The sequence below is a fragment of the Chlamydotis macqueenii genome, chromosome 10, assembly GCF_036417535.1.
Source record: "Chlamydotis macqueenii isolate bChlMac1 chromosome 10, bChlMac1.mat, whole genome shotgun sequence".
Classification (NCBI taxonomy): Eukaryota; Metazoa; Chordata; class Aves; order Otidiformes; family Otididae; genus Chlamydotis; species Chlamydotis macqueenii.
Window position 1 is genome coordinate 8,346,162 of NC_141565.1, and position 576,716 is coordinate 8,922,877.

At 36.7% G+C, this 576,716-nt stretch overlaps 2 protein-coding genes across 2 annotated transcripts; one reads left to right on the plus strand and one right to left on the minus strand.

Moving 5' to 3' along the window:
- The first annotated feature begins 30,785 nt into the window (after positions 1-30,785).
- CACNA2D3 (calcium voltage-gated channel auxiliary subunit alpha2delta 3) lies at positions 30,786-462,909 on the plus strand. Its single transcript, XM_086755496.1, has 39 exons — positions 30,786-30,825; positions 31,226-31,359; positions 31,976-32,057; positions 123,844-123,960; positions 162,842-162,901; positions 200,748-200,910; positions 222,918-223,049; positions 224,478-224,538; positions 224,628-224,778; positions 232,276-232,350; positions 247,196-247,285; positions 251,336-251,449; positions 308,710-308,788; positions 313,161-313,294; positions 336,668-336,685; positions 345,398-345,469; positions 346,223-346,303; positions 350,196-350,270; positions 363,249-363,332; positions 369,021-369,092; positions 369,327-369,388; positions 371,227-371,294; positions 373,089-373,134; positions 373,288-373,385; positions 373,645-373,738; positions 375,400-375,495; positions 376,825-376,946; positions 377,528-377,608; positions 415,933-415,994; positions 416,954-416,998; positions 422,572-422,634; positions 425,897-425,967; positions 435,091-435,166; positions 438,755-438,807; positions 440,417-440,472; positions 443,918-444,029; positions 460,619-460,731; positions 461,551-461,633; positions 462,499-462,909. The coding sequence occupies exons 2-39, from the start codon at positions 31,241-31,243 to the stop codon at positions 462,589-462,591; spliced, it is 3,273 nt and encodes a 1,090-aa protein (XP_086611622.1). The 5' UTR covers positions 30,786-30,825; positions 31,226-31,240; the 3' UTR covers positions 462,592-462,909.
- Positions 387,674-393,095, minus strand: LRTM1 (leucine rich repeat transmembrane protein 1). The gene is made up of 3 exons (XM_086755831.1): positions 393,089-393,095; positions 391,053-391,649; positions 387,674-388,107 (listed from the first exon to the last, which is right to left on the minus strand). The coding sequence occupies exons 1-3, from the start codon at positions 393,093-393,095 to the stop codon at positions 387,674-387,676; spliced, it is 1,038 nt and encodes a 345-aa protein (XP_086611957.1).
- Positions 462,910-576,716: the final 113,807 nt, after the last annotated feature.

Consider the following 576,716-nt stretch of genomic DNA (forward strand, 5'->3'; position numbering starts at 1 on the left):
TGATTTCTGTACTCAGTTCCAATTGAGTACACAAGAACTGAAAATATGAAACAATTGGGTTTGATAAAAGAAAAACATTCTTCATAGCGATCAGTAAAGCACAGAGGTGATGCTTATTTGTAGGAGTACTGGTTGCATGTGTAGTACTCATCAATTTTCAGGATCTTTCATGCTTTTTTGAAATGTCATCTCTTTTTTTTATGGACATTCTACTACTTAGGAAAGAAAGTTTGAATACTTAGCCAGAAATCAACTGTGACATAATACTTATCTGAAATAGGAAATAAAAGCCCACCTGGACCACAACCAGCCATCCCAAGAATTAGATTTAATAACATCTGTGGATTTTCTTGGATGATTGTCATGGAGAATTTATCACGTCCTTTTTTTTTTTTTTCTAAGGATGATCTTCAGTGCTTGTGATTCTGGAAACCTGTAAACCACAGGTATAGCTGACTTCTCAATTATGAAGTAGTAAGATACTTTTGTTCTACTTTAGGACATGAATAGTTATCTGTGTGTGCTGAAAGTATGCTGAACGGTCTTGTTGAAGGAATTTTTTGTTTATTTGAAAAGAAACCAGTAAGTATTGATAATGAGTTGTAACTTGACAGGCTGAATCCTTATATTTAAAAATAACACCGCAAGTCCTACAGAAGTAGAACCATTACCTAGCCTTTTCATGAAACATCACATATGTGGAGAAGGATAATGCTTTTCCAGGTGCAGAAATGACTTGCTAGTTTTAACCATTGCTTCCAATTTTCTGCTACGTACAAAACACACTTCAATCTTTTTTTCTTTTTGAATAAGTGAAGGTCTATGGACCAACATAACCAGAGGTGAAAAAATAAGATTTTTTTTTTTTCTTTTTTTTTCTTTTTTTTTCTCTCCCCTTAAAGTGCTGGAGGGAAAAAGTGTTATGGGCTGTAATTTTCTTTGAAAGGTAGGTTAAAAAGGTTACAATATGCTCTTTTATTGTCACTCATAAAAGCTAAGCTGTTACTGGGAGTTATGTGGAAAATCCTGGTTTACTTTGGCAAACAGCACTATCATTTTGCCGAGGGTACTGCAGGTTTTTTTTTTTTTCCTGTATCATAATTAACATCTTGGACACCTTGCAGATAGCTAGCTTAATTTTTATTTACATGCTTTTTTTAAAAAAAAAAAAAAGTCCTTGCTAATGCTAGTAGTTTGCATAGGTTTAATAGACCCGGGAGACACACATACATAACCACACACTTTGGTGGGTAGATATCGTTGCTCTACAGTACACGAGTAATCTTGACTTGTTAGATTTTATGCATAAAAATCAGGGTTTAATTCCTTAGCAAGGATGCATAAAAAAAGAATTAAGACAAAGAAGACTGGGAAAAAAAATATTAAGATATATCTTCAAATACATTCTGGGGATTTCTTAAGACTGATATGTGAAGGTCAAATATAATAAATAATAGCTTTTGCAAAGCTGTGTGCTCTTGGATCTGCAAGTATCAGAATGGACGTTTTGCATTTAGTTAAGCAAAAAACCACTTATAATGTAAGGAAGGGAGCAGCAACCAATAACTGTAATAGATTATTTCAAAGGTCCCACAGCTGCTAATATTGACAACTTTTACAAATTCTATTATGTATATAATATTAAATTATTAACATCAAGTCTGCTTCATGTTCCTGTTTATAGTTTGCATACCATATGGTGCGATAAGCTATTTTTTAGAATTCCACTTAATTTATGTGATTCTTTCATGTACGAGAGCTACAGTCTTAAACCAAGTTTAGTTTGGCGTAAGTTGAATTCTGCAATACCTGTGACAGTTAAAGAGGATAGAGTGAGAAGATCTAAATTTTACATGGCCAGTATAACCCAAAAACCAAATCTAGCAGTACTTTATGTTAACTTCTTGGATATGATGACAGTGAAAAGAGAGTTTGCAGATTGTGCTGAAATAGAAAGAACAAATATTGCGCAATGCAGCTAGATACGAAGAGGTTTTAGTTCATAAGCACAATGTGTGAAGTGAAGTTTTTGTTTTTACACAAATACAATAGCAGATGCTGAAAATGTCTCTTAATTATGACATCACAATGAACCCATATTCTTATTCTTGGTGTATGCAACTGACTTGCATTTTAAAAATTATTATAATTTATATCATAATGAGGTATTACAATACACAATCTTAAATTTCTTGCAATACCCACCAATTTTTAGTTTCTTTGATATTAATGTATTAATACTGCTTAAAATTTTACAGTAGAGTAATAAAACACTCTCTTTCTGAAAGAAGATTCTAATTTGTTCTTTGGTTCAACATGTTACTTGCTGGTATTTTGAATGTGTGTTCTTCAAAACTACGAAGAAATCATGGAACATCCTTTCAGACAACCATAATTTTTTTTGTTTGTTTGTTTGCATGTTTTGTTTTTAATGCAGTTAAACAGTAAACTTTGGGTTTAAGTGACTGGGGATAAGAAAATCCTTGATCCACACTAAGTATTTTCACGTGTTCTATTTCAGTAGCATTGTGCAAGTCTTCTGTTTGGTGGCTTTTTTTTTTATTTAATTGCCTGATATAAGGTACTTCTAGACTAACAGCTTCTGGAGCTATCACTTGCTTGTTTGACTTCTTGATGCTTACCTATGTTTTCAAGTCTTTGTCTTGCCATAACTCACAAAAATAACAACAGAACAAACGTTATCTATAAATGTTCTATTTTATATATGCTATTATATTATATTCTAGATAAAAATATTATATAGAAATTTCCTTTTGTTTATAGAATGCTTTTTCTATAAATAGCTATTTGGCCTTTGGCTGGAGTTGGTGCTGTTCCCTTTGCCAGTTCATTTGAGGAATATAGTGGAGCTTTAAGGGAAACTGGATGACATCTTGAAATGTATTACTGATTTCTATCTTAAATGTGCAAGCAATATTAAAACAAGAGCTGAGACCTTCTGACCCACCTTACGCAGCTGAATTAACAGTTTAAGTGAAATAGATTTACCATTAGCATCAGTCTTGGTGAGCTGGAGCCTCTGGGTCACTGTACCCTGTATCTGCCCTGAGGAAAGAGAGAGGAAAAACACTGATATTGAATAACTGCTTTTGGATTCCTGCATCTTGATGGAGGCAATCTAAAAAGAAATCTAAAATAACTAAACACAGTATAAGAGCTATGGGACCAAGATTACTGAAGTGTTATATTTTGTCCATTACTTACACAGAAAATGAAGCCAAGGGAATTGGATGCTGGCCTCGTTTCTCTCTTCCAGTAGTAGTTTCTAGTTCCTCTTATCCTTGCCTTTGTCTTGTACGCTGTAGAGATTCTTCCCAGATGAAATGGGTCTGGGTTTTGAATAAGGCTTGTTTTTCCTTCTTTCCAAAACAAGTGCAGTTCAGAAATGAACACATGTGGTAATTTTTATCAGAGTTGTCTTACCTTTGAGTTCAAATTAAACTGCTGTGTAACACTGCACTTAAATAATAATTCCACTGCAAACTTGAAGCATCTCTTTGAAGATGTGAAAATGGGAGGAAATAAAGTACGGGTTTGTGTTTTGAGGGAGCAGCACTAGTGGTCTTTCTTGCACTCCCAGGTTTCAGTTCTTTGCTCTTAAAAACCTGTATTTCTGATTTTGTGCAAATTGCTATACCTCAGCTTTGAGGACAAGTGCTATATGAATGTAGATTAGTGCTATTAAAATAAATTAGATTGTATTTTTTTATTAAAGTATCTATGTTGAAATCCCATGTATTCAACAGCTCCAATGTCCTTTTGAATGATTACAAAAGCTGCGTATCTTGGTGTTCCAAAATGTGCAGTTCTTCATTCAGATGTTTCTTCAGTGATGCGAGCTGCAGGGAACAACTCAGGATAAATCTCAACCAACTCTCCTTTATCTAGAAAGGGGCACTAAGCCACTGTTTGGATGGAGAAATGAAGGCTGTTCAGTTATGCAGTCGCTCTGTAAGAACTAGAAGCATGTGCTGCTTCAGATGTTATTCAGGTGTGAAGGGCTGTGACTTCTGCTGCCTGCCTGTGCCTTTCCCTGCTCACTGTTGAATTATTCTTAACTGTTACGGGCATGTCACCCAGCCAGCATGCACTAGTTCTCAGTGTAGTGTCCTCTAGTAGCTTTCTGTTTTAGTAGTCCTATCCAAAAATAAGAATTAAAGTTTCAAAGTATGGTCAGTCTGCAAGTGGAAACTAGTGGATTTTGCTTATATCTCTTCTCAATGCTCTTTGTACTGAGGGTGTTGAAATATATTAAAAAAACCTTCAGTGACAAGCACATGTTAACAATATAGCGATTCACTAAGCTTTTTCTAATGGTACCGATTGTCAGTGATTACTGAATTTTCTGGCTCTTGCTGCTTTGGATGATTCCTTCTTTCTCTGTGTTATCAAGGGTCAGAAGAAAATTATGGTGTCTTTTCTTTTGTGTTGCTGAACAAAGTGCCACGTTTCTTGACTTATGAAACTAAATCATTCTGAATTTTTTTTGCATTTTTTCTTATTCACCTTCTTTTACACAGTAGTTTGAATTCCCATTAGAGAAAAGAACCTTAGTAACAGGCTTTCAACTTAGCAGTGCTTGTGAAGCAATCATTAATAGAGATATTTTGTTATACTTCTTTCCATGACAGCCTTAAGCTGTAGCCACAAATGGCTTTTCAATTTTTTTTTAATTTGAACTCGTCTTTAGTTTTCATGTTTTTTGATGAATGGATGCTGCCTTTAGAGTTTCTAAATATATGTTGGACGTATGAAAACATATTCAAGGTCTCTTCTTAAGTGGAAAGAAAGAGTAAAGCCCATAAATAAACCATCAGAGCATTGCTTTCAGAGACATGTCACACCTGTTGTAGAATTAACATTATGAAACTTCAGAATGTCAGACTATTTTTGGAAAGATTCTTCCTAATGAAGAGGAGGGGGGAAAAAAAAAAAAGAAAAAAAGAGAAAAAAAAATCACTTCAAAGAGTTCCTTGCCTGATTAAGTTGGGGTGAAATAATGACTTAATGCTTTGATCCTTCCATCAAATGAAACAACATAAAAAGGGAGGGGGAGGGGGAAGTGTGACTTTGCAGAGAAATGTTACGCTGTCTGCACATAAATGTTTATTGGCTCCGGCAGACTAATACACATAGTACATAAGAATTCTCAGTCACTGTAGGGCTACTCATTTTTTTTTTTTGTTTGTTTTAATTTTTTTTTTTGGCTGGTAGAATATAAATAAATTAGTAGTAGTTATCTAACCAACACTTACTGGGTGAGTAGTGATGGATTCAGCATTGCTTTGCAAAGAATGAGAACTGTCAGCTATGCAACACTGATTCCCAGTATAAACAAACATTATGTTAGGTAAATATAAGCATATTTGTGTAAATATGCTGTGAATTTCTCATGTGTATCTCTTACTGGGGAGAGAAATGGACCCAGTAAGACCACAAACCTAGAGCTGATGAATTTCAGCAAAGAAAAGTGCTAACATTTCTGTATCTGTCTCCACATTTGGACTTGACTTTGTTGTGAACAAATGTGGGGATGAGGGGGAAAAGGTTGCACTCCAGCATCTCGGACTGGTGTTTTAGATCCTATACTTATTATTCACAATGTACATAAAAAGAAATGGGGACTTTGAGGAAGGCAGGATGTAGCAAGAAGAGGAACATATATTGTTGGCAGAGGAAGCCGTTTGTGATGAGTGGCATTAGAGGCCCACAACAGTTAGAGGAGAGGAGTCAGCATAGAGTGCGCCAGTGCCCAGAGCTATTGGGAACGGAGAACGGGCAGGGAGAGGGAAAGTGCTCCCTTGCTTCATTCTTGCTGTCTTCAGGGAAATGGGACTTTATACTGTCTCACTAAAGATGAGCAGGATTTTATCAAGAAGTATTGGCTGTCATCAGCTTTGCCTGAAAACAATAAACTCCAGTATCCTGTACTTGTTCTCTGGCTGAGGAAGAGTTATTTCTGTTCTCTGGTGTGATTGTGAGTTGCTTTTGAAGCCAAGCTTTGCAGCTGACCTTTCAAATTTGAAGTGCTATCTTCTGTAGCAGAATACAACACTCCATTTCCCAAGTAATACTGGAGCATTCAAGGTCTGCTTTTTCTATTTTCAGACTTTTGTTTTTCTGACCTTTTTTTTAGTCTTCCATAAAGAGGAGGGAAAAGAGAATAGTAGCAAATGCTTTTGAAGATCCAAATAAACAGCAGTGCAAAATTATTTTTAATGTTTAATCAACTCTAGTCACAATTGCTTTCTTGTCATCTTTATTGTAAGCCTGTAATAAATAATTAAGTTGGATGCACTACTTCTGTACATTTTGGTGTAATGCATAAACAGCTGCCCTCTGGTATCTGGATCTCATTTGACTTACTCCCTGTAGTGAAAACCCTGACCTAGAAACTGTCATCTCTGACTGGAGCAGTGCTGCTTCTGCTCCACTACCTGCATCTGATAGCAATCAGTGGCAGCTGTTTTGGAAAACAGTAGGATTAAAAAAAAAAGTCTGTAGTGGGAATATGTAGAATAACTCCCACATTTGGGGACCATTTATAGTATATATGATGATGTGGTAGGGAACAAAAGATGACCCTAGGAGGTTCAGTAGCAAAGATGTGTTCTCTTGACAAAGAATAAATCATTGATTAAAAAAGCAAAACAGTAGAAATTGTAAAAGATACACTCCTTGGATTATGATAAACTCTTTTTTTTTTTTTCCCAAACCAGTTATTTTTTAACTAAAACTAATTCTGTAATAGGTAAAACTTCCAATCAAAGTTGGAGTATAAAATCAAGAACATATAAAATGAGTATAAAATCTTCAGCACTTTTTCAGAGGTAGGTCCTGTTAGCATACAGAGCAAGCTAATAGTTCTGGCATTATGTGCTCTGGAAACGCCTCACACACTAACTCCAAGTCACTTGTCTAAAAGATGTAAGACTGAATACACGTGTTTCTCTGGATTATGTGGGTACAGGATGCCCAGGACATGCGTACCTGCTTGTGGTGGCTGGTACGGTTTGTGGTTCATGCTATTCAGATGTGTTGTCTTAAAGTGGTTGGTACTGTTTTGAAAATGGATATTGACTTTACAGCCTGTTGTTGTTTCTATGTAACACTTAAGATGAATTGAATAAGAATTATTACTCTGTTGGGTGGGAAATGCTGGCTGCTGGTTTTGAGTGAAAAGCAATTGTAGTCAATTCTCACCAAGTAAGGCATCTGAAGTGCTAGATGCTTTTGAAAATCCTAGCAGATGTCTACCTCTATTTTTAGGTTCTTGAACAACATTTCAGAATCTGATCTGAAAAAGCTAAAAACTCCCTGGAGATACTACTAGAATTTTAATGGTAAATTAATGCAGGTACACAGATTATCTGTTTTATTAACTTGTTTTCTGTAAATGCTGTGAATGTTTTGCATGAGTCCCAGGATGTTTTACTTTCAAACAATGCAACATCACCAGAAACAGTAATAAAGGTCCTTCTTCATGATATTACTTGAATATAAACACTCATAAAAGTGATTTCTGATTTTACTTTTATTTTTGCCTTTGGTAACCATCAACAGCTCTTGCTCCTTCTCTAGGTTACCTGTCTAGGCTATGTGTACCTTCTTCAAGTGAGTAGTAGATCTTTGTTCTGATCGTGATAAGAGTACATATGTTAAAGCCTCAGGCTGTTCTGTTCTGTTGTCATCTCTTTCCAGAAACTGCCTTTCTCTGAGGCTGTTTGCATTGCTGTTTCTTCAAGAAAAAGAATTAGTTAAACTCTTATGTATGTACTCTATTTTTAAAATTTACTTAAAACAAACTTAAATCTAGGTTTCCGTAATTTGCTGGAAACTTCACATAGACTGACCAGTCCTCCTTGTTCAATATCAGAATGAGGATGACTGGTGAGTTTATTCATTAGTATATCCACTCTCTGTATTTTGGTTTGCAGAGATTGGAATAGAAATTCCAACGTAATCTAAATGTAAGGTAGTGAGTATTTCAAACTGTAGCTGATGAAGATGTAACTCCTAAGCCTTTTCCTTAACCCTATTCTCCTTTCTTCTATTGAGGGTTTCTCAAAATTATTTCTGTACTTGATATTTCCATAGATGGTATCAGTTATGTTTCAGGGCTAAGAGTTGGTTAGGTGGCTGCTGTGAGATTTTGTTATTCTGGTGCTGGTGTGTGGTGGGTTGTTGTTTTTGTTGTTGGTTTTGTTTGTTTGTTTTTTCCTTCCCCCACTCCCCAAATACACACAGAGAGTGGAAAGGAATAGCTGATGGAATACTTAAATCATAATTTGAGATGATGATTTGGCAGATACCTTCTCTTTACTTCCTTTGGTTGAAATTCCTTATTGGGATGTGAAAGAAGGCTCATCAGTGAAATGGAAAATTTCTGGGCCTCAGCATGTGGTGACTCTGACCTTTATGATGTTGTTGATTGATTTTCTGGCTGACACTGTCCAGAACTCCCTGCCAAGCAGCCTTGGCCACTGTTCTCCACAAAAAAAAAAAGGAATTAAAAAAGGCATGGGGGTGGAGTTGAAGCAGCAAGCTTGCTAACCTAAGAGAAAATCCTGAAGCTTCTGCTTGCTTGACCATTGGGGCCTCAAATTTTTGGACCTCAGTGATGTCTATACTAGAATAAGTATTCTTTGTTTTAAGTTCTTTTGCTGAGAAAATAAATAATTGTCAATGTAACTAGACAGATAAACTGGGCATCCTTTGGGGGATGATGCCTTCAAGTGAGCTGCTGTTAAGCATCTGTTGCCATCTTATTGGCCCTACACCATTTGTTTGTTAAGTTATTTAAATTACATCCCACCACTTTTGTTAGCCATTCAGACATGGTACTTCTACCTGGCCTGCTTGTTCATAGTAGAGTTAAGTGGTTTACCCTTGAGGAGTAAAATCCATCTGATTATTTTATCCTTAATGGCTGTGAAGGGGTGAGAGGCAACAGCGGCTTAACAGTGAAACAAAATTCTGATGGAAGTGAGAAAGAAGTCATCAGAATTACTGTGGAAGTGGTAAAAATTGGCCAGCCTTGAAGGCTTTAAAGGGTGCTGTTAATGTATTAAGGATCTACTTTTCAAGGTGAATTACTACAGAGAAAGTTTTCTCAAATCTCATTTTTTGGAGGCAGACATCCAGATAATTATGTGTATGGTTTTTGTTTAAGTGTGGCCTAGGAGAGTGGAAGTATCTCTTAACTTGTCTCTCAGAATGCACTTAAAACTTGCGGCATTATGGTGTGCTATTGGTAGCACCATGTGCCATGATAAGAAGCAGATACTCCCAGAACCACCTGATAAATGTTTAAAACCTGCATGAATTTGCATAATTATTTTACATATTGCGCCATCAAGAACTAAACTGTTCTTAATTACAATTATGTGCATGGTAGCAGAAATTATACATAATTAAGCTTTTTCACAGATCTATTATTTTGTCTTATAGTAACTTAGAATTGTCTTTATCTGCTAGATGTTTCTCCCTTTTGCAAAATTTTCAACAGAATCTGTTTCTTGCATGCATTAGTACATGAGAGTACATGCATTAGCGTGAGGGGAAAATAGAAATTGTGGAGCAATGTATGAAGTGACCAGGTGAGAAAGTTGTCCAATTAGCCTGTTTCTGTGTATACTAAGTAAAATAATATATTTTTTTTTGTAAGTTCATTGTATAGTTTATGAAAAGCATATTACCAGATTACCAGAGAGTACTTTCGAACATTGTATTGCAAGCTACTAGCCATGTGACAGAAATGCCGCTTGTCATCAGCAGTTAAACTGTTTTCTTTTGAGCACATTTTACAGAATTTGATCAATCTAAGAGTCTGTAAAGTCTAAATCTAAATTAAACATGCCATATTCAGAGCTGAAAGCTGTAATTGATATATCTTGGTGAAAGGATGGCATTGCTTTTCACTAACCATCTGTTTGTAGATACTGTTGGACATAGACCACAGGATTACAGCAACTCTTAGCCTGAACCAGAACGGCCAGGCTTAACACTGTTATGAGTGCTGCAATGTATATATTTCTTCAGAAATACATGTGTGTGAAAGATCTCAATCTCAAAGGATAGTTATGTGTGGGTTGGTTTTTTTTTTTTTATTTGTTTGTTTTAAATTTCTCTCACTTCTAAGTGATGCTATTTGGCTAACTAAATATGCTGGGCTATGACAGCAGTGCGTATATGTACAGCAGCTAAATCTCATTGTATGCTTCATCTGACTGGTCATTAATCTAGCGTTCCAACTCATGAAGTCACTTCAACAGCTCTAGCTAACTTTTTATTTTGTTTTCCATCCGTATATAATAACTATGCTGCACATAAAAGCCATCATTTTTGCTGCCTGATAAGTAGTTTGTTTTTTTTTTTATGATAGCACAAATTTGAAGATACAGCATCGTGCTTGCCTAGCAGCAATGCTAGCCAGATGGAACAGATTTCTACTGGCAAGTATAGGCTAACCAGCCACCTTTTGATACAAAATCTAGAACAGAAAAATCTCCAAGTTACATTTCCATAAGAATAGGATTTGAATTACTGCAACTTGTCTGGAGAGTGCAGGAATGGCATGAGCTGGTCACCACTCTGCTGCTCTTACCACATCACCATCAAACCATACTTCTAGCAGTATGCCTGGCTGCAGTTTGCCCAGGTCTCCTGCAAAACTGGTGCGCAATTGCATCACCGTAAGTTTGATGCCTTCCTCAAAATGAAGAGCAGAGTTATTTGTGTGGTGCAGAAAAGGCATAGGCAAAAATAAGGCAAACTACCTAGTTGATATTTATTTCAATGTTAAACTGCTGACAGATGCCAGCCTGTTGTTCTGTAGCAGAAGTGGAGAGTTGATGACCGCATTACACACAAGTCTGTGCTATCAAGGCTTAAAGATAAATCTAGAAGTTTTTGTTAGGAAGATAGTTACTGAAATGGAAAAGATTCTTTATTAAAAGTAGCACAGATTCTTGTTGTGTTTTGTTTTTGATTTCTTTTGGGTTTCTATGTGGTGTTTAAAGCGTTGCCTTGCTTGGGTACTTCACCGTGGAGACAGTGTAGCAATTGTACTTAGGTTCTATGAAAATGTGGGAGGCTGGGGAAAGGAAAAGTCATTTAGTCCTGTTAAAAGTGTGTTTTCAATAAGTATGTACAAAAGCTTACCTCATCTAGTATGAGACTAAGGCTTCCCTCTTATTAATAATAAAGCAAGGGAAATGTTGAGGCAGGCTTCATAAATAAAAATGGTTTATGTGATACAGCAGCTGCAGGTCCTTTTGAGTATCCTTTGGCCAGCACCTTCTAATAACAGGTTCTAATAACAGGTTCATACTTCTAGTTTTGGATAGGAAAGGCACAGAAGAATCTTGGGCTAAAAGATGAATGGTGGATCCAGGCATTAAAAAAACAACCCTGGTTCTGTGAAGTGGGAAATCGGGTAGGAATAGTTGGGTTTAGTAAAAAACAAGGCTTTGAGTGTGTCTTGTGCAGTATACTAGGCTAGATGATATTGGCTTAACTTGACAGAAAACATTTAAGTGAAGCTTAGCTGTTGTTACTTGATCTTCAGAACTGCCATCGCTCTGGGTATCAGTAAATTTCCTGTGACATTGATGGTTTTGCTTCTCTGCACACTAGGAATTGTGCTGTGGAAGGGTTGAGCTATGAATCTGTTTCATGCCCAATGGTGGAGATTTTGTTCAGAAAACCAGTCTAGTGATTGTTTATCAATTTGCCCAGTATACACCAGCAGGAAAGATTTCTATGAAAATAGGCCACATCTACCTTCTTTAAAATAAAGAAACCAGCCTGTAGCATGGATGGACACTTGGCATGGAGGCAGGACTACAAAGAGGCTGCGCGAGTGGCCAGGGATAAGGTAAGGAAGGCCAAAGCCCTGGCAGAACTGAATCTGGCCAGGGATATAAAATGTAACAGGAAGAGCTTTTATAGGTACGTAGGGGACAAAAGAAAGTCCAGGGTAAATGTAGGCCCCCTCCAGAAGGGAACTGGTGTCCTGGTTACCCAGGACATGGAGAAGGCTGAGGTTCTCAATGACTTTTTTGCCTCAGTCTTCACCGACAAGAGTTCCTGTCCCACCGCCCAAGCTGTAGAAGGTGCAAGCAGGGACTGCGAGAACGAAGAACTGCCCATTGTACTCAAAGAGCAGGTTCAGGATCATCTAAGGAACCTGAAGGTGCACAAGTCCGTGGGTCCTGATGAGATCCATCCACGGGTCCTGAGGGAACTGGCGGATGAAGTTGCCAAGCCACTGGCCATCATATTTGAGAAGTCGTGGCGGTCTGGTGAGGTCCCCGATGACTGGAAGAGAGGGAACATAACCCCAATTTTTAAAAAGGGGAATAAGGAGGACTCAGGTAACTACAGGCCGGTCAGCGTCACCTCTGTGCCTGGCAAGGTCATGGAGCAGATTCTCCTGGAAACCATGCTAAGGTACATGGAGAGCAAGGAGGTGGTTGGTGACAGCCAACATGGCTTCACCAAGGGCAGATCGTGCCTGACCAATTTGGTGGCCTTCTATGATGGGGTGACGGCATCGGTGGACAAGGGACGGGCAACTGACATCATCTACCTGGACTTGTGCAAAGCTTTTGACACTGTCCCGCACGACATCCTTCTCTCTAAACTAGAGAGACATGGGTTTGATGGACGGACCACTCGGTGGATAAGGAGTTGGCTGGATGGCCGCACTCAGAGAGTGGTGGTCAACGGCTCAATGTCCATGTGGAGATTGGTCACGAGTGGCGTCGCTCAGGGGTCCGTGCTGGGCCCGGCCCTGTTCAACATCTTTGTCGGCGACATGGACAGTGGGATAGAGTGCACCCTCAGCAAGTTCGCCGACGACACCAAGTTGTGTGGTGCCATTGACACGCTGGAAGGGAGGGATGCCATCCAGAGGGACCTTGACAGGCTGGAGAGGTGGGCCCGTGCCAACCTCATGAAGTTCAACCAGGCCAAGTGCAAGGTCCTGCACCTGGGTCATGGCAATCCCAGGCACAAATACAGGCTGGGCGGGGAATGGATCGAGAGCAGCCCTGAGGAGAAGGACTTGGGAGTGCTGGTGGATGAGAAGCTCAACATGAGCAGGCAATGCGCCCTTGCGGCCCAGAAGGCCAACCGCATCCTGGGCTGCATCAAGAGAAGCGTGGCCAGCAGGTCGAGGGAGGTGATTCTCCCCCTCTACTCTGCCCTGGTGAGACCCCACCTGGAGTACTGTGTCCAGTTCCGGAGCCCCCAGCACAAGAAGGACATGGACCAGCTGGAGAAGGTCCAGAGGAGGGCCACGAAGATGATCAAAGGGCTGGAGCACCTCTCTTAAGAGGCCAGGCTGAGAGAGTTGGGGCTGTTCAGCCTGGAGAAGAGGAGGCTCTGGGGAGACGTGATAGCGGTCTTCCAGTACCTCAAGGGGGCCTACAAGAAAGATGGGGAGAGGCTGTTCAGTAGGGCCTGTTGCGATAGGACGAGAGGTAATGGTTTTAAAATAGAGGGGGGTAGATTTAGATCGGAAATTAGGAAAAAAAATTTTTTACGATGCGAGTTATAGAACACTGGAACAGGTTGCCCAGAAAGGTGGTGAAGGCCCCATCTCTGGAAATGTTCAAGGCCAGGCTGGATGAGGCTCTGAGCAACCTGATCTAGTCAGGGATGTCCCTGCTCCTTGCAGGGGGGTTGGACTAGATGACCTTTGAAGGTCCCTTCCAACCCTAACCATTCAGTGATTCTATGATTCTATGAATTGTGAGATGGTTTAAAGAGCTAATTCATACCCTGGAGATGTGAATACCCTTTCCCAAAAGGTACATGAGGTATAATTTTATTTTATTTTATTTTCCTTTTTTTTTTCTTTTTTTCTTTCTTTCTTCCCCTATTGAGCTGGGGGCTGGTCAGGGGCTAGACTGTGGTGATTCCCTGAGGGGACTGCATGCTACTCTTTCTCTTGATGTATTACTACATCTACTGTGCAGTAGGATGGGTGCTGTCTTGAAGATGTATGTGCAGAGATGTGACTGCGCTGTTCTGTTGTCTAACAGGATCGTCGTACTTGCCTATACATTGTATAGCATTTCCTTCTAATCCACTCCCAGAATAGGTGTGAGAACATCTGTTACAAGCATGCATTTTCTTTTGAGTCTTCAGTCTCAAAAGAATTCGAAATAAATCACACACAATGTGAAGAAAGTACAAGTTGTCTTTCTAGGCAAGTTGAGGGTGTCTGTACTAGTATTTTAGTAATCACTACAGAGCTAGTATAGCGATGGGGAACAAAAGAGAAGCTGGAATAGGTGAAAAGAATTAGATAATTTGTGTGCTGTTGTGTTTGGATTAGTATCTTGTAATGGCAAGTTTTTTCAGAAGTAAAGATCTTTTCAGGTGGTGCCTTCAAAGCCTTGCAAGTTTTAATTAATATTTCCTTTTTATTGATGCTATGAACTTCTGCTTAAGCAATATTACTTTTACCCTAAGTCTGTATTGATCTGGCACTGTTACTCCTCCTAGCATCCTGGTTCACATATTTAACATTTAACTGGGAGGTTATTTGGTGTTTTCCATATTCTTATTCTAGAATAATTCCAGCTGTCAGAACTAGAAAGTGCCATGTATTTCCCACTAATAAGTAATAGGCTTTTCTCGATCGGAAGGTTTACTGCCTTTTCCTTAGAGACTGACACATTTGATTCACTTCCTGTGGGCATATAACTATTACTAGTATGACTGTATGCCACTTTACAATTTAATTAACACAGAGTGACCAAGTTTTTTTGGTTTTTTTTTTTCTTTTTTTTTTTTTTTTAAAGTAGCCTAAGGCTTCAGCTAAGAAGAAACCTGTTAAATATGCTCTGCTAATGCCACCTGCTGATGTTGAGAGTACATATCTGCCTGCAGTTTCATCTTATGCAAAGTTCTTGTATGCAATCCTGTATCCATTCAATGAATAATTTGTCACATTCTTTGTCCTAGTGTTATTTTAGAGCCATAGTAATGAATTAGTTCCAGCTCAGTGTACAGTAATTTCATTTTAGCTCTCATCCAATTAATAGAGTAACTCTAGTTGTTAAAAAAAACAAACAAACAAACAAACAAAAAACATCATTCTTGTTCTCACTGTTGTGTACTAGTTCCATGCGTTATTATACAGCAGACTTACAGATTTTATAAAACTGTAAGGAATTGTTTGTTGTATCTTACAATCTCATAAAAACTTTGTGTGTCTGTAAGCATGAAAACTTGTATGTAAACTCTTGGACTTGTATGTGACACAGTGCATTTGAACTCAGTTTTGTTTTTGTGATGTTTCACTTTCTCTGTTGCAGAGGACTCATGTACAGCATGTCCCTGTGGTGATCAGGATTGGAAAGGTAATGAAAAATTGTACTTTTTTTTTTTTTTTTTTACTGGGAGTAGTATTTACGGATTGATGGCAGGCATGCCTGCCAATAGCACTGTAAAACATGATGCAATTATACCTTTTCATCTGTTTCTGGGTTGTTTGGGGTTTTTTTTAGGATGTATGTAGCACTGGATCTTTTTGTTTTAAACCTTGTGTTTGAGTTTCTCTGCTTGCACAACTCGATGTGATGTAAACAACCAAACTACTCAAGTCCTAGAATTACATTCTATCAATCTGTAGATAAACAGTAATTCAGTGGGTCTAAACAAGACTGTACAGAATGAGGGGAACCTTTTGAAAGTTTTAAGTTACTGAAAGTCTGCTTTTCACATTAGCCTCCACTAAAGGCAGAGTTTTGGGGGCTGAGGATTCTGTTTCTTTCACATCTGCTTGTCTCTGCCAGGATCATATCCTTCACCTTTATGGTTAAGGACACAGTAGCTGAAACAAGGTCTGCTTCTTGGTTTTGGTGTGGTGGGTTTTTTTTTTTTTGTGGTTTTTGGTTGTTTTTTGTTTGTTTGTTTTAAGTATTTAATTACTCTTTATGACTAAGTTTTCATTGGTCATTCTTAAATGTATACTTTGCTATTCCTCTCATCGGATCCCTGTCTTTGGCTCATCTGTTTCAAACAGCTGTTGTCAAAATACTTCAGAAGTTTTATGTTTCTATACTTTATTCAAATCCATTTTCTTTCTCTCTGTGTGTGCTTACTCTGACTTAGCTGCAAATGTCGCAAAGTAGCCGTATTTCCCTTTACTCATAAGGGAAGAACTGGTCTCTGTTCCTCTTGCAGATGTTGGGGTAGTTATCTTTTGTCTGCCCCCAGGCACTGGGCTTCTTTCTTGCATGGCAGTGCCTTTGTTGTTTTACCATCCTAGCTCCTGTTTCCCATAACTGTGACAAAATTCTTGCTTCTTAGAGTGAGAACAAATAGTCAAATGCAGTAGTCTCTCACTGTGTTGATCTTCCTATGTGGGAAGCTGAGTTTATCTAACAGGGATGTTGAACTTGCTTTAGAGTATTCTTTGAGTACTTATTATGAAGGTGAGAAATGTTGTTTACAAAAACTGCAGTACCAGCATGATTTTTTTTCTCACATAAAATTGCAATTTTTAAATGAAAATTAGGGTTTTTTTAAACTTGGAAGTATTAAGGTGAAAAATTAACTTTTATTTTAGTAGATAATTGCTTATCTGTAAGTTAAATTCTAAAGCCATCTCTTAATCCCTGAAAGAAGAGTGACTGAGGGAAGGAAGAGAAGAGTTACTAGTTTGATTTCCTGTAAGCACCTTGAAGCTGCTTCTGTTGTGTTTGCAGATCCTGGATTTGAGAAGGTGATTCTGCTGTGTTTTAATTTTCTGAAGCCATAGATAAAATTAGAATAGCTTTTGCTTGCCAGTTCCCAATTGTCATCCTCTTTTCTGCTTGACCACTTCTCTGCTGTCTAAATGTCTGCTGCTGGTCAATACTTACAGAATGCAGAAATTTACTGTGAAGATAAACTGTCACACTGAAAATTTAGGACTGTTGGGAGAAGGAAATATATTACTAATTTGAGATCTTATATTGTAGTTTGGTAGATTATAGGCTCTGTGGTACAATAAACTGACATTCCTATTAATCTCCAGTGGATGTTGTGAAGGTAATTTCAATATATTTTAATCAGTCTCTTAAATTCTCAAATTGAGGTAGCTGAAGATACAGAACTGTAGAGAAAAAGGAAGGGTAAAGGAACCGGAAGGGTTCCTGCCCTTGCTGGTGAGAAGGTATCTGAGAAAACTATTGTTGAGGAAAGGACCTGCTCAACAACTCACATCCTGAGGAGAGCCACTGAGTCTTCTCGGCTGTGGAGAAGAGCATGGAAAGGGAAGCTGAAGGCCACTGAAAAGGGGAAAGGTGATTGCTGTAGTAATATTTTCCTATTTTACTTTTGCTTTTGGTTGATAGATGTATGCATAGAATTAACAGCTACAGCTTCTTGAACTCCACTTTGCTTTGGACTATAACATGAACTTAACTTCTATGTCTGCCTCTTCTCCCCTTCTGCGTCCCACAGAATGCCTCTCTGGAAGTGGACTGCGCCTTACTGCTGTGAAATGCTATAATGACAGCTGAATATAGTAGTTAAAGGAAATTTGAGGGGAGAAACTCTCACTTTAACAAGATATGAGAGTCTTTATGTGTGGAGACTTGCTGCACCCACACAGGTACCATGCAAAGATCGTGTCATTTTAAAATACCATCATAGGAAAAAAATAGTGCTAAATGATGGACTTTGTTAATAGTAAAGAATAGGATTAAGAAATGTTACAAAAGGTCTAAACATACCTGGTTCTTACTTTTTAGTCTCACAGTGGCTTGATTATTGTTTTGTCAGAGCACTTAGTAGCAGTCTCATTCTGACAAGTAAAAAGAAGAGGTTTCATAGTCTCCCAATATTTCCTTTTAAGGAGAAAGACTTGAAGATGGAAGAGGAAACTGCATCTGATCTGCATGTACTCCCCAGTGAATGAGACATTTATTTATAAATGTATTACTAGACCTCCAAGGTAGAGTAAAAATGTGCATATGTAACTGACAATGTTCAGATGTGTGCAAAAATTGATCAGACGCCTTTTAATCTGGAAATCAAGGTCCAGACTGCTGGCAGATTTTGTATGCGTTTTTTGAATGTTGCATGCACACTAACAAAAGGCTCGCCAAACCTTACTTAGCCTGTGAACTTTGAACGGAATAAGAAGAGCAGACTTTTTCACTGACAAGTTGTCATTAAATTTTAAAACACACATGCAGGTTTGTGGTGTCAGCAAATAAAATAATATCTCCTGGCAAGGTTCAGAATCAGGACTCTAGTGTCTGCGTTGGTGGATCGCTACTCCGACTGGTGCTGTGGTGCTATTTATGTATCACAATACCTGTTAGCCAGGCGCTGAGGGCTTTGCTCCAGTGCAGACATATTTACAGTGAGTGCATAGTCTTTACAGTTTGATTATTGTCATGGCACTTTTAATAGAAAGAGTTTCCCTACCCAAAACAAACAACTCGCAAACTCACGGCACATCTCTGCCTAACCTCTTGCTGAGCCTTGACAGTCTGGTGCAACTGCAGATTCTGCAGCTCTTTTTCTTTAATGAACTGGTAAATGGCATTATACGGGTGCAGGCTTAGTGTTAACCTGTGATTGATGTGTTATTTCACTAGGTAACTTACTATGTGCACATATTAGTGCAGAACAGATACGTTTCACTGCACACAATAGGTTCATTCTTCACTAGATAAATACAATGTGAGTAATTGCAGTTCATTATGTAAATACCTCTGTATGATACTTTTATGGAGTAGTAATGGATTTTGCAGAATTTTTTTTTTCCTATGCAGAATACCGTTTTTGAAGCAATGTAACAATGTCCATCAGGAGGAGGGCTTCTAAGCCTGCAACTTAGAACATTTTATTATAACTTGGTCTGACTTGATTTGAACTGGAGAGAACAATCCTGACTATTCAAGCATCTAGCCACCTACTACCAGGGAGACAGGGGGGAAGGGTCCTTTCATCAGAGACTTCCCAGTTTTTTTTCCAAGCAGCTCAGTGGTTCAATAGAAAAATTCTTAGACACTGAAAGGAGATTATGCTTTTAAATATTTGGAAATGCTGAATCAGCAGTGATGGCAGACCAAAAGACCAAGTCAAAGACTGTTTGGTGTGATAGACTGCATTGTTCTTTTTTAAGCATCTATATGATGGAGGGTGAACAGGGGTGGAATTTAAAAGAAGTGAAACATACTCCCCTAAAAGTGAAAGAGAAAGGAGGGTTAAGATGAAGAAGAGGAGAAATGAAGGTCTAAAGGTACAATTGTTTGTCATAATGCCAGAAAAATGTCAAAAACATGGGAAGCCTCCTCCTAAGTCCTCAACTTCTTAAGATTTATTTCAAGTATTTCTTCTCATAATTTACTGCAACTTTCTGCCTATGTTTTGTATGCTGGCGTGCAGAAAAACCCAAGCCAAATAAAAAAACATCCGGCAATACATATTTGTCAGATTTCAGTGTTTTTATTAAGCTTTTCTACTTGGAATAATGTAGCATGCCCCTTGTTTCTAGGCACTAAAAACTGAATGTGTGAAAATTTACTTTTTCATTACTATTGGATGATTCTCCTTTGCAAATAGAGGATAGTGTCTTTGCTCCTTACATTGTCTGGTAACACCAAGATGCACAAAGAAGTAATGTTAGTCAGCTCTGTGAAAAGGAAGGTTGCACAAGTTTGCAAAGACAGCTCTTTGTTGTGTCATGCTGAATTCCAGCCAATACTGTCACATATCTGGAGAACCCTAACAGGCTTCCAATTTAACAATGTCTCTAAAATATTGACTTATACAGAACGGAAGCCTCTGTGGTTTTTTGCTATAGCTAAGTTCCTTGCATATTGAACACAAACCTGTAATGAGGAAAATGGTTTCAACTGACTTTAGGAAAACAACTCAAGCCAATAAATGAATGAAAGGAAAAAACAGATAACACAGCTGCTCCATGTAATGGGTAGCCTGTCTTCAAACAACTCAGCTGTGAAATGATGCAAGCCTTGACATTATTACTTTTCCCCGTTGCCAATTTGTATTCTTGAAGAGTGTGTGCGCCACTGTATTTCTGTCTCAGGATGGAGGTGGCAGGATGCTGGGCGGTGCATATTGTGCCAGTTGTGGTAAATACAGTCAATTAGGGCACTCTAGTTTTTTTTCTAAATAAATCCCTAGTCACTTCATCTACAATTCTTAAAAATGTGTAATGCCTAGTTCTCTTGGTAAGACAGTTAAGGCAAGATGCCCAGAAAGATGATGTGTTGTCTTCAACTACTGCACTTCCCTGGTCTTACATATTTCTTGAAGCAGTAACTGCTGCTCTATGAAGTGCTGCTTGAAGCGTCTGCTGTTGTGGAGTGCTGCCTTTCCCTGACAGCAGATCTGTGTTATCAGATGTTACCCTGGGTAGTATGAAAGAGTTGTTCAGCTTTGCTAAAGGATTGTGTTGACTGTATGCACAGGCTGGGCACGTACTTACTGCATCCAGAATAATTTTAAATGTTGTCTCAGGAAACTGTTAGAAGCTTTTTGTTTACTTGATTTTTAGACAACTTATCTCTTCAGAGATCCCCAGTTTCTCAGCTGTGTGTTATGGCTACCTTTCTTTTCCTAGGAACAATTAGTTTGGTTAAGGAATAACCAGAGTAGGTCCACTAGCTTTATAAGAAATGCAATATCATAATTTCCAGTTATGATTATATTGATGCAAATAACTTGTATTTGACTAAAGTAAATGTCCAGAAAAGGTGTTTAGTCAGAACTTTATTTTCCCCAATCTCTTACACTCAGTGCTGTGTGTAAGTACACAGATATACAGACAGACAGGTATCTGTCTCTCTAGGTATCTATCTATCTATATACGTATGTATGTGTTTCTGTCCTTTCCTAAAACTTAGTTTTGGTTGCTTCTTGGCACAGTAGGTGCAAGAACAGGAGAGCTAGTAATTCCAACTGTTACTCCCTCTCCCACACGTAGGGAGCAGTTTGGATGGGGGAAGCTGTCCTAGAAGTGCAGTGTTTGCATGAGGACTGAGTAGTTTGGAAACGTCTTACCTGGAAGTACAAGAATGGCACCAGCTTTGTAGGGCATGGTGCAGCATCCTGATAAAGCACACCAGCAAATAATGCTGACTTATCAATTATTTCTCATATTCAGACATTATATAAACTTGTTTTCTTCCCAGTAGCTGCTGTGTTTTGGATTTAGTATGGGGTTTGGTATGTGAAGGATGTTGATAATACACTGATATTATTAGTTGTTGCTAAGAGATCAAGGACTTTTCTTTTCAGCTTCCCAGGTTTTTATAATGTGCAGGTGCAAGAAGCTGGAGAGGTATAGCCAGTACAGTTTACTCAAACTGACCAAAGGAAGTATTCCATACCATAGATGTCATGCTCAGTATGTAAGGGGGATTGGCCAGTGAGCATTTCTCTCTCTCAGGATCATTCTAAGATTGCTCTCAGTTTCATTCCATGGTTGCTACTTGGGCTGTATAAGTTGTTGGGTCATCAGGCGGTGAGAAATTGTGCATCCTTAATTTTGTGTATTCCATTATAATGATTTTTTAATTATAAGAATTATTAATATATGTTGTTATTATCTTTTCCTTTGCTGTCTTAGTAAATTGTCTTTATCTCAGTCCATGAGTTCTCCTTTCGTTCTGATTCTCTCCCCTATCCCAAGTGGGATGGGGAGCAGTTTGGATGGGGCAAGCTGTCTTAGAAGTGGCTGTATGTTACTTAGCGGCTGGCTGAGATTAAACCATGACACTTGTATAGAACATGGATGTCTTATGCTTCTTTAATCTCCTCATAGGTTTTCTTTTTCTGAATCTAGGAAGCAATAAACAGTCAAACCATTACTGTGATTACAAAAGTATCTGTGATATAAATGCACTGAGGTATGTGTATTGATTAACACATTAAGTGAAAATATGTAGATATGAAGCATCTCCAGAAATGCAGCTCTCTTCTATGTCTGATTACTACCACAAGCTTGTTATCAAGAAGTGCTATTGAAGTCTTGCAGTGATAATTATTAATTATTTTCCTTAACAACAAAAAGCTCACAGCATTGCTTTCCTTTGACAACTAAGAAGAATCTTCCTTTAGATCTTAAAGTTTGGAGTAAGGAGTTTCCTAGAACAGCTGCTTGAGAGGGGAATTTTCAACAGTATAAGTCGATGACACCTCAGGTGGAGACTCCCTGGTGACAAATAAAACCAGAGTGAATTAGCAGTGCCCTGATGTGTGCCCTGTGGGTCAGTAGTCTCGATCAGTGATGGATGGTAATAGGTACTCGTACGAGTTTGCAGCTTTAACGCTTGATTGCTAGGCAAGTGTCACATTAGCATCTTCTAAGGAAGGCTCTTCATGAATTTCTGACACCTCCTGTTCTGGAGGCTGAGCAGCTTCTGCTCTTTGGATTATGGTAATTTTAAATAGAATTGAGCATAGACTGATTTAGAAGTCTTTCTCTTCTCCAGCAGTAAGACTACAGGCAGCAGCCGGTATGAGTTGGAAGGAGATGTAGGATGAAATAGCCTTTACTACATTTCTAAAGAAGGATAGGAGTATTCAGTTTAGGGATCAAAGAAGTCAGAAAACTGTTTGGGGAATTTTATGTGCTTTTGTGATAAAACGGGCAGTACTGTTCTGTTGCTTAGAAAAGTGGGACTTGCAATAGACAAGTGTGAGAAGTGAAAGCAGAGACACATAGCAATGGGTTTGCTGGAGAAAAAGATGGTGGGGGGATAAATGTATTGGAGGAAAAATAGGAAGTCTTAGTTTTCAAGTACCAAATTTTGTATCAGGTTACATAATGCTCAGAAGAAGCTCAAGGGGTCTGATATCTTTCTTAAACTTTTCTATGAAACACTGACAAGATGTCCTGTTGCTTTTTTTCCAGCAGCCTTCCGGTGATTTAAAAAATAACACTTTGGGGAAAATTAAGAAGTTCATTCTGCATTAAAATGGAGATAGTTATTTCTAGTAATGTCTGAGAGATGGAGGACTGAGAACTGCACAAACTTTTTTTGATGCTTATTTGAGAGATCCTTAATAAATGGCATGTATTATTGATTAACAAAACATCACCTTTGGGTTAAGGGGTGATGTTATTGACCTTTGATCAAATATCATATTGAATCCATTACCTAAATTTAGTGTATTAGTCCCCATTACATTAACAAATCAAAGATGAAGCAAAGTGCTTCCATGACACAAAAAAAAAAAAAAGAGTAACCCAAAACTTTGGGGTGGAATAACACCCAATAATTACAAGTTGGGCTCAGGATTTTGCTTTTTTTTTTTCTATATTTTCTACAGTATATCTAATATTCGTTGCTTATAAGTAGAATCATAGTGTAAACTGGCATTTGTGGGTGGTGGTGTGTTGAGGTGTGTTGTGGTTTTTTTCTGGTTTGTTCCCCACCCTGCAGTCTTAGGAAGGATGGCTTTATTATGATCTGAACTTGTTAATCTTATTGTTTAAAATGGAGTGGTACATTAAAAAGTAATGAGCATAGCAGTCTGAGTATATCTCTTGCAATGTTAGTGACACTATGATGGATTAACGGCCTGTAAAATAGAAGTGCATGCTCTGGCAAATATTTTACCTAATACTTGTTAATATATTTATGGGTATCAATTCTGCTTTTACTTTGCATCTTTTATGCACAATCATGCTTTAATGTATTTAAAAAACCCCACAACAGCCTAATAAATCTGCTGTTCTTCAGCAGGTGAAGCCTGAGTTTTCCATGATATGTAATGTCAAGCTATATTATTAAAATAGAAGTAGAACTGGGCCACTGGACACAAGTCATAATTTGAAACCCCGGAGTAAGAGACTTGTATTTTTGCTGTGATACGGTATTATTCTGTGTGATGCCAGAATTACTCATTATGCCCAAGTCCACTTTTTCCACTGATATATGGTATTGTAGGACTGCCCTCATAATAGATTGTTTCATCTGCTTGGAGGCAGCAAGGTTTCAACTAATGTTCACTAGAACAAGTAGCCGCTTGTGTTGGTGGAAAAAAAAATGCAATCTTAAATTTGGTTCTTCCCAAAGCAACAGTAACTGCTGAAGAAGCAAAACTTGATTTGCATAAAGCAGCAAGTCTTAAATAGGTTTTGTCAGGTTGCTATTGTGACCTTAAGACAATTAGTAAATTGCTTACTCTCTTTTTGAAGTTAAATAAATCAATTTGAAAAGTTAAGAAATGTATTTCGTACTTCCTTGTATTGCTTTAGTCGTATCGAAACCTGTTGCCTTTTGATAATTCTTGGTGATCGTACTCTGCAGTTGTGATCAGATATTTCAGACAGTAATATCCTCACTCTTCAGGACTCTTTCTTATGTTGATGTGTATTTTTTCAATGTAACAAGATACTGGAAGTCATTACCATAATGTACTTATTAATATATGCTATTTTCAGTAGCCTTTGGAGATAACTTTGATTTTCCATATCAGTCAATATTCACGATAAATAAACAAGACTCGCCAAAGTGACAGAGCAGAAATAGATCACAGGTTAACAACTGCTGCCATAGAATTACACAAAATTAATTTTCTGTAATATTTCATAAGCAGCACTGTGATGACTGAACTACTAGTTTCTTGATCTGATATTCAAGACTTCAGAAACATCATATTTCCACCTCAGAATTCCTACTTATGATGTAGGAATTAATTGGAGAGTGACAGAATCATCAGCCTCCGAAGTACCTAATTACTTGACGTAGCACTGTTTCTTGGATCAAAAGCTATGTTGTATTTTCAAATTGGCATTAAGGATAGTATTTTAAAAATAGTTAGAGGATAGTCTAAAGTTTGCACGTTGCTTTCAGCTGAGCGGTTAGAAACTTAACCCCACTGATGACAATGGGTCAATAGACAACACATCTGTCAATGTAAAAGGAGCTCTCTCTTGAAAGAGCCTGCTCAGTGCCACTTCGCCTCTTTCTCCCCCATCAAATACATCATTTTTGGACGCAGTGTTTATGTGTCACTAATCCTGCCAAGATCTGAAGTAAAACCAATGCTTCTCCTAACTTTTGAAGTCTGTATTTTGGGGTTCAACAAGGGTCCCTTGAAGTGGCTCTGAGGAATTTGCAAGGTTTGGGTGAACGTTCATAGGCCCTTATAGATGTGACTAGGGGTTTCGTTCTAGTGTGTCGACAGTAATGGATTAGCACTTAAATATCTTGTGACCTTTAGTCTTCATTTGTATCATCAGAGAAAGAATGCCAGGTTGGTTTGTTTCCATAGTGTTCTATCCATTATGTTAGAGCTCTCAATTACAGTTTCTCATTTTTAAGTCCTGTCTTTGGTTTTCAAGTATTTTGAATGCATTGAAAGCATTAACATTTACAACCTAGCGCTAGCCTTAGGGAGTAAAAAGGTAATTTATTTGCTTAGAGAAGAGTTCATTTCCTAGCATGACACTCGAAAGAAACCAAATGCGGACTTTGTCTTAATAGTTGAAAATGCAAAATAAATGAACCTTGTGTAAAATGGCACTAACAGACTAGAGCTACAGTGGACTGCTGAAATTGGATTTGGTTAGCTATAAACATCATTAGCTAAAGCGTTCTAGCTTGCCATGCAGTGTGAGCTCTCATAGGCTGGGATGTGATAATGCTTTGCTCTTTTACATTTTAACTCCTTGTGGAGATGCTAAAGCCAGCTGAACGTAGGCTTTGTAGAAGCTAAATTAACCATGCATTCCTTGGGGGTTTATGGCAAACTGTGAGGTTTATTTGGTGTTGAAATGTGCTAAAGATAACGTGGCAGTAACCTGAAATGCTGTACTTGCAATGTATTAATTCTGAGTGTATATTAGTATTTTTTTTAATCTTTAGAGATTGTGTTCTCATGTAACTGATTTTGAGTATATGTAAATATAATTTGCGTATACCCTTAATATTCTCATAAACTGAAATATTAGTGTTTGACCTGAACAGTATACACAAACAAGATGCATTACAAAATTGCATACAAAATACTGATATGGTTTTGAATTTTTGCAGTATTTTTATTTCTACAAGTCACTAGTTCATGCCTATTATGTGAAATTGCGTTCATTTAATAGAGTGAATAATGTTACTTGACCTCAATCTTTGTTGTAAGTGGATTGGAATCGGTCAATAACTAGGCATTCCCGTACCAGTGAAACACTTAGATTTATACACATGGGACCTTCATAAAATTTGAAGAATACATGTACATATGTTAAGTCCCTACAGAATACATCTAATGTGCAGTCTCCTGCTCTTTCTCAGAGGGACAGCTCACTTAAAACAAATAAGCCTGTGTTCTCACAGCATGCAAACACTACTTGATGAATCCTTCCACAATTAGGTTGTTTCCAAATAATAAATCCTGAATGTCCAGATTTTGCCTTTCATCTGACGATCTCCAAGTGCTTTGTGAAGCTGAGATGACTTTCGTTATCCCTCTACTACTGTTTTCATTTTCCATGTGTAAATGTATGTGAAACATTATGCTTGCAGAGAAGTAAGGGAAAAGCTGGATACATTTTCAGTACAGGACACTATATTAAATTGTTTATTGCATGAGGTGGCTATATCCCTTCACTTCCTCCCTTTTTTTTCTCCCCTCCCACTGCCTTTATTTAAGGGATCACTTTTTAAAAGAAGTATTTCAGAGAAGAGAAAAGGAGGGGAAGGGACGTTTTAATCTCTTGAACCAACCACACAAAAAAAGGTACTGTGGAGAACACATTTGAGGATTATAATCTCAGTATTTAGAACTGTTGAGGAATATACTACAAAGCAAGTATACAGTATCTGAATCTTCTAATATATGTACAATATAGATAAGCTGATGTATTTCCTCTTTTGGTGGTGTTTTGTGGTTTTTGTTTTTTTTTTGTTTTGTTTTGTTTTTGGTTTTTTTTTGTTTTTTTCCTTCAAATTCCAGTGGCTGAGGCTTGCATCTTCAGCAAGGCTTTTTTTAGCACTTTAGCCTTCTGCATTTATTCCTCTCTGTTTAGAACTTATTGTAGATAAGCATCTGAAAAAACAAATACAATAAACATTTGTGTTAATGGTATAATTTCCTCCCCTTCTCCCCTGCACCATATGTTCTCTTCTCTCTATGCCTCTCAATTGATGTTTTTATTAGGACTCAATAAGCGTCTAATCAGAAGACCTCAAAGTATGCTCCGATAACGCACGACCCTGTTCCTACACACTTTTTAGAAGTGTAAATATATCTGGAGGTAGATAGAGGAGAGAACAATGGGATTGATTTGCCAGGTAAAGTTACTGCATGTATTTATGTATCAGGACTTTCTCTTAGTCTGTGTTTTCTGCTTCATCCTTTGTGTCAAATCTCATGTTACCCTTTGCCCTTGACCTGGTGGTTGTTCTTTTTGTTTGGTTGGGTTTGTTGTTGTTGTTTTTTTGTTTGTTTGTTTTTGGGTTTTTTTTTTGTTTTGTTTTGTTTGGTTTTGTGGGGTTTTGTTGTTGTTGTTTGGGGTGGTTTTTTTTTTTGGGGGGGGGCGGAGTAGGGTGTGGGGGGAGTATTGTTGGTTTTGGCTCTTCTTTTTTGTTTTGTTTTTCCACCAACCTCTTGGTTATTTTCCTGAGTGTGGTCCACTGCACAAGCTTTGGGGATTCATCAGCTTTCTGTGACCGTGCCTGCGACTTTGTTACAACACTTGATGATTCATGTGTCCAAATTTCATTTCTGCTTTTATGGGGAAAACAATTTCTTTCATTTTCTGTGAGGTGCTAAAATGCACTATTGTACTTGATCATCAAAGACACAGCAGGAGATTAGATGCCATTTTTATCCTTTAAACATGGGAGGATTGGGGCAGGGCAATCAAACTTGGTACTCTTGTATGGGGAGCTATGCTTTTGAGACCACTGACATGTAGTGTACTTGTGCTTACTGCTATGATGCACTTTGGTTTTAGAATGTAAATTTGCGAAGTGCATAAACATTTTCCTTCCCTGCTCAGTTATCTGTACATGCATTTTTCTAGTGGGACCAGCACTTTAAGATTCTTCCAGAATGGCAGTTATCTATAACAGCGCAAGGACGCATTAGAAATGCCACGTTACTTCCGAAATACAAATTCATTGCTGTGCTCCTTTGAAAGTTCACTTTCTTCTGGCTTTGCTCCAGGACATCACAAGGCTGTACCAAATCAAGAAGCACACTGCTATATCCCCAATATAAAGGACCTGAACCTTTCAGCAGAACTTACTTCTTCTTTTTTCTATTTATTTTCCTTGATCCTTATGCAAACCAACTTAGGTAAAGTTTCTGCATCCTCCTTGTGAGGACAACATGGGCGAAATGGTAACATTAGTTTTGAACCTGGTATCTTGACTGCAGTGATCGGCATGCCAGGAATAGTCAGTAGTAGTCAGGCCAGGACACAATAGCAGTCCTCTTCTTGACAGAAAGTGGTGTCACTTCCAGTGGTTTCTATGTATGGGTTGTACGTGTTAAACCACTGTTACAGTATAGATTTGCTTTCTGTTCACTGAATCATCGGGAGGAACTGCATGAACATAACCAGTGTGTGTTAATGAAAGACGCTGAACACGCTCTATGGTATAATGCACACAAATGTATTTTTAACACAAAAGGAACTGGCCATGCTTATACTGTCAAGTGTAAATTTTTTTTTCAAGATGAGCAATAGGAAAAATAGGATTTCTATATTAAACAAATGTGAGTGTACAGTTATACATGCCAAATGCATAAATTGTAGATCTGATATAGTATTAAATGTATAATAAATATAAGTAAGGTCAAGATTTGACAAATGACTTTATCGTCTTTTCTTGCCAATACTCAGTGATGATTTCAATATATGTTAAATTTCTCAGGCCTGTTGAACACAGGCACGTTGTATGTGCTTTTAGAAAGTTTCTAGGGCCTCCAGTAGTTATTTGAAAAATGAAGCTAGCTGTTACTTGTCACCAGTACGCTGTGTTGAAGCAGATAAGGAACTGTGTCAGTGTAAGAATGAAGTTTAAGTTCCACAAATTAGCCTTTTGAATTTCCTTCTTGAAACTGTTTAGCATGTAAAAAAGCTAAACAGCACAAATACTGAGGCAGTCCACCATTCCTGTTTCTTTCCTAGTTTTGAAAAGATATATATTCAAAGGGGCACATAATTCATTATATATGGTTAGTCAGCCATGTGCGTTTTTGCATTTCTGCCTGTAGGTAGGCTGAACACCTGGTGACATGGCAGCATATTTAAAACGCTGCTTAGAAAATCCACAGTAGCAGCGCAGGTAATAGCACTTTGAAAATGGCTGGTTATTACACAAAATAAGTGTCCCTTCTAACAAAACTTTTGTTATTGCCTTCATGTGAAGGTAAGAGTACAGACACAAATGTGATCTATTTACTGCTTCTGGTGGGGACGGCCGGTGGGGGATGAAAGTTGCGGTGTACCGTGCTGCTCTGTTCTATGCAGTTTCCCTAAGGTGACATTTCTATCTTTAAACTTCTAGTTTCTTCTGAGAAAGCAGAAAGCTTTTATCCGCCAGGTGTTGAATAGGGGTTTTGATATTTAAAGCAAACTGTTCAGTGCTCTTAGAAATGTTAATGGGAAAACAATATAGATACTGCATATCTAGCTTCAAGACAGAAAATGTTAAATAGGACAAGAACAGTATACAAAGGCAGAGCGAGTATTGTGGGGTGTTAATTGTAACTACAGAAGGAAGAAACTGGAATTCTGGAGCGGGTACTGGAGCTGTATTGCATGATGCGAGGATGACTCAGCCCGTGCTCAGATCGTCTCCAGGTCTTACCACACTTATTTACAATGAAGTTCAATTGCTATTTTAAGTCTGTGCATTTAGTGGAGAAGAAGGTGAGAAACAAGCAGAGGGAGAAGAATAAAAGCAAAAGGAGGGAGGGGAGATCTTAAAATGCAGCAACAACAACAAAAATACCTGGACCATCCCGCCTGCTCCCCACGCTGCTCTCTCCGTGGAGGAGCTTGTAATCCTATGTTTGCTACATCAAGGGGATTCTTCTGTGAGCACAAATTAATAATTTATTCGTAGGCTTGAGTCGGTTAGCCCGCATTGATTTACTTAGGCTGCATTTCTTCTCTTTCATAAGCCTTTGCCTGTCCCGGTCGCTCGGATAGCGACTGGCTGCAGCGCTCAGGCGTGGGCGGAAGCAGCAAACGTGCCTTTATGCACAAGGACGTGCGGTGTGTGACTCGGGTGGATGTGCCAGCCCGACCTCCGCCCGGGGCTCGCTCCGGTACCCGCTGCTTCCCGCTCCGCGGCGATGCAGCCCCGCCGGGGGCCGCTCCTCCCTCCCCCCGGCCGGCTGCGCCCTCCGCGCTGCGGCTCGGCGGCTCCGGGCGCCGCGGGCTGAGCTCCCTGCATCCGTCGGCTCTCCGGGCTGCGTGACAGATGCTTCTCACGCAGCGCTGCCCTGCCTGAATTGGCCGGGTCTCCGGTGGGTGTGCACGGCCCCCCCGCCCCCGCCAGCCCCGCCGAGCCCTCCCTAGCTCAGCCCCCGGCAATGTGCAGCGCTCTCTTCTCGCCTTCCTGGAAGGGCTCAACTAGACTTTCAGCTCCTCCAGACTTTCTCTGCTTTTGCCATCCAGAGGTACCCTCCCTCTGGTCCAGCTCCTCCTGTGCCTGCCTCTCTGTTTCCGCGCTATCCCGTTAAAAGGCTGCTGCTCCTGCTCCGCCGAACCAGTGCGTTGGCTGGCTTCACCTGGGATGAAGGCTGGAGGTTACCGGCGAGGGAAAGGAGAACTCTAGGCAGCTTTCCATTTGCAAAGTGAGCAGTAATTGCAAGAAGACAGCTTCCCCAGTTGGAATCAATAGTCTGCTTTCTTGCTGCTAAGGGCACTTTGGAGCAGCAGTAGGTCACTGAAGTAACTCCAGCACACTGCTGACTGCGGAGTTGTAAAGAACTACGGGCAAGTGGCTGCAGTAGTGCTGGAAAACGCTTTGCTGTTACCAGGGACACAATAGTTTTCAAGTCATTAGAGCTTCGCTTCTGGTCCTCTCCTTCCATTACACAGAGAAGGGTCATTCTTTGGAGGGATGAGGATGGAGCTGTGATTTCTTCCAGTGTTGTTCTAGTGGAGGGGGTAGGGGTGGGGAAAGAGGCTTTAGAAGCAAAACACCACTGCTGCTGAATTCAGCTTTACCTGAATTTCCCCAAATCTTTCCAGGCACAGAGAGGCACAATGCCAGAGAATTTGAATCTTCTGCGGGCTTTTGGGGGGCTTTTCTTTATCTTCTGGACAGCTTTTAACACAGCCTTAGTGGATGTGGTTGAATCGGAGCAGCAGATCCCCTTGTCTGTGTAAGTGCTTTCATTATTGCTCTCAGGACCATGTTGAAGGATGAGAACTTGACTGCTCAAGTTCTTATCTTTTTGTATTGTGGTTGTTTGACTGTTCAAGGCACCTTTGCTCCTCTGGTAGCTGTGTTTAAAGTGGTGGTCTCTAATGTGCTCAGCACTACTTTAATTTTATTGTAGGAGCATGTGTTGGTGGAGTATGTGGCCACAGTCTTAAGTGTTTGTATTTACCAAAGTTGATGCTGTCATGTTAACTCTTTTTCATGTGAGAATTCATCGTTCAGAACTGTTCTGTTATTTTACCTGCTTCACTCCTTTCAGTGGATATGTATTCTCTTGTGCCAAAGCATGTTTATGCACAAGTTGATTCTTTAAATTTAAACAGTGCAGGTTGGGTTGTTTGGTATCAGAGGCCTTACCTTGCTTAGCACAGCATCTAGTTTGTGCCTGTACTCGAACAGCTTTGCTAATCTTTTGCTGTGCTTAGGTTCCTTAGTGAGCTCTTTAATGCAAAATTGCTAGGCTCCTTCTCAGTGCAGCCGAAGCTGTTACAGTCTGTGTTGCTTGCTATGACATGTGTATTACATTTCTTCCTGTCTCTCATTTTTTTTCTTCGCAGTGTAAAGCTCTGGGCCTCAGCATTTGGTGGGGAGATCAAATCTATTGCAGCCAAGTACTCAGGTTCCCAGCTCCTCCAGAAGGTAAGGATCTCTTCAGTTGTAATAAGGAAGGTTTTATCAGAGAAAATGGAGGCAGACTTAATTTTTTAAATGAATAGGAAAGCAGTGCTGTATGTGCTTTCGTCCAAGATCTATTTTTGTAGTACATACTAGTCCCTGATGACTCTTTGCATTGCACTGCACTATCTAAAGAGTCCTTGATTAAACTGGTATTTTTCTTTTTGGATTACTTTTTGTTATCATTAGAAAGTAAACTCTAACACTTTTTATTTCTTGAAGTCTAGGCTTCAGCCTAGATTGCGGGTATTTAATCTGGTTGCCGCATTGTCATTATGATGTTTCTGTGTAGAAACAGCTGCTTCTTATGAAAAATATTAACTTCATTCAGGAAGCAGAATTAGTGCATATTGTATTATTTTCACTCTGTGCTCTATGTAAGCAATTCCCTGTATCAGGAGAAGGCGGCTGCACTGTTGTTTGTCATCTCTGCAGTTTTTACAATCCCATTATTCCCCCAATCATCTCAACCCAGTGCTGGGATGTATTACATCATTACAGATAAGAGGAACGAATGTGGTTATCTTCTTGCTCAGCTGCACAGCTGGGTAATAAGCTAGTGAAGTATTGCAAAAACTTGAGAAATTGGTATAAGTCTACATAATTGGGGCAGAGGGTATTGAGAAAGCGGATTTGAGTATTAGGTATATATCAAGGACTGTGTCTACTCTGATTTAAATATGCAACCTATAGTAAAGCTCACTATTGTAGACAATTTATTTTTATAGCATTTGCTGGAAAAAATATAATGAGAGACTAAGAGGAATATGTTAAAGATTTTAAGATTATGGCTTTGCGGCATTTAATGTGATTCTCAAAATGCAGTATGGAAATGGAAAAACACTCAGACATTCACTGACTACAGAGACACTCATTCAACCCATATGTTAAATTTCTGTGGGTTTTTTTGATGTGATTTTTAGTTTTGAGTAACATGTTAATTTTTTTTTTTTTGTCTGATTATGAAGGAAATTGTCTTTACTTTGTGGCACTTATTCTGAAAGGCTTGTATATGTGTGAAATGGTGTAATGGACAGTACATGTAGCAGTTGAAATAAAAAGCTTTTGCTATCCATGTAAAATGAAAGCAACTGACTTAATGATTACTAAAGGCATATGAGTTCCTTAGCAGTATCTGCCTTTCCAGTGTTGTATACCCAGGACTGCAAAACATGAAGTTCACTAACCTAAAACACAGAGGTATTAAGAACAAAAATATTTGAGGTCTCTTAATACCTTTCAAGACCATTAAATGGCTTTACTTCAAAATAGTGGGCAAACTTTTATTTTAATCTGAAAATCTGGACATTCAGTATTTATTATACTTCTAGCTCAGGTTTTTTAAAGTGTATGTAGTCTTATATCATCATTTTTTTTGGTATGAAGTGTTTAGAAGTATAAAACAGATGGACCTTTCAGTTTTGATTAGTATCTAATTAGGTATTTTAAAAATTATTTAATATTTTTGTTGGGCCATAACAAACAGGTACCTTTAACTTTGGAACTGTTCCATGCACAGCCATTTTTTGCATGGATTTTAAAATGGCTTTAAAAATTAAATCTACCAAATACAGGTAGTCCAACATTTACTAGAAAAAGACAGAATATACTGTGTTTTGCCATCGCCATCCACAAAGAATCAGTATGAGATCTTTAGTCATTCTTCTGTTCCCTACAGTAGATACTGCTGTCATCCCTTCTGTAATGTGGTTTTTTCCCTCCGAAGTAGCAAGATTTCTTCCTATTGGTTATTATAATTGGAAGCTATTCATTTCACCTTTTCATCAGCATCCTTTCTATTTCACTGACAAATCTGTGCTCCTGTTTTTGAAGGTGGACAGTGTATGTTAATTCCAAGCTATTTTGGTTTTGTTTATTGCTTTTTTAAAAATGATATTTCATTATAAAATGAAAGAGAAAAGACAAAACACAGATTTGACAGGTATTTAGAGCATTGTTATTCCTCTGTCACGTTCTCTTTTTTTTTTTTTTTTTTTCTTTTTCCCTCTCGGGTACCGTAGTTTTAGGAAACCTCTGGTGCTTTTTATTAAAAATTCCAAGTGTCTCTGTCCTTTTAAGCTTGCTATTTCTTGCTGTTGACTGTAGCAAATGAGCCTGGATGACAGATGGCTTTAACATTTATCTTTTTGTATTGTTATGAAGCATATTTCTTCTGTAAGCTTCTGTGAATAAAAACATGCCAAACTTCAGGAATTGCAAGTATTTTCAACATGTAAAGTCAGTGGCAGAATTTGTAACAATAATTAAGGCAGGGTTAGCACAATAGGGTCTAAATGCAAACGCCTTTCCCTCCCTCCCTGCTAGCCAGGCACCAAGAATCCGTTTGGTATTTACTCTGGGTGATCCGAGAGAATGTCTTTTTAAAGTCAAGATTCCACTTTTAGAAGCAGTGTGACTTCTATATGTTACTGAAGGAATCTGCATTTTCTGATTATGAATTCAGCATCGTTAAACAAATGAAGATATAAAATGTGCGTATAATTATGTATCTGGGCAGTATAGATTTCTCAATTACCAGCTGCTTTGTAGTGCCATTTAGTTTAATAAAGACTTGCTAAATGAAAAATTGATGTAAAGGTTACTTGATTCATTTTGTTAGCATATATAGTGAGCGCTACTTTCAAACGAACGCATTTGAAATCGAGCCATGATTGACACTCGACTGCCCAAGTGTTTCACACATTAAGAGTCATTTGACCTGTACTGAAATTTCATTGAGCAAATGAAGTTCTGCAAGATACTCAGTAAAGCAAAATTTTGCCAGGTTATAACTATGAATATTGATTTAGTTATTACAATTCTTAAGTCATTGCTGTACTGTGAACATCAAATGAGTAACCAGCATCGCTGTCCTCCTGAGTTTCAAAAAGATGCGTAAGAATATCTTGGACGCTTCTTGAAACTTTTTTTTTTTTTTTTTTTTTAAACATTGCTTACCTTACCTGAACTGAATGTTTTATTATTTTATTGCATTATGATAATCTTATCCAAGTATGTTGTTAATGTCTCCTAAGAGTATATGGGATATGACTTTTTCCCCAAATTGACTTTAGATGAAATACAGACACTGTAAATAGATTGAAAAATAACACTAATAGTTTAGTAAATAATTTCAGAAATTATTATGAGCATATAAGCAAAATTAGCACTTCAAAATTTAGCAGTTCAATGTTCTACTACTTGCTTTCAGAGTGAAGGAAGATGATTCAGTGTTCAAAAAACCATAAGAAGCAAACAGGACAATTTTATTCCTAAGTTATCTGATTTGTGGAGGTGTTACAGTTGTCATATAGATTTGGCAGCGTACAAGAAGCTGCTTGGTGCCATAGAGACATACATACTCTTCACCTAGTGAGCAAATATTGCTGAGGCCTAAGAATTGATTCAAATTTTAATTGTCTCTTAGGTGCTTTTTTTTTTTTTTTTCCTTAGATGTTGAAAAGACATCTGTCTTACTTGAATCTTGACACTTTAAACATTTTTTTTTTTTTTTTTAAAGACTCTGTTTATGTTTAGTTGGTACTGTGGTAATTGCAAGAGCGTAGCCTGCTGACAAAGCCAGACTTTAAGTATAAGATGCAAAGCAAGGGTTAGGTGCCAGGAAAATATTCTTCACCTGCTACAACTGGAATTTTGGAGGAACAGACTTTGGGGAATGCTACTGTTCATATTATAGTGTCCATGATAATAGTATGTTTTCAGTTCCATGCTGTTGCAAAATAGTAGTAGTAGTAAAATGGAAGCAAAAAATGCATGTAATGTGCCTTCTGTTAATGTTAAAAATAATTGCTATTACACTGCACTGTTACTAATAACTACTGTTTTTAGTAAAACTTCTTCTAATATCAGGGTAGTATCCTATGCTTTCTGAAATTCCTTTTGGAGAGACTACTTCTGTGGGTTTGTCTCCCCCCGCCCCCCCCCCCCCCCATATATATATATATATTTATTCAGAGCTCTGATAATTCTTGATTTGGTCCTGAATAGCTGATACTATTTTATTGCTAATGTAGGAACAGTTTCCAATTGAAAAGAAACTTTTTATTTATCGGTTCTGCCATAAAGGCTTCTTAGTGAAGACAAGCTTGTTTAAGGCTGTCTCAGATTTTCTTATGTAAGTCGTCTAACGACGTCGTCGCTGTTATGTAAGCACTGGCTGCCTTGGTTTCAAGCAGTCTGTAGTCTGCATCTGCCTACTCCTTTCAACAGATTCTTCATTGTGTTAGCAGTCCTCAAATCATTGTGTTTCCTCAAAGCAGGCTTTTTCAGTTGGTATAACATCCCTATTTTTCAAGGTTCAGAATTGCATTTTGTCTTACCAACTAGATTTGGTGCTGTATCTTAGTTTCCTACAACTGTGGAAATGTCAGAGCAAAACTAATGTAACAGGGTTATTTAGATCAATTAGCATTCAGCTGGTATATCTGATTCATGCAGTACATCTATCTTTAGTTTTAAATGGTATAATAGTGACTTAAATTCTTTGCGAAGTTTAGTCCAATCATCTTGACATTAATTGCTTTTCTTTTATTCAGCCTTATGTTGGTTTTGGTCTTTGTAGGCTGCTGCTTCTTTGCTTGAGACACTGCAACTACTGCTTTGAAGGAAGGGTCAGTAAGACTGAAATGTGCAGTTTAAGGTATAGATGTGGATTCGCTTCTTAGAATCACAGAATCATAGAATGGTTAGGGTTGGAAGGGACCTTCAAAGGTCATCTAGTCCAACCCCCCTGCAAGGAGCAGGGACATCCCCGATTAGATCAGGTTGCTCAGAGCCCCATCCAGCCTGGCCCCGAACGCCTCCAGAGATGGGGCCCCCACCACCTCTCTGGGCAACCTGTTCCAGTGTTCTATAACTCGCATCGTAAAAAATTTTTTCCTAATCTCCAATCCAAATCTACCCCCTTCCATTCCAAAACCACCACCCCTCGCCCTATCGCAACAGGCCCCACCAAACAGCCTTTCCCCATCCCTCCTGTAGGCTTGGATATCAGTTTAAACTTTTGCCAGCTGAGCAATTATAAAACGGCAAGAATAATGCTGGTTTTTTTTTCTATCAAAAATGGGAGAAAAATTTTCAAAAAACTGTAGACTTATGACTATGATTTAAAAAAAAAAAAAAAAAACAAAAAAAACCAAAAAAAAACCACCACAAACAAACAACCCCAAACCTATACCACCGCCCCCTGCTAAAACCCCAAATCCAACACCCCAGTGAAAAACACAGACAACCAACAAAAAAACCCCCACTCCAAAACCCAAACTCAACAAACTACCAGCCAGGCAAATAGAGCTTATCAAAAGCTCTATTCAGAGTTAATTCATTATAATTCAAACTCCTGAAGTCTATATTATGTAAAATCTGTCTCCTAGCACTGAATTAAAATCAAGCATTAGAAAATAAAAGAAATATGCATCTGAGAATCTTAAAATCACTCTAATTCTGATGATTAATGCAAATGATGTTTTGGAACTTGTAGAGTTTGAACCTCTATCCCCTTTAATTCTTACAGGTCTTTGGGCTACGTAAATTACAAGGTTATTCTCCGTGACAAACTAGTTATGGAGTATTTCAGTATGTTTGATGAAGTATTTAATGTTGTTCTCTGCAGACATAAAAGTAAATTCTTTTGGATATATATATTTTAATTTTTGTTCAAGCAAAAAAATAATCATACACATTCGTATGCTACTAATGCATTGTGTGGAAAAACATATTGATCTGTAGAGAAAAATATCACAGTGCTATCAAACTTCCAATAGTGTGGTCTCTTTTTCTTGACAACAAGGAATAATTTTTCCTTCTTTCTTGTAAAGAAGTTCTGCCTTCTCTGAAGGTATTGGAAAATTTCCTTTGCCTTCAGTGAAGTTGGAAGTGCATCTTGAATGATCTAGGATCTTACTCTCATCTCCTGTTTGAATGTTATGCTAGGAGTAATAATTTCTTGGTGTTGGTAATGTTACTAAATCAGCCTGAATATCAATCACTGTGTGTTGTTATTTTTTTTTAAATATAAGGAAAGCCCTGTTTTAAGCCACAGTGAGCTCATGCTCTTCTGCCATCAGTACTTTGTATTTTGCAGTATTTTCTTTGTCTTTCTGGGTTTTGCAAGCACAGCATGATCCTCTTGTATTGTTGAAAGTATATATGTTCTATTGTTAAGATGTAATAAAAATGAGATGGTTTCTGTAATTTTGATACATGCATTACACTTTCAATAATGTATTTTAATATGGAAATTATTGAGTGGACAATTCAACTGGAAAACATCAGATCTTGAAAGGAAATGAATGCTAATTCCCTTGCTTAATGCATTTATGGTTGTTTGTTTTCACATCCTGTATTGGAAAATGCTTATATTTCAAGGTTAAAAGAGCCAGTCTCCATGCAAATTATCTTGACAGTGAAGGTACGTAGAGCCACGAATAGATGCTGCGCTGTAGTGATGATTCACTTTTGAGCAACTGCTAATCAATACTCTACACTTTCAAATGTCATTATTGTTCTGTAGGGTACAACTTTTTGTTGCTGATAATAAGTGGTTTCAGACTATACAAGACAGATTATATATTGATAGGCTAGGGTGTGTTTTAGGTTACTGTAGAAGCTTCAATGAAAGGTCTTCATGAAATAGTTTGATTAATATGTTGTTGTCATGAAGTTCCACTTTCTTTTTTTTTTATGTATAATGTTTTTGCAAAATTGCATGGATGTTTTTGTGAGCCTATTTAGCATCTGCCCAATTCATTTGTAAAGCTTAAGTACCAAAAAGGTGCTTTTGGATTTGTTTTGGTTTGGTTTTGTTGGGGTTTTTTGGTGGTGTGTTGTTTTTGGTTTTTGTTGTGCTTTTTTTTTTTTTTTTAATTCTAGTTTGAGAGAAAGAGAAGTTGGGAAGGGTCTTGGAAGCCTTTCCAGAGGTGATGAATTCCAGGAACAGGTACTTCCTGAAAATAACCTGCCCTCAGATCTCCTAGAACTTTGCAGATGGAGTTATCCATCTTATAGCTGATTACTACTCTGTTTCTGAGGATGGTATTACAAGATGTGAGGAGATTGTGATCAGTCAAGACAGACAGACTTGTTCACATAAGATGTACAGATGTTACAACGAGCGTATTGAATTTAATCTGTGAATAAAATAGTAGACAGTAGAATACAGAGCACAGGAATGAAGCTGCTGAAGAGTTGGCTTCATGCAGCCTTTAGCAGGGTCTTAGAAGTAGCTAGAGCATCTGGGATTGCTTACGAGTTAGACTAGAGTTAGCAGTAGATACAAGTCAAGTTTAGAAGAAAATAATTTGTTTAGCTGGGCATAGGTAAAAACAGGCCATTTCATCAATGCTGCTCTTTGACAATGAAGGGAGAGACAGATTTGAATTTATAGTGAAATTAGTGTTAGGTGCATAACTGTATGTTTGAAACTATCTGGATTCAAATCCTGGACAAGCCTGTTGGTGAGGAGTGTGTGTTTTAAATGTATCTTCAAAATAGGAATGCCTGAGCAACACCCACTGCCAGGCAATTTTCAGGAAGGAGATTGCAGTTGAGGAGGCGAAGATGATTGCTGTAGTGGAAGACAAAAATACTTAATATGCTTTATATAGGAATATGATTTTAATTTAATGCACGAGGTTCAAATTTATTTCCTAGAAGATCCCTAACACAGGACATATGCATTTTTTCCAGAAGACTCTTTCAAAGCCCTCTGAGAAAGCAAATGACCTTAGCAAGAGTTTTGGAGACAGAGATGGGCAGAAGTGTTGCTTCTGCTCTTAGACTAGTTTATGTAAGTAGACATTTGTAATCTTATATAGATGCCCTCAGAGATGCTGAACTCTTGCACTAGCTTCCTATTATACTTGAGGTTTCCTGTTTGCTGGGAGCACAAATGAGTTTTCTCTTGTGTTGCTTTCCACACTGATTGCTTTTGCACTTATTGCAAAAGTTATTTTCTCTCCTCTATTGATCCTTTTTTTTCCCCCCCTTGTTAACTCCACCCATCATAGGTGTGGCAAAACACTGATTTACAGAAGTAGTCAGCAGAGGAGGTCACAAGTTCCAGGTGTTCTTGCTGGTGCTTGTATCTGTGGCTATTGTGAATATACTGAGGGGTTAAGGAATGTTTTAGCCTTAAAGATGCATCTGATCTGACACACTTAACCTGCTCTGACTTTCGGCCATATTTTCTCGTAAAATGGCTGATGCGGCTATATTTAGTCTCTGTGGAGAGCTGAGAATTGGCTGGGAGCCTCATGTATGATAAAGTGTATCTCAAATCCATATTTATGAGACTAGAAATGTTTTAAACTGTAGAAACCCTTAAAAGTAACATTCTCAAGTCATAGGGACAGAGGGGGACAACCAGTCCTGAACTCCAGAAGAACCTTCAGATGTCTGATGCAGACAGGTATGCTGTGTGAAAGAGACAGTAACCTTCAAATAAGCGGGAAAACTGGAAGGAGGAAAAAAAAAGAAAACTAAAAAGAAAGTATATTTCCCTTGAACTGAGGAAGAACATGTGAAGAAACATAAATAGGCAGGGGTGAGGGAAGAGAGGAAGAATTAGGTCTATTTCAGTAGGTGGTGATTTAGTGTAATGGGCCAAGCTGTGCCTGAGCAAAACTAGTGAAAACTTGAAAGGAAATATGGCAACAGTCTTCACATGCAGAAAACCAGGAAGAAGAAAGAAGAAAAATGCATTCTCTATATCCCTTGTCCATGAACAAGAACTGGTCTTTAAACACAAGAATTAGTTTTCTGTACTATCAAAAACATATTTTTTTTTTTTTAACTGAGAAAAAAACACTAGAAAGGTGTGAAACTCTTGCAGGATGGCTTTTCAGAACAGGTTACCTGTCATTATGTAGATCTCATTGAACTGCTAAGAAGATGAGCTACATAATCCTTTCTTTTGGAATATTTTTTAAATTTTGGACCATAAGCAATGAAAGTAATTATTTCTTCTTTTGATATCTATATCTATGCACTGTGAAGCTTTGTGCCTTTATCTCCTTAAGATACAGCTGGGGAGTCTTTCAACTTTTAGAGCAGAAACGGATCATAAAATACAGTCGTTATTGCTGTACAGATTGGCCAGGTTGACTGAACGCTTGCATATTTTTTTTCCCCTTCCCCTTTAGAAGCATACATTCAAAAGGTCTTATTGACATGTATGGCTTTTTACTATAGAATAATAAATATATTAAATAGAACAGACTAAACTTGTGAGCAGTTCTTCATCTATTTGACTTGAAGTCCAGCAACCACATGGTAAGATTTCAGCACAGTTAGCTTTTCAAGATATCCCATTATGTTGTTGTGTTAGGTGTAACTACAAAGTATGTAGGTAATAGAGCTTCACTAGGGCTTGTAAGACAATGTGGTGTACCAATGAGAGAGAAGGAAATGGTTGATTAGATGTGAACGGGTTTATTCCTTACGTACCTGACACGTTCTAGTGCTTTGCTATCAGCAATTGTCAATATTTAGTAAAGTGTGTTAACTTTTCTTACTCTTACGAAGAGTTTTTTCTAAGCACTACTTATGCTGAATTTTTGCTTTTTTAGGTAGAGCTTGTTGAGTTCATTTGGTAGAGTGATCAAGGCATATAGGTTCTGGCAATGAACACCTTAATGAGAAAGGTGTTTGACAGGTGGTTGTTTCCAGCCATCTGTTCTGTCTATCAAGATTCTTGAAAGGACCATAAAGAGTTAAACCAATAAATTTCATTAAGGTAACCAAAACCATATCTAAAATATTAGAAGGCATTCTCTTTGTTAGAGCACTTACTCCTGTTCCTGTGTTTTGCTTTCGCCTTCCTTAATTTGACATGTTGTTTTGTTGTTGTCATTGTCTCTCTCTCCCTGTTCTCTTTCTGAACCACCTTATTTATCTTATATTTGCATCTTTCTGTTTTACAGTGAGCAGATGCTCTAGAGAGAAATGGTGTCTTCTGAGACTGCTGCCAAATATTTTGCATATAAATCAGTTTGCAGTACAGGAGGAACTTAAAGCTATTACTATTTATCCTTCAAAAGCACCCAAGGAAGTAAAAGATGTAAGAAAGCTTTCTTGGGTCCATTAACAAAACAAATCATATGATGATATAATCTAGTTTATAAAATTGGAAATACAAAGTGAGAAGTATGTGTGCATTATTCATTCAGTGTATCAGGGCTTAATATGTGAAACCTGTTGATTGTTTCATTAGGTAGCTTGCTTATACGTATGACTGATGGTAGTTTCCTTATTGAAGCTTTGGTCTTAGTTTTTAGGCAAGAGTGGAAATTACTTTTGAGCTTCTAATAGCCTCATTAAATGTTTTCCTTTGCTGTACTCAAAAGGTGGAGTTGTTAACTCTATCCTAGCCAGAATCAGGACAAAAGGCTTCCTTGAAGTTTGTGCAGTTGGCAGGTTATACATTATGTTAACACTGTTCCTCTGTAATGTGCAAGTTGAGTAGATCTCTGCTTAATGTTCTTCTGAATACAGTGATACTGAATTTAAAAATTCTAATTGTACTGAGACTCTTGTGTTTGGCACTAAAGACTCAGTAAAACTGGTTCTGGAAGATCCCCTAATCTTCCCTCTTTGTACAACAATCTTCCTCTCTTCCACTATGGAACTCTGTGGGAACTCAACTTCCCGCTCAAAGCGAAATCAATGCTAAAATGAGAGCAGATTTCTTGGGGCTTTGTTGAGTCTGATCTTGAGAACCTTCAAGGACAGAGATACTACAACCTCTTTTGTTCCAATGCTTGACTCTACTCAGGGTGAAAAGTTACTTAAGCTGGAATCTCCAGTTTCAATTCATGACTACTGTCTATCACTTCTACTGTGCACCACCATAAATAGCCCTGGTTCATCTTCTCCATAAACTTCTTGTAGGTGTTGAAAAGAATGATACTTTGTTATGGCAGACCTCTCTTAGGCCCCAGGCATATTATAACATATTTTCATTGCTTCATCAAGTTGCAACACTTTATTTTCTGACCCTTTCTTTTAAAATAATTTTCACTAACTTTACAGGCTCTTAAATGGAACTTTCTGCTGTTTACTATTCAAGTGGACTTTTTTTTTTTTTCCACAGAAGAGACTATTCTTGCAATAGGAGTATGTAACTGTTCTCGTAATTACTAAGTCTTAAGAGTAATTTCCACTAAGTTGATTGCAGAAATTGGAGAAGGGTTTGTTGTTTTTTTTGTGTGTGTGGTTTTTTTTGGTTGTTTGTTTGTTTGTTTTTTTGTTTTGTTTTGTTTTGTTTTGTTTTAAATTTGTCGTGATAACACAAGAAGTTCCCTTGTAATCTAGGGCTTAAACCAAACCCCTTAACTCCAAGTTGCTTCACTAGCCATTTTCTTTTATTGTCTTTATCAGCTACAGTATCTTAAGTGAACTTAGTGTTGTACAGAAATAATTTGTCAGCTGGTAGTTTTTATGTCTTATCTATTTTTACTTTAAATTATTCTACAGTAGCTGTCAAGGAGCTTCTTTATTCTTTTATACACAAAAAAGGATATGATTTGCTTTCCTAAAAAGCAAGAGTCAAAATTATACATAGTATCTCTAATCTGTTAGATAAAAGCACTGTGAAAATGCTATTTGGAAGACATTCTGAAAACTTTGGTCAGGGCCACAGCATATCGTGTTCCTGTTGTTCCTCTAGGTAATATTTTAATGTCTGGCTATTCAATATACTCCCAAGATTTTGTGTCAAGCTAAGTTGCTAGTTTTCAAGACACAAAAAAAGGGATCTGCATACTACGGGTATTAAAATTTGATGTGTTTGGAACACATCATTGGTCACAAAATTAGATAATTATCTTCTAAAGTGACAAAGCTTCAAAGATGAAAAGCAGGAATATTCAAACTTCAGCTTTACCTTGAAGCTAAATGACTATCATTTTATGACAGCTGTGCAAAATGTATGACTGTCAAGCTGTTTGTACATGATGCTATCGTATTACATTAATAGAAATTTTCACTGATAATGAAAACTGGTAGGAGGCTAAGAGTAAAGCTTTATGTTATGACTTGCAGCCATTGACTATCTGCATCCAACAGATTTATTACCCCCTACGCACATCAAGTCTTTTACAATATCTTCTGCCATTTCTTCAACAAAGTACAAGAAAGGTTATATTATAGATGGCATGGTACGAAAAAAAACGTGAGTACTCACTTCATGCTTCAGACTTCCACCTATCATTACCAACTACAACACAATTTCACAATAGAAGTAGAGATGAGTTCTGGCTTCACCCTGGAACTTTCCATGAAAAACATTGAAGGGAGAGGAGGAAGAAGAATATGAAAGAAAACAGAAGGATTTCTGTTGGCCAACTCAGATTTTCATTTTCCTACTGAAATCAAAGCATCAGGCTGAGATTCAGATATATCTGACTTCTTATCCTAGGTCTGTGATAGCTTTCTTGATGGTCTGCTTAGGCCACATAATCTTGGTGGCCAAAATTCAATAAAGCCCTTAAGCATGATATTAACTTGAATTGTAATGTCACACACACAAATCCAGCACTTGTGGTAATGGTAGGATTTCATGCAGGGTGCCAGAAGCCTCAAATTGAAAATTAAAATCACAAGCAGGATTTCGCCCCCCCGACACCCGCCAGAGGAATCTTTGCCTAACTTTTCTTTGTAAAATGGGCCTAGAAATACTATCTCTTTCCTTAGATTTCTAAACTTTAATTTTTTTTAATTTTTTTTTTTTTATTAGGAGAAGCTTTGTAGAGAGTTTAACATATGGAGAGAATCAGGTGATGAAGAACAGTACTAGCATAAACATATGGAAGTAAAGCAAAGTACATAGATCAGCTCTGAGAGTTACAAAGCATTAGTTTTAACACACTTTTAAAATAAAACTTCTTTCACTACTGAAAACATGAATAGTTTCCTGTAACAATCTTGAAAAACTACAGAATTGTTAGAACCTCTCTTATTTCTGCTGTTGATATTCGCTATCTGTAGTTTGTAATAAACCTCCATATGGTATTATGCTGGCAAGTAAAATTGAACCTTTCTTGTCAGAGAATTAATTATTCCTATGCTTTGAATGGGAAGTGGTATGCTATGCTGATATTAGACAGTAATTTTCAATTTAAAAACTTTTTCTTCTTTCCCTTATACTTTTTTTTCTACCCTGATGGTACTTTTGTGTTAGCCATTTTCCCCATAACTACGGTTCTGCACTATTTTGTTTTGGTCTAGATCCTTCAGACTGACCTTTTCTGATTTTCTTCCAAGTGAGATCCAACCGATAAGACTCGTTACAGAGTCAAATTCACAAATGTCAAATGCAGTTCAATTGGGAATCAAACCATTTTCTTTATCCTTTTATGGGTAGCTGATTATTTCTGTCTGTATTGCAATCACTGTGGAAATTTCTTCTATGTTAACTTTTTCATTCTATCTTTCTCTGTGCTCCCACTTGTTTATAGCCATTGCTTTTTTCCTCTGGGAATTTTTACCATTAATGTATTTTTTTTTTTTCTATGTCTTTAAGAGATGTAATTGTAATGCTGCTGTGAGGATCTGGTCAGCTAGAGAAAAATATTCTGAAATAAAATGAGTAATGGCTTAATAACACTTTAATACATAAGAATCGGAGAAGGTTTTGCAAATATAAGTGCTGTTCTTAAAAATATCTTTCCATTAAGTTATGATGTTTGAACCTTTAAAAGGAAGAATAAATACATCAGGATCTACTGGTGCACCTTGCATGCTGTGAATGTTATTGGAAAGAGAAGGTGGTTATTTCCCCAGGAACAGCCAATATGCTTAGTTGTACCTTGGATGGCATGTTCAGGAAGGTGGGAGTGGGGGGGAGAGACAGGATTCTCTCTAAAATGAAATAGAAATCTTCTGTCATAGCAAGGGAGGCAAGTTCACAGCGTCTTTCTGATAATACAAATTGCAGGGAGGAGTCAGTTATCAGGAAGCTACTGCAGTCTGGTTTAAAAAGAGCTAAAGGTGAGAACAGGGACATGTAAAAGTAGTAAGATAGAGGGATGGAATGCATTGGGAGCAAATAAGCAGAATGAGGAAGGTGGTTTTTTTCCCCTGTAGTTTAATACAATTGGAGAATGCATTTGCATGAAGTTCAGTCAATATTTCTGTTTTGGTGATTATTTTTGACAAATCTATTAAATGAATAATTTTCATATTAAAAATATGTAAGCCAGAGTTAGAAGGTCAAGTTTGTTATTTTTTAAATGTGTAAGTACCATGTGATTTCAAAACTTTTGCCAAGAACTAAAAGTAAGAGGGACTTATATGCTAAGGAATGTAGGGTCTTATGTGCTAAGAAATGTAAATTTCAATTCAGGAAAGGCATCTGAAATTAAACTAAGTAATGATATAATTCTGACTTTTGTATTTGGCTTCCTAGATGATTAAAATTTGAATGGTTTATTCTTAAAATTTGACATTTGCTCTGCTGAAATCTTTTATTCTGTACAGCCTCAGTGTAATAGGAATAGAGTTCAACTACACTTGTAGTTTGGCACTAATCCTGCCAGCCCACCTTAAACAAGGTATTAATGTAAATACATGTTTATTCAGTAGAACTTCCTCAGCATTACAGGATGTCTGGGGAAATATTTCTGGAAAAGGATGGTACAAAATGACATTATACATATGGGACCTATACTTATGTATTGGAATAATTCAGATGTTAGTTTATAGAGTTATTCATGTATAGCCATATTTATCTGATTGCATGCTGTTTATTTATCTTGGTTTATAAATATATATGAGTCGCATAACTGAAAACTCTAATTATTCTGAACATAATTTGTCAGACAAAACCAACTGCTAACTCAGCTCTTCTCAAGAATCTTCAGTAAAACGCACAACCTAAAAAATAGTGTCTTGAAAAGTACAAAATTCCACTTCTTCACACAAATCCTCTGTGTCTATTTGATATCTTCCTCTCAAGAGTCTCCTAAAAACCTGTGCCTTTCTAGTGTGACTAGAAGGACAACAAATCCAGGCAGACTATACCATGACTTGCATTGCTTGAATGTCACTCACTTATAGCAAAGTTTTCAATGTTACAGGACAACTCTTTAATATGACAGAGAAGATCGTTTCACATCTTGGTTACTAGTTGAAATGTCAATATATTTTGCTGGCTAGTTGGTGCAATCATTGCATTGAATTAAATAATGCTCCTTCTGCTTCAGATGCCTCCAGAAAACCTATAGTCCTGGTTTTGCCCCTGGCCTGTTGATTGACCTTGTGCAAATCTGTTCTAATATATGTCTGATTCCATATTTATAAGATGTGGAAAATCATGCTTACTGTCTGCAGTTTAAAAAAGAAGTTTTGATGACATCTTGTGTGTAAAATTTGCTTATGTGGGGTGGTTTTTTTTGGTGTGGGGTTTTTAGTGTTATGGGGCTGGTTTTGTTGTTTTTTTTTTTTTTTAAACATCATCAGATATCACTTACTAGTATGTATTGATGAATGATTGTTCTATTTGACTGAACAGGTCAAGTTTATCTAACTTCCTATGTAGTAGCAGTGCTGTCAAAAAAGAACAGTCTTGGAGTCTGGATGATACAGCATTTGTTTCCAAAGGCTTAGGAACTTGAATGAAAACAAGGTGTGTGCAGGATTAACATTATTATTTCATCTCATTTAAGAGTAAACTAATTACCAGAACATTTGAATTCACAACAGTTCAGGAGCAATTGAGGCAAATGCAGGTGGGTGTGTTACTTTGTTGATATGAATGGCACCTCTGTAGTAGTCTTGTGCCTGAAATAAAGTCATTTTTGGTAACAGTATGCATGCTTTTAATGAAAAGTACTTGCATAAAGTGTTGATTAGTTCAAATATTGTAAAAGAGTAGGTGATTCTGTGTTGACTGTCTAGGGCTAAAGTAATGACTGATGAGAAATGATGTAATGAAGAAAACTGAAGAAAAGAATTGCTGCTGGACTGGCAGCTAGTTAAGGTACACACAAATGATGAAATAATTTCCACATCTATGTAGGATAGATGAGTAAGTCTGTCTCTACTGTGATTGTATGCCGCCTTGCAAGCTTTAAAACCAGTACTTAGAATGCTGACTATTGCATAAGTTGCAAAAGGATTGGATCTGCAATCTGGAAGCTTTCTTTTATATTCAAAATAGTCATACACAGTAATGAGACTGTTATCTGTAATGAGACTGTATGCTGTTGGGAAAAAAGGGGTAGAATGTTTGAGGGTGCAATGTTCCTTAGACTGGAAAAACGTTATGGTTTAAATAGGAAGAGTAATTATAAATCTCCTTGATGGCTTCACATTAAGTCAAGCTGCAATTTATTTTAACTGCAAAAGCGTATGTACTTTGCCAATTTTTACTTTTTCTCCTTGGTGGGTAGAAGTTAAAGTTGAAAGATGGCTTTTGTTTCTTTGTTTAATTGCTGAAAAAGAAAAGTAACTGGAATAGAATCTCATTTCTTGTAGGTGAACGATAAAGTAAGACACTCTCACCTAGTGATTTCAACATATGCACTCCCTAATTCTTCGGTCCATTCTCTTCCAAGAGGAGTTGTCAATCCTTCTATGGCACTAGCTCTTCTCCTTCATTACATCATGTATGAGGAATTGCATTTTTCCTTTTTGAGAGACTTGATATACAGTGTATCTTCTGCCTTAAGCATTTATTTTTCTTCTTTCTGATACTTTTTCATTTCCTTCCCCACCCCCCAATTCTCTGTCTTCACTTCAGATTTCTGATATTATTCGATAGTTGTGTTTTTTAGAATACAACTTTTCTTAATCCTGTTTTCAGATTTATTCCTATATATTAGCTTAAAAAATTATATAGATGTATTATATAGAGTTCTGTTCCGTAAATATCTTCTCAGCTCTTTGAAATATCCCAGTACCTATCTCTTAAGTATAATATCTAACCTTGATGTACATGGACTTCTCTATCTCTACCAGTCTTATTCTACCTCTTAAATGCCTCTTGCTTTTGACTACATTTAGTCTAGAACTCCTCCTTGGTCGTAGAATGCGGTCTTGTTTGCAAAGTGTAAACAATTCTCTGCAATTCTAAAGCTCTATAAAAAAGTTTTTAAATGAACATGATTGCCATGAAAAAAACAGGTAATTTGATTGGTTTATTTGTGCAACTATAACAAATCATATGGCCTTGCACTAACTACTGTACTAAAAAGGAGTATCAATAGCTTTTGTATAATTTTATGTCTCTTTTTTTTTATGGCAGCTTTAACATTCCATTTTAAAAATTATTTATCTGTCCTGTGTACATCCTAAATTTTCTCTCATTGCTACTGACTGAAAGATTTTACATGATATGTTATATGGTGACCTTATGCCATCCTTAAAAAAACAGAACGAAACTCCAAAAAACAACAGGCCAAGTCCCCCCCTCAAAATCTCAGAAATTCTTGTACTAATTTGTCTGTATTACATAACTGTATAAAGCACTATGAGGTTAGATAAAAGAAGTTATAAAAAGTTATAGATCCATTTTAATACACAATCTAAGATTGTGAGATTTCTCACTAATGAGTGTTGCCTACCATGTTGTCTATACTTTGTTTCCTCCATCTAAATAGTCCTTAAAAACCAAACAGGAGAACTATATATGATTTCAACTTTGGGTAAGGATTACAGGACAAACTTTTTATTTATTTTTGTAACCTGGACAACCACGTTGTTGGAGAGCAAGAAAAAAGCAGATAGAAAACCAACCCTGTACAGATTCCCCACCCTCCTATGTATTCATTATACATTCAAGGATTGCTCTATCTGTGCAGAGATAAAAATACCCAAGTACTGCAGCAAGATGTTGTATTGCAGGTGGTGTTCGTCCAGGCATGAAAAACGTCTCCCTTACTCTAGCCTTTCTGGAATGAGGAGAAATTGTAAAGAAAGAAAGATTTGCTCTATTTGTGCTATATAAGTATTATCAGTAGTCCGTCCATTATGAAACATAAAAGCAAAAGAAAACAACATTAGGTGAAATTGGATACCATGGTTCGTTGTACTATACAAGCCAAATATTTCATCTGACCTTCTCAGAGCAGGATTTATTTTTGTTTTTTTTTTTTATAAGATATCTTCTGCATCCTTTGTTGACCTTTCAAAAGAAAATTCCTTTGTGTATTAAAAAATATCCTTTGCAACTTCCTTACCAAAAAAGTGCTGCATACTTGTAAAAAAATAAATAAAAAGAGATTATTCTTGAGTTAAGCTCTTTGAAAAATTGTTTTCGATATATCTGGAAAAAAATATTTTTGATTCTGTTTTTGACACTGAAATTTTGTCAAATTTTTCAGTAAAAGTAGCAATGACAAAAAAAAATAACATAAACCTAGAAAGAGTCTAGATATTAAAATAGACTGAAAAAGTTTTGATGAGCTAGATATAAGTATTTTGACTTGCTCATAGAAGAAATATATTGAAAAAAATTTTCAGAACTCAGTCTCCTCTTTATCTCATCTGAGGTGTTCCATTTGGGAAATAAAGTTAATTTGTTTTAATATGTATTTCTTGAATAACAATGGCTATTTAGCCTTATTTTCTGGAATTGGCCCTATTAGCTTAAAATGTGTTGAGCCAGGCTTCCATTTTGAAAACATAAATACCCAACATTAATATGATTTCAAAACTAGAATTTGAAACTTGTTGAGCTGAAGAAGACAAAATCTGTAACGTCCACCTTCTCTAAGCAAAGTTGCTCAGAGAAGCATTTTGAGGTTTGATATGACTTAAAATGGTTTGTAGCTTTAGTGTTGTCATTAAAGAAATAAAAGACATTTGACTTCTTTTTCTTGCCTTGAGACAATAGAATAATATTAGAATGCTTTGACTATATATCTTTTATAGAAAAAATACATGTGTGACCATCAGTATTTGCTTTCTGGTGAAAGATTTTAATCCTGTGTGACATACCACACCAGCGTCATTGAAAGTATGTAGATACCAGTAGGTAAAGGAACGGTGTGTTCAGTGCCACGTTTGGCTGTTGCTGACTTTGTAGACAGTGATTAGACCAGTTTGGGGGTAAGCCTGGAGCACCGCTTAGCTTTGTGGAGCCCTTGATGTCAGTTTAGGTTACCTCTAGAGTTCCCTTCCAATCTATGTGATTCTGTATTCTCTGCTGAGCTGCTGTGGCTTGTACATGAAACACTCACTCAGTGACAATTAAAAATAAAATGAACCATGCTAAATGGTAAAAGTTAAAAAAGAACCAAACAAAAAAACCCTGGGCCAACTTATTTCCCCAGAGCAATCTTGGCTTTACTTAGTTGTTTGTTTTCCAGGTTTTTTTTTTAGTAAAAAAAAAGTTTTGTAAATTATTGAACACAGTCGCAATTAGGTACTTAAGTCATGAACATTGAGTTCCATGTAGAAGTCATACTTCAGTAGTGCTTCACTACTGTCTAGTAGAACTGCTACCGTGTCACACGGTCAGGAGTAAATAGTACTAAAACACCTTAATGCTAAAAGTATTAAATGCTAAAAATGTGAGGCAGGCAAGACGGCTCCCTTAGTCTACCCCTCACCAGTATATTTTTGTGGGATATAGGTATATAAAGTCCTCATTTTGTTTAATACACAGTTTAAACAAATTCAAACTAAATAGAAAATGGTAAAGAAAACTTGAGCTGCAGAATTGTCTTCTTACCAAGGTCTGGTGTGTCACTGACATCAGATACAAAATACTAGAAAAGGAAACGGTTATAAGTAAAGGAGTTTCCAGGTTATCAGGCTGCCATGGGAGCCAAGCGTAGAGGCAGACGTATCATGGGTGGCCATGTGTCTCTCTCAGCAAGTCTGCTGAGATTGTTTCTGAGGGGTCTTTTTGCCACAAATGCTGTTGAATCAGAACGTACACCAAATACTCAAAGGGAAGTGATTTTTTAAATTAAAACTTTTAATCAAATTAAGATAAAAATTTTAATCAAAGGCTGATTAATTACTTACCAAGTATTTTTTTTATATACACTGCCCATTGTGTATCAGACATGTAGACAAGTGTGTTTCTGAAGGTCAGTGTACTCATTGCTCATTCTGAAACTGGAAGAGCAGCACAGTTTCACAGCCAGGCTTTACAGTAAGACTTAGGCTGTGGTGTTATCCCATTTCTATATGAGCTTGGGGTCAAACCTTGTGGGAAAAGACTGTCTTGTGGAATTGTCAGACTAGTTGAAAGGTATGTGTTGAGTGAGTTTGATTTATTTCAGATAAACTGAAACCTTTGGACACTTTATGTTCTTGGTTCTGAGTCCTCAGCTCTTGAAGTTGATGTAGTTGTAGGTCATATTGTGATCCTTGTTAAGTTAGGTGTGTTTCCTATTCTGAAAAATTGTAGCGGAGATTCACTTTCTGTGTGTTTTGGTTCCTGTTTCCCACCCCCTGATCTCAACCTTACTTTTACACCTCTGTAGGAGAAAGCCTGTGTGTGTTATAATCATCAATTAGTAGCTGCACTGTTCATACCTATCTCAGTAGACCTCTTCTAAGGTTTATTTTAAGTACCAAAATATTCTGAAGCAAAATTACCACAAGAGGAATAGGTAAAATAAGTAAGAAATCAAACATTTTTGTTGTGGGTAGATGTAAACCGGGTAAATATAAGTTTCAGAGAAACTGGATTAAGATAAAATACTGTAGTAATATAAGCCTTAAGAAATACAGGGATCTTTTGCTGCTAAAAATGAAAATAATATTTTTCTATAGCTAGCCCATCCACTCAATAATACTTGTCAATATCTACCTATATACAGGTATCAGAATGAAAAAGTATTATATTTTGTACGAAGCACCTCTTTACTTGTCAGATTTTTTTTCTTTCTAATTTCTTGTTTTTATTAGGAATTTGAGACTTTAATTTTAGAACTTTGTGGAGAATTTTCTCTATCAACAAATGTTTGTCTCTTTGTCTAGGCGTGATTCCCTCCTTTTTTTTCTCTCTCCAAAGGAAAAGATATTCCTCTTGTAAACAGTTGGCTCTCAGTTAATCAGCTAATGCTAGAGGATAAACTGTGGAAGTGCCAGAAGGCATTAAGTCACACTGGGAATCTTAGTTGCACTGACTGCAGTAAGACTCATAGCCTCAGCAGTGAATCATTGGTGTACAGCTTGTGATACAGCCCACGCTTTGTCTACGAGCAGATTCTTACCTGGACATCATGAAGTTTAAGCCTTCATACCTGGAATCAAAATAATAACAAAAAAACCTTCAGCTCTGCTTGTTTTTGAGTGAGCTACTCAAAAAGTTCCCGTATTTCAGTTCCACTGTCTTAAGTGTTTCTCACCTGGGGGTAGTAATAAGCAAGAGGTAGTTATAAACATGCAAATTACAACATTTGTGAACACACAAAATATATTTTTGTGCAAACTGATCAGTATTTAATTTTCTAACATTTTATTAATCTATTTTGATTACTCAGGATAACTTGCACTGCTTGTCCTACTAAGAGGATGCAAATTTTTAAGCAAATGATTCCACTGTTCAGGAAGTTCTCCTTAACCAGTGCCAGGTGCAAGCCAGACTGCAGCTAAATCTATCTTGTCTTGACTTTTAAAAATAAACCCTTCAGCATTTCTGCAGTTGCCTGAGCATCTTCTATCTATGATCTGTGCTTCCCCCCCCCGTCCCCCCTTTCTTTTTTGGTCCTGGCTAGTGGCTGTGGAATTTGACAATTTTTATCTTCAGTATAAGTCCAAATGCCTACAAACTGTTTCAGTCTGCTTTGACTCCACTAGGCTGACTGCCAGTCTTTCTTCTCAATTAAGGTATAGGCTCGATGACTATGTCCATGCAGCCTTACGACAGGCAGCCATAAGAGCGGCTGTGAGAACAGCATGGTCTGCGATCTGTTCGTTTCCCTTCATGTGACTGCTTGTGGAAGCAGACTGCCTGCAGCCTGCCAGTCTGAAAATCCTGGGCAGTGCATTAAGCTACTGACCTGTACTCTGTACGGAGCTGCCAGGCATGCTCAGGCAGGTGACATCCTCTGTGGTCCCAAAGGCATTCTCCAGCTGTATTTCCAGGTTACCTGTCCAGAGATCTGGTTTGAGGGCTTGCTGCCTCTCAAGAGAAGATGCTCAGTGGGTCGCTGGCATCATGACCTCTGTAAGACAAGGTTTGGTGCTTTTCACTGTTTGTCCTGATGTTCCCCAAAAAAATTGTTGCCTGTATTTTTTTTTTTTTTTTTTTGAGCCCAGATCCTTATTTGACCACTGAAGATTCTGATGACTTTGGATACAGACAAAACCCGATACACAGTTTGAGTCTCTCTTATACCACTTACCCCTTTCCTTCTATTTTAGTATCGCTGTCAATGTGCTGACACTTGAAGGTAGCCTGCATTGCTATTAAATCCTGTTTAACACAAAAAATGTGGTACTTTCTCAGCACAGTTTCCTGTGAAACTCTTACCTTTCCAGGATTTATCACCATGAGGAATAATTAAAACACCATAAGAACATTCAGTTAAACTTTGACTTGAAGTAATTGCTTGTATGCTTCTCTTTTCAGGAGTGCTCAGCCTGTAGTGTAGATTTTCCTTAGAGCCCGGTTCCATCTAATTTCATGTGTTATGGGTACTTTATTTCACCAAGTCAGGAGAAGCATTTTAATCTTCTGACAGTCTGCCACAAGGCAAGACATTTCAAGAAAATGTTACCTGTTACGCTGTTACAGCAGACCCCTCAAAAAAAATCACACTGGATCTATAATAAGCTTTTATTAGCTTGACCTATTTAGCAGTTTTTCTTTTTGTGACAATTCCTGAAATAGAGATTAGGAGAAGTGTCAGTTTATCACTGAGAAAATGATATAGCAATTACACAGCCCTTAAAGGCATTGTATTTTGAAGTTTTATGTTTAATGCAAGGCTTTTTTCTAAGCTTAAAAAATGAAACGAATTTCAGACATATTTTGATAATGGTCTGGGGTTCTTCCATGGAACTTTTTTCTTGTATTTACTGTTTTTTGTCACAGGATGGCAGCATGAGTAAGACCCTAAGAAGGTATAGCGGTGAGTTGTTTTAATGTGTTTTAAAGATTTGTACAGGGTTAGCTTTGTTGCTTTTCAAGGGGAGGGGTCAGATATAATTTTGCATCCTAAAGACTGTGAATATCTAAGTTTCCAATGCTTGCACATCGTTGTATAATCTGAATAGTAAATTATGAAGGGATGAAGTGGATAAACTTTTCATTTTGAAGATTAAGTTCCAATTCATATCAGGATTTTTAAATAGTATTGACTTAATTTTTATATATTGGCCATTTATTTTCCAGGTTAGAATCAAGGGTTCATTTTGAACATGCTTGTATATGATTTGGAAATCTTTTTCTTGTTACTAAATTTTACAAGTTCTGGCCTGTGAGTGTATTTTATAAAACATGTACCTGGACCAAATGCTTGGATCCCTAGACTCTTAGAACTTAATAGGCTGAACCCATTTTTAAAATGAATTATTTGATCATTAGTTTAACCAGGTCCTGGGGAATCACTAGTTTGTACAGGACAGCTACTACTGTGAGAGACCCCCACGTCAGGTGCAGTGACTGTATCTCAAAAATATACCATATTTCTAAAAATATGAGTCTGTGAATCTTCTGAGCTGAAAAAGCACCTGTTTTTCAGATTAAGTGGTTCTTGAACATGTATGCATGCATGCTGAGTCTCACAAAATTATGGACTGACTTTTTTTTGCCACTCATTGCCTTAATTCTTGAAATTGTTGGCTTAAAAAGCTAGGATACAGAAGTGACTGTCTCTTCATGACCTAGTACCTTTAGATTTTACTTCTCTTACTTAACTAAACTCTCAAAGTTTAACAGTCTTTGTTTCCTCTGAATTATATTCTCTGCTGGTTTTGTGTCCTACTTGATCGTTACATTTAGGAGCATTATAACTGAACATTTAGACTCTCAACACTTGTTCCAACTTTGAGGGATATGAAGAAAAGACTTTCCCTCCTGCCTTGTGAAAACTCTCCTCATTGTGGACTGAATTTTTCTCCCTCTTTCCTTAGATGAATCAATATAAAATCCTAGGATGCATCTTCATGGCACAGTGCTATACCTTAGACAGGTTCATGGCTTGGGTACAGAGAGTGACATGGGTTCATCTGTACCTACAGGAAGCAATTTAAGTCTGAAATAAAAACAGCATTTGCCATCTTCCAGAATAGCTGTTACAGTTACCAATTAAGCAAGTGAACATTTTCAGTGTTACATCCACAAATAGGAAAACCAGACTTGTCATCTTGTGCAGTCTCTTTTCCCTTCCCGTGATGTTTTTAATCAGAGATGAATGAAGCAAACCTTCTCTCTTTCTGGGAAGCTTGGAGGCATCTTAAAAGAAAAAAAAACAAAACAACAAACAAAACTAAAACAAAACAAAAAAAAACCCCCAAACAAACAAATAACCAAAAAAACCAGAGAGACTTCTTTTATTCCTTTCTACATTCGGTTGGAGCAAAACTTGTTATTACTTTGCCATGTGGTTACTGTAAGCAAAAACAAAAAAGCTTTGCATAATTTTCTTGCGTGATATGAAGAATCAGCCCTGTTCGTGTAGTTCCTAGTATTTATTTATTTATGTAAAATAACTGTTTTCCTGGATAGCTGTTAGTAGTAAAAGCAGAATGATGCAATGCAGTAGATGGAGATCTATTTATTTTCTTTTTTGTATAGGAACAAGAATTGTTATTATAGGGCATTGTCAAGAGAGGGGGAGAATTGTGAGGAGATGTTGGACTTCCCATGAGTTTTGGGTGATACATGTGCTAATGTGTCACTTAGTGTGATTCTGACTAGGTAATCTCTCTTTCCTTGCAGACTTCTTTCATATCAGATCTTCATTCACCCCTGCAGATAATACTACTATAAACCACTTAGAGTTGTCATATCCTCTCACATAAAGCTACATCAACCACAAAGCTAACGATGTCTTTGATCAATTCTGTGGTGTTTATTAGTCACTTTCCTTTTGGGAATTGCTGGGCCTTTTGAAAGCATCAAAGAATTCTATGATGATCTCCAATCCTACATCAAACCAAGACACCCCTTCAGCTCAAGAGGGCTCTGCATTATTGCTCCAGATGCCATCAGTGCTGGTTCCGAGTTTACTGGAGAGTTCATCAAACAGCCGTGTATGCTGCTTTTCTGCTACCGCTAGGAATCCAAGCAAACTTGCTCTGTAGTGCTCCCAGCTGTCAGTAATTTTTAGAGGCTTTAACTATATTGCTCACTATGCAGATTTACATTTACAAACTCTATTACTTTGTCCATTTTTTTTCTATGAGTGGTTCATGTCCTTCCTATTCATTCTGTATGTATCGAGTGTTATTTCAGCTCTAATTTGTTTGACATTCTTGCTAGCAGTTTATTTGTATTCACAAAAAACCATGTGAACAATTTCATCTATTGATGCCGTACAATGTGCCTATTAGATATACAAGTAGCAGTTGAATATATCCCCCAACCATTGTTAGGCCTCTTCAGATGATAATGTGGCTGCGTTCCTCCGTGAGGCTGATGCAGCATAAGAATGAGTCTGCAATCTTCAAGAACTTGTATGATGTGCTAGCAGTGACCAAAAATTTTAAGTAATTACTTCCATTACTTACGCAGTGAATAGCAGAGAATGTGTGTGGTTTCATTATGTTCATTAGTTTTACTTGTAGATCTCAGCCATTAGCAAATCATACCATTGCAGTTCAGCAGGCTATATTGGGGAGCTCATCCCGTTTCCTGTGATGATATCACGAGCAGAAAAAGAGCACGAAGTATTTGTCCATTCTTCAGATCTTTCTATGTGAAAAAGCGTGGAGTCAACCAGAGAGTGAGTTTTAAAATCTCTAGTTATTCTGTACCAGCTCCTTCACTAAAAATGGCTTTGTAGGGTGCAACTTATTATGCAATGATAAAAATACATACACAAATCTTCTTATTGGCACCTTTTTAAATGGAGCTTTTTCTATGTATTTGGAAGAAATATGTGCATAAGGAGACTTGCTTTCAATATCCCAAGAAAGAGAAATTATGCTTATCTTGTCCTTTTTTGTTAAAGGCTCTAGTGGTAATAAGTCATACTACATAAAGCGATCTCAATGCAGCATAACTACAGAGCTGCAAAGTCCATGTTCTTAGATCCCCTTGAAGGCAAGAACTAAGAATGACAACTCATTAACATTTATTTCCTGAGCTGAATTTTAGGCAGGTCTGTGTCTCTTACAGAAGCAACTATATGGAACAATGAGCATGTGGGAGTCCTCGGCAGGATCACAGTGTGCTGCTACCAGTAATCTCACTGAAAAATAGTAATGAAATGAGAAGATAAACAAGTACCTGCTGGTAATATATATGCTAGTTGATATAAATCAAATATATCACAGTTGCAAAATGGAACAAGATCAGCTTAAGTGGAATATTAATTGCGCATCTTCTTTAGGCTTTTGTTGCTTCTCACTTTTCAGAGAGCACTGGGGAAATTCATGATACAGAGTTCTTGAAATGTTTGCCTTGACATAATTCTGACTCAGTGAAGTCAATTCAGTTATTGCACAAAATCTTGAAGGTGTTTACTGTTTCAATTTACAAAGTAAAAAATACTAATACATTAAATAGAGAAGATAAACTTATGAGTGTCTGAATATTGAACTTTGTCACACTATTTTGGCTACAAAAAAAAAAATTCAAATTGGTATTGCAAAACATCTGAATACCAGATTTTTCACATCAGCTGACAACTGTAAAACTCAGCGCTGGAGTTACTTGGTTATTTTCCTTAACGTGGGATGTTGAGCTGTAAAGTGAACTGTGAGGGAGAGCAATAGAACCGGCAGCATTTGTCTTCTCAACAAAAAGCAACCGAACATTGTCTTCAACAGTCTACTCCAGGCAGCTTCCATCCATAAGCACTTTGACTAGAATATATAATTTTAAGCATTCTGTATGATTCCAAAGAAAATTATTGACTTCAAACTTGGAGTGCAGGATTTTAATTTCAGTTAATGGAGATGAATTCTGTAGTATCTGCTCTGTAGTTGCTGGTGTTGGAAACACATGCTGTTACTTGTTGGCACGTATAGAGAACAAGAGTTTGTTCAAGGTTAGCCAATAGAATTCTAACTTTGAAGTAACTACCAGGTTTATCTTTGCTTTGGCCTATAGCTCTTTGATTCTTTACTTGCCTCCATTGGCATGCTGAGGTTTTGTTTTTCTGGTGTCCCTGTGTATTGAATACCCAGATAACAGGTACTTTATGTGCTTTTTAGAAATACGATCCCTCTGTAAGTAAGTCACTTGGAACATTTAAAATCATTTTCATACCTCTTCCCCCAGTGAAAAAGTATTCATATTTGTAATTCAGCATTTTGCAGTAGTGGGAGCTGGATGGGGAAGGGGATGGAGGAGGAAAAGAATGGATTTTTTTAAAATGCTTAGGCTACTGCGGGATGGAAACCACAATAGTACCTCCTTTGCTTTAGACTTCCGATTGAGAAGCAAAGCTTAGTTGAAAATTCCCAACTCATCTAGGTCTGTTATTCAGGCATTCCTACTGGGGGCAGTTAATAGATGATAAAGAAACATTTAGTATTCGAGCAGAAAACCAGAGGGAGACCATTTACAGTCAGATTAACATGTGGAAAAGGTGAGGATGAGTTCCTTCTCAGAGAGAAACAGTGGACTTGTGCTTGTCTACACCCCAGTGAAGATGAAATGCAGGGGGGTTGGACTAGATGACCTTTAAAGGTCCCTTCCAACCCAAACTATTCTATTATTCTGTTATTTAAGAACTGATATTTGGTAATGAACCTGAAAAGGAAGTTAACGAGGGACAAAGTGGTCAGTTGTGGCAGACTTATGCAGGGGGTTATAAAAAAAAAAAAACCAACAAAACCAAAAAACAAAGAACAAAACCAACATGGAAATGGAGGATAAGAAGGAACAAATGAGAAAATAAAATGCAGAGAGGACATACACATGGACTAAAAACCATGTTAGTGTCTGTTGGATGACAAAAATGTGTATGTGTGTAAGAACAGATCTTGCAGGGGTGGCCAGTTCTTTGATTCCCTGGACCTTTAAGCCCCCAAACTCTCTACTGCTCTCCTTCCTCTACAAACTAAGTTCTGTATGAAAGAATGAATGTACACTTCTTCCTACAGTTTCCTAAACGAGGAACAATCTGGTACTATTAGCTGAACATTCATCAGTGTGGATGAATGACAAAATAGGGGAGCATTGCATCTTGTTCACAGGTGAGGCTGTGACCAGCTGGTGACTTCTCTTTGAGTGTTCTTGCTGCCATTTCCCCAAATAACATTACAAGCCCTTCAGCTGAAATAAGTAAAATATACTTGTTACCTATTACCTCTTATTTCTAGTTTTTAAAAGGAAAAACTGAAAATTGATTCCCTGGAGGACAGGGGAAAATGAAGCTCAGTAACTACTGGAATTCATGTTCAAGTTAACCTTAAAAAAAGTAAATGAAACACCTTAAAAGTGCTATTATGTCTTTTCAGGGGCAGTTAGCTGCTACAAATAAGAGTTTCTCTTTTGATATGTAAGTATCTGTCTTCTAGGGTTGCATTGCTTTCTGCACTACAGTTAAAGATCTTCCTGAAATACATGAAAAATTATTTAATGTTACAGAGTATTCACATCTGGTTACAAATAGGAAAATGGGATCATCTGTTCAGAAATCATCCCTTTTGATCAAAGAGAATTATTAGTGAAAACTGTGTGAAAAACATATGCAAAACAGATTTAATGTATCATTATGTGAAGACTTTTCATAGCAAAAAATATTGATTTAAGAAATGACACAGTGAAAACTCCAAAATTTCTTTGCATAGTTCTAGAAAAAATATTATGCTGAAATATATAGTAACAATTTAAATCTTCGGTACAAAGTGATCTGAAAACTGTGAATGCTCCTTCTAATACTTATATTCCTGAATGGAGTTTTGTTTTTAATATCTATCATGATATTTTGGTGACTGGCTTTTTGTTTGCCTAGGAGTTTTTTTTTTTTTATTTTACCAGATTGATTTTTCTGTAATCTCAGAGACAATGCTACTTAAAGCATTGTTTTAGGTTAGCTGTTACATAGTAACTGAAGTAAATCTTAAAATCATACATTTTGGTAGGTTGAAGGAGTATCTTCCCTACCTTTTTTTTTTTTTTTTTTTTTTTTTTTTTTTTTTTTCTCCTCCTCCTCCTTGTCACCACATGCATCAAGACATTTTAGGGTTTGTTTGGCACATGGACAGCACCCCTGTGTCTCCCATTATCTTTAGTTTATCGTAGTACTGTATGCTGGATTCTGGAAACTAAAATGCTTACTGAATTCATCAAACTGCTAGGAAAAGAATTATTGACTCCTATGTGTGTTGCTTTGTTGTGGATACAGGAATAATTTAGCATTATTGTTATCAACCTTCAAAATTTTCTTAGGCAAGAATAAATTACAATGATGTACACCTGATATGCCTGTTGAGTTAAAGCATGAAGAAGACATTGAAAAACTTATTAATTTGTTAATAGGGCTGGTAATTAGAAAAGGGAACTCTTCTGATAAAATGAGCTTTGTATTAAAAAGTATTTTAGAACCTGTATTTTCAATTATTTTACAGTTAAATCTTTAAAAAATATTTTTGAGGCTTTTATTTAGATCTAGAAGTTGCTTTTAAAAAAGAATTTAAATTTGGAGTTATAATTCTTTTGGTTCTGCATGAAAATCTTGAATTAACAGGTTTTGCTTTTTCTCTTTTTGCAGTTTAATTTTTGTCAAACTGTGTAATGTCTTTCACATGATTTAAATTCATGAGTTCCAATACTCATGATTGTACATGTCTCGGTTGTAGAGTAAGATGTTTTATTGTACTGGAATAACTGCATAATGGAATAGTAACTGAATTTACAGTAATTTTTTCAATATGTGAGATAAAAGTAATGTTTGCTTTGAAGGGTGGGGGTATATGATTTGGTTTTTATTTTTTTTGGGGGGTGGAGGAAGGGTGATAGATACAAAAAAGGTATAGCCTGGCACTACACCCACTTCATTATTTCTCTCCCTCCTTGTAGGCATGCACTTTCTTGACTACTTCTTGTAATGAAATATTCTGTCTTGATGCAGAAAAACAGAAAATCTCTTGGTTGGTGTTATGGCAATGACTGCAGTTAGTGGATAAAATCTTCAGCTAGAAGGATTTTATGAAAGTTATTTATTTTGGGTTATTAATATTTTTCCTTACATGTCTTGTGGATATAGGCACATTAATATTTGTAAAGTACTTTCTGAAACTTGAGGGAAGATGTTCAAAAAGCGTAAAGTGCAGCCATTCTCACATTCTCTGCCATAGTCTTAGGGATTAAACTCCAAAGCAGTCTGTTAGGATCAGTTCTGAGAAAGTAGCAAAAGGTTTCAGCTCATTTCCCACACTTCAAAATTGGGAAGAGGCTTTTCAAATCAATTGTATTTGCAAAACTAGACTTAACTATATTTGTTTACTGTCTTTTGTACTAGACTGTAAAGTTTTCTTTCACCATAGATGGTTAACATGCTGTTTCGTATTTTGGAGTGTGCAGATGGGTCTGTTATCATTAATAACTAAACCTCAACTTCTCACAAAATGTTATTCTCCTGAAAAGCTGTTGTCTCTAATGAATGCCATTCCATTTCTGTAATTTTTTTTTTCTTTCATGATTCTGAATACATTCAGACCTTTTCCCACTGAAAAGCCTGACTGGGGTGGCAGGTGATGGTGGTGGAGAGGGGATGAGAATCTCCCCAAGTTTCCCTGGGAGTTATTGCTGGTTTACTCTGCTTGGGAAGAAGTTCTTGGTTATCAGAGACAGGCAGTGACTTTGTTCTCCGAGCTTAGTATTGTGTACGTTATAGATCAAGATACTGGTTTAAGTTTTTTCAAGAAACATAGTGGGACTAAATTTAGAGAATAGTTTATGTAGACCGTTATGGGAAGAAAACAGATATTTGCAGCACAGGGTTGGGTTTTCCAAAATAGTTGCACCCGTTCAGATGAGTGTTATGGGTACACTGTAAGGTGGCTTCCGTTGTAAGGAGGGGACTACTAATGCTCAGAAAAACTTTACGTTTCAGAATTAATACTTGCTGTGAAATGTGAGCCCTTACAGAATAGATGCTACAGGACAAAAAGCAGTTTTCACTCAACAGATATTGGAGAACCCAAGGAAACATAACTGTGCTGTTGGTACTGATGATGGATAGCTGCAGAACGTGGGAAATATAGCTTAAAATTGCAGGGCAGAATACAGACTTTTCATTTGAATTTCATTTGTCACTGTTCATCATTTGCCAATGGAATTGTATTCTTTCTGAAAATACATATTAATATATTTCTAGGAAAAGCCTGTGATACAGTGGTTGAGCTAAGTTGTTATAGCAACTGAAATAGCTCAGACATCTGAGAATGGGAGCATTGTAATAATTAGAGATCATGTTGAGCAAACTTCAATAGAAACAATCTTTTGTAAGGTACAGATAGCTCTGCCAGGTATAACAGTTCTCAAAATGATATTTCTATGTTTCCAGATGATTTGAGATGGAAAGTGCTTCTAAGGTTCTTCTTTAGTAGGACTTCCTAAAACTTATATTGAATTAATTAGTAATTTCCCCCTAAACATCATTCTTCAACAATCACTGGTTACTTTATTCTTGCCCTTCTTAAAACTCAAGCCAAACTGTTTTCCTTTAAAAAAGAAAGTGTGTGTGTGTGTGTGTCTATTTTTCCCTAATTGCTTGATTTAGTGTTGCTTTTGTTTCTTCTTAAATTTTAACATATAATCTCTGGAAAAAGGCAGGGAAGTGTACACAATACTGGAGCACCAATACAGCTTAAAGCAGCACTTACCAAGAACTACTGTCTGTTTTCAGGCTTTGTCATTTATCTCTTGTTGTATCAGCCCGTGAATTTGAGCTGTAGCGTAGTGTTTGTGAATATCAGACATTCTGTATTTGGTCATAATCATAGTGCTTTTGTCCTGTTCCAGTCTTGGGTTCATATTTTCTGTTGTCCTTATTTCTTCTTTACTGTAGGTTCTAGAAGTGATATCCATTCAGATATTGACCATGTGGGGAAAAATAATTGTGCTTATTTTATGTAATATTTTAAATCCTTTGCTCTTTGTTTCTGGATTCAAGATATGCCTCTATAGAAATGGAAATAAGGCCTAGACACTCAGTTGTATTGTGGACTGAGTTCCATCAGCTGCACAAGTTAGTGAATGAAAAGATGAAAAAATTTCAAATGAGCTTAAAAAAATCTCTTCATATTACTTCAGCTTTTCTAATTTTTGAAATCTGTCATATTTTATATTTAAAAATTAAATTGAAACAGTACTCTTCCTTAGGATGGCATATTGTACTGTATTCTGTAGATTTGAAATGCAAATGGTTTTCTGTCGTGAGTTTAAGATTACTACTGAAAGCAATAACTCCTTCAAGGAATATGGTTAAATGGGATAAGATTCATGTGACCAAGAGCAATTTTAAATGTGCAGTTGGTTATATGCCTTACAATTGGAAAGCAGCATAATATAGAAATTGTGCAATCCACCAGTATATCCCAATATATTCAGTATGACCTATGTATCTACTTCTTTAGACTTACAGAGTCCAGGAGTTTGATGGAAAACCAGAATAGTGAATACATTACAGTTATGCTTTGCTAAATTGCAGTGCTTGCTTCATAACACTGAGTTGATGCTTGCAGGCTTTGTAATACAAACTCTGGTCAGGTCCACAAACAAGACGGTCAGTCTTGATCTCTGCCTTTTTATAACAACTCCACTCAGTTCTTAGGCGAGGAAAACTGCTGTCTCTGGGGAAATGGTATCTCTTAAGGGGATACACTACTGCTGATGTTACAAAGCGAGAATGTGCTATCTTCTCATCAGTCCCTCTGATTCCCTTTACTACCTACGAACTTGCAGCAAAAGACAAGTTTGGTAGCATAACCGCGACCTAGAGAATCGCACGTTTCCCCAATGCGCATGTTTCCTCTTGTGTCAGTTCCTTACTATTTATTGCTTGCAATTCTTTTTTGTTGTAAAACAATAAAAAAGAAAATCAGAAATATAAGCTGACATGGTAAATCTTTGATGCATAGTCAATGCAGTTTGTAGTCTGTTGCTCTAAATAGTCTATTTAAAGTCATACCCTTTTGCTGGTCAGATATCAGTAGTTTCTTTGTGTTTTTGCTTTATAGCTAAAATAGCAGAGCTGGGTACAGCTAAAATTAATTTTAAAAGAACACTTTACAATATGTACACCTCTTTTACCCTTTGTTAATGGTGAAGAGCAGTAAATCGACTTGAAACTGGGTAGGACAACTGACACTTACAATACTTACACCGTGCTTATTGTGTGAGAAACGAACTTTAGCATCATTAATCAAGCTGTCAGGTACAATATGAAAGTCCCGTATTTATTACATAAAGAGGAACTCCTTGAAGAAATAGAAGTCCTGTGATGAATAGACACTGGACACCAATTATTGTGGTGCTATTAATCATTATAGCCATAGTTAACGTAGACTAGGGACTATGAACATAAACTTCTGTGGGGAAGAAATGTGCATATGTTCACATTCATATCTACCATTTTGTGAGCTTTATGATCTTAAGCATTCATTTGATGAGATGACAACTAGAAGTGAATGTTGCCAAGTTAACTTAGAAACACTTATAATAGAAAGTATGATGGATGAGACATTTTCTTGCTATGCATGCTCTGGCAACACATGCATCATACTTATTTTCTGTCTCTCGCTGTCGTTCCTGTGCGTTCTAATGTTATATTTTAAAGAGAGATTTCTAGTTTTCATTCTTAAGGTGATTCTCTTGTTTCTGGAGTTGAAAAATTTCTTGTTGTATACTATCAATATGAAAAGGATATACATTCTAATGACAAGACTGAGGTATAATATGTAAAGAATGTGTGTTCTACTGATTAAGTAGGAGATGTATTTGCAGATGCATTTAATGAATCTCTCTAACATAAGTTGGTAACATTGTTTTCCTTGTATGGAGACATCATAATGACTTGCAGTTTTTCTGCATAAGTTTATTTTTCTGTAATAGTTCTGTGGCAGATACTTTTTGGGGGGTCTTATTCATATTTTCTGTGATTCCTGGAGCTTTCTATATGAAATCTAAGTGGCTTAATGAATTTTGATACAAGTTTACAAACAAACAAAACAAAAAAGCCACCCAAATAAATAGAGGCAGTGGATCTGAGTACTTTATTGCTGAGTGGCACCACTGCAAGGCAGTCGCTATTGTCCAGATGATGTGCAGCATGGAAAAGTGTGCTTTCCACTTGAGACTGCAAAAAATAATTCACAGGCAAACTGCAGGCTTTTTCGTAAATGCTGTGAAATCTTTAATATTTGTGGAAAAGAAAGACTTCTCTCTCTGGTAGGAACTGTACAAAAGTATTTCTGTTTTATACCCATTTGAAAGATCTGCATGAAAATATTTAATCTCCAAAATAATCTGTATTTTAGTCCTATGTCTTATGCTCCAACGTTCACTTTTGAAACCCATTTTTGGTGTTAATTTCTCTCTCTCAATTAGTTCTAATTATTTTGAGTATTTTGAATATTACACAAATAGTTATTTGTGTGACTTGTGCTGTAAACCAAATAGTGAAATTTAAACTCTCTACAGTCAGGTTGCTTCATCCTTCTCTAGTATTTTCATAGATAGCTCTCTGAGCTGTGGCAGAAATCTAAAGTTCAATTTTACCATGATACGTATGGAACTGTACTCTACCATTCTCTTTTTTTTTTTTTTTTTTTTTTTTTTTTTTAAACAGGATTTGAGTAGAAACCCTGTCTGCTGCTTTGCTTGTGCTTTTCAAATTATCATTTGAATCCTAAAGAGTTTTCAGGATTTTTTGTCCTTTCTTCAGGCTGCTGAAAGCAAATGTTGCCATCTAAATGTTTCACTGCAGAGAGGAAATGAATCACACGAGGCCACTTTCTGAACAATCAACCACGGAACATTCAGTCAGAGCTGAGCAAAGCCCCAGTCAGAATTAATTGCTAAAATTATATAATTACAGCTGCACTGAATGAGACTAGACCACAGCATCTGTTCCAGCCTCAACTACATTTATACTTGCTTTTGGGGAAAACGTGCAAACTAGGTTATATTATTTTCTGTGCCATTTTATTAATTGCTAAATGAAATAGTGGTTTATTTAACAGGTTATTCTGAAGTGAAATAGATATTTATAAAACACTGTATGTTGTTAAAGTTACTAAAGGAAGACAAGAATTATCACTTAAATTATTGCTTAAATCCTGACGAGGTTTTAGGTTTGGTTTGGTTTTCTTGTGTTGCAATAAGTTATCTGAAGACTGAGATTACTTTTGTGTAATTGTCATAAGCAGCAGCTTAAAAATTAAAGTTCCTGGCATCCTGAGTCTAAACAAATTAACGTTGTTTTTATGCATGCATGAAAAACAGTAAGTTTACCTCTAAATAACAAGTGAAATAGAGTAGAATGCTTTTGAATCTACAAAGAGAGCATGAAGAAACAATTGATACAAAAAACTCTGATTTTTTTCAGTTGCCACATTTTCATAATCTAAAATTGGATTATATTCATGCACTTTAAGTGTACGAAGAGCAGGTCATAGTTATAAATAAACATTGGTACGTAAGTAGGCTGAGCCTTCTATTCTGGGGTGTAAATGCCAAACTGAAGGTATTGATGCGCTCTGCTCATCAGTTAGATGAGCAAACCATTAGATAATGGCTGTGCTTGTCCATAACCAAGTCCTGGCAGAATTGGCACTCTCTGAAAACTGCAGTGGATCACATACTCAGGAGGGAGAGATTTACTGTTTTGGAAAAATCAGCAAGAGGAATTGAAGCTTCAAAATAGACAGAAAAGCAAAAGCTGCATTCGAATTCCTTGCTTGTGTGACCAGTCTTGCTGGATCTATTTCTAGGCAGTCAAGCAAGCAATAAGGAAATATGTCCTTCTTGCCTAGTATTACCAGTCCAAAGAAATTGAAAATTGTGAGACAGTCCCCTTTAAACAAGAGATGGGCTTGAGTACTAGAGATGGAACCAGTACATTGCACCTACTTGCTCTACTATTTTTTAATCTTGCGCCTGACCAATTTTCAGGATTTACTCTAAAATAATGAAATTAGTATATATACTTTTCAATTAGAACTCTATTTAGTTGTAATACTTTTTTTTTTTTCTCCTGGAAAATGAGCCTTTAAGAAGGCATCAAACAGCTTAAGATTTGTGATGATGGATAAGAAAATTTAGTATACACTTCTGCTGTGGAAACATTAAGCATTTAGTGTTATAACACAGCATTTATTAAAGCTAATTTACTGTTAAACATTTCAGAATACTTTGCTACATCAAACATAATGAATCTGTCTTATATGTTCCAAACTAAAAAGTGTCTGTCTGCTTATTTCACAAACATTTACTTCGTGAATTTTGTTCCTGAAATCCCATCCTCTTTAAGATGTCTAGTAGCATGTCACCACAGAATCCTTGTCGTGCCCCTTGTTATATTAACGTCACTGGTTTTAAGCATGTTTTTTTTGGACCTATTAGATTTGTTAATACACTCAGATTTAAATGCTGTCTTTTGTAAAATAACCAGGCAGCATGTGAGAGGCTTTTGTTTAAAGCAAAACATCAACTAAGAACTGCAACATCCGTTCTGTAATTTCATTTGCTGCTCTGTCTTGCTAAGAAGGCAGTTTTTTATATTTCACACATATAATAAATGTTGACAATATTTGTCAAAAACTTGTTATTAAATGGGATGAAGAGATAAAATTGGATTTCATACTAAAAAGAGCACTCAAACAATCTCATTTAGAATGTATAGTCTTTTTTTGCAGTACCAATCTGCAGAGCTGTTGGAATGGTGATGAGCTCTGGCTACATGAGCATGTTATTTTACTGACTGAATTGTTAATGTGCTTAATTTTCAGCAGCCTTTGCAGATGCATGGAGACATATTGTGGGTTTATGCATTTATGATAGTTGCTAAAATTACATTTTAACACACTTTCTCATTCCAAAACTCATTTTATATTCAAGGGTTATCTTCTCTCTCCACACTAAGTTATGTAAGAACACATTTATTTACAACCTGATGTTATATAATGGTTAAGGCAATTTAAACTGAAATCAGAGAACAGTAATTATAAGGAATAATAAAAACAATATGATTAATATAGTAATAATATTTCTAGATTTCCCTAATCCTGATATGGACCGTAATTTTTTGATGAATTGGGAGGGGCACTGCTGCTTTTCTTGGTTTTGGATTGTCTTTTAAAATAAAATTTCACTGTAGAGAAACTTCACTATAAGTATTGGTGACCACCCTGGCAGAGACAATTTCAGGATCATGTTTCTATCTCAGAGAAGATGCAAATAGATTTGACAAAGTGGTAGCAAGTATCTGGAATTTGGAGGGAGCCGCTGCTGTGTGTGGATTAGCTGTGAAGGAATCTGATGGTTCAAATTCTGTGGAGGAAAAAAATCCCAAACTCTTTGAAGACTCCAGTTCTAAATCTTCTACTGATCTACCTGCCCTCATAAGGATTTGGAGGAGGATCAGACCTCCTTCAAGTCTTTATGCATCTCTATGCAGGCAGATAGAGAGGGTTGTCTTAGATTTTCTGTTTCTGTAAGTGTAAGGGTACAAATGATATTTTAGAGGTGTTTTAGTGTTGCATGAATAGGTATGCTCTTTGTGTGATACAGGATAAAAATAGTTAATAATACAATTATAAGAATTTTAAAATAATCTGTAATTATAAAACTAACTATAATACAAAATGAACTGTCTACCATGCATCTGTTGGCTAAAATGAAAGTATTTAAAGACAGCTGCAAAGCTGACAACTGACTATTCAAGTGGATTTCTTGCCTGACGCTTATTTTACTTTTTTGTCCAGCAAAAAGATGCTATTGATGATCAATCCCACATCCTACTGTTTCTAGCTTTCAGAGATTTCAGCATTCATTTATGTACTAGCTCGGTCTTACTGACAATGCTATGGTGGTGGAAAGTCTATTAGTGAAAGGACTCTCTAATCACTAATTCCTTTGTGGTCTGTTTAGACATCAGAATAGTTGGCTTTTGTCTTTGAGTTTGAGAATATGGCAATAGCTTGAAGATATCAGCAGCCTACAGCATGAAGTTTTCATGGACATGCTTATTTACTGCCTGACATTTATCCTGATAGTATAATTTTCTGTAGTTAGATTCCTACTATGTTGTTGTTTTGATTTTTTTTTTTTTTTTTTTTTTTTCCCCCCTGAGTTATGAAATTAGGCTTTATCTGGACTTGACAAATTGCCAGTAGGCATTTCTAATGTGAAAGTGATTCCTTTTTAGATCAGGAAGCTGAAGCTGGAGATAGGTCTTAGTTTGACTTTATCAAATGCCATGATGAACAAATTTAATTTGTATTCTCTTTTACATGTGGTAACGTATATGCTTGGAGTTTTATTTGGTTTATACATGGTAGCTTCAGATGAAATATTTATGTTACAGGAAGCATTTTCTGCATTGTTAATATTTAGTAGTTGGACTCCATATGGAGTTTCTCAATCAGCACTGACAATTAAAGGGTAATTAAGTAAGGGTTAAGAAGTGGTTGCAACTAACTGGGGTTTTTTTTTGTGCTGGTTGAGACTCGTAACTGAAAGATATTTTGATGGAAGCCTTGTTATGGCTTTTTGTGTGATTAAATTATATAATGTCATCCAAACTGCATTGCCTTTGATAATATCTCTGTAAATTACCATGATGCTTTTTGCTCTGTTTGAGTCCTTGGAGCATGTGTACTTACATGTTTCTGTCTGGTCTCAAGGGCCCTTCTTTCATAATGAGGGTGCATCGCTCCCCACATGCTATTTAATCTAGGTGTGATTCCAAACAAGATGCAGAAGGTTCATCTAGCTTGCTCTGTTTATTCTACTGCTGAAGATACTTATTTCCATTTAAAAAATATTATTCTGTGATTTCTTTATGGAGACCTAAAGATTTCAGTAAGCAAGTGTAATTAGAATTACTTTGCAATTAAGAGAGGTTTTCCTGTTGGTGGGAGGCTTCATTCGACACGTATCTGTTTGGTTGTTATTACATGCCGATATAGTCTGATGGTTTTATTTAACCTAGGCTGAATTCAGTTCTCATTGATGTCATATGTTAGCCCACTTGAAACACTGACTTTGGTCCTACAAAACTTTACTATCTTGATATCAAAAGACAAATTACGATGTTAATGTTGAGCAGCAGAAAAAATAGGTATAGGGATTGTAAGGATAACTAGAAACTGGTCTCAATATACATATAAAAGAAAAAATTATTCTGCTGATTTCTACTTGCTTTTCAAAATAATTTCAGTGGTGTAGTAATGCAAAATAATGTGAAGAAACAACAGTTCTTGAAATATTTCTACATTTTCTATTTCTGGAATATCTTTTATGTAATTCATGATCATAGGCTGTTTCATATCATAGGACATACGTGAAGTGCTACTATTCGGAAAATGAGTCTCAACACAGGGGTTGTAATTGAAGTGAAACATTCTAACTAGTTCTTACAACTAAAACCTTTCTTTAAATTATTTAATAAGCCTAGGAGATGAGTGGACCACGGCTGTGGTATGTATTGCTATTTGTTATGCATACATAAAGAATAAAGGTAATCTAAACAAATTAACATGGATGTGCTTGAAAAATAAATAAAATCCTGCTGCATGTACTCCATGGATGCTTAATATGGACTTCTTGGAGATCTCAAGGACAGCGCTTGTTAAGATGTGTAAAATTTCATTAGCTCACTTAATTTAGCTGCCTGATGTCCTTGATTTACGTCAGAAAGTATGCTCTTGATTTCACTTGAGTTATGAATATAAAAGTTTATACTTGGACACATATCTTCCAGAAAGTGAGAATTGTATTAGAAAGTCCTGGGCATGTACAACACTAAAAATCATATGAAGAGATGAAGTGCAGAGAGTTTTGGAAGCTTCTACTTATGTTATTTTGAATATCTGTTAAACACATTGCAAAAAGTTGGAAAAAAAACCAAAACCAAACAAAAAAACAGGGAAGTGAGCTTTTAACAGAACAGTATCCTTGTTTTATGTGCAGATTGCGTGCTGTATTCTTACAGATAGGTAAGGCACAAACTAAAGGTGTGGCTATTCAATGTAAGTGTGGTTGTATTAGAGTATTCCTTAATTCTGGGAAGATATATTTGTGATAAATTGAAGTTCTCCCATATCTGAAAATACGTAAATTCCAGAAAATATTAAGTAGATTGCAGATTTAAGAGGCAAAAATAGGAAAGAATTTAAAACTAAGAAGAAAACTTTAAAACCTGTTGTGGTTGTTTGTATGGTACTTTTTATTAGGATTTGGGACCTGCCAGGGTAGAAGGAAGGAGCTGGGACAGTGATGCTTTAAGCAAACAAAAACACCGAGTCTGGACGACACTAGAACTCCCATTTCTGTGCTGCCAAGGTAGCTGCAGTGGTTTTAGCGTAATGGTGGGTGATTTCTTGAAAATGCTAGCAAAGACAAGGCTTTTGAGATGTTAATTTGCTCTTATGCAAATTAACCTGTCAGTGGCACAGTGGATGTGGAAGACTCAACTCTTTTCCTAGAGTGGTTCCTATGGTTTCTGAGATATGCTTTGTCAATTTGGAAGCTATGAATATTTATGGTATACAAAAAACCTCATCTAATGTTGCAGTTTCTATAATTTTTATTTAATTTTACATTAAAAAAAAGTGTAAAATTTCTCTCCATTGCTTAGGTAAATGGCTTCATCAGCAATCATTTTATGCATGCAAGAGCTAGCCTGATTTACAGAATGCTAAACACAGATGGGTTTGTTCCTAATGCTCTCTAGTAGTTACTGTAGGAAATAGTGCACAGTATATGCCTAATACATTATTTACTGAAGATAAATGCCAGACATGATTATGGTAAATTAGACCTTTTGAATTATTTATGAGAGTCGGTGCTAAATGTTTTTCTCCTCCTTGTGTTACTATAAAAGCTGTTATATAATTGTTGGTAAACACTTTTTTGTTAGTTATTCAAGATACAGGAAATAAAATGTTTGGTTAAATGAATCTGTTACTCACTTAAAGCCATCTGTTTGGGGGCTTTTTTTGTTTTTTTTTTTTTTTATTTTAAATGTAATTCAACATTATCTCTGCTTTCTGAGGTAAAAAATTAGAGCATTATTAGATAACATTCCTCATAGCATTATCATCACCTAGATGGAGAAACTGAAAAGCGAAGTCCTATATGGAAAAAACATTTTTTTGTTTGTCTTTGTTTTGAACCATCACACTTGCCTTCTAATATTTCTGTAATACATGAGTGGAAATATTTCCCATGTATGCATGGTTATTCTTCATTGAGCGAGTTTGTGGCTCAAGTTTGGTACTTTAGCTTGCGTCCTGATTACACAATGATTGCCCTCATTGCCGTTGAAATACCTGAGTTTTTGAGGAAAACAGGTTTGTGCAGTACTGGGATAACATTTTGTACATTCTAGTCTCTAGCTACTTCACTAGTTTCCAGTAAAATACCAAATAAAAATTCTGATCCTGAATTAAGTATTCTATGCAAGGTATTCCTCCTCCAGCCATTTTAATGTTTGTGTGTGTTTTTTTTTTCTTCTTCTAATTATATTTTGAAATTGAAATTCTAAGATACCGCTATTCCCAAAGGCCAAATGAACATAATCTGTTTGACAGCAGACTGGCTTTTGGCAGCAAGGAATGTGCTGACAATGTGGACGTATACATCTTTTGTCACTTTTTATTTAGCATGCAAAATATATCTCCCATGCTGTTAGAGTACTTCTGCACCAGGTTTAAAGCCATGCTAGCAATTACGTGTTAAGGCTCATTCTACATTTTTCAAGGAGAACAAGCCCACTTATTTATTCAAACAGAAGCATCTCTAAAGCTCTACATAACCATTCATGTTTATATTTATATATTTCTGTGTTACTTTTTTCAGTCAGTTGGGATAGCAAAGTTCACTTGTTTGTAGTTGTTTGGGCATCATGTTTGAATTTGCTGTAAAGCACTGCAGTGCTGAGATGTAGAGATGACATGCAGCTTAGGGAGAATTAATTCCAGGAAAATTCTCTCCATACTTATTTGAACAAGGTATTTCGTAAACCACAGAAAAAAAAGAGGTATGAATGGACAATTGCTGTAAGGATATTCAAGACTGTTTTGTAATATTCACCCAGCTCACGTTCACCATGTTTGAGTGATGTCTAGAAGACCAAAAAAAAAAAAAACAATTGGTGGAAGGTGAAAAAAGTTTAGTTAGAAAATTTTAGGGATAATACACTTCTGCCACCAGATATTTATGATCATTCTTTGTTACCAAATTAAGAATAAGACAGCTTTCTCATTAGCTAGGCTGTTTTGGAAGGCTGTATTTCTTCTTTCTTTCAGTTGATTAACTTTCTTTTCCCCTTTCTTTTTCTTGAATTCAGCAAGAAAAAGCAAATGTTTGGAAACTCTTTTATTTATCCTTTCTCTGACAAGTATTTTTGGAAGGGTTTTATTTTTCTTTATTTATAAAGCATTATGAAAACTGGTGTTTATTCTGGAAAGCTTTTTCTTTAGTTCTGTAAAAGACGAATATACAGTTCAGGTCCAGATCCAAGCTATATATTTATTTCAAGAAAGCTTTTGTAAGTAATGTTAATATATGCATTTTATTTAATTAAAGTCATAGAGGGCTAAATGCTTAGCACTTAAATCTGTGAAGAAAAATGGGAAAGAGCAGCCTTAATTTAAATTAATTAAATTTTAAGATAAATTTCTGTGTAGGTACAAAGTCTGGTTTTCTTACCCTTTAAACTGAGAAGTGCAATGAAGCAGCCGTAGAATGGTTTGGTGTGTAATACCCTAATTCCTGTATGCACGCTTCTTCAGCCAGTGGTGGTCTATTAGTCTGAGTCAAGAGGAGCTAGTTGCATACGTGCTGAGCAATGATTTATGTTTTTCCTCTACCCATTTACCAAAATAATAAGCGAAGAACAGATAATGGTTTGTGCATGCATATTCACATCACTTGGCCTATTCAAATTTTTTCGTTCCTTGTGATCTTTTCATAAATGCAGGAACTTGACTGGCTTGAATTTCAGATGTGATTAAAAAGAATAGTTACAAAACCTGAACTAACATGCAGTAGAGAACAAAATACCTGCTGGACTATAAAAAGCATTTCATACTGATCCTGAAAAGCAAATTTCACCAGCTAGGGTTAAAAGTTGGTGCTAGTGTGGTGGTAATCAGTTTTGGTACAAAAAGGAATACACTGTAATGGATAGTATGGTGGATTTCAGTTTCAAGTGGTGTGATGGCCAATTTGTTATCACCCACACTACTTCTTTAGTTATCAAAGTATAAAGATTTTGTGCCAGTCATTAGGTTTTACAGGACCGTATTTAATTCCATTTTTGGAGCTTGGTTATAAAGGAAAGAAGTAGAACAGTGCTTTAGAGGACACTAGTTATCTTTTTCCTAAGTAGTTGGTAATTTCTGTTCGTGCAACTTCTTAAGCTATTTTTAGAAAGTAGATGTAATTTGGCGGAGGGGTTAGTGTAGTAGGTGGTAGCTTTAAAAATTTTCAATGATGATCTTTGAAGTAGGTGTATTAAAATGTTCCTATAGTATAAAAAATGCTGTAGAATGCCATTGCCTCAGGTTTCTCTGCATTTCATGTCAAATGTGCTTAATTTACTGGGAAAAAAAATTAGAAAGGGAGTGGGGGTGTTTACTTTTCTCAGTTTGTGGCCTGCCTTTCTCCTTTGGAAATCATAACAATCAAGACAGTTTTGTGCATCCTGATCAGTAAAAGTCAGTGTGGTAATAATTTAATTAATAGTTTCATAAAAGTTATGAATTCAAATGATTTCTAGATTTTCACTCTGCATTTAGCTGAAGGAAAAAGAACAAAAAAAAATTATGTGGTAAATTGAATATTCTGAGCATAATTCAGGTTTGTATCCAGACTGTAATTTTAAGGGAATCAGTTACATTTCACACTTTGCTTATTAGAATTTGTATTTTTGTCAAGAAAATTGTTTTAGAAAGTGTCCCTATTTATTCTGTTTAAATTTTGGTCCTGTGAAGAGAAGATACATGTAATTTATAGTCATGGTTTTTTTTGTTTTGTTTTTTTTTTTTAAATTTTTCTCCCTTTGAGTTTTATCAAATAGAAGTAAATCTAACCCCTCTGTTTTCTCCTAGTCCAGCAGCAGCCTGCAGTTTTCTGATAAACAATTAGTGTAATTATTTATCTAGAGGGAAAACTAAAATGTTTAGAAGGTGTCTTATCTGTAAAATTATTTTAAAACTAAATGGTGAAGTAGTGGACCCAGGGGGCATGATGATTCCAAACAGCACCAAGTAATAATTAGAGTAAGATTTGTAAGCTAAGCAACCATCAATATTTATGGGTTCAGACATGAACCTGTATCATGCAAGGTTAATTTGTTCTTTAACAGAAGCCCAGTTCCAAACCCAAAAAGTAACTGCATGTGCTGTTTGTTTAAAATAGGTTCAATGAGACTTCTGTGGCTAATAACTGCAATATCAGCAAGAGGTGTAATATGTTCAGTCTCTTGCTTTTCTGTTTGTAAGAAAAACAACCCAAAAGTTACCACATAGTAGCAAATAAAAAATAAAACAGAACGAAAGCCAACCAATCAGCAAAGAAAACAACCACCCCAAAACACTAAAACCCAAGAGCTGCATGCAGTGAGATCCTGAGGATCACTTGTGAGACGCTGATTATTCTCAACTTTTTATTTACTTAAAAAGATGTCGAAGGCAACCAGCGTGACGTGTGTTTAGAAACATGCGTACTAATGGCTAGCAATGAAAAGAATTTTAAATGGAAAAAAAATCATCATAGCTTAGTGGTATACTATTCACTCAGTATTAACACTTGTTCTTACCTCAAAGGGTTAAATTCTCCCTACCTCCTGAGAGTACATCAATAATGCATTTAAAATTCCTACTGGTAATTTTATCATTGGTAGCAGTTTACTGCGCTTTAATGGAAATGTTGATAAGAGTCTGTCTGGAGATGATAACAGCCTTTTTCCTTTCCTGTTCCCGTGGCCATAACCACAGACGTGTTGTTTACTCGCATTGCTCAAGGAATCTTAGCTGAATTAAGGAGATGGCTGCGACGTGCTCCTACAGCCGAGGAGTGGTCTCACCCACGTCCCAAATATAGCCGTAATTTAACTAACTCCCATACTACCTATGTCTTGGTGACTGTAGGAATTAAGACTAAGTTCTCAGTATTCCCCAAACTCCAGGAAAAAAAATGGCTTTAGAAGCATCCTGTGGTAACAGTGTTAGAACAGAAATGATTAGGAGCTGAATGGAGCTAGGTATTTAACTTTCAAAAAGAACTTTTCCAAGGATGTCTTCCCGACAGAGCAACGTAAAGCTAACATTATGAAAGAAGCCACATTATTTTGCTACATATGTTATTTCTTCCTAGCATTGTGATTTCCACCCTTGGTAGGATGGTGGCTTAGGCAGATATCCTACAGTATTACGAAAATGTCAAGTGTCTTTTTGCCGTCTCTGGGTGTGGTTACTGCTGCTGGCTGTATGGGTGAACGGCAAGGGCTGCTGGAAGTGCAGGCAGTGGTGGCTCTTTGTTTTCCTGGTGTCCATTCATAATTTCCAAAGACAGGAATGAGCTTCCAACTTCACTTGAAGTCTGGGCGGCTGAGCCCTTTCCCTGGTGGCGCAAATCCTTCCTGGCTCGCTGCTGCCTTTGCTGTGCTTATTAGAAAAGGTGTTCAAGCAGGAGATGAGTTAGGCACCTAGTTCAGCTTCTGATACTGGCTGGGCGTTCGCTTATGCTGTTGCAGGAAAAATAATTGTTCTGAATTTTTTAGTTTATTACTTTGATCCTTAATGCCTCAACTTTTTAAACAAGTGCTACTGGTTAGTTTGCACTGTTTAACTCTGACAAGTACTGAATTTTCCATATCTATCTGGAAATAGATCAATCTAGTATTATTCAAGCAAAAGTTTGTAACTAGCATTAAGAAGCAGAATCCAACTCCTCCTACGAAAATCATCTTCACTGTGGTGCAGGTGACCCAAGCTCAGACATTGAAGAGCTTTATAAAGGCATGTTTCTATTCCCTCTGTGGTTTGAATGCTGGCACTGCACATAAAGTTGCTCTTACCACATTCAGTAACAAAGTTCTTTGATTTCAGTAGTTTCATTATAAAGAGAAATACATGCCCATACAGTGAGGAAACTTATGTTCAGGAACTGTTCCACTAGGAAACTTAAAAACTTTACATAATTTTTCAGTCCTTTTCTAACTTGCATTTCAAGTCTGTTCAATCAGTTGGTGGGTTTTAATTTGAAACATTATTATACTGGAGAATGGCCAACTATTTTGTAATGGCTATTGGCAATTATGTATTAGTGTAATTTCAATATTTTACATTTTTTTAAAATGTAGGTTTTTAAGACTTGGGGCTATATTTTTTTCCTATTACACGCTGTTCTGATTGTAGTGAAACATTTGAGAGGATATGGATAATAATAACCCTTTCTGATAAGTAAGTTGAAAACATAACTTCTGTTTGCTCCCACAGAATGCAGTCTATAATCTGCTTTCTCAAAATTTCTTTTAATTCTTCATCTGAGTAGATGTATAGATAATAGACAAATTCTAAAGGAGATAAATAATTGCAGTTATAGACACTGGAATATTATCATTAAATTGACAGGTAAAAGACTATTCCTAATGCCTATGAGAGTTGCCTTGCATGCAGTGCTAGATTAAACTGAGATTGCTAAGTGCTTATTGCCCCCCGCCCTTAGATTTTCTTACAAATTGCAGCTGCTGCAAGATGGTAGAGAGGGAGTGGAGTAACACCTAATATCCTCTGTGCAACTTGATGCTTTACAGCCTGTAATAAAATCCTGAGCTGTAAGTTGTGGCATTGAAGAGTATTTAAATGTCTCATCCAGCATCCCTTTAGTGGAACTGAGGGACACTGGAAGCAAGAATCCCTTCAGTCTGTCTCTTCTTTGAAGTCTTGTTTGCAGTGCCAATCTAAATGAATGCTGTGTTTGGGTGATAGCATGGAGGCACTGTCTAAGGTTGTTCTCTTGCACAAACCTGCGAGCCCAGCAGAATGGAGGGTAGCCTGGCTTTGACTGGACTGTCAGTGTTTCGTGGCTGTCACCTTTTAGCTGTTTTCAGTATATTTCGTAGGGTGACAAAGCCTGCCTTTGGCTTTTTTTTTTTTTTAAGGTCTGAATTGTTTTTTACTATATCAGAATATAAAGTGTATGTCAATGAAATAATTGCATATATCTTGATTAACTAAATCTAGTGTGTCTAGAGTTCTTGTGTAAGCAAATCTTTAGATGTATTCCAAATCATTACTGCTTTAAAGGAGAGTAAAACGGGGACTGCTGTGTATGAAATTCTCTTCTGTAAACAGTCATGGAAATGCACAATTTTCTGGACACAAACGGTTCCATTGGCCCCAGCAGAAATGTTTAAAGGGTTAGTGACCAAAGTGCTTAAGAGGTGACTGATGTAAGGCTACAGTCACCATAAAGCTCAGTTTGGTCCCACAAAAGCTAGTGGCAAGCGTCATCAGCTCTCATAAAAGATCTGTATTCTGTAAATCCTAACTAATTGCAATATGAAACAAGTCCTGAAAAAACCTAAACCTCAATATCTAAGATCTCTGAAAAAGTAATCTTACTATAAATATAGGACTCACTCCAAAAAGACATCAAATGCTCTGCAGTTCAATATATATGAAAACATATGTGGAAAACATGCAGGCACCATCATTAGGAATAACAATATAAATTATAAAGAGACAAGATCATTCCTATTACATCTTGAATTGATTTCAACAAATAAATCTAATACAGAATTGCCTTTAGTCTTTATTAATTGTGGATTGTGCTTCCTCTCTAAATATGGAAATGCAAAATGTAGAAAAGGAAAAACTAGTGTATAAACTGGATCTTGTTAGAAAGATCCATCTCGGACTTCCTAGCTTTCCTCAGAGTGCTCAGAGCTTTCAGTAGCTGATCAGCAGCTCCTGTGTGAAATTTACCATGCCTGAAATTACAGTATAAAGCCAGAGAGGACCTAGTCCCAGTGCCTATGCCAGTAGGTAGTCCTGTATCTTTAACATTAGACCACTCTTTGATGTGTTGTTGTGAAACTGTGAAACCTGCAGAACGAAGCTGCTGGTGGTAAAATGTTAACTGCATGAAGTCATGTAAGACAGTAGGATGGATGAGGTTCTCTATAAAATCCATGTAAAATATACGTTCAAATTGAAACACAACTCTCTTTTTTTAAAAAACTTTTTTTTTTTTTTTTTGCTAAAATGTTATCAGCGTAATGCAATGGTAACATTTGAAGAATATTTAAATTATGCTTGGTATTTATAGTCATGTGCAGTGTTTCCCTTAATCCATTTTAATAGGATTTACAATCCTTTTTTTTTGATCAGAAGCTTCAAGCCTTTCTGAATCTTCACTAAAGCTACAGCTGTAGTAAAGCCAAAAGGAGTGTTTGAATTTGGCTCACAGTCTCTTGATGCAATTTATGTACATTCCTACCAAGGGAAATATCCCGGCACAATACTTCCAGTATGTATCACACTTTTTCTAAATAAGTGAACTTCTGTAATGTTTTGTAGTTAACTGATTTTCTACATATTTACATCTTATTTAATTAGAAACTTGTTTAAGATAACATTTTTGAGATTCATCAGTTTATTAAAATTCATTTTTGGGGCTAAAACATCAAAACTGAGTCCTGTGCAGAGCATTTTACATTGAGTCTTACACATAATGAAATGGTGCCTTACAATAGGATGTGCTTCTTTTACCAAATACTTTCTTTAATGATTAGCTTCATCTGAATCTTCATAATCAGGTGTGAGCACACAGTCCCTTTTCAGCCAGGCTGACTGAACTGCATCCAGGCCCCTCCCATCAGTGACGTCAGAGGCAACTGGACCAATTTAGATGTAGGTCCATCTGTCCTGATGATCAGGTTTGATCACAGTACCTAAACTTTCAATAGCAATATAGATGTATTAGCAAAAATGTGCTCTCAGTATGATGTAAAAGTACCTTAACCACCTGGTTATATAACTTGTCCTCAATGCATTCATTTTTGATTGGGTTAGAAAGCAACTTTTAAAAAATTTTCTTAAAATACGTATTTGAAATATTTGACCAGAATCAGATTGAAAAGCTTCATATTATGATGAGAAACCAGATAATTAATACAGAGAAAGTCTAGAGGTAATAAAATTAGTATTGTGTGAAATTTGACCTTTTGACCACATAAATCCTGCTTTTTCTTTTATTTCAGGCAAATTTTAAAAGTTACTTTAAAACTATAATGTCACTTCTAGGTTCCTTCCTTACAGTAACCCTGAGATCCTTCAAGAACGGAAGCAGTGCTGATTGACAGAGTGCAATGGGCAGGAAAAAGTAGTCTATCAAGTGCTGTCCTTCTCTGAATAGGGAGGCGGAAAAAAATCCTTTTGGAATCTTGGATGAGTCCTCTGTAGATGCTTGGTGAGAAAAATGAGCCTTTTATCCTTTTAAGAAACTCACAGATGTCAGTTAACGTGCAAGTCAGGCCTGGGGTGGTGCGAATGCCCTGCAAATGTCCAGTTTTCAAGTCTAAATATTTATGTCCTCTCAAATGGTGTTAGCAACATCTCACCCATTTTAAGTTGCTGTAGTTACATAGCATAATTCCTTTTGTAAGCCTAACCATTGCAGTCGGTCTCAGATGATTTACAGTAATGGTAAGAAGTAGTTGGAGGCAAGATGCTGAAGCACGTGGTCCCTGGGCTCCAGAGTTAAATTGTGGGTAGAGAGCTTCACTGGCTGGTATTTTTGAGGAGAATGTTTGTGACATGGGCACATTAGAGGAAGAGAGGAGAGATGGCGTGTTCTGAAAGAAAACTTAGATTCTGTCTGGTGTGTGAAGAAAGTATCAAGGAGTGGTCAGCAAACATAATGATTTGTGTAGGTTGACTCTTTTGGGGAGGGGGGATGCTGGAGTTATGTTTATAATCTTGAATAATATTCTCTTTATATGCTAATTTCTCCTTAGCCCCTTAAATATTTTTACCCTCTTCTGAAATACATACAAAGTGCACTGCAACCAAACTTTCAGTATTAACTGATTAAAATCTTAGGTGTTTTTTGCGAAGTCTTATCAAAGTTGCTCACCGGTAGCTTCAGAACAGCAGAAGCAGAGGATTTTATTAGGACTTTATCTACTTTCTCTGAAATGCCCTAACTAGCAGAGACAGAGGCCTTGAAACAACAGTAATGCAAGAAAAGGATGATGGTAATTACAGTGGTGGTGTGGTTGTTTTTTTTAAAAAAAACCCTATTTTTTGCTATTATTATCTGCATATCCTTGGGCCCTAAAAGCACTGAGATGAATGTCGTTATAGACAGTATATTCCTAGTTGTGCCAAGCTCAATGTTATAGAAATTCTTCCTGTGTGTTTGCAAAAGTGTTGCAACTTGGATCTATTTAGAGAAAGCATGAGCCAGAGGAGCGAGTGAAGAAAATTCTTTGAAAGAAAAGATTGTGAACTGTGGTGAATACCTGTTTCCCCTAAAGTTTTGTAATACAAGGTTATTACAATAATTCCAATAGAAAAGGTTTCAGCGTCTAATCTGAAGTTGGGCTCTAGTCTGTCTCCCTCACCTTATTTATACTTTTTAGGGGAATAGTAAATAGATTGTTGCTGGGAGAGCATTTTGGAATGAAAAATCTGCCAAGCGAATTCTTGTATTGCGGGTCACTGCAATAAATTGGAAATCTGCTGTAGCCTCTGTCACATTCACTAATGAGCTCTCATCAGATGAACACTGTGTGTGCTAGATATTTTCTTAGTTTAAGCTGTGAGTTCTGTGGTTGCAAGGATTCCGACACAAATGAATTTTATTGCAGGTTTAGCTAATTTCAGTCAAAGTAGATTGTGAGAGTGCTTTAAAATGTCCTCCTAACTGACTATAGGAGAGACTACAAATGTACAGCCTCATTAGGCATCTGTTAGTTGAGAACAGCCTGCATGAGAGCATAACCTGGCATCATATTGACTCATTAGACTTCTCTTTTTGCAAAGGAAGGAGGTCTAGATTATCACTGTACTCAAATTTCTAGCTTTTACATTTGTAATAATGTATATCAATTACTCTTTAATGTGCAATTTATCTACTCTGCAGAATTCTCTAATAGAATGATTTAATTTGCCATCCTCTTTAAAAAATCATAAATTGAGTAATTGCAGAATATAAACTAGTGTTGAATTGGATAAACTTGGTTTAAAAGATCTATCTCTATTTCATACTGCCCATGATTGCTGAAAAGCATTTAAGAACATAAAAAGGTGAGTGCTGAGAAATTCCAAATTCTGAAACAATAGAATTGCAGTCAATGAACTGCCCATCCCTATCCCAGAGCCAGAATAAACTGCATAAATGGGATTGTGTGATTCTATTGGGAAGACAATTAATCCCTTGAGAGAGAGAGAGATCTATTAATATGCAAATGAAGTCCAGGGCATGGTCAGCATATTTTAAAGGGTTACGTGTCGCGAGCAGACGTTTCCAACGGAACAAAGCCATTTTCAAGAAATTGCAGGAAAAATGAAGTTCTGCGAAAAGGAGTTTTATTAAGTAGAAGATTATGTTTTAAAAAGTGCCATTGGCTGCTTGTTTCAGACTGTGAGCGGTAGCCATGCAATCCTTAAAGCAGTCTGCCCTCCCGCCCGGTGTGCTGTCCAACTGGTAGAACTGGTTCCTCTGGACATTTTGGCACCAAGGCGTTGCAGCTTCAACTTTTTCTCCCTGTGTTATTGCTCTGAACAGCCAGCAAACTGTTAAGTAAAATGCACAGGCCATGCAGTTTTTTTAAGGGCTAGTGCACTTCTTGTTAGCTGTGGGAAGAAGCTGTATGGATATGTGGGGGTGGAGGTGGTCATGGTGCAGTTGGTGTGAGAGGCAACACAGGTAGAAGCTGCTGAGCGTTTCGGCTGGCATAGGCACTGCCTCATTCCTCTGCTCTTTTCTGCTCTGCCCTGGGCGTCTCTAGCTGCTTCTCCTAGATGATTCCTTCTCCAACCACCCGCTCTTTAGCTGCCTTTGCTCCACTCCCAGTGGCTCCTTGGCAAAGTGACTTTCTGCTGCATCACATGTGCTGCCTCTTATTTTGATCCAGTGATATGAGGTAAACACCCCCCATCCCCTAAAGAAAGATGTGAGACAGAATAGGAGCATCAACTGCCTCTAGAGAATCTTTGACTCCCTAGCACTCAATAACACTGACAGTCAGATGTGCTCAAAATCACCAGGAAAGTTCTTATACTTTTATCTAGATCGTTATGATGGGGCTTTGACATGTATTCTGATAGCTTAGTCTTCCCCTTATGAATTTCACTAAAGGATTTGTAAACTAAAGACATGTGACCTCCTCTCAGCAGTGTCTCTGTTTAAGCTGGAGACCACCAGCTCTTTGCTGAGACCATCTCACAGCTCTGCTGGACCACCTCTTGAGCTGCTTACCCCGTGGCTTTCTAAAACGGAGCAATCTCCCAGCACCTCCCCAGTCTCTTTTCCAGCTGTTAGCAGCTTACACCAGACTGTTCGTTGGCAGTTCTTTCTGTCAATGAACATTGCACGCAGCCTGTGAGCCAGCCTACTCAAAGCAATGCTGTCTGCTGCAGCAGTAAATGCTGTCCCTTCAAGAAGAAGTGATGCTGGTGTGCATCACTGGGTGGAGAGCATTGGCTGGAGAGGCTGGAATTCAGAGGCAAACTCGGAGTGCGCACAGGGAGTGCTGAACTGCAAATCTCTCATCCTCTGCAGACTCTTTGAGGAAGCATTGAAAAGTATTTCAGAGTGCTGGATCTTGTACTACTGATCAAGAGTCAGGCCAGATCCTGTCTTGCCTAGACAAATTTTCATGGTTACAGTGAGACTGCAATGGATAAGCACACACAGGGACTCTGAGGATGGAAGAAAATTGTCTGAGTTGTCAGTATTGATTTACAAGATTTTGACCTACTTAAAAATCTCTGTGAAAGCAAACACATAGTTGTGGGATAAAGTATATTTAATCTCCTTTGTAAATTTGTTTTGTATTTGTGGCTCAAAAACACTTCCTGAAATGCAAGGGAAAAACTGTATACAGCTGAAGAGGTATGAAAGACACAACTTTTGTACAGAAAATTCCAGAGCTTCCAGTAAGCATGGTAAAAGAGGGAGCAATAGAATATGAAGAATTTTAAGTTAAGAGATTAAAGAAAATAGTAATTCCACGGTGTGATGCAGAAATTGTTTTGCCTGTAATGAAAAACTTTGTTTTCAGTAGCACTGCAAGAAACTCAGCACCTCCTGCATTCTTCACATAAAACGTCAAGAGACTAGGAGTGAACTGTTGAGATAGTGCAAATTAGCATAGGAAAATAGTTTGTCAACCTAATTTTATGGTTATAGTAATTAGATTAATATTTCTGTGATGCACTGCAGCCTACACTGAAGACTAAGGTCTCAAAAGAGAAAAGGCACCAATACTTAAAATGTCTCTTTGGCTTCTGAACAGCAGCAAAATTGACTTTTTACTGTGAAAATAAGGAAGGTGCTGAGTAACTATTGGGTACGCAGAAGTGCTTGGTCCAGTACAATGGTCTGTGAATTTGTGCAAAATTGAATGGGTAACGGACTGATTTTTACCAGTAGCTTACAAAAAGCTGGGATGTGACTTAATGTACTGGATGTGTTTATTTCGTAGGTAAGGCTTGAGGATTTGAAAATAAATGTTGAAAGTTGGAGAGTTCCTTTCAATGCTTTTCATAAAAATCAATTTTTTAAAACAGTGCACAACTAATATAAAAGGTTTGATTTTTCTTTCCCTTAGAAGAACACTTGGCTCTTTAGTTTTTCTTTACCTTCCTATACAAGTCATATTTTGAGATGAAATGGCAATTTTGTAGCATAACATAGTTCAAAAATATTCAACCATATGTAGTTGTTGAATGTTACTTATTTAGTACGTTATTTGCTGAGCATTGACATTATTTCTATGCTTTATAAAAGGAGCAGAGGTATTTTAGTATATCAAACAATGAAAATGTAAGAAGGAAGAAAAAGTCATTTGAATTATAATGAAGTGGTATAAAATTCACAGTACATTAGTTTTCATCTGTGGGATCTTATAATGAGTATTATTCTGCCAGGCTAAAAATTAATGTTGTGAGGAACTCCCCTCAAGTGCTTTGTGATGTTTCATATCTTTTCACTGTGTTAACCGCCACAGGGTTTGACCCTAAGTTCCCAAATGTATCTCATTAACGCAGAGACTTTTGCTTTAGTTTAAATAATAAAATTGCTGTAGCTGCTTTTCTGTCCGTTTGTCAGTGGGATGGAAATCTGTAAACCTCTAGGTTTTTACAAAAGTACCTTGAGAGCTCCAGCACTCGCCAAAGTAACTTTGTGGACATTTCCTGCGGTACTGTACAAGTACAAACTTTTAAAGTTGCATTTTCTGCAGTTCTACCAGTTCAGAGCTATTTCGCAGAACTGGGAGACAGCATCCAGGAACTAGGTCACCGTCCGTTTCCACGCTGAGCATTGGATTTTGAAGAGCAGAAAGCCACTTTTTCTTTACCTTCTCAGACTAGTTGTGCATGTTGTCTTTTGAAATAGGAGATTCATTATATTTACCTTCACACAGGTAGAAAGTTCTTTCTGTGAAAGCCACATTAAATTGTGGCAGATGATCTCAGTGGTTAGAATCAAAACACCAGGCATTTCTTTTTCAAACCAAAGATGCAAAGGCAAGTCTTTTTAGGGATGTATTTTCTTAAGAAGTTTATAGGAGTACATAGGATGCAGCTTTTTCTTTTATTCACAGTAATTTTCAGCTGTTGGAATTAGTGTCTGGTTTTCTGAGGATTTGTTAATGATTCAGATCTACATCTGGAGTTATAAAATGTTGCTGCATCCATAGAAATGTTTCCTTGATGCAAAACGTTAGAACTGAATAGAAATAAAATAGCAATTAAATATAATAATTTTGCATAAAACACATCATTACAATGGCAAAATTGCACATTTGAAACCTCAATTTGTGAGACTGCGAGACCATTCTGTGCACTGAAAGTCACTGTGATCTTGTGAAGGAACAGACGAGCAGAGTTAAGTGTAGCTCATAAAGTGTTTGTATACGCAAGCTCAAATGCTTGGCAACTGTAAATCAAGCTTTTCTTAGTTTACAAGCACTCGAGTTTGTCAGCTAAATTGTTGTGGGTTTTTTTTTGTGTGTTTGGTTGGTTTTTTTTTAGTGTAGCTTGTTCATTTGTTATTTCTCTGAGGGGTTTTGTTTGCTTATTTTTAAAGATAAAACCTCAAACAGATTCTTGTGTTTCCAGCAGTAAACATCCTTTGTGATGGGTGGATCTAGAGGGCTACTTTGATTGTGAGTACTTAATCTTCAGGAACGATGGTGGTGGCCCGTGGCTTGAGGAGACGATTAACCTAGAAAAACAGATGGATGGGGATGGCACCGGCGGCATTGAGCTACTGTGGTCCTGTGCTGCTTCTGTTGGGCGATTCTTGCCTTGGGTTTCTCTCTGCCCTGGTCCCTCCAATGCATTCCCAGCCCCTTTGCGGTAGTACTGGTGCTGTTGGTAGGGATCTTAGGAGCCATGACCTAAGAAATCTATGGTTTTCTGCTTCCAGTGTTAACTTTGACAAGGTGACAAAGTAGAATGCTTCTGACAAATCCAAGCAAGAGAAAGGAACAGCTCTCCTCACATTACAAACAGGTATCTCAGCAGTATCTCAGCAAAATCTAGCACAACACTGTAGGCTGTTTTCTTGTCTTTGGAGAATATCAACAGCTCTTGCTGCAAACAGTAGCAGTTCTAATAGGAAAGATCACAAGAGTTTTTTATTTAGGCAAACTAAATATAGGGGTTGTTGTCTTTTCCTCCTACACAGAGTTGGATTTTGTTTCGTCGTTGCACCCTGGAGATTATTAATTCAGTAGTGGGATGGTGTCCTAAAAATGCAAAGCATTTAATTCTTGCGTTTTCAGAATACTTTGGAAAAGTCAAAATTCAGCCTTCGAACTGTGTCTCCAAACTCCACTTGTGTTTCAGAATTGACATCTGTATTTCCTTTTCACAATAAAAGGACAAGAAAGGGATAACTCATCTTGACCCAAGCTCAAGTAATTTATTCAGCTGCTGAACTGGGAAGTCTATTGTTTGTGTAACTTCTGTGATATGAATAACAATACTGGCAACAAATCTGAGACAGAATGCAAATAATAAACTTTTCCTACTGTGTGTGTTTTATGGAATTATTTTAACATGTTTGTTTTAGAGCATCTTCGGTTGTGTATAATTATACATGGACAATGAAAAGGCAGTTCCAGCCCCAGAAGTCTGCAGTCTCAATATAACAGGAGAGAGAACAGCTGGACACTGCAACAGCACAGGTGCTTTAGAAAGAGCGAAATAATTGTGATTAGTGTAATAAGCGGTGGTCGCAGCACGCCAGCTGTCTCACCAACATGAAGCAAAGTTTAAAGTGGATTAGATAATCCTGAGTTTAGCTTTTCTGGTTTACTGTCCTAAAGCTTACAAGAGAATTTATTGCTTGTCAGATGGGTAAATGAGACATTATTAGTGGCTGAAATAACATGAGGATGTATCTTGGCAACGTGGTTGAGAAGAGTCCAAAGATAAGAGGATAACAATAAACAAAACTGTGTCTTTAGAAGAAGCGAGATTCTTTGAACTAGCTGAGTTAATCTGCATTTATGCGCGCTTCATAGTAACACACGTGGTAAAATCTGGAATTGGAGAGACTTATTATAGTCCATGTAATGGCACAGCTTATTTAACACAGTGCTCCGGAATGGAAGGAGGGAAAATAATTTGCAGGCAAAGCTTTGCTGTCATGCATGGTATGCTGCGGTTCGCGGCGCAGTGCTTACAGATGCCTAGGTTGGCTGTGTCCTATACTACTGACGCTGGAAAAAAGTGTATTTGTCTGTGTCAGATGAAGGCTAAATTTAGTCCTGAATTAGTCTAATTCTGTCTCTCTTCTGTCTGCTCTGCAAACATCCATATGTAATCACAATTAAATGTATTGTAGAGCCATGTCTTATGTGTCATTGTGAGCAATTATTAGTTTTCTCTTCCACACGGGCAATTTTTGTATGAAAATGAGTAAGACTTGTACTTCCAGAGTATAGCACCAGGTACATAAATGACACTTGCTAACCATTCCTATTAATGTTTACCTTAAGCACGCTATTTTAATTACTGTTAGTTTAGCAGTTTACCAACTAAAATGCCTTAAATAGCATGCTTGCATGTCTAATTAGGCATTTAGACGAACAAGTCTTGTAGTTTTCTGGAAGCATGGAATCTTTCATCTCACATGTCTGCAAATAGTACTGCACACACATTTTTGGTTACTTTTCTTTCAAACATCTCTGATTCAATATACACATAGCAAGAATTATTTTGTCTGGCAAATGCATACTAGCAAGACAAGTGGAATGCTCTTTATTATTTTTTTTTTTTTAAATTCTTCCCATTTACAGCAATTTTAACACAACCTCAAACTAACTCTTGGTTTTTTTTGTTTTTTTGTTTTTTTTTTCAGATAAATTACAGTGCCCTGAAAATGAGCATTGAAAATTATTTTACAAAAATAAGTAATTTGTTTGTTTATTTGTAATGTCATATAGTGAAAAGTGTAATACATCAACATAAGTATTAACAATATATATTCTAAATTAAAATTTTTTCCTTCTCCCAAAAAAATAATTGTAAAGACTTCGTGTGGCTGTAGGGATAAAAAACAGAGCAATTAAATGCTACAAGCTATTTCTACTGCAGACTGTAATTTTACCATTGTAACTCAAAGCAAGATATCGGTGAAGTCTGAATTCCAGGGAACTACAGGTTCCTTATGTGTGTCTCCTCCTCCCAAAAGGAGGAAACTGGGAGCACCATGGTAAAGGACAAGGTCTTGACTGACAGAGATTTCTCATGTTGCATGTGTAACCCGTTTTGTTCCAAATAGTATTTGCAAGTTTCGTTTAAAAAGCCATTAATGTTACTATGGACAATGAGACTACAAGTTGTTGAGTAGAAATTAATGCTACCTTGAATTCTAAAATTTTTGTACTGGTTGCAGTAAGAAAATGAATGAAGATGATGAATGTCTTGCACCCTAAACTTTTAGGCATTTTCAATTTTAGCTTCAGAGGGTTTTGCTGCTTTGTATTTCTTAATGAATTTCAAAATGCTGAGGCATTTGAGAACAATTGGAGGATAAAAATATGTTGCCCTTCACTGCAAAACAGTAATTCTGCACTTTTACTTAGATTCACAGTTCATATTTGCATTAAAAGCAATTTTAATGCTTGCATTAAAAGCTAGTCCATTCTGAAACTACTATTGCAGTGTAAATAGCGGTGAAAGGTTATATAACTTGGAAAGAAAAGGTAGAAATGGCTTTGAAATTTGCAGGTACACTGAAAGGCTGAAATTTTCAAATTTCAAAATGGAGCGATGGGTTTGCATCATGAATTGTTAGTAGATAAATAAACTTTTTTTTTTCAGAATCTTTCTGCTTAGATTGAATTTTATAACCCACTTATTAATAAACAGCTACCTTAATAGCTGGAGAGTAATTAATAGAATGGACAGATCTGCTCAAGTGAAATTGTATGATTTGAACCTATAATCTTTACTAGATTCTTGACTGATGAGAAAAAAATATAATCCCAGTAGACAGTTTAAGAAAAAGAAAAATATGTTTTATAATAATCCTTATATTAAGAAACTAAAAATAATTTTTGCTACTCTTTATTGGTTCAGAAAAATGTTTGTTTTGTAAGCCATTCTTAAAAAGGCAGAGGTTTCTATAAGGATAAGGTGAAACAGGGGAATCTAGATGATGATGTTTACCAAATTTCAGGGCATAATGAAATATACAACTTGATCGCTTTACTGTGTAAAAACTTTAAATATGTTTAGTCTTTTGTAGCTCTGAGCAATATTTGACAACTGTGTTTACTACACCTGCTTCTAGCTAATTTTCATGTGGGAGAGGGAATAAAATTTTTTTAATCTCCTATATTCAGCAGATTTGGTCAACAAGACTTTCTCCATGAATGAAGCGAGAATCCTCAAAGAACAAGTATTTCTTAACAGTATTACTTGCTTTGCACTTGTTAGTATAAATATACTTTAAAAAAATATATATACACATTTAAAAATCTATGGTAAGTCTGCCAAAAGCATGTTAAGCAGACCCAAAGGAATGTAAGATGCTCTAGAACGTAACACGAGTTCCAATATTTGGCTAATTGGGTGCACAGTCTCCGCTCTTGCAAGTAGTTGAGAGAGCTAAAGCAGTGGTTTGTGTTTCAAATGCAACTGTATGTAGGTTTCTGTGCCTGTACCCGCGATCTAGTATGTGTTGCACACGGAGCACGCTGCTGTGCCTTCGATCGCACCCTTTTTGATGGAGAGAAAGCTAGCTGCAATAATTAAAGTTTACGTAAAAATACATATCTGCTGTTCATACATATTATATTTTGCTGACTTTATTGGTGACTCTACTGAAAAATGCTGGTGGCTTGCATTTTAGCATCTGAGTATGTTTGAATAGTAGATTATTTTTTAATGTTCAATTTGTTCTTTACTGGTTTTTTTTTTTTTTTTTTTTGGAAGTATTGGCCATCCACTTAGTCTCTCTTGCCTCTTTGTCACTGTCTGGTATACCTGCGCATATGAAACAAGACTAGGGAACATCTTCTTACTCAGATATGATGGTGTCATATCTGCTGTGCCAAGTGTTTAACCTTTTACCGCAGCTTAGTTGTCATATAAGTGGTATTTTATGCCCATTTTACAACAGATTAATTTTTATCTTGTTTTCAAAGAGGACAGTCCGGCCTCACAGTGCTTGCCGTTGCAGTGCTGGAAGGTTCTCAGTTTTGAAGGTTACTTAGGCTGTGGCTGAGCAGAGACGTGTCAGACGTGTGGTCTTGCTGTAAGAACATGATGTGTTTATTACAGGACAGAATTTTGTCTTGCAATATGTCTGGAACCTCATGGAAGCAAGCAATTTCTACCAACTTCATTCATGCAGGGATGTAGATTTTCTTTTGTCTGTAATAAACTGCTGTTTAGTTAGCATTAAATCCAAATCAGCAGTCAGCATAAGTGTGCATGCCTCTACTGTGTCATTAAGCAAAGGTTAAATCAACAAAATGTTGTGGGAAGATAAAATTGTAATTATTGAACCATGTCTGGTTTGTCCAAAGCAATCATATGTAACTGAATCTATAACATGAAATCTGTAGAACCAAGACAATTAATTGGAAGAATAATCTGTCAAAAAATTCTAAGAATTTTTCAGTGTTTTACTGATTGTCACAAATTCTGCATAGCTTTGTATAGATTGTAAGTGGGAGCTTCTCAGAGCTTGTACTCAATGTGTTACTGACTTCAAGGAGCTCTGTAGCCTCCTTTGCTTTGCGTTGCTCTCTGCTGGTAACGTTCAGGAAGGAAAATGTAAACAGGTGCCCCACAACCTGCTTGCAAACCTTGGTCTGAGCTGGCTCCGGTGAAATGCAGTCTAGACGAAGGTAGTGACGTTATGAAATTCTCTCTGAGCGTTACTTGCCTGGAATGCCGGTCCTTTGAAATGGGCAGAAATTGGAAATGCTCTGGCAGGAAGAGTTGCTTCCAGTCTGTTGAAACAAACCAAATTCCTCTGTCGCTTTTTAGTGAAGGTGGCTTATGATCGTAGTGAAATCTTATGATAATTGCAAATTACTAAAAGTACATGTCCTTGCCTAATAATCTGATAAAGGCATTTTCTGTTTTTATCACTAATAAATGCCACTGTCAGCATTTTTATTATGTTTATTAGTATGTAGTTTTAAATGATAGTGGTATAAACAATGCAGGGAAGTAAGTTGTCCCTTTTTTTTTTTTTTTTTCCTACAGCATAGCAAGCAAGCAATGTCTCACTGGCATTTTAAAATTACTTTTTTAAAAGGATGATTTTTGAAACAGTGTGAACTAATTCTGTGTTAACAGTGGCACACAGACACCTCAGGCATCATTAGCTGTTTTCCACTGTCAGCTATTTTCAGAGGGCAAAGATTTTATGACATTCATTCACCAGCTGTGCATAGCTTTTGCACAGGGAAGGCTTTTTAAAAAAGATAATATAGTGATGAATTAAAATTATAAATTATAAAGACATAAGGATGTATATCCTCAATGTGGTGCATGCGTTAGGTTTAGAGAAGACCTGCCTCTGCAGGAGTTTCCCTGTAGGTTCTAAGTGTCGTAGAATTTATAGCTATCTCACAAATGCTTTTTATTGTCATATTTTGAAAGCATACCGTCATAAAATTTTACCTGCGTTTAGAGAGTGAATACTTTTGTTTAGGCTGCTGTTATTCCTGTATCTGGATTTTGGGCTGTAAAAGCTCGTCCTGCCGCGCTGAGCCACGCTCGGCACCCTTAGCACAGAATAAATGTGTGTGTCTGGGGAGCATGCAAGAAAAATACCTGTTCTCTAAAGATGTGCCATCTGTTTTGTCTGGTTTTGTATTCTGAGTTTCTGAGGGATATTTTTAAAACTTAATTTTGTAAATTTTTGGCATTCCGTTTGGAGAAGCTTTTCCCAACTGTTCATTTTCTGAAGGAAGCAAGATGAACGGGAACGTTACAAACTGCTGGTCATTCATCCTTGTGGCTGTAGGGTTAAAACATATATTGGTGCATATTAAAGGGTCAGTATTTATCAGAAGTGGTTTGGTAATATCTGAACTATTGTAGTTTTTTCTTGATTAAACTTTACAAAACTGTGACAGTAGTAGTGTCGGGTGGCTCATGCACTAGCATTCCTAGGCTGTTTTAATATTGCTTTTCAGACTTTGCCAGCTGTTAGATGCAGGAAATGATTAAAGCATCTTGGATGAGCATAGATTAACTTTCTGATGATATCATTAGGCTGGAAATGTAATCCCCTTGAGGAAAAAAGGCAAGGCAACGCTAGTAACGTGGAGCGCAACTTAGAGGGTATAAATAGAACAATACAGAGAAAAATGTTTAGATATTTATATATGGAAAATATTTTATGTCCGAACTGTGTTGGTATTTATGGAGATGTCTGTATTATAAGGCCTGATCCTGAACACATGGGTAGAAAATAATGTTCCTCTTGACTTCAGAGAGGTGTGAAACAGGTCCTGTGTAACCTTATGGAGGTTCCTCATTACTGGCAATGACAGTCTAAATGGGGGCTACTATTTAATACTATTAATACTATTAATATTTAATAATCTTTCCTTGCTGTTCTTATTTTGCAAAATTTCATGTATTTTGCCTTGAGCATTTTTGCTTCAAAATGTTCCATGTTCTTAAGTCCAGTCCTAAGACTTCCAATGATTTGCAAAATACAGTGTTAGCAATTAAAACTAAATTGAAGCAATCCTACCTTTTTTCACCCTGCAGTCAGAACTCAGCTGTGATGTTTGCTTTGGTGCCTTTTCACGCTTCAGCTTACCTTTTTCGTCTGTTGAGATACTCAAATATTTATGCTAGCCTTATCAGCAAAATCTTTTTTTTAAAAAGGCTTCCAGATTGCTAGTTTTTCCTATGCTGCTGCTTTACCACTGAGGATACTGTGGTGTTGAACTCAACCTCTGTGTTTAGCCAAGGCAAAACTGGAATACTTAAGGTCGACCGCGGTATGAGGTTCTGGGAAATCTATTATAAGGCAGAACATTTCACACTTCAGTAAACTCCAAATTAATTACATTGATGGTACATGAATACCAAAAGAAAGTGAGCATAATTAATGCTACTTCAGCAAACACCAGAGGAAATATTAGTGATTTCCAATTGATGATAATGCTAATGCGCGATACAAAAGTATTTTATTAGAAATGGTATAATACTGTCTCTTGCAGTGCCTGTGTAATGTGCCAGTTTATTAATTCAAATTTGTTTTTATTGGCAATTTAAGATTATATCAGCATGCAAATGAATTTGAATATAGTCTTAATTATGTGCAGTTCACTAGTGGGACAGTTTAGGTGCGAGGACAGACAAATCTGAAATGAAACAGGCACATCTTATGAAGATATCTTCCAGGGTTTATAGTGCAGCGTTAAGAGCTGATGCTATCTCAGTACCATCTGTAATTCAGTGAGTGACACTTACATGAAAATATCCCATTAATGGTATTATGCTTTCTATTGTTTACAATCTGAGCTGTAATGCATTCCACCCTGCCTATTGTGGAGTACTGTAAAAGCAGCCACTGTAAAATGAGCTGTCAGCATCCAGAATGCAGTTTCTCACCCAGAAACAGTGTAATAAGAAATATAATTAGATTCTCTGGTTAACAAAACACAGTGAAATTATATAAGGTGTGTTAGAATTTTTTTTGCAGATGTTAGCACTTTATAAATTTGCATTGGAATCTTATTTCAACCACTAAGACTGACTTTCAAGCAACAGTAGGCAGGGTATAGGTAACCACTGAAGCAGAAATCTAGAGTCAATGAGTAATTATTAAGAGCTTTCCAGAATATTAGCTGTTTCAGTTGCTGCAGTGATGGAATAGTCCATTAGATATTTCTGTTTCTGGCAACTCCTGAGAATTGATTCTGATACGAAACACCAAGCCATTTTGATCAATACTGTAATTACTCTTATTGATGGATTGTTTTACAATGATAGTCATCATTGCAATATGTCTGCTCAGGAGGCATCAAGGCTGTCCACTGCAGGCAGTAATGCGCCACAAAGATCTGATTCAAATCAACACACTATTGAGACTGGGCTGACAAGCGTGAAATTAATTGTTCCACTTCATGTAAAAACTGCATTCTCCTTTTGAGAGAGTAATTTGTTGCTGTGTGTAGCCTGGGAACAGTACAGCCTCGGTGCGGTGTTAGGTGTGGCGTTTTTGGTCTTTGTCTTTTCCCCACAAGATCAGTGCTTTCACCCTTCTAAGCATAAGCAAAGGAATTCATGACTCAAGGGCTCTGACAAAATTAATATCCTTTCAGGTTTTTGAGGAAGGAATTGCATATCTTGATAGAAGAAAAACAGGCTTTATGATCCAAGCTATTGAAAGGTTTTAAAATATAGGAGTAACTGAGGAAAGAAACTCTGGAATCCTTGTGTGTGAAAGCACAGCAGAGTGAGATAATGTTTGAAAGCTGATTTTTTTTTTTTTAATCTGAAGTGTTGCATCATTGATAATTTATTTTTTTAGTGGGTATTTATACTAAAATCTTATCTTCAAATTGCCTTGGTAGAAAAATAGGGACTACATTCAGTGAAAAGGAAATATTTAGAAATATAAATATTGATGTACTTGGCCATCACTATGGTCTCTTGGTGGTTGCTTGGACAAATGGCTTTTTAAGTAACAAAAGGTAAATAATGCAACAGTTATTATGATACTGTAGTGATGGTTATTAGTACAGTTTAAAAAATTGTGTTCCTCTTAACACTTTGTGTGCTTCTACTTTCGGGACATTATGTTTCAGCTTTAGGTTTAGTTAAAGAATATTCATGCTATTAAGATATTTGAACTTAAAGGTTTTAAACTTTCTCCTATTCTATTTTGTCCATCATCCTTTATATAAGCTTTTCTCACAAGGGAAAGGCAAGGATTGTTTATTATAAACTGGCATGGTGTGCATACCTCCGTGCACGTGTAAGTTTACTGCATCTGTTTGAATTCTAACAAAATACAGTCATAACTGGGTATGAGTAAACTGGTTTGAATGTGGAAAATACTGAAATAGCTGTGGAAATCACTGGACTTTTCTCAATCTACCATCCTGTGTATCAGTGTTGGACTTACGTGTTTATGAGGATGATGCTAGTATTTCTGTTGGAAGAGCTGGGAACAACCTTCTTGCAGAAGTGGAGCCCAGCACGGAGTCCTTGATTTATTTTCGTAAATGTAAAGGTTCATGTCTCTTCTGCTTATTGAAAAACAAGTCCTGTCTTAAAGCACTGTCCTCTTATCAGCACAGGAGACAGTTTTAAAAAATATTGCTTATGTAGTTGACCTCAGTGGGTTTTTTGTGATAGCAATTTCAATGCTTTAAAGATATGTTGTATAAAATGATGGTGGTGGGGAGGTTATACTTCTAAATTGACTTGTTCATCATGTTTCAGTGTTACAACTGCATTGTTTTCTTATGGTCTTCCCAGGGAAGTGATGGAACACTACCGACAAGTTTTTAAGGTACCCTACGCAGCTGCACAGATGGTTTCTTTTTCAGGAATATCACTTAAACAGACAAACCTTTGCTTTTTGCTCAGCAAAACTCTTCAAGGACTTGAACTGTACTCTGGCATTTTTTATCCTACCGATGCCCTGAGGCCTCGTGCTGTGTGCTCCACGTTTGTGTCATGCCTCATGCTTTAGTGATGAGCAGTAGCATAGTAACATGTAGTGCTATATGAAGTACCAAAATTATTAGGCACTGATAATCTCAGTAGTATCTGTCAACAAACATGACAGATACGATGTCTCACCGAACTGTGTTATCCAGTCTGGCCTCACCTTGTACCATTCGTCTCTGCTCTTTGTCTTTCACAGTAAGTATTCACGTGTGCGTATGCCTCTGTTACTTCTGTAGTGACTGAGGTTGGAATTGATGCCTGTTTGAAACCCGTAACTCAGGTTAGGCTGGGCAATGCTGAGTAGTGAGAGAAAGGCAGTGGTGGATACCAGTGGGTTTGCAGCCAGCTTGCTCCTGGGGGTATTGTGGGATGGCTGCTACACTGAGACTGGGAGAAGTTTGATTATGGGTGGTTTTCAGGCTTGGCCTCCAAATTTGGACTGTAACGTCGATGGAAGGACCCGTAACGAAAGTAAAAGCAAAGACTCCATCCCTAAGCAAAGAGTGGGTGATGCAGAGGTGTTGATAGTGGTATGTTGCTGAATTTTTTTTTTTTTTTTTGTTAAACTTAGCTGTATATGCCTGAAAGTAATGACAGAGAGGAAATAATTGTAAATATTGTATAACACTCAGGAAAATTCAATAAGAGGAAATAATATCTAGTAGTTGTGATCCTTTTTGCTGATCCTTTGCTATTTTGAGCCTTTTTTTTCTGTGATGCTCTAAAATAGCATTTTTCAACTATTCCCGTTGATGTTAGACATCTCTGTTAACAAGGATTCATTAAAGGAAAATGATCCAGTGTAAAATTACTGGAAAGATGGGTGTTGCTTGTGACTGAAAAAATCTCTGCTTTTGCTGAAAAGGCATTTCCTGAGTAAGTGTTTACGAAATATTGATGGAACACTTGTCTAATGACAAAGCTGGTATTTGTAGTCATTAATAGTACTTCATGTTAGAAAATATGAAAGGAATAAAAAATAGACTGGGCATACATAGCTATCCTATAAAATATGGGATGGGCTTCTGCTTGATTACACTGTGTGTAGCTGCATTGCATTACATGCATTGACTGGCTGTACGTTTTTAAACTTCAGCATTAAATTACTTGCATTTCATTAATTGTAAGTATTGAATATGCTACATAGGTGTAATTGAGTGAACTTTTGTTTACAGAAGACAGATTATCTGAAAAAAAATTCAGAACTTTTAACTGATCTGTGAACAGTTAAATTATCCTATCATTTCCTTGACACAGTCTTTTGACTGTTTATCACTTTTAACAGAAGAGCTTTTTTAGAATGATTGTATAAGAACGATATTGTATACAATATTGAAATAGTATTTAAGTAATGCAAATGATTGAAAGTACATTTAATTAAAATTTTATTCTGTATTTACTTTTAAATTTGCCAAAAACTTTAAAAAGATGTTTTACATGTGTTTAGGGACATAATCATGCTATAAGTGAGCCTTGAGGCACCTTCTAAGGTCTGAAGTTAGTAGTGTGTATCAGCAGGTCCAGAGAATCAAGTAATATTAGGAAGTGTTACACCCTGGAAAAAGTGGTTTGGTTGAATCAACTTCCCTATGTGGAAGGAAAATAATATTTTGAGTTGTATGAAATAACTGAACCAAAATCCAGATCTTTTATGAAACATTTCACTCAAAACTTGTCCTTTGTGAACTGAGAGGATTTTTTTTATTATTATTTTTTTAATTTTATTTTGGTTTCTTTCTGCCTGAACCAGCTTAATTTTATGCTGCCGTCTGAAATTGAAATTGGATTTCCAGGATGTAGGCACGAGGCAAAACCAAATTAAGCCCAGGGCCAGTTGTGGCTCAGCTCTAGCAAATATAAAAAAAAAACTGTCAGGGATATTTTGCTCTTGCTCTCTTTTTCTCTCGTAGTCGTGCTGCAACAGTCAGCAGGGATCTGATTCTTTCGATTATATCTTGAGACAAAACTTTTGAAATTAAATTGATTTTTGTGTTTTGCTATACAGTTTCAGGTGTATGTATCTATCAAAAATCGTGCTTTCTCCTAAAGAAGTGCACACACAAATTAATTGACTGCTATTGTGCTTCCATGAATTAAAAAGAAAAAAAAAAAAAGAAAAAAACAAACACATCTTCCCCAAAACACCCAACTCTTTTTCATTTTTGAAGGTAATTATTTTTTGTTAGTTGTGGTTCTTGAAATTGTTTTTTTTTTTTTTTTTGCAATGAACTCAGTGAAATCTAACATTTATCTTTAACTCATCTCTAACAGAACAAAACTCTTTCCTGAAGGTAGATTATGCCAGGGCAACAAAACGTGTATCAGGCTGTTCTGTAGGTCAGAAACTCGAAGAACTGCTACTTGCTGACTTTCCAAAATATAACAGATATTCTCTTGATCTGTCTACTTAATTACCATAATCCTGTCTGCTTTGTTGCTATTACGGAATGTGATCTGTGATCATTCAAGTTTTATTTCATCTATGATAGAAAATACAATATAGCCTCAGTCACAGTTCTAAGATTGTTTCTACATCTATTGATTTTTAGCTTGTTTTATTAAATTGTTAGGAGAAGGAATTCAAAAGCTTGCTTGCTTGATAAATGTCTTACAACTCCAGTTTCTCGGAGGAAAGAAATATCAGCTACATGAAGTAGAAAAAGAAAATCAAAGTACATGGTTTGCCTTTAGAGATCAAAGGAGGGAGGGTTGCAGGGCAGAATAATAGGTATGTAGGACCAAGCGTGCTGAAGTATATTGTTGTTGCTCCAAAGATATAGATAACAGCTATTTATCTTCAGTCTGGACAGCTTTTCCTGAGATGAAAATTTTCTGGGCGGAGAACATATCCCCCTGCTTGAATTTCAAGTAATGCTTTCCATTTCAGAAAAGCAGAAATAAGTTATCTTGTTGAAATTCTTTGAGATGCTCACTTTTGATGGGTCTTGTATTTGAACAGTATTACACAAGTAGCTTACTACTTCGTTTCCCTTTTATATGGAGTCTTGTGCCTGTTTGTGTGTAGCAGTATTCATCTGGGTTTTTGTTCAGTATTCTTTTAAAAATAAAAAAAAGGTATTAGTTAACTACTAAGTGTTGAAATGTAGTGTTTTAACAAAAACTGGCTATGACTTCTTAACAACTGAAAATCAAAACAAATTTAGACATGATAAAAACAGAGTTTGCTATTTTCTGAGCCTTGACAGGCTCATCTATTTATCTTCATACTCCTTGCTTGAAATCAGCATTAAAACTTAAATTTATTTAATGGCTATTTGCTATGTAAAAATTCTATTATCATTTGTAGGTAGTGTTAATGCATTACTATCAGGAAAACGTGTAATTTTTCATGTGATAAATCTCAGCTTTTTTAGGCTGAAATAATTGTTGATTCTTACTTTTACTTACTCATTTTTCATGTCTCTTCTGTAGTGAAGGCTGTGTACTTAGCTGTTTAAATATGATCGTAAAGAAAATACTATGTGAAACTGAAATTGTGAGATATGTTGTTATATTTCTGTACTGTCCAGAGCAAATTGATAAATCAAAGAAGAAAGAAAAAAAGGGTGTCTCTGTCCTAGAGCTTTCCTTGGGTGTACTTTGGCTTTTTTTTCTCTCATATGCTAATGCTGCATCTGAAGTCCATTTTCCACTTTGATACACAGTGGAAATTCACCCTTCTTGTGTAACAGACTGCCTACTTGGAGCAAGATGCTTTAAAAAAATGAAGGAACAAAGCAACTATTAAGAAAAAACACACAACTGAATACTACTGAGTGGGATATGCTTGGACAGAGGGGATTTTGTGGCTATTAACACTCTGGCTCTGGTACAGTTATGAAACTTGAGTGTGTCATTGAAACTGAACCTAATGTTGCCTTTAAAACCAGAAATTCGTCCCCGTTCCCAACAGCCACATTTGAAGTAGCAAGTGCTCAGTATATAACTGCTTTGATCGGATTAGCAGATTTGAGGATTATATTTGTCTATTTTGGAATTGGAAAACTCTTTTTTTTTCTAAAATACCCACATGCCTGTGTGTGCATGCTAGTTATCAGAAATTGTAGTTTCTTTCCTTATTTGTGCTTTAATCCTGGATAATATAAACTTACGCATATATAATACATGGTGTGATTAAAGCATATTAGAAAAATGGATCAAAATTCTGCTTTCATTCCCTTGACTCAGCCATCAGAAATCTGTCTCACGCAGGTCCTGGTCATTCATCTGATATGGCCACAAAATACCCACTGTCAGCCGAGAATGGCCCGTCTGCCCAAAGCTTAGTGTGTCAGGAGGAATTGCTTGCTTTCTTTCTCTATACCTCTACTCTGAGAGCATTTTGAGAATAAAGCTGAAGTGACTTAATTTTGAGTAACAGACAAGCTGGAGTGCTTGCCGCAGGATTTGGACCCGTTAGCACCTCATAAAACCTCACGGACACTGGTTAGTTCTGCTGACATCAGTTCTGTCTACACTAGGAATTTGTTTTGCTCCCTGTTTTCTTACAGGGCTTTATTTTTGGGCTGTCTTTGAGAGCAACTAACTCCGCAAAGTGAATGGTGGGCACTAGTTTGCAGTAGGATCGCATCCAGGGGTGCTGTGTACCGTGTGTGCTGTGCTGAGACGGAGCCCCTCTGCTTAGGGGGTCCTCAGAGGTCATGTGTGCTCAGATGTTCCCATATGCTCAAAGGCATTCAGGTTGCATCCTCAGCTTTACGCTGCAAAATTCCTGTTTTGTTTCCCTGAACCAGAGCTAATAAATAGTAATAATGTGTCAGGAGCAAAGGAGCCGAGAGCAGATGTAGCACAGATGCAGGAGGGACTGGGCAGCGTGGCCAGGCGTGAACAGCCTGACTGCGCACCGCTCCCCGCAGATGGATCCGGGGGTGAGGGCTCCTCACCTTTGTCTCATCCATCAAGACAGTAGGGATGTGGCTGTCCTGCTACCGCGGGTTCTCACCAGCAGACCTGACTGGAGCACTGTCAGCGCATGCTTTGGATGCGAGATGGATCCACGCAGGTGGAACAGAAACTGAGGCAGCTGCAGCCCGGTTCCGGTGAAGTGGAACCCAGTTAGCAGCTGTGGGGGTCTGGATAGAATAAAAAAGCTCTGTGCCTAGAAGTATCTTGAGATTTATTTTTTTTTTCCTCCTAATCCATTTTACCATTGAATATTCCTGAATTCAATTGATTTATAGGTGCATAGCTGAAGGTAATAGGTATAGGTCAGTGTTCTACTCTACATAAGTTGCAAATTTTTAATTCTATGTACTTGATATCAGAGTTGAAAATAGTAGTGCAGCAGGTTCTACCATATTAATGTATTTTGTATCTGTATTTTTAAAAATGATCCAAAACAGAGACTTCACCCTTCATCTATTTTTTTTTTTTTTTTGGGTGGAAAATTTGAAAACTTAGTCCATGATATAACAATTTACACTGGAAATTTGAGGAAATATATAAACAAACTATACGTGGAAATGAACATGATTGTTATGTTTTGAAAAGCAGCCATCATTCCTGTGTGGAAACTTGTTTCCAACAAAAAAAAACTTCAGTGGCAGATTTACTGAGCAGACATGGTCACCAAATTATCACAGTAAATTGTAGTCAATTCTTTGGATCAGGATCAATACTCCATATAGTAAATACAGATAAGTGTCTGTATGCAGATGACTGAATTTTTCAAGCTAGAATTTTATGAATTTATACTTTCAGTGTTTTTTTAAGGAGAGGACTGGTTTGGTACACTTTCAGACCTGCAGTCCTCAGACAGAATTGCCAGTGAAAATATTGGAGCCACTGTAGGAATGGGAAGTACAGTATCAGTTCCTGAAAAGCGGGGCGTTATTCACTGGCTATTTTTAATTGTTGGATGAGCTCTTAAAATAGGGATAAAACTGATATTTATGTTTTGATTAAATAGAAGACAGATGAAAAATACATACTGCAGTGAGGGATTCTTACAGTGCTTAAATTTTAGATTGATAGAAGTTGATGATAGTGATCACATCAAGGCACTGTTTAGTACGCCTTCAGTCTTAGCAGAAATATTGAATTGTCCTCTGGTTATGGGGTACAGGATTAACTGTTTTGAAACCTCTCACCTTTTCTATAAGCTGCAGTAAGTAAATACTTCAAATGGAATATATATATATATTTCTGAAATAAAAGCAGTGTCAAATATTCCTGTTACCGCTCTATGAAGTGCTATAAAGTACTGTTTTGCTGCAGCATCTCTGCAGGTTTTGGGGCTTTTTTTTTTTGATTTAATTTTCAGTAGTAGTAGTGTTTTGCTCTTTGTATTGTATTGCATTTATATTGTATACAAGTCAGATTCTTGCTACTGCATGAATTATAGATTCTTATATCTACTTTTACAGTGGTTTGGGCTATTTATTTCATGTCGTCTATATATGCTTTTAAATTTAATAACTGAGTCTGACAGTTCCTACTCCTGTGAGTACTATTTGCACAAGTAGGAGCTGCGCTGATCTCATTTTGATCAAGTAGGTGACAGAGGGTTTGCAGGAATATAGCATATGCTGTATGCAAATTTCTTTGAGTTTAAAATGATGTAGAACACTTGCATTTAATGCATTAAGCAATAAAATTTCCTTCAGCTTTATGAAAAAAAAAAACCCACCTCTAAAAAAAGATTGATCTACTCCCACCTGAGAAATTTTTTTTTTGGCTAATTAAATAATTTTTTTTTCTTGTTCCTTTCCCTCTCCCCCTACGTTAGCATTATGAAACCAGTTAGTAAAGTAGTGGTTTTTTTTTTTTTTTTCAAACTATTTCAATAACATTAGCTTTACCTTTGTATCTCATTTTCACATGGGTTTTTATTTATGGTTAATAAAAAAGCTTAATGCATTAACATTGTGCTTTATTTTGGTAGAATATATGAATCTGTTGGACCCATTTAATTTATTTATCATGATTTCCAAGAAACTGAGTGTAGCTAGACATTATGTATTTCTGAGTGGGAACTTGTAGGGGAAGCAAATAGTTTTTTTAGAACTCTTTCTGTATTAGTTTTGGACAAGAGAAATCTGACATACAAGAAAATTGCTTAGGCAGTTAGATTTTGTTGTTTTTCCGTGGGGATGGATTCCACACTCTGCTTTAGAAGGAAAAGAAATGATGATTTATGCAAGTACATAATGGTCCAGGGGTAATGAGTGTGTGAGTGCATGCTTTGTGCAAATGAAATTCAGGCAAATATCATGTATAGAATAAATAGTGACAAGTGTGGATTACAGACCCATAATTCCTCTGAGGAGTTCTGCTGATGACATAAACTTCAAATGCAAAGCTCGGGTGTTTTGTGATGCTCCATCACTGGAGCCCAGAAGAGGAATTGATTCTAGTTCAAGCTCAATAATTCGAGATTCATGTGATTTTTCTTTTGTTGCCTAACACATGAACCTCATCTCCTTTCCCATTTTAAATAGTGTCTCTCTACATCTTCCTACCTTATGACAGCATGAGCGCTCTCACGTGTGTTTTCTTTTCTTTTTCTTGCAAGCTTATGGATAGGAACAGTAATAATTTTTATTTTCAAAGTACTGCAAAATAACATCTAAGATAAAGCTGGAATGATTTTAATGTTGTCTTTTAAATTTCCAAAGTTTGATTGCTTATCAGTCAGCTTAAATTTTTTGACATTGTGTGTGACAAAAGCTTTTGGAATGATATGCACATGATTTTATGGACTCTAAATAAAGAATAGGTGTTTTGTGATTCTAACTGCAGTTATTTGAGCCTCTATTTCTTGTGGAGTTGTGTAGTTTTCAATTAAGCAGTAGTTGGAAAATATTTTTATGCAATGCATTTCTTAAGAGTTTTTTGTTGATGTTGATGAAATAAAAATACGGCATTTATACTGAAAAATATTGTTTTTATTTTTAAGTGGGATAAAGTCCTTGTGATGCTTCATGATAGATGTTTACCATACGCTGAAGGGGTGCATAGCTGTTTTTACAGACTGAGTAACAGATTATGTGCATAAACATTTCATGGTAGATAACACACAGAATTTTTTGTTTGTTTGAATGTACCACAGTACTTCCGAATGACAGGTATTTTGTGCTCTTGTTACATAAGGAGTGTCGCCTCCTGGTCTGTGCATATCTTCCTTGCATGTGAATTACATGATGTTTTATTCTATCAGATTCAAGTTTTACTCAAAATTCTGTGTTCTTTTCACTTTTTAAACACATACAGACCCCTGAAAATAGAGTAATATATTTTAAAAACATATATTTATTTGTCTTTTGACTTTTTATATTAGGCTTGAAGTTAGCTAGCTAGAATTTTTAGCAATGTATGTAATAAGCCTTTGCCTTTTATGCAGATACAGTGTATGTAATATAAATATTATTGCTGGACTACTACTATTGTTGGCTCTTTTATTACTTTAGTTCTTAGGATTTTTGATGGTGTTTGGGATTACACCATGCAAAGTGAGACTGATGCCAAGGCTTCAGAACAGAAACTAATTCTCAGCCCAATTGTTTGTGGGATAGACTGCTGGGGGCTTTTTACAAATTTTGTTTTCTGCCTAATTTGCAAGACTAAGCCAAAGCAAGCCTAAGACTAAGCAAGGTGAAGCTGCCTGTGGAAATATTATTGTCCTTCCTTAATATCTTGAGAACGAGAAGCACTGAGGAATTAAGTGACTAATTCAAGGTTATGCAAAACTCTGTGGCAGAGCTGGGACCTAAGCCCAATTCTTTCGAGTCCAAGGTTAATACCTCAACCACTGGACCATTTTTCCTCTGAGAATATAGCCTTCATTATGACCTCCAGTTTCACTTATGCTAATTTTACAGCAAAATCAAAATCATTTTGACTTATATTTTCCATAGTTCCTCTCAAATAACAAGGGAGTTTAAAAACTGCTTCTGCTAAGTTTATTTGACTATTATTAAGTTGTACTTATTAGTAAAATAACTGGGTTTTTTTTTTAAAGTGTCTTTAAACTTAAATAGTACGACATTTTATGCTGTTGGTGAGATTTCCTTTTGTTTTCCCCTTAATATTACAGATCATTTTACTATTTACTGTAGCCATTGCCTGAAACTAGACATATCTTGTTTATCTCAGCAATCTTTGAACTACAAAGCACAGTTTGGAAATATTTATTCTCTCTCTGTATGTATATGTAAGATGAAAGCTGAATTCTGAAGAAATTATTAATAATGTGACAGTTCAGCGTTCTAAAATTTAAAGTCTCTGTCTCAACTGAGAGACAGATGACTTCAAACTTGATTTATACTGCAGCTCTCATTTTAAAGAATTAAAAATCTCATATACAAGACAAAAAAGGAAGCATGAGTATATGCTGCCTATCTAGAAAATGGTTTTTTTTTTTGTAGAACAAAATGATGACTTCTTCAAATGCAACTTGTGAAACTAAACCTGGAATAATATGGTACTTTCTCGGCAATTCAGCCTTGGTAAAGTGTGACAAGCCAGGATCAGTAACCGGAAGAACAGAAAATAATTAGGAGTCTAAACATTGTATACCTAATGTGAATGTGCTATTTGAGCCAAAAATAAAAACTAGTTTTTTATTTGGTGAAGTATTTTCAAGGGAACTAAATTTTCAGATACAACTTCGAAGATCTGGTTTGTTAAGATATCCTACTGGGGTAGAAATAAATGTAATGGTATTTTGGATATTTATTCATTCTTATTCAGTTTGCTCTGGGATATATGCTAATACCTCATCCTCTTAAACTATTTCAGAAGATCTTAAGGTCAAACATCTTCAGAAGATCTTTATAAATGTTTCAGTGAATGAATGAATAATATCCTTTAAATGTTTGTAAATCCTTTCTATACAAGGATATTGAAGAAAGATAGTGATTTCAGCATCAAACTATTCCTGTAAAATAAGTTTGTTTATTTATTTATTTATTTATTTGTGAATGAGGAAATGCAGACACAGGGAAGTTAAAGTAATTCCATCAGCAGACTACTGCAGTGCTGGGAAGATTGCCGCGGTGCTTGCATTTGTGTTGTCATCCCAGTTGTCATTTAGCAAGTGCTTGGTGACTTTAGTGACTTGGTGACTTTTAGCTCAAAAAAAAAGACCTATTTCTCCTTTCTTTTTGTCCATATATAACTCATAAACCAGAAGAGAAGGGAACTAATGTCCTTTGGTGGACAATATACAGAAGTTAATAAGAGTCCTAAGAGTCATAGAACACCTTTTATAAATGTATTGATCCTTTCACATGCTGTGAGTAGTTAACTGATATTTAGAAATTGGATTAGGGAAAACTTCCAAGGAAAGCCAGAGATGACCAGCTGATTATAACCTTGACTCATTTATTTTCTTAAAATTTGTAAAATGTTTCTGCTTGTTAGTGAAATTATTATCTGGGAACAAAGACTTTTTCTGGGCAGGATTATAGCCACTGCATGCTAATGGATGGAACAAAGAGATGAGGATTATGGAAGCAATAACAGTAAAATATCCAGGAACAGTTGCATCAGGACATTATCTTTCCCGTCAGCTGTGCTGTTGTGTGCTTTGGCACTTCTCTTGTCATCCCACAGTAACCAGAGACTTTTGTGAGGGCCTCATGGAAACATGCCACGTTCTGTCCCTGTGGATTTTCTTTTCTAGAGAGTAATCTTACACACTGGGTCAGCAGAACCAGATGAGGAGAAGAAAGTAATCTAGTGCTGGTATTCTTAGTGGGATGTTAATGGTTCACCAGAAGTGATAGAGGATGGGTGATTTCTTTGATAACTAATGGTGAAATAAACAGTTTACGGTGAAGTGAGTCACTCTTCAAAAATACATAGTGGTAACTTGAGTATCCTCAGTTTGTTTTGGCAGGAGATCATAATGTATAGTGAAGGGTATTTTCCCAGTTATCAGGGTTGTCAAAAAGTTCTAAATCTGGTAACTGATAGTTACCAGAAACTGGAAAGCATGAGTATATGAGAAAAGATTAGTATGATGGAAGCCTGTTTTCACTTCTGAGCACATTGAGATATCCTGCATCATCTTCAATTTTTGCTCTGCTGTTTTCTGTAGTAATATCTTCTTGCTGGGGCCACTCATGTCTTTTTGTGTAGTGTATACTATTTCACACCTTGTAGCACCTAAGCTCTAGTTTTTAGATAGTTACTGAAGCAAGTGGGTTTATGCAATTTCATTGGTTTTGGGTGTTTTGGAAATGAGCTTCCAGTCCACCACACGTCTTTGAAAACTACCACCAAAAACTCTTTGTTTGAAGCAGGGATATAAGTGGGCTGGAGTTTGATTGGAATATTTTCATGCTTATTCCTTGACTTATTTTCAAATGTAGTATTGACAGAATGTTGTAAAGCTGACAGGAATCAAATTAACATTCTTTAATGTTAGCTGTTACTGCAAAATTATCTAATTTACTGCAATAAATGCTCCTCTCTCTTTCTCTCTATCTCATATAAATGTCTAATTTTATTTTTCTGACTTGCAATGATAAAGCAGTATTCTTGTGATTTGACTCTTAATCTGCAGTTGGAACAGGAAAATTTTGAAGAATGAGCCAAAAGCAAATTGTTGATTATGAACAATGCGGTATTTTGATTGTTTTAAAGTGTGGAAAACATTCCCATCTCAACTAAGGCATCTTTCAATGTAGGCCTGATTAGGATGTTCTACAGACATCTAAAGATGTAAGATGGCATCATCAGTACCTTTAAGGCATAAATAATGCTCCAGAATCCTTAGAGGCTTTATAGATATGAATTAGTGCGGTATTGCATGCAGGCTTGGGCTGTTCCTGCAAAAGGAACAGTTCCTTCCCCCACTTTCAAAATCTCTTATAGATGAGTTTGTATGTAGATCTGATCAGAATGCTGCTGCATTGTTTGTACATGCAAAGTGCTGCTTGTGTATTCCCAGCAACATAGAGACTGAACATAATTATACTCTGGGGCTGATAGCATTCAGTGACGTTGGGTCTGGAATGGCCTCAGTGTCTCCTCATGTGCATCTCTCAGTAGCGCTTATACACCTGTAACAGTAATCTGGAGGACGTGTTAAACCAGAAGGAGATGTGGTGGGCAGGTCTTGCTAACTAGCCTAATCCAAATGGTTTATTTGTCCTTCCAGCATAGTTGGGTAGAGAGGAAAAGTCATCTTCAGCTGGTGACTACAAATGTTGGAGATAGTCCATCTCAGTCCCCGAGCTCCAGAAAGTGCTTAGGAAGAGGTATCCTTTGTGGTCAAGATGTTACGAGCTGAGCTGGCTCAGATGCTCCCAAAACAGTAGAATGGTTCGGATCTGAGGGCAGGTCTTCTACTTAGCTCAGAGTACCTCACCAGAGGCCACTTCAAGTTTTTCCTGCCAAGTGTTTAGAATATCTTGTGGGTGCAGTTGCTCCTGAAATAAAAATCCATAAGGTATCATGACCTTGAAAGGAAAATTGTGTTACTAAAAAGAAATGGTTAAAAGGAAACTTTATTTTGAATGAATTAAAGGCAGCCTTTTTGATGCCTTTTTTTAAAGCCACTAAAGAACAATCCCTATTTTGTGACTGAAACAGAACTCTGTTGATTTGCTTGATGAAGCCCAAAAAGAACATTTGATTACAAAGTTGTTGTTGTTATGGCGTAAGATTTTCAGTTACCAGAACTCTTCTTAACTGTTACACTGTAACAGAAATACAGGCTTTTTCACAGTTAGCAATTTCTATGCAAACAGTTAAAGTTAATATACAATAAATTAACAGCTTTTGTAACAGGTCATGTTGTGACAGTACAAGGTAGAATTCTAGTGTAAGAAAAAAATGCAGGTAGAGCAAACTATGATTAAAATGGTGCTTGCGAATTGTTTTTCGTTTACGTTTTAAAAAAAAAAATGGAGGTAATGTTCTTGGGAAGCTTTAAAGATATCTTGTATCTTTTGCTAGTGGCTATTATGCATTCAGTCACCTCGGGAACAAAGAAATGACAGAGAAATGGATGGCCGGGGCTTAACTAAGTAGGTGATGGTACAGATGAGGCCTGATAAGCTTAACACTTCATCTCTGTGCTGCCACTGTGGTTTGCGAGGAGATTAGAACTGTCTGACTGTGAGGAGGGCGAGCTCCACAAATTCACTCATACATGGCAGCTCTGTAATGAGGTGATACTTCATTCCTTAAACTACTGAACTAGAACTGCACAAACAGATGTATGCCTCTGGCTGTCCTGCGCATGCAGCACAGGTTCTGCCCGACCTCCACGTGCGCACAGAATGGCCAGTCACCACAATTATATTTCACTGATGTATGCTGTTCTTTGTACATTCGCAATAATAAGGGACAAATTGTATTTTTGTGAAAGGAGGAAACCTGCAAGTAAATCCAGGGTGTTTACGTTGCAGGGTAGAGATTGACAAGAACCTAAATAATTACGATTTTCCAGTAGGTTAACATGACTGAATCTGTGGTTGGAATTAAGAGTGTGTTCTGCTCTTGGTTATGTGTGTTATGTTATTTCACAGCAAAACTCCTCTAGGAAGCTCACAAGATGGAGATGCAACCCTACATCTGAATCTTTTACACAGTTGCTGGTAAGCAACCGAAGGTCAGGCTGAATCTCACAAGTTAGCTTTTCTGAGCTTGATAGCCTGAGTTTTGCAGAAGTACATGAGGTTGTGTTGAGAGTCAGAAATGACCACCGGGACCCTAATTCACACATACGTAGCTTTAAGTGCTGATTTGTTCTGCCTGCTTCAGTAGGACCACTTGTGATTTTAACTTAAATACACGTTAATTACTCTGCTCTCTCAGGTGCTGGATGCAGCTCACCAGGAAGGTCATTGCTTTGGGGTGAGCAAAGAGGAGTTTATCAATAGACTGGCAGTAACCTGTGATTCAGGCTGCTTTGCTTGATGTTCTCAGGTTTAGTGAAATTGTGTATTTTTATCAAGCAATGAAATAGTAACAGTCTGCCAATGCAGTTTGCTGAACATTATGCTGAAGAATATAGTTTAAAAAAGGAAACTTTAATTTCGATGTCTTTATGAAAATGTACTGTTAATTGTAGCAATTTAAATTTACTTCGTGCAAAAATAGTACTTAAAAGAATTCAGACACAATGGATATTAAAATTCTGTTCTTCAGACAGCGACAGCACTCTCTTCAAAACCAGAGAACCAGGAGCTTTATTTTGTTTCCTTTTCTAGAGGCTTGCTGGTCTAGGGCCAGTCTCTCAAAGTAATAGGACCACCAAATCTTTTTTTATTTCCTAAGAAGGGGATGCCTCCATTAGATGCTCATAACTTAAACCTGTTCTTTTTTTAAAAAAAATGCAAAATAGGCATTATTTAATTAACTAATGGAGTTAAATGAAATAAACTAAGTCTCAATGTGAGCATAGGTATTTTTGTTTCCAGTGCTAAGGCTTTCCATTACGCTATAATGAACCACATAAGGCTTAAAATATTTCTATACCTATATTCCCTAGTAGAGTATTTGTGTTGCAAAACTGTCACTTTAGACATCAGCCCTTTATACTAACAAGCTTCCCAACTGGAACAAGATCTTTTATTTAAGATGTAAACTTTCAAACTTTAGTGCTTGAAAATATCAGCCAGTATATGCATATGCTCCTAGAACACAAGCTGTTTTCTGTAGATGTGTGCAAATAAAGTAGTATTTTTTTTTAAGTGCTGTAAGCATATGAACAGAAAAGATACAGAAAGGAGATAACAGTATGTGTTCTTTTCCTAATTAACAACTTTTATGTGATTAAAGTGTTCTGCTAGCTTCCTCTCATGTGTGAAGGGAGCAAAAGTAAATTAATTACCATTAGCCTGAAGGAGAGCACACTGTATTCTTTACGACTGCATTGTATTGATTTGGCTATTTTTCATGGCTTCTATTCTCTGCTATGCAGATTGATGCATCTTTAATTCATAGGTACATTATCGTTAATAGTGGTTTATTGACCAAGAAAAACAAAGCTGGTGCTGGATCCTTTCTAATGCAAAAGCTCCATGCTTTTCCTGATAAATATATCAGCTTATGCTTTCCGTTATAGACTCTTGAGTTAGATGGTTTATTTCTATATGCTATGCTGATTACCTATTGTTGTGCTATATGTAATATGCTTTACTTTTTGGCGACATGAACTGTGGTAATGAATTCCTAAATTACAAAACCTTCCTGGTGCTGACAAAAGCTGAATGAGCATCTCTGTGTTTGTGTACTTATGATACAACTGACTGCATGTAGAAACCTCTGCAAATAATAGAAGAAGAATGTGCTCTGCACTTTAAATTAAGAGAGATTTGGTTCAGATTTAATCTGTTAAATTTGGGTGAAAGTTTTTTAATTTTGCAAAAATAGCAGTAAACTGATTATTTGTTGAAATGTTTCCAATGAGATCAAATACTGACGTGTAAGTATACAAAAATAAATCTTTCTAGTTTGGTAGTCAACCTTTTTTTTTGGTCTTTTGTTTTTGTGAGAGGGGAAAAAAGAGATAAGACTGTAATACAGGCACGAGACTATACAAATTTCCAAGTAGAGAGTCCAAATCAGGTTAGTTGTTGACATATGTTTTGATGAAGATGATAGCATTAGGGAGCTATGTACACTTTAATAAAATGTTTTATGTTTTCAGTTTCAGGGGAAAATAAGAACTGAGATTGAGGCTAATATTCTTCACCCTCCTCTCTGCAAAATTTTATATTACTCAGTGTTTGTTTACTCTTTGCAGTGATGTTTTGGAATACCTGCTTATGATTTAGCATGGGTGTGATATGATACAAAGGCTATTATTCTGTATATTAATCCAATTTTCATTAAAAAAACCAAACAAACAAACAAAAAAAAAACAAAAAAAACCCCAACCAACCAACCAAAAAAAAACAAAAACCCACCCAGACCAGAGCTACAGAGCTCTGGCTGTGATTTTGATGTGTTGGTTGTTTTGTGCACAGGGCTTTTTCTTTAGTAGATTTTAAGCTTCATATCCTTCACTTTTACAAGTGTGTGAGAGAAAAATCTCTGTTGAGGGGAAAAAAACATACTGGGAGCTAGCAGCATGCCAGTATTTCAGCTGCCAGTCTAATACTATATGCATTATAGCTAAATGGTCCGTAGGGAAACAGATCTGGGCAAGTTCTGTTCTACAGGGCATCAGTTGATATCATATTACAGTCCTTCAAAGGCAGTTAGTAAATATTGGGTTGAACCTGGTTTGGCAAACAGACTTTAATGTTTTGTTTTTCTTCGTGTTTACTAGTTTGTTTTACAGGGCTTTGAAAGAAAACACAGTGAATATACTACTCTACCTAACTGTACAGAACGGCTAGTCATTCTATGCTGTTTCTTGTGAAGTTTTATGAGTGACTGAGAATCACACATTAAAATGAAAAACATTAACTTGTGTGGCAAAAACACAAACGTGTTTTCACACTTCCAGGCAGTGCCAAATACTGTAGTTTGGTTTCCAAATGTTAATTTTTTTTTTTATTTTTTTTTTTTAATGGTTAGCTGGCTGAATTCTTCTCAAGACATCTGCACACAGAGCACGTGCAGGCGATCTGATTTTCAGAGATGCTGAGAACACACTGGCATTGCTGGCTTTGATGTGACTGAGGGGAGTTTAGGTTTTTGAAAATAAAATAATTTTTCATGTTCGGTGATGAAATGAAGAATTGGAAGTCTAAATTTAGGCACCTAACTTCAGATATTCAGATGTTATGCTTTTTCTTGTTATTAGGAGCTCACTTTGATACCTAATGTTCTGATACCCATCTAAAATGCTAAATCAGCATATATACTTTTATCAAGTGGATACAGAAAAGTGCAATGATGAGATATAGCAGCAGAGATCGATGCCATGTCCTTCACAGTGATAAACAATGAAATAAAGCCCATTTAAGAGTTAATGTTGAAGGTCCCACACAATGCAAAGGGTAAAGGTTTGGAAGTATTCTCCAAGCAGATGAATAAGAGAACTTTGCAAATTGCAAACAGATTGTGTCCCATGGAGATGAGAGTACATGTTTCTTTTTCTGAGGAACAGTAACCATTAGCTATTCTAAATGAGCAGTGCTTTTAAATCTTCTCATGAGACATGGGTATTGCTAAGCAAAGGTTTATATTCAGAATATTCTTCAGTTTTTGTGAGTATACTCCACTTTGCCTCTAGTTTTCTTTGTTGCTCATTTTCTTGCTTGTTTAGGGGCAACCATGGAGACAATTCCCATAGTTTTTCTGGGATGGAAAATAAGCATTGTCTAATAAAAGTATATAAAAACACTGAAACCAGAACAACAGATGGGTGTAAGGCAGGCATAGGTCCGCAGAAATGGAACAATAAGGAGAGAGAAAGACTGATAAAGGGAAGTGTAATGAGAAAAAACATTATAAAGAAAGTCTGATCAAAAGAACTTGTGGGTGGATGTATCCTGTGACCTTACAGCACAAAGCAAGCTGTCTCTTTTGCTTGTCCTTGTTTCTAGTAACCATTATGGCTTTCAGAGAAGACCAGACACAGTTTTGTGTATGACAGAAAATGTAGTATCTCATCCCAGCTGAGAAATTGGTGAAAACAGTAAGTTGTCAGGTTCCCTACTTCTGAGTCTGTAGTGACTCAGAATAATTATCCAGGATGAAAGGACTGCATTCTCACATTTCTTCAGACTTTTGTAACAACCAGAGTGGGTATACATGCCTCTTAATATACTTGCTTTCACTTGAAAATATAGTGATGGCTTTGCCTGGGATGAACATGCCCTCTGGGTCATACTGCGATTCTGCAGATATATGCTTACAGGGTTTTTTGTTCGTTGTTTAAAGCAGTTCATGTGAAATACTGTAGTGAGTTTTCAAGAGTATCAAGTACATCTTTAGGGAAAAAGGAGTCTCCAGGGCAGTTCCAGAATGTTCTTTTTTTTAGTTTAAATAGGATTTTATGTTCTCTTCTAGACTACAAGCAAAGATACATATATATAATTACAAAGATAGTGTCTGTAAAAAATATTTCTAAAGCAATTTGTAATAGTCTTGGTTAATTGGCTCTTAAAACACCCATGCTGGCCTGTGACGATGTTTCAGATGTCTAAAAGAATTTACAAGACATTAATTTGCTTTTTCAATGATTTTCAACATGATGGAGTTCATAGTCAGGAAAGATGGTGAGTGGCACTCTTTTGCAGGAGTCCAAAGCCCCGTCAGCCTGTGCCACTGGATCCTGGAGGCGGAGGCAAGGGAAACCTCAAATATTTTTGTACTCTGGTCAGCCCTGACCCAAAGCAACTCTGATAAAGGGAAAGACAGGACTGTATTCCTGACCCCCATTCGACTGCTTAGAATTAGATGTCCTAACTAGATTGTTGTTTGGATCACTCATTTTTGGTGGTGGTTGTTTAGGTGGAGGCTTATTAACTAGTTCAAGTAAAAATTGAAATACCTTGTAGAGAGCAAGTGTTTAAAAATCCTGGAGTTTCCTTATCTTTTATTTATTAGAGATTATTAGAATTTATACATCACCAATATGACTGCTGCTTTTCAAGTTTATTTATGATGAGAAATAATCTATATTGTAGAGTAGCTTGTATCTTTCCACAGTAGCTCAGCTGTTTTAATGAGGTACCTATTCAAGACTCTTTTGAGTGAATCTGTTTACATGATATACCTGTACATATCTAGTTATGCAAAGGTTTGAGGAGATACCTTGTGTGGACATGCTTCACAGATGTGGCATAGGAATTGGGTTGGTTTGTTCATTTTTGATTACCATTCAACTTAATGCTTTAATTGATTTGGTTTTGTAGCACTTGCATGTAGCAACGAAGTAAAAATAGGTCAGAAGTAAGTATCTTTGTAAAGATTAAATATGCTGGGGATATAGTGCCCTTGCAATGACTGTAAGATACTTACGTTGTGTGTAAATTATCTTGCAAGGAAAGCAGTAACTACCCTTGTCAAGTCTGCTGATGATAACAAATTTCCCAGGATAGCTGATCTTTGGCTATAATAGACCAGGTACAGCTTCACGTAGCTAATCATAGTAATATAGTATGCAACAAAATTTCAATATTTTGCATTTCAAAGTGTATTTTATGAAGTAACTAAATGGGACTTTGAGGCAACAGGAGTTCCTCAGACACCAATGTGTGGCAAGAGTCAAACGTGACAGGCTAATGTAGAGCTCCTTGGAATCATTTGATGAAGTGAATACAAATTTCTCTGCAGAAAAGAAAATGAGTGTGCTATCACACTAGTCATTGCTGATGGATTTCATCAACACAAAGAGGTTCAGTAAAGGTTAATAGGAGTGTGTAATGTGGTGTAACATTAACTGCCAATTATCAAGGAGTTCTTTAATGTCAAGGTGAGGAGAAATATGCCGTTGTGACTCATCTTCCGATACAGATCAGCCTAAACTTAACCAAGTTATCTGTGGTCTACTGGGCAGGGCACTGGAAGAGTAACCAGGAGAGCTTGTTTGTTCTCTTTCTAGTTATGAACTGTTGTGTGACATTGGGCATTTCACTGAATTTATCTGTATCTCCATATCCTCATATAACAAATGGATGTTATAATAGATACTCCTGTTAAAAAGTCTTTGTAGCTCTGTGGATGAAAAATTCTGTACTAGCTCTGAAATAAATATTGTTGTTTATAAATGCTTACCAACCATCAACAACAAAACAAAACCAACACTTAATTTTCCTTATTTTGTTAATGCCTTTAAAATTGCTCCACTGAATGCATTTTAGAGTAAGGAGTACCAGATAATAACAACATAATGGCAGCACTCTAGTTAAAAAAAAAAAACACACCACCATAGGTCAATGTGATAATGGGAAAAAACAAAATCTTTTACTAAGGAGAGATTCACAGATGAGTCTATTAGAGGAGTGTACCGTCTGTATTTGAGATCTCTGCTGTGGCAGTGCCATCTGAGTACCCTTCTGCTCAGTGGAAGAGCTCAGATTCCCACTCACATGCACATGTAATTCTGGAGGCTGCTTTTTATTTGGGTTAAAATTCAGGTTTATATAATTCAGTGCATATATAATTAGTGACCCCTCACTTCTGATGAAGCATTTAGAGGCTTTGTATTTTGAAATCTTTGCTGGGAATTGCTCTACCATCTTTCATGTACAGAGGAGATGAGTGCCGGTGTGGCAGAACACCACAAAAGCTCAAGGCACGTAAGATTTGAACTTCCACAGTTTGTGTCCCATGAACATGGGTATTGTTTTAAAATATTGTCTTACAAAATCCTGGAATAGATTTTTGCACCTCAAGAGCAATTTATGTCCTTGGTTTTGATTCAAAAGCTTAGAGCTGTATTTTAATCAGAGTGGAAAGCCTTGATCTGTGCATAGTTCCTTTAATTTCAACAGAACTGTTAATGATGTAAGTTAGCACCTAATGTGACTACACTGTCACTTTGCTCCACATAAACTTTAGGTTTGAGGTTTTATAATTAAAAAAAAAACAAAAAAAAAACCAAAAAAAACCACCACAAAGTATAAAAAGGAGTAGGTGTTTTGAAAGCACTCTGAATAGATGTGACTTGTTTTAAATTTTGTGCAGTAGTGTTAATAACATATAAATTAAAAAAAAAATCATACAATGAGAATAGCATAATACAGGAATGTGAACTTTATTTTTAGATTAGTACAAGGAATGGGTTAGTGAAAGAAAAAAAACATTTTTCTTGATGCGTAAAAATGTAGTATATTATCAGCCTTCTGATCCCTATACTCTAGAAGAACTTCACTTAAAAATCCAAGATTACTTTGGGTAGGAAAGTCAGCATTGAAGAAATCCACGGGTTTAGGTGTTAAGAATTGACTAAGACAGAACTCTGTTTAAGACTGACAGGGCTTTTGACTCTAATTAAAGGAACCACATTAAGAGCTGCAAATTGTATTAGCTGTAAGCTTTTCGCAGCCTTGCAGACTCGTTCATTGATTATATTTGATTGTCAGAACACCTCAAATATAGAATTAAAATAGTTCCAATAAGCCAATCAGCTCATGTAGCACTTCAAACCAGGACTTACATGACAGTGTCTGAAGCAAGTTTAAGCAGTTAAAGCAATGTTTAGGACAGCCTTTCTGCTGGGCAATGGATATTAATTGAACTAAAAAGTTGGTGATTTAATCAAAAGTATATGTTTCAGTAGTCTTATTTTACATTTGCAATGTTTTTTTGCAAATGGCAGGAGTAAACATACTTTTTTTTTTTTTTCTGGGAAACAATGGATAGATTGAAGGGATATTTGATCTTTCATTTGCATACTGGTTCTACTTTTTCATTGTAAACAAAAAAAATGTATACATGCCTATATATATTTAACATGTATGTGACAAAACCACTTTTAAATAGCAAGATTTGTAAAGTACGTACAACTATGCAAGCTATAGCTATGAATACACCTCAGATGTAGGTTAGTTCCTAATGTGCCACACAAGCTGTAAAGGATTATTATAATATTCCTGTTGAGTAAATATGTTTCTTTAATCACTATGGTAGTGATATTTACTGGCTCTGAAAATCCTAAGAAGTGGGAAGAATTTTCATTATAAACAGTTGTATTGTTCTGCACATTTACAAAGGCCCCACAGACTTGTGGAAAGACTGATGCTAAGGACTGTTTACACATCTGTAAGTAACTTGAAATATTTTTATATGTGACATAAAGGCAATTATCTTGATTTTGATATGAGTTGATAGAAGTAGATACAAATACAAACAGGAACACAAAGATCATGTTTCTCTCTGGAGAAAAAATGAATAAAAAGTCCAACTATAGCTGACATGGCAACTTTCTGAAGTTGATATGTTTCAAGAGGATATTTCTTTTCCTGCCTTGGTCACTCCAGCTGCATTATTTTTGGTGTGGTGGTTTTATTTTTTTTTGTTCAGGGTTTTGTTTTGTTTTGCTTTGTTTTTTTCTCTTGTTGTTTTTAGTTTTTATTTATTAGGGTTTTTTGGAGGTTTTTTGGTGTTGGTGTTTCAGTGCCAAATAGTTGGGTTGCATTAAATGCTTCAGACCTGAGTTTTGTAGAGGTTACTTTCTGATATGTTATTTCTAGACAATCAGTTACCATACAAGAAAAAAGCTCCACGTCTAAATCCATGAACAGCATTAGAAGTTCTGACAGTGAAGTACTGTCTGTCATTGACTGGTGCTTATGTGAAATGATCTGGCAAAACAGATACTGAAGAAATAATGTATTTTTTGTGTGCTTTCTCAAATGATAAATGTTCTTGTCTCTCTGGAGAATTTCTTACTAAATGCTGGTTTTTTTTGCAAGCGGGAAGAATCAACATTTTGGGTTTGTTTGTTTGTTTTTTTTTTTTTTGTAATGCAGCAAATTAGAAGCTGTATCTGCTTAATCTTCTAGACAACTGGGAATCCACTTATCTAAAGAAATGTCCAACTGTGACTCTAACTTTTCATACCCTTTTGTTATGCAGTAAATTATTTATAGCAAAGTTAAGGCTGTTTTATCTTCTTTTAATGACAGGACAAATGTATTACTGTGTATGCTACAAATGTTGATGAAGAATTTCATTTAAAAAAAAAAAAACCAACAAAAAACTTCATCATTAACTTCGTATTTTTTACATTGGTAGGAAATACCTATTTAAGGTGTTGCTTGGAAGAGCCATTCAGAGTAGCAGTACTACAAGCTTGTTTGTAAGTCTGGAATATGCAGGACAGCCTGGCCCAGAAGCTTGGTGTTTTCACCACTGTCTGTGACAGCATTTTGCTTAGTTGCAATCCTCGTGGCACACTGCTGTTTTCTCAAGATTACATTAAAAAAAAAAAAATTCATTTTAAAACTATTTAAAATTTATTTCAAAGGAACTATGTATTTGCTGTTTTAGCTAATTTATTTAAATTTAAACAAAATTTAATATGTGAAATCTCATGGTAGGGGAATGATGAGAGCCTGGAGGTCAGACAGCCTCTGCAGTGAAAGGAAGAGAATCCATTATTAATGATGTCCTTTGTTACTGTTTTATTGTGGTTTTGGTTTTCTCACTATCTGCTGTGATTCAGGTTTCTTGCTTTGATAGTTGTTATAAAATCAAATGCTTTCGCAGCCTTACACTTTGAGTACTAAGAGGAAGTGCATAGACACGCACAGATTAAGCTGGCACCTCTTTCCTCCAGACACGATCACTAGAGCACAAGGATACTGAAAAAAGCTAGTGTTTTTTCCAGCCACATAATTTCTCCTCTTTTGGAACCTTCCATTGACAGCTGAAAAAATAATAGAAGTATTTTTATGGCAATGAAATGCTGAATGTAAAATACATATTATGTAAACCTCTCATTATGTAAACTTCTTGGTTGCCAAGGTCTTGCAGATCAAGTAAATACTCCTAGTGTGCTGCAAAGGTTATTGAAGGTTTCCAACAATTGACTAGATGTGCACCATGCAAGATGTGTGATCTTTTCAAATAAAACCTAAATAATATCTTGTTTCCTCCATTATTTTTTTTTTACGTTGGAACTTTGACATTTAAATTAAGAGAAAATGAATTTATATATTATGAACTAGCATAATTATAAAATAATAAATTATCAGTTAATAAATCATTCCCATCTATTTTGAGTGCAAGTTATTAATAATTTTCAAAAGCACCAGTTACTCAAAATTGAGAAGGGTGGCTTTTTAATGTGTTCTCACAATGGCCTAATAGACTATACGGTGTGATTCTCTGTGCCTAGAAAATTTGCCGCCTTCAACTAGTCCTGTTCAGTTTTCAGACAAATGCGGTGAATAATCTCCTGGCTTTCTTCACTTGATGGCAAAGCTTAAATCAATAAATGTGATGACCTGAAAACACTCTTGAAGTGATGCATTTTAGAATACTTTCTGAGTACTCAAAGGTCAAGTCTGAAGGAAACCATTTCTATCAGGACTTGATATGTTGAACATGATCTGTGCAGCTTAAAATAAGTGATTCAGATTTATACTTGATCTATTGACATAATAAATATGATAGTCGTTCATGACGTTGCATTTTTTTTCATTTGTCTAAATTCTCCAAAGCTGCAAATCCTATGGGATGTGAACAGAATTTGACATAATTAATTAACTGGGAATGTTTTGTGTTTACTTTTAATTTACTACATTTTATCACAGTTAGTTTTTTTTTTTTTTTTTTAGAATAGTGTTTACTTCTCTGTTGTCTACTATGTTGTTGTATTTTCTCCACTAAATAGAAACCAAATATTTTTTCTATTTTAGACAAATCACTGTGCTGTCCTAATTTTTTTTTTTTTTTTCCAGAGTGGAGGGTAGTGAGTTTAGTAATGGCATAAATGGACTTGCAGAATTGAAATCATAACTCTGGTTATGGTGTTTAAATGCAGACCAAGAAGGGGAAAAAATGAATCTCCCTTCCTGCCTCCATGCAGCAAAATGCAGGTGGTCTGAGGTTTCTTAGATTACTTAGACTAATATTAAAATCTCAGGATAGAGCCTCATAACTGGAAGTAGTATGGAAAAAACTAAAATAATTACTGAAATGGGAAAATTAAAAATTGTGTCCTACGTATTTACTGGCAACTTTATGTATTTTAACCTTCTTATGAAATTGTCTGCAAGTGATGTTTTATCAAATATTATTTGCCTATCAAAACATTCACACAGGTTTTTACAGAGACTTGTAAAGAATAAAACAAGTCCAAAGTGTCACTTTGCCTTGAAAATTAGTTTTGTCGGAAGAAATGGGTACAAGATGTGCAGACATTCGCTTACAATAGAGCCTGTCCTTCCATCACTAGCCAGGACACGACTAGTCGTGATTTAGTCACTATTTTGATCATTTTAGTTCATCCAGGTTCTTTGAGACACTGCTTGTGTTGCTATTATTCTTTCTTCTCTCTCTGGATTTATATAAGGTTTGGAGATACTGGTAATTCTATAAACAAGTTTAATAAATCTATTTAATAATATCAGCTCATTGTATTGACTTTAGTATTGTGCTGCGGGTTGCACTCAGCATCTGCTCTAGAGGTTTGGAAGATACTTTTTGCACATAGGGCTAAAGCTGGCAGAAGCCAGTGTAATTCTCATTTTCCTTGCAGTATCATGGAAGTGTAGTTATGGGAATAGGTTAAGCATTCAGTAATGGGCAATGATTAGTTCATCACAACTCATACATGTTTTAAATAGAGATAAGTAAACAATAACTAGACTGAAATAAACAATAACTACACTGACATCCATCACTCATTAGACTACAGGCTATAGTGGAATGAGGAATGTTCTCAGTACTAAATGTTTTGAACTCCAAATACTATGCTTTTTTTTTGTAAGTTATATTCTTCCAAGCTTAATTGTAAACACTGATAAAGAAAAATATTGTTATGCAGAAAATAAAGGAAAATAATTGTTTTGAATATATTTTAGTCTGAGAGTTATTCACACTGAAAAGAGACCATAAGCTAAAGCTCATCCATATTGTATGAAGGATACTTTTAGGCTTGCATTTGGATAAAGACTCATGTTTATGTGGTTTATTTAGCGTTTTCTTTGCATGGGAAGTTAAGAATACCCAGATAAGCTAGCAGTATAAGTATTCATAATCTGAGTATTGGATAGACATCTACAAGTTCAGCTGGGGAGGAGGAGGTTTCTAGGCTGCTAAGGTGGAGTGGATTGCCAAGCATATCACTCATTTAAAATGATTTTTGGATGGGTTATAAGGATTTTTTTACTACTTTTTTTTGGCTGTTGTTCAGTTCTGGGAAGAGGTAATTTAAATGTTGTGAAGGGGAATTATCTTTTTCCTGCAGTGCATGAGGTAAAGATTTCTTTTATATTTTCTTTATCGAGTTCTGGTTCTAACCCAGTTTTGTACCCTGTGACAGCATCTTGGCATTAAGCAGCCTTCTGTCATACAAATAAACATCAAATAAATGAAGAATGTCAGCAAAAGTGTAATATGAAACTAATAATTTGTTGTCAAATTTTCAGCTGGTTCACTGTGAATAACTTTCCCTAATTTTTTTTTTGTGGTTGTTTTTATTTTATTTTATTTTATTTTCTTCCAGAAATACAAAGAATATGAGAAGGATGTCGCAATAGAAGAAATTGATGGCCTTCAGCTTGTGAAAAAGTTAGCAAAGAATATGGAGGAAATGTTTCATAAGAAGTCTGAAGCTGTTCGGGTAAGCAGCAGATCAGTCTGCTATTTCATTCGGTGAGGTAAAACTAAGAATACAATTTAGGCTTTGCTGTGAAGGCTATGCTAGCAATTGAAGGTGCTGAACTGGAAAAGCTAAAGTGTTCAGAAGTATTTTAGGTTCAGTGTTCAAGAGAATAGATATAAATTATTTATACCATCAATAGAGAAAAGCAAAAGAGTGTAACTAGGTTTGGACTACCAGTTTCCCACATGAGCCGGTAAGGTATCACTTGTGTTCAGTAAAACGTAACTATGTATGGTTGTGCATTAAAAGGTTAAATTTCAGAATAGCAAAGCAATTTAATTTCACTGCTCACTATTATAAAAATAGTATCACCGAGAATCTTCCAAGTTCAGTAACTGTCCTTTAGTTCAAATCCAGAAGAAGATGCAGATGCCTCAAGTGGGACTAAATCCAAAATTACTCTAATTGTGGTAAGTACTACATCACTCTAAGGCCACTTACTAATGATCATTAAGTAGCTACGATGAGCTTTCTGTACATCTGTAGGTTTGAGGTTGGTTTTGGTTTTGTTTTTTTTTTATCTCTATTCTGATTCTTCTTTTATGGTAGCTTTGGTAATCTATTATTTTAGGTTAGATTTACAATTTAAAAAAAAAAGTTCTGACTTCTCTGTTTTACTATATGAAATAGGAGTTCATTGTAACATGCATGTCCTAAAGAATAACAAGTCTTCTTGTAGTTTTCATTTTGCTTTTTTCTTTGCTAGAAATTTAGGTGACTGCCTGTAACAGTAGTTCCTGTTACATCGCCTGTATCAATGAACTAACAGGACATTATGGTGATGCCGTTTACCACCAGCTCTATTTCAGCGAGATTTGTCTGCTCAGATGAATTGAAGGTCTTTGTGTCTCAACTGTGGAGGCTGAGGCATCACCCAAGGACAGAGATTCTATTTGTGTAACTGTAGATAAAATTTTGCCTTCAGCGTTTTATTTTTTGTTATGGTGCAAAAGGGAGGAAGGAATTTGGCTACGTTTTAAAGGTTGAATTTTCTGGGCTGGCAGCAAAGTAAAACATATTTCAGCTTGTAAACTGAGCACACTTGGCAGGGAAGCAGAGAAAGACAATAAACATGGAACCCCACAATGCTATTTTTACAGTCTGTTTTTCAGAGAAAAACTGCACTTTAAGATGTGTGCAATAGCTTCCAGAAGCCTAGAGAATATTGGCTCTGGGGAAAGTTGTTTTCCTTGTTCCTTAGCAGAGAAAACTACTGCCCTGAGATCCTAACAATGTGAAAAATACCATTCTTGGAGCAGCACTCGTTTAGAGTGAGAAGTGACCAGCAAGCTGCACGCAAGGAAAGCGAAGCTCTGTTCCATCAGTGTGGAATGCTCTTGGGGAAGAGTAGTTTGTCTCTCAATTAGAGCTTTGTAGTGAATGTTTTCTAACATTTGTGAGTGTTTAGAGTTGGTTTGGCCTCTTCATATAGATGGTGGTTTTGTCTAAGGAGGAAAAAAAATATAGTACCAATTTAGGCCACCGTGCTCTGAGTGAAAATAAGCCCAAATTCTGTGAAGTTAAAAGATGCGTATAGTATTGTGTTGAAAGGGTTTTAGTGCTGGAAAAACTGACTGAAATCCAGAGGCACCTTTGGAAGATTTACATCTTTGGAAAGGAAGCTAGAAGCTTGGTTTGGACAAGGTCACTTGATCTGTTTAGTGTACCTTCCAATAAAGTTATTCTTTTTCACATAATTACATAATGTGGTCCATCTTGGTTGCTAGAAATACAGTGAGTGATCTTTAATGTTTTGGTAGTAAGTAGTGCTTAGTATTTTACATCCTGGTAAGGACAGAATCCTTTGGTGCACTGCAGGTTTTGCATTAATTCCATCTTTGGTACATCATAGCTACTTTTCTCCTTATATCTGGAGAGGTAAGATAGGAGTTACAAAGCTCATTCGCACCTAAGACCTCTGCTCCATGCTGAGATAAAGTAAATACTGCATCACCTTGCCTCCAAAATAACAAAATTTTGACATAAGCTTTTGATAGGAACTTGTACAAGGAACACTGAAACCTAGAATTCAAAGTAATGTTTTAGATACGCTGATGGTAATACTGGGTAAGTACTAAATGAAGAGTACCTTACAAAATATCTCTCAGCGCTAGAAATAATGGGGTGGCCATTGTAATGCTTCAAATCCACGTGCTCAGAAAACGTGTTCCAGTGTTACCCCAGGTTGTTACCATACGCTGCTCTTTGAATTAGCTTCAAGTAGACATCAAAATCCATGCTTTAATTTAAAATACTTTTTAGATAGAACATTTTAATCAGCATACTTTTTCAGGTTCTAGCAGATGTAGCAATCTGTGACAACTATTCAGAAAACCACAGTATATAAAATGTTTGATTTGTGGGAAAGGCCAAGAAGAAAAACATGGAAATACAGAAATAAGATGGCTTGGAAGGGTCTTCAGTCCTTTTTGTTTTGCTTTAGGCTTTCAAACCATTAACTTGTTCAAAGCTACTAATCACATTTGAACTCTCTTCTCCCTCCTCCCTTTTTATATTCTCGTTGAATTTCTATCTGTCTCATTGCTTTTCATAGTGATTAGCTGGTTCACTGTGATTTTTATCATATTAATCCCCTGTTTGAATTACCCTTCAGTATGCAATTATCCTATCACAGAATGTCCTATTTTTGTGCTGTCAGATACATAAAATAAATGGAAAACTGAAAGTGCTAAACCAATTATATAACCTTTTGTCATCTACTTACTGATGGAAACCCTTGCAAGCAACTTTTTTTTTTTTTTTTCCCCCTCCCTCCCTGCTTTCCAGTGTTCACTATTTACCTTAGATTTGTATCAATTCAGGATATTCCTATTAACCATTTCCCTCCAAATACTGCCCTACTTGATAGAATTTCAGAGAGACACCTTCAGCTTTTATTTTGAAATATTTGTGACATGATTTAAGTTAAAACCACTGAGCAGTAGTTCTGATTCAATGTCTCTGCTTTGCTTTTAGCTGTGACATATATATGTATCCTTTTACCTTTAAAGACTATGACATTCAAGATGGGAAAAAATTTACTGCCCATAAAGTGGGATAAGTTGCAATGTTTCCTGCAGTGGACTCAGCAGTGGGTTTAATTTTACAGCCAAACCCAAATAATCCCTTTGAGAGCCCTGCATAATATGCTGTCACTTGTGGTATTGCTTCAGTTGCTTTTCCTGGACTTTCAGTGATTTTACTCATACACAATTTCAGTCTACATTTAAAGTTAGTTGTGATTAAAAAAAAATAAAAAATTAGAAGGCTTTGTGGTATTTTAGTGACCCATTCATTTGAAACTGAAGAGAATAGAGCACAATGACATAGTGCTCAGTAACAAATGACTACTGCAACAAACTCGATAGTGAAAAAGAGATGGAATTAACACTATTCATGTGCTTTTATTTTTCCTAGTTAATGGTGTAATAGGAAAAAAAGGTAGATAGAAGTGAAAAAGAAAGCAAAATGAAAGATAAATAAGTTACTAGGGAATATTCAAAAAGCTATTATTAAAACGTTATCTATGCAGTTGAATATCTGTTTTCATTAGTGTTTCTTTGCAAGTAAAGAGAATCCTGTAAAAATGATTGTTGATTTACTTGTAAGATGGCAAATCAAGTGTTAAGGATTATTTTTTTTTTTGTTAAGGCAACTACCATTGCTGCAGTGAAAAATGCAAATAAAGGAGATTTAGTTTTATTAACTTTTCCTACTGTAGCTACCTGGTGTTCATTGTGAAGCTGATTCTCATTATAACTGCACTGTGAAAAGTAATTGCTGTTGTACAGTAATTCAATATCAGTGCATTCATGCATCAGTAAGCCAATGGGGTTTATCTAGAGAAACCTGGGACTTTAAAGCTTTTTATCATGAAATTCCACATGCAGACAAACATTCTTCCAAGGAGTAGAATATCAGCATTTATATTTAACAAACATTTGCAGTAAAGAGAAATGGAATTTTTTCTGTCAGTGATTTTTACACCAGTCTTCAGACTGCTTTCAGATACTATTAGGATGATATTGTTTATTCACAGTTTAAAAAGTGTTATCTGTTTTTCAAATGTTTCTGCTTGTTCATTTACATGTCTGTGTTTGCACATTTTAGTATGTGGATGTATGTGCATATAGGTACATACCTTTACACACATGCTTATTGAGTTTTATATATGTAATATAATCAGATGCAATTTACTATTGATTTTTATGCACATGTATCATGCAATCATAGAATGATTTTTGTTGTAAGGAACCTTAAAGATCACCCAGTTTCAACCCCCCTGCCCTAGGCAGAGAGACCTCCCACCAGACCAGGTCTCTCAAAGCCCCATCCAACATGGCCTCGAACACTTTCAGGGACGGAGCATCCACAGCTTCTCTGGGCAACCTGTGCCAGTGCCTCACCACCCTCACAGAAAATAATTTCTTTCTTAGATCCAATATAAATCTACTCTCTTTCAGTTTAAAGCCATTATCTGTTCTCCTATCACTACATGCCCTTGTCGAAGTCCAGCTTTCTTGTAGGCGCCCTTTAGGTATTGGAAGGCTGCTATAAGGTGTCCCCAAAGCTTTCTCTTCTCCAGGCTGAACAGCCCCAACTCTCTTAGCCTGTCCTCGTAGGAGAGGTGCTCCAGCCCTCTGATCATACATTGAGTTTCTCAGTGTTTAACTTCCACAGAATGAAAAGAAAACCAGTATAATCTTCAGGGAGGTCTTTCATCTACTGGTTAATAATTTGATTTTTTAACAGTTCAGGAATGCCTTTGCAAAGACTTCAATTAGATCAAAAGAATTTTGTAGATCAATCTTTGTTTCTCTGCTCAGAATGAATTTTCTCTTTTTGATCTCTGAGTACTAATATGTATTAAAGAAAACTTTACTACGGAAAATGAACTTGCTTGGTACATGTTTTGAGGAAGGAGCAGTAGTTCATGTTGCTCATGTCTAGGAGATTCAGGGATGTGTAATTTGTCAAGATTTTTCAGGGAGGTATGTTCATAACCTGGTATATGCAGTATCTAGGAACCACTATTTCCTAAATGTACACTTTTATAACTCTGCAGATTTGCAGCTTTCATTGTCCTGGTACAGCTAGAAATAAATATCTACAAAAAATGAAGCAACTTGAACTACGCTTTCAATTTTGGCTGTCTTTAAAACTCTGGCATGTTTGTGTGTTCTTAAAAAAAAAAAAAAAAATAAAGTCCACACAGTCTAACCAGTCTTAGGAAATTCAATGACTTTCTTTTGGAAGTTCAAATTCAGAAAGAAGAAAAATACTCTTAAGAAAAAAGGGGGTAAAATAGACTTGTAGAGAAAACCTAAAAGCATTTTCTGCTGAAGATGATTATGATGGTTTCGTCTTCAGAAAGAAGTGAAAAGTATTTAAAGATAGTGCATTCAAATACAGAACACTTATCTGAAAATACAAGCAGAGAGAAATATCAAACCAGCCACTTCACAGAATAATTCTTGCGTTAGACTTTATTGCAAAAGTACATAACATTCAGTCTTTGCTGTCAACAACATAGAATAGCTTTCCACACAGCAGGAAGAAAACAGTAAAGTAGTTCTGGAAGAATGAAGCAGGATAAATTAGCTGCATGCAGCCTTCTTTCTTACACTTTTTTAGGGTATTAGCATATTTTAATATTTTACATTAACAGTTATTTCAACAGAAATCGTTTGTCCAACTTGCTGTTCCATGTGTGATTTCAAACCAGTCACTTCGAATAGCAATGTACTATAATTAAAATTTAATTCCACTTGCACAACTGTCAACAATAACAATTTTCAGTTATAATTCTTATTTCATATTGTAAATATACATAATTAATCTTTTTTAATAATAAAATTGATACTCAAATTTTATAAATACTAGTATTTCTATGTCATGAAAAAAATTAATGGAAGATGTTGAGACTCAGCTCACTTTTAGAGTGTTTGCTGGTACTAAATCATAAGTGCCTACTTTAAATATTCTCTTGAGAAATGCGCTACAGCTTGCTTGCTGTTTATGTAACTTTAGCCCATTTTCCAAAACCTTACATACATTCAATTTAATGCTTAGATTTTGAAAAAAAGGTATTTTCCTAAAGAGAATACTCAATTTTGCATAACCTACATTGATCCAGAGGGGTTTTTCAAGCTACTGCCTCCTTTTCTTGTTGACGAATGATGCTAAACTCTGTTCGGTCTGTGGAGCACGAGGGAACGCTTGGAGTGGCGTAAGGAGGTGCCCGTTAGTGGCTTTCTGGGAGGGATTTAATGAGTGATCACTTATAAATATTTTGAGTAGGAGAGGGACTGTCATCTCTGTGATTCTTCATTTTGTGAAATGAACAAAATGGTATAGCCCTGACTTTGCAAAGTTTTTGAAGCGTGCTCCATGGCTAGTTGTGGTGTGCCAGGGGTAACTAGCCACGGCTAGTGTTGTAGTTCAGCCCTGGCTCACAGCCACTGGTGGTTTGTCCCTTGCCTCCCAAATGCACGTAGCTGGCCAACTGTCCTGCCTCACCCTGTGGCTCGATCAGGAGGTGCAGCAGGTCCCAAGTGCTGGATTTCAGACCATTTGCACAAAAGGTGACTGTGCAGACCTAGAAATAACCCAGTGGCAAAACAGTTTGGTTGTTTGCAGTGAGTCTTGCATCCACCTAAAACCGCTGCAAGTCTTCCTCCACAGTAGCTCTTAAAGCACTCTGATGCATTTAAATGAAAAGAGCTGTAAAGTGAATTCATTAGTATTTTCTAAGAGCTTTCACTCTTCACTCTGCTCTCTCTTTGTGACCGAGTTTCCAGCGGGTGCTGTGTCAGGTCTGTTAGCTCAGCCCAGGCTGCCGCTGGAGCACCATTGTGAGAGAAGAACCTCCTACACAGATAACCGAGGGCAAATACCTCATTTATCCTCTTCACTCCCACCTTTCTTGAGTTTATTTGACATCAGCATAATTAGGTAGGCAGATTAGTTTGCTTGTTATATCATCTCTAACAGCTGATTATGTATTCCAAATGTACACAGCACTGGTCAGCACAGTTACTGCCTCGCTCACCTTTGGATTTTTAAAACTTACTGGTTCAAAAGCTGCTCTGCCTCATCTCATTTTCCCTGGACGCTATAGTTACTTTTATCTTCTTATTTGAATAGATTTATGCTGTATAGATTTATGCAATAAACCCATCATGCTCCTTCTCCCAGTTGAGCAGTTTGTTTAAAACTGGAAAACCAAATGGGCTCCAGCAATCTGCTTTTGAGGTGCACAGGCTCTCTGATCTTTCTGGGCAGCTTCCAGTGAGGGTGAGGGAAAAGAAACTCCTCACCACAGCATTGAGTTGCAGGTGGTCACAGTCTCTGCTCAAGTAATTTAGGTGTGCAGAGTTATCATGACTGCTCTAGCGCTATGTGAAACACTTTTGGGAGACAAAAGCAGATTGAAAATGAAGTGAGGTACTTCCTTTTTTTTTTTTTTTGCTGGAAAAGCAGAGGGATTTTGAAAGTGAGTTAGCTGAAGCATTTAGTTAACGTTCTTGTTTTGTACTGTTTTTTAATGGCTGTGTGAAGTGCAGCTGTATTGTAACATCAGACTTGGTGCTGTAAGTAGAACCTTGAATGTTTAAAACTAGTCTTAATTTTGATGAATACCAACAAAAGGCTCAAGTTTTGTTTTTTAGCCTGTACTTCAGCGTGCTCACAAGTTGGCACTGGCTTTTCGAAAAGTCTCCCCATCCGGTTGCACAGGTGCTGGCTCCTCTCTCCTTTCTCTGTTGCCTTTCCTTTCCCCACTCTGTGCTGTGGCAAATCTTTGTGTGGCTGTGCAGGGTAAAGTCTGAGGATTATAAGACTGAAAAATTATCCGGGCCAGAAATCCCAAAGCAAAAACTGAAGAAGAGGTTGAAGAGAGGTTTTCTTTCCCTTAGACTAATTGAGATTTTGTTCATTGTGTGAATAGAAAAACACTTGTAACAGCAAAGCACAGGAAGGAGATAGCAGACAAGAATAAGTTGGTTCGTGTGATACACGCTGCTTTTTATTTCTTTTTTTTTTTGTTTTCTTGTAGGGGTGGCAGTCGTGGCTTTAAAACCACATTGAACTCTTTTCCTATTTATTTGGATGTTTTTTAAGCTCTGTGGTGACTGTGCAGCTGTTTTGGGAAATTGTCTAATCACTTGTGTGTAGATGAGCTGTTTCAGGTCTGATGGGCTCTTTAGCTCAAACTGTAGATGTCAGATCAAAAATGTTTCAAATTTGTAACCTGGGTCTCTAGAGCTTTAGGAAAAAAAAAGACACAAGATCTGGAACTTTCACTTTTTGAGGGAGTAGGGCAAACTGGCTCACACACAGCATGTATTGATTGTTAGATTTGAGGCTTTCGCTAGGCAGAAGGGCAGCATCCCAGGAGCAACATAAACCCACTGAAGCCTGAATCTCACAGTGCTCACATTCTTATGGTACTTCAGTCTTTGACACTGGAGATCAACCAGCTTGAGGGGTGATAGGAAGGGTGGAAAGAACCCTACTAAACCGGTAGCCTTGCTCTTGATCAATTTTACTGATTGATTTAAATGTGCTTAAAAATCACATGTTATCAGTTTTCAAATCGCTTCCAAATCGCTTGACTATGGAGTTTCATGAAAATATCCAGGCAATTCTTTCTGAGTATGCAGACAAAAGGATCTTAAAATGTGTATGCTGCAGAATTAGGATGTGAGGGAAGAACAGCTGAGGATGGCAGCTCTGTAAAGCAGCACTGAGCATGACAGCGTGCTTGGGGTTGCTTTTCTGTTTTGAGGTGACACAAAGTTAAAAATCTCTGGGGACAGGGAAGCAGAAGTTCAATTTTTGCTTTTGGGATTTTAAGTTTGGAAGGAAGAATGTTGTGTAGCTTGTGTTGAGACTTTTAAGTCTCTCTCTTAAGTGCTCTGTCATGTGGTGCTTTGCCTTTGGTGCTGCAGCAACAGTAAGAACAGCAGTGTGGTCATTCATTTCAGACAGCATCTTGATTTCAGTGCTAGGTAATTATGCCATGTAAACTTTGGTGTATGTTTTAAAATTAATTACACTGAAGGGAACAAGCAATAAATTATGGAGAACACTTTATTACTTATTAGTGTCCATATAAATGGATATAGCTATGCATTCTTGGATCAAACACATTTCTGTCCTTAAAGCCAGCACAGCATATCTTGGATGATCGCTTCCGGCAGTGCTGTGTGAGTACTCCAGGAGGACAAACTGAGTAAATCGTAACAAAAAAGGTGTTTCATGGAAGAAATAAACAGTTCAGAAAATACAGAAAATCTACAGAAAATACTACATGATAGAAAAATCTTGTGCCCTGTATTTCTGATGGGTCATTTCAGTGTGATGAAAAAACGCAACAAAAACATGATATGCAAGAAAAAAAATTAAATAACTGCTCTGTACCTGTGAGTGTTTTAATAACAAGCTGGAATTGGAGAAGTGAGCTATGGTGCAGAGAAATGCGCTTAGACCGCACGTAGAGATTTCCTGTACCCTAACGTCACCCTTCCCAGACTGATCACGGCATGGGTTGTGCACTGCAACCTCCCTGAAAGGATTACAGGACCACTTTCATACGTGTCAGAAAAAAATTGTGGGATATGAAGTTAAGTCATTGATTTTTATATGTAAGGATGAGACAGTATTTAAAACCACTTGAACTGGTAAATCTTAGGCACAGGCAGGGGATGTTTTAAGGGACAACACTGGTAAACATTTTAATTTGCTAGTTTGTACCTCGCTTTGTTTCACCAGTGGGGTTTTTGGTTTTGGTACCCTCTGAGGCTAACACAATGAGGGGATTTTGTCCTCCTTAACACACTGAGCTGACTGGAATAAAATCTGTAATTAAAAAAGATTGACTTATTTTTAAATTTTTCACTGTATTGAAAAAAAATGAATTTTGTCAGATAATAATATTTTTATTACTTATTTCCTGTATCTTGTGGTGAGTTGGTAATTTAGCACTTTGTACATGTGCCAGCAAATTAATAGTTCTAGAGTAATTAATTTTGCATTTATCTTAATTGTGTTACATTTATGGATATTTATGAAGTTTCTACTTTTTACACTTGAAAAATATTACTACAGTGTTATTTTTGAGATGGATCTAAGACGCCTAAATTAGCTTATTTTAATGCAAATATTTTTGACATATGAAAATGGAAATACTGCCTTCATTTGTGAATTAAGCAATTTTCATTTAAATGTCACTATGAATCATTATAGAAATGGGAACAATTATTTTCCTTTTGCTTTTAGATAATTCCATGCTCATGATCTGGAAATTAAATGACTAACCTCTTGATTTTTTTTTTTTTTTTGACTGAAGTTCAATAAGGGACTGTATAAATTCATAAAAGATGAGTCCATAGGTGGCTAATTAATAAACTGATGGCCAACCTTTAACTCAAGAAGCCTGTAAAACAAAACACTGACTGCCATAAGCTGGAATGACTTATGAAAAAAAAAAAAAATTGTCCTGTTTTGTAAGGTCTTTTCTTCAGCATGCACTGCTGGAGAGAGATGTCTGTCTTATGTCTTTTATATGCTGACATTATATGGTGTGATAATCCCATTGCTGGGATTCTGTAAACACCTTGAAGAGATGAACTTAAAGTTTTTAGATAAATGCTATGCTTTTGAAAGACGAAGTAGTTTGCTGAGCTTATGATACAGTTCTCTAAAAGCTGGTAAAATCTTTAACTAAAAAGTTATATTTTATTTTACAAATGTTGCATGTTTCTGTCTTTTGACTTCTCCCTGTTCCTGATCTTGTTTTCTGAGTTCACATTAGTATGATGTGGTGTTGGACATAACCACAGGCTGAATCTTCAGCTTTTACTTTTCTGTCCAGAGAGAAGTGAACTATGCAGATGACACTGGCTTGGCTTCTTTGTGCAAACCCAAAGCAATGTTCAGGAGAAACTCCGAGTATTATGTGATAAGAGTGAAGCAAAAGCTCCTCAGAACACAACCCCAAAGTATAAAAAGAGAGCTACCTTTGATTTAAAATAGTCTGAGGTCTTTTGTTTTTTTTTTTTTTCCTCTTCTTCTCTTTGGACCTTGAAGCTCTGCTTTGTTACGTATAGTACTGTGAATGTTGATGGATGAGAGGAGATGAAAGAGAGACATATTTGCACTGTTATTATAATAAAATATTGTTCACCTGTTTCAACCAGATCTACATCCCTATGAAAACAGGGACAGTATCTTACATCCCGTTCCTGGCTGCAGGTGACAGTTTTGAACTTTCCCCAATATCCTGTTCTCCACTGAGGACATAGTTAATTGCTAGAAATACGTTTTAATACTTCATTTCTCTACTGATTACTATAATGCAATAGATCACATAAGCATTTCACAGATTTGCTTGCCATTTTTCATGACTAAGGAGATGGTGTGTGTAGTTGGGAAGCTGTAGGAGTGGAGCTTAGTTAATCATTTTAGGCTCTTCCCAGTGACAGTCTGCACCAAAGGGATTATCAGTGCCTCATTCGACTTTCTTAAGCCAGCAGCTGTTGTAAATCTTTGCTTTGGAGTTTCATAGAAATTACTTAATTACCATGTTCTCATTAAAAATAAGATTTAAAAAAAATTAATGATCATTGTTTTGTTTGGCTTTTGTACTGAACTCTGGGGCAATTCGTTCACTTGTTCCATGCTATACCAATACTTTCTGCCACTTTCTTCCCAGATCCTTTGTGGTCTGGCTGCCTCACTCCCCACATGCTTGCTACTTTTTAAAGAACTCCTCTTGCTTTTGTAGTATTTTATTGGGCTTTTTGATTTTGGACTACTTGTTGGTTTTCTTCCCTGTTTATCTTCAGTGCTCTGTTAACTATTTTTTTTCTTAATCATGCTTAAATCTATTTTGTTTGCACTGCTGCATTACTCATGATGCTTCATCTTACATTCTAATTTACCCACTGCCTTGCTCCTTGGATATTTTAAAACTATGATGGTGTACTTTTTCGTTTTTCCCGTAATTAAACCCGTTATTTAACATTGCCATTGTAAACCTAATGAAATCTTATTTCATCTTTCAGATGTGCATTATATTTAGGAAAATACCATATCTTATTAGAATTATATGTTCATTGTGAACAGATAAGGAAAATATAAAGTGATTATTTTATGATTACCCTGAGGTGACATTCCAGGAATAGTTTTCATTTCTATTTTGATACTTCTTGTCTGAGTGTACTCTTTGCTAAAGAAACAATGGCTGTAAGCCCTTGTGGTGCACAGTGCATGAGTTTGCAGGACAGGTACTTTTCCTATGAAGAAATAAAGACAACTGGAACTTTACAAATGTCAATAACAATGAGCGAGATGAAAAAGTCACAAGACACGTTTTGAGTATAAATGAGGCATTTATTTTGAAGGCAAGGGTTTGGAAAGAAGGCTTCTACCCTTTCAGAATGCTAGAAGTGGTGACTGAAATGAAACCAGTTAAGCGAATCGATTGTAGCTGAAGCTACTGGGATTTTCAGTAGTTCTTATACAAAGTACTCAAGACTAAGGCATAGTAGTTTGGTAGAATATTAGCTTTTATAATTAGTGTATCCCCTAAGAAAGCCATCATGAATTTGAGAATGGTTTCAGTTACTCCCTGTGTCTAGAACTGGGTTATCTTTGTTTGTTTTTGTGTTCTGAGTATATTGATACACATTTTTAAACATCAGTTACTTAACAGTTGTGCTGCCATGTCTGAAAAATCTAAATGAAACCAGTCACTTTTTATGAAGAAAGATTAAGAATTATTATGTTCTAGGAAGTGAAGGAGGAATAGAGGAGTTTATTAGAATATTTTTAAAGATTAATTTGCTAATGGCTAGATTTGAAAGTCAGTTTTTATCATGCAGGTATAATCCAGACTGACTTTTGCAAGACTTCTTTCTGCGTGCATATGGGAGTACTAGAGTGAAACAGGTGAAAAAATATAATTGTGTCAGCATGATATTCGATGATACAATTAGATGATAGCACAGAAAATAATATGAGTTTACTAAAAGATCAACAAAAACTTTAAAAATGCTTGAAAAGTAAAGCAATACAAAATAGTGGCTTCTATATTATATGTTCTTGAAATGTTTTAATGTAATGTATTATTGTGTAAATCTGTAGGCATATATATTTTTACTGCTAGTATCTCCTTAGAGTGCATGGCAGCTATAGGAGAAACTTTATCTTATGTAGTTGCAAAATTGTGGAAGTCCAGCTGCTCCTGCTGAGGATTCCGTGTGTTAAAGGAATATAGGATATAGTCAACACAAAATCTGTCTATATGATAGATCTGTGTGTCATAACTGAAATATTACATCTCAAATGACAGAGCTAAATCAAAATTAAATGCCTGTCATTTATTATGCGTGATTGAATGCAGTCTTAGCTTCACTCAACATCAGAAAAGTTGAGAATCGTGGCATAATGTAGTGTTTCATGTCATAAAGACAATTGATGTTGCGTTATTCTGACTATGTTGTAGAGCACAGATGCAGGAGGATGCCCGACACTCCAGGTGTAAATAATAAACTCTGCAATGTTGTTCCAGAATTCAAAGGCATGGAATTTATAATTAGCCATAAACATTGCACATTTCTTCAAGGAGAATTTAGTGCCAGTCCTGTGCTAGAAGCTCTGTGCAGCACACCCCTACATTTGCTTTGCTCTCATGCAAGACAAATCTGTGCTGTTCATGCAGATTTTACACGGCTGGAATCCTTGTGGGTACCAATGGAGATGATATACTTTATTTCTTCTTGCATGGTATGTGTCTGGTGTGAAGAGGTAGATATGTGGGATAATAAAAAGTTACAAGCTCTGAGCCTCAGATCAGTTTTAATTTGTTAGAGTGAAAATCTTTCAAGGCAGTTAACAGGTAAGATAAACTCTCAGACATTCACTGATTGTGATCCTGCAGAAGCTGGTTTAAAGTTCCAGCATAGAAAAACCTGTGATGCCATATGTAAAACTTACAATTCATATGGCCCTATTAGTATTAACACCTGCCCAGCCCACTCAAAAAAAAAAAAAAGAAAAAAAAAAAAGAAAGAAAGAAAGAAAATATTTGAAGTGTCTTTTCTTTAAATCTTGTAAAATATTTTGCATGTTATCCTTAATGACAGTAGCAAGGGAAACATCTTTTCAGACTGGTGAATGTGACTGGATTTAGTGATGATGTTTATGTATGGTGACAGGAATAGTATCGAAGCTTACTTAATCCTCTGCATTCAGTCTCAAAGCTCATACACTTACCAAGCCACACTGATTGTGATGTGGATGTTTGTCCCATTAGAAATTATTAGGACCAGCAACATGTTTTGCAGAGGATTTTGACCAGCCTGCAATGGTAACTTGGAATTATTGCTAATGAGACTGAATTTCAGAAAGTGTTTTGGGGGACAAAAGTCTTCATTATCTATTATAAATGTCTGTTATTTGGTTTCCTTCATTTGTGTTATAAAGCACTAATGCTTTAAAAAGTGAAATAAGAAAGTGGCATGGTGATTGTTCCTCCAGAAATTAATTACACTGCAATCTGAAGTGGCTGAAAATTTAATTTCAGTCTAAACTAAAAGAACTTAAAACTTTATCCAGGGTGAAATTTCATTTGGTATGATTTCAGTATTGGTTGCTTATAATGCATCTTGGGAGACAAGCAGTTATAACCTACTGGCACAAAAACAGCCTGTAAAATTTAATAAAAATGCAAAGCTATTAATCTACCAACTTGGTAAGCTTTCTTTTTGTTGTTTTTATTTATTTTATTTCCATTTTCTTTTTAAGAGGGCCTGTTAACCTCAGTATTTCTTCCTGCACAGTTCTATTTCTTTTGAAAATCCAAACTTCCTTTTCTACTGGTTAATTCTTTTTCATGCTATTTATTTATGAAGAGTTGAGAATAGACAAATTATGCATCAGGTTTTTTTTTCTTTCTCTATGTGCTATTGTGTTAAAAAATTGCTTTAGTTTTCTGGTATGGCATGGTATATAAATTAGATGATGCAAATAATGTACTGTTTTGGTGCAGCAATCATAATAACATTAAAATAACTAGGAAAGTGAATCATTCTTTGCACTATAATAAATAAAGAAAAAGCTAAGTAAACACTGTTAATTTGCAATGTTGCATATCACTTGCCTACTCACTTTTGTATAACTCCCTGTATCTTTTCAAATGTTTTACATGTTATCACATTTGCAGTTGAAAGCTGTTAAATTGTTCCTCTTTGCCTTTCTTTCATTGGGGAATTCGAATACTCTGAGCTAAAATTAGCGTTTGGGTCATTACAAAGACACTGCTGATATTGTATTTCATACTTAATGAATCTTTATTGGCATCTGGGTCTAACCTTGACTCTACTTAGTGAATCATAACTTGGCAATCTCTGAGTAGGTGCTCCATTGTCCTATCAGACTAAATATACTTTGTTTTTCCCAGGTATTGGCAATTTCATAATAAGATGCAGTTTTGTGGCTCTTACAAAAACTAACCAACCAAACAAAAAAAAACCCAAAACCAACCAACCAAAAAAAAAAAAAAAAAATCTGTGCTCCCCTAAAACTTCATACCACAGGCAGTTGGGCAATGTTTATGGTCTTGAGGAAGAGCTCTATAAATGTCAAATGGAAGTTACATTAGATTTAAACTTTGTAAACTTAATATAATCTTATCATTAATAAAGGTTATGTTCACAGCTTTCATAATGTCCTTGGTCATTCTGCTAAAATCATGCTTCTCTATCTCTTCACCCCTAAAGGTCTCAAGGCTTGTTAACAAACCTCAGAGTTTTCAATCTATTCATTTTTTTTTTTTTAGGAGAAGAAAATAGAGAAATGGTATTTTTATTTTATAAGCTGTAAGCTGCAATAAGTTAAAATGTCCTATATTACACCATAAATGTGTGACAACTGAAAAGGAACGCAATACCCTGTCTTTACTTTCAGCATCTTAATGCAGAGCTGGAGAGCTCCTCATACCTTTTGTGGGGTGTGGGAAGCCCTTTCAGTGCTTCAGTTGCCTTAACCAGGACTCCCTCCTATTGCTGCTTCTCCTCCTTACCTGTTAATGCTTATGTTAACATAGGTAGTTAGAGAAAAAAATTTATTTAAAAAAGATGGGATTATGACATGTTAGATAATAGCAATCTAGGTATGTTTTTAAAATGTGAGAAATACAGAAAAAACCCACCTTCAAAACAATAAGGAACTAATGTTGCCTTAGGGATGGTCAAACTTGTTTATTCACTGGGAGGAGGGAATAAAATAAAAACTATATATACAGACTTCAGTTTTTAATTTTCTCATTTTAGTAGAAACTCAGGCAAGGCATTTGAAATCCTAGAACACAGATAATATTTTTTTTTAAATATATATATATGTTCCTAGTAGGTGAGTGCAAATGTTATTTTGATGTAGTGAATGGCATTATGATGCAAGAGTGATGTAACAGAAAGGATTATAAGGTTTCATTTAGTGATGGCCGGGTTCTTATGGTCATAGGAAGCAATGTGGCATGTGCAGCCAGCTGCCTTGATTCCTCAACCTTCAGGCTTCATCCGCTTGGTCTGTATGGTCATGTTGTAGACCGCAAAGCCTCACTCACGGTTCGCTATCTGTGTTCTGGTTTATGCTGAGGCTTTTCACCTCATGATATCGAGTGTGACAAAGGCCACTGTGAACTCCCTACTTTCTATGTAAGCTGTCTGCCAAGGAATAGCATAACTTCAGCAGCGCGCCATTTGAGACTTTCTGTCTTAGGAAGGTGATAATGAACTTAAAAAATTCAGAGAAAGGAAGCAAAGATAATCATATGTTTGAATGACTTTATTGCAAGTGGATTACATACATGTGGATTCCTCACTCTGGAAAAAAAGAGAACTGAAGGATGGGGTATGTAAAAGGAGTCAGTAACATCATAAATGGCAGAGCAGCCGCTTGCTCTCCAATTCTCCCTGTTTTCCAGTGCAGTGCATAAGGGGGATGCTCAATTCTTGTGAAGTCCCAGAGCTGCAGACTGGAAGCTCGGCAGGGTACTCTGGAGCATTATCATGTACAGTTACAGTGTTATTTTGTGCTTCCTTGGATTTCTTCTTTTGGCCACTTCTGAGACTGAATGCTGATCTAGATGGACACCAGGACCCAGGTGCACATACCTGCTCTCAGGTGCAGGAGGGGAACTGTATAGCCTTGCTCTGCAGTAGTTACAGCCCCAAAAGCCCAGACTCTGCAGCTGGCTAGCAAGGAGATAGAAATCTATGCAGAAAGCTAATTAAACTAAAATGAAGTCAGAAAAATTCAGAACTCATCAATTTCTGTGGCAGGGAGGGTGCTTTTAAGGGCAGCTCTAATCTAGAATCCATAAGGCTCAAATATAAGTATACGCATGCTCTGTATATGTTTCTCACATCTTTGCGTGAGAGTCCCCAGTAGCTGGCTGTCATGTATTCAGAGGTCTCTCATTTTTACTAGAAAAACCATTCTCTTCTTCCACACACACACACACACACAGAAAAACTGACAAGTTTTTAATCAAGTTGAATTTTTGGCAAAAGTCAGCTTTCTGCTTTTTGGTTTTATTTTAAATCAAACTCGATTTTTAAACCTGAGGGCTATTTCCTTTTCTTTAGTTTTGATGTATATGCAGCTCTTGCACTGATAGTTCAGAGGGCTCATAAAGGACCTTTTTCTTTTCCCAGAAACTTGCCTTTGGCAATTGCAAGAGATACTGTTGCAAAGTGATCCCCAGGCAGTGTTTTGGATCTTTTTCTCATTTTAGCAATTAATCCGACTTTTGCCATAGGACATACCTCGTATTTCTGCTCTGTGGGTGTTCCTTAAAATTCAGAAAGTGTCATGATAGGTTCTGTGTGATACAGGAGGAAATGTTGACAGCAAAGGATTTTGTGGAACTTGGGTGAAATGTGAAATACTGCAATCAAGAGAGAATATTTAAATGTCTCACTTAAACTGTCAGGCAAAGTAGATATGCAGTGATGCATATGTTCTGAGAATATCAAATCTGCTGCATGTGCTACCTTCAAAGAGATCTTTGAAATAGGAATTGCAGCTGAAATTAATTCTGTATAGCTCTTTCCCCATCTTCTGGAATTGGGATCAAATTTGCCTCAGAACAAGACAAAAACTAGGCAGAAATATAGAGAGCTTCTGGAAGTGGTAAAATTCTCACTGGAGCTGCAGAACAGCAGAACTAGTAATAAGATTTGGTGTATCCTTTAATTTTAATTCTCCAATCTACTCTATCTGGAAATCACTTAATTAAAAAAGAAAGAAAGGAATACCACCAAGGCATTTGTTAATTTTAGGGTAAGCTGTGTGAAATCTGTCAGTCTGAGTTCACAGTATCCCTGAGCTTCATTTTCTTTGGATTTGAAAATAAAACTTAAACCTCCAGGATGAAATGTCACCCTGGCTCATTTCATTACTTCAAGACGATAATAAACCAGCCCAGAATTAGCATTTCCTCCCACAGCTGTGCTGCTTTCCATCAGCATCTGCTTTCTCTGGAGAGAGGCCTGTGAGCAGTGGTGTTTTCCATCTCTGTAGTGTTCCTCTGGCTGATGTTAGCCCTCTTGTATCCAGGAAGAATCTACACATCTCTGCACTCACTCTTTAGCTAGCTCCTGATAATTCCATGAATGGAACTACAGAAGATGTACTTGGAATATTAATCTTCCTACCTTTAAATGAGCAAGGCATACTATTCCTAAACCTTCCCCCTCCACAGTGCGCCTTCTCTGCTGCCTGAACGAGCAGCTTGTTTGATTTTTTTTTTTTTTTGTTCGCCTGTATCCATAGTCAGGCTGTAGAGACAGGAAGCATTGTGATTTTTCTCTCAGACTACAGGACAGAATTAATTGGATTTGAAATCCCCGAACCTGTATTCTGAATAAGAGATTTACAACCAGTGACTGTGAAAGGGAGCTTCTTTGGAAGGCAAATGGGTCTGAAACCCCAGCAGTGCTGGCTGGGTCACAGACACCTGCTCTGAAGTCCTCCTTTAGCACTTGACATGAAATTGAATTTGGAATGGTTTCCGTATCTTTGACAGCACTGGCTCCTCTCAGTGCTCTTAAAGCATCTGTGCAGATGATTATTTTATCCTAGAAGCTCGTAGAAAGTACTCTGAAGTCTTTATGTATTTATTTACTTATGACCTCCTTAGGGAACCCAAATGAATGAAATAACCCTAACAACGCAGAACTCTCCAAGAAGACTTAGCAGCACTCCGTGTGCTCAGACAACCATGTGCCGACTCCCTCGTGTCCAGGAGCTGCACAACCCTGATGACAGAGCTGTCTGCCATCAAGTCAGGGAAATTCACTGGCTGTAACCCCACATAAATTTGGAGCTTCTAAAAAATAAAAGCTTCACAACCATTTTTGAGAAAGTGATTTTATGTCTGGCTTTCTTGAGTGGTCTTGTGATTGGTAGGCAATGCGAATGATGTGAAGGAGTTCATTGTGGGAACTTGACTAAAGCAGATTGAGTTTTCAGACAGGAAAGCTCGTTCTCTTCAACCCAGAGCTAGTCGGGTTCTTGGTGGTGTGTTGTCTGGTGTTTCCAAACTTTGAAATCCTGATTTAGACCAAGGATGAATTTGAAGTTTTTGAATGAATGTGTACTGTAGCTGATACCGACCACTTACTACTTGCCTTCTAAACGCCTGTGGTGGAGAAATCTGAGTTCTGCCAGACTCTGCTCCAGAGAGATCCCTGAGTGAATTCCGCATTCAGAGACTCTGGAACAGTAGCTTTCAAATTGCCGTTGGAGACTTGCAAATGGATGTGAACGGATGTGCAATTCCAGTCTGAAAAGTGTCATCAATGGCTTAATTTCTGTGTTGCAGTGGAATTTCCCACAATAAAAGCCGGTGGGAGGTAGGTTTACCTTTCACAAGAGTAGAAAGCACCCTAACAGGAATGCATGTCAAACAGCCTCACATTTTCCTTTTGTCCAGTCCAAGTACAAAGCGTGTTCCTTGGTCCTGGCTCTCTGCACAGTATGCAATGTTAATGTGTAGGTTAAGAAAAGCATATGAATGGCTGAAAAGTATAATGGCTAAAAAGCAACACCAACTCAACTAACATTACTAAAATTAAAAAGAAACTCTTGCATGTGTATCATCTTTTGGGAAGAGGAAAAGGCTGTATTTGTGACCAGGGGGAGGCTAGTGTGCTGCTGGAACGTAACGTGCTGACACTCCTGTACGGTGTCAGAGGTGATGTGATATCCTGATTCAGGTTTGAAATGTGCAATCTGAGCTTTATTCATAGTTGAAATAGAGCTATTTTGCTACCTACCAGCAGCTTTTGTAGGCTTTTTTTTTTTTTTTTAACCACAAATTGGTCAGTATATGTAAACTTCTCATAGTTGGAGTTATAATATTTGTGCTGTAAATATATGGCTTGCAAATACAGGGCTCCTTTGTATTTGCTTTTTTAGCGAGAAGCTTTTTAAAACATTTGACTACAATGATGCGCAAAGACAAAATAAGTTGAATTACAGTAAGCTTTCTGGTTACAAAATATGAAGTGGTGTGAAGAGAGTGTAGGCTTTCATATTATAACGTAAAGGTGATAGATGTTAGATGCAGACTGGTTGGAAATGTCTCTAATCTTTGTTTTCTCTTTAGTGTGAAAGAATTTCAGAATACCTAATGTTTTAGGCAATATTAATTGAAGTGGAAGAAATCTGTGTGAAATCTGTTAAATGAGCTGAGAAGTGAATGACTCCAAGCTACTTTGGGGATGTAAATAGTTAGACATCTCAGCAGAGCAAACCACATAATTTTTCAAGGTTTGATCTTTATACATAAACAGTATTTGAATATAACAATTGTCATGCAAATCTTGAAATTTTAATACTGCAGTTTAAGGTGGCTGTATATTACTCAGTTTGAAAAAGTGATCCTTCCAAATAAGTTTTAGCTCTAGATGTATTAAAATCAAAACAGAAAAAACCATCAAAACCTAAGGTTTATTTCTTGGTTTCTGAGGCTGAATAGCGTGATGCAAAAAAAGAGTGGCTTTGCACTGTGTGTTTCAGGGAAGGTGACTGTGCTGCCAAGGTTATTAGAGAATTATGCGTTTCACCTTTAAAGTGTTATCCGTCACTGCCACTATGGCTTATCATTAGCATATCCTTTGATGCTTCCATAGCATCAGGAAAAAAGTAAACATAAAGCAAAACAGAGGTGGGAGTCATAAACAAAACAATGTTGTTACTATATTGGTTTATTTAGTGTGGTAATTTTTTCTGTAGTTTTTCTGCAGTCTTTTAAAATGGAGATAAAATTATTTTTAAAATAGTACAAACTTGTATCACAGTGTAAATGATTTGGGAAGCTAGCCCAAACCAGTATAGTCTGCATAAATTGAAGTATTATCTGTGAAACTGTGTGTAAGAGTGGGACTGAAAATGTTCAAAATTATCATATTGGGACTTTCTGTTAGGTTTTAACCTAGCTATTTTCCTCAAAATCATTCTTTTATGATGGTTTTGTTGCATTGATTCACTTTATCAGAATAAGAAAGTAGATTTAAAGACAAAACACCTGCCTGGTAAAATGCTATGGGACAATAACTTACTTTCTTTGGAGGTCGTTGAGCAGATCTCTGTGCGATGCCTGCGTAAACAGGGTAGGGTTGGAATTGCAATTTTCGATGAGTGTTTTGTTTTGTTTTTGTTTTTTTTTGCAGATGTTAAAAGTTAATAAATACAACACACACAAAGTATAATTAAGACATTATGCCGTTCTCTCATGTACCTTATCTCATCAGATAGTTAAGCGTGGTGGTGGTCAGTGCAACCTTTGTATCAAAATGTGATCTGAATTAATGCGTCAATATCTATGTTTATACATGGGAGAGTTGCATTACTGTACTATTATACTACTGTATAAGGGCTTATCCTTCGTCATTTTGCTGTTTGACTGTTTAAATGAGGAACTGAAATATTTTCCTAGATACATCAGTGGAGATCTCTGTGTTTCAGTGTCTGCTTTTGGAAATCCCTACTGAATGTCTGAAGAAGAAAGCAATATCACAGCTTCCAAAACTGAGGATTTAATTACCATTTACATGGTCTGTTACACATTTGTGTAATAAAATTGACATTGCAAGTTTTATTGGCTTACGACTTAGCAATCATTCATATTTCTTAAAGATTCATGGGAAATATCTTACATATATATTTTTACTTGAATATAATTTTCCAAACAGTCTAAACACCCATTGAAAAAAATAAAAAAAGGTTTAAATAACTCATGAGAATCAGACTAAGCAGCATGTGCAAAAAAAACCCTAAAATTGCCAAACAAGAAAAAAATCCCCAACCAAAAAAAAAACAAACAAGCAAAACCCCCAAAAACCGACCCCCAAAAAACTCAACATTGAAAGAAATTTAGTGTTCAGGCTGCCAAGATAATGATACGGTCTTACACCCTTAGGCCTAGCCTTTATATCTAAGAGTTCTAAAAAATGTTTTTCTTTACTTCCTCAGTCAGCTGAAGCCTATCAAGGGAAGGGTATTAAAGACATTAAGCCTGATGGCCAAGACACGACTTTGAGAAGACTGTAAATGGCGCGTTCTTCAGCAAGTGGTGTAATATGTGCATTGGGAACATGGCAGTTCCCATACGAAGTCCTGCTGACAGAAGCAAAACACTTTTTAAGTAGTATGTACTGTCATGCTGCTCCAAAGAGCTGTGAGCAGTGCGGTGTAGAAGCCTGTGCTGTATCCCTCTTCCATCTGTGCAGGATGGTTATGGTGCCAGGCAGGTAGCAGGCTCTGCTGTGCTCTGCTACCCTTCATCTGCTTTCATAATTCCCACTAGTAAAAGCAGAATTATACTGCTGAAATTCCATTAAATCAATGCAATTCCATATGGCATGAGGTTAGTCACTTGTTCTCCATACAGCTGGCCTTTAAAGGTGGTGAGCTATTGTGAAGATATTTAGGTTCTTAAAGCCAGAAGTAGAGTTCAGTTTAAGTTCCCAGTTTTAATAAATGATGTGTGTTTAATACAATTAAAAACAACAGGAACAGCAGCAGCAAACCAACCAAAAACCCCTCCAACACTGGTAGAAGATGTATACATGTTTAACATGCTGATGTAATGTAACTGGTTTTCAAAACAGCCTTTGGAGCTAAAGCCTCTAAATGCTATTGTCCAATATCAGATTAGTTTTCTGTAAAATGTGTAGATTTTTTAAGTTTTAAAACTGACATCCAGCATTTTTTTTTTTATTTAATTTTCCTCAGACTCAAACCAGCCAAATAGCCCTGTAGTGTTTGACTTCCTTTTCCCCCTCTTGTTCTTTAATTCGGTAGCAAGATTACTCACACCTGGTGCTTTTGTTACTCCTCAGCGTTCTGATTGCCTCTTGAAGCTCTTCACAATTTCATTCTTCTACAAATGGCTCAGCTGTCTGGAAAAAGGCCGATTGTTGTTTGCTTTTGTGAATTTCAGCATTGAGGAGCTCAGTAAAATACTCTTTTGATCTTTCTATAATTGCATTTGTTTTAACACAAACATGCCTGCTTTTCTGTGTTAATTCTTTAACTTATTAGTATGATTAGTATGATATCCTTACAAATTAGTCTTGCTTTATTGGTGCTATCTTAGTTCATCTCTGCTGTCCTCTGCAAGTTCTGGCTTTTACATGATCTTGTGAAAATAAAAATAACATTGTTTTGGTTTTTTGTTTGTTTGTTTGTTTTTTTCCCCCCACACTGCTGACTTAGAAACTTTTAAAAGTTTCCTCAGGCCCTCTCTTGTCCTGTTTTGGCCCTTCCTTTGTATTTCTTATCTCTTTTGGATCTCTCAGCATATTTCATACACAAGATGATTCGTTCATTTGCTATCGGTATTTTCTGAGACCTCTATGTACTAATCTAAAGCTTCAAACTGTTTCCTTAATTATTTCCCAAAAATTTCTGTCAATGTTTTAGGTTGCCTGTGAAGGAGAATTCTACCTATTTTTTTTTTTTTTGCATTTTTTTTAGGAGGGATCTAAAGGCTCCTCCATTCTGTTAATGTCTTTATTACAGTAAGTATTTCACCTTGTTCTATCAGAATGTTAGGTGTGAGTGAGACTGGTCTCCTGAAAATCTCTTGGTCCCAGATAATAACTTTTTGGGATTTTCTTCAGCAGTAAAGATCTGCTTAGCTGTGGTACTAATGTAATTTCAGGGTACATTTGTACATTTACATGCACATCTTTACAATGAAATAATTCTAGTGAGAATGCACTGTAACTCCTGATCATTTCTCTGCCATCAGCAAATGACTAGGGAATCCGTAAACTGGGAAATTAATTTTTGTCCTTTACTTCTCTGATGCTGGCCCAGTCTTCTTGTTACAGTTACTTTTGCTCTATGGCAAAATACCAGTGTAGAATCATGGAGTCTTTGAGGTTGGAAAGACCTTTAAGATCAAGTCCAACTGTTACTCTAACACTGCCAAGTTGCCCATGTCCCTAAGTAGCACATCTACACGTCTTTTAAATATCTCCAGGGACTGGTTACTCAACTATCCCTCATGGTTTTTTCCATCCAGATACATTACCAGATGTAAAGGTCCTTCTGTGGAAACCATGCCAGTGTAACTGTCATGCTATATGATGGACTTTGGTTTTACCGTTTTTTATTTCAGATATTAAAAAAAAAAACTCCAAAGAAAATAGTTGTTTCCAAGGTCAAGCACAGAAAATGTGGGAAATACCAGAGTTAAGATTGACAATGTATTATTTGTATTATGATACAATTGTTAATTATGTAATAATTTTTCTTTAGGTCTTCTGACCTAATACATAGAGTACACCTGCTCAAAGGTTAAATCAGTGCTGTATGGAAAAGAAAACTGTGCATAAAATAATTAATATATGTCTTCCTTCATCTTTTTATCTTTAAACAAATTAGTTTTCCTGTGTAATATTCAAAATTGTGTGCCAGGCTGGTCTATTCATAGTGTCCTCCAGGAAAAAAACCCATAGCTGTGATTCCTCTGATTTAGGCTAAGAAACCTTCTATATAGCAATCCTAAAGATAGGGTTTTTTTTTTCAGAATCTCTTCAGTTGAATCCCATGTTTTGTTCTTCAGTTTGTTTGCTGGATATAAGTTGCTAAAGTAATATAACAACAATGTTTACTAGAAAGGTATTAATTTGCATAAGAAAACAGGCATTTTTCTGTTATAGAGTATTGCCAAAAGGTGGCAGTCTCTGTCCCCCAAATTCTGTGCTGTCTAGAAAACGTTACATACGGCAACCATAACTTATTCCTAGCTATACTAGATAATAAAAATTACTTCTTAAGTAGATACAGACAGAAAAACCCCTATATTTGAAAGTTTAAGAGTCACTATAGCTGTAGTTATATTTTGTTTTGACAGTGGAATGTTAAATAACGAGGCTTGGAAGAGAGCAGTGATGGGGAAAGAGCACTTCACAAGTAGACGACTAATGAGCAAGAACTACTTACGTTTCAGATTCAGTTAGTGCTTTAAGTATTACAAGTTTTGGAGAAGTTGTTAGGATCTGGCATAATAGATCAGTAACTTACTGTGTTCATCAATCAGTACAATAAAATGCATAGAATTAATCCAGTTACATAAAAATTTGTTGTACAGTAGCTGATTTTCCTTTCCAAGTGTTCAGGTAGATCCCAGCAAAGCACAGCTCATCTCCTTACACATTAAAGTAAAAAAAGTATCTGATGATAAATGATAGTCTCTGCTGAAGACCTGCACAAAATTTGGCTATATATTTTATATTTTAAATAGTAGTTCTTTTGAGGTGGTTTTAATGATTGGAGAGGGTATTGAGCAAAAAGATTTTACTAATTTTAGGAAGACTTTAACCTTGCAATCATATTTAACTACCTTTATTTGTATCTATACAGACACTTAAAAGGCTTAAATACTATGCTAAACAATTGACTAGAAAGTAACCAAAATTTGATATGAAACTATTATTGTCTTTATGACAATCTTGAAACTATTATTGCAACATAAAACTTGCAGCAGGTTTTTGGGGAGGGTTCAGGGCAGTGATATCATAAACAACTATGTAGTCCACATCCGTGTAGCAGTCGCGGCTGAGGGCACGTATCAGTATTCCTTGCTGCCTCATTGGGGCCCCAGTCAGCTCTGTTGTCCCTCACCCAGGGGCACAGCGTCTGCATCAAATCCTGCTCCTTCCAGGACACTTGCAGCCACCCTGCTGTGACGCAGTGACCATGGGTGGGCTTTGAATGCAAAAAACCCTGTGTCTTTAAGAACTGATGAAGGAAGAGCAAAACTTGGAAAAAGCCTCGGCACTGAGGTAACATTGTACTCCTCACAGGGAGTAAAATGCTGAAAAGATGCCTACCTGCTCTCTGGGCAAGTAGATTGTGCAGAGCGGATGGGCTTTTTGGTAGGGCTCTGTCAGACCTGTGCTAAAGCAAGAGTTTCTTCTAGTTCAGGAAATGTCTGAGTGGTCTAGAAAGCTCAGGAAAGTTAGTAACATGCCAACATTTGTTAAAGACCTTGTGTTATTTAGTTCTTCTCACTTCTAACTCAGAAATTTTAGGAGAATTTACGGGTGTAATACTTTGAATTCAAAAGTGTGGTAGGCAAATTCCTCGTAAGCAATTGAAAATTGTACAGAAGCATGGAAAGAAGAGTGTAAACTGAGCTGTAATTTCTTTTATAAATATTTGTGTTTTACTATGGATGCAGTATCTCTGTATAGTCTCTCTATTATTATACTGAATCTTTCTCCTAAGGCTTTTCAGTCAATTCTTATTTCAGATCTTCTACCACTGAGAAATTGTCTGATGTAAGAAGTCATTGCTCTGTCTTTTTTGTAATTTTTATTATTATTTATTACTACTTATGTAATTTAGGTTTTATATAGTTTATACGGACTGTGTTACATATCAGAAATAGAAAAAAATCCAGTTGGTGAGAACTCATTTTGAACCATTTTAGTGTTACACAGAAATGGTCTTCATTTTAATTTTGTGTTTATTTTTTCAAGGGTCTATGATCTACGCCTAATTACCAAGCATGTTTGACTCGTCTTTGTATCCTGGTGTAGTACAAACAGTAATTATAATGTTTTTGTTGTAGAAAATATATTTAATTTAATCTTGATTCAATAGTGTTCATAATTTTTCATGACAGATACTGCAAATTGCTTTATTCAATTTATTACTGTGGAGTGGGTTGTAACTGCTAAAAGGGCATGAAAGACTACTTAAAAGCCAATCCTAATATATAAATCTTAAGAGAGATAGCACAACAGATTTAATAACCGGAGGATGAGAAATTTGGAAATCTAACATTGCAAAAACACACCAGGTCTGTTATAAACCCCTTTCACTGGTGTCAGTGGGGTTACACAAAGGTGATGTCTAAGGCTGGCCCTACGTGTTTGCTTAAGGCATCCTCCTGCTGTCACCCCACAAACACTGAGCTCGAGCAACTGTCACCCATTATCATACCTGGCTTTGGCCATGCTATTTGCCAGTGCCAGGTATAGATTTATTGGAGTGTACAAAGCCAAGATGTTCACAGAGACTTCTGTCTGCAAAGCCGAGGGAGCTTCACAGAGCAAAGATTTAGCAAAAGGGAAATGTACCTCCATGTGAAACCAGAGAGCTAGCTTAGAACTTACCTTTCCCCTTTGGTGTCTCATTTTTGGGATTCTTCTAGTGCTAGTGTGTGGGTTTTAGACTGGAAAAGCAGAGAAGGTAAGGAGCATCAGCATTTACAGGTCTCTAGGGCTTCACAATTTGTTAGGAAAAAGTCTGGTTTGTACGTGTTTCTCAGGATCAGAGTTGACTGGGAGTTAAAACTGCCTGTAGCAACATTAATGACCTTGGTGGTTTTGTCCTTGCTAGGGCTTTGAAGATTGGAGCACACTTGTTGATTGTAGATGAATGTATGGCTGGAGAGCCTGTGGTGGTGGATGAGGGGGTCATTCAGCCAACAGAGGAAGCCTTGCTGGCAGCACGGGGTCATTCACTATTCTCCTATAATCCAAAATCAAGTGTAAAACTGTTGTTATAATTTACTCACTGCCTTTATAAACATAAGGGATTAGTTTTTGTCTGCTTGGTTGCAGTCTTTGGTTGTCACTTTTTGAACTTGCAGGTATTAGTTAGCTATGTGAAGGCTGATATTGCTCCCCAAGTGCATTTTAGAAATACTTTTGAGAATCAAGAGGAAAAATTATTAAGAAAAATGTGAGTATTCTATGAAATGAATTCCTAGGTCATAGCAAAATCTAGAGGTGTGTGAAACAATGGAAACGAGGTGCTGTGTTGTATATTTTACTTCGTTTTGCAAATAAACCTACAAACGATAATTAAATGCTGAACGTTTCAGTTGATAAAAACTAATTAAGAGGTGAAAGGATACTAATCTTCTAGTAACTGGAGAATACAAGTTACAAGACTTTTCTTAATAAAAAAAAACAAAACAAAACACCCACTGGATTTGAACTCATTACCTTTACAAAGTAAAGCAGATAAGGTTTTGACTATGCAATGCAGCCTTTCCTTTGGGTTTTGGAATTTGCAAATGTTCCTTTAATTAGTACAAGGATAGACCAAAACTACTTACTGTTATTACAGAAAGATTTATTTAAAAAAATAATGAAGGAATAGATGAGATGGAATCTGTACCTATATACAGGCTTGTAAGTCTATATGCGAGCATGATTTTGGAAAAGTTACGCCTCCATGGAACCAATGTCTAGTTGCGAAGCATGGACATAAGATCCCAGAATTAATCAGCTAGAGAAATGTGTGACTGGAGAGTTTCGGTGTGGCCTTTTACTTAACAGACCTGCCAGAATATACAAAATTATGAAAAACCTAAATTATCACTTAGTTAGTTCAAGAGTAATCAAGTCTTCAGAATGATAAAGAACAGTTCAGGAGATCGAAAAAGCTTGGAATTTTATCTTTGAACTCCAGCTCTTTCCAAGAAAGAAACTAAGGGAAAATACATTAGTTGACTCGTTTAAAAATAATGCTGATGTTCTTTTCATTAAATGTCTATCGCACTCCCATGCTTGGGAACCAGCTCTTGAAATTGGCAGGAATGTGGCCTTGACACAAGATTTTCTTTGAAAATCTGTTCCAGCTGGATCAAGTTGTTATCATTTGGAAACTTTGCACATAGAGGCATATGGCCATTAGAAACGTATGAGAGCAAAGCTGTCTGTAAGTGAAATCTTTGAAAATTCTTTGCACTGTGATTTTTCAGTACATGATTGAACAACATTTTCCTGCAGTTGCACCGCTAGTCTTTATGGCTTGAGCCAGCAACAGACAGGAGAAACAAAGTCTTTCCGTTGTGATACACCATCAGTGTATTCGTTTGCCTTCTAGACCCGGGAGAGAGATTTCTTGTCTCATTTTTCCCTGTGTTCTTTTTAGGGCATTGGAAGAAGGAAAGGCCAGTGACTCAGGGATGGATTTAGGAGAGGCTGAGGGCTGTGGACAGATAGGAAAAGAACAGGAGCAAGCCATGGTTATGTTTGAAGGCAGAATTGGGTACATTGCAGCACTGAAGTGGGCCAAAGAATTCATACCTGGTATAGCCTGAGATGTAACACTGGATTTCTAGTCATGAGTGAATGCTTGCAAAATCCATTACTGATACAGATAGCAATGGATGCCAACTGCCATCCCTCTGTTAGTGAGGACTGCAAAGGTCTTAGGTAGTACTTTTCAGTGTTGTAATCAAGCAAAATTGTATGGACAAAATGATACTATAATACTTGGGATTGAAATTAGAGGCAACTTCATTCTGGTATTTCCTAGCTTAGTTTGGCTTTCATCCATAATAGTGTTTCTAGTGTACTGTTTTTGTTGTAAAATTATATAAATGTAACATTGCTAATAAAGATTTGTTTAAATTCTCAGGATACTTATTGTGAGAGATGGAATATTGCTATAGTATCTTCACTGTATTCCCCTTTTAAACTGACTCCATGTATTGAAGAGGCACTACACTGGTACTTTATGAAGTACTCCTGGCTTCATGTCTTTGCAATAATATCTAGCTTGGTTCAATATCTAGCTTAGAGAATTCCACTTGCAATAGGGAGTTGGGAAGGTTTTAGTAGAAAACTCAGAGTTTGACTTTCTTTTTTTTTTTTTTTTTTTTTTTTTAAGTTTCTCTTTAATTTAGTCTATCTGCAACTGAAATCCTGACCCCGTGTGAAGTAAAAAACAACAGTCCAATTGACTTCACTTGAGAGAGAGTAACACCTACTGTTTTCATGGCTTGGTTTGAAAGCAAAGACAGGGCTCAGTGTCTTGTGATTGAGTGCTGGGCCAGGCAGTGGAAATAAGTTCCTGCAAACTCTGGAACTGACCTTTGTTTTGTAGTAATAAATCTTGAGGGTTTTTTTTGCTCTTGTTGTGTGATAATAACGTGGTTGGAAACTGGAAGAAGGACAGTATATCATAGCTGATTTTGTTGAACTGAACCACAAATTGCAAGCTGAATTTAAATCAACTTGAGGGATTGAACCCTAGTGCAGAGGTGAGGAAAAAATTGAGGGAGGAAACATGGCAAAGACAATTGGTTTCACTTGGCACTTTTAAGTGTAAACAGAGCAGAAACACCTCAATTTGTCCCAGGACTGCTCTCAGGACAAAGCGTTGCCTCAAGATTCCTTTCCCCTGTTGAATGAGCATGGGAATATTTCAATTTCTCTTCAGCTAATTCATGTTGCACATATGGCATGGGATTCATTTCCCTTAACTTCATTCATATAAAGTTAAGTATCTAATGAAGATGAGAGTGAGAGAAAAGCTCCAAAGTTCTTCCCATATCTTATGAGCTCTTTTAGAATGGGATAAGCAGCACCTTTGGAGTTTTTTATCTCTACATATGAAGGATATTTAGTTACCTTGTGTAGGGAGATTAACAACTCTGAAATAGCTGAGGTTAGGTGAGAAGAATCCTGCCAGGGTAAATGAGCTTGCATGGAAACAGTTAACCCAAATCTTCCTTTAGCAATGTCTGCCAGGCAAACTATTTTTCCTCAGACATTGTGTAAGTCCTAACTGTACTCAAATGCAGAAAGACAGTCTGGCATTATCCAAACGGGATAGTTATTGTGACAGCCGGGGTAAAGAGGTGGTAGTAGCTTAAATGTGTGAAAAAGATTAATAAATCAGATGTTTTAATCTAGTGATTTCAGTACAGGGGACAGGAATAAGGATCATAGCAGGTTAGTAATGAACAAGTATGTACAAATGTGTACCCAGATGGATATTTAGAGGCATACACAGGCCAGCTTCCCCTGATTTTGGAAGGTGTTTTACAAAATAACATTGTAAATAGATTTTTAAATTTATGTGGAAGACAGCAACGCATCAGTTGTGAATTATTAATTGAAAACAAAACTTTACAAATTGTATTGCCATGTTGCAAGTGGAATTAAAGAGATACGTAAAGATATTTCCAGAGATTTACCCAGCCTTGGATGAATATATGATAGGTGTGAAGTCCTGAAGAACTGTGGCCCGGAGGTAGGAGAGGTGGCTGAGGGAGCTGGTTGCTGCTGTACCCCAGCAGGCAAAAATCACATTTTAAATAGCTCTGAAACAGCTTTCAGTTGTGTCTGCAGTTGAACTGATTCCTTGATGGCTGGGACATACAGAATTAAAAGTATGGAATAAAACCATATTTAGCACATCGTTCCTTTCTGCTCTGTGGTAGACATAATAATATGGTAGGAGCAGATTTGATAATCTGCGTATTTTGTGTCTGATATATTGGCTTTGCACAGCCTTGTGCACAGTAGAACTCAGTACAAGACAAATGTGTTACCTTCTTCATCTGCAATCTTCCTTCCACACCATGGCAATCTTCAGATGCCATAACTAAATATAGTGTTGGCCTAGTTAAGTTAGAAATGCATCTAATTTTTCTGGTCCTAGCCACTGTTATGCAATGTGAAAGTTTCATGTACTTTAATTCATTTATAGTTTTGTTTCTGTTTGTCCAGCTCTTTGCCAAGCCGAGCTCTTTGTGTTGCTAGCACTCTAGTAATGATCAACCTGAAAATCTGCCAGTCTTCAATGAATATAAGTGGATAATTGAAGTTATTTACAATAATTGCATATGCTAGGCTTTTAATTTATTTTTTCTTTTATTTATAATTTGTGCTTTGATGTAGCACTTTCAGTGACTGGGCATTGTCTAGTGAGTTGTTCTAGTGGAATTTTATAGCAGTCAGAGCAGCCATTGTTTTGTACGGCATTAGTTGCAAGATTGATATCTGTCTTAAGCTACAAGCACTAGAAACTTTAATATCAAGATAACAGGAGCTAAATAATTTTCAGTGCATCTTAGCCACAGCAACAGCAATTCTAGTGATAGAATTTCATAGAAAATATTTCATAGGTGAGGAGAACAGAGTGGGAAATAAAACATGCTGCTGGGCTTTCTGAGGAAAAACTGATCCCCACCCATCTCAAGGATAAAAACAACCAAATTACAAGTGTGTTGTCATTAACCTGTCTAAAAACTCATGTGTTTCTGATGGTAGCAAATATTCCTCCAAGGTCTCTGTTGGTTATGGCAAACGTGTGCAAAGCTGTTTGCAATAAAATAGTGAGACCGAGAGGCCTGTTTGCACATCGGTGCATTCATTGCCATGTTATATGACGTGTTTTCAAGCATAGAAAATAATAGGGATACTGATGAATTGCACCAAATATTCTCTGTTGGGTTCCTTACCTTCTCCACCAAATGAGCTGTGAAAGAATCAAACCCCCGCACTCTGATGGAAGTAAGGAGGACTTGCGGCAGAATTACCACCCGTGCCAGAATATTACCTAAGCTCACTTAATGCTAATAAATCTTGTTGTTTCCCAAAACAGCCCAACCTTTTCAGAAGTTTTTGAAGCACCTGCAGCTTTACACGTTTCCTGGAAAGGAAATCCCCTTTTCGCATCTGAAATGAACCCCAAATGGCGAAGTCAGAGGAAGGTACCTGGGTAATGTTTTTAAAGTTTGGTAATCTGTTACTGAGTGCTCCCACATGCACAGCATAGGCTTCTCACCAAGAAGCCAGTGAAGAAAATTACTCTGATGATTGAAACACAAGTTCTGATTTCTCTCCTAGGGAAATATACTCAACTGCTGAACTTTGTTTTACATAGTTATCTGGCTGCACTTTAGGAAATATTTTTGGCATGTTCACAACTCAATTACTATAAATTTTGATTGAAATTTAGAGGTTCATAAATGAATAGTAAGGTTATTAAAATGGCACCGAGTATTTCACATGAAGAAGGGTAGCTGTTGGTAGTTGTGTTTTCCGTATACAGAATATTGCTGGTTTTTGCTTGGCAATGTACCTGAAAACTTGCTACAAAATAAGAAAAAAATAAGCTCTTAAAAACAGAGGTTAGTTTTCCTTTGTTTTACTACCTGCAACCTCTGTTGACAAAGCTTGTTTATGTTTGATTGAGATAAAATCCCTGTTTCAATTCCATGCGTACGAGTCTGGGAGACAGGGTTTTAAAGTTACATAAATTCCTGTGGTGTTTTCTTGCTTACTGTTGTTTTTCAAGACAAACTTTAAGCGCAGTATCTTAATATTATCATCTTAGGTTTGGATACTTTGCTATTTATTAACAAGAATGTATTTTAATTATTTTTTATTTCCTAAACACATCTCAAATCGACTTTGAAGACACATACAAAGTTTGTGTTGGAAGTGAACCTCAGACAGATCTGATGCCATGAGAAAATCATGAGAAAGTGTGTTCGGGGCTAGATTTTGCTGTTGGTTTAATACATTCAGATGGTACGATATAAATGCCTCCTACTGGTTTATCTACACCTTTTTTTAAAATGATCTACACTTTTTTTCTAGTGACTGTGATATCTCACTGCTCAGAGCAGGATCAGAATTGTGGGCCCTTGTTGGATGTCTTGTGGATGAAATTCTCATAGACCCAAAGTGATAGTTCTCCATTGCAAAGGACAATATGGAGCTCGAAATGGCAAGATTCACATAATGTACTGAAATAAATGTTAAGGCGTAGTCTAGTGAGTTTATGAAGAATATGCCAGTAGAAGGGCTACTGACAAGCTCATATGTTTTTAACTGACAGAACTTGGTTATTTTTATAGCAGCAAGGCATTAGCCTGGGACTGACTATAAAAGAAGGAACATTTACAATTCAGAGGGTAGATATTTCATTTTCTCTTTAAGAACATCACAATATAGCATTTTTTTTTGCTATTTTGAAATGAAATTTTATCGTACTGATCTTAATGAATATAAACTATAAATGTTATGGAATGAGATAGTATCATTGGTTGGTACTAATTATAATGAAGGTAGAGCAGTCTTCTATCTTGTTTTAAAATTTTTAGCAGTTTGGTTTGGAGAAGAGGAGTTTCTAGCAGCATTTTTTTTATGTATAGCAGTTCATTTATCTTAGAAAAACAGAATGGAAACAATGGAATATAAATGTGCTACTTCAAGATTTGATAGCTGAAGAGAGAGAGGCACATAACTTCAGTCAGCATTTATGAATAAAGGTTGGTGACCCTCTGCGGTTTAGGAGTTCAGAAGCTGTTTCAAATTTTATTATGCTTATGAATTTATTTAATCTAACTTCAAAATGGGATTCCAATGAAGAAGAATCATTGAAAAGTAAACTGAAACCCTTACAATGCACATGGAAAGAGTAAGGATCTCAGAAGCTAAAATGAGTACACTATGCTCTAGATGTTTGCATTATGTTTTTCCTTGAAGCTCTTATTTTCTTCTTCATTTATTTTCACCTCTCTGTCCATCTGTTCCATTTTCCACTTACTTTCTGTTGAATTCTATTTTTCCCTCATCCATTCTCTTTCATTCATTTTTCCTTTGCTATCTCTATAACAGCCTAACTTGAATGAGAAGTTACCTGGGAATATCAGTTCACTGAAATTAAAATATCATTTGTCAAGAAAATTGTCCTTTTCAGAGATAGCTCAGTGTTTTCTTTTTAATTAAAAAAAAAAATTATTGAGAGGAAACAAACATCTCTCTCTTATAAGGCTTCTCTACATTATCTGTGATACTGGTACTACGAAAAATAACAAGCACTGTCGTGTTTTGGTGACCATTATGGAGTTTTTTGGGTCTTGTATTTGTTCCATCTCCTGGTTCATGCCCTGTTTTTATCTATGCTGCATTGTGATATGCTGGATAAGTCAGTTAATCTTTCTCATATTTACAGGTAATAGGAAAGTTATGAGGGTTAGTTCCTTAATTGGGAGAACCTCAACTGAACTATAGAACATGAAAATTGTTCTTTGTCTAAAGACTATATGTTGCCCTTGACTTGTCTGTGCAACAGCTGTTCACATCTAGAGCGAAATACTAAAATATAAACCCTTAAATGGTATAACTCTAACAACGCTCACTCAGTGTTCATAATTCATTCTGTGTAAATGCATATAGATAACTCGCAATTCCCTTCAGGATAACCACAGCTTGGTAATCACTTCCTTGCTACAGCAATGATTTTAGACCATGTTTAATCAAATGAAAATATATTGGTGTTTGTATTAAGAGTGTCATTATAAACTCTTAATTTAAAATCACTAATCATGCTAATGTTGAGAATCATTGCTAGATAACTGTTCAGTAATTAAAATATTTTAAAATTAGTTTTTGGCCTCAATATAAAAATGTTTCACTATTACATGTGGTTTTTATATTTTTGCCTCCAGAGTGATAAGGAATTTCTTCCATCATGCTTCATCCCTTTGGAGAGCAAAAAACCCCCCTAAAGCCCAACAAAAAAAAACCCCAAACATTTGTATACAATTTCTTCTTTCTGATATCATCTGTGTATATCCACTAATATGTCATTTTGTGGATTTAGGCTTATTATGAGCTTACGTTTTCTGTAGCTTTCCCAGATTTCTCATGCTCTTCTTCATAATGGTGTTGAGATATTTAAGGCAAACTGTGGTTATGGACTATTGCATTGAAAATGCAGCATGTGCTTATGTTGTCTGCCTTCAGTGTACCAAAATTTTAATTTTCTTATTAGATTTCTGAGGGTGAAGCATGTAGTGCACATGTGTATTTGAGAAAGAGTCTTCAAGGGGAAATACCTGTCAATAGATTGTTCGCTTTTTTGTTGTTCTGTTTCCTGTAGAGAGTGTTGCTGAGATGCATGTAACTTTTTTTGGAAGAACGAATGTAACAACTGAAATCTTAATGGATAAATCTATAAAGTATCAATCAGTACTTTTCATTTCTAAGCTGCACTCCTTACCAAATATTTCTGTTGTTACCCATCTTAAGCATCTCTAGCTATGGGGGGATAAATCTTAGTTTAAATTTATTTCACTGAGGCAAAAATGTAATTGAAACACATTGGGATCCATATAAACTATATAAGAAGCCATGAATTATTTTTCTAGCCCACTAGGTACTAATATCTAGGCAGTAGTATCTCATGAAGTACTATAATAATTTTTCTTCCAGTGCGTAAGTAAATATTTCAGTACAGAAAGAAAAATGTGTTTCTCTTTCCCCTGTGTTCATTTCTGTATGAAGAATTCTTTTTGCCCTTCTTTCACTTTTTTCCCCCTCAGACTCATCAGAACCACGATCTTTCCTATTAGGTGTGCACAGAGTAGTAATACAGCTATGGTTTCAATATGGAGTACATACCTGCAGAAATGCATTGAATTTGAGTAGTTATTTTACATAAAATGCCTTTTCCATACTTAAAAAATGAGAGCTAGGTTGTAAAATACCTTCAGTAGGTTGCTAACATTCTGGACTTCGGAGACCATTCAAATGTTTAAGAATCTATTTTGGTTGCTGTGAGGCTTTCCCCCTCAGAATAGTTAGTTTGTACTGCTACTTCTTAAATTCCAAATGCCAAAAAATTCTCGGTCAAATAAGTGTTTGATAACCTTTCAAATTGCAAGGTCTGTTTTTTATGCTGTTCATACAGTACAGCAGCTATAGGAACAATTCCACAGAACTTCACTGTTTTATTTTAAATATTTTTTTTCATGGCTTCCTCTCATGTAGCCTGTTGGAAGCATTGTTAGTTGTTGTGTATGTCTACGTGGGAGGGCGAGCTGGTACATTTTTCAGTTCAGTTCTGCTTTGACTTGCCTAGAGTTGGAACAATTTCCATTCAGTTCTGGTTTAGGTCAGAAGGATTTTGTAAGACCAGCTGGGTTTACATGGGATAAGATTTTTCAAGGTGGAAACAGTCAAATGACAGGGATGTACACACAGCACAGGGCTCTGTGAAGGTGGACTCCATCTGCTATCTCTTGCTCTTCTCTACCAACCTATGCATAAGTGTTTTTTCCAGTTTTTCATCAAATCTTTGAGATCTGTAGCACTGCATTAAGGAAAAAGGTATGAAAACCCTTCCCACTGGGGTCTGCAGGGAAGATGCAGAAGCCCAGCAGAGAACTGAGGGTTTAGCAGGGCTTGTTCTCACGCATGGGCAAGCTGTGGTGTGAGACCGAAGTGGAAGTGAGGCTCTGCCTTAAACTGTCAGGTTTTTGTTGAACCATTTATTCTCAATTGGCAAACAGAAATATTTTTCTTGGTTCAGTTTTCATTGTAGTTCAAATTGTATAACAATCAATATGAATTCCCATTCCATTTGGATTTATCTCCAAAGACTTGATAGAAGTGCGTACAGTTCTGAACAGTGAAGCAAAAGTACACGTGCCTGTCCACTCTGCGTGTCATCAGTGACAGCCTCTGGCTCACTTGCGTCATGATACAAAATATTTGAAAATGTGTACCTGTGGCTGATAGATCAAAGCAAATAAAAGTAATATATTGAGTACTGTGTGACACATCATTCTTTGACTAATTTTAGGGTTTACATACATGAATGCTCAAGTAGATGAAATAAAAACTAGAATGAGTTACTTCCATAGTTAAAATATTCAGAACTATGAAGTACCCTAAATAAAACCTTAGGAAGGATATAATGTTTTTTCACAAGAAAATATCTGCAGCAAACCCTATATGAATTAAATTTTTCAAGTAACTGTGTTTTAGTGCAACCATTTTTTTTTTTTTTCAGATTATAGTGGTAAGGAACAATAACTACTACAGGGAGTTTTGAATATTAAGAGGAAAAAAAATATGACTGAATTGCTGCCATTCAGTAAATATGACTTCTGTAATAGCAGAAAAAATCTTCTTGTGTTTATGTACCATGGTAAGGTAGTATCCACAACACTTCAAATTGGCTAAGTAAACATAATCTCTATTTTTCTAATCTTTTGTATTTGATGTGTTATGAAGAAATTCCTTTTTATTTCAGTTGCTTGCAATCAAGTGCATTCATAGGAAATACCTCCCATTTTAAGAAAGATTTGAAAAAGGCTCCTACATGGCAAAATAAGGTCCAGTGTGAAAGCAACTTACTGTTCTTTTAAAAATCAGTATCAGAATGGGAACTGCAGGGTGCTGAGCACTAGTGGAAAAAATGACCTTTTTTTTTTTTTTTTTGTTCCCCCCTTCCTTTATTTATAAGTAGTTGAGCTGTTTTGAGAGTTTTGTACCACCAGTCATAGATTCTGAGGTTTTAAAAATATTGGTCTATTTTTTTTTTATTTGGATAATTTATTTCTATTCTATGAAGATATCATGTGGTGACAATGAATTATGCAACTCTTAAACAATCCATGTTGTTATACTGGAAGAAAAATTTGGATTTAAAGATGTTATCTGTTATTTCAAAAATACACCTTTTTTCTTTTTTTCAGCGTCTTGTTGAAGCTGCAGAAGATGCTTACCTGAAACATGAGTTTGATGCTGACTTACAGGTAGTTAATAATTATTTTCTTAAATATTTATCATCAGAGTATCTTATAACAGTTTAAACAATAGGTTAGTTGAAGAACTGCTGTAGAAAGCCAAGCATGTGAGTAATAGAAGCACACTGATTACAGAAAATGGAATTAATGAAGGCTGGCTCAGTATTTTGACAGGTTATGCATTTACTGTTTGTGTGTTGGGAGACCGAGCAGGTGGATTTTACTCTTTTAGAGATTTCATTTAAATTCCCTGCATGTCTGCTTAGGTCAAGATTTTTAAACACAGTAATTAGCAGCATGTTTCATCGCCGCAGTGTACTGGCAAGGAATTGTTCTACAGAGAGTTGGATTTGCAGATGGGGTAGGATCCACAGGGATGGGATTAGTGTGACCTTGATTTGTGCAAATGGTTTGGGTTTGGATCTGTGTCCAGAGCAGACACTGTTTTTTCTCTTACCTCGAAGCCCTTGGAGCCGTACTGTTATTGTCTCAAAATGTTGCTTTTAGGAATAACATGGGAGGGAGAATGACTGTGGAAGCTCACAGTTCAAAATGTTTTAAAAAAAAAAGACCTTTGCTTAAATAAGATGCAAAATTAATAACACAGGTTAATTTAGAAACCAAGTAATCTAACCTAAAATGGAAAGTTACTCAGTACTTAAATAATTATCTCCTTACCTGTAATTAATTCCTATATCCTCCATTTCTTGAATGCTGTGTTAGGTGGAGATTTGTTTACTTTGTCTCTAGCTAACTAGATTTAACTTTAAAACCTTCTGTGAATATTTGCCGTATGTCCATTTAAATTTTGAGTTTAAGCATTAAGGAAAACAGAGACTTTTTCTGTAGACTTTTTTTCCCATAACATACATCTAAGAAATACATAGATCTGTAAGTTCTACTTTCAGATTTTACCATGGTTGCTTTCAGTAATCACAAAACATTTTATTTTATTAAAAATATTATGCAAATTACTGATTTCTGTGCAGAAAGGGGGGGAAAAAAAAGGAGTGAATTTTTCAGAGCTAAGGATAAAAAATGAGTTTAGAAGGCTGTGATTCTGAGATCTCTCAGCCCATGTTGGAGTAAAGATAAAATGAGCGAATTGAAAGTGATAATTCATATTATTGTTGTTTTCAGTGAATGCTGGCTTCTGTATTCAGATGCTTTAGAGTTCTGTTACATTCCAGCCATGCAAAGGTGTTCTGCGTTTTATTTTTTTAAACTTAAGCCTTGGAGAAGTAGGAGCTACTGTGTGAATAAATCAGAAATGCATTTTATAGAAGATTTTTTAGAGGTCTACAGTAAGGGCTTATTCGCTGCAGGATAGTTCTCACTTTGACAAAGTCCTTCATTTGCTGAGGCGTTGAGGATATTAACACTTAGAGGAAGCCAGTTAAAAGCCATTTGTGTCAGCAGCATTAACAGGACAATCAAATCTGTGTGTAGAGCTCTGTTGTTTATGACTGTCACGGTCCATTAAAGCTAATCAATTGTTAATCTCGGTTTCTGCGACCCCTCTGCAACCCTTGCTGGGTGATTGTTGTTCTTTATCAAAAATCTCATAATACCATCTGCTCAATATAAAATAATGACCAGAATGATTTGATAGTGTACATTCAAGCGGAGGGGGACAGAAGGCTTATATAATATACAGTGTATATAGTTCTGCTGTCAAAGAGGAATTTTTTGGCACTTGCATTGCCTTGGCCGATGTGTGGAAGACAGGATTAAATGCTGTGAATTAGGGGTATGCGATACAGCACCAGTCTGCACACTTTGTGCTCAGATATTTGGGAAATCCAGAAAGCACATAAAGAAAGTGCTTTTGTGCTTTTTATTGGTCCAACATTGTGTTCTATGTCTTGAGGACAGTATAGATAAGACTGTATCAGTACATAAAAATTATATAAGGGAGAAATAAAATTATATTAATATTTTTATTGACTGTGAAAAACCACCAATTTTTAAACAAAATAATAACCTGAAGAGTTCATATTTTAGACTGCTGGTATTCTCTTCAGCACTACTGAAACCATATTAGTTGGTTAGGCTAGACCTGATCCCTTTTGGGCATTTTCCTTATTGACATTATTAGTTTTGTACTTAGTTGTTCTATTGGTGTCCTAATCAATACATTGTAATGCTGTATAGTGGTCTAAGCACTCAACTGTCTATCCTTGGACTGAATCTATTGACACCACAAACAAAAACCTTGTAGTTATAAACATAAATAAAATTCCCAGTGAATTGAAAGAAATCAAAATGGGTGCTATGATGTTTAACTTATCAGCATTATATATTGCATGTTTGAGTAATAGCCAAACAAAGAATCAGTGAGACCTGACTTTACAGATTTACTCGGGCTTTGGGATTCTTTTTTCTGTTAGGAATGTGAACCAAGAGCTGCTGTTTTAGCAAGTTATGAGGAAATGACCTTCTAAATGTTACTTACACTTGAACACTTAACCCAGTCCAGGGTTTTCTTACCTGGTGGGTATGGGTACAAGTTATTCCTTGTTATTAAAGACTCTTTTAAAATTGTTGCTAAGTGGAATTACTATCTTTAGTCGTGTCTAATAATGTATTTGGGGATGCAAGATCAATTGCCATTTGTATTGCTACAGCAAGTAGCCCGGTCATAGTGTTTCTATAGTCCTAAAGGATCCCTCACCCTGTTTCATATGGGACGCTATCTCTGTGCATTTCTCTGTTTAAAATGAAGGAATTCCTCCTGGTTTTGTAGCTTTAACAAGAAAAAAAAAATAGGGGCCAACTGCCAAGCAGAGACCCAGCAATAGTATTGGATGTTGCAGGTTTTGAAGTGATTCTACAACCGTCTTTTAGCTTTGTGGACTTAGTGTTTGCCAGAGAAAAATTTGGGAGGAAAGATAAAGAAAAGGGTAACATGTTCTGTTAGGAGGCAATCTCTTAATCCTTGTTGTCAGGTGAAATTTAGCCTCCTGATCATTTACTTCCATTGTGCTTTGGTATGTGTTTCCTAAGATGTGAACTGCCTTGTGATTCACAGAAACACTGTGGTGGAGTTTGTGTTCAGACCCCTGGAAGAGGCTCTGAAGTGGAAAACTCTTCCCTGAAGCTGTCATATACCAAAGAATTTGTTGCATATGCAGCTGGTACAAGCAGCTTTAGGTTTAGAGGTGTCGTGGTTCCAGCTAGGACAGAGCTAATTTTCACCTGAGCTGGTAGAGAAGCGGGAGCTGGTGGCACCTGTGGCTGGGGACACAGCTGGGACAGGTTACTGATTAGCCAGCAGCTGGGACAGTTTCCCCAAATGAGCCCAAGGGCTGCTCCACACCATGTGACACCGTGGTCAATGTATAAATGGGGATGGTGCTGAGGGACTGGTTCTTGCTACGCAGGAGGGAGCTGAGCATCAGGATCCACTGTGAGCTATTGTACTGTGTATTAAGTGCTGTTGGGTCTTCTGGTTTTCCGTCTGTGTTTTCTTTTTCTCTGTTATTCTCTTGAACTGTTTTTGTCTCAACCCATGAGTTTTGCCTTTTCTTTCCTGATTCTCCTCCCCATCCCATTGCTGGGGTGGTGAAGGAGCAGAATGTGAAGAACTGTGTGGTATTTTAGCTGCTGAGTGGGGCTAAACCAAGACAAGAGACTTTTTCCTCCCATCGCATTTCCTTAGACCACTAGAGAGTGAACAGATTCGGTTGTGTGAAAACAAACGGATGTGATACCTAGCTGCTGTTCTTACGCAGTGACTAGCGAGTTGGTAAAACACGCTTTAACTGTGGTCGTGTGGTCTTTATTGGTACCTAAGTCCTCTACAGTATCGTACTATTTATGTGATTTCTTCTGAGCTCTCAGTATAGAAATGTGTAGAGTATTGTTACTATCTGAACAGAGTGAGGATAAGATCTATTATAGTGTATTATTCCTGGTTTTCAATAATCTCAGGAGGTGGATGCCTAGCAGTGGAACTGGTGCTGGGGTTCTCAATGGAGCAGTAAAATTACTCGCACTTTGTTTCTTACAAACTTTAAAAAGTATAATAATTTTAGGATCAATAAAGGTTTATAATACTTGGTTCCTACCCAGTTTTCACACTTCTGACCCCAATGACAGGAGGAAGTCATATAAAATTTTGTTATGACTAGTGGTTCATTTACTGAATCGTTTCATTATGCATGTGTATTTGCAGGGTAGTCCTTTTATTTTCTGTGTGTTAATTAAGTTCATTAGTTCACTCACCTTGTATTCCAGCTGAGTTTTCTCTGCATGTGTGTGATGTGATAATAAAAAAGCGAGGTTACTTCTTGTTAATAGAATCAAGGTTAGTGCATAGTTGATGTCACCTGAATTACTAAATATTTTCCAGTGGTTGTGGTTTTGCTTTCTGTATAAGGTGGGATAGGTTCAAATGCCAATACTTTAAGATGATTGACCTTATCTTAGTTTTGTGCCACAAGACTAGAAGAGGATTAATCAAATAGTTTTTTAGGAAAGGATTACTTTCTTTTAAGAATACTCTTAAAATTAATTTAGTGGGATAAAAAAGGAATAATGGTGTAAGGCTGCTTTTCATTATTCATTTTTTTAGATCTAGAACAGATGGCTGAGTCTTAAGGAAGATATTTTCAAAACTATACCACAGTTAGGTACCTGTTTGCCAGATTTTTCCTGACTCTTAACTCCTAATTGTACTTTGTGCCCTTGAAAAATCTGCTCCTTACTCTTGGAGTACACGTGTTGCTTATTGAAAAAAATCAAGTTAGATGAGCAGAGGGCTATTTAAGGATTTTCCCGTGGTTTACACAGGTGAACGATGTACTTTTTAAATACATATTTAATGATTTTTGAAAGTCTACAAAGGGTGAGACTTCAGAGGTTTAGGAGAAAGCACAAATAGCAAAAGAGGGCTGAGGAACAGAATTAGTCCAGTTCATAAGCTTCCGAGTCTAATCCTGCAACTGTTGTAATATTACTAGGTAGTTTATTTTTGTTTTTCAAGGGGAGCTACCTGACTTTTAAGTAATAGTGAAATTCAACTGCTAGATATAGATCTTAAATATAGACATAAAAGCATAACTTAAATTACTGCTATGTTTTAAAAAAAATTCTGACCTAAATGTTTATTTAGCATAATGACACCATACAAAAATTTATAATGGTGGATTGTTAAATGCTGAGGTATTTAATTAAAATTTAATCAAATAGATGGTAATTACATTGATATCAGTTACTGCAAAATACAAGGACAAATGATAATTGAGAATAGCTATTCTACATAATCTTACTAAACTCCTATTATAGCATGTGCATTACTTTCATGTTAGTATTTCAGAAAAGTCTGTTTGCATATTTATTATCTCACGCATTTTGAATGGGGTACATGATAACTAGCTTTACAGTCTATTGGTATTTAATATTTTTCTGGCTGTCAGAATAAGGTCCACAAGACTGAAATCAGCTCTTGAAGTGTCCTGAACATCCACAATGAAAAGGGATGTCTGTTCAAGCCCTCAGAACCAGTTATTGAAATGACTTTTCGAAAAGTGCATTTAAAATAGCAGTGGAGCACCTGAAGTTTGATGTGGTCCATGGATTATTTATCCAAGCTGCTTGCTTTCTGAATTAGAAAGCAGTCTTTCTGAACTCCAAGTCTGGAAATCTAATATGAGATCTGACAGCCTAAATATCTTTTCAGACTTTCTTTGAAATATTTTATGGACCAAAGTGCTCTCAGCGGTATTTGGATGGGATATGGACAGTGTGCCTGTAGCTCGTAAGAAGGCACTGGGAAGAGATCCTGAACTAGCACGAGTCTAGCTGTTAACTTTTCATGGCTCTGTGCAACTCCTGCAGAAGTAGCTAGAAACCCTGGAAGCATTACAGTTTATTCAGTTTTAGAATCTGCTTCTGGAGCTCTTTACGGAGGTGCCTCACACAGGACCTGCTCTCAGGAGGTTTGTCTTTGCGTTCCTCTGACACCTTCCATACTGCGCCAGGCTCTTCTATATGGTTGTGTGCATCCAACTGGAGATGTAATTTGGATACAGCTATGATACAGAAATGCTGCCAAGACCTGCAGAAGTCTTCCTGTTCCTGAGTTTTCTGAACAGTTTAAAGTTTTCAGTACTGATCAAAGGATAAGGGAAGTAAAGGAAAGACAGTGAGCATAGAATTCAGAATATTGTTAAAAACCAAGAGCAACAACAAAGCCTAAAACTCTTAAGAATTGCATTGCAGTTTGAGGGCTAAGAGGAAAGAAAAAGGAAATGGAAGCATGAGTGTTTAGTCAGTGAGCTACAGGGCACATCAGGACACATTTAACCAATAAAAAGCATCTCTTAGAGTTGTAATTTGTTTTTAGTTTTTCCTTTGTTAATTTTTCTCTTTCAGAAAATACTTCCGTACTTTTTTTTTCTGAAAGAAAAAAAACTTCAGCTTTTCAGTACTTAGTTTGATGATGTTTTTATTGATTTCTGTAAGCTTAAATTAAGGAATTCTCAACTGCTCTAATACAAGAACAGCAACAAATTGTTTTCCAGATTTTTAGCTCTAAGGATAAACCCTTTCAGTGGAGACTGCTTTAGCTTGTCTGCTCCTTCCTGTTCATTTGCTGAGGTTGGGAAGAGGAAAACTGAAATGACTATGGAACTGTTGAAATATCACTGAATTCAGAGGTTACTAGTTAAGAATTCTTTAGAATTGATGCACATGTAAGATAACCTTCACAGGAAGACTTTCGCATCACTTTTACTCTGCATGCGTGGCAGGGATTAAGTATCAGAAAGAGAGTGTATGGAGAAAGATGGTCTGTGCACCTTTTGGGTTATTTTAATCTCCAAGCTATTACCTGTTTTCTGCCTCTAGTAAGTGAACAGAAGAAGAGAGTAAGGTTTTATGAAGCCAGAGGAAAAAGAAAAAAAAAACACCAGCTAACAATGTTTTAGTTCATTTTCTAATTATGAAGATGAACTTCACTAGATTTTTCACTTTGGAGTTTTGTAGAATTTTTGTGAGGATTGAGGGGAAATTTTTGACTTTTTAAAGCAATTATGATAAGCAAATAATTTTCATTATTTTTTCTCTTCTCTGTGTATCTTTCTAAGAATTTCTAAGTCCTCTTACTACAAAAAAAATGAAGTGTAAATTACTAGAACTCTTAATTTTTATGTGTTCATAACTTCAGTTGACATGGAGTGAGTTTGTAGTTAAGCACAGAAGTACATGGAGTTTAACTTTCTCAGAAGCAGAGATACAGAAGTTGATCTTTTCCGCTAATTTGTAATTTCTCTGCTGTAAATAATTGTTTGGCATTTTTGTGCCATTCCGCCCTATATAAGGGAGCCATTAAAGAAGATCAGTAATTCTCTGCCTGTTCAGTTGAGTAGCTATTCTATCTACGTGGGGCTTGACAGCAGAGGAACCGGCAGCCGTGGTCTGGATTTGCTATTGCAGACAATGTGCTCCGCTTCTGGGAAAGGTTGGCACAGAGCTCCAGAGAGGCATTCTTCTGACTGCAGTTATGGGACTCATCCTTTTGGTACCCTTAACAGGTTAGACTCATTAAAGAGCTACCAGAAGTAGTGTTCAGACAGTTCTGGATTTATGCCTGCCTGCCTCTCTCATGATAGCAATCACTATCTGAGCGTGTGAAGTGTGCACTGAAGAACATACTATAAATTCAGTTCGACTCATCAAATATGGACACAGTGCTCTTTCCTTGCTGCTATCTGCTGTAAATAATTACAGAAATCTGAAACCTAGAATTGCCAAAGATCTGTGTGATTGAGCAGATAATTTTGTCCTCCTGAGATTTTTCTTTTTATATTTATTTGTCCCTTTATTGTGTTTGCTTGCTACCAGAAATGAGAAGGAAATAGCTTTCTCATCCCATGAGTGTTTTGAAAATTTCAAGTTCTCTGATTAAACATTGAGATACCCCAAAGCTTTTCCTGAGCAAGAGAAACCTCTGCTTCGGAACAATTTGTAATCAAATAGGTGGGGCTCAGTTAGGATATGAGAGGCCTGTTCAAGTTGCTTCTCTAGTGAATATTAAATTATTTATATAATGGGAAACAACTGCAGCAGAAGAGTTTGAGACACTCAGCTTAGAAAAGTCTGATGGATAGGGCAGTTGCTTTGGATCTCAGAGGCCCTACTCTGAGTTTCTGTTCTGCTTGATTCAGAGGATGGATTTGAACTGCTGTATAAGTCTTTTCCTCTCTGGCACAATTCTGGAAAAAAAAAAAGTATTTTACAAAACTAAGGAGAGTCACGGGTCATGTCTAACAGCAATAACAAGATGGAACAGAAAGTATTTACTTATGTACAATACATATATACAGTTTTTCCATTAAGTGCTTCCAGGTTGCTTTTTATGCTCTTTGTAAGAATTAGAGACATGTTTATAAGAAGTAAAAGCTGAGATTCTTGCATATTCACATAAATTCACGGGTTAGGATTTTAAGTAAAAGAGAAGTTCTCATTAAAATAGTGTTAAAATTCAGTGTTTGCAACACGGAATTTTCTTTTATTGTTTTTGCAAGGCAGGTCTTTAGAAGAGTAAGCTGGTATTGTTCAGGTAAAGGGATAATGGTGTACCAGGAGGAGCCAGTCAAATGAAAGTTGCTATGTTCGCTTTTGGGAAATAAGACATTATGAAATGAACTTTTAGCAGAAAATCAATAACAGTACTTAATGCTGCAGCCTTAAAATTAGATTGAAATCTGTCATATCAAGCTGGGAGTTAGTGTAAGCTTGCAAGAACTTCACTTTCCTCTTTCGAAATGCTTAGTATTCTTTCCAAAAATGCCCAAACCAGAATAGCTTCTGCTAATGTGATTGCCTTTCCACACAGTGAAAATAGCACGTTATCCATCCATGCCACACTTTATAGTTGAGAAGTCGCCGAGTTTCCCTGCATTTCAAAGCAGACTCTCCTTGGGAAAGAGAAGAGCAAGCAGAACAATTTAAATTAAGCAAGGGGAAACCTGAGGTTTGTGAAAGGAAGGCTGTGTAGGATGCAGAAGAAAGCAGAAACAGTGCAGTGAAAGGTAGGATGTCAGAAGACTGTAAACTGCAAGAAAGAAGACTGGAGAAGGAGAAATAACTAAATAACTAAGTGTGTAAAGGCAAAGCTGCTAAGTCTTAATATCTTTGTGCTTCAAGAGTACTGACAGTAATCTTTTTGCAAGTTTCTTTTTGCTTATGCTGAGGCTGAAATAGGAAAAACCATTTTCAGGTACTTAAAAAAAACAAACAAACAAACAAAAAAACCCAAATCAAAAGAAAAACAACCAAAAACCAAAACAATGCTTTCCTCCGTCCTCTTCTGTGTCGGGTTAGGCACTTTTATACACAGTAAGAAGCTGCCTGTCATAAGCTTCATTATAAAACAAACCTTCAGAGAGAGAATAGGAGTAGTAACATTCAAATACCATTTAAAAATGGATTTCAGAGAAGTTTAGCAAAACTAAAAGTAAAAACCTAAACAAGTAAGTGCAGGCAGTGAGGAAGGAGTACTCCACAGGAGATGAGGAAAAAATATCGCAGTGTTCTTGAGAAACGTATGCTCCTTGAGATTGCCATAAACCTCAGAGAAATTAATCTTATTGTTATCGGAGCAAACAAAAAATGATGTGTTTGAAAATGTGTCTCTAGTAGATGCTTATGGGATTATCAGTTTCCTATTCTAACAAACCAAGAAAGCAGCTAAAGAGCCAGAGAAAAGGAGGAATGACCATGCAAGGTGAAGACAGTCGCCAATGCTTAATGTTTGGCACATTGGTGATAGGAAACAGGAATTTGGGCTTAAAAATCACTTTGTAGCGGGCAGTTGTTTGACTTGCCTGTCGAGACTTGTGGCCTAGAAATTAGTGATCATACCTCTTAGGAAACAGAAAAAAAAGGGAGCTTATCACCTTCTGAAAATGCTTTATAATTAGCTTTTGACTTCTTGCTGCAGGAACGGGGAGCTGCTCTGTGGCTGGAGCCCGGAGCCCTGTGCTGGTACCTGGCCTGCAGCATCCCTACCCTTACGTGGTGTGGTTTCATACCAGAGTCAGATTTACTTTGTATGCTCCTTTAGTCCTGTCAAGATCTCAGCGAATGCTGTAACAAAACGACTCTCCTTGGTGTAGGCGATGCCAAAGGAAAGTGACAGTTGTGAGGATTTTGATCCTATCGAGATTCATTTTGAAAAATGCTGCTCTGGCTTAGCTTTCCTTTATCTGTGGGTATTCAGTATGTGTCAGGCAGCACAAGGAGGAGGTGATGTATGGAGACTGTTGTTTTCTGGTTTGTTAAGACTTCTACACCAAAGATAAACAGCACGGTCTATCATCAAAGCTGTGTGTTCGAGATGTGGATTCTGCCAGAATCATACACCTTCTGAACTGCCTGGAACGTCTATTTTAAAGAATCTATTTCAAACATCTATTTAATTCTATGTGTACTTGTACATATTTTATATCGACATTTAGTTTCTGATATGTTGAAAGGATGAGATGCTAAGGTGCTCAGAGGAGCAGGCAGTGCTGGAGTTAATGTTTTTATTTATAAGGCTCATTGGTGAATGATACTGAGCTCTCCTCCAGGAAAAAAAGATCTTTAATTCACTCTTGCAAAATTCAATGCCCTATTGTTCTCACTTTTCTGAAGTCACTGTTTATAACATTGCTCTCCTTTCCCCTCTGAGGAATAATATAATTTATTGGAGCAGTTCATTCATAGTCTATATGATATCTATCTTTTGGGACAGAGATACCTTTCGCATGATGTACACACTGTTAGCTTCTAACTCTTCCTGTTTGCTTTATGTGAAAGGGTTTATAATCAGGAATATTTATGCATCCTGGTACTCAATTGTGCTGTGCTTGCTATTTTCCGCTCGTCGTAGAAAATTAAACTTTTTTTTTTCTTTTTGGCTCACACCTACCTGAAAAGCAAAAGATTTTAGGATATTACCCTATGGATTTATGATTACTAGGCAGATAGCCAGTAATAAGCAGTGATATCTGATACTACGGCCCAGACATTCTCTGCTTTTTTCCACCTTTTTCCTATTATCTTTAGGTTTAATAAACTATAAATGGGAGAAATAAGTGGCAGACCATCTTTTCTCTTTTTGTGCTTTTTTTTTTTTTTTTTTTTTTTTTTGGAGGTGCTTGGTGATGAGATTAAGTTAAAGGTCATATATTATTCCAACCTGGTATTTAGGAATGGGCGAATTATTGAAAAAGGTGGAAGTAATCTAAGTTTATTCATTTTTGTGGGAGAGCAGCTTTTTTTGCTACACAACAATAATTTTAAATGGAAATAACAGTATTGTAGATAAAGATTTAATGAATATATATGAGAAAGGCAAGATAGAACTCACTAAGCAGCTCATAGCTTTAGATGAGGTCACATTTCTGACTTGTGTAGTATGAAAGTGAGTAAATCTTAGATGATCATAGCGAAAATATTTCCAGGGTATTGTACATACTGCTTATTGTAGGGAAAAAGTTACTTTCTTGCCTTTGGCTTATAAAAAAAGATACTGAGTGAAAACTGGCTACTTTCATACCTTAACATTTCAATTGCGTGTATTGTTTCTTTGTTTCTGAATCTCACATAATTACTGACTACAAAATTAAAATACCAAGGTCATTATTTCAATCCTAAGATACAACTTGCTTTATACTTATGCTTTGTCTCTAATTGTAGTGTCTGTGTGTTGAGCTTCATTAACTTGAAACAGAAGGAGCCCCTGCTTTTGTGTTAAAGTTAATTAAAGCTGGTAATGATTATTGTCTGAAAAATTTCTGGGTTCAAGTAGGTTATTTTGCCTCTGCCTCTATTTTCATGCATCATTTCATCAGTCATGCGGTTGGTTGATTCATAATATACAGGATTTGTCTGAATTCACTGAGCTATGGGTTTTTTTTAATCATAAAAATACACTTGCATATTTGTTTAATGGTTAGTTGAAAGCTCCTGCTTGTGAAATAGTCATTGATGACTTTTAAACTTTTAAATTATTTGGAAAAATAAAAGCAATTATTTTTCTATGGATAATAGGTACTAACACAAAGCACGATAGATGGATTAATGTCAAGGGCACAGTTAATGGTTTTCAGGTCTTTGTAACATAAAAATTGAAAATTTCAAAATATTACAGTTCTGTGATGATGTGCAGAAACTTTAGACTTAGAAGTACAGTTTTCTACGCTGTACTATGCATACTAGTACAGTTTTGACCATGACTGATAGTATGAAATATTTACAAGCATATATATTTTAATATTGATGTTTTAATAAATCTATTCAAAGCTCTGCATTTCAGCCTTACGTGTATTGCCTGATGTGCACACCTTTATCACTGGTTTTGTGGGTTTTGCTGTGGGAGATGTCCTGCTTAAAACCAAAACCAAAACCAACCAAAAAACTCCACTGGTGAAAGACCACGTCTAAGATCAGACCCTGGGGTATTTTGCAGCAAGGTGCAATGGATAAGTAGAGAGAGAGAGAGAAAATGAAAAATAGAGGATGCTCTTGCCTGTGGGAAAAGCTTGGAAAAAAATGATGATATGTTCCTTAAAAAACCGTAGAGGCCAAATTTAAACAAGTGTTTTGCTTGCTATCAATTAGAAGAAAAAAAAAAGCACCATTGCAATAACAGTAACTTGATTTAATGTTACATTTTATGTGTTTCAGATTTCAGATTTAAACTAATAGCTATCTAGCAAAAGCTTTCAGACTATTCAATTTAGATTTAAAAAAAAAAAAAAAGACTTCATGTCCAGTTGACTTTCTGAAATGAGGAGCAGGTGTTCAGAGGAATATTTCTGTGGATCCAAAATGTGCCTATCAAAGACATTAATGAAAGGTTTAATGGATATTCTGTGCCTGTGTGAAGCTCCTGCTGACAAAGTCAGCTCAAGAGCTTTCAGCATCGTATGCAAAACAGAATTTTGCAGCAGAGTCGAGCTGTGGGATGTGTGTTATGTTGGAAGGGTCAGTGGAGGTTTCGGCTATAGGGCTGGCAAAGGCCAGCTGGCTGGTTGTCAGCAAGGCTTCTGGGAGCTTATGCAGGGTTTGCAATTTTTGGAAAGGGAGTGTATGGGATTGTGATGAGGTAAAATGGATGGAGGTCACTTGAGATTGTGACAGACTGTGGGAGGTCTTGGAGGCTCCAAGGCTTTCTCCCAGCTCACCGGGAGACATTACCACTCTAGCACAGTTCTGAACTGTTCCGCATGGTCTCATCTCCTTTCTGTCACACTTCCCTTCTCACCACAGTGCCCAGCTCAATTCCCTCCTCTTGTACTTCAAATTCTGCCCTCATGGCAGCAGCAGCAGAGGACTGTGGAGGCGGGTTGGGAATCTGTCCTGTGAAAGTGTGTGCTACCCTAACTCATCTTTGCTCTTTTGCCGTGGGTGACGTAGACAGGCTGCTGCTCTGGATGTTTTTGCCTGGGTTTGGCACAGTGCCTGGCTGTTGCATGATCGTATCTTACATGAGAATAGCTGTGTACTATTTTTCATAAGATCATGCACCACTTCAGATCAGTGTAAATCGTTCCCTGACACACGCATCGTGTCTTCTAGTGTATTCATGAAAAGAGTTTACTGCAGATTTTATGGGATCTATATTCATTGAGATCTATTACAGGTTATAGACTGGGAAATCTCTTAAAGATTAGCTGAAATTCAAAAAGTAAGAATGCATATTATGTACTATAAAAATACTTGAATCCCAAAATATTTGTCATTTTTGGTCCAACTTCTGTGCCGAATTCCATAAAATATCAGCCCAATTAGCATCCAAAATTATCCCCATAGATAAAGTTAATTTTTGTTTTTTTTTAATTCCTTGTGGTCTCTTGGTAAATACCTTGCTATATATTTCCTCCAAATAATGTCCCAGTCCTTGACCTTTCTACATACTGGCTGTGCCAGCTTTCCTCTTGACTGAGTGTCACTGGGCTTGTGGAGAAATGAGATGCTAATTACGGAGATTCTGCTGAAAGAAGGCAGAGAACAATACAAGGTGGAAACAGAGCAGTTTTAAACAAGGATCCTTTGCAATCTTCTCACAAGACTGGGAAGTGGGATGACTGTCAGCTGATTCAGTTTTGTCTTAGACGGGTGATGCGTATCCACAGTACTTGTGTAAACCACGAGTGACCCTGCTGTATGAGGGTAAATCTGGACAGAGACATGAGGAGAGAATTTAAAGGATGCAAAACTGTTTCATTAGTTGTCTTGCCCTTTCCTTTCAGACTGCAGTTCAGCTCTGCTTTTGACTGATAAAGCATTTCTGTGGTGACGCATCCTCTGGTGCGCGGCCGAGGAGGTGCCTGGTGGTTTCCTTAGCTTTTCCCATGGCTGCCCAGCTCCTCGAGCACGTGAGCATGCTCACCCCTGAGTACAGGAACCTCTCTGCTCTTGTTTCCAGATAAGCCCTGACATTAACTTGTGAATTTGGTGAGCATTGCACCTCAGCCTGTGTGTAAGTGAACTCCAGAAGGACAGTATAAAAACTGTTTTTTGAATTGGACTTTATAGTGCCATAAATGGTGACATCATTGTATATACATACAAATATAAAATTATGAATACAGCAAATCCAATCTTGGATATTGGCTGGAAAATGCACGCTCCAGGTCCAGATTTAATAGGAGCTTTCATATTCCATTCTTGAAATAGAAAGCCAGCATTTTTGTTTATGTTGACTTTTGCATTAATAAAATGAGGTCAGGGAATCTGTTAAAGTTTATCTTTAAAAATGTTTTCAACCCAATCACCTTGTTTTAAAAATCATTTCCATTTGTTATCTGCACATTTAAGTAGATTGTGTTTCCTTGTGATTGATTCTCTGAAGGAAAGCACTAACAGATTCCTGTAATTGATTATACTTTAATGATACGTAATGGCAAGTTCTGTTTTCCATTATTGTTACCCTACACGCTGAACTGTAACTGCCATGATACCAGAATGTATATTGATATACAATTGATTTAGTAACATTTTACCAGTTGGACTGTCTCACATTAACTGAAAACATGTCTCTATCTTCAACAAAAGTGGTCATTCACACATTCAGCGCAGGTACCGCACACGTCTCTGCAGATGGTCAGTTCCTTCAGCTTGTTGGAGCTGGCAAAAGACGACGCTGCTGGAGATCGGTGCAATCATTGTTTCTGGGTTTCACAGATGGGAGTTGGCTGTTTTTACATTTAAAATGTTTCACTTTAATTACATTTTTGTTGTTGTTGGTAGTGCTTTTCAACAAATGATCCTCTGCTGCTCCCTCCGCCATCCCCCGACCCCAATCGCTGATAGCGAATAAGGTGGTTGATGATCTGAAAGTGTTGCTTATCTTCATGATCAATATTACCTAAGTATTTACTGATATCCCCTGCCTATCTTATAAATCTCTCTGCTTGTGTTTAGATTGAAAACTCTACAGCAGGGGTTACTTTACATGCATGCATCCGCTATGTGATTGCATGTGCATTTGTAACAGCGGTTCGTACGTCTGAGTCCTGTTCCCTGACTCAAACTCCTGCGTGCTCTTTACTTACACAAATAAATACTGCAATTCAGTTGCCACTGGGCCGTGCTTTAACTCTTGCACATACCAACCAAAAGGTTGTCCCAACCAAAAGGAGGGGAGGTCTGATGAGTGATGTATCATGTATAGCTGGCCTGTGTGAGAAGAAGAAATAAATTTTCAAAAACTAATTTAAATTTTGAGTTTTATGGATGTTTCAAAAAGGGGTACAGCTGTTGTCTTCTAAATACTCAAAGGACAGATACAGGAAACTTAATAGCTGGAACATTATAATTATGTAAAATTGGTGATGTATGTTAGAAATACTGGATAGAAGTGTGTGGTACAGTCGGATAGTGTACTGACTAAGGCTTCATGTTTGCCTGTATTTTAAACTCTCTTTACTGAGAATAGGATTGTACTTAAAGCTTAAAATTGTGGCAAATTGTGCGAGCAAATTTTATTCGTTGTATTGTAAGTCAGCACGTGTATTATCGTAACAGTAAAAAATGGCTGAGGGTGACACTCTCCTCACATTCAAAATGCTTTATTTTCCAGGGTTTTAAATTCAAGCTTTCACATTATCAGCCATGTTAAGCCAGTGTGAGCTTTCTTAACCAAAAGTTTAAGGGGAGGGGAAAAAAAAAATTGCTCTTTGGACTTGGTGAATGTCAATATTTCGCAGAATCGAAGTACTTTCTAAAAATCTGCAATCATTTTATATTTCAGTTTTATAACTGAAATTTTAGTTTTAATTTCAGTTTAAAAACTGCAACCTGAAAATAAAAAGAATAATATCCCAGGTGTATAGACACTTTGGTAAGTTGAACTGTAAAGCAATGAATTGCCAGCACACACATATTTTGTATTTTATTGCACGTTATATACATTTTAAATTGTTTTAAGTTATGTCATTATTTATATCTGTATTAACATTCAACATGTCAATTCTGTTAAATATAGGCTAAATATAAATTTTAGTTTAGTGGCTTTGTGTATGAAATTGATCGTAATTCAAATCTTCCTTTCATGCTGTTCTGAACTGCTGATAGTAATAGTAGCATTTGTATCATTCACTTTCATTGTCATCCTTGTCGTAAACGCTATTATCAATTAATGTGTACTTCTGCTTGTGTGGTTTATTAGAGAAATTATTTTTACTGTCAGAACAGTTTCAAAAAGATAAGAACTGCAAACACAAAGCAGATTATATTACTTATCACTTTCAGTGGGAATATTTGAAGAATCAGGAATGTTTGTAGTATCTCACACTAATTTTGGAATATAATACACAATTTCCTGTTTAATTATTGTTCTAGAAGAGTGATTTCTGAACTGTGAAGTAAAATTTATGCTCTAGTGCTATGTATTCTCAGCTCAACCCCATGTTGCAAAAGAAATCTCTATACATTTCTTTAATCTAAAAACCATGACTTCCTTCCTAATCAGTTACACGTAGACAATGTTCGATTTTTCCAACTGCAAAATGATTAATAATAGGTAATTAAAATGGAACTTGGATCAAGAGCTCATCAAGTCTCCCTAATACCATAATACTACACCCTTTCCTCAGCAAAAAAAAAAGTGATCTTGCCCCAGAGGATCTGAACGACTCTCAGGAAATCTGTTCCTGCAAATACACTGTCTCCTCTCAGAAGGAATTTCCAAAATTCCTAATTGGGGAACTTTTTTTTTTTCAATATTTTCACAGTAAAAATATGCAACTCGTAAAAGGGTATTAAGCAAATGTTGAAAAATGTCGCCAAAAGTATTTGATGTATGAAAGTGCTTTGTTAATGTTCTTTAGGGTTGGAAGTCAGTGGTAACTGAACATATGCATACATAAAGAACAGATCAGTACTAGTCCTATAGCTATACTAAATATTTTCTTGAAGACTGCAATTTCTTCTCTCCAGATTAAAAAAAAAAAAAAATCCCTTGCTTCTAAGCTAAGTCGCTAAAAAAGTGCAGGTAAATAGAGAATCATACCTCTTTACTTGTTCCTTTACATATCAACCTCCCCCCCACCAAGTCTGGCTGGCAAGGTGCTGGCCAGATGCTCGGTACAGCCCAGACGCTGCAGGGGAGCGGGGCTGGGACCCATCCACGCGGGGCCGTGGGGACCGGTACCGTAACGTTGCGAGCCGCTAGATGCCACTCTTGTCCCATCCCAGTACAGCTCTGGGAGCATTTCTGACTCTAAAAAACCCAACTGTGCCCTCCCACCTCCACAACCCCTTTAAAGATGTTCTTTTGGTATTTCAGCTATTTTGCAATTTTTTAAAATTAAAGCTACAATATGACCCAATTGTTTATAGTATTCCTTCCCCCCTCAGTAATATTACACTTGTTTATAAATATTTCAAAGCTATCCCCAGAGAATTTTTTGTCACGGGCCTCTTGCATAGCGATGTTGTGCTATGTCTCAATTTTCTTTCAGCAGAATTCACAAACTTCTGGCATGTGTATCCATCTGTGTCTCTGATTTCACAGGCACTTATGGTGCAAGAAGCTCTAAATCTATTTTTAAAAATTCTACAAAGTACTTCACCTTTGCATTTTTTCTATACCATGTACAGTAGGAAACTCTTGAACTTCTTGTACATTCAAATTTTACCATTGGCAACCTCTGTACTACAGCTGTAGTTTCTGTAGAATTGCCTGTCCGTATATGCCTGTCCCCTAACTTGCATCTCAGGATTTTCTTACCCAAGTAGTTGATGAAGAATAAGTGTAAAAATGCTCGATTTATTTGAGACAATACAGGAAATAATGATTCCTGCAACATTCAATATAACAAACTTGTAATGTTTCATCTGCAGAAGGCACGATGCAGATCTTGGCCTCAGTACAGTACATTTGAGTTTCTTAATTTAATCTCATAAAAGATGTTGTACCCTAAAGGGATAGACAGTTAAGATATTAAGCTTTTCTTCCAAATTAATCTACATTTTCTAAAGAAAATACAGTGGAGTTGTGAATATTTTTATGATAATCACTCCCTTCTGCATATTGCAAACTATGTGGAATATAGTGGTCACTTATTTCTAGAGAATTGTTTCCGTATTCTGGAATTTCTTTTTAAATTATCACTCAAACTTCATAAAGAAAGTGTCTCACAAACTTGCCTGTCTCACAAGAGAAGGAAAATCAAAATACATTTGTTATGTTGTCAGCAACATTGGACAAATAAGCCCTCAGATGTTGAAAACATCAACTGTAGAGGTAACTATATCCTCCTTTGTTGGTAAGACTGAATCTGTTCTCTTTTGTTTGTGTGAATTATGATACAGCCTTTAATTATGTGATTTTAATACTGTTTTCCATATAGCATAAAATATTTTTATTGCAGCTTTAAATGTATATGTGAGACTGCTTCTATAAACTGTACTGTAAGCTACTTGTGTGCCAGCCAGAGTCAATGGAAGTCAATTCCTTGAAAAATACACAGTATATATTTTCTACGTAACCTGCAACAGCCTGTGAATAACAAGACTGAGTAATAATGAAAAATTATAGGCATATAAAGACCTCCTACACATTCAATTAAGTTAGATTTAGATTTATCCGAGTACTTTCTGGGGTATGTGAAATGCTGTGAATTGATATAAAAAACGCAGAGGGATACATCCATTGGGAAAGCAGTTTGTAGCTCTGTTAGATTCTTACAGGTGAGGATCATCGGTGGGCTCCATGTAGAGAAATGTGGTTGGAACATCAAAATCTGTAAATACAGGAAAAAGATCTTAGTGCATAAAAATGAGTCAATAAAGAGGAGACTAGATTATTTAAATAAAAGTAGAACTGTCTTTCTAGAGACTTTATACACTGCATATGGATAAAAAGTATTATTCTGTTCTTTTTAGGGAAAAAAAAAAGCCAGTGGTGTATGGAATTAACAACCACACTAATGCAGACCAAAGCACAGAGCTGAGGCTGCATGTGGAACCTTAACTTTATTGCTTCCATATCTCTGAATAATAACTGCACAACTTGAAAGTTCCCTTTTTGTCATTTGCAATGGAATGATTTAATTTATTTAAGTTTCTGTGATGAACACTTAATGTCTTACACATGTAGGGAAGGGTATAGTTCGTGACTCAGCGCTCGAGTCTCCTAACTACAGTTTGCCTGCAGTGCTGCAGGGAGGAAGCTCTTTGCGGTCATTAGCAAATGCTGACCTCTCTGTTTGTATACGTTGTCTTGACCATGCAGTTGTTGAAGGGCAAGTTAAAGGGATGTGGTTAAATTAGGCTGCAATTTTATTAATTCCTTTGGGACCATAGCAGTTACTTATTAAAGGTTGCTCTGTAGATCCTTTCTCCCCTACTACCAGATCTTCCCTTTATGATCTCTTCCGGATAAGCTCACCGTTACTTCCCTTCTCTATGAATATGTAAGTGGCAGTGGTGAAAAGAGAGTCTTTCTACCAGCTTTGCTAAAGCGTGTCTTCATGTAACGTGCCTGGAGAAAATAAATCTTTCAAAGCTGTGTTGGCTCACACAAATGTGAGGAAGCATTTAGTTTGTTTCTCCCCACGGGGCGAGGGCTGGCAGTTCTGCGCCCTTGGCTGGAGAGCCACATGCCGAGGCTCTGGGGGTGCCCGTTTTGCTCAAGAGCCCCCGTCTGCAGGAGGAGCAGCAGCTCCTGGGCAGCATGCACACACCCTCTCTTTTCCCACGCCAGGACCCTCGCAACCCCATCAGCTCTGGGGAGGAGCAGGTCCTCACCTCTTGTGCTCCCGAGAACCAAACTGGTACAGGTTTCCAACCCTGTAAGTGTGTACGAAGCCCTGCAGTATTTCTCGCCATCTGGAGAAGGGCAAGCATGCAGGTGGTGGCTGGCAGGCAGGATGGGGAGCACGTCGCTTGCAGCCCGCGGTTTGCTCGCTGGTGTTGTGCCTGGGTCTGCAGGGGCCAGACCAGCGCCAAGGTGGGGTGTTCCTCATGGGAAACATCGAGCAGAGCTTGAAGGGAGCTCCGGGGTGGGAGAAGACTGTGCTATACAAGGGTGAAAGTACAATGTCCAAATGGGGATCTTTTTTTTTTTTGAGTAAATACTGGGAAAAGCAGGTTTATTCCCCTGCTAGTGCAGGTGTATAACTTAGAGGCCAGTAAGTGCTGCATAAACATTGGCTAAAAATACAAATATTATTAATAGCCAGATTTTATTTTGATTTTTTACCTCACTTAATATGTTGAACCTGGTTTAAAGTATTTACTACAGAATGACACCAATACGATAATTCGTAAGATTATGAGTATAGTCAATGATCTGTGCTTTTTAGCTAACACAGGCGATAACCTAGATATTAGAGAATTGAGGATTATTTTGTGTTAAAATCAGCACAATAATACTTAATCGTCAGAGTAGGAAGTTGTGGTTAAAATTAGGAATGTGTTATAAAATAAAGTTTAGCATTATGATATGCAATGTATAATATTAAAATTTGGTGATGGTGTTTTGGTTTTTTTTTTCTTTTTTTTTTTTTTTTCCTTCCTAAGTTTCCAGCATACAGAATGATTTCTTTTTTTTTAGGGAGTCAAAAAGCAATAGACTGCAGAAGAAAATGATAGCTCAGGACAGTTTAAAGATAGCGTTATAAGTAAATGAGTAAAACCATTGAGTAAAATGGTTAGAAACGCCTGAGTCCGGTTTTTCTGTGACATCCTTTGTGATGCATACAGTGTAAGGTGCCGGTTGATCTGCACAGCCAAACCCAGTGCCGCGAGGAGGCCGTTAGCTGTGGTCTTGGAAGCAGAAAGTCAATGTAGTATGAGGCTGCCTCTGTTGATATAGGCTTTTCTCTTAATAATGCTAATTAACTCAGGCATAGTCCTGTGTAGGCAAGGTAATACAGCTTCCAGCTCGCTTTTTTTCAGTCTGTTAATTAAGAGAGTGTCTACCCCGGGCTGTGTTGTACAGCATAGTTATCCTTAAACACAGCAGAGATCACACCAAATTTAAAGCTAAATGCAAGATTTGAGAATGAAACTTAAATATTTAATTCACTCAGGCATTTTTTTTTTCCATTTCACTTCTCGTCTTTTCAGAAGGCACATGCAATTTTGCACAGAGTAGAATCAAAGTCTTGAAAATTTTTTCCCTGTGCTTTATTCTTTAGACCACATTTTTCTCTGTTTTCTTGCTTTCACTTAATTTTAGCACAGTGAAATACACACCAAATTCGGAAATTGAGAATACATAGGAATGTATTACTCTTGCTTATTGCAAGTAAGTAAACACCTGCTTATTGCAGGTAAGTAAACACCAGTGACAGCACGTGCTTGCCAAAGCTTTGCAAACCTTATGTTAAAATCTGTGGAACCATGCCAGGCATTGATGGGCTTCAGTTATGAAGACTAGATTTCCATGAGATTTTTGCTGACGTTCACAGAACTCTTCAAGCAAATTTGAGCACTATTGCAGTAATCTGAGGATTGATTTATTGTTCTGTATCAGGCTCTAAAAAGGTATGCATTTCATGTTTTCAGCATTACAAGAAGTAAACTTTGAAGATTTTTTTACATCTGATCCTGACACAAAACTCAGAACAAAGTCCAGACTGAACCAGAGTAGAAATCAAAATTGATTCTTCTCAAACCATGCAGATGAAACCTACGGGTTTTTACTAGAACTCTGTATTATATGCCTTTCAAAGGACTGATAATAGTTTGTTCTTATTTTACAAATATGGCAAATTAGACTTGGCAAACAGCCTTGCGAGAAAGAAATGAAAAAGAGGAAGAAGGAAAATAGGTACAAATCTCAGTGAGCCCACCAGCCCCAGAACCATACTGGGAAATGATATGACTAAAATATGTGCATGGTAAATAGTGTGACATTGAAAAATAAAACATTCAATATTACAGCCAAAGGAGAAAAAAAGCCAGTTGCTAAAATTGAGTTCTGGCAGTATGTTCAGAGAGTTGAATAGACATGTGTTTGATTGCAGTTGGGGTGGAGAGAAAGGAGATCCACAGAGCTCTATTTCAGTTCTTTCTGTATTTTCCCACAGTATGAATTAATCACATCTAATACTAATTATATACTTGCAACATTCTAAATTCCTGCACAAACTGTGGAAAAATGCGGAGACGTTTCCAAGACTGGAGCAGCTTTAACAATGGATCTGTGTATGTGCTTTTGCAATTGTTCGCTGTGCGTCATATTCAAACCCAGTTATGTTCTGCAGATTTACTCTTCTGCACTTTGATGGTGATTTACACTCCTAGGGAAACAGTTGGGTGAAACCATGTCTCAGAAATGTGGAATCTTAATGTAAATAAATTAAACACAGGCGCTTGATTTAAGTGAATCGCAGTCTTTTGACGTTTATAATTTCAACATATGATTGTCACCAGCTAGTCAATGTCTGTGACTCATGGTGATGCTTAAGCTATTGGCTTAAGAGAAAATGTAAAAAGTAAGGGTTGGGGTTTTTTTTAGCTATTCTAAGATGTCTTCTGGCCTGCTTCCACACAAGTGAGACAGATTCATAGATACTAACAACATTACTCGTAATTCTGAATCAGCCATGCCCTGATTAGCTTGCCTGTAAACATTAGGTCAAATGAAGAGTTTCTTCCAAGCTTTTAGATACAAGCAGGTCGTTACTTGGTTACTGCTAAAAATAAAACCATGGCCTGACTGCAGTGGTGAAATTATTTCAGAAGGTAAGTTGGAGAGAGCACTGAATTTTTTCTGTTGCTAGTGTTGCTCTTGCCTGGAATTAGGCAGTGTTATGCTAATCTTCTGTGTGAAGATTTCATCTGAAGAGAACCTGTTAGGAAGTTGAATTAGTGTTATCATGATGTGCAGGTGTTGCATTCAGAAATGGGAATTTTGAACAGGACTTTTTCAGTGTGGTCTCTGTGCTCAGGCAGGGACTGTGGAGCACCGCTCTGTATTATTGTTGGCGGTGTACATGAGATAGAGGACCTCTTGATACAGAAGTACCAGTAATGCTTTGGAGGGCTAGTAATGCTGTGGAGCATTTTTCATCAGGCCCTTTCAGTCCTGCAAGAATGACAAATGTCATAATTCCCATCTTACAGCTAGGGAATCAAGACTGACCTCTCCCCTGAGAGATAAAAATTGTTGATTTTGGCGGGGGGGGGGGGGTCCTGCATTTTTTAACAAAGTGGTTAAAAATCAGTATCTACTGAAAAATCAATTTTCAGCAGGATTTTGTTGTGTAAATATATAAACATACTTGATTTTTCTGATTTGGCATAAGAGACATTGCTATCTTCTTGAAGTGGGACAGAAAATTTGAGTTTCAGAAACAAGATTTCACAATTCTTGCTTTAACTCTGGTTTAATCTATCTGTAGTTAATAGCAGAGCCTCAAATAGTAAGTCTCTAGTGAGGCTGATAGAATGAGAAACTTCTTCAAATCTGATTTACTCAGGTTTTTACTTCTAGCAGCCCAGTGATATTATGTGCTTGCTTCTTCAGGTACGTCTGCATTTCATATAAACTAGATTTAGAAAGAATAGAAAGAAAAAAGGATTAATAGAAAGAGAGAAAAACAAAGGGTGAAGTTCTTCACATGTTATCATCATACATTGGGCAGCGGTATGATGTACAAATACTGCCATTGGAAATACTCTGAAGGTTTGAGAAAAATGAATATAGGAGCTAGGCAGGAAAAATGTTGGTGAACTAGTCTTGTTGCTTTCCATGGAGAAGTGTAGAGTGCGGCTGTACTTTGAGGGCTATCTTCTCTTTTCCCATTTGTTAATATTTGCATGACAAAGTCCTGGCCTTCAGTAATTACTGTGAGGCTCAGCTAGGAGAAGATCCGACTTCCCACTTGAACACCAGTGTTGTGTGTTAATACTGGGAGCTGGGAGCACAGAAAAATGTATTGAATGTGTGGATCTTGAACTATCATCACTGCTGATCTCTTTCTAAATGTACTCAGTGAAGACCAGGAAGGTGATTTGCTCTTTCACCACCGCTGACTGTATGAATGCCTGGGAACTGTTAGGAACTGCTACCCCAAAGGACTAAAAGCCAAAATTATTTTACCCTCTCAGGCACACTCAGAGGATTTGGAGAGCAGGTATTCAAATGTACAGTTGGAAACCCAACGTTCTTCTGTACGTAAAAGTGGCATAGTATCAGATTAGCTCCTTAGTCTTGTACACATTTCAAGAGAAAGGGACAGCTATTGTCTTCAGCTGCAGCTGCCACCATTCACATTGACTTCAAAAGCTCTGTATAGCTGTAATAGAGATGAGAGTCTTTTTTTAATTGAATATGTCTCATTTCCTTAAAGTATTTAGGGCTTGTCACTGTCTAACTGAACCCAAGATGCTGACAAATATGCAAGTCATTTGTAAAGCAGTAAAGTACAGGATATATAAGTAGAGACATTCTTACTGATTAGAAAATAATCTTTTATTAATAATAAGTCTTCCTGTCATAAAACTCTTTCTAAATACAGTAATATTCAGAATGGGAATCTGAGAGATTTCAAAGATGTAATTTCATTATTCCCAATGAGCTTTACTATAAACAAACCAGAAATTTTCAATGTCAGCATATAACTCAGGTAAACCTAAGCTCGTAGTTGTACTCTTAAGTACCTGAATGTTTGTTGAGGCATTATCCATGGTGTATTTCTGTTTTAAGATGGTGTGTTACATTAGGCATTTTGGATGGTATCCATTAGCATAAGCCCTTCTGTCTTTGAAAATATTTTTTATCACCAAATTTGTAAGTCTGGTTTAGGTCTCTATGTTTGTTTAAACTACAGATCAGTAAATGGCTGAGACGTGTATTACATTTCAGGGTTTCTTCGTGATACGTTGTATGTATTGTTGTTCAGATCCCTGTGTGGTCTAGTCACTCTATATATTATTTCAACGAAATAGCTAATGACAAGCAGGTTGCTTAATGAAGTGCTTTCATGGCACCTTGTTTAGGAGGGAGGATCTTGTTCTGGCAGCTGAAGGCTAGCGTAACAGTATCTAGTGTAATTTCTCCCTTGGAATCTACATATAGTAAGTCATCTGTGTAGTAAACTTATGTCCGGGAAGCCTGAATTAATAACCTCTGGGTCAGCCTCACAAATTTTTCATTGTTTCAAATACTTTCTCCTGTTGGTTAAGCCTTTTGTTCAAGACAACACTGAGCTGCAGTGGTTAGATGGCTTATGACCTGTATTTTTCATTTTTGTCACAGACTTGAAATAAAGCAAGCATGGAAGTAAGATACATGAAATATAGTAATTACTCATTAAAATAACCATTTAAAACATTAGGTATGGTTATATCTTTATGAATATTGTTTTAGCTGTGGCAATAAGCTCAGAGCCAACATATTCAAAACGGATAAATCTTTTCTATAAGGGAGTACATTGTATTTGCAGTAATCTTTGTTTCTACAATAAATGCTTAAAGGGAATGTAGAACTTTCCTGCAAATCATAATTAACAACTTCATATAATCTTTTTACATGTAGACACATGCAGGGGAATTTATATATCAGTATATCATGCTTTCCATTAAAAGGATAGTAGCAATTAAGAAAAAAACCCTAGATGTGTGTCCTTAAAAATGTCACTCTTCATATGATGATCTGGTAACAAAAGAAGCAGGATCTGAGATAAACATCTGGTAGGACTGAAGAGTTCTTCATGTTTTTTAGTAGATAAGCAATTCGGACTCATTTGTGACTGAATGATACTGTATTCCCTCTCATGTCTTGTTTTTAATTTATTCCTTACCAGAGACAGGAAGGGAGCAGTGAAATAGAAAATCAGGATGTTTAGAGAGAGTAACTAAAAGAGCTGCAAAATAGTTTTTAATTTGTTTAGATGGCTGAGAGGGCTCTATGTGTGTGATCTTTCCTGCTGAGCTGAGGGAAAGGCACAAAGACACCATGTACCCAGTCTGGATTGCCATTGTCCACTGGTCACCACCTCAATTCTCAGCACATAGCTTCACGCAAGGCCCTCCTAGGAATGTTTCTTGGATTCTTCAGAGTCTTTGGAAGATGTTATCTCTCCCATCTCCTTAGCCTGCACTTCTAGTGCTTGTAAACAAGGCTGGGAAGGCAGCTGGATTGTGGGGTAGATGATTCAGAAATCTACCGGTTACCCCATCACCCAGATGTCTTTGGTTGCCTTGATTTGCCTGATCTCTTCTAAAAGTGTTTATCTGTTTTAATTCAGAATAGATAAAAATGCTACACAAATTACATCTGGAACATGGAAAATGGTAATGTTTCTGAAAATCTAAATAGTTTTATTTCAGCTGCTTTCGCAGAGCCTTGCACTATGCTATGGTTTGACCGTAATTCTGAGGTTATGTGTAGGAGTAAGACAGTCTAGAGCTCAGTAAGCATACTACTAAGTTGTTCCATGAGTATCTGAGACTTTAATAAGGTGAAGAAATAACCATACGGACTCCAGATAGTTTCACAATATTGTTCTGACCAGTTCAGTTTATATAATATGTTCCTTATTGCTACTGTTATATTTATCATTGTTAGCCTGTCCTTGCTTGATGTGAAAAATTATTAAAACTTGAAAACATAAAGAAACCATTTTTATATTTCATAATCTTAACTCTTGGACTGTACCACTCACTTATTCACACAGGTTCAGGAAGTGAATATTGTGCAGGTGTTCATTTTACCCGCGTAGATATTTTGCAGCATCCAAATTCTTAACCTGCCTCTCTTCCCACCCCTGCTCCCTCTCCCACTAGCCTAGCTCCCAGGCCAGATGTACTGGAGTTTGAGGCAAATTACCTCAGCTGGCTTATGAGGATTCTGAATTTCTATATCTAGGACTCATGTTGTTCAATGAAATAAATAAAAGACTTAGAGTGTGACATGTAAAAGCATTTTCTTTGTGCATTTTTCAAACTTTATTCATACAATCAATGCAAAGCAGCACTGTAAAGAATCAGAGAAATGACACTTGCATTTCAGCAATAATCCCATCAGAAGGCATGCTGTTCTTAGCATTATCTACAGGTTTGAAGAGTTCTCTCATAGTGTAACTGTTAAAATATAATATACTTGGAGTTAAAATACTCCAATATATTAGCATGTAACTACAGTTTGCAAAATACCCTCTGAAGTTTAGGTTTTTTCTTTTTTTTTTCCCCCTACTTTGTAGAATAATTATTCTCATGACCATTTTTTTAATTTGTGAGATTTTTTTTTTAAACACTTCAGATTCATTTTTCATAAAATAGATGCCTTTGTCATTTTTTTCCCCAGAACTCTGTGACTCCAGAGACATATGTTTCTTTTATTAAATTAACTCATCACTGTGGTCTTGTTATTTCAACTGTGGGCTTAGCTGACCAAATTTCTATATTGCATGAGAGAGTCATTAATCATTTGAAGAGGATTTGTGTACATTCAGTTGCTCAACATCTCATCTCTCACTTTACTCCAAAATAAATTCAATAACGTTGCACGTGTTCTTTTTCTTTCCTTTGTGTAGTCAATAATATTAATTTAAACTCCTGTATGTATGGTGGGTGGTTGGGAGTAACAAAACAAACCTTGAATTGCAGTGAGCACCGTGAAATTTTGCTCTATTCTAGTTATTCAGTATTTAATTATTTTGATTATCCCCTGTTGGTATGAAAAAAAAAAAAAAGACTGGTAAAGTACATATTTAATTCATCATTCAGAGCCACAGTTAGTGCTCAAATGTTGTTGACTGCTGGATGTGAAGTGCCTGTTACTTTCTGTTTTCTTACGGATGGTTATTAACCACTAACCCAGTAAAACACTATATATAGGTTGTCTCCCGTCCCTGAGTGCATCTCGTTGAGGGGACAGTACAGCTCTCGCTGAGTACAGAGCAGCAGTATATGCGTGCCTTAGACTGTGAGGAGTCTGGGTTAAAGTTGCTTCTCGTGGGAGACAGAGAAGATGCAGAGCTTGAGAAACATTTTTTTTTTTCTTCCTGCTTCGAAGTAGGAATGAGGCACTTAGGGCATATGATTGTAAAAAGAAGTCAGATACGTCTCCACTGATAATTAGAAGCAGCCTTGAGGTTGTCATCAACCTGAATGTGTCAGATGAGGGGAACATGCGTGGAACTACACTGATTTAACTTTAAAGCTTTTCAGCTTGTCTGTTTGTGAAACAGTTCGCTTTTCTATTTCTGTAGCGCATTTTTAAACTCTATGGAGAGGTTCTAAAATGTTCTATATTGAATGCCCATCATTGGTTACCTTATGGTAAGATAGAAAATTTAGAAAATATTACTGCATTGATTTGGAAGCAATTCTGTAATTTTGCTATTTTCTTTTACAGAATAGTCTTTTACATAATTATTGTATAGAAGTTATTGATCCTACCTGTTTACTAGCTTGATATGATCTACAGGGGTGTAAAGAGACATGAAGCAGTCTTGTGGTTCTAACTAGCAACGAAAATGGAATTACATATAAGGCAAAATCTTGCAAGTTTTTTGCATCTATAAAGATACACAAAGGATATAATTTGTTTAAAAGCATCAGCCCCCTAAAACTGGTTTTGAGAATATTTGAATTTATGAACTTTAGAGGGAAGAAATATTTTTTTTTTTTTCAGAAATAGCATGAGGGTAAATGGAGCAAACTTTAAATTGCACTCAGTGCACCTTTTAAATGTCACAGGTACCTTTAAAATACCTAAATATGCCTAAACTTATGCCCAGAGAATGGCCAATAGAAGTCAGTGGTTAATCCTGTAAAAATCACACATACTTGATTTTTTTGCTTCTTTTCCCATTCCTTACTCTAGTGAGGAATGACCCTCTCACTTTTTAAATATGTTTAAAAAAACCCCCAATGAACAGATATTGTAAAATCAAGGTGCTATTTCTGTTATGTATCAAACTGCATTTCTATTTCTGTCTTTAGACTTTAAAAGAGAAGAGTAGCTGAAAGCCTTGTCCAGCATGTGTCTGTGTCTCCAGCATGTGAGCCAACTGCTCAACAGAGCCGCGGAGATTTTATAGCCCCCCCCACCTCAGGCATCCTGACAACCTGTCAGCATGTGTTTTGCTGTAGGTATTTTGCATCTGTGTTTTGGCTATACCCACATCAGTGGGACACTACTTTTAATCTTAAAATAAAACGAGGCATAGTGAGGATTTTCTGAAAAATATTAATTTATTACAGTAAAACGTATCTCTGTTTTCCTAGTCTGAAAAGGGAGGATCACCACTACTGTGGCATGGAAGTAATGGCAAGCTTGATACAAATGTGTTTAAAAGTGTTTTAACATCCTCAAGTGTTCAGAAGTGCTTATTAGTCTTCCCTTGTTTTCTTTGCTCTTGCACAGAGCTTGTCCTTTTGGAGTGAAAAGTTTTAGGCTAATTGCAGCTTCTTCCAAAGTGTGGTTTAAATAAAGCCCAACAGACCTCTCATGTTTATTATCAAGAAAAACAAGCCTCTTCTATTAGTATATTTCTACTAACTGGAAGCATTAAGTGTAGAGTTCTCTACCATGTCCCTTGGAAGCGAGCTGGGAAGATGCGTCCCCAGCAGAAGTGCGGACCCAAGGGAGCTCTGCCTGTGCCAAGGCCGGAGTGTGGATCTTGGGTGCAACTAAGAATGGGCTGCCCCAGCCCCAGAAGTATTCCTGTCATGCTCTCAGCAATATGTGTGAGAAATGATAAGCCTTGTCAAAGGGCCACAGTACTATACTGGTAGATTTTCCAGGTTGGGCATTTTTGCCTTTTTATTGTTTCACAGTGTTAGAGAGTAAGTTCATTGACTGGGATGCAGGCTTTCTGGTATTCACATGCGGTAATTCTGTGGTTTTGAAACACTCAACCTTCACAAATGCACAGACTTGGCCATTATTGTATTCTGGTTACAAGATGATTCACTTAAGTAATGAAATTCTTGATTAAAGTTGCTCTAGAAGTTGTCAGTAACTTGTCTCCATGGTTCACTCCAGCTCTGTAGGAGCGTGATATCTGGCTCTGAACTTATTCGTCGATGTAACTGGTATCTTTTTAACGTGTGTCCATTGGGAGAAGGGAGAAATTACGCTGCCACCGGAATAGGGATTTGTTTTGCTCTTTAGCAGAAAGTATTCACTGGAGGTTTTTATGTGTGTGAAAATGAACACACTGAATGTTTGCATTTCTAGACCCAGTAAAACTGTTAGATCTCCAGTAAGGCTTGTGATACAGGTGTCCAAAAGGTCCAAGTGAAAGCCTGTTGTGGAAACCTTTTTCTCCTTTCTTGTTATGTTTACTACATTTAAGAGTGATCAAAGAGTTTTTGTTCAACCTTGTCACAAAGAAAGAATCTTGAGAGCTTTTGTATGCAAAACTAGATATTTTTTTTTTAATATCTGTAAAGGGGGCTTAATCTGAAACTTGTAAAGTGACTCTCTTGAACTTTAGTGGGTGATTTAAAATAGCTGTCATAATTACTTACTACTTGCCACTTTCAGTGAATCAGTTACAAGACCTTTGAGACCTTGATGTGTTATCAATTTACATGCTGATATAATTGATTTTATACTCTAATAAGGTATTATTTATTTATCCTGTTTTAATATAATTTTAATAGGGTAATCATACTGGGAGGGAATGGATTGCCTGGGGAGAGGTCATCTTAATCTGATTGTGTAGAAAACAGATCAGTTGTTTTTGCAAGGATGCAGGTAACACTTCTGTACTCGTTCCATAATTAAAGTGGGACCGATCACAGCATTTCAAATCCCAGGTGTTTTCTGAGCCTTGCTGTTGGATAGACACATGAAAAAAAGAGAGGAAAATAGCATTGGAAGTTCCTACAGAGGAGCAAGTAAGAATTTTCAGAGAATAATCAGAAATTATAAAGATTGTATCTTACAACAAGAGATGACATTTTTCTCAATTTTAGAAGCTTTTTAGAATTCAGAACACTTTTTATTGAATGAGGCAGTTTGCTTTTATGACCTTTTATACTTGCTGGCTAAACATCAGACTAAGTACTTGTATTCAAGAGCTTTAATCATATGCTTCAAAATATCAATTCTCCTTCCTGGACAACTGTCAGAAGACATTTGAGCCTTACAAACCGAAATACATTCAGACATCTACCTCTTTGTTAACACATGAATACCAGAGCAGAGACTGTTGTCAATGTGTTTTGCAGTAAGAAAGAATGGATAATTTTTCTCATTTTGTTTTTTTACATATCACGAATATTTCTGCCTTTTCCAGGATACTTGTCAGAGTCTCGAGAAAAGAAATTTTCTTTTTTTTTTTTTTTCTTAACTCACTGATGATAGTAGCTGTTTTGCTGAAACTCTTATAGATACTAAAATTATTGTTCATTTCTAGGTGTCTGTGCTATTTAATGCTAGGTTTTGCTTTCTTCTTTATTTTCCATGTTATTTAGTACTTTTTTTCCTCAGGTACTCTAGCATTTTGAGGTCAATGCAACTGCTGTAGACTTTCCTTGATTTAGTGTCTGTCAGAGACATCCAGCTTTGTCTTTAGATAAGCTATATGGTTGTAGAAACACTGTGAAAATGGTTCTTGCGTAGTTAAAATTATCAGTGTAACCCCAATACTGCTATAGTGCTCACCCATTAGTGCCAGTCACTCCCAGTTGTGTTTTTACACCTTTCTAGTCCTCCTTACACCTTTCCCACTCTAGCTCTGAGTGGGACTTTTAAAATGCTGTGTTGGTAAAAATAATTTCTGTACTACAGGAAAAAAAAAAAAGTATCAAACTAAAATTGTGGCTTGCATTGTTTTGGATCAAAATGCTTAGTTTTAAAATAAGATGAAACCAGCTGATAGATGTTTAATGTTATGTGCCAAGCACTCTGTAAGTTGTAAAGAAAATTTGCATTAGAATGTATCTTTATTTTAAATAACAGAGCAAATATTTATATTTAAATAAATATGCTGTTTACAGTGTTAACAAATATTTAATAAATAATTTAAGCATCACAAGATATTTATTTACATTAAGATAAATGTAAAAGGAAATGGAGAATGTCACTTACTACCACAGTTTGTACAATGCTGCTATTATGCAAACATGTACAATATTTTACAGTATTATATCTAAGTTACTGATGTCTTGTCTTAGCAAAGTACCCATTGTAACGAAGGTGCTTGTTTAATAGAGATACTATGCCAAAATAAGTGACTAAACTGAAAAAGATAGCTTCAAAGTTTTCTTCTTGCCTTACAGATCAGCTCTCTCCTGCAACCTACCCCTGCGGTTCTTATTGCATGCCACAAACTTTGCACTTCACCATTTTTCTACTATACCTTTTGAATGAATTAATTTTTATCATCATTAACATATTCCGTGGCAGCCATCCTACGCAATGATGCAGCATATGCTTTTGTGTTGTGACTGAGTCTATCTCACGGTGTTTCAAAATAACGCTTGCCTTTGCTAGTCAGCCTGAATGAATCTGTAAAAGAATTTTGTGATTTATCTTGTAACAGCCCCTTAAGTCTTTGTCTGCTATGATCATACCAGTATGTTAGAGCAGCCCAGGGTTCTGCAGACTATTAGCAATATGATTTTCTGGAGTATCTCAAATATGATCAGCTCCTTGCTGAGGAAGAACGGTCCAGTGCTTGTTCTGTTCAGCACTACTGATTGGTTTATATTGGCTTGCATTGAGAAGGCTTTCTTCACAAGGGTAAAATATTAGTATCACATGAAAACTGCGATTCCTATTTGTCTCCAGTTGTTATGGTCTTGCTCTAAGTTGTCTTCATTAGAATACAATGGGGGACTTTCAAAATAATTGATCAGACATTCAAAACTATGCAGATGCTGTTCAGGAATGTACAAACAAAAAAAAAAACCCAGTGTGTTTACTTGAGGAAATTTAAATGCACAGAACTATAAAAGTTCATGTTTAGATCTTGAGGTGCATATAAATAGATTATATGAATGAGATTTCTTTTGAATGCTTTTTCTTCAGCTAAATGCTCACCATGCAAGTCTATATGTAAGGTTAGTGTAAACTCACCCGTTGGCCAAGTCACGGTAACTATGCTCCTAACTTGAATAATTATTTTGTTATTTATTAGACTAATAACTTTTTGGCATTTTATATTGTGTGCACTCAGAACTCACTTTGTTAAGGTTACATCAAAGATTGACCTCTGTTGACAAGATTAAATTGAAGTAATTTTCTCTTAGAGCTTAGTAGGTAGAGTATTTGTGTTGTCAGCAAGCAGGACTTTATCCTCTTTCCCCTGGGCATTGTCTCGAATGCACTGTCAAAATGCCAGATGGATTTCCTTTAATATTTTTTTCTCCATTTTTTTATTTTTCATTTTCCTTCTATAACCTTTCAGCTGTCACACACAATAACTTCCTTGGAAGGAAAGTGCCCAAAAGAAGATATTGTATAACAGCTCTGTTTAAATGCTGATCTTTTTCTGTAGTATTTTTGAGTTGTATGTATTACCTGATGTTTAATCCTTATGTGATGGTTTAGCCCAAATCACCACACAGTTTCTCGCTCACTCTCCCCCTCCCCAGGGGGATGGGGGAGAGAATTGGGAAGGAAGGAGAACTCGTGGGTTGAGATTAAGACAATTTACTAAAATAAAAGGGAAAACTACAATAATAACAGAATATAAGGATATCAAAAATATACAAAGTGAACAATATGTGTTTTCTCACCACCCGATGTCCCAATGACCGATACAGCCCGTCCCGAGCAGCGATCACGGAAACAAAACCGAGCAGCGAGCAAAGGAGCAAAAGGGGGCCAGCAAGGTAGGGGGAACGATGCCAGCAAAAACAAGCAGGAAGGATGGATGCCAGGAAGGCAGATACCCACCCTCGCCTGCCCCCACTTATATACTGAGCATGACGTTTATGGCATGGAATACTCTCTTTGGCCAGTTTGGATCAATTATGCTGTCTGTCTTTCTCCCAGCTTCCTGCATCTGCAAATTAGCGAGACTTGGAAAGCAGGACGGTGTCCTTGGTCTCATTCACAACAACTGGTATCATCAGGGTGTTTATGAACATTCTTCACACACAAAATCCAAAACATACCAGCTACTGAGAGGAAAAATTAACTCCATCCCTGCCAAAACCAGGACACCTTAGAACTTGCAGGACTGTCTGAAATAATGTTGTTTCTGTAGCTTTCTCACTTGCAAAAAAATGGCCAGCAAAGCAAACCCAAAACTCCCCTAAATAAAACAGAAAGAAACCCCAGGAAAATACTAATTGTCTATAATGCTGTAAGGACTATTTTATCCTACAATTTGCTTCAAAAAAGCCTACACAAATAATATTATTATGTATATACTTGTAGAATTGAAAAGAGAAAACACAGACCAATAAATCAGTGAATGCTAAATCAACCAAAGAAACAATCAGTCCTAAATTGTGAAACGAGTGGTTTCATTTATTTAGAATATAGCAGATTTTAATACTTGGCTAGCCTTGCCACTTACAGAACATGATGGAAGAGGATGTCTGCTAATTATTCCTTTGGTAAAGGAAATAACTCACTGAACAAAAGGAAATAATATTCTTTTAGAGGTGATTGCCATGTATATTCTGACACTTAAAATTTGTCCATTTTTCCTACCATTTCCAAAGCATGATAAAACTTACAGGCTGGGTAAATTTACATCCTTGAAATCACTAAGTCTGTATGTGAATTACTGTAGAAATTATTCCATGATACATAGCTTAAATTCATTTAAAGGAGAAAAACATATTCCTGGGTGTTTTAGTACAGAATCTTTTATCCTCAAAGGTATTCACCTTTTGCTTCAAGTGTAATATTTAAATACAGTTTTTATTTTAAATTTAGGAGTTAGTGAGTGCCTTCAATGGTGGTCTTTAAAAAAAAAAAAAAAAAGAAAAAAACAAAACACCCAAAAAACCAAAAATCCAAAACACATTTGATTTCTCTGACAATCCTGATAAGACCTATAAAGTCAAGAAGCAACATGAAAGCAACACAATGGCTGATCTCTACCTCCAGTAGTTGTGGAGGTGGTGTTATGTTCAACAGAGAAACAGGAAAACAAACTCATGTCTTTAAGGACAAGAAGACAAATGGTTTGTAAGCAAGATGAAACAATCATCCTCACCCTGCTGGAACTGAGCTGTCCAGGAGGCATGAAGAGAGAGCTGATCGTCAAGAAAGAAGCATGAAATATATAATTTTACTTATCACTATACTCCCAGGGGATGGAATATCAGCCTTTCCTTCAGGCTCAGATGCAATCTAATATATCATGGAGAAGCTGCACAGATTACTTCTTCCGTGCTTTGAATTGCAGTAGAATTGCATTTTACAACAGTCATTAGTGCATGGTTTAATGTTGGAAGGAATATTCTATTTCTTACTAAGATGGGAAATACGAGTTGGGCTTTCAAGTCTTCTGCCAACCGTCTCTGGCTCTTGCAGAAAGGGTAGACTGAAAAAGCTGCTGTCACATGTGGGCGGCAGGCATGCAGTGCAGTTAATGATCCGTGATAAACCTGGATAAGAAGCAGAGATGGAGAAGATTTCTCCCAGATAGAACGAGAACTGGTGTTTCTTGGAAATGATCACGTTTCTTCATCCTTTTGGTTTTTGTACAAGAAGAAACAAATCTATAACAGTAACAATCTCCCCAACGGCATAGAGAAGGGTAGCATCTGTGGGGTTGTTGGATAGTTCTAATAACTTTTGGAATTACTTAATTCATGAAACTACAGCTTTAGACAAATGATATCTCTACTCTTTACTTTATCTGTGGCTCCTGGAGAAGGAAAAAAAAAAAAGAGACTCTTGTTTTTTTTTCTCTGAACTTTAGGATTGAATAGCTGTACATATTCACAATATGTGTGCAGCAGATTATTTGGCTCATCTCAATATAAACAAATTAAAGTAAAATAAGGTCAAATGTTTAATTGTGTCAGATTAATTTCTATTAAATTCATTTTCAAATACTGATGTGTCTCAATCTTTGTTATATGTGATTAATGGTGTGTGGAACACTGAGTTTGTCTGAATACTTCTGTCAATACACAAAGGGTCCTCAAAATTCAGCGAATATAGAGTGACTTCTTTTGTATTCTACTTTTATCTAAAATCTAAACTACAAGTTGGCCATTTTGAAAAACTAAAAACTAAAAGAGCAGGATATGGAAAGCTTACTTTCCAAGTAAGCGTCCATTTAAGATACTGGTTAAATTATCAAGCATTTTAATGAAGTGTATAGATTGTAAGATTTTAACTAATTCTTATTTAGTAAACTAAGCTACATATCACAACAAGAAAGAGTGCTTGTGAAAAGCTTTTTAAATTTTTATACTTACTGGTCTGTTTTAGCTTTATCAGTGGTATAATATATTTATCATTGTACGGGTTATATAGATATGTATGATCTAGAATGCATAGATTTATGTCTAAATATTATTTATATTGATTTGCTCTGAAATGGATAGTTAGGGCAGAGACTCATTTAAATCAGAGATTCTTGAAAGACACTCAACTTTACTCTCTTTCAATTAAGAAGCACATCACAAACTGTTGACAAAGGTTAAGGTTTTTTAAGGGGTTAAAAAAGTAGTCTTCATTGTTTGTTGCCTTCAAAGCTTGATAGAATCTCTGGTTAAACTAGGTCATAAAGAAATCAATAATTTTATCTAAATTCCTTTTGCTTATCTGGTTATAGTTCTGTACAAAATAGGCCAAATACTGTTCAGGAATCTGTAACAGGCAGACAATAACTTATTGTTGAAAATAAGTCACTGTTAAGTTTATATATCCATATTAAAGTATATATAATTTGACAAAACCTACTATGATGTGCATTTTTAAAACTCAACGTAAAGTGGATATTTTTCTTTAGGAAATGTCATTCATATGCATTGGGTAAGCAACAATAGCTCTAGTTAATATTTCGGTGAAGTAAAAACACTTAGTTTTTCAAGGCCTGATAGCACTGATAGCAGTTCTTGAACTGATGGAAATAAGCTAAATGGAGAGATCATAATTAAATAATTATCCAGGGAATTATTTAAATCTAGAAAGATTTGTATTTAAAATAGTGCATACATTTTTTTAGTTCAGGATGTTTGCTGGGCTACCGTTAACTTTTTCAGGGCATTTTTTTCTCAGGATCTGAGGTTATAGGGGATTTTCTTGAGATATATTGATAAATCCAGTTTCTGAAATGTCCCTGTAGCAGGAGTATAAAAGGAATCTGAGAGATTATAAAAATATCTTGTTTGTCTATTCTAGATGGAGTACATGTAAATGTTAATCAATGGATTTATAGATATGTTAAAATATTCAAACTTCATATTTTTATGCTGAATGTGAATTCTCAATACTGAATGTGGATTTCTGTTGCAGTATGAATACTTCAATGCTGTGCTCATAAATGAACGAGATGAAGAAGGAAACTATCTGGAGCTGGGGAAGGAGTTTATTCTAGTGCCAAATGACCACTTCAATAACTTGCCTGTGAACATCAGTCTGAGTGATGTCCAAGTACCAACCAATATGTACAATAAGGGTAAGAAAAGAGCTGTTTTATTTAATCATTCTGCTGGCTGAACATAGGAACTTCCTTGCTTTTAAAGTGAAACTGTTAACTATATATTGTGTATATGTTTACCAGTTTGCAATTAAACTGGAATTTCAGCAGAAGAATGCTTCAAGTATGACAATTTTGTGATATTTTTTGTTCTGTGGCAAAGCCTTTAGCAATTTAATATGGTCAATGATTTGCATATTAGACTTCATAGAATCATAGAATCACATGGTTGGATGGGACCTGTAAGATCATCTAGTCCAACCGTCTTCCCACTACCATTGCTGCCACAGCTACTAAACCATATCCTGTAGCTTCTCATCAAGCCGCCTCTTGAACACTGCCAGGGACGGAGACTCCACCACCTCCCTGGGCAGGCCATTCCAGTGCCTGACCACTCTTTGGGAGAAAAAGTTTTTCCTCACGTCCAATCTAAACCTCCTCTGGTACAACTTGTGGCCATTTCCTCGGGTCCTGCTTGTTGCCTGGAAGAAGAGGCCAAACCCCTGTTCATCACAACCTGCCTTCAGGAAGCTATAGAGTGCAATGAGGTCTCCCCTGAGCCTCCTCTTCTTCAGACTAAACAATCCCAACTCTCTCAGCCGCTCCTCATAAGACTTGTGCTCCAGACCCCTCACCAGCTTTGTTGCCCTTCTCTGGACACGTTCCAGGGCTTCAATGTCTTTCTTGTAGTGAGAGGCCCAAAACTGAACACAATACTCAAGGTGCGGCCTCACCAGTGCCGAATACAGGGGGATGATTACCTCCCTGCTCCTGCTGGCCACACTATTTCTAATGCAGGCCAGGATGCCGTTGGCCCTCTTGGCCACCTGGGCACACTGTCGGCTCATGTTCAGCTGAGCATCAACCAACACCCCCAGGTCCCTTTCCTCTTCACAGTCCTCCAGCCACTCAGCTCCGAGCCTATAGCGCTGCATGGGGTTATTGTGGCCAAAGTGCAGGACCCGACACTTGGCCTTGTTGAACCTCATGCCATTCAGCTCAGCCCAGTGATCCAGCCTATCCAGATCCCTCTGAAGGGCCTCCCTACCCTCAGGCAGATCAACACCGCCACCCAACTTGGTGTCATCTGCAAACTTACTGAGGGTACACTCAATCCCCTCGTCTAGGTCATCAGTAAAGATATTGAACAAGATGGGCCCAAGTACTGACCCCTGGGGGACACCACTTGTAACAGGCTGCCAGCTGGACTTGACTCCATTAACCACCACCCACTGGGCACGGCCCCCTAGCCAATTCTTTATCCAAAGAAGGGTATACCTACCCAGTCCACAGGCAGCCAGTTTCCCTAGGAGAATACTGTGAGAGTCCGTGTCAAAGGCCTTGCTGAAGTCCAGGTAGACCACATCAACAGCCTTTCCTTCATCCACCAGTCTGGTCACCCAGTCGTAAAAGGAAATGAGGTTGGTCAAGCACGACCTGCCTTTCGTGAACCCGTGCTGGCTGGGCCTGATCCCCTGGATGCCACTCATATGCCGACTTGCATATATTCTGCCATAGAATATGGTAGAATACATTTACTCTTATGAATTATTTTCTGGAATCTCTAAGTCAGTTGAACGGGTCTTAAATTGTCACTTACAAGTTACATTCTGTCTTTGCTGAGAGCTAGAAGTGTCTTTGAAAGATACAGGGTAGATGGGCGGGGGATATGTTGTTAGATTTATGCTCTGAAGCTTCTGGGAATAATTCTAGTTGTATATGACTGTATACACAGCTGCTATGAGTTTTCAGATAATATTTAGAAGGAATAAACTACATTTAAGATTTCTGCTCCCCTATTTGTCAAGGGTGCTGGGTAGCACATAGCACTAACAAATAGCTATGTTAGATATTAGAGGTGATGGACTGGGCTCTAAAAATTGTGAATGCAACTGAACTCAGGTAGGCGCTTAGTCATTTTCCTTTTGCCACTTCCCTTTGATCAGGCAGCAGAATTTTGTAATTTTACTGTGCTTATGCAGCATCCTTCTGTTTATTTTTCTCAAGCCAGTAGTAAAAGAAAAAATAAGAAGGAAAGGACTAAAGTTTCGGAACAACATCTACAGTGTGTTTGTCATTGGTCTGTTAGAGAGCTGCCTAATCTCATTATCTGGTTCCTCTTCCTTGTTTTAACTATACCAAAAGACAGCTAAACATACATTAAATGCTTTCCTTGTAATACATTCCAGGCTAGCAATTGTTGGTAATTCATCCAAGGATATTGTGTAATTGCAAATGGAAGAATTAATTCAGATAGGTTGGGCTGGTAAGAGAAGCAATTAATGACAGCTACTCTTTGAAGTTTTGAGATCTTTGAATCTTGAGAAGCCAAAAATAATAGAGTAATGTCTTAAATTAGAGATTACAAAATAACAAATCTTCCTAGAGAGTATTTGAAAGGTGGTGAAATGATTAATACAGGATATTTTGAAAATATTTGAAAAATGCTTAAAGCTTCTAAAGCTACCAATTTTTTTTTTTTTTTGTGCAAGTCCTAATATTTTTGTAACTGATGCCGTCTATAAATTAATGAATTCTAGAACTGCTACGGAGGGGTAAAAAAGTATGGTTGCAAAGGGATATAGGCAGTCCTGTTTTTCTGGAAAAGGACAATAACCTGAGTAGTTAGTGAGAATAGTAAAACTAAAGGACCTTCAGTTACGTGATAGGTAGTACTGCTGTGTATAAATACATTCTTATATGCTGATTAATTGAAATTAAAGCTCAAAGTCAAAGAGTTTATTGCATCTTGTTTTGGCCTCTAATGCAGTGACTGAGTGTACAGATGGGGAAGATAGAGCTCTGTGATCCCTGTTTCCACTTTGTCTAATTCAAACCAGCCAAAATCATGCAGCTGCAGAAAAACATTTTTTATCATTTAAATGTATTCCAACTGCTGAAATCTGTTTTCTTTCTGACATTATCCTTACACACAGACATGATAGTCTCGGCTTGGAGACTGACAATGTCTGGGAATGCTGCTCTTACCAGAAGATGATGTATACTTATATCTTTCCTTGCCCATCTCTTCAGTTCTGTAATGTGGAGGGGTGATAACAAGTTAATTAAATCCTAACCTGAGGGCACAGGCAGTGGATATTGATAGGTTTGCAACAGAGTGTCTGCACAACACCATTTCTTTAGAAAACACCTCTAGTTCATTTCCACGTTGTGGGGTTTGTTTTTGGTTTTTTTTTTTTTAATTGAATTACTAGGCAAAATGACAGCCCAAACTCACAGTTGAAAACAGACAAGTGTGATCATTGAATATTTAAACACAGGACTCTCAAGTCAGCATAGAAAAATGACCTTTTTATTTGTAAGCTAATTCTAAGGGTTTTTTTCTTTTGTTTTGTGTTTTTTAGTTGTAGAGGTATTGATGATTTGCAATGAGTTCAGAGGAGAGTCACAGGAGTCATCAAGTGGTTTGAAAATGTGCCTTAGACTGAAAGACTCTAGGAGCTCAGTTTATTTAGCTTATTCAAGAGATGATTTAAGAATTAATCAGTTAATTACTTATACCATGCTCTATAATCTTGTTGCCAAAGATTTAAAAAGATCCAATGGCTGAAATTGGGTTCTGTTATTTTGCAAATTGCACAAATGTGAGCTCAGTTAAGGCATGGGGGGTTGTTTGTGTGTGTTGTTTTGTTTTTTTTTTTTTTTTTTTTAAATGAACATAGTTAATTATTATAACAATTTACAGGGTTTATTAGAAGGATGTTGTCTCCGGTCCATCATCTCAAGCCCTTAATCCAGACCAGATTCTTTTTTGTTTGTTTTTGAACTAATACATAGTCTAGAATTAGTTTGGGGAAAAACTTTGTTCTGGTCAGCTTACATGACCATAGTGACCCCTCCCAGCTGTAGAATCACTAAAGTGAATGTTCATAGTCCCTAAGTAGGCTCTAAATGAGATTAGCTTAAAAAAATCATGGGACATAAATATATTGCTGTTCTTTATGTATCTTCTGGCTCTTTCAGCCTCTGCATAGAAAAGCTTAAAAATATTATTGGTAACAAGAGGACTAAATAATTCCTATTCTAAGGAAATCATCTAGTTTAGAATCTGAAAATAAAAAGCAAAGCACATTTCATGACATTTAGTTAAATCAAGAAAGCTAAAATACCATAAATATCAAAACTATGAAATTAAAATTGAATGTGGAACATTTTGAAAGGGAAAATAAGAGCCACAAAAAAGGCTGCTAACCTAATTTGTAAGCATACATGTAACTCTGAGTACAGATTTGCACGTACCTACTATAAATGTAGAAGGAAAAGTAAATTAGTGGAGTTAATAAAGAATCACAATTTTGCATTTTGATCATCATTGTAAAATATGAAGAACTGGTCTGATTATTGATGTGCTCTTATACATTTCATTCCTTTCTGCACACCCCTGTCCCCCAGTTTCTCAGTATCTTACAGTGCACATCAATTAATGTCAAAACCAGAAAAGTTTCTGTTCATTAGAATATGAAGCCTATGGGGCTCAGAAAATACTATTTCAGCATTCCTATGTTCATATACAGAACAGGAATTCAGAAAAAAAAAAAAGAGTGGGATGATTGTGATTTACAGATAAGCGTGCTTATGTCTGTCAATAGAGAGAGACCTCTCTCAGCTTTAGGTTGTTTCACAGCAAGACTGATGGTCCTTTTAAACTACAGAACATTTTGATGGAATTGGCCTCCTTCATTTTTCTTGAAAATGACTGCTCATGATAATGTTTTGCTTTTGAAATGTTAAGCACAGATCGAGACTCAAAATCTGTCAGTGCATTCTGTTTTTTCTCTTTAAGTACAAAGTGTATTCATTGCCCATAGCCACAGGATTTGCAAGGCAGTATCCTTGAAAACAATGGATATATAATTAAGTAACAAGTTCTGTGATAACTGTCTTAGCAAGCAGTAGCTCTTTCTTCCATCCACAGGTTTGGTAACTGGCAATTATCAGCTGTGTACAGATTTCTGACAGAAAGTAGGGAAAAGGATTCGTGTGTGTATCTATATATATATATATATATACACAAACATAAATGAAAAAGGAAGGGAGGAAGAAAGTTACTTTTTCCATGTTAAAAGGAAAATGTAGTTTTGGTAAATACAGAATTGATCTGAATCCACTTTGGACAATGCAGTACCAAGGCAGAAGTCCAGGTATGAGAATAGGTGCCTAATTAAGCTGCTGTTCTTTTTTTTTTTAAATAAAGTTTGTTTACATGAGTTATATATTAGCACCAAAGTGAGTTTTCATATCTCTTATTTTTTATCTCAATCCTGTTCTTTTAGAATGTAAGTGATTTGGGAGATGCTACTGTCTCAGACGTATCTTGCGTACATACTTCCATAGGTGTGCCTTCCAAAGATACTCCGATATACCTGTCAACCTATCAATTGGTATATTTTAAACAACTGTTGTGGAAGAAACTAATGATAATGAAAAATGATCAATGATTTAAACTTTACATAGTTTCAACACTTGCTTTATTACTTTCTGAGATGCTGGTAGTATATTTAGAAGAACCTAGGAATGTGACATATAATTAAAAAGTGAGCAGTTGGAATGTGGGCTAGGCTTTCTGGCAACCATCCGTGGAGAACATGGTTTCTGGCAGTAGGATTGCCACTGGGAAAAGGTAGGATTCTATAAGGGATTTATGTACACAAGGGTATGATAAAAGAAGGCTTCAGAACACTCAAATCTGATCTTGCAGATATTGAGAGCATATAAAAGTAAAAGAAAAATAGAGTAGTATTTCACCTTTTGTTAGTATGAAAATCTAGTCTTAAATTCTTCAAATCCTACATTCTTTGTCCAAACTACATGCTGTATCTGAGCTGAATGAACCTATTCCAGTTTTATTTTTCTAAGTCTGCATTACTTCATATTTACCTATAGTTGTGGACAGCAATGACATGTTTTCTGCTATTGAGTTTACACTTAGCACTTTTTTCAAGTTCTTGGAAGACACTTAGGAATACTTGCCTAAATGTGGATTCCAGAGGAATGTAGATGAAAACGAAAACCAGGGTGAGGATGAATGTGTCTTGGTGATATATACTCAGACAGTTCTAAAATATGGGATCTGCTGAAAAGTGAAGTATGGCATAGTACAGTACCAGAAGTGACACACAGCAGGATCTCATCTGCTTATGTTAGCATTGCGTAAAATCTCGGAAATTCGAGGATGTTGATAAATACATTATCTCAACATCAGCTGAAAACAACTCCTGTTTTTGAGCTTTTGCAGTTAGTCTTTGTTTATATGATAAGATAAACTTTACATTTGTAGTTTGTAGAAAGGGGGAAATCCCAGGTTCTCTTTTCAGTACTTCAGAAACTTCTAGATATGGATACTCGTTGCCTTTTCAACTATCCTTCTATTGCACCTTTCTGTTTTTCTCTTAGGTCCTCAGAATTGCAGGCTTTTGCACTTTGCAGATTTTACTTTCTCATTCTCCTAGTGCTCTTGGTCATTAAAAAGAGTTAGAATAATTCACTAACAAACATAACTGATTATCTAATTTAGCTGGCACTAAATTCTCGTTTATCAAGTACTGGTGTAAACCAGAGAATTGGACTCCTTGAAGTCAATGAAATTATTGTTGCAAAATCAGTATTAGACTTCAGTTGCTTCTTTCATCCGTAGGAGTGCAAACAGGCAGCTACTTAGATATGTCACAGCAGACACCTACCTGTCTGGAAGACTCTTTAATTCTTTTCTATGTCTGGAAAATTACTCCAGTGTTTCTTGAATATTTCTAAGACTTTAATGTTTCTAGAATAACTGTAAAGTGAGTGTAAGAATTTGTAGTGATTTATAAGGACAGTTGGTGTACTATATATTTTCTCAAAAAGTGTCAAATCTTTTGTTTAACTATGTTTTGTTGTTACTAAAAATTAAGTAGTTAGAATTTTGGATTTTTAGAAGTTCGGTGTCTACAACCTGTGACTGGGAATCAACAGTAGGTAGTATGATCCTTGGGTACGTACCTCTATAATTTGATTGCTTTGAATATATTTTTTTTTCACATGGGTAAACAGATCTCATTCAGACCCCTAGATACAAATGAATACAATGAAAAGTGAAGTGATGCAGGCCTTTTATAGTAGAAACAGAATAATAGAATTAAATGGGTTCTAATCACAGCTGGATACAAAAAACTACTCTGCCGTTACTGAATTTCTAGAGTAAACATGCTCAGTTTCTTCACTGTAAGAAATTTAGATCTAAAGAGAGACTTCTGTACCTGAGATATTTTTCAAATATGAAATTATTATTTATTTCTAAAACTCCTATGTCTCATAAAATCTTCACTATAGGTCTGCATCCAGATTTGGTCTGGAGTAAAATACTATGCACACAAGGAAAACTTTGCTAAATGTTCTTGAAAAATGAAGATGTGTTTTAGAGTGAGGTAATTTTTTCTTTCGTAGTTAAGTATCTGCTACCTCCATTTCCTTTCTTTGTCTTCCCAAGAAGAATCAAAAAATGATTGTGGTTATTCGGGCCTAGTTTTGTGCTGACTCTTAGGTGAACTTGCATAGTTTTATCCTTGCACTATTTCATTTGTTCCTATTTAGGCCTGTATTAACACTTTCAGAACTGCACATTGCATTCCTTTTCTCATTAATTTTTTTTTCCCCACTTACAAAAAACCACTTTCCCCTATTTTCAGTCCTGAATTTATATCTCAATTTTTTGTATGAGGTAGTTGTTGTTTGTTCTCCTTTGTGCTTATGATTATGACAAGGCTTTCTGTACCTTTTTGTTTTTTGAGATGAAATACCTATGGAGAAGTTGTGAGGTGTCTCAAGGCACAATTGGATGTATGATGTCAGCTGCAGGTTTCTGGGGGATAAGAAGTTACTGCTCTCTGCCACTTGTCCTTGTTGGGTATTACTGTTCCATTCAAACCAGCTGTCATAAGCTATGCTGTAAGCACTTCCCAAAACTAGTTTGGTTGAAGTAATCAGATCATTTTTTTTTCCCAGCAAAGTGTTTGAAAATAGAATAATTTTGACAGAACCAGGTTGGGGGTTACTGTATGTGAGTTTATCTACCAGCTCTGGATGGTAGTCTCTGAGAGATGGTGGAGAAGGTAGACAAGTGCCAATAGAGATACACTGGGGAAAGAGGAGAATCTCTTTACTGGGATCAGATAAGATGCAACTTGAGCAACATGTCTGATTTTGCCTTAAAAAAAAAAAGCGTGAAGGAAAATAATTTCTCTTGGCAATAGAAAGGAAGTAGGCTTATATAAGTTGATTTAAACTAGTGGGAGTTTTTGCCTTTGTTGTCATTTCGAATTTACTGTATATATAAAATCTTGTTTTACTTGCCAAATTTTGTAATGGAGGAACATTTCCTAGAGGGTAAACCTTCATCCTATTAACACAGCTGACAGTGGAATTAAATGCATTCTGCAGCTTTGCAAGACTTAGTTATCCATTGAGGTTTTTTTTTTTTGGATTTATTAAAAGTCATTGAGAAAAGAGTCCAAACTTACTACCAGATAAACAGTAGATTTCCAAATTCTAAATGCTCTTAATTATTTTAAATTTATTTTCATCACTAGTGAATGTCAGAAGAAAAGACATATAAACACATCTGTGCTACGTAATGGAGAGCTGTGCAGTCTGTTCTTAACCCAAAAGATGTTGACGTATATGCATGATTCACTGGAGTATTGCATGGAAATATTATGAGTGCAAGATAGTTTTGTGACAATGCTTCTGCAACTAAGTTATCAAATCCTGAATCGGAAGGATTTTAATTTATTAAGATGCAGCACAAGGTTAATGTATCTATTTTGCTTCCTATCCAGAGATAGCTAGATTGCAGCTCTGCACTGTCTTCCATTTGTAAAGCATACAACATACAGCTTTTGAGACATGTTTTTGTACACCGCTATTTTAGAGTCTGCATGTTTTCCCATATTTTTTTTTTTTCCAGTGGGATTCTATTGTATAGCTTGAGGCACAGTTTCTCACTTTAAACTCTGTGACTCTTGAAGAGTTTTAGACCTGGCTCAGCAACTTGATTCTCTCCAGCACAGGACGAAGTGCGTGCCGCCTCCCCACAAACAGTTATGTTCCATCGCTTTTCATGATCTTAAAATTTAATGCTCGCTGAACGACTGTACTGTGTGGGAGGAGTGAAGCCTATGCTTCAAAGCTCTGTGGTACTACCATCTATATCTTTTAGCTTGGGTTTTTTGTGCTTTACTCCTAGAAAAGTCCTGGGGTGAATGTTGCATGAATACTTAAGTGCCAGTCGATCCAGATGCACACAAGCAGAAGCACCGTGCTGGTACAAATGAATAGGCTTGTTCTGAACATATTCAGTTTTGGAAATTTTTCTGCCTAGCTTGATTTACAATGATGTCTATTCAAATTATTTTAAACAGGGAAATGTCTACTCTTAACTTGGAAGAATTCTTAGATTCTGTGAAAATAATTGATTACTGTCAAGGTGAAATGTTGGTTGGTATGTGGAAGAGCAGGATGTAGTGGGTAATGCACAAAAGCAGCATAGTAACATACAGTTATAGACTTTACATACAGTAAAGTTTACAATAACGGTCTTCCATAAATGGCTTTCTGATTCAGGAAGGCACTTTGAAGCACCTTCTTGCTTTCCTGCTTGTTGCTCAAGCTGAATTAAAATGTCAGTGCCTGGGCACGTGCAGATAGTTATTCAAATGCGTTTTCCTTTTTTAGAAACCTGATATCAATAACCATCCCATCTAAGAGGTGATGGACTCTGTTTCAGGGAGAAAGTATGCTCTGTGCAGGGAAAATAAAATATGTTAGAATCAATTACTGATTTTAGTAATGATATGTCAAAATAAAGCATAAAATTTCCTCAAAAGTGTTGAGTCTGGAAAGTTACTCTCCAGCTTTCATTTATAATGGAGAATGGAGCTTGTGCTATTGAACCATGTTTCACCTTTTTTCTTATATGAGTACATTTTGAATTAAGGAAGTTACATGAACTTTTACCACAGTGCTTACACTGATTTCTTTTTAGTGTTGACATTATTTATACCGAATGCATTTCTCTTAGCATTTTTCTACAACTTCGACATTTCATTGATATCTACCAGTATAAAAGACTGAATTTTCCCTTCCTTTGTTACATCAAGAAGGTTATATTTCATAGTCCTGTAACATGATTTGAAAATAGATTTTGGGATCACAGTCACGTTTCTGTGAATTTTGTAATTGACTAAGTCTTCATTCCCTGCTGCAATGTATTTGAGAGGGGAACAGGTGGACAATACGGTTTAAATCAAACAATCAAAATTGACTTTTAAAAGTCTCTCCTTAATAACAGTTCCCTCTTTCCTACCCCTGATGTTAGATTACAATATGTGCATTCTGCCTATTGCTGTTTTGGTACTAGGAGGATTTTTTTCTTATTACCAGACTGACTGGTCTTTGCTAAAAACCTATCACAGCCTAGAGAGTGGCTAGCTTATGAAATCTCTGCTATCATAAATTGGCAGGTGCCTTAGTAAAATACTTTTACATTTTTACATCGTCAGGCCTGGTTCTCTGTTGAATTAGGAAATACAGGTATATTACAGGGAAGGTCTTTTTTAAGGCAGTTGGCAAATAGTGTGGGCATAGGCACATGTCTCCAAATCCTTTTTGTTTGAGGTGTTAAAAAAAAAAAAAAAAAGAAAAAGATTACATGAGATTGCAGATTGTCATATATCTATCCAGATTTATTTAGATGATGAAGTAGTAGCCTTAGTGGTAGGTGTTGCTCTGTCTTTACTGACAGGGCAGAAGAAACGAGACAGAAAATAAAATTTGATGATCACTGTTATACAGTCCAAGAGTTAATCTGCTGCTTTGAAAAATAAAAGCAATAATATAAATATTAACTTAGAGAAGTCTGTCTGACTGTCTTCCGTCTGTTCTTTCCATCCTTATGCTGTGATATAGCTGCTGTTCTGGTGATTTTTAAGTACGGGAAGGGATTTTATCAGTGCTTTCCATAACTGCAGAGTTTTTCTGTGACGGATGTTGAAGTCCATGAATATTTTCAAGCATTTCTGTCAACAGGAGATATGGTTTATGTCAACTTGACTAACAAACATAAGGTGCACAAGATGTTGCTGAGAGTCTCAAGCTGTCATCAGCATTTTTAAAAAATGGTTCATGAATGTAAAATACAATTATAAGTTCAATAATATGTAAAAAGATAAAGAAGTCTTAATTAATAATAGTCTAAATTTTTCCTTAAATTAATACCACACTGAGGCTAATTCCCCGCCATTGCATTCGAAATACATTCAAGTATTAGCAACTGTTTTGGCTCTGTAACAGTAATCGTTCTGAGTAAATATGGATTTACAAAATAAGTTATTAAAAAGTATCCTTCAAGTCTTGAAGTATATTTGGACTTTACTCATTTCAGAGACAAAATGACTATAAATATCCTATATTATCCTATGGATTTCAATTCAAGTTTTATTGTTGTTCTCATTATTTTCACAATTCAATTGTTTTCCTTATGGAAAGCCCATATTTAGCATTCTTCAATGACTTAGTGTATTTTATTTGATTTTTTTTTTTTTTTCCCAAGCTTACAATACTCTTACAGAAATAGGCTTTATCTCTCTCTTTTAGCTTTGCTTGTGACATGATTATTTGTAGCACGCATGTACTGTCTTTCGTGCCTCTCATTGTCTCTCTTGTCACATATCATTTACTGACTGTTGAAAGTATAGATTATATCTTGTGATTTAAACCTTTGTTTAAAAGCTTTGTGGGGGTGGTGTTATTGTTATTACTACTATAACAGAAAGTTGGTAATTGATTATTTGTGTGCTTTCATGTTCTTTTCTGGATTGTAGGTCGTAGAATCACAGAATAGTTTGGGTTGGAAGGGGCCTTTAAAGCCCATCCAGTCCAACCCCCCAGCAAGCAGCAAGGACACCTCCAACCGGATCAGGTTGCTTAGATCCCCGTCCAACCTTGAATGTTTCCAGGGATGGGGCATCCACCGCCTCTCTGGGCAACCTGGTCCAGTGTTCCACTACCCTCACTGTAAAAAATGTGTTCATTATATCCAGTCTGAATCTACCCTCTTTTACTTTAAACCCATTACTCCTTGTCCTATTGCAAGATGTTTTCTTTCTTGCAGTTGTTTCATTCCTATCTTTCTATCTTCATAAACACTAGTACTTTAAGAAATTATTTACAATGGTATGAATGCAATACAACTTTGAATAATTCTGAACTCAGTGTCTTTAGTAACAGAAGCATCAAGTCTAGTCTGTCCTTTTCTGCTTACCACGTTTACTTCTTCAATGCTGGAAACATTGCAAACTTAAATCTTAGACTTCACAAATTATCTTTAAGTTTTGCTTGAACAGTTTAGAGTCTGGTAAAGAATATCACCTGTGTCAAATGGCATTTCCATTGCATGATTTTCACTGCATGCTGGAAGATGAGTTTATGCACTACAAGTCAATAAATGCAGACTTTAATCAGAAGTTTTGCTTGCACAGGAGAAAAAAATCTGCTGCATGTAATAGAGCCTTCTCTAAAAGATATTGAAATGTGATGAACCACAACCGTTTTTTGATTAAGTGAGGTTTTTTTCAATTTGATACTTAAAAAGATCTATGAATATTGTTCAGTCATACTTTCCTATCAGTGCCTTCCAAGTGGCTGTCAAAGTCGAGATTACCTATTTTCTAGAATATTAGAATCAAAAAAAAAAATATATTTCTCAAGTGATGCAGAAAGATTATAATCTGCAACTAGCAGATATGTAAAACCATTTTCCTGCAAGGTGTGAAATTATGAAATAAAATCTTGTCTGTCACTGTCGTATATGATTTTATGGACTATGCTTCTGAAAATTCAACATCCTGAAGTTGTTATTTAAATAGTCATGGCCACATGTTGTCCTGGACCACTATATTTATATTTTGAAATCCTTCCCGTCAATTGTTTGTCTTCACATTTTAAGATCTCTAGGACAGTGTTTGCGCTGTCTTTCCTAACTGTGCTCATTGTTTAATTTAAAAGGAACTTTTTTAGCCTAACTGATTTAGTCAAGGTTGCAGAGAATTTCCAATCTTCCCATATTTCTTTGTTTTAACTCTTACTGGCTATTGGACAAAGATGCACCGGCTTCTCCATTTGTTCCATCTGGTTTTGCTCAAATTCTGCCTCAGATCTGATTCCCAGAGTCTACTCAGGCTGCTGCTTTGTTCTTGCAAAGGGCTTTAGATTTTTTTTTTTTTTTTCCTTCCCCCTCCCCAATTCTCTGTCTTTAACAGCAAGCCTTTTGAAAATGTTGGCATCACTACGCAAGATGTGTGCTGTGCTTTATCTTTCTTGTATCCTAATCTGTCTGTCTCTGGCTGTGGATCTAATCTCTATGTTTCTAATACATCCACATCACCATGGTAACTAGATGTCAGATACAGGCTAGTTGGTAACATTAAGATTTTCCTCTAAAAAGCCCTGCTCTCTACCACTCCTTACTCAGCAGCTGTTGCTTAGTTACTTGGGATTGGGCTTTGGCTTAGTCTTTGGACAAATGTGAGCCAATGAATGTTTGTTAATGCACACATATTAATCTCGGGTATAATATCAAGATGCTTTTTGACCTGAGACATGTCAATTAACCATGGTGCCTCCCCTATTTCCTTGTTGCTTCTGGGACAAGAAAGTGACAATAATTTACTATTGGCCTGTAAGGGTAGAAAATTACTCTATCTCCTCTTTTATTTTTCCTTTTTCTGTATTATTATCTCTGATTATTAACTTATTAACTCATTAGAAGCTGCTTCAGGTCCCACCGTAAAGGACTGGAAGCAGCATCTGTTTAACACTGTTATTCCTGTCCTCTTGGGCCTGGGTATTAGGTAACGCGTGTAGGAATGTATGAAGGCTTATCTACAGTGTGCGTTGGATCTCAACTGAGAGCATTAAAAGGCTGCTGCAAGAGTGTGGAGTTGCAGATAATGTATCCTGCTATAAGGCTCTTCGTTAGCTCATGCTTGCTGCCGTGCTATTTCAGCTCTGTGACTTGCAGCACTGGAACCGGTATCTCAGTATGGTCCTGCGTTGTGATGACCTGGGTATGTGTGTAAGTGGAGTAACACAGGGAGGTGTGTTGCCCCAGGTTCCATGCGGATAAGTTCACACTGGGTCGCACTGACTGACCCTTTAGGAAATGTCTCAGGTTAGTATGTTCAGACTGAATTTCATCCTCACTTGCTGCTGCGCTTTGAGGGGTGTTATATTGGCATGACCAGTGAGAGAAATGGCATGTGAATCCTTTGAACTGTAGAGGAAGAGCATGGAATCCAGTAAAGACAAAAATTTCAAGAATGAAGTAAATGAAGCACAAAAACAAAAGTATCACTAGACTGAGAATATGAATAAGAAACAAAGCACTGGCAGCCTCTCTTTGAATCAAAGTGAACCTACTGAACTTGAGAATACATTTTCATCTATGGTTAACCAAGACTTTTAAACTAGTTTTAACCCAAGCACTCTTACTGCCCATACTCCTAACATCTTTGGAGGTATGTTGTGTTTGGGGTGCTTACCTGAATAGAAATCTGATAAGTTATTTCAGCTTCATTTTTTATTATCCTAGGTGTTACCTGCTTTACGCAAGCATCCGTAGAGGTGAAGCAAATTCTTTTCTCACCTGTTTACAATTAGTATTACTGAATGAAAAAAACTTTAAGCATGTCAGCACTGAAATTATGGGATCTGTCCCCAGACAGTCACAACTGCAGAACCAGTAAGGAGACAGTTAAACATGTACCTTAATTAGTGTTGCATCATCCAGCTGCATTTGGCTTTTAAAGGAGTGTTGGTAATGTGTTGCTTGTTTGAAAGGTCAGTCTGGAATGTGATGGTGAAAAGTTCTTACACAAAATACACATTATATTGTAGGATAAAAAGGAAATACTATGGATGATCATTTAGACATACTTTTTCAATTTAAGAAAAGTTTGAAATTAGCTTTCTCCAAAAATACCCAGGGTACTTTTTAGCGTGGAATATATTAGAGAAAAAAAAAATCTCATGATTCAATGTAAGATTTTTTTAAAATGGACTGAATTTATATCCTAGGAATGCATTGGGACATATTATTCAGTGTTCAGTTTATTTTGCTTTATTTAAAGATTTTTCAAGACTTTATTTTCTCCATGAACTATGTTGGAAAAGCATTCTTAACCTGTACGCTTAGTGGTAATCAATGTAATAGTTCAGTGTTTCTGAAAAAGTTTAGGATTGAGTATGCAAAAACATATTATTAAATGGTTGTATGGGAAATGTAAAAATTGTAGCTTTCGTTTAGTATGGAGTGGAGAAGATTGACATTTAGGGAAAGAATCATAGAAGTCTATCCAAAGATACATTTTATTCATTTTGTCTGCTATTTTAGAATACAGTAATAATTTGTCTCTCTGACCTGCTACATAACACAGATCCTCCTTTGATTTTTCTTGGATCTGTGTTTTGTGAAGAGGAGAAAAGAAGGCTTACACTTCTGGTCAAGTATTGGTATGCTTGGCTAGAATATAAACTGTTTCAAAATCTTGTTTGGCTAAAAACTTACAAAGACATTTTTACACTGTACTTTGTTTATCTAGGTGTCTTTCTTGCAGCTTTTATTTGGCACATTCCTGAAGGAGCAAATAGTGTTTAAGAATCCATAGCTGATTTTGTAATGTATTCATCCCGAGATGCGTTTGCACATCTGCTCAGTGTTTTCAGTATGTTTTAATGCTAGCTTCAGACTTCTGGAACCAGCTGAACATTTTCATATCTGTGAGGCTTTTTCCAACTACTTTTGTTTGAGTAGAACTTCCATTCTACTCTAATTGTGCAAATTGTCTTTTGTGCAAGGAAGAAGTGCTATGAAGGGAGTGCTACAGAAGGATTATAAAGCACTACAGCAGCAAGGGAATGTTGATTTAAGAGGATGAGAAACACTGAATTGTCTTGCGAATAGATAAGTGTGCTGTTTTATCTGATACTTGCACACTCATACCATGTTGATACTCCTGCCAATGCAGCCATCTAGGTTTAGCTTATTATAGCCCAGTATGTTTGTAATGCATTTTGCATGCTAAAACATTTCTTTCTAAATGTTCTCTTGCCTCTGTTTGTTGTATGTAACAGGCATATGTATGTAAAACCAGGTGGTCTTTAACATCTCCTGTTCAATGCTTTATTTGTTGGTCCTTCCTGCACTGTGTCATGTAACTAAGTAGGCCTGTTTCTGTAATTCTGTGTCTCTCTGAGTATCTAGGCAATAGGAATTAGACATTTATCATGAAGCGTTAGTTTACAGGTTTGAATGGTCTTGTGTTTTAAACAGCTTTTGTAAAGATCTGCGAACAGATCTGTCCTTGAGAAATTTCCATGAGGATGACTTTTATTTCCAAGGCTGTGTCTTGCATTTATCGTACATCACTTTGACAACAGCTCTGCTAAAATTGTCCCTTTTGGAATGTTGTGCATTAAGTATTTTACAGCATAGTTGTCTTTGTTTAGCAGCAGTCAGATTTACTTTCTTTTCCTCGACTTTGCAATGTGTTCCACTGATTTCCTGTATGTCTGTCATGACACTTTTTTCTGCTCTGCCACTTGCAGAGGTTTAGGTTTCCTGGTTGCTGATAGTCACTCATCCATCATCCTGTGCAGAGATTTCTTCTTGCCATGCGTCAAAACTGGATCTTTTTTTTCTGGATTCAAGACTAATTTTGTTTCTATGATGAAACTACAGTGCATATAGCATCTCCATTAAATTTGGTTAATTCCTGTGTTCTGAGCGTTTTTGTTTTTTTTTTTTTTTTTCTTTTTTTTTTTCTTCTTTCCTACTTAGAAAACTATTTCTGGCAGTGGTTTTTGTGTTGTTTGCCCTGTCTCTGTCACAGCTGTGTTTTGGCTTTAATTCTCCTCAGCTAAAGACCTCTGCAGTCACTGAGTAGGCAGTCCTATTTTGTTAGACTGTGCTGGTGACAGGTGTAACTGCCCCGTGTGCCTGGCTCCTGTGACAACAGCTCTATTAAAGCAGCATCTTTCTACTGCTTCCTGGGATGGGCAGTAACTGAAGCCCTTGACTTTTGCTCCAAGTTCCTCCTTCAGTTTTGAAAAAGGTAATGTTCTGTGACTGTAGGTCCTGCTTTATATCCTGTTTTCAGCGCTTTGCTCCAGCCAGTTCACAGATCTGCACCCGTACTGGTTGCTTTTAGCTGTTACATGTGAGCAGGGTCACACCAGGTCAGTCGCTGAATGGATGGCCTCAAAGGTACACCGATTTGCTGGAGGACATTTTTTATAATTCATTAGGTGGCAAGCTCTTCGCAGAGTTAGAACTGAATCTCTGTCCCAGAATGGTGTTAGTGAGGAGTTTGCAGCTATAATTCTCGCTTTCAAAAGAATTAAGGTTGAAACTCAGACCACCTTGTTTACAGGAGAAAAAAATAATTAAAAAACCCACTCATGAAACTCGGCATAAAAATAAACACATCTGGCCATACTCCAGTTCTTGTGCTGCTGCTTCAGAGAAGGGCAAGGTTGGAAGCTGAAACAACAGAATACCTACTACTGTGCCTCTGTACAGTCACACGCTTGAAGTCTTTACCACCTCATATACTTATGAGCGGGGAATGTGATTTCTGACATTGGTGAATGGTTCTCAGCATGTGAAGCAAAATAGACAAACACCTTCTTTTGTGTCTACAGATGGCCAGATGCTTTGATCTGTGAGCTAATGCATCCACATTACCCAGCCGAGGCAGAGGGAGGGGGAGAGAGAAAAAAAAGCAAAGGCAGTTGCCAAAATTGGCATCCAGCCCCAGCTCTTGAAAATGTTGGACCACCCTGAAAAGCATTCATATTAACGTTGAGTAGTATAATTATTAGATTGTTGGTGTATGTCCCAGCAAAGTATGTGATTTTGTTATTCTTTAAAATGTGACCAGACTAAATATGTTGTCAGTGTCATCAAAACTAAACTAATATTGTTGCTATCTCTGAGCCAAAAGGGTGCTGTGTTTGGCATTCCTTTCCCAACGCTTGGTCTGTAGGCTGTGCTCGTGCTGCTGTACTGCACGGCAGAATTGCGCTGCAGCGCGGGGGCCGCCCGCGGTGGCGTCACATTGTACGAGAAGGAAAAGCATTTTGGATACCAGCATCTTTGTCAGCTTTCCAGGAAAAGTTAATTATTATATTACAAAGGTAATATAATAGGGGGAAAAAAAAATTGGTTATGTTTTTTCTTAATAAAGCAGAGTATGGCAAGAAAGAGAAGTATGCTGCGTTTTCTTCATAGTCACTGAATTCCTTAGGGGTTTCCTTTATTTTGTCTTTCTAGAAAGCTTGCTGGAATAATTAGAAAGCAAAATGCATCATGTATGTATTAATTTCATTCCGTGGACTTATTCTAATCTAGATATTTTTATGGATTTTGTGAATTACAATACTTTTCACTGTAGCACTGACCTTTGGCACGCTGTTGCACACCTTTCAGTCTGCAGGCCTCGGTTGCCTTTTTTGAGATTTCTGACCTGTTTTTTCAGGTCAGCAGTACCTATGAGAGCAACTTAATTGCTATATGTGTTTGTACTGTTCCTTGGCGATTATCTTTCAGATTCAAGTCAGTGTACCGGTTTGCTTGGGGGCTGATTTTATATTAAATATCAGTAAGAAAACAGGTAACATCTACACAAACAGCAGTGGAGCAAAATCCTATATAATTGTAAGTCAGCCTATCTGAAAGGTGAGGGAAAGGGAATATTTTAATTGTATTTTAGCTGTTACTGCAAGGAAGCAAACACAGAAATTGTGTTTCAAGAATTGTGGCAGATGCTATTTACACTTATTGTCTTTGAGGCCTATAACATCACATTAATGATTTTGTGCTTATATTAAGCTTTATCTTTTATTCATTTTATCTCTCCCCAAATTTTTGAATATTCACAGCATTAATTTAGCACTATTAATGTATAACTATTTTGAGGATGCAGTAATATAAAAACTTAAGAATACTGTTTCTAAATGAAGTAGTGGAGGCAATTAAGTAATCTAGTGTAACTGCTAAAATTGGAAGTTGCCCAGAATTACAAGCTTAAGATGTAGATTATTAGAAGATGAGACTGTAAAATTTTAATGAGGATATATGGTCAGGAGCTCAGTCGTGTTTAGGATGGTGCATGTGGACAGAGATGCATCCACATGAAGTCATTATCAAATTTAGGAGCTCGGGTTTGAAATCCTTCTGCCTGAAGAGACAGTAGCCAGTAAAGACACATGATTTCCATGCAATGTCTTTGGCCTACAGCTTTGTACTGTGGATACATTTCCTCCCCCCGCCTTGTTTTGAAGTAACCCACTCATCATAGATCACATTTTAATTATGCCCCCGTATTTAAAATGCCTGCTTAACGCTCTTTTCAGCTAAAAATTTCCTATTAGTTTCAGAATTACTGGATTAATGTTTATAGTGATCAGCATTTGGACTATTAGCGATTAGTGTCTTTAACCTAATGCAGAACATAGACTCAGGCAATCATGCTCAAGGAAAATTTCCCGATTGTATTTCTACGGAGTCCTCTAATCTCTAGTAGAGATACATAAATGTGTTAAGAGATTTCTCATAGATGAGCTGAAAAAGTAATCCACTACTGTAGTGGCATGGGTATTTTAATATTAATTTTTTGAAGTAATTTATGTATGTATTATTTTATATATAAATATATTTTTTCAAATGCCATTGGAAAAATTTCACATTCAGTTTAGTGCCTAACAGGTGGATGACTAAAGTTGTCCCATAACCTTATGGAGCTGGAGTGTATATAGAATTAAAAGGAAATGATCATTGAGGTGGGAGAAAGGGCATTAAAAATTAGCCTCTGAGGAAGCCAGGATAGAAGACATCTCATGAACTGATAAATTGTAAAAGGCTAAATATAATGTGCAGTCTTGGTATGAAATCTGAATGTAACGTGCTAAGAACCACTACAGTTTATTTAAAATATAAATTAAGATAGAATTACACTGTTTGATTTGTCTGGCTTTTCACCAATCCTGATGATTGAAGGGCATAAGAACAGCTTATAGTTCTCTAGGGGCTGAGGAAAAGTTCCTTATTTTTCCTCTAAATAGGCTTTTATAGCAACAGTTTGAAGGAAAAAAAAAAAAAAAAACCAAAAAAAAACCAAACCAAAAACAACTAAACCAACCTTCTGAACTTTTCAAAGATGAACTAAACTTAGCAGCTTATCCTCCGTATTGTAATGCTGAGTCAATAATGCCACTGTATTTTTAGTGATTCAGATACTCCACTAGAACTTGTGTAGAGAAGCAGAACCAGAATATCTATATCTGAACCAGTACTGGGAAGTTCCAGCGGGCTGAGAACAGGATTCTCATTTTAGTGCTTCATTTCTCCCGTAATGTCTAAATGCGGAACAATGGATCAATATTTTGGGGTGCTGAAATAGGAGCATGTTTTTACAAACTGATGATAGATCCCAGGATAGCCAGTATAGACAGTTAATTTGTGATGTCTTAATCACAGCTTGGTACTGGAGTAACCACAGATTTGGAAACACCTGGACAGTGATTTTTGCCAGCTAGGTGCAACTGAAGTGGTGCCGTTGGACTAGTGACACTGGTTTGTTTGATACATGTCCGTTTGGAGAGAATTTAAATGTATATTTCATCCTCTAGAGAAACAAGTAACTATATTGGACATGTTTTTAAAATAACATCTGTTTTGTTGACCTTGCTTTTTCAGCAGTCCATCTATGTAAACCTAAATATTTGGATGAAAGCAACATTCAAAGCTTTGTAGCTGAGACATTTCCTTTTTTTCTGCTGTTTTTCGTTATGAATGTAAGGAAGGATAACAATTCACCTTTTTCCACTCCATTAAAATCTAAGCAGTCTTCTGAAATCAGTACAGTGACATTATTTTGCAGGCTAATGGAAGCATTATTGCAGATGCTTGAGCAAACCTTACTGTGTATGTGTGTATGCACACTGTTACAAATGAAATAACGGGTCTGAGATTTTAGTTCCCTTTTTTCCTTTCTATTCTGCTGACTTTGCATACAGATTGAATTGGGAATACAATATATCTTAATTGTTTCTCATATTTCAAAAGTCACAGTTTGAAATTGAGTAACTTTTAAAGATATGTTCATTCATTTCTGACTTCCCACTATCAAACTCAATCTGCAGCTTAAAAATATACTTGGGCAGCCTGGGTTTTTAGGATTTGATAGATGGGGATGTTTCAAACGGAAATAGTTTATTTTAAACAGCAAGGATTTGCTTTGTATTTCTGTTTCTGTGGGAATAAAAAATAGTAAGGTAATTGTTGTGAAATCTGTGTCCAGTGTTTTCTAAATAAGTGTTATTTGTCTTGAGGCTTTGTGTTTGTATGTATATCATAATTCACTCAAGTGTGAAATAAAAGGTATTTCACTTTCTGTTCCACACAAACTTTCAGATGTAGTGAGAATGGTCTTACCAAGTTGAAGATTAAAAAATAAAATGTTGCCATGAGAAAAATAAAAATGTTGCCATAAGATATTCCATACATTTATGGAAAGTAAATTGAGTAAATGATCTATTATTAGATTGACTCATTTATTTTCTTCAGAAAAAGCAATACAGGAGTTCCAGATAGAAGGTGTATTGAGCAATTTTTAACTTCTCTAAAAAACGTACCTGGTGTTTTCCTCTGTATTTTCACCGTACCATCATTATTTAATTGTATGATTTATTTTGTATCGTTTAATTGAGAAAGGAAACCAAAAGATGTTCTGCAGTAGTTTGAAGTTACTAGATTTTTGGGTACTGAATAAGCTGAAGATAATGGAGTTCAAAGAATCCTGTTTAGGTAAAATCAATTTTCTTTTTTTTCCCTCTCTCTTTTTTTTTTTTTTTTTCTTCCCCCCTCCCCCCAGATCCAGCCATTGTAAATGGAGTTTATTGGTCAGAGTCTTTAAATAAGGTGTTTGTTGATAATTTTGATCGTGACCCTTCTCTCATCTGGCAGTACTTTGGAAGTGCAAAAGGATTTTTCAGACAATATCCAGGTAAGAAGAATACAAGTTCTTACTTAAAATACAATGAAGAATGCTATGGCTGCAAATTTCCACTGCGTATTGTCACAAGTCGTGAGTTTCACAGGTACTTGCAGGTTTAATTTTTATTTTACCTAGTTTTCAGAGAGAGATGTTTCTAATCAACATTTTCAATGTTCTGAGTATTTTCTACCACTCTTCATTTGGAGGTGAAGCCCTCAAGTTAACTCATATAATCATAAATATTCCTATTCAGGTGTGCATATACACAGATAAGAAAAATAACTTCTGAACAGCCTGTCGGGGAGAGCAAAGAGTTATATAGTACTGAACTTGGATAACATGCTCTGATGCATACAATAAGACTCAATTGTAATTTGTTGTTCAGTGTTTAGGCTTCCACTTAACCTGACACATTTACATTTTAAAATTTGTTTTTTTTGTTTTTTTTTTTTTAATGTTTTAAAGTTTATTTTCACACCAGTTGTAATAAAATGCAGTTAGATAACTTGTGTTATTTCTATACAAATAGGTTAAAATATATAGTGTAACATATGAAGTTTTATGTTTAATCACATACTATATTTATTCTATACTAAATGAACTAAAAAGCTCAATAAACTGGTTCACAGCTTCTGTAACTTTGGATCAGGCTTCTAGTGGGAACTGTTTCTTTAGCTGACATGGTTTAGCAACCTGTGTTCTTTTAAGTCCTGAAGTCTTGAGTTTAGTGTGAGCAAGTTTACTATAAGCCTATATGTCTGAAAGTGCCTGAAGATAATGGCTACTGCACCTGTGTTAGTTTTAGATTATTGTTCAGTTCTCAAGCTCCATGATATTGCAAAAGTAGAAGAAATTATAGTCCTTATTTTAAAGGTTGTTTCTTGTTTTGTGCTAGAAAACAACTGTAAAAAGCGGAAAGGATCGGCCAGTCAATTTTTTTTTTCCTTGGGGTTGTTTTTATCATGTTTCCTTTAACCTACAACCAGGGACTATTACCTCTTCATAGTGATGTGAGCAAAACATCAAGTGTGTGACCTGTGGGTGAAGAAGTTAGTGTAACAGGACCTGTTGAGATCAGCCATGGGTAGTAAGGGCTCAGGGTTTGAAAGGGACTTGGCCAGCATGTGATAAAGCTTCCTAGCACCAAGGACTAAGTGTGGCAATACTTTGGTGACAGTAGTGTGATGAACATAGTAGACTTGAAGAGGTTATTACCTTACAGTAGGCTATAAAGGAGTGAGGAAAAAAATATTGTTTCCAGTGGTCCTATTTTTTTTTTTTCCAGTATTTCCTATGCTGTAATACCATTACCTGTTAGATTAAGGTATGAAACTCCATCAGGTGCAAGTTAGCCCCAATGTTACAGATACATTTTGAACAGGTACTGTGAAAATATGATTTAATCTTTTTATCTCTTTTTTTTTTTTTTTTAAACAGGAATTAAATGGGAACCTGATGAGAATGGAGTAATTGCATTTGACTGCAGAAATAGAAAATGGTAGGCAATAGATGGCTACCAATGTTTTAAGAAATTTGAAAGAAAAGTTCAGTATTTAAAAGAACAAGATGTTTTGTGTTTTGTCTTAGGTACATCCAAGCAGCAACTTCTCCAAAAGATGTGGTAATTTTGGTAGATGTCAGCGGCAGTATGAAAGGACTTCGCTTGACTATTGCAAAACAGACAGTTTCATCTATTTTGGACACCTTAGGAGATGATGACTTCTTCAATATAATTGCTGTGAGTGTCTCAGGATTTTTCTTCCTTCCCCCCACCCCCCCATCATTTGTTGCTATCTGTCACGTTTTACATCACACAATACACTTGAAAAATGTTGCAGACAAGTGATGGGTATCAGATGACATCTGAATAAGCCGGACAGACATTGTGATTTTCCAATGCAAGCTTCTTCAGCTTTTACTGAAGCTTGTATGGCATGATAAAATGCCAGCATAGCTCCTCATTGTTCATGCTTTCCTCAGTGTGAATCTGAAACGTACGTGTATATGTGCAAGTTGTGTAGAGGTCTTACTGGTGCTTACTAACAGAGATAAATTAGATTAATTTATAACAGTTACTGTTATTTATTTCTAATAGTTAATTTTCCATTGTACTGGTATGTGTGTTAAATCTGTGACAAGAGGCTAGTTTTACAGTATTCAAGAGCAGTGGGATTAATCATGTAGGTAAGGATGGCTTTAATGAGTCCCAAGCTAATATCAGAACTACAATTGGCATGGGGGATTTGAGGTGAGGAATTGGTGGTTTTATAAATTCTCCTTTGCTTATATTCTTTTGCTTAATAAATATGTGGATTTAGCATATGAAACTCTTGAATGTAAGGAGGATTTTGGCTTTTTTTTTTTTTTTTGCTACAAGGGAAATGCACTTTGTATATTACAATAAATGACCTCAGTGACACCAGTGCAAATCATTAAGATTTTTATCGAGAATGTAGTATATATGCCTGAAGTATATGTGCATTTACTGTATTTTTAAGATTGCAAGCAGTTAGTTCAGAATATCTTTCATATTAATCTCCTTGCATGATAATTGCATAATTAGCAGAAACTCATGTAGTAGCAAGACATCATTACATACTGTATCAAAAAAAGATTTACTGACCTTCAAAAAAATTGTGAATAACTGCAATCTAAATAACTTTTGTAACTTGAAAGAATGTTTCAACTAAGTAATTACTAAGATAATTGACCAGCCATTTTTCGGTGTATGATCTCTGTGTTTATCAGTAATTTTGACAGTTACTGTGAATGATATAGGAAGAAACAAGAAATGTTTTTTTAAGTGAAGTTTTTTACTTCGGGAAAATCAAAAGGCTCATCTATAACAAAAAAAAAGGTAAAAATATGTAGCTAGAATCCAAAATAATGATTTTTGCCGAAGTAGTACAGCAAAAATATTGTGTAAATGCTTAAAAAAGACAAGTATGAAATAACTAAATGTCACTTTTTTTCAATTTAAACTTTAATTGAAAGTGGACTCAGCTGTGTGTGAAACAGCATGGAGTCACAGAATTTTTCTGTAACTTATTGCCAGTTGATACAAACTTATGATCACTCATTTGGGTACTGAGAAAAGGAAAGAAACACCAAACTGAGCCTTTCCTCAGATACCACAGAAACACGGGGAAAACAAGGAGGCCATGACAGCAGTGACAGCGTGTGGGTAAAGTGCTATGCTGTCACCTTGGAGGTGTCTTGGAAGAAGTGTTTTAAGGAGTTGTTTTGGACTAAGTGTCACAATCTAATGCTTGCTGTTTCACAGGGCGGGGCGGGGGGAAGTAAAGAAAACACAAAATTTGTTTGCTTGAAAGTGTAACAAGCTGGTATCAGAGACTACCACTGTGGAGAAGGGAGTGGATGTTTCACTGAGGAATGGTGTAGCTAGGCTGGGGCTGGATGATGAACTCCTTTTAAAATTTGGTGTACTAGGGGAAGACATAGCGAGGATACACAGTAAAGTCAGGATTACTGTGATCTAAATGATCAGCAAAAATTACTTCTGAAGCACTGCTCTGAATAAGTGCCAGCAGGGTAAAAAGATCTTTGTCAAGATTGAAGAGGATGTTGCAGTGATCAAAATGTGCGAGAAGAAAGCCCATATAAGAGGCTTCTTGGTGTGAATGCACTGAAAATCTCATGTAGTGAAAGTTTTGAGCCTGAGTGATTGTCAGGATGGCTTTATTATGCACAGTGATTAATGGAACAGATACTTGTTATAACAAGTAACAGAAAATTTCTATGAGGAACTGTGTCAGGAATTAGGATTCAAATAAATAGGTTAAGGAATTCCCTCTCTCTCCTCTTTCTCCGGGACAACCCTAAAGCATACCTGCATTTTGAGGCAAAAGAAGGAAATGCAAGGAAAGATGTGAGAGATAACAGATGAGCAACAGCCAGAATGAAGAAGGTGGAAGGGTTGTGCAAGCGGATGAGAAACTTTGTGTTTGTAACAGTAAGAAGGAAGATCACTTTTAAGTTAGCCAAAAGAGAACGTGAGGTTAGGGAAACTGGACTGGTGTAAGACAGGGCTCTGTATTGATAGCGGGGGTCAAGGATGAAAAGGAATTGAGCATTGAGAGAATTAGTATTGATGCCAATGGAAGAAAAGAAAACAACATGAAAAAGTGAAGTCTGAAAAGCATTTGTGCAAAATTTGTGGTCACCAACTCTGGTAGTTTTTTACTCTCCCTTTACAATATTTCACTGTACAAAAAGTTTTTAAAGCTGTTCAATTTACTTTGCAGGTTGTTGTTGTATGTTTCAGTATTCCATACACAAAAAAGTGTTTAGGATTCTCATTAACTGTAATGGGAGTTATGGTCGCTACATACTAACATAGCTAAAAACTTAGTTAACACTTATAAATATGCAGTAGGATAGAAAACTAAAAAAATCCCAGCCAAGAACAAAACCCAAAAGCCACTAGCAGTACATTGGCTGGGTTGTTTAATATCCATTTTATTTTTCACTAAGTTTATTTTTAACTTTATATGTATATATAGTAGAATGCAGAATTCAGTGCAGGTCTTTCCAGAGGATAAACATAAAAGGATAATGTTAAAAATCGTTTTAGCTTTCATGAGTAGGTTGTTGCAAAATCTATTTGAAATTGATGGACTAGATGATTGAATTGCAAAAAAATTGTTGAAATACAAGAGCGATTTTATGCTGCCTCTGTTAAAATTTAAGGTCGCTTCACTAGTGCATGAACAGAGAAGCCTGCGACAACAAGAGAAAAGGCATGTTTTTCCAATTCACTTTGAAGTATAATTCCAAGTCATGCATTAAATTAACAATATTATCATAAAATGAGTACTAATTTTGCCAAATGCTGAAATTTTAAAAATGCTTTTATAAAAATGTAAACTCGACATTAAATTAACAAAATATTAACTGAGTCAAGACTGTTAAATTAATTTTAATTATTTAGTCACACCATTTCAGCAAAATTGATTAGAAGAAAAGTTTTTGTTATTTCAGAAGCACAGTAGTATGGTTCTCTGTTCTTCATTTGTAGAATTTCCCATTATAAACAGTTTCTGCGTAGTCTCTTCTTTGGAGTCCTTGTAGTCATACAGCATAGATTATGGATAAGCTTACTTTTCAGTCTGCCTGAGTGATCAGATTCTGTCCAGCTAATGTGTGAGCAGGTTGAGAAAGAGGAAGGCATAACCCCCATATGATCGCTCCAAGCACTGAAGTGTGCTTGTGTCTCACTTGTTTCCCATGATAACGCTAGTGGAACTTTGGAAATACCAGTTCCTTTGGTTCCTGTTCTGGTCTGGGTTTTGCTCCAGCCAGCTTAAATATGATGAAGCATAAATATGAAAAATGCTAAGATAAATGTAAACTATTTTTGTAGGCATGCTAGAAGCATGCTTATCTCCCTTTTCAGAATACAAATAGTACCTGATTATACAATGAAACTGTCTAAGAAACTATATGGTTCCTCTTATATAAGATTTTAGCTCATTCATTTAATTATATGCCTGCTGTGCAAAGAAATAACTAGAGTGACAAAATAACATGAACTAATAAATCAGATAAATGTGACTAAGTAAATAAAATAATAAAAATAAATGTCATCAAATTTTTAAATTAGAAGAGAGGTGAAAGTAGACTGAGATTTTAGAAGAGGAGCTCAGAAAGGAAGGTAATTGATTTTTACTTCTCTCCCTCCTTCAGCAAAACACAAGCTATTCACAACTATTGCACAGGTGATAGTGCTCTCAGCTATTACATCACAGTGATCACAACTATAACATGCAAAGATGTCGTATGATAGAGCACAGGGGTATAGGACTATGCAGCTCTAGGAAGTATAAGAAAACAGTGTAATGTTAGCCAGCTAAGTGCAGGCTTTTCCCGAGGTAAATTAACAAGAGATCTATACTGGGTGTTGCTGACAAAGTTTACTAATCAGCCTTTTGATATTAAAGATTAGGAAGCTGTTTCACTAAATACAAAATTTTAAATGTCATAAAAAAACTGCAGAACTGAGTTGAAATGGCTGATAAGATAGTGGGAAGGGGGAGTGGTGGAATTTTTTACTTTTTTCCACTTTAAATGTTTGGCACAGTTGAAAGAAAGGCATCACCAGTAACACTGCAAAATATCTGATGATAAGGATGAAGAAATCATAGAATCAGAATCGTTAGGGTTGGAAGGGACCTTTAAAGGCCGTATAGTCCAACTGCTCTGCAAGGAGCAGGGACATCTCCAACCAGATCAGGTTGCTCAGAGCCTCGTCCAGCCTGGTCTTGAAATCAAGTATGTGCTATGAAGCACAAGTTGGGCACTTTACTGGAAGCTGATAGTTGTACTAAAGATCTTATCAAGCAGATATGCTGGTTTAAGTGGCAAACACTGCTTGAATGCTTTCACATGTTGACAGGTTTTCATGGACTCAACGAGGCAGATGTTTCCTGTTTTGAGAATTTCGTTTGGAACTGAAATAATTTTGGCCAGTGGATTTTTCCTTCTCTTAATATTGGAGCTTTTTAAAAAGGAAAAGAAATTTGTATACAATTAGCAAAGAATATAAAAATTAAAATAGATTATAAAAATGCACCCTTGCAAGAACTCAAACTATCAGAAGCTGCTATACCTTTTTAGACTAAGATTTTCCTTACTATTATTTGTACCCATACAGTAGAGGAAGAACTGCTAACAAGCAGAGCAGTTTATACTTGTTATCCATAGAACATCGTTACATAAAACGCTTGTTTACCCACCTCGGGCATAATCCAGTTTCTTCTGCCATACATAGTAGATTACTTAAAATATTTTTGACAATAATAATCTCAAGGTGAATTAGATGCCACAAATGCAAATTTGGCAGAGTTTCAGAAGGATGGATCTACGTTTTCTTATGTTCATAGTGACAATGAAAGTGCTTTGTCCACATGCCATCCGTGTAATTGTATTGTTTATGTGAAAATTGACTTTTTTTTGTTCATCCTTTTTTGAAGTAGGTTGATTCTGTAAACTTAGGCTGCTAGGGGACTTAAAGCATGTCCTTTGTGAAAGCGTGGGCATCCTTTATACTACGCGGCTGAATAACACTGTGTTGTGGGAAGCCACTGCCAATCTGGGTCATGGTGCAGCTGTCCGTCAGGCAAGCGAAGTGTCTGTGGGAATAGCCTCATGATGTCAGTTACTCAAAATAGTATTTAAAATGAATCTTATAGAAATCTAATGAACTGAAGTTATGCTACTTAAATGCAAGGTCTGATATAGTAGGAAGTTCTTTTATCTATTTCCTGGTGTTGATAGGCCTAGGAAAAAAATTGTGATACTACTACAGCATGAGGAAATTCTGAGTTTGCTTGCATACAGATGTTTGGAACTGAGGCCGTGACTGAAAAACAGGTAGAGTTCAGTATTTTATTGCATATTGGCCAATCACAGACACTGCTTGCTATCATAGAGAAAAGTATGTGTATTAATATAGTTTCTAATGGCAGCCATAGAAATCAAGCTAAGAACATGCTTAACTGGGAAGTATATTGATGAAAGAACATGCTGAAAAAGTTTACAGGAGACAGGAAAAAGCTTGGGAGTAAGGGCTGGTGTGCCAGTGTCTCTAACAGATTTTTTTTCATTATCTTTTAACAGTAGAGTAGAATATAGTCTTGACTTTGGCCAACAATAACAGGTACCATGTAGACGTGGTGTTACTATTTTGCAATGACTGTCATGAGATAGATTGGAAAGCAGTATGAAGAGAGAAACTACAGGGGAAAGTACATAATTTATCAGATCAATAAACTTTTATGACACAGAGATTCCCAGTGACTCAGAAGTGTTTCAGAAGTCTTTGCCTTGTTTTTCGTATTACCCTTGGAACAGTAGACATGTCCGCAGGCTCTCATGTGTTGGAGTAAGATTGGTGGGAATTAAATAATTAGGGAAGCATGCAAATCTGCTGTAGAAATTATGTGGAAATATCTTTCAAGCATTTTTTTGTTTGTTCCTGTACAACCAGCTAATTGCTATGTTGATGCTGATGTAAATAGTCTATACAACCAGCAGTAGTAAGTGGAGTTACTCTGGGCTCGTATTTCCTTATAGCTGAGGACTGAGTGTAGCACAGTGCCTGAAGAGTAACTTAACGCAGTTCAAATTAAACACTTTTCTGTATGCAACCATAGTTATGTAATTAATGAGTGTGATGAGTAGTGCACTGTTAAAATGAATGATGATGACAGGTGTCCAAAGTGTAACAGGTTGCAGGGGTCTGTGGTTAGACATGTGTGCAAAGAAAGGGGTGATGTTAAATTGAAGAGAGTACTCAGAGCTACAGGCAGATGGTGACAGATGGAACTTGCAGTGACAGCGAACCTTCTCTAAGCAGCATTCTGTAACGAGTCATTGTAAGGCTTATTTTATTCCCACTGAGGTGGTGGAAGAAGGGAGTACATGCATATATTAATCTAATAAAATGGGTTTTTAAATTATTTTTGACTTGACTTAATGTGTTGACTTTCATTGTTTACTGTGGATGTTCTGATTCACTTAGAGTGAAACTGAGTAGAGCCTAAATGAAGAGGCCTTATAGTTTGCTCTGTGATAGCTTCTAGAGCAGATTAAACTAATGACAGGAGGAATTATGTTAAAACTGTATCTATACAACTAATTTAGACTTTTTGAAGGCAATTCTGTATTAATTTGGGCTATGTTGAAAGGTTTAAATGTTTTAAACGATCAAGTGACTTAAGCATCCGTGAGTCTGCAAGATCTACTGCCTGCAGATGAAGCTTAGTTTCTTTTAATGCTCAAGATGCTTCTGGAAATAGGACTTGGCTATCTAACTTAGATCTTGCAAGATAAACATAGAATTCCTTAAAGATCTGTCACAGCTTCATGGCTTAGTGCATATTAAGCTACTCTACTTGACTAAGTTCTGACTGTTGTCAGCGTCCAGGGTTGATTCAGACCTACAGACTTCTTGTGTACTTAGTACCCACTAACTACACCTGAGTGTTGGCATCCATTCAATTTAGTGCTACTTTTTAAAAGTATAAATCTCTGACACGTGAAGAAACATGTGAAAAGGAAAAAAAAAACCACAGTCAGTTTTTAAAAATGAGCCGAATACTTTTGTTCTTGCTTTATGTGCATGTTTCACTGTAGTTCTAAATCATTAAATTAAACTGTATCTTTCAAAGCTTTTAATTAAATTTTTCATCATACTTTTTATTTCTCTCTATAGTATAATGAAGAACTTCACTATGTAGAGCCGTGTCTGAATGGAACGTTAGTTCAAGCAGACAGAGCCAACAAAGAGGTAAGGAATTGTCGTAGTTCAGCCCCGATCAGGACCAGACTACGCAGTCTTTCTCTCACTCCCCCCACCCTCCGAGAGAACAGGGAGAGAAAATATAAGAAAAACGGCTCAAGGTTTGAGATAAGGACAGGGAGAAATCCTTAAAGTTACCGTCACGGGCAAAACAGACTCGACTTGGGGAAAACTATTCATTTATTACTACAAATAGCAGGATAATGAGACAGAGAACAAGATAACCTCCATCCACCCCTCCCTCTTCCCAAGCTTAACATTATCTCTACTACCTTCCCCCCACCCCGAGTGGCACAGGGGGGAAGAGGGAATGGGGGTTGCGGTCAGTTCATCACATGTTGTTTCACGCCGCTGCTTCACGGTTGGGGGAAGAACTCCTCACATTCCTCCTCTGCTCCGTTGTGGGGTCCCACCCCTACGCCACAGTCCTTGGTGGAACTGCTCCGGCGTGGGTCATCTCTTCCATGGAGTTCAGTCCCTTCAGAACAGCTGTCCCAGTGGGCCCTCCACAGGCCACAGCTGCCTTCAGGCATCCACCTCCCCCGGTACGGGGTCCTCCACGGGCTCCAAGTGGATCTCTGCTCCTCCGTGGACCTCCATGGGCTGCAGGGGGACAACCTGCTCCACCATGGTCGTCACCACAGGCTGCAGGGGAATCTTGGCCAGGAGCCGCATTACTCCTCCCCCTCCTTCTGAACTGACCTTGGCGTCTGCAGCCGTTCCTCGCAACAGGCTGGTAGATGTCTCTCAGGATCTTTTTTTACATCTTATTCACTTCTCATCTCCTTTCCACTTCTTGCAGCTGGGCTGGACCGAGTCGGGTCCAGTCGGCTGCCTGGCGAGAGGCCAGAGGGTGAGGCCTGCAAGGCCCATGAGGCCTGCGCCTCCCCCTCTGCACCTCTGCCCCCGCTCAGCTTCTTCACATCTTCTCTTCTCTCTCTTTTTTTTTTTTTCTGTTTTCCCATTCTTAAATACGTTATCGCACAGGCGTTATCACGAGACATTCTGCTACCAATCGGCTCGGCCTTGGCCAGCAGCGGGTCCGCCCTAGGCCCGGCCGAGTCCACTGAACAAAGGGGAGCGACTTCTAGCAGTTTCCTACAGAAGCTACCACCTTAGGCCCCCCCTCACTAACAAAACCACAACAGGAATTAAAGAAAAAAAAAGCAGAGACATAGGATGTGGTGCATAACAACGTGCTATAATGATCTTTCCCTAGTACAATGCATTCCATTATTAGAATTAATTATTCTACTTAGGCCATTTCAAAGGAGTCTTATGTGACTCAGTAGAAAGAAAAATAAGTAACCTCCTAGTCAATTTGATGGAATAAACTTAATGGAAAAATACAGAAATCACTGCAAATATACTGTTAATAAAGTTTAGTAATTATTTTAAGTATACTACTTCTGTTGCTTTAAATTGAACTGTCATTCTGTTACCAAAATTACTGAGGAAGAGACTGCATTCTTCAGTCAAACTAACACTGAAGTTGAAACTAAATCTCAAAACAAGTGAAAACAAATAGAATACTATGTGAATGAAAAAAAAAAAAAAAGCAGCATTCCAAATGTGTCAAAATAATAATGCATTCATTCAAGAAAGTTCTGTGAAAGTGTTCCAATTAATTACATCCTGCTGGCATTTTTCTGAAAAAAAAAAATACAGTGATTTCAGTGGAAGTTTTATTTGAAGGGAAACTGCAGTATGAATCTGCAGCTTGAAGTTGAGTTTATTGCCTGCCATCTAAATGCAGTTGCTCTGTGCAAGCATTACTCCATCACACTTCTTAGAAGGATAAGGCAAGATTGTTCGTACCATGTAAAATTACAAAATAAGATGTTTGGTAAGTCCTGTGTTTCTTGTAGAGGGAAAGGCCTCTTAAAATAATCTACTTGCGTTGTTATAGACCTTCTTCCCTGCTAAAGCTTCCTCTCTTCTTTGAGTGACTTGTCCACCTTTACGTAAATCTTGCTTATGGCTGGAGAGGGCAGCAGTCTTGTATCTTTCTTTAAATACTTCTCTCCCTTTTTTGTTTTTTTTTTAATACAGGTGAATCAGACGAGTTTCAGCTGAGCACTGGATTGTGCTTAATGTTCAGTGTGGTAGTTCATTTTTGCTGAAAAATTCAATGAGACATTACAAGAATTAGAAAACAGCTCTGAAAACACAATTTTAAGTGTGCCAACGTTAGGTCTTTTTATGTGTACCAAGACAAACTGAATTTGATCTCCTTATGCTGAGCTTGACTCCATTGTATTATTCACTTGAATTATTTGTGTTTTATCTGCACATACACATACGTTCTATGGGAATTATTCTTCATGGGCTGCTTCCTTAATATACTAGATGTTCTCCACTGTTGATTTTTAGATTACCTAGATATCATTCAGTTACTGTGTAGAATGCCACAAATTATTTCTCATCATTTAGTGCTGAAGACCTTTATTTGTGAACTGTGATGCAGTTTTCTAAAAGAGCACTTTATTGTGAGTTCATCTAATGAGCCATACAAAAGCTGTGCAAGTTCTAGACTTAAAACTAAAGATTCAACTATGTTGCCCAAATGTACTATCTGGAATTAATCCTACTGTTAGCCTTTCCATCACTCCACAACTGATCAAAATGCAGATTACCATATACCCATATGTTACTTAATGTCAAGTTTGTTTTAATTTAATTGATCAAAAAGTTTTTATGCAACCCAGATGATGCTCAGATTTTATGAACAGTGCTCAATTATTTAAATTAGCTAAGTACAACTTCATATTTTGTTCTTCAGTAAGCTTCAATATAATTTCTGGTTAGCTAACTTTTTTTTTAATTTTGGAATTGCTTTATGCTTTATTTTGCCTGTAAATTGAGTAATACATTCAAGGCTTCAGAGAATAACTGGATATAAACTTTTTTTTAATTATTATTTCTATTAATGAGCTAGTTACTGTTCTTTCCTTGAAAGGCCACAAGTAGAGAAGAACATTTACATAGGTAGCATGTGATAGTTATTATATACTATGACTTTGTCAGTCTTCTTTTGTTTCTTAGTTTCTGTGAATTTATGTGTTCTTATTATTTTTCTGGTTTGTGAAATAAAGTTAATAGTTTATTTACCTAAGTCCTAGAAGGCACAAAGTCTCAGGTATAGCTCAGAGTATAAAGATTGTCAAGGAGTTGGACAACCACTTAATTCTAAATGAGTAATTCGCATATCGTGCTCCTGAGTTCATAGTTACAAACAGCTTTCTGGATTGTCTGATATTGATGTAAGATCTGATACTATGTTTTTTGAATGTACCACCACAGAAAAATTACCTGGGGGCCTCATCACAAACTGAATTTCCTGGAAAAGGAAAGGAAGATTTTTTTTTTTTTCTTTAGCTAGCAAATATCTATTCCAATATGCTAACTTTAAACAGAAACAATTAGAAATTGCTTTAATGGTATTTCATAGTGCTATAGTTTTCCCTTACATGGAAAGAAGAGTTGTAAGTTGCTGATGATTGCAGGGACTGGATTTTTAACAGTTCACTCTACCACTCTTTTCATATTGCTATATATTCACCTGACGTTGCTGAGGACAGGTATTTCTTAGTGCAGCATTTCTTGCTGTGGAAGCATGCATAAAACCAGGTTTACATTTTTCTTGAAAGTATTTATTGAAGAGACTTTGGTGTCTTTAGGTAGGGCTCAGATGTTTTCAAATAGAATCTTTCTGCTCTGAGAACATTACTTAAACTTGTGGAATGTCTTTGAATCAAGTTTTCTTTTATCTCTAAACTTTAGGAAAAGAAAAATAGAAAAAGAAAATTGCAATTAGACTATCCTTATCACTTGTACTTTATTTGTAGTGAGCTAAAGGGCAAAGCAACTTCTCAGCAGAATAGATAGGGTTAAGTTACGTTAACTTGGGACAGAAGGGCCAGGGCTGGACTTGGGGAAAGATCAGATCCTTTCTTTTTTGGGAAGAGCTGAGTGTGGCACTTGTTTCTGCTGAGAGGGTTCTGCTGCCTGCAGACGCTGCCTCGCGCATCCTGACCCCTTGCACAGCTCCAGCAGCCAGCCTGCCTTTCCAAGATGCAGGCGTAAGTGAAATAGTTGGATTTGCCACCTGCAGCGGTCTGCTGCTGCAGGCGGCTGGGTTGCAGCCAGAGCCTCTTCTGTTCCCATGCACAGCCTGTCTAGGTAAGATGAAACCTGGGAGCATCTTCAGGGAAATGGAGTATAAGGATTTTTTTTTTTGGTAGGTTACAGGAAACTGCTTCAGCCTTAGGGCTTAGAGCAGCCTGGGAAATGGATGCTTCTTAATGCTGTTGGTGCTGAATGTTCAATGGAATTACCGGTAGCAAATGAACACGCTCTTTCACGTTCAGGGGTGGGTTGCAGAAATTCTTCTCCATAATGCACAGGGAATGTAACAGACTTCCAAAGAACCAGACTTTCAGAAAATCCAATTAGTCTTGGGGAGAAAAAAAGAAAGCCTGTTTGGTGTCTGGTTTACAGATTTTCTCAGTGAAACAGTCTGACTCTTGCCCTTTTTTTTTTTCCTTTTTTTTTTTTTTTTCTTTTTTTTTCCCCTTTTCACCCACATCTTTTTTTTTTGGGGGGGAAGGAAACAGTATTGTAAACACAGTGTTAGTTCCACACATTGGCTGTAGACCACTTATTATTATTTTCTGGACTTAAGTGTGGGAAATACTTAAAAGAAAAAAATCCACTCTCATTAAAGTATAAAAAAGCATTTAAAGCATTGTAACACTCTTATATCCACTCTGTGGTGGCACTCTCCCTTGAGTAATGTGGCTCAGTTTTCTGTTCCAGGTGTCAGGAAAGATATAAAGCCCATGTTTCCCTCGCACCCACTTATTTTCTCTTTCTTTCAGGTAGGAACTTGAACCTGTCTCTAGAGTAAATCCATACAAAGAACATGCAGGGCAAGGAAGTTGCATTTCTTTTTGAATGAGAACCCGGTTTTATCGATGAAGCTGTGTTCATTTCCTCTATGATATGCAATCTGTATTCCCGTTGCACCTTTATAAATTATTACTTCTCTACCCTTGTAGTTGATATTTTAAGTCTCTCTTCCCACAGCCAACTTAGTAAGTGATAATATGTTAGATTTATTTGTTAATTTATATGATATAGGACCCCAAGTTAGCCAAAGATTCTTGATTCTGCATTGTTTCTTTGTTTTGTTGTGTAAAGAGAGTGGTTAGACAGCAAAAAAAAAAACCCATAGCATGACTACTTTTACCTTTGCAACTTTCAACTTAGCCAAGTGCATGTTTTGAAGATTGCTACAGATTTTGTGATAGTTGGTATGGTGAAGGCAGGATATTTTTTTTTCTTTTTTTAAATACCTGTAGAGTTTACTTGATCAAGATCACTCCTTGATTAAGGTACTGATACATATGTCTGCTGCATTGCAGTCAATTTTTAAAGGACATTAAACAAGTTAAATGTAATTAAGCATTGATATGTTTAATATATTGATGTATTTTTGTTATGGGAGGTGAATGAATGTTGGGAAAAACAGGTTTCCAGTCCTGAATCTCCGACTCTTTGATCAAGTAACATGTTTTTCTTTAACAAAGAGTGAGGATACATTGAAAGAATTAATAATTCTAAGCATCTAAACCTGTTTCCTACCAGCTTCAAGAACAGCAAAATAATGCAGTCTTGAGCTGTAAATCTTCATTTAACTTCATTTTTTTTTTTTTTACTGCTACCAACAACCTGCAAGAAAGAGATGCTAGTATAATATGTTTAGAAATTTCCACAGATTTTGATTCTTTTTTTTTGCAAAATTTTTTCTTTAAAAGCTTATGTTTACATGTAGTTTTCAAAGCAGTGGGGATCTAATTGCCCCTTGAATTTCTATCAGATACAACTTTAGAAAGCCTACTCCTTTTGAGAAACTTTATTGAATCAAGTCTGGTTTATGTATTTATATGAAACAAACTTACGACTTCAAATACAACAGTGTAATGTGAGTAGTGTTGATATATTGTGCCACCACTTTTGCTAAGATACAATATAGGCATCCCAGTACTAGATTTCTTTCAACATAGTGTTTCTACTTTTGTTTTTAGAATAGGAGAATTTCTGCTAAGTATGATTGTAGTTTACAGGTGATACGGCAGGCATCAAGTTGCATACACTTATTTCTAAAATTTTTCATAGCCTAGCCTTTCTCGTAAAACTTTTGTCTTGGCACATACCTGCATTGAAGGTTCTGTTCAGATATGTGGAGACGTATTCTCAGAATGTTGTAAGCTATCCCTAATTTGCAAAACTTGCTTCAAGTTTCGTTTATCACAAAGATTAAGTCTCTAATTACATTGGGTAGCATAAATGAAGTTGAAATGAATCTGTGAATCCTAAATGAGGTTTAGAAATATAAAATATGTAATATATATTTGAATTTTACCAGGCTAATTTATAATTTGGCATTAGCATTAAACAGCTGCTACCTTCAAGTGTATCAATTTGCTACACACAAATTTAAAAAAGAGTGGGAAATAGTTCAGACACTATTCTGTCACCGTCTGCACTTTCTCCACAAATTACAAACATGTGGAACTGCCTATTTTAATACTAGTTTTCTTGGGCCAAGAGGTTTTCATCTTTGAGAAACTCCATGTTGCAATTTACCTACCCCAAAGGAATCGGATGACAATCTGATTTAATGTAACTCCAGATTTAAAGTAACAATATTACAATATACATTCCTGTTTTATATGTTGTTTTAATGTACTATATATGGGTTGAGGACATTTCTCTGTAAACGTTTCCAGATGAAATATATCATCTTCTAGATGCACAGATAGGCACAGTAACTCCAAACTAAATCAAGGACTTGCCCCTGCATAAACTAGAATGACAAAAATAGGCAGATGTAGTGTATAACTTTCAATTAGCTTTTATTTTTGTATGCAATTACCAGAAATTAAATAACCAGAAGACTGATTCAGCAATGAAACTGGGTGAAATTGCCAACAAGAGGTTGGTAAATACAAATTTTGCTTATTGAATTTTATTTAAGGAAATTACTTGGGTGTATGTTTATCTGTCCCTAACAGATCTCCAAAAAAAAAAGATTAACTGCATTGCTTAGCTGTTAAAACCCAAAAACATAAAGTCTCATTGAAATCTTACTTTTTTAAAAAAAAAAAAAATTGGCTAGCCATTATAGACCTCAAAAACTTTCAGCTAGCCCCAGACCACTGAAATTTGGTCTGAAGTTTTCTATTGCTGCCCCAGGCAACTAATTTACTTAACAAGAATTTGGTTTTAATCTGAGTATATTGAATCTTGAGCCCTTTGTTCAGTGTCGTTTTCAGGATTGTTTTCCTGAAAAAAAAAATAAAAAAAAAAAATCAATCTACCAACACAATGTGCTAAGGTAAACAAGTGATTAGATAATCACCACCAGCATGCCAACGTGTAATTGCCCTGGCAGTGGATTATAAATGGAATGATGTTTAAATGCCTTTTACAGATGTGAATGCACATTCCAGTAGGGCCTGTTGTGACAGGACTAAGGGTAATGGTTTCAGAATAGAGGGAGGTAGATTTAGATTAGATATTAGGAAAAATTTTTTTTACAATGAGGGTGGTGGAATGCTGGCCCAGGTTGCCCAGAGAGGTGGTGGATGCCCCATCCCTGGAGACGTTCAAAGCCAGGTTGGATGAGGCTCTGAGCAACCTGATCTGGTTGGAGATGTCCCTGCTCCTTGCACATCAGTATGACACATCAGTAAAAACCACTCTCCCACCTCACGCAAATGCCGCTAATTGTTGGGGTTTTATTTGGTTTGGTTTTTTTACTGGCTTACATGCTGATTTAGTTCACCTTCACAAATCTGATAAATTTTTGCCAAATATGTCTCAGAAACATTTGGAGTTAGAGCATACATGGATGAGTATGGGAACTAGTACTAGAAGTAGTGAAGACTTGCTCTAAAACTGGAAGAGAAATCTGAAGGAATGTTGAACCCACCAACAGTGCTTTTCTGTAAGAAGCTCACCCTTGTCAGACAATTAATAGCAAAAATAATAGTTTTGCAGTATAACTGTATAAACTCTGCTGCGTGTATCAGTCGTGAACTGTTACTTCCCTCTTTGAAATCAGTGGAAAATGCTTTATTCTTTTATGCTTAGACTTGAACCCGAGGTCCTGTAACCCCATGTAATTTGGGAATTCCCACTCATCATAAGTAAGCTATAATACCTGTACAGGGTGCCGGGACTACTGTGTAGCATATTACCTTAACAAGAATGAAATCAAAACGTCGTTGATTGTAATAAAAAAGCTGAAAACTGTATAAATGGGAAGTTGGGCATAACTCAACTAATTCAGAAACCTTAAAATAGAAACAAAAACAAAAAAAAAAACAAACAAAGAGGGTGGTTTAGCTTGGTAAGTAGGAAGGTAAGAGACGGGGACTTGATTTGATCAGAAGTTTACTTGCTAGCTAGGTAGTAAACTTGCTAACAGTGTACTTCCATTCTGTCCTTTGTGGAGAAATATGATATACAGGCAAGCAAGTTTCCAGGTTTTCCAGAAAAAGGGTCTGCTATAAGCTATAGCAAGCGGAACTTAATGGATGATATATCTCTATTTGTGAGGCTTTAGGTGGTGTCCACATGTTAAGATCCTTTAAAATAGTCTGTGAAATCTTATAGACTATGTGCCAATTAAAACTTGAGCCAAGCACGCCACTGTTGTGACTAGCTTTGTCATGATGCTATGGAAAAATCCATCTGTGAAATTCTGCATGTTTGCTATGGTCAAAAGAAGCTATACCAAAACATGAATGCCAGACTTCAGGGATTACGTTAGCTGACAACTTGTCTGCTCTTTTTTTTTGTGTATATCTGAGATGGCTTGGTTGTTACGGCACTTACCTGGCATTTCAGCATTGTAATTCTGTTCCCTGCTTTGATGTATCATTGCTTGCTTTCAGATGTGTGTGTTTCTTCAGATGTGGAATGAAGATGGCTGTACTTTTTTCTTCTCCTTTCTTTTTCTTATTTAAAAAGGGTAAAACCTTGAAGATTATGGAGTGTCCTCATATTATCATAATAGAGGCCAAAAACTTTGCCTGACTGTAGTGCGCACACAGGAGTCTTTCTTGTTTGTTAGGAGTGTGACCAGGTTCTCTTCTCTTCCAGAATGTAAAAATTTGTCATCTTGTAATTACAGATAGGATTCAGCTTTTATAATCTCAGAGAGTAAACCTTGTGAAGCCTTTGGAAAATTTTTATTTTCACAGTTTTCTGGCCTTAATCTTAAGAGTTTTTAAATTGCCTGCAATGACCTGAAATTGGGAAAGGAACATCAGAATGTCTCCTGTATTCAGATAGCCCCCTCTACCTCCCTGAATTCTTCTGTGTTCCAGATCATGAAAAAGTTCTCTGAATCTTTGCAAAACCATACATGTAAACTACCAAGCACAGACTTCTTGAAATAAATTACTTAACCTGAATTATTTAAATTTATTAAATTTGTTAAATCATAATAAACTATCAGTAAGAAATTGAAAAAAGAAGTAACATAAATACGACTTGCTATTGTATTTTGCAAGACAATTTTACCCTAATCCCTGAAATCTGAAAATTTCATGTAATCATCTAACCAAGTATGGTCCAAAATCCATACACTTGTTGATTAAGCTGTGAGTTTAGAAAAGGTGAATACACCTGGGTGTACCAAAAAATGCTTTAAATAATCTCATTATAAGAGAAACTCCAAGTTCAATCATGAGAAATACTTATACATTATACTCCTGTTCAATTATGCCAAAGCCAAATACAATGGTGGTGTGATTTAAATATTCTGTGTAACTGACCCATGAAGCATAGAGTATGAAGACCGTTAAAAATCTCTCTATGTTCCTCCTCATTTAGGTTCTGAATTAGTCCAAGTCAAATTGGACCACCTGATTTTTAGGCAGAAATAGGTGTGTGAATATTATTTTTTTCATCTTTGGAAAAACAGTTTCGGTTTACCCCATTATTCTTCAAACAGGCGTATTTGTAACCATACCTAGGGCAGTAACCTATTTCCTGATTCTAGATCCATCCAATGTATTTGTTGATTTGTTTCTGACTTAGAGGGTCCTAACAAACTTTACACAGTTTAAAAAGAAAAAGAGAGTACCTTTTTGATTTGCATACGTGGATTATTATCAGATGTTAGGTTCACTGGCGCTTTTTGGTTTTGACAGTGAATAGTGTTTATGAACAGACAAAATCAGCAGCATGCAAGGGTACGAGGGCAGGCGTACGCATCCCTGATGTTCTCGGCTGAACACTGGTAGACATACGCAAAGACTTTGTCTTGGATGATGTGCACAACTGGATTTGTATCCTTGCTCTCTTCAGCTCATGTTTTTTCAGATACTTCTAAACGGATCATAGGTGCCTCCACAGCTGGACAAATCTATGCTCCCTCTCTGTAGTAAGACACAACTTTTCATGTTGAGCTCTGGCTCTCTGATTTTGTAATCAGACATCAGAGTCTGATTGTCGTAATTATGTGCCTAATTTGCATTTAGAATTACCAAGATTATGCATGTCAATTAGATATTTGAGTCCATAGTTAGATATTGCAATCTGGCAATTGCACATGGGAATTAGGCATACAGTTGCATGTGAATGTGCACACAGTTGGACAGGTATCCAATTCAAACTCTAGGAAATTCATATATTAGTCTACAAGGGCTCCAACAGGACAGTAAAGAGAAGCTGCGATGAGCCAATGTTATTTCTTGTGCAGTTTATTACTGAAAAGAGCTATTCTAGGTGTAAATATTAAAATATGCCTTTTGACTTATTAAGAGCAGGAGACTCCTGCTTTCTGGCATCTGATTTCTGAAAGCTACTGAAAGAGGAATTGAGGTGTTTGCTACCCCATTCCAAAATCACTTACTCTTTTCCTTTATATTTGTGTTTCGGTGGTTCATGTCCTGCCTTGACGTTTTTTCACTACCAGTAGGGTTGAAATATACTTTTCTGTTTTGCACTGCTTTTGTAAGGGATGAAATTATTGAGTGGCAGTTGGAGACACGTGTGGGCAAGTCGTAGAAAAATTCCGAGACACGTACAAGTTTGAAACTTTGGTTTTCTCATACACAGAGTACAATGTTTTTAAAAATGCCTTTTCCAGTAACAAAGGGGGCACTACAGCATGACTGGCACGGCATTGCTGTACTGACTGGACATGTGAAATAGGAAAAAAATGAGTGTGTGGAGATTTGGATTTTTTTGTTATAAATTTTCCTTCAAAAAACAGCAGGACAGATAATGGTTGTTTCAGTTGTCTACCCTTCGAAGTCAGGATAAGGTACCACTCTAAGAAGGTAGAAACCTAGTCTCTATGAAAGTTCAATAGTACATTTTGATTGTTTAATAATAAACAGCATCAGCTAGATGTAGAGTGAACAATCTCAGGAACTTATTCTGTGTGCTGCCTGTAAAATGAAACATGATTTCTTTTGACATCAATCCAATTAATGCCACACATCCAGGGCATCTGGTATGATAAAAAAGGGAAAAAAAGAAATGTTAAATGTATGTTATTGTGTGATTTTTCCAGTGGACATACAAAGTGCTGAAATTCTCATAAAACCAAAGACAAGACAGAGGATGGAATTGATTAAAAAAAAAAAAAACAAAACAAATAAAAAAGCACCATAACCCTCCCCTCCAGACAAAGACCAAACCGCACAAACATTTTAGTTATTTAATCCTTTTGTAGAACTCCCTTGTAGCATCAGTTCATTCTGAAGCCCAGAGGCAGAAAACATTGATCTGTTAAAATTCATGCTGCATGAAATCCATTTTTATAATTTTTACTATTTTACATCAAACATCACTATTATATTTCTTCATATATCAACAGTGTATTTGTCAGAACCTACATCTATATAGCTATGACAAGAGAAAATATTTTTCTTCTGACAAATCACGTGAACTGAATTATACACTAGAGATTATACTGTTTACTAGTAATTTTTGGTAATCTGTTTATGCTGTATGTTCATGGTTGGTAATGTATATAATTGTAATAAACATTCCACAGTACTTGTCTCTGAAGCGTTCAGAGATTTTTATAAACTGCTACGTTTTTTAATACCAAAATAATTCTAGTTTAATTATGAAGCATTCATGTATTCTAAAGAGAAATAGAATTTCTAATAAATATTTATTTTAATGTATCTGATTTATGAAAAGGTACGATTAGGAACTTATTTCCAATACAAAAATTTGGCTTTATCAATTTTCAGATAACTCCTCTGTTTCGTGGTGAATTGCTGTGTTAGTAGGGAAGCATCTATGATAACTGTAAACTAACCTTTGTTCCATGTATCTGGCAGAGACAGGTTGTGAGCAGAGGGCTGCTTCAGCAGCTTGAAAATGTCTGGTCAACACAGCTCCGATGTTGTGAAATTGGTTTTGACGCTGGTGAAGCTATAGTAAACTGCTTGTTTTCCGTATTTTTTAAATCTTAACACCACCTTCTGTTTAAAAATGTAAATATATAAAATTGGTTTGGCTAAGATTTTTCCTGGAGACTTTTATAAACATGACATATTTTAATTTTGCAAGAATTCCAATAAACAATTTTAAATTTATATGAGCTTTACATATTTCATGAAATACGATTATGTTTTCTGTGTTTCTGGAAAGGCTTTAATAACTTTAATTATCCCCTTCAGAAGTTAATCCTTTTGTATATGGACTGACGGCCATGTGTGTTGAAGTCACTCTGAGCACTGAAGTCAGTAGTTTCTGAATCTGGTCAGTTGTTCTGTTTTAAAATAGCTATGGAAAACACACTACATTGTGCTGCCGACAGTTGAAGTAGCCCTTGTCTGGGAAAGAGCCATCATTGCATTGCTGCTCTCAATTTCCAGGCCACGTTAGTTGAAGTCAAGAATATGCCAAAGTGGCTTTTGATCAATGTGGACCTAAATTTCAGAGATACTTTGAAATAAAAAATTGGATACAGAATAACAAAAGGTTGATGCCTTTATTGAATATTTGGGTATTTTGTGATCATTCTTAATTTCATCATTACTTGTAAAAAATATGAAAGTCATAATTCAAGGGACAGTGGTATTATAATTCATAGAATCATAGAATCATAGAATGGTTAAATTCTTCTTTTATAGAAGATAATTAGGTTGAATTGGCTTTCTCGCCTATAACTATGCTTTAATACCAGTGGACTGATAAATAAAATTTTTCCTCTTACTAACCTATTGAGGTAACTTTTTTCTCCAGCTGTAGAGACTGAAATAGTACTTCAGAAAAGCATTGCCTCCCCTGCTATTTCCCACCTCATGTCTTTGTTTTCTTTTTACAAATTAATTATTAAATTTTAAAATGTATTTAAAACAGTAATTACTAGTACTATAAAATACTGACTAGTACTTACTTGAGTTAGTTATGTTTAAGTTGGGAAAAGAAAAACGAACCATTTTGCAGTGTAGCTGTTTGGGCATTTGTGCTATCCTTGCTTATTTAGATGAAGAAGACTGTGCCTTTCGCCTGTTCAAAGTATTGAGCTGCGACGAACCACATTTACTAGGTCACTACGAAGTAATTGTTTTGAAAAAGCAATGCTTTTTTGTGGCTTCAGAACTGCCTAGGGGCTAGGATGTAAATTGACCTGTTTCAGCTTACTGAAATTTAATAAAGAAATAGCAAGTTCTTTGCCTTCTAATATATGACTGTAATCTCTTTTATGAAATAAAAAAAAAAAAGTTTCCATCATAGAAAATCAGGGGAGTGAAGTACTTGTTTGTTGATGCTGCATACAGTATCCCTTTATGACAGCATGGTTCATGGTACTGTTTTTAATTATATATTGCTCCTTTTTATAAACCTAAGAGAATTTGTTTCTTCTCTGAACATTTTATTTTTGGGAAGTAGTTCTAACATTGTTTTGAAAATGTACTAGTTAGTACATTTCATAGCTTACATTTTCTCTAAAAAAATTACAATTTAATGTACATATTATATAGTAGTCTTACATTTTTGTTGAGTGCAAAATTAATGAAATTTGTCAAACTTCTGACATATCCAGAGAAATAACATCTGCTTAGAAAGAGGAAAATATAAGATGAATTCTGACCTGTCAGCCTCTAAGAACTGATTGTTATAAAATTCTACCCATGCTCATGGCCAGTAAGTATGGCAGTGCATAACTAATGAGCTATTTAACACTGCAAAAATTCGGTTTAAGTATAACTATGCAACATAATACTGAAGATAGTTGCATATAGCTAGCAAGTGGTTAGCCCTTTCTTCTTGTGTAGAGTAGCTCTTTATCAATGTCAATATTATATTGACTTTTAAACTGCAATGGCCTAATAATTAGGGTCTACCATCTTTCAGGGAGGGATCATAATGAAAAATAGAATCCCAAAGCTAAATTTCAGAAAGAATTATTTTTATTAAGTAGCAGATCCCAAAAACCTACAAGCTGAATAGTTAGAAATAATGTAAAAATTACTGTTTGAAGCAAAAAGACAATATGGGTATCCCTAAATAGAAACCCAAGCGAAAAACCCGAAGGAAAACTATTTCATTGAATAACTAGCCAAAAACATATCTTGTGATACTTTTTTTGTCATTATTGTTCTAACACATCTGTATTTTACTGTGACTTCAAGAATAAAAAGGATTAACCAGGAATTACTTTGGTTTATGAATTAGTGTATGCAGTCATTTAAGCTTAAGAAGTAGGTCTAAAGAATTCAGAAATCAGCATGTATGTTGTAACAACATACTGACAAATAAATCCTTCTTGTTCATGTTTCAGCATTTCAGGGAACACCTTGACAAACTTTTTGCAAAAGGAATTGGGATGCTGGACATTGCTTTAAATGAAGCTTTCAGTATGCTCAATGAAGTAAGTTAACGCTTTTCAGACTTATGCTGCGAACGTCTTTCTCTGCTATTTAGTATTACTGTCAATTTTAAGATAATAAATTGGAACTTGCTCAAAAATGTGATGATAGTAAAATATTATCTATTGAACAAGAATTGTATATAAACTATATGTGGTGAAAGAAAACAATTTTACATTTTTATATGTATACTTAATGTATTAATGTATTTTGTGTCTATATATGCAGATGAAACCTATGTATACATGTTTATATATAATAAGATTTATTTCAGTAGCTGTTCTAGGTGTTAAACAATATTAGGGTAACATGCAAATTTTACAGTTTAGATTGTTATTTTTTTCTTTGGAAGGGCTAATGTTTTAGGAATGTCAGGAATTTCTATATTCATAAACACTTTGAGATTGTTCAGTGGTTTGACTTCTGGCAAAGTATCTAGGATATCTATTATAGCTTATATAAAGTAAGTTATTTGAGCACTTTTGTGCTTACTTTTGTAAGACTCTAAGAGGGAGAAATGTAAAGCTTTGTCTAACCAGCTCAGAGGTATTAATATTAATTTAACTATTTATCTGCCAAAAACATACGGCCAATTTTCTGGTAACTTTCTCGTGAATAATATCTGTAAACAGGAATGCAGTCTCTAGAAGATGAACACAATGATCATGGAGATAATCCAGTGCATGGCATCTAGTTTCCTTCCCAGACTCCATGTAAAATTAGTGTAGTCATTTCTTTTGGGGGAAAAAAAAAATAAATCTGTTAGTCTGCTGAAAAAAAAAAAAAATCCTATCTAAAATAAGTAGCAAATTATCTTTTGATTGAAGGATGTACCTTGCAAATGAGACCTCAAAACAAAATATTATCCAAAGGATTTGACTTGACAAGTCTGCCTGCCTTCACGTTATAGGATCATAGATTAACTGACTAATGGTTCCAATTCATTTATATTTATTTTGAAACACAATATTGATCAGTTCTTTTCTGGGAATAAAATCCTAAGATGAAAAGATGAGGATCTTTCTCCACTCACTGCCCACATGTTCACCCAGACAGTGTGGAACTAGTTATGTGGTGGATGCCAAAAATGGCAATGGGAAAAGCTGCACGAAGTAAAGAACACTCTTGGTTATTTGTAGAGGATTTATTAAGAAGCCCCTTATGGGCACTGAATATTGTCTTAGGAAACAGATACACAGCAGTAAATAGCAACTGGTCTTAGTAGAAGAGGTGCTCTATACTAGTCTTCCAAATCCATGTTAGCTGAAAAAAAAAATTATAGACAGTGATCAAGAAGATCTGAGATGAGACTGTTTTGTTTTAAAATTTGTGAGGCAACTGAAGTTATAATGATGAATGTAATATAAAAATCTCATTAGGTAAACTGATAGCTTTGAGAATCAAGGGAACATGTACTGAATTGTACCTATGGTGAGCGAAAGTTTTTTTTGATCTGCAAGGTGAGGATGGATCATGTTACATGTATGTTCAGATCTATTCAAGTTGGAGTAATGACTGTGTGAATATTACAGCTTCAAGCCTTCTTGTGTGTGTTTCCAGAATTGACAGCATAAATATCTTTTCCATTGTTTACAGGCATATCAAGAAAGTCTTTGGGAACTTATATTAAGTAGCGTAGGACAGAGAAAAAGCTACTTAATCTCTCCTTAAAAAGTACAGCTAACTATTTTCCACTTTGTCTACAGGATATGACCTTTGTGTGTGAGAAAGCTATTCTTGTGAATTATAGGTTAGCTAAGGATGTCTTGTCTACATTTAAAAAATTAAGCAGGGGAGAGAAGGAAAAAAAATATCAACCCCCCAAAAAAGGAGAGGGGAAAGAAGAAAAGGAAAAGCTTTATTTTACACAAATAGACTATTAAGATTCTGGTTGGATTATAGAATGGTTCAGGGGTTACAGTAATTAAACTCAGTTAATTTTGCCTTGCAATTACCTTTCAGTATTTGCCTAGGTTTTTAAGATTTGAAGATGGTTGATGCTGATGTCTTTGAAAAGCTTGTTTAAAAATCCGCTTCCAAATTCTTTCCAATCATCAATTCATGCAATGTTCATTATACGGTGTAAGAAGATAGAAATGCTTGGTACAGTAGTTAGGCACCTACCGTGTCATGTGACAACTGCAATTATCTCTTTTGGTGACAAATGCGGTCTTTGCAGTGATTACCTTTAAAAAAATCATAGCCAATTAAATAAAATTCTGTGACATTTCAAAGACTGTTAATCACAACCAAATGCTGTAAATGTCAGGATGCATTGAAATTTTTGCTGCTAACTGATGAATCACTGAGTTAATTGTAGTTCATCATAAGCCCCTTGTCATTGTTATTATTATGGAAAACACTTTCATCACTCTTGCTATTCAATAAAATTAAAGTTCTAGACGAATATAAGAAGATATTACTAATCAAAGCTTTTGAATTTAATCTCATTCTTCAAAATATTCAAACAGCTAGGTAAAATAATGCAGATGCATAAAGAGGGATGTTTTAAAATAAATATATATTAAGGCATTCCCCTTCGTTAATTTACCTTTTAGTATACCTTTGTCTCTTTCAAAATATGTTGTCCATACGAAGAATATATCACTTGTCAAAGTTACTTCAACTTTATGAGAAAATATTGGATCTAAGATCATACTAATGAAGGAATCCCACTTCAATAATTCTCATTCTGGTTAAGACTGGAAAAGCTGTCATGACTAAACACTCTAAGGACAGACTGCCTTGCAGGTATCACAGATAAGAGTTTTCGTGCAGGCAGTGACTAGAATATAGATAACTCTTTAAAGCCATTTTAGTTCTGGAGATCTGCAGATATAAATAATTTTTGAATGACTGTGGATGTGATTACTCAGATACAGAAATGTTAAGGCAGAAGAAAAGAGGACAGAGCACTCCTAGAACCCACCATCCACTCCCTTTCCTACTGCAGGCATGTCTACAAAAATGACATTTCTAGAAGTTTAGAACTTTTTCTAGAAAAAATGTTTTTAGAGTTTTGGGAAGAAAAGCCAATTTATAAGGGCAAATAGACTGATGAAAGATTATAGACAGAGCAGTTGCTAGCCCAAATCAAACTTGAATACTCCAAATAAATTTGTTTGAATCCAAAAGCAGTTAGAATCTTTCACTTCAAAAGGTGATTCACTTTAAATTTAAATACTGCTTCTCAAATAAGACCACCCTTTTTTGGGCACTATTCATCACAGATAGGCTGTTAAGGTGGGACAAGGTAATTATTGCTTGGCTTTCCCAATACCAAGAGAAAGGCAGTAGGATGAGGCCTTGTCTAATCTCAGAGTTGGTAATGTACCTGAAAACGACATAGGAACAGAACAATAGGAGATTGTTAATTCATTAGCATGTATTCAAATGTTAGCCCAGTCTATAGAGAGTTGTGTGTAATGACCCAGTTTATTGATCTTTTCACAGATTTTTTTTACTGTTCATACTGAGTAGTTAAAAATCAAATAATTTTCCAACTTCGCTTTCTTTTTTTTTTTTTTTTTGCTAAAAGCCAGATATTTCACCTAGGTTCCTTGGATATATGAAATAATACACAGACAAATAAGAGCCTATTCTGCAATAAGAGTACATAGAGACACATGAATTCAAAATTAAGGCACCAACTCCAGAATCAAAAAATTATTGTTCATTTCATATTCTTTTTGTGTAGCTTGTTCTTTTAACATTGTATTTAATCAAAGCAAACCCTATATAGATGTGTCAAAATCTATCTAAATCAGGAAGATACACTTTTAATTTGGCAAAGTACTGTATTTATATATGTTTCTTAATTTCAAGCTGATAAAATGAGGCTATAAAATGAGTCCTGAATCTGTTATACAATTGAAATTACAATTCAGTAAGAACATAATACCTATGGTAAACTGTTTTAAACCTGAGACTTTCACCGACTTCTAAGCATGCCAGAGATTTGATAAGATCCATGTTTATCCAGTACAATCCTATCGATCTTCATCTAACAGGAATGTGCTGTAACTAAATGGTTGTTTCCTCTCCTTTCACAGTTCAATCACACAGGACAAGGAAGTATTTGCAGCCAAGCCATAATGTTAATTACTGATGGAGCTGTGGACACATATGATACAATATTTGCGAAATATAATTGGCCAGACAGAAAAGTAAGTATGTTATCTCCTTTATTTGATGGAAAAGCCAAAGCTTCCTATCCAGCATGAAGTGTATGCCTATTGAAAAGTCAATATGATCTTTCTAACGGTCTAAAAATGATTTTGGATAACTGGATGTTTCACTAATGACAAAAATGATGTTTATGTGGTATTGCTTCAGGACTGAGATGACCCTTTTAGGATAATAAGATATTAAGGAAGTATTTTCCTCCAGGGTACGTTTTTAACCATTATAAAATGCTTCGCCTGTGAGACATTATTAAACATGAAAAAACTTTTCTCTTTTTTCTTCCAAAATACTCATTAATAATTCAATGCTTTTTGAGGCTAAAGAGGGGTGTGCACTGTGGACAGTGAATGGTTTACTATGACTGGAGAAGGAGCAGATGTAGTACTCAGTATTTTTAACTTATTTATTTGACCAAGTGAGGGGTGGAGTTGGCAATTGGTGAGATTTTATTAAAAATGTATTTGGTTCTATCTATCTATATAAAGAAATATGCCTGGAACAAAATTACCTTTTTTATATAACACGTAAATGCTACATGGTAGTGCAGAAATGCCTTGAATTTTCCTGAAGAGAAATCTGTAGTAAGCCTTATATTTGGATTTTAAATAATTTCCTTCTACACTTTTTATCTTCGCTAAAGCAATTTTTGGGACTATTTTAGGAAGCTTTTGTAGTTTGAGGTACCTGCCATGTTATATACCTGTGGAAGCAAACACCTCACTCTTCAAAGAGCAGTTGGAGCAAATAATTGATTAATATGACTGTGCTGCATATTAATCAGTATTACTCAGGAGTTTCAGTATTCTGTGGAAAAAAAAAAAGGTGGTAGTTTTTAGTCACATTTCTCTCATTTATAAAATTACTTTTGTTTTGTGTTCTCTTCTTTCATGTTTACCTGAACTAAACCTCATCTATTAGCAATCTGTGAGCAAGAGAAAAATGGAAAATTGATGGTATTTTTACTGATCTCTTGAAAATGTTATGTTGGTTACTGTCATTTCAGGTAGTAAAAGTGAGGGACACCTGTTCTACTTTTTGTTGGTTAAGAGATTTTTATTCAGAGAATGTAGACTAATAACTAACTGCAATCTGAAGATCTATTTTTCTCTTCAGATGCCTTGCTCACTCCTTTTATGTAACTTCATTTTCTAAAAGAAGTAAGTTCCTACTTTTTGTGATTTTACTCAGACGTGCCAGGAAGTCTGTCATCTTTAGAAGAATGCAAGGATTTGTACATATTCTGAGGACACTTATAATTCTTTTTTTTGTGTGAATTAATACTAGCCATGTGTAGTGGAAGGGGTGAGGAAGTTAAATATTGAATTAATGCAGTAAGATGTAAAACTAAATATTATGAAAGAAGTTCAATTGGATGTCAGCATTTATCTGTTTTGGTATTTATTGTACTTCATTGGGTCACAGCTCAACTGGCAATGACAGTATTGCTGAAATATAATGGAGATATTTGTTTCTACTCTGTGACATACAAGAAGTACCTGCTTGAAATGTGGTGATTAACTGTTTACAAGTCAGAGAAGAATGTGACCTTTGATCTGTCTTACTACTTTTCTTCAGTACTTTTCACTGAGATTATTTGTTGTTGCTATTTACATGAAAAGATCTCCTCCCTTCTCTTATTCTGTATTTACTGTTGAAGATGAAGGTGATTCTTCAGGGGTAAAGCTTTTATTGATTTTTCTGTTGATTAATTAGTCAATTGAAAAGTTAAAGCTTTAAAAAATACATATGTTGCAGTTACTGAGTAATTCTGGCAACAGTAACATACTTGAACTGTAGCTTGTTTTTCAGATATTTAAATATTCAAAACAGAATCTGATTTTATCAAACCGGTCTTATGTTATGTTTTTCTTCCCAAGTAAATAAGTCATGCCATATTAAGGAGTTCCACTCAAGTCTTTAATCAGCTGGCTGTGCTCATATAAGTGCCTGGTCGTAATACAGTCTCAATATATTTCTTAATTCCTTTGTATTCAGACTTATTTCCAAATGTTCTCTGAGATAAACAAGACAACTATAACCTGATTGTGAAATCATTGTTTTAATAGCTACTTCTTCAAATGTTTATAAACAATTTTTTTTCTTTTCTTGAGTGATTCCCAGATGTTTGCGTACAATATCATTCCTATAGAAATGGTCTGAGAAGTGTTAATTTCAGCTATAGGCTTCAATTTATTCTTAATACTTGAGTCAATTATATCTTGTAATGGTTTAAGCTTTCCTTGATCAGATGATGTTTGAAGAATTTTCATTAAGCAGTATATAAATTTAAACAAATTAAATAAAGGATATGAGGAATATGACTGAATCTCAACTATCTTTGGAATTTCAGTCAGTATTTTTGGCACCTTCCCTCTCCCACTGATTTTATCTCTTTTCCAGTTTTGATATGATTGAGTGACTTTGTAGGCTAGCATTAGCTCTGCTTTGTGAATACATAACTCATTTTGCTCCACTGGAAAGGATACTTAAAAAAAAAAAAGTTTTGTGGACAGTCTTTCCTCTCTTATTCAGTGGGATATTATCTGATTTAAGTTAAATCCTCAAATGTTCCTTGAGAATGTTTTGCTTTAGCAAACACTGATGTCTAAGGAGATTTACAGAATCTCTCAGAAGGATATGCCTCTTGATGTCTTGTATTTTTTTATACTATGAAGTTAGTTCCTCTCTTAAGAATGGGAAGGAGACCATGGAGAAACTCTGTCTATCATGTGAAATTAGTGAGGAAAGAATTCTCTGAAGCAATCATCTAAGTATTTTCACAAAACCGTGTGCTATATATATTTCATGTACAAATCAACAGCGATATCTGAGATAACCACACTTAGAACAGCTGTTGCAATAAGCAGTAAGACAGGTTTCCCTTTGAGGATACTTCTGCAATAGACCTAGCGTGAAGAATCCTACCTTGTTTAGCGAGGACATGGTGTTTAGGGAGTAGCTTTTACTTAACACGTGATATTCTACCCAACTCTTATAAAATACTTAATGTGTTATACAGTCTAATAAGTTGTATATTAGAAAATATGTAGAAAAATAATCAAATCAGTGTGTCCTCTTCAACCTGAAATGTTTCAATATGAAAAATGTAAAGGATTTCTATATGTATGCTTTAATGCATTAGAACTTTCAATGTTCTTTGTTGGATTTGTTGTTCTAGAAAGGAAGAATTATTGAAAACGCAATACCCTACATATTTTCTGTGTCAGTGTGCTGAAAAATTATGCATGTGGTGCACTTTGAGATCCCCTGCTTTTACATTACACCATCTTTACTTTCTCTAAAGCCATTTTTTATGTTTATAAATCATACCTTTGAGCTACTTTGTGGTTTTTTTCCTCATGTTTTTTGTTCTCTATTCATCCATATATTGCCTTGCCATCTTTCTTATAGTTCATGTTTTTCCTGCCATTTTGGTACTGTGGTGGACAATGATGGACAAAGTGATAGCTCTAATTGAGATAGGTTCTTAAGTTTCTGTTTACCTCAATTACCTTCTCAGCAAAGTACCTATTTCAGTTATGTTTTATCTAATGTTAGGTAATATTAAATATATCATCATTAGTTCCAGCAGAAACTTCTTGTTCTCTTGTAGAAAGGAACAAATTCTTCATATAACTGTGAAGGCTCTGCCAGTTTGTTGGCTAGAGAATTATGACCATCATAAACTATTTAAAATTATCCTCTGGACTGTTACTTTGAAAGAAGAAACACTTTCACTTTACTGTTTATTTCATGAGTCCCAATCTCCCTCACCAAAAAAACCACTTCCTCATGCTTTCTTAATATCTTCTGCTACTTAAAATGTAAATCTAGCAGATTTTATTTTTGTAACACACTATGTTTTATTTGGATAATTAAAGGTTGAAGTTGCTCATGTCTATTTCCTTATTTTGAGTCCATACATGCAATCTTGCACCTTAAAGAGCTACATTTTCACACATTATAAATGAGTTTGCTATGTACATAATTCTTCTCGTTCATGAAACTTACCTTCAGTATTTTCAATTTCTGTAATTCATTCATGACAGCTGTGCAATATGAAGTACCAAAAAGAACAATTAATCTGCAAGACTAAATTCATCTACACTGCCATGGAAAAGTCCAGATTTTCACCTTATAGCAGAAATAAGTACTTAAAAACAATAGCACCAAGAAAGTGTTTGCGACTATGATATAGTTGCAATACCTTTTTTTTTTCTTTTTAGATGTCCTATTTCAGAAGAAAGCCTTTAAGTCTCAAAATATCTCTTTGAAGTCAGATATAAGAGAGAGCGTCATGCTTTTACTGTATGTTATTGCTTCTACTATTACATCCAAATGCACTATTACAAACAAAGGGAAATACTGCATTTACATATTTCACTAGGTACCTTATTCTAATTTAAAAGTGTGAAAAGACATCACTGTTGTGGGGCAGGGTGGGGGAGCAGACAAATGGACATAACTACAGGAAAAGATAGACCTTCGAGTTTACTCCTAGAAAGTAGTCTCACTAATTATCTGTTCTTAAATAACATAATCCTACTTCCTCTCTATTGGAAAATTCCAGGAAGTAACTAATGGAAAATTTTGGGAAGATTAACCTTGTAAATGTTGTTGAAATGCTATAGCACATCTAAAAATGACATTACAATGAGATCAGAGATATTATCAGAGCTTCAAGGCCAGTGATGTTCTCTATTGAAAGCCATTTTAGTCACTAATTGAAAATTAACAAACTTGGAGCAGAAAGTATCTACCTAAATAATATTTAATATACTTTCACGTTTTAAATATAGCAAGACTGTTCTCAGTTTGTTGTGATGTTGCAAAGGAAAATAACGTAGTGAAACCTGTGAGGAAACACTTTAAAACCCTAGTGACTCACCAGCAGCTCCATGAAGGCTCATGATCCTTTTTCTCCACTGGCTAAAATGACCAAGTATGGGTCTTTTTGTCTCCTCCTTGTCCCTGTAGTTTTTATGTGGCTAACAAGTTCTACACCTCTAAAAGCTCATCTCCTCATTGTTTTGGGGAAGACCAAAAGCGTTTCTTCTATGACCATGATTCAGGACAGAGTCTAAAATCCCATTGAGATCAAGGGGAAATAAGTATATACTTGAAGTATATAAGCAAATATTTTGGGGAAATTTCAGTTTTGAATAGAATCTTCTAGTCATTTTTCATATGGGTTGATGCAGCACTCAAGTGGTCAAGGAACATATCATCTTTGTCAGCTGTTGTGACTTGCAACATCCAGAAATGGATGTTCTGCTCCCTGAGCCTAAGAGCTTTTCACTTGTTGATATTGTACCACATGGAAAATCAGGAAAAGAAAGCAAAAGGATCATTGAATCAGTTGAACTATATGCTTCCCTTTGGCTTTGTCCTTTGATCTTGAAAAGCATTTGCTTTCATAATTATCCTAAATAGCTATATACTATGGTAGATACGTGCAAAACCAGAAGCAATAATCACTCACTGCTTGGTAAAGTGAAATGAAAACCAAAATCCTACCTAAATTTTCCTCATTTTCTAGGATCAAATCCAACTAGACAAGCCAGAAGTCTTTCCTGAATTGTGTGTCTGTTGATAAGAGGGAAATATGAATGTACTCTAGAATTCATGGATTTTTTTTTTATATTAGAGATCTGTGAAATAAATATTTAAATTTAATAATTCTGCATTTTAGTTGGTTGTTTATTTTTTTTTTTTACTAAAAATCTATTTAGGGAGTTTAAAGATGACAAAAAATCTACTGACTTCAACTTCTGTATGTGAAATGAGAATCTCCACTTTGGGTATATATAAAATTCCTCAAATATTTAGATTCTGCCATGGGACAGGAAATAATGTTTTCCTTACTCTGCTTTGACAAAGGAAAAAGAAAACATTACATGTTTTATTTTTTTTTTGTCTGAAAACTATCCTAAAGACAAACATGAAATCAAGTGGATGCTGTGAAAACAGGCTACAAGAAAATGGGTAGCTGTGTTGTTGCATTGCATTGGTGAGAAATCACCTTTTTCTTCATATCAGCTATCCACAAGTTACAAACCTTTCTGCTGATTTTTAACCAAGTCTCTGTAGCTTAGGAACCTGCTGATGTTGGCAACATGGAACATTAGTTCAGCACATTGAATGTTTCAAGTAAAATGTTGTCTGGATGTTATTAAAATGATTTTTTTTTTTTTTTTTGTAAAAAGACTGAAGTACTTTAGAGGTGGATGTTATTACTGCTACACAAACTGTATGTTTTATTACTGGTTATCTCAAGAACAAAAGAAGATCCAGAAGATCCTTTCATAGGCCTTTCAAGCTATGACATAACTTAATTAGCTATCTTGTTAGGCACCGCTGCAGTATGATGAAAGATGTGGTATGAGATCAAACAGAAGTTCTTGATTTGGGGATAAAGAGAAACAACTCCTCACAGAAGTGCTCTAGTCCTAGGTTCCTGCCCCATTTGATTTTTTTTTTTTTTGGGGGGGAGACAGAGGAAGTTTAAAAATATTTATTCTACGTTATTACTTCTCCCTTTTAAAGAGAAAAAAAAGATAAGTAGGTTTCTGTTTCACTTAACTCTTCCCCCGCCCAGAACTGCAAGAATGCTGTCTCTGAATAGGTTGCTAGTATTTCTATTTGTATTCTTTAAAATGACACTCAAAGTAGTTAAGAATTCTTTTGTAGGCCAATGTCAATTTAATTTGCCATGAGGAAACTTTTTCTGCAGTGCTTAAAACCAAAAAGTAGGGAGATGTTTTTTGTGAAGATAAGGGTAACTGAATCTTACCCTGAGGATGTATGTGGATTGTCAGAGGAAGGATTCCTGCCTCTCACATACAGAGTTATATGGTTGGCTAGAATCATGTGGTGACTAATGCTTTCTGAATGTTTTAAGAATTTTAGTTGGGATGATCATTTATACACAATGGAAATACATATCCAAAATGTCATTAGCCTAGTAATGTTTGTCATGTAGTCAGAAATAGATATAAAAGTAAATTAACTGCGAGTCATACAGAGTACCTTATAAACAATGGGCAGTCAAAAGGAGAATAATCCACAAACTGAAATATGTTGTCCAAAGTACTTCTGGGGAACTCATGAGTATCAAAACCAAAAAAAATATATTACTTTTGCTTGTAAAAAAGAAGTTATTTTTTATGTAATGTATGTAGACATAGACTTCAAAAATTTAAGATAAAATATGTGTACATAAAACGTGCCTAGATGACTACAACTAACCACTATTTGCATCTGGCATAAACTCCATATCATTGAAATATGTGGCTGAAAGCCATTATTAACAAAAGACCAAAGTATTGTAAGTAAATATCATAATAAGAACCTGATATCTTATGGATTCTGTTTGCTAATCCATAAGATGGATATAATAAAACCTGACCTGATATTTGAAGTGCTGTAAGGTCTTAATTAAAAACAACAACAACAACAACAACAAAAACCCCAAAAAAAACCCAAAAAACCCAAACCTTTTGTGGAGTTCTTATGCCAGAAGCAAGACAGTTAAAGTAGGCACAGTAACTGTACAAATATGCCCATTTCGTTCTGTGGACTACTTCTATTCCTGAGGTAGTGTTCTTTATGAGGAATTGTCATCCACTTAAAGAAGGAGTGGCTTCATTTATTTCTTGAAGCTCTTCAATAGTATGATAAAAACTGTATTTTAGTTTGTGCGTTTTAAACTGAAAAACACTGCAATTATACTAAAAGCCAGGATATAGTCCATAGTCTGCTTAGTTTTAATTACTTCTCTTTGTAACGTGTGCATCTTCTTACTTAAACATGACAGGCAGAAAAGAGATGTGAAGGCTGTCAGAGCTGTTCTATTTCAGATGAGTATCTACAGTCTCTATAAAATATCAAGAATGAATATTGTTAATTGTGAGTAACCCGCCAATAAAAAGATAACTATAGCTACATCTGTGAAACCCATTTGGTTGCATTTGACAATAAAGAGATAGCACAGTATTCCAATCAATTAATTTGAATTAATAATTTTAAATGTAGTATAGTTAGTAAAAAGCCTGAAGATTATGTTGAATTGAATATCTTCCTAAATTGTCTGTTTAAAGTTTGGCTTTTGGAAGCACTTGAAATTATCTGGATCTATATTAAAGATTACATTACAGAGGAGAGCGTTGGTGAAAAATAAGTTGGTGAATGAGACAAAACCTGGGGTCGTGCTCAATCACCTCTTGCTTCCTTCATCTATAGCCTGGAAGAAGAGGTTATAATAGAACTACAAGCTTCCTGGCTTTATGGGTACTTTCTGTTCTGTAGAGCACAAGATGCTAAGTGAAAACTTTTCTCTGATTCTACAGGTAGGGGAGAGTGAAAACTTCATATATATTTTGGAGTAGGTTTTAAAAAGCTATCCTTATGATGTTTTAGGCCTCTGTTCTAGTTTTTATAATTACTGTAATAAAATTTCAGTTTTCTGATGTATTTATTTGATTTTTTAAAATGCAAGATTAAGCTGGAATCAAATACAATATTATGTAGTAGACAAGAATTAGTAAGAGTAAAGACATTTTTATGACCAAAGATAATGTTCACAGTTACATGCGGTAATGCAAGTAGAGGAGACAGAGCAATGGTGAGACTTAACTAGGAAAAGCTGTTATTTTGCCTTTTCCTAACCAATAGCTCAGATTAATTGCTAGTCTGATGAGGCATGGCAATTCCAGTAGCCTGTAAGTAATCGGTAAGTACCCTGGAAAACTATAGACCAGCACAAAGAATAACAGTTTTCAGACTTTCATCTGAGTGCTGAATTATATTTCTACCTAGTTTGTATGATCCATTCCGAGTTCATTCCTGTATCACTTTTCCTTTAATGACATCTTCATATACTTCCATTTTATATAACTCTCAGTGAATTAAAATAAGCTTTAGTGTGTTGTTTTGTTACATACTGAGGCTTTAAGAACTTCTGTTGGATATTTACATTAAGTTGAGGAGGTTGGTAAATTGCGTGTTTAAATATCAGCTCTCAAGAGATGTTTGGAAAGGGAGTGTTACAAAGGGAGGAAGTTAAATGTTTGGTATAAGTATTCTCTTGCTGGCATCCCATTACATATAGTAAATGGTATTTCTTGCTCATTTTGCTCTGAGAGGCCAAATTCTGCTGGTTTGGAAGTATAACAGACGTTGTTTATATGAAATTATTATTCATATATACCATTTTCCCAGAGTACCTCTGTTATCCTTCGTGGTGTCTGGCTATAGAACAATCCCGCAATACATGTGCGTACGTCGAGACAGTACGGAAGATTCATTACATACAGGGGAGCATATATGTGTAGTTTAGTATTCATTTCAGCAAAGCGCTTACATATGTGAATTATTACATCTCTGCTAACCAAAGCAATGGAATCAGGCATACATTAAAGTGCTTTACTAAATTGAGAACTAAACAAGTTATCCAAACAATTCCATCTTTAGAACTCCGTTGTGGGTCTGCTGATTCTTTCTGAGTGGCTGAATCTTTAACTGTTTTAGTGGTTCTGCATTTTATAGAATACCCGTTTAGAGTGCACTGTTTATCTCACTGTATTTATAACTACTTTTTCTAAACTGGCATAATAGCATTAACTACATTCTGAGACTTCTAAAAAACATGGCCGTCTCCGCAGACTTAACTTTCGTATTCTGTTCCCATGTGCAGACATCTGCTGCAAAACTGATAAAAACCTATTCTTCTCTATGAGGTTCTAAATGCCGTCATCTCATAATCCTCTCTACTACTCTTACCGTAATTGTCTCTGTGCAAAACTGACTGTATGAGATTTGCATATCTGAATAAATATGTTCTGTTTCTGTGGGATAACACTTGTGCAGTGACTTCTGTGAAGATTTAAGCTCAGTCGCAGAAATTTCCCCTTACAAATTCTTGAAACCTCTTTGCTGGGTATTAACATTGAAGCTGAGTTTAGAGCATTATTAGAAAACAGAAGTTCTTATTCTGCTATCTTATGTCATTAGACATTCATAACTTGAAAATACATGTAAGATTTTGAATCATCTGGGAGTCATTATTGAAGGAGGCTTTAAAATCCATTGTAGTAGTAAAGTCTTGTACCCCAATGGCTGCTGTTCAGCATGTCATTGTGACAACAGAAGCGGCTATAAATACTTACTTATAAAACATTTTGAAATTTGTGTTATATTGACGTTCATAAAATAAAATATCTATAGTGCCTATGACACTTGGAACAGGCTTTTTTTTTTTGAGAACGAGATATCAGAAGCACACTTTTGATTAACCAAATCATTTTGTGTATTTTTATGTAAATATATATAGAGAGAGAATGAGAGAGAGAAGTCTACTGGACACAAAAGGGGAATTTATTTTTTAATTCTGGCTTTTCTGGACAATTCAAGATGGAAGCCACTTAGGGTTTGTTTTTTTGGTTTTTTTTTGTGGAAAATTGTGTGTCTTGCAAATTGTACAGTCAACTTCCATATCCCTTATGCTTCAATAGGATCTGGAAATATTCAGCAACTTCTGGTAACATTTTTTCTGTTCACTTCACCTATTTTAAAAATAAATAGAAACAGATTCTCTTTGTTTGAGGACAAACATTGGCACAAACACCCTGAGAAAGATGACTACTCTCTGTTCTGAAGAAGCCAAAAGGAAAATTTGGAAGTGTGCATGGATGGAGGCAACAGACATATCTGCTAGGCAAGCTCCTGGGCATTCCCCTTGGTAAGAACAAAGTATGGCATTGTGAATTACAGTAGTCATTCCAAGAACCTTCTATCACACAGTTCTGTTTTTCAGCCTCTGATCAAGAATTTATCTCTTTTTTTTTTTTTTTTTTTTTTTTTTTTAAATAATGTCTGAGATAGTATCAGTTATGGTCTGTCTCTGTGGCTTTTAGTTGATTTAATAACACAAGATATTAGTAAACCCGTGAATAATGTTTCGTAAGTGTAAAGACGAAAGATAGAATAATACTAATCTTTCAGTTAATCATTTATATTTCAGTCACTTCGGATCAGTCTAAATGTTCTACTAAACAATACACTGAAATTTGTGTTCACTATGTCAGGTAGAAAGCTGTGAGCAAGTTTTCAACTCCTATTCTCGTAGACTCTCTCTTCCCCAAATCATAAACAAAGTCATTCAAAAAAGGAGTAAGTGCAACATGTTGTAAATTACAGAAGATCATCTGAAAGTTAACTTCTATTGTTTTCTAGATCTGTTTGCCTCATCAACTTTTCAAGAGTAAAAAATCACGCCCAAAATTAGAAGGAAAAGGAATAATGGAAAGAACAGGACAGGGAAGGAAGTAAATGAAATGGGAATCAAAAGGGGATTTCTTGACTGTCATACACAGATTGTTTTCCTTCTGGGAAAAAGTCTGCTGTCATATTGCATGGAAGGCTGGCTGCAGAGAGTGGTGAATTACCAATATGCACAAGCCTGGAAGAAGAGTGTTGACAAGCTGTGGACTGGTATTGCCACTGAACATGATTTCTAACAAACTGGTTATAAAATTTGGGGCTGCAGCTGACCTCCCCTTCCGATATGTCTTGTGCTCCCAGATACATGCAGTACTCATATAATGCTGGATTATAGGTCAGTTGCAGCGTGTCACTGAAGATTCCAATCTGTCTCTTTTGAGGTGCCTACTTTCCCCACATTTTGCAGTATCTAGAAACATCTGCCAGCCTGAAAAATATGTTGCAGTTGCCCTGCAGTAAGTGTGCAGTTGTTTTCAATTCTTTTTACAAATGACAGGAAAAATCCCTAGGCAGTTCATCTATTCTATTAAGTTGATCTCCAAGACTGAAATTAAGTGAGTATACATTTGTTTGTTTTGCTCTCACTGTGAAAAATGGTTGAATTTTCCATAAAATGAGAGTTTTGTCTAAATACTGAAACATCTGTGGTGGGGATGGGTGAAAACTGTACACGTTTGCTTTGGCTAAGTTTGCATCACATTTAGGGGGCGAGTTTTCATCAAATATTAATGCTATCAAGTTTTATAGGCACAAAAACTCATGGAAGATTAATTCCATCCTGTGTGCAAAAATGACTATGTTTAGATTATCTTTTTTTCTGTCCATCTATTGTCACTTGCAACTGAAAGAGTCCCTCATCCGCCACCAATTTGTGGGAGCACCATCACTGTAGCATTTTTGCAATTCTGCTGGCAATTTTGAGTAAGGACTACAGAGTGTGGCTAGGGAGCATGGATAGTCTGAGATTCCCGTTGTTTTCTTGCATAGAATTTGAGTCTGATCTTGTAGTTTATATTGTATTGAAAAGGCATCATCAGCCCACTATTCAGAAATGACTATGGATTTTTATCAAGCTCAAGTTATTTTCCGCTCATTCCCTGACTTCTCCTGTTCCTATGCTGTGGTGTCAGTGCTGCTTGCATTTGTTCTGTGTGGTGTTGGGAACGTAGCCAGTGGCAGCATTGTGCCATTGTGTGGCAGGTAGGGATTAATGAGGATCTAAAAATCTCTCTTCATAGCTTTGATGGGGACTCCTCATCAGAGGAGTTCAGACTCTTTAGTACAGTGTTTCTGTTTCTGCTGGGTTTTCCTTTTCTCAGGTAGCAGCAGTTTAAGGCGTCGTCTTGTGTGTTATTCAATACAATCCTGTCAAAATGGGAGTTATCTCCTATTCTGAGACTATCTCCTTGACTTATGGATTTAATGATGAGTAATACCCACAGTGTCTATATAGCAAATTGAACTGTATAGAATTTTAAAAAAGGGTGACAGAATTTAGTCCATAAAAAGCATGACGGAAACTTAGTATTACTTAATTTTGATTTTAACAAACAATGATATCAGTATGATTCTAATAACTATGATAGTATTTTTAAAATATTTTAATTTATTTAAGCAACCAAAGCCAAATTTGTGCAAAATATTTAAATGTGTGCACAAACAGCATGAGAAAATGGTGAGTACAGACACTTTAGCACCATATCTGATAATATGAATTTTTGGCTAAAAATTATACTGGCTGACTAAGTACATTTTGACATATGGCACCCCATTTTGAAACAAATTGTTTTATGTAGGCTGACCTAAATTCTCCTTAAAAGGTCATGTATGGAAACCAGCAATGAGCCAGACATCTGAGGATGCTTTTGCGGTACGTCATGTTTGTGCAATTTCAGCCAGAAATTTGCACTTGGCTCTGCATTTGTGTGCAGCAAGAGTGACATCTAATAAGCCATTAGATCATTATAATTGGTGGGCATTTTGCTATGGTTATAACAGTGTTATATACGGTACTCAGTTGTATTCAAAGGTGAAATTCAAAGTCTTTGTGCTCTGATTGCATTAGCAATAGGAAATAATAAACCTAATTTTCAAAATCTTAGTTTTTATTTCGGTTCATAATAAAATCCTCGCATACTTTCCCTGTGTTAGTAGACACGACTAGACTGTCGTCAGTCCATTTTTGGTCACATAGCAGCAAGGATTTAGGGATTGTCTTCCCCCTGCCCCTTCACAGCCTTCACAAAGGTTGCTTAGAATGGTGTCTCTTCTCCCAGGCAAGATGACGACAGTCATAAATCATTGCCAACTAGCCAAAACAAACTTCTCAGTTGACAAATACTGAACCTTTAAGGGAATTGGCAAATTCCTTTCTTAAAAATGTGAATCCCTTCATCAGTGTTCTCCGTCCACCTAGGGAACTCTAGTAAGTATTGTGCCACTCTACACCAGAGCAACTTTTACATCTGCTCTTTCGTGCCAGATACTCACTTGCATAACTACGAAGTATTACCTTTAAGAGTGACTGCTTAGCAGAGGTGGACAGGAGCTTTGCATCACGTAAGCCACCAGGACTCTCAGGAAAAGGAGAGGAATAGTGTTTATATTGTGTAAATAGTCACAGCTGCTTTTGCTGAGGAGGCGGGGAAAAAAAAAGGTAGAACTTGACTTCAGCCTCTAAGGGATGGTAACGTTCCTATATTTCATGCATTTTAAAAGTTTCATTTTGTTATTGTTCTGTTTTATTTCTGAAATAATTTTCCTGGTAGATGTTGATGATAGAAGGGGGGAATATGGTCTTGCTTGAACTACATTTGTGCAGAGACAGGAGGAGGAAAATGGTAGATGGACTCCACATCCTGGTGAGGTTAAGATCTTTCACAACATTCATACAAGCCTAGTATTATTTGCCCTTTTTGTAGAAATTCTGCACAAGATTGATACAGCCACTGCTCCGTCTCTAACTATACAGGCGCTCAGTAGTCCAGAACATGCAGGGAAGGAGAGCAGCTGACTAGAAATTTTGGAGGAGTTTCATGGCAATTGTTCCTTCTCTGCTACAAGGAGCACTGGAAAGCTTTGGTATCTCTGAAGCTAAATGCTCAGTAGTGTGTTCCCCCCGGGAAGCCATGACCCTAAAATAGAGCTGAACTGCGGTATAAAACTGGGTGGAAAACTAAAAGGATGATTCCTAAATTTTCATTTCATCTTGTGGAGAAGAGACTCAATTAAGGTTGTTTTTAGCTTTTGAAAATAAACCGTTTCTTTTTTACTTATACGGCAAATTGGTAACTTTCTTGCATTTGCACTGAGCTGTTGATGCCGTATTATCTGTCTGAGGAGCATGTATCCTGCAGTGTGTCAGTGACAGAGCATTTTGAAAAGGCTCATTCTCTTAAACTACTAGAAATGAACAGAAAGTTGAGTCAGAAGGATGTTTAATAACTATTTCAGCATTCAGAATTACTATGTTCTGTATTTTTTATATTAAGATAACTTTTTATCAGCTGCACTGTTAAACAGATAGTAAACTGTGAAATAACATATGGATTTGCAGAAAACAATCTAGATAACTTTCCATCATTTAGTGAGAAATAGATGAGTAAAAGCCTGGTTTAATTTGCAGCTTTTTAAATGTTGGAACATTTAATAGGCATAAGGGAATAGCAATATAAAGCAAGCCATATAGGTATGTTAAAAACACTACTAATGAACTTTTTTTTTTTCTATTAATGTATTGATTTAGCCTTTCCAAAAGAAAGTGGCTCAGCAAAACATGTATCTTTTCCTCCTTTCTCCAGAGTGACTTATTAATGGGTTGTTGAGTGGTGAAAGAACCTGGTGTTCATTCCAATGTTAATATAGAAACATAGAATCCTAAGGGCTGGGCTGTAAAGGGTAGTTTCAGTCATGGTCAGGTGCGGATCTTGCACTGGGATGGTCTGTGTGATCTTGCAGCTTGATGCGACTGCCACTGTGTTCCTGACTGCAGCACTTGCCAAGAGAAAGCTGTACTATTTGTAGCAGTTATCCAGCAACTTTTGCCTATGGTCACTCAGTGACAATGCCAGAATAAGCACCTCTAGTGACTGTAGTCCGACCCTTAACCACAGCCTCTGAACTATTTTGAATGCTAGCAGCTAGGGAGTTGGGGCTGTTTAGCATGGAGAAGAGAAGGCTCCAGGGAGACCTTACAGCAGTCTTCCAATCCCTAAAGGAGGCTGATAGGAAAGATGAGGACAAACTCTTTGGCAGGGCCTGTTGTAATAGGATGAGGGGTAATGGTTTTAAAATAGACGGAGGTAGATTCAGACTGGACATTAGGAAAAAAAATTTTACGATGAGGGTGGTGGAACACTGGAGCAGGTTGCCCAGAGAGGTGGTGGATGCCCCATCCCTGGAAACATTCAAGGCCAGGTTGCATGAGGCTCTGAGCAACCTGATCTGGTTGGAGATGTCCCTGCTCCTTGCAGGGGGGTTGGACTCGATGGCCTTTGAAGGTCCCTTCCAACCCAAACAATTCTATGAGTCTATGATTCTAACCAAAACTGTGAACAGTGCTAGCAAAACTGTGCATGTGGCCTTGCTAGCGTCTTTGTGGTCACACTAGAAGCCCCTTGTCAATGTAATACTAAATTATTCCTGTGTTGCTGACATGCCTTTTACATGCTCTCACTGTGGATGAAGTAGCTGGTGTATTCATATAATGCCTATACTTTGTGGCAGACACAAATAAGCAGTTTTAGTGTTTATTTGACAGTTGTTTGTCATCATAAATAGTGGTAGTATTTTAGGAGCATTGTACTGCATTAATTACAAAAGTGGACATGACTCATGATACAAATAAAAATGCAAGAAAATCTGGACTGCCTAACAAAATCATAGCCAGCATTGCTGGCTCATGTTGAGCTTCTCGTCCACCAGCACTCCCAAGTCCTTCTCCTCAGGGCTGCTCTCGATCCATTCTCCACCCAGCCTGTATTTGTGCCTGGGATTGCCACGACCCAGGTGTAGGGCTTGAAAAAAATCTGTATTCTTAAATTGGACAGGGAATTGTCTTCCTGCAAGATAACTTGAAACTGATTTCTTTTTTTTTTATGCTCTGATTTATCAATCTGGATCGTAATTTCAACATTAAACAGAATCTGAGAGATGCTAGTATTTTAATATATTTAGCAATTCTATTGCATTTCTCCTGTCTGCCCTGTACAAATTTCAGTCAAATGAAAGAAATTATTTTATGAAAACATAGCATTTTCTAATCTGTTATATTTTTTTTTCCTGCAATGCTACAGCCCATGCTGCTCGTACGATTTTTTTTTTTTTTTTTTTGTGTGTGATGGCACTGGCACAAGCTGTTAATAAATTAGGCGCATAGCCTCTTGATGGCGATGTATTTCCTTCTTGAGTTCATAGGCCTTACAGAACATTTATGTTTCATTACAGCCAGTACAGCAGTTTATGCCCTAATAAATCAGAGGAGCTTTGCAGAGATGATCTTGACAGTAATGAATCTTTCTGTTGGCATTTCCACTTCACAGGCAGAAATAATGAAGCAAAACTGCCCCATCTGGCCACTCAGTAAGAGTCAAATCACAGTGGGAAGCTGTTTTCTCAAGCATGACAAAGGTCATTGTGTGCAGCAGGAGTGAGGGATAGCAGGTTGTGCTGTGAGTGACAGTGTAGAATGAAGCCATTTGCGAACTTTTATCATTATAATTACATTTATTAGCTGTGCTGCCAGGGTTCTCCCCGCCCTTCTACCAAGTCTGTGTGCTCTTGCATCAAAAGCTACCTTAACTGATTTCTGCAGGTTATTTGGAGAGCTGTTGGTTACTTATTGCACAGAAATTTATTTAATCAGCTCAATCAGCCATTGAAGTAGTATTATTAAGGTCTCTCACAGTAATTTTTTAAAAAAATGATTTCTGCAAATTTACTGCCTTGAACGAACACAGACTGGCAAAAGATGCTGTGTAGTAGTTATAAGCAAGTAGATAAAACAGGTTCACTCTGCTTTGGGAACATACAGCAGAAATACAGGATATGTCGTCTCAGATTGGTCCGTTGAGCCTGCTGTGTAGCCTTTGGCCGTATGTGAGCAGGTGATCTTTCCACCTGTTCTGAAATCCTCTGTTCTTAGCTCTGACTTTGTTATACTATTCACTTGTTAATAAAGTTCTTGCAGCACAAAAGTTGGATACACACCAAGTATTCCTGAAGATTTTTCCAGGGCCATTCGTTCTACATTCAATAGTACCACAACATCTCTATTTTAAAGCATGTTTCTTCCATTCTGATTTTTTCCTGCTTGATACCACTGTTTTGTCTGATTTCTTCATTTTGTAAGAAAAAGGTACTTTCTCCTGGCTTATTTTGGGGTTTCTACGCTACATCAAACAACAGAATTGCAAAGAGTTTTTCTTCTGTTGGAGAGGAGTTCAGGGCTGCTTTAATTTATTAATTTCCTTTTATATATTTTTCATCTATTTCGTGCCCTCTTCCTTCCTTTTCAGTAGTGTGCTATTCCTGCAGAAATGAACTGGTGAGAAAAGGCTGTTAGAACACAGAGGACCTGGCCGGCTGCCCTCCCTGGCTGCGCCACCAAGTGACACCAAGGAGACATCACCCACAGCTCCCTAGTGGCTCATTGCTCTTTGCGGTTTTGTTTTTTTTTTTTTTTTTTTTTTTGCACACAACATATTATAAATACCGGTAGGTGCATACATTCACTATTCTGCCTTGATTTTTTTTTTCCTAATTCTAAAATGCTATCATTTCTGTAGGCATAAATCAGCAGGAAGTTGAAAAGCTATCAGAGGAGAAAGGAAGTTAATCATATAATGTTAATTTAAATTGGCAAGCTTTATATTAATTCTCCCTTCACCTACAGTACAAGTTTTTACTGCGAAGAACAGGTATACTTTGAAGTACATGTACATAGTACATATATACAGCCTGTAAAGTACAGGTATACTTCACAGGCTGTATATTTAGGGATCCCTCATCCATCCCAGGAATGCAGGTATTCATTCTACATCAACAAGACACAACAGGGTTTTTTTAGAGGGAAAGTCTAAAACCCATTTTTCCAGTTGATACTTTACAAGGGTTATGTTGCACAGTGAGAACGGCGTTGCCTGAGTACAGATCTGTCCAGAATATGGACACAGCAATGTGCTTGTGGGAAGTACCAAGTGTTCTGTAATAACCACAGGTAAGCAGGGACTCAGTTTTACTTTTCTAATCTTTATAATTTTACATAATTGTATTATTATTAACAACCAGAAAGCTCCATGCTAATGTCATCAAATTTGTACTCTTAAATTATATTTTTTTACCCTTACAAAAGTTATTTGTATCTTTTATTACCTGTGGTATTCCGTTTTTCTTCCAAATTGCAAGCATGGAGAAATATATAATGAAAACTATATTTGTTCCTAAAATAGGAATGTAGCTGTAGAAGAAACAGCTTGGGTCAAATACTGCTCAAATTGAAAAATCCTTCTGGACTGGGGTTCCCTGCTGGAGCCACTAAATTAAGGGAAAGGGAAAGTGAGTGATTTGGTAAGTAAAGGCAAGGGTTCAGAGAGGAAAGGATATATATGCAGGAATATATGAAAGTGACATGTAGGAAGGAAACTCAGTTTTGATTATTTGTTATTCTTGTGACTGTTTGTTATCCTAGGTGTTTTAAATGGAAAGTCTCTGATTTAAACCAGATATAGTATGGAGCAGACACCACACAAGTATAGTGTTTGCTAAATCTTCCCTGCTAGAGCTGTTTTGTTTTTATACAATTAATAGTTCATTAGTTTACAACAAAATAAAAAGAGAGGGAATATGAGGAAGTGTGTGTCTGGATATACTTTAATGATATGACATGTGCCTGGAAAGTGGGAGACCAAGATGTACACTCTCCAATAAATATTTTAATCACTTCTAGAAAGTGAAGAAACAGTACCAATAGGAGTGGTTAAGGCATCCTCCTCAGGTTGCAGTTGTCTATCAGTTAGTGCACTTTGCATGTGAATAGCTGCATTTCTCTGGTCTAAATCAAGTGGAGTAGAAACGTGAAACTAGAGAATGCTATAGAGCATTAGTGTTTTATTTGTATCCCATTTGTGTTCTATTCACAAGTGGTGTAACCATGGATTGTGCACTTGGTATATCTTGATTAACTCCTGTTTACCCGTACACTGTAAAAACTAATTTAATTTACAAGCTCCTTAAAAGTAGTACAGAGCTTGCAGAGTCATAGGAAATGTATTTTTAAAATGAAAATGAAAGCATAATTCTTTAATACTAACCCAGTAGAGTTCCACAGCTCTGACTGTTTCTACCCGCTGACTAGGGGGTTTCTACCCGTCTTTGTCTAAGGAAAGTTTTTTCCAGGTAACTTCTTTAGCTGCTTTTCATTCCTGATTTCCATCCTATTAACACCACATATAACTGATTGTGATTTTAGCATATTTGGGTTCTAGGTCCCATCCCCTCTTCCTAGACTGAGATGCAGAACCTTCTGGTTTAGGATGTGAATTCAGCCTGGGTTGAAGGTAGCCAACATCTCAGTGAAGTTAGGTACTAAATCATCCCCAGATACAATGACTTTACAAAATTCCTACTGGCAGACAAGCAACCTTTTCCACAGTGACTAGGAGTCATCCTTATTCCTTAGAAGAGATACATGAGGTATATCCCTAGGCATAGCCAGGTGAGTTCAGAAACAACTGTCAGTGTGCAAGTATGATACTCTCAGACATTAGGCTAATGAGGCACTCAAACTTGATTTTTCTAGGCTGTATCTATATGGTAATGTGCCTCAAAACATATGCTAAGCATTACTAGTAAAAGCTATACTAAATTTACATACTAACTGGACTGTATACTGATTTCACAAGCCAAATTGTTTCTCAGTTCAAAGATAACATTTCCATTTAAATTAGGAGGATTTACACAATGTGACCTTCTGAAAGAGGTTTATACCATACTAATCTCTGTTATGAAATGTTAGTCCTAATATTTTAGTTGTTTCAAATATGCGCTGGTTTAAGAGTGCCTTTATTAGAGATACTTACTCCAAATTAGAAAGTGGATGTCTAACAAAACGCTCCCCGTAAAAATGTTTGGAAATGTACGTAAAGATTTTGACAACAGCAGCGTGTTTTTGTATACCCTATTTAAAGTGCCTGCTGGCAGGAAAACAATTCCACTCATTTTCAGGAGATCAGTATTCCCTTAGCAACAAATACCCTGTCAAAAAGTGCAACTAAAACATGCATCAGTATAATGCAAGTTCTAAATGTGATTTGAGGGCCTTAGGTTAATCGTGCTAGATCGTGGAGAAATTTCTGTGTTCAGAGCCGCATGTTAGCAAGAGGTTTTTTTTTAATATAGATTTGCAATGACCTTTACGTTATGGTATACTCAAATCTAAAAAAACCTCAGTAGCTTCAATCAATTCTACTTTCCAGCTGCCAGGAAAACTGGTAGTAGGTAAAGCAGTAATTGCAATAAAGCTAGGATCAAATGATGATTAATTTGAAATATTGGCAACCTAAAAATATTTCTCCTTTTCCTTTTTAATTCTCATGGCAACTACATTGTTAGCTATGCTTACAGTTACTACATTGTTAGCTATGCTTACAGTTCAATAATTTGTATCTGCCTGCAAAAAAGCTAAACTCGTTTGCCTCTATTTCTTCTAGGATAGAACAAATACAAAGTTTCTTTCACTGTTTCTTAGTATATGCTCTCTGATGAAAGCATTCAAAATCCTTGAGATGTGTGTGTAGATTTGGCAGCCTTTTAATGCGTAAAAGTTCTATTAAATTTGTAAATTAAATTTTGGGCTTTGGAAATACTGTCCAAATTATTAGGTAACAGTGTATGATTCTACTACTATACATTTCTCTGAAGTATGGTTTAGATTATTTTAGATATTTTTCTCTTTTTATTGCATTATTTTTTTGGATTTCTTTTATATTTATCATCAAGTTGGAGAGATGTTTTATGACTTCAAAAAATCCTTTTATCCCAAGACAAATGTTTAAAAAAAAAAAGCTGAAAACATTTGTAACTACATGGAAGAATAAAGAAATCCCTTGGTAATATAATTTATCAACATCTGAGTAAGATGTTACAAGTAGGAGTCTGTTGCTTTCTTTATGCCAGACTGGAGATAGAAAAGGCTCCAAAAGGGGGCAAAAAAAAAGAGCAGAATTTCCTTTGCAGTGAAAGATTGTGCCCCTATTGCAAAGACAATGTGTATCCGTTCTCTTATCCCCTCTTTGAAGTGCTGATGATGGAATTGTATGGATGGGGCAGAATTCAACTGAATTGCAGTGTACTTTGATTTAGATTTTTTTTTTAAGAGAGGCTGTGACCAGCAGCCAAAGCAATGTGAAAATACTAGTGGATATGGGCAGCAGATAGAAGCCAACTTCCAGCTTGGGAAAGACAGGCTACAAGACCTTGTTCAGTATGCTGCTTAGTACTAAAAACTGTTTTTACATTAGGAGGTATCACAAAGGTAAGGGATATAAAAGTCATCTTTAAGTGCAATCAAGACAAGTTCATATCATCACGTCCACCTGCTATTTGTAGGTGGTTTAGATGTTATACTTGCTAGTTGTAGCAGATTTGATGTTTTACACGGCCTACTATTTTAGATTTTGATCCAACACCCCTACTTTAACAAATTTCTGAAAGCATCCAAGTCCTTTATGTCCAGTTTCTGATGAGCCACGTATTCTCTGAGCTATCATTTGAATATGACCTCAGGTAGGTGGAGGGTTTCTTGGATCAGTTATCTGATCGGTAGAGCAATTGTACAAAACCACCTGGAATAAAAAGCAAGACGACACATGTCTTGTACAGTGGTATTCAGCTAGAAAAGCTTCCTTGGCAATTACCATCATACAAAAATAGGAAGCTAGAAACATAGTCCTGAAATAAAGCTTTCTGCAGAATCAATGCTCAATCTCTAGTTCAAAGTATATATTCAAATAATGTTAATAGAAGATGTTAATACATTAAGGCAGATGCACTGCTTGCATCAGAGGGCTTACTGCTGCATCTAATTAGAACAGCTTTTAAATATTTTAATCTATTAATAACTTCCTTTGTACTTTAAGATCTTCGGGTTCATATTTGATTTGATTTGCTATTGGGTAATCCTCACAAAGCTTTTTTAAAATTTGTTAGAGGAGGTGACTATGCATCTTACTGTTACGTAATGAAAGCATTGGTTTAATTAATACAAGTACAATTACTCTTGTGTTACCTACACGTGCATACTTTAAAGTATGCTTTTGTACATTTGTTCTCTTGCATGTTTTTCCAGAGCCAACAACATCTTTGTTCCAGGCTTCTATTTTTATATGAGTTTAGTTTGCTTTTCATTTATAGGCCTTCGTGATCATCATGATTGATGCATGCTAAAGTGAAAAATTAAACTGAGCAATAAATAAGGCAGTATGTACATAAAAAGATCATGCTAATATGTAGAATTCATTAGCCTTTCTCTTTTATGACCTTTAAATGGGTAATGTTTCCCCCGGGACAAAAGTACAAATACTCAGGGATGGAGCCAAGGCAGGTCAAAAATGTAAAAGTATCTGTCATAACAAATGTACAATTTCTGTCATTTCTCCTCCCACATCAGAATGTGTTGGAAACATGATTGGATTATTTAATATTAATGAATGGGAAGACTTGCCCTTTCCTTTCCTTGCTAGCTTAGGTGAGCATTTGTAAAATCATTGCACTTTGTAGAGAGCAAGCCTCTTCAAGCGTTCTGTTGGCACTTCTCTTTTAAAGTGGTGCCCTCATTCAAGTTTTGGAGAAAGTTTTATGCACGAAACGTCTTGCACTGTAGTCAGTTTTAGTTATAAATCAGTGATTTGGCTCTGATTTCTTTTGGATTACATCCTCTATGAGAAATAGACGTTTAATTCAACACTGGGACTAGCCGCAGTCATAAAACAGAATAGAGCAGGAGCCAGTGCCAGGGGTTTCAAATATAGTATACTGGCTGTGAAATAACACACATGAATACAGCATCATAGTTATGTTAGATCTCTTCACATAAGAGCATTATCTTTTATCTTCCATCTGTAAGGCTTATGAAGAATTGCCTAAATAGGCAAGTCCTCGAACTCTTTCCATTTTCCTCAGTTTCTGAAACTGAGGATGCATACAGAAGTGGTAACAGACTCATAGATGTCAGCATGCTGAAGTGCCACTGTGCAGTGTGAGAATCTTAAATATGGCTGTCGTGCACATTTCTGTAAGACCACTGCTATGCAGTACATATCTGGAAGTCTAGGAAATCAGATGACATGTTGCTGGTTCTACATGTGTAATCTTAACATACATTTTGAACTGATTTCTGTTGTGCTTGGCGAGTGCTTTGCTTTTGAATATGGAGTACAGGCTTAACCGTAAAGTGTGTTCCCAACATGCAAGGAAGGGTCTTGAAGGGAAGTGAATAATAGAATTTTTGGTTTTTTGTTTTTTTTTTTTTTTTTTTTTTTTTTTTTTGTTGAGTACATGAAGCTTCACCCCAAGTTGTAGAAGAATGCTTTGTGATATCACTAGTGTAATGGAGATGTCGACAGCTGCATCTTACTGCTTTAAGTTTCAATCGGATTTTTAACATGGTTCAAGCATCTCAGTATCCATTTAGGTATCAGAAGCCAAAAGTACACCAAATAAGGCTGTGACACAGTGTTGACTTACCCGTATTCCTTTTTCCTAATGAAGTCCACTTGCCTCTGGTGCACCAGAAAAGAGCGATAGTGTCAGGTGTATTCCTCACTGACCTGTTGGAACTGTGGGCTAACCTGCCTGGGCTAGTTAGCCCGGGGGAGTCTTTCCCAGTAATACTTTGCAGAGCAGTTACGCTGGTGCAGAGAATACAGTCTTTAGGAATTATGAGTGCTTAACGTGCTCACAGTTCTGTACAGTGACTAATTAGCCCTCTAATGTGTAATTAGTGGCATTTTCAAAAGCTCACAGGAGTTTTACACAGTGGATGTTGTTTTTGAGAGTCACAACATCACCTATGTGTACCTCTAGATACATTTAAAAAGCGGTTCTTAATTCAGAGTGGGAAATCCTAATACAATTCCATCTTTCTCTTGTAAGTGAAATGAAAAAAATATTTATTTTTATACCATAGGATTAAGACACTGACGTATTTTTAAATGCAAATGTTTTGAGTTTCTGCGACTTTAGAATTTCTGCCTACTTTAGAATTTTTTAGAACAGAATATATTAATTTACGGTGATGTGTTTCTATTCCTTTTGCAAAAGCATCATACTATAGAGAAAAATCCTGCGCCTCATCATATGCTGTTTTAATATTAGACATATGTTTGAATATTCAAAGTTTCTTTGACTTGTGGTCTGGCTTGGGGTTTATCTCAATCTACTGTGTAGGAAGCTAGGTATTAAAATTAATAGTAAATATATGCATGCCATTAGAGATGCTAGAAATTGACTTGAGTGGCTGTACAAAAGTTTGAAAGAGAAGTGTTGAAATGGGAAAAGAGGAGAGCAAAATCCAAAAAAGGGAATAAGAGAGTCGCCATAACTATAAGGGAAGAAGGATTGAACGTACAGTCGTCACTGTTGATGATGAGAGATCCAGGAAGGAATTCCACTCAAGCTGTCACATCTGTGCAGTATTAACAAGAGAAAAAGCAAGAAACCTAGAGGAAGATGCATTAAGAAAGAGACTTTTATTTTACTCAGACATGTGTGTTTCTCTGAAAAATCAGTGCACTGTGTCCGCCTGGGCTGCGCTCTGTGGGCTGCCACTGCACGGCGTCCAGGAGTGCAAAAGTGGTGCCTGAAAATAACTGGTTTTTTTTGTAACTTTCCAAGTGAAACAAAGTATGAACAGAAAAAAATAGAAGACCGTGTAAAGTTTTGATATTTGGTGAGAGGGATGTGACATCCTTTTCATACGCTTCTTAACAAGCATGAGGTTTTGCAACAGTAATATTATCAGTGCCAGCCGCTCACCATAGCTCCCTTCTGTCTGTTCTCCATTTTGCTATGGCCAGACTTCATTCAGTCCTGATAGAAAAGCAAGCCATCAGTAAGCCATGAGTATCTCTTTTTTTTTTTTTTTTTGTCTGTAAACTAGAGAATTATTTAAAGAAAAAGGCATTAGTTGGCCATTGCTAAGTGACTATTTGGAGGAATTTGTTAGAAATTGCTAGCTGGTAATTGTTAGTATTTGTTAATAATTACTTGCTACTTTTAAAGAGCTCTGAGCAAGTAAAGGATTGACAATGTGTAAAGGGCTTATTCTATGGAGCAGCACAAATTTGTAGTTCTAAGAAAATCTACTTACATGTTTACTTATATCTCACAATTAGATGGAATGTCAGTGTGTCATAGTGTGAAAGAGATTTTTCTTACAGCTCTCTCCCTGTTTTTGGTGATCGCAGAGATGTGGGAAAGATAGAGGCAGTACAATCCTATGTTGCAACCATCAATGGCAAAGCTTTTGGTTCCATATATATGTGTGCATATATACATACACACACACATACCCAGTCTGCATTATTTCTTCATGGCATTCTGATTCGAGTCTAGTGACTTCTTTTAGAAACAACAAGGATTAATTCTACCTTTGCACAACCATACCTAAACACCATTGTTTGTGTGTCGGCAGCATCTGAAGACCTGACTATGTACCTTATCTTATGCTACTAATTTAAATTTAGATTTGAAAAGCCAAGGAAAATAGAAAACTTTTTTAAAATTCCCAGATTTGCTCACTTGAAATAATTAAATATATTTTGATGAAGAGGGATTTTTCTAATGTTATTTTTATGTGAAATTTGATAAGAATTTTCAGTCCATTATAGAGAATCATAGTGAACATTTGTCATTACCAGCTTTCACTGATGAGTAAGTTACCTGGCACACAATGAAAATGTCTAGCTTTACAGCACAAATAGTACCTAAACCAGATTTTTTTTGTGTGTGTGTGCACACATGTGTGCATGTGTTTACTCTTGATTTCAAGAACAGAAATAGCATGAACTGTACTAATTTTTCATGCATTCCTAAGAACAAAGATATTTGGGCCAATTAATTTTGAATATATGAGAGCTATTCTCAGTTAGTTCAAGTGACACAAGTTAAAAGATACCAGAACTACCAGTGGACGACAAGACGGGGCGTGGGGTGGTATTTTCTAAAATGCTCTAAAGTTGTAGCAGCAAACTTGTAGATTCATGCAATTTTTCTTAGTAGGAACAAAATGGATCTTAGGTGAATAGAGGACATTTTCCTATGTTGGCAAATTGTATTTTGTCATTGATAAAGTAAGCAAACGTTTATGTAATACTATGCTATTAAGTTTATAGTTTTCCATGCAATGATGTACTACAGCAATGAATCAGAATTCTATAACATGTAGTATTATGTTTACTTTGACATTGTCATGTTTAATTGCTTAATTTCTGTAGAAACCAGTACATCCGTGGTGTATTACTATAACTTTGATCTGCCATCTTCTGAAAATGAGAATTTATCAATCTGTCCATTCTAGCCTCACTGGAGACTGAGGTAAGTATAAGCTAAATAAACAATAAGGTACCAGAAACTCAACAAATGGAGCACCAGAGGGAATATCTAAATTATTTTCAATAGCTTATTACATTACAAATTCATGAAGGGAGAAGTTAAATTTTGACACACAGGAGTTCTGGGGGGTCAGGGTAGATTTAAGGATGAGTCAAAACTCGGCTTGCTTTTGAAGATATTGAAGGGAATGTCTATCTTAGAAAAAGAATAGAAAGCAGCAGAATGTATCTGTTTTAATAATCTTTCTACTCTTTTTATTGCTATCCTTGCTGGTAAAAAGTTGGTTAAGAATCCCTAACCCTCCTAGCAATATGTTGAGGATTCTTCTTAGAAGAATCTGATATTCCATGTGGTAATGTTCCCCACCCTTCTTCTAGATTTTGAACATGCATGAACAAAAGTTAGATTAGCTGTAGAAAATTCATGATTTAAAAATATCGTCCATCTTCTCAGGAGAAATATTTTTAAAGAAAAGAAAACTGTTAGTTACAGGAAATGCCTATTATTCAGAATGAAAAGGAGGAGAAAAGATGAAGTAGTTGACAGAAAGTGTTTACTGAAGAGAAATATCAAGAAAAATTGAGAGACATCTTTCTACGCCAGTACAGATACAGAGTTGTAATAATAAAGTCAGTAATTCAACTTTTTTTTTTTTTTTTATAATTTAGAAATCCTACTTAAAATGAACAGACTCTAGTGAATACATGGATGGCCAAGGGAGGTAAAAAAAAATCATAGTTTGTCAAAATTTCTTGTCCATTCTTTCTGAGTCAGAACTGGCTAGAAATCACCTGAGTTACACGAGTGTTTAACTGGAATACTGTTCTGGTAAATCAAGCTGCAAGTCTATAGTATCCTGTAACTTACAAGACTGAATAGTATATTTTACTCTTGTAATTTTTATATCTATAAAAATTTGAATATATATATTCAAAATATTTTTATTTAGTAAGTGCAAATCTTTTCTAGTTCTCTCTACAGTAGCAGAAAGCATTGATTTGTTTCTCTGATACCTTTGTGTTGTTCCTAAATTAAAATAACCCTTTTAATTCTTGCAGTAGATTTTATTTTATTGTTGTATACAGCAAAAAGGTACAAGATATACAAGTAGCCAAAAGAAGCATATCCTTGTCAGTAGTCTGGTTTGAAGTTTCACATTGGAGCTGTTTCTGTATTAATCTAAATTTGTTTAGATTCATGAGGGAAACGTTCAAAGTTGTAGGGACAGGTTCCTCATTGCCTCTGGATGCATAGTATCACTTTTCTCTACCACAGTTGGAACATTGCTCATTGTCAAAGAATTTTTCAGTTCATGTTTGTTCTTCGTTAGTTCATAATGTTACAATTATATTCAGGACCAACACATGTTTTATTTGGCTCACCATCATTCTTTGTCATGTTTCTGATTTTGTCTGTTTGATATATATACATTCATTAAAGGAGAAACATATTTAAGAGGCATATCAATGGTAAAATTCAAATGCTTCAGATTTTAATAGGGATGTCACAATTAAAACTAAAATGAAATTCTTTGGTTCTGAATGTCATAAAAAAATAGTTTTTAAGAAAGTACTGGAATGAATCAATTAAAGCTGTATTCTGAGTACAACTGAAGTTTTGTGCATATTATACATTTTTATTAGAAACATTTTTCACTCTCTGCTTTTATGATAAACTTTATAAAATACATCATCTAAATGTTCTAAAACATCTTCTAAATATTTTGATTGCCTTTGAAATTTTCACAGTTGACCCAGATGATAGTGATAATAATGAAAAACAGTTCACTTCTATGGAATGCTTTGTATCCGAAGTCCTCAAAATACTTTGTTATTCCTGGTTTATGGATAGGGAAAATGTATTGCAGGGAGGAAGAATAATTTGTTCTAAATTCACAAGCTGGTAATATAGCCAGGATCACATTCTGTTTTTAATGGCTTACAACAATAATACAGGTAAATATACAACATAACTACAGTTTTAGTTATAGAACAAAGAAAACTATCCAGAAGACAGTGTAGCTGTTGAAGAAAAGGCATTACTTATAAGTAACTTCTCGTAACTCTGTGTACTTACATGGTTTTGTCTTATAGTTCACTGAACCCTGCAACCTAATGGAAACTCCATTAACATTGGCAATCTTTCTTAAATACTAAGTCATTAAGCACATATATGCACAAAGATGTTTCTCTGGTGGCTACAACAAAAGTAGAGAGCAGAGAGAATAATCATGAGGTATGCCATTCCCTTGCTATAGTGGTGGCTACGGAGGAATCCTGGCCAACTAGTAGCTGTCCTACCTGTGCAAGCCAAGTACTCGTCTGACCCTGAGAGAATGTGGCACTGTCTGCTGCAGCTACAAGGCAGGGCTTTAACTTTATCAATTGCTTCCCTGCTGTGGCAATGATGCCACTTCAAATCCTTCTGTCGTGCCATGACATTTCTGATGTTTAGCAGAGAGCTTGTGGTGCTTTGTGAGAATGCGAGCAAAGGCAATGCTGCAAACGGGCAGTGAAAGGCAAGCAAAGAGCCTCCTTTCCTTGGCAGAGTGGGATGTGCGGCAGCAGATGTTGAAGAGTTGAGCCAAGTAGGGTGGCACGAATCCCCTGGGGAGTCTGGGGTTGACTCACTACGCTGGCCTGCACTCATGCTTCTACCAGTGTCTTCGCTATTGCTGTGCATTGACCTTGTGAGATTAAAAAGTATTGGAGTATTTATGTTAATGTGCAACTCCCTCTACTCTGCCTGAAGCATAAATGTACTCTGGGAAAGTTCTGCTTCCTTTCTTGGTTGTTGAGTTGACTTTTTACTTTAGAAGAAGGTAGGTGTAGTAGGTGGAGGACAGAGGGGACAGATCTCATTGAGCCCAAAGGCTTTAAGAGTGTATTTCTGTCAGTTTTAAGTATTTTGAATTGTCTGCAAAGCTTGGTTTGTTTTTATTTAGTTTTAAAGTTTTGAGGGTTTATGTATTTTATTTATTTATAGCAGTAATGGGGGATCCCAGAGTGGGCATGTGTCTCACTACTTTTGCATGCAGTGTGGCACTGATTTAAACCGAGGCCTAAAGCTTTCTCTGCCACAGCCGGGTGGCATGTTACTGTTCTCTCTAGCTGATTTACAGTCCGTTCCTCTGCCCTGCCTCAGTATAATTTGAGTTGATGTCAGTGAACAGTGTAAACTCTAACAAGCAGGACTTGAGAGGAGACTGTTGTGTGTTTGATGATCAATGAAGGAATACCTTTTAATGCTCTTCAGTCAGCACATTGTGTTCCCTGAGCAGCCTTGAGCATGCCAACTGTCAAGATATTGATTGGATAGATTCCACTAGACTGTAAGTGCTGTGATATTGCACCGTATAATTTCCAGCTTCTGTTTTTCTGTCATCATTTAGACAACTGCTCATAGTCCAGATTGGGATTTTATGGTCTGCTGCCCCATTGGACAGTTTATTTCTTTTTTGGTGGAGAAAACCTTTGAAAACAATTGTGATCTAGAAAGGATATATCGGGTGCATGGCGATGATGCTATCACAATAAGTGAAAAATTGCTCCCTTGGTAATGAGTAAGAATAATGCAGACTTGCATAGGACAGAGGGAAAGAAAATATCCCAAACTGCTTGTGATAAATTCATTAATTTTTCACTGGTGTACTACTAATGTAAAACTCAAGCTTTATGTTATGTGTTTGGTACTTTGAAGGAGTAAGAGGGCAGAAGGAAATGCCTGGTTTAGTATTTAGCAGTCGTTGATGGGTGGCTCTTTATCTTTCATGTCACTTTTACATATTTGGTCTTCAAAATTTTTTTTCTTTATATTAGTTACTGGTTTCACTTAAGTAGTGATTAAATACTTACATATGTGTTTTTCTTTAAAGGCATTATTCAGAAATGTATTAGTCAAGATGTCTTTACAACGGATATTATTAAAAAAAAAAAATCATGGTTCACTAATCCAAACTGAGGTGAGGATATATCTTAAAAGATACTACTATATTGCTGCAGCCAGTGGAAGATTACTCAGTGTTCAGGTATTAATGTCCACTGTAAATTCAATTAATTAGCAAGTAATTTGGAGACAAATGCAATTACTGTTCATTACTTATGATTATTAACAACCACAATGAGGCAGATATTAAATACAAAACCAAGTACAATTGCTATAGTCTCAATTTTCTTTTTAATTTTCTTATCTTTTGACATTGCTTTCTGTTCTGTGTCAGAATGCAGCTGTGATCCTGAAAAGGTTTAAGTATGTGCTTAGCTTTATGCACTGTGAATATTCTGAGAGAGTCTCCTGTGAAAAGCAGTTTAATTTTTGACCTTGTCTATATACTTGTATTTGAGTTAGCCACTTTCATGAGCAGATCTCCCTAAGACCTGACACCTTATAACCTTACTGCCCTTATGAACTGCCTAAATTTTATTTGAGCTCAGAATGCCTGGAAATCAAATCTGGCATCACATATAATAATGGTAGGTGAAACCATTTGAATCTTCCACATTAAATACTTGAAAAAATAATATTGTGACATTAAGGAACCTTTTGGACAAACTGTTGTCTGTCAGGAGACCATGAATTTCTCATTAACCCATGTCTCACTAGCATTTTGACCTCATGATGGGATGAAGGCACTGGGAACTGTCTCCAGAGGATTCCCCTCAGTACGGGGATTGCATCAGAAATTGATGCAAGATTTGGGATCTTTTCGTGCTTCACTAGTTGCCCAGCATATAGAATATCAGAGGCCAGCTTAAGTCTTTTCTTTGCTTGTTCTTCACCAGGAATCATTGAAGAACAACAGCTTTTTGGAAAAAAAAAAAAAGAACATGTAATATTTCTGTCTAACTTTTAGAAAGACAGTCAAAACCCAGGTACATAGCAGGCATATATAGTAAGGCACTAAACTGATATTTCATGTAGTATGTCAATGGTGGTACCTAATGGTGATACCTAATAATTCTGATATCATTTGATATTGTGGTTCTACTACCATATCCATGTTAGATGTGACATGTACACTTGTCTGCCTAGTAATATCTGCACCATGTGACTGTGAGGACAGACAAGAATTGTCAAATCAAGCGGTGAGCACTAGAAAACACCCGTTTGGCATTAAAAGTTTGTGGACCACCCTGAATTTTTGCTGCAAAAAATAGTAATTCAGTAGCCTTAGGCTGTGCCTGAAAAACTTCTGGATGATCAGAAAGGAAGACTGAGTGGTGAACTTGGGTTTGTATAGTGTATTTGCAGGCAGTGGAAAAATTCCTGGAGACAAAAATGAAGTATTTGCCTGTATCTATATAAGACCTCAGGGCCTGAGTTTATGAATTCAGATATAAAGACCTTGTCCTACTGTCTCCAAAGCAAGCAGTGCTGTTGGTCATTTTATAATAATTATTTGACGTAATATAAGTAGTTATCAAGTAGAAAATGAGTTTCTACTTTTCAGAAAATGTCACAACTTTCTTTGTGTTTTAATAATCTGTGTTTCCTGTGGAGCTTTATCTACTTAGTTTCATAAGCTTTATTCAGGAGCTGGGAACCACAACCGGTAGATTTTAGAGAGAATTCTCATTGAAGTTCCTCTGTGATACATTGTTACTGTAATCTGCCTTGTAAAGTTGAGTAAAAGTTACCAGGAGAGTTTGTGTTGAGGAACTTTTTTTTTGTTAAAAACTTAACACCATTCACTTGAATATGTTCTGCTCCGTAGCTTGACCCAGGTGTTGTCTATTGCAACCTAGATTTGCGCATGTGAATCTCTTGTTTGCAAACACAGTATGCATGAAACTTGCTTGATGCTTAAAACACAGTATATTTGAAGAAATAAAAGGCATCAAAAATAATGGCTCAACAATTAGATCTTCTGAATTCTATTCCTGCCTTGTTTTAAGACCAACAGTTAGTTTGCTTAGACCCCTGGAGTTTTCGCATACTTTGGCTTTTTTTAAATGGAGAGATAAATAGAGCCACCAAATTTCCTTTTTTTTTTTTTTTTTTTTTTTTTTTTCCCAGTTCTGTCTACATAAGTTCCTTTTATTTAACTGTTTTGTAGCCTTTTAGAATGGGAAATATCTGGGGGGTTTGTACTATTATAAATGAAATGGTGTATGCAGTTTGTTTCAGTGTAGCCAAAGTTTTGCATACAAGTTTTAATACAATATAGAAGTTAATAAATAGTTGACTGTAAAGTTTAGATTAGTAGGCCATTTGATTCTGGGGTCTCTACAGCTACTAAGACAGAAATGACCAAAAAAAAAAAAATAAACAAACCAATAAAAATAAACCTGACACTGAATGGATAAACCTGAACAAAATCTCTTTGATTGGAGCATTTGGGATAACTGCCAGGCTGGACTTTGAGATGTTTATAATAGGTTATGTGCTGATTGAGGAGAGGAGCATGAAAGGTACAGTTTTAGCACCCCCAACCTATGCCAAAATATGTAAGAAAGTGGGAACTGCTGTTTGGACAGAGGACAGATCAATTAAATCTTTTAGGACAGGATGCTTTAAAATGCATGTTTGTAAGTTAAGACATAACCTAAACATTTTAATCACAAGAGATTCTGAAGTTTTGTCCACCCAGTGAGTTCTTGGTGGGGAATCAACATTGAAACAGACTCTCCTAGGTCTTCAGCAATTCATTTCTTTTCAACTATGTAGCTTTTAAATTGATTGGGCATTTAAAATTAGTTCTTCTCCCCTGCTATTTATAGACTGTAAGGAGACGTGGTGATGTAGCTTTTCTTTCAGTTTCACATCAGGTGCAGTTTAAGTTTGGTTTATTCAAACACATTTTGAATCTTTTTAATATAATAAATAAATCTTGGCAAAATGTTGTGGTCAAACTGTAATCTTAACTAGAAATACAATTTTACCTTTCTGATTCTTGAACTCCTAAAAAAAATTAAAGGTTAAAAAGGGCAAACAATTTGCATGTTTTGGTACTTTTATCAACAGGAAAACCTGGAGTAAAAATCACTTTTGTTTGTTTGTTTGTTTTTGTAAAGTTAGAGTTAGTTTGGCTGTAGAGTTAGTAAATAAAAGCATATTGGTAAGTTAAAGTTTTGACCAAGGGATGTTTTTAGTATGGAAACAATGAATGGTCCACTACGTGTTAGAAGTTGGTTGTCTGGAATAATAGTGGCACTTATAATCTGGAAGATATAAAAGAAAATTTGATATGAAAATGTACACTTAAAAATATTGCTTGTTTTGCTTTACACTATCGGCATCATATAATTTTTTATGATCTTGCTTTGGGTTATCTTTTGGAATCTAAAATATTTTTGATACTTGTAATTTTGACTCTGAATTTTATTCCTATAAGAGCTTAGGACGTTTGAGCACTTTTCTAGTGTGAGACATATTGTACTGTTGTGATTTTCCTATTTAGAATCTGATTTTTGTGAAGTACTGTATTGTGCCATGCAGGTCAGCACAGCAAGGACTTAAGCAGATAAGCAGTCCTAGTGAGTGATCATTGGCAGAAATATCATGAATGCCAAGAGAGAAGAATTACCTCAGTGGAAGAAAAAAAAGGCTTTTGTAAGGTGAACAATAGAGCTAGTGCAAAACAAAGATGAAGAAAAAGATCTGTCCTGATAAATGCAGCAACAAAATCAAGGAGTTCAGTAATTGTAAAGTCCTCTTTTTCTGGTAAAATTAGAGGTAATAGTTTATGTAGAGTGGACTGGATAGATGCAAAGTTGTAAAGAGATAAACAGGGTAAAAAAGTCTGCTTTGATATTTTGGAAATAAATAAAAGGCTGAAGAATGTGAGAAAAGTAGAGTGAATTAAGGATTTCTTTTTAAGACTCTGGAATACAAATACCAAAGATGCATACAGTCAGACAGTAAGCTCAATTCTGCCTTACGAGATAGCTTAAAGTCTAAAGTAGCTCTATCAAATTCAATGGAAATAAAATTTACCAGATAAATTACTGATATTGTTACAAATGTCAGTAAGAAAGTAACACGAATCCATGCCTGGTACTTAAAATAGCTGGCAAAGTAATACAATATAGAAGAATTTGAATTTTTGCATAGCAAATTCACATATAGGTCTACTGGTCAGTACTGAGTTCTGTAACAGTATCTAGACATAAATTGTAAAATAAAATAAAATTCAAACTCTGAAGTGCTTTTGAACATGACTATTATAATTTGCTTAAGTTCTTTCAAGTGAAATTGTATTATTTAATTGTTCCATAAAGAATTCTGGCATCTTAATTTTAAAATAACAGTATTTTTAAAAATCTAATTAGTTATTATTTTGGTTTTATTTCATGTGCATGAAAGTGGAACATTGATAGCATGGAGTAAGCCAGAAATAACACCAACTACTTCTTCTCATACATTTCTCTTGTAATGTCAAACTGGTGTATGTTCATTTTGATACATGCTGCTCTGGTCACAAACGTTCCTTGTAGATACATGCAAATTCTGGGTTTTTTCATATTGGTTTTTTTTTTTTCTGTGGTGTTAGTAATGATGTGTATGCATATGAAAAGACAGTCCTGAACTGGAAAATTTGCTCTTCAGTTACCGCAGTCAGACTGCAAATAGGATATTAGGCAGGCATGTAAAGACACTTTCTGTACGTTATTTACAGAGAAAGGAACAGATGATAGGTCTTTGAATCCCAGATCTTTGCGTTATTCTTTGTTGTCTGGGTGGCAAGCAGAGTTTCCTGGGTGATGTAAAAGTTCAACCAGCACCTCCCGAGGCAAAATATTAATGAATTCACCTATCCAATTATTGGGCCTTCAATAAATTTGTTATTACTTTTTTATTATATAGATAATAGTAAAATGCCCTAGGCATCCCTGCATAAAATATCTAAAACAATATTAAGTTACTAGCAGAACAACAAACTCTTTTCCTGTCTGTGTATGTTTGCTGAGGGACTCGCTTTGCTCCAAGTCTCCATAAAAAGATGGCTCTTGAATTATGTTTTTATGAAGGTCATTGATTCTGGACAATTTCAGGCAGATGGTGGAACCTGTTGCCAAATGAAGAGTTTCTAAGAGAAAATGCTCTAATTCCATCCTCTTTTAAATTAAGGACAAAGCAGCTTCAATACATTTACAGGTATAGTAGTCCAGATGAGATTCTCAAATAGATATTAAAATTATTTGGGATTGACAGATTCAACCTTCATCTTGAAGTTAATGTAGAAATTATGTTCTGTATTGTCTTGTATTTCTGAATTGACTCAAGATATGTTTCTGTGTGGAATATGTTGCCACAATCTGACTTTGAGAAAAAGAATGATCATAGAAAGGATGACATCTGAAATAAATGATTGCAATTCCTTGGCTAGTTGCCCATGTAGAAAGCTTTCCTGGGCTCAGGTGCTGGATAAAAATACATGCTGCATAAAAAAAGAAAGATATCCTTTTTGGTATATAAGCTGAGTTCTTGCTTCAAGTATACTGGTATCATTTGAGTTTTCTCCTAATTCAACGTCAGCAAGCTAACTGTCAGCCTTATCCTAATCTGCCTCTGATAGTGGCCCAGATGATCAATAGCGCTGGCTGGATGAGGAGAGACTGAAACAGCTAACTGAGACTAATGTCTCTGCACAATAAGTGAGAACAAATGAAAGAGAGAGCACTTTAGAAGTCCATGTGCAGCTCCCCACATCTGAAGTGGTAAGGTTTTCTGGATGTTCAGAGACCTTCTGTACATCTCCTTGTCTAAGGAATACAGTGAGTTATGTTTTACATTTATATGTGTTATCTACTTCTAGTGATGCTTTAGAATAAAACCCTGGTACAATTTATCACTTTGCTTTCAGAAAAAGGTTACTTAAAGAAGTATACTGTTTTGGGAAATTACGTAATTCTAAGAAGATACCTCAGCTTAGAAAAGAAAATAGAATAGACAGTAAATAATAGCTACACTAAATACCACTGAAGATGAAGTACAGAGGTAGGAACCTCTGTACAGGAGAAGGCATTTGGGAGGAAAAGCTCATCAAGAGCTTTTGAGGAGAAAAAAGGTTATGCAACATGCCTGCAGACTGGTGTGTAGGTTGTATTTGCAGTAGGAGTTGCTTGAATAGGGAGGGTGGTTCCTGTCCATTCTGAACTCCATCTGTAGGGCCATTGTGTTGATCTGAGTATGAAATTTTAAAGTTGGCAGCTATAAACCTAGAGGTGATAGTGTCTGCATGCTATTTGCTTCAAAGAAATGCACTGTTAATTGAAAGCTATATTTATTCTTCTGTGAGACTTCTGAACTAAGGCTAGGTGTATATGTCTTACGATTCAGGAAAACACCGTATCTACATCTCATTTACTGGATTTCAGCACAGTGGAGCTCTTGTATGTGGTTTAAAGAAATATGAAGTTTTATTTAAGTGGATAATCTTCAAGTAAAACTTTTTTTTTTGCTTTGAGTAGATGAAAATAAATTTTCTAGAAAAATCTGGGAAACCAAATTCTAATTTCAGTGACTCTAGTAGTAACATAATTTTGTGCTTCACTTCAAGAATATGACTGATGTCAGAGTAAATGTTATGAAGGGAAAGGCTAAATAATAAAAGTTCTTTTCTATCCAGGGCTTCCTCTTCCTCCCTCATATCTTCCTTCCAGCAGACATAAATGGGATTGTACAAGTGTATATATATCTATGTAGCACAGAGCACCATATATTATAGCCTATGCATGGCAATGTTGAGAAGTATCTATTAAGAATTTGAGTATTCCTGAACTCCACATGCAGGTATTCTTATCCTCCCATCTTCCAAACAGGTTTAACTGACAAGAAGATCAACATTTGTACTCTGAATTAAGTGTCAACTTGTGAATTCGTTCAGGAATAGATGTCTTTCAGTTCACACATATCTTTGTTTCAGATCAGTGTTTAAATATAGCAGTCCTTAAATGCTGTGCGTGATGGTGAGAGGAAATTGCACAGACACCAAATGTTTTTCCTGTGGAAGGGAAAGCAGTGGCTAACCCAAAGGAACTGTGGAGTTGGACAGAACAATAGGAAGGGGATGATGGACAGATAGGCAAGCAGTTTCAGTGGAGCTATGTTTGTTACCTTGCTCTCTGGCATCAGCCAGGATTCCTGGAGTTTCGTTGCCCCCAGCTGGCCATTGCTTTTCCTCTGGTACCCAGCTGTGTTCCTTACCTCCCTGGGTCAGTGAAGGATCAGTCCCGGGGACTGTACCCTCCCTCTGTGACAGCTGTCCCTACCGCAGGGCCCGTGGGACTGCTGGGCCCTCAGGCTCAGCTGGGCAGGGATTTAATTCCATGTGTCAAATGTTGTTTGGCTTAATTAACCTACTTCTACCTTTGATTGAACAACCCCTTTTTTTTTCTTTTGGCGGTCTCATTAATAGGTTGAATCTGTCTTAATTTGTTACACATTAGATTTCCCTTTCCTGAGGCATGCTTTTTACAGAGAGAACTTGCACGTGCATGTATTCTCTTCTCTCTTCCGTGTTTTTGTGTTTTCTGTTGTCTTCTTGCTCTCATTTTATATGCAGTCATATATTTCCTTTTACTGGATCATAAGATACAATGTTAGGCTTGTATCTGGACTTCCCTAATGTTTTTTATTATTATTATTACATTCCCTATGTGTCTCAATTGGGCACTTTTTCCCTGTGTCCCCTGACATTGCATTAAGGATGTTTATTCTATTTCATGACACTAAGAGCTCTCAATGTCTAGTTTTCAGTGCATTTTGTTAAACCCTGTTTTCTGAAAAATCCCCGTTTTGCTTTGCGGAGCAAACTTTGCCCTTTACAGTTCTCAAAAGTGCTATTTTCCTTCTCTTGTAAGCTATTTTCTTCTTTAATGCTCTCTTGGTCTTTTCTTCCAACTTTCTTTCATTCTTGCTTCTCTTGTCTTTTATTGGACACTGCAGACATTTACTTTGTTCTTTTGTCTTTATTTCCCTACTCCAATAGTCTCTTATTTTTCTGTTCACTTTATTTTTATCTCCTTTTTTTTTTTATTTCTGAAGTGTCCTTTTTACATGATTGCAGTGATACTAAACGCTAAGCGCTTATTTTATCCTTAAGATGATTGATCCTAGGGACAGCTGTCTCTCCAAAAAGACACTGGTGATTTTTTTGGAGACAATAGAATTGTACATGGTTGTTCTGACTTATCTGTAATGATCAGCTGAAAATCAATTAATTAAGGAAATCGTGCAAGATGTCATATGCCTGAGTTTCCATTTCACATATTGAAAGCTTATTTGAAATTCAGTACTATTTCCTCCATCATTAGGTGATGTTCCGCTGCAATGTAGAAGTGATATTAGCGTACATGACAATTCACTTTCTTGAGTATTGTGGTATTTTAATTCCCTTCTGCTTTCTGGTGAAAAGGATGCTGTTTCCTGCAATGAATTGCCATATAGGGGAGCTATCGTGTGAGAGTATCATGTCTCCTCTGCATCTGATCTCTCTCTGAAACACAGACCTGAATTCGAGTTGTCTTTTGGTCTAGATGGGTTATGAAATCACTCCTCATTGACAGATTTATTACTTCTCATATGCAGTGGGTAGCGTTATGTGCTGAAGGAACAGTCACTTCCCGAAAAGATTTTTTTCTGTACAGGCCATTATCATTCTACTTGTTGATGAAATGTTTTTTATTTGTGTTTGGACCCCAAAGGCAGCATTTATATTAAAAATTACTGAAGTTTTAGGAGGTTTTTTAGATATTTAAAACAACTCTCTGTGTTAAAAATGTCCTAGATTTCTGAATTACTGATCTGATTTTAGGTATTTTAACTGGTGTAGTGATGGAGGCAGTAAAAAAAACCCCCAAAATATGCTCTTTGAAGAGATTCAATTATTTTCTGAAGATTGCCACAAGGGAAAATGTGTACAGTGATGTAGCGTGTCTGGAAGTTTTTTAAGAAATCAGTTGCTCAGTGTCAAAAATTCTTCAGCAAAATAAATTATTTTTGTCTCTTAACTTTGGAGTTATGCATTTTTTCACCAGTAACTTAACTTTCCTGTATTTCTTAATGTCAGATGTAAGTGTGCTGATGCTCAATGTCCTCATTTTATTTCCGAGTTCTCATTCTTCCTCCTCCTTTTAGAGGAACATGGGAAGCTCGTTGTTTAGGCTACATGTTCTAAGAGTGAAGAGTGTTTATAGAGTATTCGTCTGTTTTTCTTGTCCGTGATACATATGATGACATCACTGCATATTTTTATATGGTTTGGACAATGCAAAACCAGTAGTGAAAACTGAAAGAGCAAACAGAGCATGTTTTTACAATTAACTACAGAACTCAGAGCATAGCTTGTGATTCACGTCAGGGAAAAAAAAAAAAGTGCTTAGTGTAGTTCTGAACTCAAAGGATGGACCTCCCTAAACTGTTTTCATATTTAGTGTCCAAAGAAGTTCTGCTCCTCATTCTTTTTTCTAGTATCATGTTTAAAAATAGTCTAAATAGTTCTTTCTAAACACCTTGACTGCTGCTGTTCGTATTTAAGTGCTGGAACCTGAGTGAATTCAAACCCAACGGTTTGCCAGCATTATAAACAGGTTAATAGACACACACATATATCTAGCCAGTAATAGCAGTACCTGGAGTCAGTGACAGGTAAAATCATTAAATTACGTGCTCAGGATGCAGTCAGAAAAGAATTAACAGTTATGATGAAGCAAACCTGCTTTTTGTGTTTAATGTTTAATTATCTAGGATAACCAATATGTTACAGTGTATATAGGCTTCTGTGAAATGTGTCTTACTGTTGGATGACATACTGGTTTACAGAGCTTATATAATTAGCTAGGATAGCTAATGAGAAGTAAAAAGAAAATTCTTGTGGACATGCAGGGTTCCTACTTTATCACAGACCTCTCTAACAGCCTAGGCCCAACAGTGAACACAAACTCTAGCTAAAGGTGTTTTACATTTCTCTTTTTCACAGGTAGAACTGAATAACCACCTCCTTTGTCTTGCATTCATGTCAAGTGTTTATTGCCATTTCTTTCAGGCACAGGCAGCAAGTGTTTGATATTTGCTTTTATTTCAGTAGTTTGCCATTGCTGACCCACAATGAATTTGTGATTCTTTAGAAAATCTGGATCTTTTTCTGATATTCTACTAAAATTTTCCCCATCATTTTTCAATGCATTAGAACTTTCCCTCCTAATTAGCTACTTATTTGAACTGAATTTAATCCTGTTCATTGCAAACTGTTTCTCTTGCTCAAAAATACTATTTTGAAGTTTAACTCTGTATTCCAAAGTGCTTGGAGTAACTTCCAGCTTCATGTAATTTGACAAATTTTTAAGTGTTGTCTTTAGTCAGTCATCTAAATCCTGAATCATATTATTAAATTGCACTCGATCCAGGCCAGATCTTTCCCCCTCCACCAAATTATCTTCCTAATATGACAGTAATAAATACACTTTGAGAGCACAGCTGCCTGAAAAGTGCATTCACCCTTATGTTCATTTAATTAGGCTAGTAGTCCTTAGAGGTAGACAACATCACTGAGCAGATAACACACAGTGGCTTATTTTTCTGTCAGTCCAAATTGGAAGTTCTTATGTATGATATGCTGTCTATGAGTTCTAGATTGGCATGGATGACCACACTTCTCCTAAAAATAGTTACAGAATTTAACCAAGATATCTTTCTCCTCCTCTTTTCTCCTATATAGTACAGAAGATACTTGTCATAAAAGGAAATCAGATTGGTTTGGCAGAATGGCTCTTAGATTGATCTTGGCCATTTCTTACCACATTATTGTCGTATATATGCTTGTGAATTGATTGTTTAATCACTTTTGTTAGCATCTTTCTGGGTAGTAAAATCTAGGAAGTAATACTACAAGTTTTTTATTGGTTTTGAAAATAAAATTTTAAAAGATTTAAAATGTATTTCCCTTTTCTTGTCCTTGGCACTTCCTTTGCTGCCCACAGATCTTAAAAAAATAATCACTGGTAGTGTAAAGATTAATTTGATTAGTTCCTTGAATACTCTGTTGGAAGTTTTATTAGGCTTCATTTATTTAAACACATCTTATTTATCTACCATTCTTTTCCAAATATGACCTCAGCTCCTAATCCCATAGTTAAAAATGCTTGTGTCATAGTGACTGCTCAAGTTAAACTTTCTGGTGAAGTCTGAAATAAATAAACCATTGACTACTTGAACCTTATCTACATTATCTGCTGGTTTTTGTACACTTCTTGTTAGAGTTAGCTTGCATATACACTTTCTTATGCCTTGGACCTCATATGTGCTTCCTGAATAAAACAAACTTTTTTGACTGTGAGAATTTGGAATTGGATTTTGGTGCTAGGTCTAAGGTATCCATTGGCCAAGTATTCCTGATTAGCAAAGAGAAACATTGTATTGGCCCCTATTATTTCAGTGGCTTCACAACTGGCACAGTAATTTTCAAGTCAGTTGGATTAAAATCAGGTTTTACAAAACATTTTAAAATTGTGGGCTATGAATCACAGAATCATGATTTTTTTTAGAACAACTCTTCCGGAACTGAGTTCCTATACTATTTAGCATTTTAAAAGTAATACTTGGTACCCTTAGTTTCATGTGGAAATGAGTTGGCAGCCTGTGTAGGCTAAGGCACAAAAATGTCATAATCTCATAATGGTCTGACTCTACAAGTCTCTCTGAATCTTCTGCAAGTATAATTTTCAGAAATTCTGCTGTCTCGAAAATAATGCTTATCACACATGGCACACATGTTTGGATAGCAGGGAATGAAGTTAAATTTTCTGTATCTTTCCCAAGTACAGCTGTTCTGAAAAATCAGTTGCCCTTTCTGACGTGTGAACTGTACTATTTAATGATTCCTCTGAATTTACCAGTTCTGCAGAAGAAAATCAGAAAGTTTCCAAGATTAGACAAATTAGCAGAAACAAATCATAAGGTGAAAAGGCCATGCTTTTACCTCTAGCCTATAAATGATGCTACAAATTTTTGTGACCTGGTTTAATGAAAGGGTTAAACAAAGTGTTATACACTGTTTGCTGTCTTTAGGCATTTGTTCTGTATCCATGGACTTATTTTAATGTAAATAGGCACCTCAACAGCTGTGTCCCCTTAAGCACATTTTATTTAGCAGCTGGGTTATACACGTCACTTGGCAGCCATGTATTTTCAATTCTTCCCCGTGCCAAGGGGGCAGCTGGAATAATTTGAGTGCTCATTAATTTGGGAGAAATATGAGCTGTGTAAGTCAGACAATGTGAGTCTTCTGTATGGTGTTGTACAAGGATAAGCGGATCAGGGTAGAAGCAATTTGCCCTGTCCCAAGGGGGCCTTCAGTTTTTAATAAGCTGGTTATGAAAATTCTATTTCTTTGCAGTTTAAAGAGTCTAATTAGAGCCTGTAATTTCTCTCCTATAACTGGAGTGGATGAAGGTTAATGTTAGGCCTCCAGAGTCTTTTCACATTCATTTACAGACTTAAATCAGGTAATAGTTTGTAGCTAATTAGAACAGTGTATTAAATATTTAGTTTGACTTGACTTAACTGTGCGAACACATGGACACTGTAGGGCTACAAAAATGATAAAGTAGAGGTAAATTTAATTTTTAATCAAAGATAAACTTAAAGGCTATATAGTAATTTTAATACTGACTGGTATACTATGACAGTCTGAGCAGCAATTGCCTTCAGTTGGTTGAAATTTCCGGATAAAGGAATATCATATCTATTTAATGTCCTTGCTGTAACACTTTGATGGTTCAGACAACTCATGGTGTATATACACAGTCTCTGAAGGATTAAATGTTTTTCAGCATAGCAGACAGTTTTGTAAAATCTCATTTATATTTCTATCCACTAACTCAGCATTTTCAGAAAGATTTTCTTAAAGCAATTGTAGTGATTCTACTCACAGGAAGTCCAACAATAAACACACATTTCCACCCGAGTTTGCCAAACAGTGAGTCTGCTGTTCCATCACAGCAGTATCTGCATTTCCACTTTTGTTTTGGTTGATTTTTGGTTTCAAAGAATTAGTAAGGTAATATTAAAATTCCATGCACAAACTTTTTTTCCTATTCTTGTAAGTAAAGCCTTCAGTTTTATCCTGTTATGCTTGTAATTTGCATACAAATTACAGTTTTCTATGCTACGTTACAAAACTCATCCTGTTGCTGGTTTGATTTCTAGAACTTGAACATTTTGCCACTGAGGTTGGTATAAAAACTACCATAAAATTCAGTTGTACAGAACCAAACATAGACTTACGAAGTTGAGCTTAGCGCCACATTGACTTATACCTAAAATGCTTGGTTCAAAGCAGAGGCAGGAATTTACATCTCCTTGTATTGCAGGAAACCTTGCTCAAGGCAAATCTGCATGAGGAAAGACAGGTAGATGATATCCTGTCATGAAATACAGAAACTAATTTCAACACAATTCTGTAAAGCTTCCATGAAGCAGATCATATTTTATTCAGCTGGACGTTTTTAGTAATGCCTCTCAGTCAGAGCAGGAGTGGCTATGGTTCAAATTCTTTTGGCTTTGTTTTATTGGTTTTTTTGTTTTTTTTTTTCATTGTGCAAAATCTGTTCTTTGAAACAATTTTGTTGATTAAATAAATAGGATCCAACTAATGCTACTACCCTATGCTATATAAAATGACATTGCAGAGACGTAGCTGGGTAGATCTACCAAGAAAGATCTTGCATCTGATATGTTTTTTCGATTATTCTTCTACAATTTGATGCCTACCAAGTCATTTTGCCTTTGGTAACAGAGTTTAGAGCTCAATTGCCTTCTGTTACATTTTAGTTGGTGAAATTTTTAAAGCTTTTTTACAAATTTGTAGAACTGATTCTTCTTTCCAGTGAGAACTGTGCATGCTAATTTGTTTGACTATAAGTACCTTGGAACTATTGTCTGTTTGCTCATATGTTAATGCCATTGTAGTTTAGACTGGAGTCTCAGCTGCTCATCTTCTTCCTAATCTTTCCTACAGTTACAGTGAGCTGATTTCTTGTCCCATAAACTGAGTACAGGTCCCCTTTGGTGTTGCCTGAAGGCTCACTTACATCCTCAGCAGTTGGTCCTGATAGCAATGAAGTCCCTTGTTCATTTGTGAACAAGGCTGTGGATCTAAAACTGGAGTAGTAATCAATGGTGAAATGCTTCAAAGTGAAAAAGGAGGAATGCTGATAAAGGGAAGAGTTCAACTAATAATTGAGATAAAATAAAGAAGAAATATACTGTCTATTTGACAGAAAAAAAAAAAAGAAAAAAGTTAAAAAGTGTCAGTAACCTCCAAATAGTCAAACTTTTCTGGCCATAAGCCTGTTCAGGCCTCAGATTCTTGGCTTGTGATCTGTATCTTTAATTTCAAGTTTCCTCTCCAGCATTTTTATTTTAGAAACTCCATTACAGATTGTTAGAAAATCAGTGATAAAACCTCTAAATATCACCTTATTTTGTTACACTGCTTTCCCAGTTGCCAATTTTTATAAAATGGTTTATGACTGCAATAATCCCCTCAAAATCAGCTGTTATGGGAGATAATAGCTGATTGTCAGAGCATTAACCACCCTTGACTTCACTTTGGACCATTACGTAACGAAAGAATGAACTGGTGGTAAGGTTGCCAGGTGTATTAAATTATATGATGAATTATAGAGATTCTGTAGTGGGGATTAGTGTCCAAAAGAGACTAGTGGAGATTGCCAAACCCATTATCTGATAGGACTGCAGGCTGGACAAAATCCCAAGGGTGAAAGGCCAGTGCTTTATCCATTATGTCATCCTCTAATCTGTGTCTGCACCATGCACGGTGAAGTATACTGCAAATGAGTTACCGTTGTTCTATGTTACATCCTGGACCTATGTAATAACAGAAGTGGAGACGTTGGCAGTATTTGGTTACTCAGAATTTAGTCTGATTTTGATCTTTTCTCATGGATTTTTGAAAAAAAAAAATATTAGCTGATATATAAGAAAGCTAAATAGTGTAGTAGCAGAAATTGTATGAACCTGCTTTTTCCACAGAAGCTTCAGTTAGATCCAAGAAAGTTGGTTATGTAATGGTTTCTGCCCTAATCCCTTCCCCTCCTCTCCATTCAGATAAATTAATTTGTTTAGGCTGCTATTTTACATTTAAGAAAGAAAATATCTGCTGTACGTTTCAGCAAATCCACCAGCACTTTGAAGAATGGTGATAATAGGTACAGTTGAATTATCCTTGTTAGTTCATCTATGGCTTCACTGTTAATGGTGTGTAGCGACCGATTTGGAATCTTTGTATATCAGGACTGGAAACAAAAATTTCTTTAGCTTTTCAGATGAGAGCACAGAACTTGTTCCTAGTTCTAATAAATACTAGCATATTTTACTTTGAAACAGTAACATTGTTATGATAGAAAACTGATGTCAGGTCATTTTTGAAAGCTCTAAAAGTCTGAGTTAAAATTTTAATCTTCCTCTACATCCCAAACAGTTGAAGTCATTGTTCCATGGCTGGCTTTACCAGTGGAAGGATATAAAAAGTAGAATAAATTAAATTTTTTGAAACTCAGTAAAATATTTCTAAAATAGTTCTTCAGTAGAAGTGTGTAGTTTATACACAATATTTGGAGATGCTATATGAAGATTTTATTTGCACTCTATAGATATATCTCAAGTAATCACAACTTTTTGAAAAGGAGTAGTTTCTGGGATGTCATTTTCTTTACATGGTCACAACCCAGAAGTTTAATATCATCAAAGTCTGTGAAAATTTTATTTGCTGAATTAACCATTAAACTACTTAAAAAATCTTAATACATTCAATATACATACTGTTTATTACATATTGTACTTTTTTTTTTTTATTTAACATCATTAATATATGTTCCACACTAAGTAGGAAAGATAAGCTAGAAAGTATTGTATGCTGCTTAGACATATTTTGTGGGGATTTTTTTTTTTGTTTTACTGTTAAATGCCAAATCTTAATGGTTATTTAATATAACCTTTTTGCTCTTCTAAATTTTTACATGGAATTCCTTAGTGATAAGCTCTTGCTGTGCCATTTGAAGCTCATCTGCATGCGAGGGAATGGATCTTGCTCAGTTCTCTGTGACCAATAATTCAGGATATATAAAGTGGCTAGAACTTGTGTCCCATGTAAAAGGCCTGAGACATTTCTCTCAGAACCATGTCAACCATCAAACTCTCTTAGGGAAGCAATAAGCCTTGTGCTAGTATGGTGTTAGACACTTCCTCATTACCTGCTCTGCACAGTATAAAATAGCATGATCTCCTCTTCCTCTGCTGACAATATTCCTAATGTGTTGGGTGAATTTTGACAGTGGGAAATTATTCTTCATAAACCTCGAGATGCATTATAATTTTCTGTAAATGAACAAAAGATGTTAACACATTTTCAGTGCTAGAAGAAATATCCTCACTTATGTAAAACGTGCAGCTTGTTTGAATTTTCTAAAAATGACGTTCAGTAGCCCTAGACCTAGAGAGTGGATCGAGAAAGGCACTTTGCAGGAGACTACGACATAGTAATGCTGTCCCCTGACCACAAGGGATTAACTACAGCATCAGTCTCCTTTTCTCCTGCACGTATTTTTCTGAGGTAAGTCTATAGAAAGAGCTGTTGGGGACATAGATGTTTGGGAAAGCAGGACTCAGCTGCTTGATCCCCAGACAGATTAAGTGGTTTTCTTTGTTACTGTTTTTGGTTACAACGTCTTATTTTCCAGTTAAGTAGACCTATTAATTATGGGAGGTTTGTTTCTGTTAACTGTCCCATCAGTATTTAGGGTACAATGCACACTGTTTCAGATATCACTATAATAGAAAACACTGTTATAAAATTGTCTGGGTACAGGGTGCAGTTGCAGGAAGGAGAAAACATGAGGAGATGTATAAATGCAAACTTTTCCAAAAAAGATATTTAAAATACTACAGGAGAAAAATTAACAATGAAGAACCTTTTACTGAGTAACTTAATGTTTAAGGATTCAATTTCATGAGGTAATGGCTTCAATTTCATGGCTTTTTTTGCACTGAGTGCAGCATAAGTAGAGCCTTTCGGCACCTTATAGGGTAAAGGTCTCTAAAAGGGTAGAAGATACTGCAGTAATGCTATCTTGTGTTGTGTCACAGGGTTTTGTAGCCCTCATCGGTAGAATTTTGTGTGTTCATTTAAAGCGTTGCCTTTGTGGAATTTCCTGCTAACTTATCAATGCAAATAGATCCTTAACTCATTTTTTTCACCACTTCATAATAAAAAGAACTAAATTTTTAAAAACTATGAAAATACTCAGCAATAAGGTGAAATTTATAGAGTGACTTTGTATTTCTACTGCTCTTTTCCCATGCCTGTTCATTGCCCTTTATGTTATGCCCTTTACAACAATCAGATACACTGGATTACACTTGGAATCAGTGTATTATTTTCAGATTGCTTTGTGTACGTGTGTAGGTTAAAGTTAGAAACTATAACACTTCTCAGAAACCTATATATTTTAAAAACTCAACATTTTTCCATTTTCAGATTTTGAAAGGTTACTTGTGCAAAGACCTGTGGCTTGTTCAGATTTTTTTTAGTGTGGATCTTACCGATCTTGACGAATGGAATCCAGTATGACTCTCAGAAACCTTTATGACTGCATCCAGACTGTTCCTCACAGGAAAGTGTGGTGGGATAATGTATTCTCCTTAATACAGGTGCCAACAGCAGCATTGATTTCTCCTTTTCCAGTTGGTGCCTTCTGAGGTAGAGCTGTACAAAAGGATGCTGGAGAGAGAGGAATAGCAGGATGAGATTATGTAAGGAGGAGTGATATTCATCTTCAATCTTGAAGTGGCAACAGGTACAGTGCAATGTTGGGAGGCTAGCAGTGGAAGAGTAAATAAAACCTCAAGCTTTTTCTAAATTTGGAAGTAAGTTTAGGTTACTCACTTTTGGAGTTTGAACCTAAAAAAGACATCAGAAAATTATAAAGGAGCAGGACCCCAAGGAGGAGAAGCCACTTATTGAGGCTTAAAGAATAAATATTTTTAAAGTTTATCCTGAGTAACTACTTTTGAGAATATTTGCACTATAACAAAGGGTAAGAAGAAATGAAGCATGAAAAATTTGTAATCAGCAGAAGGAGACACTGGTCTGAAGAGACAAGTAATTTACAACATAAAACTGAAATAGCAAAATAATAGAATCAGAAGTTAACCTTGGCAAATTAGAATGTGATGTAATTGTCAATTCTGACATCAAAAATTACAGCTTGTAAACTTAATTTTTGCTTTCCCTCTCCCCCTTACCCTTTTAATTTTTTTTATATACCGCTTGGTAGACTTTCAAAGAATGGAGAACCTCCCTAATGCTATTTTTCCAAGAAAAAAAAAAAAGGTACCTGCCTGGAAAGGATGGATATGAGAATTTAAAAATTAACATTTTTCTTTTCACTCTGTTAAGTTTCCCTGTATTTCCCATGTGCTCTTTTAGTCATAGTCAAAGAGAGTGAACCAGAACTTTGCTTTTTGTGAGAAACAGACTTCAAGAATGTAGCTCTGGGGTTGTATTTAGAGGAGTGGCACCAGCTCTTAATGAAAATTATTAATCATTCTGCTGTGCTTTTAATCAAAGATAAACAAATGCAGCAATATTTTTTTTAATATATACTAAGCTGTGTAAATTTTCATGGCCTTTTAGATAACATATGAATATATTTGGGAGGAGTAGGAAAAGAAATGCCAGTACAAAAATGAGTTGTCTTATTCCTGGATGCTCGTCTTCATTTTTTTGCATGGCAGTATGCAGCACAGGTTAAAGTATGTTAAGGGAGGCCAGTGATTTTTCTTTTTGAAAAGTTCTATTAACAAGTGCAAGAAACCTAAATAAATGACAGCCTTTTTCCGTATTAGGTTCGCAAAATTCAGGCAATTAGAGAATTGCTTTTGTGAATCTTGAATTACAGCATGTAAATCAAATCTAGACCACCTCTCCTCCTACTGTCATTTTCTTAGTTGTTAGTCAGCTGAAGATCAAACTGCTTTGGTCAGTGCACCATTGAGACTGTTGCAAAGACCAGAATGTTAAACCATTTGGGGTGGTCTTTGGATAGGGTAAAACTCGAGTGGGAAATCAAACATCTTGAAGAGCATGGTCACACACTGTCTAGATGATAAGGGTCCTTGCGACAGTGTCTTCAGCTGTAGTGGGTGAGATGCTATGAATTACTATTCTGATGAGTCTTTATTTCCAGCTGGCCTGTGATTGTATATCACTACTCCAGCACAGGAATTATTAATTGCTATTTATTTTCTTAAATTACGTGCAAAAGATTTCCTAACTGTCTTAAGTATGCTTGAAAGACTCTCCTATGTAATTGTTCCTCAGGCTTTCTACTATGATACTATGCAAGTATCTTTTCTCTATACAGTTTGGTCAATTTTACAGAGGAAATTGCCTGAAGAAGTCTCTGGGATGGCCAGATTCTCCAACCAAGTAGCTAATTAACACTTTGCAGTGTACAAATAGTGCCTATCAAGTGGTCTAGCCATAGTATGAGTTGCCTGGGAAAACGTCCAGGACTGTCCCAAATTCCCACCTTGAGATCTCCTGTACCAATTAAGCCAATTATTTGTAGTGAGGCTACTTAGGAGTTCAGGCAATCACTTAGTCTCATGTTGATCCATTGTTCCCAGTCAATCCATTCACCGTCTACGCAGAGACTAGCTGGAGTGTTCCTGGACCACCATGACTTGTAACTGTGGGAACTTGAATTTCATCCCCACATCCCACCTGTAACTTAAAATTCCATAGCTCTTGCCACAGGACTATTTTTATTTCTTGCTGAGCCAGAAAGGAAAGACTACTTTGCTGAAGGTGTCTGTGAAATAGTTTGCAGCTGCCAACAGAGGTCTGCACTGTCAGCTGCAAGCAGAAGGCCCCTTTCCCCTCCCACACTGTATTTTAAGTTTCTGGAAATACTATTTTACCAGCTGTTTGGTATGAAGATATGACTTCACAGTTCCAGTGTGTAGAATCTTGCAGATTGACTCATCTTGCTTAACATAGATAGAAGGTGGTCCCTATTCTCTTTGCTGTGCTGCTAGTTAAATGAAGTTTCAGAGGTGAGGACAGTTCAGGGACTGAAGATTAGTCTGTGCATGATGGATGAAACTCGTAAGTGGATATTTCAGATGAAGTGGTTAGCACTGAAATAGCTGTCATTTAAGTCATCCTTCTTCGGTTTCCTCACTAATGGTTGAGTGTATGCGTATCTGAGATTTTATATAAGCTGTCTGTCCAGAGTTTCCCTAGCTGTAAAAGCAAGAAACTGGTTAACAGTACACTCTTATTTTTCAAAATTTGAGGGAATGCAACAAAGAATATACAACAACAAACCACCTGTGTAATCCAGACCATGATCTGTGCCTAGGTCAGGCAACCAGAGGGTAAAACAGAGACTGGAAAACTAGAGAGAAAGTTAAAAATAATGACGCTATATGCAGTTAAATATCTACTGTTGGTTTAAGTATTTTTACTCAGTGTAAGTTTTGTGTTCAGTTTTGTCTGAACTACTGAGCTTGTTGGTTCAATGTCTTAATATTATTTAATTCTGCTGTGTATATGGGAGTAGTTACCAACACAACTTGTGACAACTGTTGACGTGTTGTGCTGCTTCTCACTAGCTCACTGTGAACTAGTCAGTTGGAATGACTAGTCCATAATCTTGCATGTAGAAGCTGATCATCACAAAATGCACTGTTGAAATTAGTCTGTTGCTTAGTATGAATATGATCCTACAGTTCAGAATCGTTTAAGCTTATGCAGCAATCTTTTAGTAAGAACAGTAACTGTAGAGAGTGCTCTTTCCCAGAGCCTTTCTGATTCTTCTATGTCAGGAATGAGACATAATGACGAGGTAATACATGGGAGGTTTCCACAGCTGCTGTTTTAAAGATAATTAAAATACATCAATCTCAAATGGTATTCTTTGCCATTCAACACCTCCTTTAGAAAAAACGTAGAAAAAATATGAAGTGAGAAAGTTACAAGCTCTATTAAAGATTCTAGTTCCACTGTCCTTTCAGTTTCTGTAATGTTACTGTGGAGCTGTCACTGCATTTTCTGTGAATATTGGCTTAAAAAAAAATAGTCTATGGCACATCTGTAGGAGCTACATACTGTGCAGGAATAGCAAGTACAGTTACAAAAATTAAAGCTTTTGCTCTTGAAGTAAGCTTTATTTTGCATTCATAAAAAAAATCATTTTTGTAGATAGGATATAACAATCCAAAACTAGTGCTTCTGCCTGAGAAGATTTCCTTCCTCCACAGCCAACAGTTCATGTTAAGCCTTAATGTAGTAGATATCATATTTTACAGGTCAGACATTGAAAATATTTTGATTCAGATATCTCTCATATATCTTACAAAGCTTTCAAAATTATTCAGAACTGAAGAGTTCTCTTTCTGTTGTATGTTTTTTTGCCAGAGAGGTTCTTATAACCTCTGATGCAGGTTCCTTCTCAGATGAAAATGGTCTCTTGGTTCAGTCACTGTGCTTGGATATTGAAAGTTGTTTTTCTCATTTGGCTTATACTCAGTTAGCTAGAGCATATATAGACTATATAAATGTTGTTACTGGATCTTCTCGGACCGGCCTATAGCAACTTGTAGTGTATTCAGTCTGCCTTGACTAAAACATGAACTTCATAGGGATTCCAAAGAATTTTTAGTGTTTTAACATTGTGTTGTACCGTAAGATACAGATATAGGTGTATCAGTGTATGCCTATGTATATAATGTATATACTTATTATAGCTTACAGTTTCTATTGTGTTATTTTCTTTAAGGTCCAATACAACAGAATGAGATACACTTTATACTTCCTCATCTGTTATAAATTACAGAGGTTTCAATCATATGCCTCAGTACTACATATATTTATCAGTAGACTATACAATATTAGTGCTATCTCTGGATTGTTTGAATAAAATTGGCATAGTGCCAGCACATCTAGAATTATTACATAAAATATCTATCCAGAAGAGTAAAACTAGTATAAAAGGTATGTAGATCCAAATTTGTTTTGAAAAATGGGATTTAGAATGTCGACTTACTCAGGCAAGTTTCAATTCTTATCATTCATTACCTGAGTCATTCTTGTGGTCTCTGAAAACAGAAGATACTATAGCAAGCATTTGTTTTTTAAAATTACTTCTCTAGTGAATGGTTAGGCACTCATGAGTGTTTCTCACTGCAAGCTCTCAGTGAATTAAATTTACTCTGATGAGTTCAATGAACTGATCAAATGAAGCTTTTAGAAGTAGAGCTACAATCAGAATTGCTTGCTATCAGAGCTGCTTTTGAGGATTTTTCTCACAATTCTAAATGGAGTATTAAACAATATTCACAGTATCTGTTAATGTATCTTTAAGGTCAATGTAAAAGAAAGACTTAAATGTATCAGTGGCATTATTTTCAACTAAAATACTTTCCTGTGACCTTACAGGGTTGTTTTCCTATGAAGCTACTATGAATATTAAGTCATTCTATTAAGTAATGAGCAGTATGTAAATGATATTTAAAAACTATAGTTTACGTTAAATTTCATTTTATAAAAGATTTTATACTTTATGTTGACACTGGTAAACATCATTTATATAACATGCACAGTAAAAAGTACGTAGAGAAGAATGCACAACTCATTGGGATAGGAAGGAAGGTAACACTTAATAAACTCCCATCACTCATTTTTCAGTGCTAGCTCTCTATAGCTTTTATTTTTTTTTCAAGTAATGCCTAACAATTAGCAGTAGTCTTTATGATGCTTAAAATATTTTCTAGCAAAACTGCAGACAGCATGTATAAAACGTACTCGGAGAAAAATCATTAAAATCCTTGCGACAGTATCACAGAGGCACCCATTCCTCATGGTGATCTGTGATATCAATTTGTTGAAATTTTAATTTTGGTTAATTTTAGGCAGTTTTCTGTGTACGCCTATTATCATACTGCTCATCCTTTTAGATAAGGCTGGTCTCCTTTTATTAGGAACACAGTGTAGTTTGATTCTTTATAGATTAAAGCAGATCTTTAAATATAAATCTCTCAGATGTATTCAGTCTCATCATAGGCTACATTCAAGCATCATTTTCAGGAAGATAAACTGTGACAGTGATTTATGCTTTATTTTGAGGGTATAAATCTCACTATACTCTTTCACATGGGTTTAGAGAATAAAGATTTTCTTTATTAATGGTTTTTTAAGCCCTCAACAAAGCATAAAAGTACCATTCTTTTGTTTAATACTGTGTCCTTTAGAGTCTTAGGGTAGGATTATGCATGCTGTTTAATTCAAATTAATTAACAACACTACACAATCAATGTGTATATTTTTCAAATGATATAAATCATGACTGAGTTCTATGTACATTTTATGTTTGCAAGACTGGGAAAAGTTTTGTGATTGAAATCTGGTCTGTAGGCATGATAATAAGGCAAAACACCGTGTATGCCTAGAAACAGGACCTGGCCATTAAGAAAAAGGACAAAAGGGCAGTGAGGAAAGAGGGTATCACAACTGAGAGTAAAGAGGGGAACTTTCAAAGACACTTTAAAACTACTTCTGTGAAAAAAAATCCTATGGGAACTTAATATAAAGTTGTTATCTTATACAAATAATTTCTTTTGCCTCACTGTGAGTGAGAAAAAAGTTCTTATTGGAAAAACTATAAGAAATTTAATAATTTGGTTATATTTTTAATTACAAATGAATTAAATTAGAGGTCTTCATGAAATTCTCACATCATGACATTTCTTTCTGTGCAATTAACTTTCCCTACAATTTAAGCTTGTTTGTTTTGTGAATGAGAGACCCAATTAGCTGGTGGATAAAATGTTCTGCAGCATGTTTTGTTGTGTACAGCTTTTTTAATGAGGATAACACAGTTTCTGTAAAAAAAGTTTGGATAATTATGATTGTATTAAGTATACTGATAAAAAGATAAAAGTATCTGATGTGGGGCTTAGTTACAATTTTTAATATTACAATATGGAGTTCTTGATTTTCTTTCTCCTCACACATAATGATAGCAGCTTATTTGTAGCTACAAATTGTCAATTTTCCATCCTAAATTTGTCTATTTGTTTTATCTTCAAAATCCACAAAACATAGAACAAGTTAGTTCCTTGGAAAATCAGTCAAATTTTTAGTCTCTTGTGTAAAATATTGCTAATTTTATAGAATCATTAGATTGGAAGGGGCCTCTTAAGATCATCTAATCCAACCCCCTGCTCAAAGTAGGTGAAGTTAGATCAGGCTGCTCAGTAACTGGTATGGTCAGATTTTGAATATCTCCCAGGATGCAGGTTCTGCAGCTTCTCTGGACAGTGTTTTCTAATATTTTATCACCCTCATAATAAAAATGTTTTTCCTTATATCAAACCAGTTTTGGATGTAAGTACTAAAACATGGAACTGTGGAGTTCAGACAAACAAGTGTTATCGTTCAGTATCTCCCAAGGCCCACCCTGCATCCAACGTTTCCAAAGTTCCAATTTCTGCTGAGAAATTTTAACTGGGCAGAATTTTAAAGAAATAAGAAATTTTCTAGGATTTCTGGATGAGTGTCTGTGTGTATGCCTGTGTGCAAGCACATGCATAGACCACCTGCACAGCTTTTTGCACAGGTATTTTTGTCTGGGAAACATGGCAACGTTGCAGATAAACCCTGCTGTTGATCACTTGAGAGCACAAGTGACACTTTTGGGTACCTGTCTCTAAGCTGACAAAGATGCTGTGTTATACAGACCTTGAAAACGGAGGGGAATGTCCTTGCCTGGAGTTTCAGATCCTTTATGTACAGAAGTATTTGTTAATTAAGTACCTCCTCCTCCACACTGTAGCATGCGACCATGACATGGTGGAGTTCAAGATCCACGGGGCAGCAAGGAAAATACACGGCAAGCTCTCTGCCCTAGACTTCAGGAAGGCTGACTTCGGCCTCTTCAGGGACCTGATGGGGCAAGTGCCATGGGAGGCGGCCCTGGAGGGAAGAGAGGCCCAGGAAAGTTGGTCCATATTCAAGGAGCACCTCCTCCAAGCTCAGCAGAGGTGCATCCCGATGAAAAACAAGTCGGGCATAAAGGCCAGGAGGCTGGCGTGGATGAGCAAGGAGCTCCTGGACCAACTGAAAGTGAAAAAGGAAGCCTATAGAGGGTGGAAGTGGGGACAGGTAGCCTGGGAGGACTACAAAAAGGCTGCGCGAGTGGCCAGGGATAAGGTAAGGAAGGCCAAAGCCCTGGCAGAACTGAATCTGGCCAGGGATATAAAATGTAACAGGAAGAGCTTTTATAGGTACGTAGGGCTGGTGGATGAGAAGCTTAACATGAGCAGGCAATGCGCCCTTGCGGCCCAGAAGGCCAACCGCATCCTGGGCCGCATCAAGAGAAGCGTGGCCAGCAGGTCGAGGGAGGTGATTCTCCCCCTCTACTCTGCCCTGGTGAGACCCCACCTGGAGTACTGTGTCCAGTTCTGGAGCCCCCAGCACAAGAAGGACATGGACCAGTTGGAGAAGGTCCAGAGGAGGGCCACGAAGATGATCAAAGGGCTGGAGCACCTCTCTTATGAGGACAGGCTGAGAGAGTTGGGGCTGTTCAGCCTGGAGAAGAGGAGGCTCTGGGGAGACCTGATAGCGGTCTTCCAGTACCTCAAGGGGGCCTACAAGAAAGATGGGGAAAGGCTGTTTAGTAGGGCCTGTTGCGATAGGACGAGAGGTAATGGTTTTAAAATAGAGGGGGGTAGATTTAGATTGGAAATTAGGAAAAAAAATTTTTACGATGCGAGTTATAGAACACTGGAACAGGTTGCCCAGAAAGGTGGTGGAGGCCCCATCTCTGGAAACGTTCAAGACCAGGCTGGATGAGGCTCTGAGCGACCTGACCTAGTCAGGGATGTCCCTGCTCCTTGGAGGGGGGTTGGACTAGATGACCTTTGAAGGTCCCTTCCAACCCTAACCATTCTATGATTCTATGAATTTTCTGAATTAATAAATGCACAAAAGATTTGTCTGAAATGCAGTTTCTCCTTGTACCCCAATGGTTTTAGTTTATTCTCGCTTACGCTTTAAACATTTAACCATAACTTTAGTTAAATGTCAGATATTAAAAACATCCAAAGAGATCAGCCATTTTGTTACATAAAACAAAAATTACATTTTGTCATGAAGACATTGGCAGAGATTTTTTTTTTTTTTTTGACCTAGTGTGCTGCTTAACCAGTCATACTTCCTTAAAAAGCGTCTATCCCTGTCAGTTACGCATCTGTATCGGAAGTTCCACTGTGTCAGTTTTAAATGCGGTATTAACTGACTTGATCTTTTGCATTGTACTTTCAGGTTCGTATATTTACGTATCTGATTGGAAGAGAAGCTGCTTTTGCTGATAACCTGAAGTGGATGGCCTGTGCTAACAAAGGTTAGTTAACCTTCAGCTGTGGAAGCTTGGTTTTCAAACTCCATTACTAAGCCTTCCTGAATATCCAACCCTTTTATAGTGTCACCGACAACTAATCGGAGAGGATGGGTTGTTTTATTTCCAGGAAAGGAAAAGACTTATTTATCTTGTAGCATACAATTAAAAGAGCAAAAACCCAATTTGAAATGTATTTTTTTCTTAAAATATGTATGAAGCTTTTAAACTATGTGTTCTTAATATTTTGTTCAGAGACCAAACTTTAATTTCAAAGCATTAGTTCCGTTATAGCTGTTATTACTCAGACTTAGTTTGATTCCTAAGAACACTGGGTACAAGTCCTGTTGAGTTAGGCACGGTATGTAAAACACCAGACATCCTGGCCCTTGAGGAATTGACAGTGTAATTGAAAAAACAGTTTTATATTCTTTTAGGAAGGAGCATTAAAACATGTAAGATACTGAGATGCTACAGTAAAAGGATTGACTAATGTAAGTCAGAATGATTCAGAAAAAAAAAAAAAAAAAAAAACCCTAATTAATCTTTAGGTTTTCCTTTTTCCTTTCCTCTTAGAAAAAAAAATACTCTTTTCTTTTGTGCCACATTACATTATGATGAATTGCATCAGGTGCTATCCATTTAGTCATTATTTCTTTAACTACTGTTATGTACAGCTGATGGAAATTACTCAGTTTGAAGTCTTGTCTTAATCAGCTAATATTACACCATAATTTAGTTTAGATAATAGTATAAGAATCCTTTGAAGCATCTTTTTGAAGACAATTTAATCAACAAAATCTTTTCGCTTTTTAGCCCAGCTCTACAGATTCATAAACATCTAAGTACAGCAACTCAGAAATTAGGACCAGGCAATAGAGACTGCCTTTGCAGATCATCTGGTCCATGTCTTCCCTATTCCCAGAGGGGGGAAAGTGGTCACCTTTGTCATTCTTCAGGACTACTTTGTTCTTTTCAGAGCCATGTTGCCTTGAGTCAGAATCTTAATCATATGAATCAGCTACACAGCTTAATGACTGTTTCTTCTGTATTTTTTATCTTAGTTTAATAGTTACAATACCTGCTCTCTGATAGCTTACAATGCAAAAATCTTCTACCTCTGATCAGTAATAAAATACTTTTTTATAGCTTTGAAAATCAAAATTGGAAACAGCATAAGTCATTATGTCATACAGTATGGATTTAGATCTTTTTTTTTTTTTACTTTTTTTTCAGCTACAGCTTGTCCATTTTCTTTTGGTGAAATGAAGGATTACGGCACGACAGATGAGGAGTGTAGTAAAGCTGATCTAAAGATTGGCTGAATAGCCAGGCTGCAGTTTACTGCTTGCATGGGTGGGCCAAAGTATGTTGTTGTCACTGAGGGTCAATGACCCTAAAATCAATTTTCCTTGCAGTGATTTTCCCCTTGGATGCACAACATAGATGAAGGCTGTTTGCAGAGTTTCCAGCTGACTGGGCTGTGGACAGCAGTCCTTTCCTTCAGAATGGGTCACGGGGGAAATTCATACCACCTTGCAAAACTTCTAGATTCTGGTGGTGAAACCTTGAAAAACCCCAAGCATGTTTTTCTGTTACATTTTTATGTATAAGTAGGGCATATCTAGAGGGAGTTGGCTTAATGAAGCAAAACACCAAACCATTTTAAATACATTAAAATATTCAAGAACCCCAAAGTCCCTTTAGAGCGGTTTGTGAAGTTTGCAGTGATTTACTCTTCTGTATCATAAGTAATTGCACATAAAGGAAAATAATAAAGATTTTCTATGATTCTGAAATGAACAAAGGTAAAAGTTTTCTAGAGCTTACTGTGTGTAAAGATCGTAAAATAAGCAGGCACCACCTTTCCCTCAGAAGTCACTTCCAGCAAAAAGTTGTAAAGGTAAAGATGGGAGTTAATGCATTACTTACTAAGAAAACAGATGGGATTAAACATTTTTTTTTTAGTAAAATTCTCTATTGCATTAGTAATTTGACAGCCTTTGTTTTAATTATTATTGTTTTTTTAAATTTTTATTATGGATCATCACTGTGGTTGGAATATTGTGACATGGAGAAAGGAGCGGATTCACCAGAACAAAGCAGCAGAGGCTGGGAAAGCAGTGTAGAGAGCAAGGCTTTGCATACCGGAGGGCTGATCACGGCTCTCTTAACTGCCAGCAGAGGAGAGATCAGCCCTGAGGCCAGTCGTGCCCCAGCTGTAGCAGTTTATAGACCATTGTATGAGCGGAGGAGAGGCGCGCACAGGAAGCCCCAGTCCCATCCATTCCCATTATGAGCCTGACCCCAGCACCTCGCGCACTGTGGGCTCTAGTGGGGGTGGCAGGCAGCCAGTTAACAGACACTGCTCACCTGCCTGAGAGGCCTCTGGGCCGGGGGGCCGTGGCGTTCTCCATGGGAGTTTTACAGCTGCAGGGAAACAATGAGTTCCCTCCTTAGTCCCTACCCAAAGAGGATTTTAAAATTCTGGTATTTTATTAGTTGCAAGAATATTGCATCTACTTTGCACAGTGTCCAGAAAATGAGAAATGCTGCACTCCACGTGAAGATCCATTGGAGGCATTGTGAAAGTTATGAGTCTAATGGTGGACATTTTAGAGAGAACAAGCCATCCGAAAACATTTCAAGGACAGTGTAATACGGAAGGGCAGCCTGCTTGCAAAGCATAAGTGTCTGTCTTTAACCATCTTACCCATTTATTTAATGAATTTTTTCCTACTTGGGAGGAAGAAAAGGTAGCACTGACTGTAAGGGGCTCTAAGGTGGCATAATTCACACCCCAGTGAGCCGAGAAGCAGGTGTTAGAATGCAAAAATGTAAGCACCAGTTTGTTGCTGTTGCTTACATGGCCTAGCAGCTGTGCTCGAGAACTTCAGAGGATATCTTTATCTGGTGCTTAAACCTTGGTATAGGAAGAGTAAGGTTTTTAAATCCACGGGATACCTTTGATCTCTAGATAGAAGATAAGTAACTGTTCATATTGCATGAGTTATGGACACTAAAATCATTGTAGATTTTTCCGATGTGAGCTATAAAAGCACAAACGGTATTTGTAAGGAGATTAAACAGACAAAATCTGCAATGCAAGAAAGGAACTCTTCCCAGAAATTACAAATGAAACCTGCCCCTGAGATCACATCTTATAAAGTTGAAAATATGCATTAAGCTACTGCTATGACTTGTTTCATTTTATAGATCTCTGTTAAAAAGTCTGTTCTTACACTGTGTCTTCATTCATACATTGGTGAAATGTACGTGGAAACACCAATTTTGTACTGCACGAATTACTGGCAGGTGTATTGAATCAGAAAGTTCTCACACTCAGACTACAGAGCTCCCTTGCTATCCTGGCAAAACCTGCCCTGTCTACAATAAACAGAGCTCAGAAATTCTTTGCAGCTGTAATGTTTTCTGCTGAAGCTTAGTATTCTAGCTCCACAGAAGCTGTGATCTTGTCAAAAGACTAAAATTGTAGCAAGACCTCTTTCACAAAAATTTCATGTTGGTCTTTTCTCATTAAAGAAAAAGAAAGTGTATGAAGGGGAAGTGATGCATTTAAAGAAGGCCTGATGAAATTATAGCCTTGAAATCTGACAGTCCTTCATCACTTCTGCATGATGTGGGTCCCAGATGCCAAGTTTGTGATGTATAAAGATACTTGACGTCTAAGCACTAAAAAGGAAGTGGTGACAGTTCAAATAGCTGTGGCCTCTGCTGTTCTCAGTGCTGTCAGGTTGTGGGGGATGTTTTAAAGGATTAACAAAGCTGTGATCACTAAGCCAAGCAATTCTAGTTGTAGTCTGCCTTTTCTGTGACCTGCCGTTTGTAAATAACGTATTGCTATTATCTAATGTCTAGTCGCACTCTGTAGGGATGAGCATTGCGGAGCGTATGCAACTACTATTTTTTTACTGTAGTTCTAATCTATAATGTTTCTTGAAACTGGACAAACTGGATGAGACATTGTTAGATTAAGTTAACACTGGTTCTAACTCCTAAAGTATGCAGCATTTTTTTTTTTTTTTAGGAAAAAAAAAAAAAACCACACCCAAAGTTCTTTAACCATTAAACAACAACAGTTTTCTGGAAATGGAGAATTTAGGACAGGCAGTGCAGTGGTTCGTAGCAATATTGGGAACTCGGTCCTTCAAGATCAGCCAAAGGTTTCACAGACTTCTGTTTTCACCAGTTATTACTGTTTGATGCCGCTTCTTATGAAACATTCCTTTTTTGTGTTTCTTCTTCGGAAAGAAACAAGCAGAAAACATTACAGATATAAACTACATTATACTCCTTGTTGCAGTCTTCCTTAATTTGTTCTATCAGGTTTATAACTTGGAATTTTGTATTTTCACAGGGTTTTTTACTCAGATCTCTACCTTGGCTGATGTTCAAGAGAATGTCATGGAGTATCTCCATGTTCTTAGCCGACCAAAGGTTATTGACCAAGAGCACGATGTCGTATGGACTGAAGCATATATTGACAGCACTGTAAGTCTGCATGATAAAGCATTTAATATAGACTTACTGCATGTAATGAGGAATTGGGAGCAAAACTGTTGTGGTAGAAACACTAGTTATGCATTTGATTTCTGTTGCTGGAATGTGTCAATTCAGTGTAAGAATCTGGACTTGCTGTCTTTATGTTGCAAGTAAATAATTCAAGATTACTGAACTTTAGCAGATATACATTGCAAATTACATAGAAAATAGTGAAGCAAACATGACTAAGCATAATTTTAAAATTTATGCCCTCCAAATGTACATTTCTTCTATTAATAAAAAATGGACGTTGAACAGAAATGGATTAGACTGAGTAACCACTTTCTCTATATGATTTAAAACATGTAAATGAATATGTCAGTATCAAATGATATGTCTTCAGCCTGGAGAAGAGAATGCTCTGGGGAGACCTTATAGCGGTCTTCCAGTACCTAAAGGGGACTTAGAAGAAAGATGGGGAGAAATTCTTCAGCAGGATCTGTTGTGATAGGAGTTGTGGCAAAGCTGTTTTAAAGTTTTACTTCCATGAAGATGGAGCAAGGTAAGAGAATCTCATCAGCTTCACTTTGGTATTTGGGATTTTTTTGTTTGATTGGTTTGTTTTGAGTCTTTAATGCTTACAGAAGGTTTAGTTTTAAACCAGTACAAAAATATTCTAGGAAAGCTTCCCACCCTGGGATGTAGAATTCTGCTTCATTTTCTATTCTTCACTTGTGGCCATGGGCAGAGTAATGTAAAATAAATACTGAAACTTCAGTTATGAAGGAGAAACAAACAGTTGTTGGAGATACTGCTTCAGAGGGAATTTACTTATCTCTGGTTCCTTTTTTTAAAAGAACATATCAATCCAGTCTTCCCTTTGTTCTCTTTCTTTCTTGAAACATAAGGATGGGCCAAGCAAACTACCTGTTACCGTTGTCCCTTCATCTTCCTATGAATGGAAGATGACTAGGAAAACCTAGTTCTTATTCACTTCTTGGTTTTTTATACTTGAAGTAATCAGTGTGTGTATACGTTGAACAGAGTTTGTGTATTTGCTAGAGGGAGCAGCAGGAAGAGATCCACATAAGTGATGGTTTAGTGCAACTCTCCTCCTTGTCCTTTGCCTGTGAATCTTGCATTAAAAGTGTTGCTAACAAAATCTTCCTCCTTTCTCAAAACAAAGTCCTCCCCTTTACCTACCAACACAGTACAAAATCCTATTTCAGAATTAATTTTACACTTTGCTCTCTCTTTTGTCTGTTAATCTGTATTTCTTCAATCATTGCAGGGAGAAAAATATTCAGAAAAGTCAGTCTAACTTTCAGTGATTATTTTGTAGGTTGTGGAAAGGCTAAGGAAAATTAACAACTTAATCTTGTGTGAAATACTAAATGACTACAGCGGGAATGAGTAAATGCAAGTGATTTTAAGAACACTAGAGGGAGCATAGAGAGGGAATCTTGAGAAAAGAAAATAAAAAACAGTGGAGCCTTTACATTCTTGAATAAAGGAACTGTTTAAATCCAAACAAAAGCTGGTTTACTGCAATCAAAATAAAATACTTCCAGGTTCTTCTCTTTCTCGTCTTTTCTCACTCTCTTGACTAAGGCTAATTAATGTCACTATACATACACATATGTATGTGTATATATACACACGCACACGTATACACGTGTACATGCTCACATGCACACACATATTTTTAAGTGTCTGAAAACTCCACTCAGGGCCCTAATGGGTTGGAAGCTGTAAGAAAAGATTTAAAAATAGGATACCATGATCTGCTTAGTTGCAAACTAGTTTTCTCCTTTCTTCTCCCTCCTTCGTCCTCCTCCTTTCAAGAAAACCTCATAGACAAAGGAACAGGATAAATTAGGCTAGTCATAAAAAACTCTGGTAATAGCAATGAAAGGAACCTTGTAACAAACCAGATGTGCTTCAGCCTCAGCGAAAGCTGCCTGAGTGATGTTTTCAGAGACAGATTTCCTGGCCATCTCTAGGGTCTTGGCATTAGAAATGCCATCTAAATAATCCTCTCCATCCCGTAACTTTTTCAGTTTGTGTCCCTGCTCCTCCATGGCTGCTACGTGGACCTTGCCAGGTTAGGAATAGTAGTGTGTTTCCACACAGCTTAAAAGTTCTTATCATCCAGCTGTGTCAGAACAGCCATGGCTATGTTCTCACTGCTATACATCCATGGTTGTAATCAGTGTCACTGTGCCCTAAAAGCATGGAGTATACTTCCCCATTCCCTTCTCACCAGATACCAGAGCTCATTTGCCAGCTGGGCTGTTTCTGAGCAAGCAACCTTACTAGGATCCAGACAGAAAGAAGTGGGACAGGAACAGTCTTAGGATACAAAACATTTCCCCTGATGCCCCGGCTTGTTCTCATCCAGTATTTGTCCAGGACAGAGTCATCTGTGAAAGCCAGAAGTTAGATCATTTAAGTGTTTGATACTATTTAGGAATATTCCCAGAAGAATTTTGCTACTAAAACAAGGCATCTAATTCCTGCATCTGTTCACCTTTCCTGTAAGAGGATGCCTGCAAAATGTTCATACAGCTGCCTTTTCAGCCTAGCATTGATGCTCTGAGGTGCTTCACTTACTGTTAGAAAAAAGTATGGCATTTCCAGAACTGGAAATCCCTGCCAAGGTTTCGTATGCAGAAAACGTAACACGGAAGAACTATATGTATGTCAGGTCTGTGTTGCCTTTGACATTGTCAGGATCACTCCTCTGACAGCTGAGGAGACTATAAAGCAACAGAAACTAGGCCTCTCTGGGTGACTCCTTGCTTTGCAGGCAGCTGAGCTGGCTTCCTTTTTTCTGCCCCTAGACTTCATTCTCTCTCCAGTGTTTCCTGCCTTTTTGAAGAGGTAACCAGCCAGCTCCTAGGGTCAGTTTTAGTTACCCTTCATCAGACAATTCTTTGTGTTTCTTCCCTTAAACCCAGGATTTTATATTGGAAACATTGTTATCAGTGACTCAAAGCTTCATTTCTTTCAAGAAGAAGATCTTTTGACATAGGAGTGATGTAATCTTAAGAGGTGTCACTGACTCTCAGAGAAAACAGATTTCTGAAATCATTTGAACTTAGATCTGTGGAAAACTGGACTGATTCCTCATTGTACTTGGTTTAGTCATTCACTTGAGAAATAGTATTTACAGGCTTGTCTTGGGCTACTTCTAAAGTCAGCCTCACAGTAGTTGGAGTGGTCGTCATGTAATAGGCTAGTAGCTTATGTGCTATCAACACCTTTAGACTAAAATGTTGGGATTGAAGTATGTGATATATGCCAGCCAGTGTCTAGTCTTCTGATTCAGAGTCCTCTGATCCCAAATTCCACACTTTTCCCTAGGCTTAGTCTCTTTTTCATTTGTACTTCTTGAGTCAGCAGTTTGATACACACTGGAAGCGAGTAAGCTTTGTTGGATCTGTGCAGTTCTATGGGAAAGGGTGTTTGGGCTGTCAAGAATGAGGGGACAGGCAGATGATTCTTGGTTGTGGAGTCTACTAGGAGAAGAGGTTGTCTTGCTACGTGTTCAGCTGTACAGCCTAGAGGTGCTGTAAGGGCTATCTTGGATAGTTGTAGATGTGCCCATGTCTGGATGGTGCAGACACGTGTACAGTGCTCTGGACAGCACTCCAACCAGTCTTAACATAACTTTTCTACCTCAAAAGTAGGTTACATTTGGATCTGATATGGCTGCTTCAACATCACTAAGGCCTTACAAGTATGTAATGCTTCAGAAAATAAAATACCATAACAGATGCTTAAAAACAGAGTTGGATTTCTAATAGAAAGCTTCCAGAGTAGAAAAGAATTCTGAAAGTATGAGGGTATTTCAGGAAGGGAACGACTTTAAAGTGATCAATGATTTATTTTAAGCATATGTGTGTCTATAGCAAGTCAATGCAAGTGAATATATTGGGGGAAAAAGAAAAATTGCTTGGGTATCAGAATATTCAAGTAAAGTAATGCATAGAGGTAGTTTCTTGGGATTATGGGTAATCATCTATAAAGCACAGAAGCACTTAACTTGTTCTTATAGTAACATCTAGAATATGGAGAAACATTACTTTTTGCTGCAGGAAATAAAAAGACTGGACTGGGCACTGACTTCCCACTGATTAAAAGCTTGCAATTGAGAATTTTTTATTGGGCGGTATAATTTCACCTACTTGGACCTTTGTTGACTCTTCCTGGTGAAATTTGTTTCTCATGAGTGTACCTGAATATATTCTCTGGATCTAATGTACCATTGAGTTCATGTCCTTTAGGCTATTAGTTTCAAGCTGTGATTCAGGCATACATTACCATGTTGGCTCTGTTCAGTTTCCGGTTGGAGGTTTCCTTTACATAAAAGAGCAAATTATTATTTCATTTAATATTTTGAGATGACTGTCCAGTGCTTCAGAATTCAAGAGTTCATTTATAAAAAATGTCTTTTGAGTCATTACCCATCATGCTGCTCTTTTACTTTTCTTCAGTGTTAAATTACTATATGTTGATTTTTAATTTGTACTATCCCCACCTTCTCATAGACATACATTAAATTAGGGATTTTAGTTCAGTTCTACAATTGCTGTTAAACTATATCTATCTGTCTATCTATATATATATATCTATCTATATATCCCTCTTTTCTTTCTTTTTTTTTTTTTTTTGAAATAGGGAATTTTTTTTGGAAATATTTTCTGACAGAGAGACTGATACTACACTAGTAAGGCAACCTGTCCAAGAACCTTATTTCCCCTTACAGAGGCAGTAATTGAGGAGCTCCACTGAGCTAAAGTTTAGACTTAGTATTTCTAAAATGCAATTACAATTATGTTATTGCATATATGATTAAACAATTTCAATTTATTCATCTTCTTACTTAAAAAAATACCAAGTACTATGTAGGCATAATTTTACTCTGGTTCAGGTTCTTTGTGGAAATTCAGTAGGAAGTATAGAAAGCTCATGCTTCTCAGATAGCTGTCACATAAGAATCCAAATGTTAAAAGTATGGAAATTTAGATTCTAGGATACAGTTCTTTGTCAAAGGATGAATTCTGAGCAAGTTCCAGAGAAGCAAGGGAAACTGTATACGTGAAGTCCTGTGTGTAAGGTACAGAGATATAACAGAAAGTTCTACAGACTGAAAGCTATTATACTGGCATTTTTTCCATCCAGGAGTTTCTGGTGAGGTATAAAAATGCTGTTTAGTGCTTCTTCCATTCACATAGTTTTCCTTGTGTTCAATGCACAGAAGAGCTTTTATGAAGTAACAAAAATTAAATAGTACCCCATTTCCACTAGCTTCTATTCCCAGAGAGATCTTCAAATACTTTTGGTGGCACAAGTTAACTGTGCTATTATAGTAAGTGAGTGTAATTAGCATTTTGATCACAGTAAAACGTTCCCTGGGCCTCTATTTCAAAACCAACTTCTAGATTGCGGTCCTGGTATGCATTAAAATGCATCAGAGTGTTCAGAACGCTCATGTATGTCTACAGCAAGTAAATATTGGTAATCACTGCAGAACTGAATGTGAGGAAATGTCATTAATCAGCAGCTGTGAAAAGAAAATTTACACACAGGCAGTAAATTTTGCAATTTAAAAAAAATGTTTTAAAAACTAGAAATGTGTTGCTTTTTTCCCAGTCACACTTTGGACTTGGTTACACGCCCTTTCCCTTCCTTTGTGGCCAACATCTCTTAATCTCTAATAATTTACAATTCTTTATCAGATAATGTCATCACCACTAACTGACTCTGAGGTTCCCATGAGAATTTCCTTTTCTTGCTTTGACATTTGAGTGAATTGGGTTAGGGAAGGAAAATCCCATGCATAGATATCAGGCCTTCCATCAGGTAGATTTGCTCTTAAAATAAGGTTCTTCAAGCTCTGCTTTGTCTCCTACAAATCTGCAGTGGTCTTTTGAAGACTCTGATATGGGAGAAAACTAGGAAGTAGCCCAGGGAATGTCTTCTTATCAGTGCTTCAGTCTGGATTAATTTTCCTGGAAAAATATAACAGCTCTGACCATTTCATCTTTTTCAAACCTTCTATAAGAGCATGATTGCAGTTTGAAGTTGCAGACCATCTGGTCCAGCAATTATGGTTGGCTCTATTTGCACTGGGATCTTATAGGTCTGGGACAGTACTTGAAACATTAACAATGATGATCAATGCAGCTACTTGTACATACAATAAAAAAAGATTATGCACATATAAATATGTAGGTGCAACATCCCTTTATGCTGATGATTAGCAGGCTGTCTGTGGAAATCTTCATTGGCAGTCCAATTAAAAAAAAAAAAAAAAAAAACAAAACCAAAAAACAACCCAAAACAAACCTTTGAGCCATGACTTTCATGATTTCTGTGGCCCAAAGTTTCAGTTGCCATAATTAAGTATTCTCATTTTCTCCTAAACAGTTCTAATCTGTTTGTTTTACTGCTGGATCTAGAATAAATGAATTACCATTAACAACATTAACTGTTTCAAATTCAATGAGATCTGTGTCAACTGTCAAAATGTAATGAGTGTTCAAGATAGTAAATGAATAAACCTCTCAACTGAATAGAATTAATGCATTATCATTATCTTTCAGATGCAGCTCAAAATAACAATGGATGTTGTTCTGTTTTGTTAGAAAAGGCACATCTGATTTACTTATGTTAGGCAGCAGGGTGCTAATCAGTGCAAGGAATGCAGCACCGCTTAAATTTGAGCAGAGAGCCCTTGCTCGCACACCAGTACAAGAGTCATGGTGCAATGTGTCCCAATAAAACACACAAACTGAGACCTCTGAAATGAAAATTGGAACATGGAAAGGAAAATTAAGTCCGTAATGACCTAGTGGGAGTACAGATACTTTAAATAAGAATGATTTGTGCATTGTTCCATGCAAACACAGCATGTGCAAATAAGGACGTGCATAAGCGTAGGTAGCATCTATGCACATGTTTGTATGTGTGTGTCTGCCTTTCAGCTTTTGAGGCAAACTACTTTGATAAATTACATTTTTGCTTTACTCCACTGCTAGTGGTGGAACTTGCGCTATTAGGGCAGTTTTCAGTGATTGCATTAAGCAAATAATATTACTGCAGACAGCTAATTGCTAGTTGTCAAAGTCACGAGAAAAAAATGTTGTAAGGAAATAGCAATATTTATTTTAACGAATTAACACTTTTCATGTGTATTGCTGTATATGGTATTTACACTATAAAATGCTATATGTGATACATCAAAAAGATGTTTAAAACATCAAAAACAAAAACAAAAGTCCTGCACTTAAAGAGGAACATAAAATTTCCTGCTGGGGATGTGGAACATGGAATGCCATCTGTATTATATGGCACTGAGAAAACTGATTATGTTTGGACCTCTATTTCATAGCAGATGGGTTCATTAAATTTAATAGCCTCCAGAGCCTTTAGAAACAGTGTTAAAAACATGTGGAACGTGCTGAGACACTTCACTTCTCGCCCCACAGTCATTATAACTCTGGCACAGACTATAAATATTACAGTATTTTATTTCCATTGAAACGGATTACTATTATAATTATTTTTCCTAGTGTACATTTACATGAGAAATGCAAAATGCAAATTGTACTTTTTCAAATTTTGAGATATACAGTCGGTTTCTTTAAATGCATTTTACAGTTCTTTGCACTTGAAGGCTTTGATATAGAACTTATTTTTATCTTCTTCCTGGGACATCAGCAAGCAGCTGTAATGCCACAGCAAAGCGAGGTCTTAAGCAGCTCTGCTCCCAGTGTGGTGCAACTAAGACAAGCATTAAGTTAAACCGTAGAAGGAAAATCAGAGCAATGTTACATCTTGGCTTTTATCTGTATATTGATTCTCTTTTCTAGTATTTCATCTGATAGGGTAACTGCAGTTTGAACTAGTCTCTCTTCACCTTTCATCACTGGAGCACAGAGGGATTAAATATCTAATTTAAAATCAGAGTAGTTCCTGCAGAAACATTGCTTTAAACAGAGTATAAACTCATCTCATTTTGAAATACTCTCAGAATTTTATAGTTAAAGGAATATTTTAGTGGTAGTTACTTTTCGGTTTTAATTTACGTTTCAAATGAGAACAGGGAGGTTTTACCATGTTTAAGTGCTTTGACATCTATCTAACATTCTTCCACCTCTTCATTTACACATCCTGAGGTTTAAACTACATTACTTTGTTTTTGCAAACTTTGTCATATTTGATCATGATATTTTTCAAAAAATAACCCAGTTTCCCAAAAACCATATCAGCTTGTTCTCGTATGATGTAATGCTCTTTTGTTTCCTTTTCCTTTCCTACAAAATGCTGTGACTAACCACACTGTCTTTTATTGTTTTCTAAGGTCACTCTTGGTTTTGGGCTGTACTGACCATTTTAATGTGGATTTTCCCTTTCTTCACATCACTGACTTCAACTCCAGTTTTGTTATTGACCATTGCTCATATTATTATTAAGACTTGCAAATTTTAATAACCCACTGAAGTCCTACTGCAGTAGATGATATATGATGACAGGATTAAATAATGATACCTTCCTCATATAATTTCCGTTCGAAGTAACAGATAAGAATTACTGGTTGCTTAGAAAGGGCAGAGAGTGTAAGGACACAGTAAGACAGTATAGGTCAATGCAGTAAGCAATTATCGGTCTATGAGATCTCAAATATGAAGGGGGTTATGTGAAAACATACACAGATGCATGTTCAAGTGTTTCAAATTTTGATGTCCACTTCTACAGTGTTCCCACACTAGTGTTCTTTGTCCAGGTCTTAAGGATCATGGAGTCCTTGATTGTCTTTGATTAAACTCAATTTAATGGAAGTATTAGGACAATCCAGTATTTTCAGCTCTAACAGTGTTTCAAAGTGGTTACAGTCACAAAGCACATTCTGTGACTAAATGTTGGAAATCAGAAAATTCAGTAAGGTTTGAATGCTGAACGAACACACTTTGCTGTTTTAGAGAGCTGTCAAGTGCAATGATATTATATTAGGACTTTGTTGTGAATTCTTAAGCTTTTCTTTGCTGCTTTTGCTATAAACAGTGTCTCTTGGGACATGATTGCTTTGCACTGAATTACTGTTTATTCTTATATGAAAACTGATGTATATGAAAAGGAGTCCATAGAATTACAAATGTCCGTAGGTTTTGCCTGCTGGATGTTCTCCCACCAGTTACTATATACAAATTACAGAGAATTGCTCTGCTGTTGAAATTGATTAACAGGCATATTCGTGCCAAGAGGCTCTTGGTCTTATTTGCAGGCACCTGCACACTAGAGATAGAGCAGCTTGGGACCGTTTCCAGCTGTGATCTGCCAGTGACATACAGTGCCTTTAGGTGAGGGGACAGAAAATGCTTTTAATTTCCAGCTTGTTTCACAGGGAATTTTCTGGTTTTGTTGTGACAGAGAAACAAAATCAAAAGGTGACAAGTCACTAACTAGAGGGAGAATTTTTTTCTAGATCTCTATATGCTACGGTGAGTCCAACATTTAGGAGGAGATGTCTATTCTTAGTGAAAATAACTACTTAAAGGCACTCACAGCCGATAACTGTTTGTCTGTCTTTGATCTCATTGCCTCCATTCTGAGTGAAATTGAGTTAATTATAAGGAAATGGTAGCTATTTTGTCACATATATTATCTTTTTTCTCTCTGTTTTTGTCTTTAGTTTTCACAGAACCGATTTTTTAGGGTAAATGATAATGTAGGAAAGCAATGAATTTAGTATAATATACTAAATCCCATCCTTTGATCTCATGTCTGTCATTCTGACTTTCTATGAGAAAGAGGGCAGGGAAGATGAAATATACTTTATCTGCACTGCTGGAGTAAAAATCTGAAATAATAAGAAAGGCCTATTAAATTATTGGTGCCATTCGAGCTTTGCTGCAGTGGCAGAATTCAGTGCAAAAGAGAAAAGAATAAGAGAGAATGAAGGGAAATAATCTTCCCTTTTGTCTGTTATTCTGCAGATATTGCAATTGTTGGTTATTTATAGCTCTCCTTTTAGTACAATCAGGAGATTTTCACATACAACTCAGTCATGCACACAATACAGTAGACACGTTAAAGTTCAGGTTTATCACAGTCATTATGACTGCTATTTGAGGTTAGTAATTTCTGGATACATTATTCAGAAATACACTTAGTTCTACAAGGAATAATAGAATGTTTCCTACTGATGTTCTTGCTGCTTGACAGCAAGGTATATGATTTATGTCCACCCCATTGTATTTCGTCAGATCAGATATTTCCCAGCAAGCGTTTCCCTTAATGATCAGTTGAAAGATGATCTAACCAGTTAGTAAATGCATGATTTTCAGCAACATCAGTGTCAGCAGAGGAAAGGTTGGAACACTTACAAGTGTTTTCTCTGGAATTCAAAAGAGCCATTTCACCTGCATTGATGTCAGATTTTGGGGGAGGAAAATGTAATCACCCTAAATATTAGTTTACATTGCCTAGTTCTAGGTAAACCATTAAAATTCCTAAGAATTTTATACTGAGGGTTGACAGGAGGAGCCTACGGGGCCATTGCCTTTAACGCCTTCTTTCACAGAACATGATTTTGTGTGGGTGTTTGTTTTTTTTTTAACGATAGTGTTTATGTCGTGGCACATAAGTAGTAAAAGAGAAAATATATTAGAAAGAGCATACTAATACCAAGGAACGGTACAACTTACAGAGCTTTCTAATGTCTTTTTTGTTCTGTTGCAGCTAATAACCTTTATATAATAATAATAATAAAAGCCTCAGTTTTCAATATTGTTAAGTTTATTCCAGAAAACTGTCAAAAAAAAAGTAAACTACCTAAGTCAGCTGTATACTTGCATTCCATATGGGTTACATTTGTTGATTATTATTCTTCTTAAATTTACTCTACGATGAATCAGTAGTGTCTTCATTTATGTACCTGGATTTGCACTCATGTAAAACAGAAGACACAGTCATTGTGTTAAACTTCAGTTTAAGGGACTTGGATTGTATTTATGTTGATTGATGGAATAATTCTAACATTTTCTTTCTTGGACTAAAGTCTTAAAGCCTCAAAATTTCAAGAGTTACAGTGAAACTGTAAGTTATCTTTATAGGAAAGAAAAGTTTAATTTTTCTTCTCTGATTTACCTTGCTCTTTTGGGTTTACACTTTAGTTTTAGAAAATAGAGATACAGTGAAAACTGATTTTGCAATAATCAAGTTTATGATGTTCACAAAATTTTTGCTGTGTGGCCTACTATAAGATAATGGGACTTACTACATTTTAGCATGCCTAAAAATGACTTCAATGTCTACAAACAATTCTAGCTCTGACATAGCTGAAAGAATGTTGAGATCTTTCCTTGTGAGTTCTTATAGGGAAGGTATGAAGTAGGGGTAACATTTTCTTGACCTGCTGGATAATGCAATAAGGGGAAAAGAGCAGAAGGTGATGAAAAAATTTGCCTCAGGCCAAAAACATTCCTTGAACTAGATTTCACAAGCATTGTATTAAATAATGAGAAACTGCATATTTGAAACTAATGTGGATCATCTAGAAAGGCTCTCCAATTCGTGATCTTTCAACATATCAGATCCTTAGCTATTGGGCATCAGGTCAAATTGGCTTTTAGGAAGCTTTGAAGTTTCAAGTTGTGCGAAGTAATAACAGAAAGCTTCTTCCAAAATAAAAAAGCTAGAAAAATACAGCCCTTTCTTACAGAGTGAGTGGGTCTTTGTAGACCCTGATGAATTCAACTTGCACTGTGAAGAGTCCATAAAATGCTCCATGGCTTTTTTGAGAAAATGTGGTTATAAAATCTTGATGTAAAACTTGAATGGTGGGATACATTAGCTACACTTATTAGCAGGGTATGAAGACAGAACCCGTTCCTCGAAACAGAGCTAACAAACAAGAAGTAGCATTGATTATGCCATTTCATCACTTACAGTGGCGATGCTAGCCAGATCTGTGGTACCAACATACCCACAAACTGATATAAAATTATTATAGAAAAGAGAAAGAATGTATTGTTAGATTAGGAATTTATCCAACTAAGAAATTTGACAACATTAAATGGTGGAGCATTTTCTAAGCTTTTTTTTTAAAAAATATTTTGTTTTATCATATCTTTTTAAAATAATGCTTGTAACAATTAGACTTAAACTTGCCCTCTGATCTTGTACATCTCTGTTAGCTAAGAAAATCAGTTGCTTTGCTTATGTGCGTGAACCTGAAACACACGTTTCTAGTTTAGAGACACAGGATGGCCACCTTGCTACTGCAAGCGTAGTATTTTAGTATGTTGTTAACTTATTTCCAAAATACACATTAGACATTTGATTCTCAAATGTTTATACAAAGCCTGGACAGTTTCTACAGAGATGTGTTTTCTGGCTTTAGGGAGTGTGCGTCCTTCCCTCAAAAAGCAAAACAGTACCTGAGCTCAGTCCCTGGGTTTCTGACTGTAACTTTTATGCAGTATATTCGCACACAATTTGTTCCTCCTTCTTCTTTATGCTTCCTCTGAACTTTTGCAGATATGCCTTAAGATGGATCCATTGGTGTTTTGCCCTTTCAGAGGCAAATTGATAAACAAGAGAAAAGGTGATGCCCTTTGAAAAACCGTTTGAAGCTTTTCATTTGGTGGCTGTGCATAAGCTGCTTTTCCTGTTACTTTCTAGTGCCCTTGATCTATTACTATATCTGTGAATTTCTTCTTCTCAGCAAATGAAATTGTGCTAACACTGTTGTGCCTTCTTTCTTCCTTTAAAATACCTCCTCTATTGTTTATCAGCTCCAATAATCTTATGAGCGTATTGTATCTATCTCATCGTGCCCTCGAGCACACTGCTACATTCAGAGCAGTTCTGGGCCATTGGTTACTGACCTAACCTTCAAGGTATTTTGTGCTAGCTAAATATATAATTTGTACAAGAGTTTTGCTCATTTGGAAGTAATAAATAGGGAAAAAAAGAATAAAAGATAATAGTTATTGTGAATGTATTAGGTAACTAACAAAGCAGATTGTTCCCTCTATAAAAACATTCAATATTTTAATTCTAAAAGACAATTAGTTCCAGCATTTAGAGACCTGTAGTGTTTTCAGTCTTTGCAACAGACTTCCAGAATCAACTAGTTGATTTCAAAGTGTTTTTGGAAGGACTTGTTTCTAAGTAAATAAGAAACAGGAAGAGTAAGTCCCCTACAAATAAGAAAATGTTTACTGCTACAGGAAACCGGTAGACATCAAGTAATTCACAATTTCTTTCTCCATTGTGTGTTTTGTGGTCACAGTCCAAACTATACTGATCTTGAAATGATGCTGTTTACAGGTCATAGAGTAAGTGTCAGCAAAAGAGCTTCTTCCATATTAAATGCACATTCTACAAGGTTAAACTGAATGTCTGGTATGAAGTGTGCTTAATATAAACCTTCAAAGCTAGAGACTAAAAACCTTTCATCATGGTACATTCCTTCACTCTTGTTACATTGTGAACACTAGCTACAGCAAGGGAGAAAGGATTCTGAGATTTCTGAGTTGTACCCCTAAAATTCATGTATTGATGTGAGAGTAAGGGAGAGGAGAGCAGAGAGTAAGGGAACTGGAAGCAGAGCCTGGCTACAGCCTCCACCACTTCTGGCAGAGCAGCGCTCTGGACATGCAGAAGAAATGGTATTCTGTGAAAAAATGGTGGAGAGAAGAGTGGTTTGGGATAATTCAACTATACACATTCTTACAGTCTTTCCCTTTTTAAAGCATGTTAGAGGATTACAAAATAGACTATAGAAAAACACATCTGTTTTAGAAGTGCAATGCCATTTAATACAATCAGAGTAAAATGCTAAAAATCACAAACTCAATTAGGTAATCTGTTTTAGAAGAAACTCTGGCTTGCTTTAGGCATTCATTAAGTCAAATACACTCTCATCCTTCCTCAGAAAGTGGTTATCTTTAGATGTTGGTCTTACATTGATACGTAGAGCAAGTAACATTTAATACAGAGCAAGATCAAAACCCCACTGAACTCATTGCAAGATTCTCATTGACTCTGATAGGTGTTGGGTAATGCTCTTTGGTTTTCCTTTGAGGCCACTGTGGATTTCATTGTGGGAGAAAGAGGATGTGTGTCTAGCTCCTAAGAGGATTTATGGTTAAGATATTATTTTTAATTTCTAGAAGGACTGTCAAAGAATTTGCCCTTTTTCCAAATGTGAAAGGACATTTCTGTGAGAACAGATGAATAAATGAATGAGAGTGTGTATATGCACCTATCTTCTGAGGCTGATACTTTTTTTCCTTCCTTCTCTTCCTCCCTTCCCTCTCTTCCTCTCCCAGTAATTCAGAACAAGTCTTTGCAAAGACCTTGTTTTTGGTTTTTTTTCTTTTTTTTTTTTCTTTTTTAAATACAAGTATGATTTCCTCCCCCCCCCACCCCACGCTTGTTTTCATAGAATCATAGAATGGTTAGGGTTGGAAGGGACCTTCAAAGGTCATCTAGTCCAACCCCCCTGCAAGGAGCAGGGACATCCCTGACTAGATCACGTTGCTCAGAGCCTCATCCAGCCTGGCCTTGAATGTTTCCAGGGATGGGGCCTCCACCACCTTTCTGGGCAACCTGTGCCAGTGTTCTATAACTCGCATCGTAAAAAATTTTTTCCGAATTTCCAATCTAAATCTACCCCCCTCTATTTTAAAACCATTACCTCTCGTCCTATTGCAACAGGCCCTACTAAACAGCCTTTCCCCATCTTTCTTGTAGGCCCCCTTGAGGTACTGGAAGGCCGCTATCACGTCTCCCCGGAGCCTCCTCTTCTGCAGGCTGAACAGCCCCAACTCTCTCAGCCTGTCCTCATAAGAGAGGTGCTCCAGCCCTTTTATCATCTTCGTGGCCCTCCTCTGCACCTTCTCCAACTGGTCCATGTCGTTCTTGTGCTGGGGGCTCCAGAACTGGACACAGTACTCCAGGTGGGGTCTCACCAGGGCAGAGTAGAGGGGGAGAATCACCTCCCTCGACCTGCTGGCCACGCTCCTCTTGATGCAGCCCAGGGTGCGGTTGGCCTTCTGGGCCGCAAGGGCACATTGCCTGCTCATGTTGAGCTTCTCATCCACCAGCACTCCCAAGTCCTTCTCCTCAGGGCTGTTCTCAATCCATTTTCTGCCCAGCCTGTATTTGTGCCTGGGATTGCCATGACCCAGGTGCAGGACCTTGCACTTGGCCTGGTTGAACTTCATGAGGTTGGCACGGGCCCACCTCTCCATTGTTTTACTACAATGCAGTAATTTTTCTCTTACTAGAACTATTTCTCTGGGAAAGACTCTCATCCTATTATCTATCATCTTCATAACAGTCTTTCTAAATGTCTCATTTAGAAATAATTAACATTAGTAATAATCAAGATGACCCTATCTGTTTTTTCTAGAGGTGGTACTAATAAATATTAAGGAGTATTAAGGATATATAAGGAGAAAGAGCCTAACCATATAATGTGATGCCATTTTACATCGTTGAGGACCATAATCTTATAAGTATGTTGCATATCGTATTATGTACAGTTTTAGATGTTTCTTTTCCTTTTGATATTATGAGTGAGAGCAAGGCTGGGAAAAAAAAAATGCTTATTCTCTAGAATATAGATGTATTGTTTTAAGTTCTCTTATGTGTGTAGACAAAATGGACATTGTATTATTGTTTTCTTATACAGTGTGAAACCTCTTCAGTGCTCTTAAGGTTGAACAGTACATGGTTAACTGGAGTGTAGTGTGAGGGGTTTGTTTTGGTTTTTTTTTTACCAGACTTTAGAGGTATAATCAGAAGCTGTTTCTTAGTTTCTGCCTTAGTTCACTTCTGCACTCTGTTATAGCTTCCCTGGTTATTTTCTAAAGCTTTTTCATAGGGCTATTATTTAAATAATAATTATCTGTTATCTTCAACACAAATTTCCTTATAAATTGGAGTTGAACAATTCTGATCCTACAAAAGGGATAAAGAATTGTTATCATTTGACAATCCACACCCAGTCCTTAGTCCACTTACCTACCTGTACCTGTTTGGTATCCACAGATTCCAATAATTTTTCAACTTTTGCATAAAAAAAAAAATAAGTTATTTAAATTGTGAGCTTTCTAAACTGTTTGTGGTGCTTTAGAAAGTCAACTAATGCTAAAAGCAAGCACAGTAAAAGTAGAGAAAAATATTAATATACTATTTTCCTCTATCCTCAAAATTTTACTTACATTTGATACTTTACTGTAGTTCAGCTCATATTCTCACTTTTGTACTAAACTCTGATCTGGTGGTATAATGTAAGTTTAAATCAGTCTTGATCTTAGACCAATAAAAGAAAAGAGGACAAATTCAAGACACAGAAAGTTCTTGTAGTTTATTAAAATCATACTACATCCCTATTACTTGTGTGAAAGCATAACCAAACAGTAGTTTAAAACAAACAAGCAAAAAACCCTAGTGGACAGTGTAAGGAAAACGATTTTGGAGGCAGCAGAAAACATTGGCTTTTTTTTCTCTAATATCATCATGGCTATACCAGAAATCAGTAAAAACAACAACTACAAAATATATATATAAAATCAATGTAATAAAGATATAGATTTATTTTCATTATTTTCAGGTTAACTTGGTGTGCAGTGTAAAATATCATCGTCATTGAAAGGTAACATGTCTGGACATATCTATACATCTTTTTAGTAGCAACAAGTTAGAATACTACTTCCAGATGATTTGCACTGTTATGTTCACTTCTGTACTGGTAATATAGAGGGACAGACTGACTGAGCACTATCATTGATTAAAGCAAACCAAAACAAACTCAAAATCTACTATCTCACTAATATTTAAATTAACTATATTAACAGAAATATGAGAATTATCACTAGTCACATTATTTAAATTGTATTACAACTTCAGATATTATAATAGTTTGTATTTAAGCAGTTTGGAAGTTTCTGATAATTTTCAGGGCCAGAAACATTTGGGGACCTGTGCCCCTAGATATAGCAATTAGCTCGGAGATGGGAACATTTTGAGCACTGTATTAATTTAAAAAACCGTACTAATAAGTCATTCACTGTTAGAATAACTATGCAGTCCAAGTGTTTGTAACCGCTAAAATACAGGCACCAGGTTTACATAAGCATAGGAAATCGTCCTGAAGGATAGCTCTTCACTGCTGGTGCTCATCTGTTTATCTGTCCTCTTCGAGTCAATTGTAGAGCTCATGTTCAGCGCTATTACAGAAGATATTAGTTAGCTTTAGACCCTTTGTGTGTTTGTAACCTGGAATATTTGCAACAACTTTAGAGCTGGAACTCGTAGATATTTGAAGTCAGTGCACAGATCCTATGTGAGATACAATAAGGACTATCAAAACCACCAGCCACTAAAATAAATATTCTTCCACTTTATGCAGGGTAAGTCTATGTGTTTCCAATAGAACAAGCATTATATTTATTTATGGTGGTATGAAAATATTCCCTGCATGTTTAGTTCTCTTGTTCATGTTGTCCACAGTTGAAGTGCAATTGAACTGACTGCCTCCGTAACTCAAAGGTCACCCTCAAAACGTAAAACTTCCATCAATCAAACAGCCATAAATTTTGAAAAGACTGTTCTTAATAACTGCTGTTGGTAGCACTCTAATGCTGATGATCCCTTATTGTTTTTTAAAGAATTTTTAGAATTCCATTTCTAAAATTCTATAAACTTTAGAACTCTTAGAAATTTAATTTCAGTGTTTTCTATATGAGATAAAAAAGACTAGGCAGATTTTAATGTTAATGTTGTCACTTAGTGTTGCAGGATGTGTATCTTAAAACCATTAGTTTTGTTTGGAGTTGTATATGTTTAGAAAAATATCCCAATTCCATGCATGAATGTACATTTATTAAGAAGAAAAGACCTACTATATAACAGATAAGAGAGTAGTTATATCAGTAATTTCTGTAGGGAAAGCTAAATATAGTAATGTTTATACAGAATATATGTTTGCATATATAAACAAAATTAACCATGGACATCTATTTTGCGCTAACAAGTTTTACTTTATTGATGTAATAAAGAAAATAGAATTAACTCTCTTTAAACACACATGCATGAGGCCAAATTTTGTTCGTGGTATGTGGAATGTTCACGGACTGTCTGATGTCATGAATCAGTTCTGCTAATTCAATCTTTAGTCATGTGGCTTATTTGTAAAATTAACATAACTCATTAAAAAATATTAATTATTTATTACTTCAGCTTACAACCAAACTTTGCTTTTAACGTAATCACTCTGGGTCATTTAAATACAATATTTCCTGTAAATATTTTGTATTCATTAGAAGGAGAAAACATTTAGTTTATCCAAATAAAAGAATCACAATCACAGACTTGCAGAATAACTGAGTCTGGAAGAGATCTCCTGTAGATCATCTAGTCCATCCATGTGCTCAACTGGGATTAGCTGGAGCAAGGTTTCCCAGGACTCCATCCAATTCAGTTTTGAACATCTCTACAAACTCTCTGGGCAGTGTGCTCAGTGTGCTCCAGTGTTTAATCCATCACTCTTACAGTGAAAATGTAAGAATATTTCTATGAGTATGGATTTATTTTGTTATCTTCAACACAAAATTCAGAGATCAGATGCAGACAGATATGACTTAATTAACCATTTTAAAAGTTGAGCATATTTCAATTTTTTCTGTGTCAGTGATTCTCATTTTAAAACCAAGATTGCTAGACAATGCATCAGAAATTATTCAGTGATTTACATGAATAACCAGTTACATATTTTAGAAAATGTGTAAAATCTTCAAAGGGTGGGGCCATTGTATTACGAAGATGTTTGGAATGTATATATAATTGTTCAGTGTGGTCTGCTGTTTCTTAATTCCAATCTGAGACCTTTGCAGCTCCTGTGTTTTCTCTTTTTTTTTAATATTCACAAGAGCTAACTTCTTTCCTTTCTGTCATCTTTATAGAAATCTTTTTAAAGAGAGGACTAGAGTTGTAATTTTCATCTATATTTTATGACTCTCTTCTTCATAGCAACATTTACCAAACCACCATAAACCTAGCTATGCATAGATGTTAAATTTTGGTGCAGCCCAGAAACTATTTACAGAAATGGCTGTACTGTCAAAGCTGTATTCATAATTGTGGATTATTTACTGGCATGTTTGGACTTAATTTCTATGGATTTGTATTGTATCTGATTATAGAACAATCAAGTCAGTAGGGTTTTTAGCCTTTTTCTGAGGCTGGTGACATTGAAATGCTTGGCAGAAGACTAGAACTGTGGAAATGAGGTCAGTGAATGTCAAATAAGAGTTATTTCTTTATTTTTCAATGCTTTAACATAAATACATTGCAATAGTATAATGTTTTTCAAAAAGATAATTTCATGCAATCATTATTAGAAAAATAGAAAATGGAAAATTAGTTTCATAGTGATTTATATTATTTTTGTTTCTCTAATAATAGAAATCATAGTTTTTCAGTATAACAAGAAACTGTTGAGTATAATTTAGTCTTGCAGGAGATTTTTTTTTTTTATTCTTCAAATAAACACAAGGTTGAATTCTAATTCAACAGAACAATAAACCTATAATTCTAATACTTTTTCTTTAAAACTTAGTTTCTTGGAAATCTAGGACATACAGCTCCATAATGTTTTGAATAAACTTTTGAAGTGGCTATAAAATATTTTAGGAATATATAGTCTTTTTGTTTTGGAATTATCATGCCGTCATTTTCAAAATCAGTCTTTATGAACTTTTGTTAAGGGTGAAAGGAGCCAGGCTTGTGAGGTTTGGTATGGAGTACTTAGCAGAACTCCTGGTCCTGAAACATACACCTCCTGCTTCTTAAGAGGGTATTTCAGATCTATCTATGGTTTTGTTTGTTTCACTCGTGTTGGCCTCACAGTTATGTGATCCAAGAAATAGTGCAACATCCTTGCTGTTGGACTCCTTTGCCTGTCTTGGTTGTTTTGCCACGTTAGTAGGGTCTGTAACTTTTATTTTTCTGATAATACCAAACACATTTTCATGAAGGGCTCAAAACAATGCTAGATGATTTGCAAATGTGGAAAGCATGATACTGTATGCAATAACAGTACTGAAAAACCTCCTACAGTTATTCTATGTTGCATAATGTGACAGGACCCCAAGCTGACCTGAATTTGGAGGTGGAATTCTCAAAATGTCTCACTGGAATCAAGTGTACTGTGAACCTCAGGGGATTTGCAGTCTATGAAGGTTATTTTTTTACAATACAAAGCAGAATAAGAACATTTGTTTGGTAAAGAAAATTTGGGTTTTCTGGGAAAGACAGACTAAAAGAAAAGAGTTTGAAAACAAATCCCCCTCCCTTTTCTTCCCTATGTCCTTGAAAGGCCTATGCTCTAATTTTGCTCTTCAATCTCTATCCATTTTTTTTTTTTCAGTTGTAGCAAAATTTACACAGTTCCATCAAGATCCCCAAGTCCATTTTTCTACATCAGAAAATCCTCTCAAGCTTCCCCTGGTGCCTATAGGTCTGCAGGCTCCTGTCCCTGCTGCAGCAGGTGGTGCTGCACCAGTGTCTGCTTACCTCACGGCTGTGTGGAGGAAGGCGTGCTTCCCTTTGGAAGGCTTCTTCTGATCCAACCTGCAACAGCCGGGAGACAGCAAACGGCCAGACTTTCTCCCTGCCCCTCAGCCACAGTCATTTTAACAAAACATGTATTACCCAGAGGGTAAACTAGGAGCAAGTAAAATAAATATATGCCCTGTTATGTATCCTCTTTAGAGACAATCGTCAGAGGGAGTAAGAGACATTAATGGAAAACGAACAGGAACAGGAGGTACTTTGTTGTGGTTGGAGCTGAATAAAGACACCAAAATGGCATGGTTTACCGTAGGTGCAAGTGGAATAGAAAGATCTGCAGTGTTTTTTGAGGGGCAGGGAGAGATGACATTGTTTACTCATCAGTGTATAAAGCAGACCAGAGGAATCAGAGGAAACCTGCTGGGGTTTACACAGAGACAGGCAGTTTTTAGACTGTGCAATAAAGGGTCAGACCAGAGGACTGTTATTGTTAGGAAAATTATTTGTTTCCTATGGCCTCCCAGAAGGGGTAATGTCAGACAAACCTCCAGAGTTTATTTCAAAGGAATTTGTAGCAGTGATTAAACTGAATTGCTGACATATAGGATCTTGTAACAGCCAAGTTTCAAATCAGCAACAGAATGAAGATTTGTCTGACTGTAACAAAGACAGGTCGGTTTTTTTCAAGGTAAAGAGTGTGAACCTGGATTTTGAAGCTTAGATGAAAAGTGAAAAGAATGCCAGCCCAGGAAAAAGCACCATGGAATGTAAACCTTGTTTGCTGACCTTGTTATTTTTCATCAAGGCTTTGACTACTAATGTTTCAGAGCAAGGAAAGATTCTTGATTTTATAAAAGGCTCTAAATGGGATTGACAAACTGAATTCAGCAGCAGTTGATATTAACTCTTATTAACGTGCTTTTGAAAATAATCTCAGTAAAAGCAGTAGGAACAGTTTCACATACAAAAGCATGTAGCATCTAGTTTGTGTGTTAGTTATTAATCAGATATCCTCACTTGCATTCCATCTGACTGTAATTCCCTCACATGGCAAAACTTGACCAAACCATATGTATCTGAAGGGCTGTGCTCAAATAGGAGTGACCTGGAGTTCTGAAAACAAGTAATAAAAATTGCATCAAAGAGTACTAATATTTGTATAAGGATTCAACTTAATTTGAAGACCCAATAGAGCATTGTGTGTGCATGCATTTCAGTTAACCAAGTCAAAGACTTATACCTAGATAAATGTTTAGAAAAGCTTTTAACTGCTTTAAGTAATGCTCTCACCTATTATGCAGGATTTTGGTCATGTTATAGTTCATCAGGTATCTGCAATTTCTGCAGCAACCTTCGTATATTATTCTATATAATAAATAGAAATTAAAGAAACACATGTAGCTCATACTTTAATGTGATCGTGGCTCGTATTTTACTATGGGATCATTCAAGTTTTAGGATGAAATAATTTTACTTGCAGCAATTCTCCCTGCCGTGATTGTTATATTTCATGTTGTGAAAACAGAGAAATTGTGGCTGGCTGCTTTCAGTATTTGTGAATTAGAGATCGCGTGACAATTCTCTTTGATGACATATACTAATGTGGACATTAGCTTTTAGCAGAGTACTAGATGGAAGTTGTTTTTTCTATCTTTTAATTCAGAGCAGGGACAAAAGGTCAGTCAGAAGCTCACTAGAGATCTGGAAGGGCTTTTTGCGTTTGATATTGATTCACCTGCCTGTTTCTGTGTTCAGCTGATGCCTGTAAAGAAATAGTTTATACTGGAAAAAGACATCATCTGAGAAGGTGGATTTAGCACAAGGCTAGATTGCTGTGTATGGTGAATTTTTCTGTGAGTATGAAAGTAAGAGCAGGAGAATACAGAAAAAGGGAAAGCTGTATTGTGCCCATAATAGTTTATTTTTCTAAGTTCCTCTCCACCACCTACAGTGGGTTTTATTTTTCCTGAAGTGAGAACAGAACTCCTTTTTCAGCTCTTGATAAGTAAGATATTTGGTATGTCATGGAGTCTACTGCCTACTCTCCATGCCTTTTTACATGGGTTGTTGCTACAGTAAATAGTGTGCATACAGGCAGGTATGGCTAATCTTGTCCAAGAACATCTGTGTGGTATAAATATGTACATATATGCATAAACACCTTTTGTTTGCATATATGTACATATAATCATACTTATGTTTAAAGTACAGAAATGTATTGTTCTATGCATACATTATTGTATATTATGCATATATGATAATATGGTTGCATAAGCAGTCATTAACTTTCTATTACCATTTTGTTGTATTTTCTCTGTCATAGAGAATACAGCCTTCTACTTTAATATGATAAACAGCTCTTAATGACAATTTAATTCATAATAAGTGTAGATTTAGATGTTTACAAATCAAGAATGAATGGTTTTAAAGCTAAAACTGTCTTGATATTGAATTATATTTGTGTACAGGAAGATGGAACTACTTCACAGTTCAGGTGTGATACCATATCTGATGAGAAAACAGTCCTTCTCATAGTATTGTGGTATTTGACAAGTTGCGTGGTGCTTTTGTGATACCTAGTAGAGAAGCTGTCAAATAATAAACTAAGTTAATAAGCCCTTCATAAGTTGAATCAATTGGCAATGTAAACCTAGTTTCTCTAGTTTCTTTCCTTTATACTTTATTTTATATTATGTTTGTGATTTTATGAATACAACAGCTAAAGTAGCTGTTCAAATTAAATTAATGTGTAATGATTGCTTGTTCTGTTTTGTTGTTTTCCAGCTCCCTCAGGCTCAAAAGGTAAAATATTTTAATCAAATCTTAGTCATTCAAAGTATTCACCAGTCCTTCATGTTTCCATGGTGTTGTGAGTATGGTACAGTAGTGATCAGTGAACTAGTTCACTGTAACGGGGGCTCGAGTTCAGCAGCAGGGTAGCTGACATCAGTGCCAGCTAAGGTACTTGCTGAGAGCAGCTCTTCAAACATATGAGCTGTTTTAACATGATAGGCATATAGTAGCCTACAACTTTAAAACAACAGGGAGGCTATTTTATCAACAATTGGAAATAATAATAATGTTTTAAAAAGTCATCCCATTACTCAATGTGAAACATCTCTGGATCATTTTGTCTCTATTGTGGAGACTATGGAACCCATGGTTTAGCTGGTACCTTTTTACTGCTCCCCACTGTATCTATCAACACATCTTTGAGTACACCCAGCATTTGACTTCTCTAATAGGTTGCATACAGTTTTCATATACTATGCCCTTGCCTTTAAACAACTTCTGCATCGATATGGTATGCTACCGGAGTCACCACTGCACATCATGATAGCACAATGATTGCGGGAAGCTTGAAGAAATGTGTGATACCTGTTGCATCATCCTTGTATATATCACAAATATAATTAACGCATCCAAAAAATAGAAAAGCTAGATGTTGTTTTGTGGTTTGTAGTGAAAAATATTAAAATGTGTCTACCTGTTGAGCAAACTTAACACAGAACTAAAGCCACGTATTTTGTATATGTGTGCCTGATGTCCACTTGACTGTATACTACTTTCATGGAAAGAAGCGAGGGGTGGGAAGGAAGGCATGGGATAGGGAGGGAGGACAGCTACAAGTAATCCACAAGCATTTTTGGTAACTTCAGGTAAGAAATCAGCCTTTTCATAAGCATGGCCTGATAGCTTACGAACAAAACAAGACGATCTCTTGCAGCGCAGGGCTGAGGCATGACTTTATGAATGACTTAGTTACCAGTGTTCATGTTTTGCCATATGGCGTCTGAACTTGTACTGTGTTTTTGTTGGAATCTATGTATCATCTTGCAATGTTTTCTCTATAAACGTTTCAAACAGTCATGTCTCTCTAAACATGTTCACTTTAATCTTTGAATGATCTGAAAGAAAAAATATGGAATTCCAAGTTTACCTTTACTATTTTATATCTGTTATAAATACTTGGTCATCTTGATGAAAAGTATTGTGTCTTTTATGTGACACGCTTTGCCTACAGTCTTCTCAGTGTTCAGTGAATGTTCTGTGCTGATTAGCTATTGATTTTGAAGACCTGTAGGTTCTGAACTCTCTATGGCAGTTAAATAATAATTAAAAACTATTATGCTATCTCCTTTAAATCAAATTGTTGCAAATTCAGAATTAAAGTGCAGGTAAAATGAAGTATGAGGAGTTTAAGATGGATGTTTGTTGTACCATGATATTTGTCTTGAAAAGATCTTTGTGAAATACTCTGTACTCAAACAGAAAATACCAGAAAACCAAAAAAAAACCCCATCATAAATTCAGGTGATAGACATGCTGATTTAATATGGTTATGTAGCTTTCAGAAGAAAGTATGTCTAGGAAGAGCCAACGTATCTAAAAGAAAGAGCCACTATCCAGACAAATGGAACAAATTCATGTGAATTTTAGATGTCCTCTATGTTGCTTTTCTGTGTGTTTTTTTTTTTTTTTTACGTAACCATCCCACAGGGCTGTGAAAATAGTGATAAAACAAACTAGTAACTCAAACTTATCAATTTTCAGACTTTTTCAGTTTGACTTCCAAAATGACTTTTATCTTTGAAACAGTTTTGAAAAGCAGCTTTTGTGTTCATCAATGAGCAAAAGCTATTCTTCCTTAATAGCTCAAAAAGGTGTTTTGTTTCCTAGTAGCAAAGCTTTCCTTGCTTTCTTGAGCAAACACAGCAGGATTCAAAATCTGTTGTCCTACTCCTGCTGTGATGTTTTGTTCTACTTAGCTTGTGTGAAGAGGTAGAAGTGAATAAATTAGGCACACAAATCAGAAGCAGATAGTTGTGTTTAGGAACATTTAGGAAAGTAGTTTTTTAATGATTCTTTCATGAACAGAATCATATTTTCTCCATGTAGAAATGTTTTGATGATATTTGTTGCCCAAAAGTTCCTGACAGCTTTCTTCTCTCTTTCTGTGTTACCCCTTAACTTCTGTAAGTAGTGCTTTGCTCTCCTTTTATCTTGATGCTATCATCTTTCAGCCATTTGGGAGCATCATTTATCATTCCCTGCATCATTTACCTTCTTATACTTTGAAGTGTTGAATTAACTGTCACTGGGAATAGAAAATAGAAAATTTGCAAAGCTGCTTTTGCATTGAAATGCATGACTAGTTGTTTTAGCATTTTTATAAAATTATAGGAGTTAAATTGAATCTAATGAAGTACAAAATAACATGAAGTAAATATTTTTAACCTGGTTTAGTGTTCCTTTGGATCTGTTTCCTGCTGACAAGAAGCTATTGTCTTTCAGTTTCATAATGTATATAAAGTTGAGTGATCTATTCAGAAAACTGCATTAAAATTTTCACCTACATGTTAATCACAATCTTAAATTTAGTTTCCGAATTTCTTTCTCACACTCCTGAACAAGCAAGCTGACTTTTAATAACATTTTTGAGTCAGCAATTTGCAACCTCTAAGTAACTATTTTACAATATGAGGGGGGTTTGGTGTTTAGTTTCTGTGTGCTAAACACAGAAATGTCTGTAACTTGATACACTCACACAGGTTCTACGTTGTCCCAAGCCATAATTTTAATTTAAGCAAAAAAAATCATAGATATTCCTTATTCTTGTAGTCTGTATAAAACACAATGAAATGATGAAATTACAATTCTTTGCTGCTTCCAGCCTGCCTCGTTTCTCTGCTCACGCATAAAAGCGCAGTAGTTGCAGGAGAAGACACCACCTTGTGAAGCAAGCCTATGTGGAGTGGGAAAAGGAAGAAGGGAGGTGGGATGGGAAGTTGTAGCAAGGTAGTGAAGAAGAAAAAAAACCTTCAGCATGAACCTCATACTTCAAATACATCCCTACATTTTTCCTCATTCTTGAAATGAGTTTTAAAGGTTTGTTATTGTTTGCTAAGCATTTTATGAAGCTGAGTATCCATGGCCCTCTTATAGATTCCTGCCTAAAACTGTTACCACTAGGTCTTTTCAACAGAACAGATTTCTGGGGCAAATGACTAATACTCTCTCTTTAATTCATCATTTTAGTCTGTAGATGATAACTTACAAAATCCTGGGATCTAGTTGAAAACTCTACGTTTTTTTTGAGGTTCTAGTTTTAGGTTTTCTTGCCAATGTCATCCAAAGTAGCCTAGCAATTCTGAGACAAAAACATACTGGGGCAAGTTGGAGAAACTACAAGAAGTTACTTTTTTTTTTGCAATACTATTAGATTAACATGTTGAAAAATGAATATTCTGCAGCATAATTCATCCAAATTTCAAATGAACTGAACTGAGGCATTGAAGTACATGTATTTTTACTCCACCATTGTAATTCTGTTTTTGAGAGCCACAGGAATAATAAAAGTTGAAGTGCTTGTGTTTATGTGAGCATATCTTTCCAGACTTGAAGGAATAAGAAACATCTGAGGGGCTGTACAGTTCAGGAGTCTCCCATAAGCATATGTACCCATATGCATGAATCCGCACACGTTTAATATTTCACAGAACTGAACTCCCTTGAGTTCTTATTGCACCAATCTGATATTTTTGTATGTTCATTGTCCAGTCAAGCACTGTCAAATCACTGGCATGTCATAGCTCTTTAAGGCTAAAGTTGCCTTGTATTTTTCTTGTAATGGTGGTTCTGCTTAAATGGGGGGCAGTGTTCTGCTTAAATATTCCCAGAATCACCTGACAGAAGGGGTCTACTAGTTTCACTCATGATGTAAAAGAGATGGGAATACCTTCTGCCCATGGCAGGAAGGAAAGAAAATTTATTCATTAAGATCTTGAGTGGAAGCTAAGCTCAGAAGGAGATTAAATTAAGGTTTGGTTTGTTGCTTTTGGTTTATTAATAAACTTTAGAGGAAATCATGTTTTTTTGTGAGTTGATATTCTTAGCAGAAGATGAAATTTTCTTGTCTGTGCAGATACATTTAAGTAGAACAAAATTCTAAGTTAGTGCACACATACCATCTATGCCTAAAATTGTTAAACTGTTTTTCAGTGATTACTTTATGGTTATATTTTGCCAATATTTCTAAAAAGACAACAGCAATTAATAGCTGTCTAGAATTTTCAGAGGCCTAATGAAATTAGATGCCCAAGTCCTGACAGAGGTCAGTGGTATCTGTAAACTAAACTTCTTGAAGCATCTTTGAAAATTTCACAGCTAGGAAATGGCAGCAACATCCAACAGAACCATTACTTGAGACTATTTTTGTACTACTTCACCGATTTTTATTTGGTTCAATCTTATACCCTGCATGATGCTGTACTGGATCTGGGAAGTGTTTAGATGCATTTGAATGCTGCTGCTTATATTGTTTAATTTTATAGCAAAAAATACTGAGCACTAAAATGGTTCAACAGGCACTTCAAAGCACATACCTTTTCCTTAGTAACATCTGTTGGAACCTCAAGTGTCGGAGCTTGCCAGTGGAATTTTTATTTTCCTGGACGGTTGGGGATGAAGCAGCTTTTGTTTCCTTGCCTTTTTCTTCATATTATGTAACCTCTTGAAGGAAATAAAAGTGCAGTAACTGTTATGCTGCTAAATAGGTAACTTCAGTGTCAATTAGAGCCTGTATGTGTTAACTAATGTGGTGCCCTGGGTAAAGAATAAGCTTAGACACTTATCAGGGATATAAAAACTGAAGAAACAGAAAGGACCTTGATTTGTTAATACTTAGCCTGATCTGTAAAGAGATATTATTAAACACTGGAAAAAAGAACAGTATGGTATAGAGGGGAAGAAAAGAAATAGAGGATTTTCTTTGAGAACAGAACAAGCATTCAAAACAGTGTTGGAGAAATTGAAAGTCATTAGTGGCTCTGCATATATATTTAGATGAGGTTCCAACATTTGGGAGAACTTTTGTCCAAGTCAGTCCTTATTTGTGGACACTATTGGTCTGCCAGCAGCATTTTGTTTCGGCAGAAACTATATACGAAACAAACATAATATTGTGTGAATATATTTTTGTCAAATCTTACTCTTTCTTTCCCAGGAATCATGCCAACGCCCAAAATATGTGCGGATTAGTAAGGATGAACCAAGTAAGCTTAGCATGTAGCTTTAAACAATTTTGAATCATCAGACTGTGGAGAATTATTATGCCACATAAAACATACCTTTGTAAAAATAGCAGTAACTATTAGTATTAGTTACTCATATTAGTTACTCCTAAGAGACTGGGTGGACAAAAATGGTTAAGGTAAAGCCTGTTTAAAGATTAAGATTAAATTAATAGTGTTTCACATTGCCATTCCCAAGGACCCTTCCCTCTATGTAACTAGTAACTCTCCATCTGGTGACTTTATTGTGTTATATTAGGATAAGTATGATTTGCTCTATTTGCCAGTAACACTGAAAAAACTCCCTTATATATGTGTAACCAAGTTCTATGTTGTATAAAAACATGCATTTTGTGCTTATTAAAAAAAAAAAAAAAAATTCTCTAAGAAGTTTCCTGTAAGAAATTTTGACCACAGTATTTTCTTTTTTTCATGCCTACATAATTCTTTTCCGAGCCTATGACTTTGTGATGTCCAGTTAATTAGTCTGGGAATCTTAAGGATTGTTTATATTTTTTTGTGAGGAAAAACAAATAATAATTGAATAACCAAAAAGTTTATTACTAATTACACAATCACCTGAACTTTTAAACTTAGTAGTCATTCTGAGACTTTATCGTTATATATTGAACTTGTTATTCTGAGTTTGTGATATCTAACATTTTTCATTAAGCGTTAACTTCTAATTAAGTATTTGCTGATGAATTAAAAAAAAAAATTCTAGCCAGTCCTAAGGATATCAGTGATGCTTGTTTATTCTGGATATAACTCATCTAAGCTAAAGTTTTATCAGTGATTAGAGGGCATATTACTTTTTTTTTCTTTTTTTTTTTTCCTCAGAATAACTAAATTTTTCAAACACTTACATGAGCTGTTAGAGCATTCTTTTATATGTAAGAAATTGTCAGACTTGCAAAGCATCAATGCCAGATACCTAGATCATGGCTTCCTTTGCAATTTATTAATGGACTCTAGCATTAATTATCTTAGCAGAAATACCCAGTGGCTAAAATTCTACTATTTCAAAGTATTTCTGCAAGAATGTCATTGCCCAGGGAATAATGCTGTGCTCCTCCCCAGCAGATAATTCCTCAGAATCTGACAATTTTTGTGAAACAATTACTGCAGCTTGAGCTGGTGACTTAGTGAAACATTGCAAATACAACTCATCTGTCATCCAGTTATTTGCTGACTCCACTTATGGAAGTGTCCAACAACTTGTCCATCTGCTAAACAAAAATCAAATGGACTGGACTATAAGATTGCCCTTCTAAAGAAATTATTGCAGCAGCCAAACCTTGGTGGTTCTTGCAGATACCATAATTACAAGGCAATCGTTCTCTGCATACTTCCATAGTTAGTTCTGAGAGTTAATGACCTGTTCTCTCAGAATTTCCCAGGAACTTCATATTGCTTTTTTTTCTCCATTTAAAGAATTTCAAACACCCTAAAACTTTACTGACAGTCCCTTGGCTGGCATCCTATCCAACACATTGTTTTTAGTAATCTCTTGAGAGAGAGTGGACTCGTAACATAATACTGTACTGATACTTGACAAATACGTAGTGTCAGAGAACAATAACCCTGGGCAATCATATAAAATCTCTAAACACTCCAAGATGTCACCCCATAATCAGCAGAATGCTTTTTCACTTCCTGGTGTACATGTGTTTGGGACTATTGACTGTCATACCACAGAAGGCTTCCCTCCATACAAATCATGTCAGCGTGCTTGATTCTACTACTCTGGCCAAGGAGAGTAAATTCTTACACTAGGTCAGCTATTTTTGACTTTCAAGTGCAACCTCTGAACTTCGTGTTTTGCTGAGTTGTTGTTTTTTGGTTTTGTTGTTGTTGTTGTTGTTGTTTGGTTTAATAACTTACGATTGCTTAATACATAAAGGATTCTATCAGGACTGGAAATATATCTTCTTATTAAAAAGGAAAATAAAACAAAAAAGCAAGCATGATCATAAGTTGGTTCCACCTCATGTCCCTATTGATTCCTTATCAGATGTAAACCTTCTTGATACTAAACCCCATTTTTTTTCATGTCTGATGTCTGCAAACATTCCTCCTCACCATGAGATAGTGCCATGCTTCAGGAAATACACTTGTCTGGGAAACTGAAACTCTCCTGAAGCAGACTGGGAGCTGCAAGACATGTAGTGTTCCAGATTTATTTGTCTGATTTGTTAATGTGAAACCTGCTTCACAAAATATGTTGGTCATAATTTACGACTTGTGTTCTGAGAATTTGGGGAGTTGATAGCTGTTGCTTCATTAATAACAAAAGCTTTGTTAACAAAAAAAAAAAATCACAACAATTCTCAAAAAATATATTAGAAATACTGTGTGAATATGGAAAATGTACTACTGATATAGGGGTAGTAGGAGAATATCACAGTTGCATTTGGGCATGACTGTCACCTACAGTATTTCTCAGGAAGATTGTCTCTATTACCTTGTCCATCTGGCTAAACAAAGATGTAACAAAGCAGACTTTGTGTTCTACAAAATCTCCAGTTGTGATTCTAACTAGATGTGCCATGCTTTTAAGTGTTGAGTAAGCCTCTTCAGCTTTAAACATCTTCCAAAGTTATAGGGGCAGGAAGAGTTTAACTCTCAACTTCCTGTTTGAGTTATCTTTCATCTATAGATGGTGAAGATCCACAGGCACACAGAGCAGGGCTTGCTTTGAGCATCACAGTTAGCCTTTGCCTCATGGCAAAGATGTAGTACGGCCAGAGGGCATGAAGAGACCATAGTCTGAGCAGCGTCACTCTCCTGTGGCCAATGATAAGCATTCTACATGTTTTTCCTGAATGGAACCAAGGTCAGGAGATCTGTTTTCTCCTTAAATAGAAGAAATATACTGAAACCTGATGTACAGAATCAGCTAATGCTTTATGCCGCCTTTTTGTCCTGCAAACTGAAACAGTATGGAGCAAAGATGCTCCTGGGATCCTAACTGGCTGTCATCCTTTCTGCTGCTGTTTTAGCTGATGAGATCTCAGTCTGGACCAGAACAAAGTGCACGCAACTCATGGTCTCTTGCTCCTTGCTGGGAGAAAACAGCCTGAGGCAATGCTGGCAGAACTGACACTGGGAAAGATGTAGAACAGAGCTCCAGCTGCTTTGCTACTGCACATGATGCTTCCACAATCCACATTTCAGCCCCTTCGTACCTCTCATGGGAGACTGCAATAGAAATGAAGATGAGGCATCTTTCCTGCCGATGCAGATGGCGGGGTGGGCAGAGCTGGGATGGTTGGAATGAGGCTGGGCTGGGCTGCACTGACTGCAAGTCAAACTGCATAAGCATCATTTAGATAAATTGCCTTATCTCATATAAAATTACGGGAATGTAATTGAAAAATGCAATCACATGTCTGTAATTGTTCCTTAGTTCTTAGAGATAATGTTTCTTTTTCAAATATAGCTTGCTGATGATCAGGGATTGGTGTTGATGACAACTGTTGCCATGCCAGTATTTAGTAAGCAAAATGAGACTGTAAGTACTCAGACTATTTCTGTCGTGTGACAATGGGGTGACTCTAATGAAGTTAGTTTCAGGGTTCTAATAAGATTTTAGTCTACTCTAAAGATTTTTCATCTCTTCTTTTATCTGCAGTTAATATCCTTTTGTTAGCACAAAAATTCCCAAATAACTATACCCTAGAAACCTTAGGAAAATAATAAAACCCTATGTTAGAGAAAATCTCAGCTAACATTAGGCCTTAGGGTTTTCTCACACTTATATTACCTTTTTACAGCAAATAATCTATATCCTTTTCTTCTTTGTACTGGTAGGTTTCTATTTCATAGACTCTGAATTTAGTCATATGTACATTGTGTATATACCAGTTTATCTTTACTAATTTAACAGATTATTAAAGAAAAGTACATGTTCTTTCCCCTTAATCTTTCTCTTTTGTTTATCAAATGGCAGGAGAAATTGGGAAAGAAGGGAGTAAGATATTTTAATTAAAAAACTGTTTTTCATGAGGAAGTTTTCTGTTGCAGGACTCACAAACTATCAAAAGTTTGCATGCCTTTTCTATGTGAATTGCAGATAAAGTAGAAAGGAGCAATATTATTGATTAAATGACTGTTTGATCAGATGAGTTAGTGTCTGCTTTCCCCACTTTTTAAATAATTTATCTGTTATCTATTACTTTCTGCAGAATAGCTGCAATGTGAAATGAGTGCTGAGGATGTTCCTTATTATTGTGATTTCGAGTGCATATTTTATTGTTCTTTTCAGAGATCTAAAGGGATTCTTCTGGGCGTAGTTGGCACTGATGTTCCTGTTAAAGAGCTTTTAAAAACTATTCCAAAATACAAGGTAATACACAAATGATATATCCTTTATATTCAGTATAATATAACAATTTATTTAGCACATTAATATCATTTATACTGATGTAGCCCCATTATTTCACTCGTTTTCCTCAGGAATTTTAGCTCTGTAGTGGCTGATGGCTAAATGTTGTTGATCCTGAGATTAAGTGCAGTTTTTAATACCAAAATTAATATGTGGCTTGATCTTCACATTTTTGATGATCACAGTATGCTCTAGAAGACAATATTAAGTATTGTCTGTAATAAAATCAATGAAATAGTTCAACCACACTATACAATCAGAATACCACACAAAATAACCAGAAAATAGTGCTGGAAAATTGCATGACTTCGTATGAAAACCATTTGAAAATATATCCTTAGTGCTTTAGGTTTCCTGCCTGTGTGTGGCACTTCCTGTCTCAGTTCCATGTCCCAGATTAGTCGTCTCCTTGAATTAAAGCAAGTGGCACATTTCAGGAATTTGAACAAATACCTGTCTAACTAGACTAGTGGTTCCTCCTCTCCTACCCAGTATTTGCTAGACATTTCCCTCTACTTTTTTTTCCACAGAGACAACTCTTCTGTAAAATTCTTAAAAAATAATTATCATAAAAGTTTTCAAAGTTTGATACACTTCATCTGTTGTGAAATTTCGTTGTGCTTTCCTCTTAATTGGGTGCCACGCTGCCGTTTACTGATTTCTAAGAGGGTTAGAGGAATAAGCTGACTTGTGAGTGCCTTTGAATATTCCTCCATGTTTTTGTAGATAATTCTAATTAGGAGGAAAAAAAAAAAATCTTCCTATTGGTTTTAATTATAATTTAAATGCATTAGCCACTACCAGATGATTTTGTAGATGATTATGCAGTAACTGGAAAGTTTAAAATAAACAAAAAATGTGTAAGAATAATGCATAAAATACTGGCAATAGTGTTGATAAGGTGTATCGGAGTAATTTCCTGGGACCTGGATCCCACTGGGCTAGATGCTATGTAAACACAGAACAGAAAGGCTATCGCAGCTGGAAAAAAGTTTGCAGATTATGGGGAGAGGCAGCAGATGACTACACACTCAAAGCACAGTGAATGGAGAGAAATGGTCAGGGTATGTAGCAGAGAACAGTTTCAGCGCTCTGACCACCCAAGTTAGTTAACCGCAACTCATAATATACTTTTGTGTATGCAGAAACACAGAATCAGTAAAAGGTAGAAGAGAAAGGAGCAAAATTTGCTCCTTTGCACAATTTGGAGCAATGGAAACAATCTTTGGAGCAGCCTTCTGAGAAGCTATGGGTAGAGGAAATTTCATGTGTAATGAGAAGGAAGAACAATGTTGTAGTAACTGCAGAGATGAAAGCTTGGCTGTGTGTGGCTGGATAGAAAATGCTGTATCACAGCAGTGGTATTCAGAAGCCATCTGTAAGATCTGAACATAGTCTGGATACAAGAACCTAGAGAGAGTGTGGGGCCTGAGTAACAGGGATTGCAGCAGAGTTAGTGATTCAGAAAAAGAGAAGATAGACAGGAAAATTAAGATTTCTGGCTTTGTCATGTAATAGGTTTTTTTAAGACTTGGTTTTCCGTGGAAGTAATATACCATCCTCTTTCTGAATATCAGACTTTTTATTTGAAAGTACATTTTATATCGCAGAATGTAATGCAGGAGAGGATTATTACAGGAGGCACCAATACCATGCAATACATTTGAGTTAGTGAAATCACTTGAGTTATAACTTCCAGTCTCACATACCATAAACATTTCTGAACAGTAAAAAGACTGTGTGATTGCAAGAGCATAAGGGCCCCTGGGAGCCATTCCTGTAGAGGCAGCATGTGAAATAAAATTCACACATGGATATAAAATGATTGCTTGGAAATAGAATTCTGCTGACCTGGAATTCTCTTAGCTTGAGTGAGGTGGATTTTATGCTGAGGAAGATGAATAATAATAGTAAGCTATTTTCAGCAGTCATTATCTAGACTAAAGTTCCCCAGATGTCAGTGGCAGTTTCTCCTGAATAAGGTAGAGTTGAGTTTAGTAATACTTAGTTTTCATGTGGCACTTTACAGCAGTTAGAAAAAGATTTTTCGTTTCTGAATCCATCATTTATAGACAGAGTTCAAGGTTTAACATGGGAATTCAGCTGTAAGTGATAGTATCTCTCAAACCAAAGTATTTTAAGTGCAGAGAGTGTGCAGTTTCACATATTGCACAACACACAATAAAATACTGCCTTTGGAGTCTGGATATGCTTCAAATAGGCAAATATTTTTTTCCTGTGAAGTATACCACCCACATTTGTTTCCTTACCTGACTTCCATTGCTTGGATGTCATTCTGCAGTTATCAACACAGACAATTATACTTGAGATCTGATATTTAGCCAACAGCTAGTTCACTTGTCATACTATAATAGGTAAAATATGTCCACTGTTATTATTTTGGTTATCCCTCCTTTATGAAGAGATGCCAAGAACATATCACCTTCTATTACTTTCACTGAAGTTTATTGCTTTAGGAAAACCGCTAATTTATGAAACAATCTTTTATATGGCAGATATAGTTGACCGTATACAATCATTCACAGAGAGACAGTATAAATCTACCTGGTATATTTTCTCTATGACCTTGCCATAATATCATACTCTGGTTTATATTTCCAGAAAATTACAGAAGCCAACAGACTTACTACCCTACCTGTCTCTTAGAAATGATTCTGACTTGTCAACCTTGCTCACATTGCTTTATGCCGGACAAATTCCCAAGGACCCATTTCAGCAAAGCATTTGAGAATGTGCTGAAGTGAAACAAAAGGTTGTTATTAGTAAGAAATGTAAAGTAAATACCAAAGCAAGATAGTTCTGGAGTTTTGGGTTTAGTTTTTTGTTTGGTTGGTTCGTTTTTAATGCCTCAGTGCATTAAGATGCTTAAATAAAGATATAAGGATGTTATGCTACTTCAAAACTGAAAAAGAAAAGGGTGAAAAAGTATAGTGAGATGTACTTTTTACATGGAAAAAGTTACATACTGAACTGCAGAAAGATTCTATATTAGCAGCAAGTTTACGCTGAGAAGGGGTGTTTGAATGACCATATAAATGGTTTGAAGTTTTTTTTATTGCATTCAGTGAGTGCAGTCAACTATGTAATAGGCATATTTTTAAGAGAGTAGTATTGTTATTTAAGTAAGTACAGTGCTAAATTTGACCACATATACCATTAAGCCTCATAAAGCATTTCAGTGCTCTCAGATGGTCTCCCATCGTTCCACACAGTACGAATATCTAAACTTAACAGGAGCTTCTTTAGTAGGAATATGCCTTCTTCTGTGGCTCCAGATGAGCTTGAATTAGCAGAGAAGTAAAATGCCTTTGAACTGGAAGACGTAAATATCACATGTGACAGACCAGCCCTTGCTCACTGTAACAGTACATTCAGCACCATTGGTTTAAATTATTCTTTTACAAACATCTCTTGAACAAATGAAGGAAACTAAACCTAAACCCTCCTGGGAATAAGAGAATTAACTAAATTCCAGTATCCCTTTGCTTGGGCACATGCTATGGTGTATGCCACATGCTATGGTGTCGCATGTATGTGTGTATATCTAACTCACTCTAAAGCGCATAAAAATAAGTGCCCTAGATAGCAAAGAATGTGTGACATTTAAAAATTGTGCTATCTGCTGAATTCATCACAGTGACAGGTTCTCATTTTCACAAAATGTCAAGGATCAGAGCTTTGCATATGTTATTATGAAATACTGTGTGGATAAGGGTTATGAATGCCAGCTTTAAACCCTGGATAACTAAATCCTTGACTGATTTTTTTTTTTTGTTTAAGAATTGACTGGAAACCATGCTAATCAGTATTTCTTTCTCATTTACCCTTCCAGTTAGGTATTCATGGATACGCTTTTGCAATTACAAACAATGGATATATTTTGACTCATCCAGAACTTAGGCCTTTGGTAAGAATACTATTTACTGATCTATTTCATTTTGCTATATATGTTGCATTTGTTTTTCTTTTATTGTGAATAATATAATGTTCACATAAAAATTAAATACAACAGAGCAGTTACTTTATATTTCTTTATAACACATTATAATTCTTGTTAAATTTACCTCTGGAAACAATGGTTAGCATGAAAATAATGATGTAAAATAAATATACAAGTTGTTTCTGCAAATTCTCCATTATTGCAAAATGGCAAAGCCAAAAATTGCTGTAATTATGTTCATCTTACATTGAAACTGAATGCTGGAATTCTCTATTGCTATGTAATAACCCCTATTTGTCATGTTAAAGTGTTAAAGCTAATTTAATATATGTGCAGAAATTTCAATAAAGCATATTCTTAAGCAAAATAGGGGCACAAGGGATTTTTGTACTAAAAGAGAAATAGCAGCAAATTTTACCTTTAGTTTCCCTTATCATCGTGTTTGTATTAATCACAGCAAGAAAAATAGAAGTGCCTGTTACGCAAACGTTTATCAACTTAACACCCTAGAGAACTGGCACATTCTTGATTGCATCATTTAGGAGCAGCACTTGCAAGTCTTCCATCACTGTGGAGTCTTAGCACAGCATTGGTGTTAGTAATTGCACTGCTGTATACACATGGATGCCATATGTATTTCTCATGCAGGCACTTCAAGTAATGTCTGATTTCAACAGTATTTTAGTAGAAAACAGAAATATTAATTGGATAGATAATTTCATATAAAAATAAAATTACTGAAAAGCATGATTTATTAACTCATTAGCATATCTGATGTTTTCATTCAGCAAAATAATTTGTCTTTCTAAGGTTTGTTCTAGGAATTACACAATTAACATTTGCATTTGCACTTATTGTTTCCTCATTTATTTTTTAACTGGGGTAGAGCTTATGAAAAGTTCAACAGGAGGACTTCCATGGGCGAATGGAAAAACATTTTCTCAGTAACTTCACTGTAAAATGGACAGACAATCTAATTGCAAAGCAGACATTATAGTATCTTGGAAGGAATTTTAAAATAAATGGCTTAATTGTCATTTTTCTTCTAAGAATATCACCCTTGATTCTTGATGGTAGAATTTTTCACAGCTGTGGGAAGGAAGACAATACCTGTCAAGAATTTGGCAAATTACTGACCAATAAGTAATACAGTTCTTAGAAATGACTCTTGCAAACTATCCCATTGGCTTTTTTACCATTCCAAGGATGAGTTGCTAAAGCTATATATCCAGATATAGACTGTTCAGACCCCGGTCAGTTAAATGAACATGCTCCAGTGACCTTTTTTTTTTTGCCTCTAGACTCCCCACAGATGTTTTCTCAAAGTGATCAATTTGTATCTTCTTGTTTTGTGTGAATTAGGACCTCTACTACCCAAAAATATAAATATGGGGAAGTTAAAAACTTCCAGCCTTCCTAGAAGCAGTTTACTCTTAAGGAAGATAGAAAACTCTAAATTGATACCCAAGCATTTCACTACTCAGTCAAAATGTGTTTTGTTTGTACAAGATATTACTTACTTGAGAAGTATGTAAGTGTAGGATTTGTGAGATTAATTCAGGACACCAAGATCCAGCAGTGTCCAATGTGAGACTGCTCCTGAGGAAGATACAGAAGCTGAGAAAGATGTGGAAAATCTCGCAGCAGTCCATGTAACTTCTAAGGTTTCCGATGGGCTTCTGCTCATAAACATTTGGTACTGACTTTTTAACATTAGACATATTAAAGGGGATACTTCCGTTATGCATACTAGCATCCTCGTTTTTGTCAGTTTGCTTGACTTCTCATAGTAGTGATTTCTCATATTGTAACCATTTTACACAGTTTTTATTTTGAATTTGATTTTAAAACTTCACTAGAATAGTTCTTATATAATGAATACGCAAGCAGAAGTTCCTGATCTATTTTTTCTTTTCCATTTCCTTTTTTGTGTAATAATTTGTGATTGTTATCTCACTGAATCTCCTCATCACAGTAAACAAGCAATACTTTCAGCCTTGCTGTAATGTTTTTTCTGCATTTCAGCATTTTGTTGTCATGTTCTCTGTATTTTCCTGCCCTCTTGTTTATCCGTTCTTCAATGTTCTTTCCTTTTCTGACTGAGATTGCCTGCTGAGCTTTATTTATTAACCATAGCAGAGAAAAGGCAGCAATAGGGGCTGTACAAAACCTCCGTAGAGCACCTGGGTTACATACAAAGATTTTTAATGCGCCTTCAGGTCTCTTCTGCTGCATCTTCACTGCTTTGTTACCTCAGCTAGTTTGTCCATGTCACATGATGATTTGTGTAATTTTGCTTTTATCTCACATCCAGCTGCACCATAGACGTAACCTAAAGATTACTTGAAAGAGCCAAAGTTAAAAACGCACTGAGTAGACCTAAAATTTGACTGTCGTAGCATTCTGTATATTTTCCTACAATTTGCTATTTGAAAATTTATATTAGAATAGTTATGTTAATTCACCTCAGTGGTTAACATGCTGAAATAATGTTATTGTTATTTAATATAAACTTTTTTTTTTTTTGTTGGGACATGCCAGTGTGGGGAGATGATGTCTTCAAAATACAATAGGGGATTGTTTTTAGTTCATGATCAGCCGCTGCCTTCAGAATATTTTTGTCTTACCTCTGTATATATTAAAATCTATGGGGTTTTTTTAACATTCAACTTTAAATTTACGTTTTAAAACGTATAAATGCATTGTTTTTGTAGCATTCCCCAATTTTCATAATACTAAAATCATGACTTGGTCTTGATTCATAAAAATGCTTTTGAAATCTTCAGGTATTACAGCTTACATCTGACAGCGTGTATTTGCAAGCCTTAGGAATATATGTCTGAAAGTTCCCTATCTACACCGCAAGTGTTTGACAACACATGCATTTGCTGTGCTCTGCCTTTTTCTTCTGGTAAATTACTTCCTTCAAAAATATTAGTATTTATTCATAGAATCATAGAATCATTTAGGTTGAAAAAGACCTTTAGGATAATCGAGTCCAACCGTTAACCTAACGCTGCCAAGTCCAGAATGGATATTTTAATAAACAGAAGGTAATGAAATGCAGGAATAGTGGATAGCTTTAAGTTAGACTGACAAAAGGTCTTATCCTCTTTCCGTATTTCTGTTGTGGTGGCATGTTTTAATGAGGCAAAAGGTGGTTTTCTGTTACTGTCCCTCTCCCTTGTGTACATCTTGAAGGCGCTTATTTCATTACCTTCTACAACAGTCTTTCTTTTTGAAATCAAAATATTGGGCAGTAGCCCATAAGCTGTCAGCTACAGGGAACTGATTGTGATATATTCATAGTTTTGTTAATTTCTTTTTTTTTTTTTTTTTTTTTTTTTAGAAGAGTCATTTTTACCTCTGGGTTCTGTCAGTAGTGCATAATGAAGAGTCTTCTGTTGACTTCAGTGGAGTTTTTGCGAGTGAAGTGATTTCTGGCTTGGGCCCTTAGATTAATATTGCAGGATGAATCCTGATACCATTTTAACTAGTGGCAAAACATTCAATGATATTTGTGACCAAAAGTATGTGAAAACAGGCATGTAGGACTGGAATTAGTTCACCAAAGATATTATCTAAAATTATTTGGGTGGGTTAGAGTTTACATTCAAGTTACATTGATTACAGACTTGATTCACACTGGTTTATATTTCTGTTATATTTTCCTATAGTGATGTAAAGCTAGACTATTACTGGACGCCTGAGTTACTAAGCCCAGTGGCCGTATCTGTTAGTTCTGAAGCTGACATACTGCTTCTTAAGGAATTGTCTTACAGGACGCTGAGCAGACAGGCAGGATAGCAAACACTTGCTGAGGAAGAGTGCTTCCTGTTGCACCAGATTTTTATCCTATGCTGACCACTATATTTAATCATTACGCTAGCTACATTTTTGTGCTGATTATCCTGTTGGGCTTATGTTTAAAAATGGTTTTCTTGGAGATTTCCTCTCTTGTTTCTTCTGCTTTTTTTTTTTTTTTTAATAAACTTGGCTTTCAGTTAGGACGACTCGTTGCGTGTGCATGGGCAGCTGGTGGGAGTAGTTGAAGGAAGAGGAGGAAAGTACTTTCTAGATACTTAGAGGGTACTTGTAGAGGTTTATGACAACAGTTGCTGAAGTAGCCGCCAGACTTCCAGCTCAGTGCTGGCTGGAAGTTTTCCTGGGTGACTGTTGCTACAGTCTCTAAAAGACATTACCTGAGGGGATGAGTCATGACAAACAGCTTAATAAATCGTGATAATCAGGAAATGAGGAATCCCTTGGAAATTCCCTTTGGAGAATAAAAAGAGAGAGCTTGTGACTGCAGTGTAAATTAGCCGTATGTTTCACATACACAGAAACTCTGATTTTATCTCCTTCCCTTTTGTTGCCCTTCTGTTCCCCAATCCACCCCAGGCCGTGCCATCCCTGTCTCCCAGCTGTGACCGGCTAAACTTCTCCGTGATTTGCCCCAGGCGCCGCCGGTACCGGTCCCCGGCCGGGCCCGAAGCTGTGCCCTCGGCGGCAGGGCCCGGGCGGGCGCGGAGCGAGCGAGAGCCGCCCGCGGCTGCGCTGCGGGGCTCCGGCCAGGCGGTGGCGCCATAGCACCGCCGGGGCGCGCGGGGCTGGGGCGGGGGGAGAGGAGATGTGCGCAGTGCGAACTGCGGTGTTGGAATCCTGAAACTCCCCTCACCTGGGATTTGAATGGAAAAATGCCCTTGTCATCTTTTTGCTGTGTTTCAAAGTCTTTTTTTTTTTTTAAAAAAAACCAACCACAAACAAACCGTATATATTTTTAGAGAGTAATATTTTACTTTTCCTGAGAGCGTATTTTAAATTGTATGGTGTCATTTTGGATTTTATATTTCACTTAAAACCCCGACTTATTGTTTAGAAAAAAAAATTATTTTTTTTTGGTAGTTCAAAAGTGAATTTTGAGATTTTCAAGGCCATAACTTGGTTTCTGAGTCTCTGTGCTTGAAATGTGTACGTGAGGACAAAGTTTTTCTCAGCAACAGTTATGTCAGATTTAATTGCTTGCTTTTCAGTGTCCTGTTAGCACTTGCAGCTGGCTGGGTGTTACTCTGTTAAATTTAAAAATGCAAAATATGTCACGATGGTATTATGGTTTGCTGAAGAAATCAGTTTGCTGGATGTAAAGGAAGAGTAATAAGTGACATATACTTTTTACATACACTTAAAACCAACCACTGTATTAATTGTGGCTAATTGCTTGTTGCAGTAAATGTTATTGTGTCAACTGTTGGTGCCAGATGAAAACTTTTTTAGGAAAGTGTAGTGGAATTTCAGAGAAATTAAGGAACGCCACTGCAAGATTAGTGTCTGCCATAGTCACAGATTGACTTCATGTTGGGGGTTTGTACTGTTGCCTCTCGGTCCCAATATTTGTGTGATTTTCAATGAATAATAGCAAGATTGCTAGTAGATTTTATGAAGTCTGTGACTTTTTTTTTGGTTCATAGTTGGCAATGGAATTTGTGCTTTTGTTCAGGGAATAAAGAGAGGTTTTCTTTTCAGTGATTATTAGGTTAATTTAGGGTAGAATACTTGAAGTTCCTGAACAAGGAGCTCAGGTTCCTTAATTAAAGAAAATATTAATTTAAAGACAAATGACTATGTTGTGGAATCAAATTTCATCTTTTATTAAGATTCTACCTTTTTTTTGATAAATGTAAGATTAAGAATGTGTTATGACTTTTGAATTAATCTAATGACATCCATGATGATTGAGGATTTTGCAGTATTTCTGAGTTTAAATCAAAATCCTCTGTCTCTCCGAGAAGATCGAGGCATATAGTCATGCCCTCAGTGTAAGCTCTGGAAGGCTAGTAATGGTGAGTTTTTGAATGGCTAGATGTGAATGCTCTTTTTATAGCTGTAAACCAGTTCAACCGCTACATTGCTTTATTTAAAATGATGCACATCTTTCTTTGGTTTGATGAGTCTTACTAGGGAAAGTTGCACCTAGAAATCAAAGCCCGTGTATATATTGCAGTACCCTCACCAAAATACATTAGTGGTTTAGCTGCCAAACTCGCATTGTTGACTGTTGTGATATGTCGTATTAAGTTAAAGGTCCCAGAGTAGTTAAAGATTCCTAGATCAGTATTAAGTCTTTTGTAGCTGTAAATTCTGGGAAATTTTGTTTCTCCTAATATAGAAAAACAGAGAAATCCAAGTCTCAAGGGAAACATTAATGCCCCACTTAAGCAGTGTTAGCCTTTCATAAGCAGCAAATCTCATTTCTCTCTGGGGAGTCCTGCCTGGAACGTAAGATAACCTACACTTACCCTTGCTTTATTCAGCGACTCCATAAAACTCTACAGCTGTAGCTGACAGCAGAATATTTAAATGATTTGAACAGTGTAAATGCCTCACGTTCATTTAAATAACTGAAGAATTCAATCACTTGAATGCCAATGATTATTCCTATTGGAGTTTACATTTCAAAAAAGACAGCCCATCTGAATCCCTGTGAGATCATTAAATTGCTATCTAATTAGAAGTGCAAAATTACATATATTTAAAAGATAATTAAAGGTTTGAAGGCTGTTGAATAACTGGTTGTACATATAAATGAATCACTGAAAATTTGTTAGCAATATGTGAAGCTTTTATTCTTTGCTTTCAGCTTTGAAGTTAGGTATAACCGAGCTCATGGGTTTAAGTCTGGTAGTATTAAGATAAAGGCAGATGTTTTTAATTATTTCTACTCAAATCCCAAATAATTATAAGCAGCTGCCAGTTTTACATAATCCCAAATGATAAAGTCCTGAGAATGCAAATAAAATCCTAAATAGAAGGGTTGTTTTTTTCAATGGAGTAAATCACATACATGTAGCATTGCTAATCAACTGCAATCCACCTGAAAATGTGAGCTCAGTCGATGTGCTCTCTGTCCAGTCTGTAGGTGTGTGACTTAATGCTGGTTTTTGTATTTACTTTTACCTAACCCTGTGTATTTCCATATTTTGTTTAATCAGTTAAACATTACTGCTCCATTTGTAATGCAAACACATGTTATGAGTCTGAGTAACTTAAATACACATAGCATGAGAATTATTTTCTGCTGTTACTTTGCTAGAGGGTTCTTCAGTGTACATAGTACATCTAATTGTTCCAACTTTTTTTTCTACCTGGAAATTTAGGATTGCATTATTCTCTTTTCCCTTGCAAATGATATGGCTTCTATTGTCAGCTTTTCTCTCCAGCGTCTCTGCAAATTTTACAGTGTGGCAGTTTTTCACTGCCATCTGGCATAAAAAAATCAGTCCAAAATAACTGTTTTAATTGCCAATAACCTAGGAACTTCTGGATCAACATCTTAATAGGCTTCTGATGGAAGTCTCCCTTTGGAAAGATAAGTTGTTCTTCCTGTTTTCTGAAGAAAATCAAGATGTTACCTTTTACAATATTAAAATAAGGAGCTTTGTATAGAAAGCAACTCTGGTTTTGACTGGACACCTATGAATGTTCTACAAATTCAAGATTAGGTGCAGATCAATAAAAGATCATTTGAGGCTGCTAACTAGTTGCAAATCATGAAATAAAAGTCTCTCAGAAAACAAATCAGGATCATAGGATCATGTGAGCAGGCAAAAAGAAAAATCCAAATGAAATAAAGAGCCTGAAAACCAAGCAGTAGTGATTGACATTGAGATAGGATGCTGCTTCACATGTATCACCAGGCAGAATGTTTTGGAGCTATCTAGCACATGGGAATGAAAGCTCAGTCACTGTGGGTGAAGCAGTGAAGGAAATTTTTCACTACTGTTAGTTTTTCTGTTGTGGGGGGATTTTTGTTTTTTGTTTGTTTGTTTGTTTTTTAAAAAAAGTCAGCATATGAATCAGTCTATTAAAGTGATCTCTTCCCCTGTCTTCTCATGACCTTCCACTGTATTTTCCATTATCTTGTCTTTGTCCTCTAGTATTTGAACTCTAAGCATTTTATGATAGAAGTATTGTTTTATTATCGGACTAACGTTGAAGGACTTAATCCATATTTAAACAAATTTGCAATTTGGAATTATTACAATCCTTGCTGAAAAGTAGGAAGGAAGTGCCCCCCTCCCCATCCTTTTTGTGCACTTTTATGTAGCAGAGTGGCTCTTTTTGAAGATGTGTGCACTCAGGGATGAACTCCCCCCATTGCAGCCGGGGAAGGAAGCAGCGATGTACTCCTGCCTTACTCTATGCAAAGAGCAAATAAGACACATTTGAAGGACTGGTGACAGAAACAGATGATTCTGCTTCTGGAGTTGATGTAAACCAAGTTTTCCCCTTGCACAGTCACCTCAGTAAGGAATGGTGTGACTCAGTAGCAATTTCTAGGACAGGTACCTGGCAAAGGTCTCAGTACCAGTTGGTGCCTTGACCACGTAAAGTCAGGTTGAAGGCAGTTTCCATTCGAACAGCTGCAGCCTTTGCGTTAGGTCAGTCAGAGCTATGCTAGACAATAAATAAGTGTCCAGAATCTTAGAGACGGAAGATAACTGAGTAACTGGCTAGACCAGGGAATTGCAGTAATGACAGTGTATGCAGTATGTGTCTGTTTATTTAAAACTATATATGGAAAAGTCTGTAATTTTATTTAATGATGCTTTTCCTCTGATATTTGTTCATTCAACTTTTCCTATCAAACTTTGTAGACAGGAATACCTCTACAGGATGGCTTAATGTAAGTTACAGTTATACATGCAATTGTGTATTTATGTAGAATCCGAACATATTTGCTTATGTTTGTCTCCTGTAAACAAAAAAAAAATTGAGATAATTCTCAACTCCTGTTTAGATTAATACATTATCCTAATTTTGAAGTACTAAACCAAAAAGATGAAACTAATTGATTGGTGCTACATTTTAAAATTGGAGGAGATTTTTTAGTTCCCGATTCCTTACTTTTGAACATATAGTAATTTGGCAAGGAAGAACTTTCCCTTGAAGTTATTTTACACCTCTCGCTTTTGATTGTTGTTCAGTAGATATTTTCTTGCTATAATGTTTTATCACAGATAATTCCACGAGTGTGGCTGAGCAAGTTAGCTAAAATCTGTTGACGCTTTCAAGGCTGCCATCACAGTTACTTACTCTGTCCTACTTCCCCGTTATCCAGATGGAGCACGTCTGAGAAATTCCAGTCACCTTAGACCCAAGGCTTGCAGCTGTTAAGATGTAGCTTGCTCCCTCCGTGATCAGATTGCTACACTCTGACTTTATAAACATGTGGCAGGTCATATTCAATGCAGATGGTTTGGGACTGCTCATGGGGTTTTTGGTTTTGTTTTGGGTTTTGTTTTTTTTTAAGTATCAAAGCAAAGAGTTTAATAATGGCACATGTAAATGGTTGTGTATGGGGTGGTGAAAAAATGTGATTCAGTCTTTAAACAGTACATGTCACATGTTGTTTGAATCATCCAGTGCTATAAGAGTACGACCAAGCCTCCAGTAAAAGATACTGAATAAGATAAAGCTCATTCTGATTACAAAAAAAAAAAAAAAATCTTGTTTTCTTTCCACAAATAGAAAAATGTTGGAGCTATCATATATTTTCGAACAGACTAAAAGATTCTTTTATTGCAGTCCAAATATTTTAAAATTTTCAATGTCTGTCTTTTTTTTTCTTTTTCTTTCTCCAGGGGTTAACTACTGTATAGTATCACCATACATTTTGTACTGGCCAAAGTACATTAACAGCACACAGTTTAAATCTAGCTCTTTTCCTCATGCACTTAAATCAGAGTAATTTGGTAGAGCTCCTAGTTTCTATCTTTCCCAGCGGGTCCCTCAATAAGCTGTTTCAATGCTTTATAGTAATCTTGCAGATGGGTTTGGCTTCAGCCTTCGATCAGTATTTTATACGTTACCCCGGAGTCTCAGAGATAAAAAGTTAGATTAGGTTTGCTACCAGAGACAAAGATATAGATTAATGCCATTTTTGAAAGTTGGTGAATTGCTTCTTTGTCCATGAATAACTTTTACTAAGAAATTAGTTGAGCAATAAAACTAGAAAGCTAGAGAAGAATGGCCAATTGAACAGTAGTGTTATGAAGTATTTCCTATTTTATCTACTTGTGTTTATGTTTTAGGCCCTAGTTACATAAGCATGAAGGTATGTAAATTTACTACTAGGAATAAGATAATATCTTCATGAAGATTAGATTTGTAAGTTACCCAGATGTACAAATAATTGACATATTTTTGGTATCCTGTCCTTGCTGGAAGTTGGTTTTTGTTTTCTCTGCCATCCTTTTCTGAACTATAACATAAATCTGCTCTTCACTTAGTGAATGCCTGTGTAGGCAATTAAACAGTAGCCCCTAAAGTGTAAGAGATGAATTGAGGGGTTAGACATCTCAATACTTTATTAGTTCCTGTCCTAAATGTTTTTAGGAACTGCTTACAGAGCATAACCCTTGCTGGAGCATTGGGATTTTGGCTTTGTTTCTGCTTATCTTAATTTTAAAGACATGAATGCTTCCAATTCTGGGTTTGCCACAGACCTTTGAATTTTTTATCCAGCTCTTCGTTTGATTGCTTTCGGATTTTGCTTTTGCTCTCCGAGTGCAAGGTGTTGGAACATATATGATTAAAATAAATACAAACCCTGTAGTAAATATGATGCAAATGGTTTGCCTTATGTTTGAAGCCTACTTCTGGTGTCAGACACACAAGATCAACTCCTATGGTCATAAGTAAGGATTTGCACGTGTGTCTGAGAAGGCAGCATAGCCCAGAAGCTCTGCAACATCTGTGAGTAGCAATGTAATTAAACATTGGAACCGGGACAGGAGCTCTTTGCTCTACTCAAATGATCCTGGCTGACTTCTGTGTAACACTTTTCAGCTCTCAGTATTTCAGAGCTTGACTGTAACCGTTTATATACTAGAATGACTAAATTAGATCAAAGATTTGTTTGGTTAATTGTTGCAGCCACAGTGAGTAGACATAGTTACTCCTTGTAAAGATTAAAGATAATATTGATATAGCTGCAGCCGTAATGAAAGGCTTGCAAAACATAACTACAAAAATCAAGCCCTGCTAATGAACTGGACGTTAACCTCTCATATTTTATTCTTGTGAGGTTTGACTATATTGGCTGCAAATTTTGTACTTCAATATTTGGGTATAGTTATCTCTTTGGCTATCAGAGCTGTCACGTAGCAAGAATTAATCATAGCACTGAGCTGCTTGAATTCAGTCTAGTGTATAAGCACGTGCTGAAAGGAGAAATTCTTTATGTCTTTCTACCCATCTGTTGAATAGTATTAGCCCATAAGCAGATAACCTTGTTGTTACAAGACTGGTGGCTTCTAGCAGAAGGGCCAGAAAAGCGCATGAAAGTACTCTTCAGTTTCATCTGCATGAATTCTCAGAAATTAAGACTTACAACAACAGAGTTGCTAGGATATTTTTTTTTTTCGAAAGAAGAATGAGAATTAATTCAGAATTTTTTCCCACATGGTTTCTCAAAAAATAATCTGTATAAATATTTAGACTATCTAAGTTATTATGAGCAAAAATTAAGGAGGCTCAGTGAAGCCTGTGCTAGAAGAAACTTTACAGTGCCACCAATACCTCAAAATCTCTTTGCAATTATGATCAATATTTTTAAAACTTTACAATTCTTCAGGAAGATTTTGTCATGCCTGGTTTTAAATACTGTGGTCTACAAAAGCAACTGTGGGATTCACATGAGAATCTTTTAATTTAGAGAGGAAAAAGTCAGGATGGGAACAACCTTCTTAATGCTCAGAGAGCAAGTCTTTTTTTTTTTTTTTTTTTGGCCTCTCTAGTCTGTCTGTAATCTGCAGAATGTGATCAAAAGTTCTTGCACCACTGGTCCCAGTGATGAATTGTCTGTCTCAAGCACTGGCAGATTTGGTTTATGGTATAGTTGGTCCTGCCCTGAGGGAGAAGAATCAGCTATATATACTGCCTTACAGGTTCATTTTTTGTTCTTCTATGGTGCTGTTGTTGGGGAGTCACAAAAGCTGTTTGATGATTTTTCACACTATTCCAATGTCTCCTGTCATACTTAATAGAAAGACTTGTGGATTTCCCTCCAACTTACATGCATCATAAAAGATAAAAGACCAGACTTCACGTTATGCTGATCTTCTCCCAATTTTTTTTATATATGTTCTCATATATATATGTTCTCTTAACTAGTTTTATTCTTCATTCACAGCTCTTCCTAAATAGTTTTTTCTTCTTCCACCGAGCAAGGTTTTTATTCTTTCACTAGTAGGCTCTCTGATTTTGAATGTTCAGTAGAGGGCAGAATTTCCTATGTTATAAACACCTTCGTGTCAAATCAATTTGTCACTAAAATGTTTATTTTAAATGTGCGATTTACACTATAGCAGTGACTAGTGATAAAAGCCTTATAAATTATCATTATTAGTATATTACTTTTTCCTCCATGAAGTTGTAGATAAAATGCAGTATCAGCAAATGTTAACACCATGCTTCCCAAGACTTGCATCTTATCTTGTTTAAAGAGAAATGGGTAAACATTTTGTTGATAAGATTACAGTAAATACAACTTCCTGTACAGCTGAAAGAGCTGGTTTGAGACACTTAACATAAACTACAAGATCAAGGACTTGTGTATTTTTCATGTGGGGAGAAGAAGGTACAACTGCTGAGTTTGACTTCCCAGTGTGTCCATCAAGAAGAGCTTTGTATCATGGCAAGAGATCACACAAATAATCATGTGTGATGTAGGTTTTTAGTTCACAGACAATCTTTATGCAGCAAGATGGTGCACTTCATATGAATTAAGCTACCTACTGTTACGTGTATTGCATACAAGCTACCTACTGTTATGTATATCACATACAATGAGCATTCATCCAGCAAAATTTTAAAATACTCTGATACACAATCTTTGTGCATATAGAACAGACTGCGCTCAATATTTCACCTTTCTTATGCCAGTATGAAGAGGGGAAGAAACGAAGAAAGCCTAACTACAGTAGTGTGGATCTTTCTGAGGTCGAGTGGGAAGATAGAGATGATGTGGTAAGTGATGTGTTCTAAAACTCAGAAGACATTGTAACATCCCACTACTGTACCTGGAAACTGTGTAAGTAGTCATTAGAGAGGCCACCTGACTGCTCTCAGGAAGGGAAGGACAATAGCCCCTTTTATTTAATTCAGCATTTTGTAACTGTTTTATATTGATTCTTCCTTACATATGGATATACCACAAACACAGACTCTTTGTATCTATGGTAAAACTCATCACCCTTGCATTCCCCATCCATCCCATTGCATATTTTTGCTGGATAGCAAACATAGTGCTAGAGAAGGGAACAGAATATCTCTTTAGGGTCGGCCCAGACAACTGCTGAAACTCAGAAATTAAGGAATTAATTTAACTTGTCTCCATGAGATCCCTTTTTCTTTAATGGAAGTAATGAGACCTGTTTTCCTTAATAGATGAAATCAAAAAACATCAAAAGAATAAACAAATTTGGATTCTTTGACCTCTGTTCAGAGTACAGATTCACTCCAAACTCCTAATTTCAGACATATGTGTAGCTGCAGAAGCGTGCGTTCTATGTCTATCAGCTGTTATGCACACAATCCTTTCCATTAAACTAGTTTTTCAGTGCTCCATCTACTCTGTAGTTCACTCTATCTTGTTCTTTCTTACCTTGCAGGCTTAGCCTTTTCTGCAGTACTGAATCAAAAGCTTTCCTTATGTCCATGGTTTAACCTTTGCCTGGTCTTTCTGTGACTTCCTCAATAAATCTGATTTGTTAGGCATGATTCGTTTTGTGTGAATCCGTGCTGACTGTCCTTAATTAAATCGTAACTTTCCAGGTGTTCCCCTTTCTGTCCCGTAACTTAGTTTTTCCCATAATTTTCCTACTGTCAAAGTCACGACTGCATGTCTATATTTTTCATAGATGTCTCCTTGGTCCCTTCTCAAATACCAGTACTGTGTTAGCTTCTCTTAAGTCCCTCATACCTCTAATTTCCAGAGAGATTTTGAATATATCCACTGAAGGTTCCCATATTTACTTTGTCATGTCCTTCCGAAATCTGGGATGGATCACGTACAACTGCCCCTGGAGTCTTGTCAGTCTTCAGAAGTACTAATTTCTTGATCCCTGTTCTGACATAAGTCTATATTTTTTTTTCTCCCTTACAAAATATATATCTTGCATTCCTCCCTCTGTCCACCCCCTTTGTGAATAGTGAAACAGTTCATTTATGTTTTAAGCAATGTCTGTTTCATTTGGTGATAGATTGTCCTCATCCTCTCCTAGGAGGCCATCTTACTTCCTTATTTAAAGCTTTGTGTTGGACTGCACACTCAAACTTTTAAAAATGTTTCTTGTATAGCTTTGTGCAGTTCTCTATGCATATGCTCTTTAAGGCTTCCTCATTAGATTTTCATCTACTGTAGCAGCCTTCTGCAATTACATTGACTTCATATTTTCTACCTTGCCTTTTCTCTTATCTTTAATCATGTATTACTCAACCAGTTCCTCTACAAATGACCTTTTAAAATTTCCTCTCTTCTTTAAAATGTTGTTACTGTAGTTAAGTACAGCTTTTAAACCTTCATGAATTTTTTTTTCTTATTGTTTATCTTTAGGGATTTTGTTGTTGTTGTTTTTTCTTCCAATACTTTACTTTAGCATTACCTTTGTAGAAAAGATTCAGGTCCATTGACCAATATGTAAGAGTAAAAAAAATAGATAAATTATAAGTTAAATGAATTTTGATAAATATTTAATACATTATAGAAAAAACCTAGGTATTCTGTTGTAGCTTTGGAGTAGCAGTAAATACAATTTTCAGTACTCACATGTAATACAGGTGTGTTGTAGTGACTTCCTTGAATGACCCCCCTCTATCAATGCTAATAATTCACTAGTTCATACCTGAGTAAGGAGTCATTCTTTGATAAAAAATCCTCCAACAAATAGGTTTTGTAAAACAGCCTACACATCTACTGTTTGGTGATTAATGACCAAGTGTTATCTGAAAAAAGAGCAGGTTAAATGCTGTCCTAATGCTTCAGCAATGCTGCAAGCAAGTGGAGACCTTCATGCAAATATCTAAATAGGAAAAAATGTGATTTCAAACAAATAGTATTTTTACAGCTATTTTTAACAGTAAGACTGTTATATCATTACAAGTTTTCTGTTTGTGTGAAATAATATCTAAGTCATTTATACCATGTTTCTAAGATCTTCAGAGGGGCTGATGGTCAGAAATACTAATAGAAGAATAAAAGAGAAGGAAATAGGAATTAAAGTAATATTTGAGCTGCAGAGTCTTTATGAGCTTTAGAGCTAGAATGATAATGGAATTTGAAGGAAGTTCTGTAGAGTACTGTAAAGAAATCCATCTCTTTATCCATCTTTTCTGATGTGACCATCCAAATGAGTGCCCAAAAAAGTGTGTTATTTTTATTGATCTTTTCTTATAGGCAATTTCTTAATATTGTTAATTTTGAGTGAAAAGGGTAAATATTGTGTAGCAGACATAAAAGTTTGTGAAGTAACTTATTGACTTGAGAGCTACGTGTGGCTCTGCTTCACCCAAGGCCTTGGATTTGATGTTCTTGATTTTTTCCAAGCTTGAGTAGTAAAGCATTGTTTATTCAACTGTAGAGGGAAGGAATTAATGTATTCATATAGCTGTTTTAAATAACATAGACTACTACTGGTATATTTTTCTCCCATGAAACACTTATGTGGAAGCTGATTAAGACATTCTCTTACTTTATACCACATTAATTTAGTGGTTACATAGTTTTACCAGAATATAGAATGATCTCATGCTATAGTAGTGAAACTGGGTTGTTAGCAATTGATTGGAAGATGTTTGGTTGAAGGAATAATAATGCTTATTACTCTGAAGAGGTGAAGAAATAGATTTTTCTCTAGTCATCCAATACAGAAAACGTGGCAGAATTAAGATTAGAATTTTTTTCACCATGAAATAGAGTTGATATAAATATATATTAATCAGTTCGTTTTCCAGTTTAACAATACTTGCTGTCCTGCTGTTGCTGCATCTTGTTAGAAATAGAAATCTTAAAGTAATAGTGTCTTCCAGCAAAGTTTGGGAATACGCAGTACCGGAGACAAGAAGTTTCAATTTGGACAGAAACATTTTTCTCATTAACTCACTTCTTAGTATCCTTTTATTATAATTTCTAGCTGAATGAAATATTTTTTTCCAAATAAAAAAAGACCATGAATGAATGTTTTGGGGCTTGAAGCCAGCTGAGGCAGTACTTATTTTATGCATTTGAGGAAGGAGATGAAACTGCAGAAGAGCTGAGAAACCAGATTACAAAGCCAAGAAATATAATCACAGCAAGCAAAAAAAAAAAAAAAAAAAAAAAAAAAAAGTAAAACTCTAAATCCCACATGCAGACTTGATCTTAAACACTACTGAGAGTTTGGAGGCCCTTTTACTAAAATCTATGACTTGCCTGAGGCTTGTGGGAGGAATGGGTCTCACACAACTGCAGGCACCAATAGGAGAAAAATGAAAACCATGTTAAAGATAAATGGAACTGTTCTGTACATGTTAGAAAGTATATGGTTAATTAAGACCAGCTCTCCAAGTCCAAAACCACAAAACTTAAAATGGGAAAATATTTCCAGAATTGCCTATTATGTATTGTTAAAAAAAATCTACAGTAAAATATAGGCTTTATTTTATACATGCCTGCAGCTAAAAATTATTCTTTTACACTCACTGACAGAAGAGTAAGACTGTTAATTCAAATCTAGATGCCTCAGAATTAAATTTAAAGAGCTGCAAAGTTTGCAGTTTTTGATAAGTCAGCCATGCTCAATGTGTTCATGAGAACAAACCCACCTATTTCTCTGGCAAGTTTAGTCATTCTCTCTTCACTCCATGCTGACTCGAAAAGCCTGCGGAGTGCCTTGATATGACCCTCTTCACAATTTTTCGTTACAATCTGACTGAATTGCCCAACCTGACATGAGGTACTAGCAAATAGGAGATATTTATTCAGCAAGAACATGATGTCCAAAATCATGTTCAGGTAGATAAGCAATAGAAGAGACATAAAAATGCTCATTTTGTCAATATTATTTTGCATTTTGAATATCCCTGAAGGAGGAGTGTGAATTGATTATTGATAGTGGAATTTTCCTGTTGTAATGAAAATTACAGCTGCATAAGATTTATAGGTGCTTCTTAGCACAAAAAAATCTCACAAGTGTAGCAATTTCACTTTGTAATTGAAGATACCCTGGAACAACCACTTAAACTTTCTGCATCTGTGCCATTAATTAAAAATATAAGCAAAAGAAGTCTCTTTTTCCATTTGTAAATCTTAAACCATTCAAATAAAATACTTCCGTATATGAATGGCATAACTGCTAAACAGCAACTTTCTTATTTCTTCCCCAAAGTCCTGAACTGATAAATAGGCAAATTCAAAACACTAAGGCTGAGGATTTCTCATTAACCATGTCTTCAGTTTCAGCCCAGAGACCCTGCTGCAGACCAGCTGTGTCAGGGTAGCTGTACTCCTTGTTGGGGACACTGCAGGATATTTTGGTTTATAGACCTGGGGGACAGTTGTTGGATTTTTTTTTTTTTTTTTTTTTTCCCTCTTCTTTTCTTCATCACGGCATATTCAACTAAGAGGGAGGCTGTCTCAGCTGGTGTCCTCTGGGAGAAAGCCTCTTCTTTCCTAGGGAGCAAATAGATGTGCTAAGGTGATGAGGAAGGGACATGGCAGCACAGAGCCTGCAGCTCATGTAGAGGCTAGAACAAAGTTACTGAAAACAGTATTGGTGGTAATCTAAAAAGTAACAGATTTAACTTGCAGAGCAGCAGGTACATCATTGTGTATCATCTCTAGCTGCTTTGAGTTTTTGGTTTATATAGTAACGAAAGCTGTTTTTAAAGGGGATTTAAAGTCTTTTGGGTGACTTTGAGATGGAGAGGTCCAGGCCAGTTCTTAAAGCTGTGACTGACCTAGGGCTTCCATTACAGAGATAAAATTTATTGCCTTGCGAGGGGCGCCTGGACACCAAAGAGCAATCAAAGGGAATCACAGAGCACTGCAGCTGTGTGTTCCCATTGAAACAAGTTGCTGATCAAATGGGCTGTCATTCTTTTGCTGGTTCTAATTTCTGATGCAGTTAGGATGCAGTTTCTGGTGCTAGTTTAGGATGCAGCCCAATGTAGAATATAAAGCAGAAACAGCATATGAACAGAAACATGAATAGTATAGGGTAATTGGAGTTTTCTCTTTTTTTTTTACGTTGTTATTGTATTTATAATTTTTGATGTATTTAAACACTGAGCTGTAGTTTAACTTCAGCTAAACCCAACTGGGAACCTAGTCCTTAGCTTCCCATGCAGTAACTGCAGAATAGTAGTCAGTTACACTATTTATTCCACATAAACTCCAGATTACTACACAAAGAGCTGTTTTAATATGAGGGGTGCTGAGAGCTTCTATCTTGTGTACCTCAGCAACTCACCTAAAGTTCTGCAGCAGGAGTCTTGGCCTATGCAGTCAATAATAAAATCTGTAAGTGGGTTGTATAGTGTGTAGTAGAGCTACTGAAAATGAAGAAATGAAGAAAATTAAGACCTGCTTAGGCCAGAGGAGTGTACCAGAGAGTCTAGAGTTGAAAGAATTACAGCAAATGCAAATAAAGGAATTGACTCACATTTCCTTCATTTCAGCTCCGAAATGCAATGGTGAATCGGAAAACAGGGAAATTCTCCATGGAAGTGAAGAAGACAGTGGACAAAGGGGTAAAATGTATAAAATATTATTCCAACTAAGTATAAAGCAAGGAGTTCAGGTTTTTTTTAACAATTTTCAAGATTGCTATAAATATGATTCACAGCAGTATTTTTTTTTCTCTCACTGAATGTAAACATTGCTTGTAATTTTTTCAGTGACTAACTACTTGATCTTTTATACATTTCTTATAGCAAACTAACTTCTTCCCCCCTCCTCTTCTGCCTTTCTTGTTCTGAATCTAGAAGCGGGTATTGGTGATGACAAATGACTACTATTATACAGACATCAAGGGTACTCCGTTCAGGTAGAGCCGACCATAATAAATGGACGTTTCATCAGACTCATTGGATTTGCATTTGTACAGAGCTTGTGAACTCATTAAAAACTCATCAGCAAAAGCTGACAATGAAATATCCCTGGACAATGCTGAAAATAGCAAGGAAAAGGAGCCTACCAGCATTCCTTTCAGCTTTTCCAAGGATGGAAAGTTTGTGCAAGCTCACACAGGCAAACTCACAGTGTTTGTCATGGCTTACGTTTCATTAAAAAAATATTCAGTTGAGGTTTACATTGAACGAAAGGCTTTTGCAAGTACTTGGAGAGCTATAAATACCATAATCCATTTAAGTAACTACATATTGAGCCCCATTTTGATTTTTTTTTCCACAACAAAAATGTAATGTAAAATGAGATAGTATTTCACTTCCAATTTGAGGTTTGGATATTTTGTTTCTCTGAACTACCTTCAGTGTGTTTGTATAACTAAAACTGAGTAAGTTAGCCATGTTCTTTTGGCATGCATTTTAGGAGGGGGAAAAAAAAAGACAAAAAAGATAGGAAGTTAGTTGAAAAATGCTCGTATTTGAATTAGAAATAATCCATTAATAAAACAATACTAACTGTACCTTGTGCTAAGAGCAGGAGGCTGATAGTTGCAATACTCAACTGAAATTTTCTTCAGTGGAACCATTTCACAGAATTTGAGCTACGTTTCCACTTAGAGAAAATATAGGCACATTTCTCTGATCTCTAATGCATGTGTTTATTCTTGTTAAAATTCACACACGGATGGTAAAACTCAGTGGGTTTTTTTTTTTGTTTGGTTTGCGTTTTTTTTTTTTTTTTTCTGTACCATTGTCATTCTTACTCGGTTTAGTAAACAGATATGGGGCTACATATATGCATGCAGTGCAAGTTCTGATTCTCCAGGACAGAAATATAGTAGAAAAACTGTCCTGCCTTTTTCAGCATGCTCTGTATCCGGTTTTAATGGGTAGGAGTATAGATTCAGGAAGACAGCAGGTACACTATTGTGTCAAAAATGTTTATTGTTCAGCCCATTTCCAGGTTGAGCTCTTGTTTGCAGCATATGTGCTCTTGGAGTTGGTGCCTCTATGTGTACTTAGAGTATCAGTTCATTCATTTTCATTCCTACTGATTACTGGCAGGTTACTAGCCTGATATAGTCCTCTTGAATGAATGAATTCCAGAAGGTGGTGTGTTCAATAGGAAGAGGCATGGGATCCTCCAGCAAGTTCATTAAACTAGAATAGTTTAAATGTAGACTAAGAAACAGACCAAAACTGGGTATGTAGCTGTTGAGAGTTTATGAAGCTGAAGTCAATGCAAAAAAAAAAAACAAACCTAGCTGAAAATATGAATCACAGAAAAAATAGTCCAAGAGGAGTCATGGTACTGTTGTCGCATATGAAATTATTTTCCTCTGAGTAGCTCCATTGATTCCCACACTTTCGTAGTTTCTCAACAGCTTAATCTGATTTACAAAAAATTGTCTCCTTCATTGTAAGGCCATGGGCATGTTCAAGGCTCAGCTGAAGAAATATCACACTGGGTGAACAGCAGTGAGTTTAGAGAGGCTCGTTTATTAGTTTGCCAGAGAATAATGGTTTACTGTACCTCAAAGCACGCATAAATCCAGCTGATTGTTGCAGACACATCCAAACCGAAACAGCATTGAAGCAGCTAGTTGAACAATAAATATGATCAGTGATGGTTTGGAAACAAATAGTTTTAAAGTTAATCATAGTACGCTATCTGGAAGTGTTAGAAATGAAAATAGCTCTGAATGTCCATTATTGTTTGTCTCACAGATTTCAAGGTCTGCTTTATTTCTCTGCACAGTTTAGGTGTGGCTCTCTCTAGAGGACATGGAAAATATTTCTTCAGAGGGAATGTAACTGTAGAAGAAGGTAAGATACCTACCTTCTCATGTTGCTTACACAGTAGTTTTGTTGTTGATTTGGTAGACCTAAAGCTTGTATGTTTGTCTCTAGATTCCATAAGGGAATTAGATTTTTTTTTTCTTTACAGTTCTTTTACTTTGTTGGATTTTTTCCCTCATTTATATTAATCATAGTCAGATTGTTTGTGAATCTTCTTTAGATGGGGATCATCTGCAGTTGTCCTTACTCAGGGTCCAATGTTAATTATCTGCAGTGTTTTCTGAATGAAGAAACCACTAAGAGCTCTAAAGGCTGTGGCTTTTTTCTTCACCATACATTATGCAATATTTCAGAGCTATAACTACTTTGGGCATTGCCTACAGTGATTTACATTTTGCATTTTTATAATAGTAAAAGTAACCACGGGAAGAACTATTCTTTCTTTATGGTTTTACTTTTTGATAAGTCCGCAATTAAAATGAGCAGAGTCAACTTTGAGTGGTGATAAAGTTGTTTGGCAGCACGATCAAAAACAAAGGCTCCTGAAGATGAAGGAACAGCAGAGGCATTTCAGAAGAGTGAAGAAAAGGTTGAGAAGTTTTAACAATGTCTGAGCAAAAAAATGTTTCAATAGAGGAATGCTTTTTGATTTTACGCGTAGGTCTATGTTTACAATTCTGCTTCTTGTTTTGTCAGTGATGTTAAACAACATTGTTGATTTCTTCGGATCTTTGTTCCTCAGCTGTATTTTGGGACATTAATAAGTTCCTGTACCCAGGAGGAATGTAAAAAGAAATGTTTTAAAGTTTGAGTCACTTGCACAGCAAATACTAGATAGAAAATACTAGATAGAAAGAGAGCACAGCAGGAGAGTTGGAGCTGCTTTCTTTCCAGACTGTTCCCAACAAACCTCTCACTTGTTTTCTTTAATCCAGCCATGCATCTCGTCTAGTCTGCCTGATATTCTCTCACAGATGCATCACCAGAAATGTTAACATAACCATAAGAAACTTTTCCTTTTCTCCCAGTCTTACCTTCACTGATTCTCTGTCACTGACACCTCGCTGTCCTCCCCAGGACTGTAATTATAGTTCTGGTTTTGACTTCCCCGCTTTCCTTAATCACTGTAGCTCTGTCATTGTTTATTATGTACTCAGGGGGTTTAAACCCAGACCCTGCCTTCTGAAGCTTGTTTGCTTATTGTCTATTGAGAAGTGTTTTAAGACTTTTTAAAATTGCCAAAGTACATTTTTATTGTGCTATATAACTAATGATACAGTTCTTATTTACAAGCATTTGCATAACCTGTTAGTACAATAAACCTATTCTGAATGATCCTGTAAATTACTGTTTGTATTCATGGGCTGTGTGCTTAGGTTTTGAGGGAATTATTGTTTTTAAATATATTTTTTTTAAGAGAAAGAGAACAACTCTCATGAAATGAGAAGTATATATTTTAGCATAAAGAACTTTACTAGCCACATAGAGTAAGAGAGTACGAATAGGAGGCTTTTACCATTGTATATTTCTCTTTGCTCAAGTTTTCTTCTAAACATCAAATATATCAAGTAATTTGTACAAGTTAAACATATCAGCACAAAAAAATGTTTTTCCTACCTTTTTAGTTTTAGATCTGATTTAGTTGGCTTTTGCCAGATTGTTAGACCCTAAAGTGTATTTTGAACATAGTTTACAGTGATTTATGACATTGTCGTAATAATGCACTTTCCAAGAAGGAGGGTTTATGTTATGGAGTGTATGTAAATAACCATCTGTTACTCAGACTGCTCCCTAAATAACCCATTATTATTCCTGTTACAGGTTTACATGATTTAGAACACCCTGATGTATCTTTAGCAGATGAATGGTAAGCCTTAAACAAAGCATGAAATTGGTGTCTGTTACCCTTCTCGGTTTCATACTGTTTGTGCTTGCTGAGCCCAATTCTTTATGTTCAAAGACAAAGAGAGATCATGCTTATATATATTAACATTTTAATGTTTTGACAACGTGTTCACAGGTCCTATTGCAACACTGACTTACATCCTGAACACCGCCAAATGACTCAGTTAGAAGCAATTAAACGCTACCTCACAGGAAAAGAGCCATTGCTCCAATGCAAGTATTTTATTAAATATGCATGTAGTAGGACTTATTTATTGGATTTTAACCTGAAATTGTTGTTAGTGCAATGAAATTATATATGAAAAACTGCATTGTGTTAAAATACCTTGTAATACTACATAGTAAATACTTTATAGTGCAAAAGGTTTGGATGCATATCACAGATAAAATATAGTAAAAAAATTACTTAGCCATCTAGAAAAAGTTCTCTCTGTATACACATATATTTACTGATTTTAATATATTGTAATAGGTGATAAAGAATTGATCCAGGAAGTTCTGTTTGATGCAGTCGTGAGTGCACCAATTGAAGCTTATTGGACCAGTCTAGCATTGAATAAATCAGAGTAAGCAAACTTTGTGTCAGTCATTATGTATAGGTTATGGGTGAATTTTTAATAGTTATGGATCAAATGGTTAATAACTGAACTACCACAGTATGAAAATATTATATTAACCATTTGATCCTAAATACCACCATTTTTGCGTTAGGTGTTAAGTGTTGATGTTACAGTGTACATCATGATGATTAGTTTATCCAGTTTTCACAATGTAACTAATGAAATTGTCTACCAACTACAACTCACAGTTCTGAGTATTTCTAACAAAGGGTTTAGAGTACTTTAGAAATATAATGCAAAATTTAACAAAATTGTTGATGGAATTGGTAATTTTTCTCAAAACAAATATATGTAGAAAAACTTGCACTGATAAAATAATTTCTTTAATCCTTTTGTTTGTTTGTTTTAATTTTGTTTGTTTTCCAGAACTAACTGGGATCTAGGTTCCTGTTACATATAGTCAGAAGATTAGCTGGTCCTTTTTCGAGTTTATATGTTTTACTTAATTAATTTATGTGATGATGTACTAAGTAACAAGATGTTATATATATTAGAGAAAGCAGGTGTTAAGATTAGCAGTTTGCATGAAATATTGTGGTTGAAGGGCAATTCTGGAGATTATCCTGATCAGATTTTGCTAAATTTGAACCATTTTTAAAAAGCTGAATGAAAACATGTATTAATGTAAACCACATACTTATACTGAATGAGTAAAACCATTGTGATAAGATCTGATTAATGAAACTAAGGATTATCCAGTCTCATCTTAGAAGATAAGAAATTGTTGCATGCTAATATACTGTAGACATTGACAAATTTATATATAGGCATAAGGCTTCATGGAATCCTGGTACACAATGAAATAACAGATCCAGTAAACACAAGGAAGACAGCTGCGGAGAGATGCTAGCAGGATGCTTTTGAATACCCTTTCATGTTCTGACTTAGACTAATGAGACAGGTCATTTATTGAAGAATTATATATGAGACAGCAAGATGGCTAAGACTGTGATCCCTGGTTTTGTGGTAATATGACTGAAGTTCTTTAGCCATATAAGAACTAGTTTTAAAGTAGCTAGCTTGGTACTCATAACAATACAGCAACAGAGCCCAGCCTGAGCTAACTGCCACATTATTTTCCTAATATCTAGAGGCTAAAGCCTATCGTGATGGCAGCGACATTTGACTCTGAGCTAGCTGGTTTACATCTAGCTTAGTTTTTGCTTACTTGAGGAATAGTCACACCTATGACTTGAAGTATGGATGTACTGCAGAAGTGTTGCACAGACTGGGAGCACGATCTGGAATTTCTGCACATCTTAAACCACTGAGTTTAAGTGGTTATTAAATAGTTGGTACATAGTATGGCACACCTTTTTATTCTATAGCTTCCATATACTCTCCCCATGACTCCTACCAAATTTACTGCCTTTGACTTTTTTGTGACTCTTCGTCTAAATAGCGTTTCTACATTGCATGTTTTCCAAAACACACATGACTTTAACTTAAAAAACAGCATTTAAAAAAAAAAAAAACAACGTAAGGGAACTATACTCAAAATAATCTCTCAAAAATGTGTACACTTGTACTTTCTGTGACCGGTAATATAGCTTTATCTGTTTACTGTCTGGAAACATTTTCTTTGCTCATGTTCTGCTCTGTTTCAGAAACTCTGACAAGGGAGTGGAAGTTGCCTTCCTTGGAACACGAACTGGACTATCTCGTATCAACTTGTTTGTAGGTCCGGAACAGCTTACTAATCAGTAAGTATCAAAGCTGTGCTTGGCAGCCATATGAGAATAGAAAAAAAACCCAAAAGTTTATTTTTAGGAAGTCCATCTACTGTTTCTTCCAGGGTTTTATGCTAGTGCATTGAGATACATAAATAAGTTAGAAAGATTTTATAGGATCACTTAGATTCTTTCTTCAACTGTAATATTTGGATCAATGAGCTATTTTACACTGGTAGCCCATACATCCACTTTCTCCCCCATTCTCTTGAAGTTAGCCTCTCATCTTTATTCTGAATAAATATAATTCTGTATCTTCTGAATAAAAATAATTCTGTATTGCAGAATTATGAATATGCTACATCTGCAGATGATGATTAATTTTTTTTACTGTCCCATCTAAAAACAAATATCTGTAGGCTTTTTCAGGGATTTTGCATCATTGTTGTGGAAAATTTTTTGGTGTTGAAATAAAGCCAAGCGACAGAAATGGACTGAGTGAAAGAGTAATCAGGAGATCTCATCATTCAAGAGTTTCGTATTTTGCTTGGAGAAGGTGTAATCTAGTGGAGATACAGATTTCTTAAAATGGAGAGCTATAAAATAAGGTCCCCAAATTAATAACTTTTTCAGGTGGCAGTTTGATAGTGTCAGACAAATCTATATTCATTATGCATGTAAAAGAAAATCTACACTTGTTGTTTATGATACATTAAGTTTATGAATAAAATTATATGGTGCTTATCTGAGAACAAAATATTGTTGCAGTATGAGTAGCCTGACAGGTGAGATCAATAGCACTGTGATTTGTCACTGTCTGAAGCAAACCAGAACAATAGCATGGAGACCATACTTTCTCTTTTTACTGACACAAACTTTCCTCTGTCAGCATTCCCTGGGATTATTGAAGTTGTCCACTACCACCCCTCACGTATTATTTGGAAATCAGACTGTTAAATTACTTTTTTTCCACTATTTAAGAGTGAATGCCAATGGTAACAAACTACCAAATCTCCAATGCCTTTTCCCTTTTGTACAGTTCACAGGTTTTGCATTGGGCTTTTTAGACTAATTTTTATTTGTACGCATCAGTACAAATGTTTTCAGTGGTACTTAGAGGCACTATTTTTTTTTTAGCACTTTTCCCATCCTTCACAACAAAAGCAATTGTAACTGTGTCACAAACAATTATTAGGAGCTGAAGTTAACCCTTTTGTTGAACAAATGGTATTAGAAAAATTGTTCAAAACTGTTTCCTTTCCCAAAAGATTGCATTTCATTTTTTCTTGTCTTTTAAAGATAGAAACTACCATCTGTCATGCAGCAAACAACAAATACTTTCTTTCTTTCTTCTTTCTCAAGAGATTTCCTGACAGCTGAAGATAAGGAGAATATTTTTAATGCTGACCATTTTCCACTCTGGTACAGAAGAGCTGCTGAGCAAATACCCGGGAGCTTTGTCTATTCAATCCCATTTAGTACAGGTCTATGATTTTGTCATTCTCTAAATGCTGAGCAATATGTGATGCTGAAAGGATTCCAAGTATGTCAATACCGAGTGGGCTCTGTAGCTAATTTCAAATGTTAATCTAAAATATACGTTGAAGTTTGCAGCTAATTTAGTGGTCTTTTGACCCGGTGCATCTTTTACAGGGCTCCAAGCGAAACCCCAATATGTAGTGTAAGAGTTCTCACTTAATATTTGCACAGGTTTAACTTACAGCCTAGTATTTTAAACAAGCCAAGCCCAACAGAGCAAGTGTCCACATTAATGAGAAGCCCTACCAGTTGCCACCTTTGTTGCCACTTTTAACAGAGAAGGCTAAAAAGGCAAAAATTGATTACTCATTTCAATGTTTTAAGCTTGTTATTGGGATGCTGGGGAATTTTTCTAATGGCAGTATCTGTATATTCTGTGTGTACATAGAACATTGACTGTCTTATTTTCTGAGCACTAAATCCACCTGGACTGTTATTTCAAACCAGGAAGGGAAAGCTCAATTTCCTCATTCTGCAATGTTATTTCAATTTGGTTTTTTTTTTTTTTTCTTAATACACCCTGCAGAAACTGCAAACAAAAGCAATGTAGTGACAGCAAGTACTGCTATTCAACTTTTGGATGACAGAAAATCTCCAGTTGTAGCAGGTAAATTGTTGTAGTTTATTTGTTTTGTTCTTTTTTTTTTTTTTAAGGGGTTTATGCATTCCTCACTTTCTCTTTTGAGTCACTGGGAATTTAATATAGGAATACCATCTTTTAAGAAGAGAGGAGGAGGGAAAGATGCAGTTACACCTACAAGGTATAATTGAATGACTTAGTGTAGAGAACACTTAATGCCTCCTCTCCCTAAGAAGTTGATCCTTTATTAATTGACTATCCCAGCTCCCTGCGAGCTATGGAGTTTAACTTAATGGAAATAACCATTTTAAGTGAAGCATTTAGGAGGTATAAGTCTATATCATCATAAATCAGAAGGTATTATGTTAAAGAGAAGGAAATACAAGAAAGGACTATCTGGTGTGTAAAGTTTTCATCCAGTCTTCAGACTTCAGTCTACAGAAGCTACCACCTTAGGCCCCCCCTCACTAACAAAACCAGAACGTTAATAAAAACAGAGACTTCAAAGATTTTAATACCAAAGCATGTAAAAAATTTCCATGATATCTGTAAATTCATAATGGCATGACAAATGAGCACTGTATTTATGTTCTGAAGCACATCAGTGTTGGTTTTTTTTAACTTTTATTTTTGTAAACTTTAGAAACCATGCTAGATTTTTTTTTTTCCAGTATGAACTATTTTTAAGAATTTGCTTTGTATAATTTTTCCCTTCCCTTTTGTATGGTTGCACACTTTCAGTTTTTTTTGAGGGGGAGTAGTGGGAGGCCTTTTTGGGTCTGTACAAACCATTTTCCATGAAAGTATCACTCAGCCAGCTACAGCCATTCAGAGACAAGTATATGCTTTATTCTTGTCCACTTTAAGTTGGAGATTGTAAATGCAACTTTTCAGTCTTCCTTCTGTCAAAAAAAAACTTTCCACAAAGTACTCAGCATCTAGTTCAATTTTTAGGTTTTATTATAAGGTTGACAATATTCTGTTTTAAGCAAAATGGATTTGGAGGCAGAAACTGGAGCAGAGGTAAATGGGAGAAGTTTGAAGTTTTTTTTTTTCCAGACTCGGGAGACTAAAGTACGATTATAGGTAACATTTTTAAATGCCTACATCGAAGTTCAAATTTGGCCAAAACGTCTCATTTTAATTTGTGTGAAGTAAGTATTCCTCATCCCCATTTGGTCTGAGTGGATTACAGAAAGCAGCAGGATGGGATACACATTTCATGTAAAATCACTCTGTTCCCTAGAGGGATTTGGCTGAAAATAAAGCTGTGCCAGAATGTTGTTTATTACAGATCACTACAAGAGTTTAAAACTGGCAGAGAGTAACTAGAATGTTATTGAAAGTGGAAACCTGAGTTAGACCTGCCCACGAGGGGGGAAAAAAGGGAACCCAAACAACTCTTACTACAAAATCTACATTCTCTTCTATTTTCCTTGTAAAGTTTTTTTTTTTTAATTTTGTTTTTGTAGAAAAACATCACTTATAACAGACTTCATATGCAAATCTACACTAAGACTTAGTACAAGAAGGGAAGACTCAGCTCTCTAATATAGGCAGAAAATCCTACAATCAGTAAGTCTCCAGACTGTTACTACAGGGAACTTGAGTGTTGCTGCTGCTGTTTCACCATCTGTCCTGACTAATACCAGTTCGCTGTCAGAATATGTCTGCTTATTGGCAAAAAACCCACATAATTTGTTTTTTAAATCCCTGTTGCCTCTTTCAATTGAGATTGTGTTATTTTTTTTTATTCCTCTCAATATGACCTAAAAACTGTAGAATCACTCCAGTCTTGAATTCCTTGAGATTCATGTAAGATCAGTATTCCCTCCAGTGACTGAGATGAAGCCAGTCAATATAGGACATCTGAATTTAGCTAGTATTCTAGGTATTAAAAATGAGGCAAATTAATGCTGAATTATCTCTTCCAACGCTTATATGAAAGGCAGTACATTTCATACTAACTGCTAATAGAATTCAGCATTACAGTCTTGTGTTCTTTGATATTGCATGATGAGTGAACTCATTTCAGGTCTTTTATTTGACTCTCTACTTCCAAGCAGTGAATATATGGGCATCTGGATAAGTGCAGCATAGGATTAGTATACATTACATACATGTTTCTTTTTATTTCAGTTATTTTGGGAGATAGTGATGGTTTCATCGTTATGATTTTGTTTAAATTAGAAAGATACTGGTCACTTAAACAATTCTAGGCAAGAGATGGGGACAGAAGCAAGCAAACGAAAGTCATTGTGGAGTAAAGTGGGCTCGAAATAATGAAAAATGTTTCTCGAGATTTTGTGAGAGTTGAGAGTATGTTAACTTTTGTATGTGTAGTTTCTATAGATGCATTTTAGCTCAAAAGCTACAGCACAATATAGGACCTTAAAATCCCTTCAAATTGAAAGAGTCCATTGCTGTTCACAGAGAACAGGAAAATTAGCCCCTTGAGATGTTAATTAAAGATAACAGAACTGACATTATCTTCTTAGGGCAAAAAATTATTAAAAAACACTGAAGAAAATGTCTGATGAAAATTGTCAAGATCTCTTAACTTTTCCTCATAGAACAAGAAGAACTTGGAATTTCAAGCCTCATTGAAAAAATCCTTAGCAGTGCTTAGTAAAATGCTCTGGACACCTAGTCGGAAGAATGAAGGATTAAATCATACACGGGCACAGTCTTTAGTGCCATAGTCATTTGGAATTTAGAGTTTGAAAGAGATGGGCAATGGACTCTTTCAATTTGAAGGGATTTTAAGGCATTCCTCATACAGGTGGCCTGAAGATCAGCCACTCTCAGAATCTTCTGTGGGGAATGTTACCAAAAAGTCTGTAGCTCTTGTGAGAATACTAGACCCATAAGTCAGATTTGCCATTCATGAGCATGTGGAATAATAGTTACACTTTGGATGTAGTCTTTTCAAGAGGGTAGATTTGTTGTTAATTTCAGAATGATTAAGGATGACTTTTTTTTTTTTTCTCAGCCATCATTTTCTGCTGCCAAGCAGTAAAAGCTGAAAATAAAAAGTTTCTACCACCCATGATTCGTGTCTTTATATAGTGTCTTGTCTTTATATAGGTTTGTGACACAGAAGATTCCAGGGAATCTGTCCTTAAATGCGCAAGAGATGCATTTAATTCCATAGTAAAAGGTGCCACCACACAAGAGCACTACGAGTGCTAGGTTACTCCCTGTTCTCTGCCACACAGTAATGCTGTGAGGCTAATAGAAATAATTTATCACAGAAGAGATTTCTTGGAAAGAAACATGTCCATATGGCTCAGCAGAATAAAAGAAACACCTTTTAAAATAGTACTATTGATTTCTGCTAAAACTGGTGATCATGCTTAAGTGTTATTTTATCTATGTATTATTTATATCTAAATATACACTAGAATATGTATTTAAAACATAATGAGCAGGCCTTTGTAGTCAGATGTGGGAGGTGTTACTGAATCTGAAGAAAAGGCAGCCTAACCCTCTTCTATTCACTGACAGCTTTATTTTGAACACTTTTACCAAAAATCCTTATTATGCAAGGAAGGAATATTGTGTTTTATACTGGCAAACAAACTGTCCCAAGTAAAGCCAGGATCTTTTACCTTTCCAGTATTTAACATTTCCAGGCTGATCCAGGCTATATAGACGTTCAAGGTTTTTTTTTCTCAAAACCCTGGTTAGAGAGAGATTTTTCAGAAGTATCTTCATCCATCACCTTCATTTTTCTCTTTTTTATATCATTTTAAGAACAAACTTTAATATAACAATAAATTCAGTTATTCCATGTTAAATAATCCTAGTCAAGATGCTAAAAGCCCTCAGGTGGTTTGAATGACACAATTTGAATATTTAGGTTCTCCTTTTTGCTTCGCATCCATAAGCTAAAGAATATATGGTAAGGATTTCATTTCATCACTAATTTGTTAAAAATGGACTGCAATTTTGAATGCCTCTGTTCTGGCAAGAGGAAGGTCACCCTGATGATCGTGCTGTTTAAGATGTTTCAAACTGTGCCTTGAAAACAGGAAAGATACAAAATCTCATATTACTTTTAAAATTATTTTAAAATATTCTTTTATAATTTCATAGAGGAAAATCCACATGTGGTATCTGAAAATGAATGACTTTTTAACACAAAAATTTTGTTCTTCATCTCCTTTTTTCCTTATTTTTTATGTGTTAATAATTGTATATATGTGACCTCAACACTTCATTCAGGTTTTTTTGAATGAATTCAAATGGCGTTTGCATGCATGTCTGTCTGAACAGGATCCCAGAACATGCTTTGAAAAAGTGACTCCTAATAATTTAATCAAAAGTAGTTTTAACCACTGATATTTCTAGGAGTGACAGATATCATAAATGTTTCACAAATAGTTAAATCTGCTGTTGTTACAATAACACATAGAGTAAATACATCTGCTCTGTACTGCTTATACTTTTTTTTTCTTGTTTTTCTCACATGTATTGATTTGGTATTACTGTATTATTAAAAACATTGAAGCAAATGTCAGTGTCATACACAGTCCTTAAAATTTATGATACCATCTATAAAATTGTATTTCAGTATGAAGGCCTAAGGCAAAATGAATATGTCATCATAATGACACAACAACCAAATTATTGAAGCGTTCTAAAATAGATGTTTTCCTTGTCAGGCAAGACAGTGATTTACTTAATCTTTACTCCACATTATAAGCCACAGAAGATTATATTCAGTGGTAGCGTTTAGTAAATCCCTCAAAATGCTTTTCATGCTTTGGTGGAAAACCACTAGTTTATGTTTTTCTAGAGTTTCTTGTTCATTTTGAATATTATATTTGTATTCATAAATCTAATATTAGTATATAGACTAATGTTTTCAGTTTCAGGAAAATTGAAATGTGTGTTTGTACAGTCTGACATTAAACAACTCACAGACTTAGGGAACATGGTTTTTAGGGAAGATGTGGAGAGGTAAGCTCCTCCACAGAATGCTTCAGTATGGGTCCTTGTTCAGAGCATGTAGCAAAATCCTGCCTCTCTCCGTTGCCTGAACAAGGAATCTCAAGTTAGATAGCATATTCACAGCCATCCACACATTTGTATTCACTTGTATTTGTTCTCAATGCATTTTATCATACTGAATTAATGTGTGGAATAATTTAATAACAGGGCTTTCTAAGATCTCTGCTAGTGTAGGCTTGGGAATTTAACCTCTATCTAAGTCTTGGGCATTCCTCACCACTTTTTCTCAGAGAATCTGGGGCTCTGACAGATAAATTAAAACAGTATCCCAACACATAGAGTATTAAGACGTATAGTAAATTGCATAGGACATTCTGCTCTTTGCTTCTGCAATTCTGCTTTGCTGTTGGGATTTGTTGGTTGGTTGGTTGGGTTTTAGTACTGTATAATTTGGGTAGGAGGAAGATCCTTGTGGTATAACAGCAATCAGATTCTAGAGGCATTTTGCTAAATAATTCTGCTGCTAGCAAAATACATCCCTGATTGCAGAACAAGGCAGTAGATAAGATGTCAGGTCTTTTTGAAAACTTCAAATGATGTTGTGCAAGTATGAAGCTGCAATTACATAGTGTATGAATGCATTAATACTAGTTGAAGTACTTGGATTAAGTAATTTATTTTCTCCCCAGTAGACTAGATTTCCAAATATTAACTGTGTTTTCTCATGTGTGTATTGTGTCTTGAAATAAGGATGGCAGTCTTCTGCAAAAAGTTCAACATGTAGTGTGCGTAGCCCTAAAACATTGGGGATCCCTCTGTAATCAGTAAGAGTGAGCAACCATAGCTTTGATTGCAGATAGTTATGGAGTATGTAGTCATTGGTTTGTTTATTATGGGTTTGCAATTCCTACTCCTTCTTGCCTGTTGTGGCTTATTGCCACATCCAGATGATTGATGTTGCTGCCTGTCTCATCTAGGGAGCACACAGTCACATTTCAGATAACATAAACTCAGGAAGTACTGGGAATCTCTTATGGTTATTATTACTGTGCCACTTCAGCCAAGTTCAAAGATCAAAGTTGTAAAAGTAGGCAGATTTTCTGGATGTTTAGCTAAAGCCTGTGTGTCTTTGTCTTCTGGCCAGCCAAGATGGATGGGTATTAGTAGGCAATTGTTGCGGGTTTTTTTTGTTAATTTTGTTAATAATAGATAAGACGTGTAATGTCACTAAAAGTTCTGCTTTGATGTTCAAGAAGAGGGATCCTGATTTTGTTTGGACATTGTATTACTAGGGAATAATTAAGCTGAATTTTGATTGACTTTTTGCAAGATCTGGATGGAAAGACACATGGCAAGCAAGCATGTTTCGGTTTAAGCTTTGTTTCTTTCAATATAGATGCTAAGGACATTTTATGTAAAGAACATTGGCCTATTGTTAGTTTTTAATCTCTGTTCTAAATAGACATTTTAGAAAGTCTCTTTTTCTGAAAACAAAGTAATATGGTGAGCCTCTATATAAAAGACAGGAATACAACAATATGTGTGCTTTCTCTGTCTTTGCAAATATCTTGCATAATGTGTCCTAATATTTTGTTGACTTCGAGGGGAAGAGTGTTTTTCACAGAGATTAGAAAAAAATACTGTGCTCACTGTAGTGCCTCTCACAAGATTGCTGGAAAAACAACAAAGCTTTGTCAGGCACCTTTATCTGAAAAATGAATCTGTAGAGACAACTTATTTCTGTGGCAGATGTCCGTTGCTAAGCTTTACAAATTAAGGGCAGTTCTGTCGGGAATCCCTAAATCCAGTCTTCCACTTGTTGTAGTCAGTAATTTTTATGGACAATTAATTATGCCTTTTATCTCTATTTTTCAGTAGTCAAACATTTTGTTTCCTTTACTGAAAAATAAATAATTTTGCATTTATTAATTTAAGTAATTGAATCAATACTTTTCTCTGTTGAATATCTACTCTTAGCTTATATTATAAATAATTGGAATTTGTTAATTGCAAGCACATTTGGAGATATATTCTTATAAACCTTAAATGAAAAATTTCTGTGGGATTTTTTTTTTCTTTATTTAGCAAACAGCGAGTTGAAAGTATAAATCAGATTTTGCATGATAGGCTTGCGCTACTCCCATAAGCAGAGTGAACTAATGGACATATTAAATACTTTATTTTTTGGCAGAACTCCATATCAATTTACAGCCTTATGTGTGCATGAAAATCCCCAAAGCATCTTAAATGGGACTTGGAAACAGTTTGTTTAAATGTTGTTGTGCCCTTCATTGCCTCTTCCTCACCTTTGTCCTTTTTCAGGAAAGCCTGACTGATTTTTGTTGATAGGACTGGTTTTTTTAGGGACTAGGAAGATGTTCTGGTTATTTCTGACTTGGAAATATCATCAGGTCTTGTTTTTTCCTTTACTTGAAAATATCAGAAGTGTGAACTTATTTGTGTTGCTGTATCTGAGCCTGTTAGAAACACTGTTGATGAAATCTCTCTAGAGATCAGAGGCTTATCAACTTTCATCTTAGAATCTGTAGTTTGAGTGCAAATCTGCTTATTTTAGGTTATCGCTGTGGAAAAGCACTGATTTGACATGGCTGTGAACTCATTTTTTGGCCCATGGGCAATAAGATCCTATGCTGTATTACTTCAGTCTTCTCTATCTAAAAATTATATTTTGCTTTGTATAATGTTATTGCAGTAAGTGGATAAAAGAGTAGAAAATGTAGATCTACACACTCAAATTACTTAGCTCTGAAACCAGATTATTTGTTAAGCTTTAGTGAATATTTGAAAGGAAAAAAAAAGCAAACTTTCTTCTGTGATACATCATCAAGAGATCAGATTTAAAGAGCCTGAATATAAATATGCTAAAAATTCTGTGCTGGTGATGTCTCAGCTGAAGTAATGTGCGCAATCTAGGGTACCACGTTTTAAACAATATCTAGAACTGACAAGGTCCCAGGGAATGCCAGAAAAAAAAATAAGTTTAGAGAATGTGGCCTTACAGGAAAATTTGAAACAGCTTGGTTTATTTAGTTCAGAGGGCAGAGAAGAATTAAGAGAGCCTAATAATAATATCAAGTACTTTAGCAGTTAAAAAAAGAAAAAGACAGACAGTAATTGATTGTTTTCGGTGTCTGCTAGATTTAGATTGACTGAGATGCTTAATTTTCTCTGGACATGAAAGTAACTGCAGATGCAGGAATAAGCTTTAATATTTAGGTTGCAATTATTCCTAAGTAGATAAGAGCAAGGGTTACGTGACTCCTGCCATATAGCCCATTACTCAGTTGAGGCTGTTATTAGAATATCTACAGAACTTGATCTTGGAATCCATCTGTTGGAAGCAGAGTGGAGGTCTCTGAATCCCACAACACAGCTTTCTTTTGCCCTTATTGCAGGGCAGAAGCTGTTGTCCTGAAGTCTTCTGGCCAATGCAATAAACTGACAAGATTTTCATCAAAGATTTAAGATAAATGTGAAGAAAAGCTCTTAGACTACAAGCATAGCTGATTTCTGTGTTAACTACCTTGACAGGTCTTTAACCCTATCACTGCAGAGATTTAGAAAATGTTAGACATCTTTCACAAATAGCTTAGATGTATTTTACCTAGTCTTGAAAAAGGTAGACGGAGTTGCTGATCTCTGTTGGTTTACACGAAATAATTTGTAAGAGTTATTTAAAAAATATTTCTCCACATTCAAAATATTATTCCTGTTCTAAACTTATATTACTCAAATGGTTTTGGCTCTGATTTCCTCTGATGGCAAAACTACACTGCAGAAAGTTAGGGTGGACCCTTGAATGAATTCAGCTGAATGTTCTCTGTGGGAGGGTTCGGGTAAACACGCGGCTGCATTGTCCTCCCTGCTGAAGGGCAACGCTGTGGTGGGAGCTACAACTGCAGTCTCAATATTTGCAAAATGGAACACTTGTGTGTGCGTTTGGGAATAAGAAGCTTCAGAAATATCTGTAGCAAGCATGTATGCCAGCAGGATAATGAGTCATATCTCTTCGTAGATGTTACATGTGCTCATTTTGATGCTTGTATCTGAAAGTGTGGCAGTTCTTCTTTCTTCAACATTTTCTCAGCTTTTATCTTTTCTTCCATACTAAGTAATTTAAAATTTACGTGTGATAGATAACCAGGTACTTCCTATTTTCTAAGGAAGATAACGAATGTAATGTTTAATTGTTGTCTTCTAGGGCAGACTGGAAGGTGGAAAAAATGTATTTGGAATTTTTTTTAACTCGTTTAAGTTATCAGTAGCAGTGTATAGACTGGCCAGTTCTAAAACTGATTGTGAATTATATTTCTGGATGCATAAGATCTTAAAATATAGTCAGTCATTTGTAGCTATTTTGTATTTTTGTTTGCAGGAATCTCACTCATGTCAGCTCCTGACTGTAGCTGCACCATAGCTCATGTGTTGTACTAATATTATTACATCAAGAGCCAGTAACGGAGAATCATAGAATCATAGAATGGTTGGAGTTGGAAGGGACCTTCAAAGGTCATCTAGTCCAACCCCCCTGCAAGGAGCAGGGACATCCCTGACTAAATCAGGTTGCTCAGAGCCTCGTCCAGCCTGGCCTTGAACGTTTCCAGGGATGGGGCATCCACCACCTCTCTGGGCAACCTGTTCCAGTGTTCTACAACTCGCATTGTAAAAAAGTTTTTCCTAATATCCAGTCTGAATCTACATCCCTCTATTTTAAAACCATTACTCCTTGTCCTATCGCAACAGGCCCTACTGAACAGCCTCTCCCCATCTTTCTTGTAGGCCCCCTTGAGGTACTGGAAGACCGCTATAAGGTCTCCCTGGAGCCGGAATAGTTGAAATACTTGAAAGTAGCTACATCAAGATTTCATTATCTCAAACACTCAGCCTTAAATAGTGACTTCAGAATATACATACACAAAATGTAAATAAACTTACATTCTTTTACATAAAGTCTTAATTTATATTCCAAAGAATATATATATTTACATTTTTTTTTTAGAAGTGAAGAGGTAAAAAAAAAAAAAAGCAATGGTTGCTATTAACTATCATATTTTGATTCCAGGCTTTTTAACTGAAGTGAGTGCCTTATTTTCAAGAAACCAAAGACCAAGTAACTCAAGCCAAGGAACTCTCAAATGGCTCTTTTTCCTCAGGAGTCCCATGCTGTCTGACAGGGGCCAAATGTTCTCTGTGGTATTTAGCAGTAATTGCAGCATAGGCACAACCATAGACAGCAGCTGCCAACATCATTAGACAGACAATTCCACAGACAACTCCAGTTATTACTACAGTGGCGATTGCATGACGCAAGCTAACAGGCCTTGGCTTTGGTTTGGGTTCACAGTTTGACCGGCTGTTCTCCCCGTATTCACTGTGATGAGCGTACTTTGGAGAACTTCTGTGCTCATAGCTGTGGTGGTGAGTGCTGGGCAGATGAACGTGAGCTGTCCTTAGAGGGCATGCCCCAAACAGCTCATAGGGAACTTTGAGGAGGTCCTTTCCCTTCCGAACCCCTGGCGTTGAGCAGATAATGCCATCACTTATTCCTCCTGAAAAAAAAAAAAAATTATGTTTTTAAGATTTGGTGGTTTCTGAATTATCTTAATTTAAAATTAACAGAAACCTGAGGTAAATTTATCATCAGCTTTGACTTTATATTTTTAAAGATTTATAACTCCATCTTGAAGATCTTTTTCCAGTCAGATCAATGGTGCAATTATTACATTTTAACACTCATATAAGAGAGTATTTGCAAGAAGCAAATTAATCAGAAGTTGAGTAATCTGTGATTTCATGGATGTAAAAGTAAAAAGCAACAACGGTATAAAAGTAAGAACTAAGTCATGGATGAAAGCAAAGAGGTATTATTAACAGCAATTTTATTCAATTCAAATTGATACTGTTACTTCTTTTCATAATGAGAAATGGAAACAGTATATTTAGTAAACAGTTCTCGATTGAAATATTTCATGAAATAGTCATTGTTCTGACGTCATATGGTAACTTGTAATGAAGTACTGAGGAAGTTCAGTAAGTTGTATGTATACGTGAGCAATTTTTTGAAGTGGACTCGTGTAAGAAAATACACAGAGATTTAAAGGAGTTAATATTAATCAATCTGTTACCCTGCTCAAATGGTAAATTTCATGATTGCCTACAGCCAACTTCTGCTCTCTCCCAAAGGATGCTTTTTAGTATAATGGGAAGTGAAGTAGGGAGCTTCAGTCCTGGTAAATCACGTGGTTGTTCCTCAGTGTGTAGAGGAGCACACACCGAGCGTAGCTGTCAGGTTTCTAATTAGTCCATACATCACTGCTTTAGGGGTGTAGTGTGTCAAGAAGTCAATGAGGCCAAAAGCAATGTTTGCTTAGTTAATTTTTTGTTGATATGTAAATCAGCTGAATTTTCTTCCTCTTCTCTATCCAAAATAATCCCCCTTTCAGCTAAAGCCAGGCATAGAAATTTTAATCCTGAAAAGACTTTGTGAAAGTAGTGAATACAGACGGACCCAAACTGATATCTGGAGAACACTCCACAAATACTGATGATATTCCAAGACAGATATAACCATAGCAGCTTGTCTCTTGGCCTCTAATAGCCAAACCCAAATCTTTGTTCCAGACACCTCCAAAGTGTTGGTTTGAAGGTGGATATAGATAAAACTTCAAATCCTGCAACTGCAATCCTTTTGCGGTTTTAAGTAACTAAGTATCTGTGCTTGGAATAGAAGACTTGTGAAGACTCTATAATTGTTTATGAGTATGCATAAAATGGCAATTGCCTGAGCTGGATTCAGCTAAAAATACTGAAATCTTTTAGAGTTATCTTGGATACAACAGTCACTACTTTTAAATTCAGACAATGTTCCATCTTCAGCAATGTTTTGTTAGGACTTGCAAGAAGTAGCTGTAGAGCCACAGTACTATTTTATCATAAGTATATAATATAAGTAATGGGAAAGATTAGTGTGTAATGTAACTAATTTTTCTTCATGTGATTCACACAAGTAATCGTAGGGAAAAATAAATGTAGAGGAAAACATAGTATTTGGGCTTCCTTTAAAACTTGTTGCTGAAATGTATTTGTAAGTTCCATATTACTTCATTTAAGTAATCTATGCCATGTTCAGAAAGATGGAAGGGCATAACTGAATTTCTAAACAACATTGGGTTTTGACATAAATTACAATGCTTATGCTGCTGACAGAGTAATTAAGATAATCTGAAATGTTTATCTTGGATCATTACATTCTTCTGCAAAAAGAAGTCGGAACCCCTGCTGAAATTTGTTGTAGGGAATGGTTCCAGCATAATACAGCTAAAGCCCTGGGATAATTCAGTATTTTACCAATCTCAAATATAAGATTTTAACCCTTTTGTCTTTTCTAAAAAGTTGTTTCTGGCAGTGGCTTTACCTCATCCAGAGACTATTCCTGTACTAATTGTGTCCCTGCATATGCAGTACAGTTTTCCAGCTGGCCTGTAGAGTTCTGGTGCCTGAAAATGGCAGTCTGCTCTATCCCAGGCAACATGGACCACCTTCACGTAGGCTGTGCTGCAGCCTGCTTTGAGTCACTTCCATATAGATGGGTAATCAGTAGTTCGATTACAAGCAAACGTCAAAGTCTGATTTAGAGAAAAGCAAATTGCCCTGCTGTTGTGAATTCTCGGAGTCTGAACATACCTCCTGGGAGAAAGAAATTAATTTATTTTAATATTTAATTCCTGTAGAATTAAAAAACAATCTTTTTTTTTTTCTACAGATTAACTCATGAAAACATTTAAAAGCAGGTGTGACCGAAATATGAGGCTACTTTTATTTATAAAATTAACTTTTCCTCATGTGATGGCATGAAACATTTCTGTCAGGAAATTGTCAATTAATTTAGTGTCTCTTCTGGTTGACAACAAATTCGGAAGCAATACTAGGCAAGAGTAAAGTTGTCCAACGTGTAACATACATTTTTAGATACAGTATTCTTAAAATGTCAAAGAGCTACTAAGTGATAATTTATAGAGGAATTAGAATCCTGAGTTCTCTAAAGTAAAATCAGTATTGATACCTGTCTTGATGTTTACCCACATGCATCAGGTAAAAAGCTTTTAAACAGTAGGTTGCCTTACAGCAAAAATATTTTGGTAGAATTGAAGCAGGTGTATGTGCACAAGTATGCTTGTGTTATATATGTAGATATGGATATATATGCATACACATACATATTTCCAGAATGTATCTGTACATACTATACGATTGCGTGTGTATACTTTCTCTCTTTCTCTTTGTGGTAATATAAAGTTCCTCTATGATTCTAGTTTGCCACCTGTATTTATGAAAGCACCTATTTCTGACCTATGCATAAGAATGCACTTTAGTATTCTTATTTGAGGGATAATCTAAGGTGTGGGGTAAATTGTTAAGCCATAGTAGTGAAGATCCAGTAGATGTTGCTTAAATGTTCTCATGTGCATTGTATGTAATAAGAAGAATTCCTTACCTCTATATAAAAAGCTCTCCAGCCACAGTTTCAGGCCAAAGACATTACAATTACATTGCCAGGGATTATCTTTGAAAAGGACCACTTTCAGGTTTGGAAGTGACTCCAGCAGAACTCTTTCCATTTTCTGAAGTTTGTTATGCTTCACAGACAGCAATGTTATATTCCCTGTGCTGTTTCCAAAACTCTCCGGCAAACGTATAATGCTGTTGGATGACAAGTCCAGTTCTTTTAGATGTGGGAGGAAACTGAAGGTCTTGTTTTCTATATAATAAATCAAATTTCTGGTTAGGTTTAGAACCTGTAGATACCGTAATTTTTGGAAAGCACCTGGTGCCAAACTTGAAAGAGAATTATTAGACAAGTCTAAGATTTTGAGCAACGGTGTTCCAGTGAATGCATTTTGGTTGATTCTCCAAATACGGTTATTCTGCAACTGTAGTATCTGAATTTCAGGAGGTAAATGGGCAGGAATTTCTGTAAATCCTCTGTTCTTGCAGTCTGCAGTCTTTGAGGCTGTATAGCACAGGCATTTGTTGGGACATCCATGAGCTGCATATATTAACAAGATCACATTCAAAACCAAAAGCCAGTTCCCTGTATCAAAAGTGAAAGATGTAAAATCAGTTTAAAATGTTTGTCTTTTGGCAATGTATAGGTCATTAACACAGGTAATGGATGTACAGCTCCATAATAAACATTAATGTCGATAGCATAAAGGAAGTTAATTTCTTTTACATTACATTAGTAAATTACAGATAGTATTGAATGAAGAATTAAGTTAATGCTTCCATGGTATTAAAACAAAGTACTTCCCATGGCTTTATCTTAAGTACAAATGATTTTTGGGAAGATTTGCATCAGCAGAGCAGTTATGTTTAAAGGGAATACAACAGAGTTTCTAAAATTATTAAACTGGAATGCTTCTCTTTCTGTGGCAGTAACAACTTTGAGCCATCTTATGTCAGAAGAATTGCAAGAACAACTTTTATTTTTCTATGTTTTTACTAATTGTACTACCTAAAAAAAAAAATAAGCTCACGTGCCATCAAAAGAACAGCAAGCTTCAAAGACATTGCTGTAAAAACAGTTAACAGTTCTTTTTCAGCAATCCAGATCCTTTAAGTTTGTTCTTTAAAACATCTATGTTTATACTTATTGCTTTAACTCCCTTATCTGAATGGCAGCTGCACTTCCTGAGATACAAGTTTCTACACAATCAGAAAACATTTGTGAAGAAGCTGTTAAAAAGATAAACGAGATTCCAGGAGTACTTGGTAATATTTAGTATTTATACTTATCATCTACTCCCTGATGTTCAGGTCAGTTTTAACTGAAAAAAAAAATAGTTTTACTTTTCATATCTTGCTAATGCTTACTTTGAAAATAAGGTGCCACTTAAAGGTATGTTTGTATGCAAGGCATTAAATTAAAAACAAAACAAAACTGGAGGATGTTGAATAAAGACTTTCTTTGACTAAAGACAGTCAGATAAATCCTTTTGTGACATTGTTTTTGAGATGCCCCAAATAATTTTTATTCTTTACTATTTCAAAACAAAAACCACTTTAGTTACTACTTGAAAGCTTTGGAAATTAAGGGACATACTGCTTATTGACTTAACAGACACAAAACCTTAATTAGTAAGAGGGAATGCCATGGTAAAGGAATAACAGTGTATGATTATAACATTGACTATGAAAAATGTATGAATGAAATTTTTATTTTGAGACTACAGCTTAAATCACAAAGTACTCATTAATTTTCACTCAAAGAAGAAATTTTGTTTATATTAAAAAGATACATAATCTTCTCCAATGACTGAATTATACATTATAGAATTTGCTTGAAAAAAATTCAGCATTCCTGAAAGCAAGGTAACCAATACTTTCAGTTCATTACATTACTCTGCAACAGTTGGCTTCTGAAACTGAGACACAGCTACCAATGTAGAATTAAAATAAACACTGCTTGGCAAGGAAATGCTTAGAGAACAGAAAAATTTCATTATTAATCTGAATGCTTCAGTATCTCACCTTTCATTCTGCTTTACTTGTTCTTCACCTTGAAGAAGATTCAGTCATTTTCCGAAGCAGAACAGTAACAAACAGTTTGTTCTGATCCCCACTTCAAATCTCTAATATGCTTGTCCAGTTTCCTTTCTGTGTGGTTTTTTTTTTTTTTCTTAGATGGTATCTGTGGCTTGTGTAGAAGTGCAACTATTTCTAGTGAGTTACTCCATCAGCCTTTGTTTTTTCTTTATCGCAATCTTTCACTCCCCGCTGATCCCATCCGTTTACGACTCACAGAATTACTCTGCCTCTTAATCAGTCGATGGGCCATGTGAAGAGTATCTGTCGACTCGAACTGGACAGCTGTAGCATACAAATAATGACCTGATAGCCTTGCCTGTTTGATTTATTTAATCTGCCTCAAATGCAAGGCACAAAAATAAAGCTGCCTTTTAAAATCCAGTATAGTTTCTGAATTCTAGTGGATTATTAGCTATGCTGTGTTAATTTTTGCAAGATCAGATGACTTTAAACATGGATTCTGATTATCCTGGGCTGTGACTGGAGGCAGTGGAGTGTGTAATATCACTACGAATTGGCCTGTGGGTTGATGACATGGTTTTGACAGTACATTTGTTTGCTTTTCTAAGCTTATTCATCTGACATCCATTAGTTGTGATGACAGGAATTTTTTTTGCGTGGGAACACAGAACTGGTGGCTCATTCCATGGCATACATACCAGTATGGTCACCAAGAATACTGAACAGATTTATTGATTTTCAAAGATATTGGAAAGAAATGGTAGATGATAATAGAACTGTACTTCATGTGTTCGTATGAGTTGTCTGTTACTTCTTCAGTATAATTCATTCATACTGTAATATCTGCAACATGCATTTTAGTTCCTTCCTATGAAGGAACTAAAAGATGTTTAAAGGAATGAGAGATCTGGTATATAATAGAGTCTTTCAAAGCCATATGATCACTCCATATGTTAGCTGTCCTATGGAGAGGGAGATTGTGCAATTAAAAGCTTTCAGACCTATTCTTATATGTAGCACAGCTTTCTGGTGTTCAAATTCTGCTTTTAGGCATTTTGGAAAAGAGTGCAGAAAGCCCACTTTCTAGGGCAAAATTTATATGCTATAGGCAATGCTATGCAAGGAATCATAGAAAAGTGAGATGATCAGGTTCAAACAGCTGTTGAGAGCAGGGTCTTACATAAAGTTATCCAGGGTCCTGTCAAGCTGAGACTTGGATATTTCCAGCAAGGGAGATTCCATCACTTCTCAGGGCAACCTACTGCAATGTGTAACTCTTCTCAGCATTAATAATTTTGTCTTACATCCAGACAGAGCTTTCCTTGAAGCAACTTGTGTCCGTCACCTTTTGTCCTGTCATCATGCATCCTTCTGAAGAAAGTAAACCCATTTTCTCCATAGCTACGTTTTGTTTACTGAAAGTCTGTTGAATGCTTTGCTGAATTGTTTCTGACATCAGTCAAGATTCCCAAAGGAGCAGTGAACACTGTTGAGCAGTGAAGGAGAATGTAGAACAACTGACACTCTGTAAAGTAAACATGACTGTTCATTTTGAGGTTGCTGGGATTATTGCTGCAAATGGCAGACCATGCTGTCCTTGACACTCATGATGAATGACACATCATCCTGATACAGGGTGAAAGTCTGTGATTTAGTGTCAAGCAGCACTGTAGATGTAGATTACCTGGTACCATAATCATACTAACTCACTCCAACTTATAAAGGGAGAGGGAGTTAAGCTTAAAGATCAGCTGTAATGTACATCAAATGAATGTCAAATTAAAGCGAAACAATTATCTAACCTTCACACAATACATTTATTTACTATTTCCTTTCCCAACCCATGTATGTGCGCACATATACAAACATCTGAACAGAGTTATCTGAAATAGTACCAGTGGATCATTTTAATGAAGATAGAACTAAATATAAAAAAGGCTATTATAAAATATTGTTGTCCTTAGAAACTGTAGCCTTGCTAGCTGCAGATACTCTGTTCTTTCGCAGAACAAATTTACCTCAGGTACTTGTTGCTTGAGATGACATCCCTCTGTCCTTGCAGTAACTCATCGCTTGTATCAATGGTAGCCTTTTCCGTGACATGTGATTGTATTGCGGGAGCTACTGGCTATTATGTTACTATTTTCTGGTATTATAACACTTTTTCACACTTTTAAATTATATTTGCTATGTAAAATTTTATTTTGGCTCATGAGTTCAAAGGGTTTCTTTTTTTAAGTTGTTTTTCCTTCTTAACTAATATTTGCTGACCAGGTGAGTTTACAAACTCCCACAGCAGTTTGTGTCATCTAATGTCTCTTAACTACCTCTTTTATTTTAGGTAAGTCTTTGCTACTATAATTGTATTATTTTTAGCACGTACTATATTAAAGAGATGTTCATAGGCCAGGGTCACTGGAAGTTAAGCAATGTGGGAGGTTCAGTTCCAACATAATGCAGAGGTTGATTTATGTACTCTGTGGTGTAAGAAGTTAAAATCTTTTTTTTAAATCTTCATGCCGAGTTCAGATTTGGAAACGTATTATTAAATCTGTTGATTTGCTTTTCATGTAGCTGTGGCTATTTTTTCCTTATATTCAGAACTCTGAATGCATATATTTTGTAAAAGGAAGTTTCTCCAACCTATAATCCATGCCCTATTCCCATTTATTAGTAATAATGCTTTGGTTATGACAGAGAAGTCTGATGTGGTGAAAATTATAGTTGTGACACAGGTAGAGATTTGCCAGAAACAGAATAACCATGAAATCTACTCTACTTCTGGTCTTCTGGACAACCAGCAGTATTCTTTTCAGTTCTCTGATGTGGTGCAGCAACTATGTTATTGTGACTGCTTAAATTAACTTGTGCCTTGCTGTAACGAGATATGTTTCCCATTGCAAATGGCAAGATAGCCCCATGAACTAAAATCCTGTCCCTGTTGGCTAGCGGGGGCAGTTCTGTGTTTATGTTGCCAGCATATGCTTTGTTGCAGCAGTTATTACCGTCTGCTTTAAAGGAGTAGTATGTCTAAGAATCATCTCTTTTACAGAACATTATGTTAATTAAACTCTAGCAGAAAGGAAACAATTTAAATATTTCAAATATTCAAAAGCTAAAGCATTCGGTTTCCACTGCATTGTATATCAAGTCCAGGAAGACATTATGATATAAAAAAAAATGTTCTTAAGACCACAGCAGACAATTCCTATACAATTCTCTTAATTAGATTTATTTTCCTTATGCTTTTGAGTGGGAAGGTATTTAAACTGTGACACTTACAGGGAAATGGCATGAGCTTTCTCCTTCTTAATGTGTGTCTCCAGGTTGGTAAAACAGCTGAGCTCTTGCTGAAGACCCCAAATGCAACTCTGGGCAATGCAGACTCCTCTTCGTTTCGGTTCATGACACAAAATAATTCATATTTGTTAGTGAAGCAGCCCATACCTCTGTTGTCCCCGCCTTTAAAATAGCACTTTAAAAAAATACAGTACTGCATCATGGAGAAAGATTTTATCCTTTCCCAGCTGAGTCACAATGCAGTGCAAACAAAGGTGACAGGACATAGGAAACCCTTGAATCCCTTATGCTTTTCTTTCTACAAAGGCAATCCTTGCACTCTAAGAGCTCAAGACCCTCTGAACTTTTGCCTGGCAGGGTACCAGGTTCTCAAAAGTTGACAAAAATTAGAGGAAGGCCCTGGAACGTACCTCTGTCTACCTTTCACAAAAGAAGTGTAAGCCAATATAGCAAACTAAATTTGGCTTGAGGAAGTTTTATACCCTAAAAAGCTGGCCATATTTTCCAGAACAGGAGGCTGCATGGGTTTCTTCAGACATCTTATTGGTTAGCTTGGATAATGGGAGAGTAATAACAGCGTTTAATGATATCAAATCTGGGTTATCACATGAGATAAGGAGACACCATGGTCTCTAAGAAGTTGTTGCTGTCTGTCCTTGGCAGTTGTTCTGAATTATTTGGTGGTATCCCTTTAAGGTGAAAACCAGTATTTTGTAACTCCAGGAATGAGGAAGCAGGCAGTTGTGATTTTGTATTTTGGATTGCTGACTTTGAGGGGAAGACCCCAGTTTTCTTCTATTCAGTAGCTTGTTTTGCCTTGCTTTGCTACATCTGGTACTTGTTCATACAATGCATAATTAATCCATGAAACGCGTTGTTCGAAGTTATCCTTAGGCCGAAAGATTAGTAGGATTCATACATAATCTGGAGCCATACTTACCTCATGGGATAAAAAATCATTTAGAAGGGATGTAAACTTTCACTCTTAAGGGCTTTAATCAACCACTAATGACACAAGTTACGGAGAAAAGCCTTTCCCTGTGGGCAGTTATTTTTCCCGTAATTATTATTTATAGGAATTTTTACACCTTCCTCTGACACCTCTAGAAGAGGCCAACGTATGAGAGGTAATAGTGGACTAGATGAACTGGAACACGCTGCATTCCAGGTGGAAATTTACCGTGGGGGAAGGGATACATGGGCAGAACTGGAGCCTGTGACTTGCAGCAGGCTGCAAACTGGTGAGGAGCACGCTGCTCTGTCAGGCGATAGCATTGGGGCTTCTCCGTGTGGGTCAGAACTCTACTCATCCCCAGACCACTCTCCTGGTTTGGACTGGAAAATTATTTTACATTCATATCTAGGTCTTCACTGGTGACCTCTAGACAACTGGGTCAGTCCTTTGCAGTTTTTTTGTGTTTTGCTCCGCTGAAGTGATGCAGGACTTTCAATTCATTAGGAGATCAGTCAGCAATTTGTTGTGATGTTATAACTCTAATATAACATAGTTAGGAGTTGGTTTGACTTGTACTTCTTTTCCCATAAATAAATGAGCAGAAATATGTGAAAGTGAGAAGGGATTATTTGGAAAATGCTCAAGCACCGATCTTACGGTGTGTTTTGGGAGGTAGAAAATTTATTAGAAGGGATACAAGGCTTTCAGAGTGGGAAGTACAAGGAACAGAGGTACTAGGCTTCTTTACCTTAATTTCAAGCTAGATGAAGCTGCAGCAAGGGGCAGATTATGTGTCAGCAGAATATTCGTTCCATCACAAATAGCAGCAGGGGGTGCAGATTCAATTTTCAATCATTTCCTGACTAATGACAATGACCTGTTATACATGCTGAGCATCCCTGGATAAAATGTATCTCTAGTATAATTAGCATTAATGAATGAATTCATTTTGCCGTTGTAAACAGAAAAATGTATTGCTTGACATAAAACTAACAGAAATTAAAGGAATAAAAACAGGAGCTAGAAAAATGTATGTAAAAATAAGAGCAGGTGTACATTTTGTTTTATCTCAACATTTTAGAAGCTTTTTGTCTGCTCTTAAACATGTTAAAATTGAGGTAACTCACTGTCATTTTAGATAACTTATTCATTCTACTCCAAAGACAAAATTATTTTCTAAGCATTTGCTTAGTCTTTTTGTTTGCTTATTTTTATATTTAATAGGAATTTCTAGTAATGATCATAGCTCCCTCTGGACTCAGACTTAAGAACAAAATATAAATTTCCTGTGCATTCTGAATGGTTGATTTACTAGGCCACTTCTTGTAAGAATTGGAAGGATTTTTCTTGAACAACTTCCTGTAAAAGGGTTTTGAAATGTTCTCAGTGTATGAAGAAAGATTACAAAGTACAGTAAATACTTCTTAAGCTACTGCTCACCAATTGTGCTACAAAACAAAACTCATACTTCATTAATTCCTTTTGTGCTTTTAAGGCAAATCGTAGTGGTTTAGTAAAACTCACTATTAAATGTTGGAAACGCCTGCATTTATGGGCTTAAAAGGACTCTTTTTTTTCTTTGCCCTAGTAGTCACAGGAACATGAGAACTTGCAGAAGTAGGGATGACATTTGGTCGAGTAAAAAGTCAAATAATTAAACATCCGTAATTCTTGCAACACTTTGGAAATAGCCATGGGATTTTTTTTCATTCATTTAAATTAGGTACTAAATAGCCTGACATTAAAATTATGCAGCTGATAAATGTTAAATACATAATTTTCATAGTTTTAAACATCAGCGTATACTTAAGTATTCCATTGGATCAGGACCAATGTGCTCAGTAGCTTTGGATTCAAGCTTTGATGGAGTTTCTCTACAAGAGAAAAACTTGAAGCCTGTAACTCCCGAAAGAATCTTAATTGTCTTGCTGCAGGTAAATATGATGTACTATCTGCCAACTACATTGTAACGTGTGTGATACCAGACTATAACCTGCTTCAATAGTGGTATGTAGCAGTTGTAACTAGCAGACCTCTGAGTATCATAGATGAATACAACCTGGAAGGTGAGCGTTCGTTCCTTATGGGACCATTTCACAAGTGGAGTAAGGATATTGTAAACTTTTTCCATATGACTCCAATGAACAAGAATGAGCCAGATACCTATACTTGCTGCTGATGTTCTCTGTTTCAATAGCAGATAAGTCTTACAAGGCAGTACATAGTTTGCTGCTTTGTTTCTTTGTTCTCGATGGATTTCTTTGTCATCCCTACTGCTTTAACTGCTTCACCCAAAGTCCTCTGTGTACGACAACATCCTAGAGATCACATGGCATGCTGTTATCTTTTTTTTTTCCCCTTCTCCTATTTTTAACCTGTAAGCAGGTTTTAAACACCAAGTGTGTTTTAAAAATACCTTTTTCTTCACAAAGTGTTTTAAGTGAAGTGACAGGGTAAGTCAGGTACGTAGATAGACTTCACGTCCCTCAAGTTTATGTAGTTTTGCTGTTTTCAGACATGATAAATCCTTGGGAAACAACTATTGTAGAGGATAATGATATTTCTGTTTAGAATTTTCTGTTTAGAATAGGCCACTGAGAGGTCTTTCTTCTTTACAAAAAAAAAAGGAAGAAAAAAAACCTCTGTCAGAGGGCATTTTATTAATGAGAATTACAATACTGGAAAATCTGGTATAGATTAGCAGAGAACAGTAACAGTGTATCCAAATGGAACTGGTTGGATAATTAAATTCCTTTAATAGGTACTGAAATTTAAACCTCTTGATCCCTCTGACGTAAGCATAACTCTTAAAAGTCATGGAACTTGTTTCTAAATGTGTAATGTGGGATAAGAATACTGGGATGATGATTAATGATTTTAGATACCCTGGGAGGAAATTTGTGCAAGAGTAAAGCAACAGGCATTTAAATAAAGCAAAAAGAAAGAGAACAACCACCAACCTGTAGCTATGAAATATAAAAAGAAACTTTAATAAAAACATGTTTATATAGGCATGCAGTTTATATCAGCATTAATGCAGCAACTTGACTGGGATTAACTTAATGGCAAGTAAAGGACAGTAAAGATTGACATCTTTAAGGAACATAATGTTTTCACTATTCTTACAGTCTTTTACATTTGTTCATGATTATCTTGTCTCTTCTGACTATATGTTCTTCTGTATGTGTGTTTTGGTTTCCTGTTTCCATGCTGAGAATCACAAAAGGCCCTCATCCTACAATTTATTTTCTCATTAATAGAATATGTTTTTTTCATTGTCGATTACAATATATAAAGTATCTGCAATATATAATATTTGCCTTTTCTTGACTTAGTAAAAAAGAAAATTGTTTACTGAGACTTTATACACTGTTAGGAGTATCATACCAAATGGCTGACATAATGTCGGCTAAGTATGAAAGAAAATGTTTTAGTAAGATTTGCATAAATGATGAAGTCCTGATAGTCATAATATCAAGCTATGCCTAGGTTGTTTTTTTTTACTAATCAAAGTTATCTGCAAGCTTTTAACTGTGGTTTCTGTTTTACTGTCCCCTAAGATGCTAAAGGATGAGCTTTCTGGGTCGAGTACATGCATTAGTTGAGAGGATAACAAATTTATAACAGTTGGAATGCCTGTGAGCAAGTATAAAGAAAAAATACTGTATAAAAGCAGATTATTAGCCTTAAAGTTCAGGGAACATTTAAATTTTGATCTTCAATGTTTGTATCTGATATCTGCTTCATCACTGCTGAGTGATAGCAAAGTATACAGGTAATCCATATTATCATTTAATACAATCCCTTTTTAACCAAAGGCACTTCTATTTTAATACTATTTAATTTAGGGCATGATCTTAAAAGTTCCCAAACTAGTTGAGCTTCCTCTGTCCATATAGCTATAGTTGTCTTGGTCAAAAGGGGTGTATTTTGATCTTCTTATTTTGCTTTCATTCCTTTCTGAAGGATGTTATTTTGGAACATAATGGCTGGGCTGACCTTGGTTACTCATGTTTTGGCTGAGGCTTTTTATCCTTTTCCCTTTTCAAAAAGACAGTACATTGCTGAGTGTCCATTTTCTCTCCATCTTTCTGTTTCGGCAGTTAGGACGGATGAGTTCAAAGAACAGTACTACTGGCTTTTCTGTTTCCTAAAGTCCTCATTGAGAGAAGTAGGCTAACTGCTTTCAGAAATTGAAGTTGTGCAACACGTGCCTAGTTTAGCGAACTACTAATTTCCATACCTCTGTTTTTCAGTGTCACTAAGATCTGAAGTAGGTTTTCATTAGTTACTGCTACAAACTTCCTTTCTATAAATCCTTTAGAAAAAAAAAGAAAGAGCAGAGAGTGCTCTCTGTAATTTGTAGTTGTTGATGATTTGGAGATGTCATGTTCCAAACATAGGCACTTAAGTGAACATTTGTATTTTGTGCAACTGAAAGGACCTGCAATATGGGCTTTTCCATGGAAACCAAATGCTTTACCTACTCTACAATATGCCATCAGCTGGTCATACTTTTACATGTTGTCACTTATCTTTGGAGTTAAGGGATACCTATTTTAGAATAATAGTATGAAACAGTGATCAGAATTGACCACTGAAAGTTTCAAAACTTTTTAGACCTTTTTGGACAGATGATGACACCTGCAAGACCTATGTTTCTAGAGTTCTTGTGAGGAAACATGAAAAAAAATATATTTCTGAGAGTAGCTGTTTGATTTTTATTGCTATTCAGCTAGTATCTTTAAGCTTGATAATTAGGGTAAATTAGGATGAGAAAATAATAGTGGTGAACAAAAATATGTTTTTTAATCTATATGCTGCTTCTCCACTGAGGGGAAGAGACAACAAGAGAGGAGACTCAAGTGGGCAGTGCTAGCTTTTAGAAGAAGAAAAACATTTATGAGTGGACTTCCTTTATTTGTACCAGTGTTAGGAGCAAAGGTGTAGAATCTGTAAATTGAAACTTTAAGTCATAATGTTCTGGAAAAAAAAGTATTTGTTCTATTGTCTCTTTTTTCAGACTTTTCGGATTCAGAATTTCAGGCTTTTCCCTGGAATCCCAAATAAGAAACCACTCCCTTTTCTTTGTGATCACCTTCTATTAGAGTTAGTATACACCTGCCATGTGATTTTAGAAAGTACACCATTTGAGACGTAAGTGCTGCAGGCTCTTTCTGCTATTTGTAGTTGTAGACTAAAAATTGATGAAGATTCGCTTTTAAAAGATCCTTATTTTCTAACTTTTTCTAAGGCAGTAGGTCCAGTGTTTTTGGAAGAGTGAGATATGTTTCTGAATAAAGGGTTTCCCATTCTGTCTGACAGTTTTAAAGATCAAATCCTGCTATATTTTTCTCACCCAAAATTGCTTCATGCAAGTTGGCATGCTTCTTTCCAGATTGCACTCTAATCTGTAACATAGGATTGTAAGAATACTTAACTGTTATTTCTTTCTTTCATAAAATCAAAATGACTTTTAATAGAATGTGAAGTATCCTTCCTCCCATTTCATAAATGGGGAAGTGGACCACAGAAAAGTAAGGTGATTTGATCATGATTGCACAACAGGTAAAGAGCAGAGCAAGGAACAGACACTAAGCCTTCTAACTCCAGTTCAGAGCTTTAGCCACTGGACCACCCTGTCTTCATAGGCAGATGTTCTCTGATAGAAGTTTCTCAGAAGTCCAGATACGGTGGGATAGTGTCCTTGTATATGAAGATTGTGAAACAAAATCAATGTTGTCATGTAACAAAAGAGATTATGTTATAGATATAAGACCAGTTAACACATTTTAAGCAATAGCAATGCTGATGTTTCTTGTTTTTCAGAGATTAAGATGGGCTGAGCGATGGAGGGTTTCCCATGGTAAAAGTACTGCTGTAGATAGAATCATAGAATGGTTAGGGTTGGAAGGGACCTTCAAAGGTCATCTAGTCCAACCCCCCTGCAAGGAGCAGGGACATCCCTGACTAGATCAGGTTGCTCAGAGCCTCATCCAGCCTGGCCTTGAACGTTTCCAGGGATGGGGCCTCCACCACCTTTCTGGGCAACCTGTGCCAGTGTTCTATAACTCGCATCGTAAAAAATTTTTTCCTTATATCCAATCTAAATCTACCGCCCTCTATTTTAAAACCATTACCTCTCGTCCTATGTTTCTTCTGGTAATGCAATTAGGAAGTATTGACTGCAGTTAATGTGACTTAAACAAAACATGTTGTCCTCAGCAAACTTATTAAACAGGCATAGCCTTTAAAAAGAAAACAGGGCATATAATGTTTCCATAGAAACTCAGCTAAAATGCTGATTTGTGGATATGATTGTAATCAGTCCCACGATCTAATCTGATTGAATTAAATGAAAAAGAGTCTTAGTTACGAAGCCAGCACAGTATAAAAGTATCTCTACACATGCAGAAGTCATTGTCCTTATGGATGCTTTCGTAAAAGCAAGGAATAAAGCAGGAAAATTTGTGAGGGACCTTTCTCTGGTCCATTGTACCATTTTTAATACAAAAATCAAGATCAGAATTTTAAATAAATCTGTTTAAATATACTTTATTGAAGGTGTTTATAGCTTAATGCATCTCTAATGTGTGTGTTTGATTTCCTGTTTTGAATGAAGGGGAGAAGGGCTTTTCCTTTAGGGTAGGGCATATCAGCTCTGTACTCTGAAAGAATGGAGGAGATAATCTTTGCTTCCCTTATAGATATGCTGAGAAAATTTATTAATTCTGAAAAATACTCTAGCATCTTTGTAAAATAGCAGTAAAATGCAGTGTTGATTGAATTGACCCTCTTAGAAAATTAAATATGTTTTATAAAATGTGTTATAGCAATATTTCCAAGAGAACTTCTATCATTTAGAAATGTCTGCATTTTGGAAAGTGGTATTTCAACGTTATTTTCATGTCTAGGAATACAATAGTGACTTCAGAATAATGAATTAATGTTTACTGATTTCAGTGTGAAATAAGTGCTTTTGGAAATCCCATCAATATCAGTCTACCTTTGGTATACAGCTATAAAAATCTGGCCTTTGGAAATCTAACTTTCTTTGTAAGTCAGTAACAGGTTTGCCTTTATATGACAACAATTTTTGCCATAAGTCCTTTTTTGAGTGGAGATTTGAGGACTTTTGGACTCTCCAGAGCTCCATTCTGAAAGATGCTAAGTATTCTTATCATACATTGGGCATCCCTTAACCCTCACAGACTGCAATGAGTGCTAGCAGTGCTCAACACCTTTCCAGCAGAAGCCCCAGCTGAATTTGCATCTATCTTGCAACTTAGTAGAAAGAGAAGCTATTTAGTGTGATAAGTCCTTAGTTTAATGGAATATCAAAGACAACTACCTTTCAGCAAACCTCCCTGATTTATTTCAAAGCTATTCCATTAGAGGATTACAGCTGGTAACCCTGATACTGATTTCCCTCAAAAAGTATTAATTTATACTTTTAAAATATGTTTTACTGCTGTATTGACAGCTAAATCCTACTAATCATTAGGATATAAATTGTAATATACTACTTGTTGAAGCATCTGGATAATGGTTTATGCAACGTAGGTATAATACATTTGTATTTCTATTGTGGAAGTCATGTCAGCACTTACACTATTTCCAGACAGTAATAACTCACACAGAGAAGTTCACTTATGATCATAACTTGGCATGCAGATCTCAGGTAATGATGACATTTTATTAAGAAATTTTAAAAATCTGTCAGTGCTTTTTAATCAGTCTCAACATTTTTAAAAGCCTTCTTTCAATGTTGTTTTCTTGAAGGTATCCATTCAAAACATTTATTAATTACGTATTTGACCATAAATTAGTCAACAGATTGTTCTTTGTATTTTGTGGCATTAAGGAGGTCATTTCAACTTTGTCTAGTGAAGCAAATAAGCTCTGGGCTAATTTTCAGTGATAAGAAGACTTCTCTCAGTTCATGAATATTTGCAAGATCAAACCTAAGCAAACATTTCTGCTAAAGAGCATGTAGACTTACATGGCAATTCTGAAGATGTTAATTTCTTATTTTTCTTAAAATGTGGTAAGTAAAGTAGAAAGCTGTCATTCTCTCCCTCAGTGCCTGAAGTGTTGGATGTACGTTAGCTATTTTCCAGTTCACACACTTGAACTTCTTCAGATTAGATAAAGCAAAAGATAAATTATTTTCCCCAATGTAGTTGATTCCTAAGAGGTATAATTAACATTTAGTCACAAAGTTTCAAAATGGTGGCAATAAAACGTTCTCATGAAATAAGGTTAAGTAAATATGAAGATATTCAGAGTATGGCCCGTGTTAATCCATAGTTTTAGAAACTGAATAAACTTTTAAGTGTAATGATTGTATGTAGTATACTAAAAGGTCTATACTAAAGCCTGAAAGGTGATATTTCTTTTCTTTTACACATACAAAGTGGGAGAATATGAAAAAGAAGAAAAGTTATATTTCAGTATACTGGAAAATCTTTCAGTGTTATTAATCTAAGACTACTTTCCATTCCTGACATGGTTTAAATCTCTAGTTCAGGATATTCCAAGAATGATAGTTTATAGCTCAAATGCTAACTCCTATTTTTGTTGACCAAATAGGCAACTGTGTCCTTTTCTATATGGAGATTCAATAAAAATGCATTTTTGATCCCAAAATGAAAAAACAGGTAAAGCTGCTATAGCAGCTAATACTGTTCGTTGAAAAGTATAATGTCTGTATCTTTTGCTATTACTGTCTTTTAAAATTGTTCAGTAAAAGACACAAACATAAATCAGGAGGGTTGCAAATCCACCAGTGCTATTTTCTTTGTATTTGCTACTACAAAATACTATGGAACTACTCAAGTCTATTTAAACACGTAAAAATGCATGCACTGAGTGTTTTGGGCGCGTACTTTTTTTATATATTTCTAAATCTATAGATTACTAGAATATGGTTAAACAGCAAAAACATGGTTAAATAAAGTAGTAATCTTAGAAAAATAAAACGATGAAAACTATTCTGGAACATTACAGTAAATATTTGACTTCTAAAACATTCAATAGATATGGTGTTGAAAGGCTGGAGAGTTGTATTCATGATGAAGTCTCTCTGATGTAGTATTTGACCTCAAATAACATTACTCACATTTTTAGTAATTCCAAGTAATTTGCTAATCACAGTATAGTACAAACAGTTCGTAGAGAATGTCACTATTATTATAACTCGGTCAATAAGTGATCCAAGACATATTTCCAAGGAATGTGATTTGATAAAATGTTGGTGTTTTCTCACTCAATGTCCTAAATCTAGTCCTAGACTAATGAAATTTCTTATATTTACAGACCTTGTATACATGCAAGTAGTCACAATGATAACTGGATAGAGCAAGCAGCTGGTAGTCACTGTGTTCTGGTGGCGGGAGGGGTTGAGTCCTGTTTTTCCCTCCGTGCTAAGATTGGTAGTGAATCTCCATGTCTCAGTTTCTAAGTCAATGGTAGAACAGAAGACATTGAACGGGCATGGGATAAACTGGACAGAGACCTCATGAGTTCATTTTGCAGTGGATGCCATAATATTTATCTTTAATGTCTCATCCAGAGTATTCTGTGTCTGGCAGTAGAACAACTTGTAGCTATTCTGCTATGATAGCATTTCAGTTTGGGAGGGATAAACTTCTTTGAAAATAAGAGCAATAGAAGCTTTGCCCTTTTCTGAAATCAGCCTTTCTCAAATGCTGAGATATGTAGATATGGACTTTTTTTTTTGTCATCATGATTAGGTAGTAGCCAGGATCAAGTCTTGAAATAAGAAAATACTATCAAGGTTTGAAAGTGTTGTATTTTAGTTACAAAGGGAAGCCAAAAGTCTGACATCTCCTAAGAGAATCTGGTCACAGTCTCCGAGAGTTCAGATAAGTATCTTAATTTCTGGATGTTTGAACTTTGAGCCTCTTAGGGTTCATTAATTGCAAACTTGAAACCACAGCCTTTTGGCTGAGAAGTGAAAGGTATACTGGCTGAGCTGCTCTAAACTAGGACCTCAGCTGTAAGTAAAGCTTTTTCTGAGAAATTGACAAGTTGTGGATTCTCCCTTAAGATTTATAAATTTGCTTACAAATATATACTGTTCTTATTTTTCATTTAAGTCATGGGAAGTACTTGAGTATTGCCAAAAAATGAGCAAGAAAACCTTACAAAACTAAAAAAATGGCTAGGGAGTTATTAAAACACCATCACTGCTTCATTATCTTAGTGTTATGTTGTCAGATTTCAGACTTCACATGCTTCCTGTAGCATCAGAATTCAGAAATATTTGTCAGACTAGTGGCCATGCAGGAGGATGCTGGAAGAAAACTGAAGGCTCATAGAAATCCCTTACAAAAATTCTGCCACCAGCAGTTTTCTTTATGATGGCACTTGCCTTCTCTTTGTGAGCATTCCTGAGGCTGACAAAAATACTACCCAACCCACTTTTTTTATTTCTTTCTTTTTTTCTTCTTTTGGTAATGGAGGAATGAACCAAGTGTCAGTACGTGTCAGGTATTTTCTAAAAGTCACAGGAAGATTAGTCCAGACACCAGACAGGGCTTAACTATGCTTCACCTCACCCCCTTGAAATTGTTCAGTCTAAACCACTATTCTATGTTATCAATGTACTCCTTGTATTTCTCAGGAACAAGGTATATAGCTTTCCAGCCAAGTGCACTTAGTATAATTTTGCAAGCCAAGTGGTTACCTCCCTTCAGGCTTATGGAAAGAGATTTTTTTTTTCCTTTTTTTTTTTTTTTTGTGAATTACAAACGGATTCCGAAGTAGCCCCCTTGAGCTGTGCTCCTGGTACACAAAGTTTATCATGGGGTAAATGAGTAGATTTCTGTGGGAGCCCTTTGTTAGAGTGTTGGCAGCAGATCAGCTACTATCTTGTCAAGTTTGAAATATAGTATAACTGTCCAAATGATAATTTACAGATAACCTGTTTCCCTCCAAGCTCCTCAGTGAAGCCTACTGAAAAGGCAATGGACTTTCAGTCAACAGCATCTATATTTTTTAATGTTTTCACTCAATTTATGTCCTTTTTGTGTTTCCTCCTGTTCCTGCTGCTACTTCATTAGTCCTCCAGAAGGAAGATATGTGTCAGGGAGTCAAAGGGAGTCTGGTTTATGATGATGTTCACAGACTGCCCTCCACAGTTCAGTTTGTCAGGGGCTGGCTGCAAACCAAGCCCTTCAGCTTTCCCTGGTGATTTGAGTTTGGATGAACTTTGGCCTCCAAGCAATCATCATCCCGCTCCCCTTTCAGCTTGGCCTCACATCAAGTTCCCAGTATGACCTCCCTTTCTGCTTGAGCTTGGCCTCCAGGAAATACCAGTTGCCACTGTGTTCTCTGTATCTTGGGAGTTTCCATCCAGACAACCTCTTCCAGCACTAATTCTAAAAATCTGGAAGAAAACAGCAGGTTTGAGGTCCATAAGTAAAGAGGCAGAACTTCAACTTTCCATTGTCCATTTAAGAAGAATTCAGTCATTTACATGTTACATCCAAATAGCTCTGGTGAAGGAAGTGCTCATTGTGCTGCTAAAATCTCATGGCATATTACAACATATGAAAACTGTGTCCTGTAATAAACCAATAATTATATAGAACTTACAAATGCATGTGTATGTGCAGTTGTTCCACTTATTTGATACTAAAAGATAAAGGTAAGATACCAGTAATAATCCGGGATTTTTTCCTCAATGTTGTTTAGAATCCAAAACTGTGTGATAATTTGCACTTTGAGATTATTTGTATTTTACATTGTCTCTAGGTTTAAAAAAAAAAAAAGACTTATTTTTTGGAAAATCAATTTGTAAATGTTAGTGAGGCACTGTAGCTCAAATTTAGGTGGAAAAGGTAGGTGCACATTTACATGAATTTCAAATAGATTTAATATTAAGGTAACTGTAAAATATTAAAATAATTTAAGAGCACCTAAATATTCAATAGACACATTGTGTGTTAGGCAAGAAGGTATCATGTCGAAGAAGCAGCATGAAATGTTGTGAAGAATATTAGAAATCTTCATTGAGTTAGATAATAAAATATATTTTAAAAAAAACCCAACAAACTAACATGTTGCAGAGGACAGTTTGTGAGAAATAATAGTATCTTACCCAAATGCATAACTGGTATTTTATTTTTGCTGGGGTAAGAACTATGCTTTATCATAGGAAAAACAGAAGAATGTGCACAACTACTCAGTAGTTTGTCCCAGCCTTTTGTTAAATTTATTCTTTTATCACAGGCTACTTATAACAATTCGTTATGAAGATGGTTGGTATCACCACCAAGTATTGAGGTTGCCCAACACTTCTGATTATAAGCTTGTATTTTCAGTATATTAAAAACAGCCAAACTTAAACTGTTAGGCTGGATTTTTTTTTTTGTGTTGGGTATCTGAATCACATTCAGACATTCTGGATATCAAAAAGAATATATTTTTTAATGTTAAAAGAAAATTCTGAGGAGCTTCTGTTTGAAGAAAGGAACTGAAGAACATGGGCTGGGGTGAGAAGAGGAAGGTATGGGTAGAATGGAAAGAATCACTGAGATCAAGAAGGAAACTGAATGAAGTGTGAAGTTTGGAAGGGTGAAATTGCATTTTACTGTTCAAGTAAACTAAAATTGGGATTAGAAGCAGTCTGGGAAGTGCACATTTGACAAATGTTCATTCATGTTTTTTATATGTCCTGCAAGTGATGAAAGAATGACTATCCCTGGGAATATAGCTATGCTGAATTATACCGGAGCATAACTATATTACTGTAAGAGAATACCTGTTGGAATACCTCTAATTTATTAGCTGAGACTTCTTGGAATTGAGGTGAAAAATATCTGTACGCTTTCTTTTTAATTACAGTACGTAATACGTGTTTTGTAAGTATTTTTAAGGGAATAATCTTTGGTGTGGGAGTATTCTATTAATCTGTACTGGAGGTACTTTTTGGCAGTTACAGTGTTTATTTCTCAGTATCATGCATTGGGCTGTAGTATTCAGCATCTCATTCTTTGGCTGAGCTGAAAACTGAAGACAGATTTTGGACTGAAGTAGATTTACAGTATAAACACTAGAATTGAAATCAACTTTTTAAAAGTAGTTAAACGTGTTCTGGAATATTTCACACTTAGATATTGTAAAAGATAGTAATAAGAGGTAATATGAGTAGGCAGAAAGAAGGGAATCTTAAGGAGTCTAAGCTTAATACACAAGGGCGATATAGATTAAAAAAAAAAATCCTGCTACAAATCTGCCTCCAAGATTTCTTATTTTGAAGCCAAATTAAACCTCATTTAAGATAATTCCATGAGAAATAGGAATTCCAAATGTCCTCAAAATGTTGAGCGTCTCTTATGTATGAGAAAGAGTCTTAGTCTATACTGTATTCTGTGGGAAAAGGGAATGGAGACCTTATGGTATTTTTCTAACCTTGCTGATCTAGTGCTTTTATATAGTGTGACGTTCTGTAGATATTTCACAGAATGGAAATCCTTTTAGCTTTTACTACTTTTTCCTTAATTATGTATTTGGAATCCCTCTGCCAGGTTTATAGGGAGATTCAGCTCCTCTCTTGCCTGAAATAAATCAGTCTAATCTATTTTCCTCTTTTATTTTAAGTAGGAGATGATTTTTTTTTTTTTTTTTTACCTAGAGCCTAACAGCTCTTGTAATTCTGTGCCCAGAAGTAATTTGTTGAGCAAGGCTTTCCTTATCTTTCTGTACATTTGCTTAACCATGGAGATCTTGAAATGAACACAAGCAATCCTGATCTATTCTTAGTAGTTATTTGTTTTCCTTCATGTTTGCCTTGATACTGAGCAGCCCCGAGCTCTGTAGCAGTTGAGCACTGCCCAATACGTCTCTCCTCAAAGCATCCCAATAAAAGAGTGAAATATTACCCTCAGCCATGGAATCAATGCATAAGGAAATTATTTATTTAACAGCAATTATCGCTGAGCCGAGAATTTAACTTTTTAGTTCTCAACCATCTGTTATTTCATAGGCTGTGCGCTGCAGAGTAACAGCCACTCTATTAAACAAAGGAAAGAAATCTCCGGGATTTAATAACTGTTTTCCATAGGCAGCATTAAAGGTATTTATTGGAATTACCTAAGTGAATTTGCTAATATGATTGAAATAAAACATTGAATTTGCAGTATTCATTTGAAATGACACGTTTTGTGTTAAATGGAGAAAGAGCCTTAATACCCTTCCATTAGCTCACATTAATTGATCTCCTGTATACCTCTAGCTCCAGCCCAGCCTCCCCAGTGACATCACAAAGAAAAGGCAATAGTGAAGACAAAATCTTTTCTTCTCATCTTTACTCATTTTTTTCCTGAAGAAAAATAATTTGTATCCCTTGGCTTTTTTGATTGAATCAAGTCTACAAATGTTGGAGAATACTTTATAATTACTTTAAAATTTATATTGCATGTAAAGATCAATGATAGGGTTTTTTAATTTGTGGTTTGTTTTTTTTTTAATTTGTGTTTTGGTTTTTTTTAATTTAAAATGTGGGCATTATCTAGATACCTTGCTGAACAATATTTAGAAAAATTTCAGTGCAGTTACACTTTTTTTTTTCTCTAATCTCTGTGGTAGTTGTTACACCCAGGAGGGTAAACAAGTAATTGGTGACATGGGAGATATAAGTCTGAAGTTTCCCTTTTTCCCCCAGATGTAGCCAGTTTGTAAAACATAGATATAAATATAAAGTAGCTTGGAGCACAGTTATTTCATTCTGAAGATCTGAAATGCTGAAGGACTAGAGATTGCTTGGAAGAATGTGTTGGCTCTAAAACAGTTTCAAGTGTATTTGAACAGTACTTAAGGCATTAAATGACCCGATAAAAATAAACACCTTGTGACAGTTACAATATTCTTGAAAAGCTCAGGGGAAAAAAAAAGCCTTCAAAAATGCTTTAGTATCACCTTAGAGGCTGAAAAAAAAAAAAAATTCCATACACTAACAGTGTTAGTTCTTTTGAATGTTGAGGCATTCAAATGATTATTAGCTGAATTGTAGAGACATGCATAATTGTCATTTATTATATATTGCATAGGATATAGAATATTTAGAAGTTATTCATTCAATGACAGGAAAGTTCCTATGTGGAATTGTACAAGGAGCAAAATTTAAAGAAACTAAATGGTGAGATTAAAATCTCATATTAAGATACACTTAAAAAAAAAAAAAAAGTCTATTGCTGCTTTCACCATACTGAGTTTACGGGAGCTGTGTTTTCTCCTCTTTCCTGTGAATAGAAACAGATCATAGACTCATTCAGGTTGGAAAAGACCCTTAATATCATCAAGTCCAACCATAGGTTGAGTCCAGCCATCATGTAGCACTTCATTATTTAATAACAAATAAAAGGATTACAAAACTCTAATTGAGGAAATACTTCACAAGTATTATTTACAATAAATATGTAATCTGTTGTGTGTTATTCTTAAAATATTGCCATTATAACATTGTATTACCTCGACCAGAGTAGACTGAGTTTCTGTTTTATCTCCTTCAGTGGTACTGTACCTCAGAGATTAGTGATACAGCTCTTCTTTTAAAAGAAGTTAGGTAGAGAAATAAAGGGAATCTTTTTAAAAAAAAAAAGAGTAAGGAAAGCAGTACCTAAATTGATAATACCTGGGCCTTCAGTTTCTACACAAATTACACTACTGCTGAAATCATAGGAATCTGCTTGAGTCGGGGCAAGCCCAGTATTTTTCACTATTTTTTATTTCCCCTGTCTGTCCAGGAAAGCATCAAAATTCATAGAGCTAATACTATGAAAACAAAACTGCAGCTCTCTGCCTCCTCTCATCTTCATGAAGAGGGATGCTCTACATTTCATAGAAATGAGTCTCAGTATTTCAGTCGTCTTTAAGCTACAGCATTCCATTGTGCAACTCATTAAAACATGCACATGGAATCTTTTACAGATGAGCTTTGTCGTAATTATCTTGTTACTGTTTCAGATTCTCTCTCATGTGGGAAGTAATTTATACCAAACACTAGAAACTAGAAATGTACGCTTCAGTACATATTCACTTCCTTTTTATTTAAGGAAGATTCTAGTCTATATATTTTAGCACTTCTCAAAAAATCGTTTACACTTAAATCTTAGAATCATAAGATAATTTAGATTGGGAGGGATCTCCTGGGGTCATCTAGTCCATCATCCTGCTCAAATTTCTACAACTTCATTATGGGAGAAAAATAGTTTTAATTTTTACTTAATGTTTATTACACTTTCATTAATAGTTTACAGGAGTAAAAATGGCATTAATCGAAAGTTTCTTTGCCAGGTATTTTAAACATATCAGTCACGGCAGATCAAATAATCTCTAAATTACAGACTTATCTCTGGCATATAATGGAATTTTTTTTTTTATTCTAATATCACTGTTATTGATCTGTACTGCTATTTTTCAGTTTAGATATACTATAGGTCTTGGGTAGATGCTATATGTTGGATATATAAGCACAAATGGATGAACATCCATAAATGTAGTGGAACAGATCTTTGTCTTCATCCTTTAAAGCTTCATAAATGTTTCTTTATAGGTTTAAACCTTAAACTGTTGTTTGATAACAACTCTGTTCCCCAGAGAAAAACTCCTACTGGCTTGCACCTATGACCCAGCTAAGAAGTAAGGTTGACCCCACAAGGTCCTGCCTGGTTGCCGTTAAACTGAGAGCTCAGAAAGATTTAAAGGCTCACAACACAGATTTAAGAATTTAATTTTTCCAGTGCAGAGTAGAGACAACTATTTCTCACTCCAGTTTCCCTTCGATATCTTGTTTTATCGCTCAGAAAGCTTGTTCTTTCTGCATCTTTTGGAAAAGGAGTCTGATCCTCCGTGATCAGAAAGCTATTGATTCCACCTGAAGCCTGCAAAAGATGACATACTTTGCAGGTGGGAGTTTTAGACTTTTCAAGTCAAATCAGCAAGGTACTTATTTGTGTACCTGATGTTAATTGTGTGGCTTGATTCAGGGAATTCAACAGGAATGTTCACAGCAGAAACAAGGCATAAACTTTGCTTGCTGAAATCAATAAAACTTTTACTGATAATAAATGGTCTTACATTAATTCTTACATGATTAAATGGATTGGTAGAAATACAATGAGATTGAAATTTCATATACTGAGATAGGATCCAGAAGCAATATAATTGCCTTGTGGAACGTTTCTGAAATGTGTGTTTTGCCTCCATTTCAGAAAAAGTGGGTAGGATGTGAATATCACCTGCAGGCTGGCAATGAACCTAAAGGCAAACAACAGACGAAGAAAACGTGCTGCATGGCTGTCAGATAGCATCTTCCCATTGACTGTAAAATAAATTATGAGATAATGAAATGTAGCTGGGAGAGTTTCCTCTGGAGTTTATTCGAAAGGAGAAATGGATTTCTCTACTTACTCTCTTAAGCAAAAATGTCGATGAGTTACAGATAGCAGAAAATTATTTATAACCTGCTATAATAAGAAAAATCCTTATGTAATTTCACATCCCATTGTACCAGTTCATTACAGATTTCATTTCACATACTCTTTCTGCCTGCTCACACAAAATAAAATATATGCATGACAACAGCATGTGTGCATTTGCAAAAGCAAGTACCAATAATCTAAATGTAAATATGTTTTTAGATGATCCCTGCTGTGCATCCTAGAGGAGGAATAAATAAATGACATTTTCTTCAAGTTTCCAAAAGAACTTTTTTTTTTTTTAAGTTTTGTTTGTTTTTAAACAAAACATTGTAGCAATGAATTTGCTAGAAGTTAGGTCCTCAGACTTTTAAGGTTTTAAAAACTATAGCTTTTGTGAAGAAAATAGTATACTAAGGTTATAGATTAGTTATCAGAGCCAGGTTCATTCTTTTTACCCTCGTGATTACGTATCCTCTAAGCTGACATGAAAGAGCTGTAGGGCGTTGAGCTAGAACCTGTTGCTAAATTGTACTGAACAACTAGAATATCACTTGGTACGGACATAGTCAAGGGATGCACCAGCAGCTGGTAAGAGCAATCAGAGCAGATGTCTTTAGCCTTTCTGTCCCTGTCTTCCTGCAATATTCTTCATCATACTAACTTCTTTTATTTAAAAGGAAGCCAATTCAGAAATTTTCAGAACAGGTAGATAGATATGCGCTCATTCTCATCGTTTAAGCGGGTGAAACCAGAAGAATCAACTGTCTTTGGAGCTTATGCAACCACAACACATTGTATTGTTGTTCAATAGAAACAATAAATATGTTCAGATTGTGGTTCATTTATGTTAATTATGGAGACATATGCAATTTGGATAATATTTTCCTTGTGTATTCTTCATGTTATGTTAGCAATGTCTTCATATTTAACCAAACTGTAAATGGTTTAAAATACAACTATGTGGTCTCTTCAATTTAATTAATTATGTTCTATTTTTTTAGGGCTTACTTTGTCTTTTTGTTATAAGACTGTTTTTCCTTCAGATTAATTTTAAATAATGATTTTGAAGGAATTAAACACACTGGTTTTATTTGTTTTTTTTAAATTTTTGTGTTTCCCAGCTGTAGGTATCCAGATGAAACTTGAATTTTTCCAGCGGAAATTTTGGACTGCAAGCAGACAGGTATAGTTTTAATTGAAATTCTTTTTGTTATTGAATCCACAACAGCTTTGTAACTGTGCAGGTGATGATCTGTGATTTTTTTTTTTTTGTCACAAGCAAAACTATTATAAAGACACATTGTATTTGAAATATATAATGGCCAGCTCCTTTGATTTACATTCCAGTTTATCATTACAAAAAAAAAAAAAAGATAATTCAGTGGTCAAAAACTGTTGCTTGATGCTGTATTTGTGGAAGCAAGTAGAAAGATTATTAATTTTAGGCCCCTATACATAAGGAGTTACTTTGTTGGCCTGACACATGTTAATTTTCTCCCTCAGAAAATGCAGAAATAGTAAACCAAATTGTGGTATTTATTAATTTTCAGTGATAGCAGAATTATGCCTTCTCACTTACATAGGACCTATCTTCTAACATTCAGTAACTCAAGTATCACATAGATTAATTGACTAAACTAGGTTATTGAATCATGGCTGATGTTCATATACTTTAATAAACTGTATCTAAAATGTTTGGGATATAGAATTTGTACTCATTGAAGAGAACAATGGTACTTTCTAAATATTAGGAGATGCCATCCCTATTTTGAGAATAGGTTGTAACTGTACTGTTTCAGAAAATAACCCCTGAAATGCAGGTCCTACCCCACCCCTACTGGAAAATCATGTATTTTTGTCTAGGAATTATCTCCAAGCTGCTAACACATGGTGGAGATTATGGTATTTAGAACAGTTGAAATTGTTACAGTGTGAATGCGCTCTGTCTCTGCAGACAGGAACAGAACAGGATTGGTAAACAGATTTAAAACTTTCCTAGACATTTTTAGAAAAATTACTGTCAGATAAAAATATAATCAATATCAACTTCTTTATAATTGTGCTCATATGGATTTTAAAAATGTCATATTTTGTAATCATCAAATGAGAATTGAAAATATTTATTTTTGGTATCATCTCTAGTGTGCATCTCTCGATGGCAGATGTGCTATAAGTTGTGATGATGAAGTAAGTATTTAACAGTTGTTGGGTTTTTTTCCATTTATACCTCTACTATTGTAGAACATAAAGCTGATGAATTTAGTTTGAACATCTCATTGTACATTATAATCTCCTGGTGTAATTTGGAATCATCTTCTAACTATTATACTATTTAGATAGTGAGACTTTTAAAATCACTGTTTACAAACATCCATTTAATTACAAGGTTGACACCGATACATCAAATATGCATTGTAATAAATTGTGATTTGTGAATCCAGTTTTGGAAATAAGTTGAAGCTTGTTCCTAAGGTATTTTTTTTACTACTTTGTTGTTCAAGCTATATCAATTTAAGTATGATAAAATGTAAATTCATATATCTGAAAATAAAAACTGCAGGCTGTATTTGTATGATACTTTTCATACAGTGACCAAAAGAACTATTGCAAAAGATAAAAGGCAAGTGCCTGTTTGGGTCTGTAGTTCGTGCTAATGTAATGTTTTTGCAATCTTTTTTTTTATGTAGGATAACATTTTTTTTCACCCGTTACAAAGGTTTTATACGGTTTTATTCTGTTTTTTATCCATGGCTAGTTGTTTTCAGCAAAGCTGCTACCTGTACAGCCGAGAGTCAGCAGTCAGTGCAGCATCAGTACCTGCACCCTTTTCAACAAAGCAAACACACAGTGCTCACAGCAAACTGAGCCCTTACCCCCACCATTGCAAACTCTGGTGTTCAAACAATATCTTCTCATCTGTCTTCTCTGAAGCCATTTCTTCTGAATATCTTCATGTTCTTACAAGTTTGTGTCACTACGTTTTACTACAGGAACCCACATATATTATTTGTGATATTCCATAAGTCTCTATTTTCTCATTTTCTGCTGTCTCTTCTTATCTTCCTATTAGTCTCACCTTACCAGTCTCTTTCTGACTGTCTTAGCATTTGAAATAGACTCCCACTTCTTATCACAAGGGTGCTGCTTGCCCTATGTTAATGTATTTCCTATTAAATCTCCGCATCTTCCACCACATGAACCGCTGTCCTGACTGTATCCCTGCCTATACAATAGTTAATTAATTTGGAGCGTGCTTTGTATTGTGTAGCACTAAGTTTGTTCGGGGCTGTTCAGGACATAAAAAAATTAACAAGAATGGTTACATAAAGTACTGTGTGGTGTTTCGCACAGTGAAAGTTAGCAGAGTTGCGCTTTCCTGAGGATAGGCAATTCAAAACTTTAATCATGGTAAAAAAAAGTTCATGAATGTTTTTGAGGAGTGCTTTCTAACATGTGTCTTTATTGTATTGGACATTTAGTTGTTTAAGGCAAAAACTATTTTTTCAATTTTTTAATTACTTTTGTGTAAATTAATTTAGAAAAAGTTTAAAAGGTACATTATCAATCCTAGTAGTCTCACTTCAAGGGTGCTACTTCACAACATCATATACTGTGACACTGAAAGGTGTTTTATTGAAAAGTGAGTCCAGGACGTAGGTGCAGTGATAATTTTTTTTTTTTTTTAAATAGATGTCTGATAATCTTGAGATGCAGATGACAAAAAACATTCCAGGAAGAAAGTCAGAATTTGAAACATCAGCAGTTCTAAGAGTGGAACACTTTCTTCAGCATACCAAATCAGCAAAACCTACAACAAACAATGATTCGTCCACTAGGACCCTGGGATCTAACAGCTGGAGGATAGAAATAGCAGTAAATAATAAAATAAAATTTGCAGTAAGCCAAAACACAAGGCCTGATAATCATGCCATCTTTGGCAATGAAATGGACCATATGAGTTAACATATCTTTTCCATTTCTAGCTATAACAACTTGCAGACTCTTTCATTTAAAGCTTATATCATTTCAATCATTAAGTGAACTTTTCCAAATATGAAGTAATGAAAAACAAAGATTCCACGCAGGTATGATGGAAGTGCTTACTTAGCCCAAATTCCAGGCTGTCATTTGCATATTAACCAATTTCAAGGTAAGCTTGTAATATTTATTACCTCATTCTCCTAAGAGTAATTGGCCATCTATTGATAAAGAAAGTCTGTAGAACTGTTAGTTACCTACATTTTGTGGCCTTGTAGCTGGCTATAGACTTAGTGTACAAGCTTTACCTTGAATTGTTTATTGAAATTGGCAGCTTTAAATATTTTAATCAATGGGTTTTCAGTCATGTCCAGCCAGCTTGGGAAGTATAACTGCAGGTAGTTTGGATAGAGTGCTGCATAAAATCTCCTCCTTGTTTAGCCTAAACCACCGTGCTTTTGGGATTAAAAACTGGGCAGAGATTACTTCCTTCATTTGCAATAGCCTTCTTGATAGAATAGTAACATTACATAATTTCTTGTGTAAAACATGCTCCTGCTGCAAAGTGTCCAACTGCTTAATCAAAACAAGCATATTATCGTTACTGCAAAAATGTTTTACCTCTGTCGTTGTTGAAAAGCAAGTACACACCGATAAAGATTCCAAGAGGGCACAGCCAGAAACCATCTACTCTTTTCTTTTTTATTGCATTGGCAATTAATAACAATAGTCATATATTTTGCTAAATATTCATGGCAGAACTTTTTTTACTACTATATCCATATGCAAAGAAAACACAAGTAACAAAGTCTTTTTGGCTACTTTCACTTGACACCAGCAGGAGTCATGTAAGCATGGAGAAATTTATTAATAGTGTGAACCATGGTGATTTAGAGATTCCAAACTTTTTTTTTAATTGCAAAATATACTGTTGATAAGACTTAATCAAATAGCACAGCTCCTCTATTGAGTCTGTTAACTTTCACAGCTGTCTCTTCTCAATGGCAAGAAACTATCTGCTGAACAGTTGCGGTATAAATTAAAGCATTTAAGAGTATTAAGACATTAATGCAAATAGAGTGGCACAATAATCAAACAAAGAGTTAGTTGATAAGTTTGTGTGATACTTCTGATTCTAAAATACAGACATCCAATTAATTAGAAATCCTTTTAAATTTTTTTCCTTTTTAAAAAAATTTTTTTAAAGCTTAGAATTTGCTCGTTTCTTCTTGTTTTCCTGATGTCTCACATTTTATTTTAATGTTCTGTTTTCTTTCTTTTTCATTTTTGGTTTCTTAACCTATATTACATTCCATTACTGTTACTGTATATAGGAGCTGTGAAAAATACATAGAGGACTTGAACTTGATCAAAGTTACTGTAATGCAAATGTGTTCTCAGACCTCAGTCAACATTCTTGCTATGTTTATTCTGGACTTCATGCCTACTCTATTTTACAAGCTCAGGGACTCTCCACCTATGGAACGTTCCCCTTGAAATCTGAAGTTCACTGAACTTGAACCTTTGAGCAGACATGTGCATAGTTCACTTCCAATACCTGTGAAACATCGTGAATTACACCTCTTTCATACAGCTCCAGTCTATGCAAATGCTATTATCCCATGCATTAATCCTGTATGTGAAATCTTCTGTTTGAGATTTGCTAAAGTATCAGGCAAGTAAATGCACCCCCCTCTCCTTTGTCAATTATAAACTGTTTCTTTAATGTAGTGCTGAATATTGAAAGTTATTTATCTTTCTGGGAAACAGGTGAATGAGTAGTTCTGAATGAATATTTTTCCCTTGTTAATATTTCTAAAATGGATTGAAATAGAAACCCTCTTATCTTTACATTCTTCCAAAAAGGTACAGATTCTACTTATTGCATTATGCCTGTTTCCAATAACAATGCTGTAACATTCGTATCTCTTTAAATGCTGAGTAATGCTAGTGAGTGACTATGGCTTAGAATTTTGAGGCATGGCCACTAATTCTTGATTCAAGCTAGTGTTTTCCCAACTGAGTATAATCTGTAAACTATGAAGTTAACCCTACACATTTTCTTGTCCAGCATAACTACTCTTATTTATTTTTTATACTGTGGAGAAATATTGTTTCTAAAGCACTATCTTTAGATTTATCTTTCATGCATGAGGACTGCAAATATGTATCCTCAGAAGAGCTCTTTGTTGACTTAGCTCCTCTCCTAATAAAGTTAGTGGGAGGTTTATGATTGACTTTGGGGAGCGCAGTGTTCTGGTGTTACAGTCTCCTTCTGAAATTCCACCCTTCACACACCATTGAGGTTAAGTATCTGCTTCTTCTGAATGTATTAGCTCTACTCGATTCTTTGCCAGCATCATGAGCTTTTCACATTGCATTTGCCAATTTTTGACTTTCTAGCAGATCAAAGGTTGGAAATGAGTTGTTTCAATTTCCTTTTTGACGGGTTTTCTGTCACTTGGGGTGTCTGTAGCTTAGGTTTCCCTATTGGAATGAATTTCCTACATTTGCATTAATGATGTTCATTCCAAACTTTTGCCTGATTTGGGCTTCTTTGCTTTTTCAAAAACTAAACTTCAAGCCGGCATTTCTGCAAATCTCTGCTCTTCTTCAGCCCCACGGAACAGTACTAATATGTGGCCAGAATGAGAATCAGACACATCTAAGTATCTCTTCAAAAATTAGACTGCATTTTCACAACTTCTTGCACAACTACTACTGCATGGAACAGCTTTCCTTTCTAAAACAGCAGAGAGATTTTGCTAGATGTAGGAGACTGTAGCGGAAAGCATATTTTAGCATATATCTGTGCAGCCCATTTGCAGCAGAAAAGGTTTTGAATTAAAAGCAAAGCCATGATAATTCCTATATTGAAAGTCATCCTATGGGTTTTTTTTTTTTTTTGTGCAAATCTCACAGAAAATTCAAGAAACAATGATAAAATATTTGCTGATATAGACCAACAATAGAAATATGTTAAAGATTTAATGCTGAGGTAGGTATTTGGCAATACTGAAGAGAAACCAAGTTATTTCAAGGTTTGAGTTGAACCTCATGTTTAAACTCTGAAGCACAGTAATTAAAACTTTGCCTGTAGCAAGTAATTCACGTGAGGTTAAAACAGTGCATGCATGTATGGAGGGAAGCACTGATTTGAGTTTACCTTGTTTTATACAGTTTATACGTCTGACCTACGAAAAGCTAACAGTACTACCTCTAAATCCAGTTCCCAATTAAAAACACAATTTGAAAGGCTTTAGGAGACCTGTGGGGCCTCTTTTACAGAAGTTTCTTGTCCCATCCCCCAATGAACAAATTAAAAAATATTACCTGGTCCCCTGTGAGTCCTCCAGGCTGACACTGTGTTTTCATTAGTACATCATTAGGGTAACGACATTGTGCTGATGTTTTTCTCCAAACACAGGAGAAGCCATGAGGAGCAACAAAGTTCTATGCCTTTGCAAACTTAGTTATAAGGAAAAATCTTAAGAATGGATTATGAAAACATTGACCTTGTTCTTTTTATGTTTGTTTAGAATTATCTTCTATCCTCTCTTTATGTACATATCTTTGTTTTGTTTTGCATGAAACAAATGCATAAAAATTAAATCAGATAACATCCCATAAGCTGAGACTAAATTAATTTAGAAATCATGTAAGCCACTATAACAACCTGAAGGCTTTACCCATTTAGAAGCCTCTTGGAATTAGAGTGAAGTAATTAATTTATTGCTTTATCCTAAAATAAAAAACTAAAATTGTATTTTATTATTTTTCAGACAATTAACTGTTACCTAATAGATAACAATGGATTTATTTTAGTGTCTGAAGATTATAGACAGGTAAGTGAAAGATTTTTATTCAGTCTTCTCATGTAACATATTCATATAAAATTACTTATTTTTTAAATAGGCCACTATATTAAAATGTTAAGGAATTAGCAACATAAAATTTAAAAAAATTCAACAAAGAATGTAAGTTGTTTCTCACAGGAGCTCTGTTTGTCTCCCATTGGGGCAGGGTCTGCTCTTAAACTCCTAAATGTTCTCTTAAAGGGCGCTTTTTTTTTTCTGCAGAAGTGTCTGTCTTCCATAAGACATTTTTACCCTAAGAAAAAAAAAGATTCTCTGTGGCATTTTTGCCACATGGAAATGTTGGGAGGGAGGGAGGACCCTGAGGACAGAGAGCTTTTACATTCGAACTTGATAATGAAATTTTACAGAGCTGTTAGCTGAGTTTGTTTTCTGAAATTATTCCAGTCATTGAAAGATTAATAATAAGCACTCTGCATCACAACAGAGAGGGCAAGGATCATCATTAATGAGAAGATAATTCAAAACATTAATTTGCTTTGTATTCATGGAAAATTACTGAAAAATGAATGTATAATTGGTGAATTCCAAAAACCTTGTAAAGTAATCATAACCATTCTCATTAACTTTTGCCTGAAAACTGCTGGGATGGTGCCCTAGTTATCCCAGAATTGTCTGAAGTTGAATTTATTTTATACGTTGGGATTGTGAATAGGAATATCCATGCTCCTACTTAGCTGTCAGGTGAATTAAATTAGTTGTGACTAGGTTGGTTACTGAGAAACAGCTATCGGAAGGAGCTCTGGGTGACTTGGAAGAGTGACTGGAGAGGAGGAAAAAAAACCAAAGTGAATGGCAAAAAAGAAGCCAAACCAAGCATTTTGCTTTTAAATTAAAAGATTGAATTATTGCAACCTTAAATCTGACACATCTGAAAGTAAAAAGATACAGATATTTTTTACCTTTGCTTAGCACAAAAGTAATTCTGTGTTTCCTTGTGATACCTCTCTCCCTTGCTCCAGTTTGGTTGAGACTTTGAAAAGTCTTTTGGTGCATAATAAACAAGGGAAATAAAATTTTTCTGAAATTATTATCTTTCCAATGTGTACTGTTAAGCATTAACTGTTAAACATGCTGTATTGTGTCATGCAGTAGTCATTCTTCATGATATGTCTTCTTTTATGCAAAAGTGAGCACCAAAATTGATTATTTTGTTTTACTTTGTGAAATTTATTGCTTTTATATCCCTTTCGTATATCAAGCATGTTCTGAATATATTTCTAGGATGTACTCAAAAAATAGTATGAGCTACAAATGTAACATTCCTTAAATATTAACTGCACTATGTTAGAAGCAGCCGCTTGGTTTTTTCCCTCTGTATCTATCTATTATTTTCTACTTAGCTGAGCAATGACCTAAGAAAAACACTCCTTGTAGAATAATCTTGATACTTTAATAACATTTTTATCTTAGTATTCCCCCTGTTGTTGTTATTCACAGGTACTTAATTGTGACTTGTGTAACTGATTTGCTGGTTGATAGTTGACTGCAGCCAATAAATATGATTAGGAAGAGATTTTTCCTTTGGTAGGTTACCTGATACTAGCCAGTACATATTCCTGTTAAGAATATAGTGTGGACAGTTGTTGCACCAGAACTAGGCCAGAAGTGTGTTATAACCTAGTTTTTTAGTTACAAGAGATCTAAGCTTCAGATGGACAGTGAAGTTGTCTCTATGTTTATATAATGCTATAGTAAGATTACAGTAGTATATGTTTATTTTTATATGTGTATGTATGTATACATTCTATTTTTATTGTGGATAGAGAAGGGGTAGGGAAGTGGGAAGATGCATTATGAATTACTCACCTGTCTGGGGCTGCTTCAGCACTGTTTTCCTGTGGACTTTCTAAAAATGACATGAACTGCTCTAAGAATCTTGTTTAAGGGCAGTTTGATTCTTCATCTGCATTGCAACTAAAGCCCAATGTATTAAAAAGTAATGATAATCTGGGTGTTACTGCTTTGGGGGAGAAGTAGCGTTTGCAAATGGATCTTTTGTGGAGAGAGCTGTCACTGAAATGTCTTTATAAGACTGAAGCACAACTTGATACATCAGATTTATTACTATCTCAGGTTATACTAGGCATTTATGATTTGGGCTTTTTGACATTAACTGCCTCTCCAATAGTTAGGATATAATCTTTCTTCATCAGTCAGCTAGGCCTATTGAAGCTAGTATTTTTAGTTGTATAAGCTACAAATGTTCCTCTTGTTTCTAGGAGGCTTTACACACACATGTTTTGGAAAATGTCCCAAGTTTCCCCTGAATAAAATAATAACAAAAAAAAGCAATACTTGTGTTTTAGGTGGAGGAATGCCTTTTTTTTGGCTAGGGCTGTAACTTTTCTGCCTGCGAACTCCCAGGTGCATACTTGAGGTCAGCTAAGTTCCTTGTAATGGAATTGGGGTTTAGTTCATACAAAACCTATGGAATCCATGCAATTTGAGAGCGTAGTGCCCTTTCCCCCCCATAAATTGTGGGATTTCTCCCTTTAAACAATGCAGAGAACATACCCAATCCTTCTGGGAGTTCAGGCTGTAAAATAAAAAATGTCTTCCCAAACTAGAAAAATGCTGTACATGCAAGATGTTCCACTGTCATAGGAATGGCTGCGGATGATGGAGTCACTTCAATATTACATACCAAATTCATAACATGAGTGTTTGTTTTCTCAACAGAGATTTATTTTTATTAGTCCACATCTACTGAACAAGGACAAAATGAGTAATTCATCAGCCTGAGTGGCTTTAAGTATGAAATGACCCTGAAAATTTATAAGATTGAGGAAATGTACTGTTCCAGCTCCTTAAACAGGTCATGCAGGAATTATAAACAATGCTTTTTAATGACTGTTTATGAAATCCTCTCACAACCTGTTTATATCTTTTTTGAGTAATATTTTAATCACAAGGGTTTGTGATCAGATTAGTGTGTTTTCCTTACAAGCTTTAGGTTTGAATGGCTTTTATTTGTGATATTAGATGTTATATAATGTGCCCCAATATATTGTTTAAGCTCTCACATCTGCTCAGGGGTAATAATGTAATCCCTATAACTTGCCATGACTGTGAAGTCCTCTTCAGTTTTTATGCAGCAGCAGTCCTGAAAACCTATCTATGTAAATGTCAAAGCCACTCTTGTCATATCCTAGAATATGCCAGTTTAAATTTAATCCAGTGTTATTTTGCATTTGCCTACACTTCTGATTTCCTGCATTTTCCCTTGCAGACCGGTTACTTTTTTGGGGAGGTTGAAGGGGCTGTGATGAACAAGCTGCTAACAATGGGCTCCTTTAAGAGGTAAGAATTAACTCAGTTTTCTATCTCTTAAAAAATATCGTAACAACAAAATGAAACAAAACAAACCCAAAGTCATATAAAAGAAGGCCAAGTCTGGCAGAGGGGCTGGATTCTCATGTGTGCCTCTTTTCCATATGATCCGAGTGTAACTCGATGCAATGTGCATTGAATGTTAAGAGCATTGGAGACAGCCTAACGTGAGTTTGTTGTTAAAATAACAGTTTATTTGACTACGATGTTAAAACTGTGTGCCTCTCCACTGTGCTCAGGTGGAAAAGGAATGGGGCCACGTGTCCTCCTGAACAGGTTTAAATGACTCTAAAGTAAATCATTGATGCAACATTAAACATTTTGACCTGTAAAAAGTTGGATATTGCTCAAACTAGGCAGTGCAAAATGCCCTACTGTTAAATGGAAGGAGTTTTCCATCAGTAATTAATTTTAATTCACATGCTAACTCACATTTGAACATTGTTGTGACTATTGACCTGGTCTTCCTATCATGATGACAATAAAAGCTAATAGTGACTTTATGTGTTGTCCTTTGAAATAAGTTATGCATCCTGGGGAAGTAAGAAAGGAATTTTCCCTTTAACCTGTAACTCAACTCTGGAGTCTTCATGGCTTTCCCATGGTTTAAGAAGTGTTCCTTACCCCTTTGCCCTCTTACAGCACGAGAGAGGTGCTGACCATATATATTGCACTTTTCCCTTTTATTTTCCTGTGTGTTTCTAGTATGAAAAAGAGACACATCACTGATCCCATCAACTGCTGAATTTAGTTATTACATGTAAGGGTGTATACAGAGGCTCTCAAAGCAGATGGCTTGTGTGTTTCCCTGGTAAACCTGTTCTCTTAAAGGCAGAAAGCTTTCAGTGCTGCCGCTGCACATTACAGCTGAATACCACTCCCAGTAAATGACTGACCTGCAATGGAAAGATCTAGCACTCATTGAATCATCCCAAATCCTTGTTTTCTGAGGGTGGCAATCTTTTTGTGTTTAGCACTGCATTCTTAACGTATGCTGTAAAAGGAAGGGAAGTAATACGTATTTATAGACTGGGTTCTATGATGAAAAGATCTGTTTATACAAGAGACGAAGCATTTTATTTACTGCAAACAAAATCATACAGTCAAAATCAAGGGATAATGCTTTAACTTGACCTAATTTATTTTGTCCTGCCTAGCAAAGCATTTCAAACAGAATATCTACTAATCGATGGTAGTGGGCACCACCATTGAGAAAACAAAGACGGCATGGCTCAAGTAGTCCATGTAGACTGCAGTGGGTGCCAGTTTGCCATGGATCATTGGCTTATGGTTTTGCTGGTCCTGAGCTCCGAGAGAGTGACAGATAACAAAGCCACTAGCTCAGTGCAACTGAGCTGCACGCTAAGGAAAATATAAACACAATGAGCCGATTATTTAAACATAATAAACTGGCCATTGCCAATCAATTAAAAATGGGAGTTAATCAAAGTAGTGTAATTGCACTAAATGCAATTTTTATTGCACTAAAAGCAACACCTCCTTTTCCTGCTGTACAGATAACTCCATGCAGCAACAAAAGAAACCCAGAACTGTCTTTGAGCTAGGTGAGACCTTTAAAATAAATTATTCCAGCAATATGAAGAAGAAATCTTTGCTGGCTCCCATGAAAAATAGTCAGACACATTTACATATTTTTAAGATTACTGATTTGTTTGGATGGGGTTGTGTTTTGCTTTTCCAGAAATTATTTTATATGGAATAAAAAGTAAAGGAAAAAAAGCACTGAATAATGCAGTGGCAAAATCTATTGCCCTACCATTTCACTGAGAGCACAGCAATACAGATATTGCATGCAATACACTTGTCATTGATGCTCTTACCACGGAGACAACATCAGAGAGCGAGCTCTGTTCTTTTTATTCTGATAATATCCAGGGCCACCCTTTTTTTGCAATTTGCTTCTTATTTGGCATTTACCGTTCAGCAGGTGAATTATGTGGCTTTGCCCTGTTTGATCTGCTCTTGCTCCTTTTTCGTTTAGTTTAGTAGTAGAAGGCTCTACAGTGCCCGACCTTCCCTGCAGAGCAGTTTGCTTACAGCCCCAGTAGCCGTGGGGATGGGAGACTCCTTTCTTCCTTCTGCACCGACAATCTGAGCGGCAGTGCAGATACGTGCTGCCACCTCCCTGACTCACGCCAGCTTTCAGGCTCCCCATCCACAAAAGGAATGAAATAACCCTTTGTGCGTTCTCTCAGCTACTGCTAATTTGAAGGGATATAGAAGTTCTTTTTAGGGCTGAGCTGGAAGTGCTGAACAAAAGGGGGTTGTTTGCTCCTGACTATATTTCTTTTCAACCTGCAGCAGGATGAAATTCAATTTTTGTGTTGGCTGTTTATTTTTTGAAGTGAACTTAAATACCTCCTTCCCAACTCAATTTCTTTAAACTCAGTACTTCTTTTGAATAATGTGTACATATGTATGTTTGTATATTTTCTTACTTCAGGGGTTTTATGTTTAGCGAGAAAAATTATATCAGTTGCCTCCACAGCAACGTGACATGTTCTATGATTTCATTTAGCAAAATGATGTTTATCTTATACCTTGAGTATTGCACACAGTTAAGTAATTTAAATATAATTAAAATTTATAATTAAATAAATTAGAATGTGCTTATGGAAAAGTATCTACTTCACATAACTTAGGAAAAAAAATTCTTTCTTGTTTCCTCAGCACTCTTTTTACATAAAAACAGTAAAGATTTTTACATAAAAGCATAAAGATTCAGCTGGTCAAAGCATGAAAATCTGAAAAAAAAAGACATTAACGTGAGAAAAATTAAGGACTAGCCAAGAAATGAGATCCCCAAAGAAATGAACTTAATAAATCTGTAAGAGAAAATTAAGTCTCTCTTGACTTCAAAACACTTTCATCCCTTCCAGTAGGAGGAACACTAAGCAATTCTCTAGGAAAAATGTGGAAGCAGCATCATTTCCTCTTAACAGTTCTGTTTCCACCAGGCATCCTCTTGGCCTCTGAAGAAGAATCTGTGCTTTGATATTTAATGCTGTTGCCAGGATCTGTGACTGAAATGGTGCACCCCTGAATTCCACGTTTCCCAGATCCTAAGGCTCATTCTAAGAAGTTCTTGTTGCTTTGAGAGCTTCTCTTGTTTCTCAGTTCTTCTTGCTCTGATCCTTTATCTTTACTCACACCCTTAGTGAGTAATGCGTACTGCCTGTGCCCTTACAGCACGGTGCAGTCCAAATCCTGCACCTGTGTTCTCCAAATGCACGCGCATAGAGGCAGACTTTCATCTTTCTGTCTTGATTTGCTTTATAAGCAAAACCTAGTAAGTGTTTTGCCTCCAGGTTATAAGATTATAAAAAAATTCAGAACTCTCTACTAAGCTACTTGCAAAGAGCAGAACATTCTTAAAGCCGAATCATGAAAACTCTAACTCACCAACAGAAAACTGATTTTTCACTGAGGCAGCACAGCCTCCAAATGAAGGATATTCTTCTGTGTAGTTTAGGCCAGTTTTTCTTATTTAAGCATTCATTTTAATAAGATATTCTCAACTTTTTGATGAAGGTCTTTAATGGATACTTCTATTTTAAAATTGTGTTTATTTTCTTGTGGAATTTTACAGTCCTTAGTTTGACCTATTAATTTGTCAGTGCTTCTGAATGTAAAGATGTACTTTTGGAGAAGATCAATGATAGACTGAAGGAATAACTCAAATTGGAGCTAGTGGATTTGGTATTGGACAAAGGCAACTGTGAGGTAGCAGTTCTGCAATGTAGCAGTTCTGATATTATAAAAAAATTCTCTATCTTTAGTGGTGATTTACTTAGTAAAAGAAAAAGTAAGCTCAAAATATAACCTATGTTTATGGCATAAATACAACAGGTAGATGAATAGGTATTTTTGTATGGGCAGGCAGAAGACATTCAAGGTAGGAAAATGAGCAGATTGCTTCCAATAATCACCTTCTGTATTAGCTGTCATGTGTACTGCAGAGCATGTATGAGGCCTGCACCCTTAATCTTCAGTTTCTAGATGAATAATATGTGATTGTACTGCCCTGAAGAATGACATTCCATTTTCAACAAAGAAACAGCTGTCAGGAAGGCAACAATACAGTAGACTGTCTAGTGCAGGTTTACAACTAGGTACAAAAGAGCCAGATAATATCTGCCACTTGTCTCTTGTCATCACCAATAAGAAGAGCCCTGTTCTGATTTATTTATTTATTTATTTGTTTTGCATTTACCAGATGTACATCTGGTACCTGTGCTCTGAAACCCCCGCACTGCTGTGTGGTATGTTGTCTGCTCATATTTTGTCCATGTGATATCCAAAATTACTGTCTTAAAACTCAGTTTTGGCATAGTTAGAGTTTATATCTCTGTAAATGTTAGCACTAATTTAATGCAGTATATTAATATATCAGAATCATTTAACCCACTTAAGAAGAAACATAGGTGTGTGTGCTACGTAAAGGAGCTGTCGTTCTGTATGCTGGAAATACAGGTGGGGCTGTAGTTTTTATACATGTTACACTTTGGAGCACCTTGGCAATTGAGATTAGCTGAATGTTAAAGGCAAAGATATGTGATGACAACTTTTTTTTTGTCAAAAGGCTGTAATTTATTTTTATGATTTTTGTTGATTTTTTTTCGTGGTGAAAAGTATTCGTCTGACAGCTTCTGGACACCAATAATCTGTCTGTGAAGGGGGAGAGCCAGAGCAGCCACAGTACAGGATTTTTTTTTATAGTTTCCTGCTACATCCCCACAAGGATCCTCTCTAGACTTCAGAAACTAGTTTACTCTTCATACCAGTCAATATTTTCCGCCTTCCCCTCTTTGCAAGAATGTGTATCTTGTGTCTGAGTTAATGAACACCTTTCCACTAGAACTGAGCTGTAGTCACCATTAATTTTTATTTAGACTACTGAGTAAAGCAGTGTCAATTATTAGGGCTTCCCATGCTTGTTTTTTTGGAGCATTTCTTCCTTTTTTTTTTTTTTTTTTTTTTTCTAAATGGACTTGACATTTACTTCCACAGTGAGAAGCTTATTATTTCTACACATTATACAAAAACCCCCAGATATTGAACTGGTGACAAAATGTTTGGAATTTTCTGTATTGAAGATCTCTCAGCTGTTATAATTGTCAGTGATGATATTTTACGCTACCAAGTAGAAATCCATACGTGTGCTGAAAATCTAGCTGAAAGCAAAAGAGTACATTTGTTAATATAGCCTGTGCTGCTGGTAGGTCTTAGAAGTTTAATTTTCTTGAACCAGATTCACACTCAATTGTAAGTACATTGCAAAGTACAAGACTGGAATTTACTATGTCAGGAAATTGACAATAAAAAGGTTTTCACTAAAATGTATTTGGCTCCTGCAATGGAGGTGCACATTTAAGTTTTTGTAAGTTATTTTCCATTAGTTAAAGATGATTGCACAGTCCCTGTTTGTCCCATGACTGACTTTGAAAACAATTGCTCTGTAGATTTCAGTGACCGTGTGTGGAAATATGGGCAGTTAACAGCATGGTGATGTCAGAAAGTCTCATGCACGTTATCTGTAACAACAGCAAAGCTCTCCTGTGAGATGCTGTAAGGCGTAGCATGGACTTGGGCATCTAGATGGACTTAAAATTAGATCATGGGAAGCAAGCAATTATGTTCACTAACTATAGTCAGTTGAACAGGATACGGTTAGCTGCAAACAGTTACTTAAAACTGAAATACAATTACTTCAAAAAGAGTAATCTGGAAGCCTTTCTTTCTGCGACAGTGAGTTAAGTCTGTCTGAATAAGAAGAAAGCTTATTTTCTAACATCTCAGAAAGATATTAGACATGAAACAACTCTCTGGAAATGACACCTGAACACAGAAGCACCACAGGGTCTTAGGCCACTATTTTGGCTGGAAATGCTATATTAGCCTTTATAAGGAATAGGGCTGGAAGGCTTTTACCTTCATATTATATTTGCAAGAATAGAAACAAAACAAAACTGGATTTGAATTCGTGAATGCCTTGGAACCCATTTCTGCTGAGCTTTAGTACCATTCATAGTGACAGAGAGACCAGAATTGATTCAGTTATGTGGCAGTGTTCAGATTTCAGCGTGCTTATGGACTTCATCCACACACCTTTGAAGTGTATTGCAAAATCTCTATTTGTTTCTAGTGCAGAAGAATCAGGTCTTTTAAGATTGTTTGGCTGTTTTTGCTGGTATATTTTGCACCTCTTGTGTTACAGCTGTTTCAATAATCTTTAGAAAATTTCAGATGGGTATTAAACTGGCTTGATTTGAAATTTAAAATTCCCACTTTGAGATGGGAATACATTGCTCAAAAAAGAGAACTCATTCCAGGCTTTTGTTAAGAAATCTGTCTTCCAGGTACTTTTCTAAGGATTTGTTCCTTTTTTTTAAAGTTTTTTTAATTTTTTTTTAAACCTACATACACTATCTGTTTTCTAGTTTTTTTCCTGAACCAGAATCTTCACACTAGAAATATCTTCAAATATATTTACTAAAAACTAAACTTATTATGATATCATCCAGAGATTATATTCAAGCATTTCCAATTTTGGAAAATTTCAAGTTCCACAATGATTTTGAGGAACACATATCCCCTCTGCCATTACTCTAAAGTTTAGTATTTCTTTCCCTGTTAAGTTGTTTGGGTTTTTTTTTAGCTATGTACATTTTAACATTTTTGTTCCTCTTGCTTATAGGACAATCTTAGAGTGTTGTATATTCTCTACGATCCAATAAAATAATCTACAAAAAAAAAAAATCTAGCATGTCGGGGTGCAATAGTCATTATATTTCTGATAATTTGTGTGAGTACATATTTCAATCTTTTAATGACTTTTTATTTTTAAGCATTTAAAGAAACTATTACATCTCTTCCAATGTAATAATTAAATGTGAAATGTAATACAAGTACAAATATTGAGGGGGGCCAGGCTTTTTCCAATATTTAAAGTGAAGTTCAAATTATAACAGATGCTCCACATGACACACTATAATATTATTTGATTAACACTTCTTAGCAGAATAATGAAGTCCACAGATTGACCAAACAGTTCTGGTGTATGAAATTGAAGGCTGAGAAATTGATTGCACATTCAAACACCAAGCAAATGATCACCAAACTTATTATATTGAAAAAAAAAATTTACAAAGAAAGAAGACGAAACTGAATGCTATTCTACTTGTAACACTAGGTATTGAATGAAGCAGGATGGGACCATTTCATCCATGTAGAATTCCTTGACTACTCTGCAGAGAGTACTTTAACATCTGTAAGCTGCCCTTGTCTGCCTTTACCACTTGCCAGGATCAGTAGGAGGTCCAACTGGACAAGCAACATGGTCCTTGGATCTAGAGGAATAAAATAGTCAAGCCAAACAAGAATGGAAAGGTGGAGCTGTAGACATTACCTTACAGGGGCTGGATTCTGACCATGGTTAAAGGGGGGAAAAAAAAATAAAATAAAATAAAAAAAAAAGCTAGGGAAGTGGTGTATTACTGCATGCCACACAGGCAGCACAGCTTACACCATGTACTGCTCTGTTTGTCTTGGCAGATCTGTGTGCGCGGATCTGGCTGTGGGCGTGATTCTGCCAAATATGGTCAGTGTTCAACTTACACCCATGTTTAGGTCTCTAGTTATGCGTTTGTCTACCATGTGCCTCTCTCTGCCAGTCCACAAAACAATGGCTTCATGGCCATTTCTGTTCTGAATATAAGATAAAATTACAAATGTAAGCAGTATGACCATGTACTAAATGTTTAGCTGAAGCTGCGAGATCCAATATATTAGATATTTTGCCTGTAAGCCAAAAAGAAAATATAGTCATAATAAATAAGCTTTTAGTGATGGTTGCTGTCACAAAATTAGATCAGAAAAATTATATACAGTTTCTACCACAATGGATGATGACATTTTATTGGTATGGGTTGCAGCGTTTCATGGCATGCAGTGCAGAATGCCTCATGGTGATGCTGAATGCATTTCATGACCTGTTTTGGCAGCTCCTGGGACATCGTTTCCATAGACGAATTTGTGTGCTCTCCTTTCCTGTTCCCTAGAAGCAAGGCACACATTGCAAAATGTTGAAGTCCCATCTCATACATCTATAAGCCATCTATGTCCAATTGTGTTCCTTTGCCCCTCTGATGATGCAAAAGTCAAATGGATATGTACAAATAATATGAATAACTTTTATATATTTACACTTGTTGCAACTTATCAGCTAAAGAGTCTTTACTAGATGTTAAATGCTTTTTATGTGGATGGATATAGCTAATTAATTGTTCTATGGACAGACAGATTTAGACGAACAATCACGATTCCATATACTATTTCTGAGTTCTGGATTTTACATTTAGATCTCTGAAGCGTATCAATGATGAGTAAAATCACAAGCAGAAAGAAATTTCCCTGTTTACTATGCATCTGAGGAGGCTTCTAGCGTATGTTGACTACAGTAGGTACTTGACATGGAATACTATGCCCTCATGAAAAGAAGAAAAAGCAAACCCAGCCTGCTTCACTTATCTGTACTGTGAACACACCGAAATTTCACTTCTCTCTTCTTTGCAAGCAACACCATGTTTTTACAAATTAGTTGTGCACTGAGAACCGTAGAAGTGTCTTTTTCCCTTTACTGGAGTTCAGGAATGGTTTGTTGTGAGAAGCCCCTCAAATGCATAGGTTCTTTCACTTTCTGGGACTAAATGTGCTGATTTCAGTCCAGAACCAATTGTTTAAGCATCGTGTTGAATGTGTATTCTTCTCCTGCTCATATTGTTTCTATCATTGTGTGTTACGCTGTATGTGTATCTTTCCTGGTTTCTCCCACTTTATGCTTTTGCTTTGTTCTGTAATCTGATAAAATCCTTACAAAGTTTTCACAATGTTTCTTACCTTTATTCTCCTTTGTGCAATCTCTATTTTAACAATCCCTTTCCCTCTTTTTCCCTGCTGCTGTTACAATTTTTATTTTCCTGTCTACTTTGTGGGCAGACTGTTCCATATCATCACTTTTATTTCACTGTGTTTTCTTCTTTTAGTCAAGAAGTTTTCTGTTCTTCTCTGTAGAATTACACTTTATGACTACCAGGCCATGTGTAGAACAAACAAAGAGAGTAGCGACAGTGCCCATAGCTTACTGGACGTAAGTATAGTAAATTTTCTGAGCACCTTTCCATGCAATCATCAAGAAAATTGTTGCAAATATCTCATGGCCATTGTAAGCCCATTATTTTGATTTGGAATGCTTACAGTTCCTGCATTTATCCTAGTGCATACAAGGAATGGTTCATTATAAACAAATGCAAAGTGTTAAGCATTTTCAAGTTCGAATACTTACACAATCAATTTTAATTCTAGGCCACCATTCCTGAGGTTCTGTCAGCAGGTTCTTTGCATCATACGAATACTGCTTCTTAGGACTTTGTAAATTTGGCAATAGATTGTGCTTTGTCTGGGGGACTGGAATCACATATGCCTTTTCTATATGTAAACACACATGCAGAAATAGAATTCTAATTAAAAATTGAGAATTTCAGTGCATTTAAACCGTTGTCTTGCACTCAGATCTGAATACAAACCCCATCCCTCTGCAAGGCCTGATTAGGGTCAAGCTGAGACTTGCAAGGGCGACACTTCCTTGTTGCTAAATTTTATATCTAGGGAATATCCCCAAGAGTATTTTATAATTATCTATATGTTTTACTAATTGCTATAATAATTTATCAGAACTGATAAGGAATTAGATAAAGTATAGTTTTTGCTTATTAAAAAGGAACCATTTTAACAAATATATGATGGTATTAGCATGAAAAATTCTTATGTAAAGACAGCAGCAAAACACTAGCAATTTTACTCGCCTGGAAAAGTTATCTGATAGTATTTCTGAATGCACAGGGATCTAGCTAAAAATAAGCCTACACATAGTTAAACTGTTGAGTAAATATCAAAGTTCTGGCAACTTCCAAATGTTTATATACAGTTTCTGTAGTTTAATAATCATATTCATCTTGCAATGTTTTTATTTACATATTTACATAACTCTATGTTTTTCAAATACCTGCAAATTTGGATTGACTGCACATATCAGTCTGTTATCTGCTAAAGCCTGAACCTGAAAAAAGCCTCTCTTGACATCATAATAAGTACCAGGCTGTGCAGTGAGACTTAATTTCTCAGTTAAACAGAATGGGATGCTGTGAATCACATTTGCATGAAGATTTTTAAAATATGTTACAACTCTTAGCAAAAACCTTCCATCATAGGGCTTGGGGATTCAGCTCAGTTTGCAAAAGCACCCAGCATGTAAAGCTGCAGTATTTCTCTCTTACAAGTGGGATTTAATCCAAGAGATTTTCACTATTGCAATTTTTGTCCAGGCTGTGTTTATGGAGAAAAAACTGCAACTGTTGTGGGATACATGGAGACATGGCGAGCATGTTCTTTCTTTATTTTTTTTTAAGATAACCAAACTCTTCTTTAAATTTCAAGTGATTTTTTGTGATGTTCAACATGAAAGATGGGCAAAGCTTTGGTTATTTTATTATTTTCCAATTGATTCTGTCACTTCTAATAACCATGACTTCAGAGAAAGTATAAAGAGAACTTGCATTAAAACCAGATAAGTCTAGATTCCTCAAAAGTATTTTTTCCTGGTTTTATGCCCAGTTTTGTGCATATAGATCAGGTTATTAGGCAATATTCAGCACAGTTTCTACGTAAGCAAAATGTTTGTTCACAACTGTTTATCCTTCCTTTTGAGAATTATGGTTTTACAAATACAAGAATAGATATAGAGACAAGACTGAGACTCTAAAAAGTTTGTATTTTAAAGTGGAGTGTGGCCATCAAAGACTGTATTGACTACTAAAGGATCTACCACAACATTCAGCCAAAATCATGGAAAACAGATGTCAGGGCTGGACCCCTCCTTCTATCAAAACCTTTCAACTCTGGAACTAAAATTCTAAATTAGGGATGGACTGGATTTCTAGATCACTTGTTTCATTTCTTTACCAGTATAGGATTGCTTCTTAAAAGATATCTAGATACTTCATTATTTAGCATATTTTCTTGTTTTAATTTATTCAGGTCCTAGAAAACTCTCCATAGAACCACTTTGTTGCAAATGTATCAGTGCCACAGAGTCACCCAGCCCAATTCCTTTGGCTTTCAATGGTGCTTCAGGTAGATAGTGAGAATAAAACTCCTACAGTTTTTGCTGCAGTTTTTGAGGGAACAGTCTTTGAGTAGAAAAGGCTGTCTTAGTAAAATCACATTTCATGAAAATGCATTTCTATCAATGTAATGAAACGTTTTTCCAGTAACATTTTGAAAAAAAAAATATTTTTCTAATTTTCTAGTCATATTATTGAAAATTTTGTCAGATATATTGAGATTTCAAATTTTATTTTAGTTCTTTAGTTTTATTAAAATAGTTTTAAAATACATAGTATATTTTACATTAAATATGCATTGTTCATAAATAATAAAAGAAATGTATTTTTTTACACTAAATCATTTGTCGCTATGAAAACAAAAGTATGCAACAAAGCTACTTACTTGGGTGTGAAGTTTCAGGTCTTCTGATTTAGAATGATAATAAATAAGATGTCCCATAGAGCTGATTTTTTTTTTTTTCATTTTGTGTCTAGGAAAGACTTGTAGCTTTTTATCTTTTCCTGTAAGACAGTCCTTAATAGGAGAAAATCTTTACTGTCTTGGGCATTATGCATTCTGCTGCCTTGCTATTTCAGCCTTTCATGCCACTGACTGGCACTAGTTCATTGGCTCTGAGTTATCAGCCCTGTGCAGAAATATTCTTTGTGGCCTTTGAAAACTTTAAATGGCCGGTTACTGCTATGCAAAATGGCACTGCTTCAGTAAGGTACTTATTTGGGATGGTTAAGCATGATTTTAGATATCTGAGTAAGTCAATATGACTTCTTACATGTGCTAAAATATTCTGTTCATATGAAATCTAAAAAGTCTGCAAAGTTTTATGCATCTAGGAGACCCTAACACAAACGAGTGAGACAAGGATAGTGTCCTTGCCAAATTTCTGGAAACTGACTTTTCTGCCTGAAATTCTTTCATAAAAGAATAATCCTATTTATATTATTTTAAAAAATAAAATACTCAAAATGTAGTACAGTACTATAAACACAGGATTTTCAAAGTATTTGTTGTATTTGTCATGATTCAGAAGAAAAAAAAAAGGGAGAAGAGAAGAATCTCAAAAACTACTTAAAGTGCTTACAACTAAGCCTTCAATATGACACAGATAACTTCATTTAGGTAAATTCAAACTTCAGAAGCTTTTGCTAGCCTGCTTAGACTGAGGTAATGAATAGAGATTTACATTTTAGAGAGGCAAGTCTGTCAATTGCAGCCTAAGAAAAGCTCATACTGTCTACTGGAGCTGTTCCTCCAGCAATAGCCTGGGAAATAGGAACCCCTAGAGGTTAAATATTTAAGAATCACTTGCAAAAATTTCCTTTTCTAACTGATAATCTGTGTATATAACCAACCACATTAAAAGGAAATTGCATTACTGTATATGTTAATATTCAATATAAGAATATTTGCTTCTTCATAAGAAAAAGTTGTTGTTCTTTTTCTCATGGTACCCATACATTTGAATATCCATAACATTGTCTTTACATGATGAATTCAGTTAAGATACAAATACTGCATGATTTGCCTTTTTATTAAATGAGTTGCTTCTCTTCAGCCTTATAATGCCTTCTTTGCTGCAGTAAAATGGATTATGACTGAGCTTGTCTTGTAAGTAAAATTTATCAAGAATTTAATGAATATTTGTATGAATCAATGAATATTTATACTTTTTCATACTTAATGAATAGTTGTACTTTTTGCCTTTGCCATACATTGTGCTGATTCTGTTATATAAATTGAAATATACTGATTTTTTTTTTGCTTTCCAATTTTGCATTGTTAAAATCTGAAAGAAAAAAAAGGTTATATGAATACACAGTTACACTTTTTACATTATTCATGGTCTTCACATATATCCATATGTCTTTGCTTAGTAAGTCTCACAGATCGCAATATATAAACCAAATTAATTATTGTGGTTACTGTTAAATTTTACATAAATGTCTGGCTGTAATGCTGCTTGAGTGGGCTGTTGTCAATACAGGAAACTGGTATAGTGATTTGAGATATATATATAGAGAGAGAGTATTGTTTGTCTCTTCATGAATTTCTGTAAGACGGACCTTTTACCGTATATGCCAGGTAAGGTGTACTCTGGATTTTGCTGAATTTTTTTTACCTGACCTATTTCTTCTAACATTTCAAGTTAATACATAATGAGCATTGCCTTTAAGAGAGATTGCCTAAGAAATCACAGAGAAATATCATATGGAGAAGAGGAAGCTTTGAAATGTGTCTTGTATTATTAGACTATGTGTTTTATTATTGTTCATATCAGAGAGTAGAGTTGCAGATTTAAATGAATTTTATTTTCATTGAAATAGAACTAATTTTTTCTTGTAGTAATTTCATTTTAATTGTAAAATATATGGGCTTTCACCAAAGTTTGGAAATAAGAATTGAAGAGAATTAACTGAATGACTATTGTCAGAGGGCAGAGATTGATCTTAAATGGAACTTTCAAAGTAAATATCAGGGAAATAAATGTTAAAATGAGACTTTGATGCTAGCTATAACAGCTTCAAAAATTTCCCGAAACTTTCTGTGTTTATAAATATTGTATTTTCATGACCATACGATAAACTGGATGTTGGTTTCACATTCTTTACACTTACAATAACTGATAGACTGACACATTTCAGTCCATTCTTCAAAGTAAATTGCAAGATATTTTAGTGGGAAAATACATTCTCTGCATGTCTAGTTAGAGTTTATTAGACACTGGTTAATCAGTCTTTTCTGCTCCTAAAAATAAATTAGTTTTATTATTTTAGTTCCAGAATTAATATAAGAAAGTATTTTATGTGTACTCCTGTACTGTAGCCACGACCTTTATAATCCTATGGTCTTTTACTAGAGAGTTAAAAAAACTTGCATCATGAAGAAATAATGTTCAGTAATATTCAACCGTAAAAGTACTGTATGCTGCCATGCATTGAGAATTGTAATGGACACTTCAAATAAGATCAATAATATAAATTAAAAATAGATAAATCTACTGATGGGTTTAATTTCCAAATAAATTCTCAATGGTAAGACACAAGCCAGCGAAAAGAGAATAGTAATAGTTGATTATCCCAGAGTTATGCTAGTAACATGAATTTCTGTTCTGTGTTAGCTTTTATTTAAAATAGGATTAATGGTATTGAACTACTTCCAGTTTAGTGTTTTGAAAACATTCTGTGGGATAATACGAAAACTCTAATGATTTCTTTAGGTTCCTTGTGGAATTTAATTTATGCAGTTGGTGGCACTCTGATCTAACAGCAAAAGGTAAGTGCAGTTGTGGGTTTTTTTTCTCCTGGCTGTAATGTTAGAAATGCCTGGATTAAATTGGGTTTTTTGAAATTGAGATGTGCATAAAATGGTTTACATTAAATGATAGATGTCTGATAAGAATAGTTTTTCTCCCACGTCAGCATCCTGCTCTTTGTTAGTGTTTCCCAAAACACCAAGTAATTAAGATCTTCTATGAATAACAACAAAGTGCTCGTGTGTACTCTAGGAATACAGTACACTACTATAATGGAAAAGTTAAAATAGTAGATAATTATTAAATATATTTTTAAGAAGTTTCTCTTCATTCCAAAACAGCTTTGTGAATAAAGGAATTATATTAGCCTTTTTCTGCTTATACTATACTTTTTCTAGAGCTGCTGTAGTATGTAGGGGGTTATTCTGCTGGAAAATGCCATTTCAACAAAAGTCCACAGGAACATGGTGATCTCAATATAATTTCATAAAGCTTAAGATAGTAAATTATATACTTTTATTTTTAAACAAGATTGGTTAAAACAATATTTTGTTTTATCATTCCATTCAAAGTAGACATTTTAAAGTTATAAAAACTAGATGAATTAAAATTCAATTTAGTCAAAATAATTTTTTTAAATGTGGAGGCTTCATTTGAAATCATAATGAAATTTTAACAGTTCGTTTAAGTACTGGAAGTTTTAAATGTCAGCTGTCTCTTATATTTTAGCAGACTTTTTATGGCATTTCAGAAGTGTTGCTCAAAAGTAAAGGGCTAATTTACAATAGCAATGCTCTTCAGTTGTCTGTTTCATAGGCAAATTATGCTGCATGCCATTTACCGGTATCGCGATTTAAACTGCATCTTCAGCCTCATATTTGCAGATTTACGTATTCTGTAGCAAACCAGGGGATAAAATCACTACTTTAGGCTTCAAGTTTATATTTGCATTGCCTGGATACTAGGCTGTCTTTATGCTCAAAAAATTCTCTGTCTGAAGATAAGGTACTGGGAAAATGGAACATACTGATGCCCTGGAATATTCCAGCATCCCCTGTAGTAATAAGATGCTGGAGCTATTCTAGCAGGGAGATCCATCCTGGACCAACCCGAAAGTATAGCAGTAACTGCCTAACATGTTGTAAACACTATGTAGGGAGAAGGGGAGGCTGAGATGGGTGTCTGCTGGAGGTGAAGATTTGATAAGAGTCTTCTGGAAACTTAGATGCATGAACTTTATTTAGCCTTTCCCATACTGATGTAAGCTGTACACTGCATTGCAACACTGAAGCCAATTCTGTGACGTGGACAATGAGCTTGTTGTAGGTTGGATGCACATACACAAACAGAGCTTCTTGCGAACCAGCCAGACACTATTTGCTTGTAAGGCTGCTTCGTAACCAGCAGTGCCTAGACAGATCTTCTAAAAACCAAGACTAACTTCCCAGTGGTTTCCCTAGTTATGATGAAATATGTCTCTTACACTGCTGGCTGTGAAGGACAGTAGGGATTGCTGTGCTAGACCCAGAAAGTGCAAAACTGTTCCTTTTATCTGAAAAAGAATGGCAGGTCTTAGTCCTTGGTGTTTGCAGAACAGTGCAATGCAGCCTGAGTAGGGAACAGGAAACTTTTTTTCATGGTTTTTTTGGATGTGTACTCTATAAATATGCCTTAATATGTCCTGGAATGGTCCAATGGCACTTGCATTGTGTGTTAGGGAAACTACCCTTTAAGGACAGCATCCCTCTTCATCTCATGAAAACGAATATCTGTATTTTAAGCATGCACTAACTACAGAAGACAGGCATTAATAACTTGCAACCTTTCTTTTCTTAAAGGTAAAACAATCACTACAGCGCTTTGGCACATAAGTATGATTGAGGGATTTTCATTCATGTTTTAGTTGAAAGTGAAGTTTTAACTACACAATTAACTTACTTCAATTCTTTGATGAGTATGGAAAATACCCCCTCATCACACTTATTGGAATATTGTCATTTTTATGATACTGCTTGCCCAGCTCAAAACTAGTCAGGTAGCAAGTGATAGTTGTTAGGAAACCAACATGTGTTAGCAAAGCAAAAGCTAATGAACTCACAGGGTTTTTTTTACATAACAATGCTTAACAAAACTCAGAAAAAGACCCAATTCTTCTAATTTGGAAATTACTCCCTGCTCAAATTTTGACAATGATAGAACACCACATATTATGAAGATCCTAAAGGGTCCTCACACACCTGCCAATTTACCAAATGAAAAATACTTCTGCACAAGATCTTGTAATCTCAATCACATTTGTAAATGAGAAAGAAACTGATGCCCTAAACCATGGGCAACCCCATCACCTTCTGGACTCTAACGAGGTGGACCCATGGATCTCTGACAGTCTCTTTGTTACACAAGCCATATGTTGATATAAGTGAGGGCAGAACCAAAATACAGGTGATAAATTTCAGTCATTCTTGGAAAAGGATAAGGAGAAAAGAAGAGAAAGGGGGAAGGTGCAGTAGAGGTAGTTGGACAATTCTTAAGAAAATGCTAAATTGTTAAATAAATCACGACCATAGTGAAAACATCAGAAATAACAAAACATTTCTGACCAACTTTAGTACCTCCCTTGAGATCTGTGCACTTGGGGGAATATTTTTAAATTACACACAAATATTACAAACAGCTCAGAAGTGCATGTCATAGTGCGTGGTTGCACATGCAGTTTTGCTCCTTCCCTGGGCACTGTGCAACAGATATACCGCTGGCTCTGAAACAGATTATATTGAATGGAAGATCTGTCGAGTCCAAGAGCCTGTTCAGTGTAATCTATTTTTGTCATACTTTGTCTTGTTTTCTCTCTTAGCAATTAGTTTAAGATAGGCTTAACATTTGTGCTGATGTGCAAGTGTATCCCTATGTTAAAGAAGAATGAAGGACTGGGGAGGAAAAAGAAAGGGAATGAAGGAGAAACATTGTCCAACAGATATATCAGCGTGAGAGTCTGAAGAGCTGCCTTCAGTTCCCAGCTTTGCTGCTGTCCTGTAGTTTGACCTTGAATGAGTCTCACTGATTCCTGGTACCTCAGTTTCCCAGTCAAATAAATTTAAACTCCCATACGTAATAGTTAGTGATGCACAACATCACTGAAATAAAAGTGACAGTAAGTCCATCTTGAATCTACAGAGAAAGCCTGTGTGTAAATGTAAAGTAGCTTGGCAATGGCTAAACCATGAATAACTACTTTAACAGATATGTCTTACAAAATTACATTTTACATTCCATGGATAAACTTTTTTTTATATAATTGAAAAAAATAGAGTTATGCACTGCCTAGGAAATCTCACAGGGTGGCAGAAGCTGAGTAACATTTCCGTTCTCTCCGAGTTCTGTAGTACAGCATCTCATGTTGTTCAGAATTTTGTGTGCTGTTCTTCCCGTGTTAACATCAAGATATTTTTTTTCCCGTGCCTATAGCGCAGAGGTTGAAACAAACCCTAGAGCCCTGTGATACTGAATATCCAGCTTTTGTCTCTGAACGCACTATAAAGGAGACCACGGGGAATATTGCTTGTGATGACTGTTTCAAGTAAGCCCTTTCAATTTTTTTTATACAACTGTTTGTGACAAAGCAGTAAAACTGTGAATTATTCAAGGTTATGTTGAAGAACATACAAGTCTGTTATGTTTTATCTTATATAATGACCTTGGTCAGAGTGTCATTTCTCTTATTACAGGGATCATTTAAAAGTTTGTTACTCTTTAAATTAAAGCAATGCCTAGTATTTTCTACCAAAAAATGTAAAACCAGTAGAGGCTTATGCTAATTTCAAAGAACAGTGAATGTTTTAAGATTTTTCCTGGACACAGGCAACATCCTAAGGGAATGTTCTGTAAAGATTTCGATACAAGGAGGTTAGTGCTGTTAGCGCTCCTGTACGGGAGTGAAACCCTGCAGGGTAGGTTGGAAGTTCCCTTGAGGTACAGTGAGATCTGGTTGTTTTACTTGAATGCCAAACAGTGTTTCCTTCTTAGAATTCTTAGGCTGAAAGAGTGGGAGAGGATTTCAGTGCTGGGAAGCTGACTTAATAGCAACAAATCTCATATGTCAGTGCTGCAACCTTGTCGGTTCTGCCAGTTCTCCTGTAAAGTTCTCCCTCATAGGGTTAAAAGAAGAGAAAGACTTCAGTCTAGCTTTCCCCCTTCCTACTGAAAATGTCTTTTCTATGCATTTAGTGCCTAAGTGCAGTGGCATTTTTACTATAGTTATGGTACATTTTAATTGAAGAATTGCATAGCTGTTGTTTATGCAAAACTCTGTTCTTCAGTAAGTCCCTTAAAAGGGAACCCTTTAATTGAATCTTCTTTATCCTGAGAGGTCATCATTGCAAAGGATATTAGTATTTACAGCAATAATTTGTCTATCAATACAAATGCCACAAAGAATTTATAAGTCAAACAAAAATTGTTACAACTCTCCCTTTCCAGGCTAAATCAATATGCAATTAGCAAATAAAGGTGAAAACTACTTCTCTTTGAAGTCAATAATTGTGCTTCTGGACTTGCTTCTACATTTTCTCCTTGATATCTTCATTATTTTAAAACAGAAAATAGGAGTAAGTACACTGGAGATATATTTTTAAACGCTAATTTCACTTCTAATTTGTGGCTAACCAACTTTTAATTAAAAGGAAATTATTAATGTCTAGTATGAATAATTGTTTTTATATTGCTTTGTGGCATAGAAGTACAAAAGTTCTTTGTAAATTGATGCGAGGGAAACCTTTAAGTGTAACAATAGGTCCCACCACCTGAAAAGTACAAACTCAACAAAATCAAGCTGTGACTTTTCCACTTGACATATCAAATACAATGTATGTTACCCTGCTATGAGTGCTTCATGCCAGCATTGTGGAATTCAAGCTGCCTTATTTTGTGATCATTTAGCAAAAGATTACTGAGAATTTGTGCGATAAGTTATCACACATCTCTTATGTTGAAATATTGCAAACAGACATGATTCCATGAAAAGAATATTAATTTAACAGGTTTTCTCAAAGGAATGCAGATTTCGGTCTGTCTTCTTAGGTAACTTCAGGTCAAAGGAAATAACTTTCAAAAATAACACAATTCTGCAATACTTGGACAGCACTGAATTGGAAACTGAGTTTAGTGAAAATTATAGTATTTCAAAAATAATGCGCTAAGATCTTTTTCATAGAAAAACATTTTGTGTTCCGCAGTGGAACAAAAAAATAAAACCCTGTGAGTTACAAACTGATCTCAAGGCACCCATTATTTTTCTCCACAAGCAATGGCAAAACCTAAAGAAATAATCCAGAAGAACTATTAGATTCTCACGGGAAAGTTCTTCGTTATAGCATTTACCCACTGTCATTAACAATCTACAAATTGCATCTAAGATTGCAGACTGCATTGGATTCCAAATATGTTTGTTATAACCCAGGACACTTTCCCGCAGAACAGCTCAGGAATTTGACCCAAAGTCCTTTGTAGACCTACATCTTCTGACCTAGTTTTCTGTTTCATGGCCTCAGTACCAATAAATATTTTTATAAGCAAGTGTATTGCTTAATACTTGTAATTTAAGAATGATGGGCTCAATCAGTCAAAATTAGGGCTCAACCTTATATGCAGTGAGTCTTGAACTGACACTGTGTTCAGTGGTTAATCTGCACAGCATCTTCTGCTTACTTGCTGCTCTCAATTCAGATCCCTTTGAGTCAGTGGGATTCTTTTCTGTGTCCTCCTTGGATTGTGTTATAGATTAATCTGTTTGTGATATATAGATATAGATATATATATACACACGCTTGCAAATCTTGATGACAAATAGAAAAAGATATTAGTAAGTATTTAGCTGAATATATACCCACTCAGGGAAAACTTATCTACCCACTCTTGAAAAACACCGGAAAAGGCACTATATTGTGAACAGATTTGCCAACAAAAGTTGAGCAAATACTCTGCTGCAAGAAAGTTTGTGTCACAAGTCACTCATTCAAGTCACTGTCTTTTGTTCCTACAGTGTCAGACACTATAGAGCCCTTGTCCGAGAAAGGAGACTAAAAGCAGTCTCTTAGTAGAAGTAAAAATGATGAGTGATGTTAATTGAAACCATATAATGTTACTTAGATAAGACATTTTGGAGTACAATTACTGTGTTATTGCTAACAAAGTCACAGTCATAGTCAAGAAGGTCACACAGTAAGAGTCAGAGGCTCAGTCGTATTCCGTACTGGGTGTGCTGTTACCAATGGTGTAGAAACACTCCACGCATCACAGATACAAAGGGGAACAGTTACCAACTGTAGTTATGGAAGCTAAGACTTGCTCTTAACCTTTCCAATCATAATTTTTAGTCATGAGTGCTGGTATTTAAATCAAAGTATCCTCACAAATAAATAGCTCAGTAAGAAGGACTACTTGCTAATTACTTCATAAATAGCTGGCTCACCTTTTCAGCCATTTCTGAAAACTTAATCAATGGAAAGGCACCTATACACTTAAGCGGACTTTGAGTCAGGCAGTAAATGTATACAGACATATAAAGTACACTCTCTATATGTAAACTTATCTCTTACTAGCAAAAAATAAATGCTACTTTGGGATAATTTGCAATGTTTAAAAACAATTTTCAAAAATATAGGTTTTATTAAGAAAGCAGGAGCCTAAAAGAAAATAAGAATTAACATAAGAATGTCATTAGGGTCAGGGTTTGGCTGTCCCACCCCATAATTTGTTGTTATTCAATATCCCAATGATTATTAAATTAATCTGTTATTTTAAAAGTAGTCAAAAACAAGTCAACCCACATTTTCTAAACACTGTCAACAAGAGAGAAAAACTAGGATTTAAAAAAAAAATCTGAAATGCTTTCATATTTTCCACTAAGCTATTCCTTTTTGTAGAAAAAAAAAAAAAACAACCTTAAAAAATAGAGATGCATTACTTCTGAAAACTTGAATGATGGACTGTTGAATGTTCTATGGCAGCTTCAGTGTTGGAAATAGTTAACTGCTAAAGAGAAATGTTTTTTCTTTATCAACGTCAACTGGCACTCTTTCTATTGAGTCAGAGCTACACTAATGCCAAATGCACTTGGTATGGGTTTTAAAGGCATTGTGCTGCTCAGAGATGTGGTTTTGGTTAGATACTGAATTTGAAATCTTCGGCTAAATAAGCACCATAACGCTCCGTGCAGTTTTATGAGCTATTGCCCCAACGTGTTAGCCAAATTTTAATACAAGTAAGCATGTCAACCAAAGTTCTTCCACAGTTCTTGCTTTCTGGTAATCTCATCATTGCAAAGTTTAATTGCTGATACTTAAAAAGCACTAAAAATGTCTGAGGAAAGCATCCTTAGAAATACAAGTTGGTGTTGTAAATTAGAAAGCATGATGGCTATTACGCTGTTTGACCAGAGAAGGTTACCTGATCTTTTTAGTATATCTACTCATATTTTTGGAGAGAAAACTAAAAAAGTTTTCTCTAATTGCAAATAATTTTTGTATAAAAATTTGGATGTTTTTATTTAGTTTCATTTAGGAAAATACCACTAATTTCAGCATTAACTCAAGCTGCTATGAGTGTGGGCATGGATATTCTGTACACACAGCAACTTACTCATCTGGCTATTTATACATTAAGTATATATTTTAGAATTTCAAAGTTGCAAGGCACCATTTGAGTGCATAGTTGCCAAATTTGCATGTTCAACTGTAGAAACTATGGGTATACAAATCAGGTAGCAGTTCCTCAGTCAAATGCTTAAAAATCTGCCCTTTTAACCTCTCCTGTTCATGTGTGATGACATACTGGACTTGGATGCAGATCAGAAACCCAGCCTTACTCCCAGTGACGCAGGGAGTAAAGCCCCCTTCTGTTTTAATTGCAGTGCTCATGGGTCCACAAGGTCAATACCAAAAATAAAAAAAAAAAAGTGCTTCATTCCCAGTTGATTCTTTGTGCACAGTTTTAAGACACAAAATAAAGAGAAAAGGAAATATAAAAAAGCCATATTTTCACTATGGAAGAAGGAATTATGTAGCTACAATCATCCTAACTCTAATTTTATTTGTGCAAGATGAATGTAAGTGTTCCCTTTACTTTGTTGTACATCACACGTAAATTGTCTGTTAAATTGATAGGAACTATTTATTTGATTAAACACTGCCCCCATGTATTATCTATTTGGCCCACTGGAATGTAAGCAGACAATTATTTAACAGGGAAAATCGTCAATAAACCAAATGCCTTCTTTTGCATTCATATAGACTGGGCATTGAGTGCTGTTCATTGTCAACAAAAAATAGTAAATGGCAGTGGAATTATAGTTCAGGATGACACTGAAGCCTTCATGTGGATTTATAATGGCAAATTTTGGACTCATCCGCTGAATGCGCTTATTTGGCTGTAACAGATAAATAACAACACAAATCAGATTGAGATTGTTCAGGGCATGAGTACATCAGTGTCAAGAATAGTGCAATCTGCAGACATTAAAGGGGTAATGGTTTTTAAAAACCACTTAATGTTGAGACATAGCACCATTTGCTGAAATATTACTGCATTTGTTTCTCAGTAGAAGCTTGCCAAACTGCTGTACTTGACCATGTTTAAAATGTGTAAATAAATACACAGTTCAATTTCCCATGAAATAAATAATCATTTGCCTTTTCAGATGTAGTTAGTTTACATCTAAACAAATCAGCTTGACACATAAAACAAGCAAAGCATCAAGCACCAATTTCTTCTCATCTGGAGCTCTGTCTCCATACAGCAGAGTATCCCTGTAGGTTTCCTGGTGTTTCCTGGTCTGGGCTGTAAATTATTCTGTCTTCTAGAAGACATTTTGGGTTGTATTCATTTTACTGTATCCATCTTATAGGACCTTGAAGAAAACCAAATGTTCTCTGTTTTTCACCATACTGTGTTTAGACTGTGTGTTTTTGCATGCTTACTTTTTCAGCCACCTTGCCAACTACACATGTGATACCATGTGCATAAATGGTTTTGACCTCTGCCCGTACTGAGTCTCAGGTGTGCTACAGTCAAACTGCTCACGGCTGAGCCTGGCAGTGTTGAACAGGTCTTCATTGCTGAGAGCTTGCTTAGATACGCATGGAAGTCAAGGAGTGCCTTCAAGGGAAACTGAGTATTTAGCATAGCTCAGTAGTTAATTGTCAAAGTCTCGAGAATCAAACTCCTAGTCTATAGAGTCATCTTACACCCTGTTTTGAAAATCAGATTTTCCAACTTGCAGAACACTTACGAGTGTTACAGAGTCTTTATATTTGCAGCGACAGCAGTATTAGTAGAAACATATAGTAGCCAAAACCCCCAAACTCTAGAAGATCCCAGGTTTATTCCCCTGTTCTTTCCTTGTAAAAAAAGTATCAAATTATGCAATTTAAACTGTTAGAATTATTTATTAAAGGTCTCTATACTTAGTTTAAAATCCTGTATTGTGTGTTACCCAAACATCTCCAATTGTTTGCTGAGTAACTTCCTCTTCACTCTGCTGCGACAGTGATTGTAAGTCTGTCATGCAGGTGCAATTTAAAGTCACTGTATGTGTAATTTAACTCTGGCCTTTGATACCGTATGTTTTGAATGACCAGTTCAAGAAACACTGTAAATTACTGTTTTAATTTAAGAAAATAGGTATAGGAAATAATAGGGCAAGACATATATAGGTTACCAGGCAGGTCTGTGCCTGCCAGTCTTTAGTTTAACAATCCTCTGGACAGTTTTCAAGGATTTGGGTTTTTTTTTTTTCTTAGTTTTTTTTTGTTGTTGTTTTTAAATACAAAAAGGTTTTCAATATTTCTTCTTTTTATTCAACTTTTTTTTTTAGTGTGCTTGTTGAATTCAGGTGTATTGTAGCTGCCTACAATGCACAGAATGCCACCTTACAATTGAAATAGTCTTTCATTGTTATTCTCAGTTTCTATGTTAGAGTGTTCCCCAAAAGATCAAAACCTAGGAGTTTGTTTATTTAGTTGACAAAAACATGTAAATCTGTATTCAGATTCTCTCTCTCAATTTGCTTAGCATTGTAATAATCATTTAAAAGCTAGAGAATGAAAGAATCACAATGGATCAAAGGAGAAAAAGTATATTAACTGTAAAAAAAAAAAATCTGACCATAGTAATCTTTTTCAAAGGGCATTTTTAATGTCAAGGAATATATATTGAATGAGAGGGGGACTGTGTAGAAGGAAGAGAAAGATGAGCAAATATCCAGTGGTCTTTTCTTGCAGATGTGTGCAACTTTTTTCATTAGGAGATTTCATAGTACTGACCGTGTTGTCCATCTGTGTGCATACTGTAGAAATTTGGAGATACATGAGTCAGCTTCCTAGCAATTTGCTTTATTAATGTTGTCCTTAGTTTCACTGTAGGTTTTTATTTGACAAGTTCTCTCTGAACTCCTCATTTCCCTACTTATGTCTTCCAAATCAGTCTAGAGCTGAACTGCTTGAGAAGTTTATGTGCAAAACTTCTACAAGGGAGGGTGGTGATCCCCATCCATCATAGTTACGATCAGTAGTGCTATGAAATGTAAATATCACCACTACTTGACAGTTAGCATATTTTTTCATTTTAAATTATCAGTAATAAATAGTAACAAAATGATAGATAGAAGCTTTGTAATGACAGGAAATTTTAAAAGTTGTATGAATGTTATAATATATTGAGCTGAGCAGTTGTGTATCTCGAAGATGACTTAGAACAGGACAGCTCATTAAAACTGGAAAACATTGCAGTGAATTTTTAAAGGCATACTTGTGAAGAATTGCTAACACTAGGAAAATAATTTCAGTTTATAATATATTCATACCATAGTATAGTCTGATTAATGAAAAACAATGCAAATGTAACTTAAGCATCTGTGCAGCTCTTTATAAAGGATTTGAGAGCTTAATAGATATTTAATAGCCTTTAACTTGGAAAAACAACATGAATCTTAAGACTCGAGTGCCATACAGGGAGCACTTATACATTGCCTAAAATATTATGGAGTTTTAACTAGCTATGGAGAAGATGACATGCAGTGTCATGTGGTATTTGTGAGCCTTCCTAAATCAGAGGAAATCAACTGGCTTTTTATTCTTTAAATTATATTTAGAATCCAGCTATCTAGCTTAGACATCATCTAATATTTTATAAACATTATGTGAGATGTCTCTCAATACAAACCACAGCTACTCAAGTAGGGCTAAAAGAAATACTAAAAACACGTGTTGGCTAACATGCTATAGTAGAACTACATTTTCCAGTCTGGATAACTTCTATGACCTCCCTATCATCTTCCTGCTAACCAGGTACCACTGTCAAAAAGCAAAGTCCAAGCATTAAGAGTCCTCTGATATCATTTGCTTTGTGCCAATTACTCTGTCTCCTCTGATGTTCATTGTGAGCTGTTTATCAGGGAATTAGGTACCCACTCTACCTGTGGCGTTATGCCACACTCTCAGAAGTGAGCTCAGGTTTGCTTAGGGGTATGAACCTTGACTCATAGTTGAAGTTTGTGGGATTTCTGAGCTTGATTTATTTGCAAAAATTTTGTAGTCCATTTTAAACCTAATCATCTGAAACTCACCATTATCTTACATCCTCATAGGAGCAGGCGGCTGGACTAGAAAGCTTAGGAGCATTGCCAAATTCCTTATTGCACAAAGTACTTTTTTTCATCTTGAATTCTGTATACTCAAAACTTTTGGATGTTTGTAACATTTTTAATATGCAGTTGGTAAGGTCCTCATATCCGAGCATCAGTTATTTGAGAAAGCATCCCCTGATGGATAAGGAAAGAGGAATGGCACTTACGGGGTTTCCTATCTGAAATTAAGTGGTTGCCAACCATGCCACAGCTCTCCGGGGCTGCAAGCCTTCAGCAGAAGCAGGAATGATGAGGATGATATTGTTAATGAGGATGATATTGTTAACTTAAATCCTTGATTCTAAACTTTGCTTTGAGTAGGTATGTTTATACTGACCCCAAATTGTGCTACGGATGGTTAGGCTATACGTGGTAGCGATATTTTGCTAGCATGGGGTCAGGTTGCAGGTCTGAGGCCGAGAGTTTATCTGTGGTCTGAGGCCGAGGGTTTATCTGTCTTTTTATACGAGAGAACCACTAGCTACATTTTTTTCCATATACTTTAACTGCTTCAGCTCTCAGAAATGTTGTTATTGGCATACATCTTATTTTTATAAATTGCATTAAAGATATTCCATTCTCTATCATCCTTTATTTGAAAAAAAAAAAAAAAAACAAACAAAAAAAACCCCAAGTAGCCCAATTTGACTGTGCTATAAACATTTCATTCATTCATTTAAAAAATGTGAGAAGTGAGAGAAATGTGGGTTGGAAATGTAGCCAGTAGCCTGGAAAGCACATGATAGGAGGTGGGAAACAGCACAGCGGATATTTGCACTTCAGCTGAATGCTTAAAGTTTGTTCCAGACCATCAGGGTTGAACGCTTGCAACCAACAGTTATGTGAGTAACACATATTTGAGTGCAGAGTGCACAATATTTTCCATTTAGTGTACCCTGGTGTGGGTAAGTTTTTTTTTTCTTTCTCTAAAAAATAGGAAAGATCAAATTTGACAGATATGAAATGTAATCCAAAAGTAACAACTAATCTTAATCCAAAATACTCAAACTTCATTAATGCACATTTGCACTCAAAAAATGCACTGAAATGCCTGGAGGGAAATGTCTGCGTTTACAAAGATGCTCACACATTGGAGTGCCCAGTGTGGGGGCTGAGTTGAGTGCTGAGGAAATTCAGATTACTTTTTAACATCTTTGTGCATGTGTTTAGATTGCCAATTTGAAAATATTGCCCTCAGTTTATTTCAGTTTGAACTACTCACAGTGAAATTCTTCCATGCTTCACAGGATTCATCTGCATGGGCAAAACATCTTGTAGCTAAAAGATCTTTTCTATTGCCTCCTGAAAATGATTGAAATTATTATATACATGCAATTTGTGTGCTAACACAAAAATTAGATATTATTCTAGTCATAATTTGAATGTAGGTCCCACAGTCATCACTGTAGCATTAAACAATAGTATTAAAGTATTCCTACGGTCATTACAGAAACAAATGAAAAATACATGTATGGATTTTTTTTCCTCATTAATCGGACTGTTAAGGCTCCTGAACATGAAATTAAAGATGAATCTGAACAGCCATTTAAATATTTATAGGATTAAAATCCTGCCTAAGCCATGTGTTTATTGTGACCGCATACTCTCCTGCACAGCATCTGTTGTCATGAGCAAAGATATAATAGCAACATATTTTTGTAAAATTAAATATATATATTGTTTGTAAAATACACCATAGAGATCAATAATTCTTATGAACAAGCATGTTTTAAAATGAAGCGCAATAATGCAATATTTCTGTGATAAATCAAGAATTAAGTTTTAACTAGAAGTATACAGCATTATTTTTAAACAATTTGAATTGCTTTTCATGATGTTCAAATCGTCCTCAAATTATGAAGAAATATCTTCCATTCTGCAGGATAATGGGAAGATATTTTCTCTAAAATTTTTGGTTTCTCAAGTCTATTCTTATCCTGTAAGTATCCTCAGAATTCCCTGCTGCTTGTCATTCATTTTGTTGCCTCAAACACTTTGCAACCTTCGCAACTGTCTAAAGAAGGAAGGGGAAAATGGATCTGAAAATCAGAGATCTCTGAATGCTATTATGCTATTACCATTCTTTTGTTGTTGCAATAAGTCATGTACTGGTGTCACTGGTCACCAGACAATGGCAGCATGGTTGTAAGCCGGGAAAAGGAAAATAGTTCAGTGCAGGTGACCAGGAAATGATGGTATTTGGGATCCTCGGTCTGAACAGGCCAATATGTCTGTGTCCTCCCACAGCTGTCTGGCCCACCCTCAGTCCCATACAAAATACACTGCATTCAACACATTTCTTTAAGATTGGGTGCGTCTGGGGCTGTGTAAGTGGCTGCTTATTAGTACGGAAACCTCAGGTCTGTGTTCAGTTTATATCCTGTCCAAAACTTAACATCAGTGGACGACGAAATGGATTCTCTCTCCTGCATGGGAATACAGAGGCTAAGCTGTTTAACAGTAACATCGATTTCCTTTAGTAGCAGATCTTATAGTCAAATAGTAGAGAGTAAGCAACTTAAAGGTTAAGTTTGCTTAGGTGGACAAGACACATCTCCTGCATGTTTGTGATTGAATTACCTTAGCTTTGCCTGTTATGGATCCAGCTATGTTAGGAAAAGAAAGTTGAAACCAGCAGCATTTCAGAGACAATATGTTAAGCCTACCACATACAGATTTTGCACCTTACGATTCAGGTAGTTGTAGTGAAGCCATGACCTGCACCAAGAAAGGAAATAAGTGGCTTACAGAAGGCTATGGTCCTCAGGTTGGCCAGTAAACTCCTCCTCTTACTTCAGGAGATGTAGCAGCCTCATGACTACAGCAGACAGGAAGAAAAAAGTGTCTAGCTCTGCCTTGCTCAGCACCATGCCTGTTTTCATCAATGTGGGAGATCACAGAATCATAGAATGGTTTGGGTTGGAAGGGACCCTTAAAGTCCAACCCCCCTGCAAGGAGCAGGGACATCTCCAACCAGATCAGGTTGCTCAGAGCCCCGGCCAACCTGGCCTTGAATGTTTCCAGGGATAGGGCATCCACCACCTCTCCTGGCAACCTGTTCCAGTGTTCTACCACCCTCAGTGTAAAAAAAACTTTTTCCTTATATGCTCCCTATGGTGACAAACTGTGGAGACCACCAGTGAAGCCACCTGCTACAGCAACTAGTGACCTTCTTCCCTCTGTCCCTTGCCCACAGGGCACCAACACTGTTTGTCCTGTCATCCTTGCCCGTTCCCTCCATCAAGAATATCTCCCTCCTTTCCAGGGAGGTTTGCCCCTCTCCCAGTTGCCTTAGTGATACCTTGCCACCCCAGAGGTTCAGAGGCTGGAATATGAAAGGCATAGAAAGAAGCACACAGTGTGGAAAGAGGGCAGTGCAGTAAGGGTCGTGTCAGCTCAGTCCCTACTCCTTTTCTGCCATGAGTATATCTTCTAGTTATTCCTCCTTAGAGGAGAAAGTAATTCTTACAGTACGAAAAAGAGCTGACTTTTGGAAATTAGATTGTTTGGGGTTTTTTTAAACACAGTCTGTGGAAGAAATTATTATGATAACAATATTATTTATATAATAACTATATGAAAACTTATATATTCAAGCAAAAGTAAGATGTTTAAATTGAAAAAAAAAAAACAGGTTTGAAGGTAGTGTGCTGGCTCTTTTAGAACAGGTGTTGTAGTCTGTACTTAGCTTTAGGCATAACATTTTGCCCCGTTCAGGATGCATTTCTCTGCAGGATCACTGTTCAGCCATTGAAGAGAGAGAAAGACCCTCCTGTGGAGGATGGTTCAGATCACCGAGGCCAAGTTCCTGCTCTGAATTATCCTTGAGCAGCCTGTGCCTCTGCAAGTACTCTGTTCGGGGTTGGAGATGATTACCCTTACGATGTAGGAACCTGAGCTACTTGCGTAACGGCAGCTTGTGTGACTGCCCTGCAAGATCTGAATTACAGTCCTGTTATGATGCTTTCCAAATTCTAGGCTATCTTAAAAAATTAGAAAGAACTGTCATCTGTGGGAAGAATCATTTAGCCACCAGACACACATTAAGAGTGTGCTTTCTTATCATGCCTTCATAAGCACTTTAGCAAATATAATTATGAATGCAGCAGTACTTGAATTCCAAGACTTTTCCTGTTTTGTTCCACAACAAAAAAAAATACTTTTCAAGGAACAGATTAATAAATACTTGCATTTTTGAGCAAATATTTATTATTTCCAAGTAAAACATGAAGCTGGGTTTGTTTTTTTTTTTTTACAAATCAGTTGATATGATATTTGTACAGATGTTTTTATATGGGCTGATACAGAAATAGGCTAGAAAGAAACAGATAAAGCATGTGCGATGTGAGAAAAGGCTTGTGTAATGCTCTGACTCAAAATATAGACTTTCTTGCTTTTATACCCTCTATTCTTTTTTCTTCACTAACAAAGTAGTTTGGCATGACTAGATTTTCTTCCTCCTTCTCTCTGTACTCCTTTTTAAGTATTAAATTTCTTCCTTCCTCACTTTCCCTGCAAAGGGAAGAAGCAGTTTGTGTTCAGGTCTGTTGTAAGGCTCTGAACCTGCACATCAAATAAACCAAAGTAGCTCCTCAGTGGATGAAAGAGGGATGAGAAATTATTAATAAAGATCTTTTGACTTATGTGGCTTCAACATAACAGGAACCCAAACAGTTTATTCCATTTTATATATGGAGACATGTGCAAGGCTTTTTATGTGCTGTCACTGTTGATAACAGTGATGATACTGGTATAAAGGAAAAAGGTTCAAGTCAAAAGATTTGCATTACTTAACACAAAAAGAGCTTTACCTTTATACATGAAACATTATCCATAAATATTAAACATAGGCTATTAAACATAGACTTTCTTTTAATTGTTAATCCAGCAATAAAGTTCAATGAAAGCCCTTGCTCTGTTCCCTGAGAACTGGCTCCCATATTGCCAGGGACACAAATGACAGCTAGGCCAGCAGGTGTTCAGAGATGCTTGTTGTAATTTAGACTTCAGGGACTCACAGTGGCGCTCGCTTAAAAGACAAGGCTGTTTTCATTACATTGTCAGCAGCTTTATTTCCCACTACAGTCATGGAAGCTGTTTTGCTAGAGGTTTTTCTCCCTTGCAACTGAATCTTGGCGTACGCAATGAAATGGTTTGGCGGGATATTTTAGTATTTGAAGGACTTTATTCTGACTGTGTTTACGCACCTTTTGTTTTCTGTGAATGTTCAGTTCCTGAGACTTACTGGCATGAACATTCACTGAAAATGGATTTCAAAGATGCATGCACATGTCACCATGGAAACTGAAAGCTGAACACAAACAGAAGACCTGCTGCTGGGATGATTGTGTGCTTTGTCCAGTTTGGGCATGAAAGCAGTGCCATGCGAATAATCTGAATCGCCACAGAGCGACTGCGGGGGTTATGACTGGCAGAAATGTCTTTGTCATTGACCTAGTGAGGGTAAGAATACTTCCAGACTGCGAAATGATCTTAAATTACAGCAGCTGAAAGAAGTACAATTTGCTTGTGCACATTCTATTAATAGAAAAGAAAGCTAAATTAGACTTTTTTTTTTCCCCCCTAATTATTTGCTCAGCTCAATCTCTGTCTTCATTCCTCTGTCTTCACTTGTTGATATGTTAATCCCTTGCCTGTGACCCCACAAGTCAATGACCGGTAAGGACACACAGCAGGCTTTACAACTTCATTTCAAGATTATGTTTGAGAATTGTGAAAGGGAAAATATTCACTTACTGCTTGTGGAAGAGAACGTTAACTTTTTTTTTTTCCCCCCATTTCCCTCTAGAATGGTGGGTGAGAAGCTAGTTGTACAACTTTGCAACATATTAGATAAGGTATTATTATGCACTACAGAAAAAAAATGCTACAGTGAGCCAAAAGTTTCATCTGTTTATGGCTCTTTAGATGACAGTCACATGTTCTGTGGCATCACCCACAGGTTAGACACTGCACAAATGTCTGTATGAGATAAACAGACTGTAGATTTGTGAGAATATTCACTGTTTGGTAAACTGAACCAATGTAATTAGTTGATATCTATCATATAATTCCTAAAGTATAAAAGTTTTTTTTTACTTAACCTGATATATTGCTCTTTGCAGTTCCTTTAATACATAATTTCCATCAGTCCCTGTATAAACAGCATTCCCCAAATTACCACGTCTACCAAATTTTTCTCTATCAATTCCTACAAACCTTTGTAGTTTTTGACTATTTTGTAAGAGAAGCCATATAATAATTTACACAGCATCGTAGCTCTGTAGTGGAACATTTCTTCTGGGTTAAAGTGCTTTCTTTTTCATTCCAGATAGGTGAAGTAATAGGAGAAGCTAACATTTTTTTTTCCCCACTCTTTCCCCCCCACCCCGCCCCCCCATCTCTTCTTTGGGGAAGCAATAGCCTATGCTGTACAGCCCTTATGCCACCCCAGACAAGTGGGTGAAAGAAAAAACGAAATGGGAAATGTGCCCACCTTTCATGAAATGGCACCTTTAAGCCGGTCTGTATTGTTCATGCTTTCTCACAGGCTTCAGTATTCACCTGGAGGCCACAAAAAGGGGTTATCACAAAAGGACTTGGAGTCAGGCACGCAGTAGGTACAACAGAAGAGTGATTACTCCCTTCTCACCAAAAGAGAAATGCATCATTTAGCATCCAGTTGATTGTTTCAACACTTATGCCCTTCAGTTTCTTTTCTGGGCCAGTTTTAAAGATAAAATAAATATAAGTTTCAGACTGCACAGAATCCCCATTGTGCCAATTTCTGGGAATTAAATTAATATTTTTTTTCTGTCCTTTAGGGTTTGATTTATTCATAACTGTTTTGAGAAATTCATGCAGTACAATTTTGGTGTTATTGTCTGTTAAAGATTTTCCCTCCTTTCCTTTTATTGGCCCCATTTCTCCCACACACAAATCCACAAAGCCACAGATGCTCCATTACAATGATGTCAGTCTTGCTACATGCTCCAGCTGTTTGGTGGGTACATTTATAAAGTTCAGCCTTTTACATTATGCCATAAATGTATATTTCATGTATAAACATAAAGCTAACATATTGCAGATCACTCTAAGTGTAATTTTAATGGAGGTATAGTAAGTTTAAAAAATACTGAAAAGTGTTTAATCTTTCGGTTGGCAAAATTTTATAGTAAGTTTTCCAATTTTTTTTTTTTTCTGAAGCTAGATCTCAATGCTCCCTGCCCCCTCCACTATTTCATCTTCTGTGATCTTTGGAAAAAGCAGGGAGTTATTTTAGTAAGACAATATGTATTTTAAGTAAAGATGTCTGAGGAAAAAAATGTTTCTCTCCACATCTTCTTGGTACTCAAACCCTCACTTAACGTTCTGTACATTTACCAGTATACCACACTGAAAAACACCTAATTCCTGGAATTGCCAGATTTTAATGATATTCGATATGGCAGGTAGTCTGTTGATACAATATATAAATTCTGACAGATTGTTTTAATTCTTGTATCAAGAATTGGGTCTGAGCCTTAAAGCCTTTTTTTTTTTTTTTTTTTTTTTAATTATGTCCTGAATTTTTAAGAAAAGGCTAAACAGTGCCTATTTGGCTCTGCCTCCTGCCCCTTTTCTCTTTGGTACGTGCTTAAGAGTTCAGCTCATTTTAATTCTGTGGATCATTGAATAGTGTCCACGGGATCCTTCCCTGGTCTCCCCTGGGTGCTTTCCTTCTTACAAGCAATGTCTTTATTTCTTACACTCCTTTTGAGTTGCCTACTTTGTCTTAATTTGAATGTGCTGCTGAGTTATCACCATATTTGTACCAAATAGTCGTCTTTATTCTAAAATAAATCTCCTCGCTTAGGAAGATTCTGAGGCTTAATCTCTGTTTTGTTGGCTCGGTAATAAAATTACTCTCAAGAGGACAGATGAAAGCTGAGATCTTCCTCAGTAGTTCATGTTGCTTCAAGCAAGACCCAGAGTGAATAAAGGCCCTAATGTGATTGTAGAGGGTAAAATTTGGGGCCATGAGTTATTGCTGTGTGGCTGCAGAAGAACTTTCATTATTTTTGCAGATCAGTTTCATGTGTACTTAAAAATTCCAGATCATAAATACATAGCTAGGTATTCCTAATAGAGCAGCGATTCAGTATTGAAAACTTAAAAAGAAAAATCTGATAAAGTCCTTGGTAATTCACTTGCGTCCCAGTCTCCGCATTTAATGTGTCAGCAGTATAGCCCTATCTGTTCTGCTTCACCTGTGTGCCTTTCAGCATTATGTGCATCTCAAAACAACCATATTACATGAACCAAAGGAAGTGTTGCCCAAGGCACTGTACTTCTACAAGCTGTGGACATATAGTATGACATATAAATTCAATTATATTTGTGACTGTAATACAGATGTTGTTGACAAATTAAAAAAAAAACCCTAACAAAACTTGTTGCTCAGAAATACAGATAATGTCACCGTTATTTGATTTCTTTTTAATTTGCAGGTCTTTTGTTATCCAGCAAATCCCAAGCAGCAATCTCTTCATGGTGGTAGTAGATAATGAATGCTTCTGCGATTCTGTCCCACCGATTACCATGGCACCTATAGAAATAAGGTATATCCTTTTATTTACAAAGTTGACAGAAAGAGGTTCAAGATGCAAGTATTAAATTTTTTTTTATTATGTAAAACTTGGATTACATGATTTAAGAACATGTCATTACCATTATAAAGTGCTGGGCCTGTTTGAAATTAAGCCAGTTGAGAATGTATTCTTTCTTGTTTTCAAGGAGAATTCACTTTTTTTTTTTTTTAACAGCCAATACAAATTAAGCAAGCACACTTATGAGCATTTTTAAGTATCATAAGGTCATGGTCATCTTTAGACAGCAGAACATCTTTCAGATTAAGTCTGAAGTATGTAATTTCTTTATGACAATGGAGCTCCTGATACTGGAACTTATAAAAGTCCTTAAAATATCAGATATCTTTTTATTTCAAGGTTGGACTGGACTATTGAGCGTGTTTCACAATCCTACTTTCCAAAAATCAAAAATGTAGCAAAGTAAATACATCACTTGATTTTTAGTTGCCCCACTTTTTATTTTGTGCTGTTCTGTAGTTCAGGATTTGTTTTCTCACATAAGTTGGAATTTATCAAAAATAGCCTGCAGTGTGCTTTTATTGCAGACTTCTTATGGAAAGACAGATTAGCAGTGTAAGTGCAAATGATACTGTGTAAACTACGGTTCACCAAGGAGAAAGTATTAGAATTAACTTCTTTTTCTTGTGTTGACCACACACATCGCCTTGGATTTCTGATGGAAAGGAAGGAAGGAGCTGAAAGATTTTCACTATATTCATTTCAAAACAGTCACATAAACTCAGGATATTAAAATGCAATGCTCACAAGATTTCTCCTTAACTGCCTTGTACATAATGAATCTCTTAAATGTGAACGTTTAAAGTCTCAGAAGATAAGACGACGCCCAGAATCTTGTCATGGATTTCACCCTGAAGTAAGTTTCTACCTACTTTTCCTTTCTTTTAGACTCTGGTAGATGTTTTATTTCTTAACAAAATAGATAGAAAAACTATCTTCTAAGATGAAAAATCACGAAATATTCTGAACACTCAGAACAGAATGGTAGGAGAAGTGAGTGACATTGTAAGTGCTGCAAATCTTTCGAGTGCTCCTGTAGACAATGTCTTCACTTGCTGCCTTTGCAGACTGTTTTGTATCATATAAGAGAACGTGGTAGGACGAGCACAGACTGGCAGCCAGGAATATCTGAGAACTTACTTTGGCTCAAGCGCTGACCACAAGATTCCTCATTAGGGATGGTTGGGAACTTTGTGCTGTTAATCTTTTGGGTTTTTTTTTTTTTTTTTTTCTGTAACTAGCTTCAGTATCTCAACTGTCATGGTATAATCATTATGTTTACACACAGTATTGCTTGGGAGGGATCACTACACATGTTACCACCCTGTGTTCTGCATAATACTCTTATTTGTATAGTGCCAAGGAGATCTGATAGACACCAGGACGTGATTACAGTGTCTTGTACAGCATGTTCATAGACATCCATTTTACTCTGCAGTAACGTGCCTTCGATGGTGTAATGCAATGTAGAATGACACCTAAAATGTGGCATGGAGGGGATTGTCCATTGCTTGTTGGTCATACTCACTTTCAGTCTACAATCTAAACTTGTTCAATTAAAATTGTGTACCTGTATTACTTCCTTGACTGTATTTAGTTCATCGGTTTTGTTGTTTGCACCAATCCTCTTCTGCGTATGTAGTTTGGTAAATAATCATGTATCATAATTGAGTGTAATGGCTTGTATTTATTTTCCTTTTTTTTTTTTTTTTTTTCTTTAGGAAAATGCAAGAGAATGTGGTGGTGTCTCAGGCCTTAGTGCTAAACCTCCTCTTGTTCTTCTTCCTCTGCTATTGACAATTTTCTCAAGGTGACATTGACTGATGTGTTCAATTGGCATGCTATTACATGGATAAACTGTGAACTGGGAAATGGTGCAACACAGAGGACATGAAATATAGTCAGAGCATCAGCATTTCATGATTTTAAAATGTTGGTGATATAAATTCTTAATGATAAGTTGAAAAAAAAGATTTATCTTTTTACTTTACAAGTCATGCAGATGTGAATTTGGCATATGGCAGTCATGATTCATCAAAAAAGGACTTGATAGATAGAGGTGACCATTGCTTTGTCCCATTGAAAACAATTTAAAACTGTGTACTTTTTCAATAAAGTATATTAAAATCACAGTTTCAGTGTATCTTGAGTATCATAATATATTTGTTCCATTAATTAATGGTGGGAAGAGAATAAAATAACTGGAAGATGTTTTCTTATACTTTTAGCCTATTTCTGAAAAGATTCAGAGAAGAAAATGTGGCATTACCTTTTATAATAGGGCAGAATAGCTTTTATTAACAAGTCAAGGAAACACATGTGCATGTATGTAGCTGAGCAGGTAATATGCTGTGCTGATTTATAGTGAAGGTTTGGTTTCTGGAAATAGCTATAAAACATCTCAGCCACATTTAGAATGTGAGCCAAAGCCTGATTAAAGCCTTTTCCCTAACTTGAGCAAGCTTTAGATCCAATCGGTTGATTGGCAAAATTAAATACTTTTCATCTGTTACAATTTGTGGGAATATATCTAAAATAACCTATATAAAAGGATGATACTGCTCTGTTAATGTTCTGCCCTGTAGATGTCATGTCAGCTAGGAGAAGCTCGTTACGAGGAAATTCATAAGCAGAGAAAGTTTGACTTCAAAACGTCTGCGTCAGCAGAACTCATTATGGTTTTCACTGAGAATTCATTGAGGCTCACCCTCAAGTGTGCAAAGATCAAGACTGATATTTTCTTATTCTAGGCTTTATGTTCTTCTTTGTAAGGGAAATGAGAAGACAAAATAGGATTTTTTGAGTCTTTTCAAACCCTATACAAAGAAGGATATTTATCCCACCCCTAGATATTCCTCTTGTAATTGGTAGTGATGTCCCTGCCATGGATATGTTTGCTGAAGATCTTGATCTTTGAAGTGTGTTAATCTCAGTTTATCTTTGGAATTTTATGTGAAGTAGAATGCTATCAAGAGAATAGTGTGACCTTCTCACTATATAATACATTAGATGCAAAGTAAAATGCCACCGTTCTAAATCTGGTACTTGAAGATTGTAGTTTCCTGATGGGGAGTAAGTATGCTTTTAGCATTAGATAAATGCCAAGCAGATTTGCTATGTATCCTAGGTGAGAATAGGGAGCTAAGCCTCTGAAGAGGGGCTTTGTTTTAAGGAATACTATCCAGCTTGTAAGAGGAAGAACTAGTAAAATAAAATTTCCACTTCAATGCTTTAGCAGATTCAAATGCACTGGTACTTCCTCTGCTTCTGAAATCACACAGATCTTTGTCTGGACTCATAATTTTCTTTTCCTCACCTTTTTTCATTAGGAGTGTTTTCCTACAGACTTCTCTGTCCTTCCTTGTTGGTCTCAAAATCACTCACTATGGGAATAATTTTCCAGCTGACATTCAGTCAATTTGTTGTCCTAGCGACATGCTCTGTTTACCAAGCTAATTGGGAATTCAAGGCATTTTCTACACTTGGACCCACACCGATACCCTGCAGTTTTTTGCTTGGTTTTTCTCTAAGCACCATTCCTCCTTACCCTCCATCATTCTCCCCAAAATTAATCTCAATACTTTATAATTAGTCTTTTAGTTTCTAATTTTCTTTCTGAGTTTCCAGAATACACAACACTGCAGCTTTATAATGCTTTTGTATGTCTGGTGCTTGTTCTTTCTCAGTGCAACTTAAATGGGAAATGTTTATAAGCCAACACAGTCCAGGTGATTGTTCCTTGGTAGTAAAAAGTGAAAAGAAAAATCTTTCTCATTAGAGCCGTTGAAAAGCTCTGCATACAAATGCCTGTCCTGTGTGATGTATGAATCATCATTGCTCTTACAAAGAAAAGAAATACTTTAAAGGAAAAAAATTATTTTTACTGAACCAAGATGAAAATGCCTAATAATAATTCATGGTTAATTTTGGAAAGAGGTGGACAGTTTTGTAAGTAGAAAGGAGCCAGGGAGTAATGAGAGAGATTAAAATAAGACAATTTCAATTAATATTGTGAAAGAGATAAAATATGGGTATATAAATGTATATTGCTCAGAGAAAAGTGACAGTTGATTTTCACACATTAAGACAAAGTTACAAAGACAGAATGTATTGGTGTACACAAACAAGTTACTACATAAAACAGAATAATCCAAATAAGCTGCTAAGTGTAAAAACATTTTTTTTGAGTTTGCTAATGAAGATGTCTTTTTAATTTTGTATTTATTCCTTTAGAAGTTTCTGATGCAGTGTGAATTCAGGTTGATAAAGACAGTAGTTCAGGAGAAATGGAGATGTTGCCTTGGGTTCACATGGGTGGATCTTTGCCTGTACAGGTCCTCGTATTCAATTGAGTGTGTTCACTCACTGACATTTGTGGTGTTTTTTTCTGAATTTCAAACATCAATCATGAGGGCATGAAGCAGATCAACAGCAGGCTAGCGATAACGCTGTGAGATCTCTATTTATTTGAACTAATTGGCTGCATCTCTACTAGGAAAGTGAGTGTGTCTGGGAACATTTCTTGGCGGTGAGGCCAGCTGGCTCAGAGTGGTGTGTATATTTGCTAGTAAGATCTCATGGTCTCCAAAATGGAGTAGCTGCAATATGAACAGCCTACGTCCAAACACAGAAAGGATGATTATGAGTTTTATGGGACAGAGCTAGCTGACACAGGCTGAAAGCGTGCCAAGGGCTATTCCAAACAGTTTTACAGAAAAGCTGATCTCATTCTAATGCATAGGAATGTTCCTGGCTGTTAAGTTTACCAGTCTGTATGTCATCATTAGCTCTGAAACACCAAGAATGTGTGAAGATACAGTGAAGTGGGTCTGTGCTGTCATACCATAACCTGTGGCAGGTAATAGAAGGTGTAATTAAATTTCATAACCTCACTAAACATAGATGCTACTTCTCTCAAATCCTAAAAATATCATGCAAGGCCCGATGTCCTCAATAGCAAAACACATGCATATATGTAAACTATATGCATTTTTAATAAACAGGAAATTCAGACATCATCTATATTTTTAAGCTCCTTAAATCTGAGTTCAAATCCAAGGAGAACCAGGACAACTGTACAATCTGTTTCTACACAGCAAGAGGCATAGCTGAAAGTTTCCACTTCTCCAGTGCTTGAATTTTTTTTTTTTCTTCTTACTCTCTATGTTAATGGCATTGATTTTCAAGTTATTAGGCCCAGCTGCCTTATCTTCCTTTAATCTTGATACAGCAAAAGCTGTTCAGGGGCTCAGGACTGGCCATGGATGCACGTTTTCTGATGGCTTTGAGTGGGAAAACTGTCTGCCTGTAACTGTCAGTGATGCAAACACTCCTTTAAAATCCTGTAAGCCAGAGAGCCTCAGGCAGGTTTCTGCAGCTGTGCTATCTCCTCTCATTGTTTTTGTGACACTGGGACTGCCTGACCCACTGTATTTTGCTGCCAGGGCCAATTCTGCAATATATATGCTAGGCAAAACAGGTGGTTGCCTAGGGCAAGAAGATATTAAAAGCAGCAGTGATCGTTCCATTGCCTAAATGGCTTCAAAACACTGTTTCAGTTTTCTTCTGATAGTGAGAGCCCCAGAACAAGGCACTGGCTGGTTTAGCCCTTTGGGTTCAGAAGGCAAGGTAGAAGGTTGGCTCAGAAGGTTTGTGGCTAGAAGACGCCAGTTATTTCCATCTGTCTCCTGAGCCCTTTATGGCCTCAAGGACTTTAACATTTTGGCACTTTGTGTTCCTCAGAAATTCCCGTGTGTGCAACTTTAATGTGAGTAGCCATTTCCAACCCAAATCATTCTATGATGATTCTATGATTCACAACTGGAAAGTTTTCTGCAGAACAGTGCATCAAAATCTTGCAACTGTAGAAAATACTAAGTTCATTTAATTTTCCTCCTTGATTATTCTATTCCCTGAGCTGTACAAGATACTTCCATTAGTACTTCTTTTTTTCCTTCTCATCAAAGTTCTTCCTTGTGGTTCTGAAGCTTTCAAAAATGTATTTAGCTGACTTGCTATTTACCTGTTTTACAACAATGTACTCTCTCTGACAGGTACAGCACCCGTGTATCTACTGAGAGAGATATGGTTCCCATATACAGCATCTCCAGAAGATCTCACTGGAGTTTATCACAGTACAGTCTGAAGGCCATTTTCTTCTCACTCATCATTAGCCTTTGGCTGTTAGGTTGAGATCATATTTCTTCCAATATAGCAATATTCTTGCTATAACTCCTTGGGAGGATTTACCTCATCTTCAAGAGTCAGTGTTATGTTTCTTCCCAATAATAATTTTGGACCTGCATGTTATAACTTGGATATACCAAGTCATGTATTCTTGTGATGCTCTCAGTGGAAGAAAACATTTCCAACTTTTTCAGACTTTTTTTTTTTCCTCCTCCTTCCCATGGCAACAGTTGTCAGCTAAGCAAATGTTATTTTATTGTTTGCAATTCCCGTACAAATTATTTTAAAAGTCCACAGTTCTGCCTAACAGATGTGTTGAAGAATTTCAAAGCACATTGTTAATCTAGGAAGAACCCATTTACTTTCATTGGATCAGAGTTGGAGCAAGAGGTACTTGTGCAGTATGGGTTGAGTTAAATCCAGGTTAAGGATGGTAAAACAAAGCTATATTACTCTTCAGTAACTAGGATTAACGAAATGCATGCAATACATTCTAAAACAAAAATTATACCTTTAACATTTTTTAAATGCTGGATGACTGCTTAATGATCAGTTTTAAGAAAATGAAACTTTACTTGCAGAATTAGATCTAATTGAAACTGAAATGGGTGTAAAGGAAGCATGCTCTTTCATTGTGAAAGCATTGCATTCCCATGTATGGATATGTCAAATATCTAATTACTGAGGCTTCCTTTAGTTCTCTAATTTTAAAAAAGGCACTCTTCATTCAACAGAAAAAAAAAAAAAAAAAAAAAAAAAAGAGTAGTTACTAAATTTTTTAATGGTTTTCTCCTAAGTCTGAAGGTGGCCTTAAGGGTAGCCAGCAGACCCAGGAATTGATCCAGCCATCCAAGTGATGAGATGCTGAAACCTCTAAGAAGACAATTTCCATTTCAACAGTTTATCAGATTTGATTGCTCATCATTGTGGCAGAAATAACCAGGTAATTGTGTTTATGTCAAGCTCCTCTCTAACACCTCACTGGGTGTCAAAAGCTCACCTTTGTTCTGTGCTTTGCTGCTATGAGTTTCTCGCAGCGTATGAGGCGTCCTGTCTATGCCGAGATTTGTAGGTAATTCACTCAAAATTTACAAAATAATGTTGAAAAAAAAATTAATGCGCTTATCAAGATAAGTGGCAAGAAAGCTACTGTACTCCTTGTGATATGTTCATTATTAATTGAAAATCCTTTGCTATCTTTACATGACATGGAATTGAGGCTGAATTTCCAGTTTGCCATGTCAGAGTGCTGCAGGATCCAAGAAACTTGTTGAAGAGTTAAGCTCGAGTTCATTCAAGTAGTGCAGAGTTTGGTTATCTCTTACTTGAATTCTTTTATCAAGAGGTTATAAGGAGCTGACAGCTCGTAGGGCCTCTGTAAGATCAAACTCGAAAGCTGGCTTTTTGTTCCAGATGCAGTCTTGAACTGCACTTACATGTGTTTAAAGCAGCCTTGTAAGAAAAGGCTTACACTTGACAATTCTGAGTCAAATTTGAACCTGAACACCAGAAGTTCAAGTGGTTAATGCTGGGTTTGTTTGACTATGTTAGGATTTAGTTTGCAGCTTTAACACGCTGGGTATTTCACTTCCAGGAGAATGGGAAGATCAGATTTCAGTTCATAGCAAGCAGTGTTTTGAATCAGCTATTTAAATGTCTTAGGAAGAGCGCTAAATGTTTAATAGGGAAAGCTAGTTGGGACTAGTTGGGATAGCTGAACTAATCGAGAATGCTTTTGGCAGACATGCAAATGTGCAGATGGCTCCTGAGACAGGAAATAAAGAATTGCTTTGTTTCATTTCTTTGTTAGTGTTTTGGCACCAGTCAGTTGGGTTTAGCTGGAAAATGAAAGATTATTTTTCATTTGCCCATGTTGTTTGTGGGAAAAAATAGATAGATTTTAATTTGTAAGCAGCCAGCTGTGTTCCTGGATCTTCCAGATACCGCCTCTGAGACATTGCTGTGATATGTGCAATAGTTAAGATAGAATCCCAAGTTCCTGTCAATATTTTATTATCAGTTATAGTTAATGAAGCTGTTTAAGTACGTCTGTTTCATGTCTACAGATCTGAGTAAAATAATTAGGGGAAAAAAATATCTACTTACATTGCTAGTTTCTAAGCATCAAAACCAAAACACAGCCATAATTAATTTGTAATTTCATTATCTCTAGAATACTTTAAAAGGCAGGACACAAAACCTAGTGATAAAGACTGTAATGGAGACTTGTAATTTCCAATCATTAGATCTTTGTGGGTTTCAGAAAGGCATTTTGTTTTAAAGCAGACATTCTTTCTGCTTTTTCGTCTTAGATCTTTCAAAGTCTCAACTCAGATAATTTCAAGAACTCCCAGGAAATCTATCCTCTGGAGAAGTGCTGAACAAAGAGTATTTTGAATTCAGCTTAAAATCTGAAGTTAATGTGATCCACTTAAATTCATACAAGTATGGACTCAATAAGAGATATCTAGTTAATATCCTTTAGGTCCACTAGTAATGATATGAGCAGAGATCTCTGTAGGAAGATAAACATTCCTTGAGATATAGGAAGGTCAAGAATTGTTATTTTCCACTGATAAAACTTTTCTTGGCAGAAAACTGCCAGATTTTATTTAAAATAAAAAACTTTAAAAACTTGGGTTTATGATAACTTAGAGAATCATTGTTTAAGCCCATTTTTTAACCATGAAATCCTTTTGACAGATTTGAAAGATTTTTTTCTGATAGAAGACACTTAGAATTTTCACATCTAGCATATTTTTCTCTAAACGCTTGAGAACTTCTTAACAGTAACAATGATCTTAAACTGCCTTACCAAGCATGTAAATGATCTACAACTCCGAATGCATATTTTCAGCTCTGCATTTGGGACCTCTAGGCAATGCTGCTTCACATTAGGACAAACTATGAATTTTTAACTTAAGAGAAGAAAGCTTTGTCCTTCTGATATTCATGGCAGAAAACCCAGAAATTTCTCCCGTTCCTTTCCAAGTATAGCAACCCTATCTTCATTAGCATCTGACAGATATAAGGTTAGTGGAGGATACCCAAAAAAATGAAATACTCAATAAGTAAAATAAACAGGGAAAACCCTCTATGCTTTATACTGCTTTTCCTGCCTCTCCTGCTTTTGGTTTGGTCTTACACAAAAAGAAAAATCCCTTGTAACATGGCAAGGCATAGAAAGAAAAGATTATGACCTCTTGAAGGGGAAGGATGACACTTTTTTTTCCTTCTGTCCTGTTGTAACAGTCGATAGAAATTTCTATGCCATGTTCTTGGAAATATTCTTACTTTCATGTAGATATACTGGTAAAACTACCTATGGTAGGTAGGACATATAAGATTCATATTTTTTAGGTATTAGAGAGCAAAATGAAATTTTGTTTAGAGAGCATTTTCACGATTTTCATATAAAGCAGTTTTTATGTGGAAGGACACAACCATGTATTAGAGGCAGTCCCACAATGACAACTTGCAGAAAAGGCAACTTGGTTCATGCTTGTGTTTGTGATGAGCAAGGCATCTTAAGAGAAGCTTCATTTTGCTATCCAAGAATGAGCACAAGCAAGGACAGCACAGACTCAAATCTGAAGCAGTTAAAGGCAAGGGAACACGGGAGAGAAGTTGGCTCTGAGTAAATTCTGAAAAATAGAAAACCAGAAAGACAAACTACCCACTGAGCTAGGTTTGGTCTTGGTTCATCTTGAATTCTTTTCCTGTGTTGTCCTCATTTTATAGTTGGGAGATGGAAATGCAGAGATCTCAGAACGCGAATCCGTTAAGATTTTGCATTTGTGTTTCAATCAGGAAGTAAAATACTCCTGTGCTTGACCTGACTGGGCTGTACATACTTTGCCCCAGAAATGCTACACTGATCAAACTGGAAATTAAAATTGAGGAGCCCAGTCATTCAGTCAGTTGTGCACAAGCAGTGTACAGATACGGCTCCAAGGAATTTTACCTATGAGTTTCGTGTTCAGCCTGTTAAACTACAGTCTCCTGAGACAAGGTAGGCTAATCGTTTAAATGGACATAGAATAAGAAATCAAGTGAAAGATCTCATATCTGTTATCAGTGTTATAAATAAAGGAGCTGATTTGAAAAATAGTTCTTAAACTATGATCTGTTTATCAGGCTTATCAGAAGTCCCATTTTCTGTCGAAGAGAGAAACCTTGAATGGTGCCTGTATCATTTGAAATGTAATATCCTTAAAAGTCTAATTTCTGGAAGAAAAGAGTATTAAACTACTCTTAAAGCCTTAACATAACTAAGTAACTGTGTAACGTTTAAAAATACTCCCAACAAGCCTCTTGGTCCATTTGTTACTGAACTTCTAGGAACAGGAATTTTTGTTACCTGCACTGTCTTCTGGAAGAGATTTGCATCTCATATAAATGAAAAAACAGGTGCTTATCAAACAGACAACACTTTAATATATCAGTAGGTCAGGTTTTGCTTTTTTTTTCTTTTTAGTAGCCAAATAATCACAGAAGAAACACAATCACAGCATTCATGAAGAAGAAAAGAGAAAGCAAACGGATATAGAATTGACATATCATTCTTTTTTCCAGTCTTTAGAGACTGCCATGCTCCACATTTGTTTCTTCTCCATAATTTTATCATGATGGGTCTTTTCTGCTAGAGCTTATAGGGCTCCAGGTCCTTTTAAATTCTTCCATTTTGTGTTTTTATTTTGCCATAAATTCTGAAAAAAAATCTTAAAACACCCAACAAAACACCAAACCCTAGCATCAGGTTGAAGAAGATAAAGAGCTCAGTGAATCTTTTTGGAGTTTTACATATAGTCTGCTACCATTAGGACCAGAAAGATCAGTTTCACAGTACTATAGCGGATAAGTGTGTATGTGTGTGTATGTGTCTATATATGTAAGTATATATTTGTACATATTTTAGTTCTGGGAAAAAAGTTATGTTGTAAAGAGCGTTATTTTACTTATGCACATATTGATAAACAACATGTCATCCTAGAACATCCTTACTCTCTGGTTCTGATTACACCCTCTTAACCTAGTCTATACCTATGCTCTGGAGTGCAATAATTCACAGAATATTATAGGCCACGTATATTTCAAGCTGGCCTCTCAAGTGACACAATCTCCTGGTGCAGTCTTCAGCAGAGAATGTAAATCCTTGTCTCCTTCCCCTCCCCGATGAATTTGAAGAGTGTGGCAGCATTCCCTCTATCCATGCACTGCACAATTATCCTCCCCACACTTCATTCCATCTGTCCTCCCTACATGGACTGCCTCTAAAGTGTCTAACATACGGGCTGGTGGGGGGGAGAATTAGGAAAGAACATCTATTGAGAAGCCTCAGATGACAGCAATTTTTTCAGTTCTGTTTGCTTTCACTTGAGAGAGTTAGCTTCAGCTTCTATTTATACATTCACATAACGTGCTTTTTAGCACTTGCACCCTACTTGAAGTGGCTTGGCAGGACCATTCAAAGGTAATTGAATTTCATGGTGCTTTAAAGTTATGTTCATAAAAGCAACGTATGTATAGTGCTTTAATGTTTACCTGTCAATTCATCTTTCCTTCAGTTTCAGGGAAAGAAAAGACATTGGATTTATCTTGAAGCTTGACTGTAACAAAATGCTCTTTTTCCTTCTGTTTCCACTGAGTTTGCTGGAAGCTGAATCGGAAGGACAAATGACACCTACTTAGAGCAATTTCTACAGGAAAAAAACACAATACTTATGGGCCTGATTCTGTATTCCACTGCAAGCAGTGGGTGTCTGAGGTGCCCACTGAAGGTAGGAGCGGAACCTTGCTGTTTCTGGGCTTCTGCAACTTAGAGTTTGTTTTTATTAGCAGTGTTTTAAATCGTGTTAGCCTCCTGGTTCTTCTTAAGATCTGCTAGTTCAAGCTCACTCCTTTGCTAAGTCCTTCAACTGCAGCGAGTTTAACCTATTGGTTAACACAACTGCAAGAAGAAATGCTATTTATATCTGTGGTGCTGCTATGCTTTCCCTGTTTTCTTTCACCTATACAGTTCTCAGAAAATGATTGTTCTTATAAGGATTGGAGACCATGATTATTCTTTTTTTTTTTATTCAGTTGTCTCGAGTTAATACGTGACCTTTTACCTTTACTGAGGAATTTCCCCATATGTCTGCTCAAAGAATTTCCTTAGATGATTCTCTGTGGATTTCATTGCATGTTTTGTGGAAGTGAATTATGATTGGATTAGAAAGGCGTAAATCTTCCTGAGTTTTCAGGAGATGATTTCCTGGATTTCCAAAGTTAGCAATATGTCATTCTATCTTCACCCATGCCATGGGCTCTGCATCCCTGTTCCAGGTGGAATTGGTTTCTGCCTGGTTGAAATTCATTTGCTTTAAGTTGGAGTTCTTAAATTTTAGCAATCAAAAGCAACTGAGATCACGCAAATATAAGTAAATGGCTTTTGAATAGAACTGTTAAAATGATTCAGAAAGCCTACTTCTGAGAAAACATAGTCTAGCTAATTTTCTGTCTGTAGAAGACAACTCTCTACGAGGTGAGATCTATTTGGTCCAATGGGATAGAGAGAAATATTCAAAGAGCTAAGGTTGTCTAAGTAATTGACAGCAAATGATATCCTAATTTTTTTTCTTTTTTTTTCTTTTTTTTCCCAGTTTATCAGTTTGTTATAAAGACAAATGCATTTTCTTTAGAATTCACTTAAAACTATTACTGCAATTGTTTCTGATTATTTTTCTCTTGAGAAAAATAATGGATAATGCCCAGTGAAATGTTAATTTAAACATATTCCTTTAAAAATTTGAATGAATATTCTCATAAGTTTTTCAGTGTTCCATGAACATAAAAAAGACTCCAGTTTCTGTGCACCTTTGTCAATATGAAGACCAACATTAATAACATAGAATCATAGAATGGTTAGGGTTGGAAGGGACCTTTAATGGTCATCCAGTGCAACCCCCCTGCAAGGAGCAGGGACATCTCCAACCAGATCAGGTTGCTCAGAGACCTGTCCAACCTGGCCTTGAATGTTTCCAGGGATGGGGCATCCACCACCTCTCTGGGCAACCTGTCCCAGTGTTCCATCACCCTTATTGTAAAAAACGTTTTCCTTATGTCCAATCTGAATCTGCTTCCTTTTATTTTTAAAACCATTACCCTTTGTCCTATCGCAACAGGCCTTGCTAAAGAGTTTCTCCCCATTTTTCTCATAAGCCCCCTTTATGGAGGGCCATGGAGGCCTCCCATGTCTTTACGTAAGAATCTGACATCTTAGGAACTTATTAGTGAAAGAAACAGATTATAGAGATGCCAGATTCACACTGTAGGTGCTTCCTAATTAGAGGAAGCAGAATATTAGAGCTGCTTTGTAAGTAGACCATATAAGCTTATATTTTTGCATGAGAGTCTCTCAAGGAGCACTGAGCAGCTAGCATGCTTCCCTGCTCTGAGCCAGTGTTGGTCAGCTGTTACAAGTCCTGCTATTTCACTAAAAAGTGAGTAGAGTTCTTGATCATGCTGGCACTTTGCACGGGTGTAATTGCTAAGTCAAAGTATTTGTAGTTGATGTGACCTACATCACCCACTGTAATTTTAAATATTATCTCTATTGTCAGTCTTCATGCCCTTCTGCACAATCTCAGTAAGTGCTGAAGGGCACTTCCTTCCCAAGGAGGCTGCCAGGTGGGACTCCACAGGCTTCCTTCTGCTTTCTCATCCTCATAACATGTACTTGAGTCTGCTAGGAAGGACTGTCTGCAGGGGAACATTGGTTGGCTTGGTTATACTGGTATAATTATACCAGTTGTAATTACACCAGTCTGGCCAGTATAACTTCTCCTTTGGATATATTTAGTATGGAATAAAGATATCTTTTTCTCCTTAAAGAGCTTTCAAAGTGACGTAAACTAAACCAGAGATAAGCATCATAGTCCTTATATGAATATCCAAATAGAGAGTTATATTTATATCCCAATTATAACAGTTATAATTAAGCTACTATAACTATGCTGGTAAATTTCCCAGTGTAGAAGAGCCCTTAATTAGGAGGTATAGTCTGAAAGTTTTTCAGTCGGCTAACGCCACCCAGCTTTAAAACAACACCGTGTCCAATTCAGCCAGCAGCATTTTGTGCCTAGTTCAGTGTGGGGCAAGTCTGACGTCAGAGGGGGACCTTGACGGGCTGAAACCTGTTCCTAATGTAACTGAAGGTATAGCTGTAGAATGGAGAAGAGGGGAAGAGATGATGTGGCCAGTCTGATTTTTTGCACCTTTTTTAAGGTCAGGATTCTTCTTTGGGTCGAATTTGTGCCTGGCAAAGAGCTGAACTGTTTCTTTCTGACGTGGACCAGGAGCCTTTGCCACTTCCAGATGAGGCTGCTGCACTGCACATTGGTTAGACCATAATCCCAGGAGAGCGGACTGATAAAGGACGATGTCGCCTACTTAATACATGATGTTGTAATAGAACGAGGTCCTGCTGCTTTGTCATCTACAGGTATTAGCTCCCAGACTGAATTTAAGACCTAGTTTTGATTCAGAAAGCTCCAAACAGCTTTGGACTATCCTGTATGAGAGGATGACTTCCCAGCACCATACTTATCTAGTTAAAATGAGCAAAGGCAGCCCTTTCACTCTGAAGAGAGGTGGCAGGTGTCTATAAATCCTTTGTTAAGGATTTTCAGGGCATTTTCAAAATACATCTTTTTCTATGGATTTTGGAGCTTATGTGTTGTGATGGCAACTGGAGGTCTGCAAGGGAGAGAAGGTGTGGGGGAGTTTTGCTCAGGCTTAGTCCCAGTGGTGTTAAGGAAGGATGTGAATATTTAAATCTTGTCTGGGTAGTTTAAAAGGTACAGAAAGATTTGGAGTAAGTGCTCATTCTTTGTGACAATTTGTATAAATATTTAAACATATACTGTCAATACACTGATAACCTTTGACCTCAGAATTGGTTATATTTTAGCTGTAAGTAGAATACTTTAATAAACTGTGTATAGAAATTATATACATTTAGAAAGCTAGCTGTTATGGGAAACACTCTGATTTTTTTTCATAGTAACAAATCAATCTGTGTTCAGGAACAGGGATTGTACTAAGCATGGAAAAATTGCTAGAGGACTTGTATACTTTTGGAACTCTAACTCTGATTTTCTAATATTAGATTTTGGCCACTGAAAGTAGTGTAAAATATCAATAGAGTATTGTAGGTCTCCAAAAGAGAGACAAAAAAAAAAGTTAATAAATCCTATAAATTATTGAACACATTCAGAAGAGAAGGACTTCTAATCACATTTCAGCTAGTGCTGCAGACAGTAAGTAATGAATTGGGGAAGTCAGATAAAAACTGCAGCAACATTTGTAGATAAAATCTAGAGCTGATAAATCGGGTGCACATCTTTGCTGATTCGGAGAGAAGTGCACGGTTGATAAGTTACAGAGATTGATGTTAGTGCTTTAATTCAACTCTCTTTGCTTTTCTCAATAACAGTTGAAATGAGAAATGTCTGGTAGTTGATGATCAGTATCTGTGTATCATTTCCACAATAAGAAATTTTCCACTGTTGTCAGAATTGTGTGATACATAGCGCTGTTCTGTGGGGAGCAATGCACTGCGTCTCACTCTCCAGCGACAAGTTTAGTTACCTTCTCCTTCTTCCATCTTTCCTCACTTGATTGTGGGGCTTAATTCTAACCGCCTTTGCTCAGGGAAAACTGTAGGTAGGAGAAATTTGGCTGATGTGAAAGAATCATGGAGTTCGTCTGATAGCTTTGTAAGTACCTCAGGACCCTTTGGGATGAGATGTGCTATATAACTTCCAATTATTATGTTTTAAACTGTTCATTTTAAAATGCCTGCTTGTTTTTGGCACAGAGAGGCAGGACTTCTTGAACCAAAGTTGGAGGCATATGTAAAAGCAATAGTGAGTGGCTTTAATGAAGTTCTCCTGAGGCTCCACAGCTTGAAGAGCTTCTTACAGAAGTGTGTACTGCCAGGCTGTTTTTTTCCCAAGCTCCTATAGCTCTAGTAATATGGTTTGAAATCAAAATAAAATACAGAAGCTTAGTTAATTTATGCCACTTCCTCAGCTGTGTTTAACATGCAGGCTGAGTCCTGAACTTGTTTGGTCATTTTGATGATTGGCCAATTATGTATAATATACTGCACACTGTGGCTTTTTATTTCCTGTTTAATTCTGAAAAACAATTACAGTACCTCTCTAAGAAATGACTGTAGTCTTTTTAAATGTCACAGCATATAAAATATGCTTGTATTTTGGCAATTGCAACAATGCATTACTCCTTTAAAAATCATTTATGCATATTACAGATAAAAGACAATAGATTTTGAGGAAAGTCTGCATGCCACAGAAATAAGCGATGGCAATTGTATAATACAGGTAGCTGTTAAGCTGTATTAAGTTGTGGTCAACATTTTGGGACAAAATGTTTTAGTATGGTTTTGTTGTAACCTTTTCTTTCCATGGAAAATATTTTTTCCATGGGGAAAAAACCAAACATTTTTTTAATTAAAAAAAAAGGAAAATCCAAAAATATTTACTTTGAACTGACATTATGAAAGAAAATGGACAGTTTCTGTTCCAGTAAAAGTGTGTCATTTTGAATTTAATGTCAAAATGTTTATTAGAATGGCAAATGTTATCTTTTTGTTGACTACCTGTTTTTGGTTTTTTTTTTTTTAATGAGAGCTGTAAAACTACTTAAAATTTTTAGTATATATAAATAGCAGCACATTTAAATAAGGAAATAGAATTCAGATCTATCTGATTGTTAACTTTGGGAAAAGCAGATGAAGAATGAGACATTTTCCTAAAATAAAATACTTTCTCTGTTCAGTAAGTTTTCCCCTTCATATCACAGTGTAACAGTCAGTGGCCTTGATCCAACATGCACTAAACTAGGTTTGTTCAGATTCATGCACAGCTCCATCAGCTTTGGTAGAACAGCTTTTTTTTTTCTAAAAATTAAGCACGTGCATAAAATCCTCCTGGAGCAGAGCCTAACTTAGCAAGGGACTTAACCCCCTTGAGTCACAAACCCGGTTCTGTGAGATTATATGCACGATCTGTTCCAGAGCCATGCTCAGTGACTGATGCATCATTTGACTTCAATATGCACTCATTTTGGATTCTTTGTTCTAAAATGTGGATTTGAATACAAATGAGCCTGGTCAGAAGCCAACAGAGGGACCTCTTTCATCTCAAACTATTAAATGCCTAAGCATCTCCAATTAAAAAAAATAAACAACACTAACTGCCCTGAGCTGTTACAGACGTGCTTATGTGGTTTCATTTATTTTTCACATGTGTGTAACTGAACACTACCAAGGCAAGCCCACAATAAAACACAATGGAACTTCAGTATTAACATGTGTTTGCTCATGCTGTTCAATGGAGACAAACAAAGTCCCCTTTTAAATCAAGATCTCTTAAGCTCTCCTTTCCCTGTAAGGGAAGAAAGTGGGCAGGAACCAGGCTTTGGCCATCGCGCTGTTGGTTCAGGTAGGAAACAGAGTGCTGGTGCTGGGTATGCTTTCAGCTAATCTGCCCAGACAGACACCCCTGTAATTTGTATACCCTCCCTGATCTTGAATCACAGATCAAAGGGAAATGCAGGCTGCTAATGTCAAAGCACACAGTTCCCAGACCGTGAAAGCGAAGAACGGCACCTTGAGCTGCAAGCATGAAGGGAATCTGCCATAAATCCTGTTGTGGCATTAGAGCTGGATAGGTGAAAGCCACCCACTGCGTTTGACTTGTAGCTGCCACTTGGGTTTTACAAAGCTCGTTCTTTTTTTTTTTTTTTTTTTCTTTTAAGGTACTATAGTGCCGTGTAGTTCAGTACTCTTAAAAAAGCAGTGACTTGCATGCTCTTTGCTAGAAGATGAGAATTTTTGATGAAATGCACATTTATATCAGGGGAGTGACAGGCATTAGTGGCAGCAGTCACGACTTTCCTTTCAGTAAAGAAAGGGAGAAGTTCATTTCCATTCCAAGGCCTGATGCACTATTTAAGCCTTGCGTTTGGACTGAAACCCTGGCAAACTCGAGGTAAGTGGCAAAACACTCAATAATCAGGATTAGGTAATAAAATTGAAAGGGTTTATGGGACCTTTGCGGGTCCTGGGCACGGAAACAAATTTCCCTCACAATTTCCATTGAATTAAAGCATCTGGGGAGAGAGGCAGAGTGCCTGAATGAATATACAAGTACAGAGAAAACAGTAAATGGTGGCCTGAGAGGAACTGCTCAGTGAGCCTGCGCTATCACATAGCACTGCAACAGAGCTGCTCAGCAGGTAAAGCCTGGCCTCAGAAACTGGAAGTTTTGGCAACAAGGATTCAGCACTGTAGGAGAAGGTGTAAGCTTACAATGCTGCTACCTTCATCCCTTTAGAAGGAAAATCTTTGATCACACTGCAAGAAGAGGTAGCCTGGGTGCAGAGCTGAAGGAGAGAGGAGAGCAGAGTTAGCTGCTCTGGCACTTTCCCATCCTCTCCCCTGCCTAAAATCCTGCAGAAATTTTGCCTGAGAGAGAGCAGATAGACAAGAAGAATAGTATTTCTCCTGGGAAAAATGATGCTGGAAGGAGGATGAAACAAGACAAGCCAACATCTTGATTCTTTGGTTGAGGTCCTTTCAGCTTTGCATGAGATACAAGGAGGAATGGTTATTTGGCTGCTCCCAACCTTGCAGTTGAGTGCATGAAGTAGTTGTCTGCTGCTTTGGGGAGTCCCTGTGGTGGCTTAGTGACTTTCCTTGTGTGATCATGACAGGCGTTTTCTGTAATCCCAATCAGGGGAATGAATCAGGCAGCAAAACAAAAGCCTAATGCTGGAAGTTGTTGTGGTGGACTCCAAACCGTTTCAATGAGGTCTTGGACCAGAAGCTGTCAAGTTCAGTGGAGACAGGTCCTTTCAGAAATGAAATGTGTAAAGATGCTTCCTGCAGAAATTGCCACACTGTAGTGGCTGGTTAAACAACGAAAACAGGTGGGCTTTTGTTCTGGGTGCTTTGTAATGGATAATACTCAAATGATTAATGAGTTACTGGAGAACAAATATAGACCTAACTATTATTCTGTATGGCATTCATGAACTGCGTGAACATAGCTGTTTGGCTGGAGAAAAACTCTAAAGTCAGAGCTTTGAAAAGCTTAAGCACATAAAAATCTTACACTGTTTTGTGTCTCCAGGAAGCACACAGTAATGTGAAACATCCACCACATGTTTAAATTGTGTAGGATTATTTATATATGTGCGTGTGTGTGTATTTATAGGGAGAGAGAGAGAAAGAACTAAAATGATGTGATATTACTGTTTTAAAGCTATTTGCAGATATTCTATATCAATTTTGTAAAAGGAATGTCTAGAATGAGAGAAATGATCACCCAGTATTAAAAAAAAAATTAAGAAAATCAGATTGTCAGATATCATGCTGGTCTAAAAACTCAGTCTATGAGAATTAATGGAGGAACTGGACCATGAAAGCCAAGAAATGGGGTCTGAAAATAAACTTGATTAAGAAGATAATGCTCAAGTTGTACAAAGGAAGACTGATTAGTGTAGATGAGAACATCGGTGAACAAGCAGAGGAATAAATCTAACATAGACAGCTGCTCAGATCAGATCGGAACATATTTAAAAGATGAAAGACAACATAAGGAGCAATTTCTCATTTAGACTGGAGAGGAAGGCCTCCAACTGATGTATTCCTTCTATAAATGGCTTTTGGCCAAGACACAAAGCTTCATCCAGAAGAAAATATGGTAGTTGGTTTGCTTTTATCCTGAAAATCTATGGAAAGATCATGACAGGAATTCCATTATGAGAAAGGGACACAAAATGATGAATAAAATGAAAGCAATCAGCAAATACATTTAAAAGCAGAAAAGGTAGTAGGCTGGGGACATGAGAGTGGGAATGAAGTTATGACTGATAGCTTATGTACATATGAAGTAAATGCCCCCTGTATGTCACAGTGCTTTGCGGGGAAAAGCCCAACTGTGATTTTTTTAATTTTTCTTTTTAGGGAAAGGCCTTCAAACAATTCAAACTATGAAAGTATCATTGGAGTGCAGATCGCTAGCTGTTTATTAATTATTGTGATGAGGGTTTAAGAGTGAGAGTAAGTCTCTAGATTAAGGAACATTTTATGAAAAACTGAGATGCATTGTCTCTCCTCTGAAACACAAAAATCTAAAACAAAACTAGAAGAAGGGTGACAGATACAAATACTACAAGGAAATATATATGATACAGACAAAGTAAGCTACAAGAGTTTTTATTTTATTTTATTTATTTTTTTTTAATTGGGAATAGAGGCTTAGAGGAAGCAAATAGAAGAAAGACCTGAACTTGTCACCTGTAGTTTACCCAAGGTGAGTAAATAGACATTTTTTTTGTCCCAAAAGAAATGAATGAGAAACAGACAGCTTAATTTGGCTAATCTGTTATAATTGTTACACAGCTTTTTAGTGAGCCTAATTCTAAATGGACATTACCATAGGGTGGCCTCACCAGCTCGATGTGTCTGAAGGCGCGCAGGGTTGGGTATTTTCGGCCAAGCTCAAGCAGTCACGGCTGTTGCTATTTTTGTGCTGACTCCTCTCTAATCACTCAACACATTTTAAAACAAGATATAATGATAGACTACGTTGCCAACACAGAAAAATCAACAAAGTATCTAAGGGAATATGAAAAGAAATGAAAATTCAAAATGTATCTGGAAGAGAAATGTAACGGACAAAAAAACTTTTGATAAAGGTTGTTTCTATAAACTTGGCAATGTCTCTGCTGTAAGTAAATATGACTGTCTGCCTGTCTTGCTTTATGTTCAATATGTTCAAAATTGGGGGGAAATACAAGGAAGTCTGTTCTTTTGGTATAACCAGCTGAATTTTCAGGCCTAATACATTCTGAAATTAAAATTAGTTCAAATGGTTGGATTCTACCAGGAACTTAAAAATGGAGAATTTCCTTCATAAATATGGATAAAAAGACGACAACTTTTTGGATGTCTTACACAGTGATTTCCATTAGAAAAAAAAAAAAATATATATATATACTTTTTCCCAAGAGTTAAACAATGCTATCTCTGAATTTCAGATATTACTTTATATATGACTTAGGATAGAAGCCTCAAATCCCTGTTACTACTTATGAAGTATCTGTGGGTTTATAGTGACATTTTTAATGGTAACCATTGAATCAGCTTACATGGAACCCAAGGACAAAGTTCCATTAACTTCAGCACTGCCGAATCAAACATGAGAAGTAGTAAAAATCCTTTGATTTAAATGAGTTAGGAAACACCACAGTTTAGCACTCCCCTCTTAAGTAATAAAAGTCCCAATCCAAAACAAACTGACATAAGTAGAACAACTTATGTTTCAGATATCAAAGGGCTTTGGTTGCAACCACAAATCATGGTGAATTAGGCATAATCTAGCTATGCTTCTCTTTCCTTCATTGTAAATGCTGATTTTCCATCTCCATTTTTTTAGGGAGTTTGGGGTTTTTAAATTATTTTTTGGTAAATGCTAGCATTTAGAACACTTAAAAACGTTTTCTGGCAAATTTAGGATAAACAAATTCCATTATAATGGCAAAAAAATAGATCTCTGACTGAATCAAGGACTTCATTTGCCAAGCATTGTAGAAGCTGAAATATGTGACTTTCTGGAAACAGATCACCAGTAATTAATAAAACTATACCTTTTATATTTGAAATATATATGCTGCATCTACCTTTGTAAGCCATGTGCTCAGCAGGTGAAAACCTGCAACATGACACAGTTGGTGCAGAGTATCTGACATCCCAACGTACAGACAAAGCCAGGAGTTTAACTCTGAGCAAGGCTTAGCCCAATCCCTTGAGCAGATCACCCATCAACAGCTCCAGTAGCTTACTGGGGCCTCTGAAGCACATCTTCCAGTTCAGCCTCATCCAGATCATGGGTTCCTCCACAGCTTCACAGCATGAAGCCCAGACAAGTGAGTGGGAGATTTGGTTCAACAGGTAAGTATATGATCCCCAAAAAATAGTAATGTAAGTGCACACAAATTAGCTTTTTTTTTTTTTTTTTGCTGTTGATGTGGCTGTTAGACTTGTAAAACAGTTTCTGAAGACAAAGACGAATATTACTTGCTGGACTTCTTTATGAATTAAATGCACTACCTCTGCTTGAAGTACAGATTGTTATTACTTAAAATAAGAGATAGATGGATTACACTGAAAATATGTGAAACAGGAAAAAAAAGACTATGGTTTACAAGCTGTGTAGGAGGTCCGTACTAAGTCAACATGGAAGCTCTTTAATTTTATACACATTTCATAACTAATATATAGTATTATTTCAAGGGATATAATCAGAATTGTTTTGCTTCAAATCTGTCTGATTTACTAATGTTGACTAGATCTAGTCACAACTGCATCTCAGACTGGGTTTTTCATATGATGTTGATGTTGGATGCTATTCTGGGTACTCAAAATTCTTACAATTAGCCAAAGTGACTTTTTAGAACTACCGGAATATATCATGTGAATTATGCTTGTCATTGGTTTGCTGACACTAGGATAAAATTTGAGGGTGTTTCTCAGGATATGCAATTAACACCTTCCCTTGTGGCACAAATGGCAATGGCAAAAGCCAGGCAATATGTGCAGCTTTCAGTACTCATTTTTTAAAAACTTCTCTGGTATATCATAGTACCAGATAAGATTTTGGCTAGACTTTTGGTACAATAAAAATGGCTATTACTTTTAATATTTTTTTTTGTTAGTTAAACTTGTCTTAAAGTGCTTTTAGGAATAAATTTGTACTCTACACCAACATGAAAAGAAAATTTGATATATAACTGTTCTGATTTTATCAAAATAAAATAATTTTAGTTAATTTTCTCATTAATAAGATTTGCACTGTAAAGAGCACTGCCTTTTATGTATATGACTATTTAAAATATAAATATTTTTCTCTTTTGCAGAATTTAATTTGTCTATGAATAATTACTGACATCAAACCCCAATGTGAAAAACATGCCAAAATATTTTAGGTAGAATATAATAGGAATGTGCAAACAAGTAAGTAGAAACAGAGCTCCACAGGAAAGATCACTACAAATCCTCCGTATTAAGATAATTCAATTTTATTGACATATAGCGCAAACCTGAAAATAGCAGAATAATGGAATGATTTTTTCATCAAGTGGACAAACACTTCTCACTTCCTCATAGTTTTTATCCCAGTCCTGTTTCCTGAAAAATGCCATTGCCCACGTAATACATCTGCTTATCATAATAATCTAGACCTAGTGCTTTTCTCTTAAGTTTTCCAGAATGAAAACAAATTTGCAGCTGTGTATATGAAGTGCTTATTTAAAGTATTTTAACATACTGGTACTTTTTCAGGTCTGTAACTTTGCTTTTACTTCCAGAGGCCATCTATACGTGGCAGGACAGGTAACCCTGAGGTACCAATCTCTGTCTTGGGTCCCCACTTGCCCAGACCATGAAATCTCAACAAGTGCCCTGGCCCATGTGCCTCAGCTCCATCCCAAAGAGACCAGGTTGTCCCCGCCTCTGGAGCTGGGGCACAACCAGGAACACACCTGAGGTCAGGACTCACTTAACACACTTTGCCATCAGCCAGAAAGTATCTTGACCCAAATGCCATTCCAACCAATGGATAGGCTCCTATAGACTTTAATGAGATTTAGACCTGAACCTGAAGTATGGAGTTCCCGTTTGGTTACTTACTTACATAAATGTTAAGTGTCCAAAGTACGGCAAGCATTGATATTCTATCTTAACTGGGTTAGGGCTTTTAATGCACTTATTTGCATGACCAGGGAAGACTCAAGCATAAGCTGTGTCACATAATGACTTGACTTAGCAGGACGGGAAGCATATTTTTATTTCAGTAGCTAGACAACCTTTTAATATTTGGAAGTGTATCCTAAAAGTCTTAAAAAACCTGTTGCTTTAAAAACAAATGCATAGCAAGTCTCATTAAACCAGTAATATCCACTATCACCATATCAGTATTAATACATCTACATTATCACATCTATGTAATGTTAAGAGTAAACACAGGTAAATATTTCATATTCTTAACTGTGCCACATCTAGTTTTTCCCCCAGGTCCCCCATTAAATAGCTGGAGGATGGAACAGGAGCAATCTTCTCTCCCCGTTTCACTGTTGGGATTTCTTCTTTACCTTTTAGCTTGGGCACACAGTACTGAGGATCTTGCCATCAACTGATGAGGATAAATTTTAAGGGGCACACATATAAACAGGTTCATAGGGTGGAAGATGAGTGTCTGATTCATCCTAAAGACAGAGTAAGGACCCACTCAGCCACTGGGATACGGACTGTAATTTATCAGGCTTCTGAAGATCTTACAGCGAAGAGGGACAAAAGAGCTGAAATACTTAGTCAAATACTTCTACATAAAAGTGAGATTTATAGGAGTATTCACTGTGTTCATTTTTTCCAGATTCAGTCTTATTCTAGATCTTGTGATTCACTTTCCTATCTAAATTGATTTTTAAAACATCACGTTAAAATTATGTTTATTTTACCAAATGTAAGGGAAAATATTTGCTGGATTAGTTTCTTGAACTGCTTCATATATTTGTGGTAATTTGAATCAAGAAAACTAAATGGCTAAGATTCCAGTATCTAGTATACACCTATATCTCTTTATGCAAAGTCACCCTCAGGTAATACCTGTGCTCATATAAAATAATAAAAATTAAGGCAAAAAGGAAAAGAGTATATAAAACAGCAACAGTGTGTGATACCAATTATGTTACAGCCAAAAATAATACTTCTTGGCATGTTTTGCTTAAACTATGTTCTGTTAATGTTACTTGGATATAGACATTTTTAGATGTACACTTAGAAATATTTTTATTTGAGAACTATTAGGAAAATATTTTGAAACTGCAATGTTTCAGCATGTGGAATAAGTTACCTCCCACAATTACATGAACTACTGTATAGCAGAGCTACATTAGTTTCCCTGCAACTAATGAACCATGTCATTAATTACAGACATTCAAAATAAAAATTGCTCCAAGGCAAGCCAAATATTTACTATAAATAAAAGGGTCAAGAACTACAAAGTAGCCATTTCATTCTAAACCAATTGTGTTTAATTTTTACCCTCTTTCTCCTCAAATTTAATTTGAAGCAGATTAACTTGATTTTATATGTCAAATCTGACAGCTGTAGGTGTAACCCCAAGGAGACTTCCATCAGGGGCTGGGTTCGTTGGAAGATTTTCCGTAAAAGTGTTAACTATTTTAAGGATGTGTTATTAAACTCACGTGACTTGTTCTCAGGACAGGTTTCTCTTGGATATAGCTAAGAAACGTATTTGCACAGGCTTCCCTTTGATTTTCTCACTGCCAAAACCGTCTTCAACTTTCAGTCACAGCATCAGACTGGTAAATAGCTGCATCCCCTCATCGCCGAGGAGCTCGTGGATGGAGGGCAGAGCCCTGGGAGTGCAAAGACGGCTGCTGGGCAGAGCCTGCAAAAGGCAGAGCTGGCACTTGCCAGAGAGGTGGGACACAGAGCCCTTTAACCCCCTGGAGTAAACGGCAGCTGGCGGGTACCGCGAACTTTCTGACATCTGTGACAGGGTGCTCCTCAGCGTTCATTAGGAACTGGGTCCTGCAAGGCTTTGCACGGCTGAACCATTGCATAGCGTTAAGGTACAGCAAAACACGGTGCAGATCCTAGAAACTCAGGTAGGGCCAAAAGCTGACTGCTGCTGTTGGGTATGATTGCAGGTGCTGAGGTGGAGGACATCCAGAAAGAGCTGCCTTCGGTGCATTAGACTGAGTCTGGCTATTGCCTTGGTGCTGGTTGCTGCAGCTGTTTCAAAGCCACCATAGCCGTTCTGCCTGCAGGAAACCTACGGCACAAATGTTTGCTTTGTGCCTTGTTTCAGGTAGCCACTTTGCTCCTCTACATGTGTGCTGGCATAGTGGCAGAGTGGGGCAAATGATTAACATTTGCATTGTAATCTTTCTGTGGAGGCGAGTTTTCCTTGTCAGGAGTCTAAACGGAAGCCCTCCCAGGTCACTTAGTCCCGCAGGGAGGGCACTGCCTGTGAGGGTCCTACCAACTGCCCCACGTGCTGCCGACCCACAAACTCTGCCAGGGTCAAGCTCGCTTCACTGCCACTGTACTAATATTTTGCTTGTAGTTTTGTTTATTGGTCTAAGGTTATTTTGCTTGGTTTGGGTGATTCATTTATTTTTATCAGTCCAAAATATTTATATGAAGTCCTAAATAATATAATAGCATTTTCTTCTGTGTACTCATTATAATGATTTATGTAAGTCATATGACATTACATTATTGCAAGTTACATCACTAACCGTTTTATATTAAGCATAATATAAAATATTTCCCCTCTACTTTCTTCTTTTTCCTCTTTGAACCACATCGTTACCTCTCTGAAAGTCAAGCTTGAGGCTAGACAGATGCACTGACCATATAGATAGCAAGCAAGAAGTTTCCCTAATGAAACAACCACATAAAAGTTCCCCAAACATCCACTTCTGTGTTTGTAACGTAAGTGTTTGGCACAATAAAGATAACAGCAGGAGATAAGTGGTTTATCTAAATGTATTGCCAAGAACAAAAGCAGACAAAATGATAAAGTATTACTGCTATCAGGAAGCCCGACAGTGCCACAGTCCAGCCAGATTCCATATTATTTTCAGTTTGTTTCAGTTGTGTTCACAGTGATTTTAACAAAAGTGAAAAGAACAAGAACAGGAATTGAGTGGAAGCAAATAGCTCAAGTAGGCTTTGCTGGAATGTGGGAAAGTTGCTAAAAGTCATATTAAAATCAACAAAAGCATTCAATACATGTCTTGGAGAAGGATGTTGTGTTTAAGTAAGAGAAAGGGTCAGCTGTTAAAAAAAATATTTGGGTAATATGAAAAATTACAAATCTTTTCATCAGGAATTTGGGACTGATTGTATGAGGGTGTACAGACTTTAAAGTGACAACTTTTACAGCTGAACGATGCTTTCACAGTGAAATCCTGGCTGCATTCAAATCAATGGCAAAAGTCCCATCCGCTTCAATGGAGCCAGGATTTCATGTATATCTGTCTTTTTTCAATCTTCCTTCATATTTTTATCACAACTATCTGGCAGGCTATTGTCTGTACAGGTCAAAATTACAGCTTTCTATCCATATGTGTCAGAGTTACTGTCTGTTTTCTCAGAAGAAAAAAAAAAAAAAGGAGTGAAAAAGTGTTAGGCATACTTCTCGTGCTATCTCATTCACTTCATTGCTCAGAGTAAAGAGAAAAGAAATGTCTGCTGCATCTGGTAGGAACAGGACAAGAATGCAAGCAAAAGGGCTAAATACTGCCTTTGTGCAATTCTTAACTCCAAGGATTTTTAAAGAGCTCTTATTTTCTATGTGTATTAAGTTTTGGATATGGGTGTCACGGGATTTAAGTAAGGGCAGAATTACCTCAGTGCTGTCTCCTCTTAAAAATGTTTCCTGAATATGGAAAAGTATTGCATGGACAGGAAGGAAGGTGAATTTCATCAAACGGATCTGTCATGCAGTGAGACTTTTTAACTCATCAAACAAACCCTGGCATTTGTGCCTCTGAATATAAGCATTAACCTAGAAAAATGAGAGAGATTAATTAAAATTCAAATTGAGAGAATGAAAATAAGAGATAAACTACTACTTTGCAGATGAATGAATTTTTTAAAATGCTTAAATCCACAGAGCTTGTCAAAATGCACCGAGAAGTGCCCTGCTAAGTGAGAAATGACACAGAGAAGGCAATAAATGTGAATGGGGCGCTTTGTGCTCCCCCAGTGCACTATTTGTACACTACAAAAGCTTTAAAAGAATTGTAATTCTACACTCACTGTTGCTTATCTTGAGGAAAGTACATGCAGTCTGCAAAGTGGCTATCGCTATTCTGTTTTTAAAACCCATCTGACAGCACATGGGCATTACAAACCAGAACATTTCACAAATATAATGGGGAGCCTTAGAAAAGCAAGGAAACATTCAGACAAGTGAAAATCTTTTAACCATGGTCAAAGAAATTTAGAGAAGAGGCAATATATCAGCTGACTCTAGTTTTTGGATGGTATCACCGTAGATAAAAACAATGCCCATTGTAGATAAAAATATGCATGATAGTACCTGTGTATCTTTCAAAGACAAAGGAATGTTAATAGTGAGGGAATCCCACATAAGAAAATGACAACAGTATTGATCTCCAGAAAGAATTCAGCTCCAGACTGATATAGAGTGAAGCCAAGAACAAAGCAGTTTGGGATATGGTCAGTAAATAAGAACATGTTTTTATTATCCAGATGAAGTACGTTAAGTTACGTCAGAAAAATTACTGTCTCATTACCTTACTGGACAGCTTATCTGATCAAATATATTTGTTATTTAAAATAAATATGCACACAAATTCTCCATTTCGTCATAGCTAAATCTTGATATAGAGGTTACACGGTCCATCCTTTTTGGTGGGATATGTGAGCATGGTATTTGTTATGCAAGTGCTGTTGGAAATAATTGTGAGTACATAATTAATGTTCAATACCACAGCAGTCATTTCTGAAAGCTCTATCAGCAAATATTCCTGCTAGCAGTCTCTTTCTTCAGAATATTAGTAGAAATTTAACACACTTGGGAAGTGCGAACAGCAGGGTTGACGAGCCTGGGATCAGTGCCAGGTTAATGCAGCTACACAGCTTTGGTACCAGCCGGCTCATATCCTACAAGCTTGGAAAGAAGCTAAGGAGAATGCATCCCTCCATCTAAGATGTTCTTAAAGGGGGCCAGGACACCAAAGTAAATAGCTGATTTCATTGTCTTTCTGAAAGAGATGCTGAATGGTGTTTTGCTTATTGCAAATGCAGATCATGGAAATGTCCTTCTTCCTTTGGCACATTTGCTTTTTTTGTTTGTTTGTTTTACATATATTGGTAATGATGAGAACTTTATTAAAGCTAGAGCCTTAGTTTCACAGAGGAAAAAAGAATGCAGTAAACACGGTTAGAAAGCTTGCCATAAATCTCATTGACTGCCCAAATTTAATCTGGAGGCCACAGAGACACAATAAACATGGTAACTCCTGTTGCCACTTAATGTGTTACTTTTCAAAGTTTAATTGTGTTTACCTCAAGAATATCTTTGTGATTTTTTTCCATGAAATTCAAAAGATGGTGAAAATTAGTAATTCTGTTTTGGGAGCAAAAGTTACCAGTTGTTGCCAAAGAATTGTGTGCTGCTTCATTGAGTTTTGATATTCTTGCTGCTATCTACAAATCCAAATTTTCCACGTGACTTTGTGATGAGATCTAAATCTCTACATCAAATGTTAAAACCCAGGGCACTTGCAAAACAGAAAGATCTATATAATGAGCAGTGTTTGAGGAAAATAAGGTTGTTCTCACTAGGGAAGGCAAGAGATTATGGTGATCTAATTGATGCTTTTCCTCATATGCAGAAGACTGACAAAATTGACTTAGACAAACTTTTCCCACTGGCAAAAACACACACACACAAAATGACATAATGCACATCCTAGGAAATTAGGAGCAGATAGGAACTTAGCTTGAAACTACTGTATTTCATCCAAAGGGAAATCCACATCTTGAACGGATTATAAGAAATGTCCACTAAGAGTGGCAAAATCAATTCGTTCAAGAGGTAGTTAAAGAAATTGTAGACAAAAATGATTGAAGGGTGTAGGAAAAAGCAGTATCTTTAAAAGGACAAAAAGGTAAAATAGTTCCTTTGGTTTTCACGTACCTTGATTTTCTGGTTTAAAAAAGATGCTGGTTCAAAAGCACAGAAGCAGGAAATTATATATTGAGATATTCCAAGTCTAACATCGCAATTCTGAAATGCACTGTCTTGCTCCTGTTATATGATGACCTTGAATATATATTGAATAAGACTTATATGGCCCATCTGTGGGAAAAAGTAAAGTTTCAATTGGAAGAAAACAGTAGTTCTAACCACTTTCAGATGACAGTGCTTCCCTTGTTTTTCTTCAAACTCAAAACTATAGAGATGCAGCAAGCACATTTAGAAGTAGTGAAAACCTGACCATGGAAATCAGTTATGAGATTCCTCCCGTTTCCCAGTTCTGACTTTTAATGAGGTCAGAATCTATTCAATGTAACTGAGATATTTTGACTAAGTTTAATTAGGTCATGAGGAAGTTCTTTTGACTTATATGTTCTTTTCACCATGAATCTTTCTTCCAGCTCTGAAGATACATATTTGTAAGCCCCACTGACACGTGAATTAGCTCAGAAGCACTAGTCATAGTGAATAACATAGTTCAACAGTTTGTCTTAAATTCTCTGAAAAAAATACTACACTATCTCCTTCTGAAATCAAGGTCACAGCCACGTCTCATGTCAGTATCCTTGAACAGGAGGAGGAAAATATAGTCAGAAATACTAAGAATTTTAAGAAACTTAAGATGAGTACAGAAGGCTGGAAAAATGGTAGTATCTTGGACCTGAGATTTCTTTTAAATATAGAATCAAACAAAGACATTGGTCAGTGAGGAGGAAGTTTAGTTTGATCTACCACAGCTGTCTGGTGAGAAAGCACTGTGAAAGGGACTAAAGCTCTAGTTTAAGCAAAAATTGCTTGAAATGTTCAGGAATCTTGAAGGATGAAATATATACCTATTCTGCTGCTAAGCTGAGATCTTAGAATCATAGAATGGCTAGAGTTGGAATGACCTTCAAAGGTCATCTAGTCCAACCCCCCTCCAAGGAGCAGGGACATCCCCGACTAGATCAGGTTGCTCAGAGTCTCGTCCAGCCTGGCCTTGAACGTTTCCAGGGATAGGGCATCCACCACCTTTCTGGGCAACCTGTTCCAGTGTTCTACAACTCGCATTGTAAAAAAGTTTTTTTTTAATATCCAATCTAAATCTGCCTCCCTCTATTTTAAAACCATTACCCCTCGTCCTATCACAACAGGCCCTACTGAACAGCCTCTCCCCATCTTTCTTGTAGGCCCCCTTGAGGTACTGGAAGACCGCTATAAGGTCTCCCCGGAGCCTCCTCTTCTCCAGGCTGAACAGCCCCAACTCTCTCAGCCTGTCCTCCTAGGAGAGGTCCTCCAGCCCTTTTATCATCTTCATGGCCCTCCTCTGGACCTTCTCCAGCTGGTCCATGTCCTTATGTTGGGGGCTCCAGAACTGGACGCAGTACTCCAGGTGGGGTCTCACCAGGGCAGAGTAGAGGGGGAGAATCACCTCCCTCGACCTGCTAATCTGTTCTACTTTGTGAAGTTGGTTATCTTCATTTCCATCTACTGTAGAGTTTGACTTTTGAACCAGTATCACTGAGCATTCCTTACCTAGGGGAAGTCTAGAGACAGGGAGAAAGCCCGCCAGTTCCCAGTATACAGGGCAACAGATAGACACCAAGTCCCCTTTCCCAAAGTACCAAAGTAGTGTGTACCTGAGTACTTGTGCAAAGGACAGATGCCAGAGGTAAGAAAGAGGTAAGAAAGCATCACTGTTGCCTGTTCAGATCAAAGGGAGTAGTTCAGAGACTGTCCAATGTGGTAGCCCATTTTAACAATTCTGAGTTATCGGACATGAGGGACTAAATTTACAGAGAGAAGCATGTGCTTCACTGAAGCACCTGCTTCACTGGCTGAATCAGAGCCTAAGTACCTGAAGCAGTAGGGTATGCATGAAAAGCTGACTCTGTTTCTTGAGGGTCATACCCGTAAGAAGAAAACATTTCTCCTTCTTACTCTAACTGTTAAGGCTTCCCTGGCAAGGAATTATGTTTTTCTGCCATTCTGGTAGATTGTTTGAAATTGAGGAGCTGCATTAGCACTTCTGGAACAAGGAATAAAAGGAGGAGCTGTGAGAGCATGGAAACACATTGAGGAAGCCATCCTGCTTGAGACACTTAAAAATTAAATGACTGAACCTTTTAGAAATGTAGTGTAGAAGATTGACACCCAACTAACAGGTAAATAAAAGAGATTGCCTAGGAGTCATTTCTGAGTCGCAAAGTTTCACCATTCTCTGGTGCTAGCTAGGGCATTTGGCTGAGTTGTTCCCACGTAAACAACTCTGTTCCTGCTTCTACAGCAAGATCCAGGCAGGAAGTGACAGGAGAAGGAGGCAAGCAGAAGGTCTCAGAGGTCATAACTCACTGAAGGAATGAGCTGGGGTGAGAGTGACCAGTAGAGACCAGCACTCTCATCATGAAATGCAACTGAGCATTTAGATGTCTGTAGGAGCAGTAGCCAAAAGAGGACAGTTTTGCCAAGGCTGGTAAAAACTGAACCTTCTTCCCTTCTACCTCCTCACCTTCTTACCACAGAAGGGAAGCTAAAATAGAAAGAGTATCTGCTTAATATGCCTCAGTGTAAAAGGAGTCAGTTTATTGAGAGCCTCCAGAGAGAGGTCCAGTGCAGCTCTTGGGGCTGGCTGGCCCCGCGTCACAGCTGAGAAGTGGGCTGCAGCAGGTCAGGAGCTTTGGAGGTGAAGTGTCTGCTGCAGTCAATGAAAATCTTCAGATCCATTGGCTCAATTAACGTAAATCTTTATATTTCCAAAATAATTATTTAGGGATTCTGATATCTCTTATAACCATATATTCAGGCCCTGGAAATTGTTCATTACAGTCATCTTTCTAACAGTGACATATAAACCTTCACCCTGCTATTTAGCCTCATCTGCTGTGTCTTAACTTGTCTTGTCCACATATCTGAGCCAACAATGAGGGAGTTTTCTCTTTAAGCAGATGTTTGACTTTCAGCACCTAAGCTGACCTTTTGACTTTGGTTTGAAATTCTGGCCCTGCTGAAATGGGTGGAAGTTTTGGCACCGATTTCGACAGAGCAAGCATTTCATTCCAGGTGCTTTGCTCAATAAAGCATATAAAATTACAAAACATAGGCCTTTCCTCTTTCTCAACTTCTCACTCATCCTAGGTATCACTAAGTGATAAACACAAAAATCCTGAGGAAACAAAATGGCATCTTAAAAAAGGCTCCCACATGAATGATTAAAATATCTTTTAATATATATAATAGGTACACATAGGCACATATGCACACACGTATATAAGATGTCAATGGGATCAAAGCTTTTCTCCAGCACGTTAATAGGTGGCATGCACCCTCATTTATCTGCTAAAATCAAAACTTGTACGTGCACGTGCAGGTGCTGGGAGTCACTTTTTCATATTATTGGCGCAGGGCCACAGAGTAGAGCTGTACACGTTCATTTTTTAACAAGCTCGTGTTTTCTCAGGTGTTCATTTATCTCTGTGAAGAAGTTTCTCATACCTGCGACCTCAAGTTTAGTATGCTAATAGGAAGAGGTGTTCTTACTGCCAATAAACAGGCCTTATTCTGTCTTAGATGCAAGAATATAACCACAGAATTCTTTTTGTATTATTTATAAGTATTCTTTGCAAAGGTAGGGATCATGCACATGGCATTTGGAATAGACTACCAAAGGATGTGGTAGGGTTTCTACTGCTGTGAGGTTTATTATCAAATTTGGATAACTTTCTAAAAGACAAGTTTTGGTTCGATCTACAAGATGCTGACCTAGAGGCACAAACCACTATGAGAAATGTATGGCCTGTGTTATAGAAGGATAAAGGAAATTTGGCCTTAAAAATCCATGAGTCTATGTTGGTTTTGGTAACAGAAAGATACCATGAACAAAGGCAGAAGATAAGTAAGGATTATTTTCTTGGGAAAAAAAAAAAATTGCTTTGAATAACGCAGCAAAGCTAAGGAAGGTGCACATTACTATCCACGTGATTAATATAAGCGCTCTGCTCAAGTGGGACAATCTTTTATTTCACTATTAAGTTTTAAAATTGCAGAGTGAATTGATTTAATTTTTGAGTGATTGAATTGTTTATATTAAATACTTTTTGGCAATTTAGGAAGTGACTGTTCTTGCTACTTAAGCCCCATTACAACAACTGTGAGTTTTCTGCAGGCAATTTTGTCAGTTCCCATTTCTCTCAATACTCTGCATTTTGACAGCAATGCAACCTAGTACTCAAATTACAGGTTTTGGGTTTTTTTTTAATTGTCTGAGAGACCTTTGCTTTTCTGCTGTTGTCTACTTCAAGGGTTCATTCCTTCTCCTTTGCAGTCAGTCGAGTTTTATTGTTGTCTCTCACAGGCTAAGGACGGAGCTCTGGTTTTTCTTTTGTGCGTTTATTTGATCCAAAGAGCTGGCTCTTGTTATCTAAACTGAAAGTCACTTTCTCATCCATTAGTCAATGTATGTTAAAGATCAAAAGTTTGGGGGATTTGGTGTTGATTCTAATCTCATATTTTTCTTTATTTACTGCTCTTGTAGATTCTGTATTTGAGAATTTGCAAAACTTGTTTTCAATGTCAACATCCAAGTACTTCCCATAAATAAAAAAGCTGGAGTCACTTAAAATAGTTTCAAAGATTTCCCCACACCATCTCAGATGGAATAGTCTGTAGTTTCCTGGTATTAATCTATATTTTAATTTGACGTTGTAGTATTATGTTGCCACTTGTTTTTTTCTAGTCCTTTTGGATCACTGCTGAAATGTATAAGGTTATGAAAAGAAATTATATCTTTAAAGAATGCCAAAACCCTTATAATTTCTGCTTACATTTATGGGTACTCTGGAAGATGTACTGCTTTCAAATCTTATTAGGATCAAAATTCAGTTTCCTACAGAAGCCCCCCCTCACTAAACAAAACCACAACAATGTTTAACTCCTATTCCTCCTATATTTCAAAGATTCCTGAATAAGCCTGAAAAAAAAACAAAACCAAAGAACAAACAAAAAAAAACCAGATTACTTAAGACTGTATATTTTTCTAAGTATTAAAATGAGAATAACTTTCAAAGTCATCTTCCTCCCAGGAGGAAGACATGACAGAAACAGGCAAAAACAGTGTGCAGGAGCATTCAGTTACCCAAGAGTAACCCACCATTTCGTGGACAGCTTAACATGCCACATGTCCACTGCATAGAGCAGCAGGAGCCAGAAGAAATATTTTGAGGAAATTGTGGCTCCCCAGTGCCAGCTAACACTGGCACTGCAGGAGCTGCCTTAGGCAGTGCTTCCTCTGTACCTGTACATGTCCTCGAATGACGTACCTGGCTCAATTTCTCCCTTTGCCTCCCTGTGTCCTACTGTTACTCATGGAAATACTGCTGCATCACTTGACAGCAAGCGATACCCACAAGTACAGAGATACTAAGGATGCTGTTTTCCAAAGCCACACTGCAACAGACGTTGCATTGTCTGTGGGTCACCTATTGCTGTAATGTTCACATCTCCCAAGAGGTGTCTCTCTGAAGCGGATGACAAACTTGTGTCTGCTTTCTCTGGGCTGTATAGAATCGCAGCTGCGGTGGGACACGGCAAGGTTACAGCCTCCTGCTGTCTGAGTACCTCTGGATCCTGCGAGAGGAGGTTTGAGGTGTGCCCCCAGCAGCTTTGCAAATGCAATCTGAGTTGAAATATGGGATTTCTCTTAACATGCTGTTTCAAATATTCCCTTTTAAATAACAATGCTTTCCTCAAACCCATTGTCATACATTAAGGGACATCCTAGAGCAGCAGTGACATTGTCACTAGACCCAGCCCAGAAACCAGACACCTCTGAGACCACCCGGGTCACGCTGCCATGTTCACTGCTCATCAGAAAAGGTAGGAGCCATCCTTCAGTGTCACTCATCCCTTCTCTCTTTTTCCTGCTGTTTTACAGTAATTGTTTTTAGTAGTTTTTATGCCTCAACTCCTCTTTTCAATGGACTCAGTCAGTGGATAGTTTATTCTCTAATTTCTGGTATGGATTACTTTGGTCAAAGTGCATTTTTCTTTTAGTACTCTCTTTAAATAAAACAGGACGAATATTGCTTAAGAAAGTATTTGAATTATTCTCATTTTATTTTGGTATTTGCAACCACTTCATTTATTTTTCTTTAACATTTCATAGAAGAGATTTAAAAATTATTATTTGTGGGCATAGTGATAGGAAGAATAAAGGCTGTAAATATGTATAGACACAATATTTACACTGCAATTCTAAGTCTCTATCTTGGATATTGTATCTGTATCTGACTTAGGTACTGTCTAGTCTAGGAAGGGAGTGATGGTATGGGGTTCAGGAGGACAGTAATTATCACACACAATTAGTCTGAAATACTGCCCATTGCCAACGGCTTTTCAGCAGTCCTCAGGGTGAGATTTTTAAGTAAATGTGTTTGTAAAAAAATGGTAAAGTTGACTTGGAAATAGTTTGCTAACAAAAAAGGGGCTGTGACTGTCATGCAAAAGATCAGACATAGATAACTAGCCAAGGTCTAGTTTTGATGGTTTTGAAGTTCTGATACAGACCAGCCTCATTTCTACAGAGGAATTTTCATATAATCCTCTTTAAACATCCCCTTAATTTTGTTCCAAAGAATTATAATCTATTTGTATTTTTCAGGTAGTGCCTTTATAACATACTTTATTCTGTCACTGATGTGTGTCCCTCCCCAGTAAAAACCATGAAGCAAAGCATAGATTTCAAGATCCATGTCCTCCTAAGCACTTTCCTAGCAATTTTGTTGACCTTAAATGTCTTCAGTATGTGTGAGAAAGTAAGGATACATGTAACAAAGAGTTCTTCTTTCTGTGGGTAAAAGCATGTTATATAATGGAAGAAATATTATTCTTGGCCTGATAATTAAAAAGAAATAACACATTTGAATAGTACTAGCCCACAAAACCAGGGCTTACAGCTGACAAACCATATAACTTTATTCTAGCATGAATTTTTTTCCACTGCACTAGGAGTTATATGGGTGATAATTCAGGAGCCTTTGGCTTTTATTAGTTTTTGTAGTAACATTAATACAAATGAAACCATAAAATGTTGTTTTACATAATAATTTTGCAGTAGTCATTTTCTTCTCATTTCAACTGGACAGTATTGAGTGAAGTCCATATGTACCGAATCCACAACTGTTTCGTAACAGTATGATTTCTTAATTTTTTTTTATGGGATTTCTTCTAACAGCTCCAGCATATTAGAGGTTATATGTTTATGGAATCTGTCTTTCCTCATCCTTTGTCATTTTGTGCCATAGCAACGCTAGTACAGCTCAGGTTCCTGCTCTCCTCCCAGGCACCATGACCCTGGCTGGAGACGTGGTTCTGAGCACTGAAGTATCTACCACTTTCAGAGGTAATTTGCACTTTTATTAAAGATCCATAAGAATCCTTTAGCATCCTGCAGGTCAAGTATGGAGCTGTGAAGCTCTGAAAACAAATGCCTTTTTCTTTTTTTTTCTTTTTAAAAATTCTTCTTTTCTTTTGAATTGAGTGGATTTGCGGAATGATCTCAGTATGGGGAAATGGATAAACACCACAATTTTCCTTTAAAAAAACTATATACCCAGAGTGCACAGCCAGTGCCAAGGACCTTCTGCAGGGGAACCTATTGAGGGAATGCAGTAGTACCACTGCCAGAAAAAGCCAAGGGTGCCTCTTTGTCATTCTCTGTTTTTCCTGCCCCACATTCTCATGTGCCCCTACTGCAGGTGCAATCACAGTATCTGCCTAAGATAACACCTAACAAAAAGGAGGAGAAAAAAAAAAATCCCTCTCAAATCCATTCATTTCAGTCCTAATGAAATGAATTATCAGATAGTAGAAGCCATCTGTAACCATATACCTAACTGTTGTCAAGTCAGGGAAATCAACAGGATTTTAGTGATTCTCTGTTTCAAGGGTATGGGCAGACATGATGGCCAGGAGCTGTGGTGTGCTAGTGGACATGCCTGGGAGCGGTTGCGACATCACCTTCTGGTGGAGAGATCTCTGTTTACCTTCACAGAATGATCTGATCCGCAGCCCACGGATGCTGTTGCTGGGCGGCTGGCAAGGGCATTCCTCGCATGCTTCTGAGTAAGTATTTGGAAAGAAGAGTGGGTGACCACACCTGCCAGCAGCCTCAGAAGAGCCTCATAGTTCCTACCTGCTAGAAAGGCAAGAGGGTCTTCCTATATTATATTGCCTCTACTTCACTGTTGCCTTCCACCTCACTATATCTTCCTCCACCGTAGTTTATCGCAACTAGTCTATAAAATAAGGAAGACCAATATGAAACCTTCCGGATGTTCCTGATAAAATCTAAAAATATTCTTCCCCACTCTACTATATAACAGTGTAAAGGGTTGCTGAAAATGCCAGAAATACTGGGAGAAAGAAGAAAACACATGTTGCTCTGAGCAATCTTTCTTCTCCTCCACCACATGCAGGATGAGCTGGGCTCACACCAGCCCATACGCAGGCTCAGGACTTTCAAGCTGGGGAAACTTTGGCACGGATAGTCTGTGATGGAAACCCAAGGGAGCCTCTGAATCTGCAGATTCTTTAAGGGCTGTTGTTTTCCAGTGTGTATTAGTGTGCGTGTATGTGCACGAGGCTGGTGGGTTCATTAGGCACTGATAGCCTTTTGGAGGTCACATTGTATTCGAGAAGGTTTGCTTTTGGCATCATGCAGCCAGAGTCGTTTGGAGCCTGATCATGCACTAAAGAACATGTCAGGAAACCACAAGACATAGTTTCTCTGTGTGGCGATAATCTGCAGGGAGGCTGGATAGCTGAAATGGTACATTGCTGCTCGCTTTATGTCTGGCTTCGCATTAACTCTTCAATTTGCTTGCTTTGGCTTCCCTGACTGTTAAATACATACACACAGGGTCACTTCGACGGAGTAAAAAATCAGTTTCTGGAATCAGCTCCTTAGTCTCCAAACCCTGGAGCTCCTCGCACCAGTCCTGCTCCCGCGTGCTACATGGGGTCGCGTGCACTGTGCTGCCAGGGTAAGTCACCATCTCACCTTTCCTTGCTAATTTGCTGTGACAGTGACTAATTCCAGAGGCATTGGTAATGAGCTAGGGATTTTCACCTGAATAAAAGTTACTATAAAATTTACAAGGATTATTTTCAACTGTTATCAAATGAAAAATAGTTTTAAAAGGAACTCTGTCTCTCACCCCTGCTTTGCTGTGCCAAACTGTAGTATGTACAGGACATCTGGTTTTAACCCTTTTTACAGTTTTCTACTTTTAGATCTCCTCTTCTACTAATGCAGAAGTTTTTGCCATTTCCACCAGGCCTAGAGTATTCCACTCACTTTTCTCCAGTTCTTCTCTATTTTGATCATACAGATTTAAAGAGTCTGGCCAAAACTGGATAGCTGGATCATCCAAAATCTGTCTTTGGGAGAGGGGATCGTTGTCCTCCTCTCCCCACAAACCAAGTCAGTGCTTGCAAGGCTGCAGAAGCACTATTTCCTTTCACATCCACAATATATTTATAAAATAGCATTTCTTAGGCCCAAGAAACACAGAATATATTGACCTGGGGAATAAGATCTCCATGAGTTTGTGGTACTGGAGGAAACTTTGAGTAATTGTTGCTAGATCTAGTTTTGGTTAGTATTCACTGCTGCTTTTATTTAAGCAAATGTGTTTTACATACGTCTTATCCCTTGCTGATCACATCTAGTAAAAACAGACAAAATAATATCTGATAAAATAGCCTGTTATTTGAAATACATTTTTCTTGAATGACGATCATCAAAAATATGTGAATGTAAAAAAAAAAAAAATCCGTATTTTTCCACAGTAAAAGCATCCAACCTCAGATTTACAGTGCCTGTGACTTTAAAATTGGATTGAGGAGAGACAGGCAAAAAAGAATCATATATTAACAACAGCACAAAAAGAAACAAAGTGTTTGGCAGAGGGCACAAGGGATGCCTTCCTACCTAACCTGCTGTTTCATCCCAGCTCATATAATGGAAACTGGCCTTAGAACTTGGTGACCTGCAGAAAGATACAGCATAGGAAAAAAAAAAAAAAGAAAGAAAAAAAAAAAGAAACAAATAATCAGAGCAGCAATGTAGCTACATATACCAGAAAATATTTGCCTTGGCTGGAGCCTCAGTTTAAGGTTTAAGCAGTTCTTGATTTTTTTTCAGGTTGGTTTATGCATCGTTAACAAGGACCATACTATAGTTAGCTCAGTCACACAGAAGCTGCTCCCAGGATCGCAGTATCTTGAACTATGCTAAAGGTGCCAGTCAGAATAAGCACGTCATGTTTACAGTTTGTACTTGAAGTGAATAATGCTGCATTGTCAAATCTCAATTAGCCATGGTCGCTTGTTTGGTTTAAGGATTATCTTTGCCACGGGCCCTGAGCACCTGAATCCGGCAGTTTTTGTAAGGGCGATAAAGCCTCGTGCAAACCGGGCTCTGCTGCCCCGGGCCGGCTCAGCGGAGGGAAAAGCCGTGCCTGAGCACCCCCCACAGCCGGGCCGGGCCAGGCCAGCCCGCGGGGCCAGCCCAGCCCTCGGAACCGAGCTCCCGCCCCGGGGGAGGCTGCCTGTGCGGCGCCCGCTGCGGGGCCCGCGTCCCGCCCTGCAGCGGTGGGCGCTGAGGGTCTGTCCCCAGCGGTGAGCGAGCCCCGCGGGGCCGGGCCCGGCCGTTGAAGCGCAGCCTGGCCTCGGCGAGCAGCTGCTGGTGCCCTGGGCCGCCCTCACATCTCAGCTGGCTTTTGAGTTTAACCCTAACGGGTTGGGTTTGTAGATGTTGTAATATCCAGGTCAGGTTAGCCCCGGCTCCTGGCAGAGGTGCTTTCTTTGCAGTTTTTGGATTGGAGTCTTCATAATTTTACTCATTAGAGATTTTCTCCCAAGCCCTTATGGAAACCTAGTTAAGGATAAAATAATGATTGGCAGTTATTGCTTTATTATGGTAGAAAGAAACAATATAGCTCATGAATGGCAAAGAGAAGTAGTTATCATCGTCCTTGTCACCAGTGTTTCTGGTCGGGGTGACAGGGTCGCGGCAGGGTGGCCTTCAGCTGGCATACAGAGACCGTACAGCCCTCTGCACGGCATTGTGCTGTATCTGCACGTGGCACAACTGTTGTTACTCACATGGCACTGATCTCAGACGCAATACGAAGGCTTGCACTTAAATATAAATTATGTGCAAAAACACGCATTAGAGTTCCTATCATCTCAGCACATTAGATAAAAGATTTTCCCTTGTAAATTGAAGCCTGAATTAGAAGTTAAAAAATCTTCTATAAAATATTGTTGAAATGTAAATGTTTTTCTTCAGATAATGCAGATGACTTAAGACTGATTTTTTTAAAAAAGAAAACATTCTAAAAAAACCCTTTCTAGAATTATGTGCATGGATTTAATACTAAACGATGTTTCTGCAGTGAGGAGGGGTTAAGCAGGCTTGGCTCTGACGGCTCTATTTCCAGCTCCAATAATATATTCCAGAGTATCTTGCAAGGGATTCTATAAATGTGAATACAGAAAAACTGAACGTTCTTTTACACAGGCAGGTCTTTTCCTCAAGCATAAATATTCTTAGTCTGTTTTTTAGAGATAAAGGCTATATCGTTACCAGACCAATGGCTGGAATTTCTCTTTGAAAAGGAATCCTTGTAAACGCTATGTCTCTGAAGCCAAATGCTTATAACTTCCAGTGAAAATTTTACTGAATATTCCATACAAATAGTAAATTGTAGTAGCTAGCATCCTTCAAACTTTACGCAACGTTAGTATTACATAATGTTAAAAAAAAAGATAAAGCTACTTTCTGTGTAAATAATTTGGAGTTTTTATGCTTCAGGAGCTGTAAGTCCCTTCAAGATTTTTGAAATTATTTATTATATACCTAAATACCATGGAATTAAATGGAAGTTAGGGTCATAAATAGAAATAAGAGTTTACTTTTATTATTTATTATTAATTTAAATCTGAACTTCTTAAGAATTTTTATAATTTCTTCAAGTTTTTCTTTAATTAAAAAGTACAAAAGTGACTATGCAAGCAATAATATTCCTCAAACAGTGTGTGCATGAAAACAAATCCACTACCTAAAATTCCATAAAAAGAAATTCAGAAGTCTGACATGTTACCATCATGTATAATGTACAAGAATATCTTATAGTAGTTTTAGAAGATTATTTTCAAGAAGTACTGAGCTCTAAACTACACAGAAAAAATAAATAATAATTCCATTAGATCTGGATCTTTTTTGAGTTGTTTGTTTGAGGATGCTTGTCTTGATTTAACGAGCTTTAAGATATTCTTTGCCTTTTCTTATGACAAGTAACATAAAAAATAAAAGATTTCCCCATATAACAGTAGCCGCTGGTGTCCTGTGTCAGGGTATTAACCTTTTTAACCCTGTCAGTTGGCTGGGGCCAGGAAATATAGACTAGTCTTTTACTGCTCTTCTGTGTGTCACAACTTTATTACACATCACATTTTTACTCTTCTGAAGTGTCTATAGTACTAAAAAAAAATAGTCTTGTAAAGAGAATGCAGTGTTACATGGCCAAAAAGGTATGTAGGACTGAATATCATATATTTTATCAAAGCGATGTCCTTCTTCATCTAGAGTGCATTATTGTTGCTCTGTAAAATCTTAACATCAAAGAAAGATTCAGGGTTCTGTTTCATATTTTGTAAAGGTGATCTCTGAGCATTTCTAGCTGAATTATTCAATAGTTCACTGTATATCATTTTGCTGATGACAAGAAAGCTGTCTCGTACTTTTAGTGGTGTCTGTACAAAGCTGGCTTGTCTTTCAAGTTACTATAAAGCCATATATAGCTGATTAGCGATAAATATTTCAACTGCTATTAAAGAAATATTAGTTCTTACAGGCAATAGTATTTTCCATTGCTTATACACACTATGCTCTTCTTGGAGATCTTGTACGCACCCTCCATTAAGAATGAAAATTATACGAGCACTTCAAAAATCTCGTCGTGGTAAGATGGCATCATATTGCTGGGAGAATCAATGACACTCTCTAATTCATAGAAAAACATTGCTTTATCACTTAATTAGAAATCTTCAGAGACTTACACATTATTTTCAGTAATCCACATGCTGGTAGAAGAATGTTATTTTCCAGTAAATATCATTTTGTTAAATATATAACAGCTTTGGACATTACATGGCAAGCTGCATCCAATTCTCTTCTCACTGCTGGGGTTGTAGCTGATGCAATAGCTTGGCCTCTTGCTCTTTACTCTTATATCTGTTTTTTTCCCCAGACTGTCACCCATAATTCACTATTCAGATTTGTGCAAAAGGGTTACCTCCAAGCACTATTTCTTCTGACAACCATGGTAGCAACTGGTTAAAATGACTTAGAGAGATTGTCCTCAAACTGTAAGGGTATCTGCCTGCCAGGAGCAGGAGCATTACAGGAAAATGAGTCCTTTCTCCTGTTTTGACCCTGACCTCAGACCCCCACCTGGTGCAAGCAGGTGGCCCTAGACATCACCCTTGGCTGGGAGAGCTGCCTTGCTGCCTGCACCTCCTGCTTGCACTTCCCTAGGATCTCCTTCACCTTGCTTGCGCCTCTGCCACCACTCTTCTCCCTTGGAGCCAGAAATATGTAAGGTTTCAATCCACCTCTTCTGCAAAGTTTATGCCCTTTGATGGGTGAACCTGACTGGCCCAGAGGGCACCTGGTGCGCTTCCACTTCCCAGGTCACAGCTCAACCCCTATTACCTTGGACCCTCCAAGTTTTTCTCTGTTTTCTTTTTTTTAATTTCATTTTCTTTTTTTTTCTATTTTTTTTTTTTTTTCCCTGCTGAAAGGGGATGTTCGTGTTCATTTGGTTTCTGCCTCAGCAGCATCCTTTGATTTAACTCCTGGCAGTCAAGCAGGGTAATGTCACACAGATAACCCCAGGGAACTGTGACATTTATGCCTCGTAACTCTGTCATCCTCCACAGCAGGGTATTGGTTTGGGGAAACTTAAAATATGATCCGGGGAGTATTCAAATGAGATTTCATCACAACTAGATGGAATTTTGTTCCCAAAATAACTCTGTTTCTTCTTATCATCCCCTTCTTCTTTAGTCCTTTAGAAAACAGTGGCAAAGGCCATGGCAACACTCCCTGTGAGGAGGTTTCGTGTGCTGCAGTGGGATTTCAGCTTCATCTCAATCCCTCTGTGCACCTCTGGCACCCTTTGGTAGACAGATTTTTGGGAGATGTATGCTTTGGGGATGAATTCAGTCAGGAGAGCAGTAAGAAATAAAGTGAGGGGAAGTTTTCCTATTTGGTGAGATGATGCAACACTGCAATAATCTGGAAATAGATGGTCTGAACAGCCTTTTGCTTGACTGATTTATAACTGAAGTAGACAAAATAAAGAAGAATATACTTTCAAGAATAATCCTACCTCAGACTTTTCATCTGAAACTGGTTTGAGTTGGTCACTATTCATATTTTCCATTTCTTGAGCTAATCAGTATTCACAGTTCCCAGCTTTTAAAAAAATGCTTAGTATTCAACATGCCAAATTCTTAACAAACGTTAACTCATTCTGACCTGGAATAAATCATGTCATTTTTGAAATTTTACACAAAACGAAAATTCTGGGAAAAAGATCTTTCCCCAGCATTTTTATTCCAGAATTATGAAATGTTCTCAATCTTTAGACATATTTATAATTTTTCAACATACTTGTTGTTATAAGCCAGTTTTGTTCCTGGTTTGTGATATGTCAATAATAGTAGTAATCTGATAACGTAGTAATCGGTATGGTCTGTTTATTTTAAATTAAGGAGAAGTGCTTATCTGATTAAAAATGTCTTCAATTCATTGACAAAGGTGTATCTTAACCACCCCGACAGAACTTTACATTATCAGAAGAAATGCCACATGACTGGTGTATCTGTATTGTCCGTAGCAGAGCAATGCCAAGAGGTCAATGAGGGTCCTAAACTCAATGGAGCTGTGCTGGAAAAGTTAGAGAGCGGTAAATGCAGCAACACGTAATGGGTTTACTCCACTTTATCATCTTTTGTGGACCCCTTAAAAGTAGTCCAAAGATTTACGAAGAGACTAGTGGAATTCAGATTCATGTCTTTCTTTTCACTCTTGATCCTTGTGCAACGTATTTAAGTCCAAGCTAAGGAGGAACAAGCTATTGCAATTACTTTGTGCTGTGCTAGGAATCAGTAGTTTGTACAAGGTGCACTTCTGCTGATTTTCCAGAAACTAAAAATTAAGAAGAGAGCATTATACTAATCTCTGCCTGAAAAATTGAGATTATAAATAAAATCTCAAAATATGCTGAGGTTAAAATAAATCTCAGTGAAAATGTGTTCATTTCAGAATACTTTTATTGAAAAATCTCCATCCACACTTTTGAGATTTTATCGAGCAAGTTTACGGTGAAGGAATATTTGACTGAAATCTCATAAGTCATATATATATGGAGAAGGACCAGGCATATGTGGTCTAAATGAATTTCAAATAGAGATGTAATTTAACTGAAATTTCTGATCTAAAGAATACTCCTTATTAATTGATTTGCTGGGAAGGACAACTGATTACCCTTCTTTTTTTCTGTACCGCAGAACTTGTTCACTTGGGGAATATGCTTTAAACCTTCATATTATGTTTTAGATGCAAATGGTTTATTTATTTTAAACACTCTACATGCTATATAAAAAATACTGTCCTGTTTTAGTAAGATAATCAATTTTACCCATGGCAAAAATGGTATTTTCCTGTTCTGCATTTGTAGCTGAAATATTTTTTTAAGTTGAAGATTTTACTTCCATTTTTTTACCAAGTGATTTTTGCGGTAAGAGTAATTGAAATTGCAACACATTTGGTTCCACTAGCCTCTTGGGATGCATTTTGTGCAATGGATGCCCCTGCTTTGCCTGACCTTGCCTTTCACCCCCTTCCTTTCCTTATTGTCTTTTTCCGGCACAGTAAATATGATTGCTTTATACCAAATATGACACAAGACTTTTTTTACAAAAATTATCCCTTTCGGGCATATTTTTCTAGTTTATATGTTAGTCCATCTTCGTTTTATTCTTATTTCTGGCACAACTGAGAGTTTGGAACTTGTTTGTAGATTTTTTGTCTATATGCAATTAAATGCAATCAACTTCCAATAGTAAAGTTTTGGTCACGTAGTTCAAAATGCTGAAACAACATATCCGATTTTAAGGTTTTGGTTTTTCTTCAAGACACTAATATGGTGTTCATTATCAAAGGACAAAGGGCACTCTGAATTCTAATAAGGACTTTCTGGTCTTAAATTCCATTACTTGCATTGAAACCACTTACCGCCACTAAGAAAAATGAGGATAACTTTGTGCAGTTTGTGGAAAGTAGGCAATCTCTTGATATCTTATAGCAGAATGTTTCAGTTAATAGGCCTGTACTTGAAAGTACCCTTTCACACCAAGGGCTGCAAGTGGATTCTGTGTTTTTGTTTAAGTCTGACATTCATGAAAAGACAACCAAGATCTGTTTCTTATTGTGCATTAAAGAAGGTTCTTTGGAAATTGTTGAATAACTTAGCAATATGCTCTGTATCATTTTTACTGATGACAAGAGAGATGTCATCTCTGGTGCATCTGTCTAAAGTATCCTCTTGGATAACTTCTGTATATCGCAAGCTGCTTCATTTCTTCAAATAGGAAACAGTTTCAAAAGCCCTGTTAATTGGCAAACACCAAAATATTTTACTTATTTGCAAGAAACAAAAATGGAGCATGCTGACTCTTGGGAATCATTTCCCCATAATAATAAGTATTCCATTAAAAAAAAAAAAAAAAAAAAAGATGAGAAAAACCCCACAACATTCTTGCACTTAATTCAAGAGCAGGGCTGTTTTTTTCAGCACAAATATGTTGTATCATTTCAAGCATTCAGGTCTTTGACTTGGCGTGTTTAATGATCACAGCTGTACCAAGTTGGTTTATCTTCCAGTTAAGGTCAGGACAGCTGGTCAGGCCCGGAGACTGACTTTTATTATATTTTAGTGTTTAGATTCATTTTATTCTGTTTATCGCTTTTGTACTTGGAACAGAAAAAGGAGTCCTTTCCAAATCAAACCCTTTTGAATCCTACCTCTCCCACTGGTGAGGCCACCATATCACCAGGCTTCATCTGCAGGACGGATCGAACCTGTTTGTGCAGTCCTTCCCCCCGGGCCGTGTGGGACTGATGTGTGTGCGTGTTGAGCGCAAGCAGTCACGCCTGTGCTGGGAGGTAGTCGAGGTTTTAGCCACTGTTCTCTCTTGTAGAGAAAAATGCAATTCTGCATGAAAACTTGGTGTAACAGGCGCTTGAGGCACAGTCTAAAATAAATTAATGCTCCGGCTGCCTGCTGATACGCTTAGCATAGTGGCTTAAATCAACAAAGGGGGAGTCTTTGCAAAATGGAGCTGACTAGTTTTTGAAGAATACAGATTTTCTCTAAACATTCCCCTTTGAAAACAGAACAGCAGCAGAGGAGTGGGGCAGAAAGGAAGGAAGAGAGACAATGGGAGGGAGAACGAACACGGTGCACCTCCGAGTGCTGGCTGGTACGGTTGTGTATCGTCTCAGACATCGCGTGAGACCAGCTCAGCAGCTAACGTGGGTTTTCAAATACAGAAGGGACAGCTAGGTGGTGGGCATTGGTAAAAAAAAAACAAACCAAAAATATGCCATGACTGAGGAAATGTCCTTTACCAAAAATGAAGTAATTTTCAACACATTTTAGTCAATGGTGCTAGGTGATGATGCACAGTTAACGCATTTGTGTTGGTTTTAGCCTGTAAATATTTGGACTGCCAATTACTGGTATCTTAGCAGCGACCCTTTCTTTCTTACCCTAAAACTGAGCCTTTTGGATTATCCCCATTACATCTGAGAGGGGTTTGCTGGAGGCTGCTCTAACACTAGTCTTAAATGAGCCTCTCTTCACTTTAGTTGTGGCACAGACTCCTGCCACAAAAATTCGTCGCTCGGAAAGCTGCTCAGGATTTGTCACGTTTCTATGACTTGAGTTTGGTAATTATGATACTTAGATTGAGTGTTTTTAAAAATCCTGGGGGTTTTGACTTAGCATATTTTGTCAGGTTGTTATAGATCCAGTGGAGAATCAGAATTCAACTCTAGATCAAAACCTTCCCATAATTTGGACACAGGGATTTTATGACACCATCACTACTGCCTGCTGCAGACGGCCAAGAAATTGGTAGCCTCTAATTGTAAAATCCTCTTGAAAAGAGCAAACATTGTTCAGTGAGATGTGAAGAACCTTACTCTTATTGCTACCTTTGCAGCTTGTTCCACCCTTCTTTCTCCCAAAATAAAATGCAAAAGCTAGAAAAATGTTACCATTTAAAACTATAAAGACTATGTATTCATATACTTTGTTTTCTTTTTTTAACAACATCAGTTCAGGCAATGTCTCTCTCATCCTGACTTACACTATGATTTTAAAATGTCACCAGAAACATTTATTTTAGTGACTGACAATCATTAATTGCTTCTCCTGTATGTCTCCATAAACATTACATGTAGATATATTGGTATATAATATTCATGTGTTTTATGTTTGTATAAACACACTGCTAATACTGTTTTTCTCCAATAGAGATCTCTATAAATCCAGACCTCCAGAGATACCTTATAATGACTTAAACATTACACCAAACAAGAGATTCCAAAGGGACATGATCAGGATGTAATAATGGGCCAGTGTCAAAAAGGATTTATGATTATTATTCATATGACTCAACCATATGCTCCAGCTACTGCTGTAATCTTGCTAGTCTTGGTCTGACATCTGTAGTGATAATGAGTAAAATTGCATTACGCCACAGAAAAAAATCAAGACACTTAAAAAATAACTAGTGGGCTGCCAGGAGAAACATTGACCTTCTCTGTAGGGTCAAGAGATGGTTTTAAAATATGCTGGATGCTCCTGACAAAGTTGAAGCACTCTGAGGATCTGGCAGCCAGCTGTTCTAGCTTTATTAGGGAAGAACTTAAATATAATTGAATTCCTAAACCGTATGTATGTATCACTGCAGTTAAATACCGTGCATGATCCTATCAAGTTGACTTTAAAAAAAAAGGAAGTTACCTATTTCATTTTATATAGTAGGACAAGTGGTATCTGTTCTAAATAATGTGAGATTGGAGAAGATACTTAAATAACGTGTATTTCCAGGATCACCTGAAGAGTCATGCTACCTGTTTGTTTCTCCTGCTTAAGCATTAAGTTTCCAATGACTACAGTGAAAAGATAGATATTTCTGGTTTGTTTCCATCTAACAGTCTTGGTCTGTCTTGGTCTTCTATGGAGCAACCCTCAGCTCTGGCTGCTGCTGAACCTGGTGCAAGCTGGGAAACAGTAGCTTGTCTGTGCCATTTCCAGACTTCCTCATTCAGTCAGAATTTAGCAAACATGCAAATACCTTTTGGAGAGATGGCCAGACGCTGAGAACTCCTTCCTGCTTCTGGACTGATATATAGTGTTGTGCAAGGTAAATATATGAGCATGGACTTCCTTAGTTTCTGTCGAAGTCCATTAATGATCCATTATTGACGGCAGCACTTAGGTGGGAGATGAAAATTCATTCATTTCTCACTGAAAAAGAGAAAAATCAGGTGAAGGGGCCTGATGTCAACCCTTCTAATCCTGCAGTGGTGATTAGCAGATGGGCAGCAAGCAAAAGTCAAAGGAGCTCATGCATAAAGTGGGCTAAGTCACAAACCACCAAAGTTGCTGTAAAATCATGGCCAAACATAGCAGTAAAGGACAAATATTTAGGCAGTGTCAGTCAGTCAACTAACGTATGTATCAGCATATTAGTGAGGAAATCCCCAGAAGCTCTGTGGGAGTTTTTCTTTTTGATCTGCCACCACCTGCCAGGTTGTTGGCATTGCCGCGGCAGCCACCAGGCAGGCGGGAGCAGTTCTCCTGGGACTCAGACAAGTTACTCCTTAAGGCAAATAGCCACTTCATTAATTCAAAGGCAGACTGAGCAATCAAGAGCAGGTGGGGAGCAAAAGACAGGGAATCTGACTAGAGGCAAGCTTGTCTGCCTGCCCCAGAACAGTGACGGGAAAGCTCCTTCTCTGCTCGTTAATAGCAGCAAATGTTCTTCATTTATGTCAGCCTTGCACAATCTCCATTTTGCTCACACTAAATTCTGGTGCCTCTGCTCATCCTCCTGAGATCTTCAGCCAAAAGACACGTTCAACATCTGTGAAGCCTGAAGTCTTGGCTCGCACGAAAACAAGCACTGGTAGACTCGAGATGTTGTTTTAAGCACCTGACATCCTCCATCTGTCTTCTTTATTTTTAATTATTTCTAGTCTATAGGGTGACCTAATCAAACAAGCTCCCGTCTGATGTCAAGGTTCTTTCTTTGCTTTAATCTCTTCACATTCCTATATAATTTCTTTTTCCTCTGGAACTATCAAAGTGTTTTCTTTAACAAGCCCATCAATGAAAAACAAATTCTGCATTCTTGAGTTCTAAGTCACACATAAACCTTAAAGATGCTGTTTGCTCACTGTTGACAGAAGCAGTCGTCTGCCCTAATTTACCTTCATCGTGTGTTTTTATTAGAGCTGTGAGAGCACGCATAAACTCACCAGGGGGACATGCACGTTACAGGGCTCTGTTCTTAAACTCTCTCAGCTCTAATAAAAACACACGGGCTAAAGCACTGTCCTGTATTGGAACAGTAATACCTCTCTGTCCTTTGTTCTTTCAATATGAGAACAATTGTCTCTGAGAATATTCAGTCACTTAAAGTCATCACAACAGGAGTGAAGAAATGGTCTTTGAGGAACAGTCTCAAGGAACTGTCTCTCTTCCATTGATGTTCTTCTGCTCAGTCCTACAAAAGAACTTAGCGATGCTTTACCTCAAACTCATGTGTCAAGTGTGATATCCCTTTTCTAACCTGATTATTTTTCAGGTGCTTACAGGGAGAGTGTGGTGCCATGGACTAGCAATAATGAGCCTCCAGAAGTGACTAAAATGGCCCACCTATTGCTATAGCCTCACATTTTCTAAACAGGATTTTCATACCCACTGTGAAATTTTTGAGGCCCTACCAACTGACAGACATTAGATATGGATGTATATAACCATATGCATAAACATCAAACAGAGACAACATGAGCTCAACAGTAGATGGGTTATCACTGTGGCTGATTGGGGTGCTTCACATTTAACTTGTAGAAATTACTTAGAATAGAGAAAGGTGTCATTTGATCTTCCATTTTTCCACAGATGCTGCCAAATAGTTTTGTAAATCAGTCCCAAATGTGGCCTGGTCTCTGTGTTGGGCTAGTGTGAGTATAGTAGTGGTTTTGTTCCTTCTTGCTACCTTTTCTTCTCCCCCACACTTCCTCCCAGACTTTGGGGTGAGAGCACTGAGCCCCAGAATATCGCATGAGTTAGACAAAACAAAGCTCCAACATGCGCTAGATATAATAACCTGCAATGTCTCCCCTGTCATCCCAAATTACTGGAACACACTCTGTTTCAACCCTGCCTACCTCCATGCCTGCCTGCTGGAGAGCAGTGCCTCCTCCCCATCAGCCGGGCTGGTGCGGGGTCAGGTGTCGGCAGCTGCTTGCTGAAAAGTGCTTGCGTTGCATTCTGCTTGCTTCTGAGGTCGTGGGCAAACGATGCTTACCCTGGTCACACGTGGGGGTCTTCATGAGTCATATGGCTTCTCACAAATGGGGTTTGCTGGTTGTACTCAGTAGTACTGGGGAGATTGGTAACTGCCAGCAAGCAAGTCAGGCACATGGGACTCCCCAAAACCTGACTGATGCCTTCAGCTGGGGGACAAACCAACCTCCCAGTTTGGAGGTGAATTCACCCAGTTAGGGTGAATTTTTTCCCTCCATGCCAGGCTGGCAGGGCTGTGCATTTGGGAGCTGTGCTTTGTTTAAAAAATAACTCTTCTACAACATGGTATGCAAGCCATTTCTGAAAAAAACCCTGGATATGCATTTAATGAACTCTCTGCTGTCATGAGGAGATAGATCTTTGGTGATGTTATTAATTGCTTGCTTTCTTAATGAAGTTCATTGTAAATTTGGTCTTTTACCTTGCTTCTTGGATGTTGAAAAACCACTGCAGGCCATGGTGGATGGGCTGTGTAGACAAATACTCTTCAGGCTCTACGTGCAAGACAGTTAATGCTGCAGTCTCAGGTGGCTGGACTTTAAGAGTTAATGTACTGTTTCAGCCTTATAGTTCTTACAGTCCTAAAATAAGCCAGGTCCGTTGAAATAGAGTAGTAGGTCTTTGAAAATTCACCTCAGCCAGGCAGAAATAGGTTAGTAAGCCCTTGTTAAAGTGTACAGCAAGTGCTAACAGCCAAGTGACCACAAGTACTTGAAGGCAGTAGACTTTTCCATTGGATTAGGTGGGTTCAGAAGAAAATGTTTTACAGGGCCACATGGTGAGGGAAACCACACCTAGCACTTTATTGCAGCCTGTGTGTTTTAAAGAGGATTGAGGCTACACAGTGACACATCTGTAATCTATCCCAGTGTACTCATTGGCATAGTTGAAAGATAAACATATAAAACTAATATTTCAGGTAAATCAATGGAAATACGGCACAAAGCTGTAAAATTGATATTTTCCCATAAATCAGTGAATTGCAACATAACTTGTATTTTTTTCTCTACTTACTCTCACAAATACTGTGTGCTGCATCCATCAGAGGACTGCGTCCTCAAATAGCTCTCAGATTACATATGTTCTTGCATGTGATGTTTTTAATCACTGATATTTTGTGCTCTATTTCACTTACTGCTGCCTTGTTCTTACAGCCAGTTGTCTGTCTTAGGAAGGTTAATGATGGAAAGGAGTTTGATTATTTTGTAGAATGCCATTCGCTGTCACCTTCCACGTACTTTTTCTTCTCTTTACCAGATTAAAAAAAAAAAGAAAACCAGCAAGCATGGCAGAATCAAAGAGATATGACTGGCACAGTGCCAGTGAAGGCCCCACTCACCCAGCAAACCAGATTTTTTACAGTACTTTCTAGAAGTGTGAGTGTATGAATTTGGAGAAAACTTTGTGGGAAGAACTCTAAGGGATTGAAAGGTCTTGTTTTGTTCTTATTTGGTTTGCACAATGTAATTTTTTGCTTGCAGCAATATTATTTAATGATGATCATGGCAGAAGTAATTCCTAGTGTCAAGCAGACTCTTGACACTAGGAAAAAAAGTCCTGTTTAATCTTACATTTATTTTAAACCCTTTTTTAAAAAGCATCAAGGGAGCACTAAGTGCTCAAGAGAACAACTGGAAAGACAAAGTCCAGGGCCTCAAATGCATCTCTGCTCTACTTTCGGATGTGAGCTGACCAATATGGCTAAGGACAGCGATGCAAATGGAAAAGAACATGTGTCATCTTCTGTCTATCAATATCCAAGGTAAGATACAGACAGTTCTAAGAAGATGACTAAATTTTTACAGTAGACATTGTTTAATTCACTTCTTAGAACCTGTCTAGAGATTATGCTTTTAAAGGAGCAGTTTGGAGGAAGAGACTTCAAGAATCAGACTAGAAAGTCATACCATGTTCAATACAGCAGCATGAACACAGGGAGTCAGGAGGCTGTAGAAGTGGAAAACAGGGGTCTAGTAATTGACACTACCAATAGATCAGTGAAGATAGATACACAAACGGATTATAGTTAAGAAATAGGCCACACTCTTCTGCCCAGCTGTCCTTGGGTCACGTAACTCAGCTATGCGAGTGGACCCCATATCAGGATTGCACCGTACTAAGCTAGGGACACATGATGACAACATGGGATCTGGATGTTATGTGGTGGAGAATGGTGTGAGAAAGATCAAATTCCCAAAGCCTGAAATGGACTGAAGGTAGTGTCTATTGGTGCCATTGCTGCTTTTCAGTGTTTGCTTTTGATAATGTCTGTTGGTGCTATTGCTTCCTTTTTTAGGACACCTAAAGTGTTTTACTGGGCGTAGAAGTATGTAGGAATACTTCAGTATTATCAAAGGTGATGAAAAGAGAAGTCTCATAACTTAAAAGTGTATTTGCACACTGTTAACAAATCTTTTGGTACAATGCAACCTGTATTGCTGCTAATCTACCAAAGATGTCAATCCAGGAGCACAGTGTTCAAAATCAACCCAGGGAAATTTCTTCCCAGTGGTCACAGTGTGAGAATAATCACTGCCACCTTTGTATCATAGGGATTTCATATCTTTCAACAGACTTTTCTATCATCCTAGCAGTAGTGGTTTGTGAAATGAATGAGGTCTCATAAGTGAAAACATAAGTAGAGTAAGTGATCTTCATACTTAGAGATATAAAATAACAAATCAAGCAGCACAACAAACCAACAGTGCACTGCGCACAGATGGAAGCAGACAAAATTAAATTAAAACAATGTTGATATCTCCTGAATTCCCCAGTATCTCAGAGTCTCCAAAAAGTCATCCAGGTATTTTTTTTTCCAGTTCCTTATATTCAGATTTTTTAAAGCCCAGAATATATTTTTTCCCTGTCATTTAATGACAAATCAAGGGAGGGACTACTATAACTTCAGTAACTAATTGAGCTAGTAATTTAATCATAAGTTAGATGGCAAAACTTTTTTTTTATTTTCAGTAATATTTTTTACTCTGTTTTGTGCTCTTTAAGATTAAAACCACTGATTTAAACCACCATCTTAAAACTCCGAACAAAAAAGAATTTATAAAAAGGAAGTAGCTGAATGCTAGTTTCAGGATGTTTTTATTAGAATACTTTTAGAAGAAATTATTGGTGAAATATTGTTCTTGTAGCTCAGTTTTCCTTACTATTGAGGAAAATCAGAAGCAGAAAAGGAGGTGGTTTCTGGTCACACCACAAGTTTAGAGAATTAGGGCTCAGTCTCTGCTTACTGTTTAAACTCATGAAAATGTGTAGGCTCATCGCTTAGTTCACTGGAGTTGCTCTGATCAGCTGGAAGCCACGCCAGCCTGTTCACCCCGGGGTTACTTCTAACCACATGTACGAGCCCATATTCCGCCTTTCCATCCCTGTGTCCTCAGTGCCAACAGGAAGGAGCCGACACATCCTTCTGTAAGCAAAATACAGCCACGATAGCGTGTCATGCTGGAAGAGATTTCTTTATTCCAGAGACTGATGTATTTTATAATGGTAATAGAAATGCCTTTCCATGCAAATTCTAGCACTGACACACTAAACCCCACAGATTTAAACCAGGAAAGAATTTGAACAATACATCTAGAGCAGAAAAAGCAGAAACCGAAAAAGGAGGTGTTTTTTGTTGTTTGGATTCTTTTTTATTTCATTTTACTATTTTATATGCTGAGTTTCCAGAGTTTCTGGAAGTTTGAATGCCCCTGCCAGGGAAGAGGCCCCAGTGGAGGCATAAACTGGGCTCTGTTATATACCTGGTCCCACGTTTTCACGTAATGCGTGTATGACATTTGACGTATGGCTAACTACATATACAGCTACCCAGCCAACTACCTATGCAAGCAGCATTGCATGAAAATTTTTGTTTTCTGTGTTTATAAATGTTTTCTACACCCTTCCATCACCTGTAAAGGCTTAAAACAAAGATATGTAAAGCACTACTGCTGCATGAATATGAGGAAACTCCAAAATAGAGAAGAAGCTAGGTTACTGCCCTAACAATTCAACCAGCTGAAACATTTTCTCCATGTAATCAAATGTGCCTGTCTCATTATCACGCTTAAGCAAACAGCTTAATAAGTGGGTTAGTCCAATATAAGAAAATCCTGTCTCATGAAAAGCAAATGTAGACTGTGCTCTGGAAGTTTTTTAGAAAATTGCTCTTGGTCTGACCTGAAGATCAGGTTGGTTTTCAGCTTTATGAGCTATTTGACTTGGTTGCCTGTTCATGTTTCTGTGCTACCCAGAGCAGTTTTCCTGGAGAAATAAGAGTGTCCTCTGGTGGCTGATATCCTGCTGCAAAGCCCACAAGCCTCGCACCAAGAGAAAGGGGGTCTGTAGGCACTGTAAGCTGCTCAGCCAAATAACCCTTATTTTTATTTTGTAAATCAGATCTTTTTTTTTTTGCCATGCAGTATCTTATTTTCCTTACAAGTATCCTCGTTATTCAAAATGCCCTATGATTGAAGAAAATACTCAAAGGGATCCTACAAAGCATGTCCTCTTCTCCTGAGTCCATGCAGTGGCCCTGATGCTCTCACTGGTGTAACCATGGCATTTGCACCACTGTAAGGGGGCATGACAGGACGGGTTAAATGATTTCTGCCATGAGATTTTCATAACGATAGGTTATGTCGATGAAAGCTTGTAACTCAGCTTGCGTGCACCCACATCACACAGTGCTGTGGGAGCTGCTTTTGCCATGAGGGCTAAGATTACAGAGCAGTTTTTTTCCCAGCCTCGTGACTCCACACGCACACACATGCACACTTCCAAAATACTCCGTTCTAGGGTATGAAGGTTTTTTTTTTGCGGACTCTCTCTGTGCCAGAATACTCAGCAAAATCTTTTGAGCTTTTTGGAGGTTATGAGAGGATAGCAATGATGCTCTTCCTATTAGTTGAAAAATTCCAACCTCCATTTATTTCAGCAAGCAATAAGTAAAACTACTGTGTGTCTCCCTGTGTGCCTCTTCACAAGCCTCTGCTTCTCCAGTCATCTTCCTCTTTCCAGAAAGCATTGCTTTCACTTTCCCCATTGCAAAAGTAAAAACTGTCTCATTCCGCTCTCCTTTCTACCAAACATGTTCCTTTTCCTAGAAAAGCCTTGCTTCTCATTTTCCCCTCAATCTTTCTAATACCAGCTTGCTCCTCTGCTGGGACCATACCTCTTCCTTTCCCAATGGGCAGAGCCTGCAGTGTCACTGTCCATCGGTAAGACCACAAATGAGTGGAATTTGGCCCCATATCGAGGACCTGGACAAGACCCCAAACTCAGGGTTCACAGAAGTGCCCCTCTGAGGACTTCAGTGCAAAGGGCACTGTTTTATTCTCTTCCACATCATTTTGAGCAAAAAGGGCTGGATTACCCAGATACAATAGTATTTTGAGCCCCAATAGTCCCACAATTTCCATGATGGATTGGCTGAAGTATCCCTGAGAACAGCCCTTTGCTAAAGCCCCTGCACCCATTATTATTTTCTTCCATTTTATTCAGTGGAGTCCAACGTGCTCTCTTCACTCTGCCTGTCACTCAGATGAGTGGACTTGTCGCATCTGGACCTCAGAGCAGGATCTGGTCCTGTTACTTTGTGGTATCTTTCTCTGTAAATTATGTCTTCTGTACTTTAGCCTGCATGAAGTGGTGGCATCTGACATTTTAAGCCAATCTCTTTGTAACATCTCTAAATTAAACACTCTGTCTTGTTTGTTAGTTTGGTTTATCTTTACTATCAACTACCACAAAGCTACAAGCCCCACATCCTTTCAGAAAACAAACATGACTGACAGCAATCATTATACAGAAAAGCTGAAGCAAACCGTGCTTTGATGGATTTTCTGTTAGGATTCATAATAGCATGGAGTTAAAAGAGAGAAAAATAGGTGCTTTGGAGCAAAAGATGGTAAAATGCTAATTTCAGTGACACAGTGGTGGACTGAGTAAATATAGAAAGGATTTATTATGAAGTTCTTTAGTGCTGTTGGCACTGACAGCAAATTGCTGGGCAACATTATATCACCAAAATCCAGGAAATAGCACAAACATTGAACCACTGTATTTTCAATGACAATAATGAGAGAAGCTTTGGTATTGGTTGGCATCTCCACAAAAGGCACATGTTGGCATGTTCAGGAATGTAAATGATAGATCTGCTGCTGAAGTTTATAATTATTTAATCAAATCCAGACTGCAGAACCTGGAGGGACATCGTGTATCCTTAAAGGAAAAGAAAGAGGGCGAGAGAGAGAAAGAAAAGAAAGTAATATTTTGCAAATTATGAAATGTATCAGTCCCCTGGGTGTGCCTACGAGGTATTTGTGATTCCTGCAGAATTTGTGGGTGATCTTTTCTCCTTGCTACGTCACCATATATTTAAGTAGCCTTGCAGAAAATGAATTGCTGACAATCTCTTTTATGTGCTGATGGAAGTCAGATCAATTATTTCCATTTCCTTTCATGGAAAAAAGAAAATCTACAGATCAGGACAGGAGACCACTCATTTGATGAACTATTTCTCTACTACCATACACGTGCACACATACACAACCTCTCTCCTTCTCTCCTGCAAACAAACACGCACACAGCTACAAGCCCTCTCTCTTCTAGACAGAGAAGCACGTTATTTTCAGGTCACATTTCACACATAGATTATTATTACAGAATTTCAAGAAAACATATTTTGTTTCCATTTTTTTGTAAGGAGGAGAAAAAAAAAAAGAGATAATGAACATTCCATTTTCAGAAATAAGTCTCCCAGCACTGTAAGTTCTGGCTGGCAACAGGCTGAGTAGCAGAGGTCTGCTGCGTTCCCAGCCCAGGCTTTGCTGCCGACTCAACTTTCAATTTAGTCCTAGCGTGATGGAAAAAGAAAAAAGTATTTCAAAAGCAGTAATTGTGTGTTTCTGGGGAGAGAGAACAAATTACTAAATCAAATTAGCATCGCATTTCATTCCGAGACCCTAGGAGATTCAAAGATTTACATAAGATACTTTCTTAAATTACATTGTTAGTGTAAACATTAAGATTCTGCACAAAATCCCTGAGAAGTGAGGCATCATTAGGTGGTGTCATCATGCAATATGAAGGAAAAAAAAGTAAGTAATGCTTTAGCTGCACATATCAACACGATTGCACTATTTTTAAAAATACAGGATTTTGTTATATTCTGAAGAATTTAATACCATGAATCAATTCACTGTGTGTGCTAGGAATATTTGCATTATTTTTTTATTTTCTCTCCTCACAGAGAAAAATATTTGCTGGGCATTCGTGGTTGTGGAAGACAAAATCCAGGCTACACATGAGGCTGTGGGAGGGTTACCATGGATTTCTATGGGGTCATCTTTTGACTTAAAAAGGCTAAATGAGAGTCCTCAATATTACTCCATTTCCCATCCCAAATTTCTTTCTCTAGTGACCTCCTTCTCCTTCGTATAACCAAATTCTCTGTAATTCTCTCTCAGTTTATTGATTTTTTTTTTTTTTTTTGCAAGACTGAGGTAGAGTGAAGTTTCCATGTGGAGCTCCGCAGCACATTACTGCCCTATGGGCAGCCAGGCTATTGCACGCTGCTGGAACCAGTCACGTGGCACAGGGCTGCTTCTAGCTCGAGTTTAAAATTCATTCAATCAAAAACAATGATGCAGTGATCAAAATAAAAAGGAAAAAAATGGCTTTCATGTCTAAGGTATGTGGTTTTGATAATTAATCTTTTTAAAATTAATCAGAGTACAATGCAGAGAATTTTATTGTTAATTTTGCAAGTTTCATGTCCTCCAAAGAGCTGCAAATGGTAAAAGGAGAAAAGAAGTAAAATTGTATTTATGTCCTAAGACTTCTAAAGGACAGTCAGTACTGTTATAGTTGTTGAATTAGAACTACCCCACTTGAGAAGCTAAGTCACGACAGGATAAAGAAATACACAATTTATGTTTAATACTTTTTAATTTAAAGATGACTTAAAGAGCCATACGAAACAAGGACAGCATTAAAACATATGGAAGTCAAAAATCTTCACAACTGTAAAAAAAAATTGTACTGTTGGGGTTTTTTTTAAATTGGACCAAACAGTTCTGTGTATGTTTTCTGTATTTCAGACAATAAATGCTTCCCACAAATTTATGCAAAAATATGTAATATATTCAGGAAAACTAATTACTGAAGCATTTTATATTTGGGAAATTATCTCTAAAGCCAGAGGGATAGAAACATTTTGTATAATGAGCGCTTACATCCCACACATAATTTCTTTTATTTAATCTACCTGTGCATAGAAACCTATTATTACAAAAAAAATAATAATTGGCAGAATAAATTCAGCAGTTGAAAGGTATAAGAAAAAATATGCAAATTGTGAAATAAACGGCTAAAATTACAAGTATTTTAAGACTGCTTTATTAAAACTAATTATGAAGCTAAAAATTGAGCGCATGTCTTAATATGCTGTACTCTTCCCTTACCTCACAAGTGGGCATTTATATTAACAGAGTATTGGAAAAAAATGAGCGATGACCTCTTCTTATCTTTTTTTTGGAGGGTTTATTTTCTTGACAAGGAATGTGGAATTCACATTTAAATTTCCTGGGGTTTGTCCATTTGTGAGCACTAAGGCCGTCTCTGTGACTTACATTTTTTGCATTTAACTATTTTCTCTAACATGATAAGAAACTCTCTTTTTTAGTTCTCCTTTTAAATTCTCCAGTATTGATAACAGGTTTTAAATAAGATCTATGATTAAAGAAAGATGTGGATTGATTTTACAGTTCAGAGTTCTTTTAAAATAGAAATAATTTAATGTTTTAAAAAAAAAAAAAAAGGATACTTGGGAAGGCCTTCACTCATTGATTAATCTGTAAGGATCAGCTAGAGAGGTGAAGGAATATCTACAGTATCTAATTATATTCATATGAAAAACATAACCCATGCATATTTTTTCTCTCTCTTGCAAAAAGTTTCATTTCCTGCTAAAGTTTCCGAGTGCACTGCCTAGCTGCTGGTCTTTCTCAAAGCCTGAAATTTCAAATGAGGCAGATCCATTATCTAAATACATGTGCTCTCTGCAGCTGATCCCAAATCCAGCGAAATCGAGGGGAGGCCATGCATGAAGATCAGACATACCAGCGGCTCCACACAGGCACAGCTTCAGTGAACCCGAAGGAGCCGTGGCTCGATTTCTCAATACACAGAAATCTCGGTATTTGAAACCTGCAGGACATATATTTTTAATGTCAATAGGTTTATTGCTAATAATATGTCAAATTGTATCCCTAGGTGTATCAAAGACACTCCCTAGGTATGACTAGGAGTCATGCATTGATACAAATCACAAGAACTGGATTTATTTATTAACTCACCTATGCTCCAAAAATGTATTTCCACGTCAATGCTTTCTTTTTTGTTTCATACGTTTTCCATCAGTCTTTCCCCATATGGCACAAATATGACACATTTGTGATATTTTTTGAATGTCATCATTGTGACTATGTCAATTCTTTTATCCTGCAGTTGGAAAGTCCAGGCAATTTTGAGAATTAAAAAAATGTAATTATATGTTTAGATATCTTATGTCCCTAATTCATTTGCTGATAAGTAGCTGCAACTTCTTGCCCTGTGTTCTCTGTCCTCTCCAGCACTGGGAGCCTTATGTGTGTCAGAGGGAGTTTTGACATGTTTCAGGGAGGTGCCAGCCATGCTTGAGCTGGCTGCACTTCTCCCTTCTGCTTCTGTATCACTACGTGTGTCTTTGGACGCTGAATTTGTTGACAGCAAATATGTGGCTCAGTTTGTACTTCAGGAGATTCAGTTAAGTTACAGCTCTTCTGTTAATAGCCATCTTCCTTTTGCCATTTAGGACAAAACCTATTCTTCAAAGCACGCTATGTGGTTAGAACATTTGTGTACAATCATTACCCAAAATTTTGTCTTACAAGATCTCATTTTGACAGGCACATATAGAGCACGCAATATTTAGATGTGGTGTATTTATATCAGATGTATACATAGTAATATCTCTATATCAGGTAGTTTTGTGTATAATGTAAATAGCATATCTTTTCCAAACAGCACTTATGCTTCAACAGCCTAAATCTCCATCCATCCCATGTTAGCAACATGAATAAATTTCTCTAACACTTCAACCCAGAAAGCTAAACATGTGGTTGAGCAGTGAACCCCTAGATTAATGATATGGTCTATGCTGATGTCACCGGACACGACAGTAATTCCACAGCATAAAACTCACCCAATATAATATCAACACACACAAGACTTAAGACAAAATTTAAACTGAACCCTTCTCTTTGAAAAAAAATCAGTGTTTCACAGTTGAAGTATTTTACAGATATGTGCTTATATAAACAAAAATGTCAATGGAGAAAAACCTACACTGTTCATATGATTGATTTTTAATAAGAAATACATTAAAATAAAAAAATGTTTAATTATTTTAATTAATCTTATTTGATTTTTATACCATAGTTCTAATTATATGACTTTAACATTGTAACAAAGCACAAAGATGAAGAGCATTCAAAATAGAGATGAAGAGCCACAATACTTTGCAGCTTTCCATCTCATGTTGATGTTAATGGTTCAGCTCATTTTTGTGCCTTGCAATAACTTATTTTTGATCCAAGAATAGCCACTGAGTTGGAGGTTCTGATTTCTGATCATCTTTAGAAACACAACATCAATATTCGGAGGAAATTCTTTGCAAATTTGAAGAATTGTGTCAATAGTGTATATATATATATATGCGTATTCTTTCTCTGTGCATCAATTCCCCCTTTTATAAAAGGGAGAAAGATGGGCCTTCCATTGTAAAGTACTTTGAGATTGACTTACAATTAATTGTTTATGTAAAATTGTTTTGGTCTTTCTTATCATGCTCTTCTTTTTTTTTCACCAAGTCTTCCAGGGCCAGATTCTCTCTCAGAAGCATGAAGCTACCCAGAAGCTGACTCATCCACTGTACCTTGAGGCTTATCCCTGCCTACAAAACTCTTTCCACCATTTCACCTCATCTTCCCAACTGAGCATGTATCATGCTTGCATTCACCTGACTCAACTTCTCCAGACAGGCCTGTAAGTACCCTCATTGGCTGGAGCGCGAGGCAGAGCATGCAGCCAACTTTGTTCTTGTCATAGGACAGACAAGATCAGGATCCCAGGCTGCATTCTGAATCAAAATGGCTCTTGGCTGTGCAGAGTGAGAAGTACGCTTTTTGGTAACAAAATGTGGGCACTGGGCAGCATAAATGCACTCTTTCTTTAACCTAGGCAAAACCATGCAGATGCACTTGGTGTTACATTTTGAACTCTCTCAAATACATAGCAGGAACTAACTGTGGAGTATTCCAGTCTGACTGTGCGTACACTTAATGGGAAATGCTTTGCTATGTGCTTAAAATGAGCCCTGTAGATAAATTGAGTGCTACTGAATTAGTTTACATAATCAAAGCACACAGGAGATTTTGGCTATCCTCTTGCTCTGGAAGGTAGCATTGTATGGCAGTGGGCAGAAGACCAAACAACGTGGTGCCAAGAGTATCTCACAGGTAACATCCAGAACCCTGGGAGGATAGGTTATGGGCCTGAGAGAGCAGGATGTACAAGGCATTTAAAAATCTTATAAGGTTGCTGTTAAAACTAGAAAAATAGCAAAATTGCTGTTAAAGTCTTATTTAAATTCTACTCTGCACTGTTTTCCATTATGTTTGAAAACCTGGTAATAGTTGAGCAGACTATCAAAAAAGAAAAAAGAAAAAAAAAATATTACTTTTCTTTAAGTGGGAGGGCTGACAAGATTACAGCAGCTGAGTGTGTATTACTCCAGACTACATTGTACAAACCTAAAACGGATCTTCCTACAGAAAGCTAATCAAGGTAGAAGAGAAAAATTGCGTTCATTAACAACCTCCGTCACAGAAAAGTCAAATAATTTTTCACACTTCCATTGAGTCCAATTACGGAGATATTACTAGAAATTGTTTTTCTGTGACAGAGAGCTTTGACAGTGGTTTTTCTTTTTTGGCACTTTGCTTATTGCTCACTCGCATTGCACCCATTGCTGGGTGGAGATTAACACCTGTTACTGTTTTAACAGAAAATGATGAATGGTGCCATTACTGGCACAGCTTTATGTGAACAAAATTAAGCTCGTGTGTGCTAAGTTTTGTAGTTACAGCAATTACCACAATTGCTTTGAAATTATAGTTTGCAGAGACCCTGCACCAAAGCTGAACAACTGAGAACAACCATCTTGCTGGTTTCTTGGAGAGCGATGTGGGCAAAATGCAAACTGCAAGCTTGCTCCATGCCTCCCTTGAGTCAAGGGAAAGCTATCAAGCACCCTCCTTGTTTTTTGCCTTCTCAGCTAGTGATTTTCATAACACTCCTCTCTAGTATATGAATAAGGTTCTCATATTTCAGTTTGTAACTGCATTTGCCTCAAATACAAAATTGATATTTATAAAGCTTGAGTCAAATCTCAAGTGCTTATCTGGATTTTTGAAACCTGACCCACATAGCTAAATTAATGGGCACAGTTGTACTTTGGCTTTAAATATATCTATCAGTTGTACCAGTCATTATAATTCATCTCTCCTGGTGTTGACTGTTGAAGGTTTGAGCTCTAGTCTAAGTCTAAGAGGTTCCCTCTGTAGTCATTGGGGATCACGAGGTGTCACTCCATCAAAGACAGGCAGCTGGTATTAACAAGATCAGTTGCCATCCAGAAGTGCCTATGTCTTTCCTTTGACTACAGAGGGAGCCAAGACAACTGGCTTGGACCAGAAGCCCAGCTTTTATTTAGGATTACATTCAAAGCCATCTAGCTGAACTGAAGGAAAATTGCAATCCTCAGGTAGTTGTTTACTGCCCTTCAGCTGGACCAGCCAGTTAAGCAATTGTCTGTCGCACAGCAGCATGTTCCTCTCGGTAAAATTCTCTATTGAAATAGAAATGCCTCTGAGTGCAACTTCTCGGTTTCTCTTGTTGGCAGACTGAGTTCCTTATCATGAGATGTACAAAAATTGTAGCCCATACATTCCAAAATGTGATACTTAAAAATGTAATTGCCAAGAGATCTAATAATCTTTTTGATTATTAAAACTATGGCTAATAAAAACATTAATGACTTTTAAAAATTTTTCCTGTCCTGCAGCTAACCATGAAATTCAACAACCTTTCTTTGTTTTGTGGTGAGAGAGAAAATTCTTTGTCACTTAATCTGATATAAAATGTTCTTTAAAATACTTTACATAAAAATTGTTCTTACAAAGAAATATACTTTCCAGAAAGAAAAAAAAAAACCTAAACAATTCCCATATCACATTTTGTGGAACTAATTATCCCCATTCATACAAACCAACCGTTATATCTTCCTGTTGACAGTACTGTGTTTTCTTTTCTTCTCTTTTTTCCTAGTACATTTGTTGCATGTGGATCAAAGGTTTATGGAATCTTGTCTTTTCCTGAACCCACAAGCAAAGTAGCAACACAGCCAAGTTTTAAAAGTTTGCAAATCATTAAGAAACAAAGCAGACAAAATATATAGTGTTCCCAAGAGACCTGAGACATTAAAGCATCTGTGTTGTGATGTATGTACACAAAATCTGTTGGGACTAGACTTCGTTGTTCAGTAGGACTTGGAATGCACTATGATTCAGATCTCCTGTTCTAACTTTAAGGAATCAGTCTATATATTTTTCCACAAATGCTCCAAATACTATATCTGTAATGGAGTTGAGCCTGTCCATTACTCTGAACTAAACTTCAGATTTTAGGACACTCTGATCTCCATCCAGATTTTAAGTGCATGTCTCGTAATGCATGTTCTACTTGAAGACGAACTCTGCAGAAGTTTCCTAGGTTTTGGTTTCTTTATAAACCTTATTTGAAAAACTATCCCTATCAAAGTTAGTGGGGCTTTGCCACTGCCTTCAGGATTTCATTCCTGTTTCTTGCTCTTTTCTTGCTGTGGTCCTCTGGTGATAGACTGTTTCTGGTCTCATTTCCTGCATGCTTCACCTGATAATGGTTAGCCTGACTCCAGACAGTCAGCAAGAGCAATATTGGGCAGGAAACTGGCATGTGCTACCACGTGCACATATTGCCATCGTTGTCCACTCTTCCCATATGCTGCTTTACTCAGTGCTAATGCTTTAATCAGGCTATACTGAAGTATTAAGTCAAATGCCTTATACAAATCTTTTATATCTGTGTAGTTACCTTCATCAAATTGTTTGACAAGACTTATTTTTCCATGAAGCTGTCTTGACTGGCACCAATTATACTGTCATCCTTTAATTTTACAGTAATTGAACCCCTTATCAGCTTTTCCATTGCTTTGTGTGGGACTGATGCCAGACTAACTGACCTGTAATTACTGTGATCATTCTGCTTCCTCTCTTTGGCTTTTGGCAGCATTGCATATTTCTACTGTTCTCAAGCAACCTTTGGATTTATAGTGCATGGGCTCTTTGATATGAAAATATTCATCTCTAATAAAAGGATTTTAACAGTGACTTCCTGGGCAATGTGATGCAAGGGAGCTTATTACCAGTATGTCATATGAATGTATCATCTTTTTTCTCTTCAAATACTAAACAGTAGAGTTTGTGTGTGTCTGCATCTGTCTACATACAATATATATTATTTCTGTCTTACCTATAATATTGATAACACTGTTGATTTAAGCAATCCAGTAATGTGTTCATACCATTTTAAGGAATTGCAGGGGAGGTGGTGTAGTCCTGAAAAACCTTCTTATTGTTCTTAGCAACATATATTTCGTTAGCTTTCTTTATCATGTTTCTACATTTTTTTCATTGCTAATTTATACAGACCACTGTCTAATCTGATATATGCGTATGGACATAGATACAAGCAAGAGAAGGTTTTCCATGTTATGCAGCAATGTCATGTTATGTTTTGGTGTTTTCTGCAAAAAAAAAAAAAAAGAGACAATCACAAACACTACTCAGATGTAATCAAATGATCAGAAAATATGTTCTGATTGAATTTAATCCATTCTATGCTGAACGGTGTTATTTTACAGCCCAGAGCATTTGCTCTAGTAGGTTCCAGTAAAGATCACAGGACACTCTCAACTCCAGTTCCTCCTTGTTTCCATTTCCATGGTCCTTCTTTTCCTTTGTTTAACCACAAGTTGTTTGGAAATCCTGCTTATTCTCCTAAATTCAGTCACTCTTCCTTCAAATGGTCAGTATACTATGTCACTGTACCCATGCACACCAACATAGCAGTTTGAAGCTTACCAATGACATCTGGACAGCTGAAGCCTGCATTCTCGATTTACTGGTTTTTGTATCTCTGCTGTTTACTGTAGCTTCACAAGAGAATGAGATCTTGTAAACGCCTGGTAATTTAGTTAAAATAAGGAGCTGGACTTTTAACCAGAGACCGCTTTTTTTTTAAGATTTGGCATTCAGATATAAAACAGATGTTTATTGTGCTCTTTAAGTGTCCAGGAGATCTTGTCAAAAGTGTCTGGCATGTACAGTTATTTTTGTGTTATATGTAAGTGTATATTATTCTTTGTTTTCATGTATTAACACATGTATATTATTTCATAAATGATTTTTGTTTTCTTATTATGGAATAACACTTTTGGTAATTGCCCACAGCTCTGCATATAAATGTGGTCTACAAAGGTGTTTGGATTAAAGATGTCTGGCTGCAGCTTTATTAAACAAACTGTTAATTAATCTCAAATATTATCTAGCATGCCAAAGGCTTTCCCTTTGTAGACAATGTAGGTTTATCTATGAAATCTCCAGTCACTTGGGCTTTCTTACATCTTATATGCCAAACCCATTTCAGTCATTTCCCCATACATAGAACTGGGTGTAATAATGCTTGCAGCCAAGAACTAAAGTCTTGGTATGCAGCTTTGCATTGCCAAATCACATTACCGATCTGGATGGGACTATTGTCCTCACATTGTGGAATGCAGACCTCACCTTTAAAGTTGCATCAAAGAAAAACACAACAAGATCAACATTTAATGACAGTTTTTCTTAGGACCTCGGTCCTTTTCAAGTATTATTCTTAAAAGAGAACTTTTGTTAAGAAAGGAAAGCTTCAGGAATAGCAGCCATTCCCACAAAAATGTTCCCTCTAGATTCTGCAGAAGCCACCCATTCCTAAGCTCTTGGCTCAGCTCTTACTCCTGAATAAGGACTGATAAAACCAAGAGAGATTCGTTCCTAAAACCTCTCAGAAGACACAGTTTAGGGCTAACTAACTGTTTCATGTGTCAGTCTCAGTCTTAGTCAGATTCTTCCCTTGTTTATGCTAATTTAAATCTAGTCAAGACTCTTGACTTCAATAATGTTCTAACCAAGGAAACAAATTTTTGACCTATTTTTCTTTATGCTGCCACTTCTCTTTCATCTTCACTGTTTTGTCTCGGTCTGTGTCCTCTTCTCTTGCATTAGCCAGTGAGTTCCCTCGGCAGCCTTATTTCAGCTTTTGTTTGCCTCTGATCTTTTTCTCATTCTTCTAATGAAAATACATAGTCTTATCCAAAAGGTGGTGAAAAGGCGTTTTTCCTGGACTAATCATGAAGGTACATGAGACAGCCATAATACTTCTCTCTCTGTCTTCTGATTAAAAAAAAAAATACTAATTGTGGAGCAGTTAGTGGAGGAAAAGGGACAATTATAAGTAAGCTTAAATTTAGAATTATGAGTTTGAGTCAAAGCCTGCTGAAAACCATAAGAGTCTTTCCACCAACTTAAAAAGGATCTGAAGCACGCTCAATCTTACCTCGCCACTTAACACAACTTTGGTTTAGAGATGTGTTAACAACCTAGGAAAACTACCTCAGACGTTAAGCCCACCTTTATTTCCAAAGGGAAAGTGTAACAATTTTTTCCAGGCTCTGGAACTTAATTAAAACACTGGAAAATTTCAAAGTGACAACTATGACAACTACTTTAATACTTTTTTTCTGTATTCCTTCTTTGGGTGGATCAAGTAAAGTAAAGAAAAAAAGCGCGTCTTTGCTGGGAAGTTTTTCGTTCATACAGATGCCTGTCCAAATTCCCTTCATAGAGAGGAAAAAATATTACTTTGACCTCCTCAATATCTTATGCAGAAACTAAGTTTCGGGTATTTATATATGTTGCCCTGTTATTACACCAAGAACATGTCTTCTGTCTTAAAGAAAAAAAAATAATAATCAGTCATACTATTCTTGTGATGATCTTGTGTATCAGAACTATATTTACAAGTACCTTTAACTGAATGTAAAATGCATCTGCAATTAGAGGATTTAAAAGTAATTTATTGAAAAAAAATGGTTACTCTGATCCAGTATAGAGATTTCAGACCTACTCATGTCTCCCATTTGACAGAACCAGCCACTCATCTGTTGCACCAGTCGTAAGGTGGAGGTGGTGCTCTTGTTTATGTCATTGAGTCTCTTGGATAAAACCAGTTTGAGTTTCTTTGTCTGTTTGGTTGGTTGGTTTTTTACTTTGAGGGTTGTTGTGCTCCAGAGCAGTAGCCATTTTTCAGTGTTTCTGAGGAAACGGACAACGTGAAAAAATACTGGCTTGAAAGCAATGCCATGTGGTACTGCCAAAGCACAGTACGCACCTAAAGATCCAGAGGGCATTGAGTGAGGTGACGTGGATCATGCTGGCTGTGTTCATCTCTAGCATAAACAGATTTCAACTCCAGTTATAAGTCCGTGTGTGTTTGGTTTGTGTGTACAGTATACTTTAAAATTGCTGTGTTATGGTGGGCCTCCTGGGAAACCATGGGGAGTTTTAGCCTCCAGCTTTTTCTTCTTACTTTAGCAGTCAGCATGAGATGCTGTTCCATGTGTCACTGAACTTTGTTCTAAGATATCTGTAGGAATCTTGGATGTAGAAACGTATGTAAATGTTGTAAGGTTTCTATACAATTAAAAAAAAGAACTGGTGTGTATAGACATGTATTTATGTATATTTAAAACTTCTTCCTAGCATTGATCTAAATTTTCAAGCATTTTTCTCTCTTTAGATTCCCTTTATCCCATGTGCAAATTCACTATTTTCTTAAATTGGGAAATCAAAAAGAAAATCAAGAGTTCTCATCTCAGTTACCGCATCGTCTGATAAAATATAGGTTTCTTCTCCAGATAAACTGTACAAAAATTAGCACTTTGCCAGAATCACTGGAGCGCCTGTTAAATACTTTAACAAATACTTGTTTTGACAAAGGAATATCGTCCCTAATTGTCAAATCCATTCCAAACAAAACTAGGAGAAGATGAGTGGGTAATATTTTCAGTCAGCAGTCAGGACTTTGAAAACTTAATTGTGGACAGTCAGAGCTAATACTGCATTTTTGTCTTATCACTCACAGTTTCATGGATTTCATTATTTTCACGAGTTGCTTTCTTCTGATAATTTAAATATAATGTTTGACATCTGGGGAAGATGAACGTGACAGGGCAGTGTTTGGAAAGAAAACTGCTGAGCTGATTTCCTCGTCGTGTGTGCTGGCATATGTTTGCCCAGACTGAGAGCAGCCGGAGCTGGGCAGCAGCGGCAGACCTGCCAGAAAGGTCCAGGCCAGGTGCAACGAGGTTTCTTGGGGTTCTTTTCGTGTAACATCTGTTGAGAATGAACTAAGTTTCTCCTTCATTTCTCACTGTCCCACAAGGGTGGCATGTTATGGTCTCTTTGTCTCAACTGTTTCTCACTTTGTTTTGTAATCCATTTAAGGCCTGCTCCCCACCCTCTTTTCATTTCCCAGGACTGTGCTGCCTAGAGGTATTGTTGTCTTCGTTTGCACTTTTAGCTAGAATTAATGACATTGGGTCAGACAGCAAAGACAAAACTGGATCCTTCCAGTTTAGAGACCAACTTTGTTGGCTTTGCAGAAGGACCAGCTCTGGAAATTGTTGAAATAAAGGGAAGCTGCACACTCATCTCTGCCTGTATATTTTAAAGGCTTTGTTTTCAAACAAGACTCTGTTTTTGGAGAAAAGAAAAACCACAGGATACACTTATGAGGAAAATAATTTCTAAAGCCATGCTAGATCCTCAGCTCTTTCCTCTGGCCCGGCGTTGAGAAGCAATCTTTAAGCTGTCTGCAAAGGACATCTGGTGATCCTGTGGTATAGGGGAGTCATCGTGCTGCTTAGCCACTTTAGGACATCTGCTCTTTTTAGCTTTAGGACAGTGATGGGACACAGCCAGAATGGTTCTCTCTTTCCTATTTCTGAATCAACCAGAAAAGACCCAGTGCATCTCTAGATGAGACATCAGAGAGGTGTTTTAAAGCAGCTTTTGCCATCTCTGTGGACTCTGCCCAAAAAGTAGGTTTCCAGACAGGAGGGACCTGTTCTAAATACTGAATATAAATTTTCCCAGGAAATATCTTAGCCACTAATAAGGACAAGAAGTGTATAGCTTTATAGAGTCAGCATGAATCAAGAGCTAGGGTTAATATTAAGCAGTTGAGAGCATGAGCAGTTGGTACAGGTTTGAACTTCTCTGGATATGTCCTCAAAGTGAGATGATTGCAAGTGCTTGCTGTGCTGGTGATCCTTCTGTATGTTAGAAATGCTGAGGCTCCAACCATCAGCACTACTTCTCTGGACCCTCGTACCACCTTCAGCTCCACTGTTCTTGAATTCAAAACATCAAAGACTTCACTGCATGAAATTATGTTTTATCTGCTAGTAGACATGGTTTTACTGTTGCTACCTGAACAAAAAAAAAAGCAGAGTAAATCATTCACACATCCACCATGATGGAAAGAGAAAGGCTCAGAGTTAAATCTGCCTGAAAGGTGGGTAGATTATGAGTTAGTAGCCTTCTCCCACTCTCTGCTGCCCTCTTTTTTGGTAACAATGGCCCAACCTCCAACAAGAAAATAAGGTAATAAAAATATAACATAAGATAAAGTCATTTGGTGTGAACTCAAAGAGGATGATATAAAAATTCCCATCCTCTCACATGCTATATGTGAAAGCTGCGTAATTAGACAACTTATTCTGTCACATTTCTAATCCATTATTCTGTTTCATAAAGCAAGTTAAACAGGTTTTAAGTGCTTAAACAAGTTTTAAGAGCTTAAAATGTAATGTGTTATCTGGACTCATCCTCTGAAAATTCTGATGCTTTTGATTTCTAGATAAATGGGCACTCATGGAGTACACACTCTAATTTCTGTATCAATGAGATGGAGTGGGACCTATGGAATGGCATCATCCTTCTAAGCGCAAAACTGAGGAGTTGGTAATGTACTAAATTATTTTTACTCTTCATTAAATATTATAAGTGCTTCTTTTCATAGCTCTATGGAGAAAGCAAAAAAAATAAAGCTGCTTTTATATTTCCTAGGGAGACCTAGGTAAATAGTTAGGAGAATTGTGTTTAGTATGTAACATATCCATAGAATGTACAGAAATTTTTAACCTTATCCTGAACACATAAAAATTCCTTGGTTTTTACCACCCCCACCCCACCTCCCCACTCCCCCCACCCCCGAAAAGTGTGGTTTTGTTGTTATGCAAAAGAATAAATTATTACTATTAGACATCAAGATATCTGGTTTTGTATTTGAGAAAGTAAGACAATAAAATTACAAGGAACATCAGTGTTTGTGTAAATGTGAATTGCTCTTCAAGCTTCTTAAGCACTGGAAGTAAACAGAGCTGTGGAATAAGCAGGTGTAAAACCTATTGCCTTCAAAAAAGATTTGCATTGTTTATGCTGTCACTGGATTTGATGCAGAATCATTTAATCCAGTAGGTCTGATCTCCTGAAATCGTCTTTAGATTTCAGCCTCTTCTAGAGGCACACACGTTTCCAGAGACATAAACTTCAGAATTTTAGTAACTTTTAAAGACTGCTGGCACGAGTGATATGCATAATTCACGAGTTTCACATAGCAGACACGTTAGGGCAAATAAACTATTGCAAACATGTAACTACTTACTGTGTACATACAAATCCAGAAGTAAATATTGTTCCTACTTCACTGTGCAGTGCAAAATGCCTTTTTGCTATTAAAATATAAAGGCAGCATTTTATGATTTCCATGGCCACAGAGATGAGGGTGAATAGGTGGATTTCAGCCTTTCTATCATGATAGAGAATAGCAACACATTTTCCGTTCCACAGGTCTTAGTTGTTAAAATACATAGATCTTAACAGTTATTAGAATTTTAATTAGAAATGAATCTTTTAATTAATTTTCTCCTCTGCTTTCATTCTTCAAAATCCAAGAGCACTTTTCTGAATTCAGTCACAAATATAGTGGAGGTTTTTGAAGCAGTTCACTTGCAGATCACAAGAACAAAAGAGAAGCAGTCACCTCTAACATGCCTGAACTGCTTCAAGGAAAATGACGATGTGAATATTTACCAGTGAGGTGAATGAATTTTTTTTATTTAGGACAGCTTTAACATTATTGAAAAAAAATCCCTTTGTGTCTTCAGTGCCTGCAAGGGGAGCCAAGATGCTGGTTTTTGTTCTTTGTCCACTGCTCATTTGTTCATTCCCATTTATCTTCTGCATAGAAGTAGCCAATATGTGAAGCAAAGCGCCCTTCCAGTACTCCCCATGTGCTTGACACATCATGAAAAGCCACCCATGCTTCTGAGAGATGCTCCTGGCTTCTGTAGCAGTTCAGGGCAGGGACTGGAACAAAAGAGTTTGAATCAGGCAAATTAAAAATGATCTCTAAGATAAACATGTATTATTCGGTAACCTTATTTAAATTCCAGGAAGTCTGAAGTCCGTACCTCTTGCTTTGTGTTGCCCAAAGCCTGCTCTTTGTCTGCTGTCAGTTTTTCAATGTATGACTGGGGGTGACTGGCTTTTCCGTTTATTTCTAGGCATAACTCTTTTCTCACTCTTCAACAATGCCTTCAGATGTTTGTCACAATCAAGCTTTGTGACCGTTGGGATGAATTACAGCAGGTCTGAGGAGGAGGAAGATACTGTACTTTTTCACCGAGACAACTTGAGTCACACTTGTATTTCTGCCACACTCTGCTGTCCCTGACTAAAGTAATCAGAAAACTTTACCTTTTGCACCTCACTTTATGTAGCTTCAGTGATACCTTAATAGATTCACTATTTCTGATTTTTTTTTTTTGTCTGTTTACATGCACTGTCTTCCTGTTTAACAAAGAAGGTGAAATACAGAAAAAAAAATAACTGCCTTCAGTTGTTCTGCTGGGACTGAAGACAAGTAAGCTTTGAATTTGACATACCAGTGGCATGACAAGTGTGCAGGGAGCATGCAGATCCCATGTCTTCAATATGAAAATATGAATGATGGATATAAAGTACAAGTTTGTTGCAGCTATTGCTCAAGTGGAGCTCACTTTCGACAAGTCTCAGTAAGTGAAGCAGGGAAACAATTGTTTACCCTTTTCTTTTTTTCCATTCATAGTAGAAAAAGATGCAAATTACAGCTCTGTCAAACATAGGAGATCCATCTCATACAAAGTCTTGAAATATGGCTTTGTTCCAAATTGGAACAAAGCTCCAAAATTTCCCAAGTGTTCAATGAAGAAAAATGTCAGAGAAAAATAATTCACACTGGCTTGGCTGAATCATTTTACTTGACAAAACTGAAGTGTTCAATTTTGACTTTTTGGTTATTTTATATTTTTTATATGATGCATGTAACCTAATGCAAGATAAAATGCCTCATTCGAAACTTTTAAAGCCTAACAATACTGGAAAATGGCATCTGCTGGGGCTACCACTGTGAAAGCGGAGTTTTCAAAATCTTCACAGATGTCTACTTGGATTGTTGAGAAGTGAGTTTCAGTCATTTAATAATTTGGAGTTGCTCATTTAGAATTATTTATAACAGTTTATTCAACCATGTTGAATGAGTCATGCATCATAATAATGCCAACAAGCAGGGAGTCCACCTGACCTACCCCCAACCCTCCACGCTAACAACACCTGAGTACTGCCCCAGCAGCACCTAGAAAAACCCATGCAGACGTGTGAGTTATCATGGCATAGGCTGAGTGCACACCTCTATCTGAGTGCAGTCACCCACTGCTTCAGGTCACAAACCTTTCTAGCTGAAGGATGAACAGTCCTGGTAGATAATGTTAACAAGTTTCCTTTATTGTTTGAGTTAAGATGAACTGCAGGTTGGGTTTCCATAACCTTGGAAGACACTCCTGTGAATTAGCCTTGATTTGGGACCAGGTCAGCAGATATGCCCAGACCATACACGTGAGTTTTATGTATACTAGAACAGACATTGGCCATAATGAAATGTTTAATGGCTACATTATCCTTATTTTTATTATTTCCAGTACCTGGCTAGAACGCAACCTAGGTAACTGGGAATATGTGTTTTGAAATGATTGAGACAACACTGGGAAAAGGGCTGTCCTGCCCCTTCTCAGCTGCCACAATGTTGATCTTGTGGGTCTTGTTTGGTTTTGTTTGTTTAGTGATCAAGCACAGGCCTTTTTAATTATTCTGTAATCATAAGGGCGTAACTTGTTCACATGTGGTCATGACACACAGGTCCATCATAATTCCTTCCTACAGACTATATATAAAGGCAGGACCACAGCATAACCTAGGAGGTCATGTTCACCCCTTGTTTCATACTGCACTCGCAGCTTGATCACTGCAATTTAATCACTGATATATAACAATGTGTGAGCTTGAACCACCATGTTTCTCACCATAATTTCTTGGTAGAGAGTAGACCTCTAAAATGCAAAGCACTAGCTTAGAGAGTTGGTTGATTCCTGCCATTCACTTATTTCCTTACAGAGCATTCATGCAGTGAAACTCCCATCACAAAGAACTATCATTAACTAGTGCACATTTATTTGCTTAAGGAGTCTAATAATCAATCATCAAATTTCTCCACTTGTTTTGTAGCATTGTATTTCATCACTTCATAGGGTATGAAACATCATTCTTTACACAAGTTTGTTAACGGGATATTTGTTTGAAGAGGTTTCAATATAAATAAAGATTTTCTACATGTATTTATTTTAAAAGATTTGTTTTTATTTCAGCTATTTGCTTTCCTATGAAAAATTTATGTGAAAAAATAATCCAGAAGTGTCAATGGCATGAAAATGGAATTATCCGTCAGATGGAAGGGGTGATCACTCCGAGCCAGGTATGTGGGTTTGGGTGAGGTACAGCAAATGGCTTCATTGGTTTGTATGTTTGGGGGATTTCTCTCTACGCCTCTCTCTCCACTACTGTAGCTCATTTATCCTTTGAGAAAGAAAAGGAAGGCTGGTATAAATTAGGAATGGTAATGTAAAAGCTTATACCCACTGCATAAAAGTTTTTCAAATTAATACAAGCATTAAATTGCCAAAGTTTTTTCCATATACTGACAATATTAAACATGACATGCCTGCTAGGGTTGGTATAAAGTTTTGTCAACATTTTTGGCATACAAGGTCTCAGCCTGGGGTCAATATTTTCTTGACCAAATTTTGTTGTTTCAGTTGCTTTTTTACACTCATATATTGTAACTCAAACATTTCCAAAAAAAAAAAAAAAGAAATTTGGCAGGCTATTAGTCCATGATGTGGTCTAATGCCTTTGGGTATTTTTTTAAATGTAGATCATTGAGATATTTAAGGTTTGAGGTTTAAGAACTGTGCACACACTTTAACAACTTGTTTTAAAAATATTTATTATGCATATTTACTACATATGTATCTTATAGAGACTAGAGATTAAACTGGAGATTACTTGCTAAAATATGCAAACTGCTGTCCATGAATAAACATCCTCATGAACTCCTATCGAAAGTTTCTTATTTTAAAAATGTTCTTTAAAACTACAATAAAAGCAAAGGGAAGTAAGATAGGGGTAGGAAAAAGCAATGTTTAAGTAACTTTAATGGTTTAACTTGGCCACAGAAAATAAAGTAGTTAATTTTTTTTTTTTTTTTTTTGAATCTAATCTAAAGCCCACTGAGGTCAAAAGAAGGCTTTCCACCTATTCCCATGTGCACTGGATCTGGTCTCTGCTCTGTGCTCCCTCACTGTGCTATGCTGATGGACTGCAGCCCGCATGAGACAGTAGCCCACTCATCTGCCGTATGCATTACATAGATTTGGGCTGAGTTACTGGCGGCAAAGGAACTCTCCTCTGGAGTGTCCTTCCTTCCTCTGTAAATTTGAATCAGATTTCCACTTTTGCTTTGACATATCAGTGCTTACCAGTTAGTCATTATAGTCCTCACAGAGTAAAATATGGGAGGAAAACTGTAAAATCCTGCAAATGTACAAATGTCTCACTGTGCATATGCACGTAAGTGTTACATACCACACAGCATCTCTCAGCCTGAGAGTTCCTCGAGATATTAACCTCATTTCAAAGTAATTTTTAACATCAGCCCAGGAATACATGCTATAACTTTTGTTAGTTACAAATGACAGGATTTGTGTAATCAATGAGCACTGGTGCCATCACATGCAATGCTCGTTAGACTGCAGTTCCTGCAGTTCCTGGACAATCTGTTCCTTATGGTGATTTCTGGGAGCTTGTAAACTCTCACTAAGACACTGGCAACATCAACCAAACATCTCAGATACATTGTCTTTCTGGACCTGAACTTCTAAAATGGTGGTTAAACATGTTGTCTGCTTTAGTTTCCTGTCTATCTTCATCATAAGTCAGCACCTGTTTCCAATAAATTATACACAGCGCTGTATCAGCAACACCTTGGCAGCAGCTGCCATCCTGAAAAGCAGAATGCCCTTGAGGATAATACACCTGTGAACACATACAGTGTTTATTTAGCTGAAAGGCAAAACTTTAAGTTACATAAAGCAATTATCTAAAGCCTAATGTATGCCCATTATTAACACAAAATAACCTTGTTCTTAAAAACCAATAAAAATCTATTTAAAAGCTTTTTCCAAATCCCAGGGAAATGTGTACTAGCACTGTGGATCTGCTATTAGCCTAGGACTTACGTGTCTGATGGTGGGAAGATGTGTGGGGGAGGCTGCGTGTGCAGTTACAGAGTAACAGGGCATAGATTTGGAGTTCATTATACGCAGAGCCAAGAGAAGAAGCCAAATCGTTTTCAGAGAGTCTGTTGAACAACAGACGTTTTTTCTTTTTGATTCCGCATTATAAAGTAGCATTTTGCTGCTGAAGCATAGCACTATTGTGTTTAAGACACTGTTTGATCTTTCCATCACTGTGAGACAGTAGGAAAAAATGGTCCTGAAAGAAAGGTTTTTTTTATTACTGGAACAAACCCTTCGTATCCAGTTCACTACCAGCACTGCTCTTTCATGTAACATCAAGCCTCTTTTAGCAGCAGTAAGTGGAGTTTGTTGTTTGCAGTAGATCACAGGATAATGCAAATGAAAAAACTTATTATTAAAATAGAATAGAAATCTGAGATAAGTTCTCAAGTTTTGGTAAAGCAAGAAGTAATACTACAGACCCTGTAAGTCAAATAAATGGTAAAATACATTTTCAGTTCAATATGCATACTTTAAAGATTATTTTGCACGTGAACCTTATAAATGATTTAAAGGGGAGGACATTTTTCTATTTGGTGTTTCCAAAGTTAGCATTAACTATGAAAAGTTTATATAGGTGTGTGCATATATGTATACATTCCTGTATTAAATGATTACGTTTTGAAGCCATACTTTAATTCCCTGTCTGATGCCTCCTGAAGCCATTTAAGTGATCAACTCCAATGCTCTTAGGTGAAAATGTGTTTTAACACTTCTGTTTGGCCAGACCTGAAAGCTGTGGAAGGACCTGCTAATGAGTATTACAGCTTTCTTAAGTGTCATTCTCTTTAAACACTTAGAATGTTGAATGCAAATACGCGTAGAGTGGCAATACTAGCGTGTAGATACTCTCCCGTCGATAATTTTGTGCACTTAGATCCAATGGGTTATGTTATGTTTTATGAAGTGCAAAATAAAATTCCAAGAGAATAGCATTAGCATAACCTCACAATAAATACCTTGTCTTTCAAAAGTTGCTAATAAACATAATGTATATTTTGTTTCATATTTTGTTATCAGATAGTTTGAACATTAACATAACTATATTTTTTTCTGGTTGACTTTCAGAAAACTGCTCTTATTTTCATCTCAGAAAAAGCATGGTACATTTCAGAGATCCAAGTTAAAACATATGGATTAAGTCAATGATTCAGTTTCTAAACCTCCAAATGACTGTTCTGATTACTCACGCAAATCTACATTTTTGCCAGATTTCCTTAAGACTTTAATACAAGTAAAATTAATAGGAATATATTTTCTTCTCCTAATGCCCATGAGAATATGGTAGAATGATGTTCTCCATATACAGATACAAACCTGCTTCTTGATTTCAATTTTCTTGGCTTTGTTTGATTCTAATTTAATATAAAAGCTAGGAGCACCCAGCTAAGATTCCAACCAAAAGGAAATTCAGCTATGTCTACAGAAAAAAAAAAAAAAAAAAAACAAACCTATTTATGTTCCCCTGGAGTGTTTAGCTTTTATTAAATGTCAACATATCTAAAAACATGGTTTACAAATCTATGCTGTGTATGGGAAATAAGTCACAAGCACAAGTCACTGAAGATAATGTTTGCTTTAGTTTAGATAAACAGGTTCCAGAGAACTGAAATCTGTCACAAGCATTTAAAACCTACCCTTGTTTTCCTTTAACATTTGTCAGATCTTCCACTAGTGATCAAAGAATGCCAAGCTGTGATCAGCATAGGGGCTGAAAGCAGACCTACATTTGTGATTGTTCGCTACCCTCTGTGATAAATTTATCCATCAGTTTCTCTCCTGTTGACTTTCATGCACACTATTAACGCAGGATGTTACATGTTCTCAAACAGAAAATGGAATTACAAGTGGAAGATACTACCACCTGGAAGGTGTGCCTCTGTGCTGCCTGTTGGAGAATCACCTTGGGAGTGAGGACCACAAAAGCGGCTTGGCACTGGGACGTGCTGGGACTCCAGCCTTGCTGTAGTGTAAGCTGGGTTCCTCCTGGCCTCATATCTGTGTTCACACAGGTTTTGCTGAGATTAGGATATTAGAGTGGAGGTAAACGCTATGCATAGGAGAAATGTGTTACTTACTTATAAAAGAGTGCACACAACCACCATGCTTCCTTCAGCATAGCTTTTCATAGCTTCAAGGAGGGTAACAGCAGTACAGGGCTGTTTAGGTCAGTCTAGTCTCACCCAAGGGATCTCAAGATTTGTTCTATTTGGTGAAGAGACTGGTAAGGCTTTATAAACCTGATTTGGCTTGGGAAGAGAGTGACAGGGCAAACCATTACTGATTGGCACTGCAGCCAATATGTCCAGGACAGAAGTGCTGAGCCAACAAAAGGAGAGTAGAGCTATGGAAACCTGTCACCCTCTCAACAACATCCCTGCTTCAGTGCGGTCTCTTCTGTGCATTAGCTGTCAACACTGGGTTTCTCACAGTATGATGACTGGGCCAGGTAAATGTAGGACTTGGCTTTGGTCTCCACTCAGATGGCATCCAAAAATACATGTCAGAAGGCACCCACCTATTTTGAAAAAGCCAAACAGAAGAAAGTACAAATGCAAAATACAGTTTGGGTACAGTAGACAAACAACCACCAATAAGACTGGGTATGTATCAGATTATCTTCTTAGACAACATTTATCTCAGGCACAATAATTTGGGAAAGGAACCATTGGTGTGATAGTTTCCCTTGTTGCAATGCTTCTTGATTATTTTAATTAAATTTCTTTCCACTCATGGAGATACACAGAACAATAAAAGAAAGCAATATAAAAGTTCACAGTATGCAAGATTCATCTTGTATTCACAGGATTTGTGAAACCAATTTTAAACTGATGTTTGCTTGTTTAAGAATGCACACCTGCACATTACTACTTGTGGTAAATAAGTTTATTAGCCAAGGAATGTCTGAATACTTACTGGAAATCTGATGTAAATGCAGTTATGTTTTTTGTTAAGATCTCTCTATTGGTAAAATATGCTATCCCACTTCCAGACTCCAGGGAAAATAAAAAAGCAGTAAATGATGTACAAACATGCAGGAAAGATGCAGGTGAAAAGACTCACAGGGCTTAAAAATGTCATATGCCTGGTGATTCAGTGTGTCTTTCCATGTACAGTTTAAGCATTCTGTTTCATATTATATTTGTGTCAGATCAAATGTTCCACTCAGAGACTAGAACTTTATTAGTGTCTCATTTGTATTTGTTTTTACTTTGAATTAAAACCTAAAGGTGGTGACAGAAGAAATTTTGATGCTTGGCATAGGATTAATACTTGAGGGCCGTTCAACTTTTTACTAATCATCCATTCGAAGAGAATTTCCTTATGCAAAGAGATTGCTCCACTTAGGACAAACCCATTTTTTCATCTCTGAACTCCAAAAGAGCAGAAGAGTGGCAAGAAAGTGAGGGGAGGCGAAGGGGCAAAGGGAGACGGAGCAAAGTGGGAAGCTTTGATCCTTTCACCGAGGGGCTGAGGCAGTTCAAAATGAAAGAATCTCTCACCACCTTAAAAAAAAAATTAAAAGGAAGCGAAACAGAGACAGCAGTATGAGAGGAGACAAAAAGTGAGGCAGAGCCTCAAAGTAAGGGCTGATGCCAGGCTCTGAAGGAGAAGCTTTGCAAAGAAACAGGAGAGAGCAAGCATTTTGGCTTTCTATAAACCCAAGGAACTTCCAGGAGAAGAAATCATAGGAATAAAATACATTCAAGTGACTTCTGATTTGGATTGCTCATTACATTTCTTGCACTATCATCTACATATGAAATAATTGTGCCATAATGGGAATGAGCAGCCCAGAGCGATGGACAAAACCCAGGCCAAAGCTATTGGGCGATCTGGAAGAGGAGCACTGGCCCCAAAACTTTCAGCAGTAGGACTGAGAGATCCCATTTCTAGAGGAGAGATGCAGCCTGGGTGTGCGCCAAGGATTGAGGAAGGGGCAGTGCTGGAGCCTACATGGATCAGGGTAAACTGGAGAGAAAAGGGGTCTACCAACAGGTCTATCAGCTGGTTCATGACCCATGTGGGACGGGTCTACAATAACTATGTCTCTCATTTAAAATGAACAGCAAATTAATGAACTTAGCATATGGGTTTAATTTTGTCATAGCAAATTTGACCGGTACTTTATTCCAGCCCAATGAAATGAGTAAGACTTCCCGCAGAGCAAAGCATTATTACACTTCAGGCAGAATCAGTCTTCTAATCCGCTAGCCTTATATAGCCCAGTTTTCTTTGTTTACACCTTTTAAGTTACAATGCCTGTATCATCTGTCAGTAAGCATCCTTTTGGCAGGCCAACAAATTGAGGTGGATATACAAAAAAGCCAATTTATCTCTGCCTGCACTTTTGCCAGGGATCCTAATGGAGTATGAACGTACAGCCCAAACACTGTAGTATGCCAGCACTGTTCCTGGCAGCATGTAGCTAAGCATGAACAATCTGTGATTTGTTGAAGACCAATAAGAGACTTGAGTCCTTCTTAATCTGTAGTAAGATCGGTTTTTGCAAAATAATGATTCCTATATATGTGGTGCTTAGTATGCTTTTATCTTTGCATGATGGTAACCTCTACTGTCGTAATTTATTCTTAAAGTAATAGAGTATATAAGTAATTATAAACAGCATATGAATTCCGTGCCTGAGTAACTGCCATCTTTTTTTTTTCCTACTAACAGCAGTCACTATTCAGACATTTGAATGATAGAAACAGAATACATACCTACCCACTGTAATTTATTTCAGTAATTTTCAACAAGATGTTCTCTTCAAAAAAAAAAATTCCTTGAAAAATCCACGTCAATCCTTCATCTCTCCTCTGAGGAATGAGTATTTATATTATTCTTGAGCCAAGAATGGATCATCATTCACACATGCAAAATAAACATTAAATTACTTCTAGAGTTTGCCCATTCTTATTTTATTCTCTTTACTTCACTTTTGTGCAAAGTTATACACTAGATGAGTTCCTCTGCTGAGTGTAATAGGACTGCTTGGAACTTTACATAGAAAGGAGTGCTAAGAGACTGGGTGAACATTGCTGCTTATTTTTGAAAGAATCCACTATTTTTACAAAGAAATAATATAATGACAGCCTTGGGCAAGCTATAGCAAGGTACTGGTTTTGTGAATCCTTCTGGAAATACTATTTACAAACATACCAGAGCTTTTCTTTCTCTCACTCAACATCTATGCTCAAAGAAAACAGGATTTCACATTAATTTAGGTGTATATGTTTGTTATTTCAAGTAAAATTCTCAAAGCATCAAAAGGTCTCTATATATGAGGTATTTCAAGAAAGAAGACAAAGGCACACCAGATCAAAGGTACAGAATGCAGTCTGATTAAACTAATTTTTTTAAAAATGCATCCGAATAAATTTTCTTTGATTCAGGGAACATGAAAACCAAACTACCTTTGAAAAAAAAGTTCCAATGAAATCCAATATTTTTTTTTATATAATTTAAGAAATTCAGAGGTTCTACTGTTTCTTTGCTTTTGAGTTTTTATATGTCAATTAGAGTGGGACAGAGCTATTGCATGAAATATATATGGGGTTAAAGCCTAAAGTAGAGCCATCAATAATAATGTCTACAGAACATCTGAGTTGTTTTCTTAGAATTTCATGCCACCTTAGAACAAAGATGTTTGCAAAAGTTTCAGCAAATAGTGACATTTTAGGTTGTTTATTAAAAAATAAACAGAGACCAAACCTTTGAAAAGCACACTGTAAGTATATTTAGAAGTATCCCTCTTAATAAATTTGGAGACTTCTTTTCTCTTCATCATTTACCCTGTTTAGCTATCATGTGGCTGGTTCTCACTTGATGCCATCCTGCCAGTCTCACAAGATGTAAAGCATCCCCAGTATCCAGGACATGAGAAACATTATGGAAAAATTTAGGAGCACATACAGATTGTGACTTATGGAAGCAGTTAGACATGAGTCTTGTCTATATCTTATTTTAGGTAGAATTATAGTATCTGCTCACTCTATGCTCAACTAAAAATGTAGTTTGCGCCATCCCTACAGCTTCATTAGTTTGGATGCTTTGGTCACCAACCAACATGCTGCTATATTTTCTTACTCTTTTTCCATTGAGAAAAATGAAGAAAAAACACATCTCTGAAGATCTGAAGGTTTGAGATTTTTCTCATTTCCATTGACAGAATTTATCCAGCTAATGGCATACATCTAAAAGTACCCAGCCCTCACAAGCTTTATTCCTGAGCTCTGCCAACAGCAGCACGCTTTTTGGTCACAGCTTCAGTAGCTTGTAGGTGGGAGAACCTCCAATAATATCTAGTTTCTAGTCAGGATTTGGAACCAATCTGAAAAGTAAATGGTTGATTGTCTCTCCATCAGCTTTGGTTTCATGACTAGCTGAGGTTTTTTAATCCTCTTTTTATACTGTTCAATTGCCATCCCTTTCACTTCCACAGCCTCTAGACTTTCATCTTCAAACTATCCTTCAGAAGCTCCTGAATTCTCTGAACAGAGCAGCCTTCCTTATGGCATTTGTACATTCCTGGATCTAACTCTTGTGTTCCGCTGAAGGCACCTTCTATAGAGACTCTACTTATCTAGAATGAAAGGTACAATGCCTGTTGGAAGTACTGCAGAGAAAGCCACCAACTCCATCTATTTTCCTACTTTCTATGGATTCCCAAATTTTGTTTTGAAAACTTTTAAGGGAAAGCCAAGATTATGAAAAAGTTTCCCAGTAGCAAGTAGACTTTACTGATTATGGTTATAAAGATGTGGTAACTATAATCAGCACGAAGGCTACGAGCTTTCAGCAATGGCAAGCACAAAAGAATGCAGATAAATGGGTATCAGTGGCTGTTAATGTATGGCCTGGCATAATGACAGAAATAAGAAAATGTCTGTTTGAAAGTATATATTTTACCTATTTGATAGATATCTAATTACAGTCACCTTGACCACCAGTTGCCTGGTTCTTGCTCATTTTCAGGATATTGATGCAAACGTAGACTTTGGGCTGTGAGTGATTGTAATGAACAAAAGCATAAAGACTCACCAAGCGACTGAGTGCAAAGGGTCTGAAGAAGCTGTCAGACATTCTCATGTGTTGTCTGTGCCGTAATTGTTTCCAGTGGTCAGCAAAAACCAAAACAGAACCATAAGGTTTTAAAGATTAGGCTTAATATCTCCCACATAGTCTAATACATGATATGGCCCTTTCCTGGAACACTGTACGCCCTGAAAGAGAATGATGAAGCAGAAGAATGGGCACTATGCCATTGCATCAGATGAAAGGGACGTTGGTGGATATTTGCCATGGGAATACTTGACTGTTAAGCACTTGATCTACTGTCTGTTAGCTCATGGGAATGGAACTAGTAAACTTGGGAAACCTCAAATAAATTCCCATTGTATATATAATATAATCCAAAACAGAATCTTCTTGGGAACAATTGCTAACGATACTCGAAGTCATCCCTGTTTAGTGGAAGATGAGACAATTTTTTGTGATCCATTTCAGTACAGATTTTTATACTGAAAATTTTGATCCAATATTTACAAGATGGGAAATCTGTCAGTGAAATCTCCATTTTAGACTCCAGCTTACTAGGGTACTACAAAGAACATTTTTAAAAGAGCCTGCTTCTGCCACTCTTACAGTGACATGAGGAACCTTTAAAATTACCTGGATGATAAATTACTGTTTCAGAAGGATTCTTGAATGAGCTCATCTTTGTACCCTATCGACCATAGTCATGGTTTCTGTTACAAACCAGATGAGCTGAACGTTTACCTTAGATCTTTTTTCTAATTTATGAAACAAATGTGTAATAAAAAGACAGTTAGTTTCACATACAAACATTTTCACTGACATCTAAACCAATCCAATGGTTTTGTAACTGTATTGTTCAGAGATGAAACTGTTTTAAAATTCTTCCTCAGCCCAAAATAACTAAGTTTTTTTTTCATCAATCATCTGCAGATACCTCACACTGAATAAGTCATGCATTTCTAGCTGGCTTCCCTGAAGGGGTTTTATTCAGTGTTTAATAGAAACCATTAAGTCATTGGAATCAGAATACACAGTTAACATACCCAGAACAGAATACCTGAAGTCAATCTGTAAATAATTTTCCTCTTAATTACCAGACCCCAAACAATGAACCAACACAGACTAGTGAATGACATATCAAATATACCTGGTTTATAAGGTACATATAAATACTTAAATATTAATGTATTAATATTTAATATTAAATGCGGCATTGGAGTAGGGGACATGAAATATAATGAAGTCTTTACATACGTCCTCTTAGAAAGTAAATTCACTAGTGTCAGTTTAATCACCATTTTCTGTTATAATAACAGTTTATTAACAATTTAATAATAGTTTTCATTTTTCTGCCTTGCAGATTTCTTGTTGCTTTAAGTTGTCTTCTCTGACTCTTGAAAGCATGTTTCTGTATTCACTGTCTAAAACCCAGCATCTCCATTCATGTTTATTTTATCTCAAAACATCTTTCTTGCCCACTTCTGTTACTTTCACAAGACATAGCCAGAGAATAATGTGTCTGAGCTGCCACAGAATGCATTCCACCAAAAGAATGCACCCAAATTTGACCCAGGGAACAAGATACACCCCACAATACATAAAAACCTTAATATTAAGTTGCCAGAAGGGTATCTGGCAAGCTCCAAATTAAATGGCTTTTCAGCTGACCCTAGCTACTCTGTTACTCCAGAACCTTCCCATGGCCCATTACTTGTATGTACTTTTTGGAAAAAAAAAAAAAAAAGTTGGTTGGAAAGACAAGTCTTTTCACAATTACGCCAAGGTGCAGGTGAAACTTGGTTTTCCTGTTTACGTTATGCTCAGTTTTCCTTCCCCTCTTTGTCTACATTCTTCTCCCTTCTCCTTTCCTCTCTTTTTCTGTCCTTATTTCTGAATGAATTAAAATTAAATTAAATCCTTTAGAAAAGAAGGGGGAGGGGGAAAAGACACACACATGCATGTCTTTTCTGCCGTTCTTTTTAAACTCTCACAGCTCTAGTAAAAATACTATACCTAGGCATTGGAAACCAACATTATTTTTGTTGTAAAAACACCATGTGCACTTCCTTAGACATGAGTGAGCCCTTTGTGCAAGATCTTTTCATATGTGCAAAACCAGCTGACATTTCATCACTTTCATGCAGGATAAATAGAAGAATCATGGAAGAGAAATCCACTGCTGTTCTTATCTGTTTTGCTAGTTACAGATCCTGCTGCTTCACCATCAGGATTGTTCATGTTGATATTAATTATTAAAGTCATTGTCTTATATATTGTGTGCTCCAGTGGCTGTTACTGTTTCATTTATTTCAGTGTGCCCTGCAGTTGTCACAAACTTCTTACAAAATAAGAAGAAAAACTCATTTCCTTGACCAATGCCCTGCTGAACATAATACAAGTACTAATCTACTGTCCTGTTTCACAGAATGACAGAATGGTCCAGGCTGGAAGAGAGCTCTGCAGGTCATCTGGTCTAACCCCCCTGCTCCGCCTACAGCCAGCTGCCCCAGACAATGTCCAGGTGGCTTTTGGACTGCTCCAAGGATGGAGACTCTACAACCTTTCTGGTTAACCTGTGCTGGTGCTTGGTCTCCCTCACAGTAAAAAATGCTTCCTAATGTTTAGATGGACCCTCCTCTGTCTCTGTGCCTCTTGCCCTGCCACTGGGCACCACTGAAAAGAGCCTGGCTCCGTCTTCTTTACACCCTCCCTTCAGGTATTTGTAGACATTGATGAGATCTCCCCTGAACCTTCTCTTCTCTAGACTAAGCAGTCCCAGCTCCCCCAGTCTTCCCTCACGTGAGAGCTGTTCCAGCCCCTTAATCATCTTCATGGCCCTTTGCTGATCTCTCTCCAGTATACCCAGTATTTGCAAGTAAGGATGGGTCTGAAGCAAAGCAGAGCCTAGGTTAAACATGCTTGAATAAGGCAGTGAAACAGAAGATTAAAAAAAGCAGAGCAAATAAAAAAAAAAAAAATAACCTGTCACACCCTGGATTTTGCACATGAAGCCTTAGCACATGGGAATACAACTTGCCCAGGGCATGTTCTGCTTTGTTTCCAATGCGGAGCAAAGAGGGGAAGCCAGGAATCACAGAGAAGAACCAGGAGAGAGGAGAGAGCAGAGCTGTTTAGAGGTAGCGTGCGTGTGTGGATGCTGTGTCCATGTGTCTGATGCGTGCCTACAGATAGCGGCCTGCTACTGCTAAGGCACTGTAATCTGATGCAAACTGTTTCATATATTAAAAAGCTGCATTAGTAAAAAGATCTTTTCAGAAATAGACAGATGTGGTATCCACGCCAAAAAAATGACATTGCAAAGGCATTAACTGTTTAAGTGGTCAAATTAAACAAGACAGAAATAGTTAGCTTCCCTTGGCCTGTAGCTCCTCTGCATGAGGCACCTTGTCTGGAGCTGCCAATACCTCATTGCTGCTACGGCAAGGAGCCTGTAACGCTAGGAATTGGGACATTTCCCAGTCTCTCACTGTCTGACCTTACGCCTTGCAGTCTTATCTGAGCTAGGGCAGTATCTCCCAACCTCCCTATACCTAAACCTGGGCCATAGCAGCGTGTTTTCCTGGTGTAGCTATTGCTATAGAACAGTCCTAGCACTTGGCGGAGACATGTTTATTCTGGCAAAACTGCACTTTTGCTGCGTAATATGGGTGAAATAAGCTACCCTGGTGAATATGCAGTTTTGTCATAACTAAGTCCACAGCAGGGACTTTTGCTGACACAACAAGGGATAATACTCTCTGACTGATATTGTAGTTTGTAGTGGAAGCCTGGTGTAAGTCCAGGACCGGGACCTATAACCTGCTTATTATTGTTCTTATTAGTAGGATCATTTAGATTAAGGCACTGGCTTGATACTTGATTTGGGAGATTAGGAATAGCGATAGGCACATGGAAGAAAACACAGGGGCTTGCAGAGGTGCTCTGGATGGACCGAGGGCTATTCCAATACAATTGTGGTGTTTCTGGCACACAGCTTGACACTTTCAGAGCAAGCTCAGCTATCTTGGACAGTATTGCATTCTGCCATAAGAGTAACAGAGCTCTTAAAAGAGTATTAGCTGGTGTGAGAGCACATCAGCTGTTTTTTTTCTTCTTTTTTCTTCAGTAGTAAAAACCCACTTTATATATACCTATTCTGTTGCTTGCTTTAGTCTCAAGTTCCATAGGAAAGTAGGTGAGATGTGCTTTAGTCCTATGTTAGCAACATCAATTTAACTCTACAAAATGAAGGAAGTAGCTCTCAAAGTCACCCTAATCCTTCCAAAGACTATACTTGGTCCCATCTCTTTTCCCCTTGCCTAACTATTTTAATTTTCCCCACCTCTGTGTGCACAAGTCCTGTCACTTCACTGCTTACTGCTCCAATGCATGGCCTCTTTCCCTAGGCTTAGCAGATACCCACATTGCTAGTATCTCCTTTAAGCTTGGATAACATCTCCACTGCAAACCTGAACTGAGCTGCACATCGCCTTGGCTGCTCCTGCCAGAATCCGATGCCATTAATTTTGAACTAGTGTGTGTCTTCTTTGAAATATATCAAAAGTATGTCCTGGCACAGCTCTTGGAGCATCTTGAGTTAGGTTACTCAGCCCAAGTCACTTAAAAACACAATGGCTTCATGACTGTGGGAAGGTGTGCTCCTTCCCTCTCCCACTCCACCGATCAGTCACAGCTATACAGTGCAGTTGTAGTGTTTTGTGATAGATATGGACATTCCCCATGTGACATCTCTTTTTCTCACACAAGGTATCCTAGATAGTTCACTGACTCTACACTGACCATGTATAATCTTCATACCAGAGACACCAACTTAAATCTGCCAGACTCTAGTACCAAAGCACAAAAAAAACCCACGTTCTGCAAACCTCCTGCAAATCTTAAACAAAATGCCAGAGATTGCTAAAGTCCCTAACTAGAGAAAACTGGCTTTGCAACCACCATAAACTGGAAAAGGAATAACAAATGAGTTGGCAACATTTGCTACTGATAGCAGGTTCTGAAAGATAACAAACACATTTGCAGAGGAATTGTATGGCACTGGGTGGCTGCACACTAAAGTGGCAACGAACATACAGCCCTGCACAGACTGACAGGGAGGCACTGAAGCACTTACTAGTGCTGTCAAGGAATGAGACCTGGAGCCATCAGAGGTGTGTTTAGGAGAACATCAGTTCACAGTCAAGCTAGACCACACTAATAATTTGGAAAGGAAAACAAAACTGAGAAACACCCTATACCTATACTTTAAATACCAGGTGGAATCCTGGTGTCCTACATTTCAAAAATAGTAGAAACAGAAAAGGTGCAGAAAAGGGTACCAAAATCTGGTCAGTCTTGCAGAGTGGCAGGCACTCAATTCTGCAGTGGCAGGATGGGCTGAGTAGGGCCCAATCCTCTTCCTATCAGCAACATCAGAGACAGAATCAGCTCTTGATGGACCCCTGGTTGGCCTTTGCCTGTTGGGAATTTTAATCCTTCATGGAGCAAGATCTCCATGGCCTTGAGCAGCTGCAAGGAAACCTAAAGAACAGGCCAAGTAAGGAAGAGAAAATGTCCACAATCGCAGAAAGAGCCAGTCAACACAGCTGGAAAAAAATGTTCTGGATAAAGAATTGCAGTCAGCAGAAGTAGTGAGGTGCAGTTAGCTTAAACTGGAGCATTTCTGAGTGGATGTTGTCAAAAACATGCTTGCACAAGCAGCATCTTCAGTTTTACCCACAAAGCTGCTAGTGTCAGTGGTGCTAATTTTAACCAAAATAATTATGCATTTTTCTACATTTAAATATTCTCTAGATTTACAAAAATAGCAGCAGCAGAAGCTCCAGTCTTCTACAGCGTCTGTCTGGAAGTCAGCTGGGCCTACGGCCGGGGATTCACACTTGCAACCACCAGAACCACATCCGAAGTCTGCTGAGCTACGGTGGGGACAGCAGCTGCAGAGCCTGCAGTGATCCAGGGCTGCCCCAGGTGGCAGATGACCAAAGTACTAACAAACACAGCAAATGCTGAGTACAATACATGGTTGATTCTGTACAATTTGTGCTGCATTTCTCATTTATGGAGTCATGTCTGACTATTGCTACAGCTTTGATCAGAGGGACCTGGCAAAGGATGGTTCTAACTACGCTTTGTATTGTGAGCGGCCTCGGCGTGGTCAGTGTCTCCCTGTGCAGGTTGACTGTTTGCCACATGTTATCTTTATACATACAGACATACGTACATGCCGATTAATAAGTTAATTTAGCGCAAGGATTTGATGGTGAGACAGAGGACCCAAGAGAAAAGTTCTTTCCTGTTGAGATAAAGCAGCAACTCCGTTAGCTTAAGCCAGCAGAGACTTTTTTACGCTACCCAGAATTGCTTAGACTGAGATTTTTCTGAACATCTATGCATTTGAAAAAGACTAAACTATTTGAAAGGAGCTATTAGCATGCATGCTTTAACTTCACTTCTTTTTCATGTTTGGCTCTTATGGAAAAATACCAGATTTTGATATGAACATCTGTTTCGTGTTTTTCTAAATGTGAGCTTAGTATTAAAATTAACCCCTGAATTTTTGGTTTCAGCAGCCTTCTAGCTCTTTAGCATGCAGTCAGGAGCCTTGTCTCCCTAATACTTCTAGGAACTCAGCTCAGTCTGTGGCTGCTTTGTCTTCTGGAAGTATCTTGGCCAACACCAGCTGTGTTCAAATGTTTAATGAAAATATATTTCACGTAGTCACCATTAGAAGTCGTCACTTTTTTTTGCTGAGGCACTCCAATAGCTGTAACTCAGCTCTCAGTCTCATGCAACCTCAACTTTTATCCTGAGAAAATGCAGGGAAATAACAATATCTGCTCTTTCCAGAAATGTGTTTTAGTTACTAACAGGCCCAGCAAATGTTTAGCAATGCTGAAACCACATTACAGAGGTGGAGTTTCTTCTTACTCACCAGAGGACTAAGTCAAGAGACACTGCCATATTTTCACCCAGAAAAACAAAGGCAATGTTCTTTCCTTTATCAGTTTAGGGTACGTTAGCTAAAAGCAGTGACAACTAGCAAATCTCCCCAAAGTCAGGAGTTCCTTTCAGCTTTGGTGAGCACCCAAAATGTCAGAGGATTTTCTGAGTTACCGAAAGTCCCAAGCCAACAAAACCAGACCTTTGTTTCCTCATGCTTCAGGCTGGCTCAGGAATCGCCGAAATGTGGTCTTCCTTTCTGACAGATGGGCAGTTCCCACCCAGACTTAAAGGGGGACTATACAAGGGGAAGAAAAGAACTAAATAAAAATATTCTTTTATGCATTTTGAACTCTTCAGACTGTTTGACCTTGAGCTGAGTGAGTTTCAGATACAATTAATCTCTCACCACTATGGATATCTGTGATCATAATGAGGTTCTACATCAGCTTATGGAAATCTAGGTATTTTATTCTGTTACTATATGAAGAGTATCATAGTAAGAAAATTTTGGATATGTTTGCACCAAGGACATTAAAGACTCCAGTAGTAATATATTTCAAAGCTAATGCGACACTGTTAATCGCCCCTTCAAATGTACAGGGTTTTCTTTTAATACCTGTTAATGATTTTTTTACATACTGCCATTGTATTTCTGAGGCCATCAGTGACATCCAGTGGCCAACTAGATTAAGCCTAGATATGTTTTATAGACATCTGCCTACTGCTTTCCTTAGTAAAAAGAATCAATAAAAATGTTAACGATGCAGTTGACTTGTTTAGTTTAATTCTCTCAGTGCTGTGATGAGAATCTCCTTGGGGAAAAACTTGCAGGACTATTCCCTCCCTTTGAACTGGTGAAACCCAGATGTTTCACAGGAGGCCCAAGGATGTGATTTGGGCTTTGCCTTCTATGCCAGTATCACCAAGGTGAGTCAAAACTGAAGCTACAATCTCTTGGGATTTGTGTTTATTCAAAACTATAACTAGACTTGTTTCTTCTTGCTGCAAGCAGACATGAATCTCAATTTAAGCATGTCCTGTGCTCTCTGTTTCATTAATGAGATTTCATTTCTACTAATTTATATTAAACAAGCTACTCTAAAAGTAGCTAATAGGAAAAGCAAGGGAAATACAGATATTTATTCATTCCAAATCATACATCTGGATGAAACACAAGTGTGAAGCACAACAAAACAAGTAAACCTCAGCACTACAAAGGTGGTGTTAGTCATGCTGTATCTTACAGAAATGTGAAAATAAATTAGATGCGGTAACAAATTTCCAACACTGAATTTTAAGCTTGCTTGCAGTGAGGGACCATGTTATTAACTCTCTTAATAGCCTTCATTGGGTAAAAATGAGGTGTTCTGGAGAAGTTGGTTGATGGTGTTCAACCCCTTCACTGGTGACAGCAAGGCAGCACAGGGGAGCCGAATCTAGCCTTCACAGTGCAGCCTTGGCTGCAGGTGGCAAAAGTGCGTGTCCACCCCTGGGCACCCCTTGCTCCCATCCATCCCTGGGGGCAGCCGGTGCACTGAGTTCAGCTGAGTCTCGTCGTCTGCAGGTCAGTATGGCACATGTGGTGAAAGCAAACGGGCATGTTTAGCCCATGCAGAATATAAAATGATAATATTTTTGTTTGTGAAAGATTTTTTAAATAGAAAGGATAGGAAAGGAATAAAAGTTAGGGAACAAAACATTTGGTGTGCTGTTCCCAGGGCCCAGGGACTTCAGCTGCTGATTTAGCGCCACAAAGCATGGACAGTAGTACCAAGAGTTCCTACCACTGTATCCCAACAGCAGTAGTAGTCATTGCGCTACTAAGACGTCTGTCTTGTGGTGTCCCTCATCTTTTACTAGATAGTCAGTTTTCCTGTGACCTGTTCCAATGCAGTATTACGTCTGCACTTAGCAAAACATTCAAGAGCTAAATGCAGTCCATTGGCAAAGGACATTCATGCCAGCTATTACCGTTGTTATATTCATGCTTTATTTTCCCCCTGTTGTCCTTTCTCTGTAGCAGGCACAAACTAAAGAAACAGGACTGCTTATGAAAAATAGTTGCGGTCATCAGAAACAAGAAAAAAAAATAATAAATTCCAGAACTGTAGTTTAGGATCAAGTGTTTTACTTCTGGGAAACACAGTATAAGTATGAAGTAGCAGTGAACAAGAACTAAATGTCTGTTATTCATTTGTCCACCAGATAATGAATTAACAATACTTCATGGATTATAGCAGGTAAAGATGGGATCTGTGCTCATGTATACTATTGATGAGCAGAAAGAGCATCAATGAAACCGAAACTTACTCCCCATTCAGACTGATACTGCTGGAGAAGGAAGCGCCCCTTTGTTTACAGTATTTTAAATTCCTTTAAATACATAAATAATACTCACTTAACTGGTCAAGAGAGCCAAAACCAAACTCCTGGTTTCATAAGCTTACATATTTGAAGTGCACTGAATAGACTTTAAATTAAGCTAACGGATGTTTCCTAAGCTTTCTTGATTCTTGCCAAGGATAGACAGACTGACTGCGCAGGCAGCCATAGTAAATACGCCACCTTCTCTTCATAAGCAGAAATTTTTCATCGTCTCTTCATACAATCACAGTTCCACTCTCTCCTCTACCCTTTCCACAGAGTAGAGGAGCCACTTAAATGGCAGCCTCGTGCACCTGGCTGCCCGTGAGCAATGGTGAGGGACTGCAAATACATACATAGAAATATTTGTAGACGTAGATAATTTTTATGGGTTTTTACATATATATAATATATATTTTTTCATACATATTATATATCTATAAAAAACCAAAACAAAGCCACCTTTTTTTTTTTTTCATGTCAAGCACCTGTCCAGAAACAGCACTCTAATGAATCTGTTGAAGCTGTCTTTACAAATACTGGTGTCCAGATTCAGAGCGTGTGTGCCTTCATTCTTTTCAGTGGGAGACCAGCAGTTTGCTCTGATTTCACAGCAAAGAGAAAGGGCAGAGCTTGCAGAACTTCTACAAATGAAATACAGAAAAATAGTTGTGGGTCATTTCTGTAGTAATTCCCCCTGAAAGTCAGTAATACATTTAGAAACTAGCAATTATATGTGCAAGGCATCATTCCTGGCAAGTAACACCGCAATGAAAGGCTGTATAGTTGGTATTGCGGTTACTGACGGTTTGCTCTGTTCTGCTCTATGGTTTTCTTTTTATGTGTCATGTAAAGATATTTTGATGATATTTCACCACTGTAATATACAAACATCATTTTCTATGAGGCAGAAAATTAAAATCCAAGGTGGATACCCAAAGGCATTGAGAAAATATGTTAGCTACTTTATTTATGCAGTTATTTAAAGAATCTCATAAGAAAACTGGCATAGCTAAGCCAACAGTACTCCTTTGGACAGGATACTTGAGCTCAAGGTCTCCAGCTCACCATCAGCTGCGTATTCAGCTCATTGCATGGAGCTTTTCCCATATATTTTCTTTGCACTGTGCTGATAACACACGATGTAAAAATCCCACTCGAAGCTTTGAAAATAACCTGCTGTGAGTTGGTGTTGTGAGAGGATCCTTGTGCCTGAAGCCCTCCCTCTATTCTCAGAGCCAGTCAGCAAGAGCTGCCCCACGTGTGCCGTCTGCCAGTGTCCCTGGGAAGCTGCAGCACAAGAGCATCCTGCAGGTCTGAAACAAGGGAAGGTACAACCCCACTGACACTGCTCGTCTGAATGCGAGGCCTTGAGCTTCAGGCCTGTGCAAGAGGCTATGCATGTCATTGCTGAGCGATGTTTTTTAACACCAGTGAGAGGACTTGCACAGCTGGGTCAGAAACCATGCACAAACCACCTGCTGATGCTGGTCCATTTGGAAGGAACTTTGGCAGAAATATCTAAAAAAAAAAAGAAGAAATACTGAAAAAAAAGTACAGCTGTTTCCTGGTGTTTCTCTGTCTAGAGGAAGTTCAACCTTAGCTGAGGGTCTGACACCATCCAAGCAGTCTGTGAAGATAGCATCTAGGCAGAAACTAGGGAAAGGTGTTGGATTCTTCACTAGGCTTCAAAATGCAAAGGATAGGCAATAGCTTCTCCCAGGAGGGACACAGCTGTGAACAAGCTTCTCTACCTTTCACGGCTTCTTCAGTCACTGTGGAGCATTTGCTAACTTTTGCACGGAAATGAATCATACTACTCTTTTGGAAATATTACTTTTAAAAGGCCCTGTTGTACTTCTAATGATGGGGTTCAGGTCTGCTGAGCTCTTTCTTGGTGCTGCTAAACCTATTTCGTTAGCATTTCCTGGCTACACTGACAGCTGATCACAGCATTGGCAGCACTGTGTTTCTGTCTAGGGTTTTTCTTAGTTTTGGTCTAGGTTAAAGCAATTATGGAATTAATTATTTGCTGTACAGCTGTTTTCCCCCACACCCTGCCAAAAGTCAGCTTAGCATACAGTCTTCCCTGCAAAAAATGCCAGTGACAAAGCAAATCTAGTGTGCTTAGCGTAGTACAGAAACAGCAACTCCCATCATATAGCCAAACCAGAGGATTACAAGGAAACGTGTGCCAGGAAAGCTGCCATGCATCCGGTATGCCTCGCTCTGCACCCCTTAGGCAGGTGTTGTGAACACACCTCTGGGTTCTCCCATGTGTCCGAGATGCAAATTGGTCTGTCCTTAAAAAGCATTTGCCTTCTGTTTAGACAACCAAATCCTCTATCCAGTCATACTAATACTGAATCTGCTTCATCAGTCGCAGAACAATTATTTTTCAAGTACTTTATTTGTACTGATTTGTACTTAGGTGGTCCTGTGTATTTCAGTAGCCGATATAGAGTTATGTTTTGTCCATGACCTTTATTGACACAGACACCTTTTTTCCCTAAGAACTAAAGGTAAAATCGCCAACAGTCCAGTCTGATTGATGGAACTTTCCCCTCTCCACCTACATCCTGCCCAACCACTGGCTCACAAAAACTCGTCCCATGTGCTTCAGAAGAGGGTAAATTATTCTTACAAAAATATCTTATTTAAAAGACCCCACATGATCATGTGTATCCTTGGAAATACACCCCCTTGCCTCAGCATGACTTAATTTCATTTGCAATGTCTGATGCTGGGCAGCTGCTGCTCTCAAAGCCACTTCTTGCCTGCTTCCTAGGCACAGGAAGCACCTTCTCTCAGCACGGAGATTATGAACTAACCAAGTGAATTTAAATGCTGGTTTAATCTTTGAGGATTTAGGTGACTCCTAGCTACGTCACATCTGCTGATGAACTGATGAGCCATCATGTGCCTCAGTTTATATGGAAACTAAAGAGAGGTGCCAGGACGAGAAATTAGGGCAGTCTGGGACAAGTGAATTGTGTCCTGATGTCAGGTGCAGGCAGGGTGTGTGGGCTTCCGTGGTCCTCTAAGCTGGCTGCCAAACTGGGACCAAGTGAGGGGTTTCCCCAGCCCCACAAGCTGCCTGTGGCCAGGGAGAGGGACAGCAGCACCTGCCCCAGACCTGGAGCTCCCAGCCCTGCGGGGCGGCTGTGGGCACACACTGCCTGCCCCTGCCCTCAGGACAGGAGCCAACAGGAGCACCCAGCTCCTCTGCAGGCACAGGGTGTGGGCACAGACCTAACATGTGGCTCTTGGTTGTTTTTTCCTTAGTTTGGTTCCTTTGCTTTAATCGAAACAGGCAACATGCACCTTTTTCTGCTAAGACCCTGTAAAAGTGCCAAGCAACTTTGATGCTTTAAGAGAAATTCAAGAGCCTGTGGGACAAAACAGAGCTGCCATGAAGAAGCAAACTGGGCTGAATTCAAAGCTGCAGCTTAAACAAATGTCATCTGCAAGTGCTGCAGTTCAGCAGAGCTCTTCCCGATTGCTCTCACCAAAGACATCTTCACATTCAATAGTCCCCACAGCATCTCAGCAGAAAAGCATCTATCCTTCCAGCGTGCTGCACGCTATTATCTCCACTTGTAAATGGAGAACTTGAGGCAAACAGGGATAAGGAGTCAGACTTTAAAAGATAGTGATAATTCTCCATTGTTATGTTTGCAGTTTGCAATTCATTGGATTACATAAATCATCTGATCAGCAACTAGAAACAATACGGCATCGCTTCAGAAGCTTACCGCACCGAGGCTTCTGACAGCTGAACAGTGAAGCCTGGCAGTGAATCGCTTGTGTACTATTCAAAAAGCAAAACAATATTTTGAAGAAATGGCAAGGAATTTTGAACAAATAGACCAGATAATTTTAAAAAAATCTGTAAACAAAAAAAAAACAAACCACCTTCTTGTTAATTGTAGATCATACTTTCAGCCTTAACCTTGGCAAAAACAAATCCCATAGCTAGGTGTTTGCACTCTGACTATCCTCCTCATGATCGCTGTACTCAACAGCTGGCAGTATTGTTATTCTTTTTCTTTTGAGGATTGTTTTCATCTGGAAGCATTATATTAGGTATAGAAGTGGTAATAGGGATCTTTTTGGAACAATATATTTATTTTCTAATGAAGTATGTTTTATTGTTCCCCTCATTCTCGTCTGTAAGTGAAATCTGAATTGGCCCTGTAATATCTGTGAAACTGGGCTTCCATCTCTAGCCTTCACATTGCTTCTAGCTTTCAGTTACTTTCAATAAGTTGTCCAGTGGCTCCCTGCCAATCTGAAAATCTCTAAATGTAAAGCAACTCTCTGAGGATCATTTTGGGAGCACAAATGCTTTTGGTTTCAGTAATAGACAAGGTAGAATCTAAAAAACATTTTGGGATATTTATTTATGCAGCATAAATGGGCATAACACTGCATATCATGCTGTTTGAGTTCTAATTCCCAAACTGCATCTCAGAAATTCAGAGCTTTTCCCCTCCTACAGTGATGCCTGACTGTTGCAGAAGCAGAGAGAAACAAATGAGATTTTTCTAAAATGGTGTGAAAGTTATCAATACCGAAGAGATCAAATTTCACCCCTCTGGTACCTATAAATCTGAAATTACCTGAGTGGTTTCAGCTGAACCATTTCCAGTTTGCATCGACATATCTGACACTGGAATTTTGCTTCCCAGTGATATTCATCAGCTGCTTTTCCTATCTGTGCTGGTTACTCTGGGAGAAGGGACGGGATTATATGCCTCCACACACTGTATCGTACCTGCAATATGAGCACATCTGCTGTTCAGTAAAACATGTCCAGTAAAAAAAAAAAAAAAAAAGCTTTTAAATAAGTACGTGCTTAAGCTTAAATTTGTAGTTCAACATTCATCGGCTCAGTCAGCCCAGATGACAGTGAGGTCTGTATGTGGTACCATCTGCTTTCAGTGGGCATTTGAAGTGGAGGACTGGACAATATGTGTATCAAGGAAAACAGGAAGGATTTAGATATCTATTTGAGGACTACCACATTGCTTTCAGTGGTTTAGATTAAGCAACTCTAATCCAGAGAGAATCTGGGACTGAAATGCAGAGGCAGGAATTTGTTTTCTTTGTTTTTAAGATCGTCCCAACCCCTCCTTTCTCATTAGTATGCTTAATTAAGAACACTATCTATCTTCTCTGAGGTTTATTAATTTAGTAAATGTATGAGACTACATCATTGCTTGAGTAAAGGAAGATCTGGCCCAATAGGTTTTTCCTGAGAAAACTACCATGAGAAGGTATGTACAGCAAATACTACATACACAATGCTTTCTTCTTCACCAGATAATATACTGTGCTGTTTGATTACTGTTGTAACAAATAATGCAAAAGCAAGAGACATGTGAAAGGGTTCATTCTCCTGCAATAAAGCCACTCACTTAGCACCTGTTAATGCCATTACTAAAGACAGAAATCACTTCTGATGGGCAAACAGGAGACAATTGCAACATACACAAAAATAAGATATGCTTTTACTGCTGCTGTTTTCAACAGTGCTATTTTTATAATCATCTTGGAAAACTCCTGTAGACATAAGGTGAAGAGTTGGCTGAAGTGCACTGAGTACCCAGAGGATGCACCAGACCAAGCGTGTATCAGACCTGAGCTCTGACAGGCAGAAGGAATCGGGCTGACGAGGCTTCCTCCGTCACCCAGGACCTGAGTCAGCTCTGAGCAAGGAGTGAGCAGCCAGCAGAAGTGTACACAGATACCCACGGCCATACTTTGGTCAAGCACCCAGCGAAATAACATACTGGAAAACCTGTCAGCTTGTACCCAGTACTGGCTCTGGGGGAGATGGTTTAAAACAAGACAAACTCACCAGCTCAGTGAATAGGAGAAGTGCCTAAACCCTGTATTGTCCAGCTCAGAAGTGGGGACATTTTGTTCAGCTGAATTTACTCTCAAACACATCACCACTTAGGGAGTAAAGTGAGACTAACTAGAGAAGAAAGAAGTGAGAACAGAGTACATAGGATACCCAAAGTCATGTAGTGATGCTGTCAAACCATCAGAAACTGAGCCTCTTCCGCCTTTCTCCTGAAAACCAAACCCTATGCAAAGCCCACCAAGGATGAGCAGCTGACCTCTGTGGCAATTCTTTTTTGCTTCACACTCCAACATGACTGCAAAGGCACTGATTATAATAAACAAATATCGGTTGTGCTTGCCACACCATGACAGCTAGCAGATGCACTTTAAAAAGTCAAGTAATTATAACCTTCTAAGATTATTAGATTAGATTAGCAAAAATACAGCTGCAATAGAAAGTAGACACTAATTTAATTACCATGCTAATTTTCTCTTGGTATGAGAAATACTGACTATACTCCTGTAATTACTTGCTTTATACATCAAACCTTGCTAATACTACTGTTCAAGTCACTAAAGAAGTTAAAAAGATGAAAAATGCATTGCAGTGGTGCAGTACTACGCTGAAACAGCCTGTGAGTATTAGTCAGTTCTGAGATCTTAAAAAGGCAAAAACTAACTTTCATCCTTTTCAGGGGAAAGAAAACCTGGAGCTGCAAAGCACTAGGGAAAATACAAATATACATTTCCAAAATATGTCCTCTCTTCTATTAAGAGTTTCCAAAATTTTTTATAATTGGTGCAAAAAGAAATAGTTTTGTGAAAAATTCTGGGAATTTTCTCTTCCCCCAATTAGCATTATGAAGGAGTCTTTCCAATGAACAGAGAGAAGGAATCAGTGGGACATTCACCTAGAAAATGCTCAAAATTGACATAAGCCCTGGACATTACCAACAGTTTTATTGAGTCAGGAAAATGAAAAGCAGAATTCGCCACTGAGACCTGTGTGATTTTCATCATACGCACTTTAACAACAAAACCCCCAGTCCCCTCCATCTTCAGTTTCAAGAGAGCAAGATAATAAAACAAAGCAAGAAAATCGTCTGTTTGCTGGATGTGCTACCTGATAGATGTAGACGCTCCTGCTATTATCATATAGAAAGAAAAAAAGCATGCCTGAATACTTCCCTAAGGGCTGTCAGCGGTCAGTGGGTGTGTACAGGCAGGTGATGGCTCCCTGCCTGGCTGGTGACAGCCCCAGTGAGTTGTGTCCAGGGAAGGTCATTGCACAAGTGCCCGGGGGTCAGAGGCTGGCACAGAGGGTCCGAGAATGGGACCTGTGGTGGTGTGGTGACGGTGAGCCAGGAAGGGTGTGCTGGCTTGCTGGAGCTGTACAATGCACAGCTGCTTCCGCCACTCTTGAGGCTGACACGACTCCATTGCATGGGAAGGGGAAAACATGATGGGAGATTGGAAAGTGCCGTTGCTCTGGTGTCAAAGGAGACATCACATCAGCTCCCCTAAGAGACACAATCCTATCTGGACATCAGAAATATCTATCTTTCCTTCAGAACACACTTTTTTAGTAATGTTTTTTTCTTCTTGTTCTTTTTTGAAGATTAATTGTAATACCTCTTGTACAGTTTATCTTTACCTTAGATAGCAACAACTACCACTTTTTCCATTTGGGAATATCTGCTATAGCTGATATTATTGGTATGCAGCAACAAAGAACTGCGCAACATGAGCCTTCAGGAAACAATATCTCTGCTCTCAGATGTTCATGGACAAGTCCCATTGAACCTGGGGCATAACTTCACCTTATAAATTGTTTTTATCAGCAGCATAATGTTTCTCTATAAACTGTTACGGATTGCTAGAGCAAATGTAAAGTGCTATTTCTGAACAGTAAAGCTATTTCCCCCCCAGGAAGTAGAATATGCTTCTATTTTTGGCTAGAAGCTTGCTCTCTACCCTGGGATAGCTTGAGTGAGTAAAAGGAACAAACCACTATGAACTGAATACTTAAAAAAGAAAGAAAGAAAGAAAACTCTCCTCCTGCTTGCGAACAGAAGATCGGTTCATTTGCGCATGCTGTGTAAAACTCACCACGAAGTCCTTTGTGCTACCAGCATGAAAAGAATCCTTTGCCCAGGCGGGAGATTAGGGTGGCCAGCGGGAATCCCTGCACCCGAAATTCAGATCAGAATGGGTAAGTTCATGGGAAGTTGGGATTTTAAAAGGATTGTTCTGATGATGCCAAAAAAAGCAGCAGTAACAACAGCCAACTCCATGGGCCCATCCAAATTTTTCTTTTCTGTCTCAGTAAAGGTACCCTGAGGAGGCAGAGTGAAAGGGGCTGGCTTTGCTCACCTTTAAGGGTGCTATACAAGAGTGAACCATAAAGGTGAGAGCAGGTATGTCTCATTTGAGACCCCCCCCAACCTCTCCCTCCCCTTTGTATGAGCAAACCCTGAGAGACTGGTGCTGGTGTTCAAAGCCCAGCAAGGACATAGCGGCGGCAGCTGAACACTGCGGTCTCACGCAGCACAATCAATGCATCAATCTTCCTTACATCGGTGTCTTATCTTGGCTCCCAGAGTCGTAGTCAACTCCAGAAACTATAAGGGCACCGGGGAGCGGGTGCTGAGACGCAGGCGCCGCAGCTGCCACTCCCCGCCTGCGCCAATTGTGCTGCCACCTCAGGAGCGCTCCCGGCCGCCCGGCGTGGTCAAAAGACCTTTGAATTAACCTTTTCACTAGAAAAGAGATTGTGGCCCTATAGAAAAGTATGAATTCAGAGCAAAGCCTTTCTGCAGGATTAGTCCATTAGAAGCAAAAAGGAGAAAGGTTTTTTTTTTTGTTGTTCTGCAAAATATAAGTGATTATGGGATTTAAAGAAAAAAAAATCGCCTTTCAATAGTGGGGAATATCAACATTGGAACAATGCACGCTCTTATCCTCTGCCCAAGTCCTTGCACTGCCCTTATCTCCATCACATCTGCCTGCCTGCCAGGAGCGTGAGCTAAGAGACACAGTGTCACCGCTGTCCTGTGTGGTCCCTTCTTCTGTCCTCTCTCAAGAGAAAAAGGTGTGTGTGAGATGTAGATCTACTTTGCTATAGCTTTTTTTTTAGGGAAGGGACACAAAGATTTTTATATCAAAGGAAGAAAAGCCAAACAGTTCCCTGTCAGAGGTTGGAGATTTTTTTCTTATTTTCTTTTTTTTTAGTAGCATTTTCTTTTCCTCCCCTTTTCGAGTTCCTCTCAGTCTCTTATTTGTCCCATCAATAGCCAAAGCACCCCTGCCAGCTAATCTCACCTTTGGGAGAAAAGTAAAAGACTGTGGCCTGCAAAATACAATGCTCTCCTCATCTCCTCAGAAACAAAGACCTTTTTTCTATTTTCTTATTAAGATTTCCATACACAAGTCTTTAGCCACACAGGATTTAGTTTAGTTTTAATGATCGATTGTTTGGGGGGCATTTTCAGTTTCATGACAAATTTGAGTAATTTTAAAAGAGCAAGATTTTTTTTTTCCTCTATGGTTATAGAATAGCACTTCCTTACTAGGAAATCTGTTCCCTGTACAGCATCTGAAAGCTGGTAGAGAACAAACAGTGAGCACCTCTGTTTTAATTCAGCATACAAACTTAAATAAAGCCAGTGTTCCTATAGACCCCATAGTAACTAAAGGTAAAAGTCTCTTCAAATTTCAGATCATGCAATCCTATGTCAAAACTATTTAGGGTGGACCTTATGATCAGACTTTCAAATAGATTCTGATCTTTGTTTAGAAACCATCTAGCCAAAGAAAAATAGCCGACTGTTTTATCATTCTTTTTCACCCCATTCCCAAAACATATTTTGAGATCAGCATTCCACTTTTCATCCCTTTTTTTTGTCAAATATGATAAAGAACTTTTAAATATCCAGTGCATGTTCATTACACATAACAAAGTTTGTGTAATCACATGCTTGTGGCAGTAAAACCCTAATTCCTTCCCTTTACAGATGGTGCAGTAATTATCATTTAGCTCTTTGAATATAGCTCAGGGTGTGGAAATATATGCAAAGTTTGCACGCACACTAGCCCACCCTTTTACAGAATTTCAGATGTAACCAGTTTTTTGGTTGTGCGGTCACATTAAAATTCACTTTTGCAACACTGTGTAAAAAACAAACACCTGGATTCAGAGTTTCCTAAAGGAGTCATCTGAAAATAGGTACTTTCTGCCAAAATGTCATGAAGATTTATATTCTTGCAGTCACAGATTAAACTGAGGACAGGTGGGAGAAAATTCAAGTATGAGAAGGAATGATAGCAAATTTATGTGCAAAAAAAGAAGGGGGGGTAGGGTAGTTGTTATGATTTCTGGTGGTTTAGATAAAACAGACATAGATTTTGTAAAAGGGAAGGTACCGTGCCTGGAAAGCCATCTTTCAGCAGTGAAATAATTATCTATGGGATTCTGTTTCCTTAAAATGAGAATAGAGGCATTCTGGAATCCAAAACATACTGTCCAGACTACAACCGCAGCGCTGAATGGCACCGGGATGCCATGCCATGCGTTGGAACAGATGTTTGCAGGGGAGGTTCACCGTGGATCAGCATGGTGCAAGCAATCCATGCACCAAAAGCTAGCTGTTTACACAATATAATTCCTTTAAAACAGCCGTGCAATGCAGATCATCATATTCCCAGCTTTTAAATCACAAAAGATGCTTACACTGAGGCAAATGAACACTGAAGCATATTGACAAGCTTGGTTTTTTTTCTTCTTTTTCCCCTCTCTGTAGGAAATGGCTGTAGAGGTAGGCAGTCTAGTGTTTCACAGAAGTACTGTGTTTTATGTAAATAAATACAGAGCTAGGAACAGTCATAAAGGTTAAAGGGCATCTGTAAAGAGAAAACTATGTTTCCCAGACTCTTTGTTAAGTTTATTTAGTAGAGGGACTAGAGAAAGTTTCAGATTGGGCTGTAAGGTGCTAATAGTCCAAGTAGATAAATGTTAGCTTCCCAAGTCTGGGTGCCAGAAGAAACTGTAACATGGTTAAGAGCTGAGACAAAATTCTTCTATCCAAGAATAACATGTTATTCTGCACAAAAATTAGGATATAGAGTATTATATCACAGTATAACATTGACGTATTATTCTTTTCAATTTCTAGCCTTCAGGACGGTGCAGTGTTATTGTTCTACATTAATCCTCCCATGCACAAATTTATTTTCAAAATTGTTAAGTGGAAACCATCAACGTATGCTTCATAATGTATGATTTATTTTTACTCACTAATGCCTACAATTACATCTTAGAAATTTAAAGCTGAAGTAGGTTTCCTCTCTGAATTTATTTTTCCTATATGACACATGCATAAAGATTTATCAACACAGAGCAGTTGCATGAATTCTGAGCCACTGGAATTGTTCTTCTGTCCAGAACTGAATTAAATTATTTACACAGGGACAGTGACTGTAGGATTAAGTCTTAATTACAGCAACACTTTTGCAAGCAAAACAGGTTGAATTTAACAAGTTTATCATTGATAATCGTTAACAACAACCTGTTTAGTGAGTATTTCACAATTAATGTAACAACACACATCAGGTAATGCTCCAAACACAGGGGCATTTTTGACTCTTCCGCTACCCTGTACCTACAGAGTCTGATTCCTGACCACAATCAGGGTAACACTAGGCCATCTGGACCTGACTGTTGTCTCTGAAAGAAGAGTTATTTTTAAAACTGTTATATTTTAAACATTTCATCCTGCCGGGTACAACAGAACCTTCCAGGAATCCATTATTCTTCAGATAACACAGTGTTTCCTGTCTAAGGCTCACCAATCTAACACAACCTCTGGAAATATTTAAGCTGAGTCAGACGAATATGTTGTAGCTATGTTGTTTGCAAACCCTTCGAAAAGTGGCAGATTCAAAGCATTTTGCCTCCCCAGCAGGATGTTAAATTTTGTATCTATTTACAGGGTGGGATCAAATCATGCCCTCATTTTCACCTGTACAATCACACTGAAACCAGTGGAAATAGGCAAGTGAAAAAGAAAGCAAATGTAAAGTGAGGTCATAGTTCCTTTTTTTTTCTTAAAGATAAGAAGATTTTACATAGCAACAACCTCTGGGAAACAATCCATTTTAGATCAAATTAGTCCCAGGGGTAATGCTGATTTTTTAGCAACTGTGTTACACCAGGGATAGGATTAATCCCACTGTTCTTTGTTGTTCTCATTAATAAGCCACATTATGTCACACAGTCTGCGTGCAAAAGTGCCATTACTGTTATTTAATTACTTTGTTTTCACAAGAAAAACTACCGGATGCGGTTGTGTATAACCAGTAAATGTGGCCAAATCAAAGTTGTGCACTCCAACCCAAATATTTTTTACTTTGTTTCTACACATGTAATTGCATGTAATTTATAGTTGTGTACAGAATTTTTATGATAAAACCTCATTAATCACAAATTCATCAATGCAGCAAAAATACATCCAAGCAAACATGGTATAATGTTACAAACATAAGACACATTTTAGGATGGAAAGAGGCCAGGATCCCCATCTTCATCTATCCCCTAATGTTACATAAATGACTAAGTCATCATATCAGTGGTTTTCACATGGAAATATAAACACCACTGAAATTCCATAGGCTATAAATGGCTATAGCTCTAGAGTGCTTAAAATTACCAAGAGAACCATAAGACTAGCGTACACAATATCTGCTGAAGGATGAGAACAGCCAAGGCAGTGCTGCCAGCGTGGTGCAGTTGACGGCCATCCAGGCTTCTGCTCCTGTGCGCGTTACCACCTTCCCCTGTGCCCTCACACGCAGGTTGCTTCAGATCACTGGACGGTCAGTTCCCTCCAGCTCCTGAGATGGTTTTTTGTTATACTTCTGCTACTCTGGTTATTTAGCCCTGAAGTCCTAGCATGCATGTGTATGGCTCCTCACAGAATAGACTCTTAAACTTTATTTAGCTCCCGAAGCCTTATTCTAGCAGTAATTAAAAATAACCTTTCATGTAGGACACTCCGGACTGAGCTTCACACTCCTCTGAGCTGCTGTAAGCAGAATTGCTTCTAATCTACAGCAGCATCCAGGTGAGGAAAATTTTGCTCCATCTGTGCTTTTGCAACTCGGGCAAAGCCAGGCTATATTCTGGTCTAATTATAGTCCTTAAATCAGCAGCGTGTTACCAGCTCAGGGTCTTTTTAACTTCAGAGTCTCGAGAAGACAATTCACAGACAAGCGGCGGTTGTGAAATCCAGTCAGGCAAGACACGCCTCTGGTTTTGAAGCAGAAACCCATTCTATGTTGATGGCACTATTGGCTCAAATATCATATTTACATTCTAGTTTTTAATGGCTTGCAGTTAGGAATCAGACAAGCTGTTCTGTAGGTGGTCTAAATTATATCCTGTATGCATGCTGCATGCCGAGAAGAGTTTGCTGATCTAACAAATGATAAAAGACAAAGCAATCACCCACTGTAAGTCCAAATCTTTACCCTGGCAAGCCTTACACTGATTTTTCATAGGAGTTTTGCCTGAGTAATGACTGTAGAATTTGGCCCATTTTGACCACAGCAGTGATTTACAGCCCAGCATCAGGACTCCTATCCCCCCCGTCCATTTTAGGTATTTAAAGCTGATTCACATTATTGCAATAACCAAAAATCTTAGTACATTCCAGCCTTTTTAACCTCAAATTTCTCTGTGATTAAGATATTTTCTCCATTTAACAGAGAACTAATACCTTTTTTCATCTATATCTGATTAGCTGGAAATGTAGATGCATGCCTTGTGGGATTTTCAGGAGTATCTGAATGCCTGTCTCTCAATAAAATCAACAAGAATTAAGTCCTAAATGTCTTTAATGAGTCACACCAAAGTGACTGATGAAAAAAAAAATCACATTAGACAGCTTTGACAAAGATCTATTTTGCCACCCATATGCGTAACCACTACGTAGGTCCCTGCCCTTGACTTCTGCCAAAACTGACATCCTCCTTTCTCTTCAACTCACATCATGTACTTTAAAAAAGGGATCTCTAAGATATGACCTGGTCTTCACTCTGTACCTAGCTCAGCGGTAAAGAGCTTAATCCTGACTGAGACTGAGAATTACTGAACTGAATTAATTTAATTCAAATAAATGGTAAAACCTAGAAATTGTACTGGCTCCACTGGAAAGCTATCACTTTCCATTTTTGTTTTTAATTTCATAATTGAAATAGAAACACTTGCAAAAGAAATGCTTCTTACTTGAGAATGGGGAGCGGGTAAAATTTAAACAATAACTCTATGGTAGACTCCTAAATGGTATCAAAAACTAACACATTTGTGCTATAAAAGATACAAAAGTTGCTATAAAAGCCTCTGATGCTCAGCTCCCTGCCCAGGAGCAAAGCAACTCAGTCTGCAGTTGGGTCCCTGGGTGCACGCCCGTCCACGTCCTTTCACCAGAAGCTGCTAAGCGCTTCGCAGGCTCTGCGGGGCTGGGGCTCCTACCCTTTCTGTACCGGTGACTACAGTAGTACTGGTCACTACATCTATGGCAGCAAACGAGCAGGGCAGTTATGATGGACCTAATGTTGCAAATCCAAAACCAATGCTGGGTGCATCGCTGAGAGGAAAGGGAACAAGCTCTGGGCCAGTCCTGTGGCCCAGGCTCACAGTGACAGCAGCAGTCGCAGAGGTGTTTTGAAGCATGCGTCTCCCAGGAATTTCTACTCTGAAAACACACTGCCTAGTGAGAATAATTGGAAGATTTACCTGCTGATCTGAAGTAACATAAGACATCATGTAAGAATAAGATTAAAATGATTAATTTGAGGCAATCACAGGAGAAACAGTTCTCCTTTATGTTACTTTCTCATAATCCTGAAACAACTCCTGGAAGAAGGCAAATTTCAATTTCCTTCAACACCTGCTGATATGCTTGAGATACTCGTTGTAACCCTTATTCTTCCTTCCTGTACCTTGCTGGACTTTAGCTTTTGGGGAGAGATTTCTGTAGCTGCTTGTCTAAATGAATGTCGTTGTTCTTACAGCCATGAGTTATCAATACTCTGAACGTCCCTGCAGTGTTTTGGCTCTCTATCAGGCTTCAGCATAATTTAAGTAAGTTTAGCAGATAAGATACTTGCTTGCTACCTCTATCCCGTTGCCTTCCTACAGAGCCAGTAAAGAGTAGAGAGTTAGAATACCTGTGCTACCTCTTCATTCTCAATAAAATGACATTATGTTTGTGAATAACCGTGGAAGGACAGGAGGAAGTGCTCCCGCAAGTCCAAATCCAGCCCAAATCTGCCAGCCCCAATGGTCAGGCAGCAGAGGGAGCTGGTGGGTCCCCAAGCACAAACCCCATCTCGCTGGGGTGCAGGCAGGGAGAGTTGGCAGCAAACCTTCCACAGGTCTTGCCTTCAGAGGCTGCTGCCACAGTTCATAGACAGCCCATGGAAATGCAGCTACCACCCCTTCTTTTAGTAGCTATTAGCTGTATAATAGTTAATATTTTCATTCTTAAGGCAAAAATCACTTATTTTTTTTTTCCTGTTTTGCATGAAGAGCACTACTGAAAGCTCATCGGTAGCATATTGATCTGGATGGTATTTTCAACCTGGGTGCAACAATCCCTGACCAAGACCTTGGAGAAGGTGGGACATCTGCACCATACCGGTCCTGGCAAGCCAGGCAGGTGCTGCCCTGTGGGAGGTCAGAGCTTGCAGAGTGGCAGCTTTTACTCAGAGAAGGAAGAGTTTCTTCTTCCAGGAGGAATGTCCTCGTCTTCATGCCTTGCAGACCCTCACCAGTGAAAGCTACAGTTCTCCAGGGTTCTGCTTTCCCCCTCCCCATAGGCTGCCCACAGCCCAGCCCTGCCAAGAGGCTGCAAGTTACCACCTCCTCTCAGCGCCCTGGATTGAACCGTGAGCTGTTGAACTGTCAAACGTGCTTTTTGGTGGGTGCACACAGTGATGTTTTGTCTGCCGCTCCTTCTAACTTGAGTACATTTGTCTTGGTGTTTCTCACAGATGGTTACAATAACATTGCAAATGGTTTCCCCACTTTATATATATACATATATATATATATATAAAAGAGGCAGCAAACTTCCCCTGTACTTTTTGGTTTCTTAAGTGAAACTTAGATATCTTAGTTAGGAATTATACTCTGGATATTATTTTAAACTATTCGGTGAAGTTTTGCTCACCTGAACTTTTAAATGGTTAAATCTCTTTGGGATGGCAACGTTCCTTCTGCAACCCAGGAAAGAAGAATATTTTCTGCAGTGTCTAAGATGGAAAAAGCTACATATAATAAATAATAACATTATAATATTTTCAACACAATCCTTAGCCATTACATTAATCATCTCTATGCATAAAAAGTAGTAGGCTTTCTGATCTGTTTATATGTTGTTCTGCATATTTGTTTCACATTTATAGCTTTTTTTTTTCTTCATCTAGCTTGGTAGATCATGATGGGATAATTTCAGGAAGCTTACAGCTAGATTCCCTCCTGCTTGCACTGACTCTGCTCTGAACAGCAGGACATCTATTCTGCACTAATATAAGAAAAATAAAAACAAGTTTTCCCTGCAAGAGGTTCCTCTTCTAATTCATTCAGACTTTCCGGGAGAAGGATGAAAATGGCTTTTGAAATATAAAAGACTGCTCTAGCCAACTCTTCACTAGAGTTTGTCATATCCCATTAGCAGCTATCTAGAAATACCAGTGTCATAATGTGTTGGCAATCACTCATCTTTACTGGTATCATAGGAACGCCTATTCACGTTAGCGTGCAACCTGTTGCTCAAACAGCTACAAAGACATTGTGTAACAGGAAAATATTGCTAATGTACATAGATTTTCATGTTACCAATAGGAGTAATGGAATAACATGCTTTATCCTGTAGAAACTGGTACCTGCATATACTAGAGAAAAACTGCCACCATCACAGGTGCTTTCACATCTGCAAATCTTACATTTTAGATATTCTTTTAGCTCCATTAAAATCCCTTGCTATAAGTGGCCATAGTGTTTGTTGCAGTTCAGATGTAAAATATAGCTCCTTTACCCGATAACATCAACTTTTTTCCATTTTTATTCAATTAGGTCCACTTTATTATAGAAACCTCTATCTTCAGTCATTGAAAGGGATTACTATTACATATTCCTAAAAATAATTGTTCATTTTAAGGATAAAGTGAGTAGGAATTTGCTTCCAAAGCATTTTCATCAATATACTGTCAGCTTACTGCTGATACCTTTTAATTACATGGTTGGTTTTTTTTTTTTTTTCTGGAGATTTATCCTTGATAATCTCTTGATAATCCCAGCAAAATCTTTATGTCAATTAATGGACCACTTCCCTTAAAGTGCAATTATATCAAGCAAAGAGGAATTCCCTTCCTTTTTCCTCAATTTAATAATATAAAATTGTTAAATGGGAATAGACATTAGGAAATGGCAGTCCACAAACAAGAAAACTCCCAATAAAAGAGACTGGGTTACGTGCCTTCATCTGAACAGGAGAGGAAGGAAAAAAAAAAAAAGAAAGTCAGCTGCAAGTCTGTGGCATGCAATTTCATCTTTTAGGAATTTTATTCAGACTCACAAATGAATATGCATTTTTCAGCTTTTGTCCGCAAATGAAAAAACAAGGCCAACTATGCCTACACTATGCCTACAAGGGTTCAGAACAGGAAACAAATAGAATCAAAAGAATTGTCTTGAATTCCAAATAAAATTTAGATGTTACATGGCTGAGGTATTTGAAATATAATTGCAGTTGCAAATATTCTAGGGTTGCTCAGTGAAACTTAATAAACAAACAAAAAATTGGGTGCGAACATGTCGTTGATCTGGGCACTCGGCACGATGCCATCTCTAAAAGACCTACGGAGGTTTCGTGCACATTTTTCTGATTGAATGCTATTCTCCCAGTCAGTCAGAGCGCAGTACAAGTTGCCAGAAATCATTCATCAGCCCCTTGCAGAAAAGACTGTCAGCTAAGGCTACAGGCCTAGCGCCAGGCTGTCAAGTTTTGGGCTTGCAGCCAGTCTGTCATGGTTTGAGGCTGGTAGCCAAGCAGTAACTTTGATGTTTAAGGGGTTAGCCAACTGGTATGTGAGGGTGGCCTATCAGCTCAGAAATAATATACCGCACTCAAAGGTCATGAGTTCTGAAACTAATCTGGCTGTTATAATATTTCTAATAAAAACTGAGGTAGACATTTTATATTGTTAAAAGTGTTCAAATTATTTCAGTATTTGTTTTGATTAAAATTTCCATTACACATGCTTTTCATTATGCAACTCAATTAGTATATAAAAGATTTTCTGTTTAAAATGTTCAAATGAGCATAATTGTTCAATTTGGAAAGATTACAATGCTTTTATTTAATTAACACTGCAATAAATACTTCATTTTGTAATGAACTCCATACTTTTGGGCCATTAACCATTCAATAAATTTACAGTATGGAAGGTTCTTTATGGGGAAGAAGATAAATAAAGCTATTTAAATGAATGTGCAACAGCTCTGATGCTAAGCAGCAAATCATAGCTTTTTGCTTCCCATCCACTGGAGTTGTACCTCGATTACTAACATATGGGAATGTAATAAACACTATACATTTCAATTACTATTTTGAACATGAGTTACACAACACACTCCAATTTGCTACGTAGAAATGCAGTCCACATTCGTGGCATCTTCCCAGAAAAAGAAGATGAAATAAATTTTCATCTGACTTTGCCTTCCCCTTCTCCCACCCCATCCACAGCTTCTTTGGTTTTGCAAAGCCATGTTGGAATTTCCTGATTTACATTCGATCATTTGTAAAGGCATCAAAAAACTCCCAGCTATTCAATAGTTTATTATTTGCAATAGTAATACAATGAAGGAAAATCCAGTGGTAGCAGTGCGGCATGGTGCACTCATATACACACCAACAAATGAAATACGAGAGAACGGGGTCCTAACAGAATGACAGGAATACAGTGCAAACCCTAGCACTCCAATTGGATCACGTACTATCATCCTCCCATTCTGAGGCCTATGACAAGCGTGTCTAAATCCATAAATCAGAAAGAGGGCCGAGAGGTAAAAGTGGCTCTTTCGGGTAGTGGAAGTACTGCTCAGAGTCAGGTGGGAAGCAAGAGCCTGGAATCCTCAAAAGCAGGATGGTCTAAGCCCACAGTGCCCGAAGTGACTGGTCACAAGGTGGTAAATGCCTTCAAATCCCAACAAAGTCAGCACAGCAGGGAGCTCTCAGCACTTGCAGAAGCTGCTCAGCATCTTGTCTCATCCCAGGCTGCCTGGGAACCACTGTCAGGGCCCCAGTGCCATCCACTGGGGAAAAGGGGGTCACTTTTGTCAACGTTGTGTGTCATTTCACGGTTGTATGCAAGGAGGTAAAATGGGAGGGCAAAGCTATTTCAGATTTACAGGGCTGCTTAGCAAGAAAAGCTCATTAAATGGCAACATAACCAGTAACAAAATCTGATTCGTGAACTTCACTGGGGTAAAGGCCTCTTTGTAAAACTACGATATCATCTAGGAATATGGATTCAAAAGATTTTATTGCTTTATTAGCCAAACCTCCCTTCGTCTAATCCAGATGTTACAATCCAGAATCTTTAAATTAAAGCAAAAAGAAACCCACCCAAAAACCAAACCAAAAAAACTACATAAACCAACTCAAGAAAATACTTTGGAAGTGTATTAGACTTTCCTTTTTCACACTTTAAAAATGGCTGGACAGCATCTTTCTACAATGTCCACTGGAGTCCTTTCAGATGTTGCACTATGTTTACAGTATCAATTGTTTACAATAATTAGGAAATTAAAATAAGCCACATAACCCTGTATTTAGGCATTCCTTATGAACTGTAACCACTGAACAAACTACTTGAAAAACATTACCGCATGCTGTATTCCTCAACTGTTATTTGAAGAAATTTTTTTTCCTAATCTGAAAATAATATATAAACAGCAGAGACATGAAATAAGATGTACATTTAGACAACATGTAAAACTAGAGGTGAAAAGAAAAATTACCACTGAAATGACTTAATAAAAAGTTATTCTTAAGACCATTTAAAATTCCTAAGTATACCTTGAAACAAGTAAACATTTAAAATGGATTTTTTTTTTTTTCAAGAAACCTAGCCACCTGTTTTTGTATACTTTCTGGAAAGTGAAAAAAGATAGAATCCTGTTGTGTAAAAATAAATTGTGCTGTTTGTGGTAACTTTATTAAAGATGAGTAATTTTTAAAGCTACCAGTGAGACATAAATGTTTAACACAAGAGTCTCTTCTTACAGAAGCTTTGAATAAGGACATGCCTGTTTTAAACTGTAAATTTACAGGGAGAGAAGGAGCAAAATATTTTAAAATACAACTATATAGTCTGATCAATGAAAGTGTTAAAATCAGATTAAAAACTCAACAAGCCATGTCCTGTCCTAAAAAAGCTCCTTAGTCCCTGACACTTGCAAACCTAGTGAGCTAGGATATGAGCCTCCATGTGTTTTGGTGAGGCTGGTCTCGCTGCAGTAAGTGGAATAATACACTTTAAATTGCTAGGAGAAGAAAGGATATATCCCCTAAAGTTTATTTTGAGGTCCTGTTTAATCAATACACTTAAGCCTATTTCAAGGGCCTGATTAATAATCAATACATTTAAGCATGTGCTGCATTTCATGGTACTTAAACACAAGTATATGATGTAGTTTAGCTAAATCCCAATGTTCCTCTCTGATAGCCATCTCTATCTGATTACTGTTTTCTTTCTAATTTCAGACTATGAGAACTGTTCTTTTCTTGCCTAACTGCATGATTTAGGGTCAACTAGATTGAGAAACAATAAAAGATTCCTTCATCATTAACTGATGTTATCAAACTCCAAACATAAAAGTCAAATATTCTGAAAAACCAAGTCCTTCAGTTTAGTTCTGCAGTGTTGTCTCTGAACTCTCCACCTAGGGAGGGAGACGTCTCTGGTTTAGAGCTCAGGTAACAAGGAAATATGACATCCTACCCTTCATCTATATGGCAAACAAGAATTTAAAAAAATCCAACCAAATTAGACAAGTTTAATTTCCTGCTTTTGACTGTTCTGGAAAAAAAAAAAGTTCTGTTTACACAAAAGAGGTTGATTTTGTGTTGAAACTTTTTTTTTTTTTTACCACCATTCTTGTCCCAATCCTCATCCTTTTCCTTTTATGGTAATGTAAACACTGAAAGTAATCCTGATCTCTCTCCAGTGCTGTCTTCCCTTATACCTGAACCTTAATCTATCTACTTACAGTATTTTAAGAAAATATTTGAAATTATCAGAGTAGGGGTTTTTTCAGCTCCTTCAGTACATGATTATGAACCAAACATACCATTTTCTGAAACTCATGTTGTAGGACCCTGGCATGTTCCTGAAGGATGAGCTGGGAATAGGGTCAAGAACGCTCATTTTTTGACCAAGCTGTCTCATAATGGCAGTATAAAGGGCTGGGGTTTTGTGGGCTTTTTTTTTTTTTTTTTAAGCTTTGCAGAAGTCTGAAACTATGCCATTAAGACACTTCTGAGTTACATGACCAAGAGACAGTCTTGTTTAGTGCCTTAAATGAATGTCTTGTCCTTTATTATATAGATCGGAAGTTGAAGTATCACACGTCTCATATGCACAGCACTCAGCATGAGCTTTTCTGAGATCTTTATCTCCCAACCAGTTTTTCTTCAAAGTCATAAACATCTGGAAATTGTGCACTATTCTCGCCACAGAAATCAAACACTCGAGTCCTTATTTGATCTCCCAGAGAACATTCCCATTGCTTTATTCTGTTGTGTAGGTGCCACAGG

Bases quoted from the DNA above. Each gene is read 5' to 3' on its own strand.
- CACNA2D3 (XM_086755496.1), top strand. From the start codon at position 31,241: ATGCCAGAGAATTTGAATCTTCTGCGGGCTTTTGGGGGGCTTTTCTTT. The intron at 369,093-369,326 runs GTAAAATGTATA...TTCTGAATCTAG, and splicing joins AGAAGACAGTGGACAAAGGG to AAGCGGGTATTGGTGATGAC. The intron at 376,947-377,527 runs GTCTATGATTTT...TACACCCTGCAG, and splicing joins TTCAATCCCATTTAGTACAG to AAACTGCAAACAAAAGCAAT.
- LRTM1 (XM_086755831.1), bottom strand. The intron at 388,108-391,052 runs GTAAGGAATTCT...TTTTTTTTTCAG, and splicing joins GGAGAGCTTTTTATATAGAG to GAGGAATAAGTGATGGCATT.